General features: G+C 39.5%; 42 protein-coding genes, 2 long non-coding RNA genes and 1 pseudogene across 55 annotated transcripts; 27 read left to right on the plus strand and 18 right to left on the minus strand.

Annotated features, from left to right (window-relative positions):
* The first annotated feature begins 560 nt into the window (after positions 1–560).
* LOC122832467 (rho guanine nucleotide exchange factor 26-like) lies at positions 561–31,256 on the plus strand. 2 transcript variants are annotated; one of them, XM_044119273.1, is made up of 15 exons: positions 561–800; positions 1,268–2,679; positions 3,593–3,641; positions 3,759–3,898; positions 7,012–7,068; positions 7,466–7,626; positions 11,213–11,365; positions 11,449–11,581; positions 13,385–13,459; positions 14,541–14,630; positions 16,158–16,312; positions 22,032–22,241; positions 28,786–28,856; positions 29,005–29,106; positions 29,866–31,256. In XM_044119273.1, exons 2-15 carry the CDS (start codon positions 1,333–1,335, stop codon positions 30,006–30,008), a joined length of 2,886 nt encoding a protein of 961 aa, XP_043975208.1. In that variant the 5' UTR covers positions 561–800; positions 1,268–1,332; the 3' UTR covers positions 30,009–31,256. The 2 variants fall into 2 exon arrangements, with proteins under 2 accessions (XP_043975208.1, XP_043975207.1); XM_044119272.1 differs by having other exon boundaries at positions 562–800; positions 3,756–3,898.
* Positions 31,257–31,542: 286 nt separating this feature from the next.
* dhx36 (DEAH (Asp-Glu-Ala-His) box polypeptide 36) lies at positions 31,543–67,388 on the minus strand. The gene is made up of 26 exons (XM_044119271.1): positions 66,800–67,388; positions 65,977–66,125; positions 65,747–65,845; positions 64,637–64,841; positions 64,234–64,272; positions 63,918–64,088; positions 63,645–63,724; positions 59,538–59,612; positions 58,129–58,295; positions 57,966–58,047; positions 56,812–56,952; positions 54,273–54,378; positions 49,998–50,085; positions 49,444–49,499; positions 49,298–49,362; positions 48,775–48,918; positions 47,737–47,854; positions 45,401–45,499; positions 43,758–43,931; positions 43,496–43,582; positions 43,313–43,396; positions 42,071–42,170; positions 41,702–41,792; positions 37,903–38,023; positions 34,155–34,307; positions 31,543–34,051 (listed from the first exon to the last, which is right to left on the minus strand). Exons 1-26 carry the CDS (start codon positions 67,061–67,063, stop codon positions 33,818–33,820), a joined length of 3,192 nt encoding a protein of 1,063 aa, XP_043975206.1. The 5' UTR covers positions 67,064–67,388; the 3' UTR covers positions 31,543–33,817.
* An 11,247-nt stretch (positions 67,389–78,635) lies between these two features.
* Positions 78,636–101,860, minus strand: LOC122832468 (probable G-protein coupled receptor 149). Its single transcript, XM_044119274.1, has 5 exons — positions 99,889–101,860; positions 98,000–98,180; positions 97,345–97,841; positions 83,362–83,505; positions 78,636–81,198 (listed from the first exon to the last, which is right to left on the minus strand). The coding sequence occupies exons 1-5, from the start codon at positions 100,858–100,860 to the stop codon at positions 80,692–80,694; spliced, it is 2,301 nt and encodes a 766-aa protein (XP_043975209.1). The 5' UTR covers positions 100,861–101,860; the 3' UTR covers positions 78,636–80,691.
* A 27,624-nt stretch (positions 101,861–129,484) lies between these two features.
* LOC122832471 (neprilysin-like) lies at positions 129,485–190,486 on the plus strand. 2 transcript variants are annotated; one of them, XM_044119288.1, is made up of 21 exons: positions 129,485–129,526; positions 146,145–146,321; positions 147,398–147,433; positions 150,337–150,498; positions 172,036–172,116; positions 172,688–172,783; positions 172,888–173,006; positions 173,754–173,822; positions 174,690–174,824; positions 180,467–180,568; positions 180,666–180,802; positions 180,975–181,068; positions 182,240–182,368; positions 187,406–187,504; positions 187,597–187,674; positions 187,889–187,992; positions 188,348–188,406; positions 188,496–188,615; positions 189,263–189,396; positions 189,708–189,773; positions 190,346–190,486. In XM_044119288.1, the coding sequence occupies exons 1-21, from the start codon at positions 129,499–129,501 to the stop codon at positions 190,469–190,471; spliced, it is 2,151 nt and encodes a 716-aa protein (XP_043975223.1). In that variant the 5' UTR covers positions 129,485–129,498; the 3' UTR covers positions 190,472–190,486. The 2 variants fall into 2 exon arrangements, with proteins under 2 accessions (XP_043975223.1, XP_043975222.1); XM_044119287.1 differs by lacking the exon at positions 129,485–129,526 and adding an exon at positions 139,881–140,313.
* Positions 134,718–135,661, minus strand: LOC122832472. Its single transcript, XR_006370848.1, has 3 exons — positions 135,583–135,661; positions 135,065–135,185; positions 134,718–134,854 (listed from the first exon to the last, which is right to left on the minus strand). It is a non-coding gene; the product is annotated as an uncharacterized LOC122832472 (long non-coding RNA).
* Positions 190,487–200,450: 9,964 nt separating the features above from the next.
* Positions 200,451–261,435, plus strand: LOC122832470 (neprilysin-like). Of its 8 annotated transcripts, none has more exons than XM_044119281.1 (24): positions 200,451–200,959; positions 213,076–213,186; positions 240,499–240,668; positions 241,396–241,431; positions 242,421–242,582; positions 243,339–243,419; positions 244,199–244,294; positions 244,399–244,517; positions 245,318–245,386; positions 246,253–246,387; positions 247,681–247,779; positions 247,881–248,017; positions 248,128–248,221; positions 249,759–249,887; positions 252,460–252,558; positions 252,638–252,715; positions 252,928–253,031; positions 253,582–253,640; positions 253,730–253,849; positions 255,524–255,657; positions 256,021–256,086; positions 260,134–260,229; positions 260,866–260,942; positions 261,062–261,435. In XM_044119281.1, the coding sequence occupies exons 3-24, from the start codon at positions 240,536–240,538 to the stop codon at positions 261,159–261,161; spliced, it is 2,223 nt and encodes a 740-aa protein (XP_043975216.1). In that variant the 5' UTR covers positions 200,451–200,959; positions 213,076–213,186; positions 240,499–240,535; the 3' UTR covers positions 261,162–261,435. The 8 variants fall into 8 exon arrangements, with proteins under 8 accessions (XP_043975216.1, XP_043975214.1, XP_043975213.1 ...); XM_044119279.1 differs by lacking the exon at positions 200,451–200,959 and adding an exon at positions 205,670–205,764; XM_044119278.1 differs by lacking the exons at positions 200,451–200,959; positions 213,076–213,186 and adding an exon at positions 235,400–235,469.
* On the minus strand, positions 214,496–222,142 carry LOC122832469 (extracellular calcium-sensing receptor-like). 2 transcript variants are annotated; one of them, XM_044119276.1, is made up of 10 exons: positions 221,889–222,142; positions 221,480–221,783; positions 220,494–220,580; positions 220,280–220,387; positions 219,997–220,163; positions 219,426–219,903; positions 219,128–219,346; positions 218,923–219,046; positions 216,741–217,213; positions 214,496–216,632 (listed from the first exon to the last, which is right to left on the minus strand). In XM_044119276.1, the coding sequence occupies exons 1-10, from the start codon at positions 222,140–222,142 to the stop codon at positions 216,192–216,194; spliced, it is 2,655 nt and encodes an 884-aa protein (XP_043975211.1). In that variant the 3' UTR covers positions 214,496–216,191. The 2 variants fall into 2 exon arrangements, with proteins under 2 accessions (XP_043975211.1, XP_043975212.1); XM_044119277.1 differs by having other exon boundaries at positions 214,496–217,213; positions 219,128–219,238.
* Positions 261,436–266,963: 5,528 nt separating the features above from the next.
* On the plus strand, positions 266,964–269,131 carry LOC122832473 (extracellular calcium-sensing receptor-like). The gene is made up of 5 exons (XM_044119289.1): positions 266,964–267,207; positions 267,292–267,580; positions 267,659–268,405; positions 268,507–268,734; positions 268,819–269,131. The coding sequence occupies exons 1-5, from the start codon at positions 266,987–266,989 to the stop codon at positions 269,062–269,064; spliced, it is 1,731 nt and encodes a 576-aa protein (XP_043975224.1). The 5' UTR covers positions 266,964–266,986; the 3' UTR covers positions 269,065–269,131.
* A 2,334-nt stretch (positions 269,132–271,465) lies between these two features.
* Positions 271,466–274,487, plus strand: LOC122833074 (extracellular calcium-sensing receptor-like). Its single transcript, XM_044120373.1, has 6 exons — positions 271,466–271,686; positions 271,770–272,058; positions 272,137–272,886; positions 272,977–273,204; positions 273,297–273,420; positions 273,583–274,487. Exons 1-6 carry the CDS (start codon positions 271,466–271,468, stop codon positions 274,485–274,487), a joined length of 2,517 nt encoding a protein of 838 aa, XP_043976308.1.
* A 1,957-nt stretch (positions 274,488–276,444) lies between these two features.
* LOC122832474 lies at positions 276,445–280,850 on the plus strand (annotated as a pseudogene).
* A 1,494-nt stretch (positions 280,851–282,344) lies between these two features.
* LOC122832475 (extracellular calcium-sensing receptor-like) lies at positions 282,345–285,948 on the plus strand. The gene is made up of 6 exons (XM_044119290.1): positions 282,345–282,629; positions 282,717–283,005; positions 283,199–284,005; positions 284,097–284,324; positions 284,480–284,603; positions 284,683–285,948. Exons 1-6 carry the CDS (start codon positions 282,412–282,414, stop codon positions 285,582–285,584), a joined length of 2,568 nt encoding a protein of 855 aa, XP_043975225.1. The 5' UTR covers positions 282,345–282,411; the 3' UTR covers positions 285,585–285,948.
* A 1,118-nt stretch (positions 285,949–287,066) lies between these two features.
* Positions 287,067–290,294, plus strand: LOC122832476 (extracellular calcium-sensing receptor-like). Its single transcript, XM_044119291.1, has 6 exons — positions 287,067–287,328; positions 287,402–287,687; positions 287,760–288,584; positions 288,676–288,906; positions 288,988–289,111; positions 289,232–290,294. The coding sequence occupies exons 1-6, from the start codon at positions 287,123–287,125 to the stop codon at positions 290,134–290,136; spliced, it is 2,577 nt and encodes an 858-aa protein (XP_043975226.1). The 5' UTR covers positions 287,067–287,122; the 3' UTR covers positions 290,137–290,294.
* A 2,644-nt stretch (positions 290,295–292,938) lies between these two features.
* On the plus strand, positions 292,939–296,383 carry LOC122832478 (extracellular calcium-sensing receptor-like). Its single transcript, XM_044119292.1, is given in 5 exon segments — positions 292,939–293,217; positions 293,296–294,087; positions 294,200–294,427; positions 294,555–294,678; positions 295,470–296,383. Coding segments are annotated over 5 exon segments (2,322 nt in total). The 5' UTR covers positions 292,939–292,953.
* A 2,948-nt stretch (positions 296,384–299,331) lies between these two features.
* Positions 299,332–302,820, plus strand: LOC122832479 (extracellular calcium-sensing receptor-like). The gene is made up of 6 exons (XM_044119293.1): positions 299,332–299,459; positions 299,545–299,842; positions 299,970–300,761; positions 300,910–301,137; positions 301,270–301,393; positions 301,907–302,820. The coding sequence occupies exons 2-6, from the start codon at positions 299,579–299,581 to the stop codon at positions 302,818–302,820; spliced, it is 2,322 nt and encodes a 773-aa protein (XP_043975228.1). The 5' UTR covers positions 299,332–299,459; positions 299,545–299,578.
* A 1,859-nt stretch (positions 302,821–304,679) lies between these two features.
* Positions 304,680–308,657, plus strand: LOC122832480 (extracellular calcium-sensing receptor-like). Its single transcript, XM_044119294.1, has 6 exons — positions 304,680–304,918; positions 305,060–305,345; positions 305,464–306,255; positions 306,329–306,556; positions 306,658–306,781; positions 307,744–308,657. The coding sequence occupies exons 1-6, from the start codon at positions 304,680–304,682 to the stop codon at positions 308,655–308,657; spliced, it is 2,583 nt and encodes an 860-aa protein (XP_043975229.1).
* Positions 308,658–310,714: 2,057 nt separating this feature from the next.
* On the plus strand, positions 310,715–314,522 carry LOC122832481 (extracellular calcium-sensing receptor-like). Its single transcript, XM_044119296.1, has 6 exons — positions 310,715–310,818; positions 310,969–311,263; positions 311,369–312,160; positions 312,263–312,490; positions 312,598–312,721; positions 313,615–314,522. The coding sequence occupies exons 1-6, from the start codon at positions 310,730–310,732 to the stop codon at positions 314,520–314,522; spliced, it is 2,436 nt and encodes an 811-aa protein (XP_043975231.1). The 5' UTR covers positions 310,715–310,729.
* Positions 314,523–317,427: 2,905 nt separating this feature from the next.
* LOC122832482 (extracellular calcium-sensing receptor-like) lies at positions 317,428–321,737 on the plus strand. Its single transcript, XM_044119297.1, has 7 exons — positions 317,428–317,567; positions 317,734–318,013; positions 318,171–318,956; positions 319,053–319,280; positions 319,388–319,511; positions 320,407–321,329; positions 321,667–321,737. The coding sequence occupies exons 1-6, from the start codon at positions 317,443–317,445 to the stop codon at positions 321,318–321,320; spliced, it is 2,457 nt and encodes an 818-aa protein (XP_043975232.1). The 5' UTR covers positions 317,428–317,442; the 3' UTR covers positions 321,321–321,329; positions 321,667–321,737.
* Positions 321,738–322,480: 743 nt separating this feature from the next.
* On the plus strand, positions 322,481–325,740 carry LOC122832483 (extracellular calcium-sensing receptor-like). The gene is made up of 6 exons (XM_044119298.1): positions 322,481–322,599; positions 322,729–323,023; positions 323,121–323,912; positions 323,997–324,224; positions 324,327–324,450; positions 324,839–325,740. Exons 1-6 carry the CDS (start codon positions 322,496–322,498, stop codon positions 325,738–325,740), a joined length of 2,445 nt encoding a protein of 814 aa, XP_043975233.1. The 5' UTR covers positions 322,481–322,495.
* A 1,572-nt stretch (positions 325,741–327,312) lies between these two features.
* On the plus strand, positions 327,313–332,328 carry LOC122832484 (extracellular calcium-sensing receptor-like). The gene is made up of 6 exons (XM_044119299.1): positions 327,313–327,437; positions 327,555–327,837; positions 327,956–328,750; positions 328,896–329,123; positions 329,213–329,336; positions 330,708–332,328. Exons 1-6 carry the CDS (start codon positions 327,349–327,351, stop codon positions 331,613–331,615), a joined length of 2,427 nt encoding a protein of 808 aa, XP_043975234.1. The 5' UTR covers positions 327,313–327,348; the 3' UTR covers positions 331,616–332,328.
* A 1,004-nt stretch (positions 332,329–333,332) lies between these two features.
* LOC122832485 (extracellular calcium-sensing receptor-like) lies at positions 333,333–336,553 on the plus strand. Its single transcript, XM_044119300.1, has 6 exons — positions 333,333–333,508; positions 333,695–333,989; positions 334,126–334,917; positions 335,023–335,250; positions 335,330–335,453; positions 335,658–336,553. Exons 1-6 carry the CDS (start codon positions 333,333–333,335, stop codon positions 336,551–336,553), a joined length of 2,511 nt encoding a protein of 836 aa, XP_043975235.1.
* A 910-nt stretch (positions 336,554–337,463) lies between these two features.
* On the plus strand, positions 337,464–340,539 carry LOC122832486 (extracellular calcium-sensing receptor-like). Its single transcript, XM_044119301.1, has 6 exons — positions 337,464–337,627; positions 337,741–338,023; positions 338,130–338,921; positions 339,025–339,252; positions 339,361–339,484; positions 339,632–340,539. Exons 1-6 carry the CDS (start codon positions 337,539–337,541, stop codon positions 340,537–340,539), a joined length of 2,424 nt encoding a protein of 807 aa, XP_043975236.1. The 5' UTR covers positions 337,464–337,538.
* A 1,197-nt stretch (positions 340,540–341,736) lies between these two features.
* Positions 341,737–345,590, plus strand: LOC122832487 (extracellular calcium-sensing receptor-like). The gene is made up of 6 exons (XM_044119303.1): positions 341,737–341,900; positions 342,135–342,417; positions 342,502–343,293; positions 343,426–343,653; positions 343,770–343,893; positions 344,680–345,590. Exons 1-6 carry the CDS (start codon positions 341,812–341,814, stop codon positions 345,588–345,590), a joined length of 2,427 nt encoding a protein of 808 aa, XP_043975238.1. The 5' UTR covers positions 341,737–341,811.
* Positions 345,591–347,046: 1,456 nt separating this feature from the next.
* On the plus strand, positions 347,047–350,140 carry LOC122832488 (extracellular calcium-sensing receptor-like). The gene is made up of 6 exons (XM_044119304.1): positions 347,047–347,246; positions 347,396–347,684; positions 347,818–348,630; positions 348,698–348,925; positions 349,023–349,146; positions 349,221–350,140. The coding sequence occupies exons 1-6, from the start codon at positions 347,047–347,049 to the stop codon at positions 350,138–350,140; spliced, it is 2,574 nt and encodes an 857-aa protein (XP_043975239.1).
* A 9,361-nt stretch (positions 350,141–359,501) lies between these two features.
* On the plus strand, positions 359,502–362,557 carry LOC122833075 (extracellular calcium-sensing receptor-like). Its single transcript, XM_044120374.1, has 6 exons — positions 359,502–359,704; positions 359,821–360,091; positions 360,166–360,954; positions 361,064–361,291; positions 361,388–361,511; positions 361,659–362,557. The coding sequence occupies exons 1-6, from the start codon at positions 359,502–359,504 to the stop codon at positions 362,555–362,557; spliced, it is 2,514 nt and encodes an 837-aa protein (XP_043976309.1).
* A 1,931-nt stretch (positions 362,558–364,488) lies between these two features.
* Positions 364,489–367,489, plus strand: LOC122832489 (extracellular calcium-sensing receptor-like). Its single transcript, XM_044119305.1, has 6 exons — positions 364,489–364,580; positions 364,697–364,979; positions 365,083–365,655; positions 365,990–366,112; positions 366,313–366,436; positions 366,600–367,489. Exons 1-6 carry the CDS (start codon positions 364,489–364,491, stop codon positions 367,487–367,489), a joined length of 2,085 nt encoding a protein of 694 aa, XP_043975240.1.
* Positions 367,490–368,764: 1,275 nt separating this feature from the next.
* LOC122833076 (extracellular calcium-sensing receptor-like) lies at positions 368,765–371,923 on the plus strand. The gene is made up of 6 exons (XM_044120375.1): positions 368,765–368,964; positions 369,068–369,353; positions 369,446–370,264; positions 370,353–370,574; positions 370,675–370,798; positions 370,953–371,923. The coding sequence occupies exons 1-6, from the start codon at positions 368,765–368,767 to the stop codon at positions 371,921–371,923; spliced, it is 2,622 nt and encodes an 873-aa protein (XP_043976310.1).
* A 1,650-nt stretch (positions 371,924–373,573) lies between these two features.
* On the minus strand, positions 373,574–378,408 carry LOC122832491 (extracellular calcium-sensing receptor-like). Its single transcript, XM_044119308.1, has 7 exons — positions 378,094–378,408; positions 377,628–377,915; positions 376,812–377,363; positions 376,511–376,732; positions 375,773–375,896; positions 374,103–374,575; positions 373,574–374,014 (listed from the first exon to the last, which is right to left on the minus strand). Exons 1-7 carry the CDS (start codon positions 378,391–378,393, stop codon positions 373,592–373,594), a joined length of 2,382 nt encoding a protein of 793 aa, XP_043975243.1. The 5' UTR covers positions 378,394–378,408; the 3' UTR covers positions 373,574–373,591.
* A 2,674-nt stretch (positions 378,409–381,082) lies between these two features.
* Positions 381,083–384,858, plus strand: LOC122832490 (extracellular calcium-sensing receptor-like). Its single transcript, XM_044119306.1, has 7 exons — positions 381,083–381,198; positions 381,273–381,359; positions 381,538–381,729; positions 382,534–383,067; positions 383,162–383,386; positions 383,745–383,847; positions 383,957–384,858. Exons 1-7 carry the CDS (start codon positions 381,097–381,099, stop codon positions 384,856–384,858), a joined length of 2,145 nt encoding a protein of 714 aa, XP_043975241.1. The 5' UTR covers positions 381,083–381,096.
* Positions 384,859–385,972: 1,114 nt separating this feature from the next.
* On the minus strand, positions 385,973–391,034 carry LOC122832492 (extracellular calcium-sensing receptor). The gene is made up of 11 exons (XM_044119309.1): positions 390,684–391,034; positions 390,421–390,573; positions 390,139–390,339; positions 389,753–389,894; positions 389,448–389,662; positions 389,216–389,346; positions 388,701–388,797; positions 388,496–388,619; positions 386,684–387,156; positions 386,488–386,568; positions 385,973–386,357 (listed from the first exon to the last, which is right to left on the minus strand). Exons 1-11 carry the CDS (start codon positions 391,032–391,034, stop codon positions 386,004–386,006), a joined length of 2,322 nt encoding a protein of 773 aa, XP_043975244.1. The 3' UTR covers positions 385,973–386,003.
* A 1,317-nt stretch (positions 391,035–392,351) lies between these two features.
* Positions 392,352–396,060, minus strand: LOC122832493 (extracellular calcium-sensing receptor-like). The gene is made up of 8 exons (XM_044119310.1): positions 395,963–396,060; positions 395,298–395,592; positions 394,905–395,194; positions 394,462–394,757; positions 393,904–394,103; positions 393,564–393,785; positions 393,331–393,454; positions 392,352–393,250 (listed from the first exon to the last, which is right to left on the minus strand). The coding sequence occupies exons 1-8, from the start codon at positions 396,019–396,021 to the stop codon at positions 392,352–392,354; spliced, it is 2,385 nt and encodes a 794-aa protein (XP_043975245.1). The 5' UTR covers positions 396,022–396,060.
* Positions 396,061–397,468: 1,408 nt separating this feature from the next.
* LOC122832495 (extracellular calcium-sensing receptor-like) lies at positions 397,469–401,079 on the minus strand. Its single transcript, XM_044119311.1, has 8 exons — positions 401,006–401,079; positions 400,319–400,613; positions 399,925–400,214; positions 399,479–399,774; positions 398,982–399,187; positions 398,662–398,883; positions 398,452–398,575; positions 397,469–398,373 (listed from the first exon to the last, which is right to left on the minus strand). Exons 1-8 carry the CDS (start codon positions 401,062–401,064, stop codon positions 397,469–397,471), a joined length of 2,397 nt encoding a protein of 798 aa, XP_043975246.1. The 5' UTR covers positions 401,065–401,079.
* A 1,253-nt stretch (positions 401,080–402,332) lies between these two features.
* LOC122832496 (extracellular calcium-sensing receptor-like) lies at positions 402,333–405,993 on the minus strand. The gene is made up of 8 exons (XM_044119312.1): positions 405,896–405,993; positions 405,259–405,553; positions 404,887–405,176; positions 404,431–404,723; positions 403,866–404,071; positions 403,519–403,740; positions 403,309–403,432; positions 402,333–403,231 (listed from the first exon to the last, which is right to left on the minus strand). Exons 1-8 carry the CDS (start codon positions 405,952–405,954, stop codon positions 402,333–402,335), a joined length of 2,388 nt encoding a protein of 795 aa, XP_043975247.1. The 5' UTR covers positions 405,955–405,993.
* Positions 405,994–409,149: 3,156 nt separating this feature from the next.
* On the minus strand, positions 409,150–413,003 carry LOC122832503 (extracellular calcium-sensing receptor-like). The gene is made up of 8 exons (XM_044119322.1): positions 412,939–413,003; positions 412,247–412,541; positions 411,852–412,141; positions 411,400–411,695; positions 410,726–410,931; positions 410,364–410,585; positions 410,143–410,266; positions 409,150–410,048 (listed from the first exon to the last, which is right to left on the minus strand). The coding sequence occupies exons 1-8, from the start codon at positions 412,986–412,988 to the stop codon at positions 409,150–409,152; spliced, it is 2,382 nt and encodes a 793-aa protein (XP_043975257.1). The 5' UTR covers positions 412,989–413,003.
* Positions 413,004–414,774: 1,771 nt separating this feature from the next.
* On the plus strand, positions 414,775–418,100 carry LOC122833077 (extracellular calcium-sensing receptor-like; the record flags this gene model as incomplete). The annotated part of the gene is made up of 8 exons (XM_044120376.1): positions 414,775–414,839; positions 415,143–415,437; positions 415,510–415,799; positions 415,905–416,200; positions 416,404–416,606; positions 416,704–416,925; positions 417,005–417,128; positions 417,211–418,100. Coding segments are annotated over exons 1-8 (2,370 nt in total), but the record flags the coding sequence as incomplete, so codon positions are not given.
* Positions 418,101–419,039: 939 nt separating this feature from the next.
* Positions 419,040–425,493, plus strand: LOC122832502 (extracellular calcium-sensing receptor-like). Its single transcript, XM_044119321.1, has 8 exons — positions 419,040–419,104; positions 419,433–419,727; positions 419,811–420,100; positions 422,788–423,083; positions 423,740–423,945; positions 424,065–424,286; positions 424,399–424,522; positions 424,595–425,493. The coding sequence occupies exons 1-8, from the start codon at positions 419,055–419,057 to the stop codon at positions 425,491–425,493; spliced, it is 2,382 nt and encodes a 793-aa protein (XP_043975256.1). The 5' UTR covers positions 419,040–419,054.
* A 3,899-nt stretch (positions 425,494–429,392) lies between these two features.
* LOC122832501 (extracellular calcium-sensing receptor-like) lies at positions 429,393–432,798 on the minus strand. Its single transcript, XM_044119320.1, has 8 exons — positions 432,734–432,798; positions 432,136–432,430; positions 431,774–432,063; positions 431,300–431,595; positions 430,896–431,098; positions 430,577–430,798; positions 430,374–430,497; positions 429,393–430,291 (listed from the first exon to the last, which is right to left on the minus strand). The coding sequence occupies exons 1-8, from the start codon at positions 432,781–432,783 to the stop codon at positions 429,393–429,395; spliced, it is 2,379 nt and encodes a 792-aa protein (XP_043975255.1). The 5' UTR covers positions 432,784–432,798.
* A 2,418-nt stretch (positions 432,799–435,216) lies between these two features.
* On the plus strand, positions 435,217–439,180 carry LOC122833079 (extracellular calcium-sensing receptor-like). Its single transcript, XM_044120378.1, has 8 exons — positions 435,217–435,470; positions 435,873–436,167; positions 436,258–436,547; positions 436,651–436,946; positions 437,464–437,669; positions 437,772–437,993; positions 438,081–438,204; positions 438,282–439,180. Exons 1-8 carry the CDS (start codon positions 435,217–435,219, stop codon positions 439,178–439,180), a joined length of 2,586 nt encoding a protein of 861 aa, XP_043976313.1.
* Positions 439,181–441,395: 2,215 nt separating this feature from the next.
* Positions 441,396–445,397, minus strand: LOC122833080 (extracellular calcium-sensing receptor-like). The gene is made up of 8 exons (XM_044120379.1): positions 445,177–445,397; positions 444,346–444,640; positions 443,977–444,266; positions 443,466–443,761; positions 443,018–443,223; positions 442,652–442,873; positions 442,441–442,564; positions 441,396–442,354 (listed from the first exon to the last, which is right to left on the minus strand). The coding sequence occupies exons 2-8, from the start codon at positions 444,604–444,606 to the stop codon at positions 441,396–441,398; spliced, it is 2,358 nt and encodes a 785-aa protein (XP_043976314.1). The 5' UTR covers positions 444,607–444,640; positions 445,177–445,397.
* A 562-nt stretch (positions 445,398–445,959) lies between these two features.
* On the minus strand, positions 445,960–450,678 carry LOC122832500 (extracellular calcium-sensing receptor-like). Of its 2 annotated transcripts, none has more exons than XM_044119319.1 (7): positions 450,391–450,678; positions 450,022–450,311; positions 449,516–449,811; positions 448,705–448,910; positions 448,365–448,586; positions 448,142–448,265; positions 445,960–448,064 (listed from the first exon to the last, which is right to left on the minus strand). In XM_044119319.1, the coding sequence occupies exons 1-7, from the start codon at positions 450,649–450,651 to the stop codon at positions 447,166–447,168; spliced, it is 2,298 nt and encodes a 765-aa protein (XP_043975254.1). In that variant the 5' UTR covers positions 450,652–450,678; the 3' UTR covers positions 445,960–447,165. The 2 variants fall into 2 exon arrangements, with proteins under 2 accessions (XP_043975254.1, XP_043975253.1); XM_044119318.1 differs by having other exon boundaries at positions 445,960–448,037; positions 450,391–450,651.
* A 6,238-nt stretch (positions 450,679–456,916) lies between these two features.
* On the minus strand, positions 456,917–461,469 carry LOC122832505 (extracellular calcium-sensing receptor-like). Its single transcript, XM_044119325.1, has 8 exons — positions 461,118–461,469; positions 460,516–460,810; positions 460,147–460,436; positions 459,651–459,946; positions 458,861–459,066; positions 458,529–458,750; positions 458,307–458,430; positions 456,917–458,224 (listed from the first exon to the last, which is right to left on the minus strand). The coding sequence occupies exons 1-8, from the start codon at positions 461,408–461,410 to the stop codon at positions 457,329–457,331; spliced, it is 2,622 nt and encodes an 873-aa protein (XP_043975260.1). The 5' UTR covers positions 461,411–461,469; the 3' UTR covers positions 456,917–457,328.
* Positions 461,470–466,542: 5,073 nt separating this feature from the next.
* LOC122832499 (extracellular calcium-sensing receptor-like) lies at positions 466,543–470,248 on the minus strand. The gene is made up of 7 exons (XM_044119317.1): positions 469,809–470,248; positions 469,439–469,728; positions 468,943–469,238; positions 468,267–468,472; positions 467,935–468,156; positions 467,713–467,836; positions 466,543–467,630 (listed from the first exon to the last, which is right to left on the minus strand). Exons 1-7 carry the CDS (start codon positions 470,067–470,069, stop codon positions 466,732–466,734), a joined length of 2,298 nt encoding a protein of 765 aa, XP_043975252.1. The 5' UTR covers positions 470,070–470,248; the 3' UTR covers positions 466,543–466,731.
* A 3,189-nt stretch (positions 470,249–473,437) lies between these two features.
* On the minus strand, positions 473,438–477,802 carry LOC122832504 (extracellular calcium-sensing receptor-like). Its single transcript, XM_044119324.1, has 8 exons — positions 477,738–477,802; positions 477,070–477,364; positions 476,701–476,990; positions 476,204–476,499; positions 475,529–475,734; positions 475,197–475,418; positions 474,975–475,098; positions 473,438–474,897 (listed from the first exon to the last, which is right to left on the minus strand). Exons 1-8 carry the CDS (start codon positions 477,794–477,796, stop codon positions 473,999–474,001), a joined length of 2,391 nt encoding a protein of 796 aa, XP_043975259.1. The 5' UTR covers positions 477,797–477,802; the 3' UTR covers positions 473,438–473,998.
* Positions 477,803–478,555: 753 nt separating this feature from the next.
* On the plus strand, positions 478,556–483,554 carry LOC122832508. Its single transcript, XR_006370849.1, has 3 exons — positions 478,556–478,636; positions 480,838–481,064; positions 482,250–483,554. It is a non-coding gene; the product is annotated as an uncharacterized LOC122832508 (long non-coding RNA).
* A 134-nt stretch (positions 483,555–483,688) lies between these two features.
* On the minus strand, positions 483,689–492,586 carry LOC122832507 (extracellular calcium-sensing receptor-like). Its single transcript, XM_044119327.1, has 8 exons — positions 492,456–492,586; positions 491,850–492,144; positions 491,469–491,758; positions 491,090–491,385; positions 490,296–490,501; positions 489,986–490,207; positions 489,761–489,884; positions 483,689–489,686 (listed from the first exon to the last, which is right to left on the minus strand). The coding sequence occupies exons 1-8, from the start codon at positions 492,560–492,562 to the stop codon at positions 488,788–488,790; spliced, it is 2,439 nt and encodes an 812-aa protein (XP_043975262.1). The 5' UTR covers positions 492,563–492,586; the 3' UTR covers positions 483,689–488,787.
* An 896-nt stretch (positions 492,587–493,482) lies between these two features.
* LOC122832506 (extracellular calcium-sensing receptor-like) lies at positions 493,483–497,432 on the minus strand. Its single transcript, XM_044119326.1, has 8 exons — positions 497,302–497,432; positions 496,700–496,994; positions 496,319–496,608; positions 495,939–496,234; positions 495,147–495,352; positions 494,837–495,058; positions 494,612–494,735; positions 493,483–494,538 (listed from the first exon to the last, which is right to left on the minus strand). Exons 1-8 carry the CDS (start codon positions 497,406–497,408, stop codon positions 493,640–493,642), a joined length of 2,439 nt encoding a protein of 812 aa, XP_043975261.1. The 5' UTR covers positions 497,409–497,432; the 3' UTR covers positions 493,483–493,639.
* Positions 497,433–498,093: the final 661 nt, after the last annotated feature.

Raw genomic sequence — 498,093 nt, forward strand, 5'->3', positions numbered from 1 at the left:
TAGAGAATAATAAAAAGTAAAAATTAATAAATAATTTTTTTCTCTCTTTTTTCCTTTCTCCTTCTGCTTATGTAGGCCTATTTGGCTGTTTGACTATCAATAGACTGTGTTATTATTTGGGGTGGATGGGGGGGGGGACGCTGTTAGAATGTAAGGCAATGTATATTTTGATAACAAAAAAGTCATTTTGTTTTGTTCTCCAATGAACAACTTTTAAGAGTAGTTTCACTTTCAAAATCACTTCAGATCAGTAAACCGATTAATATTCCAGGTTTTTACTTTATTATTCTTTTGGACGGTTCCATAAACTGTGCTAAACTTTGACACACATGGCGTTTTATACTCCGCGTTTCCTTTGAATCGACTATTATTAAGGCTTCACGCTTCCTTGATATTGCATTACAGAATGCATCTCGTTTTCTCGGAAATCCACTTTGATAAGCAGGCGGGGCAGAAACTGGACATACCTAAGTTAAGTCTCGAACTGGAGTGCTCGTTCACGCACTCCCTCCTTTTCCATTCCTCCTCCTGTCACTCTGCTCCTCCCGTTCCTCCTCCTTCCGGGGATCAGAAAGTCCTCTGCTCTCAGTGGCGCACAGACGCGTTTGGAGCGGCGCGCTCGGGAGTCTCCGTTCGATCAGATAAACTTCTGTAACTTTAAACAACAAGATCCGCTTTGAAAGTGTACCGTTTGGACGCTTTTGGATTTTGCCTTCTTGGTGGGTTCACTCAATAAAGGTGTTTGTTTCCCAGAGCGCTGGCACAATGAGCGCGTTCTGCCCCAGATCGACAGATTAGAGGTGAGTCGGACTTTAACCTGCTGGAGAACTTCGTTGGATTTACCTCCTCCCCCTGTGGAAAGTAACTATTTGCTTTTTGCCTGTATGTTTTGAGAAGATGTGCCCATGATTAGAACAACTGGAACCTCATTTAGTTAAAAATCTACGGAGATTTAAGAAACCTCTAAACTCTTGCCTCGTACCACAGTTTTTCCTTGTGGCATTACCGTAAATGCTTGGTGCTAACATTATTTTGCCAGATTGGAACTTGTATTTGGGCCATTTCACCACAGTGAGCAAGTACAAAAGGACTGTCAACTGTTCTCACATACTTTCCTTCAGTTTCAAGCAGCTTGGTCACTGATGTGTCTTGACTGTGGTTGCTGCTGGTTTCTCCTGAACCTTATTAATAAGTAATCCATGTGAATTTGGACACTTTCTGTGCCCTTTGACACTGACTGGTGTTCCTCTCTTTTGTTTTTCTCAAGGGTGGAAATCTTGACTCTGAGGGTGTTTTTTTAAATAAATAGAGAGAGAGATAGAAAGAACAGCCATGGATTTGGGAAATGATGTGGATTTATCTAACAACAACATCACACCTTTGTGGAGGCGACGTACAGACCTCAGTGAAGGTTCCCAAGACTTGAACAAACTCAAGCCACGACCTGTGAGCTACCACGTAAACGGGGTCACAACTGCAGACTTCCCTGTGGGGGACGATGGACGTTCCTTCACTTTGAGCCAGCCGCCCCAGCCTTTAAATGCAAACACTGTGGTGTTAAAGCATGTTTTGCACAGACCCTCGGAAAAAAAGCGAATCGTTCGGAGCATTAGCATTGGGCGCCTCTACAATGGACGCTTCTCATTGTCCAAGTTTAGGGCTGAGGATAAGAGAGCCACACTGGACAACAGTGTGTGTAATAGAGGTAGCATCAGAAGAAATAACCAGAATGGAAGTGTTTGCTCTGAAAATCATCACCAGGACATGCAGAGGTCGACCACAAACCCTCTGGACCTTGACTTGGAGAAAGACCATATCTCCTCTGGGACAAATACACCCTCACCTGAAACTCCTACTGACAATTGTTCTTCACACGTCCATTCTCCACACTCGCCAAATAACTGCCACTACGAGCTGTCTTCACAGTCATCGGCATCCAGCTCCTCATCTCCAGGGTACGGTACCCTCACCCCCTCTCACAGCTCCTCTTCAAGCATCCCCTCACTTTCATCTTTAACCTCCTCAGACCCTCCGACGCCCCGCTCCCCGTCGCCAGCTGACAGAGGGAATTTATTGCAGTCTCAGACAACCTCCTCAGCATCCTCATACGACACCCTGTACGCCTCCTCCTCTTCCTCCAGCTTCTCCACATCACCGTCGCTTTCCCCAACTGCATCCCCCTCTCCCACCATTGTCCTTAGCACTAACAGCCCCGCTGCCTTGAAGATGGGCACCCAGCAGCTCATTCCCAAAGGACTGGCATGCGATATCCGACAAACCAAGGCGCCTCCTACTGGGACCCAACGGCTGGGATTGGACCATTCCAAACGAGCAATGAAAGTTCTTAGCATGGTGGAAGCAGGAGGTTACTTTTCTACCGGAGGGGGCCACACCGAAGAGGCAGAGGGAGAGAACGAAAGCCCAGGGGCATTACGGAGAGGTTTGAGGAGTACGTCTTACAGGAGGGCAGTTGTGAGTGAAGTAGACAAGGACGTTACCTCGGTTGAGTTAAAGATGCCTGTCATGGAAGGGCTTGAAAATCCTGGTTCACCCACCAGCTCAACCAACCTTGCCACTTTAAGTCCAACAAGTGCCGAAGCACCAAATGCTGCCAGCCCCAGGATTTCAAAGTCTTCTAGCCCTCGGATGGATAAAACTAAAAGCAACAAGAAAAGCAAGGTGGGCCAATCTATTCATGAACTGATAATGAATATATTTGGGGTGCCCTAAAGAGGAAAAATGCAATATGTATGTTAACTCTTAAGAGAGGGGCACGCAAACAACACTTTGCTAACAGTGAATTGTTGTTTTAGTAGCAGTAGGTAGAGGGTTTCTTTCAATAGAAAGAAGGATTTGGAAAAATATTACCAAGTTGCATAGACGTGCTAAAGAAGACTTTAGTAAAAAAAAAAGTGTTGGTTTTTTTATTAAAAGATACTTTAGCAAGTACTGTTTTCAGGATATGCACATTTATGCAAAAAGGTTGTTCCAATAATTACTTGTTTTTTTTTCCCCTGTGATATATTTGTCTTCTTCAGTTGGACTGGATATTGGACACAATAGGAGAAGAAAACTGTGTAAAAAGTACATTTTCATGTATGCAGCGAAAACCTGGCATTTTAACAGGTGGATGAACATTTAGGAGCCACTCTAGTTAGATGTGTGCAGATCAGACGTGTCACAAAACGCCCTTTACTTCGCTCTGTTGTCAACAAGTAGTAGTCCCTGTAAACTTTGGTAATCTCTTGAATACTTTTTGTTTCTTTGTTGTAGCTGGTTGAGATTTATTGACTGGGTTAATCGCTGCCTCTCTAACGGCTTAACATACTGTTGTATACAAAGATTGCTTTGACGCAAACTTACATGATCAGGAGGGGATAAAGTCTGAATCACAAAACCACAACACAGACTGACCATTGTGGTTCAAGCTTGGATTAGGACAAAGCCTTGTAGGAAAACAATTAACTCGTTTGTTGGCAGTCATGATGTAATAAGACACTGTGTCCACACTGTAGATACATGTAGATACATGCTTCCTTGGTACGCCACAGTTTAAGTTGATTGTGGTTTTTTTTTTTTTTTCCTCTTTCAGATTCCAAACAGGAAGAAGTTGACATCTCAACGGACATTTGACAGTGACGGTAACACCTGTCTTTTTGGGTCATTTTGTTTTTCATGCATTCCGCCATTTTAATGTCAATTTACCTTGAAATCAAACATCTTTTTTTTTTGTCGCAAAAATAAACACATTTCAGCAGAGGAGCTCTACCAGAACTACCAGGAGAAGGCCCTGCATAATGACTCCGATGAGGATGCTGATTCAAGGGGACCTAAGCCCGATCAGGGCATCGTTGTGCAGTACAGACCCATACGTACCTCTTGGAGCCAACTGAGCGTGGTTAGACATAACACACACATACACACACACCATCCCATAGTAGTTGTGTGTAACTTATACCCCGTCTCTATACCCTGAGTAGTCACGATCCAGTTGCTGCGGCTGCAAAGTGTTGGAATCCTGGTGCTCCAAAGAATGCTGTCACAACCAGTTGAGCCTTATTTCATACCCATCCTCCCACTTGGCTCTGTTTTTCTCTGGGACTCGCTGTTTATCAGTGAGTGCGCTCACTCTAGGACACAGAGGCAGACAGTCCGTCAGAGTCAGAGGAAGTCTTGGAAGCACTGCTGCTGGGCGTTTTGCCAGGGAGCTGGCAAACCCTTGATACTCACGCTGCAAACATGCTCAAAATGTTCCCCATAGGGATATGTGGGATGATCCTCCGTTGCATAATATGGTTACGGATTGGAATCTTCAGAGAGGGATATCGGAAGTGAGTCGGCTAATTTATTGGCTGCTTTTTTTATTATTATTATTAAATCATTCCAAACCCATTTCATCATCTGTTTTTTGGGGGGGGGGTTTTCGTTTGTTGCGCAAGTTTGGGATGAAAGCTGGGTGTTGGAGTTAATTAGTATCAGTTTCAAAAACTGCTGTGCAGACTCTAATGAATGAGGAATTTCTGGCAAGTTAGAAACCAAAACGGTTGCTGGCATTTGAAGAGCCACCACTCTTCAGTGTTCCCATATTTCAAAGCTGCATTTTCAAGAATAAATTTTTTCAAGAGTTTGTTAATCCGGGGGTTATTAAGTATTTACACCCAAGGAATAATACAGTATTATCACACCTCTACCAGCACACTGAGCCTTATGTCTTTTGGGGTATGTGATTTTTAAGCTCAGCACAAATGTTTTGGAGCATCCTATCAATCAATCATCTACAGCTTAGTCTGGTTGAATGGGCAGTGTATCTGCAGTGTTTTTAGACCCTTCCACAGATGTTCAATTGTCTTTAGTCTTTAATGATGTCTTTAGTGCTGGTGCCTATCTAGGGAGAATTTAGAGAGACCAATTAACCAAACAGTCATGGTTTTGGACTGTGGGAGGAAGCCGGAGTGCCCGGAGAGAACCCACGCATGAATCCCCGGGCTGGGAATCGAACCCAGGACCTTCTTGCTGCAAGGCAACAGCTGTACCAACTGTCCCACTGTGCAGCCCAAAATCATATCCATCTGTGCTTTTAGTTGTGTATTGTAATGAATTTGAGAAAAAGTGAAGGGTTGTAAATACTTTCTGCTGGTCCTTAGTTGTAATTAGACCTAGATGTGATTTGAGCATAAACCATCTTCACCAGGCTGGCCTGTATTTTTCTGAACTAAGAGTTTTTTTTCATCACAGCTTCAGTACAGTTTTGGATATCGTGCTTGTTCGGTTTGTGTTTCTGTAAATCTCTCATTGGAGAGTCTTATTCATGCCTTTTTGTTTTTTGTTTTGTTTTTTTTTGTTTTTTTGGGGCGGGGGGTGAAACATTACAGTTATTGTCAAGGTGTTAATGGAAAGCTTAGTCTGGTTTGATTCCAAGAACCAGACGTACAGGTTGTCTTCAAGTGAGTCACAGCTCATCGGAACATCTCACTCAGCCCTGCCTTTCTCTTTCGCATCTTTTCTTTTTTTAAATTTAAGTGGGACATCAAATCCCAGAAATTATGATGTTCCAGGACTGTTAAAAGCTTCAGAAGGCGTGGCTTACCTGGAGTTTAAGTCCTGCGGTGTAACCTTGAGCAAATAAAACAGGTTCATCTTATATGATGACACCTAATAGATTGTGTTCCAGTCACACCCTGTACTGTACAAATGACGGTGAATTCACAATTTACCTTTGCCCAAAGAATATTAAAACGGGGAAGTGGAGAGTGGTCAAGACACACAGCATAAACAATAAATCATGAAACTGATATCTGTGTGTGTGAAAGGAACTGAAAGATCGCTGAAGATGTTTGACCATCTACGGGATTGTTTGTTCTTGTTGGTTTGGCTCAAAGACTGCAGGGCAGACACTACCACAGAGTTGACACTGCTTCTGGAGGAGGTGGTTTCGCTTCCGTTCACTTCAGATCCTAACAGGCTGAGAAGTTAGCGGAAGTAAGAGAATACCTTGTCAGGAATGAGGCCTGAAAGGAAGTCTAATGCTTATTTAGGTGTAATGTTACTTATATGAAATGAGGTGAAAGAAGAGAAGGAATCATGCTTGCTTTGGTTGACCCTATAGCAACCTCGGCATTTGTCTAGAGCTGGTAGCTACGATATAGTGAAGCAGTGTTGAAACCTCCTGCACCTGTTGCTGCATTTAGCCGGTCAGCTGCAGGGTGTTTTTGTACTTATAGAAAAGTAAAGTATGAATCGATTCCCCACACAAAGAAAAGAGAGTATGTTTGTGCATCACTCATGGTGTGGAAACTACCCACTCTGTGACCTATAACTACTTTAAAACTACAGCTTGCAAGCAAAGAGCTGGTGGGCAATGTGTCTTAATGAAAGCAGTCCCATTATGGTATATGTTTTTTCTTTCTTTTTAAATCATTGTGCTAGTGAAACCATAGTGTTTTTTAATGAGGTTTTCAATACCATTTAGAGTGTCGTTGTGGCTGAGGCATCACTTAAGGCTGAAAAGTTCAATACTATTCCACTATTAGTCCATTTCAAGATACTAGTTTGCTTGTTTTTTACTAAATGGTTAAATTAAAAAAATATATTATTAATTAAAAAATAGGATTGAGTATTAAATGAACCCCTAAAGACGGGCACCAGTCCACCCACTAACCCCACAAGGACAGACAGGTATGGACAGATGGATGGATGAAAATGTTTATTTATTTGTTGGATTTGTTGCCATGGTATTTATTTGGGTCAAGCCATTTCCTTCTTTATTACTGATTGTCTTTTTGTTGTTTTCTTTTTTAGTTTTACAATTGTTGCATTTGTTGTATTGTAACCACAGTTAATACATGTGAAATGTATGAATGAATGAATTTGTGCCAAATACTCCCATTTTAACAAAATGGCTCTCTCGTGAATGCACCTTGCAAACCCCAGCCGACACTTAACCATTCAATCAGAAGGGTAATAATTGAAGAAGAAACACCTTCTAATTGAAGAATTTGACTTTTCGTTAAGGTAAAGAAAAATGGCCTGGCTGAACAGCTGAGTCAGGAGGAACGCAAAAGACAAGAGGTAGGACTTGTGTTTTATTCTCCAAACCACAAAATGATCTCAAGTGTTCTCAAAAACTGGGATAAGATGTCCGTTTGTACCCGTGATTTGTGTCACGACGACAAGAAAAGTAGAACATTAAAGTAGAACAATTAGAGAGACGCTCCATTAAGCTGTCATTTACCTCAATGAATTATGAGTACTGGAGTCAGTTTTAAAAAAAACACAACTGGTTTGAAAGTCTTCTTGGGTGAATATCGTTTGCTTTGACATTCCAGACGTGACTAAAGTCTGCAGGTATGTGAGTCGTGCCGACGACAGAGCCCAGGGGACGCTGTGCTCGCTGAAACTCTCGTCTTTCATCCCGTCAGGTTTCATCTGTGTTGCTTTTCTCTCTTTCTCTCTTTTTTTTTTTAAGGCCATCTTCGAATTGATCTCATCGGAGCACTCCTACCTCCACAGCTTGGAGATTCTCATCCGTATGTTCAAGAACTCACCGGAGCTCAGCGAGGCGATGACCAAGATCGAACACCACCACCTCTTCTCCAACATCTTGGACGTCTGCGAGGCTAGCAAAAAGTACGTCCAGCGTTGTTCGTGGGAATCGATCGAGAAGATGTTGTTTTTGCTTAAATGAGTATTATTTCCAGGGCAGACTATCCAAAAATTGCACTCAAGTAAGAGTAGCACTACTTCGAAATGTTTCTGCTCAAGTGAAAAAAGTACAAGTAGCCATCCAAGAAATTACTCAAGTAAGAGTGAAAAAGTATTTGGTAAATAATCTACTCAAACTCGATCATTTAATATTTAAACATTACATAATCAGACCGACCAAAATATGGAGTTAAGTGTAAATGTTGGTATTTTAAGGATGAAAATTACAATAATTTAAATAAGTAACAACAAATAACGAAATCAGCCAAAAGATCTTTTTTCAAATCAGTTTCTTTCAATAAAAATAAAAAAAATAAAAAAAACTTAGGAAACTTTAACAAAAACTGCAGGTGTGTGTTTTGTCTGGTGAGTTTTTGGTTCAGACATGTTTGTTTTCCATCCAGTGGGATGAGAAAACATCCCACTGGATTTACTCAAGTAAGAGTTGTGATACTTTGTAATAAAGTGACTCAAGTAGAAGTTTTTACTTCTAGTAAAAATACTTTTTCAAAAAAGCTACTCGAGTAAATGTAATTGAGTAAATGAAACTAGTCACTGGCCAGTTCTGATTATTTCATGCTGCAAACATTCTGCTTTTATGTCATCGCTTGCTCTTTTCTCATTTGACTCGGAACCAGGCTTTTAGTGACCGACAGAAGGCTGAGAACTCAAGAGAGCCGGCTTCCATTTTTATGACCCAAAGTATTGACTACAATTAGCTGCGAGGAAATATTTGGGTTAAGCTGTCTGTTATGGTTTATTAGCTCATGTGTTCAGACCGGTTTTGAAAAATTCCTGGCTGAGGTCACGATGAGCTTCCATTTATCTCATAAATGAGAGGAAACACTCATCCATTAGAGGCTACGAAAGCTGAGACCGTAGAAATCTTTGCTCCCTCAGCAGAGTTATTTATTGTTTGTACAAAATGATTCTCAGAGAGTCACTTGTAGATGTGATCTCTCTCTCTCTCTCTCTCGTGGATTTCAAAATGGAAAAAAACAGGTTCTTTAAAGAAAGAAAGAACAAATGAAGATTGGTAATAGCAAAACCCTTAACTTTCCCATTGGATAAGATTTGCAAGTGACTTTTTACACAACTGTAAGGACCTCATGACACTAATCTATAAAGCTGTGTAGTTTATGCAGCCCCATTGAGTCCGAGTGCTAATCTCAACATTTTTGGGGCCAAAAAAAAAACAAAAACCTTTGTCGTTTCTTTATTAAATTAAGTGCATTCTGAACTGGGCCTGTCTCAATAAACAATAAATCAATTAATTGTATGACAAACACAATCATTTTCATTTGTTTGATTCATCGTTTTTCTCTTTTCTCTCGCTTTTTACCAAAACTCGTCTTCTGTCTGGTGCTTTGGTTTCAATTATCCCTTTTTTGAAAAACAATTTTGTCTACAGAGACTTCAGAACTCATTTTATTTGTTGTTTCTGTTGTTCTGTTTATTTATTTCGGATATTCAAAATGTCTTCCAGGTCCAATAGTTTAAATGTTCATCAAAATGTAAAGTTTATTGATCCTTGAGAATATGTCTTTGCATTATTCTTCCAGTGTTACTATCATATTAGTTGAAAATTGTCTCAAAACAACATTATCGTTTTATCACAACAAGTTCTGGGACAATTTATGGTCCGGCAAAATTTGTTACCGTGCCAACCATCAACACATTGATTTTTTTTTTAGCCACTCATTCAGCGACTCCAATGGACTGCCTAATGGTCATGTAGAGCGCAGACAGGTAAAGTTATGTCACTGACATAAAAGTGTGAGCTATGACGACAATGATGACATGAAATAAAAGAGGGTCTGACAACGGAGCCTTGTGGAATCCCATGTTGGATTTTTCTTTACTCTGTCTTATAACTAGCAATTGTCACACTTCAAGTATATCGATTAGTATGTTACAGCCATTTTTACAAGTTTAGTGTTAAGTGAATATTGTCAGAATGTCATAAACCTGAACTCTAATATACACAACCAGCATTTCAACCTTTGGTTACTGGGTGACTTTACGTGACCATTGAGTTGCCACATAAAATGGAAAAATGGAAACTTAGGAGGTGAAAAAAAAAGCACACCATTATGTAAACTCTCGTATTTTGTTATTTAACACATCAGCTTTTCTCTTAAAGTTTGTAATTAAGTTTTGGTCTACAAATTTACCCATGACACGCTGCCAAAATATCCATCTGCTAAAAGGCCATTTTGAGACTGATGGTGCAGACAGACCATTGGATCTTTCTTTCTACATCTTGTCAAGCAGATCTGCAACCTGCTCATCTTTAAAAAAAATTTTTTTTACATTTTTTTCCATGCATGAAGTCACACGAGTTAAAACTGCCTTGATGAAATTTATTGCCGCAGTTTTGAATGACTCAGTATCACTCCATCTACTGTGTAGACACGCTGCAACCCATCTCACTTCTGTTCGTCATACATATTCGTGGCCCGCACACGATAATGTGCGTTCGCTCCCTGCAACACCGGTTGGACAACATCTTTTACCTCGAATTTGAATTTTTGTTTTTCAAAACAAGAGAGCAATATCTGTCTGCAGCCAGGATGTTGTGTAGTCTGTATCATGGGGAGTGTGTGCATGCGTGTGTATACGTGTGTGTGCCTTTTCCCCCTCCTGCTTCCTTCACACACAGGCGGGTTCCTGTTTGTGTATTTTTCCTTTGGCATGGCTTACTTAATAAAAGCTTTACATGAAATCTGAATGTTTAACTGGGACAGGAACATTTCATGTAATTCAGGATGTGGTTTAATTTGTGCTCTTTGTCAGTAGTGGTTCTGCAAATGTCTCTGTTCTCGTGCTAATTTCACTCCAGCAATTTATTGTAGCAGTTTGGATTTATTGGTCTCATTTTTTGGAACTCTTAACATCCTTAATTCAGGACGTGGGGTGCAGAGGGTTAAGACTCATGGCCATCAAGACATCGTGGAAAGAACAAAATTAGACATTAGCAAACGGCCACATAGTCACAAGAAGTACTGTTTCCCATATATAGCAAAAAAAAAAAACCAAAAAAAAAAACCTGCAATGGGTCTGTTGAGTGAAGGAACTGGTCTTTGCTCATCTGCTTTTCCAGTTGAGCTCCGACATGGTCTAGCAGGTCAAGGGCAGCATCCTGTGTCTGTATCCCCACTTCCTGTTTGGCACCTAAGCTAGTAGGGCGAGCAAAAACACTCACTCTCTTGAAGTCGGACAAATGGCGTGTCATTAACCCGGCCATCTGTTGGTGCTTAAGGAAGAGGAAACGCATCTATGTAATGGTTACTGCTTAGCTTTTATCTATTTTTAGTGTCCGCTTCGTGATCTTACTGCAAGTTTTTATAGGCAAGACGTCGGCAGGTCGTCTCGGTATCCTGACTTTGCGTCCATTAGTGCGTCACGTGTTTTCCTCCCTTGGGGTCATGACTCGATGCCATTCTGTCATGGCAGCTCATGGCCTACTAACCTTTATTCTATTATTATTTTTTTTACAACCGTATCTCAGGTTCTTTAAGGAGCTGGAGGACAGACACCAACAGAGCATAGTCATCGATGACATCAGCGACGTCGTTTGCAAGCACGCCGAGTCAAACTTCGACCCTTACATCAAGTACTGCTCCAATGAGGTGTACCAGCAGAGAACTCTGCAGAAGCTGGTGTGAGTGACCAAACTCAAATGTCTTCCTCAGAGACGGTCTCTCTTTCTCCCCTTCTCCTCTCAATCGGCCTTCTTACTTTCAGCGGCGCCAAGAATTCTGCTTTCAAGGAGGTGCTGACCAGGTTGGAGGCCCACCCAGACTGCAGGAGCCTCCCAATGATCTCCTTCCTCATCCTGCCCATGCAGAGGATCACTCGCCTGCCTCTGCTCTTGGACGTGAGTGAACCGAAGGCGCACAGTAGCCCAGGCTTGAGGAATTGCAAGACTTTCTGGGGCGTTACGCAACGCTTTGTTTATTTGACTGCGCGCAGGGCGCGTTCTAACCGCAGAGGCGTTTCAGTGGCCTCGCGTCATTCTTTCATAATCCCCAGTGATTCATTTTCACTTCTTCGTTTGCTTGTTTCTTATTGGAACTGAGTATTTGAGTTCCCTGTGTCTGCCTTTTATCTTTTTTTCTCATCATAATTTGATTTTCCTCCCCCTTTTTTTTTAAGTGGCTCCCAAAGGGGTTTTGGGGTTTATGCTTGTACTATGAGATAATTTTGGCTCCTGAGAAAGTTTTATTTTTGTTTATTTTCTCCCACAGTGTTAGAACTCGGTCCCTGCTGATGCAGTGTATTGAACACCCAGTGTTGGGAAAGACTTCTCTACAGATTTCTTCTGTTTTCTTTTGTGTAACACTTTAATATTTCAGATCAGCAAACATTTTTTCCTCAAAGCAAAGATAACTGTAATAAACACACAATGGAGTTAGCAAACAATTCCGTTTTACTAGGGAAATAATCCTTCCAACTCGACCTGGCCTTGTGTGAAGACTCAGGAATCAAGTCAAATCGGTCTTTTTATGACTTTCCCAAGGAGGAAGTTTGGCAAACTCTTCTTTACAGAATTAAATTAGAACCATTAATGGGTGTTTGTGTAGGAACTGACTTTTTGAGGAGAAGCCACAGCTTCTCCATATGGTTTAAGTCTGGACTTTTGACTTGGCCACCCCTCTCTTTTAGCCTTTCCGAGTTGGACTTGCTGATGTCGCTGATGTTTTGACAGTTTTCCTTCTGATAGTCAACCATCCCCTTTCAGAATTTTCTTGCAGAGTGAAGCTAAACTGTCTGATTGAACCAACCCCCAAACCACCATTTAGGATTTCCTTCTTCTGAAATGTCGTGTTCGTTTCACACCGGATATAACAGAGTGTGGTTTCTCTTGGGACTGTCGATGGTCTTACAGGTCTTGGGAGTCATTTTTTGTAGGCCAACCCGCTCCGACGTTCACGACTGGTTGATGAGTTGTGGATCGTTCTCACTAAGATTCCCCAAGCTTTAGCGTGCTCACACACCAGAACTGTCTGACCCGCTTTCAACAAACGAGAGTTTGCATGCTCTGTTAAGTCTGCTTTATTTGAGTAGGTGTGAAAGCACAGGCTATGTAACCCTCCCTAGACTGCAATTATGTCAGTGCCTTTCCCTATTTGTTCTGAAATTCTTTAGTGCAAAACTTCTTTAGCGTTTTTGCACTTTTAAACTTTTAGCCTACTTCATTATGTTCTAGTTGAGTGATTTCTTGATTTTGCAGGTCTTCTAATAACCAATTCTGATTTTGTCCAATGCAATTGTGATCAGCTTTCCAAAACAATGTTTTTGGAAAGCTGTTCACAGTTAAGTCTTCGTTCAATATGAGTGGATGATTACTTATTGCTTCAAATAGCTTCAGGCTGGTTATTGTCACTTTCCCCCCCTTGACAAATAAAGTCTTAACTTGAAAACCCTGTTTTGTATTTACTTACCTCTGCATTTACTGAGGTTATGTTTGATATCAAAATTAATTTGATAATCTGAAACATTTAGGTGGAACACAGAAAAGCAAAAAACAGAAAACTCTTTCAGAAGTTTTATTTTATTGCTTTGCATGAGCGTAGTGGAGAGAGTGGGCTATCGTCCACAACTGTTTCGTTTTTAATGTAAAACTTGTGTGTGCGTGTGGGCGTGCGTGTGTGTGTGTGTGTGCGCGTGTGTTTTGCAGACCATCTGTCAGAAGACGTCAAAAGACTCGGCACGCTATGAATCATGCAAGAAAGCCTTGCAAGCCGTGAGCAAGGTTGGTGGTTTTTTTTGTTTGTTTGTTTTTTAAACCGTTTAATATCTGGATAACGTTGCAAAATAGAGAAATGAAATATATTTACGCCTTCTGGTGGTCTGTTTATCTTTTCATTTTTGTTTTTGATAGTTCTACATCTTAATCCCACTGGAATTTAGCTATCTGTTTTACCACAATCAAACAAAGACATATGCTTTTGTTCTTTTTGTAACTCTTTGCTTAATAGATGGAATCTATAAAAAAAAAAAAAAAAAATTCTTTACTGAAGATTGTCTTGATTGTCTTTAGCAATGCAATAATCTGTTTTCTTGTTTTTATTTTATTTATCTATTTTTATTTTATTTTTTTACTAATTTTTCCAGTGTTGTGGTGTGGCACAATAACACGCTGCTCAAAAAAAACCAAATCATCGGGATTTGGAAGAGTCTGGCTTGCCAGGGCCTGATGATTATGGAAATATCAAGAATTAATAAAGTTAATTTATCACCACGACACTGTAATGGAAAAATAGATTGGTTCCTGCGGCTCCTGGTCTGGCAATAGACTTACAAGATCCTGAAATAATTGTGAAGAAAAATGTCAAAGAGCTCTATCAGATTCTCGTGTGACGATGAGCTTGAGTAAAAAAAAATCCTAATTCACAAATTGAGAAGCTTTTATTTAAAAGAGTTAGGAAAGCAACCTATATGACTGCAAGAATAAGTTATTATTGGCGTAATATGTACGTGTACTTTGCTGCAATTTTGATATAAACTTAAGTAAACACATAAAATACACACATTTGTTATAGTGATGGTTTTTAAGTAAAAAAACAACGAGTGAATTATGCATTTTGAGTCTTTATCTAAAATACTTTCATACATTCATTTCAGTTAGTTTAAAGAGTACCTTAGTAGCCTCTTTCAGCCAGCTAACTGGCAGTGCACAGAAAAAACAGTAGGAGAGTCAGAGCAGCACTGGTCTGTTCTCCAGTTAAATTATTTCTGCGTCTTATCAAATGTACTTGAAAACATTTTTTCTTTCTTTTTGTCATTATCAAGTGACTTTTTTTTTCCTCTCTTTTCCTCGTCTGTGTGAGCAGGTGGTACGGAAATGCAACGAAGGCGCCCGCACAATGGAGAGAACAGAGATGATGTACACAATCAGCACTCAGCTGGAGTTCAAGATTAAGGTAACAATTTGCCATTAGAGTAAACGAGTAAATTAAATAAAAGCCTCCTGCAGGTGGTAATATTTTGTCTTCAAACTGACGTGTTTTGTTTGAATTATTAACTGAGGTGACGCTGAATCAGATTCAAATCCCATTCTGTGATAGTTTTACGTCTTACTTTGTATACAGTTTAGTCATTTTTATTACAGGAAACGAGGCAAACGAATTGTAAAACTCCAATTTGTTTGTTGTTAACTGTTTCAAAATGCAGTTGCCTTTTGCTGATATCAAGGTGAAGGTCATTTCCTTTTTATTTAGCTTTTTTAATGTGCTGCTCCTCTCCAAACGCTGGATGTCCTTGAACACTTTTTCCTGATTAGTTGAGGTTGGCCAGAATTTGCTTTTGCTACGCTGAGCAAAACAAGTTGAAAACTAGACTTTAGCTCCCACACATTTATTTAAATTCAGCCCCATAAAAGACAGCAGAAGTCCTTCTCATTGTTCACATTGGAGCAATTCTCAAACTCTTTTCACCAAACTGAAGCGTTAATCGAGACCTTTTTCTGGACTTTTTAGTCCCTCCCAGTTTTCAACCACACTTCATATCGTTTTGACAGAAGGTATAGTGATTTTTTTTAAGTCATCTTTTTATGACAATTTGCCCTGAGCATTAATTTCTGCCAGGAAATGAAATAAGGAGAACGAGTCTACTTTCATGCGTTATCTTTTTCTGTGGTCAGCCAGATTTTTGTCACCAGCGCTGCTCCTAACTAACCAGACAAATCAGTGTGAACAAATCAGAGCAGGTTTACACTTTACGCCATGTGCAACATCTCTGCCATCATCAGTCAATGGACTGTGACGTTCTTTTATAGGCAGCCTTTTTTTTGTCTTCATTTTTTTTTTTTTTTTGCAACATGTTTTACAAAAACATGAAAGCATAATTTACATGACTTGTATAATTGAGCACATTTGTTCACTTACTTGGAAAATCATGTTTGTTTGCTCTGCGTCCCCTTCCTGCTGTTGCACTTCTTTCTTTCTTTGTTTTTTTTTTTTTTTTTTTTTTTTTTTTACTGAGTAACAAATACGAGATTATCCTCTCTGTTCTATTGGACTTTAAAACATGTTTTAGCGCTGAACTATTGCGTGTTGCTCCGACAACCATTTGGCTCATATTTAGTGGCTAAATGTTGCTCATCCTCTTCCCTGCCTTTCAACAACTGGCCTAAAACGGCTATTTATGTCGGGGGGCAAAACGCAGCTGCACGCGCACATGTAGCCGTGGCAACGTAAAGCATGCACACACCACTGTCGTCCATTTGGCACAGGTCTTCACACTCTCTAAACACACAAGGCTTGGCAGGCTCATGTGTGTCTAACCAGTGTGGGAAAAAAAAAAAAGCTATTGGAGCCTCTTGTGTCGACAACTGATCCACCATTGGTCCTCCTTACCATCTTCAGAATTGAATGCAGCTTTATTAAATTTGTTGTTTTGATTTTTCTTTCTTTCTTTTTTTTTTTTTTTTTTTTTTTTTGCTCTTCCAGCCTTTCCCGCTGGTCTCGTCCTCCAGGTGGATGGTAAAAAGAGGCGAGCTGACTGCATTCGTGGAAGACAGCGGCATCTTCACGAAGCGGAAATCCCGACACCACGTCTACTTCTTCCTCTTCAACGACGTTCTCATCGTCACCAAGAAGAAGGGGTGAGCGAGCGAACACGGACGACGTCGGGCTCTGCGTTTTGATTTACCGGCTGCGAGTGTGACCCGGGCGCGAGGGCTCTGCTCGTAACTCACCTGCTGCGACGGCAGAGGGTTTTCCCAGAAGCCTTTTGGTTTTCAGGGCTTGCAGCTAAGGATCCCGAAGGCGGCGGTGGAGTCGGTTCGGTCGTCGTGTTTGAACTTGTTTAGGGAAAATCCCTTCAGAAAGAAATACAAAAGATATCCAAACTGAAGGATGTAGACGACGTTTGAAAAAAAAAAAAAACAACAACAACAACAAAAAACACCTACTGGTGCAAATATTTTAGTACAATTAAAATAACATTTATAAATAACTTTTTATTGAGATATAGAAGCTTGTTTTAAGTCAATAATTTCTTAATATTGATTTTATTACTGGCAGATTTCTTTACTTAAAGGAAGGAAGCTATTATATCTTACTGAAAAGTTACTTGTAGGTTAGTTTAGTCTTTTTCTAAGTATACTTGCACTGGAAACCAGACAAAAAATCTTTGGTGTTTTTGCAGGTGGATTATTTTTTATGACTCAGAAGCAATGCCATTAATACGAATCAGTCGTTTCAGGTTTATAAAAACCTCCTGACAAATTAAGCTTTTATTTCTTTTGGAAAAAGTGACGCTTAAATGTTTGAAATAGGAAAATATATATATTTGTTCAAAATTCCTTGTAAAAACAGGTGCATATTGATTAAAAACATTCTCCCACGGTTGGATTTTTTAACCATTTTCAGTGTGACGACGTCTGCTCTGTGCAAGATTTAGAAGTGGAGGCATGATTTTATTGTGTTTTACACATTGTTAAGGTTGCCAAGCAACGTGGAAGGTGCTTCAGGCTCAGCGTCAGCGCTTTTGTGCTTGTATAACTTGGCTGGAGACCTGGCCAGCCCAGATTATTTTTGAGATAAGAGACAGAGATTGTAAAAGGAGCCACATCCCTGACGGGTGTCTCATGTAATGGAAAAATCTGAAGTTAGTGGTGTTTTATCACACAGAACATAAGCATTCAGGGTTTATTAGAAGCCTCTTAATGGGAGAAAAGAAACAGCTTTAGTCTAAAGCGGCTAAGTGAAAACATTTCCATGCTCTGACTTAATCTGTGTCTCAGTGAACTGCTACTACTGCAAAAAGCCCAAAGTTATTCAGACTCTGGTTAGATTTGGATTAGAAGTAAACTTTTTGATTTTAAATAAGTAATACAATTTTTTTTTTTGTTTTTTTGTTTTTACAGTGGTTCAATCCCAACTTGAATTTGGTGAAGAATAGTTAAAACGTGTAAAAAAAATTAAAATAAATGTCTTAGATCTACTTCAGCAGCCATAAATGATTGTCCATGAATTGTTAAGAAGAGTGTAAATCCTTCTTTCCATTGTCATCTGTGCTTTCTGGTACATAATCATGCCTCTATCTTTAGGCAACAGCAAAAATAAGCATTCACAAATATGCAGAGAACGTCTGCAAAACTGAGTGTTTTTCATCTGCGTGCGGTTTCAATCGCATGCTTGTAAAATTTTTTCCAAAATGTCCTGTCCTTTCTTGTCATGTGTCTGGATTCGATCGCCATGCTTTTCGCAGACTGAGAGTTCCCAAGAATCCTAAAAAAAATAAGAGAAAAAGAAAAAAAGAAACACAAAAACACATTCCTCCTTGTGTTTTTCTGAGAATCTGATCTGGACCAGCAGACTCCGGCAGTGAAAAGCATCAGGGCCTGTGTGTTTGGGAAAGGGGATTTGGTAAAGGAAGTGCTTTGGAATCTGTGTGTGTGTGTGTGCGTGTGTGTGTGTGTGTGTGTGTGTGACTGAGAGAAGCTGTTATAATATTGGTTTGTACCGTTTGGAGAGCCGCGGCCGCGCCGTGGCACGCCACTCCGCCGCACTCCAGCTGCCGCGCTAAAAGCAGAAATGCGCTGGAGGTTCATGAGGCCAGCCGAATAGCAGCAGGTCACACACCCTCAACAAAACAACGACTGTCTTGTTGGTTCTGACCCGGAGCGTGGCCCATCGTGCGGCTAAATCCAACGTTGCCTCAAAAACCTTTCTGCTTCTTCTCGTTTTTGTATTTCTCAAAATGCTAACGCTCGGAAGGCGTAGCAGGGTCAGAACCGTGACACTTAAGCATTAGAGAACAGCGAACTTTGACCTCAGAAGGTTTTCAGGATGAAGGTAGTGTTAGATAATGATACTGGTAACAGAAGTGATGTATGTGCTTGTTACCCTGTACTTTATTCTGCTAACGTTGCAAGAGCTGTGTTAGTTTCACCCAGATTTTATGTGTTTAAAAGCTAGCGCTTTGCTCAGCTATTGCTTTTAAGCATTTTTTTTAATACTCAGTGGAAAGTAATGACTAACTTCTTGTGAGCAGATTTCGAGGATTTAAAATCACATCTCATGTCAAGACATTATCTCACACTCTCTAAAGAGTTTTTGATCAAGGTAGTGTTTAAACCCCACGCGTTAGCTCTGGCTGTGCAGCTTTACATGAACCGCAGGAATAACTTGTAGAGAATGATTTAAATTTGTGGACAAAGAATTTTGGGCGGCTTCTCTATTTCGACACACTGCCCAGCGCCTGGCTCTGTCTTCCCTGAAAAGTTTATGTACGTGTTCCCGGTTGGCCGGTGGGTCAGTGGTTAATGAACCAGCGCTAACCTCACCATGCAGGTTCAGCCCGGTGAGGAACTCTCGCGGTCGCCTCGCAGTCACTCTTCACACTGGTGTTATATTATTTTATTAGTAGTGGTAGTATTGTTTTATTGGAGCCGCTGACTTAAATTGGATAAAACAAATAATTGATACTCATCTGAATTGTATTTTTTGATTTGTTGTTTTTAAGACAAGTTGTGGGTTTAAATAGCGTTGCACTGACGATGGTTTTCATATTTTTACATTTCCTGTGATTTTAAAACAAAATCACGGTGAACCGCCTCGGCACCTCGACCAGCAAGTTAGCAAGTTTTCTGGGGGAAACCCTGCATAGGCTTTTCTGACTATATTATTTTCACTAACATTCGTCTTCAGCATGCGTTGTTGTTATTGTTGTTGTTTTTTTTTTCTTGGTTAGATTGATTATTTGTTCCTCAAATCATGAAAAGTTCCCAGAGGCCCCAAAATATTGCATATTACTAACAGAAAGATCGACTCCGTTTTTACACCGGAAACGGCTGCAAACTGACGGATGCTGATTCTTTAAAATCTCCCACAGTTAAACGTGAAACCTTTTTTAAACACATGTGACCAAAACAGCCGGTGTGAAATGCTGAGCATGTCCACCCTGGTAATCTGTCTTTACTCCTGGACATTCAGTGGAGATGAAAACCTCCCGGGACGCCATCAGTGCTTTTCTCTCCCGGTTTGTTTGCTAAAGAGCAAAGTGTTAATCAGGAAACCAGAAGCCAGAAACACTTGGCTGATGTCTGAGCTCCCTTAATCCAGAGCAGTGTGTTTGTTTGGTTAAACCTTATGGTAGTTTTCATCCTACATCATTTTCCGTGTTTATAATCCTCCGCATTCATCTCAAAATGTGATTGCAAATGTCTTCCACTTCCCTTTAGCTGCTATACAGCAATTGCTGGGCATGATAATCCCGATACCCGATTCACTCATGAATACTCACCGTACAAACGTAACGTTCCCCACCCATCCTGTTCATGTCACAGGAATGGCATTCCTGGACTTTTCCCGGTAGATTTGTCCTCAGGGAGGCAAAAATGCTGGTAATCCTAAAATCTGGTGAGGAAGACCAGGAAGAGATACGTTTCTAACTCTCCTTCTGCATAGCTTGAGCCGTGTTGTACTGATTGATGATCAGGTGCTTATGAAGTAATAATAAAAGAAACCTCCATGTTTTAGGGGTTAGTGGTTAAAAATGAAATCGGAGGCAATTTTCAGAAGCTGTTTAAAAGGAAGCAACGCCTCTGCAGTTAATGCTACAACAGGGCGCTAATCATGCTCACCTTAGAGATGCTAAATATAGCCTAAAAAGTCAGATCGTTTTGTCTGTTTCAAATGAGTAAAAGGCAGTTCTAATGAGAATTTTCTCACACACTGTAGTTATTACAACTGATAATTTTGACAGCTGTTTTATTTGTGCTTATTGAAGGTAAATCAGATGAACAATGAACCAATCAATCAGTGATTGGAGCATCTCCGCTTCATTGGGTTTGCAGTAGATAAAGATTCCATTCATTGCTGGTTTTAGTTTTCATCAAGTCATCTTTAAAACTCACAACTAACTTTGTGTAACATAATCAAAGCGTCTGTTTACTCGTGTCTAAATGTCATATTTAGTTTCTAGGCGTCGCAGCAAAACGGAGTGTAAATATAGACCTGCATTATCCAAGCGTCCATGTGTAGCGGTTAGCGTAGCACATCAAAACTCTGCCCTAACCCTCCTCTTTGTTTGAACAGTACTCAAAAGTTGGAAACTATGGCTTCATTACCAACATGTGCATCTGTTTTTCTGTGTTTTTAAGTGAATCTTGGACACTTGTAGCTCTCAGACTCGTTCTCAGGTGTTTCAGCTGGTAAAATGGGATTTGGAGATTCTCCTGTCATGTCTTCCCCTGACTTCTGCTTCAGAATCCTTTCTGCTGATACTTCCTGACTTGCATAAAATCATGAAGCCTGCACGCAGCTTAAGGACAGACTGTGTGTGTGCGTGTGCGTGGTTGTCGGCACCTTCTGTACTTTGAGAGTGAGCTTTCCAAACGTAAAACCGTGGTTCAAGGAAATCCTCACTTAAAATGTTAACAGTTCTTTTTGATCACAGAGCCTGCAGAGATGGCTTTGTTTGGTATTTTTCTCCATTTCAGCCTTGGCTTATTTAAGCGAACGACTTTCAACTGTTGTATTTATGAACGTGTTCAACAGATTCAGATTCAAGGTCGCAAATCTCACCCAAGTAGCACCGTCCTCTCTGAATGTGTCCAGCTAGCTGGTGCAAGACCAAACTCTAAAACGATAAATGTTAGTTAAATGTATCCATGCAAGGTTGCAAAGTACAACGTATCTACATTAGCCAAAGGATATTTAGTTATCTTTTAAAACACTGGGCCGTCTGACAAAAATAACTAAATTATTCAGCTCACAGTATGGGTGCTCGTTCAGAATAAGAATATCGTTTTTCAACTGGATTGTGGAATAGAAATTAGACTCGACTCCAATAAAATGTCGTTTTGACATTTGTATTTCGAGACCTGTATTTGTTGCTCTGCTTAGACATAATTGAATGATGCAAATACTTCCGTGTTAGTGAATTTAACATTCAAATCAAGCTACTAGATCATTTTTTTCTGTTCCCATGCGCTACTTCCAGGAAGGAAACAGTTTTCCTTCCTGTTGTTCGCTGAGCGTATTCCTTGTTTGTTGCCATTAAAAATAACTTTTACCTGGCAAAATTTCAATGTACGGTGGGTGGCCTTTTTTCCCTTTACAGTGTATGGGTTTTTTTTTGGCGTAACAGATTAAATGACAATTTAATTAAAGTTTGAAAAATGCAAAAAATAAAATAAAATAAAAAATAAATATTGGTTGCATTGCAGACAAAAGTCTAACTTCACTTTTGTTTCCTATCGAAGAACAGAAGTGTGTGGCTAACTTCTTCGCCTGTAGACAGATTCACTATCTTGAGTCAAAAAATGTTTTTATCCAGCATTTTTTTTCTTTGTACCTCTTTCTCTCCACCAGTGAGGACAGCCACACGGTCATAGACTACGCACTGCGGGATCAGATCCAAGTAGGCAGCAGTCAGCCCGAGGACGTTCACCTCTCCCCGGCCAAAAGTCCCACGAGCATGCTGAGCTCACGGCAGGTCGGCGCAAACCATCTCTTCCGGCTGTGTTTCCGTAGCAACCACTCCAGCGAAAAGGTGGCGATGACCCTCGGAACGGAGTTGGAGTGAGTGCCTTGCTTTGTTTTTCCTGGGGTTTTTTTCTTCTTTCTTTTAATTAAGCCATCTTCCCTGTTCAAATTTCACTTAAGCATTTACAACCCTTAGCCTTCAGCGGGAGTGAATAATTTTTGCAGTTAATCTAGAGTAATGCCACTCCTTGTTGAAGGCTCGTCGAACGGTCTGGGCTGTTGGTTCAGACAGCAGAGGGAATCTGAGCTCTCTTAATATTCTGACTGAATTTCTGTGTGAAAAAGCGCAGGTCAGATTTTGAGCTCCATCGTGTGTCTGTCTGTCTGCACCTTCTAACTCAGACAGACAAAATACCCTCGTGGTTTTAGCTACATTAAAAGTAACACAAGTCTATTTATGAATCTGCTCTGAAAACAAACACAAGGATGGAAGGGAAATTTGTTGTCATTTTATACAAAGAGTAAACCCCCCCCCTCACAAAAAATCCCCAAAAAACTGTGTGCCTTTGCCACTTGTTTTCAAGTAATTTAGGCTCAAGTTAGCAAGTGCCAACCAAAGTCCTAAAAACAGCCTGTAAGCTGTCGCTAACTCAACCCTGAGTAACTTCATCTCTCCTCATACAGTAATTAGAGAGTAAAGAGAGGATGTTCGGATTAAATAACCCAAACAAAGGAAAGGGATCTGCTTTACGTCGGCCTTCGCATTCGTTCACATGCATGGATGGGCAGACACACAATGCCGTAACGCTGTAATCATCCGTTGTGGTTCAAAGCTTTGCTAAAGAGAGTCTTCACTGTTTCTCCTCACTCTGATGCCGCTGGAGAAACTCCCTCCGTCTTCTGACGGGAGAAGCTGTGATTTATTTTGTGGAACATTTCAAATGTTTCTAACACCTTCCTGTCTTTGCTTTTGCCAGACATTGAAGCCTACCTAATCAACTAAGCCTTAAAGTACATGTTACATTTTTCACTATTTTTTTATCCTTTGCAAAAAAAAAAAAATAGCTTCAATATTTAATAAATCTTCCCTCCTAATGTTTTTTTCCTTTTAATAGCTTCTTGCATATCATTGCCGTCGTTCGTTATTTTTTTAAATTCGACTCCAGTGAAAATATGAAACTCGACAGGTACTGGTTTGTGTCGGTGACATCATCCGAATGCAATCTTCCTGCACAACCATCCTCTCTGCTGCACGAGTTGTTGTGGAAAAGCCTTCCACCCCACTTCCCTTCATTTGGTGGCGTCTGCAGCAGTCAGCTTTGAATGCCACGGTGTGTGTCGCACAGCTCACCGAAAACCTGAACGAGCCGAGAAAAACCAGTGTGGAGACCCTGGCAACAGTCCAGTGTCATGGTGGTAGCCGGGCTTTGTTTAAGCCGTTGTTTAGCAACAGACAGCAGCTAAAGCTGGCTGTTTCCCACGACCGTGCCCCCACCCACACACCCACTCTCTGCTCCTTTACTTCTCCCGATCCTTCGACGCATCGCCCAGAGTCTGCGTGCCTCTTCTTTCACAAAGAGGACTGTGTGAGCTCTTTGTTTTCTGATGACCGTCCCGTCCGGTCGTCCCAAGTTTAGTGGAAAAAGAAAAAAAAAAGAAAAAAAAAAAAGAATTGCACAACATGGAGTTTTGTCTCAGCAGGTTGGGAGTTAAACAAGGGAGGCTTTTAGCAGCTCCACCTAAAAATAGATCAAAAGTTTATCGAGAGACCTTCCTTTTCTCCACCCTCCCCAGGACTGATCCGAGCCAATATTTAGTACACCAGCGTCTAGAGATAGCTTCTGCAGGCTAACATCTACTCCAATAAAGAAAGCGATCATAATGTTCTGACAAATAAACCGTGAATAGCTTCAGTTATTTCTAAAGACACATCTGACCCGATACATACAGCCAATCTTAAGTAAACTCATCATGATCTTGCTGCTAATGCTTTCATGCTGAATAATTCATTAAAGTCTTAGGCAAATGCTAGCAAGTTTACTCTGTGTTTTGATATGACTTGTTGCTCATTTTTTTTAACCAGCTTCTGGCGCCCCATACGCTTTTCACAAATAGAGAATGACAAGCTGCTTTACAATATTGCTAATTAACACACACACACACACACACACACACACACACACACACATGCATGCATATGTATTTCCCAGGCACTCCAACAGACTGTCAATCGTTTGCTCCAAATTGCCCTTAGGTATGAGCACGTGGTGACTTTCTCCAGCAGAAAGAAATTTGGCACAACTGTAGAATATGAATTAAGATTCAGTTTTCTGTATATTTTAGAGCCTGTTTTCTGCAAAATCCACATAATGTTTTTATGAGTTTACTGTCCAGTAAAGTAATCATATGGATTAAAAGTTTTCAGCTCATGTGATTTGAAATGATTTGGTCTTCTGGCCCAGTCGAAACAGACTAGCGATAGATTTGCAGGAAACCTTCCTGTATGATACCTGATGTGAAATTTTTGAAGCGTTTAATAAACATATAGTTGTTTTACGGCACAGTAGGAAGGTAAATTAAGAAGAAATTGAGTTGATTCCAAACTTTTAAAGCCCTTTTTTTGGTGGACCACCGAGCATTGGAGAGCAAAGGTGACAAAAACTGCAAGTTTTCCCCTTCAGTGAGCACAAGCTTTTGTATCTACGTCCCTGGAAAAGGAATGATTCTCATCTTAAAACATTTAAATGTCCATTATGTTTCCTTTTACTGCTGACTTTGAGTGCAGCGAATGTTTGGCGTTCCAGGGTGAAATTCTTCACATTCTGACTTTAGGCTCGTCTGTTTTTCTTTCGGAAACAAAACTGCAGAAATGGGTTTTGGTGGGTTTTATTTTTATTTTTTTCTTCCCATCTGGAAGTTTTTGCTTTCATTTCCACTCACTGACATTACTCCCGCTGCCCTGTCCGTGTCTGTGAACCTCCGTTTAGCGTCCCAGAAGCAGATGTATATGAAGACGACCTTTGATGTCGACGGTGGTTTAATGCATCAGGAATTCCAGCTGTATAGAGATGGATCAGAGAGAGGGTTCTCTGTGTGAACTTCTCCTTTTTTTTATCTTGTTGCTGTTTTCTTTCCGCTCTGCTTGCATGCTGGGATACTTTCCCCGTGACCTTGTCGCTGTGTCCAGTGTTCAGAATCGGTGAATAGCGCTCGTCTATTAGTGGAACAGAGCGGCTTCAGAAGCCTGCAGGAAAACAGAACCGATATTCAGCTGTGACAGAGAGCAGCGCCGATTATATAACGGCTCTGACCAGAGAAGGGAGTCGGTGCTTCTGTTCTGCACACTGGATCGTTTTGGAAATTTTTCTTTTCTTTTTCTTTTACCCCCCCTCTTCGTCTACTCTGTCTGCTTTTGTTTAAATGCGATAACGGGAAAGCTGTTGATGGGAAATGGAACGTGCAAGTCGCAGATGCTCGGGGATTTCCACAACTGCGCTGCGTTTGTGTCTGAGCAGTAATTGAGAAGTCCCAGTGTTCATGTTTCTTGTTGGAACGATGACCTGAGCTGAGCCAGAATCGGTGCAACGTCTCTTATTGAAGGCACAACATGCTGCTTTTTAAAGATCTCCTTCAGCCTACCTCGTGTTGTCTGACAGGTTCTGTTTAAGTTCTGAAGGTGTGGCTGTGATGGCGTCCGGGGTGTGTCAACTTGAACTGTTGCCAAAATGTGGTTCAGAAAAGTTAATTCATTATTTTTTATTTTATTTCTTTTTTATATATATAAAAGGGGGATGAGTCTTTTTTTCACATAACGCCCATCTAGGTTTAATTGATGCTTTTATCCATTTAATAGGTTTTTACCTGAATGAATTTTTTAAAACAGTTCGATCCAAAGATCCACTGAACGTAGTGTAATAAAAGAATAGTTATATACAAACTACATACAAAAGAACAGTAGTAAAGTATGTTTACACATCAAGATTTTTTTACACCCACCTCTCTTACATTCGTAGCATCATCCAATAAATTACTATTTATGTTAACTCGGTTTTAAAAGACTTTCATACTGTTTTCTATAGCCATACCTATTGTAATAATATTGATGATAGCAGTAACAACAAAAATTATTTGTCATATTGATATGCAGTGATGGATAAAAGCAAAAAAAAAAAAAAAAAACTGTAGGGTGGGGGAAAATAGTTTTCACAGCATTGCAGCAGCAGCGCGTGGACGGCCGAAAGAGCAGAGAGTAAACAAACCGGTTGGAGGGAAATTGAGTTGTAAGACAAAGCAGAACACCCAAAGGTCTGGGCGGTGATGTTGGGGTCATCCGACGCAGGAAGGAAGGTCAGAGAAGGGGCTGTCATCACTCTTGAGCAGCTTGTGTGCAAGAGGTTTCGCCATCCGCCCGGCGAGACTCTCTTCTTTTCAGAGGTGAAACGCGAGCCTTTCACAATGGATTTATGTATCTTGGCATTCCTTTCTCATCGGCAGGATGAATGGCTGAAGCCGGAGGAAGTCTCGCTGCAATGAATAGACCGATTCTCCACAGGCTTTTCGGTCAATGGGAGGGGAAGAGGAGGGTGGGGGACATGGGATAAGCACCTGCTATCAGCGCGCATACCGCGCAAGTCTAAGTACGTCTCGCATGCGTTTGCCCTGCCGATGCCTGCGCCTGTATTTGTTGGTTGTTTCAGCTGTTTGGAGCGAGAGGTCGACCTGTCGGGACGTTTGTATGCACGCACGCATACGTCCGACCGTTGGCATGCAGGCCCGGCTGTCCAGAAAAGCAAACAGCTGCCTCAGCCACAGGAGGCACATGAAAAAGTCCATGAAATTGAATGAGAAACACATGATGTTTGTAACGCTTCTAAGTGTTGACCCGAGCGATTTAAAGGGATTTTTAAAGGATGGTTGTGTGTAGTTGTCAGTAACAGTTTCTTTACTTACAGGAGACACGTATCTTAAGAGAGGCCGTTATGTAAAATTCACTTTTTTGAGCTTGACAAAGCAACCCTCCGTACCTGGAAGGTTGCTTTGATTCTTTCATGCCTTTTTGAGGAATCCTTGAATCTCCCATGGCTGATTCAAGCGCTTGCTCTCTCAAACCTCCGCCTATTTCCACCAAGCTCCTCCTTGGAGCTGCAACATACAGCCGAGCTTTTGCCTCTCCTCTTTCACCCCTCAAGTCCCCCCTTAGCCTATTGTAGCACCTGGTGAAACTGTGAGTCTGCTGAGGTCATCAGACGGATCACTTGTCAGTCCAATGCTCCTAAGAACGACTGTAAACGGCGCAATGACAATCAGTGCTGTAACGGCATACTGGAGGCGGCGTGTCAGAAGCCTAATTTCAAGGCGTAGAATTAGGAAGTCAGATTTCTTCTATGTAATGTTTGATATGTACAACGTTTTTATAATAACTGAATGTAACAGAGTTACTTGACTCTATGTGACAGTAGGTGCCTGTAAAATATGTAATGCTGCTTTAACGCAGTAAAATATCTGTCTTTTGCAGTCAGAAATATTTAAATCCAGCTATGTTAATCATTTTTGCCAAAAAAGACATAGAGCAACCATCTAACACAAGCAGCAGGTGTGGGAGGGGCACCACTGTGTTAATCAAACATTTCCTCTGGCTTTTTATGAACAGAACATAAAAGTGTAGGATAGTGTGATGGAGCGTTTTAGCAGTTTTATCAGTGACGCCTCAACCCGGGTCATCGGTTCAAGGACAGCCAGTCACCATTTATCACTTCCTTACATAATGACTAGCTCGCACTAACGGTGCAAAAGTAAACATTTTGTTATATAGTTAAGCACACCTTTGATAATTAGAATATAAGTATCTTTTATCTGATTAAAGTCTGATCTAATAAAACAAAAAAACAGCAAACACAATTTTTTGGAGTCTGAACGGAAGTGTTTTTATTTTTATTTTTTCTTTAAGTCATCACTAAAAGAAAACCGGTCCTGACGGCGCAATTAAAACCCAAAGGTTGCTGCTCTGATTACTGCTGTGTGGGCAGCTTGATGACCAGCACAAACATAAAGAGCTTCTTTACAATGAAAAGTCTCTCTGGTGATTATTTTACTCGCTGCCGTGTTTTGCTGCTTGTGCGACCTAAAAAAAAAACACCAGAACTCCGTGGGAGCGCAATAATGAGATCTGACTCACGTCTGGTCTGCTACTGTTGTGCAGCTGTCCATGTTTGGAGGCCACCAGCACTTGAGTCTCCGAATGAACCATCCTCTCCTTCTTTTTCACCTCCTCCCCCCGGTTCTCTTTATCGCTCGCTCCATCTCTCCCCCCCTCGCTTGGTGGGAATTCTTCGGAGCAGGTGAGATGGTATCTGGTTTCACAGGATCCGACCCGTTCGGCTCCACCTACTTTGTTTTCCCACGGAGCGCGCGCACGAGGGAGTGGAAGAAAGCAAAAGTAGGTCTGTCCTCCACTGAGAATCAGCCCTTTGTGCTCGTTTCATCTCGGCGTTTTCTCGCTGAATAGGGGCTGAAAAGAGGGAGGGGAGGGAAGGGAAAACTTCCTGCTGAAAACAAAGGCGTCAAACATCCGTGGTCATGTTTTAAAAGTGAAACTCTGGAAAAGTTTTTCAAAGAAATGTTTTTTTGTTTGTTTGTTTAGGAATGAGCGTGCGCGCTGGATCAGTGCCCTTGGCCAGAATGACAACGATGAGAGGAGACACGACAGAACCAGTGAGTTGTCTCCCAAAAAAAAAAAAAAGAGCTGATTGCGCCACCTTGTGGCCCTTCATCGACACTGAACATCAACGTGGTTGTGAATTCTGGAATAAACTTTAGGCAATGTTTTTTTTGTTTGTTTTTTTTTCTCTCGCTCTTCCAGATGTTATGCAGGTTGAGGTGATAAGAACGTACACGGCGAAGCAGCCAGACGAGCTGTCTCTGCAGGTGGCCGACGTGGTGCTGGTCTCCCAGCATGTGGACGGTACGTCGCCTCTCGTTCGCTCACATTTCCTACGTAGCCCGGATACATTTTTGTCCGTCTCAACAGATTGCAACAGCGTTGGGAAGTCATTATTTCAGTCGATTAAGTGAGGGCGAAACTCATTTATTAGATAGATCACGCACAGATTTAGGTATTTTAGGGGCTTTTTTCTGTTTATTTTGATAATTACAGTTTACAGCTGAGCTCCACTTAGAAAATTTGAACTATACACGCACACAACTAATATTCTCATTTCCAAAAAAAGAAGAAATATATTTTTTTTGCTGTAATCTATATTAATCAAAACTGACCTAAATACATTCTGAAATTGTATCATGGTGGTTGCAGATCTCCGTAGTAAACAAATTTGACCCACTGAATTAAATTACTGAAATAAATCAACTTTTTAATGATCTGGTTTATTGAGCCGCGCCGCCGTTCCTCTGAGTTTCCACCATCTCGCCTCAATTTCCTGCCATCATGCGCTCACACTCCTCTCTCTTTTGCTACCTGTCTCTTTCACATAATGGACCTGATGTGTTTGAAATCCTCCCCACCACAGATCTCAACCCAAAAGCCTGGAAGTTAATTGCCGCTTCGGTGACCATAGCAACAGGCTTTCTCGTCAAAGGGACACAACAACATAAAAAAAAACGAAACAAAAACACAGAAACAACAACAAAAAAAATCTACGCTGCGTAAGTAGAGGGTCGACGCGAGTCACTGTAACGCGAGCGTGGTTTTCTCTCCCTCCCTCAGGCTGGTACGAAGGCGAGCGGCTGCGCGACGGCGAGGCCGGGTGGTTTCCTGCAGAGTGCGGCGAGGCGATCACGTGCCAGGCCACGATCGAACGCAACATGCAGAGGATGGACCGGCTGCAGGGGTTGGAGACGAACGTGTGAGCCGCGCCGACCCAGAGACCGTCCCACTGAACTTTTCGGCTGCGGCTTCAGCACCTGCCCGAGTTTCATCCTGTTTCGCACCGACACAGGGGGAGAACAAAACCAAAACCGGATCCCTTTAATTAGTTATCGCTCTCCGGCCCTGACAGTGGGGATACGTCACACTGATTAATCCTCCAGCTTGTTGAGGAACAACTTCACGCCCACCGCCGCCGAAGCAGCTGCTTTCAACACCCTGCCACGTAACAACTGTTGTTGTTAAATTTACAAATGTCTTCTTCTTCTTTTTTTCTTGTAAACGGCATGCCGAGTAATGAGTACAGTGGCACTGCAGGAGGTAAAGCAAATCCAATTAGAGGGAGTCTGACAGCAGCCCGTGCGCGCGCCCCGCTAACGAGGCTCCAGCCGGGCGATAAAAGGCTTTTCCCACCCGGTAACTTGTGTCGCTACAAGTGTGTTCCAAGCAACAGCCGAGCAGAAGATCAGATCGAAATCCATATGTAAATAGAGCTGTAAATACTCATAACTGATTAGAAATAAAAAAAAAAAAAAACACAGCAAAAAAACAAAAAAACTGCAGCCATCAGGGAAGAAGGGATCTATCACGGCATCCAGTTGAGGAGAAGGGCCAAGTATCTGCTCTCCAACTTGTCGTTTGTCAGCGGTTAATGTCACCCTCGTGAATCAGACTCTACATTTATGTCTCAAGCACCACCCCACCCCCACCACCACCCTACGCCTCATCAATTCTGCAGTTTGAACAGCGAGAAATATCACTATTGATGCAAGCCAGACATGGCGATGTATAAATAATCCCATGTATGTATATTTTATGAATGCATGGAACGCTAAAGAAATTGTGCGTCTCCCGTCGGTGAGACCAGACCCCAGCCTGGCCCCTGCTTTTCATGCGATTGTCCAGTGTGTGAGTCATCATTTATTGTTGCCTGGCTAAAGGGGGGGGGGAGAAAAGAAAAAATGGCCTGACCAGCGGATGACGGTAACACAATTTATCAAGCCAACAGCTCTGGACCCAACACTGATGTTGACCACAAGCTGAGGTTTTGTTGTACAGAATAAACCACTTCCTCCCTCCACCCCGCCAAATGGACACACACCCCTTGGAATCGTCGGCTTCACGTTTGCACTGAGGGAAAAAAAACAACAAAACAAAAAGAAAACAACAGAAATTGATGCACGATGAACTTCTTTTGCTTCAACAAATTCCTCCCTTTGTAATTATTATTTTTTTTAAAAAGACGAAGAAAGAAAAACAGTTTTGCATTGTAAATATGTACAGTAACATTTGTGTTTTCTTAAATGCAGATTTATATTGGAAGAAAAGAAAAAGCCATTTTAATTAGTCTCTTAATAAAAGTGTAATTGCTTTCCATCTTGTTTTCCAAGTGATTCTTTCATTCTGCATATTGACAGACTGAAGCTCCTGCAGTTTTGCCTTGCCATCACCATGTCATCAAAGAGCGAATGTTCAATCAGGTGCTCTCGCAAACGTTACACATGAATCTGAACAATATATTGGAAATTAAATTTATTGCCATAGTTCAACATTTTAAATAGATGAATACAAAACTTAAAACAAAAAAAAAACAAAAAAAGGTTAATTATGATTGAAGACTTCTGAGACAACAATTGTCCAGTGGCTCAGATGTTTTGCACGGCAGGTGTGTAAACATCGTACCTTGTGCGGCACGTGAAACCGCCGGCTGCCTTGGTAGTGCGAGATTTAGTGCAGGCACAGCTTGAACACCACATAATAAACTCATTACAAATCAACAGCCGTATATTGTCTGATGCAGATGTTCAATAATGTCTACAGGTTGGTCTCTCTAACTAATTGGCAACAACAAAGTGTAGCAACACCACATTAATGTCTACAGAACTAATAATCGTTTCCAATCCACACATTTACACATATTTATTTGTACATGCTTAGTGCTGCTGATAATACATGGTGAGAGATCACTTTAATAACCAAAAACTGTCTTACTTTGTTTAGTCGGCAAATACATTTTGAAATAAATTTGTTGATTAAAGGTGATGGGTCACTCTTAAATCAAGTGTTTGCATGAGGTGGGATCCAGAAATGCTACATAATTATACATGGAGGTAAAAATAAAAAAGAAAGAAAAAAATAAATTTCAGAAGGACACTTTTTAGTCCAGAGGAAGGCCCTCTTCCACCCCCTAGTGTTTGTTAGGAGAGATTACACCCTCCACAACAGACTTGCGCAGCATCTTGCTGCAAACACTGAAAGAGCTAAGAGTTTCTGTCCTGTCTTGTAGACATCCTCACCCTTGAGTCTCCAGTTCAGTTTGAACACCAAGGTGTTTATACTTCACTTGCAAGCTAAGGAACTTGGCAGTTCAAAAGGCCGCATGCAAGCATATTAATGGAACATTGAGTGGAAGGACAAATTGAGGTATGAAAAGGAGCACACACAACTGGAATAACTGCTGCCTAAAGAGGACAGCTAAGCTCAGGCAAGAGTTTGAGAGAGATTCACAGGATGGGACCTGCGACTGGAGTCTGTACTTCAAGAGAAAGTACACACGGTGGTATTGAAGAAATGGGCTGCAACATTTGCATTCATTGCATTAAGCCCAATTCTGGACAAAAATGTTAAAAGCCCAAGCTGTAGAAATGAAAGTGGATAGCAACAGCAAACTTTCAACTAGTATTTCTGGACCCATGTTGAGCTGTGAAGATGTGAAGAAGACCATCTGTTAATGTAATCCAGGATTCCTGGGCAGCGTCACCAGCTAAACACCTCCGTGCTACAGAAAGGTCACTGCTTACGAAGCTAGCTGAATTGATTCAGGAACTTCAGTGACCCATCCAAGTACATACTTTTTTCATGGACATTTGTAGTGAATTCACACCAGAACTGTTTAGTCCGCTTTAACTCTATTTTGTCTGTCTATTGAGTATAAAAGTCGATTGGGGAAGTGAGAATCTCTGCAATCGAACTCTGGTCTGGGCATCAGTTCAGTTGAAGCGAACTCTGGCGCGGTTCGAATGCGTATGTGAATGCCAAGAGGACCGGAGACCACTCCAAAAGCAAGAAGAGGGTATTCTGGGTAAATAAGACCCAAAACCACCGTGCTGGCTCATTTCTAGTAGGAGACAGAAGAGAAATCCTACCAATTAAAATCTGACATTACTCCATTTTTGTTCACAGTTTGCAAGAAAAGAAGTTGAGCTGATGTCTTCTTCAGAGGCTTGCACAGCGCCACCACAGGGTGAGCAGGTTTTTCACAGGGTTTGGATCGTTTGACACAGTGCAGTTAGAAAGTGAACAGTACCAGCTGAAAATGGAACAACTGTTGCCATTTTGATCCCTAATCGAACCCACTGTACCAGACTATTATGTGTGAAAACACCTTCTCTCTAGGCACTAAACTGAACAGGTGGCAGGCGTCGCACAGAGTGATTTTAAGTAGCTTCTTTATTGCATAATCAGTGATGTGGACGAATGGTGAAATTTTCCCAAACATAAAATGTACAAACTAAACAAAAAAAGGATGCATGCAGAGAGGCTGGTCCTTGAATAACCTTAAAAAGCGAAAGAGAAGCACGATTCATTCAGCCGAAGAGCATTTTCATTTTTTTCAGCACTCTAAGCCTTCCGTGTTTGGCCTTCAGTATCTAGGGAGCACTAAAGTTTAAACCAAGCAGAAGCATCAAGGAGACCAGCTGTCTATCATAAATATTCCAACAAACTCGTGTCTGAAGGCGCAGTCAGTCCGAAAGCCTCCTCTCTTCATTGCCAGCCAAATGCCAGGACAGTTTTAATCATCGTCGTCGTCATCATCATCATCGAAGTAAGAGTGCCTTCCACTGGGGGCAGACGCCCACGTCCTGCCGTCGTCCTTGCTGCTGCCTGCGGGCCTTTCCTGGGTAGTGATAAGGTCTATGATGGCCGTGATGACAGCGCAGTCTTTGGACTGGCGGTTCTCCCAATCCACAGGAGCCGGGTTACTGATTTTGTCTTGCAACAGCGAGTCCAGCTCTCTCTTCAAACTCTACAAGACACAAAACAGAGAGCGGTTTAAAAAAAAAAAAAGAAAGAAAGAAACGACACTTTGGGGTAAAATGAGCATCTGGCGTCTGCTTTGCTTGGATCACCTTGACGAGATGAGCGATGCGCGCCGGGGACCTGAAGACGATCCAGCGGTCGACCGCGACGGTCTCCTGGCCCTCGTCTTTCTGGATGGTGATGTCTCCCCCGAAGAACAGCAGCGAGAACGGGGACACCTCGGTGCAGTCGTACAGGAAGATCTGAAGGGAGACGGCGACATCGCGTACGCGCAATTACGGCATCATTACAACAGATTAACACGTTTCGTTGACGGGGAGCGGCGTCGCCGAGGCCGACAGCTACTCGGCGGTGTGGGCTGAAAGTGTCCCATTAGTGAAGAGAGAGGCTGTGCCACAAATGTGTTTTGGTGCCTCTGGTGTGAGGAGAAATGTCATCCTGCCCCATCTGTGAATCTCCCTAATGTGCTGCACTCTTTTTATTCATTTCACATCCTTAGCCGACAGCTGCTTATGTAAAGCAGTTCGCTCTGCGAGACCCGAAATGAAGAACTGAAAACTCTGAAGGCTAAGTGCAATACTCCCAATTTTTACCCAAGTAATAATAATAATAATAATAATAATTTTTTAAAAATGGCTTTTAAACATAAGACAACTGAAATCGAAATAAAATCTTATTTTAGAAGAATGATAACGGAAGAGAAATAACTGATCGTTTCATATAACCACTGCAAATTACTAATCAATGTATTGATACTGACTGAAATCAAAATAATCATAACATATAATCATTAACTTTATTTTTACTTCACAAATGTGTGTGTGCGTTTGTTTCTAATACCTTGTGGGGACCATTTTCCTGACACATACTACATTGTGGGGACCCACTGGCCCTTGTGGGGACGGAAGCCTGGTCCCCACAAGGGGAAACGCTGTTTCTGGGTCAGGGGTCAGATTTAGGACTAAGGTGTGAATTGAGTTTTGGTTAGGGTTAGGTATGCAATGGATAGGGTTAGGATAAGGGTAAGGGTAAAGTTTAGGCTGTAGAAATTAATGGAAGTCAATGGAAAGACCCCACAGAGATAGCTGAGCGCACCTGTGTGTGTGTGTGTGTGTGTGTGTGTGTGGATCATCAGTGCTGTGACAGTGTTATTGTCACAAATCAACCAAATAATCAAGTCTAATAATGTGAAAAGCTCAGCATTTAACACTGCTTAAATGAATTTATTCATTTATTCTATTACACAGTTTGAACCAGGTGAAGCTAAAACTTTGCCACTTAAGGAGTTCTGGGTATAACATATTTAGAGACAAAGATGTTTTTTTTTTAGCTTAGCTGAAAAAATGTACATATTTTTGTATGGTTTTGGCTAAATTACCGCTCTGAATGTGCTGCTCTTCAGCAAACTTCCTTTTTTTGAGTCTGTATTCTCCAGTTAACGATTCATTACTACATTAGTTGACACTTTTTCAACAATCAATTCATCACAAATAGGCCTACTATTACTATTACTCAATAAGTTCGAATATTTTTGAACAAGACAAAAATAGAAAGAGCCAAAATTCCAGTCAGAATAATGCTCGGGACTCAACGGTTTCAGAAAGCACAAAGTGGTTTCTTTCACATTTGCTCAAGGACATTTATCCCAGTGTTAGTGGGTGGTTTTTGTTCAATTTCAATCTTATTCTTGTTTCCCAGTCATGTTGTTTGCTGCCTTATCATTCCATCCAGCAAAAAAACAACAAAAAACAAAAGTAATGTTATGTTCATGTTGATCCCTGACTTGTGCTGCATATTGCCCAACAAACAACCTGAAGCACATTCACTTAACTCAAGTTGAAAAAAACAAAACCTACCGTGTCCTTTGAAAACACAAACTTTCTGACAATAAATTAAAAAGACAAAAAGGTCAAACAAAGTCTATTTATATTCCAGCGGTAGAAAAACAAGCTGAAAATTAAGGGTCAAGTCAATGGGAAGGAAATAAGCAGTGAGAGAGCCGGCACACCTACATTCACCCTATAAATCTGTGATGTAATGGATCACTGGGGACAAGTGCGTCAGAGAAGATCAAGTTTAACGTCATCGCTCATTTTCCTCGTCCTCCCCCCACTCCCTCTTTCCTGCTTCTCTACTCTTCTGCCTCCTTCTCTCTTAGCGAGCAAATAACCTTGGAAATCTCACGCTGTCTGAATACCTCACTCTGTGAACGCAGAAGGGCGACATTGAGTGAGAGAAAAAGCAAAAAAAAAAAAAAAAGAGAGACTTAAATGCGACACACAAAGGTACATTACAGCCAAACGTGTTTACTTCGTCGACACACAGAGGCGGGACGGCGAGATGACGAAGATTCAGGATGCAATCAGAGCAATTTCTCTATGAAATGTGGTTTTGTGTCCTGCAGAGCAGCGGCTTTCGCACAAGATGGACAAAGACAGATGGATGAAGAAAACAAGAGTCTGAGGAAAGCTTTATTTAAAAAAAAAAAAAAAAAGACGCTTTTGAGTGTTGTGGTCAGGAATCGGCGTTGACCACCTCTTGCATTGTGCCTGGAAGCTTTGAAGCCCAACAGCCTTTGAGAGAGAGTTGAAAGGCGGCGTTTTTAATCAAATATTCATTAAGTGCAAAGCTGGCGTGGCACCGCCGCCAACCTTTAGCCACTGGCACTTCCAATGCTCTCACAGGTGCTCTTCAGAGGAGGCCAGGCAGAATCCCAAAAGCCGTTTTCACTCGCGAGCAGAAATGAGCGCGAGAAAACATAAACACTATAGGCTCGTGTTTTTAGCGGCTGCTGTTGTTCACGCCGGGGGTTTCACAGTTGGAGATTTTTCTGCCAGCGATGCGCTCAAACGGCTAGATATTTGAGGAAAAAAACAAACAAGCAAACAAACGCAGCACAGGAGGTGGAACGTGATAAACCAAATCTAGACGAGTCACTGCTCTGCTGCTTCCCAACCTGTAAAATCAACATGTCGCTTAAAGGACACCTGCCTGGAAGCACAAAGTACGCAGAAAGATATATATATATATATATGTAAAAAAAAAACACATCAGTCACCGACCTAAAGACCTTGGACAGCAGCAAGTCCACGTATAAATGGCTCAAATATAATAATAATAATGAAAAAGGAACTGACCTAGTCAAAATCTGGACATAAATCCAATTGAGAAGCTGTGGGATTACCTTAAACAGGCTCTGCAGTGAAGCTGAAGTTAATTAAGACAGTAAAGTTTCTACATGGTGAAGTAAAAGACAGTCATTTGCCATTCATTGCAAATTCTCGGCTTTTGTAGGCAAGGGTGGGACAACCAGGTGTTAGGTGAAACAGGCAACTTTTTTTTTTTTTTTTTTTTATAAAATAAGGATGGTTTGAATAGGGTCTTTTTGACCTTCAGAAATGAAATAATGTTTTGGATCATTTGGATTTTTTTTTTTCTATTTACAGAAGTAATCTTTGCTATATATTAAAAAATATATATATTTCCTTTATCTAACTAGGTAAAAACTCCATTGAGATCTAGATTTCATTTTCAAGAGTGACCTGAAAATGGGAAATTTGTTTGATGTGAAATATTTCAGAGTGACAGAAAAAAAAAAAAAAACCTGAGAAAAGCATGTAGAAAAGCAAGTCCATTCTCATGACGCTGAGCAGGCGAGGAGAGGAAAATAATCTCTGATGCTCCGGAAGATTGGCTAGTATGTCCTCACGTTCCCACAAATGTTAAACCAAAGTTTGCAGCCGATCTGAGATCAGAATTTCCTCCAGGTGTCGGCAGACGACACCCTTCGCTCTCACATGCAGTTTTGTCACAAAAACAAAATGTCTGTTTACTTACGCTGCTGGTTCTCATCTTCAGGTGGTAAATGAGCCATGTGTAGTTGAATTCCCTCTCTTCAGCATTGACAGATTTGGGATGGATACACACCTTTCCGTCGGTCTGGGTGTACACCTTCACCCTGAGTTGGGCGAGACGTAAACAGCATATTCACGCTCTAAACGTTCTTAGTGGATTCTACTTCCCATGCCAGGCTCCATTGGGAATACATCAGTTTCTGTATTAAGGTATTCTGTGCTGCTAAATTAACCCATCACTGAGCAAAGGAATACTAATTAAAGACACATATATAGGTTTACAGAAGTTGTGAACATTCAATTATTCGAGTCATTTTCAATCTCAAGTTCTCCAACGGTGGTAAAGTACGCCTTGCTGTAACGGTTCATAAATGTATAGAGGGTTTTCAAAGGTTGCCTTAAGCCCAAAGCTAGTAAAACAACAACACTGGGGCTCCATGAGAGTCACTAAATACTATCTGGCTCAGAAGCAAGAGCAAGTTTCAAGGTGGAGGAAGAACAGCCATTATTGAATGTCGGTGAATGAATCCCGCCTGACTGCAGGGCAACTCAGTCTGACTCATTGGTAGACTGAAGCGGGTTGAGACCCTAGATGCGGGTCGTCAAAAGGTCAGGCAAGCCTTCCTGGATAAAAAAAAAGCCAAATAGTTTTCCTGCAGAGGCTGTTCAGGGTGAGATTCAGCAGGTTTAGAAATCACAGTATCCGATTGGATGGACGGAGTTAATCTCTCAGAGTAGGAAGTTTGTTGGCCGTTTACGTCTTCAGAGAGAGAAAGTTGTTACTCTAAGACCCCAATGAGAATCTCTGTATGATTCTATAAACTGCGACAATTTTGCAGTTTGCTGCAGTTGGCGCCTACACATTACTTGTAAATACTCCACACAACCCTGCTTTTAATGAAAGGAATAATAAAAAAATAAATATAAAAAAACACTACTTAGTCAGAGGGTCATATGAAAACCTTGGGCTTGTTCCTATTGAGACTCCCCTCCATAGCAGAAAGTCTGGAGTTCATTTGAGATTTTTTCTGATTTATATGTAATGCATTTTTCCTCTACAAGTAATATGTTCCCAGGGCCACATAGGCAGCAGCACAATCCCCAGGCATGAAAAATCAGGCTTCGCATACAAAAGCTGGACTGGGGGACTTTTGATGAAACATCACAAACATTCGCTAATTATTTCTCAGCTCTTTGTGACCAGAAAGTTCTATTTATGCTTTCATCTTTCACAGCAAAAGCCGTTTCCTGGGGCTGGAATATGAGGTGAAGTTACAGGACAGATTTGCTTCTTGTGACTTTCTTTTTGTGTGTGTGTGTGTGTGTGTGTTAATGTCACTTTGTGTGAAATTTCTAAACCTCAACTTAGCCATTTCTATTGCAAAAAAACAACATTACAACCCGAGGATTTTGCAGCCTAAGACAATTTATTTGTATAGTTTTCTTCTTTTCTTTTCTCAAATGCCCTGAAATTTGAAGTTTTCCACCACACATTGCATTTCTCATCCACACCAAAAGGCCAAACACTTCACTTTGGGATGGCCTCTGAAAATAATTATTTACTAACACATCTAAGCCTTATTAGCTGTGTTAAAGCGAACAGGGTTGAATACAAATACAAACAAAGTGAAGGTAATGCACAGGCTTATATAAAACAGCGTTCATATGACGCAGTGTGAAACTGTTCAGCTCTACTTTGCTTCAACGCAGCAGGAATGTGCCGAGTTGTTGGCGTCGCCGTGGCTCGTCTTTGACTCGCGTCGTGTCGTCAAAACATCCTTTTATATCCACAGTGACGGTCAAATCTAACGCAGGATAATATCTCAAAGAATACCAAAGATTCTTTGGCCTTTGACCACGGCTTTACGGCAGAAAAGTGTTTGTAGCGAGTTACGTACCAAAACGCGCATTTTGACCACTTCCATTCAATGGATCCTCTTTCTAACAGGAAAACCCTGCCATGCCACGGTAAAGTGGTAAAAGCACATTACAACACACCATTCACAGAATTCAAATGCAAGGTTAAGGCGGCTTTGTTCGACTTTTATATAAAGTCCATCACTCAGAAACACTTTTTCTTTTGAAAAGTAGGAAATATTACGTTTTAAGCCTCACATTCAAGGCCGCGTGTCTGCCTGCACATATTCTGCTCTCGGTGGTACGAAAACCGACAAGAACAAATTTGTTGGAAGAAGAAAAAAAAAAACAAATAAATGACTGGATTTTAGCATTTAGCTTGTTATTCTCGGAATGCTTCCTTTCATGTCTGCTGGAGAACAGAGGAACAAAAGAAAGCCGAAAGTCTGATAATCATGTCCAAGTTTAAAGTGACATCCAATTCCAAATGTGTGTGTGTGTGTGTGTGTGTGTGTGTGAGCCAACAAAACAGAACCGACTGCTGCACAGCAGAGAACTAACTGCAGATGGATTTGGTAACAAAGGAAAGAGCCCCTACACAAGCAATTACACCCTTTTATCTTACAACTGGCAAACAAAAAGGACTCGGTGAAAATTCATGGCATTCATAAAGGTGTTGCTAAGCACTAAAACGAAAGCGTGATCCCTTGATTATGACAGCTATTGTTTAAATACACATGAAAAACTATTACCCCCTTTGCAGATTTCTTTGGCTTTTGTTTTGCTCAAACAAGATTCAATCTCAAACAAAATCACCGTGGATACAAAACGGTGTCCGCAAATGATGACTTAATCTAAAAATAGGAAAGAAAACAAACTATGCCAAGTTCACCCTATGTGAAAAGGTCATTAAAAATGCTTATTAGCCAAACCTGAATTTTCAGGGCCTGCAAGTCAGGCTCTGATTAGCAGTAATCAGGGCCTGATTATTGCTAGCCCTCACTTTGTTAGGACCTGTCCGACAACACGAAGTAGGCTAAAACATCTTAAAAGGCAAGACGTTGTGAACTTTTTCTGGAAGATGTGTGCCAAGATACATCTGGTGTACAACATCGAACGTCAAATGGAGACATAAACTCTGATCCTTAGCAGATAACCCCGAAGGAAAAACATGCGGCTTTGCAGCAGGTCAAAACTCTTGACGCAAAGCTCGACTGAACAACTAAAAAATTTTAAAAATGAATATTTTTGAGTGGCTTGGTCAAAGTCTGGACTAAAATGCTCAAATCTCATATAAAGAAGTTGGATTTAGACAACTGTGCAAAAAGAAGATTGGAATAACATTTCTCCAGAACAATGAAAAGGACTCTTTCCCAGCAGTAGTCGCCCCCAAGGGGAAAAATTAATTTATTTATTTTTACAGAGAAAAATAAACTATGACTGATTATTTGAAAACTGTATTTTGTATTCACTCCTGTCTGACATTCAGCAAGGCAAAAACAGAAGAAATGTGTAAGGGGTTAAACTCTTTTTACAGCACTATCTCGTATATTGCTTGTAACCTGAGTTGATGTGTAATGAAATGTGATATATAAATAAAACTGCCATTCCCAAAGCCATTTGTCTTTTGCACACAGGTCAAAGCTGCGACATACGACAGCTGCCTCAGGGCACCTCCGTGATGAGCGCATTGATCTTGAGCTGCACAAAGTGCCTTTGTTTCTTTTTTTTTGACAAGTTTTGAAACACGGTTGCCGCACAGCTGTGACTGTCACAGTACCCTTCCAAAACTCCTCCTAGAAGTGTGATGAGTCACTGTAGCGCTAGCACCATTTGTCTTTCAGGGGGAGGAAAAAAAACAAAACCAAGGACACAATGGATAATTTACTTCTGAACTGTGAGCTTCCTCGGTCTGACAGACTCACCCAGGTCTCTTTTTGCTGTAAGAGGGTCGGATCATGGCCACCTTAGGGTACAGTCCAGCAACAATCACTGCCTTGATCAACTTCTCATTATCTGAGAAAATGTAAGACGGTGATGTTTAGTTACACACTGCTCTATTGAAGGATTCTCTGGTTGAAAAAACACACTGCTCGTTAATAGCGGGGGATGTTTGGCTTTCAGGCGAAATCTATGGAAAACTTAAATAAACTCACGCCAGGGCGTTAAGGAGGAAGCATTCAATGGTGATTTCTACATCTCAGATAATGTGTAGAAACAAAAGGCGAATAATCCCCAACGTTTTGAGAGCAAAATAGTCAGAGTGATAATTAAAAGAAAACTCCTGTAGTTACCTGAGTTGATATTGGATTGAGCGTCTTTGGGATCCCGGCTGCTGACAAAGCCAGCACTCATGAGATGTTCGGCAAACTGACCTTTCATGTTGTGCAGCATCTAAATAATAAAAAAGGACACGTTACTGGGGTGTAAGTTTACAGTTTACAAGCTTCATGTGCAGAGTATTAAACGCCTTTTTGTTTTCCATATTTTAGAGAGTGGCTACATGATTTTACCTGGGTAATTAGTCAGGATATCTGCTTTAATAGCCAACCTGCAGTCGGCCGATTAGCAGTCACTTGGATACTGTCATTTTTAAACAAGGTTGCATTTGTAAGTGTGGCGAGTGGCACTCATTTAGTTCCCACGCCTTCTAGAACTTTTTAAATCTTCTGCAAGTGAGGGGGGGGGAAAAAAAAAAAAAAAAAAAAAAAAGTCCCTCACGGAGCCAGAATCAGCTTTATGGGCCAAAATAGTTCATGATGTTCATGTGGTCACAGAATTTTATGTAAACTTAAAGAAAAAAATAACAATATGTGCATGTATATGTGCGTGCTCATCCAATATTTATTTTATTTATTTTTTTTATAAAAGCAGGTCATAATATTGCATAGAAACATGCGGGAGCCAGAGAAAATATTAAACTGCTGGATTAATAAGAAGTAAAAACTTCACTGGTTTCAAACCATAACTTTTCATTTTTCATTTTCTTATACCAGCATCTTACTCTTGCCGAGGGCACATAAAATAAAATAAAATTATGTTATACAAGATATGAACTGTTTTGTAAGCTCTGTAACTGGCTAGCACTTAGCTGCTAATCATGCACAAGTTTGCATCTCCTTCTAAACTAAATGGTTAATTACTTATTAAATTAATTAGTTACAGTTTCTTTTCATAAGTCTGGACTGTTTGATCGCCTCAAAGTTCAAACTTTACACCTGAATTGATCAATTCTACACTCAGCTGGGACTATTTGATACAGTTTGAGATTTATTTCACTTTGTGTAACATTTTCTTATTTGTGAAAAAAAAAAAAAAAATAGGAATTCTTAGTTTTGTCCTGAAAATGTTACTTAAAATCTCATCTTTTTTAGCCTAATAAAAAGAGGTTTGTTTGTTTGTGAGTTAAATTCGTTGCTGCTCTTCTGCAAATTACTTTAAACTGAATTACATTTTTTATTTTTTTTTTCCAAATCTGTCAGATGCAAAAAAAAAAATAAAGGATAAAGAAACACTTTGCAATCAGCCAGCCTCACCTGGAGTGTGTTGGCAGACAGGAAGTTGTCCCAGCAGTACTCCCTCTCACACCTGGACCCCCGCTGCTTGGCATCCTCCCATCCCTGGCAGCCGGTGGCATGAGAAATTAAGACACAATTAAGCCATCCAACAGTCACAGCGAAAGAGACGAAGTCAGGGTCACAGCTGTTGGATTTGTTTACCTTGAAGGCGTAAACAATAGTGAGGTGGTCACTCTTTGAGTTTCTGGACAGAGTCCTTCTCCTCATGTCTGCCATCTTCTCTTTACCCTAAAAGAGAGACAGGCAGTTCCAACAAAACCCCCCCAAAAAAAAATACTTCTTAAATATTCAAGATGGATAAAAAAAACCAGCCAGGAGGAAGATTGCAGCACCGTGCTGAAGTGTGCGACCTCGCCTCCGCTCTTGATGTCGGCTTTCATGTCTGTGGTCGCGGCGCACCTACCAGGGGTATGAAGAAAGGGTCTTTGAAGCTGAGCGAAGCGGCGATGGTGAGTACGGGGTCGAGGCATCCCAACAGAGCGCCGAACAGGATCAGCTTGCCGATGTGCGGCTCCACGGGGAGACGTGCCAGGTGGAAACCCAGCGCCGTCAGATTCTCTGCAGGGTCCAGAGCGTTCTGGCGCACCACGTCACAAAGACCAGAGGGAAATGGTTCATGTCACCTTGAGCTGAGGACGACGCGTTTCTAACGCCACCCGTCAAAATCAAGCGGTAGAGGTTTGACTTACAGTCAGTGGTTTCTGTGTGCCTAACATGTTTTAGGAGTGGCACATTGAAAGTACGTCTGAGTTAAATAACAGGAGCTTTGCAATAAGGTTAACAGCATTACATCATCAAACGTGAAACTTAACTGGCCGATTTTAAGAGAAAATGGGAGCATTTGTTGTTTTTGTTGTTTTTCTGTGTTTTTTCGATCTGTATTTCATTCTAGGTGACTCTGACAGTTTGCTGATTAAGTATTAGACAGAGTTTTGCAGTACATCTACAAATCTCAAATTTCCCCTCAGACAAGGTTTCCAAACTTTTTCAATAGATACATAAAGTTTTCTACAACTCAGGCTGCATGACGTTTTAGAGAGTCTGTATTTAAACGGTATCCATTTCTCTTCAACTATTTCATATTTTATCACTTTGCCAAAACAAGAAAACACAACTGTATGGCAGTGGGACTTTATAAGACTGACCATACAAAGTATGATCAAACAGTGAACGTCAAAGAAAAGTAATGCATGGTTTTCCAATATTTTTTAAAATAAAAATTACGGTCCACAGCCTGTGGCTCCACTATGGCTCTGAATAACTAAAAATGATAAAAAACCTGCTGATGTTTTCAAACAATTACTGGTCAGGATTTTTAATGGGATTTTCACTCAATATTCCTGGGAGGAGCCGTCTGTAAAGTGAACTTGGATGACAAATATTAGACTAAAATAATATTAACAGCTAATAAAAAAGTTAAAAATTACGAGGAGATATGGAAATAAGGACGCGCCAACAAATACCCTAAAATAAATTTATGAACTGGGGAGGATTACTTCTCCAGTCAACTTAAGACTGATTTATTATAAATTAGAAGAAATGTAACAAATAATTTCATAGATAGGGCAATTTTTTGTCTTTGAAACTGTGTATACGAAGGGTTCAAAATGTATTAAGTAGTTGTGAAGATAAGATGATTAATATTTCTCTTTTCTCTCCTGCCCTTCCTGTAACATTGATATGACTTGATTTTTTTGCGTCTTGTCTTTCAATCGTCTGTTCTCATCACTTTCCTCCATGTGCAATGTGTGGAAATGTTTTTCTCTTTAAAGTTAAACTGCTGTTACAAGGATTGGTCGCATCTATTCATCAATTATATCTGTATATAACCCTACCAAGACAAAATTTAAGACAACATGAGGCCAACAAACCTTTTTTTTAAAAATGAATTTAAGACATTTTACGGCTTTATTTTAGACATGGCAATTAAGACATGTTAAAGATGTGCAGACAGCCTGACTAAGATGAAGTTACAGAACTATTTGATCCCTGTTAATCCCCTCCTCCCCCTGAAACAAACTATATGTAATCTTTACAGTTTCCTACCAGGTCTGTGAGGCTCTTGATGGCGAGGTTAACTGCCTTCTCGCTCGGCGGGTCCAAGGCCTTCTCCAGAAATCGACTAATGGAGCCGAGCTTCAGAATCTAAAGGGCGTACATCAATTTTCATCCAGTCAGCCGAAGCATTTTATTGCACACTGCATTACAAGCCAAACTGTTGGGTATTGCATGAAATTAGGGCTCGTGTGCGTCTCTCTCTGTCCGGCAAGCTCACTCGAAAGGCAGTTTGGATGAGCGCCACTCGACACACATTTACATGGAGCCGCTTTAATGCGATTCCCTTAGTGCCAGGAAGAGCGAATTTGTCATAAGAGCTGATTCTATGAATGTCCACATTCACTTAAAGTGCATTCATTTCCACATGAAAAAAAAAAAAAAACCCACAGACTTTTAAATTCACCAAAGAGTAAAGAAGCAACCACATATCCACTCTGCAATTGACAAAAAGGTGGGGTGTGGGAGAGATGTTGGAGTGTCTGTGCATTAGAGATTCAGCCGAGGGTCTGCATGTTGTCAGAGTGTCTCTCACTCTGAGGTTAGTCTGACGCATTAGTCAGCCTCTCACCCACCAGCTTTGAAAAAAAAAACAAAAAAAAAAACATATTATACGCGCACACACTCGAATTTATTGAACTGAGGCTGAAGGAAGGTGCACACGCTTGAAATCCCATACAATAAAGCTGCTGGTGAGAACAACCTCTGAAAACACCAGAACTGAATGAACTTTGGCTTTATGTTCCATTAGCGATGTTTTAAACACTTTTGAGTGCGCTACGAGGATTCAAAGAGACAAACAGCAGCGAGCAGCCAACCGAGAAAAAAAGAGAGAGATGTTCATGTCTGAGAAAGAGGCAATAAACAGATGTGATTACACTGTATTTAAAAATAAATACACCAGAAACAGTTGGAGAAGGGGCGTGAGTCAGTCTGGGATGTCCTTCCTCAATCCTCATTAACAAAAGAGAACCAAAACCCACCAGTACTGACTAATCCTTCACGCTCGGTTGGAGTACTGATACAACAAATAAAGTAGGATAAATGTCTCTTAGAAAACTGCAAATGAGGGGATTTCTGTAGACATTAATACAATTTTTGTTGCATAATTGTCATTGCAAATCTGATTGCTGTAATTTTGTAGAAGTGGCAGCGAATAAACTGGCATAGATGTAGCCTGTAAACAATCCTAGAAGCTTGATGTTGGCGTGCTTTATCCACATAAAAATTAGCTGTGGTGTGTGTTGGGGATCAACACCCAAATGCGGCCGAGGTTTATTTATCCGACCCAAAACGTGACCTCTCATAAATAGAAGTTATTAAGATTGTATCGGAAAAAAGAAATATCCACGATCCATCAAGGCTGAACCTTATCACGACTGGAAGATGAGTTTAACATTTCCATGAATGAGACGTTGCAAGCTGCGAAAGAAACACTGTAAAGATGTAAAAACTAAGTCACATTTAAGACTTTTTAAGATCTTTTTAATGCCACCTTGAATGAAATTTAAGCCAGAAAAAATAATAAAAAAAAAAAAAACTGCTGACGTGTATGGGCTGGCAACAGAAGTGAGTCAGTGGTAAAAACAAGCGTTGTCCAGACAACTGGTGATACATTTGCACTTACCCATTTTAGAAAAAAGCTAGCCAGCTAGCAAGATTGTATTAGCAAGTAGCTAGTGATGCCTAGAGTGTTCGGCAAGAATTAAACAACTACACACAAGATTAAATAGCCATGCCACGACAAAATTTACAATCTATGATTAGTGCATTTAAGGTCAACTTACTTTTTTAAAACTAATTTAAGACTTTTTAAGGATGTGCAGACACCGTGTGCATTTCAAAAGTGAAAATTGGACAGAACTGGACAGTGATTCTGTAATGACCCAATCCTTTGTGGACTATGTTTAAAAACAAGAGATATGGCAGAAAAGCCCGATTGATGTGTTTAAACAAGGTCCACAATTTTAGACAAAAGGGTGGTCAGATATCCAGCCAGAATTATGCCAAAAGATTAAATGAAAGCCATGTGGTCAGACTAAAGGACAACATTAATGAGGATGCGTGTTTACATTTGAGCATGTATGCATATTTTTAACCTTGTGTGGATAAGAGAAGAGTTTCATTAAATTCAAACTTCTACATTCACGGGAATAGTTGTAAAATTCTAAAAATTAAACATTCACATGCTTGGGGGGGGGGAAAAAGCGCAAATGAATCACATTGATTCTTATGCTGCTTGTACATTTCTGTGTGGTGCTGAAGCCAACCTTCCCTTAGTTCGGTTCCTAAGCCAAAGCCAATCTCTTTCTCCCCACATCCATCACCTTTATCTGCAAGCAGAGCTCCTCCAGCGGTGTCCTCATAATTTCAGGTAATTGATAGGCTTCCAGCAGGCTGGCCCTAAGCCCATTGTACAGATGATAGCACTTTCCTGGCTGCACCCTGGATATATATATATATATAGGTGAAAAAAAGAACCAGACAGAGAGAGAAGGGGGAAGAAAAGATTACATGTTATATCAGTCCTGTGACAAGGGCTTAATTTGAGAAATCAGTGGGATGAAACTGCACACAGTAAGCGGCTCCTGCTAATTGGGCCATGCTGCACTTTGATGTCAGAGCAACTGAACAGAACCGACGTCTCAAGTCGCAGAGTTGAAACAACCTGGGTGTGTCTGAACTTTGCCTCTCTGTGTTTGCAGATGGGGAAGCAGTAAGATGTGGGCTGCTGGAAGAGATCTACCGAAAGCTCGCAGGACGAAAACGGAGGCGCGGTAAACCTCCTGTTCTAGTGCGCGATGCGTACAAGGATTAATGGGAAGTGTCTTCGTTCAAAATGTTTCAAAAAAATATCTAAATGTATAGGACAGGGACGTGCACAGATAAACACTAGGGGGTGCTAGAGCACCTGCCCTATTTCCTCCGGATAAAAAAGTGCCCTTCTGAATTTTTTTATTTTTATTTTTTAAATGAAGTGCATCATAGGTAGTCCAAAGGTAGCTTTTTTAATTTTACCCTACAAGACTCCCCTGGCCCCAGACTCAAACCTGCCTCTCTCCATGTAATGTGTTGTGCTTACACTGGACTCCTTCTTCATGCTTACAAATCTGCGGATTTGAAATGGTGATTTAAAAAAATAAAATAAATAAATGGTATATTTTATAGACACTTTTGTGGCATTGCTATACTTTGTTCTCTTGTTGCCAATTTGAGAAACAAACCAGAAGCACGTTGAACATTATTAAACATGTAAATCAGGCACAATGTGGCTCTTGATTTGAAACGGATACGATGTTGAAGATGTGCCTGTAATAAACCCAAGAGTTCCATGCGCAGCACAAAGTGTCCATTTTTGCAAGTACCTGCCAGCACGTCCTTTCCTCTGTTTGGCGTTGGCCAAGCTAACCCACTCGGCCGTCATGGTGCTGATGTTGTTGTCAGTGTCGAAATTGGTCTCCTTAATCTTTCCTCCATCTATCACAAAAACGACATCATCTATGGTGATGCTGAAAGGACGGGCGGGGAGATAAGTCAGGAAAGAAAAGAGAAAAACTGATGAAATCATTTTTTTTTAAAAAGAAGGTTTATGCATATTTAGCAAGAAGAGTCTATATTAAGTGAGGTGATGTTAGGCGGAGCAGCTTCCTAAATTGTTCAGTTTATGTGAATGCGGCGCTGTGTGAACACTAAATTAAATATTCTCATCCAGGCTGCAGAGACAGTATTTGTGATCAATCCCAGAAAAATATGCTAGTTAGCGTCCAGTTAGCTTTTATCGCGGTAATGACTGGCACTCAGCGCATCATTACTGGCACAAAGGGGAAAAAAAAAAAAAGGCCAAAGAGAAGTACTTAACTTGAGATAATCATGGAAACAAACACACACCTGGTCTCCGCGATATTGGTTGCGATCACAATCTTTCTGACTCCTGGCGGGGGTCTTTTGAAAACCTGGAGGAGGTTGGGGAAGGAAGATGAAACAAGATGTTTTGGTCGATCCGAGGATGATCAGAGAACAAAGAGAAAGTTTACCTGCGTCTGATTAACAGTGGGCATGAGGGAGTGCAGAGGGATGATGACAAATCTATCTGAAACATAGGGTATAAAAGCAAAGCTGAGATAAAACAGGAGCAAACAGAATAATAGAATAGGTGGATAAATTAAATGTAAATGCATGCCCTGTGCTGTATTAATTACATCTAAGTACAATAATTGGTTGTGTGTTTTGCAAACAGTGACATTTAAAAACATGTAGCCCATAAGCTGGAAATTCACAGTTTGGTTTAATAAACTCGACAAATTTTAAAAGTTGAGTTACTCGAATTGTCCCTTGAATGATTGCAGCCCCACTCCAATTAGGTAAAATCTAAAGAATTAACCAAAATCAAAAGCTTATAAAGCCATGACTGTCTTACCTGGCCATTTTCAAATTGTTCAAAGGATGAAATCTGTAAATCTTTTTCATTCTGGAGCTTACCAAAAAGAAATAATGTTGTTGGTGTATCAAAAAAAAAAAAAAACCCTGTCTATTCTCTTGTGTTAAATGAAGTTATAACCAATAACCATTAAATGAAAAATGAGCGTACCTGATCGGAACATTTGCTGCGCCATCAGGAGGTCATTGAGACTGCTAATGTTGTCCCAGCCAGGCAGGAAAACCAAGATTGCTCCCTCCTGCCAGAAACGATTACAGAGCCATTTTTAAACAAAGGCTATGGTAAAAGCAAACCTGCAAAACATCCATTAAACAGTCATTACAACACTGAATGAGCAGGATGCCCAGCAGCAAGGAGCTGACGTGAGCCAACAAGGCCAACGTCCCTTCGGCCTCTCAAGAAGAGATGGAACGTCTTGCCAACATCGTTCTGACAGCAACATCCAGTTATAACGGGGCTGTCTCTGCTGCACATCAGCTCACGTCTCTCTGACACCGCGAAAGAAAAGCAGACCACCAAATAAAGTCAGCAACAAAAAAAAATACAGACGAGTGACAGCTGAGAGATGTTTCAATGTTAGGAAACCATGAACAGAGTCTGTAATTGACAATGTTGGCCAAGCTGGCGAGAAACCAAACGAATGCAATAACGTTACAATATCTGAAACAAACCAATAATTCCTAAATCACATTTGTAGTTTCCTATGTATGTTTGGGAAAGCTACTGAAAGGTGAAGAAAAAGCCTTTCCAACCTAAATACAGGTGATAACAAAAGCATTGAACACATAAATGAAGATGCATTTAATGAAGTGGATCGAAACGGGGAATAAGTATCGAACACATGATGCCTTTTTATAAGCAAAAAAGGTATAAAGACCTAAGGAACTAGCTGATTTAGGAAGCAGCAGCCACTGAACGGCTGTAATAACAGAAACCTGAAGTTATCAAAACCTCCAGTGTTTCCATTTGTAACTAAAACGCTTAGATTGTCGTTTCACACTTTGAATTTATTGCATAAGGGAAACAAAAAATACTGGACTGGAGCGAAAGTGTCTACCGCAAAATAATGTACCCAGATAAAATATGGCAGTTTGGCTTTTAAACATAAATATGATTTGTGTCTGTGGTTTTAATAAAGCCTTAAGCCACACTTCATGCAGCTTTCAAAACACCACCTTTACTGGCAGACAACAATCCGTCTAGTTGTGCTGCGTTAGGACGTAGACACTCCTCTTTGTGCATTTCAGCAAGCAGACAATCTCATGTGAGGCGAATACTTTGTTGGTCGAATAGGAGAGGAAATCCAACACTAACGAATAAAAACACATGGTCTATTAGTGAAGAGATCCACTGCTGAAGTCAAAGTAATGTGATTACCTTCAGTTTATGCTCTACCTGCTGACTCTCTCTTACTGAAGCTCTCAGTATCTTCGTTTCACTTTCTCAGCACGCTCTAATGCGAGCTAAATTAAAACATCCCTTGAAAGCAGCTGTAAAACATGAAGCGTTCAACCCTATGCAGAGAAGATTTTTGTGCGAGGTGGTTGATTTGCCCCACCACCTCGTCACCGAGTCAAAAAACATGAACCGTACTGAGGATGAAGAGGATGAAGAGCCAAACAGCTCACACGATTTCAGTTCGTTTGATCACAATCACCAGGATGCGCAATGAAACATTTTGGAATTGGTAATCATCAACAAGTCACATCAAAACAAAGAGGAGAGATGCTAATGTTAGCCTAGCATGTCAACAAACAGCTTTATATTCAGTCAGCCATATCTTCAAAAACAAAAAAGAAAAAGAAAAAGAGAAAAGTATTCCTCTATTTTCTTCCCATGCCATCAGAACATTATAGTAGCTTTATTATCAGACTTAACTGATGTTGGGTATGCGTGAAATGTATTGGGAATGGACAGATTTGAACATTTTGATCAGTGCAAAATCTTGACCGCAATGCTAAAATCCGTCTCTTCTTAAAGTAAACGCACAGCCAAACATGGCCACCCACTCCCCTACTCCTGCTGCAACACGAAAACAAACTGTAATAACATGAGAATTAACAGTTTTATATATAGGACAGATAGTAATATACTGACAAAATATATACAATACCCTTAAAAAGTACTGACCACTTTGGATGCTCCATCCATTTTATTGTCGTTACAAATAAATCCTATTTAGCAAAAAGAAATAACTTGAGGAGAATTTCACAAAACAACCAATAATAGTCTAACTTCTAAAATCAGTGCAAAGATTAGCTGGACAAGAAACCTGAAATTAGGCAAAAACGGATCTCTCTAAAATCAAGTAGTCAGAAAAATAAAAAGCAAAAAAGAGCAATTATTTACCACCTGAAAGGAATAAAAATAAAATATTCAAAGTTATTTCCTGGCATTAACTACCTCTGCCTTTTAATTGCACATAATTATCATTCCCAAAGGCTTGCACTCACATGAAAGTGAGTGTGTGATGTGGAAATTGTGTATATACAGTAGCTACAGTCAGACACAAATGAGGCACACAAAGAAGTGGATTAGTTCAAAAGGAAAAAAACTGAGACAGTTCAGCGGTGTTAGCCTACTATTTGGCAACACGCACACCTATCCTCCCACATACAGAGCGTCACCTAGCAGGCAGTCATTATCGCTCGCATGTCAACCCCCTTAACGTCTAATCATAGACCCCTTCAATATAATTAACCAATCATCACAGGCGAAACCCGACAGACGGGCCATATCCTTGGTGCGGAGCGACGTCATGGCGAATCAGTGCCCTTCCCTCTCAGCCGTTTGAATATGCCACGGCAAATCAACTGGTCGAGTGGCTGAGTGGCGCCGTGACAGATGGAGATACGGCTACACATAGGAAAGGGTAATTATTCTGTCTGTCCGAGTTAGTCAGTTTCTTCTCGACTCTTTCGCACTTTTTGGCCAAAGCCGCCGGCCGCAAGCAGGCATAAATAATACGACTAGTTTCACGCTGCTTGGAGAGAAATACGTTGGAAAAAGCAACCGAGTTCCTTTTGTTTAATTTCCTGAATTGCTGTGAAATGTTATACTCGACATTTTTGTTTCAATAACTGGTGTCTCAATAACGTCTCTCATGTCCCACAAACTCTTAAATGAGCTTTAGTTTGAAAAACTTCCTTCAAACCTTCTTTGAAAAAAGATTAAATTAAACGTATTTTTCCACTCCTTTCTGCAATTATATGCTTGGATAAATAGCCGTGTCAAGATAACGCATTTTGTAGGACGATAAATTGTCCTAGAAATTATTGCAATAAAAGACATTATTTTTGTCTTGAGGCCAGTTTTAGCTGATTTGATGGTAACGGCGTAATAATTCATGTTCCCTCTCTCAAAGACAAATAAACTTGAATTTTGTGCACAAAACTTCAGACTGGAACTGGAAGACATGTTAGATATCCAAAATAAAACACAACAACCAAAACACAATAAATAAAAAACACACTCAACTGAAACCATAAGTAAATCAAGCTTATTTTGATTTATCATGTGATTAATTGGTTATTGATTGACAGGCTTATGGATACTGCTCTCTATGAATCGTCAGCTTCTTTACTAATCACTTTTTATTTTAGCTAGCTCCGATCGATAATGACAAACATCAAGTCAGCACTCTTCCATGATAACACATATATTCATATTTCTGAATCAAAAATCCTTTGATGTTGTTCTTAAATAAAATTTCAATAATTTCTCATTAGATGCGAGCGACAATTTTCTAAGCTAGCAGATACAGGCGCTAGTTGAAAAACAACGTGTAAACAGCGCGTGATGAATCTAAAAGGAGCTTCATTTCTAGAATTGCACAAATAATCATACATTCAATGATAATCTAATTGAGGAGGCCGTTTAAGCTGAACTGATTGACGCCGTTAATAATCTGTAAAAGCAGCAGTGAAAACATGCTGACATGAAAGGATGAAACCTGATGAGAACTGGAAGGAGGAAGGAAAAAAAAAAAATAGGGGGTGGGGTGAACTGGACTTGTAGTGGGAGAGCATCTGCTCCATCACTCATTAGCACAGATCTGCAGCCAGGATCTGTGTCATTTTCTCTGATCTAAAGTCACTCTGTGTTTGGAAGCTTGCCCCGTTCCCTCCATCTGCTCTCCTCTGCCTCTCTCCTTTTCCAGCTCAAGCAGCCGTGTCACCTGTTAATTCTTTTTTTTTCCCCACAGTGGATCCGTTTTCCACGTATTCCACTGTGGACTGCCAGTGCTGAACGTGTCAGGAGAACAGCTAAAAATCCTCCGGGGCATGTTCGAGTGGAAGATGCCTGTTCTGCTCTGATGCAAGAGGCTGCCTGCAAAGTAATCTTCCTCAGCGCAGATTTACTGTACTTGAGAAAAGGAAATCCTATTCCTGGCTGCGCTGAAACCGGTGACGCGATTACTCTCACCCCTTCGTTGAGCACAATGTGCCGGATCAGCGCCAGGATCAGCTCCAGATCAATCTTCTCATCAGTGTCTAACATCTCCACCGCCTCGATCGTGCCGTCAGAGTATCTGGAAAACATTGACAGACATTGAACGCGCCGCCACCTCTCATCTCATCACAGCCCTTCTATTGTTCCCTGACTAGTTGCATCGAGGCCAGAAGGGTTTAATTTATTTATTAATTTTTTTCCCATTTACCGGTGTTTCTTATCCATTTGTTTTCTGATGGATATAAATTACGGATTTCCACCAGAAACAACCTGTAGAGCATTATTTTTCCTTCTCAGTCTGAAGGGCAAAACCCGACGGCGGTGTGAGCTGCACATACAGACATATATTAACAAGCCCTGTTGACAGTGAACCGTGTTCACTGTAAGTTTCTATTTTTATATTTTTTGTTAATAATTTTACTTCTGAATAGGTTTAATGCTTGTTTTTACTACAGGCGATACACAAATCTCCCTGCGGCGCTCAGACAAGCCAATCCCGCCCAGCGCTGAGTGCTTTGAAATTGAATTTCAGGCCAGCAATTCAGATCATGCGCTGACCATACAGGATTAATATCTTGAGACTTCTGGGCAGCAGTGGAACAAGCCAAACTGAATGAGGAGAGGAATTGTAATTTTACATCTACAACCAGTAGCTACAGCATACAGGGTTTGTACATTTTTGTAAAATTCAAGCGCTGGCTGCATTTTTAAGGTACGTTTTTGCGCTTTTTCCAGCGCCACACTTAGGAGAAAACGACAATACAAATTAACTACGAATAGGCAGTTTTGATTCTGTGCATCACTGTTACTAATGACATCTTGAGATGGTATTCTACATGCTACAGGAGGAACGAGGTAAACCAGACATATACTGTTTGTTGTATAATACACCCTATTAACTCGACTGGTCTGAGCACAAAACAGTACAAAAATATCTTCCAATTTATAATTTATTTACCAAATTATCTGTGTAATATTTCAATTACACAGATCAATAGTCATTGAGCCAATAGGAAGAATACATATTGATTATATTGAAACAATCCATACAAATCATGTCAAGGTAAGAAACCTTCAAGATTAAATGAACACAATACACAGAGAAAGCCACAAAAAAAATTCTATACGTTTTCTGGCATTTTGCAAATAGAAATAATTTCAATAATTTTAACTAACCTAAAACAAGAAAGGTTTAGTCCGATTTCACTTCAGACAGTGTGGAAAAGAAAATTGTCTTTTTATTTGGGTGCATTAAAATTTCGGGTTACAACTGTTGATTATGTTTTCCGTAATCTGGGCTTTTAATCAGGCGCTAGATTGCTCTGCATTACAAAACTGTGCAGTTTGCATATCGAGCACTTTCAAGGAGTTCATACAGAAATCAAGCACTTCCCAAACTCTGAAGACACCCAACTGAAATTCAAGCAATTTTAAGGATTTCAAGCACCTGCATAAACCCCGACCTCACAGCAAAAATAAACTGAAAGAAATGCTCTTCACAGATTTCCTCTACCTGAATCCATCTTAAACCCTGGTTGTACTGTTGATTCGGATGGGCTGGTAATGTTTTCTGGCTCTCACCTATTGACCTGTAGGTCACCCAGAGGTCACCTACTGGGGATGGTCACCAGCCTGAACCCTAAACAGGACTCGGCAGGTTAGGAAAACGAACAGATGGATGGTGTGTTGCTGCTCAACTCTGCCTGCCAATATTCAGCACAAAGACGAGACGCCTCCTCAGACTTTTAGATGCAATCACACTGATTTAACCTCCTCCAGTTACAATTGAATGCCTTTGTTCACAAAACAAAAAAAAGATACAATCCTTTAACTTACATCTGAAAAAATAAAATAAAAAATCGACTTCTGTAGAAATAGAGGCTGATCTTTCATTTGTCTCTTTAATCCAAACTAAACAAAATCCAGACAATACAATAAGGGCTTAAGAGAGCTACTGCTGAAACCAGCTAGGTGTAGGAAATGAGCTACATCTCTACGTGCCAAAGCCTCAGGCAAAGCAAGGCTGTTTTTTTAAATAAACTTTCAAAGGGTAAACTGTCGCGCAAGCAATTATGCTGACAGTCTCCTCACTGGAGACTGAGCAATTATAATGAAGGTAAAGAAACGGTTTTGCCCTCCAACTGTCTGGAAACTATTTGTTCATAAATGGCTCCAACACAGCCGCTTTATTATACTCAAAGAAACACAGTTGAAACCGGAGATTTACATACACAGAACAAAAAAAAACTACTTTTTTCTTTTTGTGTGTGTAAAGTTAAAACAGAGAACTGCTCTCTTGTTTTAGGTGAGTTAGAATTACCAAAATTATTTCCATTTCCTAAATGCGACAGTACTGAGAGAAATAGTATGTCGGAGATAATCATTATTTTATTAAATAAATAAAAGCTGTCTGTGTCTTGGTTTCAGCGGGTAAAAAAAGATAACAGCCGTACTGGGTAATGAAGCAGTTTGAAACGCCTGGTTTCAACTGCGGCCAAACAAAATAACTCACCTGCCCTGCAGCGTTCGTGCGTAACATGGCCAGCTCTCCTTATACTCCTCCTCCTTCTCCTCCTTCTCCGATCTGGATTGGTGGCCCTGCCAAAAGCGTCTCTTCCACGCAGGCCGACGATCCTGATTCTGCGGACGATATCTGGCAGAGAAACAAAAACATCCGGCTAGTGCGCACATAGTTTAAGACTGGATGTATTTGTACCTACCTGTTTGGCACAGGTGGAACAGAATCACAAGCTGTGATGCTGGAACTAAACACTGAAGCCCAAGTATGTCTATGGAAGTGTCTGACTGCCTAGGAGGTCAAAGCTACTATGTTGAGCCTGTCATCTGAAGGTGCATGCTTTAAAGAGGCAGTAGTATGCATTCTCCTGCCACAGAGTGGCATTTTGTAGCACAAACAAGTAATTATGTCACCTTTAAAATGCCGTATGTATCAAACAAAGCTTACGGCGCGTGTTGTGGTGGCGTAGGGGATAGCGCAACCCACATTTGGAGGCCTTTAGTCCATGACGCGGCCGTCGCGGGTTCTATTCCCGGACCTGGCGACATTTGCCGCATGTCTTCCCCCCTTTCTCTCTCCCCCTTTCCTGTCAGCCTACTGTCATATAAGGGACACTAGAGCCCACAAAGACCCACTGGTGGGGAGGGAAAAAAAGAAAAAGCATAGCTTACAAGTAATTTTGACTTTGCAATTTGATGTTTTGAAATCGGCCTCTGTCTCTACACAACATTGATCATCCATTACACCGTTTACAAACATTCTTAGGAGAGTTTCATTGTTGACTAGTTTGTATGATAAGTACTCGACAAATGAATCTTTGGAACATTAACGGGACATTTTCACAGATTGAGGTTGTGCAGTTTACCGGTTTAACAAGACACAACCTGTCGAATGGTTTATATGGGCAACTTGTGTCGCGTTTCACATCAACAGCAGCCATGCTGGGACATTTTGTGTGTGCGTGTTTGTTGTTTTTTTTTCACCCAACATTTGGAGAATATTGACAAATTTGTGCACACATTTGTAATGGAAAAGCAGCTTATGACTACAAATTCTTTAAAACACAGTTTGTGAGAATTTTTTTCCGCAAACAGTTTTTGAAATATTACCAGAATAATTGCAATAATTCAGGTGTTTAGTAATAATACCTGGTCATCTCAATGATGTCTTCAAGTAGGAACTCTTCCACTGGGAATGCTAACCCAGGGATGTGGATCATTGGACATTTGTCTTAAAAAAATAAAATGGGAAAAGAGGTGAGGATAATTGTTCCTGTGCAACACAACATTGCGTAAATTGGAGGTGTCGTACCAAAATATTTAGAGAACTTTTCTGCGTTGAGAGTGGCACTCATCAGGATGACCTTGAGGTCATCTCGGAGGTTGAGTAATTCCTTCACGATGACGAGCAAAACGTCTGACTGAAGGTTTCTTTCGTGGATCTCGTCCAGCACAAGGTGACTGACACTGGATAACAACCTAAGGAAACATGGGAGATTAGATTAGGAGTTTGACTTTAGGTCAAGGGATGGGATCATCTGGAAGGATTATTATTGTCAGCCTTTCATCAGGGTTTGTACATTTTTTTCCCCACAGTAAAATTCAAAACACTTTTCAAGCATTTTCAAGGTGAGTTTTCAAACTTTTCCAGGACCTTGGAGACTTTGGAGATAAAAACAATACAAATGAACTAAAAAGAGGCCGTTTCAATTCACTATCACATGATATAATTTATTACTGTTATTCACAGTGTCCTGCTACAGTATTTTACGTTGTACAGCGGGGACAACCTCAACTAAAATATGTGAAATTTTTATGTTTCGGCGTATAAATTACGAGCCAAATTTTAATTTAAATTACACAGATCAATCTCATTGGGACGTTAGGAATAATAAATATATTGAAACAATCAAAAGAAATTCTGTTAATGTGTATAATTGTCCTGCTCAAATTAAACGCTTGATCACAACATGCAAAGAAGGCTACAAAAAAAATAAAAAAAATCTCTAAAAAATGTTCTCGGCAACATTTTCTGGCAATTAGTGAATAGAAATAATTTTGGTAATTGTATCTGATCTAAAACCAGAAATGTTTGGCCTGATTTTACTTCAGACAGGGAGAAAAAATATATATATGTTTGTCGTTTTATTGGGCGTGTCAAAATTTCTGGTTTCAACTGTAAAGAAGCGTAATCAATCGTTAAATTATTATAAAACTGTGCGGTTTGAATATCAAGCACTTTACAAACCTTGAAAACACCTAAATCCAATTCAAGGACTTCAAGTATCTGTACGAACGGGATTTGCTACAGTTTGAAGGTTTTTCTTTGCATATACAATCCGCAGATTAAGCGAGAGAAATTCTTCATCAAATGTTTTGGTCTCTTAATTATAGTCTTCAAATAATTCACTAAAGTTCAACATCAAGGAAAAGCTGGCATTTCGCTAAGACCCTCTTGTTAATCTAAGCAGCTCAGAATGTACTGAAGAGCACGGAGGGATGAGTCAACACAAGATCTCAGTGTGTGTACATGCGTCTTTATTTCTCTGTCAGTATGGAGACTCGTGCTAATGACTTTGGCAGGCGGAGATGAACAAATCAATACAGGTAAAAATAATATAAAAAAAATATAAAAAATCAAGACAAAGAAAGGATGTGCGACAAGCAGAAGCTTGGAGTGGATGACGACGGTGAGAAAGTGAAAGATGGGATCAGACTTACGGATCAGAGCGGAGCCACTGAAGAATAATTCCTGTTGTACAGTACAGTATTGAACCTTGTCTCCGTGGTAACCGGCTGTGAAATGTGAGGAGGAAGAGATGAGAAAGAAGAAATGCTTTACATTTTCCAGATGACACAAAGGAGGTCTAGTGCATAGAGGAAGACAAAACAGATATTTCTCTAGTACAACTTCCTCCAGTAAAATGCGAGTCCTTTCACATTAAGTCGAGTTTGTTGTTCTATGAAAATTCACAAGTTAGGTAACTGCTAACCACAACAAAGGGGTTTTGTAAACTTATTTATTCAAAATTGCCAGAACAAACATTATATATAATTGTTATAATGCATATACAGCCACTTGTACCCTAGCGCTCTATATAGGGTCAAAAAGAGGGAAAAATATAGAGGAATATTTCCTCCAGGATTGCAAACACAAGTCATACAGACTCAGTTGTTGTTTGAAATAAATGTTTGAATGGGAAACTTTTTTTTTTCTTTGAATATGTCACGTTCACCTGCAGTTTTGCATTTGTTTTGTTTTGTTTTTTTGCTCCATATAATACACTTCCCTCACCCTATTCGTCCTTTGAGACTGTTTGGGCGGTTTGCAGCTTCAGCCAGGAAATGAGAGGTAGTTTTTCTTTTTAGTTGAATTTTTAAGAGATACAATTTAACATTACAGATTTTATCGCTTTGTTTGTCATTGTTGGAGGAAAAAAATTAAATAAAATTTTCAGAATGTTTTCTGTTTTTTTCAGAATAAGTGTTAATATTTTTTAACCTTCAAATGACAATGTTGAGAAAAAAGGAAAAGGTTGAAATAGTTTTACTAGATTAATAATTTACTTTGTGACATGATCTCTAATGGGAACTTGAACTGGGATGAGGTAAGCCAATGCTAATTATGCACACTGGTTTGATTTCAGAATTTCACCAGGATATTTCTCATTGTTTAAAAGTTTATCCTTTGAACGGCAGAAGGAGCTCTGATTCATTTTGTCTCTTGAAACATAACCGCCAACTGCATCTCCTCGGCAGCTGAACTTCACTGACGGCTTTGTTGCATAATTAATTCAAGTCTGACATTTAAAAACACCAATAACAAAAAAAACAACAAAAAAAAAAGATTTCTGACAATTATCTAGGAAAAAGTAACACTGAAGTAATAACCTTGAGTGCAGGAAAGAATTGAATATTCACAGGGTCAGAGCAGAACGAAAACAACTGAGGCAGTGAGCCAAAAAGAAATTAAAGTTTTTTTTTTTTTTTTTTAAAAACATCATCAGACAGATAAAAATAAATAAATAAATAAATAATCAATATGCACATACAGAAACAGGGGTATGGCGAGATTTCTCCCCATTCAGACACGACAGACTATTTAGCATTTAGAAGGTCCTAATAGGCAGCAGAAACGCTGCAGGGAAAATAAAGGCGGCTGGGCTTCTAAGAGCCTCGACACTTGGAGCTTTGCGCGGTGCCACAAATTCATTTCTACAGCACAGACAGCGCTGCCCTGTAACAGGTCTGCTGTGAGGTCATCTCGTTGTTCACACTGCAAACAATGAGCCGCCCTCATCCTCCAAACACACGTCTACTTTTCCTGGTTGGCAACTCAACCTTAACGGAGACTGAGACAGTCCAGTCGCCTTTTATTTTCCAGTGAGCCTAACCTTGTTTGTGGATGTTAATGTCGCTCCATGCTACCTCATTAGCTACCCCATTAGTCACATTGTTTGCTTTTTTCCAGCGGTATTTAAAAGCAGTGAGGAATGCGACAATATTCCTTTAGTAAAACGGAAAGAGAAGTGCTGTCAGCTGCGATGCATCAATGAAAGACCTGTCACTTGTGTGTTATTCATGGCATTCTGGTTCATACAGCTCCTTTCTAAAATATTTGGGCTTTTTCACAATCTGTCACAGCGCATGGACAAAACTTTATAACAATTTGCAATTTTATGACAGACAAGCACAGCGTGGGGCAAACCTAATCAGCGAAAAGGAAAATGACCGTTTTTGAAGTTCTCAATGTGCTTTCGCAGGGTTTCTGCAGGTTTTAGCAAGTCAAATTTAAGACTTTTTAAGAATTCCCCAATGCCACTTTGAATTAAATGTAAGATTTAACAAAAGAAAATAAATGAAAACAGTAAATATAGGGAATGGTTGGGGGAAGATGCTCCGCTGCAATCAAGAAAACGAACATCGTCCGGCCAAACAGTGACAAACTTGCACTTACTTATGATAGACGCTAAAAAGCTAACTAGCTTGTAGCAAGGTAAGCACAAGCAGCTAGTTAGCGATAGCATCAACCACCTCCAGTCACAGAATGCAGTGAAGATGTCTGCGAGATGTCAAGCTTTGGCCTGACAGAAAACTACATAGCAAGATTTAATAGTCCTACTAGGCCAAAATTTAAGGCCTGTGATTAACAAATTTAAGACCAACATGTAAATTTAAAGACATTTTATGGCCTTAATTTTAGATGCATGAATTTAAGACTTTTCAAGAATAGTAGAAAACTATGTAGAACTGGCTTTAACTGTGTTTACAGATGTAAACTCTTTACTTATCCATTTTTGCAAGCCAGCTTAAGCTCAGTCAGATTAGACTCAGTCATTCATTTTCATGTCTTCTCAACTGCATTACAACGAATAAGTCTGGCTGTAAGTTTTCTCTGACTTCACACTATGTTGTAATGTAGCTGTAAGCAATTTGTACATCTCCAAGAAATTCCAAGATGACAATAAATGTCGGATGATTATGAAATAGCATACGTTCAGTCTCTTCATTCTATGTAATTTATTTGGTGACACTTGTTTGACGCCACAGGTGGTCAAGCCAATGACAAAAGCATAAGAAGAAGAATAGATGTAGGCCAGAAGAGACCACAAGAAAATTAAATGTAAGAGAGAAAATATGCTTTTTTTTTCCCCCCAGCTGATGGAACGACTGCAAACACACACCCAGATAGTGAGCTATGAACATCAACACTGCTTAAGCATATTTGTTTAATCGCAAGTCATATCGTTATTGCAATTTTATCGTCTATGCCGTCTCATCAGCTTTTACCTCCAATATTGTTAGAAATAATTCCAAATTAAGTGTGTTTTAACAACCCTTAAAGCAATGAACATTCAGTTTGCAGCGCAGTCTACTTTTGCAAATGGCCTTAAATGCACAAGAGTGTGTAGCAAGGTTTTGGTTCTGGTAACAGAACTTGATTACACAATGAGGGGAAAAAAGGAGCAAGGCTATAAAGTTTTCATGTCAGTTTCTTTTTTTTTTTTTCTAAGTAAACCTGGTACATCATTAAAGGATTAACAAAGCGGTATCACACTGTTCACCGCAGTCGGAGCGCAGCTGCAGCTTCACAAATGTATCTCTAAAGAATGTCTTTTTAAACTCGCCTACAATTTAAGCTTGATGGTGGTACAGATGTAAAGTCATTTTATAAGAAAAGTGGATGAATCACAACTATATATTTTGGTTAAAAATACCCAAAACAATTATGTCTCATTTACTTTAGAAAGCTCAAGTTTCTGTATCCTGACTCACGCCAGATAAAACCGCTTTCTCCTGAGATTTATCCATTTGTTTTTGCTTCAATTAGCATTCACCTGCAACAGTCTGTTGAGAATCCTCAGCAAGCAATAAAGCCTCAGATGAAAGCTTTGACGTCTTTCTTTGATGCTAAGCCAGACCTTAGAAGAAGCTGTCTCCAGTTTTAAAATCAATTTTTATTATTATCATTATAAGTATTATTCTCTGGCTTTTGTTGTTTTGCTTTTCAGCTAGATGAGCACAGCTCTGTTCGATGCCGGAATATTCGATGCCGGAAGAAGCTGAATATTAATCATAGCTTTATCTGTAATTTAGGCATAAGATTTATGCTGCGGATTAAAATAATTATCCGTTTATGAAGTCATGATTGGCTTTGGTCTGATAAATGAAGCTGGCATGAAGTTTAAGTCGGGAACAGGCTAAGAATCACATAATCAAAGGACATAAAACCTGTTTTCTGACAGTTAAATACATAGCGAGCTTTTTAAAGTCAAATCTATTACCTCCATTTCATGCATCAGCAGTCATTAGGGAGAAAAATCTTACCTCTGCAGGCGTATTTGGTAACCACAGGAATTTCCATTTCCTACACTTTCTGCTCTCTCTGCAGCTACACGCTCTGCTACCTGAGAGGAAAACACGCACACACAAATCCACTGATGAAAAGAGCCTGCGTTAAAAAAACAATAACAACCTGTTTTATCAGGACAAGTCACGCGTGAAATTTAGCAGACCGAATTTTGCGTCACGACGACATTCCTCAGTAGAAGACAAACCAGAACATTTGAGCCAACGTAAGCAGGGCCGCAGAAAACTTACGGAGATGGCGCTGATGCGGCGGGGCTGCGTGCAGACCACGCGGCACGTCGAGCCCCGGCCTCTTCTGATGTGGTCGTCCAGGATAAACTGGGTGACCTGAGTGGTCTTTCCGCACCCCGTCTCCCCGCTAACCACCAAGACGCGGTTAGAGTTGATGAGCCGCACCAGATCCTGTGGATCAAATCAGAGATGACAGAAGGAACGCAATTATGAGGTTTTGGAAAAAAAATAAACAAACAAAGAAAGAAATATGTGCGTTTTTTTACATAAGATGTAAAGTAATTGCTTAAAGTGACGATAAAGCAGCAATACTTGCCTCTTTCTTTCCGTATGATGGTAGTTTTTCCCTGAATTTCTGGAGATGAAAAAATGAAGAGCAAGTTTATATTTCTTTATAGTTGTACAATTTTAAAATTTTACACTTCACACCTTACATATGCTGCTTTCAACTTCAGTTTCTTCAGGCAGCAAAATTCAGCAGTACCGTTTTGTCAACAATGCATTTTGTTCACTTTGCACTTGAAAATTAAACTTTTAAGCCTGAAATTTTAACATCCTGCTTGCACAATGTTGGTGAAACTCTATACCAAGTTATCTGTAGAAAATGTCTCTACTCTAATATATTGTACTTTGAAAGAAAATGAATTTATTGGACATAGAACTGCAGCGGAAACTCCTGCTGTTGACAGCAAATTAAAACTTCATATTTACACACTTACCAACATTTCGTTGTAATTTCGATCCGTTTTTTTGCTTTGCAAATCTCTTTTCAAGTCCTCATCCACTGCTGCGTCTCTGACTACTTCCTGAAATAAGAACTCCAGATCCTTGTCTTCGCTCAGCGGTTTTTCTTTCTCCACGTCATCCTCATCATCTTCGTCCCAGTTGTCTGGAGGTTCATCTTTAGCTGCTGTAGAGGAGTCACTGAAAAAAGAAAACATTAAATAACACACACATTAGGAACATGGTTGATGACAAGGGTTAGAGTTTAGTTATTCTTTTCGTATGATTGGCCAAAAACTGACTTTCAAAGGTATATTTTAATATAAATATGACAATATAAAGTCTGAATGATGAGTCAAATTCTTTTAAATTCTGAATGAATTTGCTATTATTGCTCACAAATAAAATCTCAAATTTTTTCACACCAAATAAAATGTATGATTTTTCCTCATTTGTTTCCACCCACTTTTTAGTCCTTAAAAATAAATTAAGAATGTTAGAAATTACCTTTTAAAAAAAACTGCCTTTTATTTCACTAATTTCTCTTATGAGTTGACCTGAATTCAAATGCAAAATAAATCCAAACTTTATTAAAACAAGCTTGTCAAAACAAATGTGCCTCTAAACTATGAAAACCCAAGGAGAGCGATGGTGAAAAAAAAATCTACATTTTCCACAAATTAAATTTCAAACAGAAAATTTGATTATAAAGTAAGTTTATCGCCCAGTCCTCGTTAAATCCATTCAAAGCCAACATACTTTGCCAAAACGTTTCCCTTCCTCTAAATAATTCTACCAACCACTTTGTAAAAACATCAGCGACAAAAAAAGAGAAAGTTTTCAGATCAGTTTAATCAAAATATGTTTACTTTATCCCCTATAGCAGGCAGTCTCAGAACATCGGACAAATATTAAATATTTACACTTTGAGAACAATAAAAAACAAAACAAAACCAAAAACGGTCTTGAATATGTTGATGAAGAGCAGAAATGCAATTACTGGTTACTATTAATATGACATTTGTATTGTATGCAGTCATTTTGTGTTAAAGTGGAGTATTAACCCACAAGCACCAGGAAATGTTTGAAACTCTGGACACAGTTACCGTTGAGAAGTGCGGCTCGTTTTCTTCTGTTTCGAAGAACCGTCTTCCTCTTCCTCCAATTTCTGCTTCTCTTCTTCAGGCATGTCCCCATCAAAGTAACTGAGTTCACAACATGGTAATAAGACACAACATCAGCTACAAACAGCCAAATAATCTGACTTCATACATCCTTTTACATTGAAAGCTTGGCAGTGAGCGAGTGCACAGTGGAAGTCACACGTAGCTCTCACCAGTGGCCGCTGCTGCTGGCTGCTGTCCGCCAGGCGTCAGACACTGAGGACTGTGCGTCCCTGTTGTCTCTTGTTGGGTCACTCTGGACAGAGTTGAGGAGCTTGGTGATGTGTTCCTCTCTGGCTTCGTCCATGTGGACCACGGCCCGCTGCACACATATGAAGAAAGGGAAAAAAAAAAATATATATATATATATATATATATATATATATATAATCTTGCTATTGCACTTTGTGTCGCTAAAAGGGTCTACTTGACAGCACCACTCGGGCATAGCATCCTAGCTTGGAACAAATAAATCTCATCTCGCAGTAAATCTCACATTCTCTTCTATAAAGGTGTTGAAAGGGAAGCGACATTAGGCCTGTCATGATAACAAATTTAATAAATAAGGCAGTAAGTAAGAATTTGGTCCTAAAAGCTAATGCGAAAGCAATGGGGAGAAAAAGGCGAGGATAATGATTTGAGAAAGTTTAAAGAAAGTCCTAAAGATGAGGGTTTCAAGACTGAAAACACATCAAATCCTTTGGTGTCCAATGTCAATACATCACCACTGTTAAGGCAACAGAAGGGGGTTTATGATCATTTGCCTAATGGCGCACCATTAGGCAAATGATCATAAAGCTGAGTCAAAACGGTGTAGGAGAAAACATTACAGAGCTCAATACTAATAAAATTGGAAAACAGATTACATCAATGATGTTCCACTAGTTATTATGAATAAAAGGCAACTGTAAACAAATGCACAAATCATTGTAGTCAAATCCAAAAACTGTTCTTCTAAAGTTACAGCGACCAAGAGTCAATCAGCAAGGGTCATACCGATCTGCGGTCCGCTTGTTTCCTCCTCACGGCTCCATACCGCGCGTACCACAAACCAATCTCCCGGCCCCTCAGGTGTGAAGGAGGACGGTCCCGCTGACCTCCTCCTGCTCCTCGGTCCTGGTCGAAGTCGGAACCGTGTCCTCTGAAACCTCTCCCACCGCCTCTTCCTCCTCTGTCCAGTCTCTCTCTGCTCCCATCCCTGAACCCTCTATCTCCTTTTCTGCTTCTTCTTCCACCTCCACCGCCGTAGCCATAACTCATACCGCCGTGAGCAAGAAAACGCACTAAATGTAAAACCTGTCACTGTCGCAACACATGTAGGAGCACGTTAACGCAGCTTGGATTAACTAGCACCGGGTAAATTGGTGCATTTCAAGCTGTAAAAGGAACAACCTACCGCTATTTTTATCAGTTCACTGACTGGTAGAGGTACCAAAACGCATTCACTCGATAAATAAACAAGACGCAGCAAACAAAGTACAAAAGCAGCCAGCAATTGCTGTTTTCTGTCCGGCGTGTCGCATGAATATGACGTTTGAAGTGTACAGCCGCTGGATGTTGACGTAGCGCTCACGCCTCTGAAATGTTGTGAGGGGGGTGCTACTACGGTGAAAATCACTCAGTCAGGTTTAATAATATGCTACGCAAAATATTAAGAGCTCATAAATTATACACTGTTGAATAGCTCAAAGTGAGAGCTATGCGAGCAGGCAAACACATCCGGGTTTTTTTTGTTTTTGTTTTTTTACAAACAGTAAGGAGAAAAAAAAATTATAGAGGCGGAACAAAATGTGACTGTCTGGGTTTTTCTTCCGCGAAGGTCATTTCTCCAGGAAAAAACAGTAACTGGCCCAGACAAATATCCTACTGGAATGCTTATAAAGATTAAACTAGACATAATATGACATAGACATCAGATTAACAAAGTCCTAAGACTGAAATAAATTTGGCCACATTCCACCCCCTTAAAAAGGAAGTCAGTTTTATATTAACTAAATAACAAACCTAGTTATTTTACACTGGCAATCATTACAATCTAAGACTCCATAAGACAACACAGCGGACATTGAAACATTTCACAGAGAATTTTAGAAAACATAATGCTAGAATTTTATGTTATTTTTTACGAACAGTCACCATATGAAGATGTCTAATTTACAAAGCCAAGGTTAGCTGTCCTGGAAATGTTTTTTGCACCTGCAAGGGAGCCTTGCTGTCTCTCCAGTGTATTTGACTCTTTGTCCTTGGGGTATAAACAATGTGTGGACTGTGTTTTCCTGAGCTTTTACTCTGGCCTGTTCATGAGTGTGCTATTTTGTAAACTCTCAAGTTATGTGCGTTGTATTAAAAAACCAAATGAGTGATTTTCATCTTAATACCTTGGATGCATTTTCAGTCCTTAGCAACTAGCAGAGGTTTTATAAAGTACGTTCAACTGAAAAAGATGAACCAATATATGTTGACTTTGGTTAAGGTTTCGTTAAAACTCAAAGTAAGCCCACTGAACTTTTAGGGGCAGCGCAGAATCTCATCAGGTCGTTATTAATTCATCACAGGGCAACACAGACACACACAAGAGAAACAGCCAGGCACACAAACACTCTCACCTAAGAACAGTGCAGAGAGAGTAGCTCACCAAACAGTTATGTTGTTGAAACGAGCCAGGGTGCATCAGGATCACAAGAAACTCAAATTAACCCAAGATTCTTTTACTTTTGCATTTGTAATGCAAGAAGATGTACAAAGATGCTAAAAGCCTCATATTCTCTCCCATTAGGAAGGTATTGAAAATTTGTAATGAAAATGTCTTCCTCTAGTCTACTTATGTCACTGAAACAGTTCATTTCTTTTCTTTTTTTTTCTTCCATACGAATGAAAATGGGAACCGAACACACTTGTCTGGTGTTTTTCTCATCTTACAGAGCACTTAAAGCACTTTACACTCGACACATTCAGGTATTTGCACTCAAGTTTACGATCTTATTTGCAGACCGCTGGAGGACTCCTAGTTGCCTGGAAATGTCTGAGCTGAGTTCAAAATGGTGACCTGATTAGTTTTCCCTGCCAATGTGTGGCACTATCAAATTTTAAGCGTTTGGTAGGTTGAAAAAAAGATTTACTACATAAACAAATGAACACAAGGTGTTAAACAATCCAATAATTATTTTGTTGTCTTTGTTATTTTTTTAATTTCAAACGACTTACAAGAGGCCATTTCGTCTTCGGAGGAGCTGCAGTGGTCAGCGGCTCAGGTTGGCGATATGAAAAAGTTGAATGAAGAAAGCCATTGTCAAAACTGTAAATAAGACAAATATTTATGAAATGAAAATGCAAAACAGCAACCTTTAAAAAAAGAAAAAACTCTGATTCATTCAGTTAAAAGAGGCAGGAAGTGTTTTTTTTACCCTACTGTAAAGACATTTAAAACACTTCTGCAGCATGAACAGTTTTTCTTATTATTAATCAAATCAGTAGTACCAATAGTAAAAAAAAACTAAAAACAACAAAACATTTATATATCCAGTCAGTTGTACTGATCTCTTTCAGGCTTTTTTTAAAGCTGGCTTTGAGTCCTCCAAATTAAATTGAACCCCTCAATATGCTCACCACCTATTTTATTGGTTTGACTCCTTAATTAATGCACAATTCTTTGAAACGTCTTAAAAAAAAAAAAAAAAAAAAAAAAAAAAAAAAAAAGCTCATTCATCACCAAAAAACAGTCAGATCCAGAGTAAGGCAGCTCTAAAGGGAGAGCAGTGAAACTATAAATTTCAAACATGAGTTTGTGAAGACGCCGCCAGTCTCCTCAAATATCACCATTTAGGAGAAAGTAACTGGAAGTGTAGAGCTATTAGCACTGATTAATATTGCGGGAACACCAGCGCCAACAAGCTGTTTTAAAAATAGAGCCGTCGAAGCGTCTTAGAGTGAAGATGAAGGCTTAGTGTCCCTTAAGTGGTACATAGACACAGCTTCTAACGTGTCCCGGCAGAGTTGGGGCATCATAATTTGGAGAGTGGCTTCCATTAACTTGACAAATGGCGTCTCAGATCAATAATTTTGCCTGTGAAAAAAGGACAAAAATGCTCCTCGTGGTAACTGGATTGAACCTCAATGACTGGACTACTTGCAGAGGTTAGTGTTATTTTTTTAAAAAAGGTTTAAAGTAATGCTTTTGTCAACATTTCAGACATTATTATATTTTTAAAATAAAATTTCAATTTTCTCTATTCCCAAATTTCTTCCCAGTGTGATTTTACTTTTAAATTCGGTGTGTCCGATTCCGCCAGCAGACAGTGAAGCTCTCTCTGTGGTTTCCGTGTATTCGGCTGATGCACGTCACCTTTAAATGTGCTTTAAATGTCACCGTTTCCAGATGCTGCTGTCTTGTCTGTGCATGTTCCCACACAAACACAGTTGTGGAAACCCCAATGCTCTTCAAATGTAATGAGCCCAAAATGACTTTCCGATCCTTCGGTGAAATAGGCATTGCCAGGTATGTTTTCTTGATCTCGGAGGAGATCCCTGCCACCGTGTTTCACCTTTCTTTCATAATGAGTTTCACAATTCTGATGCGATTGTTTGAGTCGGTCTTCTTAAATCTGTTAAAAAAAAAAAAAAGCAAAAGTATGAAACAAGCAGATTTTATAAGATTCATCCCAGGTGAAAAAACATAGTCTAGATAAGTGTATTTTAAATAGGCTGCATTTAAAAAAAAAAACAAAAAAAACAAAAAAAAAACAACTGGACATACTTTTTAAGAAAATATCAAAAATTGGAAATAAATAAATTTTTAAAAACACGCTTCTTGTATTGAAATATTTTTTTTATAAAAAATAGAATTTAAAAAAAATATAATTTTCATTAAAATTTAATATAATACTAGAATTATGTGTGTGTACGTATAGGTTAGTTTGTTTTTTTAAACTGAAGTACATAAATGTTACTGTTTATAAGCACTCTGTGTCTCATTATATTTCTATGAATCACATATACATATGAAATCGGTGCACCCCTAATTTGTAATCATATTTCTCTGGGCCACAGTTAAAATGTGACACATCAGAACCTTTTAATGACGTGGAATCCAAAATGTAGCATTTCTTGATTTACAGCATCTTGTACTCTAATACAACTCAAGTATCTAGAAACACATTATGTGTGATATGTGCTGTTATAAACTGAAATCAACTCACAACAAAACGGGGTGCAATTAAAGATCAACATCTGGTTTATATCGCAGTCGTTGCCACAGAATCATCTAAAGGGATGACACTGAAAAGGTTCATCCGTCTCACAGCAACATTAGAAGATGACCGCCTGCCTGGACCTTAAGGATTGCAGCATGGTGAGAGAAATTCATCTTGACTGGTTTTGGTCTCTCACCTTTCAGACTCCAGCTCTGCTGCGCTGCAGCTCCATTACTTTCTACTGACACATTTGAAACGTTTACCTCAGATTGTGTTTTGTAAGGAACCTTCACAAAAACAGCTTATTAAACTTTAACTGAATGTGAGGTCCGTTATCAACATTAACAGCTCAGGCCCTGATTTATAAATCTGGATTTTTCTTGTTTAATGGATGAAATGGCGTGAATAAATCATGTTATGGAAACAATTCAGTTATGGAGAGACATGATTATTGGGAAACTGGCAGTAATTTGTTATGGTTTACTATGATCTGTGGGGTTTAGTTAAATAAACTATTTTCTGTTCCACTAATTCTTTCAGTAAAATTGGTACAGACACATGAAAGAAAAATATTTTCCCCCTATATTTTTCTCTTTCTTAAATCATGAATTCATTGCAGTTCATCCGATTTTGGGTTTATTTCTACCTGCCACAACCCAGTTTGATCACTGCCTGACATGTCAAATCAAAGAATCACTGAAAAGACATTAGGCCTCATAAAGCAATGCATTATGCCCATATCTTAAAAAAACAAAGAAGAATAGATGAAAAGCAAACTTGGTGACATCTGTCAGCCTTGAGAGGGTTACAACACCATTCCTAAGAATGGGGGTCATTATGCACGAATGGTGAAAACATGGAACAGTGGATAACATTCCCAGAAGGGATGCCAAAAACCTGTGAGAAAGCAGTCTGTGGACAGATAAGATAAGAGTGGCATCTCCAAAAAAGAACATCATGCCACCAGACAAACAAGGTGGTTGTGGTGTGAAGGTCTGGGACTGACTTCCTTCCTCAAGACCCGCATCTTCTGCCTGTTATTGGTGGGACCGTAAATTCTGCAACTTACGAGAAAGTCCTGAAACACAGTCTCCTGTCAAGAGCCCGAAAGCACACCATCAAGTCCACCACAGAACGGCTTAGCAACAAAACAGAGGCGTTGAAGTGGTCTTGTCAAATGCAACATTTAAATACAACTGAGATGCAGCATTTTAAATAGTTTCTTTACGCTCGAAAGCCACTGAATCTAACCATTCCTGCAAAGAAGAGAAGGTAAAAACAGTGTTGTAGTCAAGACCACCTAACCCGAGACCAAGACAAGACCAATACAAGAGTGTATCGAGACCGAGACAAGACCAAGACTCTTAGGGTCCGAGACCGAGTCAAGACCAAGACCGAGGGAAGTCGAGATCAAGTCAAGACCAAGACCAGCGCCCTGCGCTACATGACACAATAAAATGTGAAATATGATCAAAATTGCTAATCAAATTGATCTGGAAGATTCACATTCCCATAAAAACTCCTAGATATTAAATACTTAGAGCTAAATATATATAACCAACATTAAAAGCAGAAGAAACTCTTTGTTCTGCTTATCTAAAAAGATAATGCCCTGGGCCTTTGCCCATTTCATTCATGTCAGAAATCACCACTGTCTGCACCATTGAACACAGCAATTGAGGCAATGCCCAGATGGTAAACAATGCTCAACTATGAACACTGACCAAAGAGCGACAAGCAAGATGTAACCAAGCACAAGGCGTTCACCATGACTTTTCTCACCCTCTCTCCCACTGCATGAAGCCAGGCAGCACAATGCTGCACATCATGGCAGATATTACAGCTGCCACTTTGAGCGAAAACAATCAAAGAGCAATGCTCATGCTCTACGTGCTCTTTTGTTCCTGTGTTGTATTTACTTGCTAATTAAATAAATATCAATGTATATAATAAAATAAAATAAAATAATGAGGTGGAGAATTACAAGAACAAAGAAGGGCTCCCAGTGAGGCTCCAGTCCTATCCTCTTAGTAAAGAGAAGTTCAGAAGATTCAGATCGTTCGTGAATGTCACACAGTGACGTGCGGTGAGGTTCATAGCTGGTGAGGATTTACAAATATAGACCCCCTGCATGTTATTGTTTATATATGGAGATTTCACGCATGTGGACAACGCTAGAGGGTAAAAAGACAATACATACGTCATCCAAAGCCGCGCTGCAGCGGTAGAATAATTCCGTTTACTCAATCAAACTTGGACATGCAGATATTATTAATTTTGTGCTGTGATCCACAGCAAAGAGAAAACCCGTTAAACCACAACTCGAAACCACTTATTTCTCGCTCTCTGCATCAGGGCAGCTACGTGCAGACTCGTTGCCATAGCAACTGAGAACAACGCCACATAAGAAACACTGAAATATTTCCCACACAAAGAGCAGGACATTCAACCTGTTGCAGTAGTATGGTTTTAGACTTAGGTTTATTTGGTGATTATTAATAAGTGATTGCTGTGGTAAGAGAAAACTCTAAATATATCGCTGAACTTGACTGTATGGCTAGCTCCAAGGCTAGCTCGCTGTTACTGTCTCTTACTCTGCAGTCACAATGTCCGGGATCATGAGCGCCCCCTGCCATGAGGCAAGAAAACTGCCTGCCTCACCTCGAATCTGTTCTCTTCCGTTTATGATCGCTACTCAGCACACGAAACACAGTTGGTGACAAGAAACACTTTACAGTACATTATATTAGGCTATATAAGCTAAATTATGGAAAATCAGTTTATATATTAAATGTTTTTTAACCATTTTATTGGTAATATTAAAATTTGTTTCATCTTTTGAAGTATTAAATTGTGACAAAACAGCAAGGGTCAAGATCAGTGAGGATCAAATAATTTGTCTCCAGCACTCTCCATGCTTACTTATTACAAATGTTTTAATGTGGCACAAATACCATACAATATAAACCTCTTTTAGATGAAAAAGTAACATGATTAGACAAAACAGAGATGACCCATCCAAGCCTAATACCGTTATGATAACACCCCTCCCTTTTAGATGAGCTTCTTCTACTCACATCCTCCCTGGTAAATCATATTAAGGGGGCATTACAGCACGTAAATATTAAGACAATATATAAACTGTCAAAATAAATATCCACAGACCAGCCAAAAATTGATCAGTTTTTTTTCCAACGGGAACTGAGTGGTGTTTTCCGAGATGCTGCTTTAAACATCTGCTTGTTGGAAGGTTTAATCCAGTCAAACGTATCCCACCAAAACCTTTTGCTTGTAAATCTTAGAATATCACAAACAAACATTTGCACCTTAAAAACAAACTGCCGAATATGCTGTGGCCCCTTTTCTCAGATTAGGAATAACTTTTGCTTCGGATGCAAATATTTAAGACCGTGACATTTTTAAAAGATTTTTTTTTGTTTTTTTTTCATACTCTGCAAGTACAATGAATATCTCAGCTGGCTGCTTCAAAAGAAACAAATTATAGATTTGAAATGAGCCAGTGTGAAAGAGAAAAAGCAATTTAGGCAAATGCAGAAGCACCGAAGGAGAAAAGTACCAAAGGGCTACGCTGAAAAATTAAAGCTGAGAAAAGCCTTTTGAGTGGCAGAGAGGTTGCGTAAACAACTGATATGAAAGGGAGCGAGGTCTGTTCTGTTTTGTCGCGAGGCTACGCAGTATCTTCGGAGCTGTTGCAGATATTCACTTCACCTTGTTTTCAAACCTGCACACAAAGGAATCTAATTAAACATTTAACCAAGAAGATATCCTGAAATTAAACGTCTTCAGCTTGCTTTGATGTCACTTTCTTTTGGCCTTGCCTTGTTTATTAAGCACTCCATGGTCACTAGAGGTAAGTTGTAAAAGCATTATCATTGATAATACAGATGCAATAAAGGTGCAGTCCAGTAGAAATAGAAGAATTTAGCTTATCTGAACACCTGAACCTGGCTAGAGGCTATTTTAGGCAGTGGAAGCAGTTGGAGTTTGGATGTGTGTGCAGGTGTTTTTGTTGTCATAATGTCAAGCAATCTACAGAAAAAGTCTGGTAGCACTTTATTTGAAGGGGTGTGCAAAAAAACTGATAATACACTGTATTAAAGGTGACATAACACCTGTCATGAACACGAAGGAGTCTTCATGAATCCTTATGACTGTTGTCATGAAGTGTCATTCGGTAAATAATGACACATTTAATGCAAAATTTACACTTTTAATGCAAATTTTAATGCAAATTTTAATAGAACTTTGCATTAAAAGGTTCAGTATTGACCAAATAATGCAACGTTTACACTTTTAATGGACTTTTAATACAACTTTTAGTGCTACTTTCCATTAATAGTGTCATTATTTACCGAATGACACTTCATCATGACAACAGTCGTAATCATTCATGAAGACTCCTTCATGTTCATAACAAGTGCCATGTCAGGTTTATGACAGTCTTATACACATCCCCTTCAAATAAAGTGCTATCAAAACTTTTTTTTTAAAACTCTCTTTTAAATGTATATCAGATTGAGGAATCTGATGATTGAAAGGGAGAACCAGTTTTTTTCATACCTCTTATATGTCGAAACATATATTTTAATGTCTTTCTTTTAATTTCCACAAACAACATAGAGCAAAAAAGAAAAAAACAAACATTTTATTAATAAACATTAGCAAAGCCATAGTTTATCTGCACATGTTATAGTTTCTTGCAAACGTATTCCTTCTGTCTGAACTTTTTCACATTTATCACATTGCAACTTCATGCTTGTATGTATTTCATTCGGATTTTAATACTTACAGAATTTGGTGCTAGATGATGCAATGGAAAGAAACGAATACTTGATTTATGTTTTCACATGCATTTTTCATGTATAGAAATTTAAAAAGTGTGGCCTTAGATTTAGTTTGAATTGCCGTACCGTGATGCAAAAGACTTGGAACCAGTGCCAGTGTGATTGAACTTGAGATGCTTTTTTACAAGACAGTACAAACATTTTCCTCTCTGGACATGCAAAAGCTGGTGAAAATCTTAGGAAAAACAACTTTCTGCTGTAGTTTTGCAAACGCTACAATGTACTGAAAACAAATCGCACTATTCAGATTCCCATTTCTAAAATCAACAGTCATTTTCCTTCCACATAATATTAAGCACTAACTTTTGTGGATCTATCGCATAAGTTCAAAATGTGTTAGAGGTCAAAAAGGTCAGAGGCACAAACAGCTTTTAAAGGCATTGTATGTGTGTTGTGTTATTCATGAAACCCGCCATGGCTTTGATGTCTGTTTCTTTCGTTTTAGTATTATTTTTTTCTTTCTGGGCTTCAGTTTGTTTCTGCTACTGTTGGCTGCTGTTTGTTTTGTTTTTCTTAGTTTATCTTAAATTGCTCTCATCCTATCTCATTCCACCATGTGGCAGTTCTGTTTCACATTAGCTCCTCAACATTTCCTCATGTAATTACTCCTCCTATTATATAAACCACCTTGATGGTTTTCTCTGTTGTCTGTCGGATTTATTTCGCCACTTTCAAATATTCCATTTCCTCCTGGCAGCTTGATGTTTGCTTTGCTTTTCAGTTGTTGCACTCAGTGTCAGAGTAACGTCTCCCATTCAGGCTCCGAAAAATTAAAGTGTAGGTGTCATTGCGGTAGTGCAGCCTATTTTGAAACAGATTAATCAAACAAGAACTGGATGGCCTTTCTTATTTTTCTTCTCTTTCACAGGCAAATTTGCTATGGTGCATGCTGGCTACGGATATATGGTTTCTTAAATTACTATTTGAGAAGACATGTCTGGCAAGGACAAAAATCTGGTGCCAAAAGAAGTGCATAGGACTGATTTGGGTAATTAAAAAGTAAGTGGAACATGGAAGTTAAACTTTGTGACTTTAACCCAATTAAAATATTGTATGTTTCAACTGACTGCGTGCTGGGACTTTTCATTCCTGTTTTACATTTTACATTATACATTTAAGGTTAAAACCCCCCCCAAAAAACCTTGTCGGTAAATTTGTTGTACCCAGAACTCCTCAAGTGGCTCAGTTTTAGCTTCACTCGCTTCAAATTCTGCAAAAACAAAATGTCTTCTCGAGCCATTTTTAATTATTAACTGGTTAGTATAAAAATGAATCAATTCGTCTGAAAATGAGCAAGTATACACTGACGGACTCCTATGTTGCTGCATGTTTGCTATTAAATGTTTATTTTCTTATTTGAACAAGAAATTGAAATATTTGTTTATGTGCATCTCATGACATTGTACAAAGGCAAAAAAAAAAAAAAAGTGATCAAATGAAAAATCAGCAGAATGCAGCAATATTTTAAAAAACCAATATGTGTGAATAGCCAACAAAAAAACTGTTCACTAAAATAAGCATGAGTTGCATTCCTACTTGTAACAGTCCTGGCTTAGCAACCTCAAGTCCTTTTTTATAATTTTGCAGTGCATCGGTATCTTTAGGCTGCTGACATTACCATGCGCAGGAGGTAACAGCTGAGCCGAAAGCGACTAGGATGAGTCGGTGCGTCTGAGTCTGGGCTCATGGTTCTCAATCAGAAAAAGGTGGGCAGGTTTTGGGGGTCGGCATCTGCCTCATGCAGAGAATAATCGCGGCGTCTTTTTTCAGGAGTGATGTGACGATGAAGTGGTAGATGGACAGACGGGTTCTGACTTCACCTGCGGTCATGTGAGCTCTGCCTCAGTGGGTGGTGGTTGAAGACCGACAACTCGGGAGAGAAGCTCAGAGTTTAAGAGGAGGTCTGGACACAGAGTCTTTGGAGGTATTCCAGGACCGACTGAGACGAGAACACCTGGCTGAAGATGCCCACACACCCCCACCTTCTTCTGCAAATCAGACAAAATTGGTGTGAAGCGTTTGTACAGCAAAAAGTTTTGTTTGTGCTGCTTTGGCTTTAAAGATATTAATGAAAGTCTAAAGATTAAAAGGTCACCACTTTTATTAAATCAAAGTGACATTTAAACTTTCATTAATATCATCAAAGCCAAAGCAGCACAGACAAAAAAAAAATTGCAGCACAAAAGTAGTCAAGTTGATTGACACCAATTTTGTCTGATTTGAAGCAGGTGAGTGGGGGCGGCCGGTTGACCTTTCATGACGTCTGGAAACACCAATTTTGTCTTCAACTTCACTCAGGTGAGGAGAACCATCCAGAACCCACTGACCGGACTGTACTGTGTATCCATTTCGGATATTCTTGGGATCTCCCAGGATTAGCTGGAGAGAGATACTGGGAGTAACGGTTACCCCGAGTAACCTGATGTTGGATAAGCAAAACACAATGAATGGGTTCCCAATGTTTTATAAAAAAAAATAAATAAAATAAAATCACTCTCTTCTTAAATATTGTACACGCAAGAAGATCCTAACACAAAGTGTGGCAATTGCTGTTAATTTTCATACAAATGTGATGCTTTTTTTACCCTGGGGGTGTTCAGCAGCCAGAGATGTTGCACGCCAACGATGTCAACCTCACAACAAGTTAATTAGAGCACCTAATTTTCTCTGTTTTCTCTGATAAATAATTCAACGGTAAGAGTTTGTATGTTGTTGCCAAATATGCCCAGAGAAATGACATGAATAAATAAAGAAAAGCTGGTGCACAGCCCACAGTTCTTTGAAAACAAGTAAGAGTTTATTGATCACGTGGTTTATGATGACGCTTGAACAGCAAATGAACCGTAAAACACTGAGCAACACAGATGATGGACCTAATTAGGCTGCAGAGGTGAAGGGCTGCTCAAACTGGCAACCTTTGGCACAATTAACAGTAGAAAAAAAAAGGTTGACACTAAACACAGCTCTACATTCATCATTACTTGTATGCCTGTACATTATTTATTTATTTTTTTCCTCTTACAATCTGCTCCCGGAGCAGTTGAAATAGGAGATCTCAGAAATTGGTGGAGGTAATTTCCTGGAATGAATCTTTAATGGCAGTTTTCAGGAGGAAGGGAGCTATATTTCTTTTTTTCTTTTTTTTGTAGGCTGACGCAACAAGCGACTCAAAAGGTCTGCAAACGAAATCCACACACACACACAGTCGGAGTGAGGGTGTTGAGTCAAAGCTGAAAATACTGGAGACGCCATGGTGAAATGAAATTAAGAACATCTGAATTGTGAGAATAAATTACAATGTCTAATTTACTGCTGGAAATACAAGGGAATGTGCATTGAAGTAATAATGTAAACACTGGTATTACCTATGAGAATAGATAATAGCTTCTAAAACTGTCTTTGCAGTGATTCAAAAATGGTTATGGAAGGCAGCAGTGCCTTTCTCCAGTACTAAATTTCTGCATGTAGATAGTGAGAAGTCTCACAGAGTAGCTGATTGGATAGGAAGTCAATTAAACGATTCCACAAAGTGGCACGCGGATGTAAAGTTATGCGCTGCCCGCAGAAATAAAATACACAGTCACTCATTTGAACGGCAGAGAATCTGAACGAGGCAGAAAAGTGTTCTGCATACAAAATCCCTTTTATCTAATCTTTAGTTATCGCCTCGTTCTGTTCATTTCTCAACCTGGCATGGCCCTCAGTACGCGACGCTGACGAGCGTTGAAACGTTTGACACCGCGGCTGGGTTTAAAGGAAAATACGTGGACGGAAAAAAATAAATAAATAAAATTTTAAAAATAGCACATTCCTTTTCTCAGTGCGACGTGGATACTTTCGCTGCTCGTCTGTCTGACATCACAGCAGATTCGCTCTCCTCCCTAAGCCCCCAACAGACACTCGAATGAGTCAGACAGATGGGTCAGGTAGGCCCTCCCCTCACCGCTGAGTCACCGGTGACGTAGGCCACGTGAGCTGCTTTTAAATGAGATGTGTGATCCGACTACAGCTTCTCTGAGTGATGGGGTTTTTTCTCTCTCTCTCTCCTGCTGCTGAATCTATTCCACGGTGACAGTCTGTCAAACGCAAACCCCCCCCCAAAAAAAACAAAGATGAAATACTGATGATCCTGATGCCTAGTCTGGTCTGTCTTTCTATATCATCCAAGTCATCACACTTCAGTGCCTTAGAAAAGCATCCATACCTGCATAACTTTTCCACCCTTTGTCGTCTCCCAACCACTGACTTCAGTATCTTGTGGTTGTAGAACATAAAAAGTGTTGAGTAGTTTGAAGAAGGAAAGGAATACATTCTATTGGAAAATCTACAGCAGAGGTGGGCGGATCAATCCAAAATATGGATAATATCGATATCTAGTCTGTATCAGTATCAGATCAATACTAACATGATAACACTGATACTTGAGTTTCAGATTCTGTCTAGAAATTTGAAAGTCAATTTTAAAGTCATGATATGGGTTGTCACTTGGGAGAGATGTGGTTTTAGACAAAATGTGAAAAAGTTTGAACTGTATGAATACTTTTAAAATGCCTTTTTTTTGCAGGCTTATGTTTCTCCATTTAGTTTACACATAAAATATGTATGTGCTTTCACCTTATTTTACCTGAAGAAGGAACACAGGAGTAAGCAAAGAGGTTATTATAACACTATGAGCCTCTGTTCACATCACCTCTACGCTCTGTTAAAGCTCTGATCGTAAAGAAACAAAAAAGATGTGAAACCATTAGGATATTTGTCTTCATGACTTTACTGCCTGAGTTGCTGTTTCAGCCTCCCCCCTGAGTGGCCCCTCCTTTGTTATTGTGTACATATCTCACTCTTCCCCCTCGCCTGCCTGCTTTCTGTAAGCCTCATTAAGTAGCTGAATATCCTCATGATACCCTGAGCTCTCCTGCGTCTGCCGCCGGCTGTTCTGCCGGTGTGCTTCCACCGTGTCAGGAATAGTGATATTGATGGTCTCTGCCTCGGCGCTGCCGCCGCTGGGGATGAGCAGGGAGTAGGACGCAGTCTCGGCCAGGTCGCACGAAACGAAGCGGTTCTCCCGCCGGGAGTAGCGCAGCGACGGCGAGCGGGCGTGCGTCGAGGACTGGCTGATGTTGGAGACGATGGAGACGCTGTCCATGGCCTCCTCGTTGTCGCAGATTTCCAAAACCTCCAGGTGGATTTTAACGTTGGTGTCTCCCACCCCGGCTCCCATGCCCATCCCCACGCCGATCTCCATGCCGACGCAGCTGACGTTCGTGTCCTCGGCATGGGATCCAGACGCTGGGTCGTCTGCGCTGGGTTCGTGGCCGACGGACTTGGAGCGATACACTTCCACCTTTAAGAGACAGAGATTATTTAGGCTGTTTACAAGCAGTGCGTCATTTCTAGCTGCGTTTCCGTTGACCATAAAATTACGGCAATGGGGATTACAAAAACAAATTTGCGTGACGGAGATGTGCCAATTTTGAAAAAGCTCCGGGATGAGGTGGTTTGGAGGCTGTACCAAAATTAGTGTATTTCGCTAAACTGCAATGGAAACACTTTGTTTTCGCATCACACGTGTCAGGTGATCAACAACCGGATGTTACCACTGACAAAGAAGATGACAGAAAGCATGTTTTTTTAACGACTTATCGACTGAGAAAACTTACTCACATGTGACTTTAATTGCATTTCACGTTTAAAAGGAAACACCACAGTTTTGAAATTCAATTTGTTTTTGTTCTTTTTGACTTAAGTGGAATATTGACAAAGTTTTGCACACATTCGAAATGGAAACGCTGCCACTGCAAAACTTCCCCTTCTTGTTTAACCAAGAATTCTTCTGATGCTTTAAAGAAACTGCTGAAATGCTGGCTGGAGATTGAGAAAAGGTTTCCGAAGGAAAAAGATACCAAGCATATCCTTTTATTCAATATCCAACTAGTGCCTGGAGACAAACAGCTATGTTTCTATATTTAAGACAGGAATTAGGGCAACTTGGTCTTATAAAACTGCAGATAAACAGCAAGCATTAGACAAAAGAACAGTTCAAGCATTATGCCACTCATGAGACATTTTATTCTCGTTAACAAGAGTGAATGAGGACTGCGTTTGAACATCGGAAAACATGGTTTATTACTTGTTAGTGCCACAAAAGTTACAAGATTTGACAGTGCTAATATAAATTATTCCAAATCTACCTGCAGACTGTTCTTTTAAGCAAATCAGTCATCTTCCAGACACAATAGGAGTCTTTGGAAGAAGAGCTTTAAAAGTGGAAAGTGTGGAAAAGAATTTGGAGCAATTTGTGTTATCAAAAACACAAACGCCTTAAATATGATCTTTTGGGGGTAAAAAAACAAAAGCTTTTTTTAAAATTGAAAACTAACTGTAGAAGGGCTTACAGGGCTTGACTGGCATGCAAGTCATTGTCCTCTGAAAGAATTGGCCGCGGTGTGATTCTCTCCTCAAAGGTAAATCCAAACAAATAAAGAAAGGAAGAATTTCAGCTGCTTCTATTCACCACTGCGATATTTTACACAGCTACCACACGGGACGTGGAAAAAGAAAACCAGGGAAAAGATCGGAACATCTTCCTGAAGGTGGGCACAAGTTCTGTTTTCTCCAACTTTCATTTTTGTCACCAGTGATCGTCGTTATACATGGGTGGCTGATTACGTCACAGCCACGCGACGAAGGATGACCAAATTCGAAGACTCATCCAAGTTGTTCGGGATTTGAAGGATGGGTCTGGTGCATCCTTTGCAGCCCACCCTATCGTGGTGGGCCAAACAAGAGACTTTTTCTTCTCGTAGCAATGTTGGGCAAACCGAGAGAGCGGGAGAGGAGCACAGTTTTAAATTTAAGCACGTTCAAATCTGTTGGTACAGAAATGAAAACCTTTAAGCCGTTGGGTTGCTAGGATTGTGTCATATGCATAGAAATGTTTTTATATGTATACAGTGTTGTAAATACCAAATATTAACTTTAATTAATGAAAAAGGATTAAAATATATATATATACATATAAAAAAAATACAGAAAAAATTATTTCAAGCTCAGTAGTTTCCTCTAGAATGACCATGGATGTGTGTGGGTGGCGTCCTCATAGTTTAGCAACATTCAGCTGTGCTTAGTTGCTCTTTTTACTCTCTACAGATTCCTCAACTTCACTTAATGTGGCAAAAAATAGAATTACCGAGAGCGGAAAGTTCAACCAGGATTTGAACGGAGAGCTGCAAAACATGATGCAAGCCCTTTAAGACCGAAATATTAGCTCACACTCATGGATGGGTTAGCCAACGGACGTCGTCCCAGTTGTTCCACTATTTCTTAAATGCCAAGTTGATTAAATAAGTAAAGAGACTATTTATAAAACAAAGCTAAGGCTAAAGCATATACCAAGTAAAATTCATATGAAATGTAACACATTTTCTGCAACAAACTGCTGAGAAATGGGAAACGAAACGAAAACGAGGCTGGATTTCCAGTACGAGACCGAGCCGAGACTCTTTACCTTTTTGGCGTTGTTCGGGGAGATCTTGAGGCCGTCGCTGCTGATCTCATAGGTGGAAAGAGAGAGCGTCTTGCCTGTGGGTGCTTGGAGAGACACAGTGCCCTGAAAGGCGCACAGAGGTATAGAAAGACCACCTGATGACCTCTGCGAAGGAAAACCACAGAAAACGGTGAATGTATTTAACATCCTCATTACACTGGAAGAGGGTAATTCAAGGAAAAAGCTGTAGATTCTCTAACTAGACTCTATTAAAATGAGGTGAGCTTTTTAAAGGGCGTATAAGCTGAATTTAGGTTTTTGTGTTCATTTAAAAGATTTTCTTCAATGTACTCTTCAGCTTCTGAGAAACGTCACAACAAAACACCAGACTTGGCTTTCTGGGGTGTGTGTTTTTATTGATTGGTTAAATATGACACCGCATGGGAACACAAATTTAAAAATTACTATCTGTCTTTTGATGGAAGGAGTTTCTTAGTCCGACTGTACAATGTCTTAGTTCAACACCTTTACACAAACTGGGAAATACACAAAGCGGTGCAATCTCCTCCATTTTTGCGCCTGCCTTGGCTGCTGATATTTGCTTTCTTTTTGCACTGGAGCCATAAAGCAATTCGCAGTGAATACATGCGGGAGCGACTCACTTCTTCAAGTCAAGAAGTGATTTGCGCCTATTTTTTCTATCATGTCACGGCTGTTCTCTAATCAGCACTAAACGCAATCGGATGCAGAAGTGAAAGAAAAATAAAATATATGTATATATTTTAATAAACCCTCCTTGTACACCTTTGAATTTTTTTTACATATTCTTTTGCTTTGTTTGCTTTATTATTGAATAACTCTGGCTGGGTTGATGCGAATGGGGGAAAAAAAAAAAGTCATTCAAATTTATTTTTTACTTTTACTGTTATGCTCTCTAGAACAGACATGAATAGAGAAGTTGACAATTTACAGGTAGAAATTGTTGCCGAATGAATGAATAGTTGCTTTGTGTGGCGGCAACTAAATGGGATAAAGAAAATCTTACTAAAAAATCTTCAAAACTACGATTTACAATACTTTATGCCCGCATTTAAATGAGCATGTTAGGTCCAATAGACAAAGGTAGAGCAAAATCCAATTCATACATAATTTATTAATAAGAATCTTTGAATATGTTGCATTAGTGACCCTTTATGCACAGTTATTAGACAGGAAACAGGTAGAAAGAGAAGGAGATGAAGCAAAGGTCCAGCTATAGATGAATCAAGAACTCTATCCTCATAACGCCTCTACATGACAGTATGCAATTAAATGCAAACATCAGCACAGAGTGATGCTGGAGTTACATTTAATAGTACGATTACATTTGACATCACGTAGAAACAAAAGCAAGAACACTGAGGGGGATTTTGAAGGCGGTGCAACCTTCTCCGGTTTTCTGCAACTGCCGAGCATCAACAATTTGCTCTACTTCTCCAGTGGACTCATGAAGGAGATGGAACTAAATGTGTGCCGATCGCCGATCGTTTTCTCTTCTCAGTCACAAAAACAGCTAAAGGATATAATGAAAATTTGTTCTGCTTGAAAAAATAATAATTTCTTTTATTAAAAAACCCCCCCACAAGTATAACACTGCAAACAGCTGTGTAGCTCTGCCAAATCCTGGAGGAGAATGTCAGTGAACGAGTGAATACGAGTTTTGCTTTTTTTTTGTTATTGCAAGCGCAGCAACCAACTGAGATAAGCATTTTAGTTGACATACACAAGGGTAAAAACAAACACGCAAAAACACATGGCAGGGTGGCCAAAGAATGCAGGATTGAAGAGTTAAAAACTCTAATGCATCCCAACGTTACAGGACAACGGCCCTTGAGCCGGAACGCCTCTCCTCTAATGTGATACCAAAATTGATTTGGTATCACATTAGAGGAATTCTGATAAATTCAAGTTTACCTTCTGCCATCCACTTAAGAGATCTAACTGATATGAGTCATCGTAAACTAAACAAACACACAAAAACATAAAATAAAAATGTCTCACCGATGCCTCTGCTTCAACAATAAATCAAGTCGTGTTTTGCCATCACAGCTCAATAAGAACAGCAACCAGTTCACATTCGCACTTCATTCCTGCTGTTCAAAGTGACTGAAACTGGACTGTGGAAATGATGTCCAGTAACGGTAGGTGAATGTGTTTCAACTCACATCAAAACCCTCATTGCTGCCAAAATGAGATTTAAGACCTTCAGATATTGAAAAGACTGGACCTTGCAGCACAAATCAGCTGACGTCAGATTTTTACAACTTATTTTACTATTATGTTTACGGTTTTATTCAGGTTTGATTATGTTTATCCTTCCTGATTGTTTAGTTTGGCAGAAAATTAGCCCCTAGTACATGAAATTTTAAAAGAAAAAAATTTTCCAGATAATTTCTCTAAAAAAAAACAACACACAAGGTTAGCAGGGAGAAGGAGATGAAACGCGTGATCAGAGAGACGTCTACAGGTCTCATTACGGCTCTGAATTATTAAAACAGATGCTGAATGTGGTTATCTGACTGAGGCTGTGATGATCAACAGAAAACAAGGATGTTAGTGATCACATTCACTCAAATGACAAAGCCGTAAACACACGGGGCTGCAAATTTTACAGGCCGTTCTGAAAGAAGCATAAGGTTATTAGAATGTAGCGTCGTGTTTTCAAAGAAGGTCCAATGAGGGCTGGGAATGAGTCCAAGAAATTAGCTTTTGTGGTGGAAAAAAAGATTTATTTATTTTTTCTCCCCGAATATTTTAAAGGGAAACATTACTATAACTGTTCAGTGAATATTTACATTTAATCATACAGTGCAGTCTTAATCTTAACCTACTGCAGAAAGTATTAGAAAACTTTGGTTTGGTTTTTATTGAGATGACGATAAAATACAATAAAATCACGTCGGTGGTAATAAATCCAAAACTACGTATTGGCAGAGACTCATTGAGACATTCCTTTATGTCACAAGGAGTCCTAATTTTGCTCTACAAACAAAACTTACCTATTATCAAATATGCTCCCTCATCATACCTTCTACAATAAGTAATGGAGAGGTGCCGCTAATAAAACAGCAATAACTGTTCAGCTAAATTTAGCATTTAATTATAGAGACGTCTTTTTCTTAAATGACAATGTTTTCAAGCGGAGCAATTTGCTTACGTTCTAAGCTAATTATTACATGATCATGCTTTGGTTTGGTATGAATCACTGGTGATTTAGTTTGCAGCGCAGGGTTTTTCCAGTTGCAGTCGACAAAACTTTAAGACATAGTTGTTTGACCGCTTCAACACTTTGCATTGAATGTCATAAATTTTAACGGTAAGTGTTTCAGCTGCTCTTTTTAAGCCCCTCAGCTTTAACAACAGCCTTCTGGGAAACGAGCATGTCATGTGAAGCAGTTTAGCTTATCTAACCATTTTTTTTATTCATGTATGTGCAAAATTGGATTCCACCTAGCAAAGGGACAAATAAATATTTTTTTTATTTTTATCAACGTTATTTTCATACCCTAAAGAAACACATTGCTCCAATTTTTTCTGCTGAAATAAGAAAATAAAATAAAACTAAAGAAACCTTATGTGGCTTTGTCCACATTTCCTCTTCTAAGCACAGTTACAATATTGTTTTGGTCAGGTAGAAGGATAAACAGGAAATGTGTAAAACAAAGACAAACTTCAAAGAACGAACTCTAAAAAGACGTTCTGGAGAAAGATCGATCCAAGATTATTTTAAAAGAGTACAAGAACATTTGGTGCCATGGAGCCAACAGTTTTGGTTTTCTTTTGTCTCACAAGATTAGGACTTTCCTGACTGAAGTGATACTAAGCCCATTTGTGTTCTTGTGTGTGTGTGTTACATTCAAATGTTTTTAGAGGAGACATTTTTTTTCCAGGTTTGGATGAATTCTATGAAGAGGGAAACTGACTTTCAGGACCTAACAACTGCATGCACATTGGATCAGCACATCCCCTGAGGGAAAGGGCTAGTAAGTGTATTTTAAGCTTTGTGCTCGGTAATAGAGCATAAAGTCACAGAGGGGGTAAATATGTCTTTAAGCTCCGATTCTAACTCTCCCTTTGGGGGCTGAAGGCCACAGGCTCTAGCAGTGAGGGGGGCGGAAAGGTGCCGGCTAATGACATCTTGCCTGCTAACAAGGAAGAAAAACGCAGCCAACACGGGTACTGCATGTACCGCTGTGGGTAGTGAGTTTGTACTTCCACATGTATGGGCTCCAATCAATGATTAAACCTTACGGACAAAACAAAAACACAAGATTCCCTGTTAAAGAAGCCCAGAAGTAGGACACACACTCGCGCGCAAAGACCAAAACGACACACTGAGACGTACAAGTCAGCAGTGAGAATCTGTAACTTCTACATGATGCAAAGTGAGTGCCAGAGCCAAGCTGCAGATGCGCGCTCCGTGGATTTCCACCCTCTGGTGATTTTCGAACCAAAAACACATTTCATACTTGCAAGTGGAACAGAGACAGAGACTCTGAGATAACGTGTGCTCGTGAGGGTTTGTACACGCATGCATGCATGCATACATGCCCGTGTGTTTCCACAGTCTTCGAGCCGTCCACACACACAAAAAACAACAGGCTAATGGTGTTACTTTTCCCCCCCCCCACAAGTTACGAGTCAATTTCAAAGGGTTGCGCCTGGTGCTGCTCTGCTATTTCAGGAGCAGATCGAGGCTGATCTCCCATCTGTTTCTGTTACCGCCAATGCCAAGGTGCATTAATCATCATGCTTTTACCATTCTGCCCTCGTTTAACTATTTATTCGAGTCTCAAACACACAGAGAGATTTAAGCTTTCGCCATTATGAGAGCAAAGCACGCCGACAACAAAGCAAGAGAGGCATTCAAAATTTATAAGAGGAGGAGGAGCAGACTGGATGTTCGGTATTTACTTCTAGGTTACTATATATACATATATATATATATGTATATATTTATTTATTTTTTCTTAACCATGGGAAAGAGTTAGGTATCAATTAACTTTATAAGCACAGGGTTCAGTGCTGCAAAAAAAAGCGAAAAAAAAAAAAAGCCGGTATTAAACATACTGCTTTTAAGCCAACATCTCTATTTTTTTCTCTAGTGCATCATGTTTAGATAGGGAACCCACATGCAGAGACTTAACAGAGTTATTTTAATGATAAACAGCAAAATCACCGGGACAGAGAATTGCAGCCTTGAGAAGATTGTTGAGTGAAATCCATTCCAGAAGAGCCACCAATTCTAGACATATGCTATAAATGTTGCATTCCTTGAGTCAAGCCACTCCTGAACCAGAGACAACATCAGAGGCATCTTACCTGGGCAAAGGAGAAAAGGAACTGGATTTTTGCACAATGGTGTCCAGAGTCAAGTTTCCAGATGAAAGTTAATTCTGCATTTCATTTGGAAATCAAGGTCATCGAATCTGGAGGAAGAGCGGAGAATCCAGAGAATCCACGTTGCTTGAAGTCCAAAGTGAAGTTTCCACAGTCAGTGTCGGTTTGGGATGCCCGTGTCATCTGCTGGTGTCGGTCCGCTGTGTTTTCTGAAAGCCACAGTCAATGCGGCATCTACTAGAAAATTTTAGAGCACTGCACGCTTCCCTTTGTTGTATGGAGATGGTGATTGTACTTTCCAGCTGGACTTAACTGCTCACACTGCCAAAGGAACCAAAAGCTGGTCCAATGGCAATGGTGTTCCTGTTCTTGATTGGTCAGTCAACTCCTCTTTCATGAACCCTTTAGAACAGGGGTGTCAAACTCCAGTCCTCTTCTTCTTCTTCTTCTTTTCTATTATGGCGGATCACAAGCAACTTTAAGGTGCATACCGCCACCTACTGTACATGAGTGTGTAGCTGCATTACTTCACATCTATTAAATTCTATTTTTTAATTTTGTATTCTTAAGATAAATAAACAATGCTTTCCTTAATTTGTGAATATCTGTTATGTTTCCTTCATTTCCTAATATACCTTTTAGATTCCATTCATGCCCTATACTTCTAACTATTCTCTTTAATTCTTTCCTTTTGTGTTCATATGACTTACAGTTCATCAGAATGTGTTCTACATTTTCTTTCTCTCCACATCTCTCACATTTATCATTATTTTTCCTCCCTATTAAATAAAGCATGTCATTTAAGTAGGTATGACCTATTCTTAATCTACTAATTATTATTTCTTCTCTTCTGTTTCTTTCAATAATGCTTCGAATTTGAACTGACTTTTGTACTTCATATAATCTTCTTCCTTTCTTATCTTCATTCCATATTTTTTGCCATTCCTCCATTTCTTTACTTTTAATAAGTGATTTCCCTTCCCCTTTCCCAAAAGGAATTAACATTGCTATTTCTCCTCTAAAGCCCTTTTAGCTAATTTATCTGCCTTTTCATTGCCTTTTACTCCTTCATGTGCTGGCACCCAACAAAACCAAACATCAATGCCACCCTATATAATCTAAATAAAATATGATGAATTTCTAATACCAGATCTTTTCTATTATTTCCTTCTCCTTGATACTTTCTACTACTGCTTTGGAATCTGTGCACACCACCACCCTGTCTGGTCGAATCTCCTCCACCCACTGTAAGCTTAATATAACTGCCACCATTTCTGCTGTAAAAACCGACAATTGATCTGATATTCTTTTAGTAATTCATTTTTTAATCTCTGGAATTTATTTTCCTATTCCCACTTATCCTTTTAAATTCTTAGAACCATCTGTATAAATTTTAAGATAATTATTATATGTATTTCTTAAATAAATATCAGTCTTTATCCCTATTTCATTTAAATTCCAATCATTTTTCATTATGCTAATTTTCAAATCTACATTAACCTCTGGTATTAACCATGGAGGAATAACGCTAGTTGGATTAAATTGAGCTATTTCCTTGTCCTCCAATCCATACATTTTAATCCATTTCCTAACCATCCATCCAAATCCATTACTTTGGAACTTCACATATTCCCAACAATTTTGTAGATAATTGAATTCACATATCATCTATATTACTTTTAATTTTCATCCAAAATGCTAAAGCTAGTTTAATTCTCCTCATTTCCAGAGGAGTTTCACCAGATTCAATTAAAAGATCATTAATAGGTGTTGTTTTTATTGCTCCTATACAAATACGAAAAGCACAACACTGTAATCTTTCTATTCTTTGTAATGATGTTTTAGCTGCTGCTCCATATATAATACTGCCATAATCTATTATTGCTCTCATGAGAGCCCTGTATATGCTTAATAATGACTGTCTATCTGCCCCCCAATTATTTCCAGCCACAGCCTTTAATAGATTAATAACTTTTTTACACTTGGTTTCTAATTTATCTATATGTATTTTCCATGAGTAAGAACTGTCCAACCATAAACCTAGATATTTATATTCTGTTACTCTTTCTAAAGTCTGTCCATATAATGTTATTGTTTCTATATTAATATTTCTCTTCTTTGTGACAACCATATAACAAGACTTGCTTGCTGATAATTTAAAACCCCATTCATAAGACCATTTTTCTACTTTACTAATTGCTTTTTTAATATTTTCTACCACATGTTTAATATTTTTCCCTTTCATCCATATGGTCCATCATCTGCATATAGTGCAGATTTTATACATTATCAGTATCATAGAAAATATCATTGATCATAATATTAAATTGGACTAATTACACTACCTTGAGGTATTCCATTTTCAACATTAAATTCATTTGAATAGTCATTCCCAATTTTACTCTTATTTTTCTATCTAGCAGAAAATTTGCTATCCAATTATACATTCTCCCACCTATTCCCATCTGTTTCATTTTTATAAGTAATCCTTCTTTCCATAGTGAGTCATATGCTTTTTCTATGTCAAAAAATACTATAATCATTATTTCCTTCATTTTTAAAGCTTTCTCTATGTCATTACTGACTCTAGTTAGAGCATCCATTGTTGATTTTCCTGTTCTGAAACCACATTGGTATCCATTAATTAGATTATTCTTCTCAAGGAAGTATCCTAATCTATTAACCATTATTTTTCCATCCATTTACTTAAATGAGAAGTAAGAGCTATTGGTCTGTATTATTTGGACAGGTAGGATCTTTACCTGGTTTATTAAATGGTAAAATTATTGCCCTTTTCCAACTATTTGGTATCGATCCTTCTTTCCATATTTTATTAAATAATTTTAATATTAATTTCAGTGTTACTTCCGGTATTTGTCGAAACATAGCGTAGCATAATTGATCCTCCCCTGGAGCTGAATATCCTGTCCCTTTCAATACTGTTTTTATTTCTTTCATGGTTATATTCATATCTAATGTTGACATAGATTTTTGACATTTTTCTAGTGAATTTTTATGATTTCCTAGTTTTTGAATCATCTGCCTTCTATGAGTATCTGTCAAGTGATCACCACTATGAACTGCCGCAAATGTCTCTCTCCTAATAACTCTGCCTTATCTTTATTTAGAACTAATACCTCCGGTCCTCTAACTAAGGATGGAATATTAACATTGTTCTTTTTCCCCATCATTTTTCTTAACATTGACCAAACATTCTGTAAATTTATTTCTGAACCTATTGATGAACAATAGTCTCTCCATGTTTTCTTTTTTGCATCCTTTATGGTTTTCCGAGCCTTTGCTCTTTTCCTTTTATAATCAATAAGGTTTTCGATTGTTAAATTTTTCTGTAATATTTTAAAAGCTTTATTACGATCTTTAATTGTTTTACTACATTCATTATTCCACCAAGGAACTACTTTCTTCTGACCTTTCACTTTTATTTTTGGAATGCTATAATTTGCAGCATTTAAAATATGTTCTACTATTTGATTTGTACATTCTTCAATATTACCTTTTAATGTTACTATATGACTTGTTTCTTCACATTTTGTTTTAAATTTAAACCAATCAGCTTTATTAAAGCACCATCTTATTAATGTTAACTCTTCTTGTCTATTTATATTATCATTAATTATTGTACTCACTGGAAAGTGATCACTCCCTAGTGTAGACTCCCATTTAACATCCCATTCACATGCACTAACTAGGCAGTTAGATATTAATGTAATATCTAGACATGAAACTGTATTTTTATGTATATTTACTCTTGTACCTTTTCCATTATTAAGACAAACTAATGACCTTTCATCCATTAATTCTTCCACTATTTTACCATTATGATCTGTCTTCTTGCTACCCCATAGACTGTTGTGAGCATTAAAATCTCCACACTTCTCTTCTATGAATTTTCCCTATTTCCTTAAATATTTCACTATCAAGATTTTTACATGGATTATAATAATTAATGATTTTAATATTTCCGTGTTTCTTTAAATTAAATATTTCTATATTAATACATTCTAATTGTTTATTTAATGAGTCTTTCTTATAAGCTATTCCTTCCTTAATTAAGGTGGCACATCCTCCACCACTACCATTACTTCTATCCTGTCTTTCTATGTTATATCCAGGAATTTTAAAATCTAAATTTGAATTTAACCATGTTTCTTGTATACATATTATATCTGGTATTATTTCTAATTCATAAATATACTTTTTAAATTCTTGTCCATTAGCTATTAAACTTCTGGCATTTCATTGAACAATATGAAGAACCATTAGAAAAGCTTGTATCCTATTTCAAACCATTTTCTGTTATTTCAGTGGCACTCAAAATAGTTTGTATCTGATCTGCTTGAATTTCTTTCATATCTAGGAACCTCCCTGCTGCTGTTACTATTGCTTTTATTTTATCACTTTTCTTCTTCATTTGGATTGTAACATTAATAAAATAACATATATATGCTACAAAGTTTTCTTTTTTCACCATCAATGTATTTTCCTCTACTTTACATTTATGCAAACATGTATTATATGTATTTGTTGTTGGCATTAGTATTTGTCTCTGATCATTCAGTCCTTGATTTGTGTTCCGAGAAGTGTAACTTTGATCTGTTTCTCCCAGCCTCATTCCTCTTGAACTATCTTTCTTTACTCTTTTTAATGCTTCTGCATAAGAAACTCTTTCTGTTATCTTAATTTTCTGGGCTTCTCTGGCTTCCCTTTGAACTATACATCAACCATAGCCTGCACTATGATCACCTCCACAGTTACAGCATTTGATTTTACCGTCTTTGTCACAATTTCCAAATTAACGTGGACCTCCACATCTTGCACATCTAATTTTTCCCTTACATTCTTTTGCAATGTGTCCCATTCTTTGACAGGTAAAACATCTGAGCGGTTTCGGGATGTACTCTCTAACTTTATAGTTCATGAATCCTAGCTGAATATTTTCTGGCATGTTATTTTCAAACTGTAATATCACAGCCATAGTATCTTTGAGTTCCCCTTCTCTTTTACTTTTAATCCTGGTGGCATTTGTTATTTTCCCTCCTTTGATTTCATTCTTCACCTCCTCCATTGACATTTCAAGTGGAACTCCTGAAATTACTCCTCTCAACCTTGCCATATAACCTGGTATATATGATTTAATTCTTTCTCCCATTAAAGTTTTCATATTTATTATCTTCTGTTGTTGTGCCTCACTGATAGCTTGTATTATCACTTTTCTGTTGTTCATGATTCTAGCCCGTTTTGATTTTTCCTATCTCTACCTCTATTGCTTTGGTTATCTTTATCGGATGAATATAACCCCTTTCTTGCTGAAATTCCACCACAACTTTGTATTCTACTTCTGTATTACTATTATCTTGTTCTCGCGAACTCACTCTTTGGTTTATTTTTGTCCTTTTACTGCCTTCCGCTCCTGGCTCACTTTCATCCGACCAACTTCTTGCTCTTTCATGTCTCTTTCTGATTGTTCTTTTCATTTTTGCTGACCTCGCTATCATCCACTCCATTTCATTTCCACTATTTCCTCCTGATGTAGAAGTCATGCTACTACAGTCAATGTACAGCTTATGTGATCCACCAAATCAGCTCCTACCGCCTTCTTTGTTTGTTGTGTTCAAATGTCCGCCTTTCCGCCTAGTCACCGCCTACCAAAACAACTCCAGTCCTCAAGGTGTCCTGCAACTTTTAGATGTGCCTCTGCTGCACCACACCTGATTAGAATAATTAGGTCATTAGCAAGGCTCTGGAGAACTGATCCACACAAGGAAGAGGTAATTAAGCCATTTCATTCCAGTGTTTTGTATCTGTGACACCTGTACTTTAGAAAATCAATAAACTGTTAAGATGAAGATTAGAAAGGCAACTATCAAAGCAATCTGGGTTTCCACAACACCTACATAGCACCACAAGCTGATCATCTCTATGCCACGGTGCATTGATGCAGTAATTCATGCAAGAGGAGCCTCAACTAAATACTGAGTGCATAGAAATGTACATAGCTTCCAGGAGGCTGGCATTTGTGCTTAAAAGATCCATTTCTCATTGGACCAATTAAGTATTCTACTTTTCTGAGTCACTGGATTTTGCGTTTTCTTTTGCTATCAGCCAAGTTCCTTTAAAATGCAACAAAAAAAACAATAAAAGCTTGGAATATGCTATGCTGTGCAATAAATCTCTAGAAAATCACAGTTTCACTTTATGAGACGACTGGCAGGAAATATTGCTCTTTTACGCAAAACAGTTTTTTTTCTGAGATGCACTATGTTAAATTATAGAGGCAAATAGGGAACAGCAAAGGCAGAATGCAGAAAGAAGATTATGATATTATAGGGTAGTGTTTTCTAAAGATTTTCTTCGGGGCCCCTCTATGGATTACAATAAAATCCCTCCCCCCCCAAAAACAAAAAAAACAAACAAAAACAAAAAAACAACTGGGCACACACATCGTTCAACCAGACATAAACCTATAAACATATTTTGTTTTCAAACTCCATTGAAGTTTATTTCACACTTCAGGTTGCATGAAAACACACTACAAACCATCTTTACAGTGAAAACGTTTTTTTTTCTTTTGTTTTTTTCATTCCCCCTACAATGGCACTGCTCCCCCGCTAGGGGGCGTGCTCCACACTTTGGGAACCACTGTTATAGGGAATGGCTGTGAAGGAGAGTGTAAAGCAGACTTGGGAAAGGTGAATGAAAAACACTGGAGAACAACTTAGACACAAGGAAACTACAAATGAAGTTAAAAAGAACCATTTCAGAAAAATCAAATCCAGTCAACACAAAGGACAGAACTTAAAATGAATTTCACAACAAGTAATGAACAGACAAGGACATGATCAGAATGCAAAGAAGAAAACTTAAATCCAAACCCAGAAGGATCATGACAAAATGTTGTATTTTGTAAGTAGAAAGTAATCCTGTGTGTAAATTAACCTATATAATGTCTCATTTGGGGAATTAAGTTACTGAAATTAAATTTTAATCTATTTTATTGAATGCGTCTATACAGCTTTCCACTTTTAAGATGAGTGAAATTCCTCAATGAATCAGTTTTTTTTTTGTTTGTTTGTTTTCCTCACTTTATTCAACAATCACAGATAATTCTCAGGTGAATTCAGGCACGTACATTTCACTGACAACAATCCCAAAGCCATAAATCGGAATGCTCCCTTCCTGAATGAACTCCCTTGAGTAAATCAATGAATTGAGCTGAGCCGTTTTGGAGTCTCAGAGCGGTAATGAATTCAATTCTGCCTTTGAAAGACAGGTTTGCATCTGATAGCATCTCAATCAATCGCTCCATTAGTTAGGATCTGTTGCCGCTTGCTACAGACGAAGATATCTTGGGAAAACCATGGCTGAGAAGCATGGAAGGGGAGAGAAAACAGGGTAAACAAGGGAGGATTCAAGCCCACTTTTATCTAGATCGCAGGCACAGCAGCCCGGCTGATCATCTACAATTTCAAAAGGAGTAATTGCAGATTTGAAAAACGAGCCCAAAGACATATGAACCAGGCCAGAGAAAGACAGAGGCATTCACCAGAAAGATTGTTTGATTTCCTTTTTTAACCAGCCTTACAAAGCCTTGAAAACTGATTAACATGCCTTGAACTTTTCTATGTTTTGCTACAAAAACTGTAACATGCATAACTCAACCTCATAAACAAACTGCAATAAGGAGTTTGTTGTTTATTCTCTCTTCTGAAAAAGTAAAATAGCACAACTCCAAACTGAGCAAAATCCGTCCATCCAACTGAACTGACAAGAGCAAGTGAAGAAGCTGGTTTTAAGGAAGCAGCCCAAGAGGCACATGGTATCTCTGGAGGAGCTGCACAGACACACAGCTAAATCTATTGACAGGACAACTATTACTTATTAACTCCTCCCCTTGATGGGAGAACGGGTCGAGGTAAAAACAATGCAGGGCAATCCTCGATGAAAATCAGTTTGAACCTGCAGAAAGTTTGACAGGAAGTCAAGTTTTTGTCATCTGGGTGGTTGTCCATGTCGCCCATATCAGAAACCGCCATTGGTTTTGGAGCGAGATGGCGAAACATGAAACTGCTGCTGTACAAATTACTCAAAAAGTTGTTGCTAAGGTAACCAAAGAGAAAGTGTGTTACTTCATGCCGGAGGTTGAGCGGCTTAATTCTTTCCTTTGGGAGACTGACATCTCCCAAAATGCTCTACGGTTCTGGAATGGAGTTCAGTAAAGCGATTGAATATTCTGTCAAATCTATTATCTACTGTTATCTACTGTTTATTCATGATATAAATTGTTACGAATTTATTGTCCAGCTCTAATAACCACTTTTTTTTCCCCACACACTTCCTGTTGGTCTGTGACAGAAAACACACACACACAAAAATACATAGGAGTTTGTGGTAGGAATGTGACTTTTTGCCTAAATACTTTTGCAATATGCCGATGTCTGAGCCTTGGAACGTTAATCAATAAGAGATGATGACCTCACCATATTTTGTGAGATAAAGGTTCCTGTGTGTGTTAACTTTAGGAAAACAATAGCCTAAATAATAATAATAATAATAATAATAATAATAATAATAGGTTAAAAATCAAAACAACCAGCCACTCTGTACCTGTCTGGGCGTTCTCTCTGATTTACTTCGGCACCACTCCCAGTCCGTCAGCTCGATTTTCCTGCACTCCTCGTGCGAGAGCCTCCTCTCCGGTCCGTCGAATACCGACGACGAGTCGTTCAGAGGGTGATCCTTTTCCCGCAGGTGGGAAGGCAGCGAGGGGACGCAGTGGAATTCCTCATCGTCCCTGTGGTTGACGTGGGGGAGAGCAGGATGATCAGCCAGAGGCCCCCCTACGCCGGACTCCAAGAAGAGACCGGCGTGAGACGAGCTGTTTGCCGGCAGCGGGGTGCTGAAATCAAAAGTGGGGCCCAATCTCGAGAGCCCGCCGGGTTCCAGTGCGTCGAGTCGTGCATTTGGGAAGTCGCAGTTAAAAAAGCTGTGATAAGTGGGTTTTTCTATAGGAGGGCTGCTTAGAGACTTGGTGGCATGTGACAGCTTATAGACTCCATAGCCTTGCTGAAAGGAAAGGTTGAACTCAAATCTTCTTTTCATCTCTATAAGGAAGACAGCAGAAACATAAATAAAAACCACACACACACACACAAAATGAGAAACTTGAAGCTTTCTTTTTCTCCTTTAAAACCTACTATGAGTCATGTTTAAAGTTTTATTGTGCTCGAGCAATCACAATTGCTAGATTGCGTCTTTGTACCTGAAGGTTCCTGTGCCGGATCCCGCTTGCAGTTAATGAAGCAGCCACACGGCATATGGATCCAGCGCTCCGACAGCACGAACAGGGGAGTGACCGCAGGTGCAAGCAGAGTGAGAAAGAAGCTCAGGGTCTCCAGAGAAGAGCTGCGCGCGTTCACCGCATGCCGTATGAGGACCAAAGTCTGTGAAAGCGAGAGGGAAGACGGAATTGATTCACCCAGAAGTGAGACATACAAAATGCATGAGGAGTTGGAAGGGAAGGAGACACAAAACCTTCATCAACAAAAAAAAGGCTTTTCATTTATTTTTTTAATTGATTGCGTTTTTGTTCATTCTACCTGACCAGAAAAGAGTCACACATTGATATGTTGTGGTTCCGTTTTAGCTTTTGGAACAGCTTCGGTTCTTTGTGGCATGTAAACAAAAACAAACTTATGTTGTCTGAAGTAATTTTTCTCAAGGATATTGTAATAACTGTTGTATTTGAACAGTCCTCTCAAGTACATCCCAATTATTCTAATTGTTTACATCATCATTTTTACTATAAGTATATGTTATTTTATTTTATACTTTCTTAAAAGGGACTTTGTTAAATTGTGTATGGTATGGTTGGTGTGTGCACTTTCTATTGGCCAATCCATGCAGGAAAATGACCTCTTCTGCTCACCAAACATTATATGACCTGGCTATAAAAAGGATGAAGCACATGATATTGCAGAACCTGAATATGATAGACTGAGTAAACTACAGATCACGATTACAGGCTTATACAGATGCCTGCAACTCTTTACCTTACAAACTGAAGCCTTTTTTCATTAATTTTTCTAATAAGTGTCACATGATTATTTTTGCCACATGGGTTTCGTTCACTTTATATACACATTTACAGATACGTTACTGAGATGCATTCAATACTGCAGCACTCATAATTTTATCTCATGGAAAATAATTCTATGGAATATGTAATACAAGTTAGAGCCAGCCTATATCATGCACATACATGCCACTGCAATAGAATTTGAGTAAGTGCTGCTTAAATGTCATATTCCTGAATCTCAGGCTTCTCTGTGCAGGTGCTCTGTCTGCGCTGATGAAGATTCATTCACCTTAACAAGCTGAATGCTCTAAGTGGATTTGCCGGCAAGGCGGTCTGATCTTTTTTCAGCTGAATTGAGTTAATAGATTTTTGACAACTTGGGAGACGCTCTCAGACTCTACATAGGTCATTGAACTTTCAACCCCAGATAATCAGACAATTGTTAAGTAAATACAGTATTGCCAAAATATTGGCTCAAAGTGAACTGAATACATTTGCCCGTCCAGAGATGGTCTGAGTTTCAATGCGGCCCTAATCATAACTTCACTTGGGGCCTCAACTCCACACAAACATTATAAACATATAGCAGAAGATAAATTATGGAATCTATAGGCCATTTCTCAAATTTACTAATTTGGTCCGGCAGTTCTGTCCAGAGTGTAATAGGAAAGAAGATAGAAACTTGTGTATTGAAGAGCTTGCAGTTAAATTAACTATGACATATGACTCAAGCATAGATAAGCAGCAGAAATTATTCAAATGATGACAAGTTAGCAACAACTGTGAAACTAGGGGGGCTAAGAATTACACTGAGTTATGCTTGGACCAACACTGTGCACCAGACAGATTTTGTATTATTTTTTAAAGAATTTTGGGAGGTTATCAATTTACTTTTACAATTTACTACACAAAATTATATGAAAATACACTGATGTGTGGGGGGTTTTAATGTGACAAAATGTGAAATGTTTCGAGGGTTCTTTTGGGAAGCACAATAGTTCTTGGTAGAGCAAGTTCCAAAGATGTTTTATTTTATTTTTTGTTTCTTTCTTTTCTTTGGTAATGCTGCTTACCATCATCGGCATCCATAAAATCACTCGAAGAACCGCCAGAATCATGGAGAAGCGCTTCTGCGCGAACACAACAGGTGTATCTCCGACGGAAGCCCCCCTACGCCCGCCGGCGGACACGGGGGAAAGGCCGCTGTCCTCCTTCTCTCTCATCCCCGTCCCGCAAGAACTCGGGCTCAGCTCGTTGTACGCTCCGAAACTTCTGTCCAGACTGTCCCGGGAGAACGACGACGGGAGCTCACAGAGGTGAGCGGAGCCGCTCAGTCCCCTCGCCATGTCCAGATAGCTCGGGTAGAGTAACGTCCTCTGGGGCTCTCTGGAGCACAGCAGCTGATACGTGAGGGGAATGAAGAAACCCAGAAAGCCACAGAAGCACAGGAGATACAACGAGAAGAGCAGCAAGGTGTAAAAGCTGTCGCTCTTCGGGAAACAGCCGAGAGAGGCCGGCGCGAAGCTGCCCCATCCGCACAAAGGTAGCACGCTCACGGTCAGGCTCACCGCCCACACGCCGCCGATAGCCCACATGACTCTCAACGGCCGGCGGACGGACTGGAGCACCCCGAATCTCTTGGTGACATAAAAAGTATAGGCTGCTATGAGGCACGCCTTCATGTTGCTGGAAACCCCCTGGAACACGTAAAGAAGTCCGGACAGAGTGCACAGACCGCCAGACCCCTCACCCCGCCGGGTCTCCCACTGCAGGAGCATGAAGAGGGAGAGGGGGACCACGCTGAGCAGGTCGTCCACCGACATGGAAGCCACTATGACACACAGCGAGGTTTTCCTCCTCATCCGGAGGAGCGAAAGGAGCGAATACACGCCTCCAATTAAGGTGGCGGCGGCGATGGTTACGCACAAGCCGAAGAGGAGAATCTGGATCCGTCTCTCCATACCGGAGGGGTCCGCTTTGTCCGAGCTTGCCGTGGAGAGGTGGCTCTGGTTGGGCGAAGGGGAGCTCTCGTGCGTCGTGGACATTTCCCTCCCCCTTTTTTTTTTAATTTAATTTAATTTTATTTTTTTGGGGTTGATTTTAGTTTTGACTGTTAAAAACAGTCAGGTCAGCTTGTAAAGTTTGTCTTGCAGCTTGTTTAAAAAATATATATAATTTTTAAAAAAAATCACAGTGGTGTCGGTGGGAGGAAGATCAGAAAGCGCACTATCCCCACTTGCGATCCACCCGGGGACGCGCGCCTACCCAAACCTCTCCCCGTCCTCTGGATGTGGAGTTCCGCTGGTTTTACCGTGTCGGCTGGCAGGAAGGAAGGCGGGCAGGCAGGCACTTGTCTTCACCGCGCACACAGCGTAACCGGAGCATCTCTCTGGTTTCCAGCAGCTGATTTACGCGCTGTCGTCATCACCGTTTCCTATCACGGCAGTCAATTGGGGAGGGAGCCTAACGCAGCTCCACTACCAGCGTGGAGCCGGTGCATTAGACAGCTGTTTCATTTATGGCAGGAGTCTGTTCTCGGGTCAGTCCAATACTGACACTGCAAGCTGGCTGAGAGGCATTTCGCTACATCTGCATACTAATGAAAGAGAAACATGGACGATTTTTAAAAATCTGTCTGCACATGAATAGATAAATGAGTTTGAATTTGTGTTCAAGGTGACCAACATTTTGCCCTTTTAATCCATGTGAACTCTAACAAAACTACTATATTTTTTTGATCATTTTATTTAAAAGAACAATGCAAGGTACAAGAAAAGGAAGAGGAATGCTCAACAGTTTTCAAATGTTTTTAAGAATCACTTTTAAATAGTGTGGAAAGGCTTTCTCCCCCAATTTACCATATCTAGTCATTACAAATTTTACCCAGTCTTCTTTGCAAAATAGCTGAAATTCATTCTGATTACAAAAAGCGCATTTTTTTTTCTGTATGTTTTCAGTTTTAAATGAGATTAAAATCTAGACTTTGATTGTGTGAATATGGATCTAAAACATTCAGTTGCCCCAGATGGACAGTGTTTTCACTGGGACATTCAGTGTTTGTTTAATTCCACAGTGTAACAAAAAAAAACCCAGTTTATTCTCATCTGACCCGAAGACCTTTTTGTTCATGTTTTCTGAATCTTCATGACTTACAGGAAACAATAACTTCTTATGACATTCTGTCAAGAATATAGATCTCTTTTTTTGCAACCCTTTAATAAAAGTAAAACTTTTTGAGTGCACATAATAGATTCAGCCACCCGAGCTGTGGACGTTAAAGGTGTGCAACACACCATATAATTGGCATCAATCCAATGCCATGTAATCGGATAGATCCAATATAACTAAGATACCGATACGTTTTCTTAGTTAAGTTTTATATATTCTCAAACTTCTGTCATTTAGGTTCTTCCTTTCATCTTGTTAAAACTTGGATTTTAACAAAATGATTACAATTTGGATTCCATTCATTGGAGTTTACAACATACTTTATTAACATCTTGACATGACAAACAAACAGAAAGAGAAAGAACAAATTTGCGTTCATCTGTTCCTAAATAAGGTGCTAAGAAATTTCATTTGAGGTCAAATAGACACTATTTTAAAAGCCGTGAGAGAAACTACAACAGAAAAAAGAAAAAAAAGATTTGATATTATCATGCTAATGTTGATCTAATACGGACACCAACTTGGTATCGATGCCGTCGATATTTTAGATTTGATCCACCTCCTCTTAAGAAGATGTCTCCAACAAGTCAAAGCTGGTGTGTTCCTCCTGGTTGAATCTCCATTTAATCCTCTCTCTTCACACAACCTGTCAGATTAAGTTTGATGATCAAGTCTTGAAAAGCTCAAACGATGCTCCTTTGGGATGCTTGAAGCTCGGGATGTGTTTTATCACCTCTGTTTTAGATTTTGCAGCTTTATTCCCGGCCTGTCCACTGCATTGATCTTGCTCTGTAACAAACCTCAGGTGTGGTGTTACTGTAGTGCTCTTAAAAGTGTTTTCGATGGTGAGGAGATTACATAACCAAGATTATTCTTTTAATTTAATCTAAATATGGAAAGGTAAGTGATTAGCTGTTAGAGATCGCTGCAAATTAGATTAGGACGCTAATGGAGATGTTTCTAGGCCGCAGGTTGTGTGTTCACGCTCTTTAGTAGCAGTTCAGAGATGTACTGCTGTATTCTGAGGAGTTTGTAATCTACAGGCATGCCTCATTACAGTTGTAGTGAAAGGACAAATATGATTTAGATGGGATTTAAAGAGTATTTGTCACCAAATAGAAAAAGAGGTCAGCATGCCGGGATTGGATTTACCTCTCGTTCGCATTTACTGTCAGAAAGGAGAGGCGCTCGCAAAGCACGAGCACAAAAGTACACGATAATGAAATTAAAAAAGAAAGTTAACCTGGCTTCACCCGGCCTAATGGAAGCCGTCCTACAAAAGGTCATCATTATCTTGTTTGTCACCGAGACACAGCAGTTCGATGAGTTATTAATAAGCCTGATGTTCTGTGAGCTGTAGGTTTAAGAGGGAACACCAATGGTGGATTCAGCCAACCAAAATAAAGCTCCTAGTGGGGGAAAAAAAAAAAGTTAAACTATGAGAGCATGAGAGAGAGTCTGCTTGTGCGTGTAAATCCTCGTCTCATCTCTCCCTGTGGTGCTCAAGGATTTTCAGGCTGAAGGACTCCTCACTCTGCCCAAAAGGGTTCATGGGTGTTCATTCATCGACTCTGAGGTCCAAAAATAGTGACAGGCTTAGTGTGCTGTGTTTATTCCTTTTCTCCCCTTTTCAGCAGGACACATTCAGAGGTTTTCATGCATTTCACAAAACCCCTGTGTTATTAAATTACGCTCATCTGTCCATCCCGTGCTCTGTGTGTGACACGACTGCAAAACATGAATGTGATGAATGCACCTGACCTAAGGCCTTAGAATTACATCCGAGTCGAGCTAAGTGACTTGCAGCCGGCCTAATGATTCAACTCTCTCCGGGGCCACGAGAACACACGCAGAGGAACATGAGAGGACGAAAAAACCTGACCCACGAGCATACAGAATCACCAAAAACTCACAAACGCACACGCCGGCACACTCGTACACGCACGCACACACCGAGAGCAATTTCACACATCAATGTGACCTACTTTGCGTGAGCGCGCGTGTGTTGACGTGCGTCGCATGCATGGTTCGTTCACGTGGGGTGGGGGAGAGAGAAAGGTGAGAGTGCAAGTCTGTAAGGTTGTCACAGAGAAGTGCGCTGGGGAAATGTGATGAAAACGAATCCGTTAGGAAATATGAAAAGCTAACACCCTGACAAGTTGCATCCAGTGATCTATTAATAGAGGAGAAACTCTATGTGTATTTCATGTGGATATTGAAGATGAAACGACAGAGGTGACACACCAGCAGATAAAAAAAAGAAAAGAAATCTAATTAAGACAGCATTAGATCATTTATTGACGTCATTAAAATGCAGAAGAATATTTATAGAAAATGACATAAATATTCACTTTTATGAATATAAAAGTTGCAGTTATAGAAAAATGCAGTATTTATTTTAGGAACATTATTACCAAGTGGAACACACAGTAGATTAATTACACACTGGTTTTGAAAGTCTTTATTTCTGTAAATTATGATTGTCCATTTAAAATTAGTGAAAACGTGTCACTTAAAGCTGCAACATGTAACTAATTAAAAAAAAGTTTTTCTTTTTTTTTTTTTTACATGTTTGTTATATGGTATGATAAATTGCAGGATTCCAAATGCAGGAGCAGCAGAAGTGGAGAGTTGATTATGAAGAATGTTTAATGAAAAAATGCTGGACAAACTTTCAAAATCCCAGGGAGCCAGAAGTGTTTAATTACTGGGAGAGTGAATGTGGAACAATGGACCAGGGCTGATTGGCTAACTGATTGCAGGTGTGAAGGGAGAGAGAGAGAGAGAAAGAAAGTGTCACAGGGGGGCAAGGGAGAGCATAGGAGGAATTAGGAAATAAATAGGACACTAAAGAATAACTAGACCTAAGAAACATTAAACATAATCAAATCACCAAAATAACCCAGAATCTGACATAAAACTGTCTTGATGTTGTGACAGCACAACTTGGGATCAATAATCTGAAAAAATCCTGAGCTACAAAAAACCCCCCATAGTTTTGTAAAAGTTACATACTGCAGCTTTAACATTAGAACATTACATCAGACGAATCAAAAAGACAAAAATTATTTAAAAAAAAACAGAAATGTTGGTTCAATAAAAAGTATGGTTATCACATTCTTACAGGTGTAAGATGAAAGACAAATCTTTTCTTATTGCACTGCAAGTTCTCTGTCAGGTGAACGATTTAAACGTCTGGTATTTTGCAAAATATGATCAATTTAATGAAACATATTCTGCAGCAAAAGGCTTAAATATGCATACATTCTAGAGTAAAAGTTAAACACAACTTACAAAAAGCACATTTGTATTAGTAACTTTGTCCACTACAATATACAGATTATGTCAAGTTCTGAAAAGAAAGTCCTTACTGAAGTCAGAGGTGACAAGCCTCACTGTGACATTTATAATAATTAGGAAACATGTTCTGTATCCGTCGCTACAGCCATCTGCAGTTGCCTGTTTCGAAGACACTCTGCGGCTGGTGCAGCGCGTGATGGAGAGACCGGGGAGTATTTTCCATAATGTGTAATAGTTTGAAAAGTATCCAGTTTGCAGTCAATTATGAAGCCAGCCTTAATTATCAGTTCATTTAATCTCCTGCTGTCTCTTGCTCTGCAGAGTAGCACAGTTAACTACTCTACTAACAAACCACAGCAAAGAAAAGTGCAACCGGCTACATCAGACTGCTCCAAGAGCTCCTGTATTTTGCTGCACAAGATAAAGTGGCTGCATGCATGGAAGGGCCAAGTCATATTAGCAGCAATAAATTAAGTAGCTGATGATATCTAACACCTTACACTGTTAGATTAGTTAGACTAAACCAAAGTAGCTAGAATAAACCAAACCTATCTCCAATTATCCGTTGCTGATTGGAGATTGGCACCAGCACCCCTTGTGACCCCGCTAGGGATAAGGGTGTAAGACGGATGGATGGATAGTGAGGGATACCAATAGTTAAGCCACTGAAGATTTTGTTCAAAAGACAAATATTTTTCAACATGGGATCTTTTATTTTTTTTTTCCCCCAACTGAATAAATGTACCAATGCTTGTCTGTGTTAGAACATGCGACTGTGAATCAAGGTTAGTTTCATTTTTTAGACGTCTTTACCAGGAGTGTCCTGGTAAAAATTCAAATGCAACTGAATAGTTGCATTTTCCAAAAATAAACCGTGGGTACGTCTTTTCAAAATTAATAGTTCAAGGTTTCCAAGAAAGTGTTTGCAGAGTTATGTTGCGTTCAGCTGCACTGTGGGAAATTGAGCCTTCTCTTATAGCATCAATTCTTTAGGGGGCATTTTAGTCTACTTAAATTAACTTTCAGTGTCTCATCAGGTCAAAAAAAAAAAAAAAAAGACCAAAAAAAAGTTACATTAAAACTAATGGGCCAAGCTCTTGATTTGAGGATTGCAACCATCTCACAACATCACAGATGAAATCATTCATCCGTGATATTAGTTTGGAAATGAAACCATAGGGACGATATTAAGTAGAAACTCCTGATAACTCTCCTAAATTTCATCCAGAACATAAAATAGCAGCGGTTATTGTATGACAGATGATTGCGCTGTGTTGTACAAATAGCCTTTGGAGTCATGATTAATGCACTGTGTTGTGTGTAATGTGCTCTGTGGTCATACCTTTGAATAATGTTTCCGCATGAATCACGCTGCTGTTAGCCTGTTATTTACTGGCCCCTGGTGGTGGATCTCAAATTAACAGTCTGAAATTTTTAAAGCGTAGCATTGCCTGAGTGCACTTGGTGTTTTTATCAAATCTGAATCCACCCACACCTGATTTGTAAGCTCACACAAACACACACACGCACACACACACATTCAGATCGACGCACAGAAAAACAATAAATAATAAAAACAGGACGATCGGTGTCTGACTGTGAATCATTATCCCAAGTTTCATCAACTATTAATGAAGCAGCACTTGACAGAAAGCCCCAGAAACAGCGATAGGATGGAAGATTATATTTGCATAAAAGAGGGAATTAGAAGTGAATGAGGAAAGGAAAATGAATAGCTAGTGTCATGCATTTTTAATGACTAACCTCTAATTCTTCGCTGAGGTGATCTTTAGGGGAACGGCACATAACACATTAGTACTTGCAAAGCTTTTTATAACATTTACATGTGTGCTAACATTGATAGACAATGTTGATTTCAAGCACTGATTAGTTTTAAAAAGCAACATATTAATATCTGCAAAATGAATGAATACAGAAAAGCATGCAGCATCTATTAGTTGAAGAGGTAGTCTGAAATGAAGGTTATCTATCATCCATCCATCCATTTTCTGAACACCCTTCGTCCCTAATGGGGTCAGGAGGGTTGCTGGTGTCAATCTCCAGCTACGTTCCGGGCGAGAGGCGGGGGTCACCCTGGACAGGTCGTCAGTCTGTCGCAGGGCAACACAGAGACAGACAGGACACACAACCACTCACACACACACACACTCACACCTAGGGAGAATTTAGAGAGACCAATTAACCTGACAGTCATGTTTTTGGACTGTGGGAGGAAGCCGGAGAACCCGGAGAGAACCCACCATGCACAGGGAGAACATGCAAACTCCATGCAGAAAGACCCCGGGCCGGGAATCGAACCCAGGACCTTCTTGCTGCAAGGCAACAGCTCTACCAACTGCGCCACTGTGCAACCCCGGGATTCATCAATAAAAGTATAATCTAAATTCTGACTAAGTACCTCCCACTCTGTTTGTAAAGTTCTTTTGTTGTTTTTCAAGCTTTGGATCATGACTGGATGAGAACTAATTCTCAGCTTACAGGAAGAGTTCACAATGTTTATTTTTTAAAACGCCCTGCTACTTCATCATGCCATACGCTAACATGGCTCCCCGGGAAGCGAACAGACCTCCAAAAACAATTCTCATCCGCATTTGTTTAAGCTCAGTTAGACTCTTTTTTTCCTTTACATAAAAAGCATAAAAAAAGAAGGTAGACATGGTTTATATATTAGCAGGCATATGGCGCAGGATGACAAATCATTTGTCAAGGCTCATTTTTATATTGTTATGTATTTGTCCTACTTGACTTTGATTTTAGAAAAAAGAAGAAAAAAAAATCAGTCTTTAGTTTGGAAATCCAAGTTTGCCCCCTATATTGGTAAGTGTATTCGCTCTCCCATCCAAACTTTTCTAGCATATCTATAAAACATGTAACATAAATATGTAATCAGTGCAAAATATGAAGTGTGTCCACAATCCAGCATTCCAATGGGAAAACAAGCAAACAAAACAAAACATTGAACCCACAGTCTTATTGATCAAATAATAGATGATAACACTTCCACCAACAACCGACACCACCTTCTAGCGTCGGCTGTTTATAATTTTCACATCTTTTTCGAGTACAACCACAATGTGTTTAACTGAGATTCTACAATGAACCAAAGTAAAGTGGAACATAATTCCATATCGTAATATAATCGCCACAGTAAATCAATGTGGAAGTATTATGTTACGGGATTGCTTCTCTTCAGTAGGGACAGGGAAGATGATCAGAGCTGATGGGAAGACGACTGGAGACGAACTCTGAAAGAAAACCTGTTAGACCCTGACAACGTCAGTCTGCACAAATAAATCTAAAATTCCATTCAAAACAAGAAAAATACTTTTTTATATATATATATATATAATTAGTTCGGGCTCACAATACTGTAGTGATTATATGTGATTTCAGTGTGTGAGTGTGCTTTGAAATTAAGGAGACAAATATGTGAAAATGTTTTTGCACCGTGTCACAAAAAAAATAAAATGTTTCTAGTCATCCTACAGGAGGAAGTGTGTATGAGATAACCACATATATGTGGTTATCCAGGTGAAGTAATATACTAATTTAAAGTCAAAAACTGATTTTTTTTTCTGAAAATGGTTACAGGGGACAAAATAATAATAATAAAAAAATAAAAAAATCCCTGTTTTTATGTGAATGTGTCAGAAATTCTTGTCAGGCTGCACTGAAATCACAGCACCTGTTTCCAAGGAAACAATGTTGGAGTTTATGGTCTGAGACAAACACCTTTTGCTCTTTGCTCTTTCTCTTGTCCTGTTCTCGTTCCTTCGGATAAATACAAACACAGTGCTGTGCAGTTTTTATATCAAGAGCAACCGGGTTTTTCAGCCACTGAACCAAACTAATTCATCCCTCTGGCTTCTTATAAATAGAATATTTTTATGAATTATACGCTGTTAATTCATAACAGTTCAATTTAAAACATTCTAAATATAGTGGAATATCATCTGAAGGTATCCAGATTATTATTTTTGGTATTAGTGTTTCTCGAGTGGTGACAGTTTTCAAAAAAAGAAAAAAGAAAGAAAGAAAAGAAGAAATGCTATAGGCCTTTTCTTGAACTGGGACAAATTTAAAGCACCTGGTGGAAATGAATCTGAGAACAAGCAAGTGGACAGCATGTGATTTGCAGGCCATATACAGCCGTCTAACCACATTTAGGAAGGTTAAATGAGTGGAAAATGTACCATTTGCTCTCTGTAACATCTCCCTAATGAGCGTGTGTGTGTGTGTGTGTGTGTTTGTGTGTGTGTGTTTGTGGGCTCATATCTGATACACTCTAAAGACCTTTTTTTCCCAACAAATACTATGTTTCGGAGAGTGACTGCTCCTAATGGGCCCATAATAAGCGTTTTGTTTTTAGTAGTATGGGTTGGGGGTAGTTAGAGGATAGAGTAATCTTATTTCCTACATTTGACCACCATTAAATCTGTGTTCACACTATGTTGGCCTGATTTTCTTTTATCATGTATTTTCTTATACAAAGTACCCACCAGTATTTGCATTGTGCCACAATTGCCCATGAATATGTGAGATCTGGAAAAAAACATGACACCTTCTCTAAAATAGCTTCTAACTGCAAGGTTTTAATAGATCTGGCACCAAGTATACCTTAATATGCACAGCGAAAACCATCTAGGGACTTCTGCAGTCTTCTTTATTTCTATGCTTACGGGTACAGCCAATCAGCACCACTGAAAATTAACGGCACCACTGGACTGGATTTGGCAAACAAAGGTCAACGGTATGTTAAGTACCATCCCATCTAGGTATTTCAGTTTCGTGATGAATATTTATGATATGCTTTCCACAAATAGGTGAATTTTCTACAGTCACGAAGGACTGAATACTGTAGGCAGGTATGACTACTGATTCAACAATACACTGCATTTTGACCCACTTCAGTCTGAGCTGCAGGGACAGGAGGAGTTTTACTGTCACGGGGACCCTTAAAATCCCATAACTAGGAAAAAGACTTCATATTGGAAAGGAGGCGGGCAACATTGTAGAAGAGACATGCTGCTTGTCCAGGAGCTTTGGGCCCAAAATACAAGCGACTGTATTGTATTGAACTACTGAAAGACTAAACCTTGACCTTGACATTATTCAGAATTCTGCAGGAGGAACCTCATGATCACAGCTTCTCAAAGATTGCTGGCAACACGTTGAGGCTGACTGCGTTTTACTGCCTTTCCTTCAGTAGTTTCAGTTTCATCATTCTTTTATTTTCTTCTCGCTAGGTTTGCGAGTTTGTCGAATAAAGTTTTTAACTGTGAAGTTGAACTCCTTTTGCAAACAGTGTCTGTATTTATCCCATGTGCATCTGTTGGTTAGTATATTGATATTCAAGCAGAACCAGTGTTGGACTCATGTCCTCATCTGTTCTTTTACAACCCGAGCCTCGTCAGGCACATATTTAAAACGATGTCTGACACTGAACCATTTAGCTATTTTCTTGACGATCAAGCAATGCACCGTCTTACTCAATTTGAACTAGTTATTCGCAGCCAAAGCTAAACTCCTACCACACACAGAACAAATAATCAGGATCAATGTTCCACAGAAAAATCCACAAACAGATGAACCTGTGAGAACCGAACTGCAAACGGGCAGAGGACGAGTGTAATTGGAGACGAATTGGACCTGTTTTTCTTGGGAAGTGCCTTGAGATGTCATTTGTTGTGAAGTGTTGTGGAGCAGTAAAAGGAAACTGAACTGAATTTAATAAAATTGGTTTGCGTTTTAGAGGAACAGCACTTTTCTAAGGTGCTCTTGTTAAAAGTCTTTAAAAATAAATCAATATGCAGTGTGTGTTTTCTAAGCACACCTGCCCCGCGGCGCGTCTGATGCCGCGTGTTTGCAGTGTTTCGCTGAGTGGCCGTGCTGCATGCGTGCTCTCACTTTGCTTCACATCAGTTTGAGAATCTCTACCGTGGGTTTGATTGTTTTGCTGCATTCAGTGTCATGTTTCTGCATTACTTACAGAAAGCAGAAAGAGGAAAAAAAAAAAGGAAAGAATCAAAGCTGAGGTTGAAGTGCTCATGTGACGGTGATGCAAAAAAACACACACACACTGTGGCATGGTTTGTTTTTTAAACAGCAGATTGCTAAAAAGGATATTTTAATTAAACTTATTTTCATTTTGCTATATTTTAACTTATGTCCTTGGATTTTTTTGTTGAGAACCAAAGAAAGATTTTCAAGTTCTTCAAGGGGAAAATTGGGAAGATGTGGTGTTTACATTTGGTACTTCAAATGCAAAGTTAACAGTAAAATTGTTATTCCAATAAGTCAGAGATATCAAAACTAATGCAGAAATTATTGCTCGCGATGCAAAGATCAGCAAAACCTAAATATGTAATGTAATGCTTTCAAACACACCACTGACATCCAACATGAATGAACCATTTTTTATCTTCTAATGCAAAGAGAAGATGCCGAAATATAAAGGCAGAACTGAAACTTGCTATAAAGGGTCCAAACGATCACTAACAGGACTTCTCAAGATTCAGAACAAAATATAAACAGATGGTTTGAAGGAATGTCACCCAGTACTTTGCCTCCTCTAATATACTGAAACCCTAAAGCCATCTTTAATCCAGAATCTTTTTATTTGCCAACAATGATGCAGCCGTAATTTTCTGTAAAAGAAGGAGAAGCCTCCAATGTCAGCAACATCGGACAGTCCATCGTGACAACAATCAACAACAACACACAGCGAAAAATGGTGAAGAAACAGGCAGGAAAAGTCTAAGATGGAGTTCTGACTTTTTAGTTATTGGTTTCCCCTGTCACAATGATGTGCCTCACACATTGACTTGTTGTCTATAGAGAGTCATTTTCAGTCAGAAAACAACTTAAAGCTTTAAATAAAAATAAACCTTAAAAGTCGACCAGGGGTTTGAATAATGTTGGCCTTAAATATGTGACAAAACCCAGCTAAATATCAAAATTTTACACTAGCAGCCCCATATTTAACTCTAAATTAAAATAGTATAAGTTCAGTTTGCTTGGTGCTCCAATACGCTACCAATCACACATGTAAAGATATACAAGGAGGATGCAACATTTACAAATATTCGAGGGGTAAATATTGACAGAAACCGATCAGATGGTGTAATTGAAACAATGTACATACTATCCTCATTAGAATATGTTTGCAAGTGTGAAAAGGCTTTTGTGTAAAGTTGGATTTTACAGGAGCCGTGGCACAACAGATCACCTAAATCTTCAGTTTCCAGTTTGTCCACCAGGTGGCAGTGTCGCACTGTGGGAAGGCAGCCTTGTGTAACGAGTCGGCTGAGTCCTGGCTCAAATATAGCTCATAATTGATAACGCAGGACTGGACATCTAAAACAAAAGCCCGAAGCCAATATGTTAAAACAAGCAGAGATAGCTAACAGCGTTTCCTTGTTGACCTAATTTATGCCTTCTGGCTGCTCGGTTTTATTTTATTTCTTATTTTTTTTAATGGACTCTGGAACAGCTCTGTAAAGCACCTTAATAATCACCATCCGGGAGGGTTTTAGACAAACCACAGATGAATTCCCACAGGGACAGCAATTGCTAACAAATGTGTAAAGTTGGTCGTTTGTTTCATTGACCACCTCGCTGGAAGATCTTCGAACTCTTTGCCAACATGCTTCTCTGCGCTAATCGGCATAATGAATTCGTCTGGCGTAGCTGGCTTAATGGAAGCAATTACTAGTAGAGAAAGTATAAAACATGTCAAGAAAACAACCAGCGGAGAGTAATTCACCTGAGAGGATGGGGAAAGGCTGCACCTGTGCAGCCTGTTTCAGCGTCTATGAAGCCAAGCTGACTCTGGTGGGCTGTTGTTTTGTTTTGTTTTGTTTTGTTTTCTCTCCCATCACACTGAAAGACCTTAATATGTGATGGGAGAGAGCAGAGATTAAAGAGGAGCATTAAAGTGACACGACGTGAAAAGCCCATCCATTTTTTCCTTTCCAAGTGTATCTTTACACTTGCATGTTTGTTGAGTCTTGCCCTCCTTTTCTCGGCCGAGTCCCTGATGTGTGTATGCATTTACATTAATGAGTAGACTGGAGGTTTTCATTAAGGACCCATTAGTACCTGCTTTTTACCTCCTGGCTCTATCTCACCGCTCATGCGTTCTTCTGATGAAACAACCACAACATGGAAGACATGCTTGTTAAGTCCTTTTGTAGCGGGTTTGGCAAATAGAAAGAATTGTGACAAAATTTATACATTATTATTATTATTATTATTATTATTATTATTATTATTATTATTATTATTATTATTATTATTATTATTAATAATAATAATTATTATTATTATTTATTTATTTTTTATTTTTATTTTTTATTTTTTGCAAAACAGCTCAAGCTCGTTCAAAATTGGATGGAGAGCGTTTGTGAATATTCGGTTGAAGGTCTTGGCATAGATGTTCAGTAGGATTTTTGCACGTCCAGAAAAATACATTTTTACATTTTCTAACAAAATAGCTTCTAATCAGTCTGGGAGGACAGAGAGCATCTGCAAACAGCAAGACACAAAATATAAATAAATAATAACAAATAATAAAAACAATAATAATAATAATAATAATAATAATAATAATAATAATAATAATAATAATAATAATAATAATAATAATAATAATAAAAATATTAGGTCTGTACTCTCTCGGGAACCAAGTAAGTTTGAAGGTGAGTTCACACAAACCTCCAATGTCCCCCTGTTCCTGATCAAAATAAACATTCCCACTGCATGATGCAGCTACCACCATGTTTTACTCTATGGATGGTGGGATCAGGGTGATGAGCAGGGTTGGTTGAATACCATCCTTTTTTCTCACCCGATCAGATCACCTTCTCACTTTTATTATGACCCCTACATGTCTTGTGGCAAACGTTAAACAAGATCTTTTTTCTTTTTTTTTTTTCCATTCTTTGAGCAATGATTTTCTTCTCACCACTCAGTTGCACACTTCAGATTTGCTTTTGTTTCCCTGGACCATCCAAACATATGTCTTGTTTTGTGCATAGCTTTTTTTTCTTTTTAATTTGTTAATTAATAAGCAAAATATCTGACAACTGATTGTTATTGAAACCTATGATTTTCTCTTAGCACGTCTTTTAAAGTTACAGATCAAAACCGGCGGGCAACATGACGGCAGAAATCAGCTAAAGTGAAATTCCTTGACTAAAATAGGCTTTTTTATTTATTTATCTTTATATGGTTTGTATCACTTAATAAAAACACAAATCTTGCCGTTAACTTTCCAGCTCACTTCCTGGGTTATTTAGATGTTTTACTCTATGTTGTTTAGATGCTCTGTTCCTCTGTGCTGCCAGTCTTGATAGGTTTGCAGTGCAATAAAAGCTCCATTTTCAGTGGACTGTACGGTGCTGTGTGAGACCACCTAAGACTCCCTTACACTCCTCCACTGGACTTCTGAAAGGAGTTGATCAAATTCAACTTTATTTTGGGGGTAAATCGTAAAAAAAAAAAAATAATAAAGAAAAAATTCCAGAAGCACACATATTTCAGATTGGTTTTTAAAAATAAAACCAACAAAAAAAAGTCATTTATTCTTTTTTTTTCCACCATTACCTTTAAGTCCCAAATGAAACACATAGATGTTTGTGCTTACATTGTGTCAAAGAAAAATATTGGGGTTTAAAAACTTTTGCAACGAATTGAATAACAAGCTGTATTTGAGCTTGTTTATCATATTGTGGATGAGAGGGATTTTCAATAAAACATTTATCTGGAACATGGCGGACGCTCCACAAAAAAACAAAAATGATATGAGAGTTCTCATCCAACAAAAACAGCTAATATCACGAGAACCAAATAGCTCAGTTATGCAAAAACCAGCTCTTCATGTTCAGATGTTTTCTAATCTGACTTCTGCGTGCCAGATGGAACTGTTTTTCCTACCACTGACAAGCACGACGGGGCAAACTTTAAAAAGAAAAAAAATCTCTGATCCAACTCCATTATCAGACTGAAGCTCTCTTCAAGACGCCGCAGAAGGGCAGCGACGAACCATAAACCTTGACTGGGGGCAGATTTTATCCCGAGAAGCACATCTTTAATCTTGGGTTTTTTTTGTTGTTTTTTTCCAATTTGTTGCACCCTCACACAGGCAAACAGTTTGAAAAACTTAGCTAAGGTAAAGAAACGTCTGTCTCAAAAAAAAAAAAGGAAAAAGAAAATCACTAAAAATAACAAGTGTGCTTTGCCTAAGGGTGTGACAGCTATGAATAGATGTTTCTGTGCTTTCTTTGCATGGAATTAGATCGCAATAGCTCTACTCGTAAAGCAGATTCCAGATCAACGAGAAGCTTTTTAAAGTGCCATGTAGAAATAGTCAAGCAGAAAGTGATAATTATCTATTCATGCAGCTTACTGTGCGTTTTGTTTTTACCCTTAGGCTGCTCTCTTCTTATAATTCTGCCTATTTACAAGCTCACTTGCTGTTTGGGAAGATGAAAAAGGAAAATAGCAACCAGTCATAGCTCATGCAGATTTCTTGTTTCCACAGTTTAAAGTCAAATAGAGTGAAGTATTTCCTGTCAGAGAATTCTGGCAAGAAGCGGAGACAGGAGAGGAAACAGAGTGTGCAAATCCAAATAGAAGTGCAGGAATGTCGGAGGTGGTCGACAGATCATGTTGGCATGTTAAGACAAATAGTGCTTGTAGCAGTTACAATGCCCCAGTGCAGAAACCAGAGCACCACAGTGGGGTGTTCAACTCAGACCTTTGTCAGAAAGTAAAGCTGTTCGTCCAAATGATTAACGCAGGCTGCCACGATTCTCCGGGGATAATTGTCTCTGAATCAGTCTGGACCTGCGTGACGTTTTAATTCAATCGAGATTAAGAGGAATCTGCTTGGTTGGCTGCCCACAGCACACCGGAATACGAAACAGCGTGTAGAGACAACAGTCTCGTGCAAATACAACCTCACTGAAATTTAGAAGCAAGAATTGAGTTGAGCGAGATAGAGTTGATTTGATTTGGTTGATTTACTCCCATGGACTCAGCTTCAAGGCAGAAAGTATGTGGTTTCAAGAAGGCTTGAGCTTTAACCCTCCCAATGCTCAGGAAAAGAGCAGCAGATGTCACAGTTGGACAGCGAGGAAGTTTGGGGGTTGTCCCATCAGTTCCCGAAAGTACACACACACACACAACCCTCATAATAGCGCATGCAGGGTCAGTGGGGCTTCGCCAGACTGTGCACAGTGTAAAAATACTGCCAGAAACTGCCTCAACTAATCAATCAGTGTGTGTTTTGGATCAATGTCCTGTTATACAACCAAAATTTTATTAATCCTACAGATGAAGTCCTCAATTCACTAACCCATCTATATCTGAAGCCTGGAACAGACGGGCGCCATCTTCAATGTTTTCCTACAAAGTTGAAAGCATAAATGTGCAAAATGTCTTAATACGTTGAAGCATTAAAAATCTCGTTCACTGGAAACTGGGTCTCTGTCTCTTTAAGCGACTCCTCCTCATCCTGACGCTGTCTTCAGGAAGTCATCACAGTCCTCCTCTACTAACTCTTCAGTGATGTTTTTACCAAAGTTGCACTGAGAAGTAGCTCGTGTAATGAGTTGAGTTCATCATACACAAAGTGTCAACAGGTGTTTGTTAATTACTGCTGCCACTAGTCTGAAGGAGCTGAGCTCTGAAGCTTGGAAACAGCAGCTTGGTGGAGGAGCTTCGTCCTCGAAGGCGGCACTTGGTTGCAACAGAAGAATAAAGGATTTCTAAAACATATGTTTTTTATGAGGGGATTGTTTAACATGTTACTGTCCCTTTAACACACCCTGACACTCTACAAACAGTCCAGCATGATGGCGGTAGCATTATGCTAAAAGTCTCCTGTGTGTGGTTCTGGTCCACCTCCAAAATTTGCCAACTTCATCTCAAATCCTCCACTAGATTCTTACAAGTGGATGTTTCACCAGGGCAACGAGCCAAAACGCACATCGTTGTTTGACGATGAGTGAATCAGCCCGACAGTATTAAACCCTGACCTCAAACCTTCTGAAAGTTCGCAAAGTATATTTTTAGAAATGGTCGGTACAAATAAAACAAAAAACATTTTCAATGAACTCGTTTTATTAGGGGTTTTTTTCTGATAAGAACAGCTGTCTGATGAGAACTCATGACTCCAAAATGTGCGAAGTCTCTCCGCAACCTGCTGAGGAGCCGTCATTCAGAAACTGGTAGGGACGAATGTTTATCCTTAAAACTCACTGAGGCTGGATAGATGGCTGCACAGTGTTATTAAAACTCATCTTCCTGTCTCAAAAAAAAAAAAAGAAAACACAAACAGAAAATTCATTTATTCAGTCTTGCACTTACATATTTTTCCCCATTTTGGTGTGGTAATGGAGATGAACATAACTGCATAGAAAAATCCAGTGTCATCACCTCATTTCCTCAAATACTCCCAAAAAAGCTTTTAGTCATACAACCATGCAATCAATAATGGTTGAACGCTACATTACTTTTGAAATGCCTTTTCTGGGTATGATTAGCAGTTCCACTAGATATTTTGCTGCTTTTTATTCCCCCTGCATCAGACATGGCAAAGGAGCAATTTTCAAAATGTTTCTGTTGAGGTTATAAATGACTTGTTATGAAACATTCGCAACCCATTATCATTCGACGATTGTCCTAGAGCCAGGATGATTGTGATTATTTTGCTGTTATGTCTAAATCAAGAGCTTTTGAGTCTTTTTTTTTTTTTTTCTGAGAAGTTGGGCCGAGGAGGAAAAGATCAGTAATCAGTTGTGATATCGTCGCTGAGTTGGAAAGATAGTAGTGATTAAATGTCGTGGGATTTAACAGCGACTCTTCCTCAGTCCTTCTTTTATTTATTTTTCTGAAACACGTTAAGAAACGTCTCCTGCTTTGAAGCGCTTGTTACTCACCACAAATGCGCTCACAGCTTTTTAAGGGATGTAAACCCTGCAGAAGAAAAAAGAAAAAAGCTTTCAGGTCATTGGTTAAAGCAATCAAACCATTAGTTATGCCGGAGTATTTTTAGTCAGATTCTCAATTACTATCATTATTGTTATTATTTTTTTAATAATTCCCACTGAGAAGTTCTCTGTGAGAGAAATGTGACTTTTTATTTCTTGAATTTCGAAAATTCCCACTTTCAAATCGGCTCATCATTGCAACACGTTTACCTGCTAAGTTACTGACAGCAAAGTCACACGAGGTTTATTAAACACTGTGTAATAAAGATTGAGACGTCGAATTGAAGTAGAGTATCTCCTAAAAATAGGGCGGGAAAAAAAAACTGATTTTTTTTTTCCTTTCAATACAGAATTTAAAATAAAAATATTCTTCAGTTCAAAAACTGAAATGTTACATGGATTCGTTGGACAGAATGACGAGTTTCCAGTGTTTTGTTGCTTTTTGACCATCTGAAAGTCCTGCTGAAGCTGAAATCAGCATCTCCATTAAACCTGTCAGCAGAGAGAAGCATGAAATGCTCAATGATGTCCTGATAAAATGCTGTGTTGACTGTGGACTTCAGAAAACCCTTTGGAGCAACATCAGCAGATGACACGGCTCTAAAATTTATTCAGACTGAACCTCAAGCAACTGGGATGTCGAGCCTTTCACCTCTTCCTCCATAATCTGGAACTTTGTTTTTGTGTAAGGAACTCAACATTTACTTTTATTTGAAAAAAGAACTTTGCTCCACAGAGCAAAAGTCCCTTTTTTCTTTTCCCCCCCTTTTTTTTTCTCTGTAGCACAGGCAAGATGTTTGTGATATAGTCTCTGGTTAAGAAATTACTTGACAAAATAAAAAAAATAAAAAAACAACAACAAAGTGACGGTGTATGTCCTAGATGTATATGTGAGCATTAGTTCTTGAAGCACTGAGACTGCAGCTGCAAATCCTGCTGTGTGTTTTTACCATTATTTCTTGTGTAACTTTTTCAGTTTCAGTTTTTTTTTTTTCTTCCACTCAACTTTCCAAGCAACCTCGCTCGACAAGAGTTCTTAAAACTTTGAGATTTGGCCTTGCTGTGATCCACAGGACGCCCGTAACAAAACCCTTCACATCTTTGTGAAGGGCGTCTATGACAACTACAAAGTCAACAGTCGTCCGGATGAGGGCATGTAACATAGCACTCATACATTTTATTCTAAAAAAAAATAATCTTAGGTCTAATGTAACATCACGACTTCTGAGAAAATACACTTTTACTTAGCAATTTGTCAATTCATCCAACTTACTTTTGGGAATCTTGATGGGCTTCCCCGTGTGATAAATTGATTTAACACTTCGCTTTTAAATTTCGAAACGAATTACTGAAATATATCACCCTCCACATTATTAATCTTGATTACCGAGATGCTCTTGAGTAATGGTGACATTGTCATAAGGCAGCTCTGAGCGTCCGTCTTTCTGTTTTGTTGGGAGCTCATGAAGAAAACACGCTGCAGACCAAACCGCAGACATGACAGGGACGGGCGACTGTGATCAATCGCATATAAATTTAATGCTGTCCGCCAAATTCCTCACAGCCGAAGACCCCTTGTTCCTGCTGAGGAGTAACACACACCGAGTCGGAGCAGCACAAACCGGTCCAGGAAATAATCGAGATGAAAGCTGTTGCTGCAGCAAACAACTTGACCTTCCCGACCTCCAGCGCTCACCATGGGAAGAAGGACCTTAAAGGGACAGGAAAAGTGTGTGTGTGTTTGTGTGTGTGTGGCTGACTGTACTTGTAAAAAGGGGGAAATCAAGTAAACAAGCCGACAAAACCCTTCCTGATATGAGACACCTGCGCATCTGAAACACATCCTCTCAGTTTTACTTGCACCCCTCAATCCCTCCCCCCCCCTGCATGTAGGCGGATCAACAGCAGCAGCTGCTGCTGCGGCGCCGCCGCCGCTTCCTGTTACGTTCTAAAGCAGGTGTGAGGGGACGTACACACCGAGAGGAGGCAGCACATTCGTTTACCACCTGTGGGCACCTAAAGAAGGAGATTTAGGACGAGTGGCACCTTTTAGCAAGGAAAAGAGGAAAAAAAAAACAACAAAAAAAACACATCTATTACTTTACAGAAAGTCCTTTACTTTAAAATTGTTACAGATTGGAATATGTACTGCATGAAAAGATAGACCGATATTTATACAGCTAGTTTATTTTCAAAGCTTGAGTGCTGATGGCTCATACTGTGGCTGCCTTTTAAGGCTGAAAGGCCCGTTGTGCCAGTGGAAACACGGGCGTTTGGAGTCTGCTCATTGAGGCAGAAGATCAGCAGTAATTTGATTTACATTATTACTGTGAACACACGTCACTCATCACATGTCCGAGACAGAGTTTTCATCCTGCTGAAATCGTCGACCGAAGATGGAGAACTTTAAGCTTTTCCTAAATCGACGTTTGGTGAAGGATCTTTTCTCTGGGGCTTATTGAACGGCATCGAGTACGAGGCGAACAATTTTAAACAGGAAAGAAGTGAAAAAAAAATATCCGTATTTGAGGGTTGTTTAATGGATCAAAAAGAATCAGGTGAAACATTAACATTTAATGAAATATTTCTTTCCAACTGCGTCTCATTTTCAACAAATTTTCTTGCCTGGTGCTGCCACCACAGGACAGGAGGGGCGTTCGCAGTCAAACGCTGCCCTTGGTTTCCCTCCACTCGTGTTTCGCCACTCGGTGGAAATGTTTGTGTTTGGATTCATCTGATTACTCCACCTTCATCCACATGTTGACCTACAGCAAAGCACAAGCAAGACATCTAATTTTTTTGTTTTGTTTTGTTTTCTATTCCATAAAGACTTCAGTTGTTTGTTTGGTTTTTTTAGGACCATGACTAATAGTTGTCCTGCCAACATATTCTCCCACTTGTGCCCCTTGGCTGTTTTTCTGATTAATTCTCTCCTTCCCCAGCCTCTCAGTCTAGGTGGATGGCCTTGTCTTGGTAGGTTTTGTGGTTGTTTTGTGTTCGTTCTATTTTTGGATGACGGATGGATTGAGCGGTTCTCTGCGGGATGTTCAAAGCCCGGTGTCTTATTTTATAACCTCGTCCTGCTTTGAACTTGTCCACCACTTTATCCCTGAGCTGTCTCCTGTGTACCTTGACTTTTTAAAAAATTGTATTGTGCTGTCTGCTCACTGGAGTCACGTAAGAAATGTCTGAGACTTGCGCATACCAGCCGATTTTATACCGGGATTACATCTCACACATGTGGAATCTGTTTGCTACTTTTACGTAAGGGTATCAAAGTAGAGAGGGCTGACTCTGCCTCAACAGGTCGAGTTTGTGACTTAAGATGATTAAGACTCATTGATATGCATGGGTTTTGTAGAACCACATGACTGAAGGCAAATAACTGTGGACCACAGGAAGGAAAAATCTCAAAGTTTTAAGAACTCTGGTGAAGTAGAGTTTAAATTGTTTAATCTACTTTCATACTTCACATCAACTAAAGTCTTTTTCTTCTTCTCTTGTACACCCAGACAATTAACAATGTACTCAACATAACTCGAGGTGACAAAAGCAGTCATTTGATCAACCATTATCGAAAAAATTCACACTTTTGTAATTAAATTTCTTTAAAAATACTGTAACCACCTTCATGCTGTCACACCTTCTTTTTTTTTTTCCAATTCACTTTTTTATGTTTTACACAGACATAGTGTTGTAAGAAGTGTGAGATCTGGCATGCATGTTGAATAATAAGTCAGCATTTGTGGATTACTTTCCGCCGTCATGCGCCTGCCTCAGTAACAAGGGCATTGCAGTGTTTTCTTCCAGGACAATCATTTTTCTCAATCAACTAAGGCATACCAGATGGTGTCTAACAAGATATATTAAATATGTTTTCCTCACTTCCTGGCATTTAGTTTTAGGCCAGTCAGAATGGATAATTTCTTAAAAATATTTTCGAAGTAGAACACTGGTAAAACACACACAGCTGTATTAATCGCTGTACTGAAGTATCTAATGTTAAAGCAACAACAAAAATGTGTAAAAACTGCAATTAGTTTACGAGATTCTTATTTTCTTATTGAATGTGCCTCCATCAGTGTATTACGGTAATTATTGGCAAAACATTATGTTAGATTTGTTTTTGTAATATCAGCCTATTTAACAGTTTCATCTTCAAGGCAACGTTACTGTTTGATTTAAATATATATAGATATATATATATAGGCAAATTTTCATCTTGTAACTCTTTTTCTTCTTAATTGTGTGTGTGTGTCTGTGTGTGTACACCATCTATTGTTAGAATATGAATGCAAGTTTTTCTTTTTTTGACCAGCAAAATCTAATCTGAGTTCATCGGATTACAAGATATTGAAAAGGAGAAACGAGCACATCAAATCTTTTCCTGCGCCAGATTCCTGCAGACGGTCGCTGTGAGATCTCAGCTCATTCCCTTGTCTAGGAGAGAGAGAATTAAAAGAGCAAAGTGCTCTGCTGGGAACATGTAGGACAATATGATCGCTGATGTAAAACTGAGCTTGGTAATTGGGGGCTTAATGTATAAGAAGGATTCTTTTATATTCTGTTCTGGATTTATCGGGGAGCTGAATAAGAGAAGCTGAAAGAGAACCAAGTTCTCTGTTTTAATTCTTCTTCAAACTCTTGCTGCAGCGTTCTGGATAAACTGCAGACTTTATGGTTGTTTCCTTACACTAAGGATTTCCTCAATGTAACAAATTACAAGGTTGGATTTACCAGTCCAACCTTCAAAAGAATAAGCAAAAAGTAATTGTATCCCTCTAATCTTTGCACTTTATCTATTTAATAGGGATTTAATGTAGTAGACCACCACAGGGTAGCTCTGTTTATGGCTGTAGTCTTGCTCAAGGTTTTCTTTTTCTTTTCTTTTTTGTAAGAGGTTTTCTTACAGGGTTTCCTGTATTTAAGTTTCACTGTGGGAGACGATATTTCCAGCTTGATGGGCAGGGTTAGTTTTATTTATTTATTAAACTTTTTTACTGCGTAGCAATGACTGTGGGCCAAATAGGTAATGTTTATTTTCCACAGACCAAAGTGAGCAAAAATCCAGCGCGTTTTAGGACTAAAACCCTCTGAGTTCGGGTGTGCTTTAGTTTCTAGACACCAGTTAAATCTGCTGAGGCTATTAGAAAGCGGGCAGCGACGGCCCGGGTAGAGTTTGGTGCAGTGGCCTTCTGGAAGCTCGCCCTCCAACTGATGGTGCTCCTTAATCATACTTTTAATATGTGTGCGCTCTAATTTTGCATCAAACGTTGATCAATTATTCAAGTAAGCAATAAAAGCAGTAATATTTGCAACACGAGTTTTATTAGCACCACCATGTTGTCCTGTATTCACTCATATCATTATTTTCCTTGTTCCGTTCTTCCTGGATAACTAAAGCATAGGAAAAAGCAGACAAAACACATGGGGATTTATTGTTGCTTTTTGTTTAAATAGATGTTTTCCCCTGAACATCTATTTTTTCCACCTTCTGTCTTCCCCTTCTTCTTCTCCCCTGGTAGGTACACACAAGAGTCTAAAAGTCCCTCTGTCTGAGTAACAGCGTGGCATCTATTAATACATGTACTATCTGAGTCCTTCGCTTCGTACGTTGCAGCGAAGGTGTGTTTGTCTCTTTGCGGACACCGACTCAAACCGGAGAATCCCACCTGACCGTTTCCTGGAAGGAATTGCTGAGAGGCTTTCCCATCCCGGCGGCCTTGATCCAAACTCATCTCAACTACCTCTGGCAACGCGCATCCATCAGCCGGATGCCTCGCAAGGCAGAGATTTAAGTTCCCGAGTTTGTGTCAGACTTGCTTCTCCGGAGTGATTCACAGACATACGCGGAGCAAATGCGGAACTGCTTCTTAGTCACGGGTTTTCCTTCCAGTTCGCTGGGACACTTGTTTTAACCGCAACGCTGTCATTTGAAACTTAGTGTCAATGAGTCACTTTTATTGAAAAGGATTAGTAGTACCTTCCAGAAGTGGACAACAATGCTTGTTTTGTTGCCCAATTGCCGTCTGAGCCGTGTTTATGGTGGTAATTGATGCAGTTTTTGTAGTCTCGCAGACATGACTCACACTTGTTGGTCATAACCACGAGGCCGTCTACCGAAACGCCGATACCAAAGAGTTGCCCCACTTTAATGCATTTATAAAGACAAAGAGTGTTGTGCTGTATGCACAGTCCCCCCGCAGCATAAAAATGTTATCATGTTTCGTGGTTTCGCAAATTTTTTCACAGGTGAAAATAAAAAAAAATTAAAATGCATGCATATGTCCCTGTGCTTTGGCTACTGACGACACGTTTTCTTCAAGAATTACTCTGTTTTTTAGATCCATTCCTCCCTCCATATAACACAATGCTAACACTAATGTTTTACCTTGGCGTTGTTGTGATTAGGGTAACGAGCAGCGTTCATTTTTCTGTCACTTTCCAGTCAAAAGTTCATTTCAAACCGTTCTTCTTTCGGTCGCTTTTGCTTCTTCCTGAAAACGTCTAGGTTTCTGTCCTGCACTACCAGTAGTAGTAACCTTTTAACTTTTCTTGAGTTGTCACAGTGTTAGCACAAATTAAAAAAAAGGGCCATACACCTCTAGCATCCCCCCCAAAAGTGGCATCAAATTTGTACTTCCCCTTTTCTTATAAAATTAAAGGGTTTTCTCTACTTTCAATACAGCATGGACGGTTCAAATTATGCAATACTTACACTGGTCCCGGCTCAGTGGATATATTCTATAGTCTACAATATTCCTGGGGTTTTTTTTCTAAATAATTGCCTTCTGCAGTTGTGCCACACTTTTTCTAGTTTCAGGGACTGAGCAGCTTGAGATCTTAGATATTCATAAGCTAACCCTGCTTTAAACTTCACCACAACGTTATCTCTAACCTGCTCGCTAAGTTCCCTTGGATTTTGTGATGTTGTTTGGTCGCTAATGTTCAACAACACACCTTCAATACTGCAAGTCCAGAATAGCTGGACTTGCAACCTCTATTTACCAACCAGCTGACTTTGAAGGCAGGAATTTGCATGACACTTTATTTAGAGGCATCGGAAGAAAGGGGTCCAAATTTATGTAAATGTAGACACCCTTTCTCGATTTTATTCCTAAGAAATTCCCATACAATATGTATAGAATTTCATGTGATTCCGCAAGTATGTGCCTTTATTTTTTTTATTTTTTTATTTTTTTTTTTACAATTTCAACAAAATACACCGAAGCTTCACACGTCGAATCACTAAAAATGACAAGGAGAGAAACGGCTCAAGAGACACGACCGCTTTCACGAAGCTCTCCACAGAAACAACACGTTTGGTAATGTCTGCGTTCGTGCAAGAGCCTTTTTCTGCAGCAATAGGCTGTTTAATACCGGCGTCTCCCCAAGCACAGCGCAATTAAAATCCAACACTCTCCAGGAGTCCATAACATGCTGGGTTTACTGACAGCAAGCAGCACTCAAATGGCCAACAGAGAAAACGGGGGTAGCGGGGCCTTTTATTTTTATTTTATATTTTTATTTATTTTTTTTTATGTTTAAAGCAAAGAAACACAAAGATGGAACACACAATGGCAGAGAGGCTGCATGTCAAACAAATCTTTTAGATGCACGCACGACGCCGGATCTTAAAACGTCAGTCACTTCAGCGCCTCGTGGATATTCACTCAGAAGAGAAACTCCTTGGTGGGGCTCTGACGTCGTTCAGGATCAAAGTCTGTAACATAAAGCGAACGATATGTAGGCAGTGGTGCGCACGCTGTCATGTCGTTCATATAACAGTAAGTCTTACATTTTTCAGTTGTGTCGCAAAGTTTTCAGACTGATAAAAAATAAAATAAAAAAAACAGCTTCAGTTGTTGCGTGGCGGTAAATTCCAGTGAATCAAGGCCACAATTTTTCTTTTCTTTCTTTTTTTTTTTTGGCCTAGAAGTGTGGCTTAAAACTAACGGTGCACGATAACGCTGAACGCAACATCGCCTCTGTGAAACACGGCGGTGTCGGAATGTTTTCTTCATAGGGAGTGGCGCTTGAAATCCTTCTTTTGTCAGCCGCGGGTTACCTCAGAGGCAACACACGCTGTAATCATTGTCCTGTATCAATCGCGGTTTTACGTAAGGAGATTTTTCTCTTTTTTTTTTTTTTTACGGTAAAGTTGCACCCACATAAAAAAAATAGATTAAACCGTCAATAACTTGAAAGAGGTCAGGTTGATCCGGTCAAAGGAAAGGACCCACACAAAAACAGACCAGCAACTGACTCCTTAAAAGTAATCAGAAAAAGAAAAAAAAAAGGTCATGCTGAACGCAGTGCAAATATTTCACTGCTGTGGCATCATAAAGGAAAGTAATGAATAGTTGGAATACAGACTAAAGTTATAGGGGCTAAATGTGATTTAAAGGGAACTCAGTGTTTTTTTTAATGATTTTCTGGACGTTTGCTCCAGATCAGAGGAGCATAAAAAACTGTTTGGTTCTGATTCTGGGGATGCAGAAAAGTCTGAAAAGTTTATTCAATAACAGCTAATCTTTAATGCATTTTGGTTGCTAAGCCCTTCAGCTATTTCTAAACTTGCAAAAGTATTTTAAAGTCCATTCTCTGAGAAGACTTTAGAATTGGAGTGATGTGCTCAAACCTTTTTCGCTTCAGTGAGGAAGTGAAGAAGCACTGAAGCTTTTGGACTCTGAGCTGATGTGGTCAGCAAATTTCCCTTCAGAATAGAACAAAATAGACCAGAAACAGCCTTTAGTGTCCAGCAAGGGGGGAATTCAGGTGTAACAGCTGCAGCAGATATATAAGTTCACCCAAAGGGTTCTTAAGGTGTTAAAAACAATAAATAAAGACATAAGATTAAAAGAAGCATTAATAAAATGCTGCACAAAACTGCCTTTCTTTTAAACACACATGTCCAACCGTGTTTTCAAAAATGTGCATAATGTGCACGAGTACTGCACATCGAAAAAGAAGATTCTGCTGAAGGATTGGGTTGCCACCAGAGCAGAGCTTAGTGGAGAAAAGCGGCTGAGATGTTTGGACGGTTGCCAGGTTTCCTCCAAGAAAAGAAAAGAAAAGAAAAATCAAGGGCAGACTGACATTTAGCAAGAAGCACTAGAATTGGATGGCAGAGCAGGTTATTTTCTCACAGCAAGCTTTATTAGATGAATGGAAAAGGCTGGATTCGCTTACAATGGTGTACAAATCCACATTTTGTGTGTGTGTGTGTGTGTGTCTGTGTGTGTTTAAGTGACTTCACAAGATCCATAGCCGTCTTCTCGGCTGGACAAAATAAAACTCCCGTCACTTCGACTCTGATCTTGCTTTATTTGTGAGTTGGAACGGGGTTTCGATCAGCATTGGGTCCAGGCTCAGGTCACTCTTCGGCTGTTGTGAGTATCGATCGGCTTCAGCCGTGTGGTGTTTCTGTAGCGACAGAAACACCACACTGCATGGCCTGAGAGATGATTGAAAATCTTGTTTGCGCTTGAAGCATCTCGCATGAAGGACCCGAAAACCTGGAAGATGCAGATAGGAAGAGACCTGACAGATCCGTTTTTACCACTTGGGTGCCGAAGCTGACAACACACAATCAGTCCTGCTGTGTGCAGCTGGCTTTAGCTGTCGCAACCAAGGTGACGAGGAATTTTTCTCACTGTTATTCCTATCAGAAAGCATTATCCCACCGCAGCCTGCAGGACAGTTTAATCCCCTCCCTTCCTGTAGTGGTGATATTATTTATTTATTTATTTTATTTTTTTGTACAGCAATATAAATGAGTTGGACCAGATCACAAAAAATAGCACATCTTGCTTCAGGCCTGCAAGAAATACCCGTTCTTTGTGTCATTACTTGAAATAGTATTTTTTAAAACAGAACAGATAGAAGATAGGTGCTCTCATTTAAAATTAAACAACACACTCTGAGAATAAAGAAAATATCCAACTTTTTTTTCTTTACAAACCACCTCTGAGGAAACATGCATTCTAATTGCATATATATCTTAGGAGCTATGCCTCTGATTATTTACCACTAATACAAAAGCATAAATTCTTTATTAATTTGTAGGTTAAATATTTACCACTCCATCAAATTCTGTGCAGCAGAAATGCAATATTATTGTTTCAGCGCCTGATGATGTCTTTGACATTTATGGTGTGCTGGAAATCTGTCAACAAAAAAATGACTGTCTCTGTGTGAATCTTTTTTTGTTGTTGTTGTTGTTTTATATCTGTCGATGAAAGAAACCTGTTCAAACCGCACAAAACTGTTTGGCTTTTCTCGATTTGCGTTCTGATCTGTGCTGCAGGTTTTCACCCCCTTCATGTTCATGTTTTGTGAACCGTTTTCAAATTGCAATTTTAAAACACGCTTGGCCGCAAGGTAGCAAAGTAACTTTTTTTTTTCCCCTCAAAAAAAGTTTTATTTAATCTTATGGATTTTGCAACCTTGAAATTGTGGATTTTATACCTCTACAGCCACAAGGGCTGCAAAAATAAACCACCTTTGCAATTTAGAAGCCTCTAAAGTCAAAGGTTGAGGAAATCATCTTCTGTGTACTGAAAAATTCACCTAATAAAAGAAGGAGAAAAAGAAGAAAGCAGAAATGTTCATTCACTTCTAACTACGGGCTGTGTCTCCTCCGAAAACCTTCGACATATAGACTGAACGGCTTCATAGAAGTAAATAACACTCCCTAATGTGAAAAAATAAGCAGGCTATGAAATGTTAAACCACCACTCATCCAGTGTGACATGAGCCTATTTCACAAAACTGTTCTGTCATCAAGGCAGAAAGATGAACTCCTCTGTTTACTCATAAAATACAAACGGAGCCAGCAAGGCAGCGCAAACTCTCATAAATGAGCAAATCGCAGAACCAAAGGAGGCAAGAAGTGGAGCTGGGCTGCTTTCATGCATGAAATATTGTTACACTGAGAGGTGTGGTGTGGAAGGAAAAGAAAGAAAATCAGCAAACTTGGCTGTACAACAATCAAAGCTGGTTTATTAGCATCACAGCACAGGTCAAAACGGCAGCTTTCCCATCAGTCAGTCTGTCTGCCACATCCAGCAGTCCACCTGTATATTGGCTATCCCCGCCTTCTCAATTTACCCACAGCCAATCAAACTCCAGCTATCAATCCTCCCTCCATAAAAGAGCTGGGTTTGAGGCAGGTCTCCTTCTTCTCAGGGATCCAAGATGGCCGCTGCAACGACACACCCACAAGGTAACAAACATTTCGCAGACAAAGGATCATGTACACGCATTCTAGGATTCAGACATTATGGAAAACCTTATTGCTTCTTGACAACATGCTTTGGACTTCTCCCATTCTTAAGCCGGAGCACATCTACTGTAGGCGATTCACGGCATAAAGAAATACATCTCTGCAATACTTTATGCAGCAACAACAACACGCCGTAGGTGTTTGGCTGTTGACCGCTGCTATCTTCTAAAGCAGACCTTCTATTCTTCTTAGCGTAGATAGTCCAACGTTGTAGCAGCGGTGAGAATTAAATGACACCACGCAGTGTTGGGGTGTTTTTTTTTTTGGGCACTTGTCACAGAACTCCAGCTGCCCTGCAGTCTCATCAATTCACCAAACTTTGGAAGCCTAAAGCAGGCTTATGAGTCAGAGCTGTGAAAAAGTGTTTTCTTCACTAAACATTTCTCTTATTCTTGCTTCTATTTTTTATTTTTTTTTACTTAAATGTACGGAGCCCTCAAGGGGACATGGGGATTTTTTTTCTTTTGCGTTAACTTGGCAATGTTTTTGCGTTCCCTCGCTAAAGATTTTGCATTCTCTCGCAATAATGTACTGATCAGTTCATGTGGCATAATTGAAAACTGTAAGCCTTTCCCTGTACTTTCTGCTTTGATATAAGGTTATGTAAGGTTTTTCCATGAATGTTAATATCTCCTTTTGAAAAGTCTGAAGTTTTGTATCTTTTTTTTTAGTTAAGGCACAACAAACCTAAGATATAAACACAAACTTTCCAGACGTAGGAAAGAAATGAAAATGCATCCAAACTATTTGGAGTATTATACGTCATCTTTAACTAACATTAGCTCCTCATTCCTCTTTAAGATTGTGGTTTTGATTTGGCTTTACACGGACAAGCACCAACTTCCTGTACATAGAAAAATGGACTTTTGCACACTTATGTTACCAGCAGGTCATCAAGGTCCTGCAATGAGAGCCTGATGGATTCAGGACTGAAGCCTGAAGGAGTCGGAGCTTTAGCCACTAGAAACAGTTTTCTTGAAAATGACTTCTGTTGACTTGCTGATCCCTTTCAGTTTCCCTCGATTTTTGTTACTTTTTACGCTTTGAATTACTTACTTTAATGTGAAACACTTTGTGAAATAAACCTTAATTTACTTAGTTGCTAATAAACAAACATGAAGTTCCATGTCATTTTTTTGTAGGGATATAATAACTTATGTTCTGCCTCTGTTTCATGACTTACAGTGAGATTTGGCTAAATTACGCATAACAGAGAGAGATCATAAATCATCTTCTACCGCGTCTGCATCCCTCTTGCGGCTGAATGTACTCTGATTGTTTTTTTGTTTTGTTTTTTATAAGAACTAAACAGCATTATGAAAAATGTTCACTGCTTCCAACACATTCACCTATATAAGCAATCTAAGCTTGATACGCATTCATGACAGACGATCATTCGCTGATCTTGCCGTCTCATCCAAACGCCATCGCTCCAACGGAAATTGGGTCGTTTATTCTCTGTGGCGTCATAACTAGCTTTCTTCTCACTTTGACGCCGACTTTTGCTGTAAAACCAAAAAAACTAAAAAAAAAAACCCCCAAAAAAAACCTCCTTGTGTGTTTGCAGAGTTCGCTGTTAGCACGAACGCGACCCTGTTGGTAACTTTGTTCACCGGCCGGGAGCCAAAGGTCACATGTAAAGAAATAAAATATGATGGTGGAGTGAATTAAAATGTTCTTTCTAGAGTAATTTTTTTTTTGTACTTTTATAAATGAATACAAAACATGCCAAAAAGGCAACTGATGGTTTCAAGCAGCTCTGATCTTTGAGCGTCGGATCCTACTGCAGCGTTATCGTATGCACACGGATGTTGCGTGTGGACTTTGTGAGCTGGATCTGCGTTAAATATTTACTCCAAGCATAAATTCTGTCATTTCCTTAAACAGAGTTTGAGGCACATTCACATAGTTAAGACACGCATGCTGGTATGTAAATCAAATAGGAATTCTTTGCTCATTTAGTGCTAAAAATAATCCGACAAATAGCTTGTTTATATCAAAGAAAGGCCTGGTTTAAAAAAAAGTCAAAGCAGCTGAGTGAACGCGCTTTTACAACATCCGGATGTTTGGAGCTGCCATGGTTTATTATCCATTGTTTCAAATATCAGTGACAACTGTACTCCCCAGGCTGTTGCACAGTACAAGCTCTAATAAGCCCACAATGCAATCCTTATCGAACACTGTCGAGTGCTGGCAGTCTGTGTTTAGTGAGAAACACTTAGTTGGGTTCACTGACATTGAAGCACAACCGTCTTTAACGCACCAAAGGACTAATGATGTCACCACTTACTTAAGCGTCCATCCATCCGTCCATCCGTCCGTCCATCCATCCATCCATCCATCCATCCGTCCCATGGTGTTTACAGGCCAGAAGGAACATAGAACACATCTTCTGCTTTACTTGCTCATCACTCAAGAACAAGACACCAAGTTTTCATTTTATTTATTTATTTATTTTTGCAGTTTCTAGCCAATAGTGTCTGGACTTCCCTCTGTGTTGGAAATATGGCCAACTCCTGATTCTGGCCTACAAAAAAAAAAAAAATACAACCGATTTGTAGATTCCATTTTTTGAAACTGTGGACTTTTGATCACCTCTAGTAAAATGAAGTAATAAAATAGCTGATCAAACCTGAACCCGATTATTCTGAACAGAAGTTGTTTGAGATTTAAAAAGCATCTGTTCTTATTATTCCATTAGTTGTTGGCATCAAGAGAACTTTAATTTGATGCAAGCCGAAAAGCTACATACCGGCTGAACATGCGCTGACATATCATACACTGTTTCAAGGAGAGCTTTGGGGCATAGAGAAACATCCATCCATCCACCTTCTATCAGCCTTGTCCCTAATGGGGTCAGGAGGGTTGCTGGTGAGAGAGTAATATAGACACCCTTTAGTCAAATTTTAATCGAGAGTGATTAATGACCCTAATCATTTTAATTTCCGGTGTATTACCGCCCCTCCCCCCTTCCGGTGTCAAGTTACCCATCCCCCATTTCACCCCATCTATTATGACATCTGAGTTTTAAGAATAATGCAATTAAAGAATGAAAAACATGAGTTTTAAGAGTAATATAATACGTGTTAGATAATCTAGAATAATATACAATACAATATATTTAAATAGATTTGGGATGTTGTAGTTACCTCTAGTTTAAGCAGAATATCTTCCTGAGACGTGAAGCGGGAGATACGGTCCTGTTTTGAGGCGGGGGGACAGAAATCCCTCAGGATAGTTCTCCTGACCTCTGGGTCAACACACATGGCGAACAAGGAAAATGTATGTCTCAGAAAAAAAAAAAAAACATTTTTCAAACCGTTGGCATTTCTCAGCTCTCACGATTTGCGCGGCAATTTATGTTCCCTCTATGTCTCAGAAAAACACATTTTTCAAAAAGTTGGCATTTTCTGTAGCTCTCAGAATTTGCGCGGGAGAGGGCATAAGACTAGACAGGGGCTGACATCGTCCCCACCATGGGCGTGTGTGTGTGTGTGTGTGTGTGTGTGTGTGTGGCAGGGCTGACCTCTAGGCTCTGAAAGTAAGGGTTTGACCCCCAGTCCTTGCCATCCGTCTGTGTGTGTGTGTGTGTGTGTGTATGTGTGTGTGTGTGTGTGTGTCCCTCATCTGTAAATTTATTTCTGAAGAATATCCTACAGATACTAAACAGGCCTTGGTGAAGCTACTCACATGTATCTTTCAGCTTTCCCTAAAGTTGATTTTTTTTTTTTTTTTTTACGTTGCACAACCACGCTCCGAGTTGCTCCAACATGGGAATTATTTTATTTCTTCTTTTTTTTTTTTTACCTTTAAAATTATCCACTACTTTCATCTCTGAGTTATATGCTGTATGTTTCTTGGCCTAATGATGTTTTTCCCTTCATCCATTATCGACACACTTGAGTAAACTCTGTGAATATAAGAACCTGTAGTAATTTACTAGCAGTCATATCACCTGAGTTGTTCCACCTTGGTTTTCAGTCAGGTCACTCTTAACAACTACTTAATTCAGTTAAACCTGAATTGATTATTACAGAACCAGTTTAGCTACCATCTGAACTGTTCTTGAAATCATACATAACAAACTGCAAAAACATGAAACATTTTTCCAAAACAGGAAGTTTTTAGTATTTGCAAGCTGAATTATGTGGTACAGAATATTATGAATGTCTCTTTGTAAATAAAATTTAAGATCATGATTTTGACAACAGCTTCTTATTTTACCTTTACCTGCTCAGACACCAGGCAACGGTATGTAAAAAATGCAATTGGAAAATTTCTGTTTTAATTTCTTAGTTTTCCACGAAAAGCATAAAACATTGTTCATCATTTCTCTCCAGTCCAGTCAGTCGGGCAAATTTCTTAATTCGATTCAGTTGATTTATAAAACGTTAATTTACAATAGGTAATCTCAAAACCATTTACAAAAAAGTCACTTCTATTCTACTTATCAAACAACGCAGCAATTTAAATATATTATTTAAGTCAGTAAAAAAAAAGTTATCAAAGTTCAAAATGCAGATTGCATCATGTCATTGACTTGTCATTGACTTGACTTGTTTATACGCTTCTCCCTCTTCAAATTACTTTTACCCTGTAATGACTGATTTGATCCATATTTTCAGGTAAGTCTGTGGAACCAACATGAACATTTGCTGCTTTCTATCTTTGTTTCTTTCTTTCTTAGACTAGGATCACTACAAAACGCTGATTGAACTCTGAAATTAATAAAATGTCATTCGGTTAATTATTCAGTTACTCAGAATCAACAGGACATTGACTCTTGCCATCTTTAAGATGACTAGAACAAACTCCTCACAGCTGAATCTGTGGTGTTGATGTTACTTTATTACAAATGATAGTAAATAATTGGAAATATAAAAATCTACCAAGATAGAGCTTAATCCGTTATTACCGGACACAACTGGAGTTCCATAAAGTCTCGTAGTAAAAGTCACATCAAGACACAATCAGAGAGCATCATGCTAAACCGATCCTCCGCACAAAACCATCCTCCAACGTTTGTTTATCGTGTCAGTTTTAACAAGAAAGAAAAACACAGAGTACAACGGGTAAAATTGTTGCTTTATAAGTCAGTTGGAAGTGTACAATTTATGTTTACGGTTTTATGTAACAGCATACTAATAAGCTACATTATTATTGATGAATAATATCACAGTGAACACAGATCCTAATCATCCATCACTACTGGATCTGCTCTTCCTCTGCAGCCCCTGGATTAACAGGAACAACTGATGTTTGTCTGTCCTGTAAGGAGAAAAGAATCAAAGTTTAGTTTGCTTTACATTGTTGTTCTTTAGCACACGAAAATGATAGAGCACTTAATAAATTCAATAAAAGTTGTTCATTTACATTATACTCATTTAAACCAAAAAGGAAAGGTATTATTTATACTTTACAATTCAGTGTAGAATTCAGTTTTTAAAGAGATACAAATTTTTTAAAGTTTTGACAAACCTTAAAGTCTCTTCAGCTCGTGGAGCCGTTTCAGTGAAGTTAGAGTTCATGGAGAGAAACTTGCTGTTCTGTTCGGTCAGCATGTTGCCGATGTCAGAAAAATCTGCTGTCATGTCATGAGCTGGGAAAAAACAAAAAAAAACAAGTCAACAAACATGTTTGCAGAAAAAAAAGAAGTGGCATCTATTTTCAACTAAGACTTATAAAATAGTTTCATGATTTTGGTTACACCTGTAGAATTTAAACTGAGGTAACACTGAAAAATAAATTGTTTGGTAAATAGTTTGAAAAAGAGGAGATATTAAAGACACGCTAAACGGCTGCAGATGCAACCATTACTGAGAATGAATCAAACTCATGTAACATGGTGTAATGTTTCACCTCTCTGCAACACTTTGAGTCACCAAGCTTTATTCTTTTTTTTTTTTTTTTAAACCCTCGCTATTTGATCAGTAGAAAAAACAGAAACATAACATTTACTCATTTTACATCTGTAACATGACTAGAAGAAGACTCACTGTGTACACTGAGGCCTATGAGTTCAGCCAGAATTAAAACATTCAGGATTCCCAAGCATACGACCACACCAAGGCCGAGCCTCTCTTTGGAGCTGCTCCAACCTTAACAAAAACCTTATTAGCAAAAAATTGAATAACAGACATACTAGATTTCTCTGTAACTTCATTCTTACCTGTGTGATTAGATGCAGTTTGTCCAACAGGTTCCATATTGACGTAAATTTCCTCCATCGCTTCAGATTCTGCGCTGGATTTTAACATTGACTATAAAATCCACTGCAGTCGTGGAACTAAGTGAAAAAACTGTGGAAAAGATGTTCAACATAAAAAGTAAACGTAGTTTAGAGATAACAACCAAATAAAGAAATTCATGAGTTCACAGCTTCAGTATTATTTTCTTAAATATCTTACACAACATAAAATTCTTGTTCTGTATCAATGAATATTTATTTCTCTTTTCTCTCTGCTTTCCTTCAGCTTGGTTAATCCTACTTGTAATAAACACATTACACTTGTCTATGGGTGAAAAAATAATTGACTCTTTCCATCTTTAAGATGATGCAAAATTAAAAATAGCTTTGAATCACTGATATAAGGATGAACAATACATCTGATATTGTTATGTTCCTGCTCCTTGTGTCCAAAAATATTTCCTAAAGACTAATAAATTGTTGGAGCAGATGACCGGTTCCCTCCTTGGTCATGTGGACCCAACAGTTTTTCAGTTCTCATTCTGTCCTGATAACTAGTCACAGCCTTGCACTCAGTAAATACAAATATCATCTTTGCATTTTTCTTTCTAAATCCTCTTTTAACACTATTTCTTGTCCAGTAGCAGAAATACTTACATTAAGAAAGCACAATGCCAGAATTGCATTATTACCAAACTTCTATAACCGCTGGATCAAATAACTATGGAATTGTACGTATTTATTCATATTTTAAAGACATGTACTTTTAGGACTGCCATCTAGTAAAAAAAAAAAAAGCTACATGAGCAGCTACAATAAAAAGTACTGTCTAAAACCAGTACTGTCTAAAACTCAGTCACCATGTTTCCTCATCTTCTGAAACAGCCATCAGGCAGATCAACCATTTGACACACAGTTTGCTTTGTGAAGCACCGCCTCACTGGGAGGGAATCAAAAGGCTAACATACCAATCAGGTGCAGGTTGGGCAGGTTAAAGTAAGAGAAACCAGATACTGCATTCAAAGCATGCTGAAGAGCAGCAAGCCAAACATTCACATATGTACCGATATGTAGAAGAATGTCGGAGTTCAGGAGAAATAGGATAGAAGGTTTGACTGAATCAAGACGTTGCCCAAAAGTTCAGACTGGGAAGTTAATTGGCAAACTGCTAGCTAAGTATGTGGAGCAGGAAAATAGGTTGCATTTACTTAAATTTATGCAAACCAATTGCCTCAAAAGATTCAATTACTGCATCATATAAAAGACAAGTGTAGTTACACTGTGTGATTTTGGCAAACAATATTCTTCAACTCATCCAAAATGAGTTCTTAAACTCATCCAAAATGTTATTCTCCGCAAAACTTCTTTTATTTTCTGCTTACAGGAGCAGCAATATATTTTGTTACATAGATTAAAGACACACGGTCTCATTATTTGACATAGTTATGCTATTCAAAACGTTTCCGTTTGCTTGAGCAGAAATGGCGAAGTGTCTGGATGTAAGATGTTAAACTTTTACCACCCAAAATCCTCACTATTTTCAAATACTTCACTTTTTATTTTATTTTATTTGTTGCATGGACTCAACGTAAATAACTTATCAAGCTTTTTTTTAAAAAAAAAATATCCAAACGTTCCTGCCACTTGTTTAAGACGAGTACAAACAACAAATTGATAATAATTAAACGATGTTCACTTGAACTTTTTTTTAAGTGTAATGTTTTTATTTTACAGTGAGGAAGGCCGGAGTCTAGCTTTAGCAGATGGCTGAAGACGTCTGATCCACGCTTCACACTCAGTACCTGTTTGCTCTAAGGCAAAACTTTGGTAAGGTGAAATTTATTCGGCTACAGAAAGTCAGACGGTTCAATGTGAGAAATCACTTTAGGTGGTCAAGTTTCTTGTTTGAGAAGATCTTGTTAGTCATTTACATAGTACGATTACTAATTAACAGTTGATTCTTTTGTGTCTAGATGCAATGTAATCATTCAATTCACAATTGAAGTTTTATTATGGGGATTCTGCAAATTAAATATTTCATAGTATATTTCATTGATTCCTTTCATACAGTCTAAACTCCCTGAAAAGGAGAAATTACCTTTCAGATAAATAGTATTTTAATTGCTTTGAGTTTGATGATATTTGACTTAATCTGACTGATATGATCTTAATTAATGCACACTGATGCTTCACAGTGATCATTTATAAGCTTATCAATTACAAGAGGTGCACTGTCTGTTAGTGAACATTAGTGAACAGACGCATCATTAGGACCAAGGAACAAAAGCTGTAGATATTTTAACGGTAACAAAACAATTCACCATGTTGTGATCAACTCTTGGAGCGTGGTTGTGTAATGAGTATGTTTAATTTTATTTTCTTAATTTTATTTTTAGGTAAAGTGTACCAATAGCAGACTTAGTCAATGTTATCATAAGTTGGACTAGCTGTCAGAAGATGTAAGCAAGTCTCCGTGAGAGGGAGTATTTAAGAAAAATCACAAATTGACTGAATTGTTGGTTGATAGTCTTCATATATTTAAATTTGTGCAACAAACACCAAAAGAAAAAAACCTAAATAAAACCTGAATGGCCATTCATTTTGATAAATATTTACACATTCAATAAATCGATAGAAATCCAAGCTCACATATCAAAACACTTCTTTGTGAATGGCAGCATGACCTATAATGTGCTTTCTGCTTTATTTTTAGCTTAATGAGCAAGAACTAGTTCAGATGGTAGCTGTGAAACTGGTTCTGTGAACACGAATCAATTCAGGTTTAACTGAATTAAGTAGTTGTTAAGAGTGACCTGACTGAAAACCAAGGTGGAACAACTCAGGCGATATGACTGCTAGTAAATACTACAGGTTCTTATATTCACAGGATTACTCAAGTGTGTCGGATAATGGATGAAGGGAAAACATCATTAGGGCCAAGAAACATACAGCATATAACTCAGAGATAAAAGTAGTGGATAATTTTAAAGGTAAAAAAAAAAGAAGAAATAAAATAATTCCCATGTTGGAGCAACTCGGAGCGTGGTTGTGCAACGTAAAAAAAAAAAAAAAAAATCAACTTTAGGGAAAGCTGAAAGATACATGTGAGTAGCTTCACCAAGGCCTGTTTAGTATCTGTAGGATATTCTTCAGAAATAAATTTACAGATGAGGGACTTTTAAGGACATGTATCACACTAGCAAGTGTTACAGGAAAAATAAATCTATGAGTTTAAAATTTAAGTGATGAAGGAAATCACAAACTCAGTCAGCACTGACTAATTCTACTACCATAAATAATGCAGTAAAACAGTTAAACTTTAGGTTTTCTTTAGAGGTATATGTTTACTCTTACGCAGGGACACCCATGCGCACACACACCCACATACACACACACACAGACGGATGGCAAGGACTGGGGGTCAAACCCTTACTTTCAGAGCCTAGAGGTCAGCCCTGCCACACGCACACACACACACACACACACACACACACGCACGCACGCATAGGGAGAATTTAGAGAGACCAATTAACCTGACTGTCATGTTTTTGGACTGTGGGAGGAAGCTGGAGAACCCGGAGAGAACCCACCATGCACAGGGAGAACATGCAAACTCAGAAAGACCCCTGGCCGGGAATCGAACCCAGGACCTTCTTGCTGCAAGGCAACGGCTCTACCAACTGCGCCACTGTGCAGCCCTTAGAGAAACAAACAAGCAAAATAATAGTAATTCAAATAACTTCATATTCTTACTTTTCTTTTAAAGATAGTTAAACATCTCTCTTCCTTTCTCATTCTTGTCGAACCAATTTCGTGCACTTGAACATCAGACAATGCAGAGAGGCTCGCCCAGGGCAAGGACTGCCAGTCTATACGGTGCCGTGCTGCTAAACGTCTATTAGAGCTCTGTGTGAAACTAGTTGAGAGTGGAGCACATCCTTTCATCCCGCTGCCGAGCTGAACCTGCGCCCTGAAACCATCAAGGCGCAACTCATCGCCGCGGAGCCGCTTGACAGGGTCGCTCTTTGACATCGCACCAACACATCGAGGTTCCGACGGTGCGCAGAGGGAACTTCGGAACCTTTACACTTCTTTGTCTAAGCTGTCTGTCACGGGCTTTATGAATATGGGACCCCTCTTCCTCTCCGCCCGCGTGTGCGTGGATCTCACACTTGAGCGGTTGCGCTGCGCCACGCTGCTGATGGATCATTCTCCTTCAGCGAGCCTCTCTGGGTAGATAGATGCACGGTGCGGCTTTGGTACTTGTGGAAAGGGGATCCGTGCGCGGGAGCGTGTTCGCGTCCGTCTGAATATGCACTTCTAGAACAAAGAGCTGAAGGTAGAAGGACGAGGAGAAGAAGAGGAAGAGGGAGGCGGGAACGGGCTCGCGTCTGCCTCAAATCAAGGGTTTTAAGCAGAGGGCTCATCAGTGGCAGACTGCTCAGCATTTTTTGCGCTCCCTTTGAGGATTTGATGGATATCTGATCAGTGGATGTGATGCCCATATATATTATCGACCGAAAATTTCCTGACATATCTGGTAAGTCGCCGCGTGCACCCCGAGCCGGACTCGCGACGCGGTGCCATCTGCGTTGATTGGTGTGTGCATGCGAGCGAGCGCGTGCGCATACATTATTTATTTATTTACAATTATTTATTTATTTTATTTATTTATTTTATTTTTGGGCGTGCGTGCTGTAACCGGATGGGTGACACGGGGCAGCGTGCACCAGTTGATCATGACACCCTTCCCCTCCTCCCCCCCTCGGAGTTCACAACGTGCAACAGGAGATGAGACACTGGCACGCATTTGGTGCGCGCGCTGCATATGCTGGATATTTTTATCACTGGAGTTTTGACAGTTTAGTAAATTGGCTCCAGTTGGAAAGCGGAGGTCCAGCTGGGCATCCTCTCCGATTACTTTATCCGCACCAGTGGGTGCAACATCCCTTTAAAAGTTATTTTTACTCGCATTCAGGAAAGCAATTTAGGAGGTGTACTTCTTATCTAGATCACATCACCTCTGGGCTTCATGTCTCTTCTCTCAGAAGTGAGGGGGTTTTTTTTGGAGTTAAAGGCCCTGAGCTGAGAACTCCTTTCTTTTCTTTTCTTTCTTTCTTTCTTTTTCGTTCTACCTTAATGCAAAGTAGGCCGCGTTTCTACTGACACTCATTTAGGTGCACCATGCGTTCAGGGAGTCGCATGCAGTTTGCAGAAAAAGTGACTTCGCCCTGTTGATTTGCTGACACGTTTGGCGTTATGTCTCGCTGAATGATGGGTTTAATTTCAAAGCGGTGTGTGAGGTCTGCGGCTCTTAATGTTTTAGATAGATCACGTCGGAGAGACCGTATAGATGGAGAGCGTGGAGAACAAGAGTTTTAAGTCTTTTGCCTTTGCCTTTTTTGGAAGCCATCATCCAACACCAAACCTAATTTTAAAGAGCTACAATTAAAAAATAAAAATAAAAAAACAAGGTGCAGACTTTATCTGAACACTGCAAGTTCTGAGTTTAAAGTCATAGATACTCCTTTCTCTCTGTCTGGGGTAAAAGTCCTTAAAGACATCGTTGATATGCACTTATGATGGTAAAACTCAAAGCAGGAATTAGAACAAACATAGAATCTCCTATTGGCTTATCTAGAGAACTCATTACCTTAGATCAACATTATCAGAACAAGAATCCAGAGAAACTCCTATTAGTTTATAAATCACATACTACTTATTCTTAAACATGGGGTTATACCTTTTTGTCTTCTTCTTTTGCGTTTTCCTTTGGTTTGTTGCTTTGTATTTCCTACTAATTCACATAAAGCACTTTGAATTGCCGCGTTGCTGAACATGAGCTGTATAAATACCTTAAAAGGTTCCACAGCAGAAGCTTTACTTTGAGTGGGACAGTTTCTGATCCCTAAAGAAGCATCAAATAGTAACAAGAAACAATAAGTTGTCAATAAGCAGTTTTTATGCTTAGTTTTGATATGCCCCTTAACTGGAAAGGCAACAGGTTGGTGTGCTTACTTTTCAAAAACGCTGCATTTATAATAAAGACCAACAATTCACAGTCTTGATACACATGTGGAAGCATACAGGTCAATTCAGTTTATATATATATGTACATATATGTATATATATATATATACGTACATATATGTATGTATATATATATGTATGTATGTGTATATATATATATCTATATATATGTACATACATATATGTACATATATATATATACGTACATATATGTATGTATATATATATATATATATATATATATATATATGTATGTCATGTCAATGCGCTTCACAAAAGAAAAAAACTCAACTCAGTCCAATCATCCACAGGTCTGAAGTCAATTGCATACATCCCAGTTAAATCCTACTCTAACAGTGCTCTCAAGTTCAGATTATTATTCGAATGGGTAAAAGATTTTCCATTGAAGGAAATCAGATGTCATACCGGTAGAAAGAACTGACTAGATGGGGGAAAAAGAATTATAGGAAACTTCTAGAAGGAAACTTCAAGAGCTCAGGTCCAAGGTGACCCAGCGATTTTATTTTATTTTTTTTAATTATTATTATTTTTTTTTTGTGAGGCCGGTGCTAGACGGGAGGCTCACCACAGACTCCAGCATGGCTTCACAGATTCATCCAGTTTTTTTTTTCACGAGAAATACGGATTTGACAGATGGACGATGCCGGTGACCTTGAGAAGGTTCTGGTTATAATCCCACTTTGCCTCCTACATCTGCAATTTGGGTCACTTTATAATATTTTTTTTTTAAAAAGTAGCTTTTTGCCTCAGCTCATTTCATTCTGATCATGCACCAATTCAAACCTGCCTCAGGAATATTTTGTACCTTTCTTTATGACTGGTGATTTGAATTAATCTTCTATATTGTGTGCTTGGCCTACTCTAAGCAAATTTGGTCAGATGACTTCAGTAGAAATGATCCAATCAGCAAGAGGTCATCTATAGAGTTAGTTTCATCAAGGTGTCACAATCCGTCACATAAAACCCAACTGGTCCCAAAAAAAAAAAAAACAAAAAAAAAAAAGATAAACTGACATGCTGCGATTTAAGTACTTCGCTACAAGATGGTTGATTAACAGGTTCACAATGGAAGAAATGAATGAAATCATAATTTCTTTCCTCCTTCAGAAAATCCTGATGGAGAATGTCTGAACATTGGTTTTAAGGCCTTCAGCTTAAAGCACCTGAATTATGCAGCAGAATAATGATCAGAAAATCGCTAGCAAGTCCACCGCCTTAAAGGAAATAAAGGGTTTGAACTGTAGTCAAAACCTGGACTTGGATCCGTTTAAAATGCTGCAGCATCACATTAAGCAGAAACCATCCAGTGTGGCTGAATTCTGCCTAAGAAACCTTTTAGGAGTACAAATGCTCTTTTTTACACCACTGTACACAGAGCGAAGAAATCGCAAAGGCACATTTCATCCAGTGACAATTGACGATGAGGTCACCAAGTGAAATTGAAAAAAAAAACTGACTGTGATGTGTGCAGCGTGAGTTTCACTGACTTTAAAAGCCAAGTCTGCCCAGTGTGTGTAACCTAGCCACTACTCCTTTTTAATAAACCCCATTGACATTCAGTTGTTTGGCAGTGTCAGAGCTGGAGGGGATAAAGATCAGACATAGTCTCCAGTGCTGACATGCACGCACTTTTATTAGAACTGTGGGATTGCTGTCACAGAAATCTGGGATTTTTTAAAATTTTTTATTTTATTTCCTGCCCTCTCCTGCAGACACAGAGGAGCTGTCAGGAAGTCAACTTGTACTCCCACTGTCTTATCACTGTGTTTCTTCTTCTTTGTTTGTTTTTTTTAAATCCTCTCCAATATCTCCTACTTCACTTCCTCACCTGCCGATTGTAAAGCTGCATTCAGTCGTCACTCTCCTGTACTAAATCTGGTGACCTGCGGTGATGTCATCGCGTCTGCTTTCGGAGCCTGAGGGAGAAAAAAAAGTCGCCGTGTGCGATAATGGGGTTGGATAATGACCATAATCAGGGAAGTTTACTTTACGTCGGTGTATTGTTTTGTCATGCAGAGGAATGATGGGGCAATTTGACACTCGGCAGGAAAATATTTTCCAGTAATAAATGCACGCGTGCGCCTTAAATGATGGGCCTGTTCCTTCGGAGGGAGCAGAGAGACTTTGGTCATGCGATGTTCTCATCTTGGGCTGCTCACACTGGGACCCACCCATCTGCGCAGACACCTCATGGCACTGGCTTGTAAAAAGTGTGCCGGAGCATGGCTGTGGATGCGTGTCTGTGTGCACAAGTCCATGCAGTGCTGTTGAGGGATTAAGGATTAATTGCCTTCAGACCTTCACAGATAGACTTAAGTGCTTGCTTGCATGAACTTTGTGAAGTTCTCTCCTGGCCCCTGAGAGGAAAACAACACTTGACTGTAAGGAGCAGTGGAAAAGTCTGGCTTTTTGTCTGCTGCTGCTTATTTTTTAAAAATTTTTTTCCTCTTTCTCCCTCTCTGCTGTTTCTTGATCTGGAGTGCAGAGCCGCGAGGGTAAGAACTTCAGTTGTTCTCACCTCTTGCTCTATTTTCCTCCTTTTTGTCCTTTTTGTGATGACTGCAGCTCGTCCTTCATCTCTTCTTCCCACTTCTTGTTGTCACATTTTTGTTAGTGTCAAAACATAGGCGGGCTTTGAAAAAGTGTCCACTTTTGAACTGTTAAATATATTTGTTTCTCATTAGGAAACCAGTCGATTGATCAAATCAAATATTGATAACAGACTTGGGTATTTAAATGACACTGGCTAAAAAAACAACAAAAACAAACTAGATTTAGCATTCAAGTTGCATCAGTTATAGATTTTATTTTAATCATCTCTAAATCTCAGTAATCTCCTATTTAATTTTTCAGCTACTGAGCTAATGGGTCGACATTGACTTTTTTATAATAACAAAAACCAACCCATTCTCGGTTCTCCTCATAATTCCTCACAAGCCTCCAGGTGTCATGGTTTATTGGTTTGAAAAGCCTTTATTTGCGGAGCCAGACGCTCCATTTTCAGTAGGGAGGATCTGAGTCCCGTCGTCTACGAAGTACCTTATGGTAAACTCAATATCTCAAGCTGAAACGCAAAAACATCTCCCTAGAAAATAAGTTCAGCATTGGATTAGATGGCCACTGTTGGCACCTCTTTGACAACATTCACCAGGATTTCAATTTTATTCAGGCACTGACTGGTATAAAATTTTCCTGGTATGCCATCGAGTGCAATAGAACAATTTCACTACATCGCAGTTTCCACACACTAACTGAGACGCGAATATACACACGATGGTATACTTGATTTTATTTAAAACAGAGATGCAACAATTGTTCCAAATTCCTATGAAATGAATATTATGAGTTGATTTTTTGCGATTCGAGTAACGTTGTCCAGGAAGATATTTGTTTTATGCATGTGCGTTACAGTAGATCCATGGACCAAATATATTCTTACCCTTAATAGAGTTAGGATTAAAGTAAACTTTTAATTATACCAGCATCTTTATTCTGACTGGAGGCAATGATTGGTCCAGTAGAAGTTCAGATGGCAATTTGATGGAGAATTTGTGGATGACAAGTAGACTTTCATCCTCGTAGACTCAGAGCCATCAGCTAAGATAAAAAGGTAAGTCTGAGAAATGTTTGCTTGTAATGCAAATACGGATTTTTTTTTTATTTATATTCATTATTGGGAGGTGTCTAAAGAATTTATTGTGATAAAACCGATTCTCCCTTTACGTAGTGTGATTCTATTTTGTCTCATTTCCTGTCAGAAACAACCGTCTTGGATTCATTGTATTTTTAAATCTGGGAAGTTAACATTTTATAGTCATCATGGTGATATTGTAGTCACACAACCGAGAATAAGTTTGTATTTTCAGTGATGCAACAACCTCTGAGAAATCTCTCAATTCGTTCCATTGTCATTTTCTCCAAGCGAACAGGGAAGTTATAAAAATCCGTTTTGTCTGTGGTGAGACTGTCGATGTTGCCACTGCATGTTCGTGCTGCTGGAGAGATTACAAAATAGAGGTCAGGCCACATATCACCCAGTCTGCAAGTGGAAATCCACCCTGAAGTCCCGGTTTGTCTTTGTTCCCATCCATATTTCGTGTTACCACAGTGATAGTGACCTCGCCGTTTAGTTACGGTCTCCTGGTGTCTATTGGAGGCACAGAGACCCTCGTACTGAGCTTCTTTAGAGTTTTGGAAACTGGCGGCTGGTGGTTCTGGAGAAAACAGGCGCAAACAGGATCTTGTTCAGTAAGAGTAACAGGAAGCTGTGACTGCAAGAGGTTTGGTAATGAATTAACTAATGGTTTATTCCCCCATTAGGTGAGTTGATACAGCCGGCTGGTGAAAGAGGAGACCTGAGAATGACAGAGACCAATACTCCAAAATCGGCAAAGAAGCCCCGTTGGACCTCTCTGGAAATCGGCCTCATTACTATCGTCTCTCTGCTGTTCATCATCATTGTTGCCCTCGTCATCCTGTTTGCCACCCAGAAGACTGGTGAGTGTTTTAATTAAGGCTCATCACCGATACCGATATGTTTTTGTATTGTTTTTTATTTTTATTTTCTTCTTGTCTTTAACAAACTCGAACAACAAGAACTGTGTAAGCAAAACAAGTGAATCATCTAGCTGAAAGGATTAGTCAGGGACGTTCATTAGGTTTCACTTCATGGTTAACGGTGAGCACAAAAGAGCAGGCACAAGTGCTGCCCTTTGCTCAGATACGAGACACTTGCTCTGTGTGCTTTTATCCACTGTGCTTCAATACAGTCTCTGGCACAGAATTAAAAAAAAAATATATAGAAAAATATGTGTATGTGTTCAAACGTCCCCCTTAAAAGGTTTTCATGATTCAAAAACACTGTCTCAAATTTCTAAATGTAGGCCTGATTCTAGGAACTGCATATTTCCTAGAAAATGTTTTTCACAAAAAGATGATGATCTCAGAAAAATTGAGAAGCGAGGCCCAAGCCTTTTCTTTCAGTTCAAAGTCCAAGTTTTAGATTTTCACTCCTTCAAGCTTCTGCTTTAAAATAAGCCGTTAAATAGGGTTGGAGTTATCACAAGCAGGTGATCTATAGTTTAGTTATTGCCAAAGTTCAGCAGGTCATGATGGCAGATGATCCTGGCAGGAAAGGTCATCCAATTAAGTTTGATGGAGTTCGTCTGGCTTTTGTGGCCGTGTTGAGCTATTATTAATTTTTGCAGTCTTGTGGGTTATTAATGTGTAAGCTGCTTTGTCAGGGAAATGAACACTGAACGGCTTGGCTATGCTTGCAGCCATGTTTACACTCAGCTGTGTTCATTTTCTGTGCTCTTACTCGTATAACCCACAAAGCGCTGCATTAAAGGTCAGTTTGCCATCTGCTGGTCTGTCTGTGCATCCAAGTGTCACTTGATTGACACATTTCAGACAGCGAGAAAGTGACACTTGAGGGGAGTTTTGCGTTGCGTATGTGCAACAAATTCATTAATAAAAAGAAATGCAAAAGAAGTAACTCATTTAGACATAATCACCACTGAGTGCTGAGAAACCCTCTGAGTAATGGAAATGTGTTTTACGTTGTCTTGCAGATGAAATCTGCACCACAGCTGACTGCACACAGTCAGGTAAGCAGCTTGTGTTTGTTTGTTTTCTCTCTCTATTGTTTCATCCTGAAGGCTTTGACTTTTCCCAGAGGGAGCCGGCATGGGAGAAGTGAGGCTGCTGCAGAGGCATTTTAGACATGCTCACTGAAAATGGCGTCTTCCAATGAGACATGTTCTCTTTCAGTCAAAACCACAATAACACAGATATGACCAGCCCTACTACGTACAGGAATGTTAGTTCAACCAAGAAGTTTGTTTCTTGTAGAAAACGGAAAAGCAATAAATTAACGTACAATGAGATTTGGTTTAGAAAAAAAATATAAATCTTTCTACTATGTACATTTAGTTAAAAACATGCCGGGTTGAAAATTATTTGTATCCTTGATAAACAAGTTGATGCAGGTCCACGTTTAAAAAATATTACGGTAAATACAAACTAACTTAGTTTAACGAATTAAAGACTAATGCATTAAATGTTATTGGGGAGCAAAAATATCCTGCACATTACATTAAGATACATTTAATAAACTTGGCAAAATACAACAAAAGTAAGGCACATCCTGTTGTTGGTGGTGAAAATACACAAAATAAATCTAGAGAAACAAATGATCAAGCTGAATAATTCACATCACAATTTCTTGTTTCATCTGTCCAATTAGCAAGACTTTTTCTTTTTTTTTTCCTCTTTGTTTTACGTTGATTTACTGCTCCCTTTTCAAATGAATCCGACTGCTTTGCTTTTTTTATTTGGGTGGGGGTGAAGTGTTCAGGCTTTTGCTGGCATTGTTTATTTAGCAGGTAAAATAAATTTAGAATTTAAAAGAAAATACACTAATAGTTTTGTGTATTTCATCTTGACATTTTTTGGCCCCCCCCCCATGCCAGAAAGTTTAGATTTTGTGTACCGGCACCGACATAGCAAAGGTGGAACTTGTCTGTCTTGTTCTGTCTTCTCTAAAACCAGCACAACAATCCCCCCCCCCCAAAAAAAAAATAAAAAATAGGAAAAAATAACACCAATTCATCATCCAAACATGGTGGTAGTTCGCCGTCGGAGCTCAATGAATTTTTACAATTAATACAACCTCGATGGGCAGAAAATCGTTAAAGCGAATTTCCTGCTAAACGTTTGATCTGAGGGTTACTCAGCAGAAAAATGAATGGCTCCAGAACGGCTTGGAAAAAGTCAGAAATGTTTAAAGATTTGCATAAGATATACATGGTGTCTGGTGATGAGGAAGAGCTTCTAGCTTTCATCACATAAACGAGCAGAAGGGAACCTTTGTCAAATATATATATATATTTTTCTCTTATTCTCACAGTCCAACTGGTACAAATAAAACTGATATTATCCATCATCCCAGCATTTCATTTGATAAAGAGGCACCTCCTATCCTTCCGTCAATCGTATCCACGACGACAAAGTACTTCATCGCCGTGTCTCCTCCTCAGACGCATATTGTGCGCGGGAGAACAATGTGTTGGTAGGGAAATGAAAACTACAACGATAAGTGAGAGATGAACATCTTTGGTGCCAGTCTTCAGCAACAGATGCCAATTTATTTCGGCAGCATTTCTGCAGTGTCTGTGTCCCAATTCAGTCAGATTTGATAGACAGCCCTGTCACAAGGGATCTCCCAGTGAGCAGCCGTCTGTAATTTAATTGCTGCTTAACAGAAAAAAAAAAAAAAAAAAAAAAGCGGACATATTTTCACTGCTGGTGCCTGAACAAAACCTAATTACCGCCGCTACGGTGTTTTATCTTTGCAAATCTCTGCTAACGTTAAGATTTTACTTGTCTGGGAGTGGCACCTAAACAGAAGTGGGACGAGGGGCGGAAGGGGAAAAACAATCCATTTTAATTTTTCTCTTTGTGGTACTGTCAGTTATTTCTTGGCAGAAAATATTTTTACAAAGCTTTATAAGCAGGTGCTCCACAAAAAACATATTTCCCAAATTCTCTATTTAAACATTCAAACAGTTTAGTTTCCACTTACATTGTGAGACCTACAACTTCACTTCACTGAAAAGCTCTTGCCTTGCAGCAAGCTGTGCAAAAGTATCCCGAGTGCAAACTTCTGGGTGCTCACTGCGCATTTTATTTATTTAAATCCGTGAAAATAATCAAAACAACCTCAATAAATTGTTTGAGCGTTTATCCCCAACTTAGATAATTTAACCTCACTTTCCAGTGAGGCTTAAATAAATTAAGTTTTGTGTTGGTATCTGAAGTGAGCGTTTTGGCCCTTTAGCTTTGTAGGAGGATTAGATCACTCTAATCACAGAGCTTTGTAGCTGCTTTCCTTTTTCTAGCATTCAGCTAATCAGCTGCAGCCTTTGTCCTTCAACAGGTTCTTAGCTAATCTTCTCTTTGAACACTTTGGTGTAAGATGATTAAACATATTTCCCAGAATGCCAGAGTATTAATTAATGACATTGGAGCATCTATAATCAGGCGCCCGTAAGTAGTTGTTGAAAAAGACTTTGAATTAAAAGTTGTACTTGTTTCGACCTGTGATATTGGATTGATTTGGGATTTTTTTCATGTGTGGAGTTTTTATTTGCAGTTTTTGATTATCAGAGTCTTAATTGAGGCGACTTCCTGTTTTATTTTGAAAGGCCTTTTGTCTGGAACACTTCTTGGTACATACCTGAGCACTCTTGTCAATACTCAGACTTCTTTCTCCTCAGCTAGATCTGCATTATGTTCTTCTGTCTTGCTTCTGCTTTGTGGTTCACTAATTTATTTCCCTGCCTTCCAGTTCTCTCTCTTTTAAGTCTTACAGTCCTGACAGTCTTTCTATCAGGACTAAATTGTATTTCATCTGCATAATTTGACAGGACTTCTTCCAGCTCATACTATGTGTAGGAAGTTCTTTTCCCATCTCCTTAAACCTAAATCTTGCCTTCTCAATTTCCTACAGCATCTCGCCTCATTGAGAACATGGATGCTACCGTGGATCCTTGTGACAACTTCTACCAATATGCCTGTGGAGGATGGCTGAAAAAGAACATCATCCCAGAGACCAGCTCCAGATACAGCACGTTTGACATATTACGGGACGACTTGGAGGTCATCCTCAAAGGTCTGGGACCTGCATGAATTGATTGAGACAAAAGCAACCTGACGACAGTATTTGAAAAGATTTTCACTGAGGCTTTTTTTTTTTCTTTTGACAATTAGGAGTTAGGAAATAACCCATGTGAAACTGAGCTTCATTAAGAGAGGTATATGTGAAGCATTATTCTCTCCTCTGTGAGTTTTGTGACCTGCACAGTCCTGCTGCATTGACAGTTGTCCAGCAGGGTCATTGACATCTTCAACAAAGGAAGCCACAGACGATTGTTTCTAAGGAAGCGTGCTGCTTGTACAGTGATGCACTCGAGCGTAATAAAGTTAGATGGTAGAGGGAAAAAAAAAACTTGCAAACATAGCTTTAAGAAAGTGAGATTAAGCTCCTCAACAGGTGGTTTTCCTGGCCCTGGTCCTCCACACCTGAATATGTTTGGCAAATATTTATTTGTTGTTTTTCCTCGACACAGAAAAAGTTCCTGCAGATAATTTGATTCTTGTGTTTTGAAGTAAAAAGCCGCCGTAAGATACAGGACAACGTCCCCCTGAGGACTGGAGGTCGAGACCCCTTACTTCAGGGGTCCCCAAAGTTGGCCTGCATGTTTTATTTCTCTCCCTGGTTTAACGCAGCTGGATCAAATGATGGCTCGTTAGAAGGCCTAAGAAGAACGTTGACATGCTGAAAAGGTTGTTGGTGCCACCAGGGAGAGAACTAAAACATGCAGGATGCCGGCCCTCGAGGGCCGATTTGGGGACCCCTGCATTACTTGATTGTGAGGCAGAGCCTGCTGTAGAGTTTGAGGGATATTCGCAGGGTGTGAACTGCAGCTGAGCAGAAGTCACCAATGTTTGGAGGAAGAGTGGAGATGGATGGAATCCAAATTGCTTAACGTCAAGTGCAAATTTACACAGTCTGAGAAGTTTTTAGTTTTCTGGTGGGGAGTCGGAATCTTTGCGGTATAATCAAGAAAAAGACAGAGGGCGCAGATCCAACAATGCAGATAAACTAAAGGCCACAATTAAAGTGAGCTGGGCTTCCAAAACCTCTTGGTAGAGGCACACGATGGTCACCTTAACGTCACGTAGCGTTACAACTTATGCAGAAGGAGCCTCCGACGAAGTACTGAGTGCAAATACTTTACGGTGTGAACTGCAGGCTGAAATACCTGCATTTCTGAGAAAGTGCACTTTGAGCTTTCAGTTGCTGCAAGGCAAAATGTGCAAAATCAACAAAAAAAACAAAATTCTTGAAATAGGGTATAGCATTGTGTTTATGAATCTAAATATTAAAGCAGGGTGTTTTGTGTTTTTCACTGACATTGTGCCATTTTATAGCACTTTATATGCAAAGGACGACAAGTTTTCCTTTGCATCATTACCATGTCTGATGCTTTGAAATTGGCCTCTGTCTCTTTAAGAACCTCCTACCCTTTCTGACACGCTCCCTTTAGCAGATCATCACAACAATGCTCCTCCATGCTGCCCATTGATGCCCTTTACAACCGTTCTTGGGAGCGCTGAACTCGGTGAAGTAATGCAAGCTCAGCAGATTCACGCAGTTTGCTAGTCGCTGCTGCTGCTAGTCTGAAGGAGCCGAGTGGAGAAGGTTTGGGGGAAGGTGAGCTCTGAGGGGAAATAGGCGGTGCATTTAGGTCTAGGCACTCCATAGTGGCCGGAATTCAAGGATTTTCAAACATGAATGAATCAAAGCAACACTTGATGAGGGGATAACATGATATGAAGCTCAAAAAGTGGATTTTACATTTACTTTTTTTTTTCTTTTCTTTCTTTTTCAGGCTAGCTTTGTGAAGGTGCTGCTTTTTTAGTTGTTGTTGCTTATAAGTCAGATTTTTAAAGAGCTGTCCTTCAGGGATTGCAGCTCTGTAGATATTTTAGATGCTACAGGAGTCGGGCTTCACTTCTACCATGTGGGACTTTGCCAGCAGAAAGCTGAGTTGGGGAAATAAGTGGGTGTGCATGTCAACATGGAGTTTAGGCAGTTTATATCTATATATATTAATTTCTCCTAAAAAAGAAGGAGAATCTTATTTTGTTTTTTTGTATGAAGCTCGAGTGTTTCTCTGTTTTCTTAGTGAGCATTAGAGCCTTGTTGGTTCTTGTGATATACAGAGGGTCACATTACTCTGTGGCTGCGTTTGTGTGCTTTGGGGATTTATGGGTTTATGAGTTTGTGTGAGGTCCGTATTTCACCCAGGACTGTCTGCAAGAAGGCCGCTCGAGTGCTCAGCTGAAGGCACTAAAGCTTTATGGAGGACAAAGCCTCCATGAACGACAGAAACTCCTCATGTGCCATGAATGTTCAAATGAACAGGCAGTACTTTTTTTTTTTTTTTTCCATGCATTATGAGGACTAAGTGAAGCTTCGGGGCTAAGAAAAGCCATTGAGGGTGTCGACAATAACTGCTTAATGAAATAATTTGTGCCAGCACTGAGTTTTTTCTTTTTTTTTTTTTTCCTCTTTCCTTTCATGATGGCGGATAAAAGTAAAATCAATGCAAGGGGTTTTTGAATCTGCTCATTCTGCCGTTAGCCCTCTGAGTATTTCTTGGAGCAGAAAATTGGAAGATGGTAGAAATGTGGAGCTGGGATTTAGAGTTGTGGGACTTTATCGATGAGCGCTGCAAAATTTCTGGCACCGCACCAGGAATTCAACCCGAGACTCCTTCACAGTAGAGATGTTAAAGCAAGACTTTTGCTCACGCTGCAGAAACGTTCTGCCACACCTGCAGAATCTTGCAAAAAAACACAACCCTTGAACATTTTCCACAGTTTGTCATCTTCTAACTACACGGTAAAAGAAAAGGGACACACAGCTGTCAGTCTGCCCTGCATTTGTAATCATTTGCACTTTAGTGAGTAACGTTTGTAGAACCGCCCTACGGTGTGATCACAGTTGCACGGCTTTTGTTGACATCTGGTGGACCACTTTTTTTTTTTTTCTTTTCAAAATAACTGCAGCTTGGTAAAACTGGATGAAGAGCAACTGCGAACATCAGTTTAACTTGGATTTTTGACTTGGACTAGGTCATTCTAAAACATGACCTCGTCATGGTTATGCTGTGATCAAAATTGTCCCATGTTTTTCTGCCTGTATGTTTGGTGTCACTGTTGGTGAATGTCTGCAAACTTTTAATGGTTTTCTTCCAGGTTAGCTGACTCTGTCTTCCAGGGCTGTTGACGAATATTTTAGTAATCGAGTTCTCCATTGATTATTGTTACGATTCATTGAGTACTCTGGAAAGAAAATCTCTCTCCGTCTGCCTCTCGCTCTCTGAGCCGCAGCGCTCTTCGTCCCAGGAGGAAATTCTCCACGCATCGCACCAATCAGTTTAGGGAGGTTTATGTGTTCCTTCTCCCTCCTCCAAAAAAATTTATTAAAAAAAAGCCCAGAAAATTTGACATTATTCTGCTGGCCCTCTGCAACAACTCATAGGCTAAAGGGACTCAACTTCCTTCGGTTGCGTGTTTGGATTGGTGTTCAGTCGCTGCTGTTGATATTCCGCTAATGTTGGGGGGAAAAAAACACTGTTTTGCAATTGCGGGGTTAGCATTACACTAGAAACACAATTAAAGTCCCACAGGATTAACGTTCTTTTTTTCCAAGCGACAAGTCATTCAGAAAAACCTGCTGCGTCGTCCTCCTCCCGTCCCTTCCTGTCGTTTTCTTTGCCTTTTGCGCCAGTATTGGCATCCGGTTGTTGATCTCATGACTCGTGTGATGAAAAAAAATAAACCCCATTTCAAAACAGCAAAAAAACACACCTCATCCTACGTATACAAAAAAAACAGGAGTCGAATTTATTTTTGTAAGTCCAATTTGTGCATCTGGTCTTTGGAAACACGGCTACTGTTTTCTGCCACATAAGTTTATTCATGAACACTGGAAGTTTTATTTTGTCCCCATTTGACCGGTGCACCTTTTCCCCCACAGTTTTCTGTCTCCCATGTGGCCAGTGACGAAGAAAATGTGAACCAGTCTGTTGGCACAACTGTGCACATTTAACAGCTTGTCTTGTCAGCAGAGTTCCCCTCATGAGTTGCAGCACTGCCATCATTGCTGTGGGCCTGTTGGCACCTTTTCTGATCAGTGCTCTCTTTGTCTTGGTGAAGTTACGGTTTAAGTAGCGATAAGGATACTCTGGTTTGAGATATTCGAAGTTCGGCACAACCAAACCCTGTTTCAAACTTTTCCACAGCTGTTTGCTTGACGCTCTTGTGTTGGTATTCACGAACTTCACTAACGTTCTCCAAATGTCCTGTGACTTCTTTAAAGAACATTCATACCGAAATGAACTGATTTCAGCTGCTTGGACTGGATTTTATGTATCAAAAAAAAGTGGTTGAAGGTATAATCACACCACCCTTGATACAATCGTTTCCATTTCGTGAATGCATGCCTCTTTTGGAGGTTCTGTCGCATAAAATCAAAAAGTTGCAACAAAAAAAAAAAATAACTGCATCGAAGTTTGATGACATAATATCAAATTTTCATGAGTACAAGTACTCTTGCAAGCTTCTTTCGTGCGACTTTGGAGCCGCTCTCCTCTGCCCTCGCTCCTACTTGGCAGGCCACAGTCATAAAAGTGGTGTGGAATAAGAAAAATAAACATTTATTTTTTGCATGGCCACATACATGGCATGGCTCTGTGTGAAACCCTGTCATTTTGCACTCCTTGTATTTTTTTTCTTCCTACATTTCAGCCACTTTTATAAATATTTTTTGACAGCAAGATGTGCTGCTACGGGAAATAACCAGAGAGAGAGAGAGTAAAAAAAAATAAAATAGGAAAAACTAAAAAAAAAAAAAAAAAAAGCAGAACTGTGGGCAAAGGTTGACACTGTCAAATTATTAGCTTAATTGCTCTAAATGCTGTGTTTACCACAGAAAAGAACAGGACTGCCAGGGGACTGTTCCTAATCATTCACCAGCTTGATCCCCTCTGACCGTCGGTGTTGTGCTCATTCCTCTGGGCGGTGGAGCTTCACCATCCGGAGATGGAATGTCTCAGTACAGTAAACACATGTGCAGGTTTACTGTGTGTGCGTGTGTGCAACTCCATGTAAAACTCACTTTTAAAGACAAATAAAACAAACTGCATGCCATGTTGTTTTGGACAAACTTCAAGAAGGCACGACGCTCCTCAAAGGCTAAATACGTCATCAGCTGATATGGTTAAACAAATGCTCGGTAACTACAGGGTGACGGGCGCGCTAATGCCCTCTACTTTTAAGGTTGACATCAAACAAGCAGCCTGGCGTCCCAGGGCTCGCCACGGCTGCTTGTTTGAACATCGCCCCCCTGCTGATTGATGGATGCTTTTGCTCTCAACAGCTGCATAAGTCTGAAAACACCTGGACACTGGAGGGCTTTGCCTGAATCACAGCTGTAAAACAACAGCAAAAACAAAAAAAAAAAGAAGTCTGCTTGCTTGTATGTTCAAGTAAATAGTGTGGTTTTGAGTTCCTCGTAAATGCTTCGGATGGTTCTTTACTCCCGTAGAACGCCATAAATGATTTATTTTTTATTTTTTTCCTCCCCGATACCCTCAGCATTCATGCACACAAGCTTTTTTTTTTTTTTTTTTTTTTTTTTTAAATAGTTTCACTTCCTACCTCCCTCTCAGGTGTGGCATACTGTGCAATAATTTGCCCAATTGACCATGAGCATTTTAATAACTAATTAGTCTGTTGTCCCAGAAGAGGAAGGCAGGAACTGTGTCGCGTATGAGAGGATAAAAGGCTTTGTTTAAAAAAAAAAAAAAAAAAAAAGATCTTGAGTTGAAGTTAATAAACCAAAGGTGGATGACAGGTGTTGAAATGTAGCCCACAAAAAGAGAGGCAGCCTGGGCGTGAAGTGCAGTTTGTAACCAGGGGAATCGCAGCGTATTGCTTTAAATGATGGGTCAAAGCACATGAAACAGCATGCGGTAGTCACCTCCTGGCTATAGCCTGTGTATCAGTGACTGCACTTTAAAAACCGCTGAGGTCCTGCTTTTTGCATGACTTCAGGACTTTATGGTTTTTTTTTTGTTTTTGTTTTTTACTAGTATATTTGAGTCTTTCTCGTTGAAATTGCACATTTCTGCACACTTAAAGCCCATTTAAGTAGCCTGGATATCGGATGTAATGCAACTGTAACCTGGTTGCATGTTTCTTTATTATAATTACACAAAATGCATTTGTTTTGGTTATTTGTATCTCTACCTGACTGAAAATTTGTCATCGCTTTAACTGTTACTTTAAGAGCAGAAGCCCCTCCTTTTTATTTCTTCTTCTGTGGTATTGTCTTTAAAACGTTTGCGTCCTGTAGGCCTTCCCCTTTTGTCATGTTGTCCTGCGGGAGACGACATGGTGGCGATACTTGGTTGTATATAGCTGTAAATGGTGATGACTTCATTCTAGGGCTGAAACAATTCCCGAGTGATTCAGTGCCTCGATCATTAAAATTCATCGAAGAAAATTTACTTGTCTCAAAGCTTCGTTAAGTTATGTTTTATTATTTAGCGCACCGTGTTCCGGTCGGGTCATTCACTCACAACTCACTTCCGCCTCTGAGTTGTTGACGAAAGCTAAGTGTTAGCTTAATATAATCTTTATTGAAGCTGCACCTGGCCTGTTTATCTGAAACACCTTTCAAGACCCTGTCTGTGTTGAACTAACAGAAAGAGCTTCAGCAGCATATAAACATACAACTTCCCCCACAGACCCAGGTTCTGTTGGCGGGCTCTTCCTGTCAAATGGCTCTTCTCTTTCACAGGAATCAGTCTTGATGTTATGGTGTGAGGTGCTTGGGATCACTGTATACTGAGTAACTCTGCCTGGTTACCTTAGATTGAATGAGAGTTGATTTGGATGATTTAAATGACGCTAAGCATTTTGCATGTATGCTTACCAGTCCAGTTAAGGTGTCATGTGACCAGAGTATCTTCCTCCCCATGTTCACTTCATAACCCTGACATGGTTTGCAGTAAATGTCATGGATTCTTTGGACTATTTCAACACTGACTCTTTTCTTATTAAGCCCAGAACTGGAACGAGCGCAACTTGTAACTGTCTTGTCACATGGTCCTAACTGAGCTGTAAAGTAGCTCATCCAGCGTTGCCATGGTTGCTTCTCCAATTGATGTTCTCCTTTCCCAGCCGATCCGTTGATGCCTTTTATGTATCAAATTGAAATCTGAAAATCAAAAGGTTTTATTATCTAACTTCTTCTCTGCATCAATCCCTGATCTGCCCAACGTGGCCTTTTTGAGATCTCCACAAATGGCAGGGCGTTTATGCTGGAATTAAATTAAATGCAGGTGGACCCTATTTACCTATATATATATATATATATATATATATATATATATATGTATATATATATATATATATATATATATATATATATATATTGTGCAAAGGTTGCACTGGATTTTATTTAGAAGATTTTATTTTGCTCGTCTGTTAAAATAATTTTGAAAACGCCTTACTTCCAACTCCTCGTCTGTCTCGCACTATATAGATGCTTAAGTTAAGAATCAACAAGGGACAATCTAATAAACAGGAGGGACACTAGCAAAGTGATGTGAATGGCAGAATTTTGTTTGACTCCAAGAACGGATGCACCTCACTAAAAGGTGTCACTCATTCTTTTAATGATGATTGCATACAACCCGCTCACCCATAAGTGCAGATTACTAGAGTTTAATAGATGCCTTAATGAGCCACTGACCACTTTTGTCTGCACCAAGGTATGTCAGAAGTGAAAATCCTTCTACTGAAACAGAGCTGGTTCTGTCATTACAATGTGGAAAGGATTCTAAGCTATAGTTTAAAGTTATTAAAATATCAACTTGAATCCTAAAGCTTTCTCTTGGGCACGGTGGCTTTCCCCTGCATTCCCTCAATGTGTGTCGCGCATGCTAAGAAACCGCACCGCGTTTTAAAGCGCCTGCATCCCGGAGATTTATTCTCGACACTCATCCTGAATTGCCTGAAACACCTCATTTGTTGTCCAGGATTTGAAACGCATTTGCATAATATGAGACGGAGACTAAAATTACGCGTTTCACAGAGATAAGAGGTTCCGCGGCAGTGCGTGAGACGCTGTTTAACGTTGTAGCGCACAAGAATTATTCTGGTAGACGTTATAATCAGGGTTTTATGGCGACGGCGACTCCTAGATGAGCATTCAAAATATTTTCTGCAGAGAATTTGCAATGCAGCACGACAGTCGGCTCGATCATGAATGCCAGAAAGGTGACGCTGGTTTGAATGACTAAAGTTTGTCTACACAAACTGAATTTAAAAAAAAAAAATTACGTCTATTTTTGCTCATAACTTCACCTTTCCTAGATTTATGTGTTTAAAAGATCCATTCAGTTTCTCCACCTGCTTAATCCTTTTGTCTCCGGGGGAGCTGATGCCCGTCTCGGCTCTTATTGGGCATAAATGCTAAAGAGATCAAGTCAACACACACACACACACTCTCTCTCTCCCATGGGAAGTTTATTTGAAATAACCTGAAGTGCATGTTTTTGGACTCCAGTAGAAAGAGAGACATGCACAGTCGGCACATAAAATGTAGATGCAAGAAGGCCCCTGGTAAGGACTCGAACCGAAAACCTTCTTGCTGCAGTGCAATCAGCCTGACGATTGCATCACTATGCAGCTCAAGCAGCCCAACAGCGGCTACACAATACGGGGTAGAACTTATAAATGAATAAAAATGGAGTTCAAAAGAGTTTCAGAGAATACAGCGGTAAATAAAACTCAAATAGGATGGGAGGGGGGGGGATTAGGTTTGAGATCAGCTGAGTCATTCATATTAATGGTGTTTTGAGAGGTCGGTCTTTAATCTTTAAATCAGAGCGTCTGCCTCCCAAACCGGAACCGGGAACAGCTTTCAAAGAGGGACCTGATTACTGGAGGTTCTGCCTTGCATTTTCCATTTGGGGACTCCAGGATCCAAAATAAGTTCCTGTGTGTGTGTGTGTGTGTGTGTTTAAAGATATAGCGCTCAAGGGACTGTTGAATATTATTGAGCCCAGTTTTGAAGATTTGACTTTTGGAACTAAAATATTGAACTTATAGATGTATATTTGTGTTTATGTTTCCTCTCTTTCCGTTTTATTTAAAATGACACATTTACCTTAACTGATGCTTAACAGGATAGTTTTTATTCATGGAATCGGCGCCTAATGAAAACGAACGTCCCGCATATCATCGGCAACAGTTTAACGTCAAACAATACAAAAAGTCAATTCTTGTATACAATTTCTAGGTACCTCTTGGTTAAATAAAACCTCAATGAAATGTTTATATTTGTCAGCAGTTCAGCCAAGTAGGGTCATTTCTAAAGAAACTAGCTCTTTAAAGTGTCATGAAAGGTAAATGAATGAGTTGTTTCCCATTCAATCAGTCTGTGGGAGATTCACAAAGGATGAATTGCAGCTGAAGAAGGTTTTTCGTAGCACGGCGGTGCATTGGCATGTTGCAATAATGCAGCAATCAAATTATTCTCATGTAAGACTGTTGATTTCAAACAAGATGTGCTTTTGGTTGTTTTTTTTTTTTTTTACTAGTTGGAGGCCAAGGGGCTCAAAATTGATCCACACTCGGCCTGTGTGACTCGATTCGTGGAATGTTAGGATATGGCCTCTCCGTTTCTAAAACCACCTTGCGTTTTTCCAGCTGTAGCCAGATTTAATGTGAAGGTTATTGTAATTTCACCCTACTAAAACCCAGGGGAGGGTTCAGATAAGAACGGAAAGCTCCTCCAGGTTTCGAAGGTCTTTAATGATGGTTCCCAGACTCCCTGTGAGAAACTCTGATTGCTCTGGTCTGTTCACTCTGCTCGAGTTATCACAGACACCGGGTACGTCTGCTTGCTGTTCTCATTGTTGCAAGGATGAATAACGTGGCGTTTGAGTGAAAATGAACAATCTCCGCTTGGTAGCTAATCCTGACAGTTCAATAGGGAAACCTCTTCCTTCATTTTTATTTTTCATTATCACTCAACATAACTTGCACTTTAACTGCGTTTCTATAATTTTCTTGAAAATTCAAATTTAAGTCTTTATTATCAGTTCAATCGTAATAAAACTGTGATCCTGATTTGTGGTTAGGACAACTCCTTTTATTTGTGCTCCGTTTGTGCAGCTGAATCTTTCATTTGTGCCGCTATCATTTGAAAGACATTGAGGAATGCTTCCAGAGGTCATGAAAGGTCAACTAGCTGCCCCATACCGTCTTCAAATCAAGCAAAATCGATGTCAATCAACTCGACTATGTTTGTGCAGCAACAATTTTTGTTTGTGCTGTTTTACTTTGAAGATATTAATAAAAGTTTAAAGGTCAAAAGGTCGTCCCCACCCCAATTTGACTAAATCAAAATGACCTTTAAACTTTCATGAATATCTTCAAAGCCAAAGCAGCAGAAACAAACGTAGTCGAGTCGATTGATGCCAATTTTGTCTGATTTGAAGGTCCTCTGGAAACATTTCTTGATATTTTTAAAATGATAGCGGCACAAACAAAAACTTCTGCTGCACAAACATTTGACACCAGTTTTGTCTGATTTGAAGGTCAACGTCACTCAGTTTTTCAAGAAATGTATAAAAAGAAAACGGTATTTAAAAAAAAAAAAAAAATCCTGCTCCCCAGCCCTTCTTGCCTTTGTATGTTTTAGACACAAATATTTAGCTCAGGCACGACTGACTCTATTAATTGCAATGCTGACCATTAAAGTGCTGCAGAAGCTTGTTAATCGCCCCTTCACTTCAGGTGAGCAGGACGGTGGTGCAGAGCCAGGAGTGAGAACCACCGGCCCCTGTGTTTTTGTTTATCTTTGTTCTCCCTGAAAAATGTCAAAAAGTGGTGGACTTTAAACCTTATAACGGAGTATGTTGAGAGAGACATGCAGACTCTGTGTTGAATGACCTTATGCAATGGATTTGGAGCGCAAACAAATCAGTCGAGCTGAGCTTTCTGTAAGACCAAGATAAATGCAGGAGTCCCACAGCTTATTGCAGCAGCCCCTATATTTCCCTCTCCCTCCAGCACAATTAGTCCTTCCTGTCTGGACTAATTCTGTCTGTGTGCACTTCCAGCTCATCTGGGGGGGGGGGAAAGATTGTTATCCTGAGTGGGAACATCTTTTGCAGCCTTTGCCCTCCTCGTTTAGATGTGTGGCTTGAGAAAATTGTGTTTTTACTTTTCAGCCATGACATTTCTAAGTAAGGATCACAGCAGTCGTCCTAGAGCGACGATTCTCTTGATATGTAGTCAAAAGCACAGAAATCAAGTTTTTTGGGCAAAACTTGTGAGAATGAAATGATTATGTAAAATGTATTACTGCTACTGTGGCTGAACAGTGCTTACGCCACCAAAAGAATCCTCATATAGGCTACACAAAATCTATAGCGTTTTAAAAAAAACGACCTCAAATGATAGATTTCAACTATAATGAAACATAAAATTAAAGTTATACAGCACAATGGAGTAAATCTCTTAAATGTATTCTTTTCCAGTGAAATTTTGGTTTAACTTTCAAGCTTTTTGCATTTAAACATAGAAATGTAAAGCAGTATAGTAAAAAAAAATCTCTTCTGCTGGACAAGGTGACAAATTTTGGTGGCACAAAATTATCAAATACAAACTTTATGTGTGCGTATGTGTGTGTGTGTGTGATGGCTTTAATTTGAAACCTTTGCCGTGGTTAAACACGACTGTTTCTGCAGCCTGTAATCCAATCACGCACACATGATCCGTGCCCTTTTTGCGGAAGGCGCCCCGTGAAGGGTCTCTGGGTTAGGACTTCATTACAATTAAACGAGCGCATGAATAGTGCATGCGTGGTAATAAGTTGAAAAGGAGGATTAGGCAAATAACCGCACGTATAATCTAAAGCGAGATGCATTCATGCACGACGGAAAGAAAGAAAGAAAGAAAGCAGATTTAAAGGAGACAGTTTATGCCCCTTTTTCAAGAAGCTGACACAATTTCCAGAGTTCTTAGTAAAATGTATGAGATGCTTCGGTCAAACTACAACAGGATTAAAGTTTCAAGCCTCTCTTATCTAGCCTGTCTTCTAAAGTCCTTTGCATCTTATTCAAAAGGGGGCATGGTGAGACACTTGACTCCAATCCGCTTTTCTATGCATAGGGGAAAAAAACAAAAAAAAACAAAGAAAAAACAAAACCAAAAGAAAGCGGTCAGCCTGACCCATTCAAAAGCACAAAAATGAAGCGAAAGAGAGACTAATTTATTTTTCCAAAAATGCTGACATTCACATCTTCTGCTGTTTGTTCAGAAATGCCTCCGTATCTCACTTTGGGACCAAACGACACAACTGGTGACCAGTGGGGAGCTGGGATGGACCGTGCAACTTTGAACATCCTTGGAGGGTTTTTGTTTTGGAGTTGTGTTGACAGTGAAGCTCAAATAGAATTACAAATCAAAAATTTGAAGCATTAAAAAAAAAAAAAAAAAATTATAAGCATGGCTTACAGCTGAAATGAGTCCAAAATACAGTTTTAGATCATTTAGAATATTACTGAAATGATCATTTATAATATGTTCTGCACTATTATGTGGGATGGAAACAGCTGGATTGACTCTTTCACCATAAGCAGTCATGGATATCTTCAACAAGGGTTGACCGCAAAAGCTCATTGTTCAGGAATTGGATATCTGCAAAGTATGAGCTAATGTTTTTGTAGATCTCAATCATAATTACTCAGCATTTTCTACATGCCACTGTGTGCATCATTATTGATTACTTTGTATTAATAAACATGGTTCATTTATTTGAAAGCTTACATAAACATTCATGTATTTGGATTAAATTAAAAGTCTGTTTACTGTACTCTCCTCACCCCTCCAGATAAGTTCGTCTGGAGCCGCATCTGGTTCAGTTTGCTGTGGCCTTATTTATGGAAAGTTAACTGAAAGAAAGCATAAAAATGCACCCATGGACAAACCGCTGGCTGATCATAACTAAGCTAAAACGTGTCGACTATGCACCCGAGAGCATGTGGACGTGGCGTTCAATAAGCTGGCAATAATTTAGATTTATATTTTCTTAGTCTGCAATAAAACAAATTTTGAGTTTCATTAGCTGGTAGCCGTAATCCTCAAATTAAGAGCCACTTGAAATCAATTTGCAGTGAATGTTAATTTCCGTTCATATTGATTCACTCTCAGATTGGTTCTATATGTAGCCAAGCTAATTCTCAACAAATGTTACCTCAAAGCACTGAACAAGAGCAATAGTTTCGATTTTATATACTGATATTTGTATCGGTATGTACCAGTTCAGGTACATGCATTTAAATGTTATAAAACAGGGCAGACAAGTTCAGTTTATGCTAATTGGTGGAAATGGATACATTTTGAATTCTGATTTATTGAGGTGAGCCTCTATAACAGGGGTGGGCAACTCCAGGCCTCGAGGGCCGGTCTCCTGCAACTTTTAGATGTTTCTCTACTTCAACACACCTGAGACAAATAATGAGGTCATTAGCAGGACTCTGGAGAACCTGACTGGATTTAGGAGGTGATTCAGCTGTTGGATTCAGTTGTGTTGGACCAGGGAGACATTTAAGAGTTACAGGACACCGGCCCTGGAGGACCAGGGTTGCCCACTCCTGCTCTATAATCACTCTCTGGAAAAGTCACTGTCACTGCTGGTCCATTCAGCTGTTTATCTGAGGCTTTAGCAGCTCTTGAGTTGGTCTGAAAGACAGATTCACATTTACTCGTCTGTGCCTCCTTTTGTTTTTAGGGCAGGCGTTTTAAAGGACTTTGAAGAAAAGCAGGGAACATAAATCACGTTTGCTTTGCTTCTCGGTTTTATTTATCACACAGTGTTGTTGTTTTGGTCCCAGACTTGCAAAGCGGAAAAAAGGGTTCAGTTTCCCTGTCTTTCCTTTTTGATCTCAACTCAAAGTGACGTGAGTGATGTCCTTTCTGGACTCCAGGGAGAGTTCCTTTTCAGCTCCCTCTGTAATTTAAGACCCACCCTCTTTCCTGTATTGATCCCGGTGCTGCTTTGAGATGAAGCGAGTGTGCGATGCTGTGTATCGGTTGATGCAACATTTGAGATGACACTGAGTGACAAACAGGGCTGACGTCACGTTCAGATGGGTGAAGGCTCGTCAAAGTCAAAGGGTTGTTCTACTTACAACATAACCCATTTCAGTTGGTAAACTTCTTAAAAAGTTTCCATTTTTCCTGCTTTCACTTTAAGACTTCTACTACGTATATGGTGGACAAGGAGAGTTCTCTGTATAGCTCCATTACTTTGATTTAGCCCAGCTTGAATAACAAATGAAGGCATAATTTCAAACATCTTGTGCACTATTGCTGCAGTAGTACTTTTTTTACACCAAAACAAATGATAGAAATGCATATTTCATGCTTCACACTGCATGTATTTTAAGAATATTTAACAAGGAGGTCTAACAAAGGCCATTCTAATGCAGAAAATAATAACTGCTTAGAAAAGCAGTTTCTACAAAAGCAACGCCAAATGCCTGATTAGTTTCTACACACGGAGCTAAAGACCTTCAGGGTGCATTCACCACCAGCCCTGTTTAGTCTGCTTTAATTGAACTCTAGTTTGTTTGCCTAGAAAGTCTGGTATGTTTGGGGAGGTGTGAATGCAAAATCCAACTCTGACGTGGAGCAAACGTTGGTCCGCATAAAAACCGAGGTTTCAATTCGGTTGAAGTGACTGGCGCCGTTCAAATGAGTCTATAATTGCCTAGGAAACATGGAGACTGCTGCAAAAGCAGGAAGTGGACCAAAGCACTGAGCATTCGGGGTAAATATAACTAAAACGAATGCTAGTCTAATGCTAGCAGGAGAAATGGCTTGTAGTCTTTGTGCCAAAGAAAAATCCCACAACTGCTTAAATCTGACACGACTCGATTTCTGCTTAAATTTCAAGAACCGTGATGCATTCACGTAGTTTTCAGAGGCTTTTGCGTCATTTCCTTCAACAATACACAGTTTCCTTCAGTTACCAACACAGGTTATTTCCGTTGGTTTGCATCGTTTGACACAATGCAGTGTTTAAGCAAACTGCACCAGCTGACAAGATCACAAATGTTGTGATTTTGGTCCTCAGTAATGAACTATTGGGTGCAAAAGCACCATTAGCTTCAACTAAACTTGAAGTGCTTGATGAAGATGACCACTGGATGTGGGGGGAGAAGCTTGCACTGTACAGGAAAGGATGAGGGTTGGAGGACAAATGGTCACCATTTGGTCTCCTCTTTATGGACCTTTTGAGAAGTTTCCACTGAGGGATTCCTAAAGTAACTTCAAACGGCAATAGAAGCGGTTTATTCACTGTGACACCAAGGCGCAAGTCTAAAATTTACTCTCTTTTTTTTTATATATACATAAACACATTTCTGACACTCTCAACCTGTACGTTAAAACAAATTGGCGTATGATTGCATCTTCCCAATAACATTCATTTTTAAAACGCGACACGCAAAAGGTCTTTTCCTTTCTTCTGCACTGTCATAAACAATAGCTGCTACAACCATGAGTTCAGTCATTAACATACATTTTGCATGTACTGAAAGTTTATTGCAAGGCAGAAAGACTTGAAAGAGATTTACATTATGTATAATTCATCACTGGCTTCATAATGAATTCAAATGATTAATGATTAAAATTCACAAAAGGTCCCCACGCTGTAGAAGGCAACAGATTAAAAGACCTAAAAGTAGCAGACGAATAAAGGAAAAAGAAAAAAAAAAAGAACATGCCATTTTCTGTTTGAGGGTCAGGGACACAGTGTCAGCATTATAGATAAAAAAAAAAAGAAGTATCAAGTGAGTTAGTGAGAATTGCATCTTCCTGACTGAGTGGGTTTTGTTTTGAAAGGGCTCATTGGGGAGTGAAGCGTTTCAGTTTTAACTAGGGCCTTCACTTGCTTTTTTTTCTCTCTTTTACTTTACATCTGCTTCATTTAGGACAGAATAATCAAAACACTAAGCAGAGACTGGCAATAAAATCCCAGTTAAATTAATATATGCATGTTCTTTTTTGAAGTAGATGTTTGTTTTCTTGTTTGCAGTCGTTATTGCTGCCTGGTGCCAGCAGGGGGCAATGATGTGGCAGCAACTACTTAAAAATTCAAAGAAGTGAAGAAAAATGTCAGATTGTTGTACAAGGTAAAAGCAGGATTAGATAAGACTCAAGAAATTATAGCTTGTTCTTTTTCTTCCATCATTTAGTCTCGACTGCTTACCTTTTGTTTTTAACTTTAGCTTATTATTGAAGTTCTTCACAAAGTTGGACAAAACAAATTCCTCTTAGTGAGGGTGTGACAACACACAAAAATGAAGACTTTGTACACAAAGTCCTGGATCAATTTCAATCGAGCAATAAATGTCGAAAGAGACTTTGCTCACTCAGTTCTTCACATACAGTCTTCATTTATGTTTTTGTGCGTACCCAAACATTTTCTCTGTGAATTTATGTACTATTAAACCACTTTCTATAAGCGTTTTGACACAGAAGCAGATTGTGGGCGTGCACAAAATTTGCTCCCAGATAATCATTCAACTCCTGACATGCAGATCTACATTTCAAACCCTTGTGAAATTTTAAGTCTCCACATCTTACAAAACAGTCACTTTAAGCATGTGCTGACAGCACTAGCTTAATACTTCAGTAAAGATAATTTACTGAAGTATTAAGTAACTTAAAACTCAGTTTAAACACTCGTCCTGAGACGCCAAATTCTTCTCCATCTGACAGCACTAGCTTAATACTTCAGTAAAGATAATAAATGTACTCCCATGTTAGCCTGTCCTTTGTCTTCTTGCATAGTTTCGCTCTATTCTCTTTTTCCCTTCTGTGATCCTTGTAGGATTTCTCCAGTAGACTTTCAATTAGGCCAAATGATAAAAAGAATTTATGAACAATGTCAATTTTCTGCACGGTTTCAAAATTGTAGTCTGCAATGCAGTCGTAGTTTGCCCAATGGCAGCGGAGGAAGTGAACAAAGTCAATCGGTCCGTGTTGGTCACTCTTCCTTAATATTGAATTGGGTTTAACAGCCATCTAGTTCAGCTCTGTGCTTCTGTTATCGCGGTGGGAGATGGCGGTTTACAGGCCAGGCCGTTTTCAGTAAGCTGCATGGCAATAAACTCGCAGGCAAAACCTGAGCGATAGCAGACGGTCCAGACCTTCTGTAAGGAGCAAAGCGTAGCACAGGAGTCTGCTTATTGCTGGTGTTGGAGTTCATTCATTTTTTTGTCTCTGTGCTTCTCCCAGGTTCGTTAACCGGTTTCAGGACCCGACCAGAACCCCTCGGTGTAAATTACCTTGAAAAATACTGAGATTTATTTATAAATAAAAACAGGCTTTAATGCCGAAAAATGATCAAACGTTACAAGCCATACATGTCATACAAATGGAACAGATGCAGAGTTTCATTCACCGTCCAGGGCTGGGCGTCACTTAGAATGACACCAAGTGAAGCAAAGATTGAAGCGCAAGTTTATTTTTTATTCTTCTCCGCAATCTGTACCCTCCCCAAAGGGTAGTCTGATCAGTTTCAGTCTGTTTACGACTGATTGGCGGCAGTCACACTTAAATATGGTTATGTAGGCTGCAGCGTGTGAGTGTAGGCAGATAAGAGAGGAACACAGAATCCATAACACTGGGCTACTTCGATGTATTTGCTTAAATGGTTTTTAACGATGCACTAAAGTAACTCGCTACATTTTATCAGGTTTTCTCTTGCTACAGCCACTCCTGGTTTCCTAACGGCAACTAATATTCTGTCCCAATGGGAGTTTTTTAAAAACGAACCTCGACAGGCCTCAAAAATACTAAACGGGTTGTGAACGTTTGGAACACTTCTGTGTTTTATCAACCTTTTTCTGTTCACCTGCACTGATCTTCATTATGTAGCGTCCTACTAAACGAATTGGCAGCTCCTGTTGGAAATGCTGTGCAAACCCAACCATGCAACTCTGCACAGGCAAAGTCCTGCTGTCCTTCCCCCTCAGCTGCGCCGGTTTCCACCGCAGCATTGATCATTCCTTTTGGTTGACTGCTGGAAAAACACTCGCCCGAGGCAGATGTAGCTGGCGTTTTTCTGCCCACAACAGGTCTTCAGGAGGCAATGAACCGAGGCAATAAAATCAACCACTGGTGTTTCCGCTTGTTTCTAAATGGCCTTTTACTGTCACATCTGTGGCGCTGTGGCTCCCAGGAGAGGGGAGCCCCGTCTTTCACTTGGCTGAAATGCAAACACTGCCCTGTAAAATGGCTTGTTTAGAAATGGCTTCATTTTTCAATAGATGGCTCTGGTACTGGAATAATATCTTGTTGTTTTTTGTTTGTTTGTTTTTAATTTGTGCAGAGTAGACTTTGGTGCTCCAGGCTTGTCAAGTTAATACAAGTTTACTTATTTAAAGGGAAATGCAAAATCATTCACACCTTGAACCCTTTGACCTTTTGCATGTTTCTTTGCCATATTGCATACACTGGGGTCTTTTACTGGAATTTTATGTGACCAGCAATGTTCTCTCAAATGTTTTATGCATCTTGGCATACACACAGGCTCCCCGAGTAAACCGAGGACCACTGTGAGCAACGTCGGACGTGCACGCCGTGGCCTCACACCAGTATTACACCGGTTATAAACCTGAGATCATAGCAAGTTGCATGGCTTTATAAAAGAATCAAATTACATCAGCAATTCCCATTAGTTTGCTTCTTCTATGAGATTTCCCTGTACTTAAAATGAAAACAAAAACCAAAAAAAAACATTGCTGTTCATGAGATGCGTAGTGTGTTATATGCAACAGTCCCCAGGATGAGAGATGAGACATTACACCTTTCGGACGGAACCTTTTGTTCACATTTAAACATTCACGTTTTGCACAATGAAATGTGTGCTGTCGCTTGTGATTCAGTGTAAATTCTTCTGAAATATTTAATTGCACAGTTTTTTTTTCATGTCTGTCCTTCTCACTGCTCCAATGGTTGCACACTTTGTCCAGGTCGATGGCTCCATCTGCCTGTTGCTTTGACTTTCTGCGTATCAGCTGGTCCAAATGTGTCACTTCCAGGCGATTTCTAGATGCCCTTTCGATATGATTCATTACCCTAAATCCCCTTTTACAACTAGAAAACTTAGTTGGAAAAACTTAAACATACTGTTTAAGTTTTTGCTTCATTCTGTACTTGAATTCAGCAAGACTGTTAATGGCCTCCCATGTACTGTGGGTGGGGGAGAATAGCCTGGTACTACTTTTAGTGTAGAAATGTCTACTGATCCATAGTCAAACCTGTTGTCCGAGCTCAATGCTTCAATGTCAAATGCAGACCACTCCTTTTAATTCGTCCTCTGGAAAACGAGCATCCATGTGATCGCAGAGCTTTCTAATAAGATTAATCTCACCAGTCTCTCTGCCATCGCCTGTTGAGGTCCCCATTGCCTCCTTGACACGGTGACTCCACTGTACTGTTCTCCTATTTGCTCAAACTCCGACAGCCATTCCATCTTAAACGAATCGCATTTCTTTCTTACATTGGCTTGGTGACTGGGTGTCCCACTGTCCGTCCGCTTCTAGATAAGGTATTAGCTTTCACGTCTCTTCTCACCTAGCCAACCTGCACGGTGCCACAGTGCATATGGCCAAGGCACGTACACACAACATCATGCGACGATTGGCTGCGTGGCATAAGTGAACCGTATCGTATCATTGGACTGATATGATACGGTTTGACTGTTATAAAGGTAAATAAGTTCACTTTGTCTCATATGAGCAGATACGTTTGCTGTTTAGTCAACATGACTTGAAGCCCACAAAAAATATGCATTTTTCTAATGTCTTTCTGAAAAGCCAGATTTGTTTGAGGACCATCCGTTGTCTCCCACCCGAGTGGTGGATCTTTTCAGCTGCTCCAGAGTCAGATTACTGATTATTGCCCTCCATGGCTGGCCAGCTTATGCAAACAACTACATCTTAGTAGGCTCACAGTTGCGCCACACTTTAAAAATGTTTTCTGAATCCTGCTTTAAACTTTCCCCAGGCTTATCCCTGAATCGCCTGTTATATTTCTTGTTCTCCTGTTTGTCCATCAATCTAGTCAACAGCTAACCACTGAGTTCTTCTTGGAACATCTATATATTTACAGTTAAATTTACACACAAATAGACTTTAATTGCAAATCTGAAGATGGCATACTCCACCTGACTTTAGGGTATTGGTGTAAAAAGGGGACTGAATGCAGATGTATGTCACCTACTTCAGATTTTTATTTGTAAAAGTGTTTGGTTGCAACTTAAGAGAATTGGAAAAACTTTAAGATACATTGCACTTTTGCAGGAAACTTTAGTTGGAGCTTTTTATTTTAGGTGAATGACATCCAACTCACAGTACAGTAAAAAACAAAAGTACAGGTTAGGCCTCTGAAACTGAAGGCAGAACGATGATGCTGCTCTGGGCTCTGGAAGCACTTTGGTAGCTTATTTCACCCTTCTTGGATTCAGAGATAAAGATGGATTGAGAATGCTTGGAGGATTAGCAGTGCCAGACAAGGTTTGTGAGGAGCGACTGGCTGATGAAAGGAAGCAAAAAAAAAACCAAAAAAACTGAGTGGGTGCAGTCCCAGAAGTCTGAAGGGGCTTTTAAAGTGATGGGAACATCATCAGGATGAGTGTGAATTTTTTATTTATTTATTTTTGTCCTCCCTCTCATTTCCCTAAACCACCAAAAGCACTGCATCCTTTTTGACCGTCCAGAGTGCAGCAGATGTCACGGCCGGACAGCAGGGAAGTGGTGGGGGTTTGTCCCGTCACACAGTTAGTTCCCAAAACGATAAAAAAATAACAAATTTGTTAAAGTGCATGCGGGGTCAGTGCGAGACCACCGGGCCATTCAGAGTAAAAAAAACCACATCGCTTAAGATCGCGGGAGAGCTAATGGTTTTAAATCTTTACAAAGCATAAAGTTTACTTGGATTCATGACATGTTTATTGTTACAGGAAGGTGGAAATTAAAGCATTGTCTTTTTGTGGAAACCTCCACTGCTTTATAATAAGGCTTTTTGAATCTTCAAGGCTCCCCATCTACAGCAGTCGGTATGTCTTTTAAGTAGATAATTAAAAAAACAAAAGAAAAACCAAAACCTGGATTGAGAAGTTCAAATTTGAAGTTGTTTTTCCACATCTTTTATAAGAAGTGAACCATGTTTTTATTTCTCTGCCGTTTAAAAATGACATATCGTCTCCTTTGGCAACAACTGCAATCCGTTGCCAGGGTTTTGAATGACTGCTTTAGTTTCCAGGGCTCTTAGTGACACTGGGACAAATTGGCAACGTAAGCGCCATCATTTCATTTGAACCCTCACACGTAAAAACGGCTCTGCATCTTCCTGCAGGCGTATGCTACTCCCACTCTCCCTCTACTCCCTCTAAATTTCAACAGGTACACTGATTTCACCTTTATCTTTGTCCTTTTTTTTTTTTTTCATGTGTGCTTTTGTTTGTGCGTATATGCAGGTGTCCTTGAAAAGACGGTGGAGAGGGAGGCTGCTGCTCTCACCAAGGCAAAGACCCTTTACAAGTCCTGCACAAATGAGAGTGAGTCAGCAGACATAAGATGTGAATGGACTAGTCCATTTTAGATTAACTGTTTTGTTTAGGCATCACTTTGTGCAGCTGTTGAAGGTTGTGTGTTTGTTGAAGATAAAAAGTACAATATTAGAGATGTCAAACACTGTCATCTTTGTATTTTGTACAGAAGTTGCACATAACATATGTATGCATGATCTGGATGTTGTAATGATCGCCCAAAAGTATTGAAAATACTTTTTACTTTATCTGGAACTTTGAAATCTTGCCCAGAAAATGTTTTTCAAGTTGTGGTAGTTTATTTGGAGAACTTGAATACACATTTGCTATCCGACAGTATTTCAAGACTGAACAAAAGGGTTCAATCTACAAGTAAAAACCAAGAAGACAAATTTACTTTTGTATATTTTTGTTTGAAATAGAGATGTAGTAAAATTACAACGTTTTCCAGGGGGTAAAAATTTCAACTTCGAAGGAACGAGCCTGAAACCGATTAGTGAATGTTGCCTTTTTTCAGTTTTTGTAAAGTGACTGTATGCTAGCTAATTTCCATTTGACTTTCACCAATACTGCACTGTAGGCTTAATAGAGCTGAGAGGAGGATCTCCTTTGCTCGACATGCTGCCAGACATCTTTGAGTGGCCCATGGCTGTGGACAACTGGGAGGATAATTATGGTATTGCATTTTTACCCTTGTTCCCCTCGCTGCCATCATGCTCTAAATCACTTATTGCAGTTCTTCCCTCGTACATCCTCCTTCCTCCGATCTTATTTCTTCAGGGAAAACCTGGAGGTTAGAGGATGTCATTGCCAGGTTAAATTGGAAATATGGAACTCAACTTCTGGTCAACTTTTTCGTTGGCACCGATGACAGAGACTCCACTTCCTACATCATTCATGTACGTACAAAGCTTGCGGCTGTAAAACCCCTTAAGGCACATCTCTGTGTATCTGAATTCAGCTTTACTTCATTTTACTAATTTTGACAGAGTGAGTAAACAACTATTGAAGCTTTTTTTTTTTCTTGTCGCAAAGATCCACAAAATTTGGAAAACAATGAAATATTTGTCCTCAACCCTTACGTTTATTTCCATTCTGTGTGCTAATTGATGGCAGTCAGGCAGTTGATAAATCAGATGTACTAAATGATTTAGAAATCATTTTATTTAATACTTGGCAAAGTCTCTCTTGTGAACAAGGTATTTAAATCTCAGTTGGACAAACCTGGTAAAATAATGGTCATTATTCCAGACTGTGCCAATCCTTGCTTCTTCAGTTCATTTTCCTGATGCACCTAATTCTTCCACTCAACTTTCTATATATAGATGGAAGGGGCTTTTAGAAATTTATATATATATATATATACATATATATATTTTGTGCATTAATTATTTTTTTTTTTTGTTTTGTTTTGTTTTTGTGGTCTGAACACAAACTTCTGAGTTTTTACTAGCTAAAATCTACAGTATTTAAAACAAATTAAAATGAACTGTTAAACATCTAAGGGATGGATGCGTTAGCATATGTTATAACGGTCTACTGTAATTTTGATTAAATTCTGTTCAGATGTACCTCTGTCTCTTTATCCAGCAACTAGAATGTTGTCTTGATTTTGTTTGGTGTTTTTTTTTTTTTGTCTTTGCCAGTTTGACCAGCAAACAACCCTTGGCCTCTTGTCCAGAGATTACTATGTCTGCGAGGGTCCCTATGCAGAGGTGTGCTGAAATGTTTATGTAGTCGTGTGTGATTAACTCACAGCCAAAGTAGTTAAAAAAGTTAATTTGTGCTTGTGTTGGTTTATTTTGAAAGGTTAGTTAACATGGAAAGCTGGTGTTCCATAAAACCTGTGGCTGAAAATGAAATCAATAATATTTATCATGATGGACAGGAGATCAATATTAATAGATAGTACATCTGATAGAGTATCCAATATATAAAATATTCCCTGCTTCTTAACCTCTTACAGCTAGCCAATCAAGGTGGGTGGCATCAGCTAACTCACTCGCTCTTTGGTTACCTAGCAACAACCTGATGAGTAGCTTGCGCAGCAGCCATTTCAGGTTTTGACACCATAACTTGCCTAAAATAGTATTTTATTTAAAAATGAAAAGGAACAGTGTGAAGTGAAAACTGTGGATAAAACAGAAAAGCTCAGGCTAACTGGCAGTATGTCAAATTATTGGAACAAAAACAGTTGGTGAATAAATATATTGATAATTGTCTATCGACTGATATGAACTGGTTTTACAGCCATATCGCCCAGCCCATGTAAAGCATCACTATAACAAGTTAACTGTTTTTGCACTGCTTAAAAGCAGTAGTAAGAATGTTTGGGTTAATCTGCAGGGAAATATATTGACTTTCAGAGGTTTGTTGTGAATACAAAAATGGGAGGGAAACGGTATTATTAAGATGGACAAAGTGTTGTTACTGGAACAGATATCCTTTGTTCTGGTTTTATTTTACAGCTGAATGTGAACAGTCGATTTGATAAACAGAAAACGGCTACAGCAATAGTTGGTCTGTGCGAGGAGACACTTTTGGTTTTTATGAAACAAGTATCACTACCAATTATTTTTCAGGCATGTCGAGCTTACGAGCAGTTCATGTTTGACCTGGCTAAGCTGATTCGCTCTGACCGGGGACTGGAAATCAACGAAACCCACATAAGAGAAGAGGTGACACGAATTGTGGATTTGGAGAGGGACATCGCCAATGTGAGCATGCCTCTACTCTTTCAGTTTACTCAAGTTGAAATGTGACGCACATTTTGGTGTTTGCTCTCGTCTTTGTCTAACTAAAGGACTTTCACAGCATGTTTTTTTTCCTCCATTAAGGACTGCATGCTAATAATCTGTTGTTCAAACCAAAAATACAGGAATTGGTCAAACCAAAGCTGAAGAATTTTGCACTAAATTAAGGACGAAGATTTAAAAAAAAAAAGCAAACTCTGGTTTATTCATCAGATATCTTCATTATTCAACACACTAAGTTTCCCTTGTTGATGTTAATTAAGTAAAAAGAGACACAAACACTTATTACTATCATACTGGGAGGGGGAGAAATCTCAAAATCTCATTTAAAGTCCTATTGGCACAGGAAAAGCTTTGTCTCAGTCAGGACCCACCCTGTGAAATAAATAAATGAATCCCCAACAGCTGCTTTTTATGTGGCACATTCACACCACTTAAGCAAAATCTCAGGCTTCAGACCAACTGAAGCCTGAGATTTACAGACCTCTCCCAGATGGACTGCTCAGCATATTGTGTAACATTAAAGACGGTAAAGCTACTGTTCAGGCCACGGCAGCAGCTTGATGCTGTGTTACTGCCAGCGTCAGCCAGCTGTATGGCAGAAATTACAGAGGAAAATTATTCTATTACTTTGCATCTCCTCTTCAGCCTTTTGTTTTTTTTAATGCTGTACATTACAGGTCGACGCGGTCTTCATGGCCTGGCACTCATTCTAGAGAAAAGCAAATAAAGATGCACCCAGGAAACCAAAAAATGCCTAATTACGTACCAGATCCCATCTGTTTCTGTCCAGATCACAGAAAAGCCTATTCATTCACATTGGACCTGTATTATCACAGGACCTCAGAGCTCAGTGGGAATACAGGAGGTACTTTTTACCTTACAAATTACTGACGGGCCAATCCGCACACAGGGTTGAAAACAGAGAATTTCTGTAATTTGTAATTACTACAAATATTTTTACCTGGGGACCATATGCAAATTCCTTCAGAATAAGGCTTAGGCTGATTTAAAGGTTCAGCTTCTATCTAAAAATTAGCTAGTCTCCAAGGTGTAACTTTGAGAGCTTGGTTTCCAAACCATGTTTTAACCCTTCAGCTTCTCACATGAGGACAACCATGATTAAAACAAAGAGATTGTACCTAGTTCAAGGTCGGTTGCCTTATATTTTAAGAAAACATGTCAAAATGTCAAAATGTTCCCTTACTTTGGATTTGGAACTCATTTAAAGACACTTACTGACACTGATCATGTCCAAAGTAACCAAAATCCTTTGCGGTATTCAATGTAAAACATGTATGGTTTGGGGAGTCAGGTGGTCTTGATCAGTCGGCTTCAAACTGCTCTCACAAGTTTTCCAACATGTAACTATTCTACTGAGTAAAAAGGCAGGTTAACATTGTAGCATTACACATTAATTAAACATGGATTATTTGCCAAATGTTTCTAAATGTCTAATGTAGCAAAAACTAAATTATTCTTATACAATTTAGTTTGACATATTGCATCCAGGAAAGACTCTGAAATATAAATGGTTTCAGGATCTATGACTATTATGCTCAGAGATTCAGACTCGATGTTGATGTGATACGGTTGCTGTGACTAAATTGAACCCACCGTGGTCTTAAGAGATCAGGTCATTTGGACCCCACAAGCTTTTTACCGTGTGGGGTCGCACTGAACCTGCATGTGCTCTTGAGCTTTTCTGCCTTTTTTCGTGTGTATTTGTGGTTTCGGGAATTGACGGTCTGATGGGATACCTGCTTCCTGCTCCCCAGCTATCTAACCATGCCACTTGCTGCCCTCCTCCTGAGCATTGTGCTAAGACTGCAGGAGGGTTAAAAGATCTGTGGACTTGGCTAAGCAGAAACACTGAGCCTGTAAGAATGCACAAGCTGCTTTGTTTGCGAGATTCACCGTTTTCAGCACAAAAACGTGACTCGCTTATCGGTAGCTTGTGTTCCTGCTGTCTCTAGCTCCAGGGGAGAAGGGATTTGCCACGGCTGTCATGTAATACAAGATGTGCCCCGCTCGCGCTATAGATCAAGAAGTGCAGACTTAGACACAGTCGAACATTTTCTTCCTTCGGAAATGTAACCACAGTTAAAGATTTAAGCGATGTAAGAATAAAAAGTCATGCTGTGCAGCAAAAAGCAGGCAACTTGCAGAAATAACCCTACAATATACCTTGTAATATAAATCCTGTGATATACAAGGTTTTTCACAAGACATATCTTTGCTTTAAAAGAAATTAAGAGGGTCTATGCCGGAGGTGTCCCTCAAGAATCGATATCCTGCAGGGTTTACTTCTCTACTACCTCCTCAGCATGTCGGTGTTCTGCAGAGGCCTGCTAACGAGCCATCATCTGATTCAGGTGTGTTGAAGCAGAGAGAACTAAAACATGCAGGATACCAACTCTTGTTGGCTGCTTTTGGAAAACCTGCCTCTCGTTTTACTGCTGCCACAGCGGGTGGGGGGCTCTGTGTACCTGTTTAAATTCATGCAGGTCCTTTGAATATAAACTTTAACAAATTGCACTTGCTGCAGCTTTGTGGACCATTGACAGCTCAAATGTTTCAAGTCATAAAACCGTTGGCATCCAATATTTTTTTTTCTTCTGCACTACACCTCTGTGGGTCCTTTGGGAAATTGAGAAATGGACACTTTTTTTTTTCCCCTCTGTGGCAATGCAGTCTTTAGTTTTTGGCCTTCGATGCCTCTTCGGTCAAGACTTTGTTCTGGTCCCTGTAGGCTGGACGTATTCCTTCTCGCCTAATTGTAACTCGAGCTTAACTCTATTTGTTAAATTCACAGCAAAAATCTCATGTATAATTAAGATCTTGTTTGAAAACGGACATTGTCCTGTAAACGGCTCTTTCAGACCATCTTCACACCCAAATGAGTTCTAAGCCCCGGTAAGCAACTCCATCGTTGTACGACTTTCTAGATTTAAATTATCTAGACTTTATTAGTTTATTATATTGAACTTTGAATGCATTGCAATGCACTGGGCTCATGTTTTTGTGTAACTCAAGATCTTGCTGTTAGTGCTTCACAAAATATTTGCAGGAAATATTAAGCTGAGGTGTTTCTATTTCTATTGAGGCATAAGACTAACCACAAACAAGAGGGCTCCCATCTTGTTTGGGTTTTTTGTCGTTATTGTTTAGCTGCCGTCTAAGAACTGCTTTTAACTCATTTTCTGCTTATTGCTACAAGTGCAACATTTCTGTAAAATGATTCATTACTGCAATCTTCTCAATTTCTTCAGCAGACATCTTTCTTGATTTTATTGCTGTGGATGTTTGCAGTTTCAAGGAGCATAGTCAGGGGACTGAGACTGATAGATGGTGTGACTTTCACGCTTTTAACTCTTTCCAAGCTGAGGCATCCTGCACAAGCTTGCTATAAAAAGCATCATGTATCCAGGGGCTTTTCAGACTGAAATATGTATTTTTGTTCTTAAAGGTACCGACGTATTATCAAACTACAGTTCTGCCTCTAATCAGTGGTATTATATAGCAGTTTCATTATGTCCATAATAAGCATTTTAAATACTTGAGCAGTCTTCTTTAAAGCAGCTTGTGTTATCACTCATTTATATTTGGCTTGTAGCTCAAAATATCCACATTCACAAATTCTGTCATTTAGAATAAATTTTATGGATATTTGAAATAGTTTTTGTTTTGTTTTTTACCATTATTTCTACAACATAAAATGCAGGCTATTAGCAAAATCTACATTGGAGTTCTGTCGTTTATTTTGGCTGAAACCTATTTTATGTTTTATGGTTGGTTGGTTTATGTCACTTACTTGACTTTCTTTTTATCTGTATAATGGATACTCGATGTTACTTTTTTAATAATTAGTGTTCTGAGCCCGCGGGAGCGAGCCAATGTAGGGCATGGCGGTTCGTCTGCTCCCAGCAGAGCAGGGAACTCTATTGTTTTACTCCCGTTTTTCCATTCTTCTGATGTTTCTCCACTGAAACTTATTACAACTTTGATTTGGTATCCAGGTTCAGTACCTGCACCACATCTCAGGTACAAATATTCAGCCACATTCACCTGTAGGAGTTGCTGTGGTAGAAAATAAATTTTTCATCTTGACTCAAAAACCAGAAATCACACTACCAAAATTGAATCTTAGAAACATTCTCCGACAGATGAGCCACTGTGCAAAACATTTTGGCCAGGATTTTTAATTTTTTTCAGCAGAGAGCCATTAAGGTTGCCTTAGTCAAAACCAATCTCACCCCCTAGGATCAACTCTGAAATAAAGCCTAATACAATATATACTAAAGAAGGAACAAAACAAGTAATTGCAGAAGATTTTTAAATTTTTATTTCCCCCAGTTAGAACCTAATGGCTAATTGTATATTGACGACTTTCAGGACTGTCCTGCATTTGGAAGCTCTCAGGACCGAACTGTCCTGAAAAATTGCAGACTGTGTTGAGGCACGCAGTGTGCCGGCGAAGCCCAGGTCAAGGGACGAGCATGTGGGGAGCTGGTGAAAGGAGGTGGACCTGCCGGGTCAGACGAGGAACACATTGTAACTGCTTGCAGTTATAGTTTTGCATCCATCCATCTTCTTCGCTTATCCGTAGTCGGGTCGCGGGGGTAGCAGCCTGAGGCCCAGACTTCCCTCTCCCTAACCACCTGGTCCAGCTCTTCCTGGGGAACCCAAGCTGTTCCCAGGCCAGCTGAGAAACATAGTCCCTCCAGCGTGTCCTGGGTCTTCCCCGGGGACGTGCCCAGAACGCCTCACCAGGGAGGCGTCCAGGAGGCATCCTGACCAGATGCCCGAGCCACCTCAACTGGCCCCTCTCGACGTGAAGGAGCAGCAGCTCTACTCTGAGTCCCTCCCGGATGACTAGCTCTAGTTTTGTGTTGTTTTTTTCTTTTGATATTTCAAATTAATCAAAGGGTTTTCACATCATAATTAAATTTTTATATTTACATTTTAAACACTATTAGCCATAGTATTGCAGACATTGGTCAAGATCAGATTTGCCTTAGATATCCACAGAATTCAATAGAAATGGGATATGTCAAACCAAATGGATAAACATGAAAGTTGAAACATTAAATATGTTTTAAAGGTCCTATCTGTTATGATAACTTGGCCTGTCATCTTCCCTGTGCACTGTTGGTTTGTGTTCCTGATGGCAACTGTTGCCATTAGCAGCAACAGTTAGATTCATTAGCATGAGCTAACATTAGTGTTTGTGTAAACAGCAACTGTGTTGTAGCCACTTTTTTCTTGTCAGCGACCTCTGTGAGGAAAATAATATTAACCTTTTGTGGTTTCTATAAAATCCTACCATTTTATTTCATACATGCTGATTTTCTTTCTTTCTTTTTTTTGCTGTACTTGTGCAGCAAAATCATGCTTTGCTTCCTCTCCACTCTGCTTTTCAGTATTACAAAGCAGTTAAACCATTCAAACTCTGACATCTACAGACATGAGGCCTCCTGGGCTGCACATGCTTGATGCTTCTGGAGATGTACTGAGAGCGTACATGTGTTGGGGAAACAGGATTTTTGATGGACTTTTTAAATTCCAGTCTTATATTTTGTTTTACTGTTTTTGTTTTCTTCCAGGCCACTGACACGCCGGAAGATCGGAACAACCCAGTGTTGCTTTACAACAAGATGGAGCTTGGGGAGCTGAACAGAAACTTCACTCTTGAAATTGACTCTCAGGTAATGCTAACATCTTAGCTTGCGAGCATTTGTATTATTTAAACTTGGTGTTAAATATTCGTAACTTTTTTTGTGTGTGTTTTGACTCAATCTGAAGATATTCAACTGGAGTTACTTCACAGCTAAGATAATGGACACCGTGAACATCAGCATTCCTGAATCAGAGAAAATCATCAACTACTCCCCCAACTATTACAGAAGACTCAACTTTGTATTAGCCAAATACACCAAGAGGTGTGTAAAATTAGACAAATTAGTTGGAGAGATTGCTTACCTTTGCAGTAATTGTATGCGTTTCTGTCAAGATGAGTCACAGGATGCGATCCGAAAAATCTGGTCACGCTGCTGTTGGATCCTTGCAGGATTGTGTCGATCTCCTTGACCTTGATGCGTTTCCTTTTTTCAGAGACCTGCAAAACTACATGGTTTGGCGGTTTGCTATGACCATGGTAGTAGGGCTGAGCCGAGCTTACAGAGACACCAGGAAAGCTTTCCGCAAGGTACACAACCTGACATCACCTTGACATGTTGACTTGGAAAAACTACTTTCATGAATGTCCTTGCAATGTCTTTATACCAATATCAAAATGGAAAGTATTGTACAGTGGTTAAATTGTGCTTGTAGTTATTAAAAACAAAAAAAATATGATGGAGTTTCATAGCTGTTGAAATTAATAAAACATTATTATCTGAACTGTTGTTAAAACAAGGAACATGTCTTTCTCATAAATTAATATGCTGGACTGTTTTTTTTATTTTTATTTACTGTATTTCATTTTTCGATTTTTTTTCGATTATTTCCGATACAAGTTGCATTGAAGTATTAATGATGCTAGAATCATGTTACCTTTTATTAAAACCTGTCAACAGCTTCTCATTTTGATGCTACACAAATTTTAATGAATAGAAAAACATGTTAGATGTGTCTAAAAATCAGGAACACATTCTGTATCTCACAACTGTCTTGCAAAGGCTTTCATAAATTTTATCACATTGTCACATTAAGAAAGAAAATAGATTTTATGTGACAAACACAAAATAGTGGAGAAGTGTAAAAAAAAAAACTATACATGACTTGTACAATTTGAGTATGCATTTTGTATTCGACCCACTTTACTCTGACCCCCTCACCCCAAAAAAAATATCCAATATAAGTAATGACCTTCAGAAGATGCATAATAATGTGAAATATTAGTTAAAGACGCAGAAAGTCCATGGTATTTCTAGCAGAGCAACAAAAGTCCATTGGCTCAAGTGGGAGAATCTGTTGAGAGACTATTGGCCTTGAGCTCTTTTGAGGTCACTGAACCTCAAAAGATCGGAACCAGGGGATGCTGGTTAAAATCAACTGAGGAAAGTACAGGCCATTCCTAGAATAAATCCCAGAAAAGGAAGCAAAAGACTTGAGCTTGAGGAGGAGGTTTACCTCCCAGCAGGACAATGACCTTAAACATAGCACCAGTACTGCAGTGGACTGGTGTGGATTCCAATCTGTCATGGCCAGATTCTCGTCAACTTTTATGTGTATGGGTTATGAACTTTTCCATAACCCATTATTTTTCTTTTGCTCCACTTCCTAATATGGAAATCAATTTTATTTGAACATGAATAAGGCCTTGCCATAAACTTTCTCCTTCATTGACAAATTTTCTGACTTTACCTTCCAAATAGGCTCTGTCTGGTACGACGTCAGAGGTGGCCGTTTGGCGACAGTGTGCACTGTATGTCAACAACAACCTGGACAAAGCTGTGGGACGGCTCTATGTGCAGGAGGCTTTCTCTGAGAAGAGCAAAGAGCTGGTAGGTAGAGGCTGAACAGGACCATTTTTTTGTCAAATTAAGAAAAGGTTTTATTGAACAGCTTTCTTTGGCAATCTGAACTGATGACATAAAAATAGTGAGTGTTTTTATGTATTCATATACAGAACGAGATCATTTAAGAGACATCTGTGATTTTGTCACCTGTCTCGTGTCTGTGCCTCAGTGTTATCTTGCTTGCATCCACTGGAAGCAGCTGAATGAGGCGTCCTTGTTATCATGCTCACACCACCTACGCTGCAAATCTCAACTGTGTGCCTCTGTGTCTGTACACACACAGGCTTTACCGCTATACTGTTTCGTGTACGAGTGACACCATCGTAACTCTTAAGCATCTCAACTTCCATAAAGATGTTTGCCTACTCAGAGAGATCCCATTTTCCTGCTGTGTGTGTGTGGGCGTGTGTGTGCGTGTGCATGCGTTTGTTTCTAATACTTACTGGGACCATTGTCTTGATGCATACGACGTTGTGGGGACCCACTGCTCCTTGTGGGGACCGAAGCCTGGTCCCCACAAGGGGAAACACAGTTTTTGGGTCAGGCCTTGGATTTATGACTAAGGTGTGAATTGAGTTTGGTTAGGGTTAGCTATGTAATGGTTAAGGTTAGGGTAAGGTTTAGGCTATAGAAATGAATGGAAGTCTAAGAGCGTCCCCACAAAGATAGCCATGCAAACGTGTGTGTATTTGGTTAAGTGAGAAGTGACACGTGGCTGCTCTGAACATCCAGCAACGTATCTGCTTCCCCCATTCCTCAAGTACATGACCCAGCATAAAGTGTGAGTTGACCAACAGCCGACACATATTTTAGTACAAACATGTATACTTCATGACAGAGTCTCTCAGCAGGGAGTGCTGTTATGTTAATAAGCAACCATAATGAACTTGATTCTTGATCCAACCCTGTTTTAAATCTTTTCATTTAAATAGAGTATCTGTACAGAGGAGGATTTGAGCCTCCTCTAATGTTAATCTCAAAATTTTGACTTTTTTTTTCTCAAAAGAATCTTTAAAGCAGATGGGCACCAGGAAATCATTTTGCTCTTCTATTAATGAAAGGCTGTCTTTGGAGATTCCTCAGCCATAAAAAAATGGCTTAATTCCAACATGTTCCTCCAGAAAGTTTGTTTTCCTCATCCACAATTTGCATCTTGGTGATTGAGACGGTTTCCTCTGAGCTGCCCATCTGCTTAAAAGTCAGAATTGAGATAAAAAATCTGAATTCTGAGATTAAAGACATTAATCTTTTTCATGTAGATGAATATATTATTATAGGAAGAAATTATTTCCAGGAGGAAATTTGTACATCAATTAGATCATAATTTAAAAAGTATATATTGTCCTGCAGGAAGTAGTTGATCAGTCACCCAGATTATCACCAGACCATCTCCATCTCCTTTGTCCACTTATCAGCGGTCAAGAGACATTCAGTGTACTATAACATTAATTAATAAATGAAACAGTATAAGCAGCATGTTTCTTGTTTAGCTCTAGTTTCAGCTACTCACATGGATATCTGATATAAATACACCCAAGTGGAAGTTTTGACTGTAAAACTGAGAAAAAATCAGTGATGGTTTATTGCAAAATTTGTACAAACTGCCTGCATCCACACACAACAATCTCCCCTAAAGGCTTTTCGGAAAAATCTCTGTGTGGTCTCTGCCAGTTTTTGGCAAACCACAACGTTTTAAAAGGGTTGTGCAATGAGTAAGCAAGGGGTCCACTAATGTGACGAGACATGGGGTTTTTGGGTTTTCTCTTACTGTGGTCTCAGAGTAGGTCTCAGTTCATTTAATTCTTTGTGTGTAGCAATGCATTTAAAAATGTGGAAACTCTTGGGGGTGACATTATAAAAAGGGTAGACTTACAGAAAAGCCTCCAGGGGCGAAAAAACAAAGAAAACTCTCCTGAACTGGGTTGGCACACATTTCTTGCAATGCTAGTTTTAAAACGAGGTATAATGACAATAGCGTCAATTAACATAAGTTTTATGTTTATATAAAGTTGTTTTTCCTTCTCTTGGTTGCAAGATTATGCATTTTGCTATTCTATCCCCACCCTATTCTTTCTGGAACAAGAATGGTACATTCAGAGTACATTCATGTTTTTTTTCTCACTGTTTGAAGTTAAACTAGACCAAATATCTCGTTTCAGATCATTTAGAACAGGGGTCTCAAACTCAATTTCCCTGGGGGCCGATGGAGGTAGAGTCTGGGTGAGGCTGGGCCGCATCGGGTTTTCCACAAGAAAAGCTCTTACAAAAACATTCCAATGTTATCAAATGTCTTTATTTTTATTTTTTAAACACAAAATAAGATGAAAAAATAAATAAATTAACAATTCATAAGAAAAAAAATTAATCAGTAATAAATAAATAAAATATAATAATAACACAGCAGCTATAGAAGACTAGATAAATGTAATTATTATAATTCAGATTCAAATGGCTGTATTAACAGTTCTTTAACCTTTAACTTTCTGAACATGAATGGAACATTGAACATAAACTGTTATGAATATAACAGTTTATAAACTGTTTCTTCTGCCTACTTCTTACTGCTAGAGGTCTGGCAGCGCTTCCTCTCGCATAGCCGAGCCACATTTGGCTTAAGGGAGGAGGCAGTTGAGACCCTAAGTAGAGCTTGAAGATGCTCGTCAGTAAGTCTGGACCTGTACTTGGACTTATTGAAGTTCAAGGTAGAGAAGAGCTGATAAGTATGTGCTCCCAAAAGACACATGGTCCGCTTGAACATTTGGGAAAGCTCAGGGAAGCTGGGTGGCAATTCTCTCAAAAATTGCCCAAGCTTGTCTGCTTTTCCACTCACCTCCCTGAACTTGGCTTTGAGTTCAGAGTGGCACTGCGGGTCAATGAGCTCCATTTGAAGCACTGTAATTGGTAAGTTAGTTCAGCTCCGCACACAACACTGAAAAGTGCCAATCATATCAAACTCGCAGGCAGTGTTGGCATAGTTACTTTGAAAAAGTAACTTTAATCGAACTACTGATTACTCCTTGAAAAAGTAACTTAGTTAGATTACTGACTACTTGATTTGGAAAGTAACTAAGTTACACTAAAAGTAACTTTTTAGTTACTTTCAGCAGGTGCTGACAACACTCCGCCTCCTGTGAAAATCACATTGAGCTTTGCCAATACTTTTTTGTAAGCTATTTTATAATGGTAACATCAACAATGTGTCTCCACTGATAAGGTTGAACTGAAGAGGAGATTGTAGAAAAATAAAAAACGTGAGTAGTTTGTGTGGTCCACTGTTGTCTGGAAAACTCTAAGAAGGATTTTAAAGCCCCCCCTCCCTCCCCAGCCTCCAGGTTCTACGGCCCTGCATTTGGTGTCACTGCGCACAGAGCTCCTCCTGCAGCTCACAGCTCAGATGGCTGCACAGATTTGCGACACTTATCTTAGTATTAATAATTAGAATTAAGTTGCCATTATAATCATTGCCAACTACGGACACGTTCATTCGTGGCTGTTTTCACGTTTATTGCGCTGTTTAAATTAGTCTCGATATTTGTAGTTTTCTGGAGCGCAACGCGAAGCTCGACGTCATTCAGAGGTAATATATTAACAAAGACACAGCGGGACGGATCATCTGAGAAATGATGAACAGGAGAGACTGACTAAAACTACCTTAATGACGGACAATTTCTGGGATTTATTATGAGTCTCTGCTTATTTCCAAGCCCAAATGAGCAACTTCACGTTCAAAAACGAGCCCAAAAGGCGCAACCCGCCACTCACTAAATCGGCAAGCGACTTTAAAAAATGAAGCCCAAAGCCGCTTATAATAATCGGACTTGGCGACAGAATCTCAAAATAGTTCCAGTTTTTCCACCAACAAAATGCGCATCTCCCTCCATTGTTTACATTTCTGTCGCATAGAGACGTCGGTCACTCGACAAGACGAGTAGAGGAAATACGATTAAATAACAAAAGAAGATAGTAACACAAAAATGATTTTGATAAGTAACTGTAGTCTGACTACTGGATTTGAAATAACAACGCGTTAGATTACTCGTTACGGAAAAAAGTGGTCCGACGTCAGTAACGCATTACAAATTAACGCGTTACTGACATCACTGCTCGCGGGCCACACTAACATTAAACTTTCATATTAAGGTGGGGGCCACAAACTATCGTCCCGAGGGCCGCAGTTGGCCCGCGGGCCGCGAGTCTGAGACCCCTGATTTAGAATAACCAAAATTATTTGCATTTGTTACATTACAGAAAACTTAGCGGGAGCATTTTGTCAGTTATTTTGTGACTTTCTTGAAATTCCAAAGTTTTCATCTTTTTAAAGAGATAGTCCTTCCCAACTCTTGTAACACTAAGGGAAAGCCCAGATTATTTCCTGGCTTTAGAAAACTGACAGGTCAACTGACAATGACATTTCTGGTTATGACCTGAAAACGGGGTCCACTGACGTGGGAAAAAATGGAAGAAGTTCAAGAAATATTTGTTTTTAGCCAAATCTATGGTCAAGTCCTCAGAAATCCTGATCAAAATATTAACATTTTCAGAATAACATACTAAATAAATTGCTGAACTTTCAGAATTAAAAAAAATCTGTAAGACATAATGCATTGGTCTAGTTCCTATACTATTTCTCAATTTCAATTTTATGCATGTTTTTCTGGTTTGTATGCCTATTTTAATTTGCACAGTTCTACAGTGGTAGTAATCTTTTTTTTTTTTCATTTGAACTCTATTTCAATTGGGTATTTTTAAAACAATCATGACAAAGTCACTAATTCCAAATTAATGAACATTAATATGCAAGCCTGAATTGTTCTAATATTTGGATATGTAAAGCCTAATAATTTTAGGAAATGTGTTAATAGTTTGACAGAAGTTATATTTGTCTTATTTCTGATCCAATTAGAGTTGATGAACAACAACAACAGAAACATCAGAACAGAGAACCTTTTCATAATGCATTTTCCTGTTCTTTCATTGGCATCTTATGACATTTTCTCTCTCTTTGGTGTGTTGGGAGATTAGATGGAGGAGATGATTAAAGATATTCGGGAAGTTTTCATTAGTAACCTTGATGACCTCTCCTGGATGGATGAAGAGACCAAAAAAGCAGCTGAGGAGAAGGTGTGAACTTCAGTTGCAAGAATCACCTTATTTCTATATAGAACAACAAGTAAACTAGATTTATTCTCATTTTTCTTTTTTTTTCTTTCCAGGCCCGAGCTATCCGTGAACGCATTGGTTATTCTGAAGACATCATGAATGACAAATATCTAAACAATGAGTACAAAGATGTGAGTATTTGTGAAAAACAACACTGTTATCCATATTTCACTAAGTTCTTTGTAACAGAAAATTCTTTAGGAAAGTTGCATTTCTTATCCTTCCTAAAACATCCCTGTGAATATTTGACCGTAATGAGTTTCCCTCGTGAATACATGACCAAGTGTTGACAGCTTTCATCACTGCTAATCCTCCTGATTTTTTTTCTGGCTGTGTTGCTGTTAGTTGAGCTACAGTGGAGAGGAGTACTTTGAAAACATCCTGCAGAACCTGGAGTATGTGCAGAAGAAACGCCTGCGGAGACTTCGAGTCAAAGTCAACAAGGATGAGTAAGGTTTCTTTTTGCGGGGGTGGTGGATTTACCAGCTTTACTCCAGATGTGTTGTAAATGAAAAGTGCATTGTTTGGTATTTAAATCACCTGTTTTATTTATGGTCCTAGCAGAGTGAACTACTACAGTGTTTATCTCATTTATTCTTTGTGCAGTGTGTTCACTTTATACCACACAAACTCCCACATGCATTTAGAGTTCAGCTTTAACAGCAGATAGTCATACATTGACCTTGGGTTTTAAAAGCTGTATGTTAATTTTCCATGTTTTTACTCAAGTAGGCTTCTTACTTTGCCTCAGTGCTCTTTCAGAGTGTGATCGTTTAATACAATTTTTTTTATTATTATTTCAAGGTGGGTAACTGGAGCTGCTGTTGTCAACGCCTTCTACTCAGCCAGCAAAAACCAAATAGGTACCAAATAAGCACCGGAAATTATGTTCAGCCATAAACCATAAAGCCTACGCTATTTTGAAATTTAAAAATGCTTTCTCTGTCTGTAGTGTTTCCTGCTGGTATACTTCAACCCCCTTTCTTTAACAAAGGCCAGCCTAAATCTCTCAACTACGGTGGAATTGGCATGGTAATCGGTCATGAGATTACACATGGCTTTGATGACAATGGTATGAATTTTCTACTTCATTGTTCTTCCTTACGGTTTTGATGGATTACATTAGTCTGTGAACAGACGGATTATACCTCGTTTTAAAACTGTAACTGGTACCACTTTAGAGAAGAGCTTTGTTTCACCTTATTATGCCTTTGGCCCCAGGATGTTTTTTTATATATATACAATCTCTTGTGTTTGAATTGTACTCTAGGTTTAAATTACACATAACAAATTCTAATATCTAATAATCACTTTTAAGCCATAAGAAGCTTACAGTTTCAAAACGACAAAATTCCATCATTCTATTTTTACAGTTTAGTCATTTTAGTATAACGGGGGAAGTGCAGAGGTTTCTTCTGGCTGTTTGGAATTAAGGTGTAATGTTCTTTCTTACATGTTACTTCATGCTCCCTGTCAGCTGACTGAAAGAAAACTACATTTTTAACTTGCTTACATGAACAATGTTGCAAATAAATGAGACAATCCTATTTAAGCAACAGTTTTTAAAACATAATCTCTCAAGTTGATATAAAATGTAATGTAACTACACGATGACATTTAAATTGGAAATGGTGTCATACCTGTAGTATTTATTATTTGATTGTTTTTGCAGTTGATATTCCCACGCCTAAGTGCCCGACATCTGTTCTGTGTCTGTAGGTCGCAACTATGACAAGGACGGTGATCTGAAGGAATGGTGGACTCCTGAATCTATTCACAGATTCCTGGAACTCTCAAAGTGCATCGTTGACCAGTACAGCAATTTTTCTTGGGACCTCGCTAATGGTCTACATGTACGTTCACTTCTTTTTTTTGGAACACTATGTGAAAAATTCCAATTAACCTCACTTTTATTGACTTTACCGGAATTGCTATTGCCTATTCTCCACAGGTATATTTAGTGTTTTGTGTTGACGTATGAGTCTTTCCTCCTTTTATCCTTCCTCCTCTGTACTGCTCCTTTGAACAATGCTTCTTTTATTCCCTAGGTAGTTCATTCTTATAACCCAGAAACTGAAATCTGCAATTTACTGAAAATATGGAGGGAGAACTTTCAAGTCTTTTATTCCCCTTTTGCACTCTGGACTCTTTATTTTCTCTTTAGTTGAATGGCAACAACACCCTCGGCGAGAACATAGCTGACAATGGAGGGATCCGACAGGCATACCAGGTGAAGAACTTAAGAGATGCTGTAAAAAATATGTTTTTGTCTAAATATGTGACCTGCTTCATACAACTTGAGAAGTTTGTCAGGATGTTGACATGTTTGTTAGGTTGTATGAAGGTGTGATTGCTGGGACTGTGACTCTGGATCAGCAGAGGGTCACTAATCAATCCTATAAAATGATTTAAATGTTGTTTAAAAATAAAAGAAATAAGTATTTTGTTTGTAAAATCCTACAGTAGCTAAGAACCGGAGAGACAACAACTGATGAGATGAATTTTGGATAAAAATTGCTTCAAGATAATTACTCTGAACTAGAAAAATTGCTGTTCCTAGAGAAACAGCTGTGAGAATGCATTTCTGCAGAAAGAGCAGAACAAAGCATAAGAAGTAGGACAAAAAGCAGAAGAAAGCTACAGTCATACATGGTAGAAATATTTTTGCTAAATAGTGAAATTTAGCTAAAGATATAGCATAATTGAACAGAAGCAGAAATTTGTATACAAACTGAAATATTTAGAAAAAGTTGAAAAGCATACTGTAGCAAGAGAAATGGCAAAAATGTTGTCTTTTTGTAGGCATACAAGAACTTTGTTAAGCAGCACGGAGAGGAGCCCCCACTGCCTGGGATTGACCTTTCACATGATCAACTCTTCTTTCTTAACTTTGCTCAGGTAATCACTCAAACAAAACAGGAAAAATAGGAATTAAGGTGTAATAAAGTTCAGAAATGTTTTTTAATCGTTATTGCTTGACGTAATTAATTCTGAATAGCTCAATAGTTGCTTGGAGGCTCTTTACTGTAAGTGAATAATGACCTGCTTTAATTTGTAAAACGATTTGCCTTAAATTGAAAATCAGTTTAGTAGCAGGTGTATATGTTACGCCCCTTAGGAGTAAAAACTCTGTAGGGGAATAATGAAAACACGGACACAATGTTACTACTTCGTCTCCAGTGTTGTAATGGTAATATTTCAAAACAGTTTCAGACATTACACTGTCACATATTGAGTCAACATTACACACATTCCGGTTATGCCAACACAGTAAAACAAACCGAACACACAAGACGCAGCTAACCAGGAGGTTAAGGTGAATATAGTAGCTCTTAGACTATAGTTATCACAGTCACCACAACGCTCCCTGTTCATTAAAAGAATGTAATCGATAGCTTTAAAGTTACACCTTATAAATAAGAACTTTACCTGTAGGGGAATAATGAAAACACGGACACAATGTTACTACTTTCGTCTCCAGTGTTGTAATGGAGGAGCAGAACCGTTACATTAACGTTCCCCTACATTCGATCAGACAAAACCAACCGAAACCCGAACGATTAACAAACTGTCATAACTGAAAATCTAAAAGGTTGAACTTTTCAAGAATTATAAACAAACATAGCCGGAAAAGTAACATTAAAGAAAATACATTGTTTTTAGACTTCATTAAACTTAGGCTACCCTTTAGCATATCTGTCTGTAGCACCGAACTTGAAAGACCAAAACAATCGATCGCAGATCACTAGATCTTGTTTTCGCTTTTAGTTGTCTAAAATAGTTTTATAACCACTACACACTTTTGGTGGCTCGCCACTAAAAGGTAAAAAAAACTGCACCACTGAAACTCAGCTAACTTATGCTTTCTAAAATTCAAATTTTCATTACAATAACAAAGCATGATTTGAACATACTGCACACAAGACATCATGTTAACTACGCTAGGCTAGGTTGGCAAGCTACAAAAAATTACTAGACAAAATTTTGTTTCGGTAGGTGTGTCTTCAAGATTCAGGAACTGAGCTCACAACATCTGGCCGGTTCATCCAGCTAACCCTCCTCTCTTCAGCCGATTGAATGGGTTACTAGCTCAACACAACAGCATAAACTATGGAGTCCCATATTGGTACAATGGTAAAACACTGGTCATCTTCTCAAAGTGGATTTCCGAAAGAAACCTTTTCCCGAACGTGTCAACATTTTATCTGTAGATTGTATGGTGTGTGGATTTCATCTTTCCAGGTTTTCTGGTTTGATCTCCTTGGTTCAAATGTAACTGAATCTGTAATTCTGGGTCCCTAAATGTGGAAAACTCAACCTTTTTATATATTAGAAAAAAATTATTCTCTGCAATCAACCACTCCACCAGAGTGTCTGTCACATCTACATCTTGGTTTCCTTTGTTCAAGCCGGTGCTTTCTCTGCCTCTCTTCTTCGAGTTACCCTCTCATTCCTCTCTATTTGTAGGATGACAAATATACCTGAGTTGCCTGTATTTAGATACTTTATTATAACAAAACTCTCTTCTTTTTTTTTAAATAAATCTTTAAATAAGTCAAATCTGTATGTAACTTGTCTTATGTGGTTATTTCTATATTTTTTATTTGTTTGTTTTTTTCCAAACTTAAAAAAATCTATTGGTTTAAAGTGAATTATTTATTCTCTTACCTGTTGCAGAGGATTATCAGCTGATGAGGCTGTTTCATACAACCAGCACTCTGCCGAAATAAATAAGAGTAACAAACTGAGGCATCTCTTATAAATTGCATATAGTTCTCAGAGTTATTAAAGCAATTAAGCTTGTTTTAAAAAATAAAGACTTATCCCTAATCAGTGGTAAAAATGTTCCATATCTTTCGACATCCGCTTGCACCCCAAGCAGGTACAGATTTCCTGTGTCCTTATGAATAAATGTGGACTTGACTGTTTAATATTTAAGATTTATTCATGGAGCCAGACATTTGACAAATGGCAAGCGTGTACATGTTCTAAAAGAGATATTTGGGTGAAAGTGCAGATGAATTAAATGATCAAGAAGAAAATTATGATTTCCTGAGAAATGGAAGGAGTTCAGAGCTACGGAACAATCATGAATGTTTAAATTGGTGATATGTATTTTCCAGTCAGTTCCAATTTATAGCACAGTGAAGTAACTATGTTACTTTCAGCTGTTATAAAAACGCTGTATATATCAAATATGACTTAAAAGAAATTTGTCTTAGTAGTTTAACGTCTCGAAATTCTCTACAAGAAGCTCCCACTCTTTGGATATTCCACCCCCAGCACACCATCACAACAATGCTCCTCCATTATGGCATTTCTAACCATTCTGACTGAAAAGTGGTTCCTATGATGAACTCAGCAGGTGTGTGTTAATTGCTGCCGCTCCTGCTGGTGTGGTGGTGACAGAGCGAGAGAGGGGAACTTTGTGTGACAGAAGCTCGGCTGTAGACTGCAGCTCCAAGGAGGAGCTTTGTGGAAATAGGCGGGGCTTTGTGGGAGTTAACTTTGAGCCCCACCCCCTGAAATGGCTGTCATGGGTGATTCAAGGATTCCTCAAAAACGCATGACAGAATCGAAGGTACAATCAAAGTTTACACAATACCCCCATTTTAAGATGTAGCATGGGCATGACAATCGGTAAAACTGGAAATGCAACTACGCCACAAAGCTAAGCGTCGACAATCTGAAGGAAAATAGTGCAGCAATGGCCAATTCGTCTGATAAATCACAGCTAATTTATCGGACATTCATGTTAAATCATTTTTAACAGCAATAGAAACTCAGGCCCGTCACTTGGCAGCAATGCCCTTTGGTATTTATATGTGCTAAAGACAACTCTCATTCAAACAAAGCCTGAAAATGTGGAAATGGACTTAGAATTTGACCTGATTGCTGGTGTTAAATTCACTGTCTTTGTTTTTTTTATTTTATTTTATTTGCTTGCAGCAGATCAGACAAGAAATGGGCAGAGAAGGAAGAGGACAGACGTCCAGCCTCCTAGTATGAGGCGGCCACTCCATTTCTACACCACGCAGTTTTGTCTTTTGTAAAACCGTTGCTTCACTGGAATTTTCATGAAAACCTGCGTTGAGTTCACAGATAATTGTCCGAAAAGGGCGAGAAAATCCAGTTGAGCTGCTGATGCGAAGAAAATACCCTGTTGCTATCGGAGGGGACTGGAAGGAACTTGGATCCTCTGAAACCAACACAGTCTCACTCCCGACTCGTCATATATTGACGCTAAGGGAACCTGCCCATGCGTCAATATATGACGAGTGGGGAGTGAGACTGTGTTGCAGAAACGGGTGTGTTGAATGTGACGTCTTCACGACATAGTTAGATTAACACGGCACATTTGAAAGGTGTCGGATGGGAGACCCAACTCTTTTCATTTTGCAGAATCTCTGAGGAAAGTTCCTGACACCTCATTGAATCTAGATTAGGTACAATTAAGCCAGGTGAAGGCAAAAGGGAGTCTAATTATCTAGAATTAAGCTGTGCCTAACAAGGTGGCTGGTGCGAGTACAATTTGTCAAAAAAAAAAAAAGTAAGACCAACATGAAAAACATCCCCAGAAAGTTACTTTTTTAAATAGTTTTTGAGATGCTTTACATGATCCAACCTTTATTCCGGGCGTCATGTGTCGTAAACAAACGTCCCCTTTCGCTCCTGCTGGTTGACAGCACTTTGGCAGATAACTGACAATTCTCACCACCCACCAACCTCGTGCTTTCACCCTCCCTGTCGTTAGTAGCCATGCCAGTTACCCTCACAGCTAACATTACAACACCTCAGCGTGTTCCTGGGAGGCTCAAGCGAGCGTTTTGCACTTGGAATGTTGCAAACTGCTGAGGTCTCATTCCAGAGTAACAGACTAGAGAGGTCATTTAAACCTAACGGTAATAGGAAACCTGTTTTGAAATTTACTATTTTAAAAAAAGAGGCAGGGAGGAGAAAGTACTTAAAACCTAAAAGCCTGATGGCAATGTTCTGTCACTCGTGCCAGACTCTTTTTTTTCTTGTTTTTCCTCACATAACATAGTTTTACTCTCTTTCCTTGCCCCGTAGTCATAAAACCACTCCCCTGGGATGTTGCCCTTTGGGTGACCCCGACAGAGGGTCCAGTGGTATGTGTGTGTTTGGTTATACGAGTGTGGTGGAAGTAAAGGGTGAACGACACAGAGCCACTGGAATGTGTGCGTGTGGCAATACTTGGGGTGGCGTGTTGGGACTGCAGACGGTCATTGGTCGAGACTGAAGTTTGTGGAAAAAGGAGCACAGAATATTATCTGCATGTGTGTTCAGGCTCGCCACACTCCTGGAAAGAACACGTTCCCAGCCGCACACGCGAAAGCGGCCAACGGCACGAACTAGTGATGTGCTGGGATCGTGAGTCAACAGAGATTCAAATAGGCAAAAGACAGGTGGGCATTGTGCGGCGGTGCAGTTGATTTGAAATGGGCTCTAACTGTGAAGTGCACTCCACTGTGCTCGCACTGATAATCAGCCATTGTGATTTTAAAGAGGCTTTTAAAACTTTCCCCATCAAAAACGTCTTAATTGACTACTCTTGAAATTACAAAGCCTCCTAGGAACCAGGTCAAATAAAAAAATGGATTTTGTGATAAAAGAAAATTGGGCTTTTGAGTTACTTAGCAAAGAATCAGAAAAAAAAGACAATCTACTAGGTCAGGTTACTTGGGAGTAATCTAAGTACTCCAGGAATTTAACTAGGTATCTTGGACTGTAATAACCAACAGGTTGTGAAAATGCAAGAATGAAAATGATCTCTGAGCTTTCACAAGCTGTGATATATCATCAATGTAAAACAGTGACCTCATGTGGTGGTTCAAAGTACCAGGATGTTTAGGTTGATGTAATGCCAGGGGGCAGTTTTTGTTCCAATGGGTTTTCAGAAGCATCAAGCTGAATGCAAGATACTTTACCAGACTTTTTATCATAATTTTCAGCAAATTGAGTTTTTCCTGAACTTGTGGTCAAGAGCATGAGTTTTGATGTTCTAGCTTCAGCAAACTCCCTTAACTCTGGGAGTTCATGTGGCGTTTAAGTAAACGATCATAATGGTAAATTATATATGTTTTCATATAATGCAGACTTGAATATGGATCAAATAGACGTAGGATTTATCATTCCTCTCAATTTTCAACCAAGTCAATGTTGGTATCAATTTATTATTTATCATCCAACCATCCATTGTCCGTACATCCTTGTCCCTACTGGGGTTGTGAGGTGCTGGTGTCCATCTCCAGTGAACGTTTCAGGCGAGGTGAGGTCAGCCTGGACAGGTCGCCAGTCTGTCACAGGACAACAACAAACATACAGGACACACACACACACACACCTAAGGAGAATTTGGAGAGACCAGTTAACCTGACAGTCATGTTTTTGGACTGTGGGAAGAAGTCAGAGAACCCGGAGAGAACCCACCATGCACAAGGAGAACATGCAAACTCCATGCAGAAAGACCCCGGGCCGGGAATCAAACCCAGGACCTTCTTGCTGCAAGGCAACAGCTCTACCAACTGCACCACTGTGCAGCCTTATTATTTATCAGTGTATTGTAATTGTTGTTGGGGGGTTTTAACCTCTGCTGTTGTGCTACATCTTTTTAAATGTTTGTAACTTATAGTTGAATCTCATGAACTCCAGGTTCGGCAAAAGGTAAATATGTGCTAGAATCGGACACATTAAGCTAATGTTTGGTTTCAGTATTTTCGTTTTGCAAAGAGTTTCACTTGCATCAAAATACATTCGTATCAGCCTTTCATCTCCAGGATTTGAAAATACAACAGCACATAGAAATGCATTACATTCATCGTCCACATGAGGATATTTATTTAGACCTTTCGATCCTCCATTTAAGGTACTCTTCTATTCTACACATTCAATTTGTGACAACCATTTTCTAGACAATGACATGACTATAGATGGTTATTTGACAGCCATTTTATCAGAATTGGCATAACTCAAAGTAATCGAAACATTCAACAAGCACAATGTCAGCCTGCGTCAGTCGTTCCAAAACCAGATTTGGAATATTATTCCTGTTCCTGTTTCATTTTTGTTGACTAAGTGAACTCTTTTTTTCCCCACCCAGTTAAAAATGTTCTTTTTTTTCTTTCAGTCCTTCTCATGTGATTGCTGCATTGCCAGTTTCTTTATTTGGTTTAACTTGTGTTGCACGGGGTTTAGTGTGGATACAAATATGACACAAATAAAACAAAGAAATGCATATTGTGGTGGTTAGAATGTGATCCAGTTACTGTGGTCGTACCCTCTCTAAATAATAACAATAAAAAAAACAAACTGTGCAAGCGTGGCAGTAATCACACGATCCAAAAGAAAAACATGAACAGGACTAATGTAGGGTTGATGCAAATACCAAATGATTCCTTACTTAAGGTGTAGTGATGCCAAAATAACTTTAGTAGAGGGAATTTATATCTTAATGAGTGTGTAGTGGTGTAATGGTTGAATTGCTGTGAATTAAAGTCAATGTGTAGCACATCCCATAACCTGTTTAGACAGATGTTAGGATTTGTTTTGTTCTGGTTTTTGTTTAGTTTTTTGCCTAAATGTTTATGAGTGTGCAGACAGACGTGTGTATTCATTAATTCTGTCCCAGTGCTGTGATACACAAAGTTTCCATTTCAACCTCATTAGTCTGTCAGAGGAAGCTGTATTTTTTTTTTATCTTTTGCACATGTTGAGTAAAATGCACCAGGTTATTTAGCCGGGGCAGGATTATGTATCACGCTTCTGTCTCTTGCATGCTGAGAAATGGATGTTGCACAACCTGCAGTACCAACCAGACAATGTAATTTCCTGTTATTAAACGCAGGCTTCACTGCGCGGTTCGGAGCCGACAGTGCTTCCATTACAGGATTAGAGAATTCGCCGCCGCGTCGGTTTGTGAACCTGATATGTCAGAACATAATTGAGTAATTACATTCTAGCTAAAAGTACAAGTTTTAATAATTCAGTTTATTTCGGTTCACAAAATGATGTGTCTATTTATACATACATAATGTCAGCAGTTTTGTTTTGCCTTTTTGTGCCAGTTTGTGCTGAACATACAATAGTTAGGAAAAAAAAAAAATATATATATATATATATATATATATATATATATATATATATCAATATTGATCATGATCATAAAGGGTGTTTGTGCTTCTGAAACTAAATTATATGTAATACTACTAATAATAATAATAATTTTATTTGTATAGCACTTTTCTAAGTACTCAAAGACACTTTACAGGAGTACAGAACTATAGAATCAAATAATGCAACATTACACATGAAAACACCCAAAAAGGGTTGATTTAAACATTAAAAGCTATTTTGAACAGGTGTGTTGTGTTTTCTTTCTTGAGGGTGGAGGGATATTGGTCCACAATTCTGCTTCACTCAGGATTTTCACATTAGATGTACTAAACTGAAAAGATTGTGCATATTTCCAATATAAATTGTGTGTGAAAAATAAACTGTTCTGATGCAAAGACGACAAACAGTGAAAGCGCAGGTGATGACATTTGACTCGATGGAAACATAATACATCATTTTGGCCTAAGACCAAAAGGAGCTTTCTCCTTTTTCTTTAAAAGAAATTCAAACTGTCCCAAAGAAATCACAGTGCAGCACTTCAGATCCTGTTGTGGAGGATTCCCCACTGACAGAACCAACTAGGGAAACATATATCTAAATATATATTCTTTTCCAATTTCTCATCATACTAATGTAGCACTGGAGGAAAGCTGGTTCTGAGAGGGAACGCTGTATCAGGTATGAGGATAATTACTGATGCTTGAGCCTACAGATAATCATGGGAAAATAAATTACAGAGGTGAGTGAAAGATTTATACCCTGTTGTGAACCTTAATGCTCCACAACAAATGCAGACAAGTGGTTAAGTGCATTCATACAAACATCAGCACAGTAATTTAGGAGGCAGGAAGGTCATTAAAACAGGATGCTTCCTCAAATTGAAAGGAAAGCTCTACCTCTAAAGAAAAAAGCCCCGTTTGATCTTCAGCTTCTTACAACATTTCCTGTATGTGATTTAAATGAAAGCGTATTGTCTCGACATTCTTTGTTGGTGCCTGTCGTCGTTTCAATGGGAGGAAGAACTCGTGGCGCTACTTGGGGGGCGTCAAAGGCTGTTCATGCTCTTTTCTTTACTCGTAACGATGATACAAGTAAAGAATAATCGTTCTTTACTTGTCAAAAGTAAAGAACGATTTATCCTGATTGATAAAGGAACACGCCGAATGTGGTCCTTTATCAATCAGCTCCCCACCACTCCAAAACTTAAATGCCTGCTGACTCAAATTTACTCTGTAAACAAGTCCAGAGAGAATTATGTTTTTGAATGATAGCTTACCTTTGTAATCATCCAAAATTGCTACTTGAAGCATGAGGTAGCTTCTTCATAACTTCAACTGGTATATTTTGGAGAGAAAAAAAAAATTAAATCCACTACTTTCTTGGAAATGTACGTCTTTTTGTGCTTCTTCTCTGTTTGTGCAGAAGTCTGACGTCTTCAATCACTTTCACAAAACCTAAACAATGCATATTTAAATTTTTAGATGTTGTGATTTACTCTGGTAGGACTTTTCATCACCTAACTGCAGGGAGGTCCAAACGGTGCGAGGGAGATTTAAGCCCCCATAACACGAGTAATTCATCTGCACACTGACACCAGACTTTATTCATTTTCCTTTCGGGTCATAAATGATAAACAGGATATACTTTAACTCCAGAGAGCTTTTTGCAAGCTTAAGTAAAGGACTCTAAATGTACAAGACTGAAATCTCAGCAATTTTAATTTTGTATATTTTATGTATGTATGTGAACTTTTTTTTTTTTTTCAGTGCATCATATTTATTCAGTTCACTCTGGAAAGAAAAAACACATGGCTAAATGGAAAGAAAATCATACATGTGTTAATTTGGCTAACTTAAAACAGGATTGACACATATTAACAACAGTTTTCTTTTAAATTAAATACCAACATCAATAGATTTTGCCCAGGACTGATTGCGATTTATGGCTCGGTTTCCTACTTCCATGCCAAAATGAATGAAAGCGTGTATGCACTACTAAAATGGTTTGCAAATCGCAGTGATGATCTTTTCTCTCTTCTGCCCCCCCCTGAGGAAAACTATTCCCGTGACAAATTAAATTTCAACCATACACGTTTTCTCCCAGAGAGAGAGGAAGAGAGAAATCAGAATCCATTAGTGAAACCTCTGCACAAAGTCTGAATGCACCATCCAGTTTTAAGCGTTTTATTTCTTAGTAGCTGTCTGTAGCAGTGACGTGCGGTCAGGGGAGGCAGGTGAGGCAGTGCCTCACCAGCCATCGTGGAAAGAAAGAAAATATATAATCATAAAGTAATTTAAATTGTTATATTCATCCGGTGGTTTGTACTAAAAAATATTTATTTTTCATGTAGCTTCACCAATTTCGATTTTTATATGGTCAAAATCGCTGAATTTTCTTATTTTCCCATTCAAATGCTTGGAAGCGATGCCGGTGAGGCAGCAGCGAGCTCTGCCTCACCTTGGATTGCGCAACCCCTGGCTCTGCGCTGGCTGCTAAGCGGAGAGAGCATGTTGCTGTACGGCGTCAATAAAATGGTTTAAACAAATTTAATATGTGAACTTATTTCCAATAATTTAGCTTATGTATATAATGTACAGTGCTTTTTGTCACCAACTGTGTTTGTGTAACGTGTTTCGTGTAATGAGCGATTATAAACGGCAGAGAACAGGTTCGAGGTGAGGCAGGCAGTTCTCTTGCCTCATGGCAGGGGGCGCTCAAGATCCCAGACGTTCGTCTTGTTCACTCCTCAACTGCCGAGTAAGTGACAGCGAGCTAGGCTAAACGATTCGGGAAGCAAGTCAAGTGCAGCGATAGATTATAATAGAGATAGTGATTTTTTTCCTCTCGCTTATCCCGACTTTCGACATGGATGACTACATTACAACACTAAAAAAGTTTTCTCAAGTGGACTTTCAATCGAAGCAGGAGATAATAACCAAAGGAAGACCAACGCCGGAGCTGAAAGGTTTGTTTCAGACTACGGGACAGAAGGTTAACCGCTCTTTTCAAACCGAGTGGTATTCACGAAAAGACTGGCTTTGTGGATGTCCTGCTCGAAACCGCCTTTTCTGCTTTCCTTGCCTTCTTTTTTCAACTTGTGGCACTGTGTGGACTCAGATGGGATTTGGTGACTTGAAGAACTTGCAATGATCCCTCACCAAACATGAGCGGTCCACCACTCATATTCAAAGCCAAATTGCGCTAAAAACCTTCGGCCTGTCCAGGATAGATTTGGCTTTGGATGAACAGCGGAGACTCAACATCAGCATCCACAATGCTAAGGTAAAGGAGAACCGAGAGATTTTAAAAGATCTCATCAATGTCAATCTATGCATCTATTTGCAAATCTGATTCTGATGACGTCAGTGCCTCACCAGCTATGAACCTCACCGCACGTCACTGGTGCTGCTAAATGCGCTAATAGCGAGGAAACAACTTACCGTTACAGGAAAACCATTTACCTGCTTTAGAGAGCATAGGGGAGTATGAGCAGCGAGGACACGAGGATGATTGAGAGCACTAAGATCCTCCTCCTGGCTTTGATTGGTTATTTCTGACTGAGCGGTGCAATGAAAGCAGGTAGAGAAGCTTAATTTTTTTTTTTCCCCACAGATTATCTATCTTAGACTGTTACAATAAAATAATGATCATTTTTAAACAAATATGCGTTGTGTTAGAACCGTAATCTGCTGCTGTTGTGGGTTGTTTTTTTTAACAGTGGCAATAAAGGAAATAAACGAAGCCATTCAGTTTGCATTGGCCAAGCTTCCAAATATTGAGCAGTTAAAAGTTGGAGCAAGAGAAATGTGTGATATTTTATTGCTGGCAAAGATGTTGTGGCCCTATTCCCCGCAGGGTTATTTATAGTGATGCGATTTTTGGGTAAGCTCCTTCAAGCTGGTGCATTACATGTGTCACGGTCAAACGGTAGCGACTGGCTATGTTTAAAACATCAAAAGCAAACAACATTGATAAACTTTCTGGAGCTTCTGCAAAGAATTCATACTGTTCAAACGTGAACCCTCTACAAAAATGAACTTTAAAAAGTGCTAAATTCACAAGAAGTGGATAACAGACTTTATTTGTATTTTTCTTTAGCTGATAAAACACCTGTATATTTATGGGGGGAAAAACAGAGCATAGTCAAATATTACGTTAAGTTTTTTTTGTTTGTTTTTTACTTTGAACACAGCTTTTCTCCTAAAATGTTTTCTTTTGCAATAAGGAAAACATAATTACACTGCTTGATCTTTATTGACCAAGCAGTGTAATTATGCAATGTTGCTGATAAGCTGTCTTTGATGTTCTGCTTCCCCTGAATACATCCCAAAACAAAAACACACTATATGGCATAATAGAGCCATGTAGGCAGTGGTTGCTAACCTGCTGCTTGGTCTCGTGTCATCAGATGGCCTCTTCCACTACGGAAAATATTCAGTTAATGTGACGCATTTGCCTCCGTCATGTTCTCAGGCTTTTATTTTTCCCTCCCTAAGTTTTCCAGTCCCACTGATCTCTTTGTTCCTTTCTTTTTCAAACTGGTAGAGCCGCTCGTATCTCCCCCCTCAGTGCGAAGACCGTCAGACGGACCGGCTCTAACATTTCGTTGTCTACAGCGTGAAACCGGTCGCAAAGGCAGCTGCGCGGGAACGCTGAGGCGCTTTATTTATGGGGTAAAAACAAAGAGACGCAGCCTGACTGTTTAACGTGGAGCAGACCCGCCGGTCGAGAAACCTCACCAACTTGCCCATGACTTCAGGACATGTTTCCTGCCGAGATGCAAGCAAATCAATGGGCCGCATTCTGTACAGGTAGAACAAAGGGTACAGACAAAAATGTTAAATTTAAATGAACCACACAAGTGTGTGAATTAATGTAAAGATGATCTAAGCCGACAAAGTTTGGACATAACTGATTTGTTGCTTTACCAGTTTTGTAGTCTTGTAAAAACATTCAGTAAAAGTTAAGCATCAATGTTCTCCCTGGCCGTTCTCTGTAGGAACGAGGCATGTAACTGTTGCGGTTAAGTAACAGGCTTTGTTTTATGCAAGCACAATACGTAAAGAATAAGGCCGTTATGTCAGGATGGACTCAGGTGTTAGAATAACTGCTGTCTACTGCTTGTTCGGTATGTCATAAATGCTGAAATAGTCGCATCCAATGTGTGGGAATCAAACCACAAAGATGTCTTGCTGCTAGCAAATGTTATGTTCGGCTAAAGCTGCAGTGGTACTTGAAAGCCTTTGCTGTAGTTCAGTGTGGACATGGTTCAAAGTGAGATTAAATGCATCTTGACTTTGAAAGCTCTTGCAAAATCTGCTTGTACAGCAACGGGACTTGGCAGCAGCTGCTCATCTCTGAAGGATATCTCACTGCAAAAATGGTTGGCACTTACAGCAATTTTGAAAACTGCATCTTTTTAAGAGACAAATACATTTCGCTGTTTTCCATGTGTTGTGTTTAAAAGGGGAATACTGTCAAGCTTTTGCTTTGTTCACCCAATCCTTTAAAATGGAACTTGTAGGGCATTTTCTTTGTTAAGAAATACACTCTCAACAATCATCTGACCCAGTTGCAGTTTAAATATTGACTTGATGGCTTCTTCAGCCAAAATTCACACAGCTATCTATGGCTTGAGGCTGAGTTGGCAGAAGCAACAAGGCACTATAAACAGTAAAAACTCTCCAAGGGAGCTAACTGTAACATTTCACTACATTTAAGAGCCATCATCTAATATATTTGATAAATATATTTGCCTAGTAACTTATACTTGTATGGCTGGACTGCTCAGGTTTATTGTATTATGTTGACTATTGTCATGTGTATCGTGTTTTTGCCTGTTCTTACACTACTGTCAGCCAAGTTTCCTCTGAATAAAGGTCGAAGTCTAAACGGAGCTGACAGCTTTTACCGCTTGCAGCTTTTAAAGTGATGTGAAAACCCAGAATGTAAGGCGGCGGCAGCTCCCTGATGCTTAGTGGAGTCAGCAAATCCAATAATGAGCTTTCAGAAATGCCAAGGAGATACTTGCGATCGAATGAGAAAATCCCCAATTTGCCATCTTTTACTTTTTTACACAATGGAATGAATCTGAAGATTTCCAGTGAAATGAACTATTTGTCCAGAGTTTACCCAAACTACAAGTACTAACTTACTAAACTGATGAAAGATTTTGTTTAAGAAAAAAAAATTGTTAACCTGTAAATTTACCCTAAATAATCTCAGGTCAAATTAGGAAAGTCCTTGGCGTCCTTTGTTGTCACACAGCTGCGATTGTTCAGTGCTCCAAACACTGTTGTTCTTCAACAATTCTCTCTCTGAGGTTTCAGTCACTTTGGAGATGATTGCAGACTGAAAGTGCTGCCTCAGGACTCTGGATGACTCCATTTGAGAGCATAGCTGAGATGTTTTGAATCGGGTCAAACTTTTGGTCTGTTCTTCTGCAGCTCTGTGATGATTAAAGTAAAGTGTTTTGTTCTATACATCCTCTTGTCCAAAATAATCTCTTATTACCAATCTGAAAAGCAGAGAGTTTGTTGCTTTCACACCGTCACACCAGAAGTCGTAAATCTACATGCTTGGATCTCGGATCAGACGGGTCGCTTCGGTTACATGTGCATGTTTCAGGAGGATATTGGTCTGTATATTAAGCGACACAGTCATTTGTCAACAGTGTTTAGGGTATAACTTCGTACTTTTAAGGAAACCAGAGAGGCTTTCCAGTGTTTGAGAGCTTGTTTTGTCACTCATTTTAAGGGCGATTTTCTCTTTACCACAAAGCATCATGAACTATTGAAGTATTTTGATGTATCAAAACTCATTTGTGATCAATAAGTATACCTCTGTAGCAGAATGATAAGGCCACCATGTAGTGTAGTGTGTCTAGAACTCATTGTTGAGTGACGGTCTGATGAACCGTCAAGACTCAAACAGAGCGGTCTGTCTTTCATATCAGTCAATACTTTCTGTTTTCTTTTGCAAATCTTTGCATCTCCAGCACGTCATTTGACTTTGATTTCCAGTCGAGGTTGTAACTTCCCATTAGCATCACGATGTTATTACACTTCAGGAAAGTGTAAAGCCTTCGGTATCACCACGGCGCTGATAACTGATCCGTTGGTTGTCCGATTTCTTCCACGTCTGTCTGGTTGCGGCATCAATTTTAAAGGTATATCAGATTGTTTTGCTGAGCAGCCGGTCCTTTTTTTTTTTGTACTTGTTTATGTCTTTCTGTTTCCAATCAACTCTTTAATCAAAGTGGGATGTTCTTTTGCGCAATGTCTGGAATTAACCCTTTTACTCGTTTTTTTTTTTTTTTCCTGAGAGGAACATATTATAACCGGCATCATTTATTGCCTTCAACAAGGTCCACATGTTTGGCACCTGTTTCTTCTCGGAATAAATGATTCAACCAATACTGGTATTATTTAGAACACGACCTTTAACTTAATCACATAATTACGCAGAACCAACAGATTGAACGTCATGACTGTTTGGCATCTTTGCTTTTCATTAGACCAAGGCCCTGCTTACATGACAATGATACAATGAAAATTGAATTTTTGTTTCGTTTCTGTTATTACATTTACATGAAGACATTCTAATTGCGATCTTTGTTTACACAGTAACGGTACACATCGAAAAGGTGTAATGCTCTCGCCAAGCCACTAGTTGGTGCTAGGTTCTTTGAAACTAAATGCGTATGTATTTTTTTTTTTTTAAGTTCTACTTGAAAGCACGTCGATTCGCGTTTCCCCATCTGGTACTGTTCCCCCAGATATTGGGGGGAAACACGTATATGTGTGTCTACGGAAGAGGATCAGGGCCACCGAAAAAAATTAAATAAAAATTCTGACTTTAAACTCAGAATTCTTTTTTTTTTTTTTTTCGGTGGCCCTAATCCTCTTCCGTATGTGTCTGATTAGGGTGCAGTTGGAAAAAAGTGGGATAACGTCGCTGGAACACGTTGTTTGAGCTTTCACGGTGTCCGTAGTTCTCTAGATAAGAGCGCTGACAAGCACGCGGTGAAGAGTCGCTGGGGGAACCGTATCTGAAGGGGAAACACGAATTGCTGTAACACCAGCATTGTAAGTAGTTTCTTCTTCTTCTGTGGATTGTAGGAGGCAGCTGTGTTTTGCTTGATACTATGCATGAACTAGAGATTCCCTAACAGAAAAGATCCATTTACTCTGTACGTTTCAGAACCATTGCAGTCTGGAACCTGTTCTCAATCTGTGCCGTTGTCAGAGAAAACATTCGGTGGTTTCATGTAAATGTAAAGTACAAACACAACAAAACTCGTTCGTTTTCACCAGAAATTGTTGTCGTGTAAACAGGGCCTTAGTCACACTTTTGTTAATTGTTTGGTAAGTGAAGTGGTGATTTTGAACGGCTGCTTATTTGAACGCAACTTTGGAACTTTTTTTTTTCTTTTCTTCCTCTCTTTTTCAAATGAATATCAAGATATTCACTTTATAAACTGAAACATCTCGTTACCACTGGTTAAGATGTGGCCAGGTTTGGAAAAAGCCAAATCCCAGCAGAAAGGTCTTAACCTTTTAAAGTCAGGCCTATAAACCCTGACTATAAGGACCCCACATCAAAATAAATAAATGCATGAAAAAAATATTTTAGTTTAATAAACCAAAACAGAAATACAAAGTCAAGAAGATCACCTGTCAGGTATAGTTTCATCTCCAGCTAACTGACATTGAAGCACAAAGTATTTTAAACTCCTGAGTAAAAACTCTCAATTTGATCTTTGAATCTGCTGAAACTATTCGAAACGAGACGACGCGGAATTAAAGCGCGAGGTTTAAAAATAAACCGTAGAGAAGACGGAGCCGCTGCTGGAGCACCAGGAATAAATTAGCATTTTGTCCATGCCGCACTCGGCACAGAGGGGAAAGGGAGCGCTCATTACTCGTGACCTCTCAAGAACTATATATATATATATAAAAGGATGAACGAAGAGAGCAGACAAAAGAAAGGGAGCAGGTGGGCTGGAAAGTGGAGATCGCTGGAAAAAGGAGAGGACAGGAAGAGAGGACACTCATAGTGTAATTGGATGAGCACTTGCAACCGGCAGGGGCTGCTTCTGAAAATGACAGCTCTCTCTCGCGCGCGCGCCTTTTGCATATATATAAAGCCGTTTCGTAGAATTTTAATTACAGTTCCGACTGCGTCTGTAGGTGATTTGCCTGCACCGTTTCTCCTGAGTTCCCCCCACGCAACAAACCCTACCTCTTGTTTTCTCCAATTTCCTCCCCTGCTGAGACACAGTTGGATTTTCTCCCTGTTGGCAGCGATTACTTTAGATCAGATGTCTTGTCTTCCTCCTTCTGCCTTTTGATGTGTCATGAAATGACCCGGAGCAACAGTTGCTCAAAGCAAGCACGCATCCATCTTCGTTACTTCGACAGTATTGTTTTCGATTTTTTTTTCTTCTTCTTCTTCTTGTTGCTGTTGTTTTTTCGTTATTGTATGTCGCCTGCATTACTTTAATCTGGCGCTGCCTAGTTGACCGTGTGGAGTAACAAATGTCCTTTAATGGTTTATTGTTCTGGATTTCCCCAGCGGCTCTCCTCTCGTCCGGGCCGATGCTCTGCAGCTGTGCTGGCCCGGTGTCGGCATGGATGGGGGCCCCTGCCAGTTTGCGGGTAGTGTTTTTGTCAGGCAGCAGATGTTGGTGCTCGGCGAGTCTCTCCTTTTTGGTTCGAAGTCACCCTATCGGGATTGCGCGTTGTTGTAACAATCGTTTTCCGTGACGTGTTTTTCTTGAGGTGAACAATAGTCTTTCCTTCATTCGACTCTCCTCCATTGTCCTTACTTGTTGAAACGCTACAGCCACTCAGACACCCTGCACGATTTCACTTGTGGCAGCTGATGCTTACTTGGCACGAAGCTCAGCTCTGTCAGCAGCCACATGCCTGTGATAATTGGACAGAAATATCATTTGGCAAATCCGAAATGCTTTCTATGCGTTTAAGCGCGACACCAGTTAATGATTGTGAAGCTTTTCTAGCCTCTCTTTGACGTCTTTTTTGTTTTGTTTTGTTTTTTGGTGTTTTACGTGACCGTGGTGAGAGTCGCTAATGGCTCACTGCTGCTGTTGTGTTTTTGAGGGGATTATTTCTCATCCTTAATATTTGCAAATATGACGGGAGCAGGTGTGTTCTTGTTGTGACATATGCTGTAAACTAAGAGTTTCTTTAGAGAAAAGCTGGAGAGTTTGCTACCGCCACCAGAATTCACTTGGTTTAGCTTAGTGTGTTTAGGATCCACGTTTGGCTGCAGGCTGCAGCCGCCACTAGTCTTACAAACTGTTCACATATCACGTGATTTACATCACGGAAACAGTTTTTAGAAATTAAATGAAAACATACAAGACCCTGTGACAGAATACATGTAATTTTAGCTTACGCATACAGTTAGCTGTAGTGTAGCGGAGTCAATTTACAATCAGTTTACTAAAACATTGTTTAATATGTTCTTTAAAATGTTTACTATCATTAAATATACCATCAGTTGGCATTGCATAACACGGAATAACACAGTTCTCTTATGTACGTTCCTTCTAATGTCTGGCTAAAGGGATTTCTTTTCAATAGCATGTCCAGTAAAGTGAACATGTGTATTTTGGCTAAACAATGTATTCTGAAATAACGTCACATAGGTGTTCTACAGAAAGCGACGTCTTTGAAAAACGCAAGTAATGGGTGGTTTTATCCATCTTTAATGGAACGGCATCCTAAAATGTGACGCATTGTTTTTAACACTTGACAATGCAGCACAATGCTTGCTGCTCCGTTTTGAAGTGTTTGAAGTTTGTTAATATTTTCTGTAAGGCCACTAGACCAGACCACACGACACTACAGGGAAAGTCAATCTAAAGAGCCTGGCTGTTTGTACTGTATGTCACATAACTCTCCAGTAGGGTGCGTCACAGTTGCAGTGTGACGAAAACGGAGAACAACAGATATGAATACGTTCATAAAACGCAGTGAATGTATTTAATAAGCACTCCTGTCTTTTCAGTCAGCTACTTCCTTTTCTGTCTGAGCAGCAAGCTGCCCTGCTGTCCTTTTGCCCAGTGCCCACTGATCATGCACATAAATTTACTACGGCTCAGCTGCTGCTACTGATAGAGGGTGTCTGCAGATGATGAGTTTGTCCGGCTTGAGATTCCAGTGTTGATAGGTGTGCTCAGGAGGAGGTTGGGGGAATAACCCCAAAAAAAATTCCCAAGGTTACTTTAATGCCTCATTTCAAAAGTGTCACTACAATTCCCCTGTGTGTCTTTTCACTTTCCACGTTCTCCTTTTTAGCCACTTGTACTAACCAGGAAAAAAAACAACGACAAAAAAGCTAAACAATTGATGAAAACATCAAAACCATTCTGTGTTTCTACATTCAGACCAGCTGACAGCTTTGCCTGACGAGAAAATCTTAGATGGGCAACATTCTATAACTTGTTTAATATTTACCATTTAGAAACCGTATTAATCTTCTCTATTACTCTTCACTTCCTGTCCACCCCCGACCCCACACACACACGCACACGCACCTTTCTTCTCCATACTTTAGTCTTAAGATTTTCAAATAAATGAATATCGTGCTTAATATTTTTCCAAGGATCTAATTTATTATTAAGTATTAATCAAAACTGTGACTCTGATCGGAGCTGTTGACGTTTAACAGGTATAGGATCTGAACAAGATTCATGCAATGTTTTATAAAAAAAAGTGCAGGCAGTTATCTTTTTATTTATTTATTTTTTTTCCATTTCTGATTAACTGTCAGACCTTGGGTGTCAGCTTTTCTATATTTGGATGTGTTGGAGTCCACCCCAGCTTTGTGTGGATTCAATGTCTTGGTACTGTAGTACATAGAAAAGCTCTTTGTGGTGAAGTAAGAGAGAAAAATGTATTCTGTGGACACGTGTGCTTTATTTACATAATGAGCTGAGATCAGGATTATCTAAAATTAATTATTTAATTGACCTCCCTGCCGCATAGGCGCATGGCCTATTGTGGGAGAGGGAAGTGTGACTCTTCTTTTTTTTATTTTTGTAGGGGTTAAAATATTTATTGCAGCCAGTGAGAAACAAATCGATGTTTAATTTTTGAAAACCAGCAGAGGATGAAAGATTTATTCCCCCCCCCTCCCCTCCGATTTTTGTTGCTGCGACGGTTCAGATGGAAGCATCACATTTACAGTAGAACGTGTTTGTTTCTCCAGTGTAGTCACATTTCTGTTGCGAGATGCTGTAATTAATTACCAGTGGAGTAATTTGTAAATGTCGCTGGCTTGTTGTCGCGTCATTAGAAAGTAATACATCATTGAAATGATTCTTGGGATGAATATTACTCAATATTACTGTTTCATTTCTTCTTCAGGGATGAGTCGTAGAGGAAACACTTGGCAATGAGGTTTTGGTTTCAGTCTGTGGCCATTTGGACAGGATATATATATATATACACATATAAAGCTCCTTTCTTTACCAGAAAGGGTGATTCAAGTTGACTTTACACCTGGAAGGAAACAGATGAACTTTAAAGAAAAGGAGACTCACACCCTCACTTGATGATCATTTTGGCATTTCATAGGTCACAAAGCAACAGTTTGGCATTGTTGACCATTCTCACTCTGAAAGTTGATATGATTCAATGTAGTTTTTTTAAAAATATATATATGAAAGCAGGAAACTGAGTGGATAATTGAGAGGGAATGGGTTTGACTCTCAGTTTAACAGCATCGGCTACATGTGAAGTGTTTGTGCATCTGTCCCACATTAACAGCTCTGCGATGTTTGTCTCTTAACTATCCAGAGGTGTGTGTAGTGATCTATCTTAAAAACCATTTAAAAAAAATAAATAGCAGTGCAAAGAGCACTGTGTGGGGCTTTAGTAATTTTCCCATGACCAAAGTTACATTAACAAAAAGAAGAATATTTAGAAGAGTTCAATTAATTCACGAGTTTTTGTAAAATTCATCTGAAGACGAGTAAAAGGCCTTTTAACTGTCAGCTGTTAAATGAATATTCAATGCGTTTCTGTCAGCCGCATTATCTTCACTTTATTAAGCAGTCATGCAGCCTTTTAAAGATTTTTGATTGGCGATATTGTAATATGGTTTCACATTTTAATCCTTGATTGAGTCCTGCTGACCAGTCTGAACACCACATTGTTTTTCTGTCTCTTGCATGCTGCAGTGTTCTGACCATCCTGCCCTCCAAGTAGTTTTGCTGCCAATTAAAATACACTGTTTCATTTTAATTCAATGGGGGATACCTATTCTGCACCAGGGACCGCATTTTAAAAGACCACATTCATTTTATTCTGATTATTAAAGTAAAAATAATTACTTTAATTAAGTAGTTATGGTTGAAGTAGAGTAATCAATCACAGTATTACAGGTCATGTTATTTGTTAAGGTAATCTTTACAAAACTAATTAATAAGAAAATAAGAAAATGTGACATCGCTAACCAGAGCTATCCCTGAAGTTATATTTTTTATGTAGCAAATAATTTCGTAGTGCCTAGAAAAAATAACATGACATGCTTACTGCTGCTTCTGCTTAATTAAGCTATTAATTAAGCAGAAATGTCCTTAAAAGGACATTTTGAAAATAATTACAGTGAGATTGTTCCGTATTTGAAACAAAAAGACAGAAGACCTACAGTCGTCTGAGCGCTGCAACAAGTACAAGACGTTTATGTGAAGTCGAGCTCTCAGGAAGAAGCCCAGTCCTAGAAAAGATTGTACATTTACAGTTACACATTTCATAATTGACCAGCCAAGAAAGCAAAAGGAAAGGTAACATTTTAAGGGCTGATAAAAACAAGATTTATCTTTTTGGGTACAGATAGTAAGCAGATCATTACCAAACAGATTCCACAGCACAGCACAGTGTGAAGCATGGCAACCACAGCGTCGTGCTACGAGGATGTTCAATAATGTGAACAGTCACTAATAAACTGACGCATCATTTCTTACTTAAGTTTTAATCCCCTTTCGGATTAAAACATAATCCAGTTTAATAATTCACTTTTAAGTTTTACTTTTTTAGCCGGCAAAGGCCCCACAGTTTGGAATCGTCTCTCTTTGTGATCAAAATTGCCCGGTGGGATTCGTGCTTCAATCTTTGCTTTTTGTTTTCCTCACTTCTACCTCTCCATGCTTTGGGGTTCAATCTTATTTTACCAGCTGCGGAGCTATTTGCTGCGTCTGCCTCCGTCTCTCCCCCCGCAGAGGGAAAGAGCGCCAGCGAGAGAAGGAGGTTATGGACAACCGGAGAACATTACGTGCATTAATGTTGGCGGAGAGAGTTTTACTGCCTCTTATTGCCTGGCCAGTGTCTGACTCCTCCTGGCGCTCCGAGCTTTTTCAGATACATTTAACAAAGGCAAGCTATTCTCTGTCAGAATGCTGATCTTTCCTGTTTGCATAGCTGTTAGGCGAGCTTACGTTCGCTCTAATGGAAGTGTCACAATTGTGCCTGAGATTTTACTTGTGCTTCCCTCGAGTCACGGGTTCCTGTTTGGTATCTTTTAGATTTGGTGTTTTTGTGAACGCTCAGATAAAATTTAAATAAAATAGAATATCTAAATAAAAAACAATAAGAAAGAGGGCATAAACTCTTAATATTGAAGTTTGTCTGGATTTATATAGGGATTTTTGTTTTAATGTGCCAACAAAAAAAACCAAAGACATCTTTTAATATAACAGTTTAAATGTCCCCATTGTTAATCTTGTCTGCAAGTACGATCTAATAATTGCTTGCTTAATCCTTAAAGTCTTTGAACGTAAAACATTAAACTTGCCACAATATCTGCAAAATGGACAACCTTTTGCTATAAGCTATGTTTTGGGTTGTATTTTGTTAAATATGTGTGATGTGTGAGTTTTTCCATGTCTCTCATTGTAAGACACCATGCATCTATCAGCTTCACGTTATCTACATGCTCATGTTTACCCGTTTTGGAGCACTTTCCCGCCCATAAAACCTACTTGGCATCTTAATGAGATGTCTCACACAAAAATTACACAAGCGACCGTGACTCATGCCACTTCATGCCACTTCAACTAAAAAAAAAAAGGATCTTCAAAACTGCTGATTATTTGACAGACTATGTAAAAAGGACAACATAGTGCTATCTGGTGATTGGTATGACTATGGATGAGCTTATTACTCATTCAGTTTCTATGGGCCGCTGCGATCTCATTTCTTTTATCTTTTATTGATGTAATAGAAGCCACCTGGAAGAGCCAGTATCAAAAGGAATGAGCAACTCTGGTAAAAAGAAATGTTTGTTAGAAGTCGTGCTTTCACACGTCCTACATATCAACTATAACAACATGAGTATTTTTTTTCCCCCTTTTGTTGCTGAAACAGCCTTGACCCGTCGATGATTGGACTCCTCCACAACCGTGACAGTGTGTCGTGGTAGATGATCCAAGCAGAAGGGCATCAGTGTCACGCCGATGCCCTCACCACAGCTAAGAGGTTTCACACAATCTTATTGTTCAAGTATGTCTGTAAAAATCTATCCTCCACCCAGGAAACCTAGAAGAAAAGCAGGTCTCTTTTCCACTGAGGCAGTCCTTTAGTATTCTGTGCATCTCTTTTCAGCCAGACTGAGTGGGTGATGAGCATCAAAGTGATGTCCAAATGAATGTCATGAGCCAAGGTTTTTCAGAATAATACTACATCATCAGTTTCTCATCTGGGGGCGTTTTTATTGTTATGATGAATCATCTTTTTTATGCGAGATCGTTCACAAATATGGGGTTGTTTAAAATATCTCATGTGGATATGTTGGGTTTTTTATTGAGTAAATATATTTTCCAATCTGTCATTACCTGTATATGTTTTCAGAGATAGAGGGTGAGCAGTGTTACCAATTGTGCTTCTTTTGAACATGTTGCACTGGAATCCCCTTTTTCGTTGGTTGTTAAAATTTGGTTTACTTTTCACAACATTTGGCGAATTTTTAGGAAGTCCTCAAAGAAAATGTTTATTTAAGTACATGTCATTGTGTAAGTTTGTGTTTTTCGTTAAATTATCAAAATCAGTTGCCACCTCCGTCTCTGTGTTTGGGTGACGTACATAGACCGCCGGGTATGGGACATGAGTTTCAATGGAACGCAATGAAACTCACGTTTAATTTGAGTTCCAAGAGTCAAATTGGTCAAATTGCACAAGTTTAATGCAGAAGCTGATTTGATTTTAGAACAGAACCTGACACCTGCTCTCACTGATACAGTACCAATACTGAGCACAAATACAAGAACTTCAGAGTCCGTGATCCCATGAGCAACATCCCAGTAATTCATTGCCTGTAACTTGACCATGTTGCTGCTTTAGAATGCAAAAGTTGTAATCCATGTCTTAATATACATCTGTGTGTGATGGCTCTTAAAAGTCCAGAGCTGCAGGTCTTGTTGAGTGCTGCATTTTTAGGCCACAATTTTTCCTTCCACTCTGCTTCCCGTCGAGATGCAGCTCTCCGGCAAGTGTCGTTTTTAGAAATCCCTTTTTGTGGAGAGTTTTAGTGAATGTGATCGTGTATAACATGGTCCTAATATTACACTTTTGTTTTGAAAATCTTTTATCAATCTGAATTTTCAAATCTTCTGTGAATTTGAATTTCGTGTTTTCATCGGCGGTGAGTCATAGTCATCAAGAATACCAAAAATAAACACTTGAAATGTGTCGTTCTGTGTAAAAAAAAAAAAAAAAAAGAAAATCTAGATTTAATTCATTTAGCTACAACCTCAAATTTGATAAACATTTCAAATATAAGTTACATTATACAGACTTATATTAAATGTTTACCTACACATCTATGCAGTTTCCAAATTAAGTTGAACATTTATGGCTGGTACATCAACAAAATCCAGGATTGTTTGGCTTCAGTTACACGTTTCATCTGACAGCGTGAACTCCACCCAAAAAATAAATACAGAGGAAAAAATAAATATTGCTTCTAAGCTGAACACAGAAGCATTATGCTAAGTGTTGCTTCTGTGTTTTTTGTCTGAATTGTTGGTGTTATTTGCAAACACTTCAAAATAAGGTGGGAGGAGAAAAAAAAAACCCTCAAACATTATAATTGTGAAGTAGATGTCAGTGCCAGGCTGTAAACGGTGGCAAATGAAAGAGGGTTCGCAATCTAGCAAATATCTTCCTTAATGCATTCTATTAAGCTAAAGTAATGGTTCTAACCTCATTGAAAGGTGTTGGCAGAGAAAGTGCATTGATATTATTAACATGTCTGCTCAAATTTAATGAGTAGCAGTAGGAGCTCTCCGTTTTTCATCTTTGCATTCAAACTGTGACAGCATGTCTCATAGCTTAGCATATGCCAACTTCAATCTCTTTAGGGTTGAAAGTTCTCAACATTTTTACTTAGACAGAACAGACCTCCACTATACCTCTGCTCAGTCCCGGATATCTTAACAGATAAGACTTGAGTACATGACAGCCAGCCATTCTCTTATTACATGTCCCCATATCATCGTCTTCACACTTCTTCCCTTTTCACAGCGTCTGAAAAAGAACATTTATTTTCTGCGCGTTCACAACTTCACACTCCTTTCATCTCATTGAGGAAATTACCCAGCATTTTCTCATTCAAACTACATTAATTATTCAACCGTCATTTGGAATACATGTGTTCCAGTTTTCTAGATGAAATCAAACAAATATTGCGACGTTCATAAGCATTTCTAATCATTGCAGACAGTGCACTATTAACAAAGATCCATCCAAAGCTTCTAAATTATTATTTAATGACAAAAAGTGAAAAGATTTCTCTGAATGAAGTTTTGATATGAGTCAAGGTCAATTACAAAAAAAACAACTTCTTGTATCTTTTTTCCTGTCTATTTCTTGAACACCAGTAATGTTCTCTCTGTCATATTCAGCCACATTAATATATCTGGGGAAACAACAACCGATCCATCAGTCCAGGATAAGCACTGCTGGTGCTAATCAAGCTGGGAAAAGAAGCAAAATGTCACACAATTTGGTTTGTTAATAGCCAGGCGGGATGTTTTCATGCGAAAGCCTCTAGAGAATCAGGATTCAATTAACCAGCGAAGGCTGGGATTTCTGCATCGAGTCACCTCAGAAACCTTGGGCCTCATCTTTCTCTGTTTTTGTGAACTGAGCAAATGACACGACTGCCAAATCCTAGTACAATTCGACTCTGAGACGTCTTCCATATTTACATTCACGGTGGCGGGAGGTGGAGGTTCATCCCGTCTCCTTTGTGTGACATTGCTTTGTTTCTGAAGTCTTGCAACGCTGTTAGTGTGGGAGGCGACAGCGGTAGGGAGTGTGTAGGAAGAAAGGTGTGAGACAGGAGGAAGGAAATTCCTGGTTTTATTTTTCTAAGCCAGAGATTAAATTGATCTTAATAGCTCACTGCTACCATCTGGTGGTAAAATATATCCACAAGCACTTTCTTTCTTTTGGGCTAGGAAATGAAACAAGATGTTAAAAATCTAAAATTTGCTAGAGGGAGCTTTGGACATCAAGTGTTTCCTTGTGTTCTTTTCTGGCCTGAGCAGGATCATGTAACACTTTGGGGCAAAGATGCAACCCAGCAGTCCATAACTGGAGGCCAGGATTGCAAACACCTCTGTGACGGTTGCGTACTTCCCCGGAGAGCTGATGTAGGCGGGAATAAATGCTATCCAAACAGCACAGAAAATCAGCATACTGAAAGTGATGAGTCTAGCCTCGTTGAAGCTGTCGGGAAGCTTCCTGGCCAGGAAGGCCAAGAAAAGACAGAGGACTGCCAGGAGCCCGATGTAGCTGAGCACCAAAGCGAATGCAATGTATGAGCCTTCGTCACATAAGAGAATGATAAAGTCTTCCTCACGTGGTATCAGTTGACGTGGAGCAGGAGGCGCAACGAGCAGCCACACAGTACAAATAAGGACCTGCAAAAAAAAAAACAAAAAACAAAACACAGATATCTTACTCAAACATTTTGAAAGTTCTTTCCAGATTATCAATTTTAAAAAAACAAACAAACACCAAAGCCTTACTTGGGTTACGGTACAAATAGCGATGATTGCTTTTTGCCGTGAGGGGCCAAACCATTTAATGACATTGCTGCCTGGAAGTTTGGCATTGAAGGCTACCAGCACCACTAATGTCTTCCCTAGAATGCAGGAGACACAGAGCACAAAGCTGATCCCAAATGCTGTGTGGCGCAGCATGCAGGACCACTTGGATGGCTGGCCAATAAAGGTCAGAGAACACAAGAAGCATAGAGTCAAGGAGAAGAGGAGCAGGAAGCTGAGCGCCGAGTTGTTAGCTCTGACAATGGGTGTGGTTCTATTGCAGAAAAATATCAGGACCACGATGCAAGTGCTGAACGAGCCGAAGAAAGAAATGGCAACCAGGGTGATGCCCATGGTGTCTCTAAAGGAGAGGAACTCCACCCGTTTGGGGATGCATGTGGTCCTTTCAGCATTGGACCAGAACTCCGGTGGGCACTGTGCACACTCTATGGCGTCTAAAGGAGAGATAAAGATGACTTAGCTATGGTACCCAAAGCTTTTTCATTACACCTTTATGCAGGTCTCAGTAAATCAGAATATTATTAAAATATCAATTGCTTTTAGCAACTTATTTCAACAAGTGTGGATTCAATAATATATATATATATATATATATATATATATATATATATATATATATATATATATATATATATATATATATATATATATATATATATATTTTTTTTTTCTTCTTCTTTCTGTTAATGTAAATCGTTATTCCTTTGACTGGAACAATGATCAACATATTTGATGAGGACTTGCTTTATGACTTTGATGACATCATTCTACTGTTTTTGTTAATGTTGTGTTTTTGTAATTTGTAATTGTGCTTCGTTAATCTTATAGCGCTTTTGTTAATGTTGTGGTGTTTTGCACCTCAGGGCCACCATAGATTTGACTTCACTTGATTTAATGAAAGCCAAAAACTTCTCAGAAAACTCAGTGAATTTTCCCAGAAAATTTGTATTTTACTCAAAAAACTGTTTTACTCTAGAAATGTTATGCCATCCCTGCTGAATCCTGGGGAAGACAGCAGTCTTGACCGTTGTCCTACACAATAACACTTTCATCAAGAAGGGTAAAATATCAAAGGTCATATCTAAGGAACCTGGCTGTTCAAAGAATGTTGAATGCAAAGAGCAGCTGAGTAAAAAGTGTAGAAGAAGAGAAACAAAATACTTATAAGGCAATGTAGAGCTTGAGGGAGATTTACAGGTGTATGCAGTGGAGCAGTCACCAAATTGAGTCCTGACGATGCATACTTTGTCGAGCTCACAGTTTGTTGGGAGGACGCCATTTAAAAGGCCTTCAAAAGGAAAAGTACCCTGACCTTCCAGTCAACGTCACAGTTAATTTAGCTAGTGGAAGGAGGTTTCTGGGGGTTTTATTGCAACATATACTTTGAGACTGGTCTTGACATCAGTAGTCAAACCTCAGGCCACATCATCAAAGAAATTTCGAGTGTGGCAGAGTGGAGAAGTTAGCGGTTTTGGCTCAAAAGAATATATTCCCAACCTGTTCTCCCACACAGGAAGGCTGGACAAATCCTTAGAAAAATCTGATGCTCGGCTTACTGGAAACGTCTCGCACGTCATGTGCAAATTTTCTCATTGGTATGAAAGGATGTTAAAACCTGACTCAGGGACGGGAACACTGTGTCTCACATGGTCCTTGACACTGTCTCGCATAGGAATGTGGTCCTTGATACTTTGGCGGGAATTTGAAACTAAATTTAGCTTTCTGGGAAACAGAACTCCGGGTTTTCATTCGCTGTAAGCCTTCGCTGTCAAAATTATTAGAGAATAAACAGTTGAGATATATCACACAGTATGCAGACCTCATGCAGTCTTAAGAGACGGGGTCATTTGGACCTCACAAGCTTTTAACGCTGTGTGCGGTCCTGTGGTGTGCATGTTGATTAACTTCTTTTTTTTTTTTTTTTTGGTGTGATTTTGGAAAACAACGGTTTGAAGGGCCAACCTGCACCACCCCCTCTCCTTGCTGTGTGACTATTTACTTACCCTCCCCCTAAGACCGGAGTAAGGATAATCTGATAAACGAATTTTACTTTTCAAATGAACTAATAAATAAATTTTAGATGCACCTGCGCAATATGTAAAATTATTCACCACAATGGGCCTGCTGAATCATTTGGCCTCACCAGAGAGATTGCTGATCTTCCCCGCTGTACAAACCACACAGTCATAGCAGCAAACAGGAAAGTTAGGTCTCATCGCCTTCCTTGTGCCTGGAGGACAAATATTGCTACATACTGATGAGGGAACCTGCAGGAAAAAAAGCAAACCTAACAAACTTTGTTTCTGCTAAAACAGTTAACAAATCCTACATATATTTTGGCTATTTACCCTGGTTTGGTTGCCATTCCACAAAATGATGTCTTCATGGATGTAAAGTTGTTGTTTAACACCATCAAATTTGCCAATGTTGATGAACTCAATTTTCCCATTTGGATCCATCTGCCAGTTAACGAGATCATACATTGCTGCAGGGTCGCCATTCTCATCGAATTTAATTTCACTTGCAAATGAATTCAAGTACTGCACTTGCTTTAGGTAATGAAGTAGCTAAACAAAGAAAGTGTGTGAGCAGAAGTGAATTGGGATGTCTTAAACTGCAGTGAGTAAGTTAAACATGTAATTGTACCTGCCAAGGCTGAATAACACCTGGGTCTGCACAGGACCGCTGAAAAAAAGGTCCTTCTCCTTTCACACAGCTTTGCATTGCCTTAAGAGCATAGGCGACAGCATACACCGCTTTATAGACGTTGTAGGAAATCCTCAGCTGTGATACATCTGAATAGATATTCGTCACATTCCCAAGGTCTTCCTTTCCAGAGCATGGAGGCTTACTTTCACCTTCCTTTTCCCGACTTTCAGTTTGAACACCCAGGCTGCACTGAAACATCTCTTCCCAGAAGGACACAAGGAAGGGATCCGTCTGGGCATCTGATCTCCACGGATTTAAGCGAAGCAGAAAGTCTCGCAATCCCGGAATGTTTGCCTGCTGGATGGCAAAGCCAACCGTACCCTGGAGTATGTGGTGGTACTTTTCGGGGGTGGAAAGTACAGCTGCTGTGCTCCAAGCTTCACTGGCTAACCACTGTATCCCAGTGAGCTTGCTTCTGTATTTCACAGGGATGGAGATAAAAGCACTGAAATGTGTGTTCTCTGCGTATGATTGGTTTCCAGCAGAGTCTAAAACTTAAGTATCACACCTTTGTACTTCGTCAAACAACGCCGCAGCATCTTGTTCCACAGCAAATACGAGAATCACCTTTGCCCCAGACAGGCGGATGACGGAAATGATGGGTAAAATTTGCGCCTGCTGTCTGTTCTTAGGGATAATCCTATGAAAGGCAACACAAACACCCAACTTTATGACCTGGGAGAAGAAAAAAAAAACAAACAAAAAACCAGAAGATCCATAGTGAGGTATATTTTTAACGTTAGCTCGCAAAACAAAATATTCATACTTGCATTCATAACTGTTTGACCCACCTCATTAGCGAAAATGTTTGCCCCGTTACGACCATAGGCATCATCACCTGCAATCACACCAACCCACGTCCAGCCAAAATGCTTCACGAGCTGAACCAGAGCTTCCACCTGGGGATAGAGGAATACTGAAGTGAGAGAAAGTACCATTTGATCATGTAACAGACGGGGACATTTTTCTTTTTCTGATCAATGTTTCTTTGCTAAACTCTCCAACCTGGAAGAAGTCACTCGGCATGGTCCTTAGGAAGGCAGGGAACTGCTTTTTGTCACTCAGACAGGCACAGCTGGAGAAATAGCTGATCTGTGAAATGATCACAACATTGAATGAATGGTGAGTTATAATTAGACCTGGAGAGGTGTTAATGGTAGTGCATAGTATAGTTAAAAGTGTGGAATAGGAGTAAACTGATTTAACCTTTTTGTCATTTTTAACAAATAAAAAGTGTATCATGCATTTGTACTAAACCCACTTTAACGTGATCCCCCCATATAAAATCTACAGCAATAACCAACCTTTTTTAGTTAATTATCCAATAAATCTCAGTGAAAATATGACTGACCAGTCAGAAGTTATTTTCTGAAAATTAGAGCAAACATATTCACGAAGGCCAACTAATGCAGTGATGGTGGTGGAGCATTTTAAAGCTGCGTTTGATTATGAAACATTATCAAGTTTTGCCAATCTAAAGAAAAACTTGTCAATCCAACATCTGAAAATGTCAATGGCACAATTCTTTGCTGCACAAAACACTGTAGAAGTCTTTTCACATTTGGCCATGTGACAAACCTGAATCTTTTTTTTTTTTTTTTTTACGGGATACATCGAAACAAAAATAACTGCTTGAACCAAAAACCCCTTGTTTGCAAGAAAACTGAAACTGCTAATGGCCCGGAGACACAAAATGAAACACGATGGAATCATCAAGCTGCGAGAACATTTCTCTCGGAAAAGGGACAAGAAAATTGCGGGTTGCTGCATTTGCATGTTGCAGTTTTCAGATTCTTATTTGTAAAATATTTCAAAAAGTGTGTATTCTATCTTTTTCTGTTGGTCCTGCACATAAAATACAAAAAAAAAAAAAAGTATACAAGAAAGCTTGTGTTTGAAGGGGTATAATAAATAAAAATTAGGTTTAAAAAAAATAAATAAATAAACATTGAATATAAATTGTTTTCAAAGTCAGTACAATAAGCATTTACTTGTGGCACGGTGAAGACGCCAAGGAAATGAGCCACAACAAGAGACTGAGTGGAGCCTCCGTCTCCTATCACCATTGGCACGCTTTCATTGCAAGTGCTATTCCTCTGAGTTTTTTCTCCAGCCTCTGAGCTCTTCTCTCCCCCCATTAGCTCCATGGCAGCCTTCAACGCCTGATGCGGTGTGCTGCATGAATCATAGATCTTGTATCCGACTGTGATGTTCGGAAGAAGCTTCCCCTCCTTATTGATCTCTTCGATTGCAAAGATCATAGTTTGCATCCAGCGGAAAGTTCTGAAATTGAACCTGGTTGGAGAAAGTGTTGATAGAACGCTGCATGAAGAAACTTTCTGATCAGGGTGATAACTGTTTTTTTTTCTCACATACATAGCAACTAATTACAAGTCTTACCTGGTGCATTTACGTTTAGGAGGCTGTGAGGTGAAAGGTAAACTTTGCTCCTCCACCATGTCATGAAGGGAAAAGAGGCCTCCCAAAACGATGTCCCCCTTTTTCTCCAGCACAGGCATAGTATTGGGTATCATTCGACATTGCAGGCTAAGGTCTGTACTGGAGTTGCAAGGAAATAACAGATTCAAAACAAAACTCAAAAACACAAACCGAGTTCTCCTTGTAGGAATGACCCCCATCCAAAATAGCTTCATCCTACTGTATCAAAACCTCTTCTAATGATAGCACAATGGGCTGTACAAAAACAGACGCTAAACGGAGAAGCACAAATGCCGACTCGACGACTTTAGAGGAACGTTACAGCCTGATTCAAAAAGCCTCCAGAGTTCTGTGTCTGCGCAGCCCTCATAAAGCAGCAGATTAACTGTCCAGCCTCTAGTGTCATGTAAAAGATTCTGCCCTTTGGCATATATAACATTTCCTTCATCAGCATCAAACTCTCAGAAAGATTTAATTTCCCTTTTGGCTTGTGTTCCGTGGAAAATAATCCCCGGTTTCACAGCAGGCAACGACAAAAACAAAGAGGTGGAACGGGCACCGAAACATCAGGGAGAAGGATATGAGCTCTGTCATAACGCAGAGTTATGCTTGAGTAAGGTTAATTCACCCTGCACTGATGCGATGAGGCACACAGTAGACAAGTGTCACTGGGACTGTTAAACTACATTAGATCCACTTTTTGTCTTTCAAGTGCACAAACAGAGGGACTATTTCTACCATTTTAGAAGACATTAATCCTGGAAGCATCACTTTCCAAAATTTAAAGTGGCTTCTACAACATATATGTACAACAACAGCATAGTGTATAAAATAGGTCAAATTAAAAAAATTTATGCACTCGACATAAACGTTGTCATACTTCTTCTGTTCCAGTGTTTCTCAGTTCCTTCAGTGCATTTCTCTCTTGACTGTACAACAGCTAATGATCTTTTTCCCCAAAAAAGAATTAGCACAAAAAGCAAATCACTTGTTTAAAATGGATAGCTCTTTCACAGAAATGCAAGTATTTATGCCAATGTCATCAAAGTGATAGTCCTGACATCATTGTTTAGAAACAACATACTTGCATTATAATGTTATAAAAAGGGAGAGAATAGTGTGGAAACAACTGATGCATGTTCAAAAGGATTCAACATTTTTTGGAAGAAATGAAAACTTCCTACCGTGATGAGCTTATGACTTAATACTGTGGAGGTTGAACTAACAGTTATGAGTTTTTTTTTTCATTTTGATCAGAGAAATGCACCAAAGCAATTGATTAAAAAAAATGATGATGTAGAATACACGTAGAACACAATACTCAGCTTAATTGTACACTTAGTACAATACAGCTGAAAAAAAAAAAAGGTTTTGAGGGGAAATGTAAACTACGTGAGCTTCAATAACCTATTTGCATAAGTGTGCACACTGTTAAACTACTACCACTGAACCACATTTTGGTTTCCACCATCCAGCATTTCTACAACATACGATCATGTAATCTGAACATTTGCACAGCTAAACGAGCAAATTGTCAACATGTGATGTCGGTAGACTCGATTGGTGTAATTAAATCAAAAGGCATGACAAAATCTTTGCTTATAGTTTTTTTTGACTGCTTTCACAGCTGCATCAAAGCAATTAGAAAAAAACTGTCTTTCCACATAGGCAGTCAAATTATGCTTCTTGCAAAGAATTGGATCCAGTGTCAGAAATTGATTGCATGACATTTTTTTCAAGCCGACTGAAAACGGAAAAACTGTAACTATTACAAAAAAATTCTGTAAATGTGAACCAAAATAAAATCAGTATAGGATTTTTAAAAAATCTGTTACAGTAAAAAGAATTACCTCCATTGGTACTCAGTCTGGATCCTCACTGATAAAGAACAACACAGACATGACACCTTTTAAGACCTGCAAATAGATTGTATAGGTGAAGATTTGTGTGACAGTGTGTCAAACTGGTGCTTCAGTGGTTTCATAATGATCTAGACGGCTTCTAATCGTTAGAAGCAGGTAAGGGAACGTGGACTGTTTGAATGAAATCTGCGTGAACGGTTTGGCAAAGGGTGAGGAAAATGTGCCAAACCAATGAGAAATTCTTATCTTATTTTCAAGAGGCGTCTTATAGGGAGACCATCCAATCACATTACTTAAAAAGGAAAGTATTTCTTCTTGCTTGCACGAGAAACAGTGGTTTATATGGCCGGACGATGGCAGCGCGGGGGGCATCCCACCCACTCAGCTCGGGGATCTCCAGCGGGGGCCACCGGAAGGGGCGGACCTGCTAGGGAGGAGCCCGGCAGCGGGGCTGCAGGGGCAGGCCCCCGGGGTCAACCCTCAAGTGGTCGGCGGGACGGTCCCAACCCTCGTAGGCGCCCCGACCGGGAGCAGGAGCCAGAGCAGGACCGAGATCAGCATGAATCACAAGAGGAGGACGAGGAAAGGGAGTATGACGCTGAGGAGGATTGCTCATTCACTTATGAGGAAGACCCAGAGGAAGAAGGTGTGGACGCAGAAACAGAGCCCGAAGACCAGGCGCCCGTGCGCAGATGGGGTCCTGCCGATAATGCGGAGGTGTTTGCAGCACTGGTGCAAGGCGGTGGGGTCCTACCGTGCATGTTCCCCCATTTAAATGTGGAGCCTTTCTCGCTGGAGGTGATGGGCGGCCGAGGATTTGTGGTAGAACATTTAGCCATGATTGGCGTCCTGTGTGCTTTACGGGTCGACCGGGATCAGCCAGCTCTAGTGCGGCAACAAATAATCGCTGAAGCGATTGCTCCTAACTTACCTGTCAGACAGTTTCTGGCTGAGGCTGAAGCCCGTGCTGAATTGGAGCGAGTGTTGCTAGACACTCAGCGATTGCGGGATGCCGGTTGGTTCTCCGACGGGATAGCTCGACTAGCAGACGGGGACCTCGCTGGAGTCTATGACAAGGCGACTGGGGCCTGGGACCCAAAGGCGACCTTGGAGGCAAAGCTTCAGCTTATACGGCGGCTGATATTACATCCCGAGTGCCGAGAGCGGCAACGATGTCTCTATGGTGTGTTTATCATGCTGATTGCATTCGCCACCAGGGGGACCATTAGCAATCGGAAAGCTGACCGCATAATGGGAGAATTGAGACAGCTAATGCCTACGGTCGTTCAAATGTTCCAGTACTCAGACGTGGCCCTGACATACCAGAATTTCGGACACCTTATTCATGAAGAGAATGCCCATCTCATCATGGCTCGGTGGCTTAGGGAAGTTCCCCAAGCGGCTATCCGACTGCGGGTCCTGTTAGCTCAGGCCGCTGGGTCCGGGATAACCGCTCTTGACCTAGTGGCCCGTGCCATTCATATTCATCCTAACTTTGAGTGGGTTGCCATTAGGCGGTTGTATCCTGACCAGTGGGACAATGTGCAACAAGCATTCCGAGAGGTGGATGGCCGGATTTACTACGGCTTCCGAAACGACCTAGGAGCTGTGCGAGCAACACGCTTCCGGTCCATCACCTGGGTGGCCCACCGACTCCTGGTGCAGCTCGGGGACCGTGATCTTGCCGGCTACCGCGGAGTCACACCTAACTCTCGACGAGAAGGGTTGATTGATCGGCTGATAGCTGCTTACACGGCGGTGATGGAGGATGACAGCCATGTCCACGGGCCCAGGACTGAGGAGGAGCAGGCGGCCTTCGAGGAATGTCGGACCGCGGTTGCGAACCACCCGAGCATTGCCATAGAAGTGGCATCGCTGGAGGGGCATCGGGAGTCCCGAGTTCCCAATTATGCCTAATCGGGAGGACTGATGGGAGCTGACAGAGGAGTTTTGTGAGGAGGGGGTTTGTTGCACTGTGTGCAGGGTTGTTATCTTATTGTTTACTCGGCCTGCATACCGCATTGAGAATGCTAAAATGAGGTTGTACTTTTACCTTTGATGGTCTAACCATCTGTTTGCACTAATTGTACTCAGCGAGAGCCTTGGGTCCAGAGCTGGAATACTGGTTTGCACAGTTGTCGTTTACGCCATTGTTTTAAAAAAAAAATAAAATAAAAAAAATAAAATAAAAAAGAGGCGTCTTATACTCTGCTGAAATAGTAATAATGACAACAGAGTGGAATCCCAGGTACTTTAAGTAGGTCAAAGCAATCGAGAAAAGGTGTAAGATTCAAGATTCCTTTTTTTGATCCCTGCAGGAAAGTTAGGAAACAGCACAAAAACAAAAACTAGAAAGGACCACCTATGTTCTTGTGGATTTAAAATGTACTTTCTTTGTTTACACAATTTAATGTACTTTCATTTCATTCACAATATAGCTCATGCTTTTATTATATCAAATTGTGGCGTAACATGCAAGCGATTGGGGGTGTTTCACAAATCATTATTGCCAACATAAACACTTCAGGCTACACAACAAAGCACCTCAGAGCATGAAGCAAACAAAATATTACATGCAGCATGTTGTGTTGCCTCTGGCATGCAGGTGTGCCTGCAATCTTAATACGTCCCTGTGTGGCACAAGATGAAGACATGCCGTAAGACAGACTGCTGAGCGCTGGTAGACATCGGGTCCTTTATTTCTAGGCAAGATTCAAGGCTCAAATGAACATGTGCTCTCAGGGAAGAAAGTTAAAGTTACATTTATCCCATGTTTTAATGTAAATGCAGCTCATGAATATTGGGTGATTCAGTTCAGTTAGTAAAACTTGATAATGTAAATGCACCATTGTTCAGGCCTTTATTACGCATGGACTAAAAGCACACTACTGCCATCGTGTGTATGAAATTATTACACTTATGCAACACAATATTGACACAACGTAGTATGTTTTACAAGATAATTATGTTTTTAAGGCATATGTTTGCACAGTGTAATTTTTATGTCATAACGTGACGTTCACAAACTTATTTACTTCTGTGACAGTAATAGACTTCAGTAGACAGGATGAATATCAATACAGACAGAGAGAAAAAGACAGAGCTGTCTCAGAGAGCACAGGGGAATGAATAATGAAATAGAGAAACTCTGAGAAACAACAGAACAAACAACATAAAAATAAGGCAAGGAGCACAGAAACACAAAGTTTAAACTTTGTGTGATGCAGGTTTTATTAAGGTCATATTGTGCTCCAACATAAACTGATTTTGTTTAAACATCATGTAAGAAATATCACTAGATGCCTATTATGTTTTGATTCTTTTTATTAGCACCTATCCTGAGTCTTGCTAGATTAGTAGTTCTGTTTTGTCTGCTCTATGAATTATAGGAACCACATGTACTTGACCCAATTCAAACTATTATTTATCGAATCAAGCTCATGTATTAAAAACATATTTGAATATTTTTTTAGATATGTTGAAATTGTTATATTGGGGTCTTGTTCACAAATCAGGGAAGGTGGAGCAATAGATTGATAGGCAGACTGGTTCTGTACCGATCTGTTGTGGTAGAAAGAGAACTGAGCCAAACGTTGAACGTCCACGTTCTTAACCCCGTCTGTCTGGCATGTTGTGTGTTTGTGGATGGACCCAAAAGCAGCAGGCTTGAGACATAACATTGCGTAATAAAAAAAATAATCCAGGAAGAAGGGCCTGGAAGGGGAAAAAAATAACAAGAGTAGACAAGAGGAACTGGCGAGGAGTGACTGAGAATGAGGCGCTTAAGTACTGGGAGGTTGAATGCTGAACAAAGACCTGGGCTGATCAGAAGAGAGAAAGTGGCACAGAGGGTGACAGAATACACAGGAAACTAGAAAATATATCTAACACTAGAGAATAACTAGACCTAAGAAACATAATAAACTATAGCAACAAAGAATAACTAAATACAAGAAATGAACATCATAAACTAGAATCACTAAAGGACTGCATTAAGTAAAATAGAATCAAGACTCATCTAATAAAAAGAAACAAAGAAATATAAACTAACCAAATCTCAAAACGCAGGATCCTAACAGTATGGTCCTGGGGGTTTCAAGGCCAAAACATAAACAGGACTATACTAGGTGGGTTGTAATTTAGATATGGACCAGAAAAATATGTCACTTAGGCTCAAATCACACTGTATTATTAGTTAATTTATTCATTCTTCTTTTTATTCCCTAGCCAGAGAATTTTATTTTTTATTTTTCTGTCTCATTTAAATAAAATGTTAATGGGAGTCTTGAAAAATTAAGTGAAGGACCCTTCATGACTGCATGCTGCATCTCTTATTTGCCTGAGTATTTATCTTACCAATTTGCATCATTAAAACTAAAATGCAGAGATTAAATTATATCTTGGTATTTGAGCTGGGACTGTGATGCCACAAACATACCTTAAAGTACTTTATTCACAAAATAAGAGTTTTTTTCCCCCCAATTCATCACATAATTTAACTGCCTAAGATTTGAAATAACATAACTACTATTAGTATTAATTTTACAAATTTAATATGAGAAAAAAAACATAAATCAAAATGTGTTTCATCTGTATTTTGTTTTGTTTACATCTGTATCTGTATTTGTATTTTGTTAGTATTTATTTGTATTACATTTTTCATTTTACTCTTGAAAATGCCAGACTTTGTACGAAGCTTTATACATATTTTTGTCTTTCTGATGAGATCGCTGTAAAAATAATCAATTCAGGTGTTTTAATCAGTTCTTTAGTAGCCTTATTACAGAATGCTTTTTTTATTCTTACTTGAGTAATTTCTTAAATTACCATATATTTTTTTTTACCTCTTTTCTTGATATATTGCCTCATGTAAACGTCATTATGTCCTCCCTATGCATCTACTAGTGTGGATATATTTCTTGATCTACATTGAGGTGCCACTAATGTTGTGGACAGGTTGCAACATTCTGTGGTCTGAATGACAGAACTCTTAGACAACAAGTTTAAGACCCAGCAATAACATCATTCTACCTCAGGCTGCTCTACGCAGAAGCTCCCTCTGCTCTGATGAAAATTTGCTCTACAGATTTCTTGTAGCCATTCTCTGTGATCGGGGTCCGTCCTGCTTTCTGATTCAATTCGGCTAACAACCGTCAGACTGCCTGGGCTCACTGATGGACTGTGCCGGGAACTTCCATCATTTATCATTAAGTTTTTTTTATAAATAAATTAACTATATGATGACATAAATCTAAAGCTATGTAACTCAACCTGATCTTCTTACTGAATTTATTCCAGTGTACTAAACAGGGCAGGAAAAAAAAGAAACATGCATTTTTCCTACATGTGAAAGCACACATTGTTTTTTAAATCTGAAAAAATATATATAAATTTATTCACTGTCCAAGTAAGTGATCTGATCTTATAGGGTGAATTTCACTCACCAAAGTCCAAAGTTTTGTAGTAATTACAATTATTAATTATGTTATGACAATTTCAGTGACGGCCTTGTAAAGTCTCATAAAGAAGGAAAACAAAACAGATTTGATGACCATCACAAAAAAAATTAATTAAATACACTTAAAGTTCTCTAGGTATTATAATTGAATTAGCTAAATGAACTTTAAGATAAAATAAAACATTAACGTAATCTTTAATCATCTCCAATTCTAAACTGACATTTTTTAGAATTAAACTACAAATGTTAGGCTTCATTGTGGTCTTAGAAAATATAAAGCCTATGTGTTTCTACGACATAATAACTTATCTTCCCAGGGAAAAGAAAACTTTTAACATCTGGAGGAACCATGTCGGTGTGACTTGTTTGTGTGACCTTATGCTTTAGGAAAATAGCAAATGAACCACACCTGTTGTTCAGATCAGATGTGTTTCTTGAACAACATCTGCAGAAGCATAATGCACACTTGGGGAAACCCTGAAACTTGTTTTTGTGTTTGTGTGTATCAAGAGGCGACGTCCTTACATCATCTTCAAACTGCCAATTTACCTTTTATCCAATGATATTGAAGGCGGAGGGCGGAGGCTGAGGAGGAGGTGTGGGGTGTGTGTGTGTGTCTGTGTGTGGGCGAGGGAGGGGGCGGAATGGGCATGCAGGGACAAGCAAGAATGACTAGATCTATGCCAGAGGCTGCAAAACAGGAGGTCACAGGTGTTATGGTGGAAATTAATTAATTTAGGTTGTACTGACTATTCCAAAACACAACGCAAACTTAATTGGAGAGACTAAATTGCGTCATTTGTTTTTCCCTTTCAGCTGCAAATATGGCAATCGATTTGAAGTTGAGATGTAGTAAACTAATGTGCAACAGAAGCTGTAGTTAATATACTGAAATATTTTGTTTAGTGTCTTGAATATGAAGTTTGAAACTGGAATTAAAAAAATGTCTGTGACATCAGTTCCAAATCTGTTGCTTTAGCATTAAGCTATTAGTCAATAATATTTAATAATTGTTACTAAATTGTGGAGAGGTCAGAAATATTATTGAAATCCTTTACTTCTTGTTTTAACGTTATAGGACACACTGCCTTCTTTCAAAGTCTCAACTCTTTTACTGAGTGTCAACTTTATACCCTCGCAATTCAAATAATTTCACTTGATTCCTTCACTTATGAACCGTTTTTATACATCTGAAATATATTCACTGAAACACAGACCAGTTCCTCCATCTTTATCTATGTGGGCATTCCTAAAGAATAGAGCGTTGTATCCAAGCATGTTCACAGAAAGCTGAGTGGCAGGAAAAAGATCGGTATAAAAACATTCAACAGTAGTTGGGATAACTGCAGCCATCCTGAAGATGATTGTCAAGCAAACTCCATCGACTTAAAACAAACTCCTACGAAGGTTTCTCTAGATTAATGTCAATTATTAATAAATCAATAAGTTATTAATAACTTAATATTACTAATATATATTTTTGTATATAGATATAGATAGATAGTAGACGGGACATAATTAGTAATATTAAGTTATAAATACCTTAAGTTATTAAGTTAATAACTTAATACATTAAGATATTATTCATTTAGTATTAAGTTATTAATAACTTATGAATGTATTAATAATTTACATTAATAAGTTCTTAAGTAATTAACTTAATTTAATAAGTTAAAACTAACTTATCAACTTAATGAGTCGGTAATAACTTATTTAGCTAATAAGTGAACTTCATAACTTAACATAATAACCTAAGTTAAGTTATTAAATTAAGATATTATTAACTTAAGTTGTTATCCATCCATTCATTTTCTGTTCACCCTTGTCCCTAATGGGGTCGGGAGGGTTGCTGGCGTCTATCTCCAGCTACGTTCCGGGCGAGAGGTGGGGTCACCCTGGACAGGTCACCAGTCTGTCGCAGAACTTAAGTTATTAACTTAATAATAACTTAAGTTACTTAAGTTATTAAGTATGTTGATGCACTATTGTTTTATCTTCTGCAATAGATGCATAAAAACAGTTTTAAAACAAACACCTGTCATAAAAAAACTAAATATTTTGCAAGTGAAAGCACCATTTAGAGAAAAAAAAAAGAACTTTTGTATCTTAAAATGAATAATTCACACAGCTCCACAATAACAATAAAACAGGTTTGGTTTTTTAAAGAAATCAATTTCTAACTAAATTGACATTTTTCACACAGTTGAATGAAGCCGAGGCATAGATTCAAACTGGAAGACTCTTCATCTTCCTCATCTTCCTATTCTCCGATCATCAGGGTTCAAACCTTCATAAAGCCTGACGATTTCTACACAACCTCACGATCTGCCGTAAGGTCATGATGCCTCTGTAGAGATCCCAGGCATTCCTTCTTTTTCCGTCCTCCTCTTTTTTTGTTTATTTAGAAAGCTCCTGCTGCTCGGATCCACTTTCTCCTCTTTCTCTGCTCTGATCAGGAGGATCTCAGTGATGGTGAGATGAAGCTTTACAAAGCTTCATCTCTACCAACGCCCTGGCAGGCTCCTGATGCCTTTGCAGACCCTCTCAATGGCTTGGCAGGTATTCTTATCTTTCCGTACTGCAGTGCTTCTCAATTCCAGTCTTCTGCATGTTTTAGATGTGCCTCTGTTCCAGAACAGCTGATCCAAATGATTGCATGACCTCTTCTGCAGCCATCAAGTACTGCAGAAGTCTGTTAATCATCCACACATTCAATCTAGGTGTGTGGTAGAAGGGAAACATCTACAACATGCAGAGCAGAGGGGCCTGAGGACTGGAATTGAGAAACACTGCCCTACTGACATCTCTACATGCACCTTCCATATACCCTCGAAGGCATCATTGTCCCTTTGCTATTTTCATCATCTCAGTTTTTCTCGTGCTGTTATTCTGCAGGCATTCATTTACTCACCTTTGCAGGCTCATGCAGCCCATTTCTTCCCTTTTGATTCTCAAGCAGTCTATACCTATTCTTCTCTGCGGGTACGCTTGTCTTTTACTCTGGTCTTCTTCTCAAGCATTCTTTATCTCATCCGACTTTAGCTCAGTCCCTGTTCCCTCTTTCATTTGATTTTTTGGGGAAAGACATCTCTAATCCTTCTCTCATCCTCTCTGACGGAGGTTACCAGAGACACGTCTTCTGCTGAGGACTGAGTGCCAAAGATTATCTGTCAAATAAACTTTCTAAAAGCCACTTTCTCTCTGCGTGAGTCTTTGCAGGTCCAAATGAAGCCTGGGCATAAATTCAAACTGGAAGACTCTTCATCTCACTTGTCCAGCCAATCACCTCGTCATCCTCCTCCTCCGTAAACTTTCTAACAGCTACTTTCACTCTCTGTGTTTTCCTTGAAATACATTTATGTGAAAGACGTAGCAAATTTTACCTCTGACTTCTTTGCAGTAGAGCCTTGAAATGTGTAATTATTTCTACTCTCATTGCTATTTTTAGAGGAACAAGCACTTTTTGGTGTTCTCCAGGTCTCTTATTTAGTGAAAGTGTGTGTCAATGTTTTAATAGCATGAGAAAAGAATCTTCTGAAAGAATTGTATTTCTTTTTTTGGTGCTTCTTCAGTTCGTTTTCAAAACATGACACAACTACATTGTCGACTAAATTATGTTTGATCAGGGCCAGCGTCCAGAGGAGCAGCCTAAAGTATCAGTGATGTTCTTGAAAACTTTCTGGCACAGATGTGGAATGCATTTCTCCTTAATCTGAAATTTCTGTCTCTCAACTCTCGCCCAGATTTTCCCCACAACTCGTTCTTCCGTGGCTTCCAGGTGATCAGGAAAGCAACATGTCTTTGCCTTCTTGCTGTCTTGCCCATCCTCTGGAATGCCTGGGAATTTCGCTGAGGAAAGATTTGACCTTGTCAGCTTTTCAGTTTTTCTCCTCATTGCTAGAAGTTTCTGGATCATAATGGTGACGTGTTGCATCAAACAATTGAATCTTAGACCCACCTGGAGCCACTGTGTGGTTCTTTGTCCAAAGGAGATGTGGCCAACGATATTACATGTTTTAAGAAAAGCATGTTAAACATCTCTGTACTCTCTTTCTGGAAGTACTCTTCGGTGTCCATGACTTGAGCAAAAGCCTGAGAAATGATGTTGCCCATTATGGCTTTCAAGTCTTTGTATTCATACTGGCAGTTCTTTATGATGTTCAAAATCCCATCTGAACAGACCTGTGTCATGTAGTGCAACAGATCTGCTATACTTTTTCTGATGCTTTCATCTGGACATCCAGATGCCATATCTTCCCACTTTCCTTCTGGAATATAGTTGATAAACTCATCGATTGCAGGAATCACAGAGTCGTCCACTATAACCTGGAGTGCATTTCTCAGTACAATTGAGAAACCCATCTTGCTGGCGTACACTAGAATCTGCTACCACTAGGCCTGTCGCGATAAACAATAAATCGATTAATCGTACGATAAATTAAAACTATCGACATCCTCCTGGACGCCTCCCTGGTGAGGTGTTCCGGGCACGTCCCACTGGGAGGAGGCCCCGGGGAAGACCCAGGACACGCTGGAGGGACTATGTCTCTCGGCTGGCCTGGGAACGCCATGAGATTCCTCCGGAGGAGCTGGTGGAAGTGGCTGGGGAGAGGGAAGTCTGGGCCTGCCTTCTGAAGCTGCTACCCCCACGACCCGACCCCAGATAAGAGGAAGAAGATGGATGGATGGATGGACGTCATTTTAATTATCGGCTTTATCGTCTCTTCCAGCCTTTTTCTCTTTCTGTTGATGATGCTAAATGAAAAAAGGCTCAAGTCCGGTGCTCTCCACTGACCCTCCCTTCCTCATTTCCTTAGTGTAATGCCCAGCGCACACTACACGATCTTAGTGCTGTCGGTTGATTGTCGACCCATTTTCAAAATCTGAGAGGCCACACATTAACTGACAGAAATCCTAGGTATAACGGTTCGATCAGTTTCGATCCTGCCGTGTGGTGTCCAACGGTGGGCACAACATAATGGCTACAAGTTCAGTTAACTAATTTTAAAACCAGGCATTAATCAATGCATTACTACAATCTACTTGCAACGCATGTGGCTCTAGTGTCAGCGTAACGTCCTGACTGAATGAAAATCATTATAACCTATTTATGTCACGTTAACGAAGAACAGCTGAAAAGTTACCGAGTTCATCAACATAGCGATGCCAACTCCTCCCCTCGTCATTTCTGTATTCTTTGTACGAAATGCGTTAATGTTGTTTCCACATATCATCTCCAAAGTCCGCTGGACATTTGGGATTCCCCTCTGTAATTTCCCTTCTTTCTGATTGGCTACCTGTCACATTCAACAGGCTGCATGCTCCCAGTTGGGGGAAAACCCCTGATTTAGATAGGAGGGGCCACAACGATCTACCATAACACACCACACACACTACAGGATGATCACAAGCGACAATCTTAGTACGATCAAAGTTCTAAGATTGTGTAAGGGGAAAATGTAGGTGTGAACTAACGTGTAGTGTGAACTATTGCATCAGGTAGTCGATGTGCCCATCTTCTCTATTTAAATCTAATGATTACTGAAGGGCAATATGGTAAACATCTAACATATGGTAAACATATAATCTGCACTCTTTTGGTTGAATGCAGTATTTATTTACACTTTGGGTTTATGTTATTTCGTTTTTATTCAAGTGCATTTTTGTTAATGGAGACTGAGAATCAATTTCATTTTTATTTTTGGTTGTTTTGTTTATTTTGTTTATCAGTTCCAGTGTTGGGTGTTCTTTCGAAAATAAAGTGTATCTATCTTTGGCAGGAAATCGCATGCATTATTAAGTCATTTCCATTAAATCAGTGTAAAAAGGTCTTCAAACAATACTATCGTCTATCGCAATAGTTTTTTGAGACAATTAATCGTTCAGCAAAATTTGCTATGGTGACAGGTCTAGCTACCACTAGAACCGATATCGAATGTGGGAGAATTTTTGCTAAAGAAGTCTTATAAACCCCTCCACCTGTTACGTACCAGTGCGGAATGTGTCAGGACAGGAATACATGCAGCGATGTGATGTAATTCACCTGCATTTTTATTTTATTTTTTTACAAATTCGGCTTTGAAATGATGCAGACAAAGCTATGGTTGTCATGTAACGTCACACTTCTAAGAACCTTGTAATTAGGCAGCCTAAGGAGTTGCTATGACAACAATAAACAAGCCATAAGCGGAGCTTTCGTCTGTTTCTACCTAACTTATAAACGTAAGTACATTACACCTATTATTATTACAAATCTTGAGTACTTTAGATAAATAGTGCTAATATATGCGTAATGTTAAGATAAATAGTGCTTACCGTCGTACTTACTGCCGAGCTAGCAAAATTAGCTGAGGTAGCTTTTATCTACAAGCTAACATGGACATATAGCATGCATATATGTTACATGTACTTACTCTGCCAGTCACCAGAACCTTACTATTCACAAGAAGAGCTCCTACGTCTTTTATAGCAGTTTAAACACTTCCACTCTTCCAGTTCATTAAGTAGTGATCTACGTCATTGTAAGAGTTCGAGGCAGCTTGAACCCATCTTCTAATATGTTTTCATTTTCTGTTTCATACGGGTCGATTCCGATATTAACTGTTTTGTTGATATATATTTCTCTCTCACACTGGTAAAGAGTTTCAATATTTTTTCTTTTCGTTGGTCTGGAAGCCATAGTTTATCTACGTTTTGCTCTGCGCTTGCTTGCTAAGATGGCGCGTATCACTTCCGGTTCAGACTTGTAGGAACTATATTTAGAAATGGTGCATGTTTAAATACATTAAATAAAAGAGAATGGAGGTCCGACTTTTAAAAAAAAAATGCAAGTTAAACTATTCATGTAATTATTCCACTCCACTGATCGATGTTTCACAATAAATTATTGCACTGAAGTAGATCTACCTCTGTTTTGAACATTAGAAATGAGATATTCTGCAGTGCCTTAATTTTATCACTTGATGGCAGTGTTGTACTGTTTTACTGTTCTTCACGGACAGAAAATAAAAGAAAGAAAAAACACTGATTCAGTATTTTATGATTCATAATGAGAAGAAATATAAACAGTATAAACAATTTAACTTGCAAATGTTGTATTCCTTCCCGTTTATTTGTCTTGTTCTCTTGAAAACAAGATCATAAAAGATATTCCAGCACATGGAAGGGTAGAGCTGGGGAAAGAAAACCAGTTTTCTATCTGCTGTTTCCAAGGGTGCTAACTGAAAATTTAGTGGAAGGAAAAACGTTGTAAAAGAAAGAAAGGGGTCCAGGAAAAAGCAAAAGAGTTTAGAGGATTATGAGACAAAGACCATTCAAGAGATTCATGAGACATCAATTGCAGCCAGAGTCTGAGCATTAACAACACAGATGAATCCAGAACATGCATGACACCTATCACATCGAGGTTTTTTTTTTTTTTCTCCCCCAGAAGCTCTTGGGATCTGTCCACAATACCAAAAATACTGCTGTTAAAGTTCCATGTGAGTTTTACTCTCTGAATTGAATTATCAAAAGTTTTAACTTATTTTATTATAACGTCATTTATTGAGATATACCTGTATTTTTAAGTCTTATACATCATTTTCAGGCTTTCGTTACATTTGTTAACATCTTAACATGTTGAATGCATAATGTGCACAAATTATTCATTTGTTATTTATTTAACAAGGACCCCGCAATTTAGATTTTGCTCATCTAAATTAGATTTTCTAAAACTAAACTGGGGTTCTTCTCGGATAAATATACCAAATTAAAATAATATGTTTTCCACCTTTTATAAACGTCTATGTGAGCCTGTTAGACTATAAAATGTGTTTCTGTGATCAGTCAGAACAAGGGGGCATCGTTTGGTCCAAAAAGCTTCATGAAGTGTGAAAAGTGCAAAAATACCCTGAACCCATATGGTTTCATTCTCTATACGGGTCAATTCCGATATTAGCGATTTTGTTGATATATATTTCTCTCGCACACTGGTAAAGAGTTTCAATATTTTTTTTCTTTTCGTTGGTCTGGAAGCCATAGTTTATCTACGTTTTGCTCTGTGCTTGCCTGCTAACCCAGAGGCCAAAGGAAGTATTTTATTATCATAACATTTTCAGTTTAAATGATACAGATAATGTCTGTATGGTGGTGAAGGTTAACTCTGTTACTTTTGTTGACAATCTTATTGAAACCTGTGTAAATATGAGGAAAGAAGATGTTCAATGAAAATGACCAGCCAGAGTTCCTTGATTATGGAAGTTGAAGTCGAAAAGCCTCACAGTCTGGTCTTAGTGGCGTACGTGACAAATTGCAGGCTTCAGCTCCGTCGCCATAGTGACGAACTTGCGCGTGTGATTGAACTGAGCTTTATCCGTAAGTGTTTAATATCGTTCTTCTTTTGGACTTTTAGCCAAAATAAATTATGCATTATAATCTATGTATTTTTCCTGCCACTTGAAACATTTCCCTTATTTAGCTAACACCTAGTTCTTTGTTATTATCAATACTTTAAGCAATTAAATGACTTCTCTTACGTTGTTGTTTGGCTGCTAGTGACTTTACCATAAAAGTGGAATTCAAAGTTATGGTGGAATTCAAGCAAAATGGGGGATATATTCACCCGATAAAGCTTACCAACGCAATAGAGGAAGAAATAGGGAAAATTAAAACGGCTAGAATCACGAATAACAGAAGAGTGCTAGTACATGCTATCAGTGAATCACAACAACAGAAGATGAAACAGAGAAAAACAGTGGAGTATCCTGCTTTGCTAGGAGCAGGCGAACAGCCATGCCTCGCATTGGCTGTCTATAATGGACCTTACCAGAGGGGCCGCTTTTCATTGGCTGATGCTCATTCTACGTGGTCACGTGGGTGGCAGTCTCACAAACACGAGCTTTTCGTTAGCTAAGTACAGCATAATAGTAGTTCTGATACAACTTCTACACCTTGAAGCCTGTCTGCTACACAGTCTAACGTTAGCTAAACAGATCAATATGCAACGTGTACTGTATCTGACACACACTAAAGATTTAATTTTAGCAGAAAAGGCTTTGGACTAAATTGTTACTCGTGTTAGCCTCTCTAGCACCAAGTACAGCTGGTCAATCAACCATCGCTGTGTTCAGGGAAGCGCTGATTAATAATCCATAAATAAATATCAAGCCTGGAAACTTGATATCGTAACGGACTGGATGTTATGTTTTTAACGTAATCTTTGCTCGTCTTGCGGGGCGCAGGCGGTTGATACGGTAACAAGTGTGCTTAAACTACAAAGAGAGACAGACTAAAAAGGTACGAATGGTTTTGAGTTGATCACCTGTTCGGGTTATTTTACTTTTGTTTACATTTGCTGTGGCTCATTACAGCCGCTGTAGTTTCTAAACGTTGGACCAATTACCCTGTTTGTTTGTGATTATACGTCATTCATAACAAACATCAAAAAGAACAAATAGATTTCATAAACTTTTAACAAACAAATGGCTTCTTTACCGTAACAGAGCTCTTTGGTTCCTCTTATCAGTCTGTAGCTTCTCATATTGAGGTCATCAAACCAAATTTCAGATCTACCATAACTGACTGACTGACACTTGCTGGCCTCAGGTTTGCAACCAGCTTGTGACTGAGAAACCAGTAACCTCCTCCCAGATGATGACATGAACTTATTAGTTCCTCTGTCCATTGTAGTAGCTGATATATTGTGAAAATCAGGTCGAAATTATGCACTAATGGAGTCATGTTTACATAGAAACAATGCGCTACGAGGCTTTGCTTGTGAGACTTGCGGTCACGTGGGTCGGTTGTGGGCGGAGCTTGGTAAGGTCCATTTTTCCATGATGGCCTCCCCTGACCGCTCGTCACATCCAGCCATATATCTTTGATAACTTAAAAATACTTTACAATGTCCTTTAAATACTGTTGAAAATACTTTTAGCAAACACTTAATTCACACGGCAAGATTTTTAGTTTCGTTTACTATGAATAATAACAGTCTGTAAGGAAACATGTAAGGAAATTACATGTTTTCGCATACAACGTTGTCTGGCTGCTGACGTCTTGAAATGTCTGTTTTTGCTATTTGAAAATTATTTTGCGGTAGTCGTATTCATAGCTCAAGGCTAACGACTCAATGCGTTAGCTTGAGATTGATTCTAGATGTCGTGCATTGTTCAGTTTAAGGTATTTTTTGACAACGGGGATTAATATTTATTTATTTATGTGTTTATTTTGTATATTTAATTTATAGTAATAGTAAATGCAAATTTTATTTGTATTTTAAGGAATTATTCTGTAATTCATATCTACAGAATATGAATTCTGTAGATATCTATTCATCGTAGATATGAATACATAGACGAATCATTGAGCTAGTCGGCCTGTTACGGAGTCCGCCATATTGAATTTGACGTATGTGCCATAAGCTATAAGTAAATTAACTGAATTTCATAAAGCTTGTCATTTACACATTGTCTCACAAACAAAAATATATTTGGAAATCAAAGAACAACAACAATGCATATATATAATGACAAGGTAAAATGTGCCAATGAATTATTACAGTGTAAAGTAAAAACATAGGTTGCATTGAACAATATTGTAATTTTGTCAGTAGATACTATAAGATGTAGCATTTATTTATTCTTTATCAATAAGGGAAGTAACATCACCAATCATCATCCTCTTTGCAGTGAGGACTTCATTTGGAGAAGTGCAAAAAAATAACTGATTTTCTGAATCAATTTTCCCTTTGCCAAAAGTTTTTGCTCACCCATCCAAATTACCAGAATCAGATGTTCCAATCACTTCAATGGCTACAGGTGTATACAATTAAGCATCTAGACATGCAGACTGCTTTTGCAAACATTTGTGAAAGTGTTTGCAATTCCTGTGTGGAACTGTGATAAGATTAAGATGCCACCTTTCCAACAAATCTAGCTGTGAATTTTCTCCCTCCAAAATAATCCAGAGTCAATGGTCAGAAGAAAATGGAAGTTCTTGACAATGACAGCAACTCCACGATGTGGTGGGTTACCACAGTGATAGTGACCTCGCCATTTAGTTATGTTCTCATGGTGTCTATTGGAGGCATTGAGGCCCTTCTATTGAGCGTCTGTTGAAGTCTGTAGGCTGATCTGGAGTTTTGGAAACTGATGGCTAGTGGTTCTGGAGAAAACAGGCGCAAACAGGATCTTATTCAGTAAGAGTAACAGGAAGCTGTGACTGCAAGAGCTTTGTTAATGAATTAACTAATGGTTTATTCCCCCATTAGGTGAGATGCTGCAGCCGGTGAAAGAGGTGACCTGAGAATGACAGAGACCGATACTCCAAAATTGGCGAAGAAGCCCCATTGGACCTCTCTGGAAATCGGCCTCATTACTATCACCTCTTTGTTCTTCATTGTCATTGTTGTCCTCATCATCTTGTTTGCCACCCAGTCCGGTGAGTGTTTTAAGTAAGGATTAGCACTGACACTCATATGTTTTATTAATTTTTTCTTGTCTTTAATAAACTCAAACGTGTGAGCAAAACAAGTGAATCATCTATTCGAAAGGATTTGTCTAGGACATTCATTAGGTTTCACTAAGAGCATGCACAAGTGCTGCCCTTTGCTCATATATGTTCTGTGTGCTTATCCACTGTCCTTCAATATAGTCTCTGGGACAGAATAAAAAAAAGAAAAATATGCATTCAAACATCCCCTTAAAAAGGTTTTAATGATTCAAAAACACTGTCTCAAATTTCTAAATGTAGGCTTGATTCTAAGAACTGCATATTTCCTAGAAAATGTTTTGTTTTTTGTTTTTTCCAAAAAGGATGATGATCTAAGAAAAATTGAGAAGCGAGGCCCAAGCCTTTTCTTTCAGTTCAACGTTCAAGTTTTAGATTTTCACTCCTTCAAGCTTCTGCTTTAAAATAAGCCGTTAAATAGGGTTGGAGTTATCACAAGCAGGTGATCTATAGATTAGTTATTGCCAAAGTTCAACAGGTCATGATGGCAGATGATCCTGAGAGGAAAGGTCATCCAATTGACAACAAATTAACAAATTAATTAATAAAAATAAATGCAGAAGAAGAGAACAGAAGAAGGAACTGATTTAGACATAATCACCACTGAGTGCTGAAAAACCCACTGAGTAATGGAAATGTGTTTTACATTCTATTGCAGATAAAATCTGCACCACAGCTGACTGCACACGGTCAGGTAAGCAGCTTGTGTTTGTTTGTTTTCTCTCTCTATTGTTTCATCCTGAAGGCTTTGACTTTTCCCAGAGGGAGCCGGCATGGGAGAAGTGAGGCTGCTGCAGAGGCATTTTAGACATGCTCAATGAAAATGGCCTCTTCCAATGAGACATGTTCTCTTTCAGTCAAAACCACAATAAAACAGATATGATCAGCTCTAGGTTTGTGCATGTTCTACATGTAGTTTGTACATGCACAAACTTGGATAATTTAACCTCACTTTCCAGTGAGGCTTAAATAAATTAAGTTTTGTGTTGGTATCTGAAGTGAGTGTTTTGGCCCTTTAGCTTTGTAGGAGGATTAGATCACTCTAATCACAGAGCTTTGTAGCTGCTTTCCTTTTTCTAGCATTCAGCTAATCAGCTGCAGCCTTTGTCCTTCAACAGGTTCTTAGCTAATCTTCTCTTTGAACACTTTGGTGTAAGATGATTAAACATATTTCCCAGAATGCCCGAGTATTAATTAGTGACATTGGATCATCTATAATCAGGTGGCCATAAGTAGTTGTTGAAAAAGACTTTGAATTAAAAGTTGTACTTGTTTCGACCTGTGATATTAGATTGATTAATTTTTTTGTTTTTTTCTTGTGTGGAGTTTTCATTTGCAGTTTTTGATAATCAGAGTCTTAATTGAGGTGACTTCATGTTTCATTTTGAAAGGCCTTTTGTCTGGAACACTTATGTTTTGGTACATACCTGAGCACTCTTGTCAATGCTCAGACTTCTTTCTCATCAGCTAGATCTGCATTATGTTCTTCTGTCTTGCTTCTGCTTTGTGGTTCACTAATTTATTTCCCTGCCTTTGTAAGTTTTACAGTCTTGACAGTCTTTCTAGCAGAACTAAATTGAATTTCAGCTGTAAAATTTGTCCAGCTCATACTGTTGCAAACTATTTCATAGTTCATACTTAAGATTTTTTTTCCCTCCCAATAAACCTCTCAATTTTCTGCAGCATCTCGTCTCATTGAGAACATGGATGCTACCATGGATCCTTGTGACAACTTTTATCAATATGCCTGTGGAGGATGGCTGAAAAAGAACATAATCCCAGAGGCCCACACTAAATACGGCTTGTACAACATCTTAAACGCCAACTTGGACGTCATCCTCAAAGGTAACAGTATTTTAAGAAGTTTATTTTTGTTCACGAGCGTGAGTTATGAAATAATCCATTTGAAACTCAGCTTCATTGACAGAGATATATCTGAAGCATTTTTCTTTTCTCTGTAAATTTTGATAAAAAATTGTAATACATTCTGTGACACTCCATGTTGTGACCTACACATTCAAAGGGTTAAACCTAACAGCTTGTTTCCCTGAACACAGGAATGGCCATAGTGTTCAGGAGAATCTCTTGTTTTTTTTCCCTCAACACTGTAAAGTTTCTGATAATAATCAAAAAAAATTATTGGGGTGTTTTGAAGCACTGGAGTCATTAAAAGTTGCAGAACAACGTCTCCTGAGGACTCGAGTCCTATAGTTGATTGTAAAAGAAAAGAAAAAAAGGCCTATTTTAGAGTTTGGGGGATATTCACATTGTGTGAACTGCAGTTGAGTAGAAGTCTATTCACTAATATCACAAACAGCAAGGCAACTTAACTTTATTCAAAAAAAACATTTCAGTTAAAGGCATCTTGAAGTGGTTACACCTTGGAATCAAGAACATAAGCAGGTTCTGAGGGTTTCTATTAAATTACTATGTTAATAACACACACACACACACACACACACACTGTTGGAGCTGAATCTAAAAGCAGCTCTTCATCTTTTTGCAGGCATATACTGCTCCCCCTACACCCTGAGATACACTGATTTCACCTTTATCTTTGTCCTTTTTTTCATGTGTGTTTTTGTTTGTTCTTATATGCAGGTGTCCTTGAAAAGAAGGTGGAGAGGGAGGCTGCTGCTCTCACCAAGGCAAAGATACTTTACAAGTCCTGCATGAACATCAGTGAGTCAGCAGACATAAGATGTGAATGGACTAGTCCATTTTAGATATACTGTTATGTTTTGTATAGGCATCCTTTGGTACAAATCCTGAAGGCTGTCTGTTTCTTTCAGAATGTGGAAGATAAAAATATAATATTAGATGTAATATCAAACATGCTCATCTTTCCCTTTTGTAAAAGTGTTGCATATATATAACGTATGTATACATGATCTAGACCAGGGGTGCTCAAGTCCAGTCCTCGAGAGCTACCGTCCTACAACTTTCAGATGCTTCCCTGCTCCAACACACTTGAATCAAATGAATGGCTCGTTACCAGGCCTGTTCAGAGCTGATCCTGGTCTGTTGGAGTAAGGATGCATCTAAAAGTTGCAGGATAGCTCTCTAGGACTGGACTGGACTTGAGCACCTCTGATGTAGACGTTGTAATGGTCACCCAAAAATCTTAAACGTTTTACTCACTGCGTTTTAATTAATGTGGTACTCAGAGATCATGCGCAGCCACTGTTTTTCAAGTTGGAGAATTTGTATACAAATTGTCTATCAATAGTATTCCAAGACTGAACAAACAGGTTCAATTTCTAAGTGAAAACCTAGAAGGAAAATGATCATTTTTTACAATTTTTTTGTTAGAAATGGATATGTTGTAAAGGGTTACAATTTCTATTTCGAAACTGTAGTGAATCTTAATTATGCATGTTCCGATTTTACTTTTTCAGTTTGTATAAAATTACTGTATGTTAACTAATTTCCATTTGACTTTCACCAATACTGCACTGTAGACTTAATTGAGCAGAAAAGAGGAGCTCCTTTGCTCGACATGCTGCCAGACATCTTTGAGTGGCCCATGGCTGTGGACAACTGGGAGGATAATTATGGTATTGCATTTTTACCCAACTTCCCCTCGCTGCCATCATGCTCTAAATCACTTATTGTAGTTCTTCCCTCGTACATCCTCCTTCCTCCGATCTTATTTCTTCAGGGAAAACCTGGAGGTTGGAGGATGTCATTGCCAGGTTAAATTGGAAATATGGAATTCAAGTCCTTGTTAACTTTATCATTCGCGCTGATGACAGAGACTCCACTTCACACATCATTTATGTACGTACAAAGCTTGCGGCTGTAAAACCCCTGATAGTGCATCGCAGTAAATTAGTACTCAGTCTGTTAATTTTTCTCTAACTTTGACAGAGTGTGTAAACAACAATCCAAGCATATTTATTTTTTTCAGTTTTGATTATTTGGGCTTACAGTTGATAAAAATCTCAAAAACAAAATCTCCCAGAAGATTTGAACATTACAAAAATTCCAAAATAAGGGTCGTGCTGCAGTGGTGTAGGGGATTGCGCGACCCACATTTGGAGGCCTTGAGTCCTCGACGCAGCCGTTGCGGGTTCGATTCCCGGACCTGACGACATTTGCCGCATGTCTTCCCCCCTCTCCTTCCCCTTTCCTGTCACCCTAGAGCCCACAAAGACCCCCTGGAGGCGGAAAAAAAAATCCAAAATATGATTTTGGACTATAGAATAGTCCAAAATGTTTTAGTACAGTATATGCATTGAAATTAGAGGAATAAATCACCTTCTTCTTTTGTTATTTTGTGTTGCAAAGATCCCTGAAATTTGGAAAACAATAAAATATTTGGCATAAATAGGAAAACTAACAATAGTTTTGCAACATTTCAACTAATTAAAACAAAAAACCTATCAAAGAATAGTTAATTTTTCTATTGTATGCAGCCAGGTAGCTGATAAACTTGACATACTTAAATTCTTGAACAAGTATGTCTTGTAATGAGAAAGTTCAGTCTGTTGGGCAAACCTGGTTACATAATGATCATTATGTCTGGTAACTAGAATATTGTCTTGATTTTTTTTTGTTTGTCTTCCGTTCTTTGTCAGTTTGACCAACAAATGTCCTTTGGCCTCTTGTCCAGAAACATCTACAGCTGCAAGGGTCGCTTTGCAAAGGTGTGCTGAAATGTTTAATAGTTATTTGGTCATGTGGAAGTAATTCGTAACCAAAGCAGTAGAAAATTTTTATCTGTGTTTGTGCTGATTTATTTTGTTGAAAGATTGGTTAACATGGACTGCTGGTGTTTCATAAAGCTGAACAACAAAATCAATAATATGTCGTGACAGACACGAGATCAATATTAATAGATAGTACATCTAATCGAATATTCAATAACAAATTCACTGAACTCCAATCCAGATCCACATTGCATTCTGGGAGATGTAGGCAGGGGAAAGGCAATAGCTTCCCAAACTCTCAGTTAGCATCAACCTAGCAGCAACCTGATGAGAAACTCATGCAGCAGCACTTTAAGGTTTCACCATTGTGTCTCATAGCTGCTTGAACAATAAACAATGATGTAGAGTGAACACTGTGGATGAAACAGAAAATTTCATGCTACTAGTTTGGCAGTATTCAACTATTTAAAACAAAAACCTATCAATCAATATATCAATAATTTTCTATTAAATGACATAAAACACTCATTGTGATGTTTTTCAGCCATATTGTCCAACCCAATTAAAGCATCACCATCATGATTGAACTTCGTTGCACTGCTTAAATGCAATAGTTTGGATTAAGCTATAGGGAAAAATATTGGCTGTCAGTGGATTGTTGTAAATAAAAGGTGAGGAAGAAAATCTTTGTAAGACAGATCAAATGTTACTGGAACAGACTCTGGTTTTATTTTACAGCTGAATGTGAACAGTTGATTTGATAAACAAAAAGCAGCTACTGTAAGCAGCTGTAGCAATAGTTGGTCTGTGCAAGGAGACACTTTTTATTTTGGGAAAACAAACATTATTAATGTGCTTTACAGGCATGCCGAGCTTATGAGCAGTTCATGTTTGATCTGGCAAAGCTGATCCGCACTGACCGGGGACTGAAAATCGACGAAACGGGCTTAAGAGCAGAGGTGACACGAGTTGTGGATTTGGAGAAAGACATCGCCACTGTGAGCATACATCTATTCTTTCAGAGATCACTTAAGCTGAAATATGACGCACATTACCAGGCCAGGCTTTTGTCTTTGCTTAGATAAAGATCTTCACAGTTTGTTTTTCCATCAGTAAGGACTGCAATTTGTTGCTCAAACCTAAAATACGTGGATTAGTCAAACCACTGAACAACTATACACTTAACTTTTAAGAATGATGATGGAAAAAAAATCATTATTAATTTATTCATCCAATAGCTACATTATTAATCACACTAAGTTTCCCTTATTGATTTTAATTAAGTAAAATGGTATTACTAAAACACATAAAAATTGCTCAAAATCTTATCTAAAGCCCTATTAGCTCTTTCATCTCATGTAATAATTAAATTACTTCCCAAGAATTACTGTACAGTTTTTCCACCTTAGCCTCTGTCTTTGCTGGGTTGATGGTCTGCTTTGATCCAACAGTCGTAGTGTTTGCCTTGAAGACACTCTTAGAAACGCAGCCAGTGCTGCTCTCTTCTGGTACTGGACTTTGGGATGTGGAAACCTTGAATTTGGGACTCATTTAAAGACAGCTACTGACACTGATCATGTCCAAGGCTCAGCCCAAAAAAATCGTTTGCAGTATTTCATGTAAACAAAACCATGTATGGTTTGGGGAGTTAGGTGGGCTTGTTGGATCTTTTCTTGTCAGCAACCTCAGTGGGGAAGATAAATTTACCCTTTTGTGTTTTCTCCTACACCCTGCCATTTGTCTTTATACATGCTGTTTATTTTTGTTTTGCTTTTTTACATCTGGTCTACTTGTACAGCTAAGATGGTGGAACAGTCAAATGTTATAACAGAGAAGTGTGGCCACATTTATCCATTTAGTATTTTAAAGCCCTTCCATATTTATTAGGCATTTATGTAACCGGCATTGTTCGACATAATCATCACAGTATACTAGCATATTCATAAAAAGTTCACAGTACAAAATAATTCTGGGCATATGCACATTCTTTTGAGACAAGCTTGTTAACTTGTCACACCAAGAATTTCCTAGAAGTCAACAGATTAGTAACCCTGTTTTGTCAATCTGCGCTTCTCCTGTTGCTAACATGCTTTGCTTCCTCTCCACTCCGCTTCTCAGTATTACAAAGCAGTTAAACCATTCAAACTCTGACATTTACAGACCTGAGAGCTCCTGGGCTTGATGCTTCTGGAGATGTACCAAGAGTGTAAAATATTGGGGAAACAGAATCTTTAAGAAATTTTTAAGCTGTAGTCCTATGTTTCTTTTTGTTGCGTTTTGTTTTCTCCTAGGCCACTGACTCAGCGCAGAAGAGGGATCCAGTGTTGCTTTACAACAAAATGGAATTGAGGTCGATGAATACAATATCCACTTTTGAAATTGATTCTCAGGTAATGCTAACGTCTTAGCTTGTGAGCATTTCTACTATTTATATTTAGTGTCAAATATCTTAAACTTGGTTTCCTTGTTTGTGTTTCGGCTCAACCTGAAGAAATTCAACTGGAGTTACTACACAGCTAAGATAATGGACACCGTGAAGATCACGGTTCCCGAATCGGAGAAAATTATCAACTACTCCCCATACTATTACAGAAAACTCAAAACTATATTAGCCAAATACACCAAGAGGTGTGTAAGATTATACAAGTCAGAGATGGCTATTGTTTTTCAGAGAAATTTCTTACCTTTGTATGCGGATTGTGTCGATCTCCTTGTCCTTGCTGTGTTTTGTTCCTTAGGGATGTGCAAAACTATGTGGTTTGGCCGTTTGTTATGCAAATGGTAGGTGGGCTGAGTCGAGCTTACAGAAACACCAGGAATGCTTTCCTTAAGGTACACAGCAGGATATCACCTTGACATGTTGACTTGGGAAAACTACTTTCATGAATGTCCTTGCAATGTCTTTATAATAATTTCAAAATGTCAAGTTATTGTATAGGTGTAAAAAATTACTTGTAGTTGAAAACAAAAAGGTACAAGGAAGTTTTATAGATGTTACATTTAATAGACTCTAAAATGTCATTAAAACAAGGAAGATGTCAGTGTGTTTGAGAGGGGTCCAATCACTGTCATGCATCAAACACGAGAAAACATCTGAAGAGATTTTCAGAATCTACTAAAGGAGAAATGTGGCTGGAAAAGAATTCTGAATGACCATGATTGGTGATCACTTAAACGTTTGATGAAATCAAATAGAAGAAAAACAACAGTGGATCTCTGGGCTATGTTTAATACTGAAAGTAAGAGCCTTTCCACACACACAATGAAAAGGGAACTCAAAGGATTGCGAATGAGCAGCTGTATAGCGTTTAGAATACAACTAATCACTGAGGTTAACTGGGAAACAAAAGCTTCAATTTGCTAGGGAGCATAAGGATTGGACCCTGGAGCAACGGAAAAAGATCATGTGGTTTGATGAGTTAAGATTTACCATCTTCTAGAGTGATGGCCGCTTCAGGGCAAGAAGAGAGGCAAGTGAAGTTATTATCCATCATGCCTGGTGCTTACTGTATAAGCCTATAGGGCAGTGCTATGATCTGGGGTTGTTGCCCCAGATCATTGCACTGTCAGGTCAGGTCTAGGTTCAGCAACGTTAAGGTTGAAAGAATGATGTAATCTGACAATTCTGAATATACTGAATGACCAAGTTATTCCATCAATGGATTTCGTCTTCCCTGTTGGCAAGAGCATATTCCAGGATGACAATGCCAAGATTCGTAAGACTCGAATTGTGAAAGAGTGATTCAAAAGCATGAGATATCATTTTTACACATGGATTGGCCACCACAGAGTCCAGACCTTTGGCCAGGCATTGTATTAGTCAAAGAAGCAAAATGTTCAAGTGCGAGAATTTGTTGAGAGGCTATTGGCTTTGAGCTCTGTTGAGATGACTGAACAGCGGCAGGGAGGCTAGTTATAATCAGTTTAGGGAGGAAATTTATTTTCCCAGCGAGACAATGACTCTAAACATAACACCAGTGCTACAGTGGTTTGGATTCCAGTCTATCATGCCCACATTCTCTGCAATTTTTATGTGTATTCCTTAAATGCAAGTAAATCAACCAATCAGAGATCATCAGCAGGACTCTGAGTTTGGTTGCATGCTACAGGATAATTTTGCATTACTTTTTTTTGTGCTGTTTTTGTATTGCAATTTCCCTTGAACTCTCTTGATAGTTCAAGGAAATTCAAATGTTTAGGCGATGCTGTACTTTATTTGTTTTTTTAATAGATTCTTGTAAACATTCTTTCATAACCCAACCTTTTTCTTTCGCTCGGTTGAGGAATGGGGGAAATCGGTTTTATTTGAATATGAATAAATTATTGCCCTGAATGAAGTTTCTCCTTCATTCACAAATTTTCGCAATAGGTCCTGACCGGTAAAACAGCAGAGGATGCCTTGTGGCGACGGTGTGCACTGTATGTCAATAGCTACCTGGACAAAGCTGTGGGACGGCTCTATGTGCAGGAGGCTTTCTCTGACAACAGCAAAGAGCTGGTAGGTAGAGGCTGAATTGGGCTGATTATCAGATTAAAAAAGCTTTATTGAACAGCTTTCTTTCACATTATGTCATCAGTCTGAACTTATGACATAAAAATAGTGAGTGTTTTTATGTATTCATATACAGAAAGAGACAGTTTAAGAGACATCTGTGATTTTGTTACCTGTCTCGTGTCTGTGCCTCAGTGTTATATTGCTTGCATCCACTGGAAGCAGCTGAATGAGCTGTTCTTGTTATCATGCTCACACCACCTACGCTGCAAATCTCAACTGTGTGCCTCTGTGTCTGTACACACACAGGCTTTACCGCTATACTGTTTCGTGTACGAGTGACACCATCGTAACTCTTAAGCATCTCAACTTCCATAAAGATGTTTGCCTACTCAGACACATCCCATTTCCCTGCTGCGTGTGTATGGGCGTGTGTGTGTGTGTGTGTGTATGCATGCGTTTGTTTGTGTTACCTTCTGGGACCATTTTCTTCATGCATACGACGTTGTGGGGACCCACTGCTCCTTGTGGGGACCAGCCTTCAGTCCCCACAAGGGTAACCGCAAATTTTGGGTCAGGGCTTAGATTTATGACTAAGGTGTGAATTGAGTTTTGGTTAGTGTTAGCCATGTAATGGTTAAGGTTAGGGCAAGGTTTAGGCTATAGAAATGAATGGAAGTCTAAGAGCGTCCCCACAAAGATAGCCACGCAAACGTGTGTGTATTTGGTTAAGTGAGAAGTGACACGTGGCTGCTCTGAACATTCAGCAACCTATCTGCTTCCCCCATTCCTCAAGTACATGACCCAACATAAAGTGTGAGTTGACCAACAGCCGACACATATTTTAGTACAAACATGTATACTTCATGACACAGTCTCTCAGCAGGGAGTGCTGTTATGTTAATAAGCAACCATAATGAACTTGATTCTTGATCCAACCCTGTTTTAAATCTTTTCATTTAAATACAGTATCTGTACAGAGGAGGATTTGGGCCTCCTCTAATGTTAATCTCAAAATTTTGACTTTTTTTTTTCTCAAAAAAATCTTTAAAGCAGATGGGCACCAGGTAATCCTTTTGCTCTTCTATTAATGAAAGGCTGTCTTTGGAGATTCCTCAACCATAAAAAAAATGGCTTAATTCCAACATGTTACTCCAGAAAGTTTGTTTTTCTCCTCCACAATTTGCATATTGGTGATTGAGACGGTTTCCTCTGAGCTGCCCATCTGCTTAAAAGTCAGAATTGAGAAAAAAATATCTGAATTCTGAGATTAAAGACATTAATCTTTTTCATTTAGATGAATATATTATTATTGGAAGAAATTATTTCCAGGAGGATATTTCACTTATCAGCGGTCAAGAGACATTCAGTGTACTATAACATTAATTAATAAATGAAACACTATAAGCAGCATGTTTCTTGTTTAGCTCTAGTTTCAGCTACTCGCATGTATATCTGATATAAATACACCCAAGTGGAAGCTTTGACTGTAAAACTGAGAAAAAATCAGTGATGGTTTATGTACCAACTGCCTGCATCCACACGCAACAATCTCCCCTAAAGGCTTTTCGGAAAAATCTCTGTGTGGTCTCTGCCAGTTTGTGGCAAACCACAACGTTTTAAAAGGGTTGTTCAATGAGTAAGCAAGGGGTCCACTAATGTGACGAGACAAGGGGTTTTTGGGTTTTCTCTTACTGTGGTCTCAGAGTAGGTCTCAGTTCATTTAATTGTTTGTGTGTAGCAATGCATTTAAAAATGTGGAAACTCTTGGGGTTGTCATTAAAAAAAAGCCTCAAGAAAATAAAATCTGTTGTAGATGTTCAACGACACTATGCAGGTTTGAAATGGGGTGTAATGACAATAGTATCAATAAACAATTTCATGATTTTATAAAGTTCTTTTTTATTCTCTTGGTTGCAAGATCAGAGATTTTAGTATCTTTTGCTGTTATATCAGGAAGGAGAAGAAAAGGCACATTTTTTCCTTACTGTTTGAAGTTAAACTAGACCAAATATCTATTTTTTTAGGTCAGTTCGAATAAAACAAAATTATTTATATTTAATCACAGAAAATGTAGAGGTGTCTTTTTATATAGTTTTCTTTAAATTCAGAAGTTTGCATCCAGTCATTCTTATATCATTGAACACTAAGGGAAACCGCAGATTATTTCCTGGTTTTGGAAAACTAACAGTTCAACATTGATCATGGAAGTACTTTAAGTCAAGCATATTTTTATTTCTTTTAGGCAAGTGTATGATCAAGTGCTCCAAGAAAAATCCTGATGGAAATATTAAAATTTTCAGAATATATTATTTTTACAACGATCATGTCAATGCAGTTGTCATTATGAACAGACTAATATGCAAGTCTGAATTGTTCTGATATGTAAAGCCTAATAATTTTAGGAAATGTTTTTAACAGTTTGACAGAAGTTATATTTGTCTTATTTCTGATCCAATTAGAGTTGATGAACAACAACAGAAACATCAGAACAGAGAACCTTTTCATAATGCATTTTCCTGTTCCATCATTGGGATCTTATGACATTTTCTCTCTCTTTGGTGTGTTGGGAGATTAGATGGAGGAGATGATTAAAGATATTCGGGAAGTTTTCATTAGTAACCTTGATAACCTCTCCTGGATGGATGAAGAGACCAAAAAAGCAGCTGAGGAGAAGGTGTGAACTTCAGTTGCAAGAATAATTATTCTATTCTAGATTTATTCTCATTTTCCATTTTTATTTTTATTTTTGCCAGGCTCAAGCGATCCGTGAACGCATTGGTTATTCTGATGACATCATGAATGACGAATATCTAAACGATGAGTACAAAGATGTGAGTATTTGTGAAAAACAACACTGTTATTGATATTTCACTAAGTTCTTTGTAACAGAAAATATTTATGAAAGTGGCATTTCTTATCCTTCCTATAACATCCCTGTGAAGTTTTGACTGAAATGAGTTTCCCTTGTGAATACATGACCAAGTGTTTACAGCTTTCATCACTGCTAATCCTTCTGGTTTTTCTCTGGCTGTGTTGCTTTTAGCTGAGCTACAGTGCAGAGGAGTACTTTAAAAACATCCTGCAGAACCTGGAGTATGTGCAAAAGAAACACCTGCAGAAATTGCGAAAAAAAGTCAACAAGGATGAGTAAAGATTTTACTTTTTTTTTGTGTGGGCGGTGGATTTACCAGCTTTACTCCAGATGTTAATATTAACCATTTCAATCAATATTTGTACAATGATGTTTTTTTATTTCTCAGAAATTAAGGATCAATGACAACAACTTACTCATTTGCACCTATGAAGACAAATAGAAAAAGTTTCATGCAAAAACAATTCTTCCAACTACTTAAAAAAACTTTTTAAACTTTAAAATGGGTCAATTTACCTGCAACATAACAGGAGGGTTAAATCACCTGTTTTATTTATGGTCCTAGCAGAGTGAACTACTACAGTGTTTACCTCATTTATTCTTTGTGCAGTGTGTTCACTTCATACCACACAAACTCCCACATGCATTTAGAGTTCAGCTTTAACAGCAGATAGTCATACAATGACCTTGGGTTTTAAAAGCTGTATGTTAATCTTCCACATTTTTATTTCAGTAGGCTTCTTACTTTGCCCCAATGTTCTTTCACAGTGTGATCGTTTAATAACATTCCTCTCATTTTATTATTTATTTATTTATTTATTCAAGGTGGTTATTTGGAGCTGCTGTTATCAACGCCTTCTACTCAGCCAACTTAAATGAAATAGGTACCAAATAAGCACTGGAAATTATGTTCAGCCATAAAACATAAAGCCTAAGCTACTTTGAAATTTAAAAATGCTTTCTCTGTCTGTAGTGTTTCCTGCTGGTATCCTTCAACCCCCTTTCTTTAACAAAGGCCAGCCTAAATCTCTCAACTACGGTGGAATCGGGATGGTAATCGGTCATGAGATTACACATGGCTTTGATAGCAAAGGTAGAATTTTTCTACTTCATTGTTCTTCCTTGCGGTTTTTCTGGATTACATTAGTCTGTGAACAGATGGATTTCCCCCTGTAACTGGTACCACTTTAGAGAGGAGCTTTGTTTCACTTTATTATGCCTCTGGCCTCAGGATGTTGTACTTCTAATTGTACTGTAATTTAAATTATTTTCCACTTGAGGTATGTCATCTGCATTCTTATTTACACATAACAAATTTTAATATCTAACAATCACTTTTAAGTCATAAGAAGTCAAAGGAAGCCCTGTAGCGGTTAATTAGGCAATTAAATAAACACAAGTTATTTAAAAAAAAAAAAAAAAGTATGACCGTTTGCACCTGATGTCACTGTCTTCACCACGATGGATGTCCAAATCTATGCTCTCCTATATAAAGCCTGTCAAAATGCGTACATATGGTAGCCTAATATCGCTTTTATTTAGTTGATTTCGCAGTAAAATGGTCACAAGGTCCTGCGCGGTCGGCTGCACAAACAGACAAGGGTCAAAATCAAGCTTGTCATTTTATTTTAATGAGGAAAGATGCGGCGATGGATAGCAGCAGTCAATCATAAAGACTGGCAGGTGTTGGTATAACCACGGATTTACAGCGAACACTTTATACAAGGTAAGAGGATTAATGTTCATATACTTTATAAGTAAGTAAGATTAGAAAGACATGGAGAAGATAGTGTCTAATCATCAGTAACCATGGAAACAGTGTCACGCCGTCATGTAGTCTAGAATGTATGGAAAAAATTATAAGCCTCTAGTCTTCTATATGTTTTTAAGAACTCTTCGGTTTAAGGGGAAACGGTGTTTATGACATAGTGACATAAATCATGTGCCGTGAATTCAGACAAAGTCGGTAATTTCATCAACACATCAGGAGGGAGGAGGTATGGGTCGGTTTCTAAGCTAGCTGTTTCAGGCTTCTGTAAATACCGCCGTCTATGAGCCCCAACCAGGTGTGTTACGTTCACAGACAAATTAGCTTGATTCCAGCAACTGGAAACCATAAAAACACTGACAAAAGCAACTTGGAAAAACAACTTTAGTCACTCAGTTCAATACTCCTGATTCTCACTTCTGATCTACATCGTGGTGCTTCGAATGATTAAGTGTCGTAGTTGCAAATGGTCAATATTGGGGTATCCACTTTGTCATAAATGCTGTTTTAACCTAAACAATGTAATATTATCTGGAAGTCATCAGGCTAATGGTTCAAGGCTTCGTTCTGACTTCTAAGTGTCAAATAAATGCAAATCAGTCTGATTAAAATAACAATAGTAATGTGTGTGTGTGTTGATAACTATAGGGAAAAAAAGATCTCTCTTAGCATCCTCAGTAAAATCCTTAACTCCCCTTAGCACCAGCAGAAATACATTTCTGGAGCCGCCACTGCTCCATGCTTCCTGACAGCTACATGTTTCACTTTATTACAAGAAGAACAATGTGGGGGGGAAAAGATTGAAAAGAATCTTATTTAGGCAACAGATTTTTTAAAAGAAGATGTTAGACAAAATAGCCTCTCAAATTGATACAAAATTTGACAGGGTATTGTATCTATATATTAACATTTGCAAATGGGGTCATACTTGTAGTTTTCATTATTTAATTATTTTTGCAGTATAAATAAATGTTAATATTCCCATCCCTATGTCTCTAGGTCGCCACTTCGACAAGGACGGCAATCTGAAGGCCTGGTGGACTCCTGAATCTACTAGAAAATTTCTGGAACTCTCAAGGTGCATCGCTAATCAGTACAGCAGCTTTTCCTGGGACCTGGCTAATGGTCTACATGTATGTTTACACAGTCACTTGGGTTTTTTTTTCCTACTTTTTGTGGAACATTACATGAAAAATTCCATTAACTTCACTTTCATTGATGTTACCAGAATTTCTGTTGTCTTTGCCACCTTATCCATCTGTCATTCTTCAATCTTTCTTCCTGTGTTGCAGCTTCATCTTCTCTGTGCTTATTAGTACTTCTCCTTTTATCCTTCTTCCTCTGTTCTGCTGCTTTCAACAATGCTTCTTTTATTCCCTGGGTAATTTGTTCCTATAACCCAGAAAATGAAATCTGCAATTTACTGAAAATATGGAGGGAAAATATTCAGGTTTCTTAATCACTTTTTGCACTCTGCACCTATTTTTTCTTCTTAGTTGAATGGCAACAAGACCCTCGAGGAAAACATAGCTGACAATGGAGGGATCCGACAGGCATACCAGGTGAAGAACTTAAGAGATGTTGTAAAAAATATGTTTTTGTTCAAATATGTGACCTGCTTCATACGACTTGAAAAAAATGTTGAAGTCTGTTTGTCAGGATGTTGACATGTTTGTTAGGTTGTATGAAGGTGTGATTGCTTTATAATTTTCTGCTTGATCAGCTCTGACCAGCGACTGATCTGGCACATCATAAAAAATTCACTTTTCCTTCTGTTCATTAGTGCACCAGTTATAGACACAACCTAGTTGCAATGACAACATTGTCTATTAGGGAACAGTCAGTAATTATTTTTTCAACATTCTTTATTTGAGAATATTACGACTCCAACATATATGCATATATATATATATATATATATATATATATATATATATATAGATATATATATATATATATATATATATATACATACACTTACAAAGTAAAACAGAAAAGAGAGGAGAAAAGGGGCTCAGCAAACATTTAAATCCATTTCAGCAATTGACATTTCTTAGAAAGGTCCTCAGGAGCTCACATAAAAGGGAGGTGCACGTATTCATGGTCTTCCATTAAAAGAGAGACATACAAAGGGGACTAACACAGCTTTTTATAACCCATAGCATCTTTATCTGTGTGGCCATCCAAAGTGGGAAATGGCTGGGGTCCATACACTCAGAAAAATGTAAATTTTTACATAAAGTTTTGCTGTTATCTTTTCCATTATATACACATTGTTCAATCTTTTTGCCATTGTTGAAGGGTGGGAGGTAAAAACTTGAGCCAGGACAGAGTTATCACTTCCCTTGCAACCAGTAGCAGAATCTGTAGTAGTATTTTCCGCACTATAAGGCGCACCTAAAAACCTTCAATTTTCTCAAAAGCCGACAGTGCGCCTTATAATACGGTGCGCCTTATATATGTACCAATATTGAGCCACAAGAGGTCGCACAACTACGGTAAGCAGCCGCCGACTTCATTTTACTCCGTAGAAGAAGAACTCCAGCCGCTAGATATTGGCGTCTATCCAGCCGTTAGCAGTCTAGCTAACTGCTAACTGCGTGGAAACAGTGGATGACAGAAAGCCAATACACGTTCACCAAGATGGGGAGACAGCGCCGGACGACATGTGGGCATGTTGGACGCCGTATTCGCCCAACTGTTTAATTCGGACACTGAAGAAGAAGAATTCAAGGGATTCGTGGATGAGGAATAACATAGTAAAGTGAGCTTTACATGTTTATTTTGTGTGTTTACAGCTAAACAAGGTTGGTCATATTGTGAATATGGACATTAACGTTTGAACAACGTTGAGTTATTGATATATTGTTATTGCTTTGCACTATTTAGAGCGTTACTATATTGTGATTGCACTAACGTTTTGTGGCGAGACTAGATTGAAATCGGGAAATTGTAAAGTTCTGAACCCAAATAAAATTGCTCCACAGCGCCACCTTGGGAATTTCACCCAAGGAATATTACTCCCCTTTTTGATAGGACACACAAGTTCACTCATGCGTGGATTAAGACATCTGAGACAAGTTTAAAATGTACAAACAGCTTTTTATTAGATGCTTCTTAAAATATTCCTTTTAAAACCAATTCTTTATAACACTAAGGGAAAACAAGAAAAGTATCTACAGTAGCTGAGGTTACCGGCGGAGGGGGGCCACTATAGGACGGTATCCACCTAAACACAGCAAACAAAACCCCTGTAAAGCACCAGACGCAGTGAGACAACCCAAACTCAGGAATCACGGCACACAAAAAAGAAGACACCGTCACCACACCAACACCGCCGCCGGGCCTCAGCACTGCCAACAGAGAGAGAGAAAAAAACAAAGACAACAATCCAAAATATACAACAAAAAGAAAACAATATCAGCCTAAATGTATAAATAGTTAGATCACACCAAAAAGGCTGGAACAAAAATAGAGAAAAACAAATTAAAATGTCCGAATCTGGTGCGACCCTCTGGCCACGCCGCAACAGGAGGTGAATTGAGCGCGCCGGAGCCGCACACCAATGCCGCACGCCAAACACCACTTCAATTAGGGCGTGTAGCCGCCACCACAATCCAAGGGTTGATAATGCGCAGAATCCGGGATATCAACAGAGCAGCAATGGTAATATGGGGAGACCTGTAAAAGTTAATTAGTCACTATTTAACAGAACTGCAACAAATTGGCGCTAACAATGAGCGTTACTTCTTACCTCTCAATCCAGACAAACTCATGCATGTGCGCACACACACGCACACACAAACCGACGACGAGGAGGAGAGCCGCACAGTAGCGTTTTGCCTATGATCACACCTGGATTTAGATCTTCTGTGAACAAACAGCAATAGTGCAAAGAGAGGGGAGACCTACCACCACAAGATCAGAGCAACATGCACCTGATGTTATGCCTTTTGGCTGTCAGTCCCTGAGACGCGAGTCACAGCCAAAGCTTGAGGAAGACATGTGTGTCCGATTGGGCGCAGCGGCTTCTTATATACCACGCCCACTTTGCCCAACCGGAACCTCGCACCTGAAAGCTATTTGTATAGCAATATATATATATATATTTCTATACCACTACAGTTTGATTTATCATAACAGTATCAGACTGTTTTTTAAGTGTTTATAGAATCGAGGAAAAGTTCCCCTCCACTATGTGATATAAATGTTGCTCTACGTGTTGCCACGTCACTAACTTTACCTCGGGGAAAATAATAAAACAGCTGTTTATTCATTTTGGGAGTTGTCAGAACGCTGATTTGTAATCTATTAATAAAGTTTGACTGACCTATCTGACTGTTTTGTTGACATTCCCTTTAGTGCAGCTCCATTTAATGGACGCATAACGTAACCCCAGCCTCTACTGTAGCTTCTTTTCTATGCGCCTTATAATGCGGTGCCTATATATGAAAAAAGTTTTAAAATAGGCCATTCATTGAAGGTGCGCCTTATAATGCGGTGCGCCTTATAGTGCGGAAATGGTAACTGGACTTCACTTTTCCCAATATTTTCTCCTTTGTTGTCAAACCCAATATATAATGAAGTGGGTTCAGTGGTAATGTGAACTTAAATATGTTTTGAATTCTGTCTGAACCCCCTGCCAGAATGGAATCAGTACTGGGCAGTCCCAACAATATGTGAGTGTGATCTCCAGTCTGATTACAATTCCTCCAGCACAGATTTGTAGCATTTCTGTCATATTTTGAAATACTGAAAGGTGTTTTGAAGAATCTTATTAATTTCCAGTCAAATTTCTTCCAACTCCTCACCTTCAATAACAATTTTCTGATCTAGTTTCCACTTTTGCTTTATATCTATGAAACTGTCAGAGAAAAAAAAATCTGTAAATATTTATATAAATTAGATATAATCGTCCCCTTATTATTATCCTCTATACATTTTATCATAAACTTTTCTAAATGTAACGCATTTTGTTTCAAAGTGGGCCATTCTTTCTGTGATAAAAGGTAATCTCTTAATTGTAAGTACTTTAGAGCATAATCCATATTTATCTTGTTACTGTTTAAATGGTCAGTAATTAACAATTATTAAGAGTAAATATTTTACTCTGATAAGGGTTTGGAAAGGGCAAGGCTACAAGCGGAAAAAAATCTAACTGGTCTAAACACTAGAAATTAATAAAAAATAAAAATAAATTTATTAAAAAATAAATGAAAATTTGAACTAATGAACTTGAGAATAATGGAGAGTGATAGAAATGTTTTCTTTTGATCAGTGTTTATATTTATATATACTCCTTTTTGCTTTGAGATCTTCAGTGATTATTTCTTTCTGCTTTCTATTTTTGGTGGTGTGGCTCACATGTATTCAAACTTTTTTTTTTCTGGGAAAAAATCAAATCTTTGATTTTTGCTTTCAGTCTAATCTAAACATGGACCTTTTTGAAGTGGCAAGATGTGTATTGCCATAGCAAATCTTTACTTTGTCACGTAGAAGCTGTGGTAGCAAACATAAATGAGAAATATATGTAGTGCATTACTGAAAAATTTGTAAATCAAACATTTATTAACTGTGTTAAATTTATACAATTTTGTATTTTATTATAGGCATACAAGAAATTTGTGAAGAGGAATGGAGAGGAGTCCCCACTGCCTGGGATTGACCTTTCACATGATCAGCTCTTCTTTCTTAACTTTGGACAGGTAATCAGTCGAACTAAAAATAAATCTTTAATATTGATAAATGCTTAATAAAGTTCAGAATTAAATATTCTTACTCAATATTTCTGACACAATTCAATCTGCCTACCTCAATAGTTACTTGATAACTCTTTACTGTAACTCAATTATGACCTGCTTTAATTTGTAAAACAATTTGCCTTAAATTGCAATTTAATAGCAGGTGCATGATGACACTGACCACTTTAGTAAAGTCAGACCTTTAAGTTTAGTCATTAACTGTTCCTATTTTTTGTCTTGAGAAAATGTCATTCATGAAAGACAAACAGTAGAATCTCAATGTTGTGAAGTTGCTACCCACCTATTTAAAACTGCAGTATCTATTATGAAGAACATTTTTCTTGGTCCTTATGTCATTATACAGTAGAAATCATGGTAAGTGAGCTAATTTCCAAAGCTCAGTTCTTGATAACTCAAATAATATAAAAAAACACAATATGACACTCTAATTAAAGAAAATGTAAGGAGTTCTATTTATCTTTTGCAAAAATGAATATGCTTATGGGGGTGGCAGAAATACAGTGGATACCTCACACATCTGTAATTGAATTCATGAAGCTCTTCTTGTCTGATACATTACATCCTGTATATCTCTTTAAGATTTGGTGTGGATCATATCGACCTCAGCAAGCTGTTAATTCTGTTAAAATGGATATACACAGTCCAGGAATGTTCAGGTAATAACACGAAATGCAGAAGTCAGCATTTCATGACTTAAAAATACAATTTAAAAAGCAGGCACCCTCTTGACACACAAAGTTCACCTGCTAACACCAGTCTTCTTTGTATACTCTAGAGTACTTGGCTCTCTTCAGAATTTGCCAGAGTTTGCCAAAGCATTCAAGTGCAACAAAAACAGCAACATGGTCTCTGATAATGTTTGCCGTGTTTGGTGACCTAAAGACCAAACATGGTCTTTAGGTCCATGATACCTCTTCCCTCTAACTGCTGGAGCTCTCATGGAGGATTACAGGGATATAGAAGCTTCCCTTTGTTCTTTACTGGATGGACCATGGCTGGTGAACAGGCAGTGCAACATGCACTTCATCCAAGATGGATAATTGTCCCAAAAGAAATAATCCTCATTGGTTGTCTGCTGTTAACGTTTGTCTCTCAAACTGTAACACTGTTGTTCAATAAATCAACCCTCCTGCTCACTGGATACAATCACTCCTTCTGTTTTTTGGGTCTTTTTTACAGTTTTATTCTGTTTTTTGATTTCACATTTGCTTATCCTTTGAGCCTGGCAGTGTTTGTTTATGGGTGAATATGCAAGTTTCAGTCAAAATGCTTTACAAGTAGTAGGCAGTAGAGTGGCGGACAGAAAAATGTGCTCAACCCACTCATGCATTAGTACGCCGCCTACCCACTCACATACATGCAACAGGGCCGAACCACTGTATTGTATGTGGGACTCAGCAGGAACTCTCATAAACCTCGGCTGTTTTCAGCCTCTGTCTTGTCTGCAGAGTTTCTTTCCAGTTTTCCCATCATGGACCGTTTTAGTTTAAGTAAATTATCACACAGTCAGAATTGTGTAATACACCATATGTTGATGCCTGCTGACCAGGTTCTTGTGTTCTCTAACAGAATAGTTAACCTGCATTAGCTGCATTTTTTTCTTTTTTTTAATGTGACAAGTGATTATAAATGACTTGAGATGCCAATCTACTTATTCCAGACCTTTTTTCATAAATTTTGCTGAGCCTCCTCTGTTTCTTATGATTGTTACCAGAAGTGTGCATTTATGAAAAGAAAAAATCTGAATATACATATTAAAGAATAGTTTAACTTTTTACTTGTTGCTTCTTGTCTTTTTAAGAAGTAAAAAATAAAATGAAATCTGCACAACTCTGGCTGTTAGCTGGCTCCTGGTGACATAAGACACTTTTGGTGGCTCGCCAATAAAGGGTAAAAATATTAACTGCACCACAGAAACTCAGCTTACAAATGCTTTCTAGATTTCAAATTGACAATAAAATAACAAAACTTGATGTGAATATATTGCACACAAAATATTATGTTAGCTATGCTAGGCTAAGTTAGCAAGAGAAAAAAGTACGCCAAAATTTAGTTTTTCGATGTATCAGTAATAATAATCCATAATAATCTTGTCATTATAAAAACCATGCAATAAAATTACATGTTGTGTTCTTGATATTAAACAAGAATTGAGCTCACATCTGTCCAGTTCACACATCTAACCTTTGTTAGGTCTATGCTCACCTGATTTGAATGTAGTACTCTTTCAACACAACAGCATAGAATCTGGAGTTTTATGTTTGCACAATGGTCCAACATTGCAGTCTTGTGATTGGGAAGTTGTAGGTTTGATTCTAGTTTCCTCCTGCTACATGTCGACGTGTCTTTGGCCAAGGTACACAGGGAAAACCTTCTATTTTGAACTATTTCATCAATTTCTTGAATTTAAATTCACAGATTATCAACCGATAAATAAATATATTTAGATTCTTATGCTCTGTTAAACCACATAACTTTTTTTAGGAGATGGCACATGCTTTTTTTATTGTGTTTATCTTTCTGCCTTACTTTTTCAGTTGAATTGTATACAGTTTCCAGCAACAGCACAATACGGTCAGGAGGTGGCAGCATTGTATATGACATATTTCTGTTTCATTATCAAACATAGGGTGGTTTGCAACAGTGCGTCTTTCAACTCAATCTCTAAATCCATATCGGCCTGTTCTGGGATGTGGGAATTTATTTGTTTTCAGTACTTTATGATAATTTATCAAGTATTATTACAGTACTTTATCAAAATAACAATTGTACCTATTGTTATTTTTCTGGTTTTTTTGTGAATTCTGTGAAATCTTTTACTGGTGTATTCATAGACATTATAAACAATTGCTGAGCCAATTTCCACATTCTACAGGATTGGATAAAGGCTCATACAGTCAAACATATCCTATAATTAGAGTTTCGTTCAACATTTCTATGAGAAGCACAGGTAGTTGGATGAACACTGCTTTTATACTGCATCAATGCAATGAACCACAGTTTTCCTCTACCGTTAAAAAACATGGTTGTTCAGTAACTAAGACCTTATGATATCAAAATGTAATGGTATTTCTCTTCCAGGATAAGTCTATCAAAGTAAAACAAAGTGTAAGCTATTTTAATTATTGTAAGGTGAAGAAGGTATTTAAAGCTGGACACTTCATATAGATGTAGTTTAAAATTTGTTTTCAGATTTTCAAACTCAACTAATAAAGATGTCTCATCTGGCTGTCCAATAGCACCCAGTTATTGAAGCATTGAGGAGGCCACTATACCTTTTCAATCATTTCTGTAACTGCAGTGTGGTTTGTATCCAGTCCATGAAAAGAAATTTCTACAAGCAAACAATTTGAAGCCTGTTAATCCATTTATTTTAGTCTGGTGTGTAGCAGTAAGAAACCTAAAAATGCCGAACCAGAGTTTGCTCATTTTGGGGGCCATTGTTCTTGGTGTCTCTATGAACATGTGTGTGAAGTCCAAATTTATTTATTTATTTACTTTTTGTTTGGGGCCTGGCAGGGGCATTTCCAGTTGCACTCAAGCTAATGCACTCAGATCACAATCTGATCACAGATCACAGTCCAAAGAGTGAAAGCTAGTTTTTAAACAAATAAATTGAGGGATCTCTTGTCTCTGACTGTAGTTTATCTATAAGGAATGATAACATTGTGAATTAAAATTCTGGTGATAAAGTTTTACATTCGGAGGAAGGGATGGATGAATTGTCTGGCTATTTACCATCTTAAGTTGGTAATAAGCATCTTGATTGGCCCACATCAAAAGAACTGGTGTTACACATTGAAATGAACACAACAGGCCATAGACACAATATGTAAACAGACTGGCTTTGCAATTGTACCTTTTGGCCTTTTAATCCTGATTTAAACTTTCAACATCATTTCAACAACTCAATAACATACAATTGAAAACAGATATTTACAGAAGCTATATAAAACGACACGCATTTTTCCAAACCCAAAAGGTTGAATGAAGTCATACAATTTAAAAGTCAATTTATTCCTTATACCTACCAAATAGAAATGTTTTTACATTACATAACTTTTGCAAGTTGACCAAGATCACAAAGCAACTTTGTAGTGAAAGACAGATGTGTACAAAGTGTCTCTATAGTCATTATTAAACTATGATGCAACCACTCTGAAGGAAAGTTTCCAAGTCAAACTATAAGAAGATTATGTTGTTGGGATGGAACCGTGAATTCTACAGAGGGTTTGTAGGCTTGTTATTGGAAAGTGCATGTAAGTCACAACCATGCCCAAGGCGCATGTACCGTTTGTTTTTCTAAATCAGTTCCCGAAAGACCTAACAAAGTGAGTCTAAGGTGTTTCATAAATTAGGCTTCTCTAAAATATTCAAACAACAGTTTACTTTTTAATTAATGAAGGGACTGAAAGGCACATAGGATGACCTCTAAAGATCCCTCAGGCCGGTAACAGAGAAAAACATCAAATTAAATATTACATGGCTCACTGATTAACAGTTGTGTTTACATTTTTATTTTGATCAGTTGACAGAAGTGCAAGTCCAAGTCCCTTGTCACTGTCTAAATTTCAAAGTGAAGTGACATGTTGGGTAAAGTAGTAAGAAATAAACTTTTAAAATCCACTTTTAAAGAAAACTAATATTAGGCCTAAGTGCAAGAAGATGTTTATCTTCTACATATGAACTGTACTAACCAAATATATCTGTTGGAAATCGCTAAATATAATGTAATATAATGAGACTAGCTTAAATGATTGTAAATGCAAGTGGATGAAGATAGGAATATGCTTTACTAGAATTTAAAATAAGATATATCTGTATTTTTTATTCATAAGAATCCATTATTGATAGGCCAGCACCCATGAAAAGCTATTAATAATAACTGCCAAGTGAAAAAGTAAGATTGTTGTTATTGACAAACTTTTTTGTAACCTTTGAACTTCAAAGACAAGTCACTGAAATATATATATATATATAGCTCTGGAAAAAAGATCACTGCACTTAAACCCATTGAAACCCTCATGATTATTCATGAGTTGAAACATTAGTATTGTTGTTTCTAAATGAATATCAACTTGATTTATTCATTTATTTATTGCATTATTTGTGGTCTAAAAACATTGTATCTTTTTCGTTATTTTGACCATTTCTCATTTTCTGCAAATAAATACTAAATGTTTGCTTGGAATTTCAAAGACGTGTTGTCAGTTGTTCATAGAATAAAAGAACAATGTTCACTTTACAAAAAAAAAACATACACCTATAAAAAGTAAAATCAAGAAAACTGATGATTTTAAGTGGTCTCCTAATTTTTTCCAGAGCTGCATATAAAAGCACAAGCCTGTTTTTATATATTTGTGTTTTAATGTGAAAAATCATCTATCAGAAAGTGTTAAAAATCTAAAATGTTTATCTACTCCAGGGGACATTTTTTATGACATCATCAGAGATAGACAGAGCAAACAAGGAAACGTGCACACACACACACACACACACACACGCACTTAAGGAGAATTTACTGAGATCAATCAAGCATGTTTCACAGACAAAACCATCAAGAAGTATAGAAAACCAATAAAATATCTTAAAGAAAATCACTAAGTGATGCTGGGCATGCATGCCGGAGGCAAGAGAAAAGTAAAAAATCAACTTTAATACACAGACGTTAGTTATGATGCACATTAACATTTATTGCAACTAAAATCTTCCAAATTCAAGATTTTAGTTAGTCTTTCTCTGAGTCAGCCTTCTAGCTCAGCTACTCTGCAGTCTCTAGAAAAGGACAAGCATAAACCTGACAAACTAATTATATGTGATCTTTGGAAAACATGCTGCCATGTAAAGGGAAATATACTTTTTCTTTCTTTCTTTTTCATAGAGGGAGTAGTATGAACAACTATCCTTGAAGATAAAATTGCATTGTTGCTGCAGCTGCTTTTCCATTGTATTTATAGCTCAACCACACCAGGAAAAAATTACCAATATAATAACTTAATCTGACTTTGTTGCAGAGACAAATATTTTAGCTAATCACATGATAAATATCTTAATAGCTCTTGTATAGCCTAATCAGTAGCTCAAACATGGGTTAGCAATACTTTACATTATGCATTTATTTCCTCTCAAAATCTCCTAACACAATTGAGCTGATGTTTTTATAGCAAAAGCATTACGTTAGAAACAGTACAGTGCTTTTGGGTACCTCTGTTCTGGGACCAGAGTAGGATGGCTGAGTTCATTTTGAATGATCTATTTTCTAGTTCACATTTAGCTGTTAACAGGTAGTGTACATAACTATACTTTGTTCTCATCGTCACTTGAAATTTGTCTTTAAATTTTTTCAGTATGATTATTGATGAACCCGTCATGGGAAAAAAAGGAGACTTTGATGATCATAGTTACTGATTTATTATTGTAAATATGAAGTTAGTTTGTCTGTTTAGGCTTCTATCAATTAACGACAATGCATTTTATAACTTTTATTTATTTTATTTTTTTGTATAAATAACTAAATCTCAATTGTGTTATCCCTAAAAGCATAATAAGTTGTTTTTTTTTATGTTGTTAGTTCCAACCAGGGCCGTCCCACATGTCTGATTGGTCAATATGAAGGTAGGGCACCCTAGTGTGGGTTATATTCATGAACAAAACCCGTTTCTGGGGTGGCTCTTCTCTCGCTCTATCCAGCCAGATAAAAATGTCACCAGGTGCAACAGTTCTTACTCTGATAGGGCTAATAGAAGCATGTGTCACAATGGGGGAGCCAGCTTCTCTCTGCCAGATACGGGGGAGTCCAGAGTTTCCTGTACTGTCTAAGGAAGGAGACGTGATGATCGGAGGTGCCTTTTCCATCCACAGCAAAATCACGCAACCTTCATTGTCCTTTACAGAGAGACCAACGGCTTATAAATGTAGCAGGTGATTTTGAGCTCTAAGCAATGTGTTACATGATTTTCTTCTCTTTAGTAAACAGAATATTGCACTTTGCTATTTTTCTTTCAGTATTAACCAAAGGGAGTTTCGATTTGCCCAGTCAATGATATTTGCAATTGAGGAAATAAACAATAAAATGGATCTACTTCCCAATATTTCTATCGGATATCGGATTTATGACAACTGTGCATCAACATTATCCTCAATGCGAGCAGCGATGGCTCTGATGAATGGCCATGAACTGACTTTGGGAAATAGCTGCTCTGGTCTGTCAGCAGTTCATGCTATCATTGGAGAGTCTGAATCTTCTTCAACCATTGTCCTTTCTCGCACTACTGGACCCTTTCAAATTCCAGTGGTAAGAGTGATCCTAATCAGTTTTCATGTCTTTTTGATCTTTATTGTGCAGTTTTCTGTTCTGTTCGTCTGTCAACAGATAAGTCATTCTGCCACCTGCGAGTGTTTGAGCAGTAGGAAAGAGTTTCCCGCTTTCTTTCGAACCATTGTCAGTGATCTATATCAAAGCCGTGCCCTTGCGCAGCTTGTCAAACACTTTGGCTGGACCTGGGTCGGAGCAATCAACAGTGACAACGATTATGGCAACAATGGGATGGCCATATTTCTTTCTGCAGCGCAAGAGGAAGGAGTTTGTGTGGAGTACACAGAGAAATTCGACAGAGCAGAGCCGGAGAAACTCCTGAAGGTGATAGAGGTGATAAAAAAGAGCACCGCTCGGGTGATTGTTGGCTTTCTTTCCCATGTGGAAATGAATAACTTGCTAGAGCAGTTGAGTCTCCACAACATCACGGGACACCAGTTCATCGGTGTGGAGGCCTGGATCACTGCGGACAGCCTTGTGACTCCCACTAGCTTTAGTGTGCTGGGAGGTGCACTAGGCTTTGCAGTGCAAAAGGCCAACATCAGTGGCCTGGAGGATTTTCTAGTTAGAGATTTCTGGGAAACAGAATTTCTGTGCAATGAGACAAACAGTGAAAGTGTTTCAAGAACTTGCAAAGAGAATCCAGATCTGTTTCAGCTTAAAGGTCATGATGATGATTTGGAGATGTTGAGGTACCCCACTAATATTTACAAAGCCATCTATGCAGTAGCTCATTCTCCACAGCATATTGAAGTGTTCAGACAAAAAGGGTGTGATAAGGCTCTGGAGATCAAACCATGGGAGGTAAAATAATAATAATAAAAACACTGGAGACTGGAATGAGTGTCTTTATATACATGTATATAAAGTAATCCTGACAAAAAGTGATGTCTACTCCATTTTAGGTGGTGGAGGCACTAAAGCATGTAAACTTCACTATTAAGAATGGAGAAAGCGTGTGGTTTGATAATACTGGAGCAGCTGTCAACAGATATGAGTTGGTGAACTGGCAGCTTGGATCAGACGGATCCATTCTATTTAAACCCGTTGGTTACTATGATGCCTCCCTGCCCTCTGACAAAGGGTTTTCTCTTAACACAGAGGCCATTATATGGTCTGGAGGAGGCAAAGAGGTAAAGATCTAATAATTCAATATTGGTTAGAAAATTTGAACAAACTTTAACCATGAGTAACATTTTATGTTTGTCTGTTTAAAGCTACCTGTGTCGGTTTGCAGTGAAAGCTGTCATCCAGGAACCCATAAAGTCCTTCAAAAGGGAAAGCATGTGTGCTGCTTTGACTGTGTGCCGTGTCCAGCTGGAGAGTTTAGCAACACGACAGGTAACACAGTCCTAATTCACACCAACATTCATGCACACTCTACCTGCTTAAGCGTGTGTATCATGTTAAAATTAGCAGCTATGCAGTCAGTTATTAATGTTATTAGAATGTATCTGATGTAAATAGAATGATATCACTTTTTGTTACAGATTCTATTGACTGCAAAAAGTGCCCTGAAGCATATTGGTCCAATCAGAACAGAGATGCATGTTTACCCAAAAACATTGAGTTTCTTTCTTTCACTGAGGTTATGGGCAAAATACTGGTGGTTTTTACTATGTTTGGTTTGCTGCTAACTTTAATAGTAGCCACACTGTTTTTAGTCAATAAGGACACTCCACTGGTGAAAGCAAACAACTCTGAGCTCAGCTTCCTGTTGCTGTTCTCCTTGTCTCTGTGTTTCTTGTGTTCTTTAACCTTTATCGGCCAGCCCACTCAGTGGTCCTGCATGCTGCGGCACACAGCGTTTGGCATCACCTTCGTCCTCTGCATCTCTTGTATTCTCGGGAAAACATTAGTGGTTCTAATGGCCTTTAAAGCCACACTTCCAGGCAACAATGTGATGAAATGGTTTGGGCCTGCACAGCAGAGACTCACTGTTTTGTTTTTCACGTTTATACAGCTCATAATTTGCATCCTATGGTTAACAATAAAATCCCCCTTTCCTTACAAAAATATGAATTACTATAAGGAGAAGATCATCCTGGAATGCGCTCTGGGATCACCTGTTGGCTTTTGGGCTGTGTTAGGATACGTTGGATTCCTTGCCTTGCTATGTTTTGTCCTGGCTTTCTTAGCCAGAAAGCTGCCAGATACCTTCAATGAGGCCAAACACATCACCTTCAGTATGTTAATTTTCTGTGCGGTCTGGCTCACCTTCATCCCAGCGTATGTCAGCTCTCCTGGAAACCTCACGGTGGCTGTGGAAATATTTGCTATCTTAGCGTCAAGTTATGGGATACTGTTTTGTATATTTGCACCAAAATGCTTTATCCTTGTCCTGAGACCAGACCTGAACACAAAGAAACACCTGCTGGGAAAAACACAACGATAGTTAGTTTCATATAATATAGTCTCTCCTAGACTTAAAAAAAAAAAAATCACTTTATTCATTTATGTTTTAGAACTTGTATATTTATTCACAAACATTGAAACAATGTGACCAATTTTTATGTAAAAATATAGCATATTTTCACAGATACAACTATCTTTGAAAATAAATAAAAACCTTAAGATGCACTGGAGTCAACATAATGACTCAATACATTTCCATGATAATTTGAAAACGGGATTTTTGACTATTATCCCAGTGGCAGAGATTTACATTTTAAATAGTCTATAACCCTTTGCACTCTGGAGGTGGTAAATCTGCGTAGTGTCTGACCACACAATAGGATCTTGGGGTGTGCTTGTGAGATTTTCTGGAGACACTGAGTCTGAACAAATGGATTCCAGCGCATGAGGACATAGACGGTACCAGGTCCTGAAGAGGAACTGAGGTGGAAAGCATCCATCCATCCATCCATCTTCTGTTCACCCTTGTCCCTAATGGGATCAGGAGGGTTGCTGGTGTCTATCTCCAGCTACGTTCCAGGCGAGAGCCGGGGTTCAACCTGGACAGGTCGCCAGTCTGTCGCAGGGCGACACACAACCATTCACACACACACTCACACCTAGGGAGAATATAGAGACCAATTAACCTGACAGTCATGTTTTTGGACTGTGGGAGGAAGCCGGAGAACCCGGAGAGAACCCACCATGCACAGGGAGAACATGCAAACTCAGAAAGACCCCGGAACGGGAATCGAACCCAGGACCTTCTTGCTGCAAGGCAACAGCTCTACCAACTGCCCCACTGTGCAGCCCAGTTGAAAGCATGCATGTAATAATAACTGGACGATGCATATGTTGTGGGGAGGGAACCCAGATATGGTGTTGTGACCTGTTATCCAGTGCCCTAAAACAAAGCAAGGCTTCCAGAGGTCGGCATGTAATCTTCTACGATTGGGACAGGATTTCTTCATGATTTGGTGGCGGTAACTTTGGCTGAAGTTTGAAATAAAATCTTAACTGTTCAATTAAGTCTGGTCTGCAGAGCTTTTGTTCCCAAAGCGTCACCACATCAGCACTTTTAAAGTATGCACCACATCTGGCTCGTTTTGTGGATGCAGATTTATCTGAGTCATTCACTAAAGTTGATTTTTTGACACTCTCTGTGAGCCTTAATGTATAGGAAAATATACATTAAAACAATTAAGTAAAAACTGAAACATTGCTTCAATTGCATTAATTTCATTAAACTTTGTCTTATATGATAGCCAATTTTAGAAACAACTAGATTTCTATGCGTTTTCTATCAAAGCACAATATTCTCAGACAATAACATAATGACGAGCTCCAGTCACAGCCATCCCACTTTTTCTGATTGGGTGATAAAAAGATAGAGTCTTGTCATCAGCTACTTTAATAAGCAACCACATTGACTTGTGAGACTCTTCCCAGAAAGAAAACACCAAGATAAACATGTCCTCCATACTCGGAGTCTTTATTTTTATCAGCCTCCTGTTGGCATGCAATGCAATCTGGGAGACTGATTCTCTCTGCCAGATTCGGGGACGTCCAGAATTTCCTCTTCTGTCTCAAGAGGGAGACGTGACAATTGGAGGTGTTTTTTCAATCCACAGCAAAATCACACAACCGTCACTTTCCTTTACAGAGAGACCAGCAATACTTGCGTGCACCGGGTAATTCTGAACTTTGCACAAAATATTGGATCAACTTTTTGAATTTGTGAATAGAGTTTCGCATTGTGCTTTTCTATTCTCAGTATTAACCAAAGGGAGTTTCGCTTTGCTCAGACAATGATATTTGCTATTCAAGAAATTAATGAAAATGATGATCTACTTCCCAATATTTCTATCGGATATCGGATTTATGACAACTGTGCATCAACATTATCCTCAATGCGAGCAGCGATGGCTCTGATGAACGGCCATGAACTGACTTTGGGAAATAGCTGCTCTGGTCTGTCAGCGGTTCATGCTATCATTGGAGAGTCTGAATCTTCTTCAACCATTGTCCTTTCTCGCACTACTGGACCCTTTCAAATTCCAGTGGTAAGAGTGATCCTACTCAGTTTTCATGTCTTTTTGATCTTTATTGTGCAAGTTTCTGTTCTGTTCGTCTGTCAACAGATAAGTCATTCTGCCACCTGCGAGTGTTTGAGCAGTAGGAAGGAGTTTCCCGCTTTCTTTCGAACGATTGCGAGTGATCTATATCAAAGCCGTGCCCTGGCACAGCTTGTCAAACACTTTGGCTGGACCTGGGTCGGAGCAATCAACAGTGACAGCGATTATGGCAACAATGGGATGGCCATCTTCCTTTCTGCGGCCCAAGAGGAAGGAGTTTGTGTGGAGTACACAGAGAAATTCGACAGAGCAGAGCCGGAGAAACTCCTGAAGGTGATAGAGGTGATAAAAAAGAGCACCGCTCGGGTGATTGTTGGCTTTCTTGCCCATGTGGAAATGAATAACCTGCTAGAGCAGTTGAGTCTCCACAACATCACTGGACACCAGTTCATCGGTGTGGAGGCCTGGATCACTGCGGACAGCCTTGTGACTCCCACTAGCTTTAGTGTGCTGGGAGGTGCACTAGGCTTTGCAGTGCAAAAGGCCAACATCAGTGGCCTGGAGGATTTTCTAGTTAGAGATTTCTGGGAAACAGAATTTCTGTGCAATGAGACAAACACGGAGACAAGTCAAAAACCTTGCAAAGCCAATCAGGATTTAATGGAGCTCAGTGGTAATGATGATGATGTGGAAGAGCTAAGGTACTCCAGTAATATCTATAAAGCTGTCTATGCCATATCACATTCTCTGCACAGCATCTTGAAGTGTTCAGAGATTCAAGGATGTAAAAAAACTGTGGAAATTAAGCCATGGGAGGTATAAAAATAAATCATTACTCTTGTACTGTGTGGACTCTAGGTGTAAAACCAACCATGTTGAAATAAGCAGGTGTTGATTGCTCTTTAGGTAGTAGAGGCTCTAAAGAACGTGAACTTCACTGTTAAGAATGGAGACAGAGTGTGGTTTGATCAAACTGGAGCTGCCGTTGCCAGGTATGAGGTGGTGAACTGGCAACGTGGAACAGATGGATCGGTTCAGTTTAGACCTGTTGGCTACTATGATGCTTCACTACCCTCTGGCCAAAGGTTTATTCTTAACACAGACGCTATAATGTGGCCAGGGGGGACAAAAGAGGTAAAGATTTTTTCTTGACAATAAAATCTGATCATCCTTGTAAAAATATTTAATAAAATCCTTTTTTTTTATTATTATGTTTATTATTACAGCTACCTGTGTCAGTTTGCAGTGAAAGCTGTCATCCAGGAACCCATAAAGTCCTTCAAAAAGGAAAACCCGTGTGCTGCTTTGACTGTGTGCCGTGTCCAGTTGGAGAATTTAGCAACACGCCAGGTACCACAGACATAAATCACAGTAATATGTGCACACAATTTGCCTGCCGCAGTGTGTGCATTATGTTGAAACTAGCGATGATACAGTCATTTGTAAATATTGTTAGAGTGCGACTTATTGAACTGCAATAATAATAAAAAAACAACATTATTTTTGTTACAGATTCTATTGACTGCAAAAAGTGCCCTGAAGCATATTGGTCCAATCAGAACAGAGATGCATGTTTACCAAAAGAAATTGAGTTTCTCTCTTTCACTGAGGTTATGGGCAAAATACTGATATTTTTCACTTTGTTCGGTGTTGTGCTGACTTTAATAGTAGCCACACTGTTTTTAGTCAATAAGGACACTCCACTGGTGAAAGCAAACAACTCTGAGCTCAGCTTCCTGTTGCTGTTCTCCTTGTCTCTGTGTTTCTTGTGTTCTTTAACCTTTATCGGCCAGCCCACTCAGTGGTCCTGCATGCTGCGGCACACAGCGTTTGGCATCACCTTCGTCCTCTGCATCTCTTGTATTCTCGGGAAAACATTAGTGGTTCTAATGGCCTTTAAAGCCACACTTCCAGGCAACAATGTGATGAAATGGTTTGGGCCTGCACAGCAGAGACTCACCGTTTTGTTTTTCACGTTTATACAGCTCATAATTTGCATCCTATGGTTAACAATAAAATCCCCCTTTCCTTACAAAAATATGAATTACTATAAGGAGAAGATCATCCTGGAATGCGCTCTGGGATCACCTGTTGGCTTTTGGGCTGTGTTAGGATACGTTGGATTCCTTGCCTTGCTATGTTTTGTCCTGGCTTTCTTAGCCAGAAAGCTGCCAGATACCTTCAATGAGGCCAAACACATCACCTTCAGTATGTTAATTTTCTGTGCGGTCTGGCTCACCTTCATCCCAGCGTATGTCAGCTCTCCTGGAAACCTCACGGTGGCTGTGGAGATATTTGCTATCTTAGCGTCAAGTTATGGGATACTGTTTTGTATATTTGCACCAAAATGCTTTATCCTTGTCCTGAGACCAGACCTGAACACAAAGAAACACCTGCTGGGAAAAACACAACGATAGTTAGTTTCATATGATACACAGTCGTTTCTTTGCTTTCACAAATTTTGCAGTTTCTTCATGTTATACTGGCTGTATATCTTTTCACAAAAAAGATGAATAGATCTCTTTTTTTGTAATGTGAAATGTACTGTAATGCTACAAAAATATTTTGTAATGTACACAATATTTTATTTTATTATTTCACAGCTGGTTGTAGTTGAAGGTCTTCCATTATAAAAAATACTTGATGATATATTTCTTTGTGTTTTGTAAAACATTATCATAAGACTGTAAACAATTTTTTTTAATAAACCTTAAAGCCTAGATAGATCAGAATACTCTACAAAACCAGTGTCATATATAAAATAACACGGGTAATTTTTTTGTTCCTCTATTTAACTACAACATGGAGTAATGATGGGAAACTGTCTGCTTTTGCTGAATAACCCTGACAATCTCACAGCCACCGAGAATTACAAAAAGAGGAAAACAGATACACCAAGCCACAAAATATCCACAACCCTGGCAAAATTAGGGCTGAAAGAATGTTTTCATTTTACAAAAAAATATTTCTTCTGGCTGAAAGTAACATAAGTGTCTTGGAGTGGCCTAAACAAAGTCCTGACATGAATCATGAGGGAAATGAATCTTTAAAGAATGCCTTGAAACTTCTTTTTACAAAGACATACGATGAATTATATCAGTGGAACATTTTGAAAAGCTGGTCAACAATTATAAAAGATTTTTCGGTCATCAGAAAATAGAGTGTAAATAATTTTTTTCTGTTAATAAAATGTGGATGTAAACAATTGATACTTTTTTTAAAAGACTCCTTTGGCATCCTGTTCTTATATTTTGGTAGGTGGAGGGTTGCATGTCCTTCTAACATTTAAACAGCTTTCCTGGTTGAATGAAAAAATAATTTAACATTTAAATATTCCACAAATATGAATAATGCAATAATTATCTAAATTGCATGAAAAATACCAAATATAATCACTTTTTTTTTCTCAATTAGATTGAAGAACTGAATTTATCGAATTAAAAAATGTAAACAAGTGAGATTGTCTTAACACTTACTGCTTAACTTGAATTGTATTTTCTAAAATGAATCGGAAGCCAACAAAAGAAGATTTGAGTCGTGGCCTCTTGCCCGTTAGAATTGTAGTCAATACCTTCTTACCTGTTCTAGACACTCAATACATTCCTGGCAGATTCTAAACACGGTGCAGAAAAAAACAAAACAAAAAAAAAAGTTAGGAGTCAAATTACAAAGATTGTGTTTTCTCAGAGGAACCTGGGTAGATCAGTAGACTTAACAAAGTAGAATTATGTTCTGTTTTTATTTTAGTGTTTCCAAAGCCTTCAATTAAGCTATTTGTTTAGTCAGTCAGGTTACTTGTTAAACTAGGGATTTAATTGTTTCTGATGAGGACACAGTCAATGTGAAAAGCACACTTTCTGTAAAGTCCATGATTTCACAACACATCTGTACTCAATGCAGTTGACTAAAACTGTGTTAATGTTACAACGTGTAATGAAGGCAAAGTGGAAAAACTTAAGAAAAGTACAAAAAAAACCCTCCTTAAATATGTTTTAGCATACTCGTACGTATCTCTAAAAGAAAGCCTGCTTTTGGAAGTATCTTTTTACAGTGACTCATAGAGTCATGATTGAATCACAAGTTGTTATGGAAAAATTGCTAAATAAATTGTGATTTGTTAAAAAAAAAAAAAGTCTCTAAAACAAGTAATGCTATTCTTTTCTAGTCTTGATTTAGCACCTTGGAAATATTTCATGTGAAATCAAATATAAATGAATTATGACATGATTTGATGAGGATCATCATCATCATCATCATCATCATCATCATCATCATCATCATCATCATCATCCTGAGTATAAGTACAAAGCCCATCCTCTTACAGAAAGAAATCACCTGGACACTTATAGAAGAAGTTGCTAGGACTGAATAAAGATGGGTGATTGGATTTGCGTAATATTTCTGTTGATTGTCATTCTGCGATTCTTTAAGGCGGAGAACGACAGTGCCTGTGAGATGTACGGAAGCCCAGAGGGTTCTCTCTTATCAAAGGAAGGCGATATCATTATTGGTGGGGCTTTTTCCGTCTATAGTCAAACCTCGGTGCCCTCACTCTCACAATTCGAAACACCAAAACCTTTCAAATGCTCCAGGTAAAGCTCACTTTTATTTTGCAATTTTATTTCGTGTCCACGAATTTTTGTCCTCCTTTGTTTCAGGATCAATCTCAGAGAATTTCGTTTTGTGCAAACAATGATATTTGCCATTGAAGAAATTAACAACAGCAGCGAACTGCTCCCCGATGTTTCAGTTGGGTACAGGATATTTGATAGTTGCGGTTCAACGCTGCCTTCAACGCGGGCAGCAATGGGTCTGATGAACGGAGAGGAAAACACCTGGAGTAAAAACTGTTCTTCTGTTCAGGCCATCATCGGAGCCTCCGAATCCTCCTCAACAATTGCAATGCAACAGATTTCAGGGGTTTTCCAAATACCTATGGTAAATATAATTTATTTTCATGATATTTCATATCATGAAAATAGAAATTCTAGAAAAGCTGCTCTGAGATGCAATTTTAGTACTGCTATGGCTGTTTGCTGTGAAGAAAGTAAGATTTAAGTTTGACGCTCAGAGCTTTTATCATGCCAGACAAACCTCATACAAAATCTATTACTTTAATTTCTTATGGTTTCTGATTTTTCTCTGTCTTGTTTCCAATAGATAAGTCACTTTGCAACATGTGCTTGCCTCAGTAACAGAAAGGAGTATCCCTTTTTCTTCAGAACCATTCCCAGTGACTACTATCAGAGCAGAGCGCTGGCCAAACTGGTAATACACTTTGGCTGGACGTGGTTGGGGCAGCGACAATGACTACGGTAACAACGGGATGGCAACTTTTATTGAAGCCGCGAATCAGGAGGGGATTTGTGTCGAATACTCTGAAGCCATCTCAAGGACTGGCTCCAGAGAGAATGTGGAGAGGGTTGTCAGAGTGATCCGCAGAGGTACATCCAGTGTTTTAGTTGCATTCCTGGCCCAGGGTGAAATGGACGTTCTGCTCGAGGAAGTTCTGACCCACAATTTAACTGGGTTGCAGTGGGTCGGCAGTGAGTCCTGGATCACAGCAAATTACTTGGCTAAGAAAAGGTACGCTGGGATTTTAACCGGGTCGCTGGGCTTTGCGATAAGAAAGGCAAAAATCACAGGGCTGCAAGATTTTCTCTTGAAGGTGAACCCAAGTCAGGAGCCCCAGAGCAACCTGCTGAGAGAGTTCTGGGAAACAACATTTGGGTGCAGTTTCCAGTCCGGTACGCCTGGCACAAAATTATGTTCTGGCTTTGAGAGACTTCAAGATGCAGATAACGCTTTCACAGATGTGTCAGAGCTGAGGATATCCAACAACGTGTACAAGGCTGTGTATGCTGTTGCTCATGCCTTGCATAGTTTGCTAAAATGTGGACCAAGTGGTGACTCGGTGTCTCACTCGTGCATCTTAAAATATCTTTCAGAACAAAGACAGGTGAAAGCATATCTTGGAAAAATGAATGGCTGCTTTTGTTTTGTTGTTTTATTTACTTTAGTTTATTTTTTTTAGTTGAAATATCAGGGTTTTCATTTATTTATTCTTTTTGTAAATTGGTGCACTGTTGTTTCTTGTTTCTCTGCGGACAGGTTGCAGAACAGCTCCAGAAGGTAAATTTTACGCTACAGTCTGGGGAGCAAGTGTATTTTGATGACAATGGGGATCCCGCAGCAACCTATGAGCTGGTGAACTGGCAGAGAAACAATGCAGGAGACGTTGTGTTCACGACTGTAGGGAAGTATGATGCTTCACAACCAAACTGGAACCAGTTTACCATGAACAAAGTGAAAATAACATGGGCCGCAGAATCCTGGGAGGTAGAAATCAATGTTTGACTATTGTTGACGATTACTTGGTAGCACTTTATTTGAAGGGGTGCGCATAAGACTGACATTACATGTGTCATGAACATGAAGGAGTCTTCATGAATGTTTGTGACTGTTGAAGTGTCATTCGGTAAATAATGACACTGTTATTGCAGAGTTGATACTTTTAATGGGCAGTTAGTACAAATTTTAATAGAACTTTGCATTTAAAGGGTCAATGTTGACCAAATAATGCAAATCGTTTACACTTTTAATGCAACTTTAATGCAACTTTGCATTTAAAGTGTCACCATTTACTGAATGAAATAATATAAATCTTTTTCTGTAGAATATTTGGTGATTACAAATTGAAGCAATGATTGTTAAACTATTATTTGCAAAAAGACAAAATATCTCAAAAATTGCCCAGCAGTTTAGCTGTTGAAAAATATATATTCTCAACTTATATAGACTTTCTTATGCTTTGTTAAATGTGCAATCCTCAAGGTATCAACATTTTTGATTAAATCACATATATGAAAGTAAGTTCAAGTCAGTTATATTTATTTCAGGTTGAATTTTGCTGTTGTTCCAGAAGCCGCTGTCTGTCTGCAGTGAGAACTGTCTGCCAGGTTTCCGTCAGGCGATAATCAAAGGCAAACCCATCTGCTGCTTCTCCTGCGTTCCCTGCGCTGGCGGAGAAATCAGCAACACCAACAGTGAGCAACAAAATGTATTTCTACTTTCTGCTTTTAATTTAATGAGAGAACCCAGGTTGCTATGTAAAACCTCTACCGTATTTTTGGGACTATAAGTCGCTACTTTTTTCCCCACACTTTGCACCATGCAGCTTGTAGCCTGGTGCGGCTTTTCTGTGGCTTCTTCTTTAACCACCAGGGGGCTCTTTAGCAGGAAGTGAATCATTGGAAGTCAAAATAGGAATTCAAAAGTGAAAGCGCTGATTTTCATTTAGAATACATGCTAGGAGCAGGCATGACGGACAAATGTTTTCAAACTCATACCCTGTCATCTTGGAAACAACACAAAGACGTTCATGTGATGCAGATTTTCAGCTGCAGGCTATCGATCTGGCAGTACAGATCGTAAGCCGCTGCACGTAAACTCAACATGAACGATGGAGGGCAGCGTCCTTAATAGCAGATTTATTAAGGACGCTGCCCTCTGTTTCGTCCTTGTGGAAAACCGAGAGCAGCGGAGATACCAGCAGCTTATAGCCTGGTGCAGCTTATATATGTACATTTCCAGTTTAAAAAAAACAACAAAAAACTTTGTGCGTGCGGCTTATAGCACCCCAGAGGTCATGTATGACTGAAGTAAAGGAGTTTTATTGAGTCCATGAACAAATGTGTATTAGTGTAAATTATTTCTAATCTTAGATGTCAGAGACGGCAAAGTGGAGATTTTTGTACATCTAACAGACTATATGAGAAGAAGATTTTACCGGAAAATACGGTACTTCTTTTACAAATGGCGCATTTCACAGAGTCAACTTGTTTTTTTCTTTTCGTTTTTCCTGATCAGATTCTGCAGAGTGCTCTCGGTGTCCGTCGGAGTACTGGTCGAATGTCGACCACAGCAAATGTGTTCCAAAGGTGATTGAGTTCCTGTCATTTGGAGAGACTATGGGGGCCCTCCTGACTGCCTTCTCGCTGAGCGGAGCCACTTTAACACTCGTGGTCTTGTGCGTGTTTTTCCGGTTTCGCCACACGCCACTCGTCAAAGCCAGTAATTCTGAGCTGAGCTTCCTGCTCCTCTTCTCCTTGACTCTGTGTTTCCTCTGCTCTCTGGCTTTCATCGGCCAGCCCACTGAGTGGTCCTGCATGCTGCGTCACACAGCTTTTGGCGTAGCTTTTGCTCTGTGCATCTCATGCATTCTTGCTAAAACGATAACCGTGGTGATGGCCTTTAAAGCTAAAAGACCAGCAAACAGGTTTCCTCAGTGTTCAGCTCCACTTCAGAGAACCAGCGTCGTTGGGTGTACTTTAATACAAGTGCTTATTTGTGTGATATGGTTAGCTTTTGCTCCGCCATTTCCAGAAAAGAATACAGTTTATGCCAGTGAAAAGATTATTCTAGAGTGTGATTTAGGATCATCTGTGGCGTTTTGGGTTGTGATGGCATATATAGGATTTCTGGCCCTGCTGTGCTTTATCTTGGCTTTTTTAGGCCGGAAGTTACCTGATAACTTTAATGAAGCTAAATTCATAACCTTCAGCATGCTGATATTTAGTGCTGTCTGGCTCACATTCATCCCAGCATACATCAGCTCTCCTGGTAAGTTTACTGTGGCGGTAGAGATATTTGCAATCCTAGCCTCAAGCTTTGGTTTGCTTTTTTGTATTTTTGCACCAAAATGTTACATTTTACTACTGCAACCTGAGAGGAATACTAAAAAACATTTGATGGGACGAAATCAGTCAAAAGCACAATGAAACAATAGTTGGAGTGTTACAAACAAGAGTTATTTTAGTAAACTTTCCTTAAATACTAACCACGTAGACTGATTATAACAGTGGTTCCCAAAGATTTTCTGGGCCCTCATATGGATTATAATAAAATCCCCCTCAAAAAAGAAAAAAAATAAATAAATCAACTGGGCACACACATCATTCAACCAGACATGAACCTAAACGCATATTTTGTTTTCAAACTCCACTGAAGTTTATTTCACACTTCAGGATGCAACAAAACTACAAACCATCTTTACAGTGAAACACTTTTGTGTAACTGTTTTTTGTTGTTGTTTTTTTCATTCATCCATACTGCTTCCCACACCCCCCCTGCAATGGCACTGCACCCCCTATAGGGGGCGCGCCCCACACTTTGGGAACCACTGGACTATAAAATTATATTAAGTACATTGCATCCATTACACTTATTGGCTGTCATCACATACATATGACAGATTAATACGGTTAAATTTTATTGCTGTGGCATAATCTAACAGAAAGAAATTTATATAATCTCATATTTAATTATCTAAATAGTTCAGCAAATTAATATCCCACAACTTTGGGGCATTTATCGATTTGCAATTTCCGTCTTGTATGAATTTCATACTGGTATTCTAATACAATACACACAGTGGCACAGTTGGTAGCAGCCCAGGCTCCAGATGAATTTAGCGCTGGTGGGCAGCATGGCTGTTTTTTTGGATGGCAGCAGGAGTCAGGCTTTTTGTTCAACATAAATGCACAAATAAAGCTTTATGTAAAATGAAAACAACATTTTGTTAACGTAAAATACACTAAAACGATATGTTAGTGTCCATGAATCACCAGAAAATGCTGAGGAATTATGCTCAGATTAGCATAAACGTTAGATCAGATGTTGTTGATGTCTCAGAATCTCATTTGTCCTCATTATAAATTTAAGTTTCTGTGTTTGCGTTTGGACTTGGCATTGTTTTTGCACCAGAGGAAAGAAGACTTTCTATGCAATTTCAAGGTTGCTCTGAAATTTCTTTGAAGTATTTTATGTGCTATATGCTTTCTGTAATTATATACACATTTACAGACATATATAAATAATTTTTTTTAGCTTCATTTATATGGAGGACTCTGTGGTGAGTGGGCTTCTGTATTCTAAGTTGCATTTATATAATCCTAGATCCAACCTATGCAGGCACACTTAGTATAAAAATATTGCTTTTAAAATGATCCATTCAAGTAATTAAATACAAATGGTGAAAATAGGCATCGATTTTAAAAGATCTTGAAAGACAACATATTAAAGTACATATAGAAATTGGATTAAAATCTGTGTTTCAACTTTATGGATTTAAAGTAGTGTAGAAAAAATTATGAATACTAAAAAAAACAGCAAGTGAATTGGAAGTTGCTTGCATCATCGTCGTTCTGATTGGATTAGAGGACCTGAGGCATCATCATCTCCTCCAGAAGTATAAAGCGCAACCTCATAGAGAAGCCATTTTTCAGTGAATCGGAGAGACAGAGTGATTCTGGGTTGTCCTTTCCTCCTTTTTTTTTAAACATGTGGAAAAATATCTGCATAATTCTGATGTTTGTAGTTATTACTAGAGGATTTGCACAGGACGAAGCAGCTTTCTGTGAAACGCTGGGGAGCCGAGAGCTTCCTCTGATGTCTAAGGAGGGAGATATTGTTATAGGAGGAGCTTTTTCCCTTCACAGCCAAACCTCAAAGCTTTTACTCTCCTGGACGGAGTCGCCAGAACCTCTCATGTGCTCCAGGTACTGGTTTGCAGATTTCTGTTCTTGTTTTAACTAGCTGTTTGAACTCTGACAAAAACGCATAAACTTCAACGTGTCTTTTTCCAGAATTAACTTGAGGGAATTCCGGTTTGCTCAAACAATGGTGTTTGCCATTGAGGAAATTAACAACAGCAGCTCTCTACTGCCTAATGTCTCACTTGGTTATAAGATATTCGACAGCTGCGCTTCCACGTTGCCTACGACCCGTGCAGGAATGGGCTTGATGAACGGAGAGGGGAGGACTTTTGAAAAAAACTGCTCCGGCCAGTCGTCCGTTCAAGCCGTAGTTGGAACCTCTGAGTCTTCTACCACCATTGTGTTGTTACAAATTTCAGGGATTTTCCAAATACCAGTGGTAAATGCTTACACTTATTTAGTACCAGTGGGACTCAAGTCAAGAAAGTTCATGATTAACTTATCAAATAAATTAGATTGTGGTAACATATTTCAGAAGATCTGCAGGCCTAACACATTCATGTAACAATATCGCAAGTAAGAAAGCATCTCTGAACATGCCAATGTTTGTGTGTCACTCTCTTTTCCTCTAGGTCAGTCACTTTGCAACATGTGCTTGCCTCAGTAACAGAAAGGAGTATCCCTTCTTCTTCAGAACCATTCCCAGTGACTACTATCAGAGCAGAGCGCTGGCCAAACTGGTGAAACACTTTGGCTGGACATGGGTTGGGGCAGTAAGGAGCGACAATGACTACGGCAACAACGGGATGGCAACTTTTATTGAAGCCGCGAATCAGGAGGGGATTTGTGTCGAATACTCTGAAGCCATCTCAAGGACTGGCTCCAGAGAGAATGTGGAGAGGGTTGTCAGAGTGATCCGCAGAGGTACAGCCAGTGTTTTAGTTGCATTCCTGGCTTATGATGAGATGGATGTTATGCTGGAGGAAGCTTTGAGTCAAAACCTGACTGAGTTACAGTGGGTCGGCAGTGAATCCTGGATTACATCGGCTCATTTGGCTCAGAAAAGGTACTCTGGCATACTAAGCGGGTCGCTGGGCTTTGCAATAAGAAAGGCAAAAATCACAGGCCTGCAAGATTTTCTTCTGCAGGTGAACCCAAGTCAGGAGCCCCAGAGCAACCTGCTGAGAGAGTTCTGGGAAACAACATTTGGGTGCAGTTTCCAGTCCAGTACGCCTGGCACAAAATTATGTTCTGGCTCCGAAAGTCTTCAAGATGCAGATAACGCTTTCACAGATGTGTCAGAGCTGAGGATATCCAACAACGTGTACAAGGCTGTGTATGCTGTTGCTCATGCCTTGCATAGCATGTTGAAATGTAAGCAAGGTGGTGAAAATGTGACTCACCCTTGCAAATTAAGAGATCGTCCAGAGCCAAGAGAAGTTAAAATTTAATTTAACGTTCAAAATAAATGTCTGGTGTTTTAAAACACATCTAAAATTGTGCTTGTTAATCTCTTTCTAACATTGATAGGTTGTGAAATATCTGCAGGACATTAATTTTACTGTTGAGTCAGGAGAGAACGTGTATTTTGATGAAAACGGAGACCCCGCAGCAATTTATGAGCTGGTGAACTGGCAGAGGAACCCTGCAGGAGACGTTGTGTTCACGACGGTTGGAAAGTACGACGCTTCACACCCAGATGGAAACCAGTTGACCATGAATGGAGTCAACATCACATGGGCCGCGGAATCTGTGGAGGTAGAAACAAATGAGTATTCCTGAATTTGAAACGAAGCAATTGTAACATGGTACAATGAGATAAAAAGTAATTAGCAAGTTTATTTTAAAATCTATTAATTTACATAGCTCATATATTTTTGGGAACTGACTGTTGAATCGATCTGATGTTTTAGAAGCCGCCGTCTGTCTGCAGTGAGAGCTGCCTGCCAGGCTTCCGGAAAGCGATCATTAAAGGCAAACCCATCTGCTGCTTCTCCTGTGTCCAATGCGCTGCTGGAGAGATCAGCAACACAAGCGGTGAGTGAAACAAGTGTTCTCCTTATCTCTACCATGAATACACCTAACTCATTCTGGTTTTCATATTTTTCCTGATCAGATTCTGCAGAGTGCTCTCGGTGTCCGTCGGAGTACTGGTCGAATGTCGACCACAGCAAATGTGTTCCAAAGGTGATTGAGTTCCTGTCATTTGGAGAGACTATGGGGGCCCTCCTGACTGCCTTCTCGCTGAGCGGAGCCACTTTAACACTCGTGGTCTTGTGCATGTTTTTCCGGTTTCGCCACACGCCGCTCGTCAAAGCCAGTAATTCTGAGCTGAGCTTCCTGCTCCTCTTCTCCTTGACTCTGTGTTTCCTCTGCTCTCTGGCTTTCATCGGCCAGCCCACTGAGTGGTCCTGCATGCTGCGTCACACAGCTTTTGGCGTAGCTTTTGCTCTGTGCATCTCATGCATTCTTGCTAAAACGATAACCGTGGTGATGGCCTTTAAAGCTAAAAGACCAGCAAACAGGTTTCCTCAGTGTTCAGCTCCACTTCAGAGAACCAGCGTCGTTGGGTGTACTTTAATACAAGTGCTTATTTGTGTGATATGGTTAGCTTTTGCTCCGCCATTTCCAGAAAAGAATACAGTTTATGCCAGTGAAAAGATTATTCTAGAGTGTGATTTAGGATCACCTGTGGCGTTTTGGGTTGTGATGGCATATATAGGATTTCTGGCCCTGCTGTGCTTTATCTTGGCTTTTTTAGGCCGGAAGTTACCTGATAACTTTAATGAAGCTAAATTCATAACCTTCAGCATGCTGATATTTAGTGCTGTCTGGCTCACATTCATCCCAGCATACATCAGCTCTCCTGGTAAGTTTACTGTGGCGGTAGAGATATTTGCAATCCTAGCCTCAAGCTTTGGTTTGCTTTTTTGTATTTTTGCACCAAAATGTTACATTTTACTCCTGCAACCTGAGAGGAATACTAAAAAACATTTGATGGGACGACACAATCCTTAGAAAAAAATACAGTGGTAAAATAGTCCACAATTCAGCTGCTATTAGTTTCTGAATGCTTTCATAATTTCTTTGGTTCTTTATGCTTGCTTTTCACTTAATATTTATCTCAATGAGAAAAATACATTCACAATAAAGTATGCGTTTAATCATTTCTTGTAGATATACCTGTTGATACTGTAGCTGCACTGTGAAGCCTCAATAACGGCAAAATAAGTGATGTTGACTACCAATACCAGGGAATATACTTTTTTATTACAGCACTTGATATAATAGAATGCTTAGATTGAAACAGTAAAGAAATGTTAACATCTAAATGGGAAAAAAGTTTATACAAATTACAGTGAAACAGCATTACAAAACACAATTCAGGAAGGACAATCAGTGTGATAATTTTACGACATTAAGTGCAGATTAATTGAGAAACTTAATTTGAAAACAATAATTTCTTTTGGGGCTCGGCAGTTTTTGTGTTTGATCCGCAGTGCCTTTTCCAGGGTGTAAACTCTTTGCTTTACTTATTAAAAAGTCCTAAAAAGAAGAACAGCATCTTTGTGATCTTTTCGAAGCTTTTGTCTCTATGTATGCACCAATGAGTGGAATAAGAGACATCTATGTCGTCGAAATGTCCTTTTCTGATCCCTCTTTACAGCAGAAGTCTTGATCAAAGAGTTAAAAATGTCGGATACCTGGACACTCAAATCCCACAACGTGTTGCTGTGACTCTTTGGCTGCGTCCAGTGGAGGAGTTTTAAAGAACAAAAACCCACTGTTTTTTTATTGTGATGTCTTGCAAAGCTATTCTATTGACTGTTCACACTAATTTCTCAGTCTTAAAAGTTCTTCTTTATCACCTTTAGAGAGGCATTTCCTCTGACAGCCCCAGCTGTCTGGAAAAGAGGAGCTAGAAAACTAATCATAAAATTTTAAGTCATCCAAAGCATGACTTTTAAAAAATTCTTTCTTTCTTAAGAAAGAATTATAATAAAAAAAAAACTTAAAATGTTATAATAAAACTGAGTGAACGTACAATTGTTTCTTCAGTTAACGGCATAAAGCAATCCTAGCATGTAAAACAGATGAATTATTAAAGGCTGTACATGTCTGTGTCCAGGCAAACATATCATATAAATTAAAAAAAGTAACAGTTAAACTGTGTTCAGGTGAGATACTTTAGCAGTTTATGTTTGCCACACATTTGCCTTCAGAAATTGCAGTTTTTCTGCAGAAACCACAGAAAAATGAATGAGAGAGATTGTGGCCTCCGAAAATAATTGGCAAAATTATTGAAAGAATGTATTCAAGCCTCCTATTGTATTGTTAAAAGTATGTTTTTATGATAAAACCGATTTAAAGAAGCATTTACAGGAGAGTGTACAGGACTTAAAGGTCTGCTTCCCTATCAGTGACAAAACAGGCAATGTAATTGGTGGAGACAATGAAAATAACCCTGCTGGGTTATGATGAGCTCCTATAAAACAGTCAGACTCTACCTGTGCTATCACTTAGGATTTGTGTGCTAAGTACTCAGGTGAGGAATTATGCTGCCTATTGTGGGCCTGTTACTATTCTGTCTCGTGGATGTAAGAGGGGAAAACTCTTCATGTCAAATATACGGGACTAAAGAACTGTCTCAGTTTTCTAAGGAGGGAGATATCATCATCGGAGGTATTTTCTCCTTCCACCAGAACCCGGTCGCAGTCAGTCCAGCACTCACAATCAACCCGGGAGCAATCCAGTGTGAAGGGTAAGACAGTTACAGGTTAAGGATGAATCTGTTGTCATCATGTGAATTTCATGTCTTTTTGCATTTTTTACAGGCTGGAAATAGGTGAGCTTCAGTATGCGTACACCATGATGTTTGTGATAGATGAAATCAACAACAGCACTGAATTGCTGCCAGATGTGACACTCGGTTACAGGATCTTTGACTCCTGCCCAAGCATACCTCTGTCTATCAGGTCTTCGCTGAATCTAATGAATCCATATAAAGACAGAGAGGGGTTGTGTAGCAACCTCTCCAACGTGTATGCTGTCATTGGGGACACAACTTCCACCTCTACAATAGGCATAGCACGCACACTGGGTCTCTTCAGTATACCTGTGGTGAGTGGCATTCATGCATTCTGACTAACTGGAAAGAACTATGCGACTTTAATTTTCTGTCTTCCTTCTCAGATCAGTCATTCAGCCACTTGCGCATGTCTCAGCGACAGGAGGATCTATCCGTCCTTCTTTCGAACCATACCGAGTGACATTCATCAAAGCAAAGCACTAGCAAAGCTTGTGAAACACTTTGGCTGGACTTGGGTGGGAGCAATCCGAACTAACAATGACTATGGAAATGATGGCATGGCCAGCTTCTTGGAAGCAGCAACAAAGGAAGGGGTGTGCATTGAGTATTCAGTCGCCGTCTACCGAACCGACCCCAGGAAGTCATTCCTACAAGTCGTGGATACAATCAGAAAATCCACCTCTAAGGTCATAGTTGCTTTTGCAGATGCAACAGATCTTGATGTACTCATGAAAGAGCTCCATGCCCAGAATGTGACAGGCCTGCAGTGGGTGGGAAGCGAAGGCTGGATCACGTATCGTCACTTTGCCTCTCAGGCGAACTACGCTGTGGTTCAGGGGGCCGTGGGCTTCGCAGCACTGAATGCTCACATCCCTGGGCTGCAGGAGTTCCTCACCAACACGAGGCCGTCCACCGCACCAGGAAATCAGGGACTCGTTGAGTTATGGGAAACGCTCTTTGACTGCACCCTGTCACCAAAAACAGGGATTTACCCACAGGATCGTGTTACAGCCTGCAGCGGCGCAGAGACTCTGCAGGATGTTAAGACGCGATTTACTGATGTTTCCGATGCCACCCTGTTGAATAATGTCTACAAAGCCACATACGCTGTTGCTCATGCTTTGAGCATGCTGTTTAATTGCAAAGATGGAGAGGGGCCCTTTGAGAACAGTACTTGTGCTGACAGGCAAAAGTTTCAACCATGGCAGGTAGACATGAACAAAAACAACAATGTGGTCGAATCCAAACAGCAATGATGTGATAATCACAAAAACCTCACGTTTTTTCCCCCCCCTGTAGGTGTTGCACTACCTAACGCAGGTAAATTTCACCAGTAAAACTGGTGAAAAAGTTTTCTTCGACGAGTTTGGTGACCCCGTCGCACGCTACGCACTGGTAAACTGGCAGCTGGATAAGACAGGGTACATACAGTTTGAAACTATTGGTTATTATGATGCCTCCAGACCTGAAGGTCAGCAATTTGAGATGGAAGTTGGAGTGAGAGCCATCTGGGCAGGAGAAAGTCATGATGTGAGTCAATTTAGACTCTCTGTTCAATGTGGGGTTTGTTTTTACACCGTTTCAGCTTTAAATATTGTCTCTGTGAATCAGGTGCCGACATCCATCTGCAGTGACAGCTGTTTGCCTGGCACTCGTCGGGCCTTCATTAAAGGCAAACCCGTCTGCTGCTTTGACTGCGTCGTCTGTGCTGAGGGGGAGTTCAGCAACAGCACAAGTGAGGCGGTGGGATTTGTAGCCTTTACCCTGGTGCTCATTGTGTTTCTGCTGGGTAAAATCACTGCCAGCTCTTTACTGGTGTACTTGAAGATGAGCTTAAACGTATTTATCCTTTCAGATGCAGTGAAATGTGAAAAATGCCCTCCTGAGTACAAGTCCAGTGAGGAGAGGAACCAATGTAACTTAAAATCGGTCGAGTTCCTCACCTTCACAGAACTAATGGGTATAACGTTGGTCACCTTATCATTCGTTGGCGCAATCTCAACAGTGGCTGTAAGCCTGATATTTTTCTGCCAAAGACACACACCCATTGTCCGAGCCAACAACTCTGAGTTGAGTTTCCTGCTGCTGTTCTCTTTGGGTTTGTGCTTTCTGTGTTCTCTGACCTTCATCGGCCGACCCTCTGATTGGTCCTGCATGCTGCGCCACACAGCTTTCGGCATTACCTTTGTCCTCTGTGTGGCCTGTATTCTGGGGAAAACAACGGTGGTTTTGTTGGCCTTTCGGGCTACCATTCCTGGCAGCAATGTGATGAAATGGTTTGGCCCTCCACAGCAGAGAGTCAGTGTCTTAGCTCTCACACTTGTGCAGGTTTTGATTTGTATGATATGGCTAACAGTCAGCCCTCCCCATCCATTCAAAAACACTCAATATTACAGCGAGAAGATCATTCTAGAGTGTGCACTTGGATCACCTTTGGGCTTCTGGGCCGTATTGGGATATATTGGGGTTTTAGCTGTGTTGTGCTTTGGATTGGCCTTCTTAGCCAGAAAGCTTCCTGACAATTTCAATGAAGCCAGGTTCATCACTTTCAGCATGCTGATATTCTGTGCCGTTTGGATAACTTTCATTCCAGCTTATGTGAGCTCTCCTGGGAAATTCAGTGTGGCTGTGGAAATATTTGCCATTCTGGCTTCAAGTTATGGGATGCTGCTCTGTATTTTTTTGCCTAAGTGTTACATCATTTTATTTAAACCCCAAAACAACACAAAGAAACATTTGATGAATAAAAGCACACTTTAAGATGCATGTTTCAACAAAAAAAAAAAAGTAAAAATAATCATACCATTGTGGTTTTTCTCATGGAGAAAATATTAATGTTAAAATTGTTCAAACTAACTTGTACATTAAGAATCAGCAGAATTTATTACGCCTGTGAATTTGAAACTCCAACCAGAAAAGTAAAGCATTATAAGGTCAATCCGAGTTTAACAATTGTACGTGTGAACAATTTTATTGGCACTTGTGACTGTTTGTATCTCATTAAACAAGAGTAAGAAGTTGAGAAATGCATTGTATAAATTATAGTAGTTAACTCTAAAAATCTCACTGGATTTCTCTCTCTGATAAAAATGTTCCTGTGGTGCTAAATAAGAAAAAATTGAACACAGCATGTTGATATGCAAGGAACTCTAAATGAGAAAAGGATAAAGTTTTTACAATTTCTACATATTAACAAGTATCCAAGCTTGTCTAATAAAAGCTTGACTAAAATAAAGCAGAAAAACTTGTAGTGTGGCTTTTTTTGTGTCACAGCACACACACACACGCACGCACGCACACACACACATATAGCCACAGCTGTCATTCAGTCACCACCACGCCCTCTGACCACAAGCAGCAGGCAAGGTGAGTGAAGTGCCTTGCCCAAGGACACAGTGACCTGAGTCAAATCACCAGCATGTAGATTAAGTCCATTCATCATTCACATGGCAAGGTGCTTAGTTTAAGCAAAATATTGTTCCTGTGTTCAGGAGAGTGCCATGAATTAATAACGACCTGAAGTCTTCGACACTTCTTTAGAAGTGTCTCTAGTCCAACATCTGAATCAAATGGCTGAACGATCTCCTCGGTGTATGCAGTCAAGGACTCCAAATTCCTGCAAATGAACTGATTATTTCACTCAGGTGTGTTGAAGCGTCCTGTCTGTCTCTGTGTTGCCCTGTGACCCGTCCAGGGTGACCCCGCCTCTCGCCCAGAACGTTAGCTGGAGATTGACACCAGCACCTCCCGACCCCATTTCTTTACTCCAGGGTGTAAAGAAAATGGATGGATGGATGGATGGATGGATGGATGGATGGATGGATGGATGGATGGATGGATGGATGGATGGATGGATGGATGGATGGATGGATGGATGGATGGATGGATGGATGGATGGATGGATGGATGGGATGGATGTGATGGATGGATGGATTAATGGATGGATGGATGGATTTAAAGTTAATGGATGGATGGATGGATGGATGGATGGATGGTCATGGATGGATGGATGGATGGATGGATGGATGGATGGATGGATGGATGGATGGATGGATGGATGGATGGCAATTGATGGATATGATGGATGGATGGATAACATGGATGGATGGATGGATGGATGGATGGACTGTTGATGGATGGATTTGGAAAAGATCAAATGGATGGATGGATGGATTGGATGGATGGATGGATGGATGGATGGATGGATTTAATGGATTACTGATACCATTTATTGGATTTGAACAAACTTCTGGATGGATGGATGGTTAGGATGGATGGATGGATTTTAAACTTTGGATGGATTAATGGATGGATGGATGGATGGATGGATGGATGGATGGATGGATGGATGGATGGATGGATGGATGGATGGATGGATGGATGGATGGATGGATGGATGGATGGATGGATGGATGGATGGATGGATGGATGGATGATGGATGGATGGATGGATGGATGGATGGATGGATGGATGGATGGATGGATGGATGGATGGATGGATGGATGGATGGATGGATGGATGGATGGTTGTTGGATGGATGGTTGGATGGATGGATGGATGGATGGATGGATGGATGGTTGGATGGATGGATGGATGGATGGATGGATGGATGGATGGATGGATGGATGGATGGATGGATGGATGGATGGATGGATGGATGGATGGATGGATGGATGGATGGATGGATGGATGGATGGATGGATGGATGGATGGATGGATGGATGGATGGATGGATGGATGGATGGATGGATGGATGGATGGATGGATGGATGGATGGATGGATGGATGGATGGATGGATGGATGGATGGATGGATGGATGGATGGATGGATGGATGGATGGATGGATGGATGGATGGATTGGATGGTGGATGGATGAATCATTACTGATAACATTTATTGAATTTGGAAACAACAAACTTCTGTTAAAATGTTGTTGGTTAGGACAATGCAGTATTTTAAACTTTGCTGGATTAATATTGCATCTGTTATGAATACATTTTCAGAAGAGAAACTGTCTTCCCTAATTACATATATTCAATTCATTTTTAAAAGAACCCAAACGCTGCAACATTCCTCCTCCTTTCTCTAGAAAATGTCGCTGTCCCTCATAAATGAGCTGATCCAGAATTCATGAAGTACCTTTTCCAAAGCATTAATTTGTTGGTGATTTGGCTTGCAGACATGACCTTCATGCAGTTGGCCTGAGTTGGGATGTGCTTGTCTCAGCTGTTGTTATCTGTGTCTTTCTCTCAGACTGGGGAGCCAGTATGTAGGCAGCTAGGAGATTCTGAGATCCCTCAGCTGTACAGGGATGGTGACATAAAGCTGGGAGGAATCTTCTACTTTCACAGCAGCTGGAAGAACATAGAGAACACCTATGAACATAAGCCGTTGCCACTGCAATGGTAAATTATATCTTATAAATTCTGTTTTTTACCTTTTGTTTTCTGTTATCATGTAAGTGGATGCTTCATGTGCAATACTGCTATCACTATATCAGAAGAAAAATTGCAATTATCTCTTGTTGTCATCTGAATCAAGTATAAATTTCAGAGAAATCCAGTTTGCACAGACCATGCTCTTTTCCATTGAGGAGATAAATAACAGAACGGACCTGCTGCCAGGTGTTTCTCTTGGATACAGCATCTACGACACTTGTGGTTCCATTCCCAGAAGATAAAAGTTGCGCTTTGCCTTGAACAATCGCAATGAAAGTGTGTCTTCAAACTCTGACACTCCGTGTACCAAACCTGTACAAGTTCAGGCAATAGTGGGAGAAACTTCTTCATCTCCCAGCACTGCAATATCAACTCTCATCGGACCATTTGACATACCACTGGTATGTTAAACTTCTACAGTTAAAATTATATTTAGATAAAAATATTATTATGATCTTTATGTTGTGATCTTTTTTCAGATCAGCCACTTTGCCACATGTGCTTGTCTCAGTGATAAAACCAAGTATCCGTCGTTTCTCAGAACCGTACCCAGTGACTACTATCAGAGCAGAGCTCTGGCTCAACTGGTCAAACATTTCGGCTGGACTTGGGTCGGAGCCGTCCGAAGCAATGATGATTATGGCAATAATGGCATCGCTACATTCACAGAAACTGCAGAGCAGCTGGGCATTTGCTTGGAATATTCTGTCTCTTTCTTCAGAACGGATTCAACAGAAAAAATCCAGAAGGTGATCAACACTATAAAGACGTCCACCTCAAAGGTGATTATCGCCTTCGTCGCACACTTGGACATGGACGTGCTCATACATGAGTTGTCAAACCACAACATGACCGGCTACCAGTGGGTGGGAAGCGAAGGGTGGATCTCTGATTCTCAGTTTGCAGCAGTGGATAAGAATCGCATCCTGGACGGAGCGATCGGCGTTTCCATTCCTAAAGCTCATGTGAGCGGTCTCAAGGAGTTCATGTTTGACGTGAGGCCACTCAGATCTTTAAATAACGACTTGTATAAAGAGTTCTGGGAGACGTTGTTTAGCTGCAAGTTCAAGCAGGAGAAATCAGATGAAAATTATAGAGAATGTTCTGGACATGAGGATCTGACTGGAGTGGAGAACAGCTTCACTGACATGTCCCTCATGCCCATTTTTAACAACGTGTATAAGGGAGTGTATGCAGTGGCTCACGCTCTGCATGATATTCTCGGATGTGAGAAAACCTGTAACAACAATGTGCAGCTTGATCCACTCACGGTGAGAATAAAAAGTATAAGTAAAGACAAAGTTTACAGAGAAGTATACTACGGCAGATATCCATGTATTATGTCCATTGAGTTGAAAAAAAAAACAACAACTTGTGTCTTAGATTTTGCAGCACATTCAAAAGATTCACTTCAAAACAAAGGAGGGAGAAGAGGTTTACTTTAATGAGAACGGAGATCCAGCTGCAAAGTATGAAATTTTGCACTGGCAGCCAAGAGAAAATGGCACTTTGGACTTTGTCATAGTTGGCGTTTATGATGCTTCATTACCATTTGACAAACAGCTGAGCCTTCAAAATAAGTCCTTAAGATGGGCGCAGAGCTCAACAAAGGTAAAAACTGCTAAGTGTGTGTTTTTCCGCGTTTAAATGCTTTTACATTATATTTTATACTCCTATATTCGAAAACAGTCATAAAGACCTGTGAGAAGGCTTAATATCGTTGAGGTGATTTCTGCAGGTTCCTGTGTCGGTTTGCAGTGAGAAGTGTCCCCCAGGGACCCGGAAGGTTCTCCAGAAAGGAAAACCCGTCTGCTGCCATGACTGTATAAGATGTGCTGAAGGAGAAATTAGCAATGTTACAGGTATAGATGAATTTGTTGCAACATTTAAAAGATGTTAATACTGAACAAAAGAATTTCCAATCTCAAAGAGTTGTATAACAAAACCTTTGTTAAACAGAACCTACTATTTTTTTTCCTTATATTTAAACATAATTTACTTACATACCTTGACTTGCGAACTAAAAAAATATATATTTTTTTAGCATAGGCTTTACAACATCAGTGTGAGTAAAATTAATCTAAACCATGTGTTTCTTGAAGTGAAGGAATTTTCCAAGAATGTTATTTATTGAATATGACTGTATATAAAAAAAGACATATTTGTTTTAGAATAGTCTGTAGAGCACAGATGCCCTTATTTGGATCTTATTAACTATTATATGAATTGTCATAAATAAATCTGAACATTTTAACCAGAATCATATAGAATTAGTTGTAGCATCAGCTAGTGAAAACTGATTTAAAAAATAAACTAAATCTTAAGAGAACAGACTTAGGAATAGTTTTATAAATTAAGGGTATATGCTACCATTTCTTACAACATATGAAAAATATGTTAAATGAAATTCTAACAGCCTCAAAAATTATGAATAACCTCAAAATGAAAAAAATCTGGGCTGAAAAGTTGTAGTTATTTTTCAGCCCAGTTTTTATGGAAGAAATAAAAGTTTGAAGACCTACTCTCTCTCTCTCTCTCTCTCTCTCTCTCTCTCTCTATATATATATATATATATATATATATATATATATATATATATATATATATATATATATATATATATATATATATTCTTCATTTGTTTCATTTGCAGATGCTGTCATTTGTGTAAGGTGCCCCCCTGAATTGTGGCCAAACGAGAGAAGAGATGCCTGTATAGAGAAGGAAGCTGTTTTTCTATCATATGAAGAAATTATGGGCATACTCCTCACCACTGCAGCTTTATTTGGAACATGTATAACAGCCATTGTGATAGTAATTTTCTACAGAAACAGGAAAACTCCTCTTGTCAGAGCAAACAACTCTGAGCTGAGCTTCCTCCTCCTGTTCTCTCTGACTCTGTGTTTCCTCTGCTCTCTGACGTTCATCGGTCAGCCCTCTAAGTGGTCCTGCATGCTGCGCCACACGGCGTTCGGCATCACCTTCGTTCTCTGCCTCTCCTGTGTTCTGGGGAAAACCATGGTGGTTTTAATGGCGTTCAAGGCTACACTCCCTGGGAGAAATTTAATGAAATGGTTTGGGAACACGCAGCAGAGGCTGAGCGTTCTGGGTTTCACTCTCGTACAAGTGATCATCTGCATCCTCTGGTTAAGCATCTCTCCTCCGTTTCCATCTAAAAATTTTAAGGAATTCAAAGAAAAAATCATCTTGGAGTGTGCTCTGGGCTCTGCTGTGGGTTTCTGGTCCGTCCTCGGTTACATAGGATTTCTTGCCATCATGTGTTTTATTTTTGCTTTTTTAGCTCGGAAGTTGCCTGATAATTTTAACGAAGCCAAATTCATCACATTCAGCATGCTGATATTCTGCGCGGTGTGGATCACTTTCATCCCAGCGTACGTCAGCTCTCCTGGAAATTTCAGTGTCGCTGTAGAAATCTTTGCTATCCTGGCCTCCACTTTTGGGCTGTTAATTTGTATTTTCATCCCAAAATGTTACATCATGTTACTGAAACCAGAGAAAAATACAAAAAAGCACATGATGGGGAAAGGGCCACCAAAGACGTTCTGAAAATACAGCTTCGCCACCACCAAAAACGTCTGCTGAAAACTGCTGAATATGAATGTAAATTCATGATGCATTTTCATCATGAATAATTTCATAAGTGTACTACAACTTGTAAAAATAAACAGTAAAACATTTAAAACATTACATAGCAGCTCTAAACCTGGATCTTTTATAAAACTGTTATCGACACGATTTGTTGTATCTTCTCAAAGGAACACACATAGTCAAAGATAAAGACTGCTTAGTAAGATTAGCTTCCATAACCACACAGATGATACACAGCTCTACATTATGATGTCACCATGTGACACAGAACCAATCCAAAGTGTTGTAGTACTCGAGATGAGACCACTTTTTGATGGTCTCGTCTCGAACTTGACCACATTTAGTCTCGGTCTCGGGTGCTGAGGATTCAGGACCAGTCAAGACCGCAACTGTGAAAATATCACTAAACTTGTTTTGGTCTTGGACCCTAAAAGTCTTGGTCTTGTCTCGGTCTCGATACACTTTGGTCTTGGTCTCGGGTTAGGTGGTCTTGAATCCGATCACTGAATAAATGCTTAGAACAGATAAATGTGTGGATGTGCCATAACTTTCTCCAGATGAACAAAATCAAAATTGAAGTTATTATTTTTGGGCCTAAAGAGGAACAATCTAGAGTCCACGCACTTTTTCAGTTATTACAGCTGGAAACCAGCAATCAGGCCCAAAATCGTCACCAGAACTCAGGTCCGAGTTCAGATGATGAACTCAGACATGAACATTCAGAGCCACATAAAGACAGGTACAAAATCAGCCTTCTACCACCTGAAGAACATTTCAAGGATTAAGAACTGTAGCGGCAGCCAGACGCAGGGAGATCCCAACAGGTGCAGTTTAATCTTGACTTTTCTTGTCATACACATCGTGAAAACTGTAGCATGAAATACAAGGATACATAATTGTTGGACATGCTTAACTCTTGTCTAAAATTAACATATCAATATTCACACATACAAAACAAAGAATACGTTGTGTCATTAACTCGTCAGCATACACATTTTTGTTTTTAAACAAATAAACCAATGACGTTCTACCGCTTCTTAAATAAACGAATAACATTTCTTATCACAAATCACAATTGCGCATATTTATACCTCATTCTGCTTTCCAAGGGCGCTATTTTAAAGATTTTCTTCGGGTTCCTTCAGCATCAAAGGCTCTCATCATGCTTAGTAAGAACAGGAAGTGCGGCATATCACTAAACACCCGAAGAAGAAATCTACCGTTCTTCAAAATAAAAGCATAAATTAAGCACTAGGTGTCACTGTTGGACCAATGAACAAGAAGGAGAATTTTACCATTTAGTAGCTTTTTACAAGAACTACTATCCCAGCAAGATCTAGAGAAACTCATACACACATTTATCTTTAGTGGCACTGATTACAGCAACAATATCTTCACAGGTCTTCATAAAATTATACCTGCTACCTGCAGTTGATCCAGAACGCTGCTGCCTGTGTTCTCACTAGAACCAGGAAGATAGAGCACATAACACCAGTTTTAACATCTTTACACTGACTCCCTATAGTTCCAAAAACAGACTTTAAATTATTTTTTATTAGTTTATAACTGACTAAAAGGCTTAGCACCACAATACATTAAATATCTGCTGTTGTTGTTGTATCAACCTTCCAGACCTCTCAGGTCTTCTGGTTCTGATCTCCGCTTCCTCAGAACCAAACATGGAGAAGCAGCATTCAAGCTTCTATGCACCACAAATCTGGAACAAACTTCCAGAAAACTGGAAAACAGCCGGAACACTGAGATCCTTTAAATCTAGCCTAAAAGCCCACCTGTTTGCAGTTGCTTTTTTAACCATAACAAATGGAACATTGATATCTGATGCGTATTGATGATTTTGATGATGGCACTCATCAAAATGTACTCTTAACAGTTGAACGTATAGTGTTTTTTAAATTTTTTTAATTTTTAAAAAAATAAAGTTTTATTGTTATGTTTTGAAGCTGTGAAGCTCTCTGAACTGCCCTGTTGCTGAAATGTGCTGTATGAGTAAACTTGACTGATTGATTATAGAAGAGAACAAAAACTTGCTTCATGCATCTGTGCATGGAAACACTTTTACCAATTGAACTTTAATTTGTCTGCTGCGTTAGTGTAATTCACTGAATAAAGTTCTGCATCTTGCATATTTTCATCCATCCATTTTCTATCACCCCTGCCCCTGGCGGGGTCGGGAGGGTTGCTGGTGTCTATGTCCTGCGAACGTTTCGGGCGAGAGGCGGGGCTGACCCCAGTCAGGTCGCCAGTCTGTCTCAGTACATGTTTCCTGCTGCAGAGTAAGACATCAATTAGGAAATAATCTATATTTGGCTTGATATTTTGTGAATGACTTGCATTTTCAGAATTAGTGACTTTTGCATGCGTGGCTGTAAGAATTGTATGTGAATACTGGATTTTATGCCTTTTCCAGTCTGAATTTTCGCCGGGTCGTTACCACACTGAATTCATTTTTGTTTCATTTTTGTACTGCAGTGAAAAGAAGTTTGCCAAAAGCCTCAACTTTCATAAGAATACATCCTGAGAAAAAGGAGTCTGAATATAAATTAAACAAGCATGAAGGGAAGACGCCAAGATACGAATCATAATACACATTTAAATCATACTTCAAGCACAATAACAGCTGGTCATCCAGTCCCTCCCCTTTTTGCTTTTTGTAGTTCCACAGAGACACCACGTCACTGTTCAATATTTATATGCAGATCCATTCATAAGTGGCTGTCAGAGTGTTAGTTTACGTTTTGGCTTACGAAACACCATGCAGTGATTTGTTCATTTCAGAAAACATGAGATTCATGCAGGGATGGCCTGAGCTGGGATGTGCATTTCTGCAACTCGTTTTTCTGGTGTCTTTCTCACAGACGGAGGAGCCCTTCTGCCTGCCGATAGGAGACCCCGAGGTCGCCCAGCTGTCCCAGGATGGGGACATTGTGTTGGGTGGGATCTTCTACTTCCACAGCAGCTGGAAGAACAGAGAGGACACGTACACACAAAAGCCTTTGGCTCTGCAATGCATCAGGTAACTATCACCAGAAAACGCTTAATTACAGCTTGCCATTGTTTAACCAGTTGTCATGCCAACCTTTTGCTAATCTTAAATCAAGCTTGAATTTCAGAGAGTTCCAGTTTGCACAGACCATGCTCTTTGCCATTGAGGAAATAAACAACAGTACAGACCTGCTGCCGGACGTTTCTCTGGGCTACAGCATCTACGACACTTGTGGTTCGATTCCCAAAACCATAAAAGTTGCTCTGGCTTTGAACAATGATAATGTGAATACATCTTCAATCTCTGACATACCATGTACCAAACCAGTACAAGTGCAGGCTATAGTGGGGGAAACTTCTTCATCTCCCAGTACTGCAATAGGTACTCTCATTGGACCATTTCACATACCACTGGTAAGTAGAGCTGTTAAATCTATTTTATTTTTCTAAAACTTTATCCAAATTTAAATAAAAAGTGTAACATGGTTTTGTGTGCTTATAATTTATGTCATTTTCTGGATAAATATCTGATTTCTTTTAGATCAGCCATTTTGCCACATGTGCTTGTCTCAGTGATAAAACAAAGTATCCGTCGTTTCTCAGAACAATACCCAGTGACTATTACCAGAGCAGAGCCCTCGCTCAACTGGTCAAATATTTTGGCTGGACTTGGGTCGGAGCCGTCAGAACCAACGACGACTACGGCAACAACGGCATGGCGACGTTCACAGAAATCGCAGCGCAGCTGGGCATCTGTCTGGAATATTCTGTCTCTTTCTTCAGAACGGATTCAACAGAAAAAATCCAGAAGGTGATCAAAACAATACAGGCTTCGACCTCCAAAGTGATTGTTGCTTTTGTATCACACTTGGACATGGACGTGCTCATACACGAGATGTCCAACCACAACCTGACCGGGTACCAGTGGGTGGGAAGTGAGTCCTGGATCTTTGATTCTCAAATTGCGGCAGTGGATAAGAATCGCATCCTGGACGGAGCGATCGGCGTTTCCATTCCTAAAGCTCATGTGAGCGGTCTCAAAGAGTTCATGTTTGACGTGAGGCCACTCAGATCTTTAAATAACGACTTGTATAAAGAGTTCTGGGAGACGTTGTTTAGCTGCAAGTTCAAGCAGGAGATATCAGATGAAAATTATAGAGAATGTTCTGGACATGAGGATCTGACTGGAGTGGAGAACAGCTTCACTGACATGTCCCTCATGCCCATTTTTAACAACGTGTATAAGGGAGTGTATGCAGTGGCTCACGCTCTGCATGATATTCTCGGATGTGAGAAAACCTGTAACAACAATGTGCAGCTTGACCCATTCACGGTGAGCATATATAATGTCAGGGTTTTTCCATGCAGATACATCAGAAAGAGCAAAGAGGAAGAAGACTGAGAAGCGTACTAAAGAGTGTGCATGTGTTATAGTTATCCTTTGAGTTACCCAATTAAAAAAAAACAACAATTCTCCTTAGATTTTGCAGCACATTCAAAAGATTCACTTCAAGACAAAGGAGGGAGAAGAGGTTTACTTTAATGAGAACGGAGATCCAGCTGCAAAGTATGAAATTATAAACTGGCAACCAAGAGAAAACGACATTGTGGACTTTATCACAGTTGGTGTTTATGACGCTTCATTACCATTTGATGAGCAGCTAAAACTGCAAAACAAGTCAATACTGTGGTCACTGAGCTCAAAGCAGGTACAAATAACTGTAAATGGTAATTCCTACTTCTAACTGATGTAATAAATATTTGTGACTGTCTTTTCATTTTTAGGTTTTTGGAAAATGAATCAGTGAATCTTTTCAATTCTGAGGCTTTTGCTTCTGCAGGTTCCTGTGTCGGTTTGCAGTGAGAAGTGTCCCCCAGGGACCCGGAAGGTCCTCCAGAAAGGAAAACCCGTCTGCTGCCATGACTGTATAAGATGTGCTGAAGGAGAAATTAGCAACATTACAGGTTTAGAACATTTTAACACAATATTGGACTTTCTTCTTTTTGCCAGAGTGAAGGTGTCAGTTTGTTAGATTTGATACTTTCTGTAACATCAGTTGCCCATTTGGGACACGAATAAATCAGAATCTGAATAGTTTCTGCTGAAATGCTGCTTAAAAGATGGGTTTTAAAAAAAAAAGTAAAAATAATTCTCAATGTTCAATTTGGTTCAATTTGACCAATTTAAGCAGCGTCAACAGAAAACAACTGTCGCTTCCAGGTGTTGTGGCGTTTAGAAAATGTTTTCAAAGTTGACTTGATAGAAATGTTTTTTTTACGACACTAAATTGTTTGCATAGTAATTAAATTTTTTTTAATCCTTCCTCCGTTCTCCAGATTTTCAGGATTAAGACACTTTAACTGGAAAAACAAGTTTGAAGAAGTCTCATCGCTTCTTTCTTTCCATAATCTGATACATTTTGGCATCAAAATATAAAACAAATATGTATTCTCTAAGACTAATGCCATGTTTTGCAGATGCTGTCTCCTGTGTAAGATGCCCCCCTGAATCCTGGTCAAACGAGAGAAGAGATGTCTGTATTAAAAAGGAAGCTGTTTTTTTATCATACGATGAAATTATGGGCATACTGCTCACTGCCGCGGCTTTATTTGGGACATGTGTAACAGCCATTGTGACAATCATTTTCTACAGGAACAGGAAAACTCCTCTTGTCAGAGCAAACAACTCTGAGCTGAGCTTCCTCCTCCTGTTCTCTCTGACTCTGTGTTTCCTCTGCTCTCTGACGTTCATCGGTCAGCCCTCTAAGTGGTCCTGCATGCTGCGCCACACGGCGTTTGGCATCACCTTCGTTCTCTGCCTCTCCTGTGTTCTGGGGAAAACCATGGTGGTTTTAATGGCGTTCAAGGCTACACTCCCTGGGAGAAATTTAATGAAATGGTTTGGGCCCAAGCAGCAGAGGCTGAGCGTTCTGGGTTTCACTCTCGTACAAGTGATCATCTGCATCCTCTGGTTAAGCATCTCTCCTCCGTTTCCATCTAAAAATTTTAAGGAATTCAAAGAAAAAATCATCTTGGAGTGTGCTCTGGGCTCTGCTGTGGGTTTCTGGTCCGTCCTCGGTTACATAGGATTTCTTGCCATCATGTGTTTTATTTTTGCTTTTTTAGCTCGGAAGTTGCCTGATAATTTTAACGAAGCCAAATTCATCACATTCAGCATGCTGATATTCTGCGCGGTGTGGATCACTTTCATCCCAGCGTACGTCAGCTCTCCTGGGAATTTCAGTGTCGCTGTAGAAATCTTTGCTATCCTGGCCTCCACATTTGGGCTGTTAATTTGTATTTTTATCCCAAAATGTTACATCATGTTACTGAAACCAGAGAAAAATACAAAAAAGCACATGATGGGGAAAGGGCCACCAAAGACGTTCTGAAGAGTAAATCTTTGTAACAATGTAAATGTGTTCATATATAGGCTTCTATCATCAACAAAGTCTTAATATAATGTAAGTAAAGGCTTTAACGTATTTAATAGTTAAAAAGCTTTTCTCAAATCCATGTATATGTCCTGTTGTGTAAGAAAAAATGTGATGAAGAATGATGTTTTATGATCTCTCTTTGATAACTTTAGATCATGTATGCAGGTTAATTTATTCAGAGTTTCCCACTTATCTGAGATCAGTTTGCAACGATGATAAATCCAGATGGAAACACGTCTCTCCGTCAACTCCCTGCAGCTCATTCTGGAAGACTCCAAGGCCTTTCTAGAATAAACTTTGGGAACTGGTGAAAACCTAAACAATCCCACAAAATGTATTAACATTCCTCCCAAGGCAATGTCTGCGGCTTCAGGAGTACCTTAAGTCGACCAAACTCTACAGACCTCTTTAACGAGGTTGGAGAAACTGAGGCGCAGGAATGAGGCACCTTCGGCTGCATTCGGCTCCAGCAACCTGAATAAATAAAAGAAAGAAAATCTCCAAGCCTACATTATGACAAATGTGAAATCCAGTAACACAGAACTTGTAGAACGAAACCCGGAAATCCAATAACAAAACCCAACAGCGCTCCTAGTAAGATCAGGACGTTTTCCTGTTTCCAGGTAATTCCTGGAATTCCCCATGTAACTACTGATGTCACCCAGAGACGCTGAATAATTGTTAATCCACTCAAACCAGTAAGGAGGTGGGAAAAAAAAGCATCACAGTCTGAATTTATTTAGTACAAATGACCACTAGTTATTTTAGCTGCTTCTTTGTTTGTTTTTCTGGCAGCGACCATCAGAGTTACAGATCATCGTTCAAATTCAAGACAAAAAATTCTAATGAGAAGCCTGTTTGGTTTGGCTTCAAATTGTTTTCTTCTTATTTAAATAAACTGCAGGTTAAAAAAAAATAATTAAAAATTAAAGATAATAATTACAAGATTTCCCTTTGTTGATATCATTGATGTGCAAGAGTAGCCATGACAACAACTAACCGAGTTCAAAGGAGTTGGAAATTACATCATTTCACATCCAAGGTTTATCATCTAAACATCCTAAACCAAATTTCTAAACTGGTTCTTGTGCATCTACGAATAATTGTGAGGAATAAAGTTCAAAGGGCAACAGATCGTGATGCTCCAACTGGCATCATCATATTTATAACATCGTTAATATGATTTCCAGATCGGTTTAACTGTCTCCAGATTTTTAATTTTTGCTCATATAATCCACTATTTAATTTGATCAAGTTCCAACAGAAACTGCTCACATTCACACATGTTCATTCAATCTTAAGATGCCTCAGCCGATAACAGCTACAATTTCAATAGTGGCTTCTTTAAACCACTTCAAGTCCAGTATTTTATAATATTTCTTTTTTATAAAAGCAAATGCTGCTTTGACTAAAGTTGGTTGAAATTTCAAATGTAGATGCCACGTGCTTTAAACAAAAAAACCATAGTTGTATTTATTGAAATATCAGTAAGGCATAACTGAAAGTGTAGAAAATGCGTTAATGTTTTGATGATGTTAGGAATGTTATGACCATTTTCTCAGAACCTACACTGTCTGAAATGTTTCTTTCCTTTAATGCAGCAGACTTACATAAACAAATAAAATAATACAAAATCAAAGACGAGTGCTCACCATCTCATCCCTCCTCCCCTCCCCTATCTGCCAGTCTCACAGAAATTAAATTAAAAGTTATGATTATTCATCACCTGCCCCTGCATTTATAAATGCCGGTTCAAGCGTGCCACTTCCATAATTTCTCCTTGGATGGCACCCAGAGGTTTGGATTATTCAGATATGACGACGATGTCCATGCAGAGGTGGCCAGAGCAGAGTTTTGCTCTTCTGCAGCTGTTTCTGTGGGCGTCTTTCTCTCTAACGCAGGAGCCACCGTGCCGGCAGATCGGGGATCCTGAAATCCCCCAGCTGTCCAGAGACGGGGACATTATTCTGGGGGGCATATTCTACTTTCACAGCAGCTGGAAGAGCAGAGAAAACAATTATACACACAAACCACTACCACTGGAATGCATCAGGTAAACTAGTGATACATTATCTATCTCTGCTCCAGTACGACAAAGCAAGAGAATGCTCTCAGTTGTTGCTTATTCTGGGTTTCGTGCTGTAATTAATTTTTTTCTTTGCTCCCCGGCTTCAAAATAAAGTTTAAATTTCAGAGAGTTCCAGTTCGCTCAGGCCATGCTTTTTGCCATCGAGGAGGTGAACAACAGCACAGAGTTACTTCCTGGGATTTCTCTGGGCTACAAAATCTACGACACTTGCGGCGCCATTACCAGAAGCATAAAGGTCGCTCTTGCGTTGAACGACGGCGATGACAGAGTGTCCTTGGCCTCCGAGGGTCGATGCTCCAGACCAGTGCAGGTCCAGGCCGTGATGGGAGAAACCTCGTCCTCTCCCAGCACCGCCCTGGCCACGGTCATTGGAGCATTCCATATTCCACAGGTGAGCATGACCACTGACAACTACCACATACTTATTTTTCTAAATGTTTCAGAGATAACATGACCTTGTGACTTTATTCTAACACACAAAAAGTGAAATATTTACACTTTCCTCATAGATCAGCCACTTTGCCACATGTGCTTGTCTCAGTGATAAAACCAAGTATCCATCCTTTCTAAGAACAATACCCAGTGACTACTATCAGAGCAGAGCTCTGGCTCATCTGGTCAAGCATTTTGGCTGGACTTGGGTCGGAGCCGTCAGAACCAACGACGACTACGGCAACAACGGCATGGCGACGTTCACAGAAACTGCAGAGCAGCTGGGCATCTGTCTGGAATATTCTGTCTCTTTCTTCAGAACGGATCCATCTGACAAAATACAAAAGATCATTAAAACAGTGAAGGAGTCAACTGCAAAAGTGATCGTTGCTTTTCTGTCGCACAGAGATATGGAAGTACTTGTCCACGAGTTGTCCGACCACAACCTGACCGGGCATCAGTGGGTCGGCAGTGAGTCCTGGATCTTTGATTCGCAAATTGCAGCAATGGATCAAAAACACATACTGGACGGAGCGATCGGTCTTTCCATCCCCAAAGCGCAAGTCAGCGGTCTTAGAGAGTTCATGCTGGACGTGAGGCCGCTCATTTCGTCAAACAACGAGCTGTTCACGAAATTCTGGGAGGCGTTATTTCAATGTAAGTTCAAGAAAGCACAGTTGACAGAATTTCAGAAAGAGTGTACAGGAAATGAAGATCTGACAGGAGTGGAGAACAGCTTCACTGACATGTCCCTCATGCCCATTTTTAACAATTTGTATAAGGGAGTGTATGCAGTGGCTCACGCTCTGCACAATGTCCTGAGCTGTAACAAAACATGTAACAACAATGTGCAGCTTGACCCATACACGGTGAGCACCAGCTAGACTTAAGGGATGTATTGTAAACCTACGTCAACGTTTAAATGAATGCGTTTGTCCTTAGGTTTTGCAGCACATCCAAAAGACTCGCTTCAAGACAAAAGAAGGGGACGAGGTTCACTTTAACGAGAACGGAGATCCAGCTGCAAAGTACGAAATTATAAACTGGCAGCCGGGAGAAAATGGCATTGTGAGCTTTGTGACGGTTGGTGTTTATGATGCGTCACTTCCTGCAGGCACACAACTAAACTTTCAAAATACGTCCATAACCTGGACACAGAGCTCACCACAGGTAAAGAGTTTTGTTGACTTACATTTATGCTTAAAGGCAAAAAAAATGAGTTTTTATTCTATTTAATGTTTTTTTGTTTGTTTGTTTGGTTTGTTTTTAAGGTGCCGGTGTCAGTCTGCAGTGAAAAATGTCGCCCAGGAACTCGTAAGGTCCTGCAGAAAGGAAAGCCTGTGTGCTGCTACGACTGCATAAGATGTGCAGAAGGAGAAATCAGCAACAGTACAGGTTTAGTGTTCTTGCAAACCACTTTATTAAAAATGTATTTTAAAAATTGAGGTATTAAAAAAAAACAAAGATCAGAAACACTGACGCATTTGGATCATATCTAAAGAATGTTTTGAGTCTTTGTCATATTTACCTTTTCTGCCACTACTGGAAATGCATAGAATGAATTAAATAGTGAGGTTTAAAGAGTTTAATTGTGATTGGTTACAATATTTGTCCTATTAAAACACCCAGCATTTAGACACAAGAAAAATCAAGACCTGTTTTGCTGTAATAAGGGAGGAAACAGCTGATTGACACGTTCACTGATCAACTAACTGCGTTTATAATCACATGTTGGAGAGTAGAATCATTTTTGGAAAGTTCATCTTTTTCGTATTTCTCATACGGAGGAAAATCAGAGGAACTGAAAAACAAAGTAAATCAAATTTTAATCCTCTGACTGAGGAAAAGGGAATCCCTTAAATCTGGAGTCTTCCAAGATGCCTGTCTGCATTAAAATCAGACTTTTTACATTTCCCCCCCTAGTGAACATAATCCTCTTTCACAGTGTTAAACTCAGGCCGTCCGAGACGTTTGGAATTCAAGTGTTTTAATTTCCATTAGTAAAATTGCTCTTCTGTAACGTCTTTCAGCTGTTGCCACTTGAATCATGTCAGTGTGTGAATGGAAGAAGTAGGCACAGTTTTTAGAACTGGAGGCAGATGCCTGATTTTGTTGTCAGAAAGACAAAAGAAAACCTTAGGATTCTGAAGAAGAAGAATGCATTTTTTGTTATGTATGCCTCTGTTTTTTGAGAGAACAAAGAAATAAAAGGTCTGAGGAGAACCAAAACCAGTCTAAACAGCAAAATGTTGTAACAGAATCTGACACAAGGTGCCTCAGCTCGATTAATAGCTTGTGAAATTGAATTATTAAATTGATGTCAGGAATGCATCCTAAACGTGATTATTAATTTGCAGATGCTGTTTCCTGCGTGAGATGTCCCCACGAGTCCTGGTCGAATGCCAGGAGAGATGCGTGTGTAAAGAAGGAGGCCGAGTTTCTGTCATTTGAAGAAATTATGGGAATCTTGCTGACCTCTGCAGCTTTACTCGGAACATCTCTTACTGCAGCTGTAGCGTTTATTTTCTACAGACACAGGAAAACTCCTCTTGTCAGAGCCAACAACTCTGAGCTGAGCTTCCTGCTGCTCTTCTCTCTGACTCTGTGTTTCCTCTGCTCCCTGACCTTTATCGGTCAGCCCTCTGACTGGTCCTGCATGCTGCGCCACACGGCGTTCGGCATCACCTTCGTCCTCTGCATCTCCTGTGTCCTGGGGAAAACCATAGTGGTTTTAATGGCGTTCAAAGCCAGGCTGCCAGGCAGAAATGTGATGAAGTGGTTTGGACCCACGCAACAGAGGCTGAGCGTTCTGGGTTTCACTCTCATTCAAGTGATCATCTGCATCCTCTGGTTGACCATTTCCCCTCCTTTTCTATCCAAGAATTTCAAAGAATTTAAAGACAAAATCATCTTGGAGTGTTCTCTGGGCTCAGCTGTGGGTTTCTGGTCCGTGCTCGGCTACATTGGACTTCTCGCCTTGTTGTGTTTCACTTTTGCTTTTTTGGCTCGTAAACTACCGGACAATTTCAACGAAGCTAAGTTCATCACCTTCAGCATGTTGATATTCTGCGCCGTGTGGATCGCTTTCATCCCAGCGTACGTCAGCTCTCCTGGGAAGTTCAGTGTGGCTGTAGAAATCTTTGCTATCCTGGCCTCCAGTTTTGGATTACTAATTTGTATCTTCATACCGAAATGCTACGTTATGTTGCTGAAACCAGAGAAAAACACAAAAAAGAGCATGATGGGGAACCGGGTTCCAAAAGATTTCTGAGTAAACAGACAAAGCAGTGGCATAAAATCGTTATTTATTTTAAAAATAAAGTCATATCGTTATAATTCTATATCTGTATTAGTTATTCAGCATATTGAAGGCTCAATACATACATTTTAGATCACCTTCGGGTATCACACAGCTTTTAGTGAGTCTAATTACATATTTTTATGTTTGAAATCAATTCTTCACATCAGCGATTTTCATAAAAGAAAATGTATTTGTTTCTTTTTTTCTGTTTTTAACATAATTATATATTTTTCATGGATTTAGATTTAATAAAATAAAAGCTTTATAAGTGCTGAAATGGGTTTGAATGTTTTTACTTAGAGTTCAAACATTCTTTAATTGTATGTTTTGGGTCTGTAGGGTTAAATTTACCCTGGCTCGTTTCTGGGAAACTCGCCCCCACAGTTGAATGGTGGATTTTTTTTTTCCATCTCAAATTCCAGTTTTCATTTAGAGTAAGAGAAGAGAAAGGACCTTTTCGTTTTAGTTTGAAGCGTTGAGTCGTCCTTCTATATAACTATTTAAAATAGCACCACTTCTTTTTGTCTCCACAACGTGAGAATTGAGTTTAACAAAAACATTTTGGAAACTTTGTTTAAAGCCAAGAACCAGTTTTGTAGATAAGGATACAATAAAGTTAATTTATTCCATCTTGATGGATGGATGGATGGATGGATGGATGGATGGATGGATGGATGGATGGATGGATGGATGGATGGATGGATGGATGGATGGATGGATGGATGGATGGATGGATGGATGGATGGATGGATGGATGGATGGATGGATGGATGGATGGATGGATGGATGGATGGATGGATGGATGGATGGATGGATGGATGGATGGATGGATGGATGGATGGATGTTCCATCTTTATGGATGTCTAAGCAGGGAAAAAGCCAGAATGAATTCGTATTTGTCCAAAGACATCATTTGCCTGTGTGAGACTTTTAAAACTCTGGGTAGGATGTGGGTTTACTGGGTATCCAAGTTCAGACAAGATTTCATCTGACTTTTTCTTCTTTGTGTTGATGGTTCCCCTGATTCTCTCCTCCTCACTCGACAAATTAACGAATGAACTCTAAATTGGGTTACAATCGTTGTAACCATGTGCTATCCTCTTTTTAATATTAAAAATGGTCAAATACTTTTATTTAGAAAATTTTTCTTTCCCCATTTAACTATAACAAATAAAACAAGTATTTTAGATGTTTTTTGTTTCTTTTTCAATGAAGCGTAATAATAAATTCTGAAAGATTTCACCATTACATTAAAAAAGAAATTTGCGTTTTTCTATTTGTGTAGTGATAGCATTAAAATGAAAGCGAAAACTATGGCTTAACAAACAAACAGATTGATGCTTAAAATGAAATTATTTACATTTCTCTGTAATAAAGTTTTCACATCTGTTGACCGCCTGCTGGCCTGGCTCCCGCTCTTAGAAATGGCAGCCAGTAAACACTTCAAAGAACCTGGATATGATTTTTTTCAGATACAAGGCAGAACGCAATAATAAAAATAAAAGGTTTGCAACATTTATGGACTTTAAAGATCCGATGTTTCAGACAATTTATTCATTTCAACAGGGAAGAACTAAAACAGTGTTTTCTAATGTGAACCAAAAGGGTTGGCATGACATTTTCTACCTGAGTATCCCTACTTGTTAAAGTAAAAAAAAAAACATAAATAAACAAATCATGTTGACATGGCACAAAAAAACCCCAACTCTTTTCTGATGTACCCATTTTTATGACTATTTTCCTGATTTAACCACACCTTGTAGTCCCATAGAGATGATTAATCACTGCTCTATTATTACACCTTTTGCTGCTCCAAATGGCATAAATATCAGTGCAATCAGGCCATCTGCACCGAGGCACATGTGATGCCACCGGTTGATCTGTGTTTGTCATTCGCCATGATGTCGACACAGAGGTGGCCGGAGCAGGGCTGGGCACTTTTACATTTGCTCCTGGTGGCAACTTTCACCCAGGCAGAGGAGCAGGTGTGCACTCAGAGAGGAGACCCTGAAAACCCCCAGCTGGTTAAGAACGGAGACATTATGTTAGGAGGACTCTTCTCTTTCCACACCAACTGGAAAGAAAGAGAGAACAGCTACATGGAAAAGCCCCTGCCGCTGCAATGCACTAGGTAAGTATCACCAAAGAAATAATAATAATAATAAAAACTTAATACGCCATTTTGACGTTTAGAAAATTTCCTCCACTATTTGTACAAATACCAAAAGGATTTTTGAATTTCTGCTGATTATGCCAACTCTTTAAAATTGTCTGAATGCAGCTTGAATTTCAGAGAGTTCCAGTTAGCCCAGGCGATGCTTTTTGCCATCGAGGAGATCAACAACAGCTCAGACCTGCTGCCGGGCGTCTCTCTGGGCTACACAATATACGACACTTGTGGATCCATTGCTAGAAGTGTGAGAGTTGCTCTGTCCTTGGTTAACAGTAATGAAATGGTGGCTTCGCCTGCAGCAGAATGCACAAGACCTGCGCAGGTGCAGGCCATAATGGGGGAGACGTCGTCTTCTCCTTGCACGGCGATAGCCACCGTCATGGGTCCATTTCATATCCCACTGGTGGGTATGGATACATTTGAGCAAATTACTTTTTGTTGAGAAAAAACATGTCTGTGAAAATGTGTTTTCTTCCAATCAAACTATACAATCAAACTTTGCTTATAGATCAGCCACTTTGCCACGTGTGCTTGTCTCAGTGATAAAATCAAGTACCCATCATTTCTCAGAACAATACCCAGCGACTATTACCAGAGCAGAGCCCTTGCGCACCTGGTGAAGCACTTTGGCTGGACTTGGGTCGGAGCCGTGAGGTCAAATGAAGATTATGGAAACAATGGGATGGCCACGTTCATTGAAACTGCACAGCATCTGGGCATCTGCGTGGAATATTCCGTCTCTTTCTTCAGAACGGATCCATCGGACAAAATACAAAAAATAATAGACATTATCAAAGCTTCTACTTCTAAAGTGATTGTCACTTTCCTCTCCCACATGGATTTGGATGTATTGTTGCACGAGCTGTCGGGCCACAACCTGACCGGCTACCAGTGGGTGGGGACCGAGGCTTGGATCTTTGATTCCCAAACCGCCGAAGGTGACATCAACCATATTTTAGACGGAGCGATAGGCCTGTCCATTCCCCAGGCGTACGTGACGGGACTGAGAGAGTTCATGCTCGACGTGAGGCCTCTGAATTCGTCAAACGCAGACTTGTTTACTGAGTTCTGGGAGGCGTTGTTCAGCTGCAAGTTCAGACTATCAAAGTCAACAGAGATCCAGAGAGAATGCACAGGAGAGGAAGACATAAACGGAGTGAAGAACAGCTTCACTGACATGTCCCTCATGCCCATTTTTAACAATGTCTATAAGGGAGTGTATGCCGTGGCTCACGCTCTGCACAACATCTTGGGCTGTAAGAAAACGTGCGACAAAAATAAGCATCTAGATCCGTTCACGGTGAGGTGTTAAAAAGGACAAATCCCTTTTTTTTTTTTTTTGCTAAAAGGTCTGCAGTTGTCTTTGTCAGACTGCTAACTTTGATACGACATGTCGTTGCAGATTTTACAGCACATACAAAGGAGTAATTTCACCACAAAGGAAGGGGATCGGGTTTTCTTTAACGAGAACGGAGACCCCGCTGCAAAGTACGAAATCATAAACTGGCAGCCGGGAGAAAATGGCATCGTGAACTTTGTCACGGTTGGTCTTTATGACGCAACGTTGCCGGCCAGCAAACAAATGAATCTGCAAAATAAGTCCATCATTTGGACACAAAATTCACCAGAGGTAAAAAAAAAAGAATAAAATGCAATAGAGATATCTTTTTACAGATGCAAAATGTAAAGCTAAATTCTTTTTGTTTGTTTCATTTTAAGCACCTTCCTGTTTTTCAGGTCCCCGTGTCGGTTTGCAGTGAGACGTGTTCCCCAGGAACACGTAAGGTCCTCCAGAAAGGAAAGCCTGTGTGCTGCTACGACTGCATACGTTGTGCAGAAGGAGAAATTAGCAACAGCACAGGTTTAGTAGTATTTATGCAACCCTCTGAACAAAAACAAATGCAACAATACACTGTGAATGCCCCACATGTACAGTTTTAAGATACAGTGATATGATCTGGAGCATTTTTGATTATGACACAATAAGAGCAAGCTCAGTTTCAGCTAATAAAACCACAACGTGTGGTTTGTTGAGTTTTTTTTTTAAACATTTCTCTCAGCTTTCTGTTATACAGCATTCAGTCCTTAGCTCTGAGTGTGAATTACTTGTGAAGGCACCCAAACAGATACACCACCGAGGCCTGTTTTGAGGCAACTGCACACAGAGAGAAATGTTTGCTTCAGGAAGTAGTTAAAAAAACAACAACAAAAAAAACAAGGTTAGGAAATGCCTTGTAAAAGTAACTCTAATTTTTTCCCCACGATACTATTGAAAATGAGTTTTTTTGTTGAAATGTAGAGTTTTTACATGCATTTTCAAAATTTTTTACAAGTAAAACTCTGTAGTGTGGAACATAAACTTATTCAGTCCACATTTAATCTCATAACCTGACCAATAGGTTTATAAACAATGTACACTCTTCTCAATCATAAATAAAGACTACTTTGTATTGGGGTGACATGTAAAATTGGAGAAAAATAAGTTGTGGTTTTGTGCTTGTAGTTTGACAAGATTAGTTTTTTATTGAGACTGCATGGAGCGTGACTGTAGCCATCGCAACAGAAGGAAAAGCTTAGGTACAGAATTTAGAAAGTGTTAAAAACTTAAAACCAGTCCATCTTTTCTCAACAGTAGAACAACTTGCATTAAGTAGCCATATTATTAGATCAAGATTAAAAAACTAAAAAGACAAAACAACAGATTAATCTAAATCTCTGGTTTAACGCTCTCTCTGTTACTACTGTACTTTCCAGATGCTGTCACCTGTGTGAGATGCCCCCCTGAATCCTGGTCAAATGACAGAAGAGATCTCTGTATAAAGAAAGAAGCTGAATTTCTGTCTTACGATGAAATTATGGGAATATTGCTCACAGCCGCCTCCTTATTCGGAACATGCATAACTTCTTTCGTAGCGTTTGTTTTCTACAGAAACAGGAAAACTCCTCTTGTCAGGGCCAACAACTCTGAGCTGAGCTTCCTCCTCCTGTTCTCTCTGACCCTGTGTTTCCTCTGCTCCCTGACCTTTATCGGTCAGCCCTCTGACTGGTCCTGCATGCTGCGCCACACGGCGTTCGGCATCACCTTCGTCCTCTGCATCTCCTGTGTTCTTGGGAAAACCATAGTGGTGTTAATGGCATTTAAAGCTACACTTCCTGGTAGGAATGTGATGAAATGGTTTGGTCCCACGCAGCAGAGACTCAGTGTTATGAGTTTCACTCTGGTGCAGGTGATCATCTGCATCCTCTGGTTGACCATTTCCCCTCCTTTTCCATCCAAGAACTTTGAAGAGTATAAGGATAAAATCATCTTGGAGTGTTCTTTGGGTTCAGCTGTGGGATTCTGGGCTGTGCTGGGGTACATTGGACTTCTCGCCTTGTTGTGTTTCATTTGTGCATTTCTGGCTCGTAAACTGCCTGATAATTTCAACGAAGCCAAATTCATCACCTTCAGCATGTTGATATTCTGCGCTGTGTGGATCACCTTCATCCCAGCGTACGTCAGCTCTCCTGGGAAGTTCAGTGTGGCTGTAGAAATCTTTGCTATCCTGGCCTCCACATTTGGATTACTAATTTGTATTTTTATTCCAAAATGCTATGTGATGCTACTGAAACCAGACAGAAATACTAAAAAACATATTATGGGGAAGGGAGCAGCAAAATGATTGCTAAAAACCTAAAAGCATTTATCAGTTTATAATGTTCAAATTATATACCAACTTTTATCGTGGATTATCATTACTATCGTCTTAAAATATTTTCCAGAAACTTATTTTCTCTGATCATGTATATGAGATACATTTCTTGCCTCATGTTGTTTGCTGTATTTGCACACGGTGCGTTTAACATTGCGATGTAGTTATTTAAAAATTTCAAAGGTCGAAAATAAAAATAAGTGCTTCAAGCCTTTTATATTGTGTTGTGCTCATTATTCTCATTATAAGGGATATGCATCATCCAACAGATAGTAATTGTAAAACACATGAGCTCTTTAATCAAGATTTCAATAGTTCATTTTTGGCGCTACGTTATTTGACGCAGCGCAGCTTTTTGAAGATAAAATTCAACTTGGATGGTGCTGGGTAATTATACACATATATATATATATATCCACCCAACCAGCTAAAGTGTACTCTCAGTGGCAGGGGAATAACAAGGCTGGAGACCCACCAAGGCTGGAGACAGAACAATACTGGAAAAGCATATGGGAAAGGGAGGCGTCCCACAACAGCAATGCAAAGTGGCTGATCTCTCTACCAGATGACCACAGCAAACTCCCTGAGCAAAATCCGGTAACCATCACTGTGGCAGATGTCCAAGAAAGAGCCTCAGGTATGAAAAACTGGACAGCACCAGGGCCAGACAAGATCCATGCCTACTGGCTAAAGAAACTGACTGCCCTACATGAGCGACTGGCAGACCAAATGAACCAGCTGCTACAGAACGGGAATCACCCTGAATGGTTAACTGAAGGGCGCACAATCCTGATCCAGAAGGATCCAACAAAGGGCCCGGTCCCATCTAACTACCGACCAATAACCTGTCTCTCCACAACCTGGAAGCTCATGTCAGGCATCATAGCGGCTAAGATAAGCAAACACATGGATCAATACATGAGCACGACACAGAAGGGCATCGGGGTGAATAGCAGAGGAGCCAAACACCAACTCCTTGTAGACCACACAGTTGCCAGAGACTGCAAAACCCGACACACCAACCTGTGCACGGCTTGGATTGATTACACGAAAGCCTATGACTCAATGCCACACACTTGGATTATCGAATGCTTAGAGATGTACAACATCAACAGGACCTTGAGAGCCTTCATTGCAAACTCAATGCGGATGTGGAAGACCACCCTTGAAGCCAACTGCAAGCCACTTGCAGTAATAAACAGCTATGCCCTACCAGTGATCAGATACCCTGCAGGAATAATTAGCTGGCCAAAGGAGGAGATACAGGCCACAGATGTTAAGACCCGGAAACTACTAACAATGCATGGAGGGTTCCACCCCAAATCCAGCACACTGAGACTCTACACGAACCGCAAAGAAGGAGGCAGAGGACTAGTGAGCGTGGGAACCGCTGTTCAAGACGAGACATCCAAGATCCATAGATACATCAGGGACAAAGCCTCAACAGACAATGTGCTCAGTGAATGTCTCAAACAATGGGGAACAGAAGCTGAGGTGCCGGAGGAACCATCATGGGAGGACAAGCCCCTACATGGGATGTACCACCGGCAAATAACCGAAGTGGCTGACATCAGAAAGTCCTACCAATGGCTGGAAAAAGCTGGACTGAAGGACAGCACAGAGGCCCTCATCATGGCCGCCCAGGAACAGGCCCTAAACACCAGAGCAATTTATTGAGCAATTAAGTTATTTCATGGTGTGGGCTTTACAGGGTTAAGGTTGTTTTAGTCAGTCTCTCTCTGCCCATCATTTGCCGGATGATCCGTCCTGCTGTGTTTTTAATGTCAAGTTAATGTATTACCTCTGAATGACGTCGAGTTCGCGTTGCGCTCCAGAAAACTGCAAACATCGAGACCAATATGAACAGGGCAATAAGCGTGAAAACAGCCACGAATGAACGTGTCCGGAGTTGCCAATAATTATAATGGCAAGTTAACGCCATTATGATTATTAATATTAAGATAACTGTCACAAATCTGTGGAGCCATCTTAGCTGTGGAGCTGCAGGAGGAGCTCTGTGTGCTGAGCTTTGACACCAAAAGCAGGGCCGTAACGCAGAACCTGAAGGCTGGGGGGTGGGGGGGCTTTAAAATCCTTCTTGGAGTTTTCCAGACAACAGTGGACCACACAAATTACTCACTTTTTTTTTTTTTTTTTACTGTTTTTTCTACAATCTCCTCTTCAGTTCAGCCTTATCAGTGGAGACACATTGTTGATGTTACCATTATAAAATAACTTACAATTAAGTATTGGCAAAGCTCAATGTAATTTTCACAGTAGGCAGAGTGTTGTTGTTAGCAGCTGCTGAAAGTAACTAAAAAGTTACTTTTAATGTAACTTAGTTACTTTCCAAATCAAGTAGTCAGTAATATAACTAAGTTACTTTTTCAAGGAGTAATCAGTAGTCCAATTAAAGTTACTTTTTCAAAGTAACTATGCCAACACTGCATATATATATACATATATATATATATATATATATATATATGTATATATATATATACATATATATATGTATATATATATATGTATATGTATATGTATATACATATATACAGTGATGTATAATATACATATATATATATATACATATATGTACTGTCAAACTATGAGACTAACAACATGTTGCCACGTCTGTCTTCTTGCTCCACCTTATTGTACCACAGAGACAAACCATCACTGCTAGTCTAATCTGCTCCGATGTTTATAAGGACCCACGCAGGTCTGCCGTCAGACCGACACTCATAAGATGCCATCTGACGATTTCGCTTTTCCAGACAACATGGTGTCTGCACAGAGGTGGGCAGAGCATGGCTGCACATTTTTACAGTTGCTGCTCTTAGTGTCTTTCTCACACACCCAGGGGCCGTTCTGCAGTCAGATCGGGGACATGGAGACCCCTCAGCTGTCTAAGGAAGGGGACATTATTTTAGGTGGAATCTTTTCTTTTCACAGCAGCTGGAAGAACAGAGAAAACACTTACACACAAAAGCCACTGCCACTGGAATGCATCAGGTAAATGACGCCACGGAAATCCACTCCATGTCTTTTGATTACAGTTTGAACAAAAAAATATATACATATATATATATACTTGTATATTTTCGTCTACCGTAGTTTTGCTGCTATCTTCCTGGATTTATGCCAACTCTGCATGTTGAATGTGAAGCTTGAATTTCAGGGAGTTCCAGTTTGCTCAGTCCATGCTTTTTGCCATCGAGGAGATCAATAACAGTACAGACCTGCTGCCTGGCGTTTCACTCGGTTATGACATCTACGACACTTGCGGCTCCATCGCCAGAAGTGTAAAAGTTGCACTTGCCTTGACAAATGATGGCAGCAATTCAACCTCTGAGCGTCCATGTATGAAAGCAGCCCGGGTGCAGGCCATCATGGGGGAAACGTCGTCCTCTCCAAGCACAGCGATAGCCACCGTCATCGGACCCTTTAATATCCCACTGGTGGGTAGCATTGATGGCATCTCTAATGTTAAATGTTTCTTTATTATTTTTATTAATCATTTTAATAAATATTGTCATGTGTTTTGTAAAGTATGAGGAGTAAACAGTTGTTTTTGAATGTTTTGTGTTTTTTTCCTTTGGTCTTATCTTTTTTCAGATCAGCCATTTTGCCACATGTGCTTGTCTCAGTGATAAAACCAAGTATCCATCCTTTCTAAGAACAATACCCAGTGACTACTATCAGAGCAGAGCTCTGGCTCATCTGGTCAAGCATTTTGGCTGGACTTGGGTCGGAGCCGTCAGAACCAACGACGACTACGGCAACAACGGCATGGCGACGTTCACAGAAACTGCAGAGCAGCTGGGCATTTGTCTGGAATATTCTGTCTCTTTCTTCAGAACGGATCCATCTGACAAAATACAAAAGATCATTGAAATTATGAAGTCTTCCACCTCAAAGGTTATTGTCGCTTTCCTTTCCCACATGGACATGGACGTGCTTATGCACGAGCTGTCGCCTCACAACCTGACCGGGCATCAGTGGGTCGGCAGTGAGTCCTGGATCTTTGACTCTCAAATTGCAGCAATGGATAAGAACCACATACTGGACGGAGCGATCGGCCTTTCCGTTCCTAAAGCTCATGTCGGTGGACTCACAGAGTTCATGTTTAATGTTGAGCCCCTGAATTCGTCCAATAGCGAGTTATTTACGGAGTTCTGGGAGGCGTTGTTCAGCTGTAAGTTCAAGGAGTCAGCTGAATTTCAGAGCGAATGTACTGGACATGAGGATCTGACAGAAGTGGAGAACAGCTTCACTGACATGTCCCTCATGCCCATTTTTAACAACGTGTATAAGGGAGTTTATGCAGTGGCTCACGCTCTGCATGATATTCTCAGCTGCAATAAAACATGCAACGACAACATGCGGCTAGACCCGACGATGGTGAGCTTTTTATTTACCTCAGGACGAAACAATAAAAGATCCTCAAGAAAATATAAATCTTAAGATGTTCATCATGTAATCCTGATATTGTATTAGATTTTACAGCACCTAAAGAAAATTAACTTTAAGACAAAGGAAGGGGATGAGGTGTATTTTAATGAGAATGGAGATCCAACGGCAACTTATGAAATAATAAACTGGCAACCAGGAGAAAACGGCATGGTGGATTTTGTCACTGTTGGTCTGTATGATGCATCGTTGCCTGCAGACAAACAGCTCAATTGGACAAACGATGCTCTAATCTGGACACGGAACACGCTGGAGGTATTCAACCATGCACGACTTTTCACAGCTTAATCATAAAATGGATTGACTCATCAGGGTCATTAGACAATGTTTGAGAAATTAGCTACTCTGTGTTTTCTATGCAGGTTCCTGTGTCGGTTTGCAGTGAAACGTGTCCACCGGGAACACGCAAAGTCCTGCAGAAAGGAAAACCTGTGTGCTGCCACGACTGTGTCAAATGTGCAGAAGGAGAAATAAGCAACACCTCAGGTTAAAAAAAACTTTGTACTGCAATGTTTTACATTTTCATATGAAAAAATTAAATAAAATCAAATAAAAAAAGAATCTGTAAGATGACGTGTTTTGAGAAGGACTGTACTGTTGAAACATTTCCAAAGTACATTCATGAAGAATCATTGAGAAACATGAGTTAGAATGTTTTGTTAGTATTTTTATTTACAAAAAAGTAAAAAATAACACTACATAGTTTTTACAGCTAAGACATGTGATTGTGTCCACTTGTTGTTTGACTTCATTAAGGTTTTATTGTGTCACTGGCATAAAAAGTAGCTTAATTAAAAATTTAATCAAGCTGATTAAGCAAAAAATACAGTTTCTTTGACAAAAAAGTTTCCAGTGCAAAATCTTACTCAAATAAAACTGAAAAGTGTCTCGTTAAATTTTTTAATTAAATTGCTTTTTAATGAGCAGAAGAATGTTCCTCTCAGATTTCACAAAGGAAAAAAAAAAGATTGCTCTCAAACTATTTTACATCAAAGGAGCAAGCTTGAAAATAGTAATTTAACATAAAACATAACATGTTAGCAATCATAGCACAAATGTTGTTGGATACTCGACAGCAGTGAAGCTTCACAGCTCTGTATTATGTTCAAGATTTTAGTTTATTCATGATTTTTATCCTTTTTTTAGCAGCAATTGCAAACACAGCAAGAGAACAAAAAAAGGTTCCCAATGTTGCAGAAAAATCTAGCAACACTAAATGAAAACAATAAGTCAGAAAACATAATGCATTTCTCAGAAAAAAAGGAACAATATTAGAAGTAAGGCTTTAGTCAAGGTCTAAGATTGTCTTCACAACAAACTGGCATGAAAAAACCCCTCTTCTTTGTAAATGTAACATTTTTGTGGGTTATGATTTCTGCAGATTCAGTCACCTGTGTGAGATGCCCCCTGGAAACCTGGTCAAATGAGGCAAGAGATGCCTGTGTAAAGAAGGAGGCCGTGTTTCTGTCGTATGGGGAGATTATGGGAGCTTTGCTCACTGCAGCCTCTCTGTTTGGAACATGCTTGACGGCCATTGTTACAGTCATCTTCTTCAGATACAGAAAAACTCCTCTTGTGAGGGCAAACAACTCTGAGCTGAGCTTCCTGCTGCTCTTCTCTTTAACCCTGTGTTTCCTCTGCTCTCTGACCTTTATTGGTGAGCCCTCGGACTGGTCCTGCATGCTGCGGCACACGGCGTTCGGCATCACCTTTGTGCTCTGCCTCTCTTGTGTCCTGGGGAAAACCATGGTGGTTTTAATGGCGTTCAAAGCCACGCTGCCAGGAAAAAACGTGATGAAGTGGTTCGGGCCGACACAGCAGAGACTCAGCGTTCTCACTTTCACTGTCGTGCAAGTGATCATCTGTATCCTCTGGTTGACGATTTCACCTCCTTTCCCATTTAGGAATTTCAAAGAAATGAAAGACAAAATCATCTTGGAGTGTTCTTTGGGTTCAGCTGTGGGATTCTGGGCTGTGCTGGGGTACATTGGATTTCTCGCCACATTATGTTTTATTTGTGCTTTCCTGGCTCGTAAACTTCCTGATAATTTCAACGAAGCTAAGTTCATCACGTTCAGCATGTTGATATTCTGCGCCGTGTGGATCACTTTCATCCCTGCGTACGTCAGCTCTCCTGGGAAGTTGAGTGTTGCCGTGGAAATTTTTGCCATTTTAGCCTCTACTTTTGGTTTGCTGTTTTGTATCTTCATGCCTAAATGTTATGTAATGCTGCTAAAACCGGAAAAGAACACAAAGAAGAACATGATGGGGAAGGGGCAAACAAAGTCATTCTGACGATGAAAGGTAACAAAGTGATTAAATATTATCAGACACAAAATATATTGTATATAGTCTGTATATTGTAAGTTTTTTGCCTCTGTGTGTGTTATGAAAATGATGATATATTGTCTGACTCTTGAGGGGAAACTCATTTAGATTCACTGTGAGATACAATCTTGCGTTAAGCAGATGGTGTAATTTTCTAATTCATACACACAAAAAGTCTTCCTGTATAATTTCTGTATCTTTTTTCATTCTGTGTTGAAATGTAAAACTTCCTTGCTACAGAGAAGAATTTACTGGCTTCACCTGATGTGGTCTGTACAGCTAAGTCCATTTCCTGTTTGTTCTGCCGTTCTAGTCTCTAATGAGAGGACTGTGAGCGTCAACAGGATGTGGAGACGATTCTGACAGCAGAGATGTCGACGGGCACATCTAGGCTGTGAGGAAGGACTAATGGACCGGATTTGTACTTCACAAGAATTAAACAAAACAATTACCTTCTGCTTCGTTCTTGTGTCAAAAACATCCGCTGCACTGTTTGTAGGTCAACGTTGCACAAGCTGGTGTCACAGAGGGACTGCGCCACTTGGAAATGAGACACATTTTGAGCTTTGACGTGTTCAAACATGCAAATAAATGAGCAGATTTCCCATTTCTTGCCTAGTGTTTAATTTAAATGAGAAAAACTGCATCATGAGCAAAGAGGCCGTTTTAACTGGGATGTGGTTGGATGAAAGAACAGATTTGGGTTTGTGTGCGGAAAGTAAAACATTTCACTGGTACATAATGTTCTTTGTAGAATAAGTAATAAATATATCTCTAATTACAAAAAAAAAAGTTTCCTAAAAGAGGAAACAAATATTTAAACACATACAGCATAACGGAGCATGTGAGGTTAGAATCACAAGTCACATCTCTGTCCACTTGCCCCACCTTTCAGCTCCACAGAGAGAAGCGTTGACATAATATTACGTCCTGTGCTGCTCCAAGCTGCATAAATATCAGTGTGAGCCTGTCAGTGAGGGGACATGCGATGCTGTTGAGCGGTTTGACTCAACATGACGTTCATACAGAAGTGGCCGGAGCAGGGCTGGGCACTGTTGCACCTGTTCTTGGTGACGTCGTTCTCCCAGGCGGAGGAGCAGGGATGCAGACAGAGAGGAGACCCCGAAAACCCTCAGCTGGTCATGGATGGAGACATTTTGTTAGGAGGACTCTTCTCTTTCCACACAAGCTGGAAAGAAAGAGAGAACACCTACATGGAAAAACCTCCACCTTTGCAATGCACTAGGTAACATGTTCTCCTGTATTTACATTGTGTTCAATGAATCTGGCATTGATGCAAAAATTGCACTTCAGAAGCTTCGTTTGTTTAAGATGTTGATCATTACACCAACGATTTGCAACTGTTTGAATGAAGTTTGAATTTCAGAGAATTCCAGTTAGCCCAGGCCATGCTGTTCGCCATCGAGGAGATCAATAACCGATCAGAGCTGCTACCAGGCATTTCTCTGGGCTACAGGATTTATGATTCTTGTGGCTCCATTGCTAGAAGCATTAAAGGTGCACTGGCCTTGGTTAACGGTAACAAAAATGTGTCTGACACTTCCAAGGCATGCACAAAACCCGCTAATGTGCAGGCCATAATGGGAGAAGCGTCTTCATCTCCGAGCATGGCTATAGCTACTGTCATCGGACCGTTTCATATCCCACTGGTGAGTAGGACTCACACACACTGCAATAACAACGACCAATACTGATTTATGTCATTTTACACAATTTAAAATGTTTTATATGTACATGTACTTTCAGATCAGCCACTTTGCCACATGTGCTTGTCTGAGTGATAAATCCAAATATCCCTCATTTCTCAGAACAATTCCCAGCGACTACTATCAGAGCAGAGCTCTGGCCCATTTGGTCAAACACTTTGGATGGACTTGGGTCGGAGCCATTCGATCAAATGAGGATTATGGCAATAATGGCATGGGTATATTTACAGAAACTGCACAGCAGCTGGGCATCTGTGTGGAATATTCCATGACTTTCTTTAGAACCGATTCGTCAGACAAAATACAACGACTGATTGAAGTTATCAAGGGCTCAACATCGAGGGTGGTTCTTGGTTTCCTCTCTCACATGGACATGGACGTCCTCATACAACACTTGTCGAACTACAACGTGACCGGGTACCAGTGGGTCGGCACAGAGGCCTGGATCTTTGACTCCCAAACCGCATCCAGAGATAAGAATCACATTCTGGACGGAGCCATAGGCCTTTACATTCCCAAAGCGCACGTGTCCGGCCTCAGAGAGTTCATGTTTGACGTGAGGCCACTCAACTCGTCCAACACCGACTTGTTCACAGAGTTCTGGGAGGGATTGTTCAGCTGCAAGTTTAAGCCGTCGGAATCAGCGGGAATGCAGAAAGAGTGCACCGGACACGAAGATCTGACGGGAGTGGAAAACATTTTCACGGACATGTCCCACATGTCCATCTTTAACAACATGTACAAAGGAGTGTATGCTGTGGCTCACGCACTGCACACAGTGCTGAGCTGCAATCGAACATGTGACATCAACACGAAGCTCGATCCATTAACAGTAAGTAGAGGATGCTTGAAACGCTTCAGTCCGTTTTGGGGGACTTTGAAATGCTTCGAGCAACGTTTTGCTTTGTCTTTGTAGATTTTACGCCACATAAAAAACATTCACTTCAAGACAAAGGAAGGAGATGAGGTTTATTTTAATGAGAATGGAGATCCGGCTGCAAAATACGAAATCATAAACTGGCAGAGGAAAGAAAATGGCATTGTGGACTTTGTCACTGTGGGTCTCTATGACGCCTCACTGGCGCCGGATAAACAGATGAATCTACAAAACGAGTCTTTAGTTTGGGCACAGAACTCGAAAGAGGTAACTTTAAAACTGCAACTAAAAATGGCACTTTTCAGTGTTCATCTTTTTCTTTTTAAATAGGTTTTTTTTCCACTTCCTTATTTACTTTTGTCTGTTTAGGTGCCTGTGTCTGTTTGCAATGAGAGATGTCCACCAGGAACACGCAAGGTTTTACAGAAGGGGAAACCTGTGTGCTGCTATGACTGTATAAAATGTGCAGAGGGAGAAATAAGCAACAGCACAGGTTTAGCATCGTTTAATGTGTGCTTTTTTCATACTTAGTGTATCACAGGAAAGGTTTTATGTAGTGAATTAAATCTCTAAGGTTTTAGAAAATGAAATCAACAAACTATTGATCTACTGTTTAGTATCAAGGGTGCCTGAAAAAAAAAAAAAAAATTTCACATAAGTATGTGCATTTTTTTTTTTTGCTGTCATTTTAATATTTGTACAATCTATTTACCATTAGGACTAAATAAATCATCATTTCTGAGCCACATTTTTGTTACTATTATATAGCAAAGAAGTATTTTCAAGTTGTTTTAGAAAACAGTATTGTAATCTAACTTTGATCATTTAAAAAACAAAAGTTTTTTCAAAGCCTTGGTTCATGTTTGACTTAATTTTTTCAGATTCTGTCAGCTGTGTGAGATGCCCACTAGAGTCCTGGCCGAACCAGAAGAGAGACGCTTGTGTAAAGAAGGAGGCCGTGTTCCTTTCATATGAAGAAATGATGGGAGCCTTGCTCACCGCAGCGTCTCTGTTCGGAACGTGCATGACTTCTGTTGTGGCGTACATTTTTGTCACATACAGAAACACTCCTCTTGTCAGGGCCAACAACTCTGAGCTGAGCTTCCTGCTGCTCTTCTCCTTAAAGCTGTGTTTCCTCTGCTCCCTGACGTTCATCGGCCAGCCCTCTGACTGGTCCTGCATGCTGCGCCACACATCGTTTGGCATCGCGTTCGTCCTCTGCATCTCCTGTGTCCTGGGGAAAACCATAGTGGTGTTAATGGCATTTAAAGCTACACTTCCTGGTAGAAACGTGATGAAATGGTTTGGACCCGTACAGCAGAGGCTGAGCGTGTTGGGTTTCACCGTCGTACAAGTGATCATCTGTATCCTCTGGTTGATCATCTCTCCTCCATTTCCGTCCAAGAATTTTGAAGAATTTAAAGACAAAATAAGTTTGGAGTGTTCTCTGGGCTCTTCCGTGGGCTTCTGGGCTGTGCTTGGTTACATTGGGTTTCTCGCCACATTGTGTTTCATTTGTGCATTTCTGGCTCGTAAACTGCCTGATAATTTCAACGAAGCCAAATTCATCACCTTCAGCATGTTGATATTCTGCGCCGTGTGGATCACCTTCATCCCAGCGTACGTCAGCTCTCCTGGGAAGTTCAGTGTGGCTGTAGAAATCTTTGCTATCCTCGCCTCCACATTTGGTTTGCTTATTTGTATTTTCATCCCCAAATGTTATGTCATATTAATGAAACCAGAAAAAAATACTAAAAAGAGTATGATGGGAAAGGGGGCTTGAAAACCATCTTGACAAGTCAAGACATTTTATAATCTTAAATCTTCCAATATAATGCAAACATTTTATATTCATATAGTTAAGTTAAAATGTCAAGGAGGGACTCTTGGAAATGTTCACGAGAAATAAATGTGGCTATTGTGTTTTGTTGTTTGTTTTGCTTGAGAGATTCTAACATTAATTTATCTGTTGTTAATATTTACTTATGTTTAGTTTCAAAACATCCATGTTTTTACCATTATGTTAAAGTTATTTGAATGTAATTCCCACCAGAAATGCTTATTTTTTTTCAATTGTTATGATTGTTAATAATATGATCATAATAAAATTTAATCTCTTCCCTTTTTATTGTTTGAGAAAAGTGTCTTGAATTCCATAGGAAAAAAAATAAAATAATAATCATAATAAACTATATTATTTATTTATAATTAACTATTATTACAAATAGTTTATTATTTCTAACATTGTTACAGTCAGAAAGTTGAAATATTAAAAATGTAGCTTGTGAAAAGTGCATTCATAAACAAAAAGAATCAAGATATGGAGAAAAGGAGATAAATGCAAAACAGATCCCATGTTGATCTTATTCTCCCAGGGACAGAATACAGATGATACCTACAGCTTTATAACTTTTACATTAATTATACAGAGTTCACTGGCAAATCATCTACTTTGTCTAGAGAGGATAAAGCCTTAACTGGTAACACTTTTGGATGCTCTAAATGTGTTGTTTTAGCTTTGGATAGCTAATTGGAAATGTTAAAATAAAATAATAGGGTGTCTATTCTAAGAAACATCAATTTCATGTAGCTAGTGTGAATGGTCACATGACCAGACCTCTTTACTTCCTGCCTGTACCGCTGGAGGTGAAAGGCTGTTTCAATCTTTTACAAGTGGAAGTCAGTAAAAGACTTTAATAGACAAAAATATCTTGTACATATGTTCTTTGAAGGACCGTCTACTCACATATAATGACAATTTTATGACGGCATGCATCTTTAAATCACAATAAGAGTAAATGTAGATATGACAACTATGCTAGGAGTCAGAGGTTTGGCTGTTTATCCATTGTATCTTATTTTTTTGTTTTTTTTCCTCACAGCCTAAATCAGAGTATCAGATGGATCTTCTAGACCTGAAGAAATCTCAAAATTATGTCTTTTAGATCACTCTCATTCCCATAGTTGAAAAACATATTCTGCCCAATCAGAACCTTTACCAAAAAGTCACGACAGACAGAATAGGAAAAACACCCTTAAACATGCAATAACCTCTTAGTTAACCTCGACTTCATCACTTCCTTCATTGGGTCATGTTCCGGCTCACACCCTCACCTTGAGGTCCTAAGAGACGCATTATTGTTCTCTTCAGCTATCATGTGCCTCTTCAGAATAGCATAAATATTGGTGATGTCTCCGTCTGCCATTAATGTGGATGTTGCCAAGTGATTTATCTCTGTCCCTGAGCAAAAGCTCTAGAATGAAACAGCCAGCGCAGGGTTGGGTCTTTTTGCTTCCATTGTTGTCGGCATATTTTTCTCATGCTGAACAGCAGCTATGCACACACAGAGGAGACCCTGACTACCCACAACTAGTGAAGGACGGAGACATCATGCTGGGGGGAGTCTTCTCTTTCCATGTCAGCTGGAACGAAGTAGAGACTCCTTATGAGGAAAAACCTCTGCGCCTACAGTGCACCAGGTAATCTATTTACATTAACGCCATTTCTAAATATTTAGAGTTTTGTTTTTTATTTCCGTGAGGGGCTGATTATCATGTCAGCTATGTAAAACTTTGTCAATCAAGTTTGAATTTCAGGGAACTCCAGATGCTCCAGGCTATGCTTTTCACCATCGAGGAGATCAATAACAGCTCAGACCTGCTGCCAGGGATTTATTTGGGCTGTAGGATTTATGACACTTGTGGCTCCATTGCTAGAAGTATTCAAGTGTCTCTGGCCTTGGTCAATGGTAATGGAAATGTGTCTGCAGCTTCCGAGGCATGCGCAAAACCTGCACAAGTGCAGGCTATAATGGGGGAAGCCTCGTCGTCTCCGAGCATGGCTATAGCTACCGTCATTGGACCGTTTTCTGTCCCACTGGTGGGTAAGACGGGTAACATCTACACCATTTTGATAGCATTATAAAATGCGATGTAACAGGGACAGAAAATGTGAGAAATATATGTATTGATCTAAGACTGTAATTATTTTATTTTAGATAAGTCAATTTGCCACATGTGCTTGTCTCAGTGATAAATCCAAGTACCCCTCATTTCTCAGAACAATACCAAGCGACTACTATCAGAGTAGAGCGCTGGCCCAGTTGGTGAAGCACTTTGGTTGGACTTGGATTGGGGCTATCAGAACCAACGACGACTACGGCAACAACGGCATGGCGACGTTCACGGAAACTGCAGAGCAGCTGGGCATCTGTCTGGAATATTCTCTAATGTTTTTCCGAACAGATCCGCGGGACAAGATACAAAAAATAATCGAAACAATCAGGTCTTCCACCTCGAAGGTGATCGTCGCTTTCATTTCCCAAGCTGACATGGATGTTCTCCTGCAAGAGCTTTCCAGGTCCAACTTGACTGGCTACCAGTGGGTTGGCAGCGAGGCCTGGATCTTTGATTTTCAGAGTGCCTCCAGAGATAATAAGCGCATTTTAGACGGAGCCATAGGCCTTTCCATCCCCAAAGCGCACGTCAGTGGACTCAAAGAGTTCATACTTGATGTGAAACCGCTGTATTTAACAAGCAATGACTTGTTCGTAGAGTTCTGGGAAGCGTTATTTAGCTGCAAGGTCAAACAGTCAGAACCAGGAGAAACCCAGAGGCTCTGCACTGGCCATGAGAATCTGACTGGAGTGGAAAACAGCTTCACCGATATGTCACTAATGCCCATATTGAGCAATATGTATAAAGGAGTGTATGCAGTGGCTCATGCTCTGCATGATATTCTAGGTTGTAATAAAACATGTAACAACAAGGTGCCACTACTAGACCCATTAACGGTGAGCCTGATATCAACTCTAACACACTTAACATAAGAAATTGTTGTTAAAGAGAATCTTTTTTAAAACATGACATGTCACAAATGTTTTCATTTGATTTAACGTGAGTGCATTGTTCACTATCTGTTGGTTCTCCATTCTTTAGATTTTACAGCATATAAAAGGAATTCACTTCAAAACAAAGGAAGGAGAAGAGGTTTACTTCAATGAGAATGGAGACCCTGCAGCAAAATATGATATTATAAACTGGCAGCCAAGAGAAGACGGCCCTGTGAGCTTTGTGACAGTCGGTCTGTATGATGCATCTTTACCTGCAGACGAGCAGATGAATGTGCAGCAGAACTCTGTAGTTTGGTCTCAAAACTCAGAGCAGGTAATCCTACTGCAGATGCTGTGACAATGAATTTCACAGCCTGTCTTAGGGAAAAAATTCAGACATTTACTTTGTTCGTTTCCATCCAGGTCCCACTTTCAGTTTGCAGTGAGACGTGTCCCCCAGGAACACATAAGGTTCTCCAGAAAGGAAAACCTGTGTGCTGCTATGACTGTATAAGTTGTGCAGAGGGAGAAATAAGCAACAGCACAGGTTAGATAATATTTAATACAAGAAGAAGTAACAGATAATATTCTAAATAGTACAAAAATACTGAGATATTTAAGTTTTTTGTTGGGAAATATAAAGTGAAGTTTTATGCAGCTCTGGAAAAATATTAAGAGACCACTTAAAATGATCAGGCTCTCTGATTTGACTTTTTACAGTATGTTTGAGTAAAATCAACAATGTTCTTTTACTCTATGAACTACTGACATGTCTCCGAAATTCTAAGCAAAAATTTTGCATTTATTTGCAGAAAATGACAAATGATCAAAACAAGATGCAGTGCTTTCAGACCTCAAATAATGCAAAAAAGAAAACATTCATATTCATTAATAAACAGCAATACCAATGTTTTATCTCAGGAAGGGTTCATAAATCAATATTTGGTGGAACAACCAGGAGGTTTTCAGTGGGGTTCAGTATAGTGGGCTCTTAACTTTTTCTAGGGCTGTAAAAAATGAAATGATGACGTGATGATGATGTCTGTCAGAAAGCAAGTACACCTGGCTGCAGCAAACAGAAAGGGGCGGGGACGGACCACTGTCGGTCACATACCTTATTTGGAAATGGGACCATTGCACTCTGGAATTGAAGGGGGCGCTATTTCCTATATTATCCGCGGTTACCACCCCCACGCCACTAGAGGCAGTAGCAGGCCGAAAAGATACGACTACGGAGCAGATTTAGAAGTACACAGAAAGCACAGGAATGTGTTAAAAACTGTGAGCTGCGCTGAAATAAATAAAAGAAAGAAGTTCAAATACATGCTGAGAGTGAAAATCCTTCCTAAAGATGAAGCTATATCAGATTCCAAAAGAAAATAAAAACGGAGGACCGCGGATAATATAGGAAATAGCGCCCCCTTCACTTCCGGAGTGCAATGGTCCTACATAAGGTATGAGACTGACAGTGGTCCGTCCCGCCCCTTTCTGTTTGCTGCAGCCAGGTGTACTTGCTTTCTGACAGACATCATCATCATGTCATCATTTCATTTTTTACAGCCCTAGAAAAAGTTAAGAGCCTTCTCTCAGAAAGAGTAGGAGCTTCTAAAAGAAAGTCTTAAAAATTGACTTTGCCAAATTGGAAAGTCAATTTTTAAAAGTTATGTTTAACATATTCAGCATTTTGATGACAACTGAAAGCAACTCATCTACTTATTTGTGCTAGAAAATTGCACTATGTGCCTGGAAAATAGATAATACCACCCATCAGTCCCTTTAGTAATGCCATCCACTGTCAAAATCTCATAGAAAAGAAAAATAATTTCTGAATCATCTGTGTGAATCATTTGAAAACAAATGGTTGAAAAATAAATTAAGAGTCTAAATGTCCAACATCTCTTTTAACATTACCTTTCAGATTCTGTCTCTTGCATCAGATGCCCGATTGACTTCTGGCCAAATGAAAAAAGAGATGCCTGTATACAGAAGGAGGCAGAGTTTTTGTCACATCAAGAAATTATGGGAGCCTTGCTCACTGCAGCATCCTTATTTGGAACGTGCATGACTGCAGTTATTGCTATTATTTTTGTCAAACACAGGAAAACTCCTCTTGTCAGGGCCAACAACTCTGAGCTGAGCTTCCTGCTGCTCTTCTCCTTAACCCTGTGTTTCCTCTGCTCTCTGACGTTTATGGGAGAGCCCTCTGACTGGTCCTGCATGCTGCGGCACACGGCGTTCGGCATCACCTTCGTCCTCTGCATCTCCTGTGTTCTTGGGAAAACGATGGTGGTTTTAATGGCGTTCAATGCGACACGCCCTGGTAGAAATGTGATGAAATGGTTCGGAGCTACACAGCAGAGACTTGGAGTTCTGGGCTTCACACTTATGCAAGTGATCATCTGCATCGTCTGGTTAACAACTTCTCCTCCATTTCCGTCCAAGAATTTTAAGGAATTCAAAGATAAAATCATCTTGGAGTGTTCTTTGGGTTCAGCTGTGGGATTCTGGGCTGTGCTGGGGTACATAGGACTTCTCGCCACATTATGTTTCATTTGTGCTTTCCTGGCTCGTAAACTGCCTGATAATTTCAACGAAGCCAAATTCATAACATTCAGCATGTTGATATTCTGCGCCGTGTGGATCACCTTCATCCCAGCGTACGTCAGCTCTCCTGGGAAGTTCAGTGTGGCTGTAGAAATCTTTGCTATCCTGGCCTCCACATTTGGATTACTAATTTGTATTTTCATCCCAAAATGTTACGTTATGTTGATAAAACCGGAAAAAAATACAAAGAAGAAGATGATGGGTCCAGGGTCATCAAAATAAGACAGGAAGTTAAGTTATTCATAAAGCACCTTACCACTAAAAAAGTTGAAAAAAATGACAAAATATTAGGAGAAATGAGGAGGAATTTTAAGTAGCCTATGAGAGGAATACAAGCCCTGATTATTTATTGATTCAATGATTCAAAACTAAGTTTTGTTTTGACTTTGAAGAAATATTTATTCATTATTATTTATATCCATGTTGCCATACTAACCCCAGTGTGTCCATATGTGTTTTGTTGTTCATAAATTAGAGGCTAGCTTGTCTACATGTCTCAGAATATCTTGTAGTTCATTAAAAGTTTCACAGCTTTTAAAAACAATAATCTTTGTGAGTTATTTTGGCTATTTAACATTTTCACGGGAGCTGCACAGTTGAATTTTGTTAAAGGTATTTGGAAAGAAATAGAAGCACAATATATATTTTCTGGTTTCATCGTAATTGTTGACACACTACTCTTCAAGGACGAATGGCACTTCGCCTCTCAATCACCATGGCAACAGTGAAAGGTTGAAGTTGAGAACTGAAAGAAGGATTAACGGGAACGGGAACTTAGACGTTCATCAGATGAATCTGAGGGGAAAACAAGTGTTTATCAGTAAGGCAATTATCCCAAACACACAGCATTGATAACTGTCTACTAGCTTCAGGGAAAGAAAATAAATTTGTCATTTTGGTCAATCGAAATCCTCTGACTTGCCTCCATCTGAAAAGCCGAGGAAAGAACTGAAGATCATTGTGCATAGATCAGCTCCCAGAGACTTAAAATCCATTTCAACGAAGATCCGTATCAACTCAGCTGGTCAATGTTTGCGATATATTATAGCTGTTGTTTAAAAAAAAAATAAAGTATTAAATACATTTGCAAGTTTCTTTACTACTTATGCAGTGAACCATTACAATTTATTGGACATAGCTAATTTTTTAAACTAATTTGTTTTGTATGTGTGGATTAGTTGAGTTGCTACCAAAGTTTGAACCAGAGCCTCATTAAAATTGTATCTATGGAGAAAAATATGATCAATATTTATTTCACTCACTGATGGTCGTTAAAATGGGTAGCAAGGCCTGATTGTCAGCAAATGACAACTGACCCGTTTAGCCACCTGTTTATGGCAAAGACTAACCCGATTACGGCTCTGATCCGTGAAGCTGGAAGGAAAGAAAACATTTTTTCACTCTTCTAGAATAAAACACACAATTACATTTTCTTTGTCGTCTGGAGGCGTATAAAAACCAAGTCTGGGCCAAAAACACAACCCTGAACCAGTTTAAGAACATTTCTTATCTGTAGGAGAGCATCAGGGTTATTTTAGGAGTATTTTAAAATCCTAGGGATTTTTTTATTTTTTACTTTTTGTCTGTTTGTTGAGTTTTCCTGATTCTGTGTTGATATTTTGCTGTCGGGAGTTTAGTCTAAGGCTGAGCTCATGCTTCCATTTGCTAACGTTTGAAATGATTTTGCGTTTCGTTTTTACCATCTGTTTTTAATTTAATTTTATTGCTTTCAGACTTCTTCATTCGGCCCCCGCCTTACAGGTCCACAGAGATGAAAAGTCACTTTTCCAATGCAGAGCACGCTGCTCACAAAAGCATAAATACAAGTCTGCCCATGTTATTGCGCATGTTACTCCACCTGTCAGGGTAGCTGCTGCTCAGCATGATGTCTGCTAAGACAAGGTTACTGCAGGGTTGGTTACTGTTCCAGTTCTTGTTGATGGCATGTTTTTCTCAGGCTGAAGAGCTTGTGTGCAGTCAGAACGGGGATTTAGAAAACCCTCAGCTGGTGAAGGATGGAGACATTATGTTGGGGGGGCTTTTTTCCTTCCACAACAACTGGAAAGAAAGAGAGGAGACTTACACTGAAAAACCTCTTCCGCTGCAATGCACCAGGTAATTCTATCCAATAAGCATTTTCACAAAAAAATGTTGGAATAAATCAGGAATGTTCAACACATCGGGTGCGAAGAAACTAAACGGCATTATGGTTTTGTTACCCGTTTCTCATTTTTCTGCCATGCTGATTTTCCAGAAGAAACTGAGCATGTTGCAAATGATTAATCACTGTCTTGAATGAAGCTTGAATTTCAGAGAGTTCCAGTTAGCCCAAGCCATGCTTTTTGCCATCGAGGAGATAAACAACAGCTCAGACCTGCTGCCGGGGATTTCTCTGGGCTACAAAATCTATGACACGTGCGGCTTCAACGCCAGAAGTGTTAAGGTTGCATTGGCCTTGCTTAACGATTATGAAAATGTGTCTGCTCCTTCCAAGGAATGTGGTAGACCTGCTCAAGTGCAGGCCATAATGGGAGAAGCCTCTTCCTCTCCGAGCACGGCCATAGCCACTGTCATTGGGCCGTTTTTTATACCAATGGTGGGTTAAACTGGCAACTGCTGCATTTTTGTAAACGAGTTTGTCATTTTTAATATATTATTTTTGTATGTTTATACTGTAAAACTATGGTTTAATCAGCGTAATGTGATTTGTTTATGTTTTTTTGTTGTTGTAGATCAGCCACTTTGCCACCTGTGCTTGTCTCAGTGACAAATCCAAATATCCCTCATTTCTCAGAACAATACCCAGCGACTACTATCAGAGCAGAGCTCTGGCTCAGTTAGTGAAGCACTTTGGATGGACTTGGGTCGGAGCCGTCAGAACGAATGATGATTACGGCAACAGCGGCATGGCGACGTTCACAGAAACTGCGCAGCATCTGGGCGTTTGCCTTGAGTATTCCGTGTCTTTCTTCAGGACGGATCCAGCCGACAAGATCCAAAAAATAATTAACATTATCAAGGCTTCGACTTCAAAGGTGATAGTCGCTTTCCTCTCCCAAGCTGACATGGATGTGATTATACACGAGTTCTCCAGCCACAACCTAACTGGCTACCAGTGGGTGGGAACTGAGGCCTGGATATTTGATTTCCAGACCGCAGCAGGAGACAGGAACCACATCCTAGACGGAGCCGTTGGCCTCTCCATCCCCAAAGCGCACGTCAGTGGCCTTCAAGAGTTCATACTGAATGTGGAGCCACTGTTTTCTTCAAACAACGACTTGTTCACAGAGTTCTGGGAGACATTATTCGGCTGCACGTTTCAGCAGTCATACTCAGTGGAGATTGAGACACAATGCACAGGACAGGAGGATCTGACAGGAGTGGAAAACACCTTCACCGACATGTCGCTCATGCCCATATTTAACAACATGTACAAAGGGGTGTATGCTGTTGCCCATGCTCTGCACAATATCCTCAGCTGTAACCAAACATGTGACAGCAATGCACGGCTACATCCCCACACGGTGAGTATTTACTGCGACTAAAGTTACGATGAAGGGCTACGAGGAAATTAGCAAACTGCTAAACAAAGAGTGACTGTCGAGTATTGATTTTACACATTTCTTTAGATTTTACAGCAAATAAAAAAGATTTATTTCAAAACAAAGGAAGGCGATGAAGTGTACTTTAATGAAAACGGAGATCCAGCCGCAAAATATGAAATTATAAACTGGCAGAGAAGAGACAACGGCCCTGTGGAATTTGCAGTAGTGGGTCTGTATGATGCGTCGCTGGCAGGGGACAGGCAGATGGATGTGCGAATTGAGTCAATAATCTGGGCTCAAAATTCACTGATGGTAAGCTTTTATCAACAGTGGCAACATATTTATTTATTAATTAATTGATTTTTTTTAATACTTGGCATTTTTTGTGCAGATGCCTGTCTCAGTTTGCAGTGAGAAGTGTCTTCCTGGAACGCGAAAAGTCCTCCAGAAAGGAAAACCTATTTGTTGTTATGACTGTTTACACTGTGCAGAAGGAGAAATAAGCAACAGCACAGGCAAGTTGGAGCTACAGACAGAGCTTGTAACAGAAAGAAAATGCTAAGTCAAATAAAAATTTTCAATTTGCAAATGCTAGTTTTTCAAATTGTGCACTCATTCATCTGCTGTTCCTTGTGGATAAACCTACAAATGACAAGTGCAACAAAAAACAAGCCTGTATGTTTAAGTCTTTTAACTCTTCATGTCTGTTGATTTCACAGATTCTGTCACCTGTGTCAGATGCCCTCTTGACTCCTGGTCAAATGAAAATAGAGATGCTTGTATAAAAAAGGAGACAGAGTTTCTTTCATATAAAGAAATCATGGGATCATTGCTCACTGCGGCTTCTTTGTTTGGAACATGCATGACCGTCGTTGTTGCAGTCATTTTTATTAAATTCAGGAACACTCCTCTTGTCAGAGCCAACAACTCTGAGCTGAGCTTCCTGCTGCTCTTCTCCTTAAAGCTGTGTTTCCTCTGCTCCCTGACGTTCATCGGTCAGCCCTCTGACTGGTCCTGCATGCTGCGCCACACGGCGTTCGGCATCACCTTCGTCCTCTGCATCTCCTGTGTTCTGGGGAAAACCATAGTGGTGTTAATGGCATTTAAAGCTACACTTCCTGGTAGAAACGTGATGAAATGGTTTGGTCCCACGCAGCAGAGACTCAGTGTTCTTGGGTTCACTCTTATACAAGTGATCATCTGTATTCTGTGGTTGACCATCTCTCCTCCGTTTCCATCTGAAAACTTTGAAGGATTCAAAGATAAAATCATCTTGGAGTGTGCTCTGGGTTCAGCTGTGGGCTTCTGGGCTGTGCTGGGGTACATAGGATTTCTTGCCGTCTTGTGTTTCATTTGTGCATTTCTGGCTCGTAAACTGCCTGATAATTTCAACGAAGCCAAATTCATAACATTCAGCATGTTGATATTCTGCGCCGTGTGGATCACCTTCATCCCAGCGTACGTCAGCTCTCCTGGGAAGTTCAGTGTGGCTGTAGAAATCTTTGCTATCCTGGCCTCCAGTTTTGGATTATTGTTTTGTATCTTTATTCCAAAATGCTACGTCATGCTGATGAAACCAGAAAAAAATACAAAGAAGAACATGATGGGGAAATAACTCTATGATTGAAAATGTTTCTATGCCTCACTTTGTGTGCTTCAATCTGTATAAATAAAGCTGCAAAATACATTTATTAAAAAAAATAATCCACAGCTACTTCGTTTTTCTGTCCATGTGTACGCGCTGCTCACACCCTCATCCCTGCTCTCTGTAGCGTAGTTGCCATGGCCACCCATGATAGATACCAGTGGATAAACAGTTTTCATCAAACAGTAAGTTCTTTCTCTTCCATTTGCATCTTGAGCATTGGATGCAGCAGCCTGATTGACGGCGCTAAGACCTTCCTCCTGACTGTGATTGGTTGTTTCTGAGCGGGAACAGTGAATTTCTGTACATGGCAATAATATCTTAGAGAGGATGTGGAGGAGCTTGACCTTTTTTCACAGATCAATTATTATTATTACTAAATGATTAATATTATTACTAAATAATAATTACTTATTTATTACTAAACCGTCACAACGTGATGACAGTTCTCAACTTTGCTTTTCAAGCAGTCCAAACGCCATTGATTTAACCATGGCAACCAAACAGAAATCCCCTTTTCCTACCTATTAGAAACTGCACAGATTTTAGAAATAATAAAATAAAACATAAAAAATGTTTAAAATTGCAGAAGTTTGAGGTAAATATTGTGCTAATAAGTTTGAAAATGAAACTTCTGTCCTGCAAAAAAACATGAAACCATTCAGTACTTTTAGTCACATTTACTAGGGCCTTCCCTTTTCCTCACCCCGCCCAGTAGGTTAAAGCAACATTGTTTATTCGTTACCTCTCAAGTGAATACGTAAAGCATAAATATTCGTGCAGGTTTTTAAACGCGGTTCTTTGACTCAGCACGATGTCTGCAGGGAGGTGGCCTGAGCGGGAACTGAAGCTTTTTTATTTGTTGTTGGTGTCGTCTTTCTCTCTGGCTGAGGAGCCAACCTGCACGCACAGAGGCGATCTCGAGGATGCCCAGCTGGTAAAGAAAGGAGACATAATGTTGGGAGGCGTCTTCTCATTCCACAGCAGCTGGAGGAACAGTGAGGATAACTATGAACAAAAACCTCGGCAACTGCAGTGCACCAGGTGAATTACAGTGTTATGCTGGCATAAAAGTGACTCAGTTATCTTGCATGTTTTTAAAATAAAGATCAAATTGGTTATGATTCCATGTGTGTTTCTTCAAGTTTAAATTTCAGAGACTTCCAGTTTGCTCAAGCCATGCTTTTTGCCATTGAGGAAATTAACAACAGTTCAGATCTACTGCCGGGTGTTACTCTGGGCTATAAAATGTACGATGCCTGTGGTTTCATTGCCAGAAGTGTAAAGGTTTCCCTGGCCTTGCTCAATGGCAATGAAATTGAGGCTTCACCTGCAGAGCCATGTACAAGACCTGCACAGGTTCAGGTGATAATGGGAGAAACGTCTTCCTCTCCTAGTGCAGCCATTGCCACTGCTGTTGGACCCTTTCACATCCCAATGGTGGGTGAAAATGTCCATGTATTTAGTTTGCTGAGCATATTCTTTTGTAAAATAATTTGTAAAAAAAAAAAAAGAAATAAAAAGCTGTATTTTTCTTCTTCATCAGATCAGCCATTTTTCCACGTGTGCTTGTCTCAGTGATAAAACCAAGTACCCATCATTTCTCAGAACAATACCCAGTGACTACTACCAGAGCAGAGCTCTGGCCCATTTGGTCAAACACTTTGGATGGACTTGGATCGGAGCTGTTAGATCCAATGACGACTACGGCAACAACGGCATGACGACGTTCACTGAAACTGCAGAGCAGCTGGGCATCTGTCTGGAATATTCTGTCTCTTTCTTCAGAACGGATCCCTCTGATAAAATACATAAGATTATTGAGGTTATTAAGTCGTCCAACTCGAAGGTCGTCGTTGCCTTCCTCTCCCACATGGACTTAGATGTGTTGTTAAATGAGTTTTCTGTGAACAATTTGACCGGCTACCAGTGGGTGGGAACCGAAGGCTGGATGTTTGATTCACAGATTGCAGCAATGGATAAAAATCGCATTCTGGACGGAGCTATAGGCCTCTCCATCCCCAAAGCGCATGTCAGTGGACTCAGAGAGTTCATGTTTAACGTCAAGCCGCTGAATTCATCAAATAGTGAGTTATTTACACGGCTTTGGGAGGCGTTGTTCAGCTGTAAGTTCAATCAGTCAAACTCTGGGCAGATTCAGAAGGAATGCACCGGAGAGGAAGATCTAACTGGAGTGGAGAACAGCTTCACTGACATGTCACTCATGCCAATATTTTACAACGTCTACAAAGGGGTTTATGCAGTGGCTCATGCTCTGCATGAAATACTCAACTGCAATAAAACATGTGACAAGAACGTCCAGCTAGATCCACACACAGTAAGTTTAATGTTACCTCTGATGTGACGTCTACTGAACATCTTTTAATCAAAGCTCGGCCGTTTGCCGTATTTGTTATCGATCCTGATTCATTTTCTGTTAGATTTTACAGCACATACAAAGGATTCGCTTTAAAACAAAGGAAGGAGACGAGGTTTACTTTAATGAGAACGGAGATCCGCCAGCAAAGTATGAGATTATAAACTGGCAGCGGGGTGAAAATGGCATGTTGAACTTTGCAGCTGTTGGTCTTTATGATGCATCGTTGCCAGTGGATAAACAGCTAAATGTGAAAATTGGGTCAATAGTTTGGGCTAAAAACTCACTCCAGGTAAGTTGCCACATGATTAAAAAACTACCTTATTGATTTTCTGGTATGATTTGAAAAAGTCACCACAATCTGTGTTATTTTTGTCATTGGACTGTGTTTTTTATGCAGTTGCCAGTTTCAGTTTGCAGTGAGAAGTGTCCCCCAGGAACACAAAAAGTCCTCCAGAAAGGACAACCTGTTTGCTGTTTTGACTGTATAAGATGTGCAGAAGGAGAAATAAGCAACAGCACAGGTTAGTCAGCATGTGTCCATTTGTACATGTGTGTTGTTGTTTTATTGATGTATAGGTCATTGATCACATATATCCACATGTATTCTACTTCCAGTTATAAGATCAAGACCAGTTCAGCTCAACATCTGTTTTGCCATCATTTCACAGATTCTGTCACCTGTGTCAGATGCCCTCTTGATTCCTGGTCAAATGAAAATCGAACTGCCTGCATAAAGAAGAAGGCTGAGTTTCTTTCATACAAAGAAATCATGGGATCATTGCTCACTGCGGCTTCTTTGTTTGGAACATGCATGACCGTCGTTGTTGCAGTCATTTTTATTAAATTCAGGAAAACTCCTCTTGTCAGAGCCAACAACTCTGAGCTGAGCTTCCTGCTGCTCTTCTCCTTAAAGCTGTGTTTCCTCTGCTCTCTGACCTTTATCGGTCAGCCCTCTGACTGGTCCTGCATGCTGCGCCACACGGCGTTTGGCATCACCTTCGTCCTCTGCATCTCCTGTGTTCTCGGGAAAACCATAGTGGTGTTAATGGCATTTAAAGCTACACTTCCTGGTAGAAACGTGATGAAATGGTTTGGGCCCACGCAGCAGAGACTCAGTGTTCTTGGGTTCACTCTTATACAAGTGATCATCTGCATCCTCTGGTTGACCATCTCTCCTCCGTTTCCATCCAAGAATTTTAAAGAATTTAAAGACAAAATCATCTTGGAGTGTTCTTTGGGTTCAGCTGTGGGATTCTGGGCTGTGCTGGGGTATATTGGACTTCTCGCCTTGTTGTGTTTCATTTGTGCATTTCTGGCTCGTAAACTGCCTGATAATTTCAACGAAGCCAAATTCATCACCTTCAGCATGTTGATATTCTGCGCCGTGTGGATCGCTTTCATCCCAGCGTACGTCAGCTCTCCTGGGAAGTTCAGTGTGGCTGTAGAAATCTTTGCTATCCTGGCCTCCAGTTTTGGATTATTGTTTTGTATCTTTATTCCAAAATGCTACATCATGCTGATGAAACCAGAAAAAAACACCAAAAAGAGAATGATGGGAAAGGGTGCCGCAAAATAATTTTTCAAACCAAAGATTTTGGTTATTTGTTTTAGGGCAGGTTTGTTGAGCTTATAAGACACTCAATGAACTTAAACAATCAATGATTTTTGTTAAATAAAAACTAAAGATTTGATTAAAAATATTGCACAAAAACAAGAATGTCTGCTTTCGTAATAGAGCAAATTACTGTAATAAATTCTGGCAAGTATAAAATTTCTCATTAATATTATGAATGCAAAGGGATTTATTCACAAGAAAAGCATTCATATTTTTCAAATTAAGATAAAACGTCTTTGGGAGCTCCCGAAGAACAGCTGCCCCTTTTTTCTTGGAGTCGGCTTTCTTCAGCTGCCTCTCTGAAAAAAGCCGAACTTCCCATCAGGAATACATAATACATATAATAAAGTTAAAGGATGCAGGTTTTCAAACTGTTTTACAAATAAAAACCTGAAACGTGTTGAATGTATTTGCTTCTTCGTCTTTCACTCGGAATGTTTCTGAATAAAATTGAGTCCAGTTGCAGGTAGAAGCCACTTCAATAGTAAATTGTGAAGACTTCAGAGGTACGTTCACGTTTACTGTACAAGATACTGGAGACAAAGTCGCGAATAGGCAAAAAGCAGATTATGAGACAATAGTCCAAACTTCTAACATGTCACAAAGTACCACTTGATTTTATTGTACTATTTATGTTTGCCTTTACATTTTCCCAGCATAACTCTTCTATATGCTGTGCAGGGCTCTGTCACTTTGCCAATTTACACATTCCACCTAAACATCACACTTCCTGTCTAAAACTACAGTAAAAGAAAGGCTGGGAATGTCATTCAAACCTAAATCCTTTCCAACAAACACATTTAAAAAGAAGGTAGTTATTATTAGACTTGTGCTATATTGCAAATAAAAATTTTGCATGTTATGTAGGCGGCATTAAAAATGTGCAAATATTGCCATAGAAATCTTATAGCAAAAGAAGCTGTTGTAAAGTGTTTCTGTACCTTTAGACATATTTGTGTTTTCCCTTTTCCTCACTCCAACCTGAGGGTTAGACAAACCATTAGTGTTTTGTCATCGAAGCTCATGCAAATTCATAGAGTATAAATATTCAAACAAGTGCGGGTTTCCAGCCTGTTTCTTTGTGTCAGGATGGCGTCCGCACAGACATGGCCACGGCAAAGGTGGACCATTTTCTATTGGCTGACAGTGGCGTCCTTTTCTCATGCAAAGGAACCAGCCTGCACACAAATAGGGGATCTGGAGGATTCCCAGCTCATTCGGAACGGGGACATAATGTTGGGAGGAATCTTCTCTTTCCACAGCAGCTGGAAAAACAGCCAAGATAACTATGAAAAAAGCCCTCTGAAACTGCAATGCACCAGGTGAATTACAAAGCTACTTCGGTAAAGATCATTCATTCTTTTGACTGATTTTGTTTGCTTGTGTATATATATATATATATATATATATATATATATATATATATATATATATATATATATATATATATATATATATATATATATATATATATATATATATATATTTATGTTAACTTAAAGACTAAATTGGTTCTATTTTCATTATTCAAAATTGTGTCTAAGCTTAAATTTCAGAGACTTCCAGTTTGCTCAAGCCATGCTTTTTGCCATTGAGGAAATTAACAACAGTTCAGATCTACTGCCGGGAGTTACTCTGGGCTATAAAATGTACGATACCTGTGGCTCCATTGCCAGAAGTGTAAGAGTTGCCTTGGCCTTGCTCAATGGCAATGAAGTTGAGGCTTTACCTGCAGATGCATGTACAAGACCTGCACAGGTTCAGGTGATAATGGGAGAAACGTCTTCCTCCCCTACAGCAGCCATAGCGACTGCAATAGGACCCTTTCACATCCCAATGGTGGGTGAAAAAGATAAAAATTTAAGTTAAAAAAAAATCTCTGTTTAGCATTTATTTTAAATTTTTTTTATTTTCTTTTAATAGATCAGCCACTTTGCCACGTGTGCTTGTCTCAGTGATAAAACCAAGTACCCATCATTTCTCAGAACAATACCCAGTGACTACTATCAGAGCAGAGCTCTGGCCCATTTGGTCAAGTATTTTGGTTGGACTTGGATCGGTGCCGTCAGGACCAACGATGACTACGGAAATAATGGCATGGCGACGTTCATAGCAACTGCACAGAAGCTGGGTGTGTGTGTGGAGTACTCCATATCATTCTTTAGAACAGATCCACTGGAGAAAATACAAAACATAATTGAGATTATTAAGACATCTACTGCAAAGGTCATTGTTACTTTTCTTTCCAACATGGATTGGGATGTGCTGCTGCATGAATTTTCTAGAAACAATTTGACCGGCTACCAGTGGGTGGGAACTGAAGGCTGGATTTCTGATTCTCAAATTGCAGCAATGGATAAAAGTCATATTCTGGACGGAGCTATAGGCCTCTCCATCCCTAAAGCGCATGTGAGCGGAATCAAAAGGTTCATGTTCAACGTTAAGCCTCTGAATTCATCAAATAGTGAGTTATTTAGAGAGTTCTGGGAGGCGTTGTTCAGCTGTAAGTTCAATCAGTCAAACTCTGGGCAGATTCAGAAGGAATGCACCGGAGAGGAAGATCTAACTGGAGTGGAGAACAGCTTCACTGACATGTCACTCATGCCAATATTTTACAACGTCTACAAAGGGGTTTATGCAGTGGCTCATGCTCTGCATGAAATACTCAACTGCAATAAAACATGTGACAAGAACATCCAGCTAGATCCACACACAGTAAGTTTACCTTGTGTTTTGACTAATCTCAGTACAACATGACACCAAAAAATACAATTCTAGAGAACATTTCCTACTCACAGATTGGCTTGTGCTTTGCTTCATCTTAATAGTAGTTTTTTGTTATTTTAGATTTTACAGCAATTACAAAAAGTCCACTTCAAAACTAAGGAAGGAGACTTTGTCTACTTCAATGACAATGGGGATCCTCCAGCAAAGTATGAAATAATAAACTGGCAGCCGAGAGAAAACGAAACAGTTGAATTTGTCACTGTTGGAATATATGATGCATCTTTACCTGAAGATAGACAACTGAGTGTGGAAGACATGTCTTTAATCTGGGCAAAAAACTCGCTACAGGTAACCAACAGACAGTGTAAAAACTACATTCACTCCAGCATATTTCATTTGTCACCTTGTTGCGTCAGAAGTAAAGTTTGAACTCATACATTTAGACGCATGTTTTGCTTTTGCAGGTGCCCGTGTCAGTTTGCAGTGAGACGTGTCCTCATGGTACACATAAGGTCCTCCAGAAGGGGAAACCTGTTTGCTGTTACGACTGTGTGCGATGTGCAGAAGGAGAAATGAGCAACGCCACAGGTCCAGTATCACTCAAGCAAGTTGGGATTTGTATCCCACAAATTAAATTACCCTGACTTGCATATCACCAGCTCACCTTATTATGGCTGTAATAGTGTAAAAAAATAAATAAATAGATAAATCATTTGAATCTGTTATTCTTTGACTGTTCTCCAGTTTCCTCAATACTGATTTAAGTTATTTAAGATTTTGGTTTTAGAGACCCAGTTAGATTATTAACCAGAATCACTGCCATTCATCTGCAGGAAAACCACACACTTCATTATGGTATTGGAATCATTAATGATGTACTGAAAACTGCGGTCTCTCCAATCAGAAACAGACATTTTGTTCTAATTGGTGTTGTTGCAGGTCAGCATTGTTATGTTACTCCAAGACATGGCGACTGGATACTAGAAATCTGCTACAATATTCTGTCAACATGGTGCTTAAAAGGTGCATCATTTGCAGCTGTCTCGGCATGTAGAGCTGCAGTCTTCAGTAAACTCTTTGTTAAACTTAAGCACTCGCAGGAGCGAAAGGCAAACGTTAGCATGTTTACTCTGTTTTCACCTGACTTGGTGACTGCTGAGCTTTGTGAAATAAGCTGGGACAGATCTCATGACATGGACAGTTCAAGAACTGCTGGAGTCTCTCTTTTCACAATTAATGTCATTTTAATAACGTTCCAATTTGTTAGATTAACAGTTTATAAAATCAGGTAGAGCATGTGTTGAGTTTCGTCTCTCCAAAATGACATATCCCCAGTAAATAATGCGCTTTAATATTATTATGTTTTTTTTGCAGATTCAATCTCCTGTTTCAAATGCTTCCCAGAGTTCTGGTCAAATGAAGGACGAGATGCCTGCATAAAAAAAGAGGAGCTGTTCCTTTCATATGAGGAAATTATGGGGGCGTTACTAACAACAGCTTCCTTATTTGGAACCTGCATGACTGCTCTTGTTGCAGCCATTTTTTTCAGACATCGCAAAACTCCTCTTGTGAGGGCAAACAATTCAGAGCTGAGCTTCCTGCTGCTCTTCTCCTTGACTCTGTGTTTCCTCTGCTCTCTGACGTTCATCGGCCAGCCCACCGACTGGTCCTGCATGCTGCGGCACACGGCGTTTGGCATCACCTTCGTCCTCTGCATCTCCTGCGTCCTGGGCAAAACCATAGTGGTTCTAATGGCGTTCAAAGCTTCGCTTCCAGGGAGAAATATCACAAAATGGTTTGGGCCCACGCAGCAGAGAGTCAGCGTTCTGGGTTTTACTCTGATACAGGTTATCATTTGTATCATCTGGTTAACAGTGGCTCCTCCACTTCCAATCAGGAACTTTAAGGAATTCAAAGATAAAATCGTTTTGGAGTGTGATTTAGGCTCCACCATTGGTTTCTGGTCTGTGCTTGGATATATAGGTTTCCTCGCCATGCTGTGTTTTCTTTTTGCTTTTCTGGCTCGAAAGTTACCGGATAATTTCAACGAAGCTAAACTGATCACGTTCAGCATGCTGATATTCTGCGCTGTTTGGATCACTTTCATCCCAGCGTACGTCAGCTCTCCTGGAAAGTTCAGTGTTGCTGTAGAAATCTTTGCTATTCTTGCCTCCAGTTTTGGACTGCTGATTTGTATTTTCATACCAAAATGCTACATCATTTTACTAAAACCAGAGAAAAATACTAAGAAACATATGATGGGGAAAGGGCCAAGAAAAACATGAAAAAAAGGGTTGTTTTTTCTCTTATACCCACCCACATAAAGATATAAATAAATAACTTCCAACAAAAAAAAAGAGCCAAACGCAGCAAGGAAGTGATTTTCTAATAGCAAAATAAATGTAAGACCTCATCCAGTTTGAACTAAAGCAGATCACTTTATTAGGACCAGAACTGAAAAAGAAAATTATACTTTTTTCTTAACTTCTTGCAAAAATAAATAACTATGTCAGACTAAAGAAGTTGTTAAAATCACAAAGCGGTTGTAAAATATTAAATTCAGCAATCCCTTCCTGTTGTGACTCTGAAGTGGGTCTGCTCAGGAACCGATTTGCATATGTGTTGGCCAGGTGATGTATTTTTGTCATCTTTTATAATCACAGTAATACCAAATGTAAACTCCAAACTTGAATAGCCAACAACTTTTAAGTAAAAAATGAAAAAGATTTAATCAAAGATACTGAACAAGTACACACAAATCTTGTCGAGTGCTGTAATATGACTTTAAGGCTTGCAGGACGTCCATTGGTCGCTCTCTGCTGCTGTCCCTGTTGGGATCCTAAAACCAGCAGCTTGGTTTTCAGTCACTATTTCCAGCCACATTTGCATTAGTTTGGAGTGGACTGCTTCAGATGGTTTAATCTGTTCATTTTCTTTCATGACACTTAAGAAAAAACAAACAAGTGCTTTCCCTGTTCTAGATGAGATCCACAACCTAGAATAGGATTGACTGAAACAAACTTCATCCATTTTAAACACCCAGTAATGAAGAGTACAAACACACACACACACACACACACACACACACACACACCATGTAGACAACTCTGTTTCCTCAATCCCACTCTCATATACTGTTGTTGCTTTCATTATGTAATTGTTTTAATAGTATTTGTATAACAAATCATTCCTATCCCTGACACTTTCACCAACCTGTTTCTTTTGCCTGGAAGTAATATTAAATCCTGACCTAAATTTGAAAGAGAAGTTGTGGAAAGAGCTAAAGATTAGTGTGAGGGTCAACCTCAAAGACCTGAAGCTCATCAACAATAATGAATCGTCGACATACCAGTGGAAATGTGCAAAAAGTTCTGAATATAAGAAAGGCTTGACTGCTTTGATTATTAAAAAGGTTAGAAATATGTTTTAGCATGCCCTTGTATGTAGATAGAAATAGTTTCTTAAAGAATATCCCCTGTAGATTGTATCATCTTTTAAAAGACAATAACAACACACTTCTTGGTTGAAAGTGGTATGAATAATAAGAGAGAAATGTATCAAGTGTTTTATTTTGTACATAGTTGGCTCTACATGGAATTAAAAGAAAATATATACAAATTTTGCTTGTCTTACTGGTCTGTTGCTGCCTCTGGAGATTGAGTTGAATTTTGACAAACACACCCCCGTAACGTATAAAGCCCTGACAAGACGAGCAGATCTGACATCTAACAGAGAGGAACCATGCTGCCGCTCAGGTTGCTCCTAATCTCTGTACTAACAAGAACAGGAAGGACTGGATGTCGACTGCTAGGAGGAACACAACAGCCTGAATTAGCACAGGATGGGGATCTCATCATTGGAGGCATTTTTTCATTTCGCACAGGCCAGAATTATTTTACCGACACTTTTCAGTCAATTCCAGGCCTCCGAAAATGCAACGAGTATGACTAGGCTTGTATTTCAGTTCACATTGCTTTAATAATTACGTTATTACTGTCTTTTTGTTAAAATGGTTCATGACGTCATGCATGTTTTATTTTACATGTACGTTGTTGTGACTTAGATTTCAAATTGTGTTGTATGTTTCCAGTTTCAACTTCAGAGAATTCAAATTTGCCCAAACAATGATCTTTGCTATAAATGAGATCAACAAAAACCCTGAAATGCTTTCCGGTGTGAGGCTCGGCTACAAGATCTATGACAACTGTGGGACGATGGACATACTGAGGGCTGCGTTGGCGCTGGTGAGTGGGCTCCAAGAGGACGTCGGTGATGTCGGCTGCTCGGACACGGAGGCGGTGCGGGCTATCCTAGGTCATTCAGGATCAAGTCCAACCATTGCTTTTTCACAGATTGTAGGAAGATTTCAGATACCTGTGGTAAGTTACAGACGAGAGGTCGACGAACTACCAGTGAAGTGTTGAGGCATTCTCTTAGTATTCCAATTGGTGAATTAGTTTCTACAACAATCTCTGGAATGCTAATGTAAGGTGTTTTGTTGTCCTGTAATAGATCAGCCATTTTGCAACTTGTGCCTGCCTGAGCAATAGGAGAGAACATCCAACTTTTTTCAGAACGATTCCCAGCGACTACTACCAAAGCAAAGCTCTGGCAAAGCTGGTCAGGCATTTTGGGTGGACGTGGGTTGGGACAATAGCTGCGGATAATGAATATGGCTTGGAGGGAATTGCGGCATTCATCCAAGCTGCAGAAGAGTATGGGATCTGTGTAGAGTACTCTGAAGCGTTTTCATCTTCTGACCCACCCCACATCGTGCAGAGAATAACAGAAACCATTAAGCAGTCCACTTCAAAGGTCATCATGGCTTTTATGTCTCATAGGGAAATTAAAATACTTGCTTCCGAGTTGCACAAGCAGAACATCACAGGACTGCAGTGGATTGGCAGTGATGCGTGGATCACAGATTCGTCCCTCGCAGATGGCGAAGGACACACCGTCCTGCTGGGGTCACTTGGCTTCACTGTGCCCAAAGCTAAAATCCCTGGTCTGGAAGAGCACTTGAAGCAGCTCCACCCTTCACAGTTCCCCAACAGCCAGTTTGTCAAAGATTTCTGGGAAGAAGTGTTTGATTGTTCTCTAAGTGATACCGTGAACTCAGGAAGACGGCCCTGTAGTGGCACCGAGAGCTTGCAGACTGTTGAATCCCACTTCACCGATGTGTCTGAGCTCAGATTTACCAATAATGTCTACAAGTCCGTTTTTGCAGTAGCTCATGCACTTGACCTCATAATTAAATGTGACGGTAACGGAGCCCCCTCGTCCAGTAGGAGCTGTTTTGACTCCAAACACATGCAGCCGTGGCAGGTGAGAAACTCAGTTTATTGTTAAGTAGGGGTGTCTATGATTTCATTTGAATTTGTGTCTTTTGCAGATTTTGCAAAGCCTCCAAAGAGTAAATTTCACCACTGTGAATGGGCAAAGAGTTTATTTCGACAGAAATGGAGACTCACCAGCAAGATATGAACTTGTAAATTTACAAATTACAACAAGAGGGATCATGGAAGGAGAAACTGTTGGCATTTATGATGCTTCTTTCCCAGATGACCAACAGTTCATCATGAACAACATCTCTGTGGTCTGGGCACATGGCTTGTTAGAGGTAACGAAATTTTTTGTTGTTGTTTCAATCAATTTTAAAGGACATGCTCACTTTTTTGTGAAATACAATATGATGTTGCAATTATCTTTCTGTCAAGGCGCCTGTGTCAGAGTGCAGTAAGAAATGTCTCCCTGGAACTTATAAGGTCCTCCAGAAAGGGAAACCAATCTGCTGCCACGGCTGCATACCTTGTCCAGCAGGCGAAATTACAAATTTAACCGGTAATCTTACAGTGTACAGATTCAGTCTTTTGATTCAAGCATTTACTGGATGTCCCCCCCACTTTGTTTTACAGAATCATTTCAGTGTTTTAAATGCCCTCCGGAGTACTGGTCCAATAACCAAAGAGATTCCTGCGTCCCAAAACCAGTTGAGTTTCTGTCGTACAATGAAATCCTGGGGATGGTGTTGGCGATGTGTTCGCTCCTTGGAATCTTCTTGACTGCGATCGCTACGCTGATCTTCTTCACCCACAAAGAGACTCCAATAGTACGAGCCAACAACTCAGAGCTGAGCTTCCTGCTGCTCGTCTCCTTGACTCTCTGCTTCCTGTGCTCTCTCACCTTCATCGGCCGCCCCACCGAGTGGTCCTGCATGCTGCGGCACACGGCATTCGGCATGACCTTTGTCCTCTGCATTTCCTGTGTTCTCGGGAAAACCATGGTGGTTTTAATCGCCTTCAGGGCTACTCGTCCAGGCAGCAACATAATGAAATGGTTTGGACCAGCGCAGCAGAGACTCAGTGTGTTAGCCTTCACTCTCATACAAGTTTTGATATGCCTACTTTGGTTAACTACAAGTCCTCCGTTCCCCTTCATGAATTTTGTGCTGTTTGAGGAGAGAATCGTTCTACAGTGCGATCTCGGTTCAGCCATCGGGTTCTATGCTGTTTTAGGGTACATAGGGTTTTTGGCCGGTTTATGTTTTGTGCTTGCGTTTTTGGCTCGAAAGCTGCCTGATAACTTTAATGAGGCTAAGTTTATTACCTTTAGCATGTTGATCTTCACCTCAGTCTGGATCACATTTATCCCAGCATACGTCAGCTCTCCTGGTAAGCTAAGCGACGCTGTGGAAATATTTGCTATTCTTGCCTCTGCTTATGGAGTCCTGTTTTGCATTTTTCTGCCAAAATGCTGGATAATATTGTTCAGACCCGAACAGAATACCAAGAAACATATTATGGGAAAGACTGTCAAAACGGATATCCAATATTAACAGGTTCTTACTGACAAACTGCTCAAGAAAAAAGTTTTTTTTTTTTTTTATGTTGTGCTGTCATGGTAATAAAACTGTAACATAAAGTTGTGATTTTACTGGTATCTGTTGTGGTGGAAATGTTTATTCTTTTATACTAGTTATAAAAAAGTTGAAATAATTATATCAAAAAACACAGAGAGGGTTTTTTATTTTATTAGAATCATGTAAAAAATATTTATTGTACTTTTTAGAAAATAAAAGAAAATCAATGAAAAAAAGAATATATCCTTCCCCACAGTGGAGTAATGTAGGTACAACAGCAGCAAACTGGAAGGTATTGTAGATTTACACAAAGAAAAAAAGTTATATAAAACGATAAGAACTATGTATAAACATAATTAAGAATTATATACTCTAGTGAGGGCAAAATTACAAAAAAAAACTCTGTGAAGTCATTAAAAAATAGCTTACTCTGGTCCAAAGAAATGGGGAACTGAGTAGGATAATATAATTTCATAATAATTTCATATATCAATTTAAAGTAACACAGACTTGTAGTGATAAAACATCATTTACTTTAAAATGTGTACTTTTTACAACCTAAAATATTCTGCAATAATCAAAATTGTCTTTGTGGCAACTGGGGCAAAAGGGAAACATGGACAAGAACATATTTCTGCTACATGCCATCTGTGATTGGCCTTTTTTTTAGCCTTTTTATTTCCACTCTTTTAAAAACTTGCAATAAATGTACTCTATCTGACTTCCTCAGTCAGGACTTTGCCTCCCTTTGGCTGAGGTCTGACAAATTTCCATTTTGTTTTAAACTTCCTGTTGACACTGAAGATAAGAAACTAGGAAGGAAACTCCAATTTTACACAGACAATGCCAGATGTGTTGTGATGTAAAATTAAATGAATATCTCTAAGAAGAGTTATTTTAGTATTTCAAACTCAGATTACAGCATTCACTTGAACAATAAAATGACTCTGAAAGTTGACCTTCAATGCGTTTGGCCTTAAAGTTGGGCCATTTTGTAGCTAATACTTATGCACTGGAACAATACAACAGGAAACAATATCACTAAAAATAAACAACCGGGGCGTGCTCCGGTGGCGTAGAGGGTAGCGCGCCCCACGTTTGGAGGCCTTCAGTCCTCGACGCGGCCGTCGCGGGTTCGATTCCCGGACCCGACGACATTTGCCGCATGTCTTCCCCGCTCTCCATCCCCCTTTCTTGTCAGCCTACTATGAAAAAAGGGACACTAGAGCCCATAAAAAAGGAACCCCTGGCGGGGAAAAAAAAAATTAAAAATTTAAAAATACACAACCGGACCCTGGGAAACAGACACCTTACTCTCCCCGCCAACTTGCACACATGATCACACACAAACAGAGGAAAAACAGTGCAAAGTAAATAAGTTCCCATCTGTCCGACACAAGGCTTTATTACCCAGGAGTTTTCTCTAATAAGACAGAGCAGCTGCAGCGGGGTGACAAACAGCACACACCCGGGATTAAAACACGGCAATATGTTGCTTTGTTCTTGTACACAACAAGCTGAACAACAGGTGGCATGTTGCTTCAAGCAGAAAAATAAGGTGGTTGTTAATTAGCAACTCTGTCACAATAACCAATCAATGGTTCTTCATTAAGTGAACATGTTTTGATATAGTTCTTTTTTTTATGTTAGCTGTTTGTTTTTCTATGAAGTCTTACTTTGCTGTACTGCTGCTAAATGTAACTTTTTTAGTGTAGAAGTTCAAAGTTTTCTAACTTTTGGAGTTCTCCGAACATTACATGACAGCTTTTCAATGTCACACTGCGTACAAATGTTTTACCATTCAGGGAAGAAGAAACCGATCATTTTGGACGAGTTTCAGTACACCATGGAAAATGTCACCTGTCCATCACAGGGCGGAGAGTTTCACAAACAGACATGTACAATAACTCACACTGGATTCAGTGGTGGCCATTATGTTACTGTACAGTACAGAGCATTTTTTTTTAAAAACCAAGGCATCTGAAGGGTACCCACTGTTTCACAAGACCCACTGATTTAGTAGACATGTACTTCGTTTGCTTTAGCAACAGAAAATAAAAATGTTTCTAAAGAGATCACTGCAGAATTGGAATAGCAAAGAACAACAAATCTCATATTTCTTACACTGTAAAGAGACACAAACACAGAGGGGGTGGAGGGTAGATGAGAGGTAACAAACCATCCATCTGTGAACAAGGAGCCATGTAGTCACAAACAATGCCACATTTGTTTGTGGAGGTTTCCAGTAGTAAGTGTCTAAATCAGAGAAACTGTGTTCAGGTAAGTGAACGAAATGAGCAAATTGAACAGGAGGATACAGCACATTTTGTGCTTTATTTAACTCCAGATAGTAACAAAATGTATCTTTGGATTTTGTAGTTCATTATTTAATATTAAAATGATAAATCATCAAATAATTTATTTCCACGACCTCTTCACTTCTTCACCCTAAACTCTACCGTCCCATCTGGCCAAAATAAAATACAAACCACTGCAGAGTTCTTACAATAATTGCCTCGCTTTGCACTGCACCTCATTAAAAATACTAATACCTTTTAAATCTATTTAAAATGTTTTGTCATTTTAGAATGACAAACTTCATTGTATTTTAGGTTATATTAGATATACCAACATAAAACCGCACATAATTTATTTACAAACTTACTTCAGAAAGATGTGCTATTTTTTATTTTCTTTTGTCCCTCTTTTATCTATTACAATGTAAATAGCATCCACCTGTGTGTAATTTAGTTTGTATAAAAGCATCTGTTCCACGAAGGCCTCACTGGTTTGATAGAGAACATTAGTGATCAAACAGCATCATGGTGGCTGGATAACATTATGTCTGGAGGGAAAACAACATGCTACACCACTCAAAGAGCAGCATGTTCAAAAATGCTTCATTCATCCCAAAGAGAAATTAAATGTTGTTCTAACTCATATGAGTCACGTATCTTCAGTTGTATGTTGGTGATGCTGTGGGCGATGACGGATCTAAGATAGCAGTCAGTCTTCCAACAAAGCTGAAGAGTCCTCTGACTGAAGACTGTTGCTGTATGACAGATCATGACTGTCATGATCAAAAAAAAATAAATCCTTCCAGCTCCATAGTATCCAAAATCAGACAGAGTAATTCTCCAAACGTGCAACGGCTCAATAACAAATAAAAAGAAAAATGTGGAGCTACTCCAACATGCTGCCAGGATTCTATAAATCTGTTATCTGATATATTTTTATCATCGATTCTAGAAATCATCTGCTGGTGATACTCTTGTTCAGCAGGGACAGGAAGGACACCGGGAACTGGATGAAGCTGAATACAGAGCAGCCTTGGAAGAAAACACATTAGTAGCAGCGCGACTTGCTACAGGGGCACAGATTCACTTTTCAGCTTGGCTGAAATGTTACATTTATTGCCAGAAATACGTTAGTTAATATTAAAGAATTTTCATATGTTAGAATAGCCAAGCTAAAATCCAGATCTTAATGAAATTGATTATCTTCCTTCAAAAATAAAAAATAAATCCTACTTTAATCTCTCTTTTATAATTTTACTAAAACAAAATACGTGCTGAACATTATCTGAGGAGACAATGGGAAAAACTTTGTTTTGTAGAAAGTGTCAAAAGTGCTTACATGCCCAGTTTGTTGCTTATCAAAACACCAATAAAAGTGACTTCTGCACCTGTACTTTTAAATAAAACTGAGATGATTTGTATAGGACAATCCCATAACTCTTGCAATTGTGACTAATGTTCATACATTGTAATCTTTACACCTTAATCAACTTAATGCAAAATAAAATTTGCATGTTCCACTGAGAGTGGTCCAACAAGTTGCCTCCTACACCACAGACGCTTTAAGAAGACATCTTTGCATCCAACACAAACGCTACAGGCGAACCTCTGCGATGACAACGTTCACATTTGGCTTCTTAACTCTCTGTACATGGATAATATCATCTGGCACCTGGTCTGGCCTGGACCAGCCGACCGAATTTCGCCAGGATGAACAAAACGAGGCTTTAAGCATATCATGTAAACGTTCTGTCCTCCACGTCAGTAACAAAACAAAACCAACTTTGGCATTTAAGGGGTAAGTAACTTGCAGGTAGAATTGCTAACTTTTCTCTTCACTTGCAGCTTTCCTGTTGACATGCACAACCATGTTAGCAATCTGAATACCCAGGTGTGTATTTTTTCCACATATTTAGGTCCAATTTGGCAGTAATTTAATGAAATCCCCTGCAGGGAATCAGCTAAAACGAAGAAGGTCTTCACACTGCATTAGAAAGCCCCTCCAAAGACAATTAGATAATCTCCTGAGAAGATAAGCAGGAGAATGGAATTTAAGTACATTTATTGTAATTATAAACAGAAATCCCTGCTGTGTGATCAAGGTTTTGATGTGCAATCACATTTCATGATGATGCTGCAGTACATGATTTTCACGTGAAAAGCAGAATGCCGGAGGTTATATAATAAAAATGTTTGTGATTTTAGATCTTCTGAAAGGGTTGTGGCCTTCCATGCGATCTTGGCTTTTGAGAGAGGCGCGGTGTCCTTGTTATGCGTGCTCCATGATTCATGGTTGCATCTGTTGCACAATGTGAATGAAACAGAGGAAAAGAGAGGAATGTGTAAATGTGAGGTTCTACAGTTTGAGGTGCATTTTCTCTCTAAGACAGTTTGTCTTTTGCATAAGATGGAGGTGAGTGCAACATCTACATTATTCTAAGATTAGAAAAATATCAACTCATGGTTTGACATGTGACATGAAATCATACACCTGATCAAGTTGATGTAATGTTACATTGATTTCTCACTTTGATTTTTTTTTATTTTTCACCTTTTTGCAACTCTTTTCAGGCAAAAATCAGGTCAGAGCACACACTTAATGACAGAAATGTCTGTTGTTTTTCTCATCAGGTGGAAGCAGCCATTCGGTGTGCCCAAACCACCAGCTTTGTTCAACTGCATCATTGGAGAACGGTTTATAGTTTTAACATTTTCAAGGAGGGTAATCCTAAAAGCAACATTCTACAGGATTCTATGTGTGCAGATTTTAAAACTGGATTGCTGAATTGCCAAATCCTTAAATTGTGCGCTGTGTCCTCTGATGTATCAGACAGAGTTTGCCAGAGAGTCTGCTGTTGTAAGGTGTGTTTATGGACCTTTTCATCTTCCTCTTAGCAGTACTCATGGCTGTCTAAATGTATTCAAGTAGTTCTGAATAACAATTAGGAAGGACTAAATAACTTGTCTGTTGCTGCAAAAACACAAAAACAAGTTTGTTCAACTAGATTCTAGTGCAGTACACTTCACATCAGACAAAACTGACATACAAACAACTTTTTGGCAAGAAATAAGAACTTGTTTCAGTTTTGTTCCATAATATTGATGAAAAGGTTCTAGTTATAAGTTAAATAAATAATCTGTTAGAAATATGTTTTGTCTACATGAACGTATTATTGACTTAACAGAAGCTCATATATCTTGCTGAAAAGTTTCTTGTGTGCTAGTTTGGTCTTATTTCAAGTGTATAAACATACTTGCACTGGAAAATTTATCAAAATACAGTGTGTGTATGCAGTGTGTGTATGAGTGACATTCTTATATTTCTTTTCCAGATTTTTTCAATGTTATTTCCAGCATCCTGCTCAAAAGAAGCATGCATGCTCCAAGAAGGTAATATTGTTTTTCCTCTAACTGATCCTGTTTTTCACTTTTCCTTGCATCTGCCTAACAACCTTGCGACTTTTTCTCTTCTGCAGAAATGTGCAGCTTTCATGTTTGCACAAAAACATGGAATGTACATTCAGTCTGCAGCAGATGTGTGGGAAGATTTTTCCTGGCCACAGGCCTTTTGGTGCTAATCTACACAAACAGACTCAAAACAAACTCTGCTGCATCTGCGCCTGACAGCAACGCCACGGTGGGGATGCTGCTCACCACAGCAATGCGTCGTTCCTCTGACTGGTTCGTGACGGCTTTCCACCTCGTTTGTGTTCTAGCAAAAACTATTAATGTTTTAATTGTTTGCAAGGCTGTGCATCTGGTCCTAAACAGATTTTTAAATTTATGCCTGAAGTCAATGCCCAGACCTGTCACTGTGTTGATTTTTTTGATGACTTTTAACGTTACTTTGCTAAATAGAAACTTGAGACACGGGTTTTTAGACGTCAGTATGGAGGGTAGAGTGGAATCAGCACTAAGACCACTAAGGGTTGTTTTAGCACAGTTTGAGTTTCTGGCTTCTTTGTATTGTTTGTTTGCCCTGCTTCCCTTCTTGCTTCAATTCATCCTCACTAAGCTGAACTGTTCACATGTCCTTCTTCATCTCCAGCTGGTGACACACCCACAAAGATTACAAACACCAAGAAAGTATGTGCTTTTTGTAAGAATATACAGGTTTATTTAATTCCTAAGCCAATTTCCAGTTATTCTACTGAATCAATAAATATTGAAATTGAAATAATAAATTGATTTCTTTTTCCTTTTTTTGCTTTTTCATTTTGTGTTTCAAGCATTCACAGTGCTGTGAAAAAGTATTTCACTCCTCCCGTTTACTGGTTTTCTCGTACATTCATATTTTAGATTATCAACTATATTTTATGTTGGTATTTGGGTATTCTGAGCAGAAGAAAAAATCAGTTTTAAAATTCTGATTCAGTGAATAAGAGAAAAATAGATTGAAGTTTTCAGTAAAACCAGACTGCTGCAGGGGGACAAGTTGGAGTTGTCCTGAGACACCACTGAGACTCTCCCCCTTTGCAAAGGCTGAAGTGACACTACTCTCTGTGTGGTTCTTTATATGTACAGCTTAACATACCCAACAAGGTTCATCTGTGGTTCTATTAATTAGTCCTGCAGATGCAAATCAGTCCCAGACCATTATACTCCCACCGCCATGTTTGACTGTCAGAAATGCAGTAATTCCTGGAGGATTTTCTGAAATCCTGCATTCATTTCACATCACACACACTCCAGAAAGTAATTGTTCTACTCTGTAAGTCTACAAAATATGTCAATGGAATCATCAACGTGATTTTGGACAAATGTCATACATGTAGTTTTGTCTTCTTGAAAACATATCATGGCTTACAAATATTATACAAAGCTAATTTGAGGAATTCAAGTTGGAGGCATAATGTATTTTGAAGCAACCACTTCAGTACACTGTTCCTCAGTGCACATTGGCATAACGGTAAAGTCAAAGGTAATCAGCCTTTGACTTTTTAAGGAAAACAGTTTGTGGGTCCCCAGAAGACAAGATCTGATCAGGATTCAAAAATGTTTTATGTTACATTGAGAATGTCTGAAATCAACGTATCTCATCTGGATGGCGTGAGAGACACAATACAACGTAATGCGTAGCTATGACACAGAATAAAAGTTTAAAGTCACAGTTTAAATGGTTTTAATTTCATAGTTTAATTTGTTTTCTATAGATACAAATCTAGCATAACATTAAGCATGATATCAGTGGCTTAGATCAGGTTTGTGAAACTCCACTAGAGAAGGCCCCAGAATCTTAAACATAGACTATATTGTGAGTGGCTTTAAAATCACAGCACCATGCATTTTAAAGGATTTTTTTAAATGCATGGTGCATAAATCCTTGCATTCATAAACTTCCATAAACTTCAATCCATAAAGTTTATGGATTGAAGTTTATGGATTAATCCATAAACTTAAAAAAACCCAAAAAAAACCCACCTTTCCTTAAACTGGAAATTTGAATTAGATTTTTTTCCAGTATCACAAAAAGTATTTTCAGTATCACAAACAATATACCGTATTTTTCGGACTACAAGCTGCTACTTTTTCCCCACGCTTTTGAACCATGCGGCTTATAGCCCGGTGCGGCTTTTCTGTGTTTTTTTTCTTCAACCACCAGGGGGCTCTTTAGCAGGAAGTGAATCATTGGAAGTCAAAATTGGAAATCAAAGAAGAAAGTGCTCATTTTCATTTAGAACAAGCACATGCTAGCAGCAGGCATGACGAGGAAATTTATCCAGACTCATATGATCAATTAAATGATTAAATGTGTAAGTGCGGCTCAAAGTGTGCTCTATAGTCTGGAAAATACGGTATGTCAATCATATTTATATACAATTGTACACAGCTGTGCCTCCAATTACCTCAATAGTCATCTGGACTTTCCCCCATTGTTTTAATAGATAATGATAATACTGCATGGAAACTTGTGATTTTGAACATATTAATTAATAAAAAAAATGAATTCACCTTTTGAATCCTCATTGTGGCATTTAGCATATAGAAATAATTTTGGTCATTCTCATAACTGACGTAAAATAGGAAGTGTCTAGTCCAATTTAATTTTGAAGACTGAGAAATAAAAGGTGTGCGTTTTTATTTCAACTTCATTCAATGAATCAATCAATCCATGAAGTTTATTTCTATAGCACATTTCAGCAACAAGGCAGGTCAAAATGCTTTACATCATAAAATCACAAGAAAACAAAGTCATAGAAGACACCACACAATCAACAATAGAGAAAAGCAGTAAACATCACATTTTGCTAAGTGCCATTGTTACCCATCAAAATGTTGGTCAATGTTTTATCTAATATGGTTCAAGAGCAACTTTAAACAGGTGGGGTTTAGTCTAGATTTAAAGGAGGTCAGTGTTTCAGTTGTTTTACAGTTTTCTAGAAGTTTGTTCCAGATTTGTGGTGCATAGGAGATAAATGCTGTTTCTCCATGTTTGGTATTTTAAAGCCTGTTCTCTGAGCTACAAGGAGCCACTGTAGGGACTTTAGAAGAGAGGTGATGTGAATTATCTTCCTGTCTTTATGTGGCTCTGAAGGTTCAGGTTAGGGTCCATCACTGCACCCTGATTTCAGGCTGATCGCTGGTTTCTATCTGTAATAACTGAGCTGTGTGCTGACTCTAAGTATATTAAAAATATGAAGTGCTTTAGATGTCTTTCATTAAGGCAGTCACAATAAATGTAATATTGCTTATCCTTCACAATAAATGCCATTTAAAATATAATCACATGAATATAATCCATGCTAACAATCACAGTTGTAAACATGTATTTATATGCATTTATTTTCCCTATCTGCTGCTAAAACACAAAATTATGTCTGTCAAACTATCCTGATAAAAAATGGGATAACTGCACTTGTTTACAACAATGCAGAGTGTCAAACACTTCTGTGTCAGTGATGCCAGGACAGTAGTGGAGGTCTTGTGAGAATCCCTGATGTGTGTTTTCCGCCTGGGGACATTTCTCTCACTGTGGAAGCAAACTATAAAGGTCAGCTCTCAGGTCAGTGGCGCTTCGGCAGAGAGGAGGGTGGTTTAGCATGGCTTTGATCATCATCCTCTTCCTTACTCTGCTTGCAGGAACAAAGCCAGAAAACCAGACATGCAAAGTGATCGAAAAGGCAGAATTAATGGAGTTTTCCAAAGACGGAGATCTGAATATTGCGGGAGTTTTCTCTATAACAAGTACAAGAACATTGGTAGATAACGACTACCAGGCAGTTCCATACTCTTACTGCAAAGGGTTAGTCAATGCTAAATATGGGAAGTATATGTTGTGTGTGCAGCTGTTTTTATGCCGTTGTGATGACTGGTTAAATTCTCAATGTTTATGTGTGGCTCCTCATCCTGTGTTCGTAGATATAACCACAGGGAGCTGAAGTTTGCCAGAACAATGATTTTTACTGTGGAGGAGATCAATAGGGATCCTTCCCTCCTCCCTGGATTAAGGCTGGGTTACAAGATCTACAATGGATGTGGGACTGAAAACCTGATTCGAGCAGCTGTTGAAGCCATAAATGGAAATGATCCACTGGTCTGCGGCGGTCAGACGTTGGCTGTCTTAGGTCATTCAGCCTCTGGTGTGAGTAACGACATAAACACCATTATCAGTGCAGTGTCCGTGCCACAGGTGAGAAGAATTGTTCACCTTTTCAATTGAAATGCAAACTTGTTGATTATTATTATTTTTTCTTTCCCTTCAAGATCAGTCACCTGTCTACATGCGCTTGCTTAAGTGACAAACTTCGATACCCAACGTTCTTCAGAACCGTACCAAGTGACAAATTTCAGATCACAGCTCTGGTGCAGCTCATGAAACACTTTGACTGGCGATGGGTGGGGATAATTAATTCTGTCGGTACGTACGCGGAAGAAGGTGCATCTGAATTTGTTAAAGAAGCACAAAAGGAAGGCATATGTGTGGAATACACGATGGTTTACCTGGAAGCATCAGGTTCAAGGTTAAGAACAATAATAGAGACTCTGAAGGAGTCCTCATCCAAGGTGGTGTTAATGTTTATGCCCCTGTCTCACGCCAAAGCATTTCTTTCTCATATGGAGGAGTGTAACATAACTGGAAAGCAGTGGGTTGGCAGTGAATCTTGGATCTCAGCTAAATACCTTGCTTCTGCAGAGAGAAAGCACATTTTGCATGGGGCAATAGGCTATGCCATTCCGGAGGCATCCATACCAGGCCTTGGAGAATTCCTCCTTAGCTTGAAACCGTCTGATGAACCACACAGTGCTCTAATTAAAATGATCTGGGAGGAGTTCTTTGATTGCAGCTTCACCCCATCAAATACCTCCACCTTGTGTACCGGCGCAGAAGATCTGCGGACCATCTTGAGTGACTACACAGACGTGGCAAAATTCAGAGAAGAAAATAATGTTTACACAGCTGTTTATTCTGTAGCATTTGCTCTGCATCTGCTTTTGCAGTGCAAAAACGGCTTAAACCCCACAATGGGAAATCCGTGCCTGACCAAGGATGAAGTCCAGCCTAAGTTAGTAAGTTTCAAGGACATATTCTGATGAAGATCCTAATTCATTACATGTTTTGGAAGGGAGTGCTTGTGTAATTTGTAAAATTGTCTCTCTGAAGGTGTTTGATGCCATGAAGCGTATAAACTTCACCACTAAAAATGGGGCCAGAGTTTTCTTTGATGAAAACGGTGACTCTATTGCCAAGTATGACCTTGTGAACTGGCAGATGAAAGAGGACGGTTCAGCAGACGTAGTCATCATTGGCCAGTTCGACAATTCCTTACCAGAGGGGAAGAAACTGAAACTAAAAGACAACGCAAAAATAGTTTGGGGCGGCTATAGTAATGTGGTAACTATGCAAAACTTTGTCACGATGTTGGGTAATTTGAACATTTTTAATTTACTCTGAAGTTTCTTGCGTTTCCTGTTTTAATGTAATCAGGTGGTGAGGTCTGTCTGCAGAGAACCGTGTCCACCAGGGACTCGAAAGGCAGTAAACAAGAACAAGCCTGTGTGCTGCTTTGATTGTTTTCAATGTTCTGAAGGAACAATTAGTAATAAGACAAGTGAGTGGGAACTTTAACAAGCAGCCTTTTTTTTAAAAAAAAAAAAAAAAAAAAGAAAGAAAACAACAAACCTGTAAAACTATGTCTTGACATTGATTATGACATTGACTATGCTTATGTTTCTCTGGAATGTATTATTTCTTGCAGATTCTCTCGACTGCTCACCCTGTCCACCCGAAGTTTGGCCAAATGAGATGAGAGACAACTGCGTTCCAAAACCCACCGAATACCTCTCCTACTCGGAGACCACAGGGACACTTCTTACTGGTTTTGGCACCTTCGGTGTATTTTTATCCCTTCTCATAACAACAATATTTTTTACTCATAAAGAGACTCCCATTGTAAGAGCAAACAACTCTGAGCTGAGCTTCCTGCTTCTGTTTTCACTGAAACTGTGTTTCCTCTGCTCACTGACCTTCATTGGTCGGCCCACTCAGTGGTCTTGTATGCTTCGACACACCGCGTTCAGCATCACGTTCGTTCTCTGCATTTCGTGTGTTCTGGGGAAAACAATAGTGGTTCTGATGGCCTTCAGAGCGAGACGTCCAGGGAGCAATATGACAAAGTGGTTTGGACCCGCACAGCAGAGAGTCAGTGTTCTCATTTTGACTCTTGTTCAGGTTGTCATTTGTATAATTTGGCTAACAATTAACCCCCCTTTCCCAAAGAGGAACATGCAGTACTATAGAGACCGAATAATCTTAGAGTGTGCCCTGGGTTCAGCCGTTGGATTCTGGGCGGTGCTGGCTTATATTGGAATACTTGCTACCTTATGCTTTGTTCTTGCTTTTCTTGCTAGAAAACTACCAGATAGCTTCAATGAAGCCAAGCTAATCACATTTAGCATGCTGATATTCTGTGCAGTCTGGATCACCTTCATCCCAGCTTATGTCAGCTCTCCTGGAAAGTTTACTGTGGCTGTGGAGATATTTGCTATACTGGCCTCCAGTTTTGGTTTGCTGCTTTGTATTTTTGCTCCAAAATGCTATATTATTCTACTGAGGCCAGAGCAAAACTCGAAAAAGCAAATAATGGGTAAGATGTAAACACTTTAACTTGTAATAGTCATAGATTTTTCTAAAACAAAGTGTCTTGATGCGGTAGAGTTATTCACAAATGTTACATACGCTAATTTAAGTAGAAATGTCCAGAGTTGGTTCATTAATCAGTATTTAGTCTGAGCTTAAATAGTAAGCATTGTCTTGTCCTTTGTATTTCTGCGTTTCCAGCTGTTGGTGTTCATCAAGTATGTTTTAATAAAATTGTTTTTTGTTCGTTTATTTTTTGGAAAAAAAAATTCACAGATTTTATTGTTTTGGTTTTCAAATAGCTTTAATGAAATTCAAATGAAATATTTCAACTTGAGCACTAAGCAAAGAAAATGCATGAACAGATAAAAGTGATTGATTCTTACATAATTATAACCTTCTTAGATTCTGAAGTTTAAATAATGCATGATAACCAGAGTATTGAAGTATCCATCTATTATCTTCCAATTTGTTTAGATTCTGTATTAGCGCCTGCTAACGTTGTTAGCTCTAGCTAATGTAGAAAACAGGAAAGAACAAGTTGATCATGTTTGTTTCAACCGCTGTTTTGTGTCTGACCGTACTGGAAGATTTTGAAGGTGTTTGCCTTAATCCAGGCGTTTTGTGGGCATCAATCATCAGCCGCCACAACCATGAAATCCTTTTGTTTAAAGGCTCAAGTCCATTAAGTAACACTTTATTTGACCGGGTGTGCATAACATCTGTCATGAACCTGAAGGAGTCTTTATGAATGTCTATGACTGTTGTCATGAAGTGTCATTTGGTAAATCATGACAGTTTTAATGCAAAGTTGCATTAAAAGTCCATTAAAATTGCCAACTTTGAATTATTTGGTGAATAATGACAGTTTTAATGCAAATTTGGCATTTTCAATGGACTTTTAATGCAATGTTTAAGGCAACTTTGCATTAAAAGTTTAATTTACCAAATGGCACTTTGTAACAACAGTCATAGACATTCATAAAGACTCCTTTATGTTCATGACACGTGTTGTGTCATGATTATGGGAGAGTCAGTCTTATGCACACCCTGTCAAAGAAAGCATTACCGTCCATTTCAACCAACCCGCATTATCGGCCCGACATGTTGCACATTTGAAAAAAAAAGCCAACCTATAAAATATATCCAATTTCTTAAGTGATTTTTAGATCTCAAACATAACAACTGATAGAGTAATAGGAAATTTCCAACATGCTCAGGACAACATATTCAACTAACACTTTCTCTGTTTGAAGAGTGAATTTAAAAACAGCATAATAGATCAACTGGGACATATTTTGTTTTAAGAGAGTGAGCTATTTATAACGTGAATGATATTGAACTAAAGTCTGACTGTGCACCTTTTCTGTTTGTCGTTTTCTGAAAGTCCTTGATTATTAGGAGATTATGATTTTTGTTTAAATTACAGACCTATGACATTGTTTAATCAAACATGAGGGATGTTCCTGTCAGGAAAGCTTGATTTCAGAGATGATCTTCCAACTGAGGTACTCATAAAAGGAAGTATTCTTGTTCACAAAAGTTGTGTTAGGAGTTGTGTTCCTTAAAACTACTCATCCATTGTCTATTCCCACTGCACAACTTTAGCTAACATTTAAATTAGGCCAATGTGATTTTCACACATTTTCTGTTACCACAAACTATGAGCAGTATGAGGTGGCATCGGTTCAGAAATCACCTCCCTGTTCCGCTACCCACCAATCTGCAACTGCTTTGCCTTGTGGGAAACAAATTAACCCTCAGTGACGACACATTTTCCTACATCCGTCAGACCTTAAGAACATTTGTCGATCCAAACCTGGCAATGCAGCACAAACATGCGAAAAAGAGCTCTTGTGTATCTATGCTTTCTCTGCATCAACACAGGTTTTGGCTGTGAGCTCTTAGGTAATTTTGACATGCCAAGTTTGCTTAAAGAAGGCGACATAATGATTGGGGGAATTTTTCCAGTTTTCAACAAGGATGTCAGCAACATTGCTGCATTTGATGGGAAACCTCCTCCTCCTGTGATGTGTGCTCTGTAAGTTTGACTATTTCTGTTTGTTCATTCCTACATTATGAGGTGATGACTGCCTTCTTTGCAGTAGCATCACATTCTTTTTATAGCGTGTAAAAAGTGGCCAAATATCTTTTCAGGTTTGACCTTCGGGCTTTTCGATGGGCACAAATGATGATATTTGCAATAGAAGAGATCAACACAGATCCTGCTCTCCTGCCTAACATCTCTCTGGGTTACAGGATTCTCAATTCCTGTTCGTCTCCTACAAATACTTTACGAGCTGCACTGACGCTGACAAGTAGTCACAATGAAAAAGAAACAGCTTCTGGCTGTTCTCCTGCTGTATCTGCGGTAATCGCGGAGGCCGGATCTTCTCAGTCCCTGGCGGTCGCTGGAATTATTGGACCTTTTCAAGTCCCAGTCGTAAGAGATAAAACAGTTTCTGAATCTGTCATCTATCGATAGAAGTCACATTGACTTTCCAATACTGCACTAAAACTAATGTTTTGGGTCCTTTTCCTAGGTGAGTTATTTCTCAACATGCGCCTGTCTCAGTGACAGAGCTAAATACCCAACTTTCTTTCGAACAATTCCCAGCGACTACTTCCAGGCCAAAGCCTTGGCAGCTCTGGTCAAGCACTTTGGTTGGGAGTGGATTGGAGCCATACAGTCAGACAACGACTATGGACGAAACGGGGTTCTGGCTTTTAAAGAGGAAGTTGAGAAGTTTGGGATTTGCATTGCTTTTGTTGGGACAGTTCTGCGAACACACCCTCAGGAAAAGATCCTGAAAGTTGTAGAGATGATCAAACAGTCAACCGTCAAAGTCATTCTGGCTTTTACACCTGAGGGTGACTTTTCTCCTTTGATGAGAGAGGTTGTGAAGCACAATATCACTGGAATTCAGTGGATCGCCAGTGAAGCATGGATAACAGCACCTCAGCCTTCAACCCCGGAAATGTACCGAGCTTTCGGCGGAGCGTTGGGATTTGTCGTTCAGAAGATGAACATCCCAAATCTATATCCATTTCTGATGAATATTAACCCTTACAGAAATCCAAGTGAGCCTTTTGTCAAGGATTTTTGGGAGGTAATGGTTGGCTGCAAACCTTCTTCAAATGTATCGGACACTGGAGCAGCGAAAATATGTGCAGGCAATGAGACGTTGATGGACTACACCCAGGATGCGTTCTTCAATGTCTCACAACTCAGAGTGACCTATAACGTGTACAAAGCTGTTCATGCTGTTGCACATGCTCTTCACCAGCTGGTGTTCTGCCAACCAGCAGGAGAAAACAATGTGAATCCATGTTTGAATGTTTCTGAAATTCATCCGAAAGAGGTGAGCAATTCTGCAAAAGAACTCCAACAGAGCTTCCTGTTAGGAAATGATTTTAAGTTTTAACATGACATTTTTTTCTTGTTCTTAGGTTACCCATCGTCTACAAAGAGTAAACTTCAGGAACCAGTTTGGAGATGATGTGTTTTTTGACGAGAACGGCAACCCTCCTGCTTCCTACGACGTCATAAACTGGCAGCTCAGAAACGGGCAGGTTCAGCATGTGACCCTGGGCCACTTTACATCCACTAAGAACGGAGAGTACACACTGAGAATACAGGAGGACAGAATAGTCTGGAGGACAGGAAGAAGTGTAACTATTTTCCTTTTTTTAGCATGAGTCTCAGAATTGATTTATATCACATTTATTATATGCTGTTACATAATCTTTCTTCTTTTTTTTCCCCACTTCAGGTTCCCACATCTCTGTGCTCTAATGTTTGTCCAACAGGGACGAGGAGAGCTCAAATCAGAGGGAAACCAGTCTGTTGCTTTGATTGCCTTCCATGTGCAGAAGGAACAATAACCAACTTTACAGGTAGACGAGAGTTTAAAAAAAACACATTTACATACATAGTACTTCATAGATACAAAGTCTAATGTGTCTTTTTGGTTCATTTTGGTTGCTAAAAATGTATTCTATTTTATTTGAAACTTGTGTTCCCTTTTTCTTTTTCCCCCACCCTTAACAGGTGCAACAGAGTGCACAGCCTGTCCACAGGACCGCTGGTCCAATGATAAACGAAACGAGTGCATTCCAAAGACGGTGGAGTTCCTGGCGTATCATGAGCCCATGGGAGTGGCGCTCACAGTCGTGGCCTTGCTAGGCGCCTCTCTGTCTCTGCTCACGATGATGGTTTTCATCCGCTACAGAGAAACTCCTGTAATAAAAGCCAGCAACTCCGAGCTGAGCTTCTTCTTGCTGCTTTCTCTCTTCCTGTGCTTTCTCTGCCCTCTGACCTTCATCGGCAGACCCACAGTCTGGACCTGCATGCTGCGCCACACCGCTTTCGGAGTGACATTCGCACTTTGCATTTCCTGCATTCTGGGAAAAACCATTGTGGTTGTAACCGCCTTCAAAGCCACACATCCCAGTAATAAAGTTGCAGTAAAGTTCGGTCCCACACAGCAACGGATCATCGTTTGCTCCTGCACTTTAATTCAAATAGTCATTTGCATATTGTGGCTGAAGTTAAATCCCCCCTTGCCAGATCGGGTTTTCAAAAACAGCAACAAGAAGATCGTGTTGGAATGTAACACGGGGTCAGAGGTCGCCTTCTATGTGGTTTTGGGCTACATAGGCTTTCTTGCAGTGGTGTGTTTGGTTCTTGCATTTTTAGCGAGAAAACTGCCTGATAACTTTAACGAAGCCAAGTTTATCACGTTCAGCATGCTGATATTCTGCGCCGTCTGGATCACGTTTATCCCAGCGTACGTCAGCTCTCCTGGAAAGTTCACAGTGGCTGTGGAGATATTTGCAATCCTGTCATCGGCATTTGGTTTATTAATAAGTATTTTTGCACCTAAATGTTACATAATCTTAATAAAGCCAGAGAAAAACACAAGGAAACATGTCATGGGGAAAAAATAATCACATTTTAAGATGAAATCAGTTATTTTGAAAACATTATCTACATTGGATCCATAGAGTCTAAAATAGCAGAATAAATAATGTTCATAGTGTATAGAAACAAAATGATAAATGCTTACTTGAGCGGTTAATCATGACACTCTTTTGTAAATTAAATCAGATTTTTAATTATGTGTTAAAATTGACTAAACCCAATTTTACTTTTATGTAAAATTACATTGTGTGTATCTTCTTCCTGTAAGGTAACTTTGCTTCTAACTGCACCACTGTGCAGCACTGATGCAGAAACATAAATGTGACACCGTTTCTTTTTTTAAACAGCTAATTACGACTTACTTTTTTCTATCTAGCTAATTTATCATACAACACATAATAAATTACAACTGATTTTGAAAAAGAATGACTTTAAAAAATCTTGCTAAGTATAAACAAACTTTTTCTCTACCAGAAAGAATAGATTTGTTGGATTTCTCGTCCGTGTTGGTTATCTAATGGTGAGTCGTTTTGGGACGTTGAAAACAGAAGTGAGGTCAAAATGCCTCAAAATGAGGAATTCATGTTGATCTCTCACAAATACACAGTTTAATTCTGTAGTTATCCTCCCCAAAACACTTTTTTTTTGTTTGTTTATTTGTCACACAGTGGTTCTGTGAGGTTCCCCAAAGACTGCTCAAATGTTACTTTAAAAAAAATATATTTTATCTTATCAACTCTTTGTTATGGTGATCACCATGTAAAGTGTCTGGAAGTGAAAATAAAAATGTGTGTGATGTAAGATGATGACGTGTCTTTGTTCGGACTCAAAGCAAAACAACCTCACTGTGTGAATTCTCCACTTTAATGAAAACAGTGTCGACTCAGTGCATCATTTGACACATTAGACAAAGTCATGTAGTAGTTGTACTTTTAGGAGGAAAATAAATCTACTTGTTTTCAGTTGTTTTTACAGCAGATTATTGTCACATTGTCACTGATTATAGATTTACATAAATATTTAAAGGACTACCTGGATCAACAGGAATTATGGGTTTTGATGTTTTGCTTTCTAAGACTAGAGCATTTAGTCATTAAAACAACGACCAAAGTCCTAATTAATAATATTTTAAGTGACTAAGTTTGAACACAGGTGGACTGATGTGTGGTTTAAGTCCGCTGGTTGATTCTTCCTGTGCAGACTTTGCCCGACTAAAAACGTCCCAAAGGATTTCTTCTCATATCCAGCTCAGCAGCTATAAGAGCTCAGCCCTCATCTCCGTTTGACGAAGCAGCATAAACATGCAGAAAGCCACTCTTGTCATTTTGTGTGCTTTCTGCATCGGCCAAGTTTATGACTGTGAGGTGACGGGAAAATTCGACATGCCATACATGTTTAAGCGAGGTGACATAATGATCGGGGGGATTTTTCCAGTTTTCAACAAAGAAATAACGAACACTTCTTCATTTAAGGTGGAGCCTCTTGAAGTGATGTGTGAAGGGTAACAGTTATTCGCTTCTCCATGTTAACTTTACACATGTTTTGTGCTTTAACCATCTCCTTGACCCTTCCTGTTTATCTTTTTTGTTTGTTTGTTTGTTTAGATTTGATCTGCGTGCTTTTCGATGGACCCAAATGATGATATTTGCCATTGAGGAGATAAACAAAGATCCTGCTCTCCTTCCAAACATTTCTCTTGGCTACCGGATCCTTGACTCGTGTGCCTCTCCTACCAACACCGTGCGCGCTGCTCTAACACTGGGAAGTGAACCAGATGGGATGGAGGCGACTCTCCCGTGTCCTCCAGCAATATCTGCCCTCATCGCAGAGTCAGGATCATCTCAGTCCTTAGCTGTTGCTGAAACTCTTGGACCATTTCAAGTGCCAGTAGTATGAGATAAAAAACACAGTTAATTATCTGATTTGTAAATTTTTTTGTGTGATTGAAAATAAGGTTGTTTTTGTTGTTGTTGTTGTTGTAGGTGAGTTATTTCTCAACATGCGCCTGTCTCAGTGACAGAGCTAAATACCCAACTTTCTTTCGAACAATTCCCAGCGACTACTTCCAGGCCAAAGCCTTGGCAGCTCTGGTCAAGCACTTTGGCTGGGAGTGGATTGGAGCCATACAGTCAGACAACGACTATGGACGAAACGGGGTTCTTGCGTTCGCCGAGGAGGTTAAAAAACTAAAGATTTGCATCGCTTTCATCGGTACGGTTCTTCGAACTTACCCTCAGGAAAAGATCCTGAAAGTTGTAGAAATGATCAAACAGTCAACCGTCAAAGTCATTCTGGCTTTTGTTCCTGAGGGTGACTTTTACCCTTTGATGAAAGAGATAGTGAAGCAGAACGTCACGGGAATTCAGTGGATCGCCAGTGAAGCATGGATAACAGCAGCACGGCCCTCCACGCCGGAAATGTACCGAGCTTTCGGCGGAGCGTTGGGATTTGTCGTTCAGAAGATGAACATCCCAAATCTATATCCATTTCTGATGAATATTAACCCTTACAGAGATCCCAGTGAGCCTTTTGTCAAGGATTTTTGGGAGGTAATGGTTGGCTGCAAACCTTCTTCAAATGTATCGGACACTGGAGCAGCGAAAATATGTGCAGGCAATGAGACGTTGATGGACTACACCCAGGATGTGTTCTTCAATGTCTCACAACTCAGAGTGACCTATAACGTGTACAAAGCTGTTCATGCTGTTGCACATGCTCTTCACCAGCTGGTGTTCTGCCGACCAGCAGGAGAAAACAATGTGAAGCCATGTTTGAATGTTTCTGAAATTCATCCGAAAGAGGTGAGCAATTCTGCAAAAGAACTCCAACAGAGCTTCCTGTTAGGAAATGATTTTAAGTTTTAACATGACATTTTTTTCTTGTTTTTAGGTTACCCATCATCTACAAAGAGTAAACTTCAGGAACCAGTTTGGAGATGATGTGTTTTTTGACGAGAACGGCAACCCTCCTGCTTCCTACGACGTCATAAACTGGCAGCTCAGAAACGGGCAGGTTCAGCATGTGACCCTGGGCCACTTTACATCCACTAAGAACGGAGAGTACACACTGAGAATACAGGAGGACAGAATAGTCTGGAGGACAGGAAGAAGTGTAACTATTTTCTTTTTTTAGCATGAGTCTCAGAATTGATTTATATCACATTTATTATATGTTGTTACATAATCTTTCTTCTTTTTTTTCCCCACTTCAGGTTCCCACATCTCTGTGCTCTAATGTTTGTCCAACAGGGACGAGGAGAGCTCAAATCAGAGGGAAACCAGTCTGTTGCTTTGATTGCCTTCCATGTGCAGAAGGAACAATAGCCAACTTTACAGGTAGACGAGAGTTTAATAAAAACACATTTACATACATAGTACTTCATAGATACAAAGTCTAATGTGTGTTTTTGGTTCATTTTCGTTGCTAAAAATGTATTCTATTTTATTTGAAACTTGTGTTCCCTTTTTCTTTTTCCCCCACGCTTAACAGGTGCAACAGACTGCACAGCCTGTCCACAGGACTGCTGGTCCAATGATAAACGAAACGAGTGCATTCCAAAGACGGTGGAGTTCCTGGCGTATCATGAGCCCATGGGAGTGGCGCTCACAGTCGTGGCCTTGCTAGGCGCCTCTCTGTCTCTGCTCACGATGATGGTTTTCATCCGCTACAGAGAAACTCCTGTAATAAAAGCCAGCAACTCCGAGCTGAGCTTCTTCTTGCTGCTTTCTCTCTTCCTGTGCTTTCTCTGCCCTCTGACCTTCATCGGCAGACCCACAGTCTGGACCTGCATGCTGCGCCACACCGCTTTCGGAGTGACATTCGCACTTTGCATTTCCTGTGTCCTAGGGAAGACCATCGTTGTCGTGGCGGCGTTCAAAGTCACACACCCCAACAACAAACCAGCAGCAGGGCATTTTGGTCCGATCCAGCAAAGAATTATTGTTTGCTCCTGCACTTTGATTCAAGTAGTTATCTGCATATTGTGGCTGAAGCTCAATCCACCGTTTCCTGACAGGGTTTTCAAATACAGCAACAAGAGGATTGTGCTGGAATGCAACACTGGGTCAGAGGTCGCTTTCTATGCAGTACTGGGATACATCGGGATTCTTTCAGTGATCTGTTTAATCCTTGCATTTCTAGCAAGAAAACTGCCTGATAACTTTAACGAAGCCAAATGTATCACGTTCAGCATGCTGATATTCTGCGCCGTCTGGATCACGTTTATCCCAGCGTACGTCAGCTCTCCTGGAAAGTTCACAGTGGCTGTGGAGATATTTGCAATCCTGTCATCGGCATTTGGTTTATTAATAAGTATTTTTGCACCTAAATGTTACATAATCTTAATAAAGCCAGAGAAAAACACAAAAAAGTATGTTATGAGATTAAATGCGAGTAGAAAACATAGTTTGGAAAGAAAATATCAAATTCACAATGTGTTCACGATTCCAGTGTGTGAGTAAAACGTTCCAAAGTGTTTTGGATGAAGACTGAACATTAATACACATGGAGGCATTTGCTGTAAATAAATCATTGCATTATGCTGTCAAAAATATATAAATGTTCAATACTGAGTAGCAATATGTACAGTTGTACAAACGTGTAAAAACAGGTATTCTTCATGTGTTTAATACTTTTTTTGTTCTTTGTAAAAAAATCTATATTTCTTCATATTTCACTGCTCTGATAATAATCTATAACTTATTCACTGTCAATGGTTTATTACACAATAAAGATAAAATATCAAGTAATGTGTCTTAATATTTATTTAAAAAAAACAACTAAATTCACTAACAAAAAGGAAATGAATATTTTAAAATGTAGAAACAGAATCACATTGTTTTTCAAGTTTGTGAACAAAAATAAGAAATTTGACTTTGGTTCCAATTTTGCTCTCAATGAGGATATTTTCACTACAAATATAAAGAAAAGAGCATAATGTTAGAAAAGAGCATAATATTAGAAAAGAGCATAATGTTTAACTGTTGACTTTTAAAATATTTCTATTATGAGGTGAAAGAGACCTTGTCAACAATTTAATGGTTACCTCTTTCAGACTTTCTGATTGTCTCACTATTTTACAACATAAATATGAACCTTGAACTGAATTCTCCAAACCTGAAAGAAAATGTCATTTCTGTAGATCATTGTCAGGCAATAACTTTTAAATAATCTGTTTCACGTTTTAATTACATCAGAATCTCGGCAAAACCCAGGAGATTTAATGTTCAGCCCTTCTGAAATCTATTTACTTGTTCATGTTTCCTCCTTATTGCGTGTTGAATTAGACAGTATAGCCTTCTTAATAAAGAAGGTAATTATTTATAGGTAAAGGATTCCTGGTTTAATTCAGAACTCTGTACTTCAAAGCAGAAAAACAAGGAGGTTGGGGAGAAAGTGGTACTCTACACACCTGGACTTAATTCCATCTAAAGAGACTCTTCACCAAATTGGAACATCATATTTTTTTATCAATTAAAGATGGATTATGAGTCTTTTTTTCATATTTCTTAGATCTGTTGCTATGTCATGATGATAGGAGGCAGGTAACCTGTGAAAAAATGTATCTCCTCTTGACTGAGCCGCCTACTTGTAGTTCTAATACCATCTGCAGACATACGCCACTCCTGGTCCGAAGCGACCAGTCAGAGCCAGGAGGGTTTTAACTCTGTCAATCACCCTCATGTGTGCGCTGCTCACATCCTCTCCCTTTCTATTTGCTGCGCTACATCTAGTTTCCCACTCCTAGTCTGCCATGAATATTCAGGCTAGTTAGCTTATCCACATACGAGTGGATAAACAGTTTTCCTGAAACAGTAAGTTGTTTCTCTGCCGTTCGCACTTTTAGGGGCTTGTGCAACTTATGCGAATTACTGAAGGAAAAAAACAAAACACAAATCAGATATTTAATTATATGTTGTTTAATAAATGAAGGTGAAAAAATCCACAAATAGTCTTTCACGCATGTGTCTTTTTTTTTAAAATCCTCTGGATATGAGGCCGAGGCTCGATCTCTCCTTGTCGGGGATTCTTCTGACTTGAACAGCTTCTGAGCCTCGGGCTCAGTTTCAGGGCAGTCTTCTTATAGTCCTTGTTTTCTGCCTTAACACACCCGATTTCAATGTTTCGTTCTACCTTTGCATTAGAAATTTTTTACTGTTCTTTTCAGGTTTAAGCAAAATTATGTAGCACTTTGGGGCAAAAATGCAAAGGAGAAGTCCTGAGGCTGAGGCTAAAATAGCAAAAACATGGACAGCTACGATGTATTTTCCAACAGTGCTCATGTAAACCGGGATGAAAGTAACCCAAACAGCAAAGAAAATCAGGATGCTGAAGGTGATGAACTTCGCCTCATTAAAATTATCAGGCAGCTTTCTTGCCAAAAAGGCCAACACGAGGCACATGCAGGCCAGGACTCCAATGTACCCAAGAACAAGCCAGAAGCCAACTTCTGAACCGGTCGCACATTCGACGATGATTGTAGAGCTGTGGTAGTTCGTATTGTGATTGGCATGAGGCGGACTGGTAAGCAACCAAATAAAACAGACAATAACCTTAAAAAAAAAGACAGAAAGAAATAAAGATAGTAGTTTTCGCAGACTAAGATGAAGAATTATTGCTCTAGTTGAAATGTTTTAGTACCTGGACTGTGGTTCCCAAAAGCACACTGGCTCTCTGCTGTTTGGTTCCAAACCATTTCATGACGGGACTTCCTGGCAATCTCGACCTAAACGCCATTAGAACCACCACTGTCTTGGCTAGAAGGCATGAAAGGCAGAGTGCAAAACTGATCCCAAAAGCTGGATACCTGATCCGACATAGCCACTCTGAAGGCTTGCCGAGGAACAGCAGGCCGACAAGGAAGCATATGGTGAGAAACAACAAAAGGAGGAAGCTCAGCTCCATGTTATTTGCTCGAACGAGTGCTGTGTCCTTATGTGTGTAGAATATGGCAATGATCAGCAGGGAAAGGCCAACTCCCAGAACCGAGGCAGCACACAGCAGAACCCCCATGGACTCATGGTAAGACAGATACTCCACTCTTTTAGGGATGCAGAGATCTCTGGCTTTGTTTGGCCATGTGTCCCCGGAGCAACGCGAGCAATCTAAAGAATCTGAATATAGAGAGAGAAGAGAAACTTACGCGAGGTAACCCTGAGAATAACTGTGCTTTTGCTCCCATTACTTTATTGCACATCTGCCTGTTCCTTCACAGAAATTCATAAAACCCTGGAAAATGACAATCTGGCATCGCCTTACTATGAATTTGCCAGGTATGCACAATTAATTCACCAACTAAACCATGCTGCCACTGATTCTTTTTTTTGTTTTTTGTTTTTTTGATCGACTGAACGCTGCCACCACATAAGCCCTGACGTTCTGGATTGTACATTTGTACCACTACTCAAAAATTAACATTAATGCAACTGAACTGTATGCTGCATCATACTAGTCCGGCTACGCCGTCTAAGATTCAGTCACCTCAGCATGACATTTGCTCAAAATGTCCAGCATTTGAGGTTGAGCTACTTTCTAATTGTTTGTGGCTAATAATTATCTGACCACTTCAGGATATTACTCGTTCTTTGACATTTTGTTTTCAGTCTGTTGATCCCTGAAGATAAAAAAAAAAAAAATAACTGAGGGGGATTGATGCTAAAAAGTACCTACATATTAATTAGTTAGAACTCATTATTGAAAAATGTCAGGATTTTATTTAACATCAGTTTAATTTATTCATACTTATCGCTGTGTAATACATGTTATTGTAATAATAAAATCTAACCGGAAGCTTCTATTTGAAAATCTGGAGGAAATTTCCTTCCCCTTCTTTCTCTGCTCTGTCTCCAAAAGTGACCCTTTTCCACTAACAACAATATATCAATAACATTGGAGATGTTTAACTTCAGGCAAATTGAATTAGCTGCATTTACAGTTGCTTAATCATAATATCAAAAGTGGTATTATTGTCGAGTAACAGTTACAGCGTTTACAAAATCCATTCATATTCTTTCATCCTTTTGCACACGTCATCATTGCAGGTATGCAGCAGGGTAAGTTCCTGACTATAGGGGGAGACAGCCAGGAAGTGGGCTACACACAAAACAGTAACGGGACAATTAGGGGGCTGTTGAAATGAATGCTTTTATGCAGTTGGAGGAAACCCAGATCCATAGATGCTAACTCCGCCCCTGGCTTTATTTTAGTTCGATACCCAAGTAAATTAACTAATGTAGCCAAATTTAAGGATAGTCAAGTAAGTTTATGATTAAACAAAGTGGTGAAAATGTGTAGCAAAAGACAAGACATACCGGTTGTGTTACTAAATTCTCCTTCGGCACAGGGCACACAATCATAACAGCAGATAGGTTCCCCTTTTCTCCTGGCAATACGAGAACCTGGAGGGCAGCTGCTGCTGCACACAGACCGGAGAGCCTGAGAGGCAAAGTTCAGGCACTCAGAAAGACGACTGAACAGGCAGCTTTCTTCTCTAATGTACACATATTTTATCAGAAAAATAGAATGCGTTTATAAAATGTAAGCAACGTGTTTTTTTTTAAACTGGATACACAACTGAATCTTTGAAAAGTACTGAGATTTGACATGGATTTAAGTAGTTAAACCTAAATATTCATAACAAATTAATGTCAAAAATTTTTTTTTTCCAGATTTTTATTCATTATTAAACATTCACACATTCTTCAGTGCAATATTTATTTAATTGAAAGGGTTTTTTATAATGGTAATTCATTACTCCAGTTTTCAACAAAAATGTAAAAAAAAAAAAAAACATAAAAAATCTTGGCTTTTAAATACTTAAATTTTAGAATAATAATACCAATATCATTTCAGAATATTTGAAGGATGGAAATTTTCTAACAAACTGCAACTGGTCATTTTCCAATAAACGTTTAAAAGGAGACTGTAAGAATAACTTAGCAAAGAATGCTGCACATAAATAACAGTAATTTAAACGATGTGTCAATCAGCAGGGCACAGAAGAGTCGGAGCGGTGAACACGGCCTCAGGCCTGTTTGTGGAGAACGCACCTGCTTTCCAACCGGCCACATGATCGCTGAGTCGTTTATGACCAAGCTGCTACCGGCGGGAAAAGAGGCGTCGTAAAAACCAACTTTTACCAAATCTAGAGAGCCGTCAGGCCCCGTCTGCCAGTTCATCAGATCATAATAAGCAATTGGGTCACCATTCTGATCAAAGTTGACTTCCTCCCCCAGTGTGGAAAAATTTGCAAGCTTCATGTAGTGAAGAAGCTAAGGGAATAAAAGCATTGGGTGTCACACGTCTGTTTCTGAAATATTACTACAAATGACAACTTGTAACCATTCTCACCTGCCAGGGTTTAAAATTCTTTGGATCTGCACAGGTGTTTTTGACGAACGGCCCCTCTCCAGCTTTACAATTACTCATATCTTGCAAGGCGTAGGCTACGAGATACACGGCTTTGTAGACGTTGTATGAAACCCGGAGTTGTGTCACATCAGAATACGGAGAGTAAACGTCATGCAAGACTTCAGTCCCCTTGCATGGCGTTCTGCTTTGTTGGCTCCCCAACCCGTGATTGTGAGCGTTCGCGGATCCGTTCAGCCGACAGTTGAACGTTTCCTCCCAAAATTCTGCCAAGAAAGCGATTCGATGAATAGCTGACGGTGTGAGAGCCGCCAGATGTTGCTGGAGCCCAGGAATCACAGCGGCTCTCTGTATGGCGAACCCTAGAGTTCCCTTCAGAAGACTGGCTGAGTTTTCCCACAGCGACTTGGAGGTCGCCCAGGCCTCACTGGCGATCCACTGAAAGCCGGTCAGGTTTCGACGTTGCATCTCTCTGAGGATGTCCTGCACCTCTGCCTCACCAGAAAAATTTATGATGACTTTTGAAGAAGTCATCTGGTAATGGGAAAGGTAGAGGTAGTATTTAATTAAAATTCACCAAATTAGGATGAGTTATACATGAAATTACTTCCTTAATAATGCCAAACACTACTTTGTTTAGTGTAACGTAACCTTGTCTAACGAGAAAGGAGAAACAAATCACTTATTTCGTAGCTAACATTTAACAGCATATTTTAGTATTAAATAAAAAACAGAAACCTGTCACTCTTTGGACCTTTCAGGAGGTAAAATGCAGTAGTTGCAGCACACATAACACACCTGAATAACATTCAGAAGCTTTTCAATGGCCGGCTGGCTTAGGCCTACGGGGTAGAAATGTGTGTAGGCAGCACACACACCATAGCGCACTGATTCCTGGAGGAAAAGCTGGATGGCGAAGCGAGCATAATCGGATTCCACGCCAATTACTCCCACCCAGGTCCAGCCAAAGTAGCGGACCAGCTGGGCCAGGGCTTTTATCTGGAAGGCGTCACTGGGCATTGTCCTCATGAATGTGGGGAATTCCCTCTGATTACTCAGGCAGCTGCAGGAAGCAAAATAGCTCACCTAGAATTACAGCAAACAATGGTTGACTTTTGCTGCTTGTGGAGAAAAGCATCAAATGACAGGTAGCAATGTAGGCAGAGACCTAAACTTAAAACCCAAGGTTCACAAGATTGTGGTTACTCATTGTAATGGATCAGCAAGTAAATTATTTAACAAAGAGAAGTTCAAACAGTCGCACCAGTGGAATATGGAAAGAACCCAGACTTCGCAGCAGAGCCATGGAGACACCAGAGCCAGCGTCTCCTATGATCACCGAGGACACCGTTCTGTTGACAGCCTCGCATCCTAAACCAGGGGCTTCATCCTGACTGGCATTTCCCTTCAAGCCCTCTGGCTGTCCGTTCGCCAACAGGAAGGACGCTTTCAGGGAAACGGGTATATCATCGCAGCTGTCACGGATGTGGAACCCCAGCTTGAGTCGCGGCAGGAGATCCGTGCGTTTGTTTATCTCTTTGATCGCAAAAGTCATCGTCTGCATCCAGCGCAGGGCACGAGCGCTGAAGCTGTAGACAACGATAATCACAGGCTTCTTACAAAAAGTGGCACAACAAAATCAAACAAGCACATTTTTAACAGTTCAGGTCACTGCATTGAACTTACTAGTTGTAAGTATTAGGTGTAGGCTTTATGTTATATGTGAGAGGAGATGACACAGGACTGTAATGTAAAGGGAATAGACCCCCGATAACTACATCGCCATCCTCATAAAGACTTTTTCTCTCTTCTTCTCCCAGGAAAGCACAACTATCAAGAGGAGCAGATGAGCCATGATTTCCTCTAAATGGAGACAGAAAGAGAAGGAGAATTACATCCAGCAGTCGCATGTTCGCCTCGGGGAAAATTAAGAAGCCTGCCCCAGTTTTCACACACGTAGAAGATTAGAATATAGTTAGGCACGCCTGATTTTTATACTGTAAATGGCACAAAAATAACTTGAGGGTGCCGCCCATCAACTACGTTGATGGTTGTGACATAGTTGGTGGTGATATAACTTTTTTCCAATGAGTAATGCTGAGAAAATTACTATTTGGATTTAAACTTTTTTTCTCGTTGTTGAAACTGATTATGTTTTCTTAATTTTTAAGCTTTAAAGCTTGTTAGAGCTGAACAGTCAAAAGGTGTGTGTTAAGCAAGACCAATGTACATCTATAAATACTCATATGGTGAAATGTTTTTTTTTTTTTTGTACACTGGCTGAGGTGGCTGCTACTGCACATCTAAAAATGTATCTGTTCAGATTTCAGCTTGAGTCCTTCTGGGAGGATTTTTCACAGTTTTCCTGTCAAATCAAGACACAGCTGCTTCAGATTAGCAGCAGCATTTAGCAAACATTGTTGTGCTGATGTACTGAAGGTGGAGTCTCAGAAAGAGTAGGAGCTTCTTAAAGAGACAGAGACCCAATTTTAAGGCGCCACATTAGTTGCCGTGTTTGACATGTACGGTAACATAAATGCCACTGTGAGCCTAGAAAATATAAAAGTATTAAACCATATTGATCATATTTACATCTGTAGGAAAAATGGTAAGCTAGACACACCATTCCAGTTATTAAGTATTGTGGTGGTAGCATTTTGTTGTGTTTTCCCAAAAGAGAGTTGTTTACTTCACAAATTGGGTGGCACTATGAAGAAAGAATCTCGTGTGGAAATGTTGGAGCAACATGTCGAGGCATCGACCAAAAAATTAGGGTTTGGGTACAAATACGTCTTCCAAATGGACAATAACACTCTCCAATTACCAATTTTAAATCGCTGTCTTTAATCAGCTTAGGAAATCCATTCCACACATATACATAAAAACTGCGTTAAAAAAATGAATGTTTGTCATCAATAACTCTGTTTTGTTGTCAACAACAGATGAAAACCCATCAGAAAACATACGATGATCTACTGACGCGTGTCATCAGGGACTGAATCAAGTTAAAACAAAAACAATAATTGCTCAGAATTAACACATACCAGCCACAAAGAAAAAAATAATAAACATGTGTCATAAAGAACCGTAAATACATGTGGGTTTTTTTCTAATAAAAAGAAGAAACCCGACTGGCTTATTTAGAATTTTTTCTCACATAAAATTATTCCGTTTGCTCCCATCACTTTCAGTGAACTATGCAAGGCTACTAAACATCCAATTACATCACACTGTGTCAATCGATAACAGGGTCGCTTTCTTGTATATAAGCTGCCAAACTCCAGGCTCTCTGGAGTTTTGACCATGACTATCAGCATGCCTCTACTTGCTTCATTTTCTTTGATTTTCTATGTCTGTGTCTTGTCTTTCACACACTCCCCTGTTTCTAGATACACGTCCACAGCTACAACCGCAGCTGAAGACTGCGTTCTCCGAAACAGCTTTCAGCCGGGCTTCGTTGCAGAAGGCGACTTTATAATAGGAGGGATTTTTCCTCTTCATTATAACCAGGAAATGCCTGATCAGAACTACACCTACACGCCGCCACCAGTGAAGTGCAACGGGTGAGCCTCATGGAGAAATGTTGTTTTTTTTCCCCTGCTAAAATCGGGGGGATTTTGTTCTCTATTGTTTAGAATCAGTTTGGGTCTAAATACACCGGCTGGTGGTTAAACCAGTCGAGCTGCTGAGATTACATTTCTGTTTTAGGAGGTAAAGAATATTTGCTTTATGGCGCACAAAATGTTTTTTAGGTTCTTTTTGTGTCCGATTAATTGCCATGTTAGTCTTACTACTATATTACTCAATGCTTGTTTGATTCTTTGATTCACTGAATGGTCCAGTCATCTGAGATTGTAGAAATTAAGCAATTTATGTATTATAGGACATGACTGTAAATATGATAAGATGTTTTCTCAGATATAAACCAGACATTATGGACAAAGAAAACTATTTAGTTCTTTAAAAGTAAAAAATTAACACAATTTCTTCTGTCCCAGCAACATTTCTGTCTCTAACTACTTTGTTCAATATGCGTGCATGTTTGTGCGCGCGTGTGTTTGCGTCTTTGCTGAGCCACAGGTTTGATCCCAGGGCTTTCCGCTGGGTTCAGACCATGAGGCTGGCAGTGGAGGAGATAAACGAGAGCACACGGCTACTGCCAAATCACACCCTGGGTTACAAAATTTTTGATTCTTGTGCGTACCCGCTGACTGGTCAGAGGGCCGCTCTGGCTGTGCTGAACGGCCTCAGTGAGGCCGACTCTCCCATGTGCTCTGGAGCCTCTCCGATGCTGGCTGTGATCGGGGAATCCGGATCTGCTCAGTCCATCGTGGTTTCCAGACTCCTGCAACCATTCAGGATCCCTATGGTAACAGCATCTCCTTTTCTTTGCACTCACTTCAACATCTTAAGACTTAAGCTAACCCTCACCCTCACCCTCAGATCAGCTACTTCTCATCATGCGCCTGCTTCACCGACAGAAGAATGTATCCCACATTTTTCAGAGTAATTCCTAATGATGACTACCAGGTATGACTGTATGTTTCCGCTTGCGTGTTGTCAAAGAGGAAGTCATGAATGTTACATCTTAAACATTTACAATTGTAATCACTTGCTGTAATGTGAAGACATTTGATGTGGATTTTGATATCTTAAAAATGTAATTTTCAAAATGACCTCACCTTTCTTTTCTTTCTTGCTGAAAAAGGTGAAGGCCATTGCTCAACTCCTGCAGCACTTCAACTGGACTTGGGTCGGGCTTATTCGAGGAGACCATGAATACGGGCGTTTTGCGGTGCAAGGTTTACTGAGGGAGTTGCAGGGCAGCAGTGTGTGTGTAGCTTACCAAGAAATGATCCCCCTACTCTACAACACACAGCGGGCCCTGGAGATTATGCAGGTACATTTTTTAAAGAGGCGCCTATTTAGTTATGATGCAAAACAACTCCAAAGTGATTTAAAACACATCATATTCTTAAATATGGGGGCAGAAATAGTTAGTCATAGTAAAATAAAAATCCAACTAAATCTCCCTTTAGTTGGTTTCTAGTTCCTTTAAGTTTCTGAACATGAAAAATGTGAATTAATTTTAGAAATTAATAAGGATTATTAGTTTTTCTGCTGACTAGAGTAAAAAATGAATCATAATTTTGTTGATTTTTCTTTAATGAATGATCATGGAAATGTACTTAACGATGACTTTTAAAGCAAAATATTTACACATCCATTATCTGTGTGTACCATTGCACCCTTACAGCACAAGTGACAAATTTGACACTATATATGTGCAGTTAAGTCCTGGCTGTAGCAAGCCTTTCTAATGAGTTTCTTTTCTGAACATCTAGGACGTAAAGGTATTTTTTTTAAGAGAAAGAGAAACATTTGCAATTGAATTTTGAAAACACGTGGATTTACTACTTGACTACACGCAACCAATTAAAAGACATGAATAAAATACTCAATTTATTCTGCAAAAATGTTGCTTTTGTGAAGAATAACTGTGATACATATACACAGATTTTAGTCCAAATATTTAAGGTAAAATTAATAGCAGTGATCCAAACATGCAAGGAGTAACAAGTTATTCTTTACAAATGTTTTTACTTGCATAAGTGAAGTGTTGAAAAGTTAACAGATTGCATTGTGCTTTTGTTTTGACATCTTGACCTTCTTCCATTTTGAAAAACAAACCAAAAAAAAAAAGGTCATGCGGCGCTCTTTGGCAAAAGTAGTGGTGGTATTCTCAGCCGAAGGGGAAATGACGCCGTTCCTCAGGGACTACATGAAGCAGAACATCACCGGAATCCAGTGGGTGGCGAGTGAAGCCTGGGTCACGGCGTCTGTCTTTACAGGAAGGGAGTTTTACCCCTACCTGGGGGGCACCATTGGCTTTGGCATCAGAAAAGGTCCCATTGCTCAACTCAGCGACTACCTGCAGACAGTCAACCCTCAGCGATATCCCAACAATGTTCTGGTGGGCGAGCTGTGGGAGGCTCTGTATGGCTGCAGCCCTTTTCCGTCCTCTGCCAACCATTTCCCAGTTTGTTCAGGGCAAGAGGTGCTGCTGAACCAGCACTCAGCCTACATGAACACATCCAGCCCCAGGGTGGCCTACAATGTCTACAAGGCTGTGTACGCAGTCGCTCATTCACTGCACAACCTCCTTCTTTGTCAACCAGGCAACGGGCCGTTTGAAAACGATTCGTGTGCTCAAAGCGGCAAGATACTCCCCTGGCAGGTATGACGATGAATCATTTGTTGTTTGAGGAGTAAAAAAAGCCCATTGCTTTTGTTTGTTCTATTATAAATCTTTCCCCCCCCACCTCTATTAGCTTCAGTACTACCTGCAAGAAGTGAAGTTCAACATGGCCGGGGAGGAGGTCAATTTTGACCTGAAGGGCGACTCGGTGCCATACTATGACATTATCAACTGGCAGAGAGGCACGGCTGGAAGTATTGAGTTTGTCAACGTGGGGTTGTTCGACGGGACTAAGCCTGATGGAGAGGAGCTGGTGATCCAGGAGGAAAGAATAATGTGGGCAGGTCATCAGAGTGAGGCAAGCTGCTCACACTGTGTTTTTACCTTCATCAGATGCCAACTGTTGAAGTTCTGTAGGTTAAGATGGAGGTAAGTGGGGCGAATAGGACGGATTGGATCTGATTTGACCCCATTATTGTCCATTACGTAGTCCGTTAGGCAGTAAAGACGGTGTTTTAGCGATGGTCTTCAAAATGCCAATACAGCGTGATTTATTTTCTCAATATCCCCTTTCATCTTTTCTTTTGTGATATTCCTCAACTTCAACTGAAAGGTCCCATCATGGAATAGGGGATTGAAGTCTCATTTTATTTCAATCATGACTGATTGTTAAAAAAAGCAGATTTGCTAACAGAACCCATGTTGTCCCTGTGAAGGTGCCAGGGTCTGTGTGCAGTCCCAGCTGCCCTCCAGGCTCCAGGAAAGCTGTCCGTCGTGGGGAGCCTGTATGCTGCTTTGACTGTGTACCATGTGACAGCGGCAAAATTAGCAATCAGACAAGTGAGACTGAAAATCAATGCAACTTAAGTATTGATCATAGTACTGTCACATTTATCTTTCTTTTCCTTTGCTATTCTCTTTTCGCTAGACTCAGTAGAATGCATATTTTGTCCTGAGGACTTCTGGTCCAACCAAGACAGAACAAGCTGCATCCCCAAGAAGGTGGAGTTTTTGGCCTACGATGCCTTGGGCATACCCCTGACTGTCATTTCAGTAGTGGGCGCCTCTCTCACTATCGGTGTTTTTGTCGTGTTTTTCTACCACAGAAGCACGGCAGTCGTGCGAGTGAACAACTCAGAACTCAGCTTTTTCATCCTGTTCGCTCTCACACTTTGCTTCCTGTGTTCTCTTGTTTTCATCGGAGAGCCCACCGTTTGGTCCTGCATGCTCCGTCACACTGCCTTTAGCATCACGTTTTCACTCTGCATCTCCTGCATCCTGGGAAAGACTCTGGTTGTTTTGGCTGCATTCACGGCCACCAGGCCGGGGGACAACATCATGAAGTGGTTGGGGCCCAAGCAGCAGCGAGCCATTATTTTCAGCTGCACTCTCGTCCAGGTGGTGATCTGTGCCGCCTGGCTAATTGACGCCCCACCTTATCCAATTCGAAACACCAAATACGAAAGCTCAAAGATCATACTGGAGTGCAGCGTTGGGTCGAGTCTTGCATTCTGGTGCGTTTTAGGATACATTGGCCTCCAGGCGTGTCTCTGCTTTGTCCTGGCATTCCTGGCTCGAAAGTTGCCCGGAAACTTCAACGAGGCAAAGTACATCACCTTTAGTATGCTGATCTTCTCCGCTGTGTGGCTCGCTTTCGTCCCTGCTTACGTGAGCGCCCCCGGAAACTATGCAGGCGCAGTTGAGTCCTTCGCCATTTTGGCCTCCAGCTTTGGGTTATTGTTTTGTCTGTTTGCCCCAAAATGTTACATTATTTTGCTAAAGCCAGAGAAAAATACAAAGCAGCACCTCATGGGTAAAGAAAAACGATAACTCTTTTTTTTTTCTTTTTTTTTTTATAAATCGCTCTCATTTCTATTAGCTTAATATTTGTTTTGTATTTTATTGAATTCCTTTTATTCTGTTTTCTTTTTCTACTGGTTTTTCTTAAATTTTGCAATGTATGTTTCTGCTTTTGTAAGGTAGTGCGAATTCCTGTGAGCGAGAAAGTGAATAACAAAGACTCGTCAATTTTATAACATGCCAGAATAAAAAAAAGTCTTCTCCATTGTTTTGAGAATTTATTTTTTCTTGTTCTCACATTTTTTAAGGTAAGTAAAGGTATTCTTATTTATATAGCACATTTTCAGCAACAAGGCAGATCAAAGTCACAACAAAACAACAAACTAAATGATGAGCAACAGAAAGAAAAAACAACAAACTGTAAAACAATGTACTGGCTGTCCATGTTTAATAAGAATAAGTAATCCATAATTTATTTATTGTTCTGATAAAAATAAATGGTATTTTCTAAGTTTGTTTTAGATATGTAAACTAGTAGGAGTTTCTCTAGATCTTATTAATAGTTTATTGTTGATAAATGTGTCTAGTCAAATAAATAGGAGTTTTTCTGGATTTTGAGTTTGTTCTTATATAAGACTAAATTGTGTGTTACGATTTAGCTTAGAAATGCACAATGATAGGTTTTGATTATTGGTAGATTTTTTTCTAATCACAATATAATCAAAAACTAAAAATAAGCATCATTTTGTATTCAAAGACCCTTTTTGCTGCTAAAGTCAGCAAATAAACAGATTATGAGCTCAGCAACAAATATATTTATTGTTTTTAATCTGTTGTTTTGGTCATTCAACCGTCAGATCGATGCTAAGCAGCACTACTACACACATTCATACCTCGAGGTCCGACGTCCTGCTGTCTCCGAACACAAGTCAAATAATGAGACCAATAGCAGAAATTGATACAACATGCATTCTCATAACGAGTGAGGAACCATTCATCAGGAAAAAAAAAATGCAAACAAATTGTTGAAACAGATGTTGTATTTTTAGTCTGATCCAAGGACAATTTGCATACATTTCCTTACTTTAAAAATGCATTTTAATAAGCATAGCAACAAAGAAAAAAGAGATTGTGTTTACTGGATTTAAAAAGAAAAGAAAAAGGTATATAGATATTTATCTATATTTTCCAGTCATACCTTTTCTAATGTTCCTTTCAGGGTGGAGAAGAATTATGTAACATTTGGGTACAAAGATGCACAACAAAAGACCAAAACTGGAAGCTAATATTGCAAATATCTCCACGGCTACCGAGAACTTTCCGGGCGAGCTGACGTAAGCTGGGATGAAACAGATCCACACCGCCCAGAAAATCAGCATACTGAAGGTGATGAGCTTGGCTTCGTTGAAGGTGTCTGGCAGCTTCCGTCCGAGGAACGCCAGCAGGAGGCACACAAACGCGAGCAGGCCGATGTAGCTTAGCAGCAGGTAAAACCCAAGCGGCCATGGCTCCTTACACTCCAAAACGATCTGATTGGGACAAGGAATACAATGTTGTAACCTTGTTTTTGTGTGTGTGTGTGTGTGTGTGTGTGTGTGTGTGTGTAACAATGTCGTGATTGAATTTGACAGGATGAGCCTCAAGACTCGCTTTTCTTACTTTTCCATATGAAGCTTGATATGTGGGGTTCCTGACAGGGAATGGCGGCGCGCCCAAGAGCCAGCCAACACACAGACAAATCTGAGAGAACAAAGAGCAATTAAATAACACTTGCAATGCTGTAATCGGAAATGGCAACAATAATAATAAAAACAGAAAACTGTGTAGGGTTGGCACCGCAGCAAGTTTTTCCCACCTGAGGAGTCGTTGTGCAGAAGATCATAGTCCTCTGTTGGGTTGGACCGAACAGTTTCAGACCCCCGGAGCTCGGTATGTTCGCCCGAAAAGCCAAAAGAACCACAACGGTCTTAACCAGGAGACAGGACAGGCAGATGACAAAGCTAATCCCAAACGCCGCCTGGCGCAGCATGCACGTCCACACCGAGGGCTGGCCAATGAACACCAGGGAACAGAGGAAGCAAAGCTTCAGCGACAGAAGAAGCAAGAAACTTATTTCGGAGTTGTTGGCCTTGACGATGGGCGTGGTGCGAAAACGATGGAAGATCGCAGTAATGATGGCTGTCAGGACGACGCCAAGCGAGGTCAGCAGAACTAGGACGATGCCCATGGTCTCGCTGAAAGACAGGAACTCTTCAACCCCGGCGACGCATTTCACCTTGTCTTTGTCGGACCAGTAGGAGTCCGGGCATTTAATGCACTCGGTGGAGCCTGTGGGGACACAGAAAACATTAAATGGAAAGAAATAAAAAATCTGGTCAAATTTGTAGAAATTTTTACTGTTCCACACAATTTTTCAATCATTAGTGATGTACAACAAAGTGATGATAAAAAGAATAAAATTATTCATAACCTCAGCTGACTAGGCTTAAAGGTAATCTTTTAATTTCAGCAAAATATCTACAGACTGAGAGTGGAAATACCCCACCAGACTTCCAATTTAAGTTTCAGAGAATCTGAGGATGAAGTTAAAGATTAGGGTGCTGGCAAGAAGTCCTTCCAACCTCAAAGACTTGAAGCTCTTTTGAATAAGAGTAGAAATTTTCGAAAAGCAGGTTAGTAGAAAGGGAACGACGGCTGTAATGCCAATTAGGGCTGAAACAATTAATCGGCTCAATTGTGATTAATCGATAGTTGAAGTAATCGTTGACTGATCTAGCAATCAATTAATTGCTAACTGGAGTATAAAGACTCTAAAATATGCCATTTGCTGAAAGAACAACAAACTCAGAGGAGTAATTAACTCAGAACGTTACCAAAAAATAAATACATTTTGCATTTAAGATAAAAAAAAAAAAAAACTTTGTCTGTAAATATGTCCCTCCAAAACCCCTATAAGTGATTTAGTTTCACCTTGTTCAGGTCTGTAAAAAATGTATAACTTCCTACTAAGCACCTTTTACTACCCTATTATTAATCGGTTTATATATAAAAAGAGTCAGTAGATCAGCTCTACACTGTTCTGATGTCAAGCGAAGCAGAAACACTGAGCTTTTCACACATTGATGTTAGAAAAATATTTTTTAGCTGTAGATGAATCCTTTGCTAGAAATGGTCAGGCCATGCTGTCGGACTCAAGGCAATAAAATGTCTGTTTATTTAAAAAAGGAAGTGACTTATTTGTTTATTTACATTTTCATCTATTTCCAACAGTGTTTGAAATAACCTTAAATGGCTACTAAAAACATGCAGAATGCGCCCACTTTTTCACCTGACTAATCGATTAATCAGAACAACTTATAGAACAATAAATTACTAGGCTAATCATTAATTGCAGCTCTAATGATAATGCATATTTTTCCACTGGCCACGTTGAAGGTGTTGATACTTTGTAACTTTTTGTTTTGAATAGAACTGCAATAAAAACATTTAAAAGGTTCATATTTGTAATTGATTTTTGATTTGATATCTTTTGAGATCTACTTTTTCAAATCCTAACCAAACTTCTTGGTTGAATGTGAAATAACTTAAAATCTGGCAAGGGTACAAAATAATGCAGCTTTAGCTTTGCAAATTACCGTAAGAGAACAAAAAATAAAGAATTGCCTACCTGTCTGGTTGCTGATCTCTCCATCTGCACAAGGCAGGCAATCAAAGCAACACTGAGGTTGTCCTGGACGTCTGGCCTGTCGGTTGCCGGGGCGACATGGAGCGCTGCACTGAGAAACAGGCACCTGAAGGACGACCAGAAAAGCACCACCGAAATTATTGACTGAAAAGGCTGAAATTTAATTTAGACATCACATCTTCTGCACCTGTGACCGGCCTCCTGTCCATACAATAGTGCTGCCATTTAACTTCAGCCGTTGCCCCAGTGGAGCTGAACCATCATAGCCTCCTACTTTAACAAATCTGTTGATGAGATGAAAAAACTAAATAAAATCAAGCCGGGGTTCAGGAACGTGCATCAGGTATAAGATAAGATAAGATAAGATAAGATAAGATAAGATAAGATAAGATAAGATAAGATAAGATAAGATAAGATAAGATAAGATAAGATAAGATAAGATAAGATAAGATAAGATAAGATAAGATAAGATAAGATAAGATAAGATAAGATAAGATAAGATAAGATAAGATAAGATAATTTATTAGTCTCCAATAGGAGAAATTTGTCTAGCAAGCTGTAATACAACAATAAGAACAATACATTAAAATAGATGCAGGGATAAGAATAATAAACAAGGAAGTGACATAAAAGTAATGGCCAAATAATGAAGTCAGAGCCTCCAAAGAAATTTTCTGCTGCAAAACAAGTGTTACATTTGACCTGATTTTCCCCTTGCTGTCCTTCTGCCAGTTAATGATGTCATATAAAGGGACCGGCTCTCCGTTAGTGTCAAAGTAAACTCTCTCCTGAAACTGATTTGTGAAATTTCCTTTCTTCAGATGGTACAGGAGCTGTTTGAAAAGAAGGCAAAAACATCACAAAAAAAGTAACAATAAAAGAAAAACTTTAACAAATGAGCAGTGATTTGGTTTTCGGTAGCTGTTTCACAAACCTGTCCTGCAGTGAATTCTGTGTTTTTGTCACACACACCCTCATTTATTCCTGCAGAGCCACAGTTAAGTAAGTTGTGGAGAGCGTGGGCAATGGCAAACACAGCCTTATACACACTGTAGGATATTCTGACCCGAGATACGTCAGTGTAGCTGCTTGATGTGAGACTCAGGTCTTCCGAGCCTGTACATACAGGCTTTGGATCAGCATTTATACGTTCATTGGTCACAACAGACATATTTTGAGAGTCCAGATTGAATCTGCGATCCAGTGCATCCGCCTCGTTTTCATCAGTGACATTTAGATCGAACCGGAGCCGACATCCAAACTGCTCCTCCCAGAACATGTTGATGAACTCCATTCCCGGTTCGGGAGACGGACGGACATTAAGGAGGAACTCTTTCAACCCAGGGATATTGACTCCGGGGAAAGAGAAGCCGAGCGTTCCCTCTAAAAGGCCGTGGAAGTTCGGAAAAGTCAGAAGGCCGGCTGTCACCCAGGCTTCACTAGCCACCCACTGGATCCCTGTTACATTTCTACGAGAAAGCTGGTTATGTACAGAAACAGAAACATACCGGTTAGCACACACACACACATACACACACACACACAAAAAAGTCCTCTTTATGATCTGAACTTGATCCTGAATGCTGCACGTCATCTCTATTCTGCATATAAACAGAGACGCTCACTTCTAGGAACAAATCCAAAAGTTGTCCCTCGACCGCAAAAACCACCACCACGTTTGCGGTGGAAATCTGCAGCATGTCCGCCATGTCCTGAATCTCAGCCGCTGTCGGTGATTTCGGAATAGTCAGGTGAAAAGCCACGCAGCCGCCGCTGTGTCTGAAGTGGCTGGAGAACTCCTGTATGCCGTACTGACTATAGTCATCCTGGAACGAGCATTGAATGGGGTCGGTAAAACAAAATAAAGACTTGATTTGTTGAGTGAGAACAAATACGCCTGATCTTACTGTCGTCCCTATGGCGCCCACCCACTGCCATCCTAAGAATGTGACCAGCTGTACGAGACCTCCGACTTGAAAAAGGTCGCTAGGCACAGTCCGCAAAAATGACGGATACACGTGCTTGTCGTTAAGGCAGGTGCAAGTGGCAAAATAACTCACCTAAGATGAGACAGAGATTTTTTGTTTTGTTTTGTTTTGATTTGTGTTTTTTAACAGCAAAGCACTGAAAAACATCTTTGCAGAAAATGCTGTCTTCTTGCTTTTCTTACCAGTGGGATGTTGAAAGAGCCAAGAACTTGAGCTACAGCCCTTGTAGGGGAAGACGATGCGAGACCAATGACAGCAGGGATGGGAGAGCCAGACAGACAGCTGGGAGTTTCATCATCCTGTGTTGCTAATAATGTTTGCGCCTTTTCGCTTGTCAGGTTTGTCGTGTTTCTCATTCCCAACATTTGCTCATCACCAGCCGCAGACTCTGAGAAAGTAACTAAAGAGAAAAGGGCCCGCAGACCGCTGTGGACGTTATCACAGCTGTCCAAGAGGCGATAGCCGAGCTTGACACCAGGTAGGAGGCTGGACATGTTGTTTATTTCCTCCACAGCAAACGCCATCGTCATCATCCAGCGGAAGGCTCTGTGATCAAATCTGCCAAAATACAGGTTGAATGTTTGTCGAAATACATTTAACCCGCGTACGTCTGACATCGTCATATTTACCCGCTGCAAGGTGTGACCTGGGGTTTGCTGTGGTAGCTGTGCTGAAGCTCAGAGGCCAGGTAGTGCAAAGGGAAGAATCCCCCTATGAGAACATCCCCGTCCAGCTGCAAGGCGGGAGGCTCATTGTCTCCCACTTTCACGCACTGAGTTGAAGCAGTTTCAAAAGCACTCGTTTCCTCCATCTGCAGATCGTTCTTTATCTCTATTAAAACACCATCTCTTTTCTCTGCTCTTTCTTCTGTGCTCAAAATGTTTCTTTCTCCCACAGAATGGCTAAAACCCGACAATGCAATGAAAGTAACGCTAAATAAAACCCAAAGATGCAGTGCCTGAGAAAAGTTTAATGGATTCCCCCATGCCGACCCCATAAAGACTCTGATCACCTAACAAAGACCGACAGACGACTGGGTCAGGATGAATTGCAAAGTGTTATTATGCAGCTGCATTTCATTAGCAAGTCAAGAAAGTTAGTCATCGCCAGTTGACCCAATCACAGTGAAAAGAAACAGCATGGAAAAAAAGTAAATGACCTTTTGTCATGAAGATGCCAAGCTTAGGAGAAAAAAAGACATATATTCAGATTCAAATAAAAATAAAAAAAACTGCTTTGAAATTGATGTTTTCAATTTGAATTTAAACCGTTTTAACTATAAGAACAAATAAAATGGACACTGAAAACACAAGAAATGACTACATTTTGGCTGTAAAATTGAGGGATTTTCTATGTTTTGCAGCAAAATAAGAAGCATTTGCAAAGAAAACTAAAGCTGAAGATCTTTTACTGTGCATGATGTGATCAGTGGGTGAGAGTCCTTGCTTTTCAGTCAGATTTTTAATGGTTTATCATGATAACAATTAATTGTGTATTTTTTATTATTATTATTTTCTTTTTAGATATATGTTGATCATCTTCTCAAATGCTAATTTTTATTTCTGCATTTTAGGGGCATTTTTTTATGCAAATGACAAATCCAAGATCAATGAACTAAATTTGAAAATCAATTTCCTTATTTGTATGGAAAATGTTCTTGTTATGGAAGTTTTACTATTATGAAATTCATAAAATTACATGAAGAAATGACTGAGCCAAACCCTTTTGGTTTTAATATTTATTGAAGTGTAACCAGAAAGGAAGAAATAAGTGTAGTGCACCCAATTGTCTAGTAACAAACATGGATAACATATGGTCACCTCTATGTTGTGTGAAGAAATATGATACAATTAGTTTTTGTTCATTAAATGTTTCTTAGTGTTTTTCTCTGGCTGAAACAAAATGATGAAACACTTTGGAGCAAATATACACAGTATCAGTCCAAAACTGGAGGCCAGAATAGCAAATATCTCCACAGCCACAGTAAATTTCCCAGGAGAGCTGACATAAGCTGGGATGAAGGTGATCCAGACTGCACAGAATATCAACATGCTGAAGGTTATCATCTTGGCTTCGTTGAAATTATCAGGTAGTTTCCGAGCTAGAACAGCTAACACAAAGCAAAACACAGCCAGCAGGCCGATGTAGCCGAGCACAGCCCAGAAACCAACAGCAGAGCCTAACGCACATTCCAGGATGATCTTCTCCTTGTAGGTGGTCAGATTTTTCACTGGGAAGGGAGGACACACAACCAACCAAATGATACATATAACAACCTGAATAAATGTAAAAGATACAACAGTCATTCTTTGCTGTGGAGGACCAAACCATTTCATAGCATTACTACCAGGAAGTGTAGCTTTAAAGGCCATTAGAACCACTATAGTTTTGCCAAGAACACAGGAGATACAGAGAACAAATGTGATGCCAAAAGCTGTGTGCCGCAGCATGCAGGACCACTCAGAGGGGGCTCCAATGAAAGTTAATGAACATAAGAAACACAGAGTCAGAGAGAAGAGCAGCAGGAAGCTCAGCTCAGAGTTGTTGGCTCTGACAATTGGAGTTGTTCTGTGATGGTAGAAAATCACTGATGTAACAATGGCCAGAAAGGCTCCACTGATTGACACTACAGTCAGGATGATTGACAGAACTTCATCGAAGGAAAGAAACTCCACAGGTTTTGGGAAACAAGCATCTCTCTTTGGATTTGGCCAGAACTCTCCTGGACACGGGAAGCAATCAGGGGAATCTGAAAGACATGTATAAAATCAGTTTACTACAAAAATATTTTCAGTTGATGCAGTTTTTCATTAAACCAATTGAATTTACCTGTCATATTACTGATCTCTCCTTCAGGACATGGTATACAGTCATAGCAGCAGATTGGTTTTCCTTTCTGCAACACTTTGCGAGTTCCTGGAGGACAACTCTCTGAACAAACTGACACTGGAACCTGAAACAGAGACACAAACAAAATAGAAGTTTAAAAACAAAATATTTATGTTATGCAACTTTAGCTAAACATCTAGACAACATTTAAATAGTTAAACTTTTGTCATTACTTCTAAGCTGCCTTCCACCCAAGTTATGTTTCTGTTGATTTTGAACTTCTGGCCTTCTGGTAGCGATGCGTCATAAAACCCCACAGTCACCGGCTCAATGGCTCCTCTCTCATTCGTCTGCCAGTTTACCAGTTCGTAGAAAGCCACTGGATCCCCATTCGCATCAAATGACACATGATAACCATTTTGGGAAAAGTTGACTTTCTTGAGCTCCGTTAAAACCTGAGTGTGATTCAAAGGGATAAAGATGGAAAGATATTGAGGTACATGTATTACCATAATTATGATATTTCAGTTCAGAAAAGCTAAATCACTGGTAAACACTGAAAATCCCCCAAACCTCTTCAGACTCCAGCCTGATGGATTTGTCAGCAGTGAAATTAGTTTTTTGAAACCGTGTGGCTTGAATAGCATGAGCTATTGCATAAACAGCTTTGTACACCATGTTAGTAATTCTCAACTGTGATGTTTCAGTGTACGGACTTTTAAGTGTCTTTAGATCTTCTTGTCCGTTGCACATTGTCTTTTGTGTATCTCCACCTAAAGGTAGAAGAAAAGGGAGGCAAATGCTGAAGCTCATTTTCATCAGTCTTACTCTTGTTCTTATATCTTTATAAACTAATCACATTCTGTTCATCTGTTCAGCCTTCATGGAGAATGATAGGTATGATTGATGGCTAAGACGACAATAAATACTGTTAGTCAGTTGAAAAAAAATATTTTAACTCAAGTCAAAATACCAGATTATGTTTGAATATTTTCCATAAAGGTACTTTATGCTGGTAGAAATGTGAATTCTCCCACATTTAACCAACACCTTACAAGCATAAGGTAATCACAAAAGTCTGAAAAGAGGACTTAGGTGTACTGAATTAGCAATTAACCTGAAAAATCTCACTTTTTCTTAGCGTGCAATTGAAGGCATCCTCCCAGAACTCAGAGAGTACCGGGGAAGCAGCCACTTCAGAGGGAGACAGATCCAGAAGGAAATTTCTAAATCCAGGAATGACAGATTGCTGAATAGCCACTCCGATGGCCCCAGCACAGGAAGTGAAACGTAACATATCCATGTCAGTGAACCAGGCCTCGCTTCCGATCCACTGACGAGGCGGAGAAGGATCCCGTGACAGTTCTTCCAGCAGGAGCTTCATCTCTCCGATAGCTGCAAATGCCACCACAACCGTTGCCGTGGACCTGGAGGGACATTAAATGCATCATCTTTAACTAACACATCACACCTTTTATTAGAAAAATAATATAGACCACTTGTATTTCGAAGAACGTTTGTAAAGGTTGCTGATGGACATCAATGCAATGTATACAAGCAGGAATTACAGAAACCTCCGGATAATATCAGCGACTCTTTGGATTTTGCTGCGCGGGTTGGTCCGATAGAAGGCTTCAGAGTACTCCACGCAGATCCCCTCTCGGAGTGCGACTTCTAGAAAAGCTGCCATGCCATTATTTCCATAATCTGAGTCCGACCGGACGGCTCCAATCCAAGTCCAGCCAAAGTGTTTCACCAGTTTGGCCAGAGCGTCAGCTTGAAACTGGTCACTGGGAATGGTTCTGAAAAACGTTGGATACTGCTTCTTATCTGATAGGCAGGCACACGTGGCGTAATGGCTCACCTAAAACAAAACAAACAAAACAAAAAAAGCAATCCAAACTCTTAAATGTAACAAATAAAGCAGCACAGGGTCATTGCATGTGTCCAAAATACAAACAGTTTACCTGTGGAATGTTAAAAGACCCAATAATGCGTGATATGCTGATGGACGGCGTGGACCCGGACTCAGCCACAACAGCCATCACCGCTCCAGACTGAGAGCAATTGTCACCCCCATAAAACACAGGATCTTGGCCGTTTGACAGCTGAAATGCTGCATGCACAGCCACAGGCACCGAGGCGCACGAGTCGTGGATCTGATAGCCCAGACTGACGTCGGCAAGAAGCTCCGTGCTGTTATTTATTTCTTCGATGGCGAAGATCATTGCACGAGCAAAGCGCACTTCACGGGGGTCTATCCTGCACAGAGAAACAATGTTCAACATGCGTCCACATGACTACAAAACCTAAGTAAAACACACAAGAAAAGACTTTCTGACCAATTGAATTTAAAATCCCTCCACACACTTGACACACTGCAAACATGAAAAACTTTGATCGTTTACTTCTAATGCCTAGTTTTTAGAAGTTACTGATGATGAGCAGTGCTTTACACATACATACTACAGTTAAATCTTATTTGATTCTGATGTAAAAGTCAATAACTAAAAAAAAAAAAAAAAAAAAAGTGTGGGATTTATTTCACATCTCTTAAAAGCACTGAAACATTTTCAGCATTTTAGTTTACCAAGAACTTAACTTCGGAATCCACTTGGTCTAAAACACTGACCTCCCTGAGCAGCTGGGAGACTCGGGTGCTGTGGTGTAGTTGTTCTCCAGCGTGTGCATGCTGTTGTGGATGGAGAAAACGCCGCCGATAACGTAGTCCCCGTCCACGGAGAACGCAGGTAAACGAGCTGCAGGCTACATTTCTCTGGAAGACCAGCTGAATTGTTCTGAGCCAATATTGACTTCACCTCCAACAGACCCAGACCCAGAACCATAAACGGAGCCAGCATCCCCATCCCTCAAGTGCAGGAAGGTGTGTTCTGTCTTTTTTTATACCTTCTTTCCTGAGAAAGGACGCCGTCACACAACGGCTCCACAACAAGTCTTTTAATTGGGCGTGCTTCGTGTGTTTACTTCCCCATTCACATCCGTATCCTGCTTATTTTGTCTCTTTGTAACGTTTCCATTGAAACCACTGGACATAATTTAGAATGTATATTTTACCCTGATCCAAATATATTCTGCTTCCTATGAGTTTTAGTTTATGGTGGAAGAAATTGACTTGGAAAACAAATTATGTTATTTCTATAAATTATTTTCATTTCATTCTTTAAAAAAAACAAAACATTTTTAAGTAACTTTATCTTTTTGTCCTTCTGCTGATATCATTTCTAAATATTAAATGACTGATGTTTCAATCAGTTACTCAGTACTTGCGTATCCCTGTTACCAAACACTTTATTTTTGTGTATTTTCTTAGACATCTATTTTAACTTTAACTGGAGCGAGACGTACTAAGTCTGGTTCTCTACCCAGCTTTTGTCCTTTGTCTCTCTACATCTGAAGATCTACGACCTCTATTCACACAAATGTTACTAACCTGCGTGAAGTTTTAATGAAGTGACGCAACAGAGAAAAGTTCAAGTAGTTTTAAATGTGTAGTTTTTATTTTTTTCTTTGCTTCACACAAACATATCCAATAAAAGACCAGGACCTGACAATGATAACATTTTAAACTACTAGGAAATAAAGATAAATATGATAACTGGCAATATCTGGTCTAACATATTTGACTCGATCAAGACTTAATGATTTCTCCCCTTACATATTTTTCTTGACACTTGGTTTTGTTTTCACACTTCAATGTTTCATATTAATGCTTTTCAAACTGAAACTCTTTCATGGAGGCCATTTTTTTCTTTTTTAATAGCTCAAATACAAACGCATAATTTAAATAAGGCAACTTAGATTTGGAAACTTTTAAATGCTGTTCTGTGTTCTTTTGTGACCTCCTACGTGAATTAACACAGTTTTTATCACATCTGTTCAGAGTGGATTAGATAAGTTATTTTAAACCTAAATTAAATTAGCATTGACGACAGCATTTTGTCAATGATAGTTCAAACAAACTGTTATTATGTTTGTTTTGAAGCTACCAGTATTATTTTTGATCATCTGAAACATTTTAGTGTGAAAAAGCAATAACAAGAAAGTCCACTGATAAAAAAAAATCTAATTACCGAAACATTTTTTAAAAAGTTAAATAAAACAATTTTTGTGTGTCACGTTAGTGTTGGTTTTTATTCATTAAATGTTTTTTAGTGTTTTTCTCTGGCCGAAACAAAATGATGAAACACTTTGGAGCAAATATACACAGTATCAGTCCAAAACTGGAGGCCAGAATAGCAAAAATCTCCACAGCCACAGTAAATTTCCCAGGAGAGCTGACATAAGCTGGGATGAAGGTGATCCAGACTGCACAGAATATCAACATGCTGAAGGTTATCATCTTGGCTTCGTTGAAATTATCAGGTAGTTTCCGAGCTAGAACAGCTAACACAAAGCAAAACACAGCCAGCAGGCCGATGTAGCCGAGCACAGCCCAGAAACCAACAGCAGAGCCTAACGCACATTCCAGGATGATCTTCTCCTTGTAGGTGGTCAGATTTTTCACTGGGAAGGGAGGACTCACAACCAACCAAATGATACATATTATAACCTGAATAAATGTAAAAGATACTACAGTCATTCTTTGCTGTGGAGGACCAAACCATTTCATAGCATTACTACCAGGAAGTGTAGCTTTAAAGGCCATTAGAACCACTATAGTTTTGCCAAGAACACAGGAGATACAGAGAACAAATGTGATGCCAAACGCTGTGTGCCGCAGCATGCAGGACCACTCAGAGGGGGCTCCAATGAAAGTTAATGAACATAAGAAACACAGAGTCAGAGAGAAGAGCAGCAGGAAGCTCAGCTCAGAGTTGTTGGCTCTGACAATTGGAGTTGTTCTATGATGGAAGAAAAGCATTCCTGTAATAATGGCCAGAAAGGCTCCACCAACAGAAAATACAGCCAAGATGATTGACAGGACTTCATCGAAGGAAAGAAATTCTACTGGTTTGTGGAAACAAGCATCTTTCTTTGAATTTGGCCAGAACTCTCCTGGACATGGAATGCAATCAGGAGAATCTGAAATGTAAAGCAAAAACATTTGTGAATTCATTGATATTTTTTGCCAAGCTGGTGTTTAGAAATGTTTAACTTCACCTGTCATGTTGCTGATCTCTCCTTCAGGACATGGTATACAGTCATAGCAGCAGATTGGTTTTCCTTTCTGCAACACTTTACGAGTTCCTGGAGGACAACTCTCTGAACAAACTGATACTGGAACCTGAAACAGAGAAAATGTGCAAATTTGAGCAAAATAATTTCAGAAGTAGCACAACACATTTGTATTGCTTCAGCATTTATCATTACTTGAGTGCCACCTGCGACCCAGGTTATTTTCCTGTTGATACGGAAAGTCTGCCCTTCTGGCAGCGATGCGTCATAAAACCCCACCGTTAAAGGAACGATTGTTCTGCTCTCACTCTTCTGCCAGTTCACCAGGTCATAAAAAGCCACTGGATCCCCATTCCCATCAAATGACACATGGTAACCATTTTGGGAAAAGTTGACTTTCTTAAGCTCAGTAAAAACCTGTTGGAGTTGCAAAGCGATAAATATCAGAAGATTTAAAGTAAAGCATTTTTCATTAGATTGATATTTCAATTCAATAAAGTGTTTGATTCCCAGACCTCTTTTGACTCCAGTCTTTTGACTCCAGTTTGAAGAAGGGTGAAATTTACTTTTTGAAACAAAGCGTTATGAATAGCATGTGCTATTGCATAAACAGCCTTGTACATCATGTTCGATATTCTCAGCTGAGATGTATCGGTGTACGGACTCTGGAGTGTCGTCAAGTCTTCTTTTCCATTACACATTCTTTTGGATGTACGGTCGCCTAAAAATACAGAAAAAGAATCCAGACATATAGTTTTAGATTCTTGCTCTGCAGAGTTCTTCATCATCTCACAAAGTGCTTGAACTCTACATGAAACTTTTTCCACGCAGGTTAAAACGTTTGCGTTGACATGCCTCATTTTACATTCTTATACTTCACTTAAGTCATGCTATGTTTTTCCAACACAGATGATCCACATTTTTTCAAAAAGAAGCAAGCAACATGTGGACCTTTTGGGGTTTCAAATATGCTCATTTCCAAAAAACGGCAACAACAAAATCAACAACTCACTTTCTGTCAGGCTGCAGTTGAACGCATCCTCCCAGAACTCAGTCAGCACTGACGAGCCACGCACTTCTGAGGGAGAGAGATCCAGGAGGAAATCTCTAAAGCCGGGGATGACAGATTGCTGGATGGCAACTCCGATGGCCCCCGCACAGAAAGTGTAGCTCAGCAGTTGTGGTTCGGTTATCCAGGCCTCACTTCCGACCCACTGGCGAGGCGGAGGAGGCTCCTGAGCCAACTCCTCTAACAGGATCTTCATGTCTCCAATTGCTGTAAAAGCCACCACGACTTTTGATGTTGACCTGGAGAGACATAAAATGCATTAATGCAAACTGATATATCGCTTATTTTTAAATCAATTATAATAAAAGAAATAATTTGGTTTAAGAGAATGTTTATCTGATTTGATGATGCACATCAATGCAAGGAGCATATGTGGGCCACACAGGAACCTTCTGATAATATCAGCGACTCTTTTGATTTTGCTGCGCGGGTCGGTCCGATAGAAGGCTTCAGAGTACTCCACGCAGATCCCCTCTCGGAGTGCGACTTCTAGAAAGGCTGCCATGCCGTTATTTCCATAATCCGAGTCCGACCGGACAGCTCCAATCCAAGTCCAGCCAAAGTGTTTCACCAGCTTGGCCAGGGCGTCAGCTTGGTAATAATCACTGGGAATTGTTCTGAAAAAATTGGGATACTGTTTCTTATCTGAAAGGCAGGCACACGTGGAGTAGGGACTCACCTAAAAAAAGAAAAGAAAACCAGAAAAATTAAGAAAACAATGAAGCCTATAAAGACAATCAAAGAAGCAGAATATTTCATTTTGCAAAAATCTAAATTATTTACCAGGGGAATGTTAAACGGTCCCGTAACATGCGATATGCTCATGGACGGCGTGGATCCAAACTCACCAACGACAGCCATCACCACACCAGAGTGAGAACAGTTGTCGCCTGAATTAAACACGGAGTCATTGCCGTTTAGCAGCTGAATTGCTGCATGCATGGCCACGGGTACGGAGGCGCACGAGTCGTGGATCTGATATCCGAGTTTGACTCCTGGCAGCAGCTCCGTGCTGTTATTGATCTCCTCAATGGCAAAGATCATTGCTCGAGTGAGGCGCACACCGCGGGGGTCCACCCTGCACACACAACAGAAATAAAGAGAACAAGGATAATAAGCATTTTGTTACAAAACATTATGCATAGAAATGTTGCCTGGCCAATACATGTCATTGCAAAGTTCAAAACGATGTGAACATTCTAATAATCAATCCTAATGTATCTATTTCATCATTTTTAAAAAATGTTCATATAAGCGCTTTGTTTTACAGGAAGAAATCAAGGCACCTTCACAAGTGATGATTTCGCTCTGATAGAACAGCCGTCATATTAAAATAAGAAAATACATGTGATGCATTTTTATACAATACAAAATAAATAAAAGTTGAGTTTTGAGTTTTTTTTGTATGCCATACAAAAAAAAATCACTTAACCAGAATTTAGCATCATTTCCACCTCCTCACTTACTAACCTCCCTGTGCAGCTTAGAGTCTGAGGTGCTGTGTTGTAGTTGTTGTCCAGTGTGTGCATGTTGTGGTGGATAGAGTAAACGCCTCCGATGAGGTAGTCCCCATCCTCAGAGAACGCGGGCGTATGAGCGGCACCCTGCAGGGTGCATACTGAAGACCGCGAAGCCATCAAACCAGCATCGCTGGATGGAAGACCCACTGATTTTTCCAGGCTATTGACAGATTCAACAAGACCAACAATCATGTTCACATCAAGCAGACTAAGAGCCAATGCCAGGCCAAGACACAAAGCTGAGACTCCCATCCCTGAAGAGCATGAAGGCGTGTTGCAGCTTTTCTATATAGCGTTCGCTGTTTGTCGCGGGAGACTGGAGTGAATGTCGAAGCACAATAGGCTGAAATCAAGGCTTTTAATTGGATGACCTTCATGTTTACGTTTTTTCTTTGTACGTCTTTGTTTTGTTGCTGAAGTGTTAACACTGATCAAATCCGCAATGTGACTGGACCTTCGTTTTATGAACATATCGCTGCTTTGTGAGGTTTAAGATTCTTAGCATAAAACTTTAAGTCTGACAGTGTAAAGGAAACTCTGGTTTTCTGAAAAGTTGTGAGGCTATTCCTTTTATTTTTTTCATTGTCTTCACATTGTTAGTTTAAAAGGCAGTCGGGAATTACTGTCTGTACCTACTGCTTTATGTGCATTGCTCATTTTCAGACAATTAAGGGGGTTTATTGCTTTAATTTTGATAAACTATCAAGTGCCAAATGTACCTTTTCAGGGGTTAAAATTTGAGACGTCACAGAGCAAGAAGTTTGACAGTCATGGCAGAACTGCTTAGAGTTAATCCCCAGATTATTCATACCCCTGGCAGATTTAGGTTTGTTATTTTTGAAGAAATCAAAAAGTTTATTCTCACTGAAAGTTTTGTTTGTATTTCAGACAAAATCCTTTTTATTTAATAATGAAACATTTCCAGTGTACCATGGTCAAAGACATTCAGGGATGTAGCAGAAGAGTCAAAATATTGTAAAAATGTTCACCTATTTGAAAAAGTCAAGAATTATACAGATTCATTACACATTGTGACAACTCCAAGTCTTTATTGTAGTTCTGATGATTATGGCTTAATGTTTTACACAAACAACTATTTAGTCATGGTATATTTTGTAGATGGGTGTTGGTTGTTGTCTTTAAGTACGAGTCAAGATTGACAGCAGTGAATTCAGACATATATTAACATTTATATTGCTTACAAATGTAAATGCTAGTTGACATATTGCCATGAAACAACTCAACCATATTGTTTCCAAACAATTTGATAGGGATATTTACTTTTTGTTCATTAAATATTTCTTGGAGTTCTTCTCTGGTTGAAACAAAATGATGAAACACTTTGGAGCAAATATACACAGTATCAGTCCAAAACTGGAGGCCAGAATAGCAAATATCTCCACAGCCACAGTAAATTTCCCAGGAGAGCTGACATAAGCTGGGATGAAGGTGATCCAGACTGCACAGAATATCAACATGCTGAAGGTTATCATCTTGGCTTCGTTGAAATTATCAGGTAGTTTCCGAGCTAGAACAGCTAACACAAAGCAAAACACAGCCAGCAGGCCGATGTAGCCGAGCACAGCCCAGAAACCAACAGCAGAGCCTAACGCACATTCCAGGATGATCTTCTCCTTGTAGGTGGTCAGATTTTTCACTGGGAAGGGAGGACTCACAACCAACCAAATGATACATATAATAACCTGAATAAATGTAAAAGATACTACAGTCAATCTTTGTTGTGGAGGACCAAACCATTTCATAGCATTACTACCAGGAAGTGTAGCTTTAAAGGCCATTAGAACCACTATAGTTTTGCCAAGAACACAGGAGATACAGAGAACAAATGTGATGCCAAACGCTGTGTGCCGCAGCATGCAGGACCACTCAGAGGGGGCTCCAATGAAAGTTAATGAACATAAGAAACACAGAGTCAGAGAGAAGAGCAGCAGGAAGCTCAGCTCAGAGTTGTTGGCTCTGACAATTGGAGTTGTTCTGTGATGGAAGAAAATTACTGCCGTAACAATGGCCAGAAAGGCTCCACTGATTGAGACTACAGTCAGGATGATTGACAGAACTTCATCGAAGGAAAGAAACTCCACAGGTTTTGGGAAACAAGCATCTTTCTTTGGATTTGGCCAGAACTCTCTGGGACACGGGAAGCAATCAGGGGAATCTAAAATATAAAGCAAACACATTTGTTAATCAAATTGTATTTTTGTCAAGGTGGTGTTTAAAAATGTTTAACATTACCTGTCATGTTGCTGATCTCTCCTTCAGGACATGGTATACAGTCATAGCAGCAGATTGGTTTTCCTTTCTGCAACACTTTACGAGTTCCTGGAGGACAACTCTCTGAACAAACTGACACTGGAACCTGTATCACAAAACAAATGATCTTCTCAAGTATCAACAATGAACCAAAGGTTTATCTGTTTAAACGTTTCTCTCTTGTCCCATTACTTGAGTGCTGTCCTCCAACCAGGTTATGTTCCAGTTGATGTGGAACTGCTGGCCCTTTGGCAGTGATGCATCATAATATCCCACTTTTACCAGTTCAATAACTCCGCTGTCACTCTTCTGCCAGTTTACCAGCTCATAAAAAGCCACCGGATCCCCATTAGGGTCAAATGATACATGATAACCATTTCTAGAAAAATTTACTTTCTTCAGCTCTGAGAAAACCTGTGAAGCAACACAGCATTAAGGGGAAAGAAACAGACTATTTGCATTTAAATGCCTTGTAACAAAAATAATGAGGAATCTATCGTCAAAGAAATTGTTTAAAATCACTCTCTGTTGAAACAGACCTGGTTTGGGTCCAGTTTAATGTGTTTGTCACAGTGTATGGTTTCATTTGTTTTCTGGCAAACTGCATTGTGAATAGCGTGTGCTATTGCGTAAACAGCCTTGTATGCCATGTTGGTGATTCTTAACTGAGATGTTTCCGTGTACGGGTTAGAGAGTTTTCTTATGTCTTCCGTTCCGTCACAGATCCTTTTGTCTGGATCAGAACCTAATGACATGGAAAGATAAAACCAAATCTTATCAAAAATGCAACAAAACTTTCTGAGAGAGTCTTGTAAGATCTCATGATGTTTTATCTGCAATGTTAAAAGGTGGTATTAATCCCTGTACATGTAAGAAACATCTCATTCTGAGTAGTTTAAAATGTTTTGCTGAATTATTATGGAAGAAGATTCAAAGTTTTTTGGGGGGGTTCAATAGAAAAAATAATAATAAGGTATTGTTTTAATAGTAATTTGACCATTTTTCTCTTCAAACATGTTCTGGGTTGCAAACGCTGAAACAGGTAATCACTTTAGGGAGCTTAGTACAATTACTTTTCAGAAAAATACAAGTAAACTGTCTCACTTTTCAGCTTGCAGTTGAATGAATCCTCCCAGAACTCAGACAGCACTGAAGAGGCTGCCACTTGTTGGGGAGAAAGGTTGAGAAGGAAATCTCTTAGACCGGGAATGACTGACTGCTGAATGGCTACACCGACTGCCCCCGCACAGAAACTGAAACTCATCAGGTGTGGATCCGTTACCCAGGCCTCACTTCCAATCCACTGGCGAGGCGGAGGGGGGTCTTCAGCCAGCTCCTCTAAAAGAAATTTCATGTCGCCTGGAGCTGCAAATGCCACAACTACAGTTGATGTTGATCTGAGGAGAAATTATGAATGTATTATATAACATATAGCAGTCTAGTTTTGTTTTAGGTTTTTTTTTTGCAATCACATGGGGCAAATCAGTTTCTTTAATTGAATATTTGTCTAATTTGCTGAAACACTTCAATACAATGTATACATGCAGCAAGTATAGAAACCTCCGGATGACGTCAGCGACTCTTTGGATTTTGCTGCGCGGGTTGGTCCGATAGAAGGATTCGGAGTACTCCACACAGATCCCCTCTCTGAGCGCCGCCTCAAGAAAAGCTGCCATGCCGTTATTTCCATAATCCGAGTCCGACCGGACAGCTCCAATCCAAGTCCAGCCAAAGTGTTTCACCAGCTTGGCCAAGGCGTCAGCTTGGTACTGGTCACTGGGAATGGTTCTGAAAAATGTCGGATAGTGCTTCTTATCTGACAGGCAGGCACACGTGGCGTAGTGGCTCACCTAAAACAAAAAAGCAAATGAAGCTCATGTGCGTAGCCATTACAGGAGAGAGACGATTTCCTTAGGCAGAGAAGCTGTTCACCTGAGGGATCTTGAAGGACCCGATAACACGAGACATGCTGATGGATGGAGTGGATCCAGATTCCCCAATAACAGCCATTACGGCGCCAGACTGAGAGCATTCATCAGCTGTGTAAAACACAGAGTCGTGGCCGTTCGCTAGCTGAAACGCCACATGCACAGTGACAGGCACAGATGCGCAAGAATCGTGGATCTGATATCCCAGTTTCACAGCGGGCAGCAGCTCTGTGCTGTTGTTTATTTCCTCAATGGCAAAGATCATCGCACGAGAGAAGCGCAGTTCACGAGGGTCTATTCTGCACACACAAAGTATGAATGTGTAGCTTTCGCGTTTAAAAGACAAAGTGATTTGATGTGTTGCTACAAAGCAATCCAAAAGAAAATGTCGCTTGACCAATGCAGTACACCTCAGTATAAAGTAAAAGATTAGGAACCATCTTTTTAATAAAAAACCCAACCCTAAATAGGTTGTTTTCATTCTTTTAAAGTTATTACAAACTTTCAAAGTTTTAAAACAGAATTTTACAACAGAAAAAGTCAACTAAGACAAATGATCACAGCCTATGTCAATGATGAAAAAACATAACAGCTCAGCTGTTCAGTTCAACATAATTTCCACCCTCTACTCACTTACTAACCTCCCGGTGCACCTGAGAGGCTCTGGAGCTGTGGTGTAGTCATTATCTACCATGTGCATGTTGGCATGGATTGAGAAAACACCTCCAACGATGTAGTCGCCCTCCATTGAGAAGGCAGGTAAATGAGCAGAACCCTGCAAGCTGCACTTCAAAGATGAACTCCCCCCAATATTAACCCCATCAGCGTTACCATCAGACCCACCCCAACCAACCACAGTTCTAACCTCAAACAGACACAAGGCCGATGCCAGGCCCATAAACAGAGCTGAGAAGCCCATCCCTCATGTGCATGCAACATGTGCTTTATCCTTCTTATATCATTCTTTTTCTGTCAGAGGAGGAGATCTGAGTCTTTACCAGCAGCCTAAGATTGACCGTTTTAATTGGATGATTTCTGTGTGTTTAAGTTTCGAGGCGTGTCTTCTTCCTGTCTTTTTGTCTTTCATTCTTTTTCCCCACTTTATTTCTTATCTTTACTGATATTATTGGAAATAATAACAGCACTCCCAAGGTTTGAATATGAGTAAAAACACAAGCAAGTCCAGAGACACACTATGAAAGATCTGACCACTTATTCATAAAAAGGGGCCATATTATGTAAAATTCACAAGGGGTTTTAAAAGCTTTACATCATGTTACAGTGTTATTCCTTCATCAAAAACATAACTAGAGTGTTACCTTGATTCTTTCATGCATATTTTAGAAATCCTTTAATCTCCCGTTCAACTGTGAAAACCCCTAATCCTCCTCCTCTGAGCTGCAATTTCAAAATTGCTTCAAATTCTTTATTTGATTTAAAATATTTAAATTGGTTTACATTTTTATTGTCAACATTAATGTGTTAGAGCATTTTTGACCAAAAAGCCTTCCCTCCATGGAGGGTTCTCTAATTATTAGCAGAGAGTTGTGGGTTTTACGCATGGGGAAGAAGCTCAAGTTTTCCATCAGGCATACAATGAAAGGGACAGAGGATCGGAATATTCCTTACTTCCTCTTGGCGATTGCCATGAATCTGTAAATGTCACATAAATGACAGTCACATTTTCTGAATCCCAACGGAGAAACCTACGTTTTGATGTATAATATATGCAGAAGAAGTGAAATATGAGCAATTTGTTTGGGAACCCTCAGCATTCTAAAAGCTTAATTGCTTAGCGACCAAAGCAACCAATGTTTATTTGTTTATTTTTTGAAAAACTGATCATAATGTGAGCAAAAGCTTGGAGACAAATTGTATTAAATCTGTAAAAGATATGAAAAAGCTTAAATAGTTGAAGAACATAAATTTTAAAGTTTGTTTCTAACTGAGAGTACGTGGAGGTAGTTAGCTGTGAAAGAGCGCAAAGATTTTAGCAGAATTTTTTCTTAAATTATGAGATGTTCCATTTGTTTCAATGGGGCGCAAGATGATCACAAAAAACTGATTATTTCATAAACCTCTGAAGATATCAAAATCAAAATACATAGCTGTTGTCCCTTATCATGCTAAATTAATGAATGCAAAAGAAAAGGGAGAATAATTAAAGAAAAATGTTCCAGTCAATGACAATGGCATTGTTTCAACCATTGTGTATTTTAATGTATTGCTGACATATTTTGTGATATTAATGGTCCCTTCGAAAATAAATGAAAGCTGCTGAATAGTTTGGAAAATAGATCAAGGCTGCACAGAGAACTGCCTGCCACAGTATTTAAAACTTTTTAAGGTAGGAATGTGGGCTCTGTGGAAAATACCTTTAATACCTACCTTCTGAAATAACCTCTGGATAGAAGGTTATTTCAGAAGGTAATTTAAGAAAATAAAATAAAATCTAATTGGACTGTAAATTTTAATTTATTGAAAATGACTGTAACAATCAAGAACATTTCTAACATAAAAGCTAAAACTTAACTGAAAACTAAAATAGGCTATATCTCAAAATTGAGAAGCGCTGATCCGTGCATGTGCTGTGCATTTTACGTGTTATTTTCTGAAACACATATGCATTGTACTAGGGGTTGTTTTCACTGTTTTCTGCTTAAAGTACCAGGGGTGGAAATTAGCACCCGCCACCGGCCAAATGCAGGTAAAAGTATGAAGTGGCGTGTAAATTGGAGCAACTCACCCGCCACTGTGGCGGGTTGACAATTTGAACAGAAAAAAAAGAAAAGCTGCATTAAGTTTGAACTTCTGTCCAGGGGAGGACTGACCGTCTGGACAGGTGACTGACTGTTACATTTACTATCCATATCTGGCGGCCCTACGCTGTCATAATTTAACACAAAAAAGTATATTCAATATCATTTTTATCGACCGCGACAGCACATTGGTTGATTTTATTGACGGACATTAGGCTTATCCAATGAAATCCATCGGTTCTCCTTGACCCGCCCCTCCCCTCTAAGGTTATAAATAGAGTCATTTCAGCTAACGGTTAGCTGCTAACCAGAGTCAGAGAAAAGTGAGATTTTACGAGACGGGGCGGGTCAGAAAAACTACTAAAGCTGAAAAGCTCATAAGACCATTCAGAAAAATGTGTCAAAGTAACCAATATGTTAATTACCACACAAACTTTAACCGCTGGAGGAGATTCAGTAGCGGAGAATGAGGGAGAATTAGCGATTCAGGAACTTTATCATAGGCGGAGGAGGATGATTATGAGAGAGACCAGGGACAGATTGAGGAAGAGTTCAGATTAGCTGCTGCTGCCCGGTAAGGAGTGAAAATGTTCTTAAAGAAAAAGTTTTATGCAGGCCGGAGGGTAGGTGTGTGAGTCCGGGAGGGGGAAACCAACACTAAGCTCCAGGCAGTCAGAAAAAGTGGAATAATACAGGAATAATGACGGCCCGCGGAATTAATAATGAACACGTTCTGAAATCTTACAAAGTGCATGCTGAAGGAAAATGCTGAAGAGTTTAAGATATCTATAAGATGCTCTTAAAACAGGAACAGTCACTGCTTCATACAGTGATTCCACTGATAATAGAATTTAATGAATGTTTGAACACAAAAATAGATGAGGGAGAAATTCAAAGATATTTTATTTATTTTTCAAACATCAAGACAGTAATTTTTTTTCCCCGCAAAGTGAACATCAAAAACAATCAACAACATTGCATTCAGAACTAAATACATGGACATTTAAAGAGAGTATGACATTTTTTTTAAATTGTGGTTTCAATGTGTAATTCTGATAAGATCTAATTAGCAACTTTGTAAGATTAAATGTTATCTAGTTACCAGGTACTGTCACAATATTAACTCTATGCCAATGTTAGTTTTTGTTCATCAAATATTTCTTAGTGTTCTTTTCTGGTTGAAACAAAATGATGAAACACTTTGGAGCAAATATACACAGTATCAGTCCAAAACTGGAGGCCAGAATAGCAAATATCTCCACAGCCACAGTAAATTTCCCAGGAGAGCTGACATAAGCTGGGATGAAGGTGATCCAGACTGCACAGAATATCAACATGCTGAAGGTTATCATCTTGGCTTCGTTGAAATTATCAGGTAGTTTCCGAGCTAGAACAGCTAACACAAAGCAAAACACAGCCAGCAGGCCGATGTAGCCGAGCACAGCCCAGAAACCAACAGCAGAGCCTAACGCACATTCCAGGATGATCTTCTCCTTGTAGGTGGTCAGATTTTTCACTGGGAAGGGAGGACTCACAACCAACCAAATGATACATATTATAACCTGAATAAATGTAAAAGATACTACAGTCATTCTTTGCTGTGGAGGACCAAACCATTTCATAGCATTACTACCAGGAAGTGTAGCTTTAAAGGCCATTAGAACCACTATAGTTTTGCCAAGAACACAGGAGATACAGAGAACAAATATGATGCCAAAAGCTGTGTGCCGCAGCATGCAGGACCACTCAGAGGGGGCTCCAATGAAAGTTAATGAACATAAGAAACACAGAGTCAGAGAGAAGAGCAGCAGGAAGCTCAGCTCAGAGTTGTTGGCTCTGACAATTGGAGTTGTTCTGTGATGGAAGAAAATCACTGCTGTTATGACAGTGAGTACGGCTCCACCAACAGAAAATACAGTCAGGATGATTGACAGGACTTCATCAAATGAAAGGAACTCCACAGGTTTGGGCAAACAAGCATCTTTCTTTGAATTAGGCCAGAACTCCCTGAGACACGGGAAGCAATCAGGAGAATCTAAAAAAATTGATCACAAACAGTTGTTAACAATTAAAAACAACTAAAACAGTATTTGGTGTTGCAAGTATGTCTGAAAAATATATGATATGACCTGTCATATTACTGATCTCTCCTTCAGGACATGGTATACAGTCATAGCAGCAGATTGGTTTTCCTTTCTGCAACACTTTACGAGTTCCTGGAGGACAACTCTCTGAACAAACTGACACTGGAACCTGTAAGGAAATCATATGACCACAATTTGAAACATTATAGTTTTGAAACACTTCCCAAAGGTTATATCTGTTCATTATTTTTCCTTTAGCTTATTACTTCAGTGCTGCCATCCAACCATGTGATATTCTGGTCAATGTTAAACTGCTGGCCCTTAGGCAGTGATGCGTCATAGTATCCCACTTTAGCCAGCTTGGTAACTCCATTTACACTTTTTTGCCAGTTGACCAGTTCATAAAAAGCTACAGGATCACCGTTAGGGTCAAATGACACATGGTAGCCATTTCTGGAAAAGTTGACTTTCTTCAGCTCTGAAAAAACCTAGAAAAGCAGGGCATACTTTAGGCAATCAATGAAATTTAACATTTGAAGTTTATTGGAAAAATTACAAGTAACTAAAAATATTCATTGTTAAATAAACTGTTCATATATACTGAGAAAAAAACAGTTTTCAAACTGACCTGTTTCGACTCAAGTTTGATGTTTTTTTGACATTTAGTGGTGATGTTTGTTTCATGACAAACTGCATTGTGAATGGCATGTGCTATTGAATAAACAGCCTTGTACACCATGTTACTGATTCTTAACTGAGACGTTTCGGTGTACGGGCTTGAGAGTTTTTGAATGTCTTCTGTCCCGTCACACTCTTTGTTTCCTTGATCAGAACCTAAAGACATAAGAAGAAAAATGCTAAATTTGTGAAAAAACAAAATATGAAATGAAAAATGTTTCCCGGACCCGGCGAAATTTGCCGCATGTCTTCCCCCCTCTCTCTCCCTGTTTCCTGTCAGCCTACTGTCATATAAGGGACACTAGAGCCCACAAAAAGACCCCCTGGAGGGGGAAAAAAAATCATTATTTACCAAATGACACTTCATGAAAATAGTCATAAACATTCATAAAGGCTTCTTCATGTTCATGAGAGGTTGTCATGTTGTATTTAAGACAGTGTCATGCCAGCCTTATGCTCACCCCTTTAAATAAAGTGTCAAGCTCATTGGAAGAAATCCCAGACAGGGATAAGAATTAAACGGAATTGCAAAGGAAAGGCAATGGCCAGGTTAAATGCTTAGAGCGTTGTGGTTACAACTGAAGAAATCACCTTACTGCCCTCTCAAGGGCAAAAATGTCTCACTTGTTGTCAGGCTGCAGTTGAATGCATCCTCCCAGAACTCAGTCAGCAGTGGGGAGGCAGCCACTTCAGAGGGAGAGAGATCCAGGAGGAAATCTCTCAGACCTGGGATGACAGACTTCTGAATGGCAACTCCGATGGCTCCTGCACAGAAACTGAAGCTCATCAAATGTGGGTCGGTGACCCAGCCCTCACTCCCGATCCACTGGCGAGGAGGAGGAGGGTCCAGAGCCAGCTCTTCCAATAATGCCCTCATATCACCAGAGGCCGTGAATGCCACAACAACGATTGCAGTTGACCTGGAATGATATTTTACTCTGATGTAAACTAGCACACATCACACTTTACACATGTTTTTGTTGATCGTTTTTGAGGCAAGCAAATAGGCACAGTATTAATAAATAATGAAGTATGTCTGAAGAGGATTTATTTATCAAAATTATTCATGTACATACCGACGGATAACATCTGCAACTCTTTGGATTTTGCTCCGCGGGTCAGTCCGAAAGTAGGATTCAATGTACTCCACGCAGATCCCCTCTCTAAGTGCCGCATGAAGAAAAGAGGCCATGCCGTTGATTCCGTAATCTGAGTCTGAATGGACGGCACCGATCCACGTCCATCCAAAGTGTTTCACCAGTTTGGCCAGAGCGTCAGCCTGGTAATGGTCACTGGGAATCGTTCTGAAAAAAGTCGGGTACTCATGTTTATCTGAAAGGCAGGCACAAGTGGCAAAGTGGCTCACCTATATTAAGAAAAAAGAAGACACAGCAAAGCAAAAATATATTTTTTCTTATACAATACACATAAGCACAGGTATATGAAAAGAAACTTTTTGCCAAAAATTTACCAGTGGAATGCCAAAAGATCCGATGATGCGCAACATCCCAATCGACGGTGTGGATCCAGAGTCTCCAACTGCACCCATTACAACTCCAGATTGTGAGCAGTTGCTCCCTTCGTAAAACACAGAGTCCTGTCCATTTGCCAGCTGAAATGCCACATGCACGGCCATGGGCACAGAAGCGCACGAATCAAAGATCTGATATCCAAGTTTGAGTTCGGGCAGCAGCTCTGTGCTGTTATTGATCTCCTCAATAGCATAGATCATTGTGCGGGAGAAACGTAGATCCCGGGCGTTAAAACTGCACAGAATCAAAGAACGTGAACTCTGACGTCAAAACAAAATAGGAAAGCCTCACAAAGGAGGAAAATAAGAGAGAAGAGTGTCCTTTATATTAAAAGGATGAAAAATACAATTCAAAAGAAAAAAATAACGTAAATTATGAAATTAAATGAATTACATTGTGTGCATCAACTATCTACACAATGTAATTCATTAATAGTTTCTGCAAATGTTACATTTCTCACAAAAATATATATCAAAAAACATTGTTGAACACAGTCTCAGTTTAACTACAGAGTGCCAATCTACCGCTAATATTCTAAGTGACATTGTGCAAAAAGGTAAAATTTCATAGCAAATATGTAGTCCATTTAATTCAGTTTATATTATTCCTTTTCAGTCTGTCTCCATCTTACCTCCCAGTGCACCTTGGTGGGCCAGGCTTTGTGGTGTAGTCATAAATCATAGTATACAGTTTGTAGTGAAAGGAAAATACACCTCCAATGACAAAGTCCCCATCTGCTGAGAAAGCAGGTGAACTAGAGGTTCCCCACAAAGTGCATTTCACCGATGAGTCCTCAGGATCGACTCCAGCAGCCTCTAGTGGCTCAGTCCTTAGCTTCAGATTATTGGCACAGCCACTCAACTCAGCGAGGATCATCAGCTCCAATAAAGTCACAACTAAACGTGGCTTAATAAAGATATCCCAGATATCCATTCCTCAAGTGTCTTCAGCTGGGTGTGAGCTGCTTTTTATTGGTTTATAAACGTCTGTATTAGGTCACGTGACAGGTTGTCAGAAATGGAAGAGGCTCATTGGTAAGTGTGGATTGCACAACTTCCTCTGGAAGCCTCTGGAATCCTCTGGATGGGCAACTTCCTCTGTAACCCACCCAACCTGTCAGGGTTGCCCCACACAACCACACCAAAGTTACCATAAAAATCATGAAAAACATCTGTGACAATAAAGCACATCGCAAACCCTACAGAAGTTGCAGTCAATGCATTGTGGAAGGGCATTGCTATTGGAATCTTGTGACAATCCTGTCAGCTCTTGTGGTTTAATAACTATTAAAATTGATCCACAGACGGTGGTGTCCGTTATTACATAAAGCTGTAAACAGCATGTGGTTGTGCAATGTCTACATCCTTCTGCATATTTGGGTCGCTTTGGGCCGTGAACTACTCCCAGTCCAGTGTGGTGATGGCTGCTGTTGGAGACGCAGGATCCTCTCCCTCCATCAACGTCTCACGTGTGATTGGATCATTCAACATTCCTCTGGTAAGAGGAACACAGTCATACTGAGATGAAATTCAAAAACGTCTGCTAATGGACATTGGATTTTATTTTCTACACTTTGCACTTCGAGCCACTTCGAGCCCTCCACTCTGACTCAGATTATGGAAATAAAGGCGTGGCGTCTTTTCTGAAAGCAGCTCTGAAAGAGGGGATCTGTGTGGAGTACATTGAATCCTTCTTTGGATCTGACCCACAGATCAAGACTAAAAGAGTTGCAGACGTTAACCGTAGGTTCCTATGTTTAGTGTTACTATTTTTGAAGGGGAATCTATAAATAAAAGAGATTGCTTTGGCATGTTTGGTATGTTTTTACTGAAATCTCTTTTCTGATAAGAAATATGTGGCTAATGCTTAGAAGTGCTGCATGAAATCAACATGTTCCAATGTCTTTTCAGATCAACCACAAAAGTTGTTCTGGTATTTACATCTGTTGGCGAATAGGATAGGTTGGAAAGAATAGGTTTCCTGTGTTGTCTCACTATTACGACCCAAAATGCCACACAGACATGGCTCTGTTTTCATAAAATGTCAAAAAATGAAAAGGTTTCTTGAGAACAAGACTGTTTTCAATGATAATAAAATGTAGGGAGGAAATATGTAGAACTAAATCCCATGTCGACAGTGTCCTATGTAGGATGAAGGAACATGTGACGTACAATGAGGGAGGTTTATAAAGCCAGGAAAAACAGAGTTACTCTCAAAAAGAGAACTTTGAGGGATGGAGATTTGGACTGTTTTTATCATCTTGAGATTAGGATTGAGTTTATTGGAGCTGAGTTCAGTGGTTGGCCTTAGCAGTGCTGTGAATGGCTTAAATCAAAAGTTTGACCCTGTCGGGGTTGACGTCTCGACTGACGATTCATCTTTGAAATGTTCACTGCAGGGAGCCACTCGCTCACCTGAATTCTCACAGGGTGGAGACTTTCTTATTGGAGGTGTTTTCTCAATTCATTACCAGCATAACACAATGATTTATAATTACACCTTCAAGCCCGAGCCTCCGAGGTGCACTGGCAGGTTAGTAGCAGTGAGAGACTGAAAACATTAAATGTATGATGCATGTTTGCTGAGATGGTGGGTGGAAGAAATATTAGATTTCTATTTCTTTACAAATTCTGTCTCATATTAGACATAAACATTTCAATCTAAATATTTTCAATTCTTCAGATTATTTTCAATTTGAAATACAACAGAGACCATTTTGATTCATTGACACAATTACTTACAACTGTTTGTTACACGATCAGTGTCTTTTGAATTTACGAGACTTTTTTTCAGTTTAATGTAAACATCAGCAATTTTCTGCTTGATTTTGTTCAGCTTGAGTGTCAGGAGTTTGCGCTTCTCTCATGCAATGGTCTTTGCCATTGATGAGATTAACAACAGCACAGAGCTGCTGCCCGGCATCAAACTTGGATATCAGATCTATGATTCTTGTGTCTCGGTGCCTGTGGCAGTGCACATCGCATTTCAACTAACAAACCGTCAGGACCCCGTGTTTTACAAAGGAGAAAACTGTTCTCAGTCTGGAGTGGTGGTGGCTGCTGTGGGAGACTCTTCATCCACTCCATCCATCAGCATGTCCAGCATTGTTGGGTCCTTCAACATCCCTCTGGTGAGCTCTCTGAATTTATTGAAAACTGCAATTATGAAATGTTCTTGTATTGATAATTGATTTTTACTGTAGGTGAGCTACTTTGCCACTTGTGCCTGCCTTTCAGACAAACAACAGTTCCCAACTTTTTTCAGAACAATTCCCAGTGACCATTACCAGGCTGATGCACTGGCCAAACTGGTGAAACACTTTGGTTGGTCTTGGATCGGTGTTGTACACTCAGACTCAGATTATGGAAATAATGGCATGGCCTCCTTTCTTGAGGCAGCATTGAGAGAGGGGATCTGTGTGGAGTACATTGAGTCCTTCTTCAGAACCGACCCACAGAACAAGATCCAAAGAGTTGCAGATGTTATCCGTAGGTTTGTACATTGATTTATTTTTTTCCCCTGTCAATTTTATATTTTGAATATAATTTTAAAGATTACCTCAGTCTGAGCACTAAACACTTGGCTCTGTCTTTTCAGTTCAACAGCAGTGGTAGTTGTAGCGTTTACAGCTGTTGGAGAAATGAAAGTCTTGTTGGAGGAACTGGTTCAAGATCCTCCTCCACCTCGTCAGTGGATCGCAAGCGAAGCCTGGATAACTGACCCGAATCTGATGAGATTCAGTTTCTGTGCGGGAGCCATCGGTGTGGCCATTCAGCAATCTGTCATCCCAGGTCTGAAAGATTTTCTCCTGGGTCTCTCTCCATCTGAGGCGGCTGCTTCCCCACTGCTGACAAAGTTCTGGGAGGATGCATTCAACTGCAGTTTGACAGAAAGTGAGATTTTTAAAAAATTGGTATTTAAAAAAAAAACAAACTTTATTCTAAATGCAAAAGGATTTTAAAAGTTTCTCTATGTAATTGAAAACACTAAGACTCCAAAGTAGCATGTTTTGAAACAAATTTACTTCTTTGCAATTCTTAATGCTTCCATATTTAAATGTTGTCTAATAAATACAACATATTAATATATTTTCTAGCTTTCCCAGACAAGAGAGCATGTGATGGAACCGCAGATCTCAACACCCTAAAAAGTCCGTACACAGAAACATCTCAGTTAAGAATCACTAACATGGTGTACAAAGCTGTTTATGCTGTAGCTCATGCCATCCAGAATGCAGTGTGTAACAAAACAAATGGATTATTGCAATGTGACAAACATGTCAGACTGGAACCCAAACAGGTCAGAATTTTGCACATTTACCAGTTTTCATAAACAATGAGAGAGAGATTTATTTTCAGAGACCATTTCAGTTTCTGTCTCTTTTCTTAACTTAAAGGTTCTTAAAGAATTAAAGGAAGTGAACTTCTCCAAAAATGGCTATCATGTCTCATTTGATGCTAATGGAGATCCTGTGGCTTTTTATGAACTTGTAAACTGGCAGAAAAGTGAGAGTGGAGTTATTGAACTGGTAACAGTGGGATATTATGATGCTTCACTGCCAAAGGGCCAAGAGTTTCGTATCAACAGAAACTTAACCTGGTTGGATGGAGGGACACAAGTAATAAACCTAAAGACTTCACAGAACAAATGGTTTGTCAAAACTGTTTGCAGATTTCAAGATTTTGTCTCTGTTTCAGGTTCCAGTGTCAGTTTGTTCAGAGAGTTGTCCTCCAGGAACTCGTAAAGTGTTGCAGAAAGGAAAACCAATCTGCTGCTATGACTGTATACCATGTCCTGAAGGAGAGATCAGTAATATGACAGGTAAAATCTAATGTGTTTAACATACAAATTCCTTGACATTCACATTTTATATTCAGAACGTTTTCTTTAATTTTGTGTCTAGATTCTCCTGATTGCTTCCCGTGTCCCAGAGAGTTCTGGCCAAATCCAAAGAGAGATGCTTGTTTCCACAAACCTGTTGAGTTTCTTTCCTTCGATGAAGTTCTGTCAATCATCCTGACTGTAGTGTCAATCAGTGGAGCCTTTCTGGCCATTTTTACGTCAGTGATTTTCTTCCATCACAGAACAACTCCAATTGTCAGAGCCAACAACTCTGAGCTGAGTTTCCTGCTGCTCTTCTCTCTGACTCTGTGTTTCTTATGTTCATTAACTTTCATTGGAGCCCCCTCTGAGTGGTCCTGCATGCTGCGGCACACAGCTTTTGGCATCACATTTGTTCTCTGTATCTCCTGTGTTCTTGGCAAAACTATAATGGTTCTAATGGCCTTTAAAGCTACACTTCCTGGTAGTAATGCTATGAAATGGTTTGGTCCAACACAACAAAGAACGACTGTATTGAGTCTCACTTTAATTCAGGTTATAATATGTATCATTTGGTTGGTTGTGAGTCCTCCCTTCCCAGTGAAAAATCTGACCACCTACAAGGAGAAGATCATCCTGGAATGTGCGTTAGGCTCTGCTGTTGGTTTCTGGGCTGTGCTCGGCTACATCGGCCTGCTGGCTGTGTTTTGCTTTGTGTTAGCTGTTCTAGCTCGGAAACTACCTGATAATTTCAACGAAGCCAAGATGATAACCTTCAGCATGTTGATATTCTGTGCAGTCTGGATCACCTTCATCCCAGCTTATGTCAGCTCTCCTGGGAAATTTACTGTGGCTGTGGAGATATTTGCTATTCTGGCCTCCAGTTTTGGACTGATACTGTGTATATTTGCTCCAAAGTGTTTCATCATTTTGTTTCAACCAGAAAAGAACACTAAGAAATATTTAATGAACAAAAACTAAAAAAAACTAAAAAACAAAAGCTTTCATTGAAAAAAAACATACTATAAATGTGACATGACAGAAATCAAAGTCTTCTCAACCTACTTATATTCATCCAATAGAAAAATATTGAAGAAATTCATCCTCATTTGTCTAATGGTTGTTAAATTCACTACTTTTGTACAATGCTCTATTATATCTTGATTACATATGTTTCAATTTGAATTGGAATTACTTTTTATTTTATATAAAATATCACCACTGTGTAAAAAAGACTCATGTTTATGCACAAGATTTATATATATAAGTTGCACCAGGCACCTCCATAGCCCACTAGGGACAAGGATGTTAGAAAATGGATGGATGGATATATAAGTTGTATTTGATCAAACATTTCAAATAAACATACACGTTTGTAAACAGACCTTCCTCTGTTGCTCACATACTAATGAAAAATACAAAAACTATTTTTGAATAGATCATGTAAAATATCACCTATGTTCTGTCCCATATTTGTTATGACATTAAGTGGCACTGGAAAAAATATTGTAATAATAAACCTGAAGTGGAAACTATATTTGTGTATATTTCATAAACAAACACAAGGGAGGGCACTTTCTTTTAGAAAGATCATCTGACGTATAAGAGGAGGGGGTTTATAAATCGGCAAGAGGAGAGTAAGGTCCAAGTAGAGACACTTGACAAATGGGGATCAGGGCCATTTTTATTGCTTTGAGATTGGCACTTAGTTTGTTGGAGCTGACGTTACTGGTTAGATTGCCTGGCCGTGTAAATGGCTTAAAGCAACAATTTCCTTCCGAACAAACGTCAAACACCTCTGGTGTCACTGCCGAGGCCTCATCTGTGAAATGCAGTCTGCAGGGTAAATCTCGTTTACCTGCATTCTCAAGAGATGGGGACTTTGTTATTGGAGGTGTTGCCACCATTCATTCCCAAGATTATGCAATGGTTTATAATTACACCACCCAGCCAGAGTCTCCGAGATGCACAAAGAGGTCAGTAAGAAAGAGAAGTGGAAAAACGATCTTGTATGTGTTTGCTGCAAAGTCTGCTCTGATGTTGGAGAGCAAAAATAGGGTATTTTTGTTGTTACATTGAAAAAATGATTAATTTAGACCTGAAATAAAACAATGTTTCTTTTGATCTAGATTGTTTTTTGGATGCATCTTCTGTTTTGAAATCCTGATACTTCCTTGACAGGAAGCACTTTGATATTTTGACATAAAGATGAATTGCTTATAATTACTTAATGCCCAGAAGGAGATCTGTTTGCTCTTTTTTTTCCTTCCCAATTTCATCTAAGCATCAGCATGTTTTGTTCAGCCTTACTGGCAGGGGTCTGCGTATCTCTCGCTCTATGATCTTTGCCATCGAAGAGATAAACAACAGCACTGACCTGCTGCCCGGCATCAAACTTGGATATCGGATCTATGATTCCTGCGTCTCAGTGCCAGTTTCAGTGGATGTGGCATCCCAGCTATTGAACGGCGAGGACCCAGTGTTCTACAAAGACGGTAATTGCTCCCAGTCTCGTGTGGTGGTGGCTTCCGTCGGAGACTCTGGATCCTCTCCCTCCATTACCATGTCACGCATCATGGGATCCTTCAAAATTCCTCTGGTAGGTAGTATAAATTAATTGTAAACTGAATTTTTTTAAATGACTCTGCAGGTATTCACCTGGCTTTGGTTTTATCTTTACAGGTCAGCAGCTTTGCCACTTGTGCCTGCCTTTCAGACAAACAACAGTTCCCGACTTTTTTCAGAACGATTCCCAGTGACCATTACCAAGCTGATGCTCTGGCCAAGCTGGTGAAACACTTTGAATGGACGTGGATAGGAGCCGTCCATTCTGACTCAGATTATGGAAATAATGGCATGGCCTCTTTTCTAGAAGCAGCACTGAGAGAGGGGATCTGTGTGGAGTACACCGAATCTTTCTTCAGAACCGATCCAGTGAGCAAGATCCAAAGAGTTGCCAATGTTATCCGTAGGTTAGTAAGTTTGTTATTCTTGCATGCGTACCAGAAATGTTAAGGTAATATTGGAGAAAACATTTATGAACTAGAAAATTCCTGAAGAAATTTAACTGGGGCCTGCCAAAGTGTGCCCGTCGGTTTGGACCCAGCGTTCTGATGCTAAGAATTAGCATCAATGCTAAGCTTAAAAACTTCAAAAGAACAATGTGGAGAATCACAAGAATGTTGACTAACATGGACATGCACGATTAAGCATGATAATCAGCTCACTAGCATGTTGTTTATACTTGACTTACACCATTAAGTATACTAAACATGGGTAATAAGTCCAAAAAATAGCTAATAGCTTATTTAGGCTAAAAAGCTAATGCTAATGAACTGCCTTGCTGCGCAAGGCAGTTCCCTAACCTGAGAGAAACAGATAATGCAGAATCATATTTTTGCACCGCCTGCGGCGGTGCCCTGACCCTAAATCATATTAAGGCTTTTATTTTGAAATTTGCAGAAAAATTCATTATAAATGCCCACACTAATACAATGTGTAAGAGTGCTTTGGATAAACCAGTCACATAAAGCCAAAAAGAGCAAATACGTGATGTAAAAATTGCCAAGGCTTTTATTTTGAAATTTGTGTTAAGCTTCATTGGAATGGCCAAACTCATCCCTTGTGTAACAGTGAATGTGTTAAATCGGTTCTATAATGCTCAAAACACAAGTAGTTCTAAAGGCCAGCTCAGTCCTCCTCTGTAGTAACTGACAGTTCCACCATGTTGTAGTTCTGACCTTCAGTCTTTGTAGTTCTAAAGAGCAGCTCAACTGTCATGAGAATGAAACACACAGGGAGAGATGGAATCCTAATAGTTTGAAGCAGTTAGTTTTTCTGATCAAAGCAGGCCAAACATATCTTTACCTAAGTGTTGCCAATAGCATGTGGGGTATCATTAGAATGTTTTCTGTAATTGATTTACTCCATTCAGTATATTTAAAATGACTAATAAGTAAGTAAAATAGCTAATAGCTTATTTAAGGTAAAAGTCTTATCTTAATGAACAGCCTTGCTGCGCAAGGCAGATCCCTAACCTGAGAGAAGAATATAAAGCATTCTAATATTATTGCATCGCCTTACGGCGATGCATTAACCTGAGGGCAATATGAAGGCTTTTATTTTGAAAAATAAACATAAGCTTCATATTAAATGCTCACACTAATCCAATGCCTAACAGTGTTTGGGTTAAATTCCTTATTTACTGGCCTAAACAGCCAGTAGTTCTAAATGGAAGCTCTGTTTTAACTGAGTGTTAGTTAGAACTACAGATATGGTGTTCTGATAGTCCTATTTAATATCATTAGGTCAAAGGTTAATGCCATTGCACTGGCTTGCTGCGCAAGCCAGTGCCATAACCTGAGAGGAAAAGATAATATAGGCAGAGATTTTTGCAGCGCCTTACGGCGCTGCACTCACCTGACAGAGATATTGGGGCTTTTATTGGGAAATTTCCATTAAGCTTTATTTAAAAATTACACATAATCCTGTGTGTAACAATGGTTTGTTAAAATCTGTTATAAAATGCCCAAAACACAAGTAGTTCTAAAGGCCAGCTCATTCCAGAGTGTCCTCCCATAAATCAGCTGCTCTGACCTCATGTGTTCCGTTGCTATGGTAATGGATCAGCTGCTTACTGTCATGTCTGTGTGAGACAGAAAGGGGGGAAAAAAATTCTATCTTTGTGAGACACCCAGCCAATTAATATGGAAAAAGCACTCCGAACAAACCTTTGCCGTTCAGGAACCGTAATACATATTTGAAAACCGTTTGAAGCGTATGAGAGGGCTATTTGTGTTCTCCGATAGTACCGCAATTCATATTTTTACCTCATTCACAGTAATTGCAGTGATGAGACAAAAAATTGTGCAGAAACTTTTCAGAAATACATGGAAGTCAACCTGGGAGAGCGTCAGTTACCCTGTCCCATGATTTCACTCTGAAGCGCCTTGACAGAAAACCGTAAATGCTAGAGAAATATCGAACACATTTTACCGGAGCAGGCATGCGTGTCAATGTCATGACCGAGTTTGATACCAATCGGGCGATATTTGTGGGCGTGACGGCGATTTCAAAATCACTTTGGGGTCAAAAATCTGCTTAAATTCTCACTCTAAAAAAGCGGCAGTTGGTGTCAGTTATGCTCTGCGTTTCGGCAGTTGGAAATTTTGCTCTTTATTCGCTTTTTACGTCGCCATCGTAAGTCCGATTCCTTATAAAAATAATAGCACACCTGCCGGGCACGAGCCGCACGTTTTGATACCACTTTTATGGGTGGGCTCGCAGCGGTACGAGCCGCATTAACGGTGACGGAAGAATAAGTTAAGAATAATAAAGAGACATTCTATTAGGTGTAGAACAATAGGTGCCTGCCATGCAATGCATGGAGGCAGTGACTGACTTGCTTCGCAAGTCAGTCACTGCTCTCCTTATGCATTGCTATGGGGCAGGCCCCAATTAACACTGTGATTTTTCTGTGGTTCCTTCACACTTGAATTCATGAACAATTGGGTTTTTCTGTTGCCTAATGTCTTTTAAGATAGACCGTAAACTGGAACTACAGATGATCAGTGGTGTCATAAATGTCTTTATCTTCAAAAATGATTTGCTCATGTTTAAGTACCAAATAATGTAACCAACATATTGCATGTCTCTTCAGATCAACAGCAAAGGTTGTTCTGGCATTTACAGCTATTGGAGAAATGAAAGTCTTGTTGGAGGAACTGGTTCGAGATCCTCCTCCACCTCGTCAGTGGATCGCAAGCGAAGCCTGGATAACCGACTCCAACCTGATGAGCTTCAGTTTCTGTGCGGGAGCCATCGGTGTGGCCATTCAGAAATCTGTCATCCCAGGTTTGAGAGACTTCCTGCTGGATCTCTCTCCGTCTGAAGTGGCTGCCTCTCCGGTACTTACTGAATTCTGGGAGGATGCATTCAACTGCAGTCAGACAGAAAGTGAGAAACATTTTTTTTTTTAAACTGATTTTCGATGCGTTACTTGTTTTCAAATTTTCTGTAATGACGGAAAAGGATCGAGTCACATATTAAAACAGATCAATGTATTTATGTTTATTAATCCAGATTTTTATTATGTTACTACATTAGATTATTATTTTTTGACATTTCACCATAGGTAATATTTTCTATTTGAGAAAGCCCAAACATACGGTTTTTGTTTCATCTGTTCTTAATCAGCAAATGATTTGTGTATTTAATAGGCTACTTGTAGAAGTCCCAAAATGTATGTTTTTGCATATTAAAAGCATTTTTAATGAATGACGTTACCCAAAGAAGTCTAGAAAAAGATTAACTAGAATAGCCTACCGAAAACTTTTGGAACATATATATATATATATATATATATATATTTGAATTTCAAAGAAACAGTCGTCACTTTTTACTAACAAGGTGTATATTTTTTAGTGGTATTTGGTTTTCGACATGAACGTTGTTTTGTCGTAAATTGAAAAACTCTTTTGGGAACACCTACATAATTCAACGTAGTAAAAAGTACAAAAAATAATTCATGCCTGTCAAATTTAAAGTTAATTAAAAGGTTTATAATAATGGAACTTCACTTGTAGCTTTTGTGTGTATTTGTATCTCTCCAGCTGCTTATCCAGACAAGAGAAGATGTGATGGAACTGAAGATATTAAAACCCTTAAGAGTCCGTACACTGAAACATCTCAATTAAGAGTTACTAACCTTATGTACAAGGCTGTTTATGCTGTAGCGCATGCCATTCACAATGCAGTGTGTCAGGAAACAAATGCAATCATTCAATGTGACAAACACATCAGGCTGGAGCCCGAACAGGTCAGTCAATGCATCTGGTAAATCTCCATACTTTTCATTAGCAACTATAGACTAGACACCTAATTTCAACAATATTTAAGAATATTGTTCCAGTTTTTCTCTTTTATTTTACTTTGAAGGTTTTTAAAGAACTAATGACAGTAAACTTCTCAAAGAATAGCTACCATGTCTCATTTGATGCTAATGGAGATCCTGTGGCTTTTTATGAGCTGGTAAACTGGCAGAAAAGTGAGAGTGGAGTTATTGAACTGGTAACAGTGGGATATTATGATGCTTCACTGCCAAGAGGCCAGGAGTTTCATATCAACAGAAACATTACCTGGGCGGAAGGTGGCACACGAGTAATAGCCCAAAACAGTAATTTCTTAAATTAGGAGGTTGAAAACAGATTTGTGAAAGCTGCTTTCAAAAAAAGTTCAAAAACTGTCTTTCTGCTGACTTTTATGATGGCAGGTTCCAGTGTCAGTTTGTTCAGAGAGTTGTCCTCCAGGAACTCGTAAAGTGTTGCAGAAAGGAAAACCAATCTGCTGCTATGACTGTATACCATGTCCTGAAGGAGAGATCAGCAACATGACAGGTAAAATCCTTTTCTTTATTTTTCATTTTCAAATAATTTAGTATTGATACTGGTGTCTACACCATTTTTTAGATTCCCCTGATTGCTTCCCGTGTCCCAGAGAGTTCTGGCCAAATCCAAAGAGAGATGCTTGTTTCCCAAAACCTGTGGAGTTTCTTTCCTTCGATGAAGTTCTGTCAATCATCCTGACTGTAGTGTCAATCAGTGGAGCCTTTCTGGCCATTATTACAGCAGTAATTTTCTTCCATCACAGAACAACTCCAATTGTCAGAGCCAACAACTCTGAGCTGAGCTTCCTGCTGCTCTTCTCTCTGACTCTGTGTTTCTTATGTTCATTAACTTTCATTGGAGCCCCCTCTGAGTGGTCCTGCATGCTGCGGCACACAGCTTTTGGCATCACATTTGTTCTCTGTATCTCCTGTGTTCTTGGCAAAACTATAGTGGTTCTAATGGCCTTTAAAGCTACACTTCCTGGTAGTAATGCTATGAAATGGTTTGGTCCTCCACAGCAAAGAATGACTGTATTGAGTCTCACTTTAATTCAAGTTATAATATGTATCATTTGGTTGGTTGTGAGTCCTCCCTTCCCAGTGAAAAATCTGACCACCTACAAGGAGAAGATCATCCTGGAATGTGCGTTAGGCTCTGCTGTTGGTTTCTGGGCTGTGCTCGGCTACATCGGCCTGCTGGCTGTGTTTTGCTTTGTGTTAGCTGTTCTAGCTCGGAAACTACCTGATAATTTCAACGAAGCCAAGATGATAACCTTCAGCATGTTGATATTCTGTGCAGTCTGGATCACCTTCATCCCAGCTTATGTCAACTCTCCTGGGAAATTTACTGTGGCTGTGGAGATATTTGCTATTCTGGCCTCCAGTTTTGGACTGATACTGTGTATATTTGCTCCAAAGTGTTTCATCATTTTGTTTCAACCAGAAAAGAACACTAAGAAATATTTGATGAACAAAAACTAAAGCCAAAATCATGTATGTAACATGAGTTTGTATCAGTTACAGTGAATTCTTGCATTTTTTTGTCAGAAATCTTTGTATATGTTCTATAAATATATTTCTGGGAACATTTATGTTTTTATCCTTCATTTATTTTTGTATTTGACATACATTTAGACTACATATGTTAAATCAGAGAACAGGCTTGAGATTTAACAAAATTTACACAATGCTTAATATTCTTTAAATGCATTGATTTAATGTTTTATTGGATTACATAAATAAAGGGTTTAAAGTAAATAATGTATATTCATGTTTGGATTTAGCACATCTTTCTTCTGCTACAGAATCATGACGCATGAACACATTAATAGCATAAAACTCAAATAAAATTCAACGACTGCTCTGTTTTTAGACACATTAAATGTTATTGGTTATATGTCTGAGTGAACACCACATGTAAGTGCCACAAATCAAACTTGCATTAAAACTCCCCATGAGCTGGCAATTTTGGAACCTCAAACATAAGATGTCATGAGTAATTTGTCTTTTCAGGATTAATAGACATACAAATACAATTTATGTTACAATCTGATGGTGATGATGATGAGAATTAAAGCAGGAAACCATTTCTGAACTGCCAGTGCTGTCTTGTAAATCACATCCATCCATATTCTTCCGCTTATCTGGGGTCGGGTCATGGGGGTAGCAGCTTCAGAAGGGAGGCCCAGACTTCCCTCTCCCCAGCCACTTCCACCAGCTCCTCCGGAGGAATCCCAAGGCGTTCCCAGGCCAGCCGAGAAACATAGTCCCTCCAGCGTTTCCTGGGTCTTCCCCGGGGCCTCGTCCTGGTGGGACGTGCCTAGAACACCTCACCAGGGAGGCGTCCAGGAGGCATCTTGACCAGATGCCCGAGCCACCTCAACTGGCCCCTCTCGATGTGAAGGAGCAGCGGCTCTACTCTGAGTCCCTCCCGGATGACTGAGCTTCTCACCCTATCTCTAAGGGAGAGCCCAGACACCCTACGGAGAAAACGCATTTCGGCCGCTTGTATCCGCAATCTCGTTCTTTCGGTCATGACCCAAAGCTCATGACCATAGATGAGGGTGGGAACGTGGATCGACCAGTAAATCGAGAGCTTGGCTTTTTGGCTCAGCTGTCTCTTCACCACAACGGACCGGTACAGCGCCCACATGACAGCAGACGCTGCGCCAAGCCGCCTGTCGATCTCCTGCTCCCTTCTTCCCCCATTCGTGAACAAGATCCCGAGATACTTGAACTCCTCCACTTGGGGCAGGACACCCCCCCTGACCCAGAGAAGGCACTCTACCCTTTTCTGGCTCGAGATCATGGCCTCAGATTTGGAGGCACTGATCCTCATCCCAGCTGCTTCACACTCGGCTGCGAACCGCTCCAGCGAGAGCTGCAGATCACGTCCCGATGAAGCCAAAAAGACCACATCATCCACAAAAAGCAGAAATGCAATCCTAAGGCCACCAAAACGGATCCTCTCAACACCCTGGCTGCGCCTAGAAATTCTGTCCATGAAAGTAATGAACAGAATCGGTGACAAAGGGCAGCCCTGGCGGAGTCCAACTCTCACCGGAAACGTGCCCGACTTACTGCCGGCAATGCGGACCAGACTCTGACACCGGTCATACAGGGATCTGACAGACCGTATCATAGGGTGACCAAACGTCCGTATTTCCCGGGACATGTCCGTATTTCACGTCCTGTCCCGGGCGTCCCGGGATATTTTTAGAAAGTGAGGAAATATCCTGTTTTTTGCAGGACCCGGTCCAACGTGTCGTGGTTTCTCCTCCCCCCCCGGTCTAACGTGTCATGGTTTCTCCACCCCCCTCCACCCCCGCCCCGCTGAAAGGTGTCCCGGTTTTCCCAAATGAAAATATGGTCACCCTACCGTATCAAGGAGCCCGGTACCCCATGCTCCCGGAGAAACCCCCACAAGGAGAAAACTGTTAGCCCAAAACATTCAACTGTGTCCCCCGAGGGACACGGTTGAACGCCTTCTCCAAGTCCACAAAACACATGTAGACCGGTTGGGCAAACTCCCATGCACCCTCCAGGAGCCTGCTGAGGGTGTAGAGCTGGTCCAGTGTTCCACGACCAGGACGAAAACCACACTGCTCTTCCTGAATCCGAGGTTTGACTATCTGACAGACCCTCCTCTTCAGAACCCCTGAATAGACCTTGCCAGGGAGGCTGTAATTGGAGCACACCCTCCGGTCCCCCTTTTTGAACAGGGGGACCACCACCCCGGTCTGCCAATCCAGGTGAACTGCCCCCAATGTCCATGTAATATTGCAGAGTCGCGTCAACCAACACAACCCTACAACATCCAGAGCCTTAAGGAACTCTGGGCGGATCTCATCCACCCCCGGGGCCCACAGCTCAGCTGAGCCGCCTCGACAATGGAGGCATGGAACATGGTCCACTCAGACTCCATGTTCCCCCGGGACGTGTTCGAAGTTCTGCCGGAGATGGGAGTTAAAGCTCCGTCTCACAGGGGATTCCTCCAGACATTGCCAGAAGACCCTCACAACACGTTTGGGCCTGCCAGGTCTGACCGGCATCCTCCCCCACCAGTGGAGCCAACTCACCACCAGGTAGTGGTCAATGGACAGCTCCGCACCTCTCTTCACCCAAGTGTCCAAGACATACGGCCGCAGATCTGATGAAACGATGACAAAGTCAATCATAAACTGCGGCCTAGGTTGTCCTGATGCCAAGTGTACGTATGGACATCCTTATGCTTGAACATGGTGTTCACGGATCGTTATGGCCAATCTATGACGAGCACAGAAGTCCAACAACAGAACACCACTCGAGTTCAGATCGGGGGGCCGTTCCTCCCAACCACGCCCCTCCAGGTCTCACTGTCATTGCCCACGTGAGCGTTGAAGTCCCCCAGCAGAACAAGGGTGTCCCTAGGTGGAGCACTCTCCAGTACCCCCTCTAGGGACTCCAAAAAGGGTGGGTAATCTGAGCTGTCGTTTGGCCCATAAGCACAAACGACAGTCAAGACCCGTCCCCCCACCCGTAGGCAGAGGGAGGCTACCTTCTCGTTCACTGGGGTAAACCCCAACGTACAAGCACTGAGATGGGGAGCAACAAGTATGCCCACTCCTGCCTGACGCCTCTCACCGTGGGCAACTCCAGGGTGGAAGCATGTCCAGCCCCTCTCAAGGAGACTGGTTCCAGAACCAGAGCCATGCGTCGAGGTGAGACGGACTATTTCTAGCCGGAACCTCTCAGTCTCACACACTAGCTCCAGCTCCTTCCCCACCAGAGAGGTGACATTCCACGTCCCAAGAGCTTCCGCAACAGAGGATCAGACCGCCTGGGTCCACCGCCGCCACCCAACACACAATGCACCCGACCCCTTTGGCCCCTCTCACGGATGGTGGGCCCATGGGAGGGGCGGCCCATGTTTCCTCTTTGGGCTGAGCCCGGCTGGGCTCCATGGGAAAAAACCCAGCCACCAGACGCTCACCATCGTGCCGCCCATCCTGGACTGGCCCAGAATGGAGCCCCGGTAACCCTCGTCCGGGTAAGGGAACACGAAGTCCAATGTTTTTAATCATCATCTTGTAAATCCCCATAAATAATTTTATACAGGCAAAAATATAAGTGAAATAAATTTATTATTTATTTATAAATATAGAAAAGCTAAAACAAAATTATTTCAAAATTCTTCCAATAACTTTCATTTGACAATTCATAAACTAACATATTATGATGACAGCAGAATAACAGATCAACACGGATCATCCTAAATATTTCATTTTGTGATAAATAATTATTAAATATTAATAATTCATTTTGAGGAGAACAAAACAAAAAAAATCACATGCTATTTTCTGTTCTTTCCTCACATTTTCTTCATGACTGTGAGGGACATTTTAATTTTTATTCATTAAATGTTTCTTAGTGTTCTTTTCTGGCTGAAACAAAATGATGAAACACTTTGGAGCAAATATACACAGTATCAGTCCAAAACTGGAGGCCAGAATAGCAAATATCTCCACAGCCACAGTAAATTTCCCAGGAGAGCTGACATAAGCTGGGATGAAGGTGATCCAGACTGCACAGAATATCAACATACTGAAGGTTATCATCTTGGCTTCGTTGAAATTATCAGGTAGTTTCCGAGCTAGAACAGCTAACACAAAGCAAAACACAGCCAGCAGGCCGATGTAGCCGAGCACAGCCCAGAAACCAACAGCAGAGCCTAACGCACATTCCAGAATGATCTTCTCCTTGTAGGTGGTCAGATTTTTCACTGGGAAGGGAGGACTCACAACCAACCAAATGATACATATAATAACCTGAATTAAAGTGAGACTCAATACAGTCATTCTTTGTTGTGGAGGTCCAAACCATTTCATAGCATTACTACCAGGAAGTGTAGCTTTAAAGGCCATTAGAACCACTATAGTTTTGCCAAGAACACAGGAGATACAGAGAACAAATGTGATGCCAAACGCTGTGTGCCGCAGCATGCAGGACCACTCAGAGGGGGCTCCAATGAAAGTTAATGAACATAAGAAACACAGAATCAGAGACAAGAGCAGCAGGAAACTCAGCTCAGAGTTGTTGGCTCTGACAATTGGAGTTGTTCTGTGATGGAAGAAAATCACTGTAGTGATGACGGCCAGAAAGGCTCCACCAACAGAAAATACAGCCAGGATGATTGACAGGACTTCATCGAAGGAAAGAAACTCCACAGGTTTGTGGAAACAAGCATCTTTCTTTGAATTAGGCCAGAACTCTTTGGGACACGGGAAGCAATCAGGAGAATCTAGACACAAAATTAAAGAAAACATTCTGAATATAAAATGTGAATGTCAAGGAATTTGTATGTTAAACACATTAGATTTTACCTGTCATATTACTGATCTCTCCTTCAGGACATGGTATACAGTCATAGCAGCAGATTGGTTTTCCTTTCTGCAACACTTTACGAGTTCCTGGAGGACAACTCTCTGAACAAACTGACACTGGAACCTGAAACAGAGACAACATCTTGAAGTCTGCAAACAGTTTTGACAAACCATTTGTTCTGTGAAGTCTTTAGGTTTATTACTTGTGTCCCTCCATCCAACCAGGTTAAGTTTCTGTTGATACGAAACTCTTGGCCCTTTGGCAGTGAAGCATCATAATATCCCACTGTCACCAGTTCAATAACTTCACTCTCACTTTTCTGCCAGTTTACAAGTTCATAAAAAGCCACAGGATCTCCATTAGCATCAAATGAGACATGGTAGCCATTTTTGGAGAAGTTCACTTCCTTTAATTCTTTAAGAACCTTTAAGTTAAGAAAAGAGACAGAAACTGAAATGGTTTCTGAAAATAAATCTCTCTCTCATTGTTTATGAAAACTGGTAAATGTGCAAAATTCTGACCTGTTTGGGTTCCAGTCTGACATGTTTGTCACATTGCAATAATCCATTTGTTTTGTTACACACTGCATTCTGGATGGCATGTGCTACAGCATAAACAGCTTTGTACACCATGTTAGTGATTCTTAACTGAGATGTTTCTGTGTACGGACTTTTTAGGGTGTTGAGATCTGCGGTTCCATCACATGCTCTCTTGTCTGGGAAAGCTAGAAAATATATTAATATGTTGTATTTATTAGACAACATTTAAATATGGAAGCATTAAGAATTGCAAAGAAGTAAATTTGTTTCAAAACATGATACTTTGGAGTCATACTGTTTTCAGTTACATAGAGAAACTTTAAAAATCCTTTTGCATTTAGAATAATGTTTGTTTTTTTTAAATACCAATTTTTTTAAAATCTCACTTTCTGTCAAACTGCAGTTGAACGCATCTTCCCAGAACTTTGTCAGCAGTGGGGAAGCAGCCGCCTCAGATGGAGAGAGACCCAGGAGAAAATCTTTCAGACCTGGGATGACAGATTGCTGAATGGCAACTCCGATGGCTCCCGCACAGAAACTGAATCTCATCAGATTCGGGTCAGTTATCCAGGCTTCGCTTGCGATCCACTGACGAGGTGGAGGAGGATCTCGAACCAGTTCCTCCAACAAGACTTTCATTTCTCCAATAGCTGTAAACGCTACAACTACCACTGCTGTTGAACTGAAAAGACATACAAATGCAAATCTTTAACTAATCCATGTAAAAATGTTAGTATATAAGACAAGTAAACATTGTTGAATTTCTTTGCATGTAGATGCAAAGCTTTACATAACAAAGTAATCTCCAGTAGTACCATAATATGATAAAAGCACAGACAAAAGTAAATCAATATACAAACCTACGGATAACATCTGCAACTCTTTGGATCTTGTTCTGTGGGTCGGTTCTGAAGAAGGACTCAATGTACTCCACACAGATCCCCTCTCTCAGTGCTGCCTCAAGAAAGGAGGCCATGCCATTATTTCCATAATCTGAGTCTGAGTGTACAACACCGATCCAAGACCAACCAAAGTATTTCACCAGTTTGGCCAGTGCATCAGCCTGGTAATGGTCACTGGGAATTGTTCTGAAAAAAGTTGGGAACTGTTGTTTGTCTGAAAGGCAGGCACAAGTGGCAAAGTAGCTCACCTACAGTAAAAATCCGTTATCAATACAAGAACATTTCATAATTGCAGTTTTCAATAAATTCAGAGAGCTCACCAGAGGGATGTTGAAGGACCCAACAATGCTGGACATGCTGATGGATGGAGTGGATGAAGAGTCTCCCACAGCAGCCACCACCACTCCAGACTGAGAACAGTTTTCTCCTTTGTAAAACACGGGGTCCTGACGGTTTGTTAGTTGAAATGCGATGTGCACTGCCACAGGCACCGAGACACAAGAATCGTAGATCTGATATCCAAGTTTGATGCCGGGCAGCAGCTCTGTGCTGTTGTTAATCTCTTCAATGGCAAAGACCATTGCATGAGAGAAGCGCAAACTCCTGACATTCAAGCTGAACAAAATCAAACAGGAAATTGCTGATGTTTACATTAAACTGAAAAAAAGTCTCGTAAATTCAAAACACACTGATCGTGTAACAAACAGTTGTAAGTAATTGTGTCAATGAATCAAAATGGTCTCTGTTGTATTTCAAATTGAAAATAATCTGAAGAATTGAAAATATTTAGATTGAAATGTTTATGTCAAATATGAGACCAAATTTGTAAAGAAATAGAAATCTAATATTTCTTCCACCCACCATCTCAGCAAACATGCATCATACATTTAATGTTTTCAGTCTCTCACTGCTACTAACCTGCCAGTGCACCTCGGAGGCTCGGGCTTGAAGGTGTAATTATAAATCATTGTGTTATGCTGGTAATGAATTGAGAAAACACCTCCAATAAGAAAGTCTCCACCCTGTGAGAATTCAGGTGAGCGAGTGGCTCCCTGCAGTGAACATTTCAAAGATGAATCGTCAGTCGAGACGTCAACCCCGGCAGGGTCAAACTTTTCATTTAAGCCATTCACAGCACTGCTAAGGCCAACCACTGAACTCAGCTCCAATAAACTCAATCCGAATCTCAAGATGATAAAAACAGTCCAAATCTCCATCCCTCAAGGTTCTGTTTTTGAGAGTAACTCTGTTTTTCCTGGCTTTATAAACCTCCCTCATTGTACGTCACATGTTCCTTCATCCCACATAGGACACTGTCGACATGGGATTTAGTTCTACATATTTCCTCCCTACATCTTATTATCTTTGAAAACAGTCTTGTTCTCAAGAAACCTTTTCATTTTTTGACATTTTATGAAAACAGAGCCATGTCTGTGTGGCATTTTGGGTCGTAATAGTGAGACAACACGGGAAACAATAAACTATAGCAAACGGCAAACGTTCTCCATCACTTAGGGTGAACCCATCGCAAAGTGACATCGACAGGAGTGACAACAGTTGAAACATTTTCCACTTCCTTGTGTTGCGTCATTAACCCAGAATGTTTTCAGTTCAAAATTTCACATGCTCGACTTTCGCCGTTCGCTTGGCTGGAGGAGGGAAAGTGATTTTCGCCTCATCGCTCAAGTTCCATACAAAATGAACCAAGAGGCAGCGACGCCCATGAGATCATTGTATTTTAATTGTTGTGGATATGTAGACCTTTTCTTTGTGGATATGTAGACCTTTGTTGGCCTTAGGGGAACATCTCATGAATAAAAAGAATAGAAAACCGTTCCTGGTGGTATGCAAAGAAAGAATACCTACCAAACTTGCCAAACTTTTAAACTTCACCTTTAGTGAAGTACTAAAAGGTTATAAAGGTTATAGAAAGCTTAGTCAAGGAAAACCTTCATCCTGCAAGCAGATTTACGATTTAGCAAAACATAAACAAAATACCAACAGACACATAATCACAATCATGAAAAAGACATACTTACAAATGTAACCAATATATAGGAAAAGCCAGATCTGCACCTCTCTGCTTAGGCTGCTGCTCCACAAACTGATGTCAAATTTGACAAAAGATAACGGATGGATTTGTGGTTGTGATTTTTGTATGTTTTGTACTCTTCTGGAACAGCAAAGATTTGTGCAGCAAATTATATTTGCTTTGGAGACTTTTGTTGATTTGTGTCCATATGTTCACAAGATGATTTATACATCTATATCTGTTCTGGCTGATTGTCCTAATAATCTGTCACTATCCACATCAGAAGGATTCATTGCACCAATATGGGAATGCTGTTTTTTTTTAAGACATGCAGAGTTGTGGTAAATGCTGTAATAAGTGTCTTGGGTCATGTAGGGTTGATGGCAGCCATTTTCTGTTTACAGCATGACCGTTTACGAAAATGCAAAATCGAGAGAAGCGTCAGCTTCAGCGGACCACTGTCAATGGGAATATCACGTTATGGATTAGGAAGGGCCAAAATCATTTGCAGGGACTACAGCAGACGTCAGCCTTGGATCGTGGAGGCAGTGGAGTTTTGGGAGCGATCCCACACATGAGCCGGTTGTACCTGAAGCGACATCCTCCTGCTCTAAGTCAGCAGCAGGGGGCAGTGTCGGCTCGTCGGTACATTGATGGGGTGACCCCGCCTCTGGGAACAGCAGCTGTCAAACCTCTGACGAAGACAAAAGAAGAGAATGTAATGATTGACGAATCATAGCAAAAGTAACCTTAAGGCTTCATTGCAATAGACACAATGAGTTTATTGGGAAATCAAGAGAAATAGCTTAGCATTTAGTTTTCCCATATAATCCACCATGTTTTCGAGTTTTTTATGTTTGGATTTGCTATAGTCCAACACAGTAGTTACAGATATAATCTATTGAACTGGGTGACAATCAAATTACTTACATCATTCACAGTGTCTACTGGTACAACAGCAGTTTTCCCACTTTGATTGAGCTTATTTTTTATGTATGAACAATATTTCCACAGTTTCAACCTGTGTGCTTTCTTTTTACAAAAAATGTAAGTTTTGTTTTTCCTCAAACTTAGTTGTGAACTTTAACCAAAGATAAAGTTCATAAATACCTTTATCTTTTCCAATGATCTTTTTTTTCATAATACGTACAATGCTAAATTAAACGTAAACTAAGATGAATGTAGGTTATCTTAAACATGACTTCAGATAAGTAGGTAGATGTGAACCCACCCTCTTTCCAACTCGTGACATGATGTAGGCGCTTAGAAAACTTTAAAACAACATTTTCACCCGTCTGAAGGAGCCTGAGGAGCGGAGATGTGGACTTTTCTTGTAGATCCGAGATTCGTAGTCAGCTTGTTGGAGCTGATGTCACTGGTTCTGCTGGGTGGGTTTGTAAATGTTCTGAAACAGAAGACGGAGCCTGCAGAGGCTTTTAATGGTGCTGGAGTCGGCACTGAGGCTTCACCCATCAGGTGTACTCTGCTGGGTACGCCTCGTTCACCTGCGTTCTCAAAGGACGGGGACTTTCTCATCGGAGGGGTTTCCTCTATTCATTACCAACTTTACGCAGTGATTTATAATTACACCACCAAGCCTGAGCCTCCGAGATGCACAGGGAGGTTAGTAAGAAGGAGAGGTGGAAGATGATAATACGTGTTTGTCTTATGATTTCTGCAAAGTTTGCCTTCACATTCTTGGTGTTACAATAGCGTGTTGGTATTGAGACATACTCCTGTCATCAACACGTTTTATCGTTAAATTATTTTAGAATGACAAAATCTAATTTCAATATAACTCTAAAATATAAATCTTTAAAACTTATTTAACAGGTGATAATACAGTAAATGTTGCTGAATAGATTTATTTTCGTGAACATGTGAATTGCATAATGTTATGTTATTCACATAATATTATGTACATGCAGAACAATTTAATGTTCTAAATGTCCAAATGTCTTTTGAATTTCTTGAGCCCTTTATAGAGTTTTTGTATGACCGTTACAACTCAATGATTTTCTTCAGTTTCAATGCTCGGGGGCTGCGTTTCTTCCGCACAATGATCTTTGCCATTGAGGAGATAAACAACAGCACAGAGCTGCTGCCCGGCATCAAACTGGGATATCGTCTCTATGATTCCTGCGTCTCGGTTCCTGTCTCGGTGCATGTTGCTTTTCAGCTGTCAAACGGTCAGGACCCTGTGGTTTACACAGGAGATAATTGTTCTCAGTCTGGAGTGGTGGTGGCTGCTGTGGGAGACTCTGGATCCTCTCCATCCATCAGCATGTCACACATCATGGGGCCCTTCAACATTCCTCTGGTAAGTAGTTTAAATCCTAAATCTTAAAAATGTATAAACTTAGTTGACCTGTTCTAATAGGAAGTTTCTTTTTTCCTTTCTTGACTATAGGTGAGCCACTTTGCCACTTGTGCCTGCCTTTCAGACAAACAACAGTTCCCGACTTTTTTCAGAACGATTCCCAGTGACCATTACCAAGCTGACGCTCTGGCCAAACTGGTGAAACACTTTGGATGGACGTGGATAGGAGTCGTCCATTCTGACTCAGATTATGGAAATAATGGCATGGCGTCTTTCCTAGAAGCTGCACTGAGAGAGGGGATCTGTGTGGAGTACATTGAATCCTTTTATAGAACCAACCAACAGAGCAAGATCAGAAGAGTTGCAGACGTTATCCGTAGGTTTGTACATTGATTTATTTTTTTCTTGTCAATTTTATATTTTGAATATAATTTTAAAGATTACCTCAGTCTGAGCACTAAACACTTGGCTCTGTCTTTTCAGTTCAACAGCAGTGGTAGTTGTAGCGTTTACAGCTATTGGAGAAATGAAAGTCTTGTTGGAGGAACTGGTTCGAGATCCTCCTCCACCTCGTCAGTGGATCGCAAGCGAAGCCTGGATAACCGACTCAAACCTGATGAGATTTAGTTTCTGTGCGGGAGCCATCGGAGTTGCCATTCAGAAATCTGTCATCCCAGGTCTGAGAGACTTCCTGCTGGATCTCTCTCCATCTGAAGTGGCTGCTTCCCCAATGCTGACTGAGTTCTGGGAGGATGCATTCAACTGCAGCTTGACAGAAAGTGAGAAGGTTTTCTTTATTTAGCCAAAAATGTGAAAGACAAATAACCATCTTTCATTATCAATACAAATGAATCTGTTCCTTTTTAGGTGTTCTTTTTGTATTAAATGGGATTCAAAAAACTCAAAAACAAAGATATGTTTATAAATGTAGAATGACATTGAAAACATTCTGTAGCATCTCACCAAAGTAGAAGTTTTGTTAATTTACTATGTTCCCTTTTATAAAAACCCCAGATGTGATTTTTTTTTTATTCCATGTATTTTATTTAATATTATTTTATAAGGAATATATTACCCTTTTTAGATTTTTAAGCAGGAATTTGTAGGGCAGACAATTTGCAAGAAACCATGCTGTTTTTTTTTTCTTTTACTTTTTGTTTAGTTTGGAGTTTAGTGAAACGTGAAATACAATAGTCATGTATTTACATATGAATCTGTAATGGGATTTTACTTTTTTTTATTCTATTTTAACAATTACCATGACAGTCCATTGATCTCTTATTTGTTTGTCTCCAGCTGCTGATCCAAACAAGAGAGTGTGTGATGGAACTGAAGATCTAAAAACCCTTAAGAGTCCGTACACTGAAACGTCTCAGTTAAGAATTTCTAACATGATGTACAAGGCTGTTTATGCAATAGGGCATGCTATTCACAATGCATTGTGTGAAGAAAAAAATGCAACTGTTCGATGTGACAAACACATTGGACTGGAGCCCAAACAGGTCAGTATTTAGAATTTTAACGAGCCATTAGACTGGTAACTTTATGTAAAATTAATTTAATTGAGAAATTGTATTCCCATGATGTCCTTTTTTCATTTGAAGGTTTTTATTGAATTACAAAACGTAAACTTCTCAAAGAATGGTTATCATGTCTCATTTGATGCTAATGGAGATCCTGTGGCGTTTTATGAGCTGGTAAACTGGCAGAAAAGTGAGAGTGGAGTTATTGAACTGGTAACAGTGGGATATTATGATGCTTCACTGCCAAGAGGCCAGGAGTTTCATATCAACAGAAACATAACATGGCTGGATGGTGGAACACAAGTAAGGAAGGAACAACAATGTAGAAAATGAACTTTTGTCAAAACCCTTTCTAAAATACTATTTCCTTTCTATCTATTTCTGTTTCAGGTTCCAGTGTCAGTTTGTTCAGAGAGTTGTCCTCCAGGAACTCGCAAAGTGTTGCAGAAAGGAAAACCAATCTGCTGCTATGACTGTATACCATGTCCTGAAGGAGAGATCAGCAACATAACAGGTTATTGTAATGTTTTTATGCAAACCTGTATCCTCAACAGTAAAGAACGAAAAGCTGTTTTCTAATTTTATTTTCAGATTCTCCTGATTGCATTCCATGTCCAGGAGAGTTCTGGCCAAATCCAAAGAGAGATGCTTGTTTCCCAAAACCTGTGGAGTTCCTTTCCTTCGATGAAGTCCTGTCAATCATCTTGGCTGTATTTTCTGTTGGTGGAGCCTTTCTGGCCATTATTACAGGAATGCTTTTCTACCATCACAGAACAACTCCAATTGTCAGAGCCAACAACTCTGAGCTGAGCTTCCTGCTGCTCTTCTCTCTGACTCTGTGTTTCTTATGTTCATTAACTTTCATTGGAGCCCCCTCTGAGTGGTCCTGCATGCTGCGGCACACAGCTTTTGGCATCACATTTGTTCTCTGTATCTCCTGTGTTCTTGGCAAAACTATAGTGGTTCTAATGGCCTTTAAAGCTACACTTCCTGGTAGTAATGCTATGAAATGGTTTGGTCCTCCACAGCAAAGAATGACTGTATTGAGTCTCACTTTAATTCAGGTTATAATATGTATCATTTGGTTGGTTGTGAGTCCTCCCTTCCCAGTGAAAAATCTGACCACCTACAAGGAGAAGATCATCCTGGAATGTGCGTTAGGCTCTGCTGTTGGTTTCTGGGCTGTGCTCGGCTACATCGGCCTGCTGGCTGTGTTTTGCTTTGTGTTAGCTGTTCTAGCTCGGAAACTACCTGATAATTTCAACGAAGCCAAGATGATAACCTTCAGCATGTTGATATTCTGTGCAGTCTGGATCACCTTCATCCCAGCTTACGTCAGCTCTCCTGGGAAATTTACTGTGGCTGTGGAGATATTTGCTATTCTGGCCTCCAGTTTTGGACTGATACTGTGTATATTTGCTCCAAAGTGTTTCATCATTTTGTTTCAACCAGAGAAAAACACTAAGAAATATTTAATGAACAAACAGTGATGTTATGTTATTAGGAGAATGGTCTCTAAATCTCAAAATAAGTAGATGATTTTTGAAGTGTTATTTTTGAAACATTTATTACAACTTATAACTGTGATGTGACTTGACTCTGACAAAACATATTTATGCCCTTTATTTGGGTTAGATATTTGGGTTATTTCTTTGAAATAAGAACAGTTTTATATGCCCATAAATCCCCTGACATTTTTTTATCATACATCAGCCATTTGATATAAGGATAAGTGCAGGTAAAGGAAAATTACCAAATCAACCAAAGTAAACCAAATCAAGTTAATTAAAGCCTTGGTTCTTTCTGTCGTTTCCCACAACATTGAGGACGTCATCACTTGCTCCTGCAAACCAAATATTACCCTAAGAAAACGATTATCAATGTTAATGTTGAGTGACATGGAGAAATAAAATTGGCATAAATAAAAGATAAAAGCTGTTCTAAGTATATGAAAACCATAACATTTTAATAACACCATCTTTGTGATAAAATAAGTCTTTATTGTTATTGTGTCAACATACAATGAAACTGGTCATTGCATAGTAATAAACCATAAATGATCAATGATAAGCAATACCAAAAGAGTATGTGAGCACTGACTTTTTCCTGTACCAAACAAAGCAAGTAGATCCTCACTGGCATGAAAATGACTTCAACGTTCCTAATTTCATGCACGTAAATAAAAGATAAAAAGATTAAAATAAGAGACTATGCATTCTTATAAATATGACAAAAATAAAACATAAAAAATAAAACACTTAAACATATAAAAATTATAACATTAAGAAATACACAGGACTGCATCTGACCTTGAACTTATGCATAAATCCATGTAAATTAGATTAAATGGATTTATTTATACTTAAATTAATTCTACAAAGTCTTTGATGAGACTTCAGCTGACATTGAACTACAAATCTTTTAGCTAAACAGACTATGTTCTCCAGATTGCTAAAAATTCCTTTGAAGATGAATGTTGCTCTTTCAGGAAGGCATTTTCTTTTCCTGCTAAGATTGAAACTCTCTATATTTGCTCCAGCCAGATTCATTTCCGTTAGCTACTCCGTTCTGAGCAGCGCTAGTATGACTTATCTCGCCATAACGAGGAATGTTTTCGTTTTGAATAAATAGCATTTATCATCTTAGCGAGAAACTGCTCCTGAATTTATTTCCAAGCACTGGATGACAGCATTTAAACATGCCATCAGCTATCAGAAAGCTCCATGTTTTTATGAGTTTAATCTTGAGCAGCGTCAGGATTGCAAACAGCTCTTTTCTCTGAAGATCAGGCACGCGATGAGGAAGCAAAGACTGGTGCATCTCTGGTCAACCTGTTGGAGTTTTAGTGTTGTGCTCATCAGGTGTGAAACTCCAGAACAAAAGACGTGTATTTTGATTCCGTGTTTAGAATATTCATGTAATTAAATTAATGTGTGGATATTTGTTTGCATCTTTTGATTGCACTACATTCACCCAAAAGGTTTGCACATGAAAAAAAGAAGAAATAAATAAAGTGCCACAATATATTTTTATTTGTATGTATAACAACTAATCAGCTAATCTAAATAGTTTTCATCATGTTTGGCCAGCAGTGAATTTCTATAAGACAGAATTATGTCGAGTCCAAAACAACCAAAACTTCCCGGTTCTCCATTGCTGAGCAACTCTGCATAGAGATGTTAGTCACGATAGTGAGCAACAGACAGTAATGGAGATGTTCACAGCTGGGGTGGAACCAAATCAGACAGGTTTGAGTGAGACTTGACCGTGGAGAGGCTTCTTTTAAAAGTTACTCATGACATTGCAAAAGTGCAACAAAAAAAAAAAATCACTGAAGAAAATAGTAAGCACTGCCGGACTGAATTAAATAACTTGGAACACATATAAAGATTGAAATCTCTTGCTAAAATAGAATTGAATATTTATTGCATGTATGTATGTACAAAAAGAAGCATTTGATCAGACCAATGCACTCATAAAATGTGGGTAAAAGTGACCACAATGATACTATATGAAGTTGCGTAGTTGCTAAAATCTACCCATAAAATGCCTGAAAATAAAATGGACACATAAATTCTAGTGAATCTAAAAAGACAAACTTAGGTGATAAATAAATTACACTGATATTGAGATCAATTGAAAACTGTTCCAAATTATACTTCCAAGTCAAAAATTTCTAGAACACCTGCAAGGCGTTTGCAGTGTTTAGGAATTCAATTGATAATACTCTTCTGTAATTTCGCTGCTATTCTTTAGATAATTTACCATCAGTTGTTTTTCAAATATTTTTTTGGTGTTCTTTTCTGGCTGAAACAAAATGATGAAACACTTTGGAGCAAATATACACAGTATCAGTCCAAAACTGGAGGCCAGAATAGCAAATATCTCCACAGCCACAGTAAATTTCCCAGGAGAGCTGACATAAGCTGGGATGAAGGTGATCCAGACTGCACAGAATATCAACATGCTGAAGGTTATCATCTTGGCTTCGTTGAAATTATCAGGTAGTTTCCGAGCTAGAACAGCTAACACAAAGCAAAACACAGCCAGCAGGCCGATGTAGCCGAGCACAGCCCAGAAACCAACAGCAGAGCCTAACGCACATTCCAGGATGATCTTCTCCTTGTAGGTGGTCAGATTTTTCACTGGGAAGGGAGGACTCACAACCAACCAAATGATACATATTATAACCTGAATAAATGTAAAAGATACTACAGTCAATCTTTGCTGTGGAGGACCAAACCATTTCATAGCATTACTACCAGGAAGTGTAGCTTTAAAGGCCATTAGAACCACTATAGTTTTGCCAAGAACGCAGGAGATACAGAGAACAAATGTGATGCCAAACGCTGTGTGCCGCAGCATGCAGGACCACTCAGAGGGGGCTCCAATGAAAGTTAATGAACATAAGAAACACAGAGTCAGAGAGAAGAGCAGCAGGAAACTCAGCTCAGAGTTGTTGGCTCTGACAATTGGAGTTGTTCTGTGATGGAAGAAAATTACGGCTGTTATGACGGCCAGAAAGGCTCCACTGATTGACACTACAGTCAGGATGATTGACAGAACGTCATCAAAGGAAAGAAACTCAACAGGTTTGTGGAAACAAGCATCTCTCTTTGGATTTGGCCAGAATTCTCTGGAGCATGGGAAGCAATCAGGGGAATCTAAAACAAACAAAAAATACAATTAGTTTTCTTATTACGCAAAATTCTAAGAATATGGATAACTTTCAAAACATATTTGACTTCACCTGTCATGTTGCTGATCTCTCCTTCAGGACATGGTATACAGTCATAGCAGCAGATTGGTTTTCCTTTCTGCAACACTTTGCGAGTTCCTGGAGGACAACTCTCTGAACAAACTGACACTGGAACCTGAAACAGAAATAGATAGAAAGGAAATAGTATTTTAGAAAGGGTTTTGACAAAAGTTCATTTTCTACATTGTTGTTCCTTCCTTACTTGTGTTCCACCATCCAGCCATGTTATGTTTCTGTTGATATGAAACTCCTGGCCTCTTGGCAGTGAAGCATCATAATATCCCACTGTCACCAGTTCAATAACTCCACTCTCACTTTTCTGCCAGTTTACAAGTTCATAAAAAGCCACAGGATCTCCATTAGCATCAAATGAGACATGATAACCGTTCTTGGAGAAGTTCACTTCCTTTAATTCTTTAAGAACCTTCAAATAAAAGGCAAAGAGATACTGTGAGCCAGTTTATTTTTTAGAGAGGACAAAAGAAGTTGCTAGTCTCTAATTGTTCATGAAAACAAATAAATATATTTTTGAAATATGAAATATATTTTTCTACATTTGTGGACGGACCTGTTTGGGCTCCATTCTGATATGGTCGTCATATTGAATTGATGTTCTTTTTTTCTGACACACTGCATTGTGAATGGCATGTGCTACAGCATAAACAGCCTTGTACACCATGTTAGAAACTCTTAACTGAGACGTTTCAGTGTACGGACTCTTAAGGGTTTTTAGATCTTCAGTTCCATCACACACTCTCTTGTTTGGATCAGCAGCTGGAGACAAACAGATACATTTGATTTTTAAACTACATTATTTAGCATTGTGTACTCTTTATGTTATCTTCAATTTAAAAAAAAACAGTAAATGTTTCTTAAATAGATTCATTCAGCCCTATTGATTTGACTCTGTAACTAGGCTACCTGCACATCTTTACAGATTGGATTTGGATAAAATATTGCTGTTACTAATCACAGTTAAATCAATGTAATTATCTACAAATCTACTAACTACTCACTTGTTGTGAGGCTGCAGTTGAATGCATCCTCCCAGAACTCAGTCAGCAGTGGGGAAGCAGCCACTTCAGATGGAGAGAGATCCAGGAGGAAATCTCTCAGACCTGGGATGACAGACTTCTGAATGGCAACTCCGATGGCTCCTTCACAGAAACTGAAGCTCATCAAGAGTGGATCTGTTACCCAAGATTCACTCCCGATCCACTGACGAGGTGGAGGAGGATCCCGAGCCAGTTCTTCTAGAAGGACTTTCATATCACCAGAGGCTGTAAATGCCACCACAACCATCGCTGTGGATCTGAACAGATGATAGAAAGTGTCAGGACAAACTAGCAGCACATAAGCAAATTTAACCCTTTCTACATATATTAGTGATACTAATTAAATGGAAACATTTCTTAAAAACAAAACAAACCAAAAAAATCTGGATTTTCATCAATAAAAAAAATCTGCAACATTTTTGTAAATTTATTCTAAAACAAAATGAAAAGCTAGGTCTACGAAAGCACAAACCTACGGATAACGTCTGCAACTCTTCTGATCTTGCTCTGTTGGTTGGTTCTAAAAAATGATTCAATGTACTCCACACAGATCCCCTCTCTCAGTGCAGCTTCAAGAAAAGAAGCCATGCCATTATTTCCATAATCTGAGTCAGAATGGACGGCTCCTATCCACGTCCATCCAAAGTGTTTCACCAATTTGGCCAGTGCGTCAGCTTGGTAATGGTCACTGGGAATCGTTCTGAAAAAAGTCGGGAACTGTTGTTTGTTTGAAAGGCAGGCACAAGTGGCAAAGTGGCTCACCTAAAGCAAAAACAAAAAGAAGGGAAATATTAGGAAGGGTACAATAAATTGATATGTTTGATCCTTTTAGACTGATCACCAGAGGAATGTTGAAGGGCCCCATGATGTGTGACATGCTGATGGATGGAGAGGATCCAGAGTCTCCCACAGCAGCCACCACCACTCCAGACTGAGAACAATTATCTCCTGTGTAAACCACAGGGTCCTGACCGTTTGACAGCTGAAAAGCAACATGCACCGAGACAGGAACCGAGACGCAGGAATCATAGAGACGATATCCCAGTTTGATGCCGGGCAGCAGCTCTGTGCTGTTGTTAATCTCCTCAATGGCAAAGATCATTGTGCGGAAGAAACGCAGCCCCCGAGCATTGAAACTGAAGAAATGGATCAGATGAAAGATGACATTTAATAAAACCTTTTAAAACTGTCTCATAAACATTGAAAGATATTAAGACTTGCAATAAAGAAAAAATGTAGCACACAAAAATCAAAGAAATTAATTTAATGTTGGGAGGCAATTAGTCCGTGCTATTATGTAATTTAGAGGTGTAACATAAATAAAGAATTTGGTGTTCAGTTAAATATTGTAACAAATTCTCAAAAGTCATATTGAATGTTAGGTGTTCAAGCAAAACAATGTATCAAACTTAAATATGAATTAAATTACATATGTGGCTTAAAAAGAAATAAGTACATTACCTTCATTATTTAATCAGAAGTCCAACATTAGATTAGCTAAAATGAATGAAAGTACACAATAACAATCACAATATAACAACGTAAGACTAAGATGGTGGCTGATTGTGAACTTAAAGCTTTATGAACTAAACCTATCTGAATATTTTCCCCCAGCATCACAGCAAACACAAATCACACGTATTATCATCTTCCACCTCTCCTTCTTACTAACCTCCCTGTGCATCTCGGAGGCTCAGGCTTGGTGGTGTAATTATAAATCACTGCGTAAAGTTGGTAATGAATAGAGGAAACCCCTCCGATGAGAAAGTCCCCGTCCTTTGAGAACGCAGGTGAACGAGGCGTACCCAGCAGAGTACACCTGATGGGTGAAGCCTCAGTGCCGACTCCAGGCTCAGTCCTCTGTGTCAGGACATTTACAAATCGAGCCAAGAGAACCAGTGACATCAGCTCCAGTAAAGTGACTAACAATCTCGGACCAATAACGAGGGTCCGCATTTCCATCCGCCGAGTTACGTTTGCTGTGTGTAAGTGTTGTTTTACAGGCTTATGAACGTCTGTGTCACGTCAGGTGTTCATTAGTCAGAGGGTGGATTCATCTAGGAGACTAAACTTCTTAATGACATGAATAGTCATGAATTAAAATAACACGTTTTTAATACTTAAAGCCTTTCCTGATCTTTTTTTGAACAACCAACAGAGGAAAAAAAACAATCCTGAAGTTGCAAATGCATTGACAAGTATCTGTTTCTTGGTAGCATATTTTATATTAAGCAAACCATTTAATTCACATTTTTGTTAGTTGTTTTTTTTATTATTTCTTTATCTCACGTTGCATTGCAACCTGCTCTCACAGGAAACCAATTCATACATTTACTGCCCATTTTTCTCTCAGGGTTTAGAGTGTGTGATTCACCAGAGAAACAACCAACAACCAAGTGACAAACAAAGTTATTTATTGACTGAGTCAATAATATAACATCAGCAGAACACACACAAACAGACAGAGTGTGATACATAGTTACTGGATATACGGGTGAGAAAAAACAGGAACAGAATTTCATCAACTTGCTAGACATATGTTACACATCAGTCGTTTCTAATCCACCTGAAAGCCCAACAATTATGGACAAACCTGAGGATAATGCAGCTCTTCATTTTGACATCAACACCAACTAAATCTGTTTTTATCATGTACTGTTCCATCAGTTTCGATCTTCTCCCAAATTAGCTGATTTTCGATTTTTACAACATTTAGAAGCTATTGCCAGGATTGCAGAAAAGTTTATTTATAACAACGTAATCACATGTTTTCATCACGCTTATTTTTTTAGTGAAACAATTACAAAGTAAACAATGACAATAAATGATTTGTCAAGTCTCGTCTCTAATTTAGTATGAACATGTGGTGTCCAAGTGACATTAAAGTACACTATTGCAATTAATCTGCATGTTGTCAGATAAAGCTTTGCAAAATTACAAAGATTTTATTTTGAAACACAATGATTATATGTTTTCATCACATATGATGATGTGATGAAAACATATGATTATGTTGTTATAAATAAATAAACTTTTATGCAATAAACTAAACTGAACTGGAGAAAAAAAAAAGTCAGATTGAAAGAATATTATTTTATTTTAGAAGCCAAAACAGAAAGCAGATTTCCCCCAGAAATGATCACAATATAATAATAGAACTGATTTATTGTCAATCTCAAGAAAATTCCAAAGTTAATTTATAGCAATGAGAACTATGATTGGCTTATTTAACAGCTAAAAATAATAGAAAACAAATTGCAAAGATTCAGAAGATAAAGTTTGTCTAATCTCCAATATGTGATAATTTTTCCCCCAAAATTACATGAACACATAGTTGTTCATAGCAGAGTAGTTTTTCAAGTTTTAGTATGTGTATTACCAGAAATGTTTGACAATCTACAATGGCAAAATGTATTTTACCAGAAATATGTTTTAGGGGAAAGGAAAAATAAAGTTTTTTTGGGGGGAAAGCAAAAAATATTAATGACAAAATCATATCAGTATAAGTGGAAAATGATTAAAAGGCTGCTGCATATTGTTATCTAATGTTAAACTATGAAAGTTTTTTTTTTATAAATACATCTGACCGCTTTAAAATGTTTAGGATTATTCATAATAAGCTTTTTTGTCACTTTGCTGCCAATCTTCTATCAATTGACCATCAATTCTTGTTCATTAAATGTTTTTTGGTGTTCTTTTCAGGCCGCAGCAAAATGATGAAACACTTTGGAGCAAATATACACAGTATCAGTCCAAAACTGGAGGCCAGAATAGCAAATATCTCCACAGCCACAGTAAATTTCCCAGGAGAGCTGACATAAGCTGGGATGAAGGTGATCCAGACTGCACAGAATATCAACATGCTGAAGGTTATCATCTTGGCTTCGTTGAAATTATCAGGTAGTTTCCGAGCTAGAACAGCTAACACAAAGCAAAACACAGCCAGCAGGCCGATGTAGCCGAGCACAGCCCAGAAACCAACAGCAGAGCCTAACGCACATTCCAGGATGATCTTCTCCTTGTAGGTGGTCAGATTTTTCACTGGGAAGGGAGGACTCACAACCAACCAAATGATACATATAACAACCTGAAGAAAGGTGATAGACACAACAGTCATTCTTTGTTGTGGAGGACCAAACCATTTCATAGCATTACTACCAGGAAGTGTAGCTTTAAAGGCCATTAGAACCACTATAGTTTTGCCAAGAACACAGGAGATACAGAGAACAAATGTGATGCCAAAAGCTGTGTGCCGCAGCATGCAGGACCACTCAGAGGGGGCTCCAATGAAAGTTAATGAACATAAGAAACACAGAGTCAGAGAGAAGAGCAGCAGGAAGCTCAGCTCAGAGTTGTTGGCTCTGACAATTGGAGTTGTTCTGTGATGGAAGAAAAGCATTCCTGTAATAATGGCCAGAAAGGCTCCACCAACAGAAAATACAGCCAGGATGATTGACAGAACTTCATCAAAGGAAAGAAATTCTACTGGTTTGGGCAGACAAGCATCTCTCTTTGGATTTGGCCAGAACTCTTCTGGACATGGAATGCAATCAGGAGAATCTGAAAATAAAATTAGAAAACAGCTGTTCGTTCTTTACTGTTGAGGATACAGGTTTGCATAAAAACATTACAATCACCTGTCATATTACTGATCTCTCCTTCAGGACATGGTATACAGTCATAGCAGCAGATTGGTTTTCCTTTCTGCAACACTTTACGAGTTCCTGGAGGACAACTCTCTGAACAAACTGATACTGGAACCTGAAACAGAGACAAAGAAAAGAAATTTAATTATTTTACAACCAGCATTATCAAAACAATTAATTACTGCTAAGACAATCATCTTTTTGTTCATATTACTTCTTTTCTCCCTTCCAACCAGGTTAAGTTTCTGTTAATGAGAAACTCCTGGCCTCTTGGCAGTGAAGCATCATAATATCCCACTGTTACCAGTTCAATAACTCCACTCCCACGTTTCTGCCAGTTTACAAGTTCATAAAAAGCCACAGGGTCTCCATTAGCATCAAATGAGACATGGTAGCCATTCTTGGAGAAGTTCACTTTCTTCAATTCAATAAAAACCTTCAAATGAAAAGAAAAACACAAATAAATACAATCGGCGTCCTTCAAAGTGAATTTTAAAGGAATTTAGTAGTTTGTCATTGTTAAAGAAATCTTCAGTGATGACTCTATGACTGACCTGTTTTGGCTCTAGTTTGATGTGTTTGTCACAGTGAATGGCTGTATTTGTTATCTGACACACTGCACTGTGAATGGCATGTGCTATTGCATAAACAGCCTTGTACATAAGGTTAGAAATCCTTAACTGAGATGTGTCAGTGTACGGGCTTTTTAGGGTTTTAATATCTTCAGTTCCGTCACATCCTCTCTTGTTTGGATCAGCAGCTGAAAACAGAGATGTTTATATATTTACTCTATTTATAAGTAAATTACATGAGCAGTTATAATACCACAATATCTGGTACTTCATATGTTATTTTTAAATAAAAAAAACCGGCAAGAATTTTATATAATTATATAACTTTACAAATTTGTACAAGCAAGATATTGTTTTTCTGCAATTTGCCTACAGACCTAAGAATCATGTTCAATACAAGCAAATAAAAAACTAAAAGTTATGTAATGGTAAGAAAAAAATAGGGGTTACAAGAAGTATTTCACACCTTTCTTCTGGTCTATATTACCTATTTACATAAAAGATGCAAGAATGGTTGTATGAAAAGGCCTAAAATTTAATTAAAGCTGATTTCACACATTTCCAAAAGTCACACACTAACATTATTACTGTTAAAAGGTTTGATAAAAACGAATTTAGGTACACTTTGTTGATTTGCCAAAGAGGAAAACATTCACATTTCAATAACAAATATCAGAAAATGGATTTATGTCAATGTCAAAATATTTAGAATAATCAACTATCAGCAGTTTCATTTCATATTATTTTGTTAACAAAAGTAAAAGCCAGCATAAAAACTTTCAAAATGTCTCACTTGTTGTGAGGCTGCAGTTGAATGCATCCTCCCAGAACTCAGACAGCAGTGGGGAAGCAGCCACTTCAGAGGGAGAGAGATCCAGGAGGAAATCTCTCAGACCTGGGATGACAGACTTCTGAATGGCAACTCCGATGGCTCCTGCACAGAAACTGAAGCTCATCAAGAGTGGATCTGTTACCCAAGATTCACTCCCGATCCACTGACGAGGTGGAGGAGGATCCCGAGCCAGTTCTTCTAGAAGGACTTTCATATCACCAGAGGCTGTAAATGCCACCACAACCACTGCTGTGGATCTGAAGAGACGATAGAAAGTGTCAGGACAAACTAGCAGCACATAAGCAAATTTAACCCTTTCTACATATATTAGTGATACTAATTACATGGAAACATTTCTTAAAAACAAACACAAAATGTCAAAATCTCCAACAATAGAAAAAATCTGCAACATTTTTGTCAATTTATTCTAAAACTAAATGAAAAGCTAGGTCTACGAAAGCACAAACCTACGGATAACGTCTGCAACTCTTCTGATCTTGCTCTGTTGGTTGGTTCTAAAAAAGGATTCAATGTACTCCACACAGATCCCCTCTCTCAGTGCAGCTTCTAGGAAAGACGCCATGCCATTATTTCCATAATCTGAGTCAGAATGGACGGCTCCTATCCACGTCCATCCAAAGTGTTTCACCAGTTTGGCCAGTGCGTCAGCTTGGTAATGGTCACTGGGAATCGTTCTGAAAAAAGTCGGGAACTGTTGTTTGTCTGAAAGGCAGGCACAAGTGGCAAAGTGGCTCACCTAAAGCAAAAACAAAAAGAAGGGAAATATTAGGAAGGGTACAATAAATTGATATGTTTGATCCTTTTAGACTGATCACCAGAGGAATGTTGAAGGGCCCCATGATGTGTGACATGCTGATGGATGGAGAGGATCCAGAGTCTCCCACAGCAGCCACCACCACTCCAGACTGAGAACAATTATCTCCTGTGTAAACCACAGGGTCCTGACCGTTTGACAGCTGAAAAGCAACATGCACCGAGACAGGAACCGATACGCAGGAATCATAGAGACGATATCCCAGTTTGATGCCGGGCAGCAGCTCTGTGCTGTTGTTTATCTCCTCAATGGCAAAGATCATTGTGCGGAAGAACCGCAGCCCCCGAGCATTGAAACTGAAGAAATGGATCAGATGAAAGATGACATTTAATAAAACCTTTTAAAACATTTACATTAAAAACCATTCAGTCTGACAAGAAAGTAAGAAAAAATAAATGAAACAAAGGGAAGAGTTGGAGAAAGAGAAATATATTGTCATTCATGTGTATAACAAAACTAAATAATTTGGTATTCACTTAAATGTATTGTAATACATGATATTGTTGTATTGCATTTTAAAACATAAAAGCAAAAAACATTCAACTTAAAATATTTAATTTGCAAATTTGTTTTTTAAAGATAAATTCATTACCATTGTTATTCAATCAGAAGTCAAACATTAGATTAGCTGAAATGAATGAAAGTACACAATAACAATCACAATATAACAACGTAAGACTAAGATGGTGGCTGATTGTGAACACAAAGCTTTATGAACTAAACCTATCTGAATATTTTCCCCCAGCATCACAGCAAACACAAATCACACGTATTATCATCTTCCACCTCTCCTTCTTACTAACCTCCCTGTGCATCTCGGAGGCTCAGGCTTGGTGGTGTAATTATAAATCACTGCGTAAAGTTGGTAATGAATAGAGGAAACCCCTCCGATGAGAAAGTCCCCGTCCTTTGAGAACGCAGGTGAACGAGGCGTACCCAGCAGAGTACACCTGATGGGTGAAGCCTCAGTGCCGACTCCAGGCTCAGTCCTCTGTGTCAGGACATTTACAAATCGAGCCAAGAGAACCAGTGACATCAGCTCCAGTAAAGTGACTAAGAATCTCGGACCAATAACGAGGGTCCGCATTTCCATCCGCCGAGTTACGTTTGCTGTGTGTAAGTGTGGTTTTACAGGCTTATGAACGTCTGTGTCACGTCAGGTGTTCATTAGTCAGAGGGTGGATTCATCTAGGAGACTAAACTTCTTAATGACATGAATACGAGGCCTATTTCCACTTGGTTTGTCCTTCAACTCTGTCAACAAGAATTCTCCTGTTCTTAGAATTTTGTGAAAACTATAGATTTTGTAAATTGTACCAAAATTTCAGAATTATTAATTTTTCTCAAGTTTTGCATGTGAAGCTTTTTGTGTTTTTTTCTGAATGCATTAAGTTGGCACTGCCATGAATGCGTATATCTTTCTATTCTGGAAATCAAGTTTCTGTTCCTGCGTGGAACAGTAATGAAGGCAATGTAATTTGAACCGTTTAAACTCAATTGAATCAGGTTCACAAGTACGTCTTGGAATGGGTCTTTAGTACACAGAGCAGTGAAATTGGTGCTGCTGATTACAAATATGCATTTGGGGCGGCGGTGGTAGGAGCTCATCTTGTATATGTCGGGTTGGCGGTTGGAGTCTACAGCTCCGTCCGTCTCCGTCATTGTGTCTGTAGGCAAAACACTTAACCCTCCTTGTCTGCTGGTTGTGGTTATAGGGCCTGATGGTACTGGTGCATGATAGCCTCGTTTCTGTTACACTGAACCATGGAAGTTGTGGCTATTATGCTGATGGTGCAGCTTGCCACCATCAGTGTGGGAATATGTGCGTGATTGGATGAAGTGTCATACAGATATAGATAGGGTTGCCACCTTTCAGAAATCAAAATAAGGGACGCCCACCAAAACTGATCTCCAATCAGAGTAGCATACCTTCAACACGCTTATACTTAAGTAGATTTACTTAAGCTTTAATAAGGTAGGTGCAAAAAGTATTTGGTAAAAATCTACTCAGGTACTGAATAATTGATCATAATACCTCATTTAATATTCAGAATGTTCACAATATATAAACGCTATGTGAACATTCTGGTATTTTAAATGGTATTACCAAAATATTTATACAAATAAGGAGTTAGGTTTGGAGGGTGGTTCTAGACCAAATGTACCATGAGGGCCAGTGTAGTCAGTGTTTTGTTTTGGGGGGTTTTCATGGAGAGCACTTAAAAAAGAGTGAAACAAAAAAACAAAGCAATATATTTCATTATTTAATAGTAAATAGAACCACCCCTGGGCTGCAGGTCTGGGTTTGGTGTATTTTTGGTTAGCATGTTTTTTCTTCATAGATAAGAAGTCAAGTTATCCAAACTGTTAAACCACGTTAATAGTTAAATAACACATTAAATGACCGCTGAACATTTATTCATAAAATGTCTCAAAATTTCTAAATAAAACATACAAAAAGTCCTAACAAGTATGATTTGTTCTTTAAATTGCTATTCATATTACTTTGGCTGATACTATTATTATATATTAAAATAATCCAAAATCATCCAAACCCAACATCCTAAGAAAATAATCAAAGCATAATAGTCTTTTAAAAGCGCAATAAGAAACTGAATCAATAATAAAAGGTTCTATACCGTATCAGCCTCAGGAGAAGATTGAGGGATAAAGAGATGCTAACGGGTCTGCAGTGCTCCTCTCCTGATCCATTCTGTCTGATATCAATCACATCATACAGCAGCACACTGCATCACGATGGATAAATTTTTTAAATAACTCCTTGTTTAGCCTGGAATCAGACATTGTTCAGCCTGGAATATTTTTGCCAGAGTTCTTACTTCTAAGGACAGTAGAGTATCAGGTCGAGGACAATTTAAAAGACGCGTGTAATATCGATTCCAGATATTACACGCCTATCAACGACAACTCACCGCAGCCGCGGTAAGTTGTCCGTCTCCAGGCAACCGTGACAACAGCGTCGGACAGTAGCGTTCTGAGGGTCCTTTATCTCCCGCCACGACAATTTAGCTGACCTTAATATTTCCTGTGTTTTATTTTGGTCATTATTGTTACACTTAGTGTTGATATGTGTGTGATAGGCGTGTCTGTTGGACATTTATAGAAATAGGGAACAAAACGCGTCCCGTATCGGTTCAATAAGGGACGCAACATTTATCAGCCAAATACGGGACGATTCCGTATTTTACAGGATGGGTGGTTGCCGCCTCAGAAACTTTGTATATTTCTGAGTTTTGAGGTGGTTTTTTTTGTCTTCATAATGTTTGATAACAAAAATTAAAACTTTTCAATGTTTGACATTGTTTAGCTAAATGTCTTAGCTACAGTCTACAATAGAATGTTCTGTTCCATTGGTATCAATGACATCAGCAGTGATGACATCACTCTATGATACCACAAAGGAGTCTCTCTCTTGAATGTAGCTCACAGACAGAGTTTTCTGAGACCTGTTCCTCAGTTCTATCGCGACAGATCACTCTTCAGAGCACGTTCAAAAATAACTGAAACAAGCGGGATATCGATTCCAGATATTGCACGCCTTTCAGACAAGCAAGAAATTACTAGAACATCGACATGAAGCATCAACAGATTGCATGTGAACATGAAGCTTTTCCAGCTGAGCTTTCATGGGTCGACATTATGGACCTCAACATCCAAGTCGACTACGACGCTGTCATTTCTTTTGAAGAAGACACAGACAGCCCCATTAAACCGGAAGATGAATCAGGAGAGATCCAAGGGGAATCAAGTCCTTCCGGCGACTCTGAGAGTCAGACATCATTGGAAGTCGAGCAGGAAGCAACTCCCTCTGCTGGCTTCAAGATTACCCCCTCAGTGGAAGTTGTGGGAGAGTCAAGCCAACACATCATCGAACTCACAGCACAGGTAAAAGATCTTAAAAAAGAATTGCATAGAACGATTATTGATCTCGAGGTGGAAAGAGACCGAAGGTTTGAATATGAGGCTGAAGTAAAATCACAGCAGGAGGCGATCCAGAAACTACAAAGAATGTTGGAGAAAGAACGACACCTGAGAGTCAAATGTGAACATGAAAGAAACGTGGCAGAGGTTAAAGATCTATCAAAGGTTTCTTGCTCGTCCAAAGTTACTGCCGACAAGACTATTCTTCAGCAGCTGGACTACTTCAAGAGGGAGGCTGAAAAATACGCCTCCCGCAACAAGGGACTGATAGAAGTAATGGTTGAGGAATATAGAGTGAGACTTAAGTATGAGGAGCAGCTTAAAAGTCACACTGAGCAAGCTACCAAATTCAAAGCACAGGAGGAAACGGTGAAATCTCTGCAGGGTCAGGTTGCAGACCTAAAGGTGAAATTAAAACTTGCTTTGGAAAATAACCATCCTAGAGTCTCCACCCAACCAGAGGCCCCCCTGCAGACAGAAGGCTCCCTACAAACAGAAGAGTCCAAGCAAAGACAGACCTTGAATCAGCGAGGGGTCTCCATGCATAGCCTGGCTCAGCCTTTGCACCAACCCACTCCCAGGTTGCAAACAGAAGGGTCTCTACAAACAGATGAGTGCAAGCAAAGACAGACCTCCACACAAACATGGAGGTCCGAGGAAAGACAAACCTCCATGCGACCAACCTCGACTGGTTGCGTGGAGGGCCTTCACGTTGCCATAGGCGCAAAGGCCAGTCTATGCCCGGCTCGGCCTTTACACCGACCCACACCCAGGTGGCACTAACCCAGGTCTATCCAAGACTATCCATACCAAGGTTTTGCTAACACTGGGCATTATGAATTTTCATAATGCCCAGTGGAAGGCTTTACACAAATTTAGAAAATCAAGAGACACAGGAAAATAAAATTCCTAACTCTAAAATCAATGGAGAAAAACAAGATCAATTTCAGAGTTCAAAACAGAATAAGAAACATTATTAAAACTTTCCTATATAAGAGCTGAAACAGGTTAAATATCTCAAAAATTAATTGATTAATTGGTCTATCCAAACTGTCCTAAATTGTGAATGTGTGTGTGCAAATATAAGCATGTTAAATGATGGATGGATGAATATTTGTTAAAAGTATCTGACAGTAGAATATGAAACAGAGAGTCTGGCTCTGCTACTGTCCAGAAACAACCAATCAGTTTGCCTTTGTAAAAGGCAAACTGATTGGTTCTGATTGGTTTCTAATGTGTTGAATGTGTCTTAGCACATTCAACACATTAGACTACTAGTGTACTGCAGCTACGCAATTAGAAGAAATACAACCTAACATTATATCATCATTATTTATTTATAGAATGATTTAGAAAACAAAATGCTGCACAAGTTTGTGAAAACTATTTTGACCCATATTAGAACTTAGCACTGATTTCCCTTCATTTTAGTAGCTGCCATTTTCCCAAACTGTAACCAATACTAGTCTATTCCTAACCCTAATCTTAACTAAAACTTAATTTGCATCTTACCTCTAAACATTACCTCTGACCCAAAACAATGAGTCCATCATATTAGGACCAGGCTTTGGTCCTACTATGTGGAACATAATATGACACTGGACATATAGTGGTGCGTTCACACCAAAAGTGTTTTGAGCGTCAGGTGCACCTGGTTTATATTCAAAGTCTATGTGACGGCGCGTCGAGGGCCATTGCGGAATGTCTCGAGTCTCTAGCGCAGCGTGTTTTGAATAGACTTTAAATATAAACCAGACTCACCTGATACTCAAAACGTTTTTGATGTGAACGCACCATTAGAATGTTCAGTTCCTATAGTAACAATGTCATCAGCATTAACATAAAAAAGATCTAAACATAACAATATTACTTTCCAACAACTTCCAGAACAGTTTTAGTTCATATCTGATTACTGACGGCACAAGTGGAACAAGTCAGAGAGGGGCCGGGGGGTCAGGGCCAAAGTCCAGGCCCTTTATATCCAAATAATAATCATTATAATACAACTTCACAACATAGACATGCCTGCAACAGTGGAGCTTACAAGATTCACCACAACAGAACGGCTATGTCATCCTGAAACCCATAAAACAGGCATGAAATATAACAAACCAAGAGGACAAAACATCAGGCTATTGGTCACTAATGATGAAACAACACAAATTCAAAGCGGTTCAGAACAGTGGGTAGCGATCGGATAATTTTGACACTTTATCAATTTCAACTCAGAGCCTGGAACAGCTAGCAACTACTGAAGCTGGGTTTATTGTAAAATAAAATACCGCTCTGAAATGTGGGGAGCTCAATTTTTTTCTGTCATTTATCTGTCTCATGTTATAGCGAAATAATGACAGTTTTAACAAATATGTCAAAAAACATATTTTTTATGAAAGGTCCCCACAGTTTTAATGGTGCACTAATTAGCACTAACTCCTTACCTTTATAATTAACAGAGTTTTCTGTGAATGTTATCATACTGTGATGTGAAGAACCACTGCTCCACCATTGGAACCCATAAGTTGTGTTTACTTTGTGTGTGCGCTTGTGTGTGTGCTACAGCTACGTCCTCAAACCACCAACCAAATGCAAGCAACCCTCCCCACAAAACCTGATAAACAATCAACATTCGAGACAGAAACATACATGTTTATTGACTGTTAATAATGTAATAAAAGCAAGACACAAACAGATACAGTGTGATAAAGTGGACTGGATGTATTAGTGAGAAGAGTTAAGGATAAAAGTTTTCCTCAACTTAATTGAAGATTAGATCAACAGACATTACACATACATACATAAAATATATGTCATAAAAACATACAAAGTAAAAGAACATCTCTTATAGTCACAATTCAGGTGTCTTGAACAAGACAGAAATTACGTTTTTTGATGAGAACTAAGAAAACATCATGCATTGCTAATTAACCAAGAATAATGAGGTTTACAAATGGCAGTAAAATGTACCATGACATCTGATAATCTTTAGCTAATTTATGATCAGTGTTTGTTCATCAAACTTTTCTTGGTGTTCTTTTCTGGTTGAAACAAAATGATGAAACACTTTGGAGCAAATATACACAGTATAAGTCCAAAACTGGAGGCCAGAATAGCAAATATCTCCACAGCCACAGTAAATTTCCCAGGAGAGCTGACATAAGCTGGGATGAAGGTGATCCAGACTGCACAGAATATCAACATGCTGAAGGTTATCATCTTGGCTTCGTTGAAATTATCAGGTAGTTTCCGAGCTAGAACAGCTAACAAAAAAAACACAGCCAGCAGGCCGATGTAGCCGAGCACAGCCCAGAAACCAACAGCAGAGCCTAACGCACATTCCAGGATGATCTTCTCCTTGTAGGTGGTCAGATTTTTCACTGGGAAGGGAGGACTCACAACCAACCAAATGATACATATTATAACTTGAATAAATGTAAAAGATACAACAGTCATTCTTTGCTGTACAGGACCAAACCATTTCATAGCATTACTACCAGGAAGTGTAGCTTTAAAGGCCATTAGAACCACTATAGTTTTGCCAAGAACACAGGAGATACAGAGAACAAATGTGATGCCAAACGCTGTGTGCCGCAGCATGCAGGACCACTCAGAGGGGGCTCCAATGAAAGTTAATGAACATAAGAAACACAGAGTCAGAGAGAAGAGCAGCAGGAAACTCAGCTCAGAGTTGTTGGCTCTGACAATTGGAGTTGTTCTGTGATGGAAGAAAATCACTGCTGTTATGACAGTGAGTACGGCTCCACCAACAGAAAATGCAGTCAGGATAATTGACAGGACTTCATCGAATGAAAGAAACTCAACAGGTTTGGGAGAACAGGCGTCTTTGTTTGCATTTGGCCAGAACTCTTGAGGACACAGTAAACAATCAAGAGAATCTATAAACAAAATGAAAAATAAAATCAGAGTATCCAATCATGTTTTTATGATGAAATCTGCATTAAGATTTCCAAAACATACCTGTCATATTACTGATCTCTCCTTCAGGACATGGTATACAGTCATAGCAGCAGATTGGTTTTCCTTTCTGCAACACTTTACGAGTTCCTGGAGGACAACTCTCTGAACAAACTGACACTGGAACCTGAAACAGAGACAACAGCAAAGCAACTATTTAAATGTTTAATGTTGTTTGATTTTCTTTACAAGCTACTTTGAGTAATTAGTCAAAAGTCATGTTACTTGTGTTCCACTGTCAAACCAGGTTAATTTCCTGTTAATGAGAAACTCCTGGCCCTTTGGCAGAGATGCATCATAATATCCCACTGTTACCAGTTCAGTAACTCCACTCTCACTTTTCTGCCAGTTTACAAGTTCATAAAAAGCCGCAGCGTCTCCATTTTTATCAAATGAGACATGATAACTGTTTTGGGTAAAGTTCACTTTCTTTAATGCAGCTAAAAGCTAAGCAATAAAAGAAACACAGATGGAAAGTAGTTAAAAGCTTGTTTAACATGCTTAGATTTTCAGTCTTTCCACATTAAACTCATAAATCTACAACTTAATAAACTGACCTGTTTGGGCTCCATAAAGCTGTGTTTGTCACATTTTGTCTTGTTCTCTGTTTCCTGACATACAACATCATGTATGGCATGTGCTACAGCATAAACAGCCTTGTACACCATGTTAGTGATTCTTAGCTGAGATGTTTCAGTGTACGGGTTTTCAAGCACTTTAATATCTTCAGTTCCATCACACTGTCTCTTGGTTAGAACTGCAGCTAAATAAAATTTGGATTATATCAACACAGATGTCTCAATTACGAAAGAGGATTGGGGCCACCAAAAAAAAAAAAAAATTCTGACCTTAAAGTCAGAATTCTTTTTTTTTTTTTCGGTGGCCCCAATCCTCTTTCGTACTCAATAAACACATCTAAGAATGGCGACATAAAATGCAGCATGACTGAATTATTATGAAAAGAATATTATAACATAAAATTATACTCAAACTTTTCTTTTTTAAAAATTAAAAATTAACGAATGTCTAAAGATAATGTGACACTAGTAACATTTATAAAATCCACCACTGTATAATATGGATAACGTAAGTTCATATAATCCACATCTCTTTAGACAATAAATAAACTAATAACAATTACTGTTATCAGTTTGAAGGATACCAGATATTCAGAAATGAAATGATTCTGTCTTTGGTGGGAAAAGATATAATGGACATTAAAAACCACACCAGTATAAAAAAGTGACATTTATTTTTGCTTTTAAATCTCAACAAAAAAAAAGATACACATACAGTTGCATTTTGAAAACATAGTTAAAAAAATATTGTGAAAAGAACATAACTTACTTTTTGTCAGGCTGCAGTTGAATGCCTCTTCCCAGAACTCAGTCAGCACTGAGGAGGCAGCGACATTAGATGGAGAGAGATCCAGGAGGAAATCTCTCAGACCTGGGATGACAGATTTCTGAATGGCAACTCCAATGGCTCCTGCACAGAAACCAAAGCTCATGGAGTTTGGGTCTGTTATCCAAGATTCACTTCCGATCCACTGACGAGGTGGAGGAGGGTCCAGATCCAGCTCTTCTAACAGAACCTTCATGTCACCATCTGCTACAAACGCAACAACAACTGTTGCTGTTGACCTGGAGAGAAATTGTAATGTGATTTAAACTAACAAGGACTTTAAATAATAATATTAGATACAATTACATTTCATTTGAACTCATATAAACATAAACTTATAGCCATAATTGAAAAAAATAGAAAACACTTTATATAACAAGGTAAAGTGATCTCTTCTGAAAACAATTTCAGGTTGTCTGAAGAGGTTCAGCATCAACACCTGCGGATAACATCAGCAACTCTTCTGATCTTGCTTTGTGGGTCAGTCCGATAAAATGATTCAATGTACTCCACACAGATCTCCTCACTGTTTGCTGCCTTAAGAAAGGATGCCATGCCATTATTTCCATAATCCGAGTCCGAGTGGACGGCACCAATCCAAGTCCAACCAAAGTGTTTCACCAGCTTGGCCAGGGCATCAGCTTGGAACTGGTCACTGGGAACGGTTCTGAAAAATGTTGGATATTCTTGTTTGTCTGACAGGCAGGCGCAAGTTGCAAAATGGCTCACCTACATAGAAAAAAACATTAAGGAGAAAAAGTATCACCACATGTACAGTTTCATTCAGAAATTAATTCAGTCTAATCACCAGAGGAAGGTTGAAGGGCCCCATGATACGTGACATGCTGATGGATGAAGTCGATCCAGAGTCTCCCACAGCAGCCACCACCACTCCAGATTGAGAACAATTCCTGCCCTGGTAAAACACGGGGTCCTGGCCGTTCAGTAGCTGAAATGCAGCACGCACAGCTACAGGCACAGATGAGCAGGTGTCGTGGATCTGATAGCCCAGTTTGATTCCCGGCAGCAGCTCTGTGCTGTTGTTTATCTCCTCAATGGCAAAGATCATTGTGCGAGAAAAGCGCAGCTCCCTGGGATGTAAGCTGCAGAGAGTCAGTGAATAATTTAGTCAATGTAAGAAAACGTTCAGGATAAAATATAACAGACAATTTAAACGTGCAGCCGTCAGAAATAAAAAATTTTTAAAAAGCTCAATTGACTTCTGATTTAATATTAAAATGACTAAAAAAAGCTATGAGCAAAAATTCCAAAAAGCACAAAAAACCTCTTTGCATTAGACCAAAGAATAACACAACAATCCTGCTTATTGTGAAACATAAAAATCACATATCTAATTTATTTTTCTTAACATCACAGAACAAATGGCACAAAAAGGTCTCGTTAACTAACCTTGTGCATCTTAGAGGCTCAGGCTTGATGGTGTAGTTATTAATCATCGTTTGCATTTTGTAATGAATTAAGAAAGAGCCTCCAATTACAAAATCTCCATGCAGTGAGAATGCGGGTGCAGGAGGAGTACCATGTAGGATGCATTGCTCTGATGGTAATGTGACGCTGCCAGCAGCAGCAGTGAGAGCTTCTGTAGGGAGAATCTTATGTTTCAGATCATCTAGAGTCCCACCCAACACCAGAACAATGATCAGCTCAAACAAACTCACTGCTAATCTCAAGCCAACCTCCATTTTTCAAGTGTCTACATGAGGAGGTGTGTGTTCACTGGCCTTTAAACATCTATGATGCGCCAGGTGATCATTAATTATTAACAACATGACCTCATCCTGCCATCTTTGATGGTCTTAAAATGACCTTACATAAAAAATTCCACTTTATTTTTCAATTTTGTTATACATCTCTAAATTATAAAGAACATAATGGCTTTTCACAATCACTTAACTCAGTAATACTTTAAATATTTACTAAGATGTAAATATTAGTAAATATTTACATATTTACTAATATGTAAATATGCAAATTTTTACAAGCCCGTGGCAGATTTATATTTAAAATCTTTTAATGTGACCAATATGCTTAGATTTATTATTTTAGCTAATCATAACTATTACTATTACCAGTGTGAGCACCAACCTAAATCTAAATGATGACCCTCGGGAGTTAAAAGGTAAAGGTAATTTTATTTATGTAGCACATTTTCAGGAACAAGGCAATACAAAGTGCTTTACAGGATTTTTAAGGAAATACAAACAAAATAACAAACCAAAGAGTGAAAGAAGAAAAAGCTAATAATGTTGGTCCAAAGTAAATAAACTATATACTCCTATTCAGCCTCTCCTTGGGCTGCCACCTTATTGTGGTGGAGGGGTTTGAGTGGCCCACTGATCCAAGGAGCTATGCTGTCTGGGGCTTCATGCCCCTGGTAGGGTCACCCAAGGCAGACAAGTCCTAGGTGAGGGACTTCGACCCCGATGACAAACGGCAACATTGGACTTCGTGTTCCCTTGCCTGGACGAGGGTCTCCGGGGCCTCTTTCTGGAGCCAGGCCTGGAGGGGGTGGGGGGGGGGGCACGATGGCGAGCGCCTGGTGGCTGGGTTTTTTCCCATGGAGCCCGCCCGGGCTCAACCTGAAGAGGAAACATGGGCCGCCCCTCCCATGGGCCCACCATCCGTGAGAGGGGCCAAAGGGGTCGGGTGCATTGTGTGTTGGGTGGCGGCCGAAGGAGGGGACCCTGGCGGTCTGATCCTCGGTTGAAGAAGCTAGCTCTTGGGACGTAGAATGTCACCTCTCTGGTGGGGAAGGAGCCGGAGCTAGTGTGTGAGGTCGAGAGGTTCCAGCTAGAAATAGTCCGTCTCACCTCAACGCATGGCTCTGATTCTGGAACCAGTCTCCTTGAGAGGGGCTGAACATACTTCCACCCTGGAGTTGCCCACGGTGAGAGGCGTCGGGCAGGAGTGGGCATACTTGTTGCTCCCCATCTCGGCGCCTGTACGTTGGGGTTTACCCCAGTGAACAAGAGCCTCCCTCCACCTACGGGTAGGGGGTCGGGTCCTGACTGTCGTTTGTGCTTATGGGCCGAACAACAGTTCAGATTACCCACCGTTCTCAGAGTCCTTAGAGGGGGTACTGGAGAGTGCCCCTCCTGGGTACTTCCTTGTTCTGCTGGGGGACTTCAACGCTCACGTGGGCAATGACAGTGAGGCCTGCAGGGGCGTGGTTGGGAGAAACGCCCCCCAATCTGAACTCGAGTGGTGTTCTGTTGTTGGACTTCTGTGCTCGTCATAGATTGGCCATAACGATCCGTGAACACCATGTTCAAGCATAAGGGTGTCCATATGTACACTTGGCCTCAGGACAACCTAGGCCGCAGTTCGATGGTCGACTCTGTCATCGTTTCATCGGATCTGCGGCCGTATGTCTTGGACACTTGGGTGAAGAGAGGTGTAGAGCTGTCCACTGACCACTACCTGGTGGTGAGTTGACTCCGGTGGTGGCGGAGGATGCCATTCAGACCTGACAAGCCCAAACGTGTTGTGAGGGTCTGCTGGGAGTGTCTGGGGGAATCCCCTCTGAGACGGGGCTTTAACTCCCATCTCCAGCAGAACTTCGAACACGTCCCGGGGAATGTGGGGGACATGGAGTCTGAGTGGACCATGGCCTATTGAGGCTGTGGCCACAAGGTTGTTGGTGCCTGTCGCAGCGGCCACCCTCGAACCCGCTGGTGGACACCTTCGGTGAGGGATGTTATCAGGCTGAAGAAGGAATGCTATCGGGCCTTTTTAGCCTGTAGGACTCCGGAAGCAGCTGATGGGTACCGGTGGGCGAAGCAGCATGTGGGCTGGGTTTTTGCTGAGTCAAACATTTGGGCATGGGAGGAATTTGGAGAGGCCATGGAGAAAAACTTCCGCACGGCTTCGAGGTGAATCTGGTCCACCATCTGGCATCTCAGGGGGTGGGAGGGTGGGGGGGAGAAGTACAGCACCAACACTGTTTATAGTGGGGATGGTGTGCTGCTGACCTCAACTCGGGACGTTGTGGGCTGGTGGACAGAATAATTTGAAGACCTCCTCAGTCCCACCAACATGCCTTCCATTGAGGAAGCCGAGCCTGGGGACTCTGGGTTGGGTTCTCTAATCTCTGGAGACGAGGTTTCCAAGGTGGTTAAAAAGCTTCTCTGTGGCAGGGCCCAGGGGGTGAGATCCGCCCGGAGTGCCTTATGGCTCTGGATGTTGTAGGATTGTGTTGGCTGACATGACTCTGCAATATTGCATGGACATCGGGGGCAGTTCCTCTGGACTGGCAGACCGGAGTGGTGGTCCCCCTGTTCAAAAAGGGGGACCGGAGCGTGTGCTCCAATTACAGAGGGTCACACTCTTCAGCCTCCCTGGTAAAGTCTATTCAGGAGTCTGTCGGATAGTCGAAACTCGGATTCAGGAAGAGCAGTGTGGTTTTTGTCCTGGTTGTGGAACACTGGACCAGCTCTACACCCTCAGCAGGGTCCTGGAGGGTGCATGGGAGTTTGCCCAATCGGTCTACATGTGTTTTGTGGACTTGGAGAAGGCGTTCGACCGTGTCCCTCGGGGGACCCTGTGGGGGGTCCTCCGGGAGTATGGGGAACCGGGCCCTTTCATACGGGCTGTCAGGTCCCTGTATGACCGGTGTCAAAGTCTGGTCTGCATTGCCGGCAGTAAGTCGGGCTCGTTTCCGGTGAGGGTTGGACTCCACCAGGTCTGCCCTTTGTCACCGATTCTGTTCATTACGTTCATGGACAGAACTTCGAAGTGCATCCAAGGTGTTGAGGGGATCCGTATTGGTGGCCTTAGGATCACATCTCTGCTTTTTGCGGATAATGTGGTCCTATTGGCTTCATCAAGCCGCAATCTGTAGCGCTCGCTGGAGCCATTCACAGCCGAGTGTGAAGCGGCTGGGATGAGGATCAGTGCCTCCAAATCTGAGGCCATGATCTTGAGCCGGAAAAGGTTAGAGTGCCGTCTCGGGGGCAGGGGGGTCCTTCCCCAAGTGGAGGACTTCAAGTATCTCGGGATCATGTTCACAAATGAGGGAAGAAGGGAGCGGGACATCGACAGACGGATTAGCACAGCATCTGCAGTCAAGCGGGCGCTGTACCAGTCCGTCGTGGTGAAGAGAGAGCTGAGCCAAAAAGCGAAGCTCTCAATTTACTGGTCGATCTATGTTCCCACCCTCATCTATGGTCATGAGCTTTGGGTTATGACCGAAATAACAAGATTGCGGATACAAGCAGCCGAAATGGGTTTTCTCCATAGGGTGTCTGGGCTGTCCCGTAGAGATAGGGTGAGAAGCTCAGTCATCCGGGAGAGACTCAGAGTTGAGCCGCTGCTCCTTCACATTAAGAGGAAGGAGGTGGTTCGGGCATCTGGTTAGGATGCCTCCTGGATGCCTGTTGAGATGTTCTGGACACGTACCACTGGGAGGAGGCCCCGTGGAAGACCCAGGACACGCTGGAGGGACTATGTCTCTCGACTGGCCTGGAAACACTTTGGGTTACCCTGGAAGAGCTGGAACAAGTGGCTGGGGAGTGGCTGGAAGTCTGGGCCTCCCTCCTGAAGCTGATACCCACGCAACCCGGCCCCGAATAAGCGGAAGAAGATGGATGGATGGATGGATGGATGGATGGATGGATGGAACTCCTATTCAGGGTTGGTAGATAAGGTATCCTCTGGTCTAATTTCTTTTCTGGTTTGGAAAAAAAGGATTCTAAAAAGTAGTTGCAAAGGTAGTTTTTCTGGATTCTGAGTTTGTTCTAAACCATGTTCTGGGTTGTTAAATAAGTGTAGGCAAGTAAGTATCCTCTGGACTTCTGGGTTGCTAGATAAGATTAAGTAAGTAATCTCTGGAAGTAATCTCTGGAAGTCCTATTCAGGGTTGGTAGATAAGTATAATTAAGTATCCTCTGGACTAATTCCTTTTCTGGGTTGGGAGAATAGGAGATCCAAGTCCATGAAGTCTGTATAAAAGACTTCATGGACTTGGAGTTCACCATAAAAACATGTGCCTTTAAAAACAGTAATTCTTAAAGGGTTTTCAATATGAGGAATTGTTCAATTGTTTTTATGCTACTTAGGCTTTTTACATAATGTAAGTCATTTTCAGTATACCAGTTTTATGTTAAAATGCAAACAAAAACTGAAATTTTGTTTACAAAAATGACTCCTTATGTCTCTTGTGTTAACATATCTTGGGAGATCTATGTATCATTTTCTGTTAGAAACAAATTATTGCTTGACTGGAAAAGAGTTAAATATATATGTGTTAGGGGTTTGAACAATTGCGATCTTATCTGTAAATGTAGATTGGTAGAGTGCATTTACTTTGAATTGCCATACCGTATACTGTATTACAGGCTGTTCATGGCCATCCAACTCAGTCCAACTAGATTCTCATTTACATCCAGTGTTCCAATCAAGATTTCTCCCATTGAATTTGATTTCTACAGTTGAATTTCAACCAGGCCAATCGCCAAACAAAAGGAGGTATTGTGAACAACGTTATACACTTCACTATTCGCAGTGGGGGTTTGGTGGTACAAGGCGAATGCAATTTCTGGTAAGCTTCAAGACAGAGCGTCCCTTATGGTTGAGATTGTGAATATTAGTGATCAGGCAAAATGAGATCTAGTCATACAATTACTTCCGGTGTTGTGTTAGCAGCAGAAAACAGCCTGTCTCAGCAGCTCAGCAATAATTCTGTGTTTTTCTTGTTTTAATAGTCAATTTAGATTAGCTTTGTGTTTTTGCTCATGCGTGTGTGTTTACATTTACATCCAGACATTTGTGTAGTACGTGATTTATTTTTGAAATAAGAAACCAACACACTCACATATATTATACTCCCACCAATAGAATAGGTGTGCATAGAAATTACTACGACCAAACTGTTATTTAGTGCATAATGACAAAGTTTGTGCAAATGTCTATAAGCAGTTTAGCATATCTGTTCAATTGGTTAATACTGTAACCAAAAATACCTGTATTTTCGTCACTTTCCTTCTAGCCTTCTGGGGATACTGTCTTACTTTTTATTCATTAAATTTTTTTTGGTGTTCTTTTCGGGCTGAAACAAAATGATGAAACACTTTGGAGCAAATATACACAGTATAAGTCCAAAACTGGAGGCCAGAATAGCAAATATCTCCACAGCCACAGTAAATTTCCCAGGAGAGCTGACATAAGCTGGGATGAAGGTGATCCAGACTGCACAGAATATCAACATGCTGAAGGTTATCATCTTGGCTTCGTTGAAATTATCAGGTAGTTTCCGAGCTAGAACAGCTAACACAAAGCAAAACACTGCCAGCAGGCCGATGTAGCCGAGCACAGCCCAGAAACCAACAGCAGAGCCTAACGCACATTCCAGGATGATCTTCTCCTTGTAGGTGGTCAGATTTTTCACTGGGAAGGGAGGACTCACAACCAACCAAATGATACATATTATAACCTGAATAAATGTAAAAGATACAACAGTCATTCTTTGCTGTGGAGGACCAAACCATTTCATAGCATTACTACCAGGAAGTGTAGCTTTAAAGGCCATTAGAACCACTATAGTTTTGCCAAGAACACAGGAGATACAGAGAACAAATGTGATGCCAAACGCTGTGTGCCGCAGCATGCAGGACCACTCAGAGGGGGCTCCAATGAAAGTTAATGAACATAAGAAACACAGAGTCAGAGAGAAGAGCAGCAAGAAGCTCAGCTCAGAGTTGTTGGCTCTGACAATTGGAGTTGTTCTGTGATGGAAGAAAATCACTGCTGTTATGACAGTGAGTACGGCTCCACCAACAGAAAATGCAGTCAGGATAATTGACAGGACTTCATCGAATGAAAGAAACTCAACAGGTTTGGGAGAACAGGCGTCTTTGTTTGCATTTGGCCAGAACTCTTGAGGACACAGGAAGCAATCAAGAGAATCTATAAACAAAATGAAAAATAAAGTCAGAGTATCCAATCATGTTTTTATGATAAAATCCGCATTAAGATTTCCAAAACATACCTGTCATATTACTGATCTCTCCTTCAGGACATGGTATACAGTCATAGCAGCAGATTGGTTTTCCTTTCTGCAACACTTTACGAGTTCCTGGAGGACAACTCTCTGAACAAACTGACACTGGAACCTGAAACACAGAAAGCAGCAAAACAACTATTTAAATGTTTTATGTTGTTTGATTTTCTTTACAAGCTACTTTGAGTAATTAGTCAAAAGTCATGTTACTTGTGTTCCACTGTCAAACCAGGTTAATTTCCTGTTAATGAGAAACTCTTGGCCCTTTGGCAGAGATGCATCATAATATCCCACTGTTACCAGTTCAGTAACTCCACTCTCACTTTTCTGCCAGTTTACAAGTTCATAAAAAGCCGCAGCGTCTCCATTTTTATCAAATGAGACATGATAACCGTTTTGGGTAAAGTTCACTTTCTTTAATGCAGCTAAAAGCTAAGCAATAAAAGAAACACAGATGGAAAGTAGTTAAAAGCTTGTTTAACATGCTTAGATTTTCAGTCTTTTCACATTAAACTCATAAATCTACAACTTGATAAACTGACCTGTTTGGGCTCCATAAAGCTGTGTTTGTCACATTTTGTCTTGTTCTCTGTTTCCTGACATACAACATCATGTATGGCATGTGCTACAGCATAAACAGCCTTGTACACCATGTTAGTGATTCTTAGCTGAGATGTTTCAGTGTACGGGTTTTCAAGCACTTTAATATCTTCAGTTCCATCACACTGTCTCTTGGTTAGAACTGCAGCTAAATAAAATCAACACAGATGTCCCAATAAACACATCAAAGAATGGTGACTTAAAATGCAATATGACTGAAATATTATAAAAAGAATATTATAACATAAAATAATACTCAAACTTTTCTTTTTTTTTTAAATTGGAAAATGTACGAATGTCTAAAGATAATGTGACACTAGTAACATTTATAAAATCCACCACTGTATAATATGGATAACGTAAGTTCATATAATCCACATCTCTTTAAACAATAAATAAACTAATAACAATTACTGTTATCAGTTTGAAGGATACCAGATATTCAGAAATGAAATGATTCTGTCTTTGGTGAAAAAGATATAGTGGACATTTAGAACCACACCAGTATAAAAAAGTGCCATTTATATTTGTTTCAAAATCTGAAGAAAAAAAAGATACACAAACATTTGCATTTTGAAAACATAGTTTAAAAAATATTGTGAAAAGAACATAACTTACTTTTTGTCAGGCTGCAGTTGAATGCCTCTTCCCAGAACTCAGTCAGCACTGAGGAGGCAGCGACATTAGATGGAGAGAGATCCAGGAGGAAATCTCTCAGACCAGGAATGACAGATTTCTGAATGGCAACTCCAATGGCTCCTGCACAGAAACCAAAGCTCATGGAGTTTGGGTCTGTTATCCATCCTTCGCTTCCGATCCACTGACGAGGTGGAGGAGGGTCCAGATCCAGCTCTTCTAACAGAACCTTCATGTCACCAGCAGCTACAAATGCAACAACAACTGTTGCTGTTGACCTGGAGAGAAATTGTAATGTGATTTAAACTAACAAGGACTTTTAATAATAATATTAGATACAATTACATTTCATTTGAACTCATATAAACATAAACCTATAGCCATACTTGAAAAAAATAGAAAACACTTTATATAACAAGGTATAGTGATCTCTTCTGAAAACAATTTCAGGTTGTCTGAAGAGGTTCAGCATCAACACCTGCGGATAACATCAGCAACTCTTCTGATCTTGCTTTGTGGGTCAGTCCGATAAAATGATTCAATGTACTCCACACAGATCTCCTCACTGTTTGCTGCCTTAAGAAAGGATGCCATGCCATTATTTCCATAATCCGAGTCCGAGTGGACGGCACCAATCCAAGTCCAACCAAAGTGTTTCACCAGCTTGGCCAGGGCATCAGCTTGGAACTGGTCACTGGGAACGGTTCTGAAAAATGTTGGATATTCTTGTTTGTCTGACAGGCAGGCGCAAGTTGCAAAATGGCTCACCTACATAGAAAAAAAACATTAAGGAGAAAAAGTATCACCACATGTACAGTTTCATTCAGAAATTAATTCAGTCTAATCACCAGAGGAAGGTTGAAGGGCCCCATGATGCGTGACATGCTGATGGATGGAGTCGATCCAGAGTCTCCCACAGCAGCCACCACCACTCCAGACTGAGAACAATTCCTGCCCTGGTAAAACACGGGGTCCTGGCCGTTCAGTAGCTGAAATGCAGCATGCACAGCTACAGGCACAGATGAGCAGGTGTCGTGGATCTGATAGCCCAGTTTGATTCCAGGCAGCAGCTCTGTGCTGTTGTTTATCTCCTCAATGGCAAAGATCATTGTGCGAGAAAAGCGCAGCTCCCTGGGATTAAAGCTGCAGAGAATTAGTGAATAATTTAGTTCATGTAAGAAAACGTTCAGGATAGAATACTATAAGACAATTTAAAGGTGCAGCTGTCAGAAACTAATAAAAGCCTGTGTAAATAATCAACAACTGATATTACTCAAAATGTTGCATGACTAAAGAAACTTCAGAGAATAAAACAGTTCAAAGGAGTTCTGATTAATATTAAAATTATTTAAAAAGCTATGAGCAAAAACTCCTAAAAGCCTAAACTCTTTTCATTAGACCAAATAATACCACAGCAATTCTTATTGTGAAATATAAAAATCACATATCTAATTAATTTTTCTAAATATCACAGAACAAATGGCACTAAAACGTCCCGTTGACTAACCTCCCTGTGCATCTTGGTGACTCAGGCTTGGTGGTGTAGTTATTAATCATCGTTTGCATTTTGTAGTGAATGAAGAACGAGCCTCCAATTACAAAATCTCCATGCAGTGAGAATGCGGGTGCAGGAGGAGTACCATGTAGGATGCATTGCTCTGATGGTAATGTGACGCTGCCAGCAGCAGCAGTGAGAACTTCTGTAGAGAGAATCTTATGTTTCAGATCATCTAGAGTCCCACCCAACACCAGAACAATGATCAGCTCAAACAAACTCACTGCTAATCTCAAGCCAACCTCCATTTTTCAAGTGTCTACATGAGGAGGTGTGTGTTCACTGGCCTTTAAACATCTATGATGCGCCAGGTGATCATTAATTATTAACAACATGACCTCATCCTGCCATCTTTGATGGTCTTAAAATGACCTTACATAAAAAATTCCACTTTGTTTTTCTATTTTGTTATACATCTCTAAATTATAAAGAACATAACGGCTTTTCACAATCACTTAACTCAGTAATACTTTAAATATTTACTAAGATGTAAATATTAGTAAATATTTACATATTTACTAATATGTAAATATGTAAATTTTTACAAGCCCATGGCACATTTATATTTAAAATCTTTTAATGTGACCAATATGCTTAGATTTATTATTTTAGCTAATCATAACTATTACTATTACCAGTGTGAGCACCAACCTAAATCTAAATGATGACCCTCGGGAGTTAAAAGGTAAAGGTAATTTTATTTATGTAGCACATTTTCAGGAACAAGGCAATACAAAGTGCTTTACAGGATTTTTAAGGAAATACAAACAAAATAACAAACCAAAGAGTGAAAGAAGAAAAAGCTAATAATGTTGGTCCAAAGTAAATAAACTATATACTCCTATTCAGCCTCTCCTTGGGCTGCCACCTTATTGTGGTGGAGGGGTTTGAGTGGCCCACTGATCCAAGGAGCTATGCTGTCTGGGGCTTCATGCCCCTGGTAGGGTCACCCAAGGCAGACAAGTCCTAGGTGAGGGACTTCGACCTCCAAGACGAACGGCAACATTGGACTTCGTGTTCCCTTGCCTGGGCGAGGTTAAACACAAAATGTTAAAACCGTGGCTATAACTCAGTCTTCAGTCCCTGACATCACCGCTGTACCACCTAGAGTGAAAAAAGGGAATGTAAGCTAGGTGGCTGGGCTCATACAATTTACAATCAGTCTACAGTTAACTCACACTTTGTGAATGAATAATGTCAGAGTTGCTACCTGTAACTAGCCCGGTCTTGTGCCTTAATCGCTGCCAACAAAAAAGTCTGATTCTTCTCCAGGTTATTTACCATTTGATTAAAATATTGTTTTTAAATGCCAAGTAATCGCCAATCATACAGTTTAAATCAGCTGTAAAACTGAACAGTAAGCAGAATTAATATTGAAAACCACAACAGCACTGCTCTAAAAATATAGTAAAATAAACCATAGTCTATTGACCCTTTGCAACTAGTCAATAAATCATAAGAGGCGCCATGATGGACGTTGCAATCGAAAGATAGGAGTATTGAATAGAGCAACTGAAATTGTTTCCCCATGTTGTGCCAGTTTATTCATGGCTTCTTTTTGTTCGAGTCAAGCTAATTTATCTGTGAACATAACACACCTGTTTGGGGCTCATAGATATACGGCGGTATTTACAGAAATTGAAAACAGCTAGCATAGAAACCGATCCATACCTTCTCCCTCCTGACGTGTTGATCAAATTACCAACTCTCTCTGAATTCACACCACATGATTTATATCACTACGTGATAAATAGCGATTCCCTTTACACCGGAGCGACATTAAAACGTACAAAAGATGACATACTAACCATTTGTTTTCCATACATGCTAGGCTACATGATGGTGCAGTACTGTCTCCATGGTTACCAGTGGTCAGGCTCGCACTTTCTCTGTAATGCAATATTTGATATATTTCTAATCATACTTACTTACAAAGTGAACGTTAATCTTCTTACCTTGTAAAAAGCTTCCGCTGCAAATCCACGGTTACATCGAGGGCTACCATTCATTATGACTGACTTTGCTATCCATCGCCGCCATGTTTTCCTCATTAAAAGTTCTATAAAATAAAATGACAAGTTTGGTTTGCATCCTTGTCTGTTTGTGCAACCAACCCTGTGGCCATTTCTAAAGTAAAATCAACTAAATAGAAGCGATATTAGGTTACAAATGTCTGTTTTTTGACAGGATTTACTGGAGCGCATAGGTTGTTTTGACGTCTGTCATGGCGGAGTGGGCGGAGTCATGAAGAGCGTGATGTCACGTGCAAAGGGTCCATTTGCTACTTTCTTATTCGTAAAAATCTCAAGGCTGCTAGTGGATCAGTCATTGGTAGACATGTCAGTCTGTTGTTCCTTGTTTCATAAATAAATCATCTCCTAACTACAGAAAGGCCTCTGGATGTTAATGTAAGCACAGTTATGTAACTAGAAGGATACGGAACAAAAATTTTAATGCAGCACTTTAGTTTTTGCTCCCATCCATTATGAGCTGAACCTAAATATGTAAAACAATGTCTACACACACAAATAAAATAAGAATTTTTCTCAAATATTGTTCACAAATATGTCTAACTAGTAAGCACTTTTCACTTTAAGTAGATTATCCAACCCACCCTGCAGATGTGACTTAAACGTTATGTTTTTTCACAGGTGTGCCCTTAGGCCGACCACAATAAAATACCGCTCTGAAATGTGGGGAGCTCAATTTTTTTCTGTCATTTATCTGTCTCATGTTATAGCGAAATAATGACAGTTTTAACAAATATGTCAAAAAACATATTTTTTATGAAAGGTCCCCACAGTTTTAATGGTGCACTAATTAGCACTAACTCCTTACCTTTATAATTAACAGAGTTTTCTGTGAATGTTATCATACTGTGATGTGAAGAACCAATTCTCCACCATTGGAACCCATAAGTTGTGTTTACTTTGTGTGTGCTTTTGTGTGTGCTACAGCTACGTCCTCAAACCACCAACCAAATGCAAGCAACCCTCCCCACAAAACCTGATAAACAATCAACATTCGAGACAGAAACATACATGTTTATTGACTGTTAATAATGTAATAAAAGCAAGACACAAACAGATACAGTGTGATAAAGTGGACTGGATGTATTAGTGAGAAGAGTTAAGGATAAAAGTTTTCCTCAACTTAATTGAAGATTAGATCAACAGACGTTACACATACTTCTTATTCATCTGAAAGCCCAACAGTTAGGAAAAGATCTGTTTATGCTTCTACATTTTGATTTGAGTACCAAGAAAAAAACATTTTAAGACATAAAATATATGTCATAAAAAAGTACAAAGTAAAAGAACATCTCTTATAGTCACAATTCAGGTGTCTTGAACAAGACAGAAATTAAGTTTTTTGTTGAGAACTAAGAAAACATCATGCATTGCTAATTAACCAAGAATAATGAGGTTTACAAATGGCAGTAAAATGCACCATGACATCTGATAATCTTTAGCTAATTTATGATCAGTGTTTGTTCATCAAACTTTTCTTGGTGTTCTTTTCTGGCTGAAACAAAATGATGAAACACTTTGGAGCAAATATACACAGTATCAGTCCAAAACTGGAGGCCAGAATAGCAAATATCTCCACAGCCACAGTAAATTTCCCAGGAGAGCTGACATAAGCTGGGATGAAGGTGATCCAGACTGCACAGAATATCAACATGCTGAAGGTTATCATCTTGGCTTCGTTGAAATTATCAGGTAGTTTCCGAGCTAGAACAGCTAACACAAAGCAAAACACAGCCAGCAGGCCGATGTAGCCGAGCACAGCCCAGAAACCAACAGCAGAGCCTAACGCACATTCCAGGATGATCTTCTCCTTGTAGGTGGTCAGATTTTTCACTGGGAAGGGAGGACTCACAACCAACCAAATGATACATATTATAACTTGAATAAATGTAAAAGATACTACAGTTAATCTTTGCTGTACAGGACCAAACCATTTCATAGCATTACTACCAGGAAGTGTAGCTTTAAAGGCCATTAGAACCACTATAGTTTTGCCAAGAACACAGGAGATACAGAGAACAAATGTGATGCCAAAAGCTGTGTGCCGCAGCATGCAGGACCACTCAGAGGGGGCTCCAATGAAAGTTAATGAACATAAGAAACACAGAGTCAGAGAGAAGAGCAGCAGGAAGCTCAGCTCAGAGTTGTTGGCTCTGACAATTGGAGTTGTTCTGTGATAGAAGAAAAGCATTCCTGTAATAATGGCCAGAAAGGCTCCACCAACAGAAAATACAGCCAAGATGATTGACAGAACTTCATCAAAGGAAAGAAACTCCACAGGTTTGGGCAAACAAGCATCTCTCTTTGGATTTGGCCAGAACTCTTCTGGACATGGAATGCAGTCAGGAGAATCTGAAAATAAAATTAGAAAACAGCTGTTTGTTCTTTACTGTTGAGGATACAGGTTTGCATAAAAACATTACAATCACCTGTCATATTACTGATCTCTCCTTCAGGACATGGTATACAGTCATAGCAGCAGATTGGTTTTCCTTTCTGCAACACTTTACGAGTTCCTGGAGGACAACTCTCTGAACAAACTGACACTGGAACCTGAAACACAGAAAGCAGCAAAACAACTATTTAAATGTTTTATGTTGTTTGATTTTCTTTACAAGCTACTTTGCGTAATTAATCAAAAGTCATGTTACTTGTGATCCACTGTCAAACCAGGTTAATTTCCTGTTAATGAGAAACTCTTGGCCCTTTGGCAGAGATGCATCATAATATCCCACTGTTACCAGTTCAGTAACTCCACTCTCACTTTTCTGCCAGTTTACAAGTTCATAAAAAGCCGCAGCGTCTCCATTTTTATCAAATGAGACATGATAACCGTTTTGGGTAAAGTTCACTTTCTTTAATGCAGCTAAAAGCTAAGCAATAAAAGAAACACAGATGGAAAGTAGTTAAAAGCTTGTTTAACATGCTTAGATTTTCAGTCTTTTCACATTAAACTCATAAATCTACAACTTGATAAACTGACCTGTTTGGGCTCCATAAAGCTGTGTTTGTCACATTTTGTCTTGTTCTCTGTTTCCTGACATACAACATCATGTATGGCATGTGCTACAGCATAAACAGCCTTGTACACCATGTTAGTGATTCTTAGCTGAGATGTTTCAGTGTACGGGTTTTCAAGCACGTTAATATCTTCAGTTCCATCACACTGTCTCTTGGTTAGAACTGCAGCTAAATAAAATCAACACAGATGTCCCAATAAACACATCAAAGAATGGCGACTTAAAATGCAATATGACTGAAATATTATAAAAAGAATATTATAACATAAAATAATACTCAAACTTTTCTTTTTTTTTTTAAATGGAAAATGTACGAATGTCTAAAGATAATGTGACACTAGTAACATTTATAAAATCCACTAATGTATAATATGGATAACATAAGTTCATATAACCCACATCTCTTTAAACAATAAATAAACTAATAACAATGACTGTTATCAGTTTGAAGGATACCAGATATTCAGAAATGAAATGATTCTGTCTTTGGTGAAAAAGATATAGTGGACATTTAGAACCACACCAGTATATAAAAGTGACATTTATTTTTGTTTTTAAATCTGAAGAAAAAAAAGATACACAAACATTTGCATTTTGAAAACATTGTTAAAAAATATTGTGAAAAGAACATAACTTACTTTTTGTCAGGCTACAGTTGAATGCCTCTTCCCAGAACTCAGTCAGCACTGAGGAGGCAGCGACATTAGATGGAGAGAGATCCAGGAGGAAATCTCTCAGACCTGGTATGACAGATTTCTGAATGGCAACTCCAATGGCTCCTGCACAGAAACCAAAGCTCATGGAGTTTGGGTCAGTTATCCAAGATTCACTTCCGATCCACTGACGAGGTGGAGGAGGGTCCAGATCCAGCTCTTCTAACAGGAACTTCATGTCACCAGCAGCTACAAATGCAACAACAACTGTTGCTGTTGACCTGGAGATAAATTGTAATATGATTTAAACTAACAAGGACTTTAAATAATAATATTAGATACAATTACATTTCATTTGAACTCATATAAACATAAACTTATAGCCATACTTGCAAAAAAATAGAAAACACTTTATATAACAAGGTAAAGTGATCTATTCTGAAAACAATTTCAGGTTTTCTGAAGAGGTTCAGCATCAACACCTGCGGATAACATCAGCAACTCTTCTGATCTTGCTTTGTGGGTCAGTCCGATAAAATGATTCAATGTACTCCACACAGATCTCCTCACTGTTTGCTGCCTTAAGAAAGGATGCCATGCCATTATTTCCATAATCCGAGTCCGAGTGGACGGCACCAATCCAAGTCCAACCAAAGTGTTTCACCAGCTTGGCCAGGGCATCAGCTTGGAACTGGTCACTGGGAACGGTTCTGAAAAATGTTGGATATTCTTGTTTGTCTGACAGGCAGGCGCAAGTTGCAAAATGGCTCACCTACATAGAAAAAAACATTAAGAAGAAAAAGTATCACCACATGTACAGTTTCATTCAGAAATTTATTCAGTCTAATCACCAGAGGAAGGTTGAAGGGCCCCATGATACGTGACATGCTGATGGATGGAGTCGATCCAGAGTCTCCCACAGCAGCCACCACCACTCCAGACTGAGAACAATTCCTGCCCTGGTAAAACATGGGGTCCTGGCCGTTCAGTAGCTGAAATGCAGCATGCACAGCTACAGGCACAGATGAGCATGTGTCGTGGATCTGATAGCCCAGTTTGATTCCAGGCAGCAGCTCTGTGCTGTTGTTTATCTCCTCAATGGCAAAGATCATTGCGCGAGAAAAGCGCAGCTCCCTGGGATTAAAGCTGCAGAGAGTCAGTGAATAATATAGTTCATGTAAGAAAACGTTCAGGATAGAATATTAAAAGACAATTTAAAAGTGCAGCTGTCAGAAACTAATAAAAGCCTGTCTAAATAATCAACAACTGATATTACTCAAAATGTTGCATGACTAAAGAAACATACAAGAATAAAACAGCTCAAATTAGTTCTTATTTAATATTACAATGACTAAAAAAAGCTATGAGCAAAAACTCCAAAAAGGCCAAAGAAACTCTTTTCATTAGACCAAATAATACCACAACAGTTCTGCTTATTGTGAAACATAAAAATCACATATCTAATTAATTTTTTTTAATATCACAGAACAAATGGCACTAAAACGTCCCGTTGACTAACCTCCCTGTGCATCTTGGTGACTCAGGCTTGGTGGTGTAGTTATTGATCATCGTTTGCATTTTGTAGTGAATGAAGAACGAGCCTCCAATTACAAAATCTCCATGCAGTGAGAATGCGGGTGCAGGAGGAGTACCATGTAGGATGCATTGCTCTGATGGTAATGTGACGCTGCCAGCAGCAGCAGTGAGAGCTTCTATAGGGAGAATCTTCTGTTTCAGATCATCTAGAGTCCCACCCAACACCAGAACAATGATCAGCTCAAACAAACTCACTGCTAATCTCAAGCCAATCTCCATTTTTCAAGTGTCTACATGAGGAGGTGTGTGTTCACTGGCCTTTAAACATCTATGATGCGCCAGGTGATCATTAATTATTAACAACATGACCTCATCCTGCCATCTTTGATGGTCTTAAAATGACCTTACATACAAAATCATAAAAAATTGCACTTTTTTTTTATGTTTTGTTTATATATATATATATATATACATATATATATATATATATATATATATATATATATAAACAAATATATATATAGACACAAATATATGTGTGTGTGTGTGTGTGTGTGTGTGTGTGTGTGTGATGCACTGAAATCCCTAAACCATTCAAGCCCATGGTAGATTTATATGTAACCAGGTGAAAAATGGGTATATGTCAAAAACGTATTTTTTAAACCTTGCTTTGCTTTTATTTCACCAACTGGTTGTAATTCTTGTTTTTGCCAGCATGTGGCGGTGTTGTTACAGAGAGGCCTAAAATTACCGGAAGTAGAAAAAAAGCTCTTGTATTGTGGCACTCTAACTGGTAAAACGGAGGAGAAGGACATTTTTTGAGCCGAGACCTGTTGGAAAAGACGACTCTATGGCCACCTAAGCAGAAAATCCAAGTGTTCGGTAATTAATGTCGAAGCTGAATTATCTTCCGTCAACAAAGATAAGGAGAGGATGTCAATGTTATGTTTTTCTGTTTGTCCTCCTTTAGAAGTGCCACTGCCGTTTATTACACCTTTTGTTAGCGTTCAGCTGTTATGTGAAGCTACGTTACTACATCGTGAGCCCGCCATTTTCACTGAAGCTGAGGCTTTATATTTATAGATTACGTGTCATTTCTTTCGGCCTATGTTGGACCATTTTATGTGAAGCGCCGTGTGCAACATTACTCCCGGCTTCATATTTTTCAAATCTTTTAACGTGGGGCGTAGCGTAGGGGATAGCGCGATCCATGTTTCGAGGCCCTGCGTCCTCGACGCGGTCGTCGTGGGTTCAACTCCAGTACCCGACGATATATGCTGCATGTCTTCCTCCCTTTCCTTTCCCCTTTCCTGTCAGCCAACTCTCATATGAGGAACACTAGAGCTCACAAAAGACCCCCTGGAAGGGCAAAAAAAATCTTTTAATATGACCGTTATGCTTAAATTTATTAGTTTTAGCTAATCATAAACATTACTATTTCCCGTGTGAGTACTAACCTAAATCCAAATGATGACCCTCGGGAGATAAAAGGTAAAGGTGATTTTATTTATACAGCACAGTTTCAGAAACAAGGCAGTACAAAGTGCTTTACAGCTGTGGTCCCCAACCACCGGGCCATGCAAGAAATAATTAAATATTTCCGTTCTATGTATTGAGTCTGGATGAGCTTTTATTTTGAAAATCCTAAACAGGATGCTGTTGGTTACGTCTTGCGCCAACATGCAGGTCTCTGTCCTATTTAGGAAGGGTTGACCGGTCTGCTGTACTAAAAAGGTTGGGGACCACTGCTTTACAGGATTTAAAAGGAAATACAAACAAAATAACAAACAAGTAAAGAGCGAAAGAAGAAAAAGCTAATATTGTTGATCCAAAGTAAATAAACTAGATACTCCTATTCAGGGTTGTTAGATAAGTATAAGGAAGTATAATCTGGTCTAATTTCTTTTCTGGTTTGGAAAAATAGGAATCTAAAAAGTAGTTGCTAAGGTAGTTTTTCTGGATTCTAAATTTGTTCAAATCCCTGTTCTGGGCTGCTAAATAAGTGTAGGCAAGTAAGTGTTCTCTGGACTTCTGGGTTGCTAGATAAGATTACATAAGTAATCGCTGGAAGTCCTATTCATTATTGTTAGATGGGTGTAAGTATCTTGTGGTCTTATTCCTTTTCTGGGTTGGGATTATAGGAGATCCAAGTCCATGAAGTCTGTATAAAAGACTTCATGGATATGGAGTTCACCATAAAAACATGTGCCTTCAAAAAAAAGTAATTTTTAAAGGGTTTTCCTTATGAGGTATTGTTCAATTGTTTTCATGCTACTTAGGCTTTCTACATAGATATGCAAACCATTTTCAGTATAACATTTTTATCTTAAAATGCAAAAAAAAAAAAAACTGAGATTACAAAAATGACTCCTTATGTTTCTTATGTTAACATATCTTGGGAGATCTATGTATCATTTTCTGTTAGAAACAAATTATTGCTTGACTGAAAAAAAGTTTCATTTATATGTGTCAGGGGTTTGAATAATTGTGATCTTAGCTGTAAATGCAGATCGGTAGAATGCATTTGCTTTGAATTTCCGTACCTTACACTGTATTACAGGCTGTTCATAGCCATCCAACTCAGTCCAATTTGATTCTCATTTACACCCAATGCTCCAATCAAGATTTCTGCCATTGTTTTTAATTTCTCCAGTTGAATTTCAACCAGGCTGTTAGAACAATTGTATATTGTTATCATTCTTACATTGGCAGTTTTACTAGTTTGTTTTTCATTTAAAGGTTTAGTATTCACACCCCAGAGAGGAGGAATTTGTTAAACCATGTGAAAAACAAAAATTGCTTTTTCCCTAAACCTTGAAGCTGCAGCTGCTTCTTATCTTGGGATACTCCTTAATTGGCCTGTGTTTAGATTGTTAGTTTCTGTATTCTCTTTCTTTGTGTGTTCAGAATAGCCCTCCTTCCACATTCCATTCCTGCTCTGTTTTGTAATAAAAGACCAGTTCTTATGCAGAGAGTTAGAACGCATGTTAAGCATCTTGGAGAAGTGGTTTGCTATGTTTTCTCCTTTAGCAAAAGACTTGATTGAAAACTAAAACGTTGTCTGTGGTGCTCTTTTTATGAAGGTTTGAGAAATACCTATCATCTTGGTGCCGTGACCCGGATCTCAACATACTCGTTCACTGACAGACAAAGGACGACGCGCTGAAAACCATGTACGGCCAGAGTCAACAGGACTTGGAAACAAAGTCCCGGGAAGTAACTTCTTTGCTGGACCAGCGCCCTATGTCTGACTTTGTCTGCCAACAGCGGATTGAAGAGATCCAACAGGACAAGACGAACTGACAGAAACGTGAGTTAAAAAAGCGCTATTAAATGGGTTCGCGTCCCAAATCAAGGTTAGAGTCCCTAAAATAAAATTTGGGTTGAAATTTGGTTGAAAATAAGATCAAATAAAAGACAGGAGTGGGTTTGAGTCCCCTCCTTTGTGGAACCGGCAAGATGTTTTGTGTGTCTGCGCGTGTGTGTGTGTGAATGATGCTTAATTCTCTGATAAACCTTCTGTCATTGGAATTAGAATCCAAAGTGAAGAACCGGGTCAACATTAGTTTTGGCCTAGAAGCCTTCTTCTTCAAAGTACACTAAGCGCTCCCTTGGAGTACTTTCTTTGAGGAAAAAGCACAAGATGTTTATATTGAGTTAAATTGCATAACACTAAATGTTGTGGACAGGCGGGGCGTGGGATCACGTGGGGTTATTAGAAATTATAGATCACCTGTTGTGCACCTGGTGGGAAATGAGTGGGTGATGGGGGAGGTTTTACTTTTGCTGACCGCCGCCGCGCCGTCACCTTAAGCTACTATGGTGTTTTTTTGTCCTTGATCGTTATTAAACTATCGGATCCGTTTATTTTTTGCCTTTGGATATTTTCCTGTTTTTGGATGTTGATAAAATAAAACCCTTTTTAACTGCATCCTGCCTTGGCGTATTGATCAGCTGGCGCGTCAACAAGATTTCCCCATTCAGCCGCTCAGCGACTTTATTTGATAGTCGCCTATACTAAAATTATGGGAAGATAGTGGATGGTTTTTAGCATTTCTGCACCTTCAAAGAAAGAAAGCCAGTGGAGACACGTCTCACTGAGATAAAATAAAAAATGGGTTCTGGAACTGCAAAATGTTTATAGCGGCCTCATCCTGGCCCTTACAGTTATATTTATAACCAAATATACAGGGAGAGAGAGAGAGAAAAAAAATGACTGTTTTGCATGCTCAAAATGAAATTATGACTTAAGTGTTTTTTGAAAACCACGTTTTGAGGAAACCATGTTTCATCTTAAACACTTAAGTTTACCCAAATAAAAATATTGGGTAAATATTGGTGGCTACAACTATTAAATCAAAAGAGAGAAAAGACATATCTGAAATATTTAGAAAGAAAGACAAACCCCTATTGACTCCTTTTTGCTTCTTTCCTTTTTCCTCTGTCTGAGCCTTGCTGCAGTGCGTCTGACCTCTCTTCCCTCCCTTATCACCAGCTAATGACAGTGATCAAGAAGACAAAGAAAATCAGGAAGAATCACCATCACCTCCAGACACTGAAGTATCTGCTGATCCTAATTTCTTGACACCTGGGAGCTGCCATTCAGCAAACTCCTGCATGATGTCCATCTGGACATTGGACTGAAACTGCATCCCTCCGTTTGGATGCAACTGAACTTTTACAACCTCCACTGATCTACTCCCTGACATCAGCGTGGAGAATGGAAAGATAATGTGCTTCGAAGACAAAGACAACAAACTGAACTATTTGACGCTTGTTTCATTTGTGGACAACATGGACATTAACTGAGGGACAGTCTGGACAACTCCAAGATCCAATACCAGAACCAGTTGGACTGACAGGAAATTGGAGAAAGAGGAGGAGGAAGGACTACATGCCAGCACCAGGAGAAGGAGGGAGAAGTGAGACAGAAAGGAGACATCCAAAGATAAGTGTATCATACACACAGCTGTTATACACTGTTTTTGCATTGAAGATTTGCTTGCTTGCTAACCCTGCACACATATTATCTAGCCAGAAAAGGAAGTCTTGGAAGCTTTTATGTTCAATGTTAGACAAATTCTCTCAGTTTCTCCTTGTTAACTCCGAGTCCTGAACAGCAGGACCACTGCTAACGATCCTCTTAGGGTCCATCAGCCATAGGTTGGGAAACTGTGAAGAGAAAACTGCAATCACTAAAAGTTCATCAAAGAACTAACAAAAACTTGTGCCACTAAATTACACTAACTAAAATTTATCAAAGAGTCTAAGCTAATAATGATTTGCACAAGCTTTCATTCCTTCTTAAGGAAATATCCTGGTAATTCATGCTAGTTTGAAATTAAATAAACTATCTTTAAGTGTTGCAAATAATTGAAACTGCAGTGTTCATAGACTATAAAGTATTTGTTGCTGTTACATTGAACAGTTCATTTAGAGATTAATTTTTAAATTAATGTACATTTTATGGAAATGTGTTCCAGCAGCAGGGTGATTCTCAGAAACATGGTCCAACTTGTAGCAAAAATTAAAAAACATTATATACACACAAAAACACTCACTCTTTATAAAACAGATCCTAATTTCACTTTTCACTGTAAAAGTATAATCTATATGCACATTTTCTAGGTAATTTTAAACATTTTATTCTAACTTTGACCAAATAAATTCATTGCCGTAACACAATTTCCATGAAGAAATTTGCAACCACAAAACCATTTTTTTTTTCACATTTTTTGGACACCAAGGACTTCAGTGTGCACAGAGAGACAGAAATAAATAAAAATAGGCTTTTTTTTTTTTTTTACAAAATGTTATATTTTAATGCAAAAAATCATTTCATCACTGTAACAGTGATATAAATTTCAAAGTCGATTTTGATTGTGATTCTTTATTAAATCATTACATTGAACAAACAATATAACCATAACATAAAAGGGTCTGGCACATTTCATCAAAGGATGAAAATATAAAAGTAATTCACATAACTAATCTAAATAAATCCTCATACAGTTAACATAGCGGTAATGAAAAAACACAGATTTCTGACACCACACAGAATTGTCTTGCGGATGAAGAGGTAGGTAGTGGTTCAGGAATAATTTCTTTGAAGTCATCCAAATAACATCATACCTTCTCACCAGCAAACCTTATTGATGGTATGTAGAAGCGATTGTCTCCCGCACAGCTCATTGTATCAACCTCATACTGACCACTGGCAATCTGGATTAATGAAGCAAAAAAATGTTATCAACTGCGTTTTTCAAAGACAATTTGATTATTACATAATCATTACCTCGACATTACATGTTGACAATCTGAATCCAATACTTGCACACCTGACTTCCCATTCTCCACTCAGTCTTAAACCTACCTGTGTTACTGTGCCAGGATAGAAGTCTCCGTCATAGTCCACAAGGACCCATGTTCCTTCTTTGATGGTCTCTTCTGATTCCCTTTGCGTGAAAACAAACTCCTTTGGGGAGAAGCAGTCACAAGAGTGACTACAGAAGCACGAAACCTCTCGAAATCTAATATTTCCTGGTTCAGTAGCAACAACCTGTGGAGACATTATGTTTAGTTTTATCTGCAAAACCATGAAAAGGTCAGATCTATAAAAAGAAGTGTTTTTTTAAAAAAAATGCAAACTTACAACAAAAAATATATAAAAACTTTAAACCAAGCTAAAAAAAAACAGCCAAGCAAGATAAAATTGAGTGTGCATTTGTTTAGTTGCACATATGGGTGCTCACCTGATGTATTTTCATAGTACCTGGTACTGATTTCAGGAATGGAGGAACGAGTTCCCCACATGCAGCAATATTATCCTCTGTTACTTCAAAAAGCCTAACAGATGAGTGCTTTGCCAGATTCTCTAGTAGAGCAGAAGCATTTGGGATGTCTGTGCCCTACACGATCTGCAAAGTTTTTAAGAGCACCTCCTATTCCATCAGGAGCTCCCTTCCCATGAGAGGCCTCAGTGAAGTTCCACGTCACAGTCTTATACCCTTTCATAAAAGGCACTGTTGACGCAAGGTAGAATGCTACCTTATTCCGATATTGAGATGTTGGTCCATCGGACAGGAAGTGGATATTTTTTGCCAGGGGGTAGTTAGATGTTATGTATCCTAAAACTGGTTGCAAATGTGCCCATGTAGCAACAGCATCGTGCTGTAAACTGGCAGACACAGTAGCAAAGAACTCAGCCTGACCACCAGTGTAGTATAACACCCCTGTATGGAGTGTGACTTGCTGGTGGGATCCACCAAAGTGAGCATCTTTTATTTCCTTGCTCCATTTGCAGGTGTAGTTTTCACTGTAATCAACATGGACTACAACATCATGCTGGGTCAAATTTTCTTTCAATTGCTTAAGACGAGTGAACTGGTGCCAAATGTTATACAAATGAGTAGAGATCCGGGTCAGTTCTGACTTTGTAGCTCTACAAGTTTTTCAATACTGGCTACTTTTTTCTCCAGGGTTGTGGTTTTCATGTCAGTCTCAGTGGTAGTGCCATCCTACAGTTTCTTTGTTACTGGTGTTGACCTTGTTGTCCACTCAGTCCAAGTTATGATGTTGTTTTTTGTTGTTGGATCCACGTTGACGGGGAAAGTAAGATCTTTGCAGGGTTCACATCTACCATACATGCAATCAATGTTTTCAGAATCACAGACGGATGAAGCCACTACATCAGTAACAGATACTGTATGTATCATTCCAAGTCGGTGCATTTTTTTTAACTTTACTTGAAAAATTCTTGAATTTTTTAGGCACATGTTTCTCTGACTGTGATCTTTGGTCTCACTATCCAGAAGGGCCTCAGCTTAAAAAACTGGGAGCGGGACACATTGAGGCCTGGGTTCTCTTTCAGAAATCTCTTGTGGAGATTTCCCATGGTGTCTGAGAGGAACCTCTTCCTGTAAATTCTTGATGCCGCCCTCTTCTGTTGACTTCCTTTTGCCCTTTATATTAGGTGATATCAATTAGCATAAATTAGCTTAGAAATTTAGCCTAAAAAAATTTAAAGTATAATAAACAATAATAAACAACATTACAGTTTAAATAACCTATACATTTATCTATTTATTATTGCAAAATGACACTGTTCATCACCATAATCTTGTTTCTCATTACCGCAACAGGCCTCAGATTACGCAGTAATGAAAGTTACGCATTACGGTAATGAATTACGGTAGCTTAAAATTCTAGCATGTTGTGATGACTCAGTAAAACTTTTCTCACAAACAGTGTGAACTCCCTAACTTCTTCTGTACAAGAAAGTATCTTATTAACAAATTTTTAAGAACATGAGGGTATTATACATTACTGTAATGATTACCTGTAGTGTAAAAATAGGCATATGGAAGGAGAAACTTAACAGTTATCATGATCAAAAGATGTCAAACAATCTTACCTTGTAGCCATCTTTGTCGTCTCTTCTTTGTGGTGTATCATGGGTCAGAAAAACTTTATTTAAAAAAATGCTGTGAATATTACAGGACTTTGAACATGGTGCAACGGTAATGAGAGTTGACCCTAAGGACACTCACTTTTATCAAAATATTCTGAATTACTTAACAGGAAATTATTATATATTATCATATTATATGTCTGAGATAGCTCTTTTAAAATGTGCACGTTACCAAAAACAGTCAATCAAAGTTTAAAACCTTTAATCTAAGTTTGATTGATTGATGATTATTAAATCTATAAAGAAATATTGAACTAGAGGATTTGAGATTTTGGTTTAATTTCAGGAAGGTCATATTTTGTTTCAAAAGAGTAAAAAAAAGCAAAACAAAAAAAAACAATGTTCTGCAGAAGAGCCAACTCTGGGTTGTGCCATCTGTCAGGAGTAAAACAGAAGTTTTCCACCTTGATGAATTTGACAACATCCACGTGTAAGATCTCTAACAAAATGCCTCTGCTAATAGCTCTCCTACAAGCAATTAAACTGCTAGCTAAAACTAGCAGTTTGTAAGTGGATGAGGAAATGATGAGGTTCTAAAATGAAAACAGGTCAGCTGATCAAATGTTAAAAGATACAGCAACAGCACAACATGGATCTGGAAACTCCCTACGTTAACTGCCCTCTGACTCTTCCACAGAGGAGAGTCAGAGGGCAGATATACACCCAGCCAGGAAACTGGATGTATATCAAAGTCATAAAAAGGAAGAGCTGGGCCAGTCCATGTTGGGAGGGACCATTCCAAGTGCTGATAACTACACCAACTGCTGTAAAGATTGCTGAAAGACCCAGCTGGATACATCTCAGTCACTATAAGGTGCAGAGGGTGTTAGACCCCTAATTCAGGGTGACTGGAAAGCCTGACTCCAAAGGGGTTCTACCATTTAGGGTAGTTCATCTCAATGTCAGTGAAGAATTCGACAAATCCTCACTCTGCTAGGCTGGGTGTCCTGACATATCTGTATTCTGAGCAGCAATGGGGCCTCCACATGCTAGGCGGTTCCTCTACTGTGTTGTAACTGCAGCATGTCTACTGTTATGGAAAGGGAGCGGTCTCACCCTCAACAGGATAAGGAGAGAAGCAGACAAATCCTCCCTTCAGACTCATCCACATGACTACAGCACCAACTTGTGATGGCAACTGAAGAACAGGACTGCATATGAGGGAAATGAGACTAACTGCTGTTTGTGCACAGCTACCCTACCCCACACACAAAACTGTGGTCTGAGACCTGGAAACAAGCACACATTCAAGTGACACCATACACCTGCCACAGATGGACCTCCGGCTACCAGAAGAAGGCAGACTTTTTCAACTGTAAAACCTGCCAAGCGACGAACCACGCCAGCACTGCCTGTTCCAAAAGATGGAAGTCTGACCGCAACTGTACCAGCAATAACCTTCTCAAGGAATTGGGGAGGACTGTGCGCCCTGGTTCCCCTCTCCAACCCAGTGACTTTCCCAGAAAAGGCTCAGGATGCTCATAGCCATGGACACTACCTCACTAGGAGAGATGACATGCCGAAAGTCCAAAGGTGTGGAGTCCTTACTACAAAACTGGAGTTCCTTGGAAATTCAGGATCTGGGGCGGCAGAGAAAAGATTACAGAAGGTCTATTCACATGGGTGGGAGTAGCTGAAGTTCAGAGTTCAGTGGATTTTTTTCAGGAACATGGCCCAGGAGGTTTGAAGCAGGTGTAAAATCTCATCTGCACAGAACACATGGTGGGAGGGTTTCTTCTAGTTATGCACAGGTAGGAAAACCCCCCCAAAATGATTGGATTTTGAGGCTGTCTCTTAATATGGAACTTTTCCACAATCAGCATCTGAAAATACAAGCAGATTCCGGGCAGCGGTTTTGTGTAAACAAGATTAAAATCGTAGTCTACCAATGGCTGTCAATAACAGTGGAAAGAATGAAAGAAGCTATCCTTTCCAATTACTTAATTGCAGTTGAGCAAGTAATGGCTAAATTTCTTTTATTGAGTTGTTAAAGCCATAGCAGGATGAAAGCTTAAGAGATTTGGTTGCTTGCAAAGATTTAGTTTGAGGCTGCACTTCACCATTCTTGGTGGGGAATGGCGGTACAAAGCGCATACAATTTCTGGTAAGCTTCAAGGCAGAGCGTCCCTTATGGTTGAGATTGTGAATTACATGAATATTAGTGATCAGGCAAAATGAGATCTACTCATATAATTATTTCCGGTGTTCTACAAGCAGACAGCTTGTCTCAGCAGCTCAGCAATAATTCTGTGTTTTTCTTGTTTCATAAGTCAATTTAGATTGGCTTTGTGTTTTTGCTCATGCGTATGTGTTTACATTTACATCCAGAGACATTTGTGTAGTACATAATTTATTCTTTAAACAAAAAACCAAAACACTGACATACATTATACTCCCATCAATGGAACATTTGTGCATAGGAACTACTGCAACCAAATCGTTATTTAGTGCATTAGAGCAAAGCTTTTGCAAATGTCTATGAACAGCATATTTGTCAACTTGGTTAATATTAATACTACTGGTATTTTTGTCACTTTGCCTCTAGCCTTCTGGGGAACCTATCTTACTTTTTATTCATTAAGTATTTTTTGGTGTTTTTCTCTGGTTGAAACAAAATGATGAAACACTTTGGAGCAAATATACACAGTATCAGTCCAAAACTGGAGGCCAGAATAGCAAATATCTCCACAGCCACAGTAAATTTCCCAGGAGAGCTGACATAAGCTGGGATGAAGGTGATCCAGACTGCACAGAATATCAACATGCTGAAGGTTATCATCTTGGCTTCGTTGAAATTATCAGGTAGTTTCCGAGCTAGAACAGCTAACACAAAGCAAAACACAGCCAGCAGGCCGATGTAGCCGAGCACAGCCCAGAAACCAACAGCAGAGCCTAACGCACATTCCAGGATGATCTTCTCCTTGTAGGTGGTCAGATTTTTCACTGGGAAGGGAGGACTCACAACCAACCAAATAATACATATTATAACTTGAATAAATGTAAAAGATACTACAGTTAATCTTTGCTGTGGAGGACCAAACCATTTCATAGCATTACTACCAGGAAGTGTAGCTTTAAAGGCCATTAAAACCACTATAGTTTTGCCAAGAACACAGGAGATACAGAGAACAAATGTGATGCCAAAAGCTGTGTGCCGCAGCATGCAGGACCACTCAGAGGGGGCTCCAATGAAAGTTAATGAACATAAGAAACACAGAGTCAGAGAGAAGAGCAGCAGGAAGCTCAGCTCAGAGTTGTTGGCTCTGACAATTGGAGTTGTTCTGTGATGGAAGAAAATTACTGCCGTAACAATGGCCAGAAAGGCTCCACTGATTGAGACTACAGTCAGGATGATTGACAGAACTTCATCGAAGGAAAGAAACTCCACAGGTTTGTGGAAACAAGCATCTCTCTTTGGATTTGGCCAGAACTCTCTGGGACATGGGAAGCAATCAGGGGAATCTGAAAAAAATGGTGTAGACACCAGTATCAATACTAAATTATTTGAAAATGAAAAATAAAGAAAAGGATTTTACCTGTCATGTTGCTGATCTCTCCTTCAGGACATGGTATACAGTCATAGCAGCAGATTGGTTTTCCTTTCTGCAACACTTTGCGAGTTCCTGGAGGACAACTCTCTGAGCAAACTGACACTGGAACCTGCTATTTAGTCAAAGGAAAGAAAGCAATAATTTAACCATAATTTACAAGCATCTCCAGTGTATGAACTCTGCCTAAATTATTGGTGATAGATTCATTACTTGTTTGTAACCATCCATCCAGGTAATATTCCTGTTAATGAGAAACTCCTGGCCTCTTGGCAGTGAAGCATCATAATATCCCACTGTTACCAGTTCAATAACTCCACTCTCACCTTTCTGCCAGTTTACCAGCTCATAAAACGCCACAGGATCTCCATTAGCATCAAATGAGACATGGTAGCCATTTTGGGAAAAGTTGACTTTCTTTAGTTCTGTGAAAACCTGTAAAATAGTAAAAACAAAGGGATTGGAAAAAATATCAATAAGAGCAAACCAGTAAAAAACTGATTTACTTTTTACTTAAACTAACTTGTTCAGGCTCTAGACGCTTGTGTTTGTCACACTGAGTGGGTCCGTTTGTTTCCTGACACACTGCATTGTGAATGGCATGCGCTACTGCATACACAGCCTTGTACACCAAGTTAGAAACTCTTAACTGAGCTGTTTCAGTATACGGACTTTTAAGAGCTTTAATATCTTCCGTTCCATCACATTTTCCCTTATGTGGATCAGCAGCTAAGGAGAAGAAAAAAGTCTAATAAACATGGAAACACACACAACTCATCCAGGCCAAATTGATAGATGTTTTTTTTTTTTTATGACATATTACTCTAGGGTTTGAAATCAGTAGTTTTATAAACTAAACATTATTTACAATGTATTACATTGAACCTATAAGGGAGGAGTTATTGGAAGCAAACTCTTTGTCTTTGGCCCTTTGTTGATGTATTTGAAACTGAGCTTTGGAAAAATAGATTAGTTACCTTTGTAAATTAAAAAAAAAATTACCTGCTAGAAACATGGCCGGTGTATTTTACTGAAAAATGTTTAGTGGTTTTATGCTATATTTTTGTCCAAGAATAAACAAAAGCTGTATTTAGTTTGGAATGTAGTCACACTAATGAAATTTCGTTTTAAATGATGGTTTAAGTCCAAATTAATTTGATCAATTAAACTCTTGGGTGAAACTGAGGAAATAGAAAATATTGACAATAATAATAGCTGAAAATATTGTCATTATTGGATTAATTTTCCCATTCAAAGTGATCATATTTCTTTAAATTAAGTATTAAACTAAAAAACACACAGACAAACATTTCCTACCTTCTGTCAGGCTGCAGTTGAATGCATCCTCCCAGAACTCAGTCAGCACTGAGGAAGCTGCCACTTCAGAGGGAGAGAGATCCAGGAGGAAATCTCTCAGCCCTGGAATGACAGATTGCTGAATGGCAACTCCAAAAGCTCCTGCACAGAAACTGAAACTCATCAAGACTGGTTCACTTATCCATCCTTCACTTCCAATCCACTGCAGATGTGGAGTTGGTTCTTTGCTCAGCTCATCTAGGAGGACCTTCATATCATTCCCACCTGCAAATGCCAAAACTACTTTGGCTGTAGATCTAAAGAGAAAGTGTAAAAGAAATTAAAATTAAGGTTCACAAAATTGTAAGGCACAGTGGCAAATATGAAAAACTTTGAAAACCTGCGGATGGCATCAGCTACTTTTCTGATCTTTTTCTGTGGGTCAGTTGGATGGAAAGATTCAATGTACTCCACACAGATCCCCTCTTTGAGTGCTGTGTCAAGGAAAGAAGCCATGCCATTATTTCCATAATCTGAGTCCGAATGGATGGCTCCGATCCAAGTCCAGCCAAAGTGTTTCACCAGTTTGGCCAGTGCAGTAGCTTGGTAATAATCACTGGGAATTGTTCTGAAAAACGTTGGGTGCTCATGTTTATCAGACAGGCAGGCACAAGTGGCAAAGTAGCTTACCTACAAAAGGAATATCATTTTAAAAATAACAATAATGACTTAAACATTTTCAGGTACATAAAAATGTCCTTAATTAATATGCACAAATTACCAGAGGGATTTTAAAGGTCCCAAATATTCGTGAGATGCTGATAGAGGGTGTAGATCCAGAGTCTCCAACAGCAGCCACCACCTCTCCAGACTTTGAACAGTTGCTACCTTGGTAAAACACGGGATCCTGGCCGTTAGAAAGCTGAAATGCAGCATGCACGGCAACAGGCACAGAGGTGCAAGTGTCAAATATCTGATATCCAAGTCTGACGCCTGGCAGCAGCTCTGTGCTGTTGTTGATCTCCTCAATAGCAAAGACCATTGTGCGAGAGAATTGCAGAGCCCAAGCGCTAAAGCTGCACAGAATGAAATGAGAGTTCTGATAATAACCCAGCAAAACAAATATTCCTGACATTTAAAACAAAAAAACTTGAACAAAGTTGTGGGACCAACAAAGTTCCAAAACAAGAAATAATTTCAAAGTTCATAGAGATTCAAATGTAGAAATGTTGTTAACTGAAATCTAAATAAAATTATTGGAACAATTCAAGTTAATCAAATCTACTGCTAAGCCTTTTTAGCGTCATTTTGAGCATGCAAAATCACATTTTAAAAAAGATTAATGCACATCTTCATCTAACACACTTCGTCTTTCCTCTTTACTAACCTCCCTTTGCATATTGGAAGCTCAGGCTTGGAGGTGTAGTTATTAATCACTGTCTGGGCTTGGTAGTGAATGAAGAAAGTCCCTCCAATCACAAAGTCCCCGTCCATGGAGAACGCAGGTTGACGAGGCGTACCCTGCAGTGTACATTTCACCAATGAAGCCTCAGCACTGAAATCAGGGCCAGTCAGGTTATCTGTATGCTGATTTCTTTCTTTTACACCATTGAGAGACCCACCCAGCACAACAACTGTGATCAGCTCAAACAAACTCATCGCTAATCTCAGACCGACCTCCATTCTTCCACTGTTTGTATTCTGGTGCAAGAGTGTTCTCATGAATATGCGTTTTATATCGGGTCAGTAAAAAGAACATGCGCTCCCCTAGGGATCTATGATCCCGTCTTAAAGTGACCTCGCCTAACCTAAGCCTCTATACAACCGGCTTAAATTTATTGTACTCACATATACTCATTGAACTATATGATCAGTATTCTAATCTTTGAATATTTAGAGTCAAAGACCACTACTGAAATCATCCTCAAAGTGGAAAGACAAAAGGCCAAATGAACTTTGCATGGAATTGCAAAGTCAAATTTTCTTCAAGTATTGATTGACATAAAGCATTTTCAGAGCAATTGAACGTAGCTTAATTGCTTGTTTCTGCTGTAAAATTGCACCCTGCTCAAGGAAAGTACATAACATTATACCACTCCTTTAGTAGAACAAGGATCAAAATCAAATTTTCATTTTCTTCAAGTCTGTGTTCTGCATTGGGCCAGCTGTGGTCATTGGTTGAAACGTAAGAAAATCTGAATTAGTTGAAGTTGTATAAAAGTTTTGATAAGTTTTTGGTAAACCACTGTAGCTATTACACAAACTTGAAATTGAGGATTGCCACACTGTGTTTTATAATGTATTCAGTTAATCATTTTGTTTACAATGATATCCAGAGACATTTGTTTAGTACGTGATTTATTTTTGAAATAAGAAAACAACAGACTCACATATATTATATATTACCACAATGGAACATGGCTGCATTTAAACTACTGCTCCAAACTTTTTACTTAATGCATGGCAGCAAATCTTTTTCAAATAGGTGTAAATAGTTTATGATATGCAACAACCAGATTAATACTACCTGTATTTTTGTCACATTAATTCCAGTCTTCTCTGGGGTTTAACTTAGGTTTTGTTCATTAAATATTTTTTGGTGTTCTTTTCTGGTTGAAACAAAATGATGAAACACTTTGGAGCAAATATACACAGTATCAGTCCAAAACCGGAGGCCAGAATAGCAAATATCTCCACAGCCACAGTAAATTTCCCAGGAGAGCTGACATAAGCTGGGATGAAGGTGATCCAGACTGCACAGAATATCAACATGCTGAAGGTTATCATCTTGGCTTCGTTGAAATTATCAGGTAGTTTCCGAGCTAGAACAGCTAACACAAAGCAAAACACAGCCAGCAGGCCGATGTAGCCGAGCACAGCCCAGAAACCAACAGCAGAGCCTAACGCACATTCCAGGATGATCTTCTCCTTGTAGGTGGTCAGATTTTTCACTGGGAAGGGAGGACTCACAACCAACCAAATGATACATATAACAACCTGAATAAATGTAAAAGATACTACAGTCAATCTTTGCTGTGGAGGACCAAACCATTTCATAGCATTACTACCAGGAAGTGTAGCTTTAAAGGCCATTAGAACCACTATAGTTTTGCCAAGAACACAGGAGATACAGAGAACAAATGTGATGCCAAAAGCTGTGTGCCGCAGCATGCAGGACCACTCAGAGGGGGCTCCAATGAAAGTTAATGAACATAAGAAACACAGAGTCAGAGAGAAGAGCAGCAGGAAGCTCAGCTCAGAGTTGTTGGCTCTGACAATTGGAGTTTTTCTGTAGTAGAAGAAAATCACTGCTGTAATGACAGCGAAAAAGGCTCCACTGATTGACACTACAGTCAGGATGATTGACAGAACTTCATCGAAGGAAAGAAACTCCACAGGTTTTGGGAAACAAGCATCTCTCTTTGGATTTGGCCAGAACTCTCTGGGACACGGGAAGCAATCAGGGGAATCTAAAAAAATGGTGTAGACACCAGTATCAATACTAAATTATTTGAAAGTGAAAAATAAAGAAAAGGATTTTACCTGTCATGTTGCTGATCTCTCCTTCAGGACATGGTATACAGTCATAGCAGCAGATTGGTTTTCCTTTCTGCAACACTTTGCGAGTTCCTGGAGGACAACTCTCTGAGCAAACTGACACTGGAACCTGTTATTTAGTCAAAGGAAAGAAAGCAATAATTCAACCATAATTTACAAGCATCTCCAGTGTATGAACTCTGCCTAAATTATTGGTGATAGATTCATTACTTGTTTGTAACCATCCATCCAGGTAATATTCCTGTTAATGAGAAACTCCTGGCCTCTTGGCAGTGAAGCATCATAATATCCCACTGTTACCAGTTCAATAACTCCACTCTCACCTTTCTGCCAGTTTACCAGCTCATAAAACGCCACTGGATCTCCATTAGCATCAAATGAGACATGGTAGCCATTTTGGGAAAAGTTGACTTTCTTTAGTTCAGTGAAAACCTGTAAAACAGTAAAGACAAAGGGATTAGAAAAAATATCAATAAGAGCAAACCAGTAAAAAACTGATTTACTTTTTACTTAAACTAACTTGTTCAGGCTCTAGACGCGTGTGTTTGTCACACTGAGTGGGTCCGTTTGTTTCCTGACACACTGCATTGTGAATGGCATGCGCTACTGCATACACAGCCTTGTACACCATGTTAGAAACTCTTAACTGAGATGTTTCAGTATACGGACTTTTAAGAGCTTTAATATCTTCCGTTCCATCACATTTTCCCTTATGTGGATCAGCAGCTAAGGAGAAGAAAAAAAGTCTAATAAACATGGAAACATACACAACTCATCCAGGTCAAATTGATAGATGTTTTTTTTTATGACATATTACTCTAGGGCTTGTAATCAGTAGTTTTATGAACTAAACATTATTTACAATGTATTACATTGAACCTATAAGGGAGGAGTTATTGGAAGCAAACTGTACTTTGTCTTTGGCCCTTTGTTGATGTATTTGAAACTGAGCTTTGGAAAAATAGATTAGTTACCTTTGTAAATTAAAAAAAAAGTACCTGCTAGAAACATGGCCGGTGTATTTTACTGAAAATGCTTAGTGGCTTTATACTATATTTTTGTCCAAGAATATACAAAAGCTGTATTTGGTTTGACATGTAGTCACACTAATGAAATTTCATTTTAAATGATGGTTTAAGTCCAACTTAATTTGATCAATTATACTCTTGGTTGAAACTGGGTAAATGGAAAATATTGACAATAATAACAGCTGAAAATATTGTCATTATTGGACTAATTTTCCCATTCAAAGTGATCATATTTCTTTAAATTAAGTATTAAACTAAAAAACACACAGACAAACATTTCCTACCTTCTGTCAGGCTGCAGTTGAATGCATCCTCCCAGAACTCAGTCAGCACTGAGGAAGCTGCCACTTCAGCGGGAGAGAGATCCAGGAGGAAATCTCTCAGCCCTGGAATGACAGATTGCTGAATGGCAACTCCAAAAGCTCCTGCACAGAAACTGAAACTCATCAAAAGTGGGTCACTTATCCATGCTTCACTTCCAATCCACTGCCGATGTGGAGTTGGTTCTCTGCTCAGCTCCTCAAGGAGGACCTTCATATCATCCCCACCTGCAAATGCCAAAACTACTTTGGCTGTAGATCTGGAAATTTTTTTTTAAAAGAAATTAAAATTAAGGTTCACAAAATTGTAAGGCACAGTGGCAAATATAAAAAACTTCGAAAACCTGCGGATGGCATCAGCAACTTTTCTGATCTTGTTCTGTGGGTCAGTGTGATGGAAAGATTCAATGTACTCCACACAGATCCCCTCCTTGAGTGCTGTGTCAAGGAAAGAAGCCATGCCATTATTTCCATAATCTGAGTCCGAATGGATGGCTCCGATCCAAGTCCAGCCAAAGTGTTTCACCAGTTTGGCCAGTGCAGTAGCTTGGTAATAATCACTGGGAATTGTTCTGAAAAACGTTGGGTGCTCATGTTTATCAGACAGGCAGGCACAAGTGGAAAAGTAGCTTACCTACAAAAGGAATATCATTTTAAAAATAACAATAATGACTTAAACATTTTCATGTGGATAAAAATGTTTGTAATTAATATACACAAATTACCAGAGGGATTTTAAAGGACCCAAAGATTCGTGAGACGCTGATAGAGGATGTGGATGCAGTGTCTCCAACAGCAGCCACCACCTCTCCAGACTTTGAACAGTTGCTACCTTGGTAAAACACGGGATCCTGGCCGTTAGAAAGCTGAAATGCAGCATGCACGGCAACAGGCACAGAGGCGCAAGTGTCAAATATCTGATATCCAAGTTTGACGCCTGGCAGCAGCTCTGTGCTGTTGTTGATCTCCTCAATAGCAAAGACCATTGTGCGAGAGAATTGCAGAGCCCAAGCGCTAAAGCTGCACAGAATGAAATGAGAGTTCTGATTCTAACCCAGCAAAACAAATATTCCTGACATTAAAAACAGAAAAACTTGAACAAAGTTGTGGGACCAACAAAGTTCCAAAACATGAAATAATTTCAAAGTTCATAGAGATTCAAACATAGAAATGTTAACTGAAATCTAAATAAAATTATTGGAACAATTCAAGTTACTCAAATCTACTGCTAAGCCTTTTTGCGTCGTTTTGAACATGCAAAATCACATTTTTAAAAAGATTAATGCACATCTTCATCTAACACACTTCGTCTTTCCTCTTTACTAACCTCCCTTTGCATATTGGAAGCTCAGGCTTGGAGGTGTAGTTATTAATCACTGTCTGGGCTTGGTAGTGAATGAAGAAAGTCCCTCCAATCACAAAGTCCCCGTCCATGGAGAACGCAGGTTGACGAGGCGTACCCTGCAGTGTACATTTCACCAATGAAGCCTCAGCACTGAAATCAGGGCCAGTCAGGTTATCTGTATGCTGATTTCTTTCTTTTACACCATTGAGAGACCCACCCAGCACAACAACTGTGATCAGCTCAAACAAACTCATCGCTAATCTCAGACTGACCTCCATTCTTCCACTGTTTGTATTCTGGTGCAAGAGTGTTCTCATGAACATGCGTTTTATATCGGGTCAGTAAAAAGAATATGCGCTCCCCTAGGGATCTATGATCCCGTCTTAAAGTGACCTCGCCTAACCTAAGCCTCTATACAACCGGCTTAAATTTACTGTACTCACATTTACTCATTGAACTATATGATCAGTATTCTAATCTTTGAATATTTAGTCAAAGACCAATACTGAAATCATCCTCAAAGTGGAAAGAACACTAAAGACAAAAGGCCAAATTAACTTTGCATGGAATTGCAAAGTCAAATTTTCTTCAAGTATTGATTGACATAAAGCATTTTCAGAACAATTGAACGTAGCTTAATTGCTTGTTTCTGCTGTAAAATGGCAACCTGCTCAAGGAAAGTACATAACATTATACCACTCCTTTAGTAGAACAAGGATCAAAATCAAATTTTCATTTTCTTCAAGGCTGTGTTCTCCATTGGGCCAGCTGTGG

The sequence above is a fragment of the Gambusia affinis genome, linkage group LG06 (assembly GCF_019740435.1).
Source record: "Gambusia affinis linkage group LG06, SWU_Gaff_1.0, whole genome shotgun sequence".
Classification (NCBI taxonomy): Eukaryota; Metazoa; Chordata; class Actinopteri; order Cyprinodontiformes; family Poeciliidae; genus Gambusia; species Gambusia affinis.

Coding starts and splice junctions, on each gene's coding strand:
- LOC122832467 (XM_044119272.1), top strand. CDS start 1,333: ATGGATTTGGGAAATGATGTGGATTTATCTAACAACAACATCACACCT. Junction 7,069..7,465: donor AGGAACGCAAAAGACAAGAG/GTAGGACTTGTG, acceptor TTTTTTTTTAAG/GCCATCTTCGAATTGATCTC. Junction 29,107..29,865: donor GGTCTCCCAGCATGTGGACG/GTACGTCGCCTC, acceptor TCCCTCCCTCAG/GCTGGTACGAAGGCGAGCGG.
- dhx36 (XM_044119271.1), bottom strand. CDS start 67,063: ATGAGTTATGGCTACGGCGGTGGAGGTGGAAGAAGAAGCAGAAAAGGA. Junction 65,846..65,976: donor GCCAGCAGCAGCGGCCACTG/GTGAGAGCTACG, acceptor TTGTGAACTCAG/TTACTTTGATGGGGACATGC. Junction 64,273..64,636: donor GAAATTACAACGAAATGTTG/GTAAGTGTGTAA, acceptor TTTCATCTCCAG/AAATTCAGGGAAAAACTACC.
- LOC122832468 (XM_044119274.1), bottom strand. CDS start 100,860: ATGTCCACGACGCACGAGAGCTCCCCTTCGCCCAACCAGAGCCACCTC. Junction 98,181..99,888: donor TTTTATGGATGCCGATGATG/GTAAGCAGCATT, acceptor TCGCTTTCACAG/ACTTTGGTCCTCATACGGCA. Junction 83,506..97,344: donor CAGAGAGAACGCCCAGACAG/GTACAGAGTGGC, acceptor TTTCCTTCGCAG/AGGTCATCAGGTGGTCTTTC.
- LOC122832471 (XM_044119287.1), top strand. CDS start 140,271: ATGCCCATATATATTATCGACCGAAAATTTCCTGACATATCTG. Junction 147,434..150,336: donor AGCTGACTGCACACAGTCAG/GTAAGCAGCTTG, acceptor AATTTCCTACAG/CATCTCGCCTCATTGAGAAC. Junction 174,825..180,466: donor TGGAGAGGGACATCGCCAAT/GTGAGCATGCCT, acceptor GTTTTCTTCCAG/GCCACTGACACGCCGGAAGA.
- LOC122832469 (XM_044119277.1), bottom strand. CDS start 222,142: ATGAAGCTATTTTGGATGGGGGTCATTCCTACAAGGAGAACTCGGTTT. Junction 219,239..219,425: donor GTGTTATTCAGCCTTGGCAG/GTACAATTACAT, acceptor GTTAACTGGCAG/ATGGATCCAAATGGGAAAAT. Junction 219,047..219,127: donor GGAATGGCAACCAAACCAGG/GTAAATAGCCAA, acceptor TTTTTCCTGCAG/GTTCCCTCATCAGTATGTAG.
- LOC122832470 (XM_044119281.1), top strand. CDS start 240,536: ATGACAGAGACCGATACTCCAAAATTGGCGAAGAAGCCCCATTGGACC. Junction 242,583..243,338: donor CTTGGACGTCATCCTCAAAG/GTAACAGTATTT, acceptor TCTTATATGCAG/GTGTCCTTGAAAAGAAGGTG. Junction 243,420..244,198: donor CAAGTCCTGCATGAACATCA/GTGAGTCAGCAG, acceptor ACTGCACTGTAG/ACTTAATTGAGCAGAAAAGA.
- LOC122832473 (XM_044119289.1), top strand. CDS start 266,987: ATGTCACCAGGTGCAACAGTTCTTACTCTGATAGGGCTAATAGAAGCA. Junction 267,208..267,291: donor ACGGCTTATAAATGTAGCAG/GTGATTTTGAGC, acceptor TTTTTCTTTCAG/TATTAACCAAAGGGAGTTTC. Junction 268,406..268,506: donor TGGAGATCAAACCATGGGAG/GTAAAATAATAA, acceptor ACTCCATTTTAG/GTGGTGGAGGCACTAAAGCA.
- LOC122833074 (XM_044120373.1), top strand. CDS start 271,466: ATGTCCTCCATACTCGGAGTCTTTATTTTTATCAGCCTCCTGTTGGCA. Junction 273,205..273,296: donor GGCCAGGGGGGACAAAAGAG/GTAAAGATTTTT, acceptor TTATTATTACAG/CTACCTGTGTCAGTTTGCAG. Junction 273,421..273,582: donor AGAATTTAGCAACACGCCAG/GTACCACAGACA, acceptor TTTTTGTTACAG/ATTCTATTGACTGCAAAAAG.
- LOC122832475 (XM_044119290.1), top strand. CDS start 282,412: ATGTGGAAAAATATCTGCATAATTCTGATGTTTGTAGTTATTACTAGA. Junction 283,006..283,198: donor GGATTTTCCAAATACCAGTG/GTAAATGCTTAC, acceptor CTTTTCCTCTAG/GTCAGTCACTTTGCAACATG. Junction 284,604..284,682: donor AGAGATCAGCAACACAAGCG/GTGAGTGAAACA, acceptor TTTCCTGATCAG/ATTCTGCAGAGTGCTCTCGG.
- LOC122832476 (XM_044119291.1), top strand. CDS start 287,123: ATGCTGCCTATTGTGGGCCTGTTACTATTCTGTCTCGTGGATGTAAGA. Junction 287,329..287,401: donor GGAGCAATCCAGTGTGAAGG/GTAAGACAGTTA, acceptor CATTTTTTACAG/GCTGGAAATAGGTGAGCTTC. Junction 287,688..287,759: donor GTCTCTTCAGTATACCTGTG/GTGAGTGGCATT, acceptor CTTCCTTCTCAG/ATCAGTCATTCAGCCACTTG.
- LOC122832479 (XM_044119293.1), top strand. CDS start 299,579: ATGCTCTTTGCCATTGAGGAAATAAACAACAGTACAGACCTGCTGCCG. Junction 299,843..299,969: donor GACCATTTCACATACCACTG/GTAAGTAGAGCT, acceptor GATTTCTTTTAG/ATCAGCCATTTTGCCACATG. Junction 301,138..301,269: donor GGTCACTGAGCTCAAAGCAG/GTACAAATAACT, acceptor TTGCTTCTGCAG/GTTCCTGTGTCGGTTTGCAG.
- LOC122832480 (XM_044119294.1), top strand. CDS start 304,680: ATGACGACGATGTCCATGCAGAGGTGGCCAGAGCAGAGTTTTGCTCTT. Junction 305,346..305,463: donor GAGCATTCCATATTCCACAG/GTGAGCATGACC, acceptor CTTTCCTCATAG/ATCAGCCACTTTGCCACATG. Junction 306,782..307,743: donor AGAAATCAGCAACAGTACAG/GTTTAGTGTTCT, acceptor ATTAATTTGCAG/ATGCTGTTTCCTGCGTGAGA.
- LOC122832481 (XM_044119296.1), top strand. CDS start 310,730: ATGTTAGGAGGACTCTTCTCTTTCCACACCAACTGGAAAGAAAGAGAG. Junction 310,819..310,968: donor CTGCCGCTGCAATGCACTAG/GTAAGTATCACC, acceptor GTCTGAATGCAG/CTTGAATTTCAGAGAGTTCC. Junction 312,491..312,597: donor GGACACAAAATTCACCAGAG/GTAAAAAAAAAA, acceptor CCTGTTTTTCAG/GTCCCCGTGTCGGTTTGCAG.
- LOC122832482 (XM_044119297.1), top strand. CDS start 317,443: ATGGAGACCCCTCAGCTGTCTAAGGAAGGGGACATTATTTTAGGTGGA. Junction 318,957..319,052: donor TGCGGCTAGACCCGACGATG/GTGAGCTTTTTA, acceptor ATATTGTATTAG/ATTTTACAGCACCTAAAGAA. Junction 319,512..320,406: donor AGAAATAAGCAACACCTCAG/GTTAAAAAAAAC, acceptor TGATTTCTGCAG/ATTCAGTCACCTGTGTGAGA.
- LOC122832483 (XM_044119298.1), top strand. CDS start 322,496: ATGGATGGAGACATTTTGTTAGGAGGACTCTTCTCTTTCCACACAAGC. Junction 322,600..322,728: donor CCACCTTTGCAATGCACTAG/GTAACATGTTCT, acceptor GTTTGAATGAAG/TTTGAATTTCAGAGAATTCC. Junction 324,451..324,838: donor AGAAATAAGCAACAGCACAG/GTTTAGCATCGT, acceptor TAATTTTTTCAG/ATTCTGTCAGCTGTGTGAGA.
- LOC122832484 (XM_044119299.1), top strand. CDS start 327,349: ATGCTGGGGGGAGTCTTCTCTTTCCATGTCAGCTGGAACGAAGTAGAG. Junction 328,751..328,895: donor CACTACTAGACCCATTAACG/GTGAGCCTGATA, acceptor TCCATTCTTTAG/ATTTTACAGCATATAAAAGG. Junction 329,124..329,212: donor GGTCTCAAAACTCAGAGCAG/GTAATCCTACTG, acceptor GTTTCCATCCAG/GTCCCACTTTCAGTTTGCAG.
- LOC122832485 (XM_044119300.1), top strand. CDS start 333,333: ATGGCATGTTTTTCTCAGGCTGAAGAGCTTGTGTGCAGTCAGAACGGG. Junction 333,990..334,125: donor GGCCGTTTTTTATACCAATG/GTGGGTTAAACT, acceptor TTGTTGTTGTAG/ATCAGCCACTTTGCCACCTG. Junction 334,918..335,022: donor CACGGCTACATCCCCACACG/GTGAGTATTTAC, acceptor ACATTTCTTTAG/ATTTTACAGCAAATAAAAAA.
- LOC122832486 (XM_044119301.1), top strand. CDS start 337,539: ATGTTGGGAGGCGTCTTCTCATTCCACAGCAGCTGGAGGAACAGTGAG. Junction 338,024..338,129: donor GACCCTTTCACATCCCAATG/GTGGGTGAAAAT, acceptor CTTCTTCATCAG/ATCAGCCATTTTTCCACGTG. Junction 339,253..339,360: donor GGGCTAAAAACTCACTCCAG/GTAAGTTGCCAC, acceptor TTTTTTATGCAG/TTGCCAGTTTCAGTTTGCAG.
- LOC122832487 (XM_044119303.1), top strand. CDS start 341,812: ATGTTGGGAGGAATCTTCTCTTTCCACAGCAGCTGGAAAAACAGCCAA. Junction 342,418..342,501: donor GACCCTTTCACATCCCAATG/GTGGGTGAAAAA, acceptor TTCTTTTAATAG/ATCAGCCACTTTGCCACGTG. Junction 343,894..344,679: donor AGAAATGAGCAACGCCACAG/GTCCAGTATCAC, acceptor TTTTTTTTGCAG/ATTCAATCTCCTGTTTCAAA.
- LOC122832488 (XM_044119304.1), top strand. CDS start 347,047: ATGCTGCCGCTCAGGTTGCTCCTAATCTCTGTACTAACAAGAACAGGA. Junction 348,631..348,697: donor AACACATGCAGCCGTGGCAG/GTGAGAAACTCA, acceptor TGTCTTTTGCAG/ATTTTGCAAAGCCTCCAAAG. Junction 348,926..349,022: donor GGGCACATGGCTTGTTAGAG/GTAACGAAATTT, acceptor CTTTCTGTCAAG/GCGCCTGTGTCAGAGTGCAG.
- LOC122833075 (XM_044120374.1), top strand. CDS start 359,502: ATGGCTTTGATCATCATCCTCTTCCTTACTCTGCTTGCAGGAACAAAG. Junction 359,705..359,820: donor CCATACTCTTACTGCAAAGG/GTTAGTCAATGC, acceptor CTGTGTTCGTAG/ATATAACCACAGGGAGCTGA. Junction 360,092..360,165: donor GTGCAGTGTCCGTGCCACAG/GTGAGAAGAATT, acceptor TTTCCCTTCAAG/ATCAGTCACCTGTCTACATG.
- LOC122832489 (XM_044119305.1), top strand. CDS start 364,489: ATGATTGGGGGAATTTTTCCAGTTTTCAACAAGGATGTCAGCAACATT. Junction 364,581..364,696: donor CCTCCTGTGATGTGTGCTCT/GTAAGTTTGACT, acceptor ATATCTTTTCAG/GTTTGACCTTCGGGCTTTTC. Junction 365,656..365,989: donor AGGATTTTTGGGAGGTAATG/GTTGGCTGCAAA, acceptor TCTTGTTCTTAG/GTTACCCATCGTCTACAAAG.
- LOC122833076 (XM_044120375.1), top strand. CDS start 368,765: ATGCAGAAAGCCACTCTTGTCATTTTGTGTGCTTTCTGCATCGGCCAA. Junction 369,354..369,445: donor GACCATTTCAAGTGCCAGTA/GTATGAGATAAA, acceptor TTGTTGTTGTAG/GTGAGTTATTTCTCAACATG. Junction 370,265..370,352: donor CTGAAATTCATCCGAAAGAG/GTGAGCAATTCT, acceptor TCTTGTTTTTAG/GTTACCCATCATCTACAAAG.
- LOC122832491 (XM_044119308.1), bottom strand. CDS start 378,393: ATGCAGACGATGACTTTTGCGATCAAAGAGATAAACAAACGCACGGAT. Junction 374,576..375,772: donor AGAATTTAGTAACACAACCG/GTATGTCTTGTC, acceptor CTCTATATTCAG/ATTCTTTAGATTGCTCGCGT. Junction 374,015..374,102: donor TTTTGGGAACCACAGTCCAG/GTACTAAAACAT, acceptor TTTTTTTTTAAG/GTTATTGTCTGTTTTATTTG.
- LOC122832490 (XM_044119306.1), top strand. CDS start 381,097: ATGTGCTCTGGAGCCTCTCCGATGCTGGCTGTGATCGGGGAATCCGGA. Junction 381,730..382,533: donor GGGCCCTGGAGATTATGCAG/GTACATTTTTTA, acceptor AAAAAAAAAAAG/GTCATGCGGCGCTCTTTGGC. Junction 383,387..383,744: donor GGGCAGGTCATCAGAGTGAG/GCAAGCTGCTCA, acceptor GTCCCTGTGAAG/GTGCCAGGGTCTGTGTGCAG.
- LOC122832492 (XM_044119309.1), bottom strand. CDS start 391,034: ATGATGACGATGGCGTTTGCTGTGGAGGAAATAAACAACATGTCCAGC. Junction 389,347..389,447: donor CAGAATTCACTGCAGGACAG/GTTTGTGAAACA, acceptor CTTTTCAAACAG/CTCCTGTACCATCTGAAGAA. Junction 388,620..388,700: donor GGACAGGAGGCCGGTCACAG/GTGCAGAAGATG, acceptor GTCGTCCTTCAG/GTGCCTGTTTCTCAGTGCAG.
- LOC122832493 (XM_044119310.1), bottom strand. CDS start 396,021: ATGCACACGCTGGAGAACAACTACACCACAGCACCCGAGTCTCCCAGC. Junction 393,786..393,903: donor TCAGGCTGGAGTCTGAAGAG/GTTTGGGGGATT, acceptor AATCACACTCAG/GTTTTAACGGAGCTCAAGAA. Junction 393,455..393,563: donor GGGTGGAAGGCAGCTTAGAA/GTAATGACAAAA, acceptor TCTCTGTTTCAG/GTTCCAGTGTCAGTTTGTTC.
- LOC122832495 (XM_044119311.1), bottom strand. CDS start 401,064: ATGCACACACTGGACAACAACTACAACACAGCACCTCAGACTCTAAGC. Junction 398,884..398,981: donor AAAGACTGGAGTCAAAAGAG/GTCTGGGAATCA, acceptor CAACTCCAACAG/GTTTTTACTGAGCTTAAGAA. Junction 398,374..398,451: donor AGAGATCAGCAACATGACAG/GTGAAGTTAAAC, acceptor TTTACATTTCAG/ATTCTCCTGATTGCATTCCA.
- LOC122832496 (XM_044119312.1), bottom strand. CDS start 405,954: ATGCACATGGTAGATAATGACTACACCACAGCTCCAGAGCCTCTCAGG. Junction 403,741..403,865: donor TTAAACTGGACCCAAACCAG/GTCTGTTTCAAC, acceptor GTTGCTTCACAG/GTTTTCTCAGAGCTGAAGAA. Junction 403,232..403,308: donor AGAGATCAGCAACATGACAG/GTAATGTTAAAC, acceptor TTTATATTTTAG/ATTCCCCTGATTGCTTCCCG.
- LOC122832503 (XM_044119322.1), bottom strand. CDS start 412,988: ATGATTTATGACTACACCACAAAGCCTGGCCCACCAAGGTGCACTGGG. Junction 412,142..412,246: donor GATCTTTTGGCATTCCACTG/GTAAATTTTTGG, acceptor TTCTTAATATAG/GTGAGCCACTTTGCCACTTG. Junction 410,049..410,142: donor AGAGATCAGTAATATGACAG/GTCATATCATAT, acceptor CAATTTTTTTAG/ATTCTCCTGATTGCTTCCCG.
- LOC122832502 (XM_044119321.1), top strand. CDS start 419,055: ATGGTTTATAATTACACCACCCAGCCAGAGTCTCCGAGATGCACAAAG. Junction 420,101..422,787: donor GTTGCCAATGTTATCCGTAG/GTTAGTAAGTTT, acceptor ATGTCTCTTCAG/ATCAACAGCAAAGGTTGTTC. Junction 423,946..424,064: donor TCAGGCTGGAGCCCGAACAG/GTCAGTCAATGC, acceptor TTTACTTTGAAG/GTTTTTAAAGAACTAATGAC.
- LOC122832501 (XM_044119320.1), bottom strand. CDS start 432,783: ATGATTTATAATTACACCTTCAAGCCCGAGCCTCCGAGGTGCACTGGC. Junction 432,064..432,135: donor GGTCCTTCAACATCCCTCTG/GTGAGCTCTCTG, acceptor TTTTTACTGTAG/GTGAGCTACTTTGCCACTTG. Junction 430,498..430,576: donor GGTTGGATGGAGGGACACAA/GTAATAAACCTA, acceptor TCTCTGTTTCAG/GTTCCAGTGTCAGTTTGTTC.
- LOC122833079 (XM_044120378.1), top strand. CDS start 435,217: ATGTCACTGGTTCTGCTGGGTGGGTTTGTAAATGTTCTGAAACAGAAG. Junction 435,471..435,872: donor CCTCCGAGATGCACAGGGAG/GTTAGTAAGAAG, acceptor GATTTTCTTCAG/TTTCAATGCTCGGGGGCTGC. Junction 437,994..438,080: donor GGCTGGATGGTGGAACACAA/GTAAGGAAGGAA, acceptor TTTCTGTTTCAG/GTTCCAGTGTCAGTTTGTTC.
- LOC122833080 (XM_044120379.1), bottom strand. CDS start 444,606: ATGATCTTTGCCATTGAGGAGATTAACAACAGCACAGAGCTGCTGCCC. Junction 444,267..444,345: donor GGCCCTTCAACATTCCTCTG/GTGATCAGTCTA, acceptor TTTTTGCTTTAG/GTGAGCCACTTTGCCACTTG. Junction 442,565..442,651: donor GGCTGGATGGTGGAACACAA/GTAAGGAAGGAA, acceptor TTTCTGTTTCAG/GTTCCAGTGTCAGTTTGTTC.
- LOC122832500 (XM_044119319.1), bottom strand. CDS start 450,651: ATGATCTTTGCCATTGAGGAGATAAACAACAGCACAGAGCTGCTGCCC. Junction 450,312..450,390: donor GGCCCTTCAACATTCCTCTG/GTGATCAGTCTA, acceptor TTTTTGCTTTAG/GTGAGCCACTTTGCCACTTG. Junction 448,065..448,141: donor AGAGATCAGTAATATGACAG/GTGATTGTAATG, acceptor TTTTATTTTCAG/ATTCTCCTGATTGCATTCCA.
- LOC122832505 (XM_044119325.1), bottom strand. CDS start 461,410: ATGGAGGTTGGCTTGAGATTAGCAGTGAGTTTGTTTGAGCTGATCATT. Junction 459,067..459,650: donor CAACTGCAGCCTGACAAAAA/GTAAGTTATGTT, acceptor AATTTTATTTAG/CTGCAGTTCTAACCAAGAGA. Junction 458,431..458,528: donor GGTTTGACAGTGGAACACAA/GTAACATGACTT, acceptor TCTCTGTTTCAG/GTTCCAGTGTCAGTTTGTTC.
- LOC122832499 (XM_044119317.1), bottom strand. CDS start 470,069: ATGATCTTTGCCATTGAGGAGATAAACAACAGCACAGAGCTGCTGCCT. Junction 467,837..467,934: donor GGTTTGACAGTGGAACACAA/GTAACATGACTT, acceptor TCTGTGTTTCAG/GTTCCAGTGTCAGTTTGTTC. Junction 467,631..467,712: donor AGAGATCAGTAATATGACAG/GTATGTTTTGGA, acceptor TTTTGTTTATAG/ATTCTCTTGATTGCTTCCTG.
- LOC122832504 (XM_044119324.1), bottom strand. CDS start 477,796: ATGCAAACGATGATCAATAACTACACCACCAAGCCTGAGTCACCAAGA. Junction 475,099..475,196: donor GGTTTGACAGTGGATCACAA/GTAACATGACTT, acceptor TCTGTGTTTCAG/GTTCCAGTGTCAGTTTGTTC. Junction 474,898..474,974: donor AGAGATCAGTAATATGACAG/GTGATTGTAATG, acceptor TTTTATTTTCAG/ATTCTCCTGACTGCATTCCA.
- LOC122832507 (XM_044119327.1), bottom strand. CDS start 492,562: ATGGACGGGGACTTTGTGATTGGAGGGACTTTCTTCATTCACTACCAA. Junction 491,759..491,849: donor GGACCTTTAAAATCCCTCTG/GTAATTTGTGCA, acceptor TTCCTTTTGTAG/GTAAGCTACTTTGCCACTTG. Junction 489,687..489,760: donor AGAGATCAGCAACATGACAG/GTAAAATCCTTT, acceptor CATTTTTTTCAG/ATTCCCCTGATTGCTTCCCA.
- LOC122832506 (XM_044119326.1), bottom strand. CDS start 497,408: ATGGACGGGGACTTTGTGATTGGAGGGACTTTCTTCATTCACTACCAA. Junction 496,235..496,318: donor GTTGCTGATGCCATCCGCAG/GTTTTCGAAGTT, acceptor AAAAATTTCCAG/ATCTACAGCCAAAGTAGTTT. Junction 495,059..495,146: donor CGCGTCTAGAGCCTGAACAA/GTTAGTTTAAGT, acceptor ACTGTTTTACAG/GTTTTCACTGAACTAAAGAA.